Source organism: Amblyomma mixtum, chromosome 4, assembly GCF_055824585.1.
Source record: "Amblyomma mixtum isolate Tamu chromosome 4, ASM5582458v1, whole genome shotgun sequence".
Taxonomy (NCBI): domain Eukaryota; kingdom Metazoa; phylum Arthropoda; class Arachnida; order Ixodida; family Ixodidae; genus Amblyomma; species Amblyomma mixtum.
Window position 1 is genome coordinate 26,512,652 of NC_143015.1, and position 576,716 is coordinate 27,089,367.

The 576,716-nt window shown below is 48.0% G+C and overlaps 5 protein-coding genes, 2 non-coding genes and 1 pseudogene across 14 annotated transcripts; 4 read left to right on the forward strand and 4 right to left on the reverse strand.

The window, feature by feature from the left end:
* Positions 1 to 15,408: 15,408 nt before the first annotated feature.
* LOC149345957 (leucine-rich melanocyte differentiation-associated protein-like) lies at positions 15,409 to 42,665 on the reverse strand. The gene is made up of 3 exons (XM_089586292.1): positions 42,277 to 42,665; positions 32,010 to 32,242; positions 15,409 to 17,443 (listed from the first exon to the last, which is right to left on the reverse strand). The coding sequence occupies exons 1-3, from the start codon at positions 42,511 to 42,513 to the stop codon at positions 17,131 to 17,133; spliced, it is 783 nt and encodes a 260-aa protein (XP_089442418.1). The 5' UTR covers positions 42,514 to 42,665; the 3' UTR covers positions 15,409 to 17,130.
* Positions 42,666 to 42,981: 316 nt separating this feature from the next.
* ECSIT (evolutionarily conserved signaling intermediate in Toll pathway, mitochondrial) lies at positions 42,982 to 54,446 on the forward strand. Its single transcript, XM_089586293.1, has 4 exons — positions 42,982 to 43,698; positions 49,726 to 49,949; positions 50,660 to 50,870; positions 54,013 to 54,446. Exons 1-4 carry the CDS (start codon positions 43,194 to 43,196, stop codon positions 54,387 to 54,389), a joined length of 1,317 nt encoding a protein of 438 aa, XP_089442419.1. The 5' UTR covers positions 42,982 to 43,193; the 3' UTR covers positions 54,390 to 54,446.
* Positions 54,447 to 63,691: 9,245 nt separating this feature from the next.
* On the reverse strand, positions 63,692 to 455,930 carry dachs (unconventional myosin-IXb-like dachs). Of its 7 annotated transcripts, none has more exons than XM_089586296.1 (26): positions 455,155 to 455,930; positions 306,338 to 306,487; positions 207,781 to 207,816; positions 138,571 to 138,869; positions 136,802 to 136,949; positions 123,459 to 123,673; positions 122,305 to 122,474; positions 121,056 to 121,230; positions 96,877 to 96,951; positions 95,876 to 95,960; positions 95,287 to 95,393; positions 93,777 to 94,019; positions 92,713 to 92,860; positions 90,636 to 90,778; positions 87,447 to 87,620; positions 86,335 to 86,435; positions 85,854 to 86,056; positions 84,645 to 84,699; positions 83,975 to 84,086; positions 80,356 to 80,455; positions 78,372 to 78,478; positions 76,438 to 76,532; positions 74,059 to 74,223; positions 72,207 to 72,351; positions 68,728 to 68,827; positions 63,692 to 67,841 (listed from the first exon to the last, which is right to left on the reverse strand). In XM_089586296.1, exons 1-26 carry the CDS (start codon positions 455,462 to 455,464, stop codon positions 67,645 to 67,647), a joined length of 3,858 nt encoding a protein of 1,285 aa, XP_089442422.1. In that variant the 5' UTR covers positions 455,465 to 455,930; the 3' UTR covers positions 63,692 to 67,644. The 7 variants fall into 7 exon arrangements, with proteins under 7 accessions (XP_089442422.1, XP_089442420.1, XP_089442423.1 ...); XM_089586294.1 differs by having other exon boundaries at positions 63,692 to 67,844; positions 455,155 to 455,928; XM_089586297.1 differs by lacking the exon at positions 207,781 to 207,816 and having other exon boundaries at positions 63,692 to 67,844; positions 455,155 to 455,928.
* Positions 240,119 to 242,859, forward strand: LOC149345960 (uncharacterized; annotated as a pseudogene). The gene is made up of 4 exons (XR_016292043.1): positions 240,119 to 240,546; positions 241,192 to 241,321; positions 241,396 to 241,530; positions 241,685 to 242,859. The product of XR_016292043.1 is annotated as an uncharacterized LOC149345960 (transcript).
* Positions 242,035 to 244,490, reverse strand: LOC149345961 (uncharacterized). The gene is made up of 2 exons (XM_089585323.1): positions 243,262 to 244,490; positions 242,035 to 243,141 (listed from the first exon to the last, which is right to left on the reverse strand). The coding sequence occupies exon 1, from the start codon at positions 244,439 to 244,441 to the stop codon at positions 243,368 to 243,370; it is 1,074 nt and encodes a 357-aa protein (XP_089441449.1). The 5' UTR covers positions 244,442 to 244,490; the 3' UTR covers positions 242,035 to 243,141; positions 243,262 to 243,367.
* LOC149345962 (U2 spliceosomal RNA) lies at positions 281,875 to 282,064 on the forward strand. The gene has a single exon (XR_016282606.1). It is a non-coding gene; the product is annotated as a U2 spliceosomal RNA (small nuclear RNA).
* Positions 354,583 to 354,771, reverse strand: LOC149345963 (U2 spliceosomal RNA). Its single transcript, XR_016282604.1, has one exon. It is a non-coding gene; the product is annotated as a U2 spliceosomal RNA (small nuclear RNA).
* Positions 455,931 to 553,127: 97,197 nt separating the features above from the next.
* LOC149345964 (uncharacterized) lies at positions 553,128 to 554,644 on the forward strand. Its single transcript, XM_089585324.1, has one exon. The coding sequence runs from the start codon at positions 553,241 to 553,243 to the stop codon at positions 554,597 to 554,599; it is 1,359 nt and encodes a 452-aa protein (XP_089441450.1). The 5' UTR covers positions 553,128 to 553,240; the 3' UTR covers positions 554,600 to 554,644.
* Positions 554,645 to 576,716: the final 22,072 nt, after the last annotated feature.

Consider the following 576,716-nt stretch of genomic DNA (forward strand, 5'->3'; position numbering starts at 1 on the left):
GTTGGGGCAGACGTCCGATCTATGTCCTTGTTGGCAGCAGATATAGCAAATCTGCCGCGTTGGGCGGTATGGGTAGCACCACATCTCCCCTCCGTAGTATAGTACTTGTCTTGGGGTGGTGGGTCCGTCGAACGTGATGACGGCTGAGCTTGACTTTCCAAGCATTCGGGCGCTGTGGATCTTGACTCCCTGGGTCCGCACCCTTAAATTGGCTTTGAGCTCGGCGGATGATGTCCCCGGTTCTATGCCGTGGATCACGCCTCGCTGAGTGCCTTCGGGGGCTGCCACGTAGGCGTTGACTTCGTACACTTTGTCACCGAACGCTAGATGGTTAATGCGTCTCACGTTCTGGGCTGCATCTTCATTGTCCGTGCTGACTATGATGATGCTCGAACCGTTTCGTAGTCTTATGATTAAGTCTTCACTTTTGCACTTTGCACTGGTCGCCGCGACTACGGCTCGGGCGACTTGATGAGTTTGCAGCGATCGTACCACGAGGCCCCTCGGCCTCAGGATTATCTTGAAATCGTCTTTCGGGAGCGGCGGCAATCTCGGGCCCGGCCGACGCGCCGCTTCCTTCTTGTCTTGCTTCAGCGCAGCTGGCGCGCCAGCTGCCGTCGAGGCGCTCCCCGGGGTTTTCGCGCCAAAATCCACCTGGGCGGAAGGCGGGAAGTCTCCGGGGTTTTTCCGTTCCTTGCGGGGTTTCTTCTTGCGTTTCGACGTGGCTAATTCCCAGTTTTGGTCGTCGTCCTGCTCGATTGCGCCCTGCGTTCCCTGCGGGCCCAGCATGGCGGCCTCTTGAGGCGCGAAAACCGCCTCGCTTCCCGGCTCGACCGTTGGCCGAGTGCTGACGTGGCAGTCTTCTTCCATCTCCTGGGTTTCCATGAAATCTTTTGACGAATTTTCTACTGCCTTCTCGATGTTGGGTCGGTTGTCGGGGTAGGGGACCGTTGCCATCGTCGTCGTCGCTCGTGACGAGGCCGGAGAGTCCTCGAACGCCCGTAGTCGTGCCGTAGGCCAACGAGGCTTAGCTCGCACCCCGCCGCTCGGCAAATTCAAAGTCCGGTAGAAAACCCAAAAATGGGCCCACCTCTTCGAATTTGCTGTCCAAGTGGTCCGCTTCTGTTCCTCTTCAAGCTCCAACAAAAATTTTGGAGGTCCGTTGAGATGATCGGGCCTGGCTGGTCAAAATTTGCGGAGCCCATGCGGAGCACGTCGCTCGCGGTGGACACCCGAAGCGTCTCTCACCTGCGAAGTTGCGTGCAGTACAGCAGATGTCGGAGGGGGAGACAACTGTTTCCTATCGCTTTCCTGTCTGTCTCGCTTGTTTTCTCTAGTACTGCCAATTCCGCTCTTTTCCCTGCTTTCAACTTCGACTATCAAAAATTTCAGAATTTGTTCCAGCTCACCGTCTGTAGGGCCCGTTGCAGATGTAGCCTCACCGTTCTGAGCGTCGCTAGGCGATTGTGACAAGTCCGGAGTATTGGCCAGTCGTTTAAAATATTCAACGACGATGCTGGCAGGTAGGGCATTCAGGAGAATATCTGTCATCATGGCAGAGTAGGTGGTCGAGCTCACCTTAAGTCCATTCAGTCCGCGCACATGGCATTGAACGTGATCCAGGAGCTTCCGCATCATCGCACGTCGTCCGATGATGTTACGGACGGTAGGGATCTCAGCTGGTTGAGGTGCTCCTGAATAATCTGTCGGGTGTCGCCAAAGCGCTTGGACAGAATGGTCACTGCATCGTCGTAGCATTGTCCTGTCGCCTGTAATGCGGCTATCGATGATGCCGCCGCTCCGCTCAGAAGGCTCCTCAAGTAGTGAAACTTTTCTTATTTGGTGAGGTCTCCATTCTTGTCAACGGCTTCTCTGAACTGCTCCCAAAAGCCACGCCACTGTCGAAGCTCACCGTTGAATGTGTGCAGCTGAAAGCTGGGCAGCTTGACTGCACTGCGATGAGTAGCTTCGCCGCCGCCATGTTGGCTTCCCCGTTGTGGCTCTGCCGTCGCTGTTGTCAATAGGCGCGGAGCTCTCAGCAGTTCAGCTTCTTTGGCTTTGAGCTGTCCAAGCATGCCCCTGGCTGCATCCTCGTACCGCATGACAGTCTCGAACTCGGAAGCGAAGTCTTCATCCGCAACGGCTGCCTCCAATTCGGCGTTCAACTTCAGAAGTTCGTCGTTGTTAGCCGAAAGTCGTTCAATCAGGGAGCACAGCGTTCCGGTGTCTGTCGTTGCCAGAGCTGCCTTGGCCTCGTTGATGAGCTTGCTGTTTTGCTGTCGACGCGCAGTTCTCTTTTCTTTCGCCCTCTGCATGCTTGCGTCGAATGGGGACCGTGGCGTCACTCACTTTTGTCGTTCCCGTCGCAGCCTGGTTCCAGCTTTCCGAGATTCTCCGAGTCCTGGAGATCGCAGTTCCCGGGTTTCGGCACCATGTGATGCGAAATGTGAGAGGACTCGAATGTTGCGACGGTGAATATTGATGACAGTGAAGACACGGAGACGAATTCTTTGCAAACAAACAAGGAAAACTGTAATTAACTTTACGGACATATACACAAAGGAGTGGTCGACGGAACACACAACACAAACGTCTTTCTTTCTTGCCGTTGAAGAGGACACTGTCTTGCCGAGGGGGCCCGGCCGTTCTTTCCTGGCCAGGCAGTTTCGCTCCCAAACCCGCCTCGCAGGCGCCGCCGATGAAACCCGATCCTGGGCCAGCCACAAGCGCCCAAAACAGGGAGCGTCCCCGCACTGTCCGGTTCCCTTTGGCCCCCCGTCGCGCACACGGGCGTAGGGAAAAACACACACACAAACGTAAACGGAAAGGAGGGCACACGGGCGACGAGAAACACAGGCGCGTATAAATGGCGCCGTTCGGGGAAAACGCACACTCCCCGTTCCCCAAGAAGAAAAAAAAAAGGAAGACACAACAAACTATAATTGAAGGCTGAAAGTTTATTGCGCAGGCATTAGCGTAAGTACCCTATTCGCTAAAAGTAACCTAGCATCAGGTTTTTGCTTTTAAAACATTTACGGCATCCCTGAAGACCGAATGGCGTCAGATCGTGAGGATAAGCGTTCTCCTTACTTTATAAAAATGCAGAAATTAAGGGCTGCCAAAACTTCTTCGCTACGCGTCTAAAAAACAAACCGACGTTGCCTGGTTACTTTTAGAAAAAACGGTACATATTAATAAATACAGAAGGAGGTCCCAAAGTAAGACAGTGAGACCTCCTATATATATAATAACACAGTGCAATAAGAATCAAAATCAAATCAAGCAGCAGCAGTCCCACAATGTTTACTGAGTTCTTCAACAAAGGAAAACAAACAACTGATCAAGAGCATTAGCGAGCGTTGTTGAACTTAATTTTTACTAACTCGTATAGCTGTACAAGGAAGCAAATAGGAAACAAAACAAAAACAAAAAGGTACTTCTTAGTAGAGCACTGCACAGGCCTCAATCTGAGGCCCGAGCCCGGCCCGGGCCCGAGACCCGGAGCCCGAGCCCGGCCCAAGCCCGCGGCTTCAAGCCCGGGCCCGGCCCGGGCCCGCTAAATTGTCGCTCTAGCGAGCCCGGCCCGGCCCGTGAATCCCGGAGTGAAGCCCAGCCCGGGCCCGGCCCGGCCCGTTTCACAGTAAGCTTGAGGTATATTGCTCACTCTCAGCAAGTAGACTGCTACTAGACCGATAAAGAACTGGCCGACAAAGGTTCTGAAACGGCAGTTTTGCTTCCTGAAAGTTGCTTCTTTTTAACCGAGAAGGAAGCGGTGAAGAGTAGTGCTCGCCAAGCCCGTCTTTTGGAGAGTGATCTCGTGTAGGTGGGCAAATATTAATTCGGAAGTTCCGAGAGTTAAATAAAAATGGCTGCATACACGCGTAGTAGTCTACTTTGGGTTGCCCGTGATTTTAATCAGTTGTATTCTGCCGCCGGCGAAGTATAAATATTAAAGCTGCCTTGCAAGCAGTAGGATGACATTTTTTTAGTGAACGCGATCTTACACGTTCAGCTCATAGCCGAACTGATCGCCTTTCAGCAGAAAAGAAAAGCTAGAAGGCTTGAGTTATTTCACGGTATGTGCTTGAAGACTACAAGCATCCTAAACTAATATGTTTATAGCGAATGCATTTCTAATAGTGTATAGGTATGTTTTCGGATGACTAACAATCAATGGCCAATTAAGGCCGGTTGCATTTTACTCTTACACACCGCGGCGTGGAAATAAGGAAATAAATAAGCCAGTGAATAAAGCTTAGTTTTCTCTCAGCGCGCACTATAACTTAAAGAGTCCCTCTTTTGCACTAAGCGTCGTACAGCCTCTACGCGAGCCATACTGGCCCTGGATATCCATAAGGCTTTCGACACAATAAGCCATGACCATATCCTCACGACATTAGCCACCACGGGGTGTGGCACCCGCATATGGCAATATATTCGGGCCTTCCTTCAGGGGCGCACGGCAGACCTCCACCTTGGGGATATTGCCTCCCAGCCTTTCCCCCTGCCTAACCGGGGAACCCCACAAGGGGCGGTTCTATCACCTTTACTCTTTAACATTGCCCTAGCGCCACTGGCAAAGGCCCTTGCTGCTGTCCCAGGGCTCCACACAGCCATATACGCAGATGATATAACCCTCTGGACAACGGGAGGATCCCTTGGAACAGCCCAGGATATCCTGCAATCTGCCATAGACATCACCACCACTCATTTAGCAAACACAGGCCTCCGTTGCTCTCCAAATAAATCGGAACTCCTGCAGCTGAAACCCCTCCCCAGTGACCCCCCGATTGAACTGCACATGTACGGGAATCCAGTGCCCATTGTGCCTCAGGTGAAGATTCTCGGCCTTCTAATTAACAACACACTCGATGCAACCGCCACCCTTCAGCTCTTGCAGAGACAGACCAAACAGGTCGCTGCACTTATCAGGCGGGTGGCAGCACGCAATCATGGGCTGTCTGAACGCGAGACCCTCAATATGACAAATGCACTAATCATTAGCCGCATTACATACCACCTTCCATACCACATACTCACTCAGCGGCAAAGACAACAGGCAGACATCCTAATACGCACGGCTGTCACCTCTGCCTTACGTCTTCCACGGACGGTTAGCACGAAACGTCTCCTGGCCACTGGTACCCACAATACAGTGATCGAATTAATAGAGGCTCAACGCACCAACCAATTAGTCCGCCTGAGTCGCACGGAAACAGGACAATGCCTACTGCGACAGCTACGTCTCAATCCACCAATTCCCACCCCAACAAGTCCTACACCTTACATGATTTCTCTGCGCACGCAGGATCACATATATCAGAAGCCCCTACCGCGCAATATGATTGCTACTCTCCATCACGGTAGGCGTCAGGCACGAGCGAGCTATTACACCAAAACATACAGCAACCGCTCCGATATCCTTTATGTCGACGCGGCACAAAATTCTAAACCAGGATATTTCACGGCAGTCGCAGCCTAAGAAGACGGCACGGTGGGGTGAACCAAAAGTCGGACACCAGCCGTTTCTGTACGGACCCAAGCCCGGCTCGGGCCCGCAGCTTTAAGCCCGAGCCCGGCCCGGGCCCGCAACTTCAGGCCCGGGCCCGGCCCAGGCCCGGCAAAATAAATCATGTTCCGGCCCGGCCCGGCCCGCGGGCCGGGCCGGGCCCGGGCTTTCGGGCTGGCCCGAGCCCGTGCAGTGCACTACTTCTTAGTGCTCCTTTTCCGCGGCATCAGACACTGTAAAAAAAATCACACCATCTCTGAATTGAAAGCCTGCGAGAAAAAAACAAACGACGATACAGTGGTGAGCAATATTAGAGGAAACAAAGACTGTGATTTCATTTAAATGTGCGACAACTGACAAGCGCACTTTTTTTTCAGTTCTCTAACTAGTTTTCTACTTGACGGACAATGTTCAGAGGTTTTTCTCATACTTAGCGGAGAAATAACCAGAAAATGTGCAATTTTGTGCAAAAAGGTTGTTCCCTTGCAAATTGTTCACGACTATATGCTAACAGTAGAAATGCCTGTTACCCTGCGTGCCTTTCACTTTCCAGACACCGCCCTGTTTTCAGGAGGAACAACGTCGATGGAACATGAAATGTGTGTACCTGAAGCGCTTGCCCCCTGAAGGAACAACCAGAAGAGGAGACACAGCGTCATAGTGAACAAGTGCGTCGTCAGCCGTCCAGTAAACTCTTGTGTTCGTTGTATAATGCAGTGCTCATCATCCTCCGCGCCTACGTGTCTGGTGCACTCTTTCTTTAGATTTATGTGAGTTTCAGTTCGTTGTTTACCGCCTCATCTCACATTGATAATCTGAGCACACGGCCAGTGTGGCCCATTTTATGTTAAAAGATATTTATGCGAAACGCTCAGTGGAGACGAAGACGTCTACTGTTCATTAGGAAGTATGAAGTACACTCCGAAGTACACTCCGAATGAAGTATGAAGTGCACTCATTATGAAGTACACTCCGGATCATAACGAAACAACCTTCTATGCACCGGCATCAACTCCATGCATAACCCTTTGATCAATGGGACACAAGGAAACGTGTTGTCAAATCTGCGAAAACTAGAATGCTGCTGAGCTCGAATGCTTTATATGAAATACGAACACTTTAACTGCGTTCTCTAAACAGTTTTGCGGTCTATGACAACCTTTTACCAGTGCATTTTTTTCTCGCCCTTCGTGGAAGCTGGCACAAACATTTGCGGTGTATTTTTCAGGTGCATAGCGTAATTTGAATTCATTTCTGTTTACCTAAGCTTTCCTTCCAGCACGGCTAGTACATGGTGACATATATCAGAGGTGAACAATGCTAAAACTGGCAGCATTCTCTGCTTTATTTTATCTATCTCAGGTATAGCGAACAGAACAACCAGATATTCGAGCATAGAGGAAGCACTTCTGAATAATCACACGATGATGGCTCGTTTTAAGAAAGTTACGCTGCTCGTTGTGGTCGTGTCGGTCGGCACGCGAGCTTTTGCCGAAAGTTTCGGTGGTGGACAGCAGATGTGTGCTCAGTTATCGACCGTGTCTCCAGAGTTCGTTAGACACACCTCCACTTTTCTTCAGGAACGAATTCGCCCAAACGACACAGTGGCCTTCTTGTCATGTGGGAGCCGCGCAGATCCATTCGAAGATTCTCTCATGCGGGCATATCCGAGAACGTCAACGCGATGGTCGAGCTCCGAGGCGGGATTTAGAGATGCTATTCAGTCGAATAGAGCTTTGAACGTGCGAACCGTGGTTTTAGTTGTTGGCGCGCCCGCAAAAAAGGCTTCTTGCGTCCAGAACTTTTTATCCATTCATAGCATTTCTTATTTCACCGAATGGATTGTATTTCACGATGAGGAGGAAGCACTGAATAGCACTTTCTCGGTGTGCGGTGGCCGTCCCCCCTTCTTGGGCTCGGTGATCTCAGAGGAAAGCCGTCCGGTCTTGTGCCGAATGTCCGTGTTTTCCCGAATGTGCTCCTTGGTAAATGTCAGTAAGAGAACGCGTTTTACTTTGCCGCCCGAAGGCAGAGAAATCACGTTCGCCTGTCCACCTTACAGAAGAGGAACTTGGCAGGTGGAGACTACGTGCGATTCTCCGAGCTACGAAATAATATTCAAGGCGCTTCAAGCCCAGAACGCAACGTTGAACTTTAAGATGTATTCGGATTTAAGTCGGGCCAGCTTGGGCGTTGATCGCGGGGAAGCAGACGTACTGGTACGGCTAACAACGCCGGATTTGCAGACGTTCGCCCGTTTTCAAATTCCACCGGTTTTGGAGTACCGGGTGGAGACGTTCTACACGTGGAGAGATGCGTATAATTGCCAAATTGAGTTCTTCGGCGAGCTGACACATCCACGTAGTGCTCTCCTGCTTATTTCTATCTCACTGTTCGCCTCCTGGCTCGTCCTTATGTTTGGACACTGCTTTGAATTTGGGCGAACATCTCGTGATATGCATTCGGCGCTATTCCTAGTAGCATCGTTCTTTTCGATCTCAGCGCCGATGGACGTCCGTCGTCTGGGACAGACTCCTCTCCGCAGATGGTCGTTTCGAAAACTGTTCCTGCTCATTTGGTTGATGGCCATTACGCCCGTCTCGGTCTACTTTCGGGGGGAACTGACATCCCATCTCAGCATCACTGCGCCGCCAGATTTTATAGACACTTCGAGAGAGCTCGAGATTGCGCTGGACCGCGATCAGATTTCGCCTTGTATGACTTCTCAGTTCGCCAAGTATGAGATATTTCGTAACGACGCCATGGCCTCTCACGAAGCCGTATACGCTAAGGTGGCGCGCGCTTTAAAAAGTAGAATGCAAGACACCCAGCTTGTTTTCGAGGCTGGCGCAGACTGTCTTCGCTGCGCGCGGCGGCCAGGTTTTGTCTGCTTTGTGCTGGGACTGCACGAGTGCGACAGGGTGTCTCACCGACAAGAATACGTGGAATCCCGCGAACGGCTAAAAGGCCTAATGGGCGTATTACCAGCCCGCAAAGATTACGCCTACGTACAAATCTACAGCAATCTGCTTCGACGGTTGCTGGAAACTGCGCTGTACCAAGCTTCCGCAGATTGGAGAATTTGCGGCCGTAGCAAAATTTTCACTACACGCCCAGAGGAAAGAAGGTTTATAGAAGCAAAACCTACGCAGCTTTACGAATTCTCGGCAACCTTCGCTTATTTTGGCGGCTTGTTACTGATCTCATCTATTGTGTTTACTTTGGAGTTGGTACTGGGCAGATTTTATGCTCCGCGACGACTCATAACTCAAAGCTCGAAACTGGCTTCATAACTGGAGTGAGAATTTCAAGTTTTGATAAACCATTGCCGACAGGTGCTGCCCTGTTTAGGGAGTTTTGAGCCGTCGACTTGAATTTTAGTTCGCGCAGTGCGATTCCTCAATAACATGCGCCTGGACGCACACGCACAGAGGGTGGGAAGTATTGAGAGGTATTGGGAATAGACGTGTTAAAGCATGTGTTATGCCTGGTTGTCTCATGGTTTTGCTTTGCTGAGTCGTCGGCACCACGCCTGGCAACTATGTTAGTTCGATAGCAGTATTAGTTGATAAAGACGACGACGTGCAATGAACAGCACGAGGGAAAATTGAAGGCGAAAAAATCTCAGCCTCCCCCGTCACCGAGAGTAGAGTAAACATGAAATGCAGGACGATGCAGAAGCGTACGCGCACACGACGAGACGCAGGCCTGACAAGAATGTATATGCAGCGCGTTCGAAACTGTCGAAAATGCGTAGAGGCGAAAGCGTTTTCCGCACCACTTTGCCTATGTGACACTGGTGACGTCACCACTGGATTACGTCACACATAATTGATGACGAAGTAATGATGGATTACTAACTAGTGACTAATTACTGATTAATGACTAAATATTAATTAACTGCTAATTAATGACTCTTAAGCTTCGCCTTTAGGAGTGGAACGTGACAGCGTGTTGTAGCGCTGCCAGGCAGTTTGCGGAACGCCACCACCCGTTCGGCGCGATGCCTTGCCCTTTGAACGCGACGCTTTTTGAGGAAAGGAAATTACGCAGTAATTCTCTGTCATCTCGGCAGACACCCGAACCGCACCGTACAGGAAGGGAGGAAAGCCACCACCCGTTCGGCGCGATGCCTTGCCCTTTGAACGCAAGGCTTTTTGAGGAAAGGAAATGGCGCAGTAATTCTCTGTCATCTCGGTGGACACCCGAACCGCACCGCACAGGAAGGGAGGAACGCCACCACCCGTTCGGCGCGAAGCTACCGGCGCTTGTATGCTGGTTCTGTAGGAGGGCTTAGAGAGTCTCGTTAATCTCGTTAAATCTCGTACGGTGCCCGGATGTTCTCGTTTCAGTACCCGGATGAGTGGAATTCAGTGCCCGGATGTTGGCTCTCGGTCTCGGCGTGACGTCACCACACTGCCCACAACGGGAGCTAAAAGCATTTCATGCTTAAAATTAGCTGTGGCTCAACCCTGCTGGACCCAGTACGATGAAGCGAAAGCTCTGTTAAGCTGGTTAGATATGGTTTAGCTTTGATTAAGCATTATTGCATATCAATGGTCTGGTTCGGGATTTTCTATATTAAAGTGAAGACTGTCTTGTGATCCGTGACGCCACGCGATTACCGGCAGTTGCGAGAGTGCCGTCAGCTGTGGCTAGGCGCAGCCAGTCACGTGATTCGATAGTTGCGAGGCGAGCGAGGCGCGCGCAGCTGTGGCGCGGCGTCACGTGCCATGACGTCAGAGCCAAGCCTTCGCTCTTCTTAGTTTGAAGGTCAAATTTCATAGCCACATGACCTTCAGCTTTGTACGAGGGGAATAGAGCTCTCGCTCCGAATTGGAGGACGCACGAACTTGCTTCGTGTTAGTGGACACCTCAATCGCGCTGTCAGGTACATGGCGGTGATTTCCACCTGCCAAAAAAAAAACTGCTTTCGCGCAATATTTTGTGTTTAGCAGTGCTAAACCACCAGCCATTTTATTCCAAAACCTCATGCTTGTCTGGACGGCGCGATGTGGCTGGTTTCCACAGCGCCGGCGAAAGTGTCCAAACTGTGATCACGCATTTTCTAAATTCAGCTTAGACTTCGTGTCATAGTGACGTAAGCAGATGGCGGTCACGTTCCTTTACATCCCCCTTTTGAATCTTCCACCATTATCGGGAAAGGAAAGCGGATACTATGAGTACAAATTACATTAATCCCGTCGGCAAAGCGAATTTTGTGTGTGTATACCCTCACTTTTGCAGTCTGACAATGAGTTTTCTTATTTCATCCAAACTTCATAATCCTGTCGGTTGTTCCACCGCGAGCCGCGCCACAGCTGGTTTTGTTATTTCTGACTTCTGCGCATGAGTTGTTTGCTTGCCGGGGTGAATGTTCCTTCAATAAACATCAGTCGATGTCCAACAGTCGACTGCGGTGTTCTTTTTCCAGACGACACGCGTAAAAAATAAATTGTCTGAGAACAGATTGTTTGGTTTGGTTTGGTTTATGGGGCTTACCGTGCCAAAGCGACTCGGGCTATGAGGGACGCCGTAGTGAAGGGCTCCGGTAATTTCTACCACCCGGATTTCTTTAGCGAGCAATGACATCGCACAGTACACGGGCCTCTAGAATTTTGCTTCCATCGAAATGCTACCGCCGCGGCCGGGATCGAACCCGCGTCTTTCGTGTTAGCAACCGAGCGCCATAACAACAGAGCCACCGCGGCGGCTTCAGAAAAGATGGATTCCAAGCAAAGCAAAATGTATAATAGGGTGCTTAAAGCTATGTAAAATAAGTATTTAAGAGCTTGCTAGGCTAGGGCGACCACTGATGCTTAGCAGCTGGGTCAATTGGGCTTAATTTGGATAAGTCCATTTTCCGCAGAGGACATTGACTGCTTTACATCCGTAAACACAAATCTTGGAATTACGGCGTGAGAAAAAAAAGAACAGTATTGCCTATATATCATTCAGCGCAGACTCAAGTTGAAACACGGAGAGTTCGCTCGTGGCGCATTTACCGAAGTCAGCTTTCAAGTACTTCTAAATATTCACCGGGAACCATTACGTTAGTTCATAAAAATTACCATTCAACTACTGTTAGGATTTCGAAAAACCGTTCAAGACGGCTATACCGCCCCGAAGTGTGGGTTGAAGCCATTTAGGTTCGTGAAAAAAAAAAGTACAACAATTATATCCTTGTTTTTCTTCTGTGTGCACAAAACATGTCTGCAGCTGTGCGCAGTGTGACAGCATATTCTTATTTATTTCTGTTGTGGAAACGGCGCATTTGCGAACTACGAAAAGGACAAAGACATTATTTGTTAAGGAGTCAAGGGAATCATACGAACTGCCACGAAAGCTATTTCACGATGCTACACCAGCTATCCCGCAATGAAGCCTGGCTAATCGTAATTTCTTTCTAGGGGCACGAAAACTAATACTGTCTCCTAAGCCATCTTTGTAATGCTGAAAACAAGTCACGTCGCTACTTCAACGGATGAGCAGTCTGGCTTCTAAATTTCGCTATTAACCAACTTGACATGCAGACTGCTGTAAAAGAGTTTAAAGCTACCCAGCAGACTACTGTGACGATAAGCAATACCTTCAAACGTCTAGATTCTTGCGAAGAATAGGTTCGTGTGCTCAGAAATCTTGAAGACCTTGCTGTAGTTCAGCAAGGTCCTGTCTGGAGGGTTTCGAACACAGAGCCAAATGTAATGCAACTAATTTTACACGGGGAAAGAAACCAGAAGAACAGGACGCGTACACAAGAGAATTTTTTTTTTGTGTACTAAACACAATATCACCCGCGTAGAAAAGGTACAGAGAAAGCTGTAAGGTTTATTTACTCTAAATTTTCCCCGTATGACTCACCCTCTGAAATAATGCAGGTTAATGGTATTCAATGTCTTGCAGAACGAAGAAAAAATTTACGTTTGGAATTTCTCTACTTGCTTTGGAAACAAGAATTAGCTATTAACCCTGCCCCATATCTGTCGCTTTCGACGTCGAGGTATACACGCCACCATCATGCTAATGCTCTGACGCCGTATTTTGCACGAGCAGATTTATTCAAGTTCTCATTTTTTCCTCGCACAGTAACGGACTGGAATGATTCTTTATTGCCTTTCGCCACACTTTGATGTTTACTAACTTCGTTATTATTGTTTTGTTTGTCATTTTACCCACCCTGCTTGGACCTGTATAAGGTTTGCAGTATTGAATAAAGAAAGAAAGAATTCACACCGACGACGCTGGAAGAATGTTTTGTACGGTTTCTCTCATTAATGTGAAAGCCTTTTATGGCTAATCGGCAACGAAACCCGACGTTGCTGACCGCAGAGGCAGTTACGAAAAAGCTGAGATGACGTTGCTGTGGTATCAAAAGAAAATTAAATTTCTTATGAAGGTGCGCGGAATTGAACCCAGGATTTCCAAATTCAGAGGTAAGCACGAAACCAATAGGCCAGAAAACAGTGCTGCTTCTCGGCGAGCAAAGGGGAACCTTCCGACTTCATGCCAATGGGTAGGCTAGTCGTTAGCACGGAAGAGAAAAATAGAAAACGAATACATGCGCGTGTTCGGTTACTTAGGCAACCCTCTCGCATTGCGCAAGCGGAGGCTTACGTGCTGCTGGTTTTGTGTATCTCTTAATTTTTCCCGGCTCAAGGTCGCCCCCGATACTGCCAAAGTCTTGAGCTGCTTTTGTTGGTTTGTTTATGGGGTTTAACGTCCCAAAGCGACTCAGGCCATGAGAGACGCCGTAGGGAAGGGCTCCGGAAATTTCGACCATCCGGGGTTCTTTTAACGTCCACTGACATCGCACAGTACACGGGCCTCTGGAATTTTGCCTCTAAAGAAATTCCGCCGCCGCGGCCGGGATCGAACCCGCGTCTTTTGGGTCAGCAGCTGAGCACCATAACCACTGAGCCACCGCGGTGGCTAAGCTGCTTTTGTGTATTCGTAAATTTTTCTCGTCTGCAGGGTGACCATTAGCAGGAAAGAAGTTGTGGGTGTATGTGACTGCCTTTTTGTTTGTGTTTTACATTTTACGGTTCCAAGGTCACCGAATCTAGGTGCCTACGTGCTGCCGCTTTTGTGTGTGAACTACTTGGTGCGCTTTTTGATGTTTGCTTTTTGGACACAGACTCCGTGCGCGCCGCGAGTGCCTCGTCCGATAGCGCCCGAGGACTTTAAAAAGGGGCCGTATGGGCATGAACTTCAGTCCGCTCGTCTGTGGAGACGCTGCCGCCGTGTACTCCCGGGACTCCGAGCCACCGCACCGCATCCTCGAAACCTCAAGCTGCTCTGGACGGACGTCGCCTTCGGGGGCCGCACTGACTGCGTGTTTGTGGATGGACTGCAGCCGCGCTCCCCGGTTGACTGTATGTTTATTCCCCTTCTCAACTTTCATCGACTGTAGCTAATTGGACTCTCGCTTTTGCTCTGACCTGTGTAGACTAGCGTTTATTTCATTTGTATAACTTGATTCAGTGTAGATTTAATTCGATGTGTTTTCCCACATTTGTTTTGTAGGATGTACATAACGCCTCTGTGGAAGGCCGTATTCTTCTCATTGAACTTATAAACGTTGTTTTATTGTTGTTACCTCTTAACACCCGTCTGGCTCTCTCATTCACTACGTTTGCTTATCGGCTACGCCGGGCATCGAACGGCCACCCCCTCAATGTCATGACTCGGTGATGGCCTCGCGTAATCACCGAACCCATGACACAATACTGTCCATCCTTTTAAATTATGTAATATATTCTTTTTGCTGTTCCCCCCCCCCCTTATGCAATATCCCGCAAGGGATCTTTGCGGAATAATAAATAAATAAATGAAATGTGTGCGGTAAACAGTAGCGCTGGCATACAACCCCTTTTCTCAGGCATGGAGGCCCAACCAGGTAAGGCTAGAGCATCAGATTCTAAAGGTGTACTTGCAGGAGAACGTGCTGGTTATAATGTGCTGCGCAGTTTTAGCGCAACGCTCAAAATTTTCATGTAAGGCATTGAAAGCGGCGCTGAAGTGGCATTCTTTTTGCTTGCCGCTTCTCCCCACCATGCCAGTGACTACCGAAGGGCCTATAGTACTTTGTGAATAAAATGATGGAAAATCTCGCCCTATACGTGAATTCAACTGCAGTTAAAATTGAAGGGTTGTAAATGGACTGGACGCAACCAAGCGTGCTTGCGGTGAAATCACCGTTGGCGGCCGTGACTGCCCTTTACCGCAACGCTATATGCACACCGCGGGAGATTTTTAAGCATGAAATGCTTTTAGCTCCCGTTGTCGGCAGTGTGGTGACGTCACGCAGAGACCGAGAGCTAACACCCGGGCACTGAATTCCACTCATCCGGGCACTGAAACGAGAGCATCCGGGCACCGTGCGAGATTTAACGAGACTCTCTAAGAGAGAGGGCCGCTTAGAGCAAGAGGGGAGCTCCAGGGCGAGAAGGGCTTCGGGCGGAAAAACTGCTTCCGCGCCGTCCCCAAGGATGGCGCTGCGGTCCCACACTCGCGCATGTAAAAGACCGGCCGCTGGGCCTTCAGCTCATGACGTTTTCCCCTTTGGCAGGCAGATGTATACACGCTCGCGGAGTATTCGAACGCGCTGCATATACATTCTGGTCAGGCGTGCGTCTCGTCGTGTCCGCGGCGTACGCTTCTGCATCGCCCTGCATTTCAATGCCGCCACCGTCACAGCTGCTTAAGCCGAGCAATGGAGCCTGATGAAAGGAGAGGTAGGAAGCGTCTTGCGGAAAGCGATCGCTTTGCGCCACAGCAGAAGACTGCTCGCCGTAAACATTCTATGCTTACTCTACTCTCGGTTAGGGGAGAGGCAGAGATTTTTTCCGTTGCGGTGAAGACAGGTTCCACCAAAGAGGGGAATAGAGGACAACACTCCGTTCACTCGGGCGTGAAATACACCGCCGTTTAATGGATAGGTGCGCTAGGATGCACATGTACAAGAAGTGAGCAATAAAAAGACACTCTGGCCAGCGACAGTGTCCTGCCCGCTGGCTATAATAAAAACTATATCACGAACCTTCGTATAAACACTCTCCGCAAGAACACAGCTTTCACAACACATCTCAGAAACTGGTACCTCTGACGCATGGAATGAACTCTGCGCATAAAAGCTCGCTGGTTTCCGCGTTTTTTAAACAATTTTTTGCCTTTTTTTACCGGGTCGTGCATCTTTACCGTAGCAACTTTTAAAAACTTTTCCACCTCAACCACTGGCTCGTTTACGGTGAAGTTGCGCATGGAACTTGCGTATTGCGGTAAATTTTAGCTCGTAGTAAGTTTGACAACGGTACTTATCTGGTTCGCCTGCTCATAATGAAAGCCCGGAATTGTCTGCGCCGAGATCGAGGGACCGAAATCCGGCAACGTCGGGTTTCCGCTGGAGTGCGATTGGGGAGTGGCGTTGCAATGTCTGCAGCGGTGCAGACGTTTCCGGACTTGCATCAGGCGCAGCCGAACGCGATAAGTACCATTGTCAAACTTACTACGAGATAAAAGTTACCGCAGTATGTAAGCTCCGTGTGCAGCTTCACGGTAAACTAATAAGCAGTTGAGGCGGGCAAGTTTTTAACAGTCGGTGCAATAAAAATGCACGACATGGTATCCACAGCACAAGTTCGGCCCCTGAAATCTTGGCTCACTACGATTTACTGCGTATATAATTAAGCTCTGCTAGCACTTTGTTCACAATCAGGAACTGCGCCGATGCGTGATCGTTCGGGCATTATAAGCGTTCAAATAGGCATTCAAAAATTGGCACGAGAGCTAAGAACGCGTGGAGATTTTTGTTGCTTGTTTTGGGGGAAAAAGGGTAAGCTAGCTATCGACATCAATTCTTTAGCAACATGCGCAAGATCAGTGCCTTGCATACGACACTGATTACAGTGATGAGCACTGTTTGGAAACATCTGCACACACGAGAATACTGATACGATCTCAACACTTACGAAAAACATCAATCTACTCAGTGATCACAAGTATTGCCTCCATCATCATTGCAAGCCAAGCCCATGAGAGCCGTTACTTAGCGGCAAGTGGCCTAATGACCACCTCAGTGTCAAACGCTACAATTAAAACCCAAATTTAAATTGAAAGTTAGTAGCCGTTACAGTGCCATGGAGCCTCGGTGACGCCGTCGTGGTGGTCATAAAAATAAAAAAAAGAACTGCCGAGGCTTCTTCACTAATGCAAGCAATAGTCGGTGTTCATCACCGCATCACTACAGTTCCGTTATTCACCGAGTCTTATAAGCAGACACCGCTGGCTGACGTCGCAAGCCATTAAAATTGTTTGCAGGTTAGCAAAGCCATTTAGTCATAGCCGATGCTGAAGGTGTCGCTATCCGCGCATGTTCACATGAAACATGTTTCATCGTGAAGCATGTGGGCACGTGTGCCTTGTCCAATGAACCACTTGTTGCGGTCCAGACGCTGGAGACGACGGGCCACGGAGTGGGAGATACGCAAATCCACGCGCACTCGAAACAATCGCATGACCCGGAGTTCCTCGTGAAAGTAAGTCACGTGCTGCGTACGAGCACTGGTGCCACGCCGTTCACACTCACGATGCGGCCGATCGCCCCGAGGGCTTCTGGTGCGGCCTCACAGCTCGTCGTTGCGGATGAAGCGGTTGCCCTCGGAGTGCTTTCCGGTGTACTTGTACTTGAGCATCCCGTAGACGGTCTTCCGGTGCTGCCCGATGCCGTGCGTGGGTAGCGCGGGCAGCGGCGTGTACCGGTAGCCCTCGGCCTCAGAGTCCGACCCTTCGGCCCACAGAGGCGCCATGTGCAGCGGGGGCCTCGCCACCCGCATGAAGGCCCCCACCCGGCGGGCCTCGGCGCGCTCGGCGCTGCTCACGGCGCGGGAGTCGAGGAACTTGAGCTTGCGCAACTTGTGGATCACGTAGTAGCGGTACCTGCGAGGGGGGAAAGAAGGAATTGCGTCATGGGCAGCCAGAGGTGATTGCTTGCTCGAAATCCTAAATCGCGAGCCTAAAAGACCGCTGTGTCAGCACCCCATCCGTGGCCCTTCTGGATAAGGAATTTCGTTTCCTTGCGACAGCTCAGCATTCATGATTCTCTGGTCATTTCCTGCTGCGATTGTCTGTTTCTTGTCTCACACTTCTTGTCTTTGAGGCCTTGTGTATATTTACCGATGTGTCAGAGCAATAAAATTTCCGTTGTTAGTCAGCGCCTGTGTCTCGTCTCCCCGTTCTGCGTCCTTCGTGAAGTTTGCACTGTTTTAAATTCATGTGTGCTTGTCCGAATCTTTCCTATTAATGCCGCCGTTACAAAAATTACTTCAGACAGCCTGTAGACTATCCATAGCCTTTGTCTATAAAGTCTATAGACTCTCTATAGACCAATTTTATAGACTAGTCAATAGGCAATATAGATGCTATAGACAGTCTATAGACAATCGAAAGATTTATGGCCATATATGTTTAGTAGACTTTCGTCTATAGAGTCTACTGACTATGAATGTACAAAAGGAAATATCTATAGTAAAGCAACAGAGTCTATGCAAAGTCTATAGACTATTTTTATAAGGGCCGCGACACCTGCTTACGAATGTTTGGTCCGGTTTCCAGCGGGTTTAACGTCCCAAAGCGAATCAGGCTATGAGGGACGCCGTAGTGAAGGGCTCCGGATAATTTCGACCACCTGGGGTTCTGTAACGTGCACTTATACCACGCAGAACACGGGCCTTTCTTTTTTACCCTCCATCGAAATGCTACCTCTGTGGCCTATCGAACCCGCATCTTTCGGGTCAGCAGCCCAGCGTCGTAACCACTGAGCCACCACGGCGGCTTCTTAATGAAGGTGTCCGTAAAGGCCTCATTTCTCGGAAACATGCGGACATATTTATACTGGAAAATTGCAGCGCAGCAGGAATAAGGACGAGACGAGAAGGACGCAAACACAAGCGCTGACTAAAAACTGTGTTTTATTGCTCTGAGCCAGCCTATATAAGAACTAGGTACAAAACAAAACAGAAACGAACACATCACCTCACGCATTCGTGGCACGATTATCGGAATTGTCTCCCGTTCCTCCAATCTTTCGTCCTATTATTGGCGTTCAGAAATGACATTTCTTTTTCACTAAGTCGCACAGAGGGGTTGCTGACACACTTATCTGCGAATTTTGATATCGCCAGAGCCTCTGCTATCAACCTTGGGGTGGTGTCCCGACACTTGCGAAGAATTAAGCGATATCAAAATGCGCAGATAATTGGGTCAGCAACCCCTCTGTGCGCCTTAGTGAAAAAGAAATGTCATTTCTGAACGCCAATGATAGGACGAAATATTGGAGGAACGGGAGACAATTCCGATAATAGTGCCACGAATGCGTGAGGTGATGTGTTGGTTCCGGTTTTGTTGTTTTGTGCCTAGTTCTTATATAGGCTGGCTCAGAGCAATAAAACACAGTTGTTAGTCAGCGCTTGTGTTTGCGTCCTTCTCGTCTCGTCCTTGTCACTGCTGCGCTGCAATTTTCCGGTATGCAGAACCAACTAGCCAGTCACTATGTTTTGAGCATATTTATACATTGTAACATGAGCGATCAAGACGTGCTTAAGCCAATGTTTAGAGGGACGCCGAAGATAAATTTAAGTTGGATTGTATGGTTAGATCGCAGCATTCTAACTACAAAGACGCCACTTTCACTGAAAATGGGGCTTTAATAAGCTAGTAAAGAGCCACGAAAATGAAATACAACCGCCGCCATCACCGGCCGGTTTGGCATATGTAAACTGCGGTGCGCCAAGACAGTTCAATGGGTGCGGACCTTTGAGGATAAGCAACGCCACTACTCGGTTCCAAACGTGGGTCACATGACTGCTTTTTATTTTAATTTTTAATTTCATCCTCGATACTGCCAGTCCCTTCAAAGATTCATTTTTACGGGAGTGCATTGGTTTGAATTTTGCCTCAGTTTCCCTTTAAGTACGAATAGCCAATAATACGGGCCAAACTCTCGCATTCGGCTTCATGCAAGGTAATCGAAGGTTAGCCTGCATTCGGACTGCCGTTGATGCTCATGAAGGCGCCTGGACATTCTCTACCCGTCCGGCACAGACGCTATGGGACTAGCGGTTACAAATGCCACTGGCTCAGTTCATGCTACGGGCTCCCTTCGAGGCATGAACTAGAGCACGACGGCTGAGGAGACCGCCATAGCGATAGCACTCGCTTCCATACACCACATGGCCTCGCATGATGAACACCACGCCAGTCCGACATTCACAATCATTAGGGCACTTTATCTTTGCAGGCTACGGGCGCGCTATCACCAATCAATCGCGATATATTCCCCACCGTGCGCATCGTTTTTACTCCTGATCACGCCTCCCTTCCTGACAACGAGAGGGCCCACGCACTCGAGCGAGCAGCAACCTTCCGGGCGCTGTCGACGGAAGCGGAGGAGGAAGTAGACACAGAGGGCGCCTTACACTCACATCACAAACATCACAGAATACTGCCGCACACAAAGATGAACACTGCCGCCTCCGCACCCAGCTCTGACCAAGGCAGAAGCTGTAGCATGGCGTCAACTTCAGACTGACAAGTATCCTAACCCATACCACAAACACTTGTTCTTACCCACCGTCAACCCGGACAAATTCCTGGGCTGCCAAGAACATCGACCAACACTGTATCATTCCGTTTGGGCCTGCACAACACCACCCAGAGGCATCCCACCCGTAACCCTCCCCACTCCTTCATCTTGGGATCCGATCGACCAGCGCCGGCTCATCGAGCGTGCCGAGAAGATAGCGGTGGCAAACGGGGTCTTGGACTGAGAGCCCTTCTTCTTGAGACCGCTATGACGTTCACGAACACGCAAGACCAGCGACAGCTGCTCTGGCGGGCCTGCAGGATCGCCGCGGCACGTGGAGCCCTGGAATGAGGGCTCCACTCAAGAAGACAAGCGCAGTATAGTTTTAATAAAAGTTTTTCATCATCCTCCTCTTCCTCCTTACAGTGACTGGCATGTTCAAAGGTGCATGGGCAGCAGTTCTAAATTCCCCTAACTTACGGAAAGGCGAACATCGGTGAGACTGTCCGTTGTACCAACAACCATCCAAGCGAGCACCAGCTTTCGATAAGCAAGTCTTATCTATAGATCCATACTGCTTCGCGTTCCAGCGTGGGTATCAGTTTGTCACAGGACAAATATACAGGCGCGCTTGCCCCATGAAATCAGTTGCAAGTCTGTGCTAGACTTGTACAGGTAGCGGCAATATGGAAGGGAACACGGTAGCGAGTGGCCTCTGCGCTTCACGAAGCGCTGACGCGATAAGAAAGAGAGAGAGAACTTTTAATTATAGTAGATTAATTCGCGCGAGCAGGGTGGTCGGGGCCCCTAGTCCAGGACACCGCTGGCGACAGCTTGCCGACCCCGGTTGTCGCTGGTCAGGACCTCCTCCCACTGCTCGTGTGTCGGGTGTGGCACTGTCAACTTTCTGTCCGATTTGTCCTGGCATTCACAAGATGTGAAGACTTGGATATGTGTCGGTTTGTATTTTCCTCCAGTCAATGGCAGCGAGGAAGATGGGTGTTTGTTTGGCGGTGAGACATGTCTTCTTTTGCCTTAGGTGCTCTAGCCTGTCACCATACGGTCTTAGGAGGGGGTGGGGTAGCGATGGGTATCCGCCCGGTTTGTGAGAGCTCGGGCTAGATCATTTGCTACTTCGTTTCCCGCTAGGCCTTCCTCACCAGGTGTCTAAGTTATTTTGTGTGGGTGTGAGTGTACTTAATAGTGGACTCGCCTTTCCCTGAGGTTATCCTTAAAGGTAGTCCGTGCAGGCTTGTTGGGAGTCCGTCACTATGTGCGATGGCTTGCCCTGTTGGCCTTGAGTCTTGATGGTGATGGCTATGGCCAGTTACTCCGCTTCCACAGGATCTTTGCCATAGATTGATGCCCTGACGATTGGCCTCTTCCGGTTGTCGAGGGCAGCAATCGCGAACCTGCCAAGCTCGGCATAGGCCCCGATGTCCACGTATACCGCTTCCGGTTCTTTTGATAGTTTCTTTGCCAGTACTTTGACTTCTCTCTTGCAGGTGCCGGAATTTGGGACTTGCTCTCACAGTTCGTAGTCCCCAGTCTCGTCAGGATAACCCTACCCGCTTGTGTTGTGCATGGCTGTTATTAAATCTGCGACCGTTCCCGGAAATTTATGGGCTATGGAATGGAGTGTTCTGCTTGAGCCAGATTTGACGTTAGATGGGTCTATTAGGCATCGTAAGATCAATCATGTTTTAGACGTACTTAAGGTACCTTTCAGCGACTCACAAAACTGTACAAAATTTTGCTTGATGAGCTTTATAGCATACTCCCGGGCCTCGTAACCTTCGTTATTTTTCATTGTAGTTTCCTATTTAATTTTAGTTTTTTTCCGCCGTTCTACTAGACCTTTTCGGGCTTCCCATAAATGGGAGAGACGTCTGTCTACATCGGTTGTTTGTTGTCGTTTAGGATGATTTGAGTCATTTTTGCGCGAGCATATTTTATGTTTTTAACCCAATCTTGAATAGTTATGATGCCGCCTTCTGGCGGTTTAATATTCCTGTATTGCTCCCAGTTCGTTATTTTTGCAGAGCATATACTCCGCCTCATCAGGGCTGTCGTTAAGGATAAGCTAAGAATTACGTGATCGCTGCCCAGAGTTTCTTCCAAATTGGTTCGTGTGAAGTGTCTTATGTTTTTTGTGAAATCTATAGGTATGGGCATTTGTCTCTGCTAGTCCTGTTCCCTATTCTAATGGGGGACATGATCCGTCATTAGGCAGAGGTCCAGGTGCTCAGCTGCTTCCAACAGGCTGGTTCCCTTCGGTGTGTCCTTGTGGTAGTTCCGTGCCGTGTGTACAGCGTTTAAGTCCCCCAAAATGATTGGTGTGCTTCCCTGTGTGCATTCTTCTTGTGTGTTGCTTGGAGGACTGTAGAGGTTTAGGATGAACACAGTCTGCTTCCTTTTTTGAGAGAGAATCGGCGGCCAAGGCGCATGCGCAGCAAGCACGGGTGGTGCTCTTTCCGCGCATGCGCCTGGTGCGTCCATTCTCGCCGGCTCTGGGCGGCAGCCCTTCGCGAAGCGCGGAGGCGACGCGCTCCCGCGTTCCCTTTTGTGTTGCCGCTACCTGTACCTTTTGTTGCCAGTTGCGTTTCTGTGATCTATAACCTGTGCTATCTTGTTATGAGATAAGCTGCGACGGAGCGTACAGTCAACTAAGGTCTTTCAAAGTGGCTACTGGTTGTACAGCGCATGCGTAACGCTGCATGGTTAGAAAGCACTGGTGCTGCACAGCGCAGGCTGAAAAAGATCAGCGCAATTTCAGGAACAGAGGAGAAGAACGGAGTCGCTATCCACGCGACGATAATCGACACAACGTTGTGCGTGCTCACTGCCGAACTAAAACTTCTTATTGTTGAAGATGGCTGTTTTGGGACGTGCTGGTAAAACATGTAGCACTTGGACGACACGGACAGATACGAAGATACGAAGCGCTCGTGCTGTCTACTTCGTATCTGTCCGCGTCCTACAACCGCTAGAAGGTCCATGGCGAATCTATTAGTATTCAATTCTTATCCAGAACATCCAAAGGTCTGAACCGCCTTCCCGCAGATATTGCGTCTATATATCAGGTTACATGCTTTTTCGATAAGTATTGTTCGCGGTCTTTTGTGCAGTCAGCTGAATGTTCTTTCATTACTGCTTCCTTTTTTTTCTTATCGCTGTTGCGTCTTGTCGGTACGCTGTCTTTATTGCCATGTTTTGTTCTTTTTTCTTTAAGTTTGACATATCACACTGCTTATTCTTTGATGTAGCTTTTGTACGATATATTTGGCTGCTTTTATGTTTTTTTTCTTGTAACCTACTCTCCTTTGTAATGCTTGGGTGAATGGGGGCATAGGGGTTAAATAAATAACGAGAGTGCGGGGCTGTTTCTACTAGAGCACTGCACGGGCCTGAATCTGAGGCCCAAGCCCGGCCCGGGCCCGAGACCTAAAGCCCGAGCCCGGCCCAGGCCCGCGGCTTCAAGCCCGGGCCCGGCCCAGGCCCGCTAAATTATCGCTATAGCTAGCCCGGCCCGGCCCGTGAATCCCGGAGTGAAGCCCAGCCCGGGCCCGGCCCGGCCCGGCCCGTTTGCTCACTCTGAGCGAGTACTAGACCGATAAGAAACTGTTCAGCAAAGGTTCTGAAACCACAGTTTGGCTTGCAGAAGGTTGGTTCTTTTTAACCCTGAAGGAAGTGATTAAGAGTGGTGCTCGCCAGGCCCATCTTTTGGACAGTGCTCTCGTGTAGGTGCGCAAAGATAAACTTGGAAGTGGCGAGAGCAAAATAAAAAGGGCTGCATAGGGGTGTAATAGACTACTTTGCATTCCCCCATGATTTTAATTGGTTATATTTTGCCGCCCGGAAGTACAAACATTAAAGCTGCCTAGCAAGCAGTGGGATGGCATTTTTTTAGTGAACGCGACCTCACAGGTTGAACTCATAGCCGAACTGGTCGCCGTTCAGCAGAAACGAAAAGATAAAAGGCATGAGTATTTCACTGTGTGTATTTTGAAGACTATAAGAGTCCTAAACGAATATCTTCTTCCCGAATGCATTTCTAATAGTGTACAGGTATGTGTTGGGATGATGAACGATCAATGGCCAATTAAGACCGGTTGAATTTCACTCTTACTAGTGGAGCAGAAGATAACGCGCGAGTACGTGATAACTTACAGGGCAAAACACTTGTCATGACAACCAGGCTGAAGAAGCGAGGAGGGAAATATGTGGTTATGAGATGAGATTTACAAACTCTCGCGAGCTTTCGTGGCTATTTCATTTAGAGACGTTGCGGTCAGCTGATGAAAAAGAAAACCAAACGCGCTTTAGTTTGTGCATTTTCTCACATGAGAAAAATATAGCTATAAAATAAAGGTTATGTTTTTGGGGCTCAAGGGCCCAAGGCGAGTCAGGCTGTGAGAGACACCGAAGCAGAGGGCTCCGGATCATTTCAACCACCTGGGTTTCTTCAACGAGCAATGATACTACAAAGTACATGGCTGTCATGCTTGCCGCCAAAATAGAAATGCAGCCGCCGAGGCTAGGAGCGAACCCTAGTTCCCCGGCTCAGTAATCAAGCGCCTTGACCACTAAGCCACCGCGGCGTGGAAATAAGGAAGTAAATATGTCAATGAATAAAGCTTAGTTTTTTTCTCAGTGCGTACTATAACCCATTGCTCATCCGTGTCGCTGCTCCAATGCAGCAGTTGTGTACTTCACTCTGCAATAGCGAATGAATAGTAGGACACCAGCCGTTTCTGTACGGACCCAAGCCCGACTCGGGTCCGCAGCTTTAAGCCCGAGCCCGACCCGGGCCCGCAACTTCAGGCCCGGGCCCGGCCCAGGCCCGGCAAAAAAATCATGTCCCGGCCCGGCCCGGCCCGCGGGCCGGGCCGGGTCCGGGCTTTCGGGCCGGCCCGAGCCCGTGCAGTGCACTAGTTTCTACATCTCAGTCTTATGAGCGGCTCAGCAAACGGGCATCGCCTTCAAAGAATTCTCTTTATACATTGCTCCGGTCATCGGTCCTTAGTAATTTTTTTTTACTTCCCCCTGAACACACACACTGCACAAGACAAGGTTGCACTCGACCGTACGTGCGTCGCGCAGATGCCAGCCCCGGGCTAACTTGACAGATGAAATTGGCCTTTAAGCAGCGTACTTATTTCGGCTCGGTCCAGACAAGGCGTGGTCACATGCGCCGAGTTTTACGCTGTTTTTTATTAGGCAACTTTCATCTCAGTTTACGACGCTCCACATTTTACACAGAGGTTGCAGTGTTTTAGTGAGCCATATACCGGTAACTATGGTTCGCAGCACAAGTGTCAATAAAGTTAAGTACGCATAACATGTTGGGCTAGTGAGTGCGTGTAGATTTGGGCGAACGAAGTAAAGTACAAGCTCACAGACAGGGACTCAGGGTGGAGGTACACCAAAGACAAACTCGACATGGCACGTGCAAATTGCGATGAGTGGGGCTAGTATAGCGGTACTATAGCTAACGTGTATTGTCATACGAGTGTATATCATGCACGGGGTGTGTGTGCTTCTCGTCCTGTGCTTCTCCTTTTGGCTCCCTGTTTTTATTGTTTTTTTTTCGGAGATTTCGGAGATGAGCGTCAATTAACGGGGCTCTATGATAGTGTAGCGTAGTGGGAGGTGTTCCATTAGCTCGAAGATCCCCGACTATCTTTTCTATCCTTGTTTTTAGCGCGAAAGCCCTTGTGTAGCGCGAAAGAATCTTGTGTAAAGGCTAAGAGTGAATTGGGTAAGCTCGGGTAACTTCAGAGAAGCGCCGCGCTAGCTGTAACCAATAGGAGGGTGACCTTGGGGGTGACCTTGGCTAAGTCTAGCATAGCAACAGCCCATGCAGAAGTAAAATAGATATTGTAGCAACTGGGTTCCGAACCCGCGGCGGCGTGAACAGATCAGCTGCTCGAGAGCACTTTGCTACCGCCGCAGCCGATCACGTTTCGTGTTGAAGTGCAACACAATTTCGCGCTGTGCATTGCATATCGTCCTCTTCATCAGCTTCCATCTGCGGTGCAAACAGGTCAGATCAGCTTAGCCTCGATCAGATGTTCTGTGGTTTATGGAGGTTTATGGAGGTTTAACTTTCCAAAGCGACTAAGGCTATTAGGGACGCCGTAGTGAAGGGCTCCGGAAATTTCGACCACCTGGGGTTCTTTAGCGTGCACTGACATCGCACAGTACACGGGCCTAGTTGTGTTCCCTACCATAACCATAATTTCCCTCTCTCTGCCGGCACATAGAACGAACTTCCCAGACAAGGTAACAGGTAAAATACAAAGGTTTAATTACATGAAGAAAGTAAGACAAGAAGGTAAAGTAGGGAGACAAGGTTACAAGATTGAAGAAAAAGCCTCCTTCCATGCCGAACAGCGGCTTAAATAGGGTGTCCTGTCCCCAGGTCCCTAGTTGGGGAATTTGGTTAATCAAAAATGTGTCCAATCACTGTGAACTGGGTCACGTGTCCATTCGTAGTGTTCCGCCCACAAGGACGTCCCCCAGTTCACCCTCGCCACTTCTTCGAAGATGCTGTCCGGCCGATCCCTCGCAGCAACGATGACAAGCCGTTAAGTTCGAGCCATTCGTCAGCCGAAACACGAGTCTGACACCTGCACTTCACAGCGAACCGCGGGGACGGAGGGCCGGCGTCGCACTTGCGCCGAAAGGTTCCAGGAAGACCTGAAGCTGTTACCGAAGCGCGGGCACGCCAGCACCCGCGCTGGCCACAAACAACACAGACAGCCGCCGACACACCAAGCCGTTGCGTTTCGTTTTGATTTGGCACCGCTAATGGGAGCTGTGCCGAAGACCGTTCCTGTGCAGCGGATGTCCCCCCATAAACCACCAGGGGGTCCCCTTGTTGACGCCGCTCCCTGCTTTCGGGGTGCCGGGGCCGCCACGTCGACGCCTCTCCGAAGCCTGTCGATTGACAGTTTCCAGATGTCTGTAGATTCCTTGTAGGCTGGCGCTTCCCGTCTTTAACACATTAGCCACCGCCCCAAGGAGCCGTCCCGATGCTTCGGCGTTTTAGCGGAAGGAGTCGAGCGTAACAGGCCTCTAGAATTTCGCCTCCATCGAAATTCGTGTCTCGAACCCGCGTCTTTCGGGTCAGCAGCCGAACACCATAACCCCTGAGCCACCGCGGCGGCTCTGAGCCTAATACCGTCTCCAGACGTGCCAACGACCCAGCAAAGCAAAAAACATGAGCCAACCAGGCTAAGCACAGGCTTTCGCACGTCTACTCCGTTTAGTTGCGTTGAAAGCCGACCAAACTTTTTTTTTCCGGTTATTTGCACATGGCCACAAAAGGACAAATCTGCAGAGGTATGGATCGGGTCGTGAGCTATGAAGAACGATGGAAAAGCCCGCACCTGCAGCGCAGTCTCGTAGACTTCCTCAAACCTGTCCAATACACTCGAAACATGAATACCCCTTCATGGGAGTAGAAAGGGTGTAAAGCTGTCCTCTAGCGCACTTCCTTTTATAAACGGCAGTGCGCCGGAGGACAGCTTTACACCCTTTCTACTCCTTCCTGTTTAGAGTGTACCAAAGAGTATATGTATATATGCATGTGGCACAGCTTCTGCGAAACTCCGCATGCTTCGGAAGCAAGATAAAGGCAGGGCAATAAGATATCAACAGGCCCTGTACCAAATTTTTTTGCAGCATCATCAGCCTGACTACGCCCACTGCAGGGCAAAGGCCTCTCCCATGTCTCTCCCATTAACCCTGTCCTTCGCCAGTTGTGGCCACCGTATCCCCGAAAACTTCTTAGTCTCATCCGTCCACCTAACTTTCTGCTGTCCCCTGCTACGCTTGCCTTCTCTTGGAATCCACTCCGTCACCCTTAAAGGTGCACTGAAGAGGAATCTGAACTCGTCTTTTTGCAACGGGAACTCGATCTACACGTTCCTAGCATTGTTAGAAACTGCGACTTATTGCCCTGTGTGGCCGATTTCCCTAATTAAATCGAATTAACAACCGGCTCCCGCCTTTTTTTTTTAATTCTCCCTCGTACGGTGGGCGGAGTCGACCAACGCGGGGAGTGCCTTTCAGCCAGCTCCGTGGAGGCTTTGCTTTCGCTTCATTTTGTTTTTTAGGTTTCCGCGAATAAATAGTTTCATTTGCATATAATATAACCACGAAATAAGCCCGCAGAAATAAAAATACGCGCGGACTATTTTCTTCTACGGACTACTACGTATTACTCCGCCGATGGCAGAGCGGCAAGCCGCCACGGGACTGGGTGAAAGGCACTCGCCGCGTTGGTCGACTCCGCCCACCGTACGAGGGAGAATTCAAAAAAAAAATTCGGGAGCCGGGCGTTAATTCGATTTAATTAGGGAAATCGGCCACACAGGGCAATAAATCGTAGTTTCTAAGAATGCTCGGAACGTGTATATTGAGTTCCTGCGGCAAAAAAACGAGTTCAGATTCCTCTTCAGTGCACCTTTAAGGACCACCGGTTGTCGTGCCTTCGCATTACATGCCCTGGGATAACACAGTAGGAAAAACTACTAAATACATTAGTTTTTCAGCGCACGTGTCATTTTGCAGGCATTATGACCACAGCACTATGAAGGCAACAGAAAATGTGATGAATGTGAAATGTGAAGAGAGTGAGAGAATAAACATTTATTATGCAAAAGGAGACTGGAGCGCGCTGTGTTCGAAGTAGCGGTCGAGCTTTTCTCGTCAGAGTGAAATGTGTGCCATCGTTCGTCATGAATAAGTATCATCCAAGAAGTGATTGCACAGAATGCCATATCAATTCAGGGACACACGAAATTAGCGTAGCCAGCACGAGGACTACAGATGATCTGAATGTCCTCACAAAGCTGCAACGTGTGCGCAGCGGTGCCTGAATTGCAAGCTCCAAATAACCGGTGCCAGACACGTCATCGTGCACAACTGGCTTCAGACGTAAACGTACCTATCGTGCGTTGCCCAAAAACCAAATCCAAAACCAATGAGTAAAATGTGATTTTTAAATCGAAAGTGTGTCCGTTATTTTCACTGTGTGATCAGTGTTTTAGGAAATATATTCCTGGACACCTCCCCCAGCGGCATAGTTCTTTGCACTTATACCTTCATATCGGTTTGATTAGTGTAATTTATTACCTTAATTTATTAGCTTGCCTATCCTGTGCAGTTGATGGCATATATGATGTGGCTTCACCTGCTTGTTTAACGTGTATTCGCTAGTGATATCCTTCCTAACCTGCTCATGTCGTTCACATATGAACAGCAACATCCATGCGTGCAACTGCTTTTACGCTAACATTTTAAGTAAAGCGCTAGAATTCGTGTTTCTTTTTCCAGAACAAGTCGCGCACGGATTCTAGTAGCAGCTGCCTCGTGAAAGCATTTTGACCCTCCTACGGCCTGTTCGTTGTACTGTTATCCTTCGACCTGCTAGTAATAGGCTGCTCCTCATAAAACAAGAACTCGTCCAATGACTGCTCTTCATCCGGCATATGAAAAATGCACCAGGCACAAAGCAGTAGCGGGGAGTCGCACACCAGACACGGTATGATTACGGCTTCTTCGCTGTCGAGAGGCGAAAACATCTTTGTTCGCACTTGTACTGGTCACGTCTTTCGTCGCATCTTTGTCGTTGCGAAGCCGAGACCAAAGCGTTAGGGATTAGCGGCGTTTCATCTCTATGTGAGCTAAAAAAGAAAGAAATGAATTAAACCCTGTTTTCAAGTGTCGAAACGTGCACTTGACGTACCATGTCTCTCATCCCAACCCACAGGGAGGCATTTTCAAGGGTCATTGATCATGTTCCCCGCTGAGAGCAAGCTACCAACCCTCAATTGACACTTCGCTACTGCGACATGACGATGTCCATCGTTTGTCGAAGATCGCATGCAACGAGCTCACTGAGACAAAACTAACCTTCGCAGATACTCCTCGACCCCGTCCCCTTTCAGTCTGTGGCCCGCCCTAAGGCCGACCTTATGCCCCGTGTTCTGAAGAGGTTTGCACTGGTGACGCCCAAACCTACTCGCGTAACGCGCTTACACGGAAACACCTCTCGACTGTGAGTGCCTTCGCTTTGGAGATAACGCATGCCGCGAAGGATGCGTAGCCCGTTTTGGCGCGTACCGCGACGACAGGCCTTCTGTGGTTGCGCTGAGGCTTTCCGAAGCACTTTCGTTTTCATAGTTAATTGAAGTCCTGGTGCGTGCGTAGTCCTCGTTTCAGAACAGCCAAGGTCCCTAATAAAAAGGTACGGAGCTTTGAGTTTTACCGTATTTTTTTTTTTCAGATAACCAGCAGGCTCAGGAACTCGTATTTCCAGACTGTCAACCTTTCTGATAACCGCTTCTGGAGAAGGAAGCAGTGGATCACTGACCCCCGGCCAACCTCAATTCTTTACACCGTTCAACAAAAACCTTGCACTTCTGCAGCGCATTCCGGCATGCGCTCCGTTTCACTAACCTGAAAACGATGCTTATACATCGTCGTCGGGCTCTGCTTTATAGAACCCGTTCAAAAGCTGCCAAGGATAACTGCTTGTGTTCGAAGGAGGGATTTGAATCATCCCTTCTTCAGGGTATTCTTCAACGAGGCAAGCTGAGCTCGCAGCTATGGGTAACGGCTGAAATCACCCCATGTCAGGAAACTGTGTCAGCGCAACGGTCGTATGGTCGAGCTTTCTGTTCCAAAAGAACTACGCAGCGTTTACAGAAGGAGTAAAGCCTCGCTTTTTTTTCAATCCTCGAAGCTCATCATCCCAACTTCACGCTCTATGTCTTGACACCTCAATAATAACGTTCCATCAGAAGTAGGCACCCGTAAATCCTTTCTTGGATAAAGGATCCCCAGTTCACAAGTAATGAGGGACTCGGAGAGGGCTGCGAGGAGACACCGCACTTGTCGATCTTTTTTGTTTTCGCAAAACCTGCGCGACAAGCTTGGAGGAGCCAAACAAGCATGACAGAGAATTTTTGCGGTGCTTCCCTCCTTGTCAACTGATTAAGCTGACTGGATAACCTTGACCGTGCATCCGAGACAAGAACAATTTTGCACAGGTTCTTAACAGGCCATCGAGAGAGGAACGAAAGGGAACTACAGCCACTTTCATTTATGCCTGTTGTGTATAGGACATGGAGTGAAAGATCTATTCGCTCGAGTGCAACATAGATGTCACCTCCGTGCAACGCGAAAATGAAGGCGGCCACTTTTATGCGAGTATATATATTGTTAAGATCGGCGAACCCGGGCCTGAGAACAATTCCTAGCAGACGTAAGCCATCGTGAAGCAAAGATGCGACGAGGACTGGCGACGGCGGCAGCAGCGGCGCAGAAGCAGCGGCGGCGGCGTCAAGTGGCCGAGTCTGCCCTCGGGTCGCCGGACGGAGTGATGCCACGAAAGGTCAAGCTGTTGCTGTTGATTCAAAGACGACTGTGTCCTCGACAGATGTCTCGTGTTTCGGACATCCGGCGGGGAAGTACTAGGACGTTCATTCACCTGCTGGGAGACTGCGGGCAGTTCCTTTCCCCGGAGACAACGAACAGAAGAATTGCCGTAGTAGTCAAATAGACACATCAATATTTGATGACTGCCTCTACCTGTTTCTATCAACCTAGCTGCGTGAGAGCATCAGCAGCGCCCCCTGCCGTGGGTGGTACCACCAGTGTCCACAACTGCCCACCTGATTGGACGTCGTTCTCCGAAGTTTATTCCCCAGTCAGGGATCTGGGGAACACGAAGCCTATTTAACGGGATGCTGTTTTGTGACCGAGACCCTCCTATCTCGACTGTAAATATGTACAAATAAACATACTGTACAGTTTCCTCCATAACGGAGTTGGACACCGTCCTTCGGAGCCGGGACCTGCGGGGCTGAACGGGTCAGCCAACTCCCCTCCGTGTCCAACAACACACACCTCTGGTAGTCGTCGTCGTCGTCCTTCTCCGGGTTGCTGATCTGGTCCGGGCAGGCGGGGTTGCCCAGCAGGCTGAGGAAGGTGAGCGAGGGGTAGCACTGCTCGATGCACGACACCAGGTAGTCGAGGTTGTCGAAGCGGTTCTTGTTCAGCGACAGCGTCGTCAGCTGCGCGTTGAAGCGGAACTCGGACGCGTCCCGCAGCTCGTTGTTGTCCAGGACCAGCTCCCGAAGCTGCGTGCACGCGCGCACAGACCGTTCATGCGTCTGACCGCGGAATGCACGCACGAAAACATAACTGAACGCGGCCCAAAAGCATGCGCGTACGCTTTGCAAGGTGATGACATTGTGGTTCTTCTGAAAATACTGGAAAGCGCCGTAATGCTGGAGTCGAAGGGCCATGCGAATGTTTTAATCGCAGATCACTTGATTTATCTCAAATTATTTCATTCTTCTCTCAATCGGTCACCGTATATCACAGCTGCAGCACGCATATCTCACCGCACCAGTCATCCCCTACAAGTTGCCCGGCCGCCATCGTATACTGCCACCTTTTCTGCTTCAAGTTCCTTTCGAGCAGCAACGGACTGGAACGGCCTACACCGTGACATCGTCAACATCGCTTCATCCTCTACTTATCAAAAACATGTAGCCGATCACCTTCAGGGCTAAATAATATTGGCTGTTTTGTTCGCTCATTTCATTAAAATCCCACCCCTTAAGTAATACCCCCGATACAAGGGAGTCTTTAAGGAAAAGAAGCTGAACTGAACTGAAATTGGTATTCGAAATTCCAGCCCCGTTAATCGCTCGCGCTTCTTGTTATTACAACCCACTCCGCAGATGTACCAGTTCAAAACGTAGGGGTGTGGGGGGGGGGGGGGGGGGGGGGGGGGGGGCGATAGAGGGAAATATTCGGTGTATGACTTCCAACCACTTTACGAATACTCAGAGCAAACACATGTGCAAAACGAATTACAGTTGAGCTTCGAATATATCATACTCAGAAGGGATCTCGAAGTAGTTCGACATATAAAAAATAGCACATTAGTGAAGCACTTCTCGCAGCGACGCGGCGGGCAGTGTGCACCGCTCGCTAGGCATCGCTAGTCCTACGAAGCCGCAGCGGACGATGCTTTGGACCTAGTCACTGCTTATTGTACGGTGTCTTATCCGATTACCAGTACACCATAAATATACTAATCGCTTGATAAAACTAAGGAACAGTTGGTTTAAGAAAAGCCTTCGGCATCGACGCACGCTAGACCACGGCCGCCGCTAGGGTTTAGTTAGGTTGGCTTCACTGCATGACAGCGATGCGTCGTGGAAAACGAGTACTGCACCGAAGGCTGCCCTTAAGCACACCCTACGTTCATCTCGTCACGCAGTTTTACAGCGCTAGCACTGCCAGCAGACCCCACTCAACGCGCGAAGGGATCGAAAAGGGCCGTTAGGAGAAGCGCCACTTGCAGGAGCGCGCCATGCCGTTTCATATACCGGCCAAATAGTAGTTCGATATACTTCGCGTCGTTCCTATACTTTTGGACGGGACTTTCAAGGGGATAGACTGTGTGTTCGTATAGCCAATAATTTGAAATATCCGGGTCAGGTATATTCGGGCTCGAGTGCATTCTCGAGTACCTAGTTCCTCGAATATTCACTGTACTTAAGAACTTTTAATATCGTCATTGTAAGCGGCAGGAGCTAGGTGAAAATTTGAAGTAAGCCATTTAGCAAAACCGCCGCCACTGCTGTTGCCTTAATGGGACCTCGAAATTATTTATATGGGTATATTCCAGTGCAACAGGTCTGTAAAGGAGGTCCTTGCGGGTATACGAGTCAAATTTGGAAGCTCTGCGGGAACCCTTTAATTTAGAAATAATTTTTAAAAATTGCTGCTCGCCGCTCGCGACAGATAGGGCGATACCTCACCGCCGCGCGTCCCCTACCCCGATGACGTCAGTGGGCAGACGGGGCGAGCTTGAAGGCTGGACCACCAGATTTAGTAAGGCTGAGATCTGGGCGAGTTGGTATGCATTCATACTGGTGAACAGCGCAAAAAAGGCGGGACAACAACAAGACAAGCGCTGACTATCAACTGGGTTTATTGAAGGACGGAAGGGTATATATACAAAAACATAACACAAAGAAGTAAGAAGATAGTGTGAAAAGGGCCGTGAAAATCAAAACTTATGTCACATGTGAAGTGATGTAAGCCAATTCCTTGTTGCTAAACCCAGTTGATAGTCAGCGCTTGTCTTGTTGTTGTCCCGCCTTTTTTGCGCTGTTCACCAGTATGGACCACCAGAAATTTTCGCCTGTGACACACTGGCAAGACAGTCGGTTCAAGATCCAAATAAATGGAAACGATGTCTAACTGCACGGACGAAACTTTAAGTCCCTCGCGAATATCACTCAGACACACAACAGGGCATGCTCGAAAACTACAGCAGTGGCACAAGCAGGCAGCTGTCATCTGTCAGCTCCTCGGGTAACGCGAGCACCTGTGTAGAGCAGGGGATCTACGCCGATATGTCTTTTTCAGGTTACCGGCTACCAAGTTGGGGGAGCGGCCCATACACGACTGCGACCCTTAGCCGCATATATACTGCATATATGCACGATTGGGCTAGTTCGCGCACGCTTGGTTTTTGAGAGCGTAAGTTGCAAGAACGAAGAAGAACGAAAGAGAAAGCGACAAGGAGGAGAAGAATGCGTTTCAGGTAACGGCCGAGGTTTAGGGCTCGCGGCATATTCTCCGGGAATATATCCTCTGGAGCTAGTATATCCTCCAGAATAAAAAACAGCGAAAACTCCGAACTTCCTCGACATACAAAAAAAAAAGGGGGGGGGGGGGGGGTGACGAAAGGAAATGGCGCAGTAACTGTCTCACATCTCGGTGAGCACCCGAACCGCACCGTAAGAGAAGAGAGGAAGGTGGGAGTGAAAGAAGAGGTGCCGTAGTGATCAAGTAAAACCTTTGCTTGCGGCAGTTGGCTCATGCTTGAAGATGTAATGAAAATGGCCCCACGAACGAGGACAAGAGTAGAACACACAGGACGCCACTTGTAACTGGTTTTATTTTCGCACCCAGCCTGCCTTTTGTACGACAACCAAGCCGATTCACAGAAGCATCGGGCTTAAAATAGAACAATCTGTCGCCAACTTAAGGAATAATTGCTGGCGTAGTAAATCAAATCAGCAATCAAGATACCGCACACGAAGCAAAGGGAGCACGAATTCTTTACCGGGCCAACAGGATCAACAAATTCAGAACCAAACGCTACGCAGGGAAATCAACGAACACGTTAGACTAATGAAACGCTCAAGGGTCAATCAGCCATACAAAGTTGGTTGGTTTATTGTGTTTAACGTCCCAAAGCGACTAAGGCTATGAGAGACGCCGTAGTGAAGGGCTCCGGAAATTTCGACCACCTGGGGTTCTTTAACGTGCACTGACATCGCACAGTACACGGGCCTCTAGAATTTCTCCTCCAAAGAAATTCTAGCCGCCGCGGCCGGGATCGAACCCGCGTCTTTCGGGCCAGCAGCCGAGCACCATAACCACTCAGCCACCGCGGCGGCGCCATACAAAGTACCGTGAGATCTGGATGAGATCAATGACTGGCAAATAGCACGGAAAAACACGTGGAAAGGAAGACTGAAGGCATGCGCCTGAGTCAAAGCGAAAACTTCTAGAGCCAAGCAAAGATGGAAAAGGTGACAGCGTGAAAAAATGTTACCATGTGATTGATGCTTGTTGGGCTAGTTGGTTAAGCATGACTTCAGTGGCAGCGCAGGTAGAAAGCAAGAAGGGACGGGATAGGAAGAGTAAAGCAGCAAAGACGAAAAAAGTTAGCGCATGAAAAAATGGCACCATGTGACCACCAGCCACGCGGAAAACCAGGCGGATGAAAATGAGTCCTGAAGAACATCGACGTCAGATCGAGACAAAGATGGGAAGAATTCTGTAAGAACCACTAACGTCGTCAATAATAATAGAAAGTGCGTCACAAAACAAGCGATTGGACGGGCCAAAGAACCCCAAGGGAAGCCACAACCAAAGTAAGGCCTAAAGGAAACCTTCAAAGGTGGTCTCCGCGTCACTAAGCGCAATGGGTGGTCTGCTGACGCACTTGTTTCCCTCTTTTTTGATGAAGTAGGCTTCAACAATCTCTCGCTCAAATCTGTCTTTTCCGACTGTTTCCACGAACCACAACCAGGGTCTCAGGTTAGCAGGGAAATTCCTATTAGTGGTGAACTCCAGTTCTTGGATATCAGGTCAGTGTTTCCAGGGGAAAGGCATATGTTGGATGTTCCCGAAACATTAAGAAAATTTCACCAATTACTCACCTGTCATCCCAAATTGCTGCCCAATAATGTGCCAGCGGTTTGCGCGCAGATCCTTGTCTTTGAAATCGACGTGCGATTTATCGTACAGGCAGGGATAATCGCGTACAGTTTCCAAAAACGCTTCCATCGTCGTCGAACGTCTCGGTGGCAGTGTGGGAAGGCTTAACAAAAACAGCCCCCTTGACTGGAAATGGCCTCTGAGATTTACGGTAGCGGGTCACGGAGCCCATACATTATGATTCTTAGCATATGCCACAGGTGGCGCCACAACAGCGCGGCTCGCTCGCTTCTGATTGGTGGTCGTTTTGCGGCTGCCGCGAAAAATGGGTCTCGCACCCATTCGCGCGTTTGCCGCGCGTTGCTGCCGCGTTTCGTGAATCTTGCCGCGCGCGACAGCACCGCTCGCCGCGCGCGGCGTGTCGCGCGCGTTTTTGTCGCTAGTGTGGACGTACCATTATCATTTGATGGCGCCCATTCCAAGATTGTGAAGCGGGCGATTGCTTCAAACTCCCTGCAAGCTGCTCTAAACAAGTTATGCCCCCATTTGGTGTCAAGTAGTTTTCACGCTCGAGCGCAACGGCTACAACAGGCAGGCTACCCGCCACGTCTGGTCTCAGCTGTTTGCGAAACGCTGCTTCAGAAACTCAAGCCACCTACTCCTCTTATCAGGGAGCCGGTATCAAGCAACTCTGTTGCGATAATAACGTATATTCACAAGGTATCGCGCAGCATTCAGAAAGTGGCGAGCAGGCATAACGTTCAGGTTGTTTTCTCGGCGCCTTGAAAGCTTAATACATAGTGGCTGGCTTGTTGGTTAAACATCTTGACAACATCAGCGCGGTCGGAACACGGACAAGAAAGACTGACCTGTGTTTGTGTCAGTCTTTCTTGTCCGTGTTCCGACCGCGCTGATGTTGTCAAGACCTTAAAAGCTGTCAAAGTTTTGTGCTATGGACCGCGAGAAACGGCTGGCTTGTGCAATAAAACAACAGACAAAACTCACCGAATGCAGGACTCATGTTGTGTATCAGATCACTCTAAGCTGTGGACTCACTTACATCGGGCAAACAGGCCGTTGTTTCAATAGCGTACAAGCGAGCACTGCGGCAATCAGAGCAATTATGAAGGGAGCTTCCATGTCGACCATTGTAGAAATTGCCCTAACTGCTGTCCCCAGTTAGAAAAAACTAAATTTTTGCAGTCCAGAAAAAAGACATTTGAGCGAGAGATTGTTGAAGCCCACTTCGTCAAGAAAGAGGGAAACAAATGCGTGAGCAGGTCCTCTATTGGGCTCAGTGACGCGAGACCACCGTTTCAGAAGGTTTCCTTTAGGCCTTACTTTGGTTTTGGCTTTCCTTGGGGTTCTTTTGCCCGTACAACCGTTTGTTTTGCGATGCACTTTCTATTAATTATTGACGATGTTATAGCGGTTCTTACAGACATCTTTTTCACATTCGTCTCCATCTGACGCAGGCGTTGTTCTTCAGGACTCATTTTCGTTCACCTTTTTTTTCCGCGTCACGTACTGTTGGTAACGTGTTAACTATTTTTCACGCGATCACCTTTTTATGAGAAGCATACTACTTTAGCTACCACTTCAGCCCTTCACCGTGGTTATGCGCCTCCAAATCACGTGATACATGACGTCACACCACGTGACACGATGACGTCACGACAGTGGAGAAACGGGGGCCCACCTCGCGCCGTCGCTGTGGTTGTGCGCCTCCAAATTACGCGACACGATGATGCTTCGCATTCTCCAGGCTTAACCAAGTTAAGCCTCAGCCATTTTTATTTATTTATTTATTCAAATACCCTAAAGGGTATTAGATCTCTAATATCTAATACCCTTTATATCTAATACCCTAAAGGGTATTAGATATTAATACTTCAAAAATGGTGTCTGTATTTTAATTTTCTCTTTTCTATCTAATCTAATACCCTAAAGGTTATTGATATGGGGGACACACGAATCACTTTCATGACAATTTGTTCTTAATTGAAGGTGCACAAAAGAGAAAATTAACATACATACACCATTTTTGAAGTACAGAAAAAACAAATAAAAAACAAACAACAACAGTAATAGTGCGCAACAAAAGCTAAAAAAATGCAAACAGCTGAGATTAAGAATACAAAAACAACGCAGAAAAAAAACAGTTACAGCTCAGATTAAGAACACAAAAAAAAATCTGAGAGAAGGTAGTGGTATTCGAGGGAGCAAAAAAGAAGGATTATTAACTTTGTAAAGATACAGTGGTGCACAGGGACGTCACATTCTGATGTGATTTTGTGAAATTTGTCTGGGTGAACCTCGGTAGCAATATCTGATGGTAGGTTATTCCACTCACTTATGGTTCTAGGTATGAATGACTGCGCGTAAAGAGATGACGCACACACTGGGCGATTGACTTTGTAGGGATGATCACGGCGAAGGAAAATGAAGCAAGGTGGCTGAAAGAAGTCGTCATGTAAAACGTCGTGGTGATAAAGCTTGTGAAACAGATTGAGTGTAGAGGATTTCGCTTTGACTCAGACGCTGGTCTTCAATCTTCCTTTTCATGTGTTTTCCCATGTTATTTCTTGGTGATTGATCTCATCCAGATCTCACGGTCCCTTGTATGGTTGACTGACCCTTGAGCGTTTGATTATTCTAATGTGTTCGTTGATTTGCCTGCGTAGCGTAGATACACTTTGTTTGGCTCAGAATTTGTTGCTGCTGTTGGCCTGGTGATTCGCTCGATGTATTGCTCCCTTTGCTTCGTGCGCGGTATCTTGATTGCTGATTTGATTTTCTACGCCAGCACTTATTCCTTGAGTTGGCGATAGATTATTGCATTTTGAGTCTGATGCTTCTTTGGCTTGGTTTTCCTACAAAAGGCAAGCTTGGTACGGAAATAAAATCAGCTGCAAGTGGCGTCCTGTGTGTTCTATCCTTCTCTTTGTTCGTCGGGCCGCTTTCATTACACCTTCAAGCAGTGCCGTAGTAGAGGGCTCCGGAATAACTTCGGCCACCTGGGTATCTTCAATGTACGTGCACTGACGTCGCACTGCATACGGGCGCCTCTTGCCTTCCGCCTCCATCGAAACGTGGCCGCCGCGGTCGGGTTCGAACCAACGCACTGTCCAAAATGCGCACAGTTCCGGCCATTTTGTTACACGCACACGTTGTCTTTCCTTAAGTTGCTATTGTCGCGAAGACGGCAAGTTACGCTTTGTGAGCCAAGACGCAGCAAATAACTGTTGGAAAGCATCGAATCCTTGTTGCAAGCAAATATTTAAAAACTGCAATGGTGAACCATGGTGACCCAAAACGGTGGGGTAGCTGTGGCCAGCTTCTGCTGAAGCCAAGAGGTCCTAAAGCATCATCTGCTGATTTGGCCGAATGGCCAACATGGGATATTCTATGCGCTTCGAGTCCTGAAGTGAAGATACTGTGAAGAGGAAGGTGACCAGAACCTGCAGCGGCAGCGCCGACACACGGCGCGAGACGATACCGCCAAGTGTTCGAGCCCGTTCTATCCGTGTCGTTTCCTGGCACCTGCGCACACTCATCAGTGTTGATGCCTTCTCGTTTGCATTATTGAATCTTTAAAACACGGGAGCGTTCGTGTTGGCTTTTCGTTTTCTACTCCTGAAATTTGTTTCGTTTTTTTTTTTTTTTCTGCACCCTAAAGCGCAGGCGCCACGGGCGCTTTGTTCGCTAGAGATATATTTCGCCTTCGGTAAGCTTTCTTTTGTTGTGCTTTTATTGTGCTCAGTGAGCGTGTATACAACTGTCGCATCTCTCTTTGTTTCGTCATTTCTGCACTGTGTAGCCCCCTCCTTCCCCCTGGCAACTGCAGCTCTGTGCGTATACATAGCCCACCGTTGGTGCTAGCGCTCATGACTTACGGTGCGTAGACAGAGGTACTGCCGACGCAAAACAGTCCAAGGGCACCGATTAGTCAACTTCGGTTCGGTTGATGTCATGTCGGCCTGCAGTGTGCACTGATGGAAGCGAAACTTTTATTGTGGTGATGTTAATTAATTGGGCACAACCTTTAGGCGACCCATTCTTCAATTTACAAATAAATTAAGAATCACTGCATTCTCTAGCCTCATAGGTGCACCAAAAATGGATGGCAGAATTCATTTATTTGCGGCACTTTTTTTTTTCATGAACAAGATTTCTGCAAAGCGATTGAACAGTTCCGCCTTCAAAGTAACTTTTATGCGCTTGTAAGAAAGTTTGAAATTCGTCTCGCCTACGGAGTTCAACATAACACGTTCTTAAATCTCAATTCTAAGTCACTGCACCTAGACAAGCACTGCAAATTTCATCCTAAATGGCTGCTGACATTGCGTAGCGAGATCACTTTTTTATTTAGCGATTGAGACACATGCGTAATTTCAGTAACAAACATGATCTTCTCAGTGTAACTGGCGTCCTTCGGTTGCTTTAATGTCTATACAAAAAAAGGAACATGGTTTGGTTTCTGGGTGTCTAACGTCCAAAAGGTACCTAGGTTATGAAGGACGCCGTAGTGAAGGGCTCCGGAAATATCGACCACCTGGGTTTCTTTCACGTGCAGCTGACACCGCGGAGTACACGGGCATATAGAATATATTTTAGCAAATATTAGTTTTAAACTATTGTAGTATAGCATAACTGATTCACGTCAGCGTACGTTTCTGACGCATTATGGCCTGAGTTGCCGCTGCGCCAGATACCTCCGACTATTGCTACCGTACTGCAGCTATGGCTACTGAACAAGAGGACCGCAGTTGTACACGAACAGGTTAGAGTTGCTTGCCGCACCTACCCGAGTGCGAACAGCGTTCAGTTCGCGCCGACATGCTGACAGCGCATACCTCACTTGCGCATCGCGCACTGACTCGCGAGCCATTTGTAACGCTTTTTTTGCTATCACTGTACTCATTTTATCGCTGCATACACATGTATGGACGGTCCCTTGCTTTCCTTTCTGCCCATGATGCATCATTTCCTCGTGTCTCTCGGTGGATGTAAATTTCCTCGGCGCGCTGTTTGCTTTTCGCACGCTAGAACTTGAAAACGAAGGGCGTAGGCTCGGTCCCCGGAAGGGGCTGCGTAACTTTTTTTTTTGTAATTTAACAGAAATAAATTCACTTCCATTCAGCATACTTCCGATTCCTTCTAAATTATTAATTAGTTAAAATGCCTCCTTATCCATTTTAATCACTCAGTGGCAAAACTTACCTGCTCGGTTTCCATCCGTCAGCGGAAAGATTTCAAACGCATAGGCAAGACTAAGCTGAGAAAAGTCCAGTTTAGTGCCGCAGAAAACCTTGAGCATCGTAATTACTTCCGTCCAGACTGTCGATATGTCGCGCCATTTTCGTTCATTTTGGTGATATCAGAACCCACGAACTGAAGCCCGGTATATTGCGATAATCGGCAGTAGTCCATATTTGTTTACGCGCTCGCAGTCGGAAACGAAAGCAAGCCCCAAGAGGAGTAGTGCGCGATATTTTCGGTTAGTTCCCAATTCTTCAGGCGATTAGTATTAAAATTTCAAATCCCCTTTCATCACCCGGAAATTACTTTCAGTTCTTTAAGTTCGATTTGATAGCCCCATAACCCGCAAGGGACCGACATACAGCCGAGAATATCAATTATGCATGTGCTATATAGCAATTTCTCCTTATCCTATCTTCTGATGCTATTACAGTACCTTCGCACAGTATTGATACAATCACTTTCAAGCAGCGACGGAAATGAATTCTAGTTTCGGCGTTATTTATGACGCAGAAACTCGCTACTTATCAATGTAGCGATCTTTGCGCGAACGATAGCGCTGATTACGAACACTGCCTGTTACGTTCCAACGTCGCCTTCACCACGTAGGCGTATAAAATTAGAACACGAAGCAAAACGCAGTGGTATGGCTTGCCTGGATGAAGTGCTCGATGCCTTCGATGGTGGTCAGCCGGTTGAAGCTCAGGTCGAGGCGGTACGCGGCGAAGGCATACGCATGCACAAGCCGGTCCGGTATGGAACTGCAGTCGTGACCCACGTACGATATGTCACCGTTGCGGAACGGTTCGTAAATGTCCCCGCCGGCTCCGTTCTGCTGCGTCGCGAACGCAGCTCCAGCCAACGCGGTCACTGGAGCGGACGAGACCGCCATGGCTAAAGGTAGCAGCACTCTGCGCTCGCGCGTTCTTGAGTGTATCAGCGGCGACTTTAGTCCCGGCGGCTCTTTCCTTGCTGATTACCGCTTCGGCGATGCCGGGCGTTGGGGCCGTATCGGGATCCTGCGAGCCCACTCGTGACGAGACCATGTGGTGTTGATAGGTTGATAGCGCGATAGCGTGCGCGGCCCTTCAGGCACTCCGCTCGTTCGTTTGGTGAATAAAAGATAAACAGGCAATCGGCATCGAATAGCCCAAATTTATTGTGGCGCATTCCCCAAATGGCTTCCGAAAGCGTTCCAAAAGAAGCCGGTTTTGTCTCTACTGCTTCGGCTTTAAATGAGGCTCACAAACGCAATCCATCACTTGCGCCGCGGAGCAGACGACGCGGAAGTGGAGAGCAGACGACACTTGGCGCGTCCATCGTAACGCCAGATATGGCGGACGCCGTGCGTTTCGTCCGCAAACACTGGCCGTCCGTGCAATGGCGGCATCCCTGGGACATGTGTACGCAGAGGTCAGCAACGCGATCGCGGTTTATTTCTCCGCGTAGACCTTCGCTACTTCTCTACGCAGTTGAATTTGTTACTCGTTTCAAACAAGAAACGAACAGTCTACCATGAGAGGGCAGTGTTAGGTGTGTAACGTACTGGGACACCCTAGTTTCCTATTCGCGATGACCCTTCGTCAGTGCGCCGCTTCGATTGCCGGCCCGCTGCTTTCGGCTGGCGGCAGTCTCTCGATATGCTGGAGGATGCCGTCGCGAATCCCGGCGGCGTCGTCGACGGCGAGGCAGTGCGTGCGTTGCCTCTCCACGTCCCGGGCGCTGCTGTTCTTCGGGAGGCGCAAGAGCCCGCCGCCGTCGTCGGAGACGGCCGTGGCGTTGCGCGAGAGCCTGTTCAAGAGCGAGGAGCAGCGGAACCGCGAGGGATTCATCGAGGTGATCGAGCGCTTCAAGATGGGCAACGAGAACCGCAAGGGCCACGTCGAGTTCATCAACGTGGCGACGCGCTTCGTCACCGAGTTCGGCGTCGAGAAGGACCTGGAGGTGTACAAGATGCTGTTCGACCTGTTCCCCAAGGGGAAGTACACGCCGCGGTCGCTGGTGCAGGCGGAGTTCTTCCACTTCCCCTACCACCAGGACTGCGGGGTGCGCCTGCTCGACACCATGGAGTCGCACGGTGGGTGGCGGTGGTGCTGTGCGTGTGTGGTCCCGTATGGGATATGGCCGAGTCCCGCGGGACTGCGCGAATTGTGTGTGCGTGTTAACCTCAGAGCAGTGCATCTTTAAGCTCAGTGGTTACGATTATGAAGAAAAGAACGAAAAACAGTAAGGCTGGCGTCGCTTTTCATGATTTTCCGTTCGTCGCATGAAGCACCGTGAGTTAATTGGTTGGTTGGTTGGCCTCAAGTAGAATGGCACATACCCACTACGGGGGAGTGGCCAAGACACAGGCGGTGAACTGTTGGAATGAATAGCAGTTTTAGAGGAAAAGGAGTATTAATAGGGTATAGGCTGATAGATCGGACGACGCAACGAAAGGGGTCCTGTTAATAGATGCATAGCAGCTAACCGACCAGCGAACCCAAAACGATAGCTTCCTCCTCAAGGACGGTACAGGCCGTGCAGTTCACAATATTTATTTATTTATTTATTAAATATTGCCAACTGCCTCTTGACAATCAAAGCAGGAGTAAATACATAGTTCTTGAAGATTTGCCAAGTTGCGTTTACCAGCGGCAAGGAAACACAAAGCATGTGATTTACCACCAGCAGTGGGGAATGCGCACAGTCAACGAAGAGGAAGAAGGATATAATATAGAAGGCAGGTGCTTGCACATTAGGAATGAATAGTACTGCAGTTACTCGGTTTTATCCGGTGGTCCGCACTTTACTGGGCTGATGGTTTATGGCTTGTTGTGGACTGTTTCAGAGTATTTGTGTGCTGCAGTTAGTGCTTGCTGTGTATAAAGATTGATGGGTTTGATGGCTAGACCTCATACGTATGTGGGCTGCTGTGACGCTACTTCTTAGTGTCCCTATTGGCTCGTTGCGCCTTCAGGTGGTGCGGGCAGGGCACTTTTGTTTTTCTCTCTGACCCTCCTAACGTGCATCCTTATTGCTTGTAACAGAGCTAAGTTTTGTGATCATGCACAGTTGGCCTTTGGGCCACGCAAAGTACGGGAGTATTTGAACAAAACCATGACTGTTCAACAGCTCTATCCCACGGTTACCCATTGTTTTAGAAGCTGCATAGCGATGTTTTCTGTGCGTCACTGCCTGGCAGGCTTTGCATGCCCTGAGACCTGCAGATGGGTGCGGCAAAGCACATTAGCGTCTTTAGTGGTTGCTTAGCCGACAAGATGGGTTGAACGCAAGGTCCGAGAGACAAATTTTACAGTGCAGCTGTTAGTTTCCCTTTCCTGCATTGCGTGTCGTAGTTGGCGTTGATGGATAACAGACCACCTAACAGGTGTAGTTTGCGTGACAGGTGGCATGCTGGCAGGTAAAAGCAGAGCTAAACGCCACCTGCCACAGAGAGAGTGGAGGAATGGGCAATCGGAAGGTGCCTGTCATGGGAAGATCCTGGAGAATGGCTACAGTAAGATACAGCTTAAAAAAAAAAAACAGCACTTGCTAACACTGGGCGTTCTGTATTACTCCGCTGACCAATTGCAACAGTAAATGAAATCAGCCTTTTAATGTTTTACTATATCAAACAATCCACGTATCAAAATTCTAGAGTTCATAGTCTTTTTCTTGTGATAACCTTCTTGTTTACGTAACAAGAAGCGTTTAAGCAGCTGACTACTTTTTCGTCGTGGAGGAATTCTCTGCGTGGAGGTTGAATGTGGGCGGAGCTTCACTGCAGACTTGACTTGTATCCGACTGTAGTAGTGTAACACGCCACCTGCCAGTGGTGGCAAGTGGTATGTGAAGATCTGCATTCAAAATTTGCATTACCTACTATCATAATAGTTTGTCAATTTTTTTTGCAGCTTAACCCATGATGCCTATTGTCCTGCCCACACAGAGATTTGTTGTTGTCGCTGAAGGCACGTGTTTTGGAGAGAACATTTCTTCGTCACTTTGCATGTTTTCAGCATGAAAATTTGTCCACCTGGTTGTATGCTGTAACGTAGAGCTTGAAAAGTGTGTCAGCTGCTCGTGGGGAGTTGACTGGTCGTGGCTACGTAATGCACACACTTGTTTGGCTGGTTCTTGCTTCTCGCTACGTTATCCCACACTAGGACTGGCGTCATAACTTTTGTCTGCCCAGCATATGAATGGGGTTATTCACAGTCTCATGATTCACACCAAGTAAACCCAGGAGCTGTAATTAATTAGATGAGACCGCCGCAGTGATTGTACATCATAACTTTAATTTCATTCTTACCCTGTCTGGTTAATAGCAGATATGGTGCAGTCAATGAAAACACGGTGCAAAAAGAAAAACTAGGTTAGTCGTTTGTTTGCTTTTTATTTTTTTGATGCCACTCTCCTTGTTTGCATATTTGCTTTTCATTTTGGATCAGCGCTATACTAATTGAAAAGCTTTAAACATGGTACCGTCTTGCTTCAGTACCATGGACACTTTGGTTCCTGAGGAAAACTTCATATGGCAAGTCATCCTTTCTAACAAATTATTAATAAAAGGGCAAAAACATTTATTCAAAAAAAGAAAGCTGTTTTTAAGGTTTGCTTCTGCACATAGCATGCAGTGAACTAGAAATTAGGCAAAATTTTAGCAGCTTCAATAATATTAACCTGGTCGCTGTAATCTAAAAAAAATGCAGTTCAGTTTGTAGCATGTCGTGGGCTGTGAGATGTAGAGTGATGTCTTTCCTTCTGTAGCTGTTCAGTTCTTGTGAACCACTAGTGCGTATCTGCATCCAGATAGCTGCGAGGAGCTGAACACAGCTGTCAAGGTAGCAGAAGCTGCTGGGCGTTTTTTTGCAGCCATTCATTCTGTATGGTAAACAGAAATGGACATTGAGCAGGCACATTGGCGGTTATAAGCATGGGACCACAAAAGAAAGATCGCCACTGTGGAATCTGAGCTTTTGCATTGCTTTCGTAGGTGTGCTGAACTCGGAATGTGTGAAATTAAATATCTCATTATTGTGGAAACTTTGGTTCCCGAGCAAAGCTGTCAATAAAGCGAGTCACTTGTTATAACATCCCAGAAAACTGGGATTAAATTCAGCCGCTATATATATTGGTATGCACTGAAGTCGCAATAAGACATTATCTTACCAATTTCATTTACATTACCTGGTCACCTGCATCTTGAAGAAATGTGATAAAGGAGTAATTACTCGTTGACATCCACCCGAGTGCAGCCATACGGCTACAAAGGAAAGCTATACAGCTTTTTTTAGAAACTTCGTAGTGAAAGAAAAATTCGTCCTCGTCCGGGGTTCGAACCCGGGACCACCGCTTCACCGGAGCAGTCACTCTACCAATTGAGCTAACCGGGACGACAAGCTTATGGTTGGGCGAGAGCGAATTGATCAATAACTCGTAGTGGGGACTGTGTTGGTCAAGCTTTCCTTTGTAGCCGTATGGCTGCGCTTGGGTGGATGTCAATGAGTAATTACTCCCTTATTGCAAATGGAGTCCACCTTGTGGGATTCCCTTAAAACTTTTGACCAATCTGGAATAAATTTAGCATAGTTTGAAGAACCCCTGTAGGCCTTGAGATGAATGGTAGCAGGTTTCTTGCTGGCCGCAGTTGTCATTCTGACTGTTATCACTATGTGCTGAATTAACCTCTGATTTCAAATTTGCTGTTGCATCCACAGTAACCTCATAGCGTATTCTCCACCTCGGCTTTTTTATTGACATTGATCAGTTTTGTTGTTGCTTTCATTTTAAGACCCTCCCACCATGCCTCAAGTTCAAGTCGCTTCAAGCTCTTGAGGAAGGTTCCTTTTAATGCCTAAATTTAAAAAATTATTTCTGAGCTTTGTCATGTCTCATTCTGTCAGTGATCATTTTCTTGCGTGAGTGCTTGCTTTATATCTGATACCTTTCTTTTGTCCTAACATTCGGACAGGCAGAGATTCTTTCTTCCCATGCATTTCGTAAAAATGATAGGAGGTCCTGTAGCAATCCTTACTACAATGTGCTTAAGAAGTGAAAATTTTAGACCTTTAACTATGTTTGAAAGGCATAACATCAGTAAGTCAACCTTCTTTTCACTGATTTGCTTCATATGTACTGCAAGACATGCTTTCAGCTTCAGGTACAAATGTGCCGTCAACCCCCATCATGTCTTGCGTTGTAAACAGGGCCAATGCCATGTCGCAAGCCTCTCCACAGGCTTTCTGCTTGTTCAAGTCACGAGCATCAGTGTACATCAGTGTGGTGAAGCAGGGAAAATGCCTCTTGTTGTGATCTCCACTTACCCTCGCCCTTGTGCAGCTGCGGGCGTTCTACTCCAACAAAATTACAAAACTCGTCTCTTGATTGAATCCTCTGCTGCCCCACAAGTGAGCTTACCCTACCCTTGGTATCTACTGTGACACTCTTATAATAGAGTCCCCTTTGCAAAACTTCGTAAGCCAGCTTCCCTGCACAGCAGCAAAAAACCCTTTACCATGGCAACACGGACTGTTCTACGGGGAGAAGTTGTGTGCAGTACTAAACACTTCTATTCCACGCCTTATGCTGTGCACACACTGACGAGCACTGCTTTGACACAGATGCCTTCCGCCCTTCCTTCGTAGCTGCAGCGGGAGGGTGAACTGAACCTGCAAAGCAGTGGCTTGGGATCTTAATCCCTTTATCCCGACAGCAACAAAGGGCTCAGGCATGCAGGAAAGGAGTGTGGCATTAATCTGACTCAGTGCACGCTAAAGAACCCCAGGTGGTCGAAATTTCTGGTGGTCCTTCGCTACGGCGTCCCTCATCGCCAGAGTCGCTTCGGGACGTTAAACCCCCATAAACCAAACCAAACCAATAATCTGACTGTAGATGGCTGCAGGGCTGCACCCTCTTTCTGGCCCAAAAACCGGTTTAGCTGCCATGCTAAAGGTCTTGCACTGTGCAGAGAAACCGACTTCCAGAGTTTGTGCAAAAGGTCCATAAATCACCGCTAACCCGCTGTCATGAGCTTCTGTTTATTCTCCAGATCACACCAGTCTCGTTCCGTTTTCCTATGTTGCACCCATCAGTTTCCCAAGCTAAACTAAGGGCAGTGATGGAGAGAGGAAAAGATTAGAAAGGAAAATTGTAGTGGCAAGCGTGAGCAAAAGGAGCCATGTTGTTTGGAAGTTTGTTTTGTTTACAGAGCATAAAGCATGAAATACAAACACATAACTTGAGGGGCACAACAAAAATTGTTCAAGGGTCCCAACCACTGTAAGCTAATACATATCACGTAGATGACAGCAAAAAATGAAGCAACTATTTAGCAGTAAATGTATTACACCAGTAGGCACTGAGCACTAGTGAAAACATCAAGTAAGCATGTTATTTTTAGACAGAAAACACAAAGCAGAGTACTGAAAAATATACAGGAATATATGGGAGGAAACAATTAGGTGGAAAAAGTGACCTTATGTAATGGGCAGGACAGATAACTGCAGTCTTTTTGCTTGGCGTACTGTATCCCTGGGAAGGGGGCTGAATGCAAGGTTTGAGGGAGTTCGCTGGGATAGGCTGGCCATGGTAGGCGCAACATAGGGCTATTGGAAAATCATTGGGACAGTCCCCATGTCTTTCAGTGGATGCAATCACGTAGTGGATGATGATGACAATCAGTTTCCCCTCTGTTGCTTGCTGCGTTGATGTTGGAGTGGTGTTTAGCTTTTCCAAAGTGAGCCGTTCGAATCCTTTTGAATTAGGCATATAATTGAATTAGCCTCTCTTGCTTCTTACTTTGCTGCGCTGCGAACAAGCGCAGAAATTCTGCATATTAGAGGCGGTGGTGCAGTGCATGACTGTGTTGGCTCCTCTGTGCAGCCCGCTCTTGGCATGTCATGTATTCACCATATTTGTTTATTTATTATCTATTTATACATACTGCAGGCCATGAGGCCCAAGCAGGAGTGGATACAGAAACAGATCACAAATTCAGCAATAATACCAAAGTGCAAACAGAACACGAGCAGCGGGAAATGGCATGGATATTTATTTATATATTGCCTATATTTGCCTATACATTGCATATATTTATTTATACATATTTATTTATATGCAGGGGTGATTCCGGACCGTGAGCTGCGTCAGATGGTGCTGGACACGTTCGGTTTCTACAGCGAGGTGTTCAAGAAGTTTGCGCGCATGATGTACTGGATGCCCAAGTTCAAGCACATGAGCCCCTTCCCCTTGCCCAAGCCCGTGCCCCGGGACGCCTACGAGCTGGCACAGCTGGCCGTCAAGCGCATGTGCGTCGACATCCAGACCACGGTGTCCGTGCACCAGGTGAGTGTCTGCGCCCCCCCCGTGTGCCGAGGAGCTGCTTGAAACACCAACACTATGGACAAAACGATTGCTGGGGGCCTACCATTGCCAGAGAGGGGACAGAGAGGACGAACAGTACACAAGCGTTGATTTGTAAACTCCTCATTTATATGAAGAAGGTGATGCATGATATACCAATATCCCTCAAGAGAAAAGTCTACAACAGGTGTATCTTACCAGTACTCACCTATGGGGCAGAAATGTGGAGGCTAACAAAGAGGGTTCAGCTTAAGTTAAGGACAACGCAGCGAGCCATGGAAAGGAAAATGATAGGTGTAACGTTAAGAGATCGGAAGAGGGTGGAGTGGGTGAGGGAGCAAACGCGGGTTAATGACGTCCTAGTTGAAATCAAGAGGAAGAAGTGGGCTTGGGCAGGGCATGTAATGCCAAGGCAGGATAACCGCTGGTCCTTAGGGGTAACGGAGTGGATTCCAGGAGAAGGCAAGCGTAGCAGGGGGCGGCAGAGAGTTAGGTGGGTGGAATAGATTGAGAAATTTGCAGGGATATAGGGTGGCTGCAACTGGCGAAGGACAGGGTTAACTGGAGAGACATGGGAGAGGCCTTTGCCCTGCAGTGGGTTTAATCAGACTGATGATGATGATGATGATGAAGGCTTCAGATATTTTGAAGGTATTAAAAGACTAACGAAACAGTCTGTTTGGTGACTGCAGACAAAGGAAGAAGTGCCAGACTCGGTGGACGACACGTGGATCGTCAGCGGCCAGTCACCACAACAGCAGGAGCTCATCAGGGAGCATCCGACGAACAAGCCGATCCGGATCGAGGGTCCGTTCTCGATATACCTCCGTAGCAGCTCCATCTCCTACTTTGTGCTGCGAGCGGAGCCTGTGCCCATTCGAGTCATCGAGGTTGACTCAGATGGTGAGTTGCTCACTGAGAAGGCTTCCCTTTTTTTTCAATCTTTTTTTTAAATAATGCTGTGTATCTTTGACCTGTATAAACACCTGCTCTGTTATCATATTCTCATTTAGCAACACTGGTCATGCATGTTAAAACCTGTTATTTTTACTCTTTACTGGCAGAGCTATCAAAGTTAATCAGTAAGCACAAGGTAGCTGACATAAGAAAGTTCAATGTGGAGAGAAACGAGCATGCTCTGAAGAATAGAAGGGGCTTAAAAGCGATGAAGAGGAAACTAAGCATAGGTGAGAACCAGATGTATGCGTTAGGAGATAAAGAGAGCAATATCCTTAGAAATATAGATAAGATATTTAAGGTAGACAAAGAGTTCTACACAAATCTATACAGTAGCCAATGCATTCAGAACGTTATTGAGAGAGACGATAGTGCACAGCACTGTGACTTCCTGCCGGTAATGAAAGAGGGAGTAAAGAAAGCCTTAGGAACAGTGCAAAGGGGGAAAACAGCTGGTGAGGACCAGGTAGCAGCAGATTTGTTGAAGGACATAGAGGAGATTGTGATATAGAAACTTGCCATCCTATATACGCAATGCCTTGTGGCCTCTAATGTACCAGAAGCTTTGAAGAACGCTAACGTAATCTTAATCCATAAGAAAGGAGACGTCAAGGACTTGAAGAATTACAGACCAATCAGCTTACTGTCAGTTGATTGCAAGGTATTTACTAACTTAATTGCTAATATGGTCAGGACAATTCTAGACTTCAATCAACAAATTGATCAGGCAGGCGTTCGTAAAAGATACTCGACAATGGACCATATTCACGCTATCAATCAGGTGATAGAGAAATTTGCAGAGTATAACCAGCTCCTATATATAGCCTTCATTGATTATGAGAAAGCATTCGACTCAGTGGAAACCTCAGCAGTCATGGAGACATTGCGGAATCAGGGTGTAGAAGAGTGTTATGTGAATATATTGGAAGATATTTATAATGATTGCACTGCTACCGTAGTGCTTCATAAACTCAACAATAAAATTCCATTAAGGAAAGGTGTCAAGCAGGGAGACACGATCTCGCCAATGCTGTTCACTGTCTGTTCACAGGAGGTATTGCGGGGCCTGAAATGGGAACAGTTGGGGATAAGAGTCAATGGAGAATACCTGAGTAGTTTGCGATTCGCTGATGACATTGCCTTGCTAAGCCACTCAGGACAAGAACTGCAAAGTATGATCATTGAGTTAGACAGGCAGAGCAGAACGGTGGGGCTAAAAATTAACATGCAGAAAACCAAAGTAATATTGAACAGTGTAGCAAGAGAACAGCAGTTTGCAATTGGTGGCGAGGTGCTGGAAGTATAAAGAGAATATGTCTACTTAGGACAAGTACTGACAGCTGATCCGAATCATGAGAGGGAAATAATTAGAATGATAAGAATGGGGTGAAGCGCTTATGGCAGGTTCTCTCAGATCATGAATGGCAGTTTACGAATATCCCTCAAGAGAAAAGTATACAACAGCTGTATCCTACCGGTACTCACCTATGGGGCAGAAACGTGGAGGCTAACAAAGAGGGTTCAGCTTAAGTTAAGGACAACGCAGCGAGCTATGGAAAGAAAAATGATAGGTGTAACGTTAAGAGAACGGAAGCGGGCGGAGTGGTTGAGGGAACAAATACCGGTTAATGACATCCTAGTTGAAATCAAGGGGAAGTGGGCCTGGGTAGGGCATGTAATACGAAGGCAATATAACCTTTGGTCCTTAAGGGCAGCAGAGTGGATTCCAAGAGAAGGCAAGCATAGCAGGGGGCGGCAGAAAGTTAGGTGGCCGGATATGAGATCAAGAAGTTTGTGGGGATACGGTGGCCGCAACTGGCGAAGGACAGGGTTAATTGGAGAGACATGGGAGAGGCCCTTGCCCTGCAGCGCATGTAGTCAGGCTGATGATGATGATGATGTTACAAATTTTTACTGGTTCTCTTTTAATGATGTCTCACTGTAGCACTCATACCACACAGAGACATAATGGACCAGGGAGGAAAGTAATATCTGTTTATTTTTTGTACCAAAATAAATGGCGCAACAAAAAAGAGCTAGAGCAACTAAGATGCAACGAGCGGTTGTCTGTCATTCGCTTGTGGATCATAATGATGGACCAATGAAATGCAGTTCACTGAGCTGTGACAGCAAAGCTTTGTGTACCACTGGAGTCAATGAGGCGATTGGCTTTGCCAAAAGAGAGTGCAAACGAACTTTGATTTGAATTTTCACAGCCTTTCAGGGTGCTCATGGCTATTATTTTGCAGAGATCGTCAGAGCAGCCCGATCTACACACTGGAATTGTTTATTTGAAATGTCCAAACATGGTCAGTGATTGTGTAATACATTCTTTTGGGAGATAGCAAACTGGAAAGCCGAAACTTTTTCTTTGATGCTTGCCGGTTGCATTCCTGTTTTTTGTCTTGAACTTGATAAAATTACCATAGTGGTAGATAGCTTTCAGTCATTGTTTTGTCATCCTAATTCAGCACAGAGGTGTGCAGATCAGCTAATCAAAACTTTGGTCGTCTGTGCCTGTTCTGTTGTGACCAATTTGAGTGAAACAGTCCTGACATGAATAGGCATTGCAGTAGTTCGGCTTTCATTGAACTCTGAGGAGGTGGTGTTTCAGAACTTGTTTGATGTGGCTTTCATGCATCTACTTGGCCACTTATTGAAACTTTGTTACACAAGCACTTTGTTACACAAGCACTGTACTCAATGAAAAATTCAGTTGTTAGTATCCAGCCATTGTCCTGTGTCGTTCTCTTCTTGTGTTTTCGTCTTTTTTGGCTAGTTTTCTCCCTTGACAAGCACTTTGTCCGTTGTGCTTTAGGGGAATCTCCCGAGGTGGAGCAGATTTGTTATAAAGGAGTAATTACTCATTAATTGCTCATCGCCGGTTTGTGCTGGTCGTGACTTTTTTTTTTGTGAATGCGAAGTTTCAGGGAAGCTGTATAGCTGTCTTTTGTAGCCATATGTATGGTTATGCTTGGAAGGTTGGGGTTGCTGGTGAGTAATTGCTAGTTTATTTCATGAGTACTTTGTGTGTGAACACTGCAGTACATACTGAAGCAATTGGTGCCTATCTTCTTTCCCTCGACAGACGTTTCCAACATCCCAATAACGGTCTTTGGCGAAAAACCGTACTCGGACATCGCAAAGCCATCCACGATACATGAGCAAACGGACGGAATCATCCTGGCCATCGGAGCCACCGGCACGTCAACCAGGGACTCTCTGCTCTCGTGGCTGAGGATACTGCAGGTGCAGAACCCTAAGCTCAAGGAGATCCCGGTCGTGTTCATGCTGAGGGCTCCGAGCAAGTCGCTAGTCACCGCAAACCAGCCGCAGGAAGAGTTTGAAGGCGACCCTGAGGACGAGGACAAAGGCGAAGCTGAAGCAGATTCGAAGGAGCCATCAGCTGAATACGGACGGGTTTTCGCTGAAAATCGTGAACCTCCCGACACTGGAAAGACGTGATGACGGCTTTTGCTGGTGTAGTGTACATAAGAAGCGGCAATGAATTAGGTTGTTGAAGTGTCTGGTCTGTTTTCTGGGCTGTGCTGGCCGTTTGGTTTCACAAACTCAGGTACCAAACATGCACGAAAAGTGCTCATGTGGTGGAGTGTGTCCAAAATGTGCACAGCACAATGTTAATTATTCTCAGAGATAACAGTATGGAACAGTAGCGTGCAAACCTTGTTTGGCTTTATTGTTAATCCTTCACCTCCCCCAGCCTGTCTGTTTCATCATGCTAAAAAGTGACAGCATTTACAAGCATTTAGGAATGCCCTACTTGAGGATGCATTTGCAAAATAAAACGAGATGTGGAGGTTTGAAAGGTTTGAAAGCATGTAGGAAAGAATGGTCCCATGTGTGAGATCGATACTTTTATTTTCTAGTACCTTGTCTATGTACGGAGGGTTTCTGTGGCTTTGGGAACTGTTTATTAACCATAGCAACGTTACTGGCCGTGCACACAGAAATATTCACTGATATACGTATAATACACTGGTTACAACGGTTGCAGAAATGCATGTAGTGCATGTAGAAGCTGCCATGTTCTGTTGAAAGAAGGATAGTTTGGCTTGATTTATTGGGGTTTAACGTCCCAAAGCAACTTGGGCTGTGAGGGACGCCGTAGTGGAGGGCTCTGGAAATTTCGACCACCTGGGGTTCTTTGACGTGCACTGACATCACACAGTACATGGGCCTCAGGCAATTCGCCTCCATCGAAATTCATCCGCCATGGCCGGGGAACCCACGTCTTTCGGGTCAGCAGCCGAGCGCCGTAACCACTGAGCCTGCGGTGGATGCGTCGACAGAAGGAAATGTGACGAGATGTGACAAGTCTTGTTCTTCATCTCCGACTACTTCCGCCACTTCCAAGCTCACCTGGGCAATATTGATTAGTGAAGATGCGAAGGTGCTGCCGCGAAGTGCAGACACAAAAACAGGCAGAGCCATGTCATTCATGACGATGGTAATGTGGCTATTCGTTTTTATTTTATTTTATTTATTATGTGAAGCATATTACTAGAGCTACACTACCGCCCGTCGAGCGCGGCGGTGGAGCTACCATTGACCTTTAGCGTGACCACGTGACAACATGACGTCACAGCAGAGGAGAGATGGGCTGCCGGTTCGCGCGGTCGGCCGCGGTGGTGGAGGCTCCACATCAGAGGCGCTGCAGCTGACCACGTGACGTTACAGCAGCGGTATAAAGCTGAGCTTGCCTCAGCTTTCCAATGTACTTTCCATGGGTGCCAAGAATGCTGTTGTAGCCGGTGCTGGGGCAGCGGTTGTACACTCTGCATTGAATTCACCGATGATCCCGTATATAGCTGCCACGGCAATCCTTGCTACACTTCTAGTGGTTGTATTGAAATGACCAAGTATTCAACCAAGGAAAGCCATGCATTACCAAGCCTAGCCATCAATATGCTTCGCATCTGACTAGGCTTAACCTTAGCTAAGCCTCAGCCATTTTTTAATTTGTCCTCACAAGTCCACGAGGGACATTACATGGGGGGGTGGGCAAACAGAATATGTAGCATTAGAATGATTTATTACGGTGTTCACTATGCTTGGCGGCAGTTTTTCTTCGCAATGAAAGGAAGGTGGAGCGTCCATAACTGTGTCATTCCACCAAATACTTTGGCTGCACAATGATGCGTCTGGCCGCCTGGCAAGTTTCTCTCCTCGCCATAACTTCATTCCATCACTGGAGCAGCTGACGCCATCTATCGAAGCTTCTTGTAACCAAATGTGAAATTTGTTGTGACAGTTTTGAAGACTCCAGGGTTGATGATGGCGGTCATTTCAGGTGGACGGCCATTCCAATCCCGACCTCGGCCTCTTTTGAGAAACAAAAGTCTGGTGATATGTTTTCGTGCAATCTTGATGATGACAGTGTATTTTTGTGGGGCAAGGGCATTTGTGGCCAAAGCACGTCATGGCACAGGGTATTATTCTTTTACTCATGGTGGGGTCCAAGACCCATTTCCCAGGCATTTTGTCCTAAAAAAAGCCGGGCACCAGACCAGGGGACAGCTTGTACCCACTGTATCACCGGTGGGTACCCGACAGCACTGGGGATCGAACCCCGCACCTCCTGTATGAGAAGCAGATGCTCAAACCTCTAGGCCATCGCTGCTGTGCAAATGGTTCGATCTTGCTCAGGATAGACGGCATTAGCATGGCTAGTACGGGAAATCTGATGAGCCCATGTGATCGGAGTAGCATTGTGAGAAAATGATAAAAGCTTAACACCACTTGCTGCGTGTGTTGGTAAATCATGCTTACAAATAGGGGTGTGCGAATATTCGATAATTTCGAATATTCGATCGAATAGCACGGTATTCGATATTCGTTTCGAACCGAATTCTCGGTATTCGAAATTTCGAAGTATTTGACTCGCGCGAATAGTGTTACTGGGACGCTTGCCCGCTTGCTTTATGTGGTTTCGGTTACGAGTATTGCCGCATAGATGGCTTTTTTTTTATCGCGCTTTCAACGCTCGGGGGTCAGTCAATACGCAAATCACGATCAGGCCGGGGTCCAAACCCAGTGACAAACGAAAAAAAAGTGAGGGCGACGCGCTCTTGCGAAAGATCCTGCTTTCTGGCCGTCTTCGAACCTCCGCACTAAGGCTGCCATAAGCCGCGTTGCTGCCACCGTGTCGAGGCAGACGCAATGAAGGAAGAACACAGCCGACAGTCGTCTAAGCTTCAAAACAAGAAACCTCAGTTCATTGTCTGCGAACCCTTTATATACTCTAGCTGGCGGTGACGCTATCGGTGAGCTCGGACGTCGCAAGTATTCGAACGCGGGCATTGCTTGGCCGCATTCACCCCCCCCCCCCTCCCTCTTCTTTTTTTCCAATAGAGCTGCGGAAAAGATTATCTGATAGGACAGATGCGAAGATAAACACACAGCCAAGATAAACACGATGTTCCGATCCTTCAGCTTGATAAGCGAAGCAACGCTGCGGCAAACAGCAACCGCGAGCTGCTAGTTAAATGCAAAAAAAAAAAAAATGCATCGTGCGACACGCCTTGTCAGAGTGACGGCATAGGCCGGGAAGAGCGCCAGTTTGCCGCACTAAACCCGAGGGAGACAGAGCAGAGCCGACGTTTCCATACGAGCACCCCTCGGATAGCGAAATAGACGCGCCAATCACCGGCGGCAAGGTGATGGCGATGCATTTGATCCATGGGAGGCGCGTCCTGAACGCTCTGTCCCCGACAGTTCGGCCAACCTATCGGTGCTGTGGGAGCTGTGGATAAAGGATGGTGCAATGCTGCCAGTGCTGCTAGGAGGTCCGGTCAGCCTATGTTCCATTTTAACATCTTTGGACGCAGCAGTCCCATCGGCGTAACCGAAAAGAAGGCGCAATCCAAGCCAAGAAGTGAGGATCCTAAACTATAGAAACGCAAGTGGCAAGTCGGTGCACCGAACGTGATTGCCTAGCTCAGTGTTGGACATTCGACCCGTTCGACCACTGGTCACCGGGAGTGCAGAATGTCCTTTTTTTTTTCCTTATTCTTCTCAGTGCTCTTGCTGCAGTGTAGTGCAGTTACTCCTATGGTTTCAGTTATTGGTTGTACTACTGGCACCGTTCTGTTATACTGTCATTTTTTGCATTGTATCTCTAATTTCTTATTAGAAAGCAGGCGGTATTTTTATGTGTTATAACTTTTTATTACCAAACCGGTAAAAATCGTTCTTAACTCACTTTAGGTGCTCTCTTAAAATTTTGAAGCATGGTTTTAAATAAAGCCTTAGTGCAGTATGTAATGGCACCGTGTGGTAGGAAAATAAATGGTTTTGGAAATGCCTACTGTCACTCAGCCTCTTTTTAGTGCCAGAAGTACTATTCGAACTATTCGCTTCGAAATTATTCGAAGAAAATTGCTATTCGCTTCGAATCAAAAAACCGCTATTCGCACACCCCTACTTACAAAGCATCATAAGCATCTTTGTATGTCGTACAAAGCGCAGTGCTTTGTGATGTTTCTTTACTTCTCTTTTGTTTTGTGATGTTTCTTTACTTGTCCGTGTTTGTCTTTCCACTGTGTAATTGTAGGCAATAATGGATGGCCATCGAAACACATGACCTGGCCTATGATGAAAGCAGGAAGAAGAGCAAAAGATGCAGAGAAGCATCTTGTGAGCTCAGGTGACACTACATCCTTCTGCAACCAGTGTTTTGTTCGCTGTGCCATCCCCATAATTCACTCAGGGCAAGGTGAAACACAGTGCCTGCAGAAACGCAGCTATCACAGATACTTGTCAGCCCAGGAACGGGCAGGAAATCTGGGGATTGATATCTTTCTATTTGTAGCTTGACCCATATATGCTGAAACTTCAGAAATTTGAAAAGCTTAAAATATTTTTTGATATAAGAGATTTCCTTCTCTTCAAAGTAATGTTTTATTGGTGGAAATATTCTCAACGCCAACTTTCAAGCTGTCCTACAATGTAGGATACGAGGCAGATTTGCTACGTGCAGTAAAGTTTCAGACAGTTGACTTTCAAATCACATTTCTCATCGTGCATGGTGGTTTTCCCGTGACAGTGCACAAAAGTTATTTGTTTTTCTTTCAGAATTGCAGTGTAGTCGGTGGGGCTGAGCCTGAAAATGGTGACCAGATAAGACTGGCCCACCTTTCTGAGCACGCACAATGAACGCATACTCCACACCCTTTGCACAGGAAAAGTTTAGAGCCATTTGAACCAACGCCAGTGGGCGCAAGGTTTCACGCGCTGAACTTTTGGAGTTACTGCGCAAAAAAGCAGTGTCCTACATGTAGGACGCTAGGCATGTATGGCTTATAGGGACACAGAAATTAACTCCATGTTATTGTTGTCAGTAAAATTAAGTTTTTCTGGCCTGTTCTGGATATGTTCACGTTTTCTCGGCAGCAAAGCACGCATTTATAGTTCAGAAAATTCAGTTTAAAAATGATCTCTTCACACGATTCAAACACTGAATAGAACTCGTTGCTGCAGTTCTGAAGTGAACGGCGATGTGGCATGGCCGTTGGGATCCGCGCAGTAAATTCAGTGGCAACCCACGCAGTATAGTCGTCAAATCAGCCAGTGATGACGGCACCTGTATTCCCTTTCTTGGTCTCTTCTAGCTTATAATAGCTGTGTTTTTGGTAAGGGTGGTCCTTGTTGTTAGTGTGCTGTAGTCTGTCAGCCCAGGCCAGCTTAATTTTTCGTCAGTGTCCCTTTAAAGGTGCACTAAAGAGGAATCTGAACTCATATTTTTGCTGCGGGAACTCGATCGACACGTTCCGAGCGTTCTTGGAAACTTCAAACTATTGCCGTGTGGCTGATTTCCCTAATTTAAATCGGATTAACGTCGGGCTCCCGCTTTTTTTTTTTTAATTCCCTGTAAACGGTGGGAGGAGTCGACGAAATTTTCACCCAGTCCCGTGGCAGCTTGCCGCTCTGCCATCGGCGGAGTGATACGTAGTGATCGGCGAAAGCAAACAGTCCACGCGCATTTTTATTTCCATGGGCCTAGTTTGCAGCTGTGTAGTAGTCTCTGACTAGACCTATTTATTCACGGAAACCTAAAAGAAGCAAAATAAAAGCGAAAGCAAAGTCGCCACGCGACTGCCTGAAAGGCACTCCATGCGTTGGTCGACTCCTCCCGTCATACGTATGTGGGGAATTCAGAAAAAAAAAAAGGCGGGAGCCGGACATTAATCCAATTTAATTAGGGAAATCCGCCGCACAGGGCAATAAATCGGAAGTTTCCAAGAATGCTGGGAACGTGTAGGTCGAGTTCTTGCGGCAAAAAGACGAGTTCAGATTCCTCTTCAGTGCACCTTTAAGCAGTGCAATGACACAGCTAGGATTCAACAAAGAGCATACCGTATAGTCGCTGCTCTGTGTCATCTTAAGCTACAATTCACTACCGGCTTGCTCAAATCACAGCCTTAACAAAATCCTTTTGTACAGTGGGTTCAAGTATGGTGCTGTCCAACATCTGGTGCAGTTGTGTGAGGGAGACAAGTATTTTTGTATTACTGTATCTACTTGTACAATGTACACACTTAATGAATGCACCCACTAGTTTTGCTATCAGAATATGAATTAGTCACATAATGGATGTATTAACTTTTCAAGAAAGAAAGTGTGTTTATTATCCGAGAAAGTGTGCTTTTACCTCAGCTTTATTTTTGAGGCTCAGGGTGTTTGAAAGGAACTTGCCGTAGAATTTTTTTTGCAATTAGCAGTATATATCCACTGCTTTTATCACTTTGGAATTGCATTGTTGAATTTGCTGCGATAAGTGCCATTGTAAGAATCCATCTTGATACAGGGGTGTATGTTGTGGCATATGTGGTTTAGAGAGAGAGAGAGAGAAAAGGACGGAAAGGCAGGGAGGTTGACCAGGCGATGCCCAGTTTGCCAGTTGGCTACCCTACACTTGGGGAGGGGAACAAAGGGGAAAAAAGGAAAAAGAGAAAAGATGTAGTCTCAGAATGCCTGGCCTGAGCAGGCCTTGGTTGCACATGGACATTGTGCACATGGTTGCACTTGGTTGCACGTGGAAGAGCATGTGAGAAGCGCAAGAGTAAAAAACAGCTTGGCTTGGAGCACTGCAGCAACTTTTGTGTTACCTTGTCTGCCTTGGCTGATCCGGATCATGAGAGGGAAATAACTAGAAGAATAAGAATGGGGTGGAGCCCATATGGCATGAATGGCAGTTTACCAATATCCCTCAAGAGAAAAGTATACAACAGCTGTATCCTACCGGTACTCACCTATATATGGGGCAGAAACGTGGAGGCTAACAAAGAGGGTTCAGCTTAGGTTAAGGACAACGCAGCAAGCCATGGAAAGGAAAATGATAGGTGTAACGTTAAGAGATCGGAAGAGGGCGGAGTGGGTGAGGGAACAAACGCGGGTTAATTGCATCCCAGTCGAAATCAAGAGGAAGTAGTGGGCTTGGGCAGGGCAGGTAATGAGAAGGCAAGATAACTGCTGGTCCTTCACGGAGTGGATTCCAAGCGAAGGCAGGTGTAGCAGGGGGCGGCAGAAAGTTAGGTGGGTGGATGAGATTACTACTCACCGAGATGAGTGTATAAATAATGGCATATTCTGGTAGTTGGCACCCTATAACATCAATAACGAGGGGTCTGCGCCCGGTTTAGGCAGGAATTTATATTTTATTTCGGCGTTAAAAGTCGCGTAAAAAAGCATGGTGGCGACCCCAAACGTTCATTTTGTTCAAGAAAGTGGTAGTCTTTTTTTGTAGAAGCATAAAAGAATATACTACGTACCATTTGTATGCCGCAATGTCAGAGAAACACACGTTTTGTTCTAGTAAACTGCAGAAGGCGTACCGCTCGCTTTTTCTGTAAATCACATGAATATTTATAGTTACACGTACGCAAAACGCAGGCACATTCCCACTTTTAGTTCAGCGTATGCTAGCCGAGACGCAAAAATAAACTCAGCCTATAGTGGCGCCATCTGGTCATCAGGACGGGAACCATTGCTGTAAACAAACCGACTCTCCACTTAAGCCTAGGAGCGGCAGAATCGTCACACTAATTATTAAAATAAAGCAAATTTATCCCTTATATGTTCACTTAGAGGCGAGATGAGACGAAGCGAAAGACAGGCGCCCCATTTATGGCCAGTGAACGCACTGAAAAAGGCAGCAACAACGAGAATTCAGTCCGAAGCGAGAGGTCCGGCTTCGACGGGCGCCGCCATGTTTGTCGCCGCGCGGCGGAAATCCAGATGGTTGCCAGATGAGACTACCATCTCATACAGATGTGTTCCCACATTAATAAATTCTATTTTAAAATGTTCTACCGCACTCCTTGGCACCACAGCTGACTAAACGGTCATTTGAGTAAAGAGCTATCGGTTGCCGCAAAGAAAATATGGTCGATAAAATTCAGTAGACTGACCCTTTAAGGATTTTCCGGGTATACGATGGCTGCAGCTGGCTAGGGGCAGGGTTAATTGGAGAGACATGGGAGAGGCCTTTGCTCTGCAGTGGGCGTAGTCAGGCGAATGAAGATGATGTCTCTCGCCTGCTTTTCTCTGAGGTAGCATTCATTGTTTAGTGGCTGCAGATGACTGGAAGTGAAAATGTGTTGTAACATTTCGCTTCAGTAGCTCTCCCCGAACAAATGCACCACTCGTAAGAAATATTGCTTGCAAATTTTTCTCTCTCAAGCAGCAAGGCAAAAGAATTCTCAAGAGTTGTCACTCAGGTGAGAATTGCTTGTGAAATGTAGTACAGCACTCTAAACAGGAATCAGCTCATATGGGAGTAAGCTGTCCTAAGATTGAAGAAGCGTAGCTTGTTGGACCAGTTGGTGCATGGTAAGTAGAAAACCAGCGGAAAGGACGTGTTCACAAGGAGGAGAAGTACGCAGTTGTCCTGTGTTCTTCTCCTCCTTGTGAACACGTCCTTTCCGCTGGTTTTCTGCTGTCCTAAGAACGCCCCCTTTTATGAGCAGGATATTCTTCCCATGTCCTGGGGTAGATTTTGATCACTGAATATACCAAATGTCAACTCTTGGCAACAGTCTTCTTATAATATATGCCTAATTTGCACTCCCATCATTATTGAATAACTTTCATATTTTAAGGTGAAAGCCTTTAATGCCTCATCGTTGTCGACAGAAGGTTTTTGACAGAAGGTTGTCAGCAGAGGTGTCACGCTTTTTGGTTGATCGAAATGGTTATGATGTCTGTCAGAGTGCGCGGATTTGAAGTAATGGGGTCACCCACGGATGCTTGACACCCCCTTTTGGAGCACACAACAACTAATAAAATAGTTGTCGTCCGCTCCGACAGGGAGCGTAAGGCGTCCGTGGGTGACCTCATTACATACCTCATTACTGCGAACAGAGCCATGGAACACGGGCCTCTAGAATTTCGCCTCCATCGAAATTAGACCACCGCGGCAGTCATGGAGCCCGCGTCTTTCAAGTCAACAGCCGAGCGCCACGATCACTGAGCCACCACGGCGGCAACAAAGTTGGCACTCAGAGTGTGTAGTCAAATAAAGCTCTGGTACAGCACAAACAGTCTGGCAGTCAATGCCAAACCGTGCGCCAGGAAAGGCTTTCGCCTTGCAGCACTTTAGAGAGTCAAAGTGCCCCCTGAATTTTTTTCTTTATTTATCGAAAAAGAGTGGCCCTAGGCCATATTGCCCTGGTTAGCCATGGATTTGTTATATGTAGCAGCCTGCTGTCTCTTCATGATGAGGCAGCGAAGAAACTTTTTCCACAGAATATTTATCCGCAGTTTATTGAGGCACACGCACACACAATGTTAGCAGGGGTCACCCTCTTGCGGATCAACACAGGGGACACACAATCCACATATTATGGTAACTGTACCCGTTCATTCAGTCAGGCAGGACAAACACACAATGTATGTACAAATGGCGGAAGGAAATATGCATCACACAGGGACTTCAATGCAGTGGACATGCTTTTTTTATCTTGAGGCAGACTTTTGTTGGCATTGATTGGTTGAGGAACTTGGTTTGGCATGACTGGCTGCATCAGTTATGCAAAGCATGCTGTGGAGTTTTGGCAAAGCCAGTATTTCTAGAGTCGATAGAAGAGAGAAAATCGGAACTCATTATAGGCAACTGCTGTTTCAGCTAAAACATTGTTTAACTTATACTCGTCCCAGTCAACGCCTCAATCTGCAATCTTTGGAGAAGGAATTTTCCGAAGTGAAACTGTGTCAGTGCTCTTAAGATGGCTCAATTTAGGACCAAGCTAAATGAAATCGACAGCAATATAAACGGCTTCTGTTTGGTTAGGCACAAACTAAGTGCTCTCATTGCCTCTAACTCATCCATGTTGAACATGGCAGAAAAAAAAAAGGTGTGCAAAGGCCATTTCATTGGTTTGCATATTTAAGAAATTGACACGTAATCAGTCAGAATCTTTCTGGCATAGATCTCACGATTTTTGCTTTTAGTAACATATTTTTGGAGAGGAGAGAGATGGATTTGTAAAACTCCCGTGCACCCCAAAGGCAACAACAAAAAACGGGGTACCATCTAGTGAAAACAGGTGCAGCATCTTCAAAAAAATCTTGGGCAAAAAAATGGGTAAAAATAACCATCTAAACATTTTTTTTTTTAGAAAAAACGAGGGGGGGGGGGGGGGGGTTGTATGATGGCACCTGTGTGGAATGTACTGTAAATTAAGTACAGTCTTGTTGGATTGCCTTATTATCGCATCACTTAGTTTCTTCACTGACTTCAGCAGTATATGTTTCCTGATTAGTTAAGTCTTTTTAAAAGCTTAAAGGTCTGCTCAGATTTGATACAAAAGAAATCCAAGTAGTGTTTCTGGACACGTGGAAAGGAAGAGGATTTAAGCTGAACACTGCAGCAGTGCAGTGAAACACAGAATGTCATGTTAATGCATTAGTCACAGCTGCATGGACGGAACAGTTAGTTTCATGAAGGACTACAGTGAAAAGATGACAAGGAATACAATTACAACACTGACAGTGCATGAAAGACAGGACGCGACATCACAGACGGTGGACTGTTAAATAAGTAGTGTGCCAACAATGTGTAGCGAACTGCATTAGTGAACAGGAACATGGTTTCGCTTCTTGTAAAACTCAACACATATTTTGGCACTCCCATCACATATTTTGCACATGAACATTCTGATACGTATAGACTGCAGAAAGGAACAGAGTATGCAACCACAGAAAAACAACATGGGTACCATGGCAACCACTGTCAAACTGCACCTGAAGAATGGAACACACGCAACACGCGGATTCTACGAGATGGCGCTGCTAGGCACCATTCAACAAAATGCGGCAGCTGGATTCTGTTTCAACTGCCGACATAGGGCACAGCTTGTTTCTTCACAGCTGATCAGAACAACTGGTTATCTTAAGGCTTTGGATTAGGCTAAGGCAAGTAAAGCTGCCATTACACAACTTGCGGCCAAAGCACCACTGTTCAGCAGCATCTGCTACCAAGAATGCTGCAAAATCAGCTGAATGCTGACTCATCTTTGAGTGCTTGCAACAGCCTTTTTTGTGTCACTTCATCAGCAAAGGTAACATTGTTGCTTCATGCAACAACTGGGTCACTGTTCAGAAAGCCGAAGCATATATTTTTCTATCGGACCAAAAAAAAAATTGGCATCGTGCGAAGACTCCTGTGGGAGCAGGAAAAACCTGAGTATTTTGTTTCTCATTGTTACCAAACAACAGAAAAAACTTCATGCACACACTGCATGACATGATATGAGCATGTTAATAAGACTCATGCACCAGGATACCACCAGAACAGCATTTAAATAGGCAGCACTCGCTGCGTAAGTAGTTGCCTGCAACTGCTTGTTAGTGTCACTTTCATCACCTGACTCGTAAGAAACTCATTGTGGTTCAATTTTATCGTTTACTTCTCTGCTAATCTTCCACTTGAAAATACCTGTCCTCGTCCCAACACCTTTCGTACCTACATCGTGCCAAGTGCAATTTCCAACTTGTTAGGCTTAGCAGTTAGGCCTTGCGGTCAGGCTTAGTTCATAGCTGCAAAAGGCAGCTATCCACTCATCGTTCGGAGCCAACTACATCTGGTTTTTTCATCATGCTGCAGTGTATTTAGGTGTAAAAGCACCAACTGTGCACAAAATAAGAGTTTTGTTAGTGCAGTTAACAGGCAGAATCCTATGTACAGCTCTGCAGAAGCAAAAACAATGTTCACAGCGCGCCCATCGCTGGGCATGAGAAATGCACCACTCCTGCTTCTCAGACACACAACTATGTACATGATATTTTTATAGATGGCTGTGCTTGCACTGGAGCTTTGAATCCTCTGCGGACGCTATGTCAGTTCACCAGAAGTTAGTGCCTGAAGCATCCAGTGTGTTATTTGTTACAGAATTGCACACTGATCCTTATGCTGCACTCTTCATGTGCATACGAGCCCTGTGAATCCGGGTCACAGGCTACTTGAGCTTGGCACAACAAAACACAGGTGGCTATCTATTTGCTCTTCACAGACCTCATTCAACAGCCCAATGTTAGTAAATGCCACTTGGATACAATATCCACATCAAGGTGGTAGCAGCTTGATCTCGCTTTGCGTGCAAGCAGAAAAATGGCAGTTATGACCTGGAGCCAACATTATGATGTCTCTGCACAGCGCACCACAGCACGATTGACTCCACATGATCGGTCAGAAGATACACTGTCGACGAGATAGGAGATGCTTCCAAGGTGCAACGGTTGAAAAGATGACTGCGCTGGTTGCCACCGAGTAATGTGCACTTGTAGGCCATGTCTTGCTCCGTCAACACCAGTTTGTGAGCCAGAAGGATGTTCTCATATCTTCCAAACTTGGCCATTGACTGCTGTGCCATTGATTACAGCATTCCTTCAGTTTCTGCTCAATGCTGAAATATCTGCACTTATTGTCACCGGTGCTGACGTGCCTGATGCACCGCTCCAATTTGACCTCTAGTGCATTCTGGTCAGTTCCAGCCCTGACAAAAGTGCAAGCCAGCAGCAGAGACATCAGGTTGCTAGAACATGAGGTCTAGAGCTTTGGGTCATCTCTGAAGCATCTTCCATACTGGCAATCTGGAATCAGTGACCATGCCCTGAGCAGCACTTTCAGAGTCAATATAATGGAAAGGACCTCAAAGGCAACAAGGAAACTGAGTAACTAAGCCTTAAAAGCCTTAAAATATCAAACTTTTCAATGCGCTGGGGGTACAGAGTGTTGTGAACCTCTCCAAAACAGTGGTCTTGGTGTCAGCAGGACTTTGAAGCCAGTCAAGGTTCCTTGCTCAAGAGCACCACGACCCCCTTAAAAGGCACAAGATAACTCCAGCTTCTGGTTTGACAGCAAAAACAGTTGAGAAAATTGCACTCTACAATCGGCATCGGTGCATGTGTGCATTTATGCACCGGTCAGGAATTAGCAACGACCAGGTCAAGGTTATGGAGACATTTATACAGCTCTCTTGACCACTAGGAGACTCCCAAGCAATGAGACCGTCAGTCTGCGCTTCAGCTCAGGGGCTTCCGTGAGCAAAGTGAGAGCAAGTGATCAGTGGCTCCTTTTGGCTCTGCAGTCTTGAGACCAAAACATCCCAGCGTCAGAGCAGTCAGCAAGCACCAAGTTGATGAACCTCTTCTGGCAGGGTGGCACAATGGTGGGCACTTGAAAAAGAACACGCACACATCATCATATGTTGACTCCAGATGCGGGAGGCCCAGTGGTCGTGGTTGGACTGCTAGGATGTGATGACTTCAGCTCGAGGAACTGGTATGGCACGTGGTATGTCTGTCCCTTGTATTCGACCAGTAGGTGACCACGCCTTGGTGATGCTCCCACAACCACCACAGTTTCACTCTTGGGAAGCTTCACCTCCCCTGCTGACTCTTCTGGAAAGACAGGAGTCCCAGGATTAATACGAGCCCCAAAGCAAAGCCTCTCCACATAGCAGATTGCTAGTGCAGCCTTTGCGAAAAGTGGGCAAGCCATTTTTCAAGTGACAGGAGCTTTTTCTGGGATGTACCTTCCTAATAGTAATACTAAACCCTAAACTTAAGAAGTTTGCTGGGATACGGTGGCCGCAGCTGACAAAGGACAGGGTTAATTGGAGAGACATGGGAGAGGCTTTTGCCCTGTAGTGGGCGTAGGTGGGCTGATGATGATGATGCTACTGCTGCTCCTTCTAGGTGCTTTAGGGCACTTAGAGTGCCATGAAAACTCTGTCACATGACTGGCGGCAATTTCACCCATGTCAAGTGGCACAGGTACTTTTGGCAGAGACTGTACATCATAAACGTACACAAGTGGTCCAGTGAGTACAAGCTTCATGCCAGAAATGCTCATACTGTGCTTCTGGGTTTACCAGAAGCGAAAATAACTGCTTTCAAGGAAGATGTATAAAACCTACCAATCTAGTGCACATTCATTGAAAGTCATTGCTCCTCTGTCTGCTATTTTACAGATTTACGAATATCTGCATTGATCAAGTCCATGACAGCAATGCCATAAGCTACCTAGCATCACTAGGGTCTTTAAAAATGTCAGTACATATAGGTGCACTGTAGTCTGCAGCTGAAAGAATAATCTGAGAGCAATTGAGTGCATGATCATGCTGTTAAAGGACGCTTAAAGTTGCCAATGTGTTTGTCCCATGGGCTCTTGTGGAGATTCGGCAACACACTATACGCGAGCAGTGCAGTCTTCCTGGTCCTGACTTCAGCACAGTCAAGGCATGGCATTGATCCAGTGGCCCCAGTGGAATGCAGCACTCACCAGGGTAGCTCATCTTCATCACTCGGGTCTGTGGGTAGCCCAGCTTGGTGTTACCACTGACGGTGTAGGGGCGACTCGGTGGCACGGGTGGCGGCCGCTCCTAAATGAAGGAAGTTCACAGTCAAGCCGGGAAGAAAGTTCAGTGTTTGCCGATTGTCAGCTTCGTTAAATAAAGTGCACGACTTCAGGGTTTACTGAGTAAAGAGGGACTTGTAGCTACAATAGCAAAGTGTCCACCACCTTGCCCATTTCTTTAGCTTAGCGGTGATCTCACTTTCAGTGAAAGATGGTCCATGTCTATGCAAAGTCATGGACATATGGTCAAACATGATGATGGACCACACCACATTCGGATTTATTTTTGGGTGACTCAACACAGGAATTTTTTTGGGAGGGGCCCGAGACAATTTTTTGTACTAGCTGTGCATGATCAAAGAGAACGTTCTAATACAGCTGGTTGGGGGGGGGGCGGAGGGATGAGTTTGGTTTCAAGGGCCCCCCCTTGGATGTGTGCCTAGAGCACAACAATATCAAAAAACTGTTGTGTGTTGGTGCCAGGTCACACTAGTCAAAGCCCATGCACTATGAAAATTCATCCCTATGATAAGCCTGAATGTGGGTAGATGCTCAACTTTAGCAAGCAGAGGTAAAACTTTTGCACCCATCTCCACTTCAGATCCACGAGCTGGTACAGTTGCACTTAGCATGACTTGCAGCTAGACAGCAATAGCCAGAGTGGGTGCTGATAGTTCATGCCAGTATAATTCAGAGCAACAGGCATCATGAAACACTTGTAAACATGAAAAAAAAAACCTGCGTGCTTAGCTTACACCATAATTAATCATTTTGAGGCACTATCAGCTGCACACTGCCGCATAAAAAAAAGGCAGATTTGCGTAGTTAGGGTGCACTAATTAGGTGCACTTGCACTTTGGTTTTCACTTTGGTTCCGGTGTTGGGATCCATCGTTCACATTTGGTTCCAACTCGAACCAACTGGGAGTTACAGTCGAACCTCGTTATAACGAACACGGATACAACGAATTATCGGATATAACGAAGTGAAAGAAAAGTTTGGTTGGACATGCTTTATTTCTAAGGGAGTTCTATCTGTATAACGAAACGAAAAATTCAAAATTTGACACTGTATCGGTTATAACGAAACAGTTTTTGTATTCACGGGGCTCAAAATGCGCAAACAAGAAAGAAAAAATCTCAAAACACGCTAAATTTTGATCTTTTGAAGCGCGCGCACCTAAAATGTGTTTGAATCACCCGCGCTTCCGCACGCGGCGCCATCTAGGGAGAGCGAATGAATCTAGCATCAACGGCTGCCTAGCACGTGACTGGCACGTGATCGAACCGACGCCCGCTCCGCTCCCCCGCTCCCCGGCCACCCCCGCCGTCGCAATTTCCGACCCGCGCCCCGCGCGCGCTATCTCTGCAGTTCAATCTGTAGACGCCGTAGCGGAACGCATCTTAACAAACAGCAGTTTCGCTTGAAACGAAGATAAAGATATTCAGGGCAGTTGACAGCGGGCGCAAGGAAAAGTCATTGCCGCGGACTTCGGTGTTGCGCCTAGCACTCTATCTGTCTAGATAAGATGGTTGTCCTGAGCGCAAGGCAGATTTCAAACGCCCACTCTGCAGGCGCTGTGAAGAATGACAGCAAGACAGGATGTTGAAGATGCCTTGTTTGCATGGTTCAAGGACGTTATAGCACGTAACCTGCCTGTGTCTGGTGCCGTCCTTCAAATGAAGGTGAGAAGTCTCACTTCCCTCTGAGGCCACAATGACTTTCATGCAAGCAGTGGCTGGCTGCAGCGATTTAATGACCGCCATCGGATTGTTTGCCACGTCTTGTCTGGCGAAGAAGCAGCCGTTGGCGCAGAGAACTGCGAGAAGTAGGCAGAAAGCTTCCGCGTGCAACTGGGAGGCAAGCGGACAATTTCGGCGAGACGACATGGCGTCAGCTGGCGGTTCCGAACGTTACGTTCGAGGAATTCATCTGTGCAGATGACAACTTGGCTGTGGCGCCCGAACTGACCGACCAAGAAATTACTGATCAGGTGGTTTCCGCAAATGATGCTAGAAACAGCGATGCATGTGAAGATGGCGAAGTGCGAGCTCTCAGCAGCACCGAGGCCGCTGACATGGCCAGGAAGTTCAGGGGGTACTTCGGGAACCTACCTGTGGCCAAATAAGCTGACATCGGGAAAGCGCTGCTCTGTGTTGATTTCGTCGAGAAATATAACCTGTCAAACAGTGTGAAGTGCCGCCAAACGAAGATTACGTCGTTTTTTAAATAAATTAGTTTTTGCACCTGGCCAGCAGCCCGATTTGTGAGTTTTCCTCTTGCTTTCCAGTACGAAATGCAAGGCGAGGTTTCATATGCTTATACCACGCGTTAAATTCAAAAATAGTGCATTTTTTCAACCCTGTGCTGTCCATCTTAAAGTACTCTTTACCTGGGTTTATTAGCGACCTTTTCTGTGGGAATTTGAGTGCATACTTTTATAACGAATATTGGATATAACGAACGAATTTCCGCGCAAAATACGACTTCGTTATAACGAGGTTGGACTGTATTCCATAGGCCAGTTGAACTGGCTAAGATTTTCATCTGAGCTTCATTGTAAGCATGACCACAGGCAGATGTAACTTAACTACCAAAAAAATGGCAGATGATTTTAGCACAGTTAGGCCAAATGCGAATTAGGTGCGCTAGCATTAGGTTTTGGTTCTAGGCTCAGTTTTCAAGGTCAAAGAGGCTTCAAACAAAGATTCTTTATTCTTTATTCAAGAGTTAGCCGGCATTGCCCGAAGGAGTTATAGCAGGCGGGGTTACAGATTGGTGAAAACGGACCTAACCTCTGCCTTGAGGGTATGATGGTGATAAATTAAATGTGTTAATGCCTGTATACGTAGAACTGGTCATTCTCTACTTTACATTCATATGTCCCTGTTCGTCCTCATACCACTCCTGGAGCAGTGTGCAGTGGTTAAGCGATCAGCCACTGCCCTGCGATGGCAGTTGCTGCCACCTGGTGGGGCTTCTGTGGCCCAGGTTGTTCTTCCCAAGCAAGCTATCACAATGAATATTTAATTGAATTGCCACCTGCCATGGTGGGCAGTTTGCTCACAATCCGGTGGGCAGGTTGCTAGGTGTGTACGTGTGTGCACATGTGTGCACACACGTACACACGCACACCTGGGCAAGTGGAAGGTTCCCACCTGCCAGAAGCAGGCTTCAAACAAACAAACACAGAACAGCTAAATCCCAGCAAACAACAAACCTCTGGCTAGACGTCTCTGAGAGGTTTGTTGTTTGCTGGGATGCAGGGAATAGCCACAATAAGTGCTAGTGTACTAAAGGTACTGATCACAGCTAGTGATGGACACATGTTGCAGACAGAGCTGTGCAGATAGGTGCTGCCCATGCACCCACATGGTCTGCAAGGTGACCACTACACCACGTACCAAGTCCAGGCCGAATAAGGAGCAGGTCTGCTGGATGGTCTTGTTGTCACACCGTTCCATCTCCGGTGGAGGTGTCCCTGAGATTGGCTGAGGCCGCGGTCGGCCCTGGACTCCGACCCCTGCCGGTGAGACTGCCGGCTGTGTCCTGCATTTAAGGGGAACGCTTGTTGCAGAAAATCTCTTGCCAAATGCGCACTGCATACAGCATTTAATTATAGGAAGAAGGTCGTTTGACTGACTTTGTCACATCTTTGACTGCGTTCACTGTCCAATTTTGGTTTTGCTTCCTCAGGGAGCAACTATATGTGCAGTGTGCGTGCTTTGGCATCTCTATTTGCCACGAGCACCAGTCGCATCCACCCTTTCCTTGAGGATTTTCTAATCTCATCCATTCTATTACCGTGACCGACCTTCCATTAAAGAACCGAAGTCGATTTCAAGGGAAGGCAAATGCAGCATTCTTATTAAAAAGGATTATGTTGCTGACCATTGCACCACCTGGCAATTTGCACCTGTGCACACAATTTTCACCATTGCAGGTAATAACACTGATAACATAATGGCAACAAAAGAATACACAGCAATGCAGTGCTGTTTTGTTGCACTTCTTCAGGTCTATATTATCTTACTAGCTGCCCTACAGCCATACCATCCTAAGTTATGAAACACATTTCTGCACATATATTTTGCTTCTGGCCGGATATAAGTTTGTGATTAAAACTTCTTAGCATCTTAAGGGGCAGAAAAATAACAAACTTACCTTGAAACAAAAACTAATACTTCTGCTTGCCGTTGGCAGATACCAACAGCAATGCCTCAGTTCTGCACTCGCCACATGCACCGGTTTTCTTTTTCACGCATTTATCTTGCACGTTTCTGGTATGCTAGCTGTGTGTGATGGGTCCTTTAAACCCGAATATGCAAAACATGAAACCACAAAGTGCAAAGTTGTGTAGTTAGTAAACATACATTTGGTGCCACAAGTTGCACCAATCTAGTATGTAAAACTGAAATGCCGGTCACCTTCCATACCACACATGCAGAACTGCTGTGGTGTACCAGGCTTTATTTGCACTCTACCCTAGCAGAACACCTAACTGGCCCAATATTGGAAATGTATTCACCAAGGCTGGGCCTACTAAGTACCAGAGCAAAACCATTAATTTCCAGTATCAGGCCAATATCGTGCACCACTTGGGTAGTTTTGCGATGACCATTATTTCCAATATTGGGCCAATATCGTGTGTCACTTGGGTAGTTTTGTGATGACCACTGCGAAATTCATAATGGTCGTCATAAAACTACCCAAGCAGCACATAATATTGGCCCAATATTGGAAATTAATGGTTTCGCTCTGGTCCTTGGTAGGCCCAGCCTTGGTGAATACATTTCCAATACAGGGCCAATTAGCCGTGCTGCTTGGGACCAGGCTTTATTTGCACTCTAGTTTTGTTATGACCATTTGTAAAACCACTTGCTTCGAAGTGGGCCCACATGAAAACAAGACAGAGCATTTAGAATCCCACTTCATACTGTCATCTGGGGAAGAAGGCATGGCGACCTAGAGCGATGGCAAGGTCACAAACTGCACGATGAATGTCACGAATTCTTACAATCCAAAAGGGTTGAGAAATTGGGCGAGTTCGTATGAATTCATACTGCTGTGGCACGAGGACAGGGACGGAGACGGAGTGACGACAACACAAGCGCTAGCGCTTGTGTTGTCGTCACTCCGTCTCCGTCCCTGTCCTCGTGGTGCCACACCAGTATGAATTACAATCCGAGATGCCTTGGCATTCCTCGAGAAATCGGCTGGAGGGAGAAAAAGGTGCAAAGTTTTTCGTGTACGTGCCTCATGTTGGCCGCTCGCGGTGTCCTGCCGTGCAGCTGCAGGCTCCGTCGGAGGCTGGGCCACCGCAGCCGCTGGTGCCAGCCACGCCACACCGCCTGGATCAGCACCGCGGCCGCGTGGCGCCGCGCCTCGCGGAGGAGCTCCAGCTGCTGCCTCGCATTCTCACTGGGGAGTGGACAAGGTGCACTGGATTGAGTAACTTGGCCGGCACAGTTTAGTTGGCCCAAGCAGTAGATAAGTCACTAAACTGATGAACTTGTTCGCTGATGAGATTAGTCACAGAGCAATGAATTTCCCAAATAATATACTGAGTGATTACGGGTGGACTGTGAACACAGCTAAGAAAGAAAATTCCTGCAAAAGAACTTCTAGACTTCTTGCCTTTGCCTGGGAGCAGACAGCTGTTACTGATACCTGTATCACGTATGTAACACAAATATGCCATCAACATCTAGCAAGCATGTGAATAGCAGGGCTCATAAATTTCAATTCAATTCAATGTTTATTTTCCAGACAGAGCCTGGAGGGTCTCCTTGGTTAAAAGCTGCTCATGCAGCTTGACATTATATACACATATATATAGCACAAAAAGATAAACGTACTTAGTTGCTAGAGGTAAAATGCGAAATTGAGAAACACTTCATTTAAGTAAACACTTATTGGGAGTCGATGTTTCAGACAGAGCCTGTCCTTTTTCAAGACTCAAAGGACAGGCTGTGTCCGAAACATCGACTCCCAATAAATGTTTACCTAAATGAAGCGTTTCTAAATTTTTCTAATCAATTAGCTTTAAGCGATAACATATTCAGTAATATTATAAATTGATCAACACCACAAAATAAATTAATTAATTAAAAAAAATCCCCTGTGTCTTTTGGTCTCTGTGGCTGTAGGCTTCTCTCATATATATATATATATATATATATATATATATATATATATATATATATATATATGACAGAAGCCAACAGCCACAGAAACCAAGGGGCACAGGGGATTTTTTTTTTTTAAACTAATTTATTTATTTGGTGGTGTTGATCAATTTAGAATATTACTGAATATGTTATCGCTTAAAACTAATTGATTAGACAAGCAGAAGAAAAAACAACCACGTGCCGCCGGTGGGATCCGAACCCACGACCTCCGAATTACGCGTCCGGTGCTCTACCTCTGAGCTACGGCGACGGCTGTCAAACCTTCTGCTTTCGGGGGTATTTATGTTTACAAGTAACCTAACCTTGAGAGTGTTCATCAGCGCCACCCATGTTCATAAGCGGCGGACGTGGAACGTCCTGAGTAACCGCAGGTGTGACGTAGAACGTCATCGAACGGTGAGGGTGGAACCTGCGTGAAAACCCTCTTATGCTTCCTATGGCATCAAGGCTGCCAGAACCGAGACCCTCGCTAAGCAATTAAGCAAACAAGGGAAGGGGGATGAGGGGCTCGTTATAAATATAAGAGAAGCCAACAGCCACAGAAACCAAGGGGCACAGGGGATTTTTTTTTTTTTTAAACTAATTTATTTATTTGGTGGTGTTGATCAATTTAGAATATTACTGAATATGTTATCGCTTAAAACTAATTGATTAGAAAAGCAGAAGAAAAAACAACCACGTGCCGCCGGTGGGATCCGAACCCACGACCTCCGAATTACGCGTCCGGTGCTCTACCTCTGAGCTACGGCGACGGCTGTCAAACCATCTGCTTTCGGGGGTATTTATGTTTACAAGTAACTTAACCTTGAGAGTGTTCATCAGCGCCACCCATGTTCATAAGCGGCGGACGTGGAACGTCCTGAGTAACCGCAGGTGTGACGTAGAACGTCATCGAACGGAGAGGGTGGAAGCTGCGTGAAAACCCTCTTATGCTTCCTATGGCATCAAGGCTGCCAGAACCGAGGCCCTCGCTAAGCAATTAAGCAAACAAGGAAAGGGGGATGAGGGGCTCGTTATAAATATGACAGAAGCCAACAGCCACAGAAACCAAGGGGCACAGGGGATTTTTTTTTAAATTTATTTATTTTGTGGGGTTGATAAATGTAGAATATTACTGAATATGTTATCGCTTAAAGGTAATTGATATATATATGTCAAAAATTATTTCTTGGCAGCTGATTGATTAATATAACATAAAGTCACCAGAAATTGAAAAAAATAACAAGATTTAATTCACGACGTTTCGGCTGGCGTCTGCTTTTTGCTTGATAAAGTAGCAAACAATCTTGAACTACGAGTTGAAATTTTTGGTCTCAATGGGAGTGCAGATGTGTCACAACCATAACGCCATGACCCCCCCCAGAGATTGATGGATATCATGTACTACAGCACATTGCACTGAATTTCACTGCGATGAGATCTGCCCCATGGGTGGAGACTCTACCTGAGGAAGATGTGCCTCTTGCCCAGGGCCCAGTTGACGGCCGCATTGGAGAGCTTGATGTTCTCAATGGCTTGGCTGAAGTACTCCAGGATGAGCTGCAGCCAAGAAAGAATGTCGTTTGTTTGCACATTCCGGCCTGTTGCTGCAGCCGTCACAAATTAACAGGGGGTCAGATTTCTTAAATGCACAGATTAAAACTACACCATGACCACCAAGAATACAGGGGTTCTTTGATAAGTGCGTTAAGAAGGAAGTTACAAGGACATATATGCTTTATAAAGTTGTAGTCACTTGTTCAAATAGTTTTCAACAAAGAGACCACCTGCTTAAGTGAAGCTAATAGAAGCTTGTTCGCTATCAAGAAATTAAAAGATCATCAAAAGACTGCACCAAATTTACTGTCTTATGGCTAGAATTCATTGGCACTGAGCCAGATTTTCATGCTTGGAAAAAGGATTATTAAATATGGCTCCCAATTTAGATTGCAACTGACCGAAAGCCAATCCATTGCCTAATACCTGCAATTTCATGCTGATGCAATGAGTCACAGCTTGTTATAGTAATGAAATTGAGAGCCATGGAACCACTACATGAATAGTCGTGGATTGTTCAGAAAATTGCAGAACTTCAAGAATAACCAGGGTGTACGACAAATTTTTAACTAGTAGTATACTACATCTATCGCTCCACAGTTCTGAAAATAAATTTCTGAAACCTGATCACTATTGAACACTCAGCTCACTATACGCATGATGTACAGCTTACGAGCTGACACTCTCAGATGATGCCAAAGCAAGTTCCCTCAGGTTAGACTGTTGTCTTTACCAGTCTTGCTGGTAATTCGACTCTAATTCGACCTAAAATTGAATATGCCTCGGCTATTTGGGACCCTTACCAATCTTACCTAATAAATAACATTGAATCATTGCAGAACCGCGCCGTTCGTTTTATTTACTCCGATTATTCACGTAACACCAGCGTCACAGCCTTAAAGAAACGCGCAGGTCTCCAGGATTTATGTCTCCGCCGTAAAATTGCACGACTGTCACTTTTTCATAAACTTTATCATCATCCATCACTTCATAACGACTTTTTTTCTTTGCCTCCTTCGATTTTTGACCGCCGCGATCATCCCTTTAAAGTTAGACGTTTCACGTGCAGAACATTTATCTATGTGCATTCATTCTTACCACGCACAATATCTGACTGGAACACTCTGCCTTCACATATCGCAACCACCACTGATCCTGATAAATATTTTAAACTTATAACTTCAATAACTACTGCTTAACTCTTCGCATACATTGTTATTTTATTTGTTCATGGCTTCCTTTTTTGCAGGGTTTGTTACTAAAAAGATTCATTGCATTAGTGTTATGTTTGTATAATTTTAATACTGCAGTAATCTTTGTTCTTTGCCGCGCTGCCATTCTTTTGATTCTTTTGCTTACTTATATGTCATGCAAAGTGTCTTATTTGTGCTTTTGATTGATTCTTTTGCTTACTTATTTCATCCAGTGTGTCTTATTTGTGCTTTTGTTGTTTGTTTTATATTTGTGGTTTTTCTTTTATTCTGTTCAATTACCTGTGCCCCCCCCCCCCCCTATGTAATACCCTCTCGAGGGCCTTTAGGGGTATTCTGTATAAATAAATAAATAAAAAATAAAAGTGTTCTGAAAGCCAGAAAGAAATATGCTGTATCTGCACAACACCCTGGTAGCCTAACACGCATACACCACGTTTGTACAACAGCCTGTATGGCACTCCAAAAGCAGCACACTAAAGACATTAAACACGTTACTCATGCTGACTGTGATTCTAGGATGCACTGCAGAAAACGGTACTAGCATTGAAATAAGCTTCTTGGTGAATTAAAAATGTTGTTCTCATTTTTGCCTCGGGCAAATTAGAAGTGGGCAGTGGGTGAGACCCACCTTGCAGTCGCCCACAGCCTTGTCCTCCGTTTTCTTGAGGACCTTGAAAGGAGCCAGCAGGCGGTAGCGCACGTTGAAGGCCTTGAAGCGCATCCGGTGCGGCAGCCCTGCGTTGCACAGAGCGAGGCGGTAAATGGGGCACTCTTCGCGAGAAAATCAAGGTCTATAGAGCTACCAAAAGCCTCCCTGTCGTGTATGGAGCATTGTTTCTCTGTCTTTGTTTTCACTGTGGCAGCCCTTGTACACATTTACTGTTTCCTTGAGCGAAACCTTAATGGTTGGTAGCTACATCAGCTTCTTAGGTTTTAAATGTTCCCACACACACACACAGTGCCTCGTACGCAATGGTTTTGCACCTCACATGGAAAACCTCTGTGGTCATCCTACACGGCACAATTCTAGATTACTGCAAAAACAAAACTAATCTGACATCAAATGTAGTACCAGGTACTTTTCTTTATTAGATCATATGTGATGGAATTATCTGTAGAGAGAGAGACAGAAAACATTTGTTTATTTATTTATTGCTTTCTCAAGTCTGAGCCCATATCGCCCAACCCGTGGGTGATATGGGCAACGAGCAGAGGCCACAGTGCAAAAAGAGGAGCAGCCCAGCTCTCCCAGCACGTGGGTAGTTTCAGGTCTCGGTTCTCTCATTGTTCTTGCTCTTTCTTCTACTGTACTTAGCATTTCCATCATTATCATTTACATCAGACAGAGATGTGATGACTGTCCTTTCGTTGCATGGTCATCAGTGCTATAACCAAAAAAGGCAGCCACCTGAGACTGTTTCCACAGCACAAAGTCTCTCTCTGCAGTGAAGCATGCTTCACAGAGCTGCCATTACCAAAAACCAATTTTAAATGTACGCCAAAAATCCACTTTTTCACAGCAATTTTTGTTTCATAATATTTCTGCTAGGGCGAGACAGGTTAGTGCATCATGTCTACCTATTTACGTATTTATTTGCAGAATGCTGACATAACCTCTAAGCTATTGTTGCAGGGGAAGATCAACGTATACTATTGCCATCAAAATATTGCGGGATACGTGCTCTCGAAAAAAAGCTTACTGGTGCTCTACCTCACCACACAGTCCCAAGGTATTGTTAGCAGGAAACAGAGGCTGCATTTCCCGTTATACCTTGACACATTTCAGGCGACTGAATTATGTCACTGCGCCGAAATAAAATTCCTTCCACATACTGGCGTCCCGCATGGGCGTCCGGAAGGGGGGGCAAGGGGGGGCGGTTGCCCCCCCTTGGAATTACGGATATTATTTATGCCCTAGTAGAAAACAACTACAAACCTACCGCCTCCCCCATCCCCAGACATCGGCTGCACCCCCCTGGAAGAAGTTCTGTGGACGCCCTTGGCGTCCCGTAAACTTTTGAATGCGACATTACATGTAAATAATTTTTCACCTGCTTATGCCATACAAGTTTGGTTTGGTTTTGTCTGGTTTATGGGGTTTAACATCCCAAAGCGAGTCAGGCTATGAGGGACGCTGTAGTGAAGGTCCCCGGAAATTTAGACCACCTGGGGTTCTTTAACGTGCACTGGCATGTCACGGGCCTCTAGAATTTCGCCTCCATCGAAATTCGACCACCGTGGCCGGGATCGAACCCACGTCTTTCGGGTCAGCAGCCGAGCACCACAACCACTGAGCCACCACGGCGGCTTATGCCATACAAGTAAAGACATTCTAGCTCTGAGGTCATAACTGGCATACTTCAAGTTATTTTTAGCAGGGAAGTATTTTTAGGTTTCAGTTGTTACGCTTGCATTACACATGTTACTCCCAGTGTTATACAGCTACTACATCATTTATTTGTTCAAACTCCTAATTTTGCCATTTATAGTCCAACCTCTTTTTGCTCCAAGCTGATATGCTACCTGTTCTGCGATATGCTCCTGTAGAGAGGTAAACTGCATTTTGCACAGCAATTTACTCTAGACAGAAGAACACTCGATGCCCAGCTCACCTCCGGCCATCAGGTTGACTGTCTCGAGCACTTGGAGTGCCCTCAGCTGCTTCATCACCACTGTGCGCTCAAACTGGCCCGGCTGCTCATGCTTGTTGGCCTGCCACAGAGGAAAAACACGAACAACAATGTGCAGGTGATCACAGGTCGACCACTCAGGGAGCTCTGCTAGCAAACTACTACATTTCGGAGGCTGTTTCAAGTTCACTGTTCGTGCATACCCAGGTGAAAATCGTAACTGCTCAAACTGGTTCGAGGAGCAATTCCCCAGTTGATTCCAGTTGGTTCCCAGTTGGCTCCCAGCTGACTGCAATGAGAGCTCAACAGACCTTTTCACAAATTCCGCCGCGCCACCAAGCGGCTGCGCAAAGCACTCTGGGAAAACGGAGCGCCGCAGCGCCCGCGGCGCCGTGCTCGCGTCCTTTCGTCCGTCTCTCCGACTGCGCCTGATCACCGGAAAGCCTTCCTCTGCCATCTCGTCGCCATCGCTGTTTCTTATACCTGTGCTACACGGGAACGTTCGAATGACATCTGAATCGAATGACATTCGAGAACTGGAATGACATTCGGACTCGACGGACGCGCGCGGTGCTACACGAAACCTTCCAAGCGCATTCGAAAGCCTCAGCTCGTTTTCAGTGTACAACGACGACGATGGCGGTGGTCACACTGCTCCGACAACGACACGATCACGGTCAACAGCAGCATGTGATTATAGTGAAATATCTAGTTTACTATAATATGATTGCAGTGGGACACGTTTTTCAGGCCAACGACACCGACGAATCCGATCGGCGGACGGTCAGCCTTGTCGGCGGCTGAGCGAGAGCACGGTGATGAGGCGGCGGTACAAATATGTTCACGCTTCTAAATGAGTGAAACAAACGGCCATATTTCACATGTGCACACCTGAACAGTCACCAGCGATAAGCGCTTGCCAAATTAATTTCCGTCGACGACGACGACTCCCTTCCCTTCCGCGACGACTAGGCCTAGCGAGTCCGTAGGATATGATTTGTGATTGCGGCGGTTGTGATGAGCGAATCACTAGCTTTAGCGAATGAAAATGGTCACCGAGTGTAGTGTTGGCAATAGTGACCTGAAATTAATTATTGCTTACATCGCAGGGCACGCATATGATGAACGTGAAACGCCGGTGTGACCCAGACTGCCGAGCCGTGCTTTACAGCCAGCAGCAGTCGTCGCTATAGCGTGTGGATAACAAGTTAGGCCGTTTCAATTAGGGCGAACGGTCGCCAAACATACTTCTGGATAAAGTAGTTTAAAAAAAAGTACTGGTCACGTCGGAGGAAGCCGGGAAAACAACGAGAAGCGCCGGTCCTGCGCGATGTCAACAGCCCGCGGTTGTTAAGTGTTTCTCAGGCGTGCGATCGCATCATCGCTTCCCACACATTATCGCACTGCGTAAACAAGCACGGCTACAGCCGGTAAAAAAGAAAACAGGTGGATTAATAAAACTAAAGCGCCGATTGCGTTTTACGTCATGAAAACGAGTACTATAACTGTTCGTACGCAGCGATGTAAACAACAGTATGAGTGCAGTTCTCTTCATCGGCACACTCCTGGGGAAATTTCATGCTGACGCGGTAAATGTTCACTGCTGTAATATATAATCTTCAAGCACTTCCTTAGACAGAACACGAGCTATTTGCTAAACATGACACAGTTGGTTGACACAGTAAGCGTGACACAGTCGGATGTTGCGTTCCGCGGCCACGGATCACCAGCCGAGCACCAGCAGACGCAGACTGGCGTTCTCCCAGTGCATGTTATACACAGAGCCCTCGCCGCTTATGTGCCCATGGTGGTGGTGAATAACTTTATTCATAAAAGCCTTAAAAAACGAAAATTATGCAGCAGCATTGCGGGCGGCCTTCAGGCTGCCGGTTGTGGCGTCCTGGCCGTACCTAGTCGTGACGCCCTCTGCCCCGGTCACCAGCCGAAGTTGGAGATTCGCATGTGCCCATTGCTCTGCGTAATCACAGCAGGCGTCCGTTGCGCATACGCTCGGTGTGGAAAGATCGTGGAGAGACGATCCATGTATCCCTTGTGCCCGCTAGTGTTGAAATGCGCACCACATATTTTGTGATGTTTCGAAGGCTTCCACAGGGTAAATGACCCTTGCGAACCTTGCCGATTTATCCTGCGCACCCATTCTAGCTTCAGCTTCTTGTCCTTGGGGAATACGTGGTATGAAATGTTGATGTCCTTTTTCTCGTGTTGTTACTACAGCCGGGCACGCAGCGCCTTTGACCGCCACCGCGATTCTAATCAGCAGACGTGTCGAATGTCTAAAAAAATCCCCACATAATTGCAGAAAGACTAAGAGATAACCACCACAGCAACACGCTTGACAGCAGACGACGCGGGCGGCAACCGCTCCTTTCTCCCATCATGCTTTGCGCGGATCCGCTAGGGGATGGCCCGGCGCTGCAATTTGTGGAAAGGTCTACTGGGAGCCAAGTGAAAAACCAACTGGCATCAACTGGGAAATTGTTCCTTGAGCCAGTTTGACCAGTTACGATTTTCACCTGGGTATGCTGGTCTGATGCACTGCAGGTAAACAAAGACGAGTGAAAAGAGTTGCATACTCTAGAAAAATCACGAAAGACATGTAGTGTACCCAGTGTGATTATTACTAAGCAAGTTCCACGCTGAACATGCACAACAGAGGAAATGATAAAATACTGGGCACAATGATGAAAATTTTCTGTCATGCGCAGACACACTTTTCGGTACATTTGATCCGAGCAGTCATCAAGAGGAACGTTTCCTTGTGCTTCGAGTGTGATACCCTTTAAGTCGATACTAATTTTCAGATTTTTTACAACACGAGAATTTGTGAGCATTTTCCTTCATGTGATTTGTTTCAAAATCTCTTTGCTTCATTGTTGAAGTGTGTGTGACTTGTGCACTGCTCGCACCAAATGCATGCAACATGCCATGACACATACTACATACGAAAGGGCTTCCTATTGACATGAGCCACTGCTAAGCGGCTAGGAGACGTCAAGGACTTGAAAAATTACAGACCGGTCAGCGTATTGTCTGTTGCCTACAAGGTATTTACTAAGGTAATCGCTAATAGGGTCAGGACAACCCTAGACTACAATCAACCAAATGATCAGGCAGGCGTTCGTAAAGGATACTCGACAATAGACCACATTCACACTATCAATCAGGTGACAGAGAAATGCACAGAATATAACCAACCCCTATATATAGCCTTCATTGATTACGAGAAAGCATTCGACTCAGTAGAAACCTCAGCAGTCATGCCGGCATTGCGGAGTCCGGGTGTAAAAGAGTGTGCTGTGAAAATATTGGAAGATATTTATAACGATTGCACAGCTACCATGGTTCTCCATAAAGTCAGCAATAAAATTCCAATAAGGAAAGGTGTCAGGCAGGGAGACACGATCTCGCCTATGCTATTCACTGCCTGTTTACAGGAGGTATTCCGGGGCCTGAAATGGGAACATTTGGGGATAAAAGTTAATGGAGAATGCCTAAGTAATCTGCTATTCGCTGATAACATTGCCTTGCTAAGATGTTAACATCTTAATGATTGCTAAGGGGTGTTGATGAACGCACATACCCGTATGCAACGTACGAAGTGAGGCTTGGCGTGAACCAGGGTCCGCAAAAGGTTGTCCAGTCGCGTGTGGAAATCCTGAGTGAGTGTGGAGACGGGCTCATCGCCATTTTGTCTGTTTCCACAGGGGGATGAAGAGTGAGGAAAAAAATATGGCAACGTCATCAGATTGAGGAAACATTCTTTGCTCACTGTTTTTCTGAACAGCCTCGCAAAAGATCACTCTGTTTAGGGAGCCCCCCTCCCCCCCAAATATGACTCATTTCCAGATTTAGGAGATGTCTATTCACTGCAAGTGTCGAGTTTTTTGAGTGCTTGATAAGTGCACATAGCTGCATAATAACATATACCAATGTGTATGCACTGATTCATCTTATTTTTGTATTTGTGACGAATTCTGTAAACAGTCGATAATTCACCTAACAGGAAAAAGGTTAGGTGCCAAATTTTGATTTGATCTGGCTGTTGTTCTGGACAATAGACTGCCATCTAATCAATGTACTTAATTAGCACTCACGCAGCTTACAGCACTTTAAATGAGTTGGTTTACTGACTCTGCTCAGAAAATGATCACCTGCGGTCACTTTTGAATGCTTTTTTGTGCTTTAGACGTAAATGCTATAGCATTCAATTCACTGCAACAGTCGACTGCATAATCTCCACTGACACTTACAGTTCAGTGTGTGCTGTTGGTGAAACCCTAAATGACACTCCACGGGGTGCAATACCTGCAAAGAAAGAAGAAAAGGGCACGCTATGAGGTAGTTGCAAAGGTGATGTAATAACTACAGTACAGTAATGCCTCAGTAATTTGATACCGGTTGATGCAAAATACCAGGTAATTCGTAACCTCGCTCAGGCTCGGTTAATTCGAAGATCTGGGGTGCTACGGGGAGAAGCCAAATTTCGCACCAAGTTCAGGAATGCGAACAACCACACACGACCAACTATTAATTTAACTGCCACCTACCACGATGGGAAGTTTGCTCAAAATCCGGTGAGCAGGTTGTGATGTCACATGGTGACATGGCACACCTGCCACCCAGGGGAGGCCATCTAGGGCAGGTTACTCACAACCCAATGCACACACAGGGGGACCCCACAGGCAATGGCCAAGCGGCTTGGTGGAAGCTCTACTACTAACGCACTAAATAACGACTTTCCCTATATCTAGTTCCACATCTGAACCTGGACGCAAGAAAATATAGCATATATGCAGGACGTTGCAGCTTCCACTGCAGCTTTTTTCACAGTGGTAGCTGTTTGTGGGAACACAGTGCATGTGAGTAACGCCACTGTGCTATGGTTGTGAACCATGCAAGGAACTCAGTTAGCTGATTGCGTAGTTGCTTTGTCCCGTCATCGCATCGGCCACAATCTGCTGTGTGTTCGCTCAGTCTGCCACTTTAGGGCGTACCTCGAAAAGTGCTGTTCCGAAAACACGAACTTCAAGTATGGCACACATGAGAAGGCATTTTCCAGAAAACACACTATGGAAATTCAATCGCATGTAATGCAATTCCCCATGGCTGAACGCTTAAATGCATGCGCTCGTAGTTTTCACACCGCATTCTGTCCATCCATGAAGCAGCCCCTGTGTGAGCATAGAGTGTGAGCATAGAGAGAGCCCTGCTAATCTATTTCTTTCTCATTATATAAATATTACTTATTTAAATTACCATTGTTATTACTGCTAATTGTACCTGTCTGTGATGCTGCTTGTTTTTTATTCAAGTTAGTATTAATCTACCGGGGGTACCGTGACAGACGCTTGACTTTGGGACCCTCACCTGTATACTGAATCTATGTAACCAATATGTACCCAATAAATTCTTATCTTATCTTATCTTAGTAGGATTACGAAAGAGCAGCGCTTGCATACCATCGGCGAAGAGCGCCTTCAGCTCGCTGCCGAAGAGGTGCGTGGCAAAGCCGAAGGCACACGAGCTGCGGTGGAACACTGCGACCACGTCGTCGGGCACCACGTCCCGGTTGGTCTCGAGGAAGCCCGAGGCCTCGTATGTCACATTGCCCGCGTAATGCCGAATGCCGAAGGCTGCGCCACCACACTTGGCATCGAAGTACCTGCACGATGTGGTCAGACGGAGCAAAAACATGGCCCTTTGTAAAGCATTGGTCACACTCTGCTGGACATAAGGCTCCAAGAGGAGCCTCTGTTTATTTAATCGACCAGGTGACCAAATAACAGCCATGCCAAATATATGTATAAAATACCACAGTGGCGATGCAGTTTCAATACGCTCACATGCCGAGGCAATAATGTGTCACATCCTTTTCCATACTGGCGCAATAAGTAGGGTGCTGCGTGACTGCAAGTCAAGGTAACAGTTAAGTCCACTCACCGGGGGCTGGTCTTGTGCTGCATGCGAACTTTCTGGACGTACGTGTCGGGCGTTCCGCGCAGAGAGCACTCCACGTCCACCATGCTCAGAAGGCCCGTTCGCTGCGGGAAAAGAAGATATGCCCGTAAGTGCTCACGTAGTTTCACCGACTGCACCTCCTGTTACAAGGTGTTTTGAAAGTTCATTGACATTTCCAAGTTTTCCCCGGCTATTTCAGTCACAATCTGACCACTAAAGAGACAGAAAAATGGAACAGCCATGACAATGGACAGCATACATGGTCCAGTCACAGCAGGTGTGCATGCGTGCGTGTGTGTGCATGTGCCTCCTCTAGAGCATCCTCCGGTGAGTGAACTGCTACCGCTCACCCAACTCCATCCAGGAGAAGCCCACGCAAAGCAGAAAGAAAGGCGGAACCAACTTCAAAGATGCAATGGAAAGGCACCCAGTGTAAAACTGAAATGTACAATGAATACTGCTAACGTAGATTTGTCGCATCACATCGTATGATTGCCTGTTAATTCCTTTTACTACGATGACAACGACAAACCCGCTTTGTTCAGAAACCTTCGCATCAACAACTGGCACCGTAAAAATATTTTAGGCACTACCTCACTAACCCTCTGTGCATTTCGTTGGAGGGGGTTCATCGTTATCAACTGAGTGATGTGTCAATGCTTGTACTGTGCCATCCGCTACCAAGTTATTCCTACAAAGTTCTTAATCTAACCTGCCCGCCTGACTCTCTGGCACCCCCTGTTAACCTTGCCTTCTCTTGATACTCACTCCCCCAGAAACCGTCGGTTGTCTCGCGTTTGCATATTACATTCTTTAACCATGCCCATTTCTTCTTAATTTCAGCTAGGATATGTGTTAATTCCCTACTCACTCTGCTTGCTCCCTGTCTCTTGATGTGACGCCTATCACTTTCCTTTCCATAGCTCACTGTACAGTTCGCAATTCAATTTAACGCACTTTAAGAACGAACAAAAACTGCCCATAAATGTAAACAGACCGGTTACCAGTAATAGTTATCAGTTACATTTTATACCTATGTATAGAGTCAGCAGCTTTGCCCGAAATGGTGATGCAAGAAAGAAGGAGGGACGCACCAGCGAGGAGATGAGGTCGATGCAGGGCACATTGTCTGCATACTCGATCTCGAGGTCCGCCAGGACGCCCTCTTCACGGCATGCCTCCATGCTGCTCTTGAAGACGTGCGTGTTGTAGAAGTGCTGCATCGTCTCGGCGCACAGGTTGATGCAGAGGTGCTCCAGCTGGCTCAGCTGCAACATTCAAGGCAGAGACCGAAGCGTTAACTAACTACGCAGAATCACCATGCATCGTGTAGCCTACATGTAAGTGCATATGTGCTTCCCCTCTTCTACAGCACCATCAACAGCAACAGGAACAGTGGTCTTAGCCTTGCCCAATCATGAGCACCTTAATTTTTAAAAAAATGAAAACATTGTGGCCAGTGGACAACAAAAAATGGAGTTATTTCTACTTGGATGCTTAACAGCTTAAAGGGCCTGTGCCCACCCCAGCGCAGCAGACACTCTCTACCTCTCTTTGAGCGAGCCTCCTCTCCTTCCATTCCCTCCTCGAAATTCTTCTCTCCCGCTCCTCGTCGAGTAGGCTCGGCAAGGCAAAATCACCCCTTCTTTCTCCGGTGTAAGCCGGAGGCGTGGTGTCTGTGGAGTGCGTCACAGGGCGACGTCATGGCCCCGCCTTCAATAGAATTCTTTTCTTGGTTTTTGCATTTTCTCCGCACACTGAACGATCGAGAGGTGCGATCGGCTCGACCACCTAGACTTGTTAGCGAGCGCATCCTTTCATACATCTGTTTGTCATTCCCAGTTAACGAGCCACCTTTTCATTTTCTTTTAGGCCTCCCCACCGTTTCACGAGCGGAGGGGCGGAAGTCGGTTGTGTTCGAAACACACGGCGAAGCGCGGACCCGGCAACCGCCCGTTTGCTTTTCTCCATGCGTGTTTGTGTTCTGTGTGTTTGTGTCTTTTCTCCGCTCCAATCATATGTCATTCATTGGAGTCAAGGCGTACGCAAGATGCACGAAAGATAAGCGGTGTGTGTGCGGAGCAGTCAAGTGGGCGAGCGAGGGAAAGGCTCTGCTGCACTACTAATTAAAACCTTGTTTTGGGGGGCTCGCATAGAAGAAAAGAAACTGAGAAGGAAGCGCGCACGCAGAGCGTCTCGTGACGTGATCACGGCGGGGGGGGGGGGGACGGGGGGGGGGGGGGGGGGCGAACCAACTCCCTCAGTTTTACTATTTTTTTACTTTTTATGGCTAGGGTTCAAGGCTGTCGCCGCACGCTCCCTCCGCAGTTTTTTTTTTTTGTTCCTTCATGCGGGTTTGTAGGCATGAGCCAGAACAGAAGGCGCTGCGGAAAGCCTTGTGCAGACGACGCGACGCCAAGGCTACGCCCAACCTTCTCCCGTCAGTCAGAACGATGCACCAATGGAGTGCCTTTAGCGAAAGTAGCCCCCCTTGACGTCAGCGGGGAGCAGAGTAGTGGGCCGGGCCCGTTTTTGAAGGAAGGAAAGAACGAACGGGCTTTGATTTGAATTTTCGCAGCTTTTCGGGGCGCGCATGACTCTAGTATTTTGCAGAGGTTATCTTCGATGCCTCATCTATGCAGTGGGCTTGTTTTTCAAAAATGTCCGGACCCTGGTCAGTGGCCCTTTAATAGAAAAAAAAAAAATAACCCCCGATTTACTTCATCAAAGGCGTACTCTGGGGATTTTTTTTAACATTTTGAGTTGATGATTTTGAGTCGTTTTGAGTCAACATTTTGAGTCGCTTCAGTACAAAAAAATGTTTTTGAAAATACTGAGTAGAAGTATTTAAAAAAAAAGCAAAAACCAGGAAATCAAAACAGAAACTGGGTTTGGACAAAATGATGACACCATGACAGACCGATCTACAAAGTCATGGACACCATCTCAAAACCAATCGAGTTATGTTGATTGGCCAAACTGGTGACTAGAAGTGAGGGCATGGGTCACTATTTGTCTTAAATGACCAAAAGCCAGCTAGAAATGATGTCTTTCAGCAAATGCAGAGCAAATATCGACGGTTGTATGTCCACTGACGTCACACATGCAAGGCTCCCAGTAGAAACCTCCCCGAATGAGGCAACAAAATTGTAAATTTTAAAATCGTTTGTGCACCAACAAAACACCACCCCACTGCAAAATTTGGCACAAAGGACCAAGAAACTGTGGAGAACGTACCATGAAAGTTTCATTAAAATCAGCGGAGGTAGAAAAAATGCCGAGGTTGGAACTTTGATGTAGGTGCGATAGCACAGTGTGTATGGACCCTTCACATAGGTTAATTAAGAAAATTTTTACAGGCAATGTTAGTGACAGCTCATGCAACGTGGCTTCATGCTTTTCGACTTGGATTCAGCAGCCACGAAACTGATTTTCCTCCTTTATATTAGGCTGCAACAGGCGTGCACTGGTTTCGTCCTTTCCACGTGGCTGCAGCTAGCGCGAAACTGCAAAGGGGGATTTCCCTCTGCACTTTTGCATCAGTCACCTGTCACTCTCTCTTCATCTTCCCTCTTCCACTTTCATTTCCCTCTCCTCTGAAAGTGGAGAGGAAGACATCCTTCTCTCCTGCCACCTTCTAACCTTGGCAAGTGGCTTTACCAGGCCACAAGGCCACAAAACAGCTTTTTCGCTAGTCATTGACCTAGTGCTAGCACACACCACCTAGCAACCGCGGCTATTAGCAGACGGCAAGTGAAGGCATCACCCCGAGAAAAGACAGCTTTTTCGCTAGTCAGGCATATTGCACTAAAATGTCGCATAATCAGGCATTGTCAAAGCACAAAAACTGCGAAAGCAGGGAAACCAAGAAAATGATGACCGCATGCGCACAATGGCCTAACTGTTGTCTTTTTCGTAGTTAAGTTATACCAGCCCATGGTCGCACTTACAATGAAGGATGGCGCACAACAGCAAGATCCAGCATACGGTTAAGGCTCTTCATAAGACTCTTCAAACTGCGAACTATTTCATAACTCCTGCATGTCGCTGTAAATGTGATTTCAAAATTTTGCTTAATCGATAATTCCCTTTGGTCAGAACACAGCTTTCGTTAATGCAGACTCCGCAAAGATCGTATAACGTGTTCATTCAATGCAGAAGATCGGCAGGATCCAAGTCACATTAACGAAGCTTGCATCATGACGTCGATCACAATATAACTCGTCAAAAAGATGGCCCGGGAGCCACCACTGCTCACGAAAGACAAGGAAATAGGGGCTCACCTTGACGTCCTCAAAGCCAAACATGTCGAGGATGCCAATGAAGCCATCCGTGGCATGGCGCACTGCAGAGTTGAGCACGCTCATGGACTTTGATGACTTGGCGCCACTGGAGCCAATGGTCGACGCGTGCTGGCTGCCGGTGTCTGAGAGGGTGATGAGAGAAAAGGGCGCTGAGTTAGTCGCACAACACAAGCTGTGCTCGCAGTGAAACCTGTTTCACATGAAAGCGAAAACGCTAGTGAATCCTGTCATCGCAGCACAAAAGCCTAATGTTTTAGGCCGTTGCGGCGATAAGTGGCGAGGTTCCAACAAATTGGAAATTTTCGCTGCGATGCACCGCTCAATCGCTCAGCTGCCTGCATGTGAACCAGCCTTGAGAGAGGCAAGGTTTATTTTCAAATAAAGGTCAAGAGGTCGAGGTGAGTGATTACCTGGCCTGCTACTCTGCACTGGAGGAGAAAACTGCGTTACAATAGGTGATGACTAGAAGAACGGCGCTAATTCATAAAAACACCTCACCTATGCATTAGATCGCAGTTGCATTCAAAACTGGTGCTACGTAAGCAGAGGAGGAATACTCAAACTGTCTGTCTGCAATTATGGAGGCTATACTGCGGCACTTTTTAATGCGAAAACATTACTGGCCCCACTAGATGAAATTCTGTCGGTGACCGTCATTGAGGCTGAGAGATGGTCCCAAAAAGGTGACGCCATCACACTGTTTCCAAGCAAGACGCATGCATTGTGTCAAGGCAAAGTGCACTACAGAAGGAGCAGATGGCGTCAGGTCTGAGGAGAGCCACAGCAACGATGCTTCACAAGGCCAAGCACGCTACAGTGCACTGCATAGATGAGAGGCCGCAGTGAGAGTGTCACTGCCAAGGCAATGCAGCTCAAAATTTTGAATATTGCAGGTCTTCGTGCACAACAAACCACGTGGACTAACCATCTCGCAGAGAGAACTTTAATGAAAGAAACTTTGCTGCGCCAAAAAAACTAATGCTTTCATGCTTTCACATTCCCGCACGCAAGCAGTCTTAAGTGTCTCTACCGATTTTTTTTGTTCCAAAGTCCTATCTGGATGCAAAAAAAGACTGAAAGAAACAGAACCCAGCCCTCTGGCATTTGGTGCTTATTTCGTTTTGATTGCCTGCAAAATGTAACTATACATTTCGATCGGAAATGTCAGTAGGCGTTGTCGTCTGTACTGAAGCCGGAGAATGCCCCTCTTGCGACAATTACCCTACCACACCTTCCACAAGACTGTAACACTCCCCCTCCTCAGCTTAATGTCCCTATAGTATATCCTCATCTAGCGCACCCTACTGAGGAGAGCAGGCCAGACGTGTTGAGCGACAGTTGCTGAGCCTCCCCTTTGCTGCTCTTGTTATTGCAGGATCTCCCATAGAGGCCAGTGCATTCAAACACGCTAGCCCAGCTGTCACTTATGCATTCATTCACAAGTAGGGTGAGGAAGGGGTCATGGGCCTAGTCAAGCTGTCGAAACAGCTTTAGCTCTTGACCCTTTCCAGGATCCATTATTTCTGGAAATAAAGAACTGAACTGAATCCCTGCAGTTTGTTGTGCTCATGCAGGCCACGAATACCACAAAACCATGTGCCTATGAAAGAAAGAAGAGGAATGAAGTGCAACTTCTGCATCACAAAAATATGGTTTTGTTTATGGGGTTTAACATACCAAAGCGAATCACGCTATGAGGGACACCATAACAGAGGGCTCCTGATAATTTTGACCTCCTGGGGTTCTTTAACGTGCACTGACATTGCACAGTAAACAGGCCTCTAGCATTTCGCTGCCGTGGAAATGTGATTGTCGCAGCCGAGTTCGAACCCGCGTCTTTCGGGCCAGCATCTGAGTGCCACAACGACTTAGCCACTGTGCTGGCTTGCATCAGAAAAATAAAGCATATACAGAGCTAAATAGCTAAACCAGCCTATATATGCTTAGGTTGTGCAACTCACTCTAGACAGTCAAATGCTCTAGGAGCCGAGCAGATGAGCAGGTGCAGCGAAGTGCTTTTGCAGAGAGCATGAGAGAGCATCGAAGGGTGCCTCACCAGTGTGGTTGTGCACGGACTCGTTGGAGTCGGAGCTGAGCGTTCCCGAGGTGGAGCCCATGCGCTTGAGGCTGTTGGCCCGCCGCACGATGGTGGCCACAGTGCGACAGTAGAGTGCCTTGGCCAACGCATCACGCACCTGGCTCGCCTGCGACACCAGAGAGGGAGAAGGCCTCAGCGACGACGCTCCTTCAGAGAGGCAGCGAAGGAACTGACTGCTGCACTATGACAAAAATGTTGCTTTATTGTGCTTGCCATTGTCATTATCAGCAGCAGCGTGGAAGAGAAAATGTCTTTAATGAAGCATAAAGTCCGACTTTAAAGGCCAGCATATACGTGAGACATGCTTTCACGAAACCTTCCTTATGTGTGTAGATCCTGCTACTACTACCATGGAGTGGGGCAGCTAACCCAAGAAATGGGCGGTTTAGAGCTGAGACTTGAGACAGGGATTGGGTGAGGGTGAACTAATGTACTGGCAGTCAATGCAGGGCAATATTAAAAGACCGGAAGCGGGCAGAGTGGGTGAGAAAACAAACGCCGATTAATGATATCTTAATTGAAATCAAGAGGAAGAAATGAGCTTGGGCAGGGCACTAATGCACAGGCAAGATAACCACTGGTAACAGAGTGGATTCCAAGGGAAGGGAAACGTGGCAGGAGCCGGCAGAAAGTTAGGTGGGCGGATGAGATTAAGATGTTTGCGGGGATACAGTGGCCGCAAATGGCAAAGAACAGGGTTAATTGGAGAGACATGGGAGATGCCTCTGCCCTGGAATGGGCGTAGTCAGGTTGATGATGATGATTATGATGCAGGGAAAGCAGCCAGAAACTTAATTACCAATATCCGTAGAAAATTCCCTTTGTCCAATGCATGCAGGGTGCTAAACATGTTACTCTTCAGCCCGCATGAGAATGAAAACACACAGGTTCTTTTTTGGCGACTTCCTCAGTGCATAGCCAAAGAAGACCACAAGCTGTTTAGCATAAGTTTGAAGAGCGTTCTGCCTCCCGGAATGCTACGACGTGCAAGTTGCACGTCGTGGCGTTACTCGTTTGCTCACCGTTCCGGCATCCGTGGCGGTCTTGACGAGCTGTCCGCGTACAGAGCGCGTACGTGAGGTGAGCCCCTGGAAGAGTGCCCCGCTGGCGACGCCCAGCAGCGCGGCGACGGCCTTCACCTCGCCACCCTTGGGCTCAAGCTGGTGGTGATCGGCCTCGGAGAACTGCACGTTGCCCAACAGCAGCACGGCCGCCAGCACACGCACCACGTCCAGGAACGGGATGCCCAGCACCGACAGGCACGTCTGCGCATGGCATGACCTCTTTATAGCCTCCTCGTCTAGCGCACGAGTAATGCTGCACAGCTCAGAGGGTTGTCAGCCGCCTCACTGCCCAGGAAAGAGACACACAGTAAATGCCCTCCTCCGTATCGGCCATGAAGTCTTTGAGGGAATGGTCAACATTAATTTCACATCAACCCTTTCTGACTGAGAAACTCTAGAGAAGCTCAGCGCCCCCTTATTATAGTGCACTTGAGCGTGAAGCACGTGTTTTGCTCTAACTTCAGTTTCGATCTAGAAGATGGGACTTTGTGTCGCCCTGCTGTGTTTACAGCATGTCGAGAATTTGGAGTGCCAGGTCGTCCTTGTGTCTTCGAAGAAAACAGAGATGCCACACGACTGCACTGAATGCATCAGGGGAATGAGGAGAGAATCCAAACCTTCTTGAAGCACAGCTGTTTCACGAATGGTGGCGAACTTCATTAAGCGTTTCCCATTCACCCAGAAAGACCACCTTATTGTTTCTAGCTGCAAGCATGATGGGTGTGAGAAGACCTTCAAGACACACAACTGTACCATGAATGGTGGCGGCTATTCGGTGATATTTATTAGCATGGAATATACTGGCATAACGCATCACTTTCGAGAATGTCGTCACTTCACAGCCTCGTCTCTCTCAACTCCTGAGTGATTAAGCCCATTTATTGCCAGCTTTGTTTTTAAACTAGCCTGAAAATATTCGAGAAACTTTTGCAATCGTGTCGCACCAATGCCATGACTTAAGCTGCCATATTCATTTACCAACGAACTTTCAATGAGCTCCCCTACATCTCCGATAATTCAGCTCTACATCGGCGCACTGAACAACGCCCTACGCCCTTACCTTCCAACCTTCAGTGTGCTGAGTGCAGTGTTAATTTTCCTTTCTCAGCGATTCGTGCCAAGCTAGCAAGGGAATCGGGGGGGACTGAATGTTTCCAAGGGGCACAGAATCGGAAGTGGATGGTTTCACTCTGGTCCTTTGTACGACTGGCCTTTGCCAATGTGTTTCCAATGTTGGGCTTCAGTGAAACGGCGAGTTGAGTGAGTTGGTGCATTCCTGAAGAAAACAGCGCCACAACAGGGACAAGAGAGAGGAAAACGACGGGACAAGGTGATTGACCCAATACTGGGTCAATCACCTGTGCTGCTTGGGTTCGTGCTAGTCAATGCCAAAAGCAGACGAGGGCCATTAGAGGGGGTGCACAGGGTATATAGGGCCGCTGAGCAAGCCAGACATAGAGTGGCTCACCTTCCAGGCTTCGAAGCGCGTGGCATCCTGCGCCTCGTTCTGGCTGACGTCTCCGCGGTTCAGGTAACGAAGGTTCTGCACCGAGTAACCGTCCAGGTGCAGCTTGCCTGCGAATGTTGCAAAGTCAACGGGTTATACGTCCACGGGCAGGAACTGCAAGCCGGTGCAGCGAACGGGAACAGTCGTGGCCCGCTGGGATGCCGGCACCACATCTTCGACGTGCTAAAAAATTCAGGACAGAAAATTTGGGGGACAGCTGGGCTACACATTAAGAGTGTGATGCAGAAGCTTTAATGGGTCCGATCAGCAGCTTGAGGTCCCCTTTTTATATCAGTTCACAGACATGGACACTGTTGTTTTTTACTTTATTTTTCATTTCATTTTCTTTTTATGCCACGCCACACAAGGCCTGCCTTTAACGCTGTTGCGTTAAAACTTTTTCTGTTCTGCTACATGAAGCTGTCAAGTTTGCCACATTCACCGAGGACATGTGTTAATAACATGGCTAAATGGCAACTCGGAGAGTGCCAAGGAATATTGGTAGCATTCAGCAAATAAACATTTTAGAGGACGCATGTTCTGTACGTACTTCTCTCCTCCTGGTTGAGGCCGGCCAGCATTTGGTAGAAAATGTGGTAGTTCTTCTCATTGGGCAGAGGCCGCACCACCCGCGTCTGCAGCCCAGGGGTAAGGAAAACGAAAGGCGAAGAACAAGCATGAGAGGAAGGACAACTTCAGAAGCGCCACCGTAAAACTGACCATGCAGCACAGTAGTTCCGGAAAACAGCTCTAACATTCTCCAAACCACTGTTAACTATTTTCATAAAGGTCAGTTCATACAACCAGGCAAGTATCCACTCTATAAGTCTGTTTTCAATTTTTTTTTGTCATAACCGACCAGAGCGATTTGCAGGTTGCTATGGAGAAGCGAATTTTTAATTTCATTTAATGTATTGATCCCACATATACTGCACGCTCTCCTACTTTGCAGTGCAACTTTGTGGATGCTTAAGAGGAGTTCTTGCATTGTTATTTAAAAAAGTGGTTTGAGTTTCTCATCATCTGAGCAAGCTTAAGACAGGTATTGTAAATGAGGAAGAAGAGTTGATTCAAAATAAGCTTTTTTTTTTTCTAATTTCTTTCTGGATGGGAAGGCCATGTTGAGCACTGGCAACGTTGCTTGCGACACCGAGGCTGCGTTCGATTTCTAAGAATGACACACTAATCATCACCTTTATATACACTCGTATATATAATACCATTATAATACCATTATATATGCTGGTACATAGCAATCGTTTTACTTTGACCACAGCGATACTGCCAACGTGCCAAACGCTACATAGCGATATATATAAAATTAATGTAAAACAGAACCTGTGTGATTTAGTATTCAACATAAGCTTAAGTTGTGAGCGTTGTCAAATCTGTGCAGAGACACCCGGAAAACTGGATGCTGCGACGAAGCTGTCTGTGTTATGGACCACTTAACTTAACTAAGGATGGAGAAAAAGTAGTTTTCAGAGCAGCCCTTCACTTAGACAGCGCTGAGAAACAGCGGCGTTCTTCGGGACTGTGCCGTGCACCCACCTGATCGAGGAAGTAGCAGTGAATCTTTGTTCTGTAAAGGGCACCATCGGTCACCTGCACCTCGATGAAGTGACCCTGCGAGAGAGAGAGAGAGAAACCACTTCGCTGATTTATCACATCATTCACAAAACATAACAACAGTACGCCTTCGCCACTCACTACGCACAAACAGGTCTACTACACCACATCGGCTCTTGCTTTCTATAATGCACACTAATTATGGTCGACAAACACTAGGATTTATCGGTACTTATTTGTGGAATAATCTTGATCATAACGTTCAGATTTCACCTACTCTTCATACCTTTCAAAAACAAAACCTTTTCTACTCAACCATGGGCGTCCGGAGGGGGGGGCAAGGGGGGGCGGCTGCACCCCCCTGGAAAATCACTCACTCGAACCGTGAGTGATGGCCGCACGCCAGGGGCGGTGGTGCGCTCAGCCAAAAGGGTGAAAGCAGCCCCGCTTCCACGCTTTGGGTCACATCTGCGAAATGCCGCGTCCGGGCGCGCGTCGTTCCGCCGTTTTCAAACCACGCCATCGTTAGCTCTACTAAAGGGCGACCTGTTGCACACATACAGCGGCACCGGCGAGCATGTGTTTCGAGCCGTCTTGAGATGGGTGTCGTTTCTTTGATCTCTAGAGAGAAAGCGACACGGAGGCAGACAGTGCACAGGGCATCTTGTTTTCGCCTTCGTACGCCGGCCACCGATGAATTCTTCAGGAGGGAAGGACAAATCAGCCGTGTCCACCCCCACTTTGTCGGGGTGCTCAGTGGCAAGCGGGCAATCAGACGGCGCCGCCGCCGCTCGCTGTCTCCTCCGATCCTCGGGAGAGCGCAGTTCGGTAGAAGCGCCACTTTCAGAATCTTCGGCGAAGGGGATTAGCTGCTTTTGTTCACGGCGACGCAGTCTCCAGAGGCGCCCCACACCAGCGTTCCTTACGTCTTCTCCGAAAACCAGCGCCTGTGGTCAACGCAGCCCGATGGCGCCTGCCTGGCTCGCCTGTCCCCTCTGGCTGGGCCTCAAATCACAACAGCGCCCATGTACTGTGCGATGTCAGTGCATGGTAAACAGACCCAGGTGGTCGACATTATCCGGAACTCTGTACTACACCGTCCCTCATATAGCCTGAGTCGTTTTGGGGCTCTGAACCCCATAAAAACACAAAAACAAATTTTCCGACCGGAGTGGCGAGTCACGAGTGTCCCTTCCCCTCGGAAGTCACGCGGCGTTCCTTTCACCCCCAGAGTGCGCATTCGGGGATATTGCGGCAAGTAAGCCCTTGCACGTGTGCGCGCCTCTGTGTTTGTGCTTCCGTGTTTTTAGTGGCCGGTTGTCAACGAAGCTGAGAACAACCAAGACAGCGGACGAGAAAACGACGAGCGGCGAGCAGTGTGTGGGCCGTTGCTCGACTGTGCGGATGCGCGAGCAAGATGGAGCGAGGTGTATGAAGCTGCAAGCGTGCATTTATCTTGTAAATAAGTTTTCGTTGTATATATAGTCATCTTTTGTTTTCGACGTACGCGTTCAACCGTTTTTCCAATCGATATGTATGACGAGTGTGCACCGAGAGCGTGTAATGAAGCACTGAAATGAATTTATCACCCGTGTAATTATGCAATTCGCCCAGAAAAATCCGAGGCGCCTACAGTTGCTGTTCAAGGCAGACTGAGTGAGTGAGTGACTGTAGTTGCGTGTTTGTGAACATATTGTGCTGTGTGCTGGTCATCAATCCGGGTGAGTCGAGAACCCGTATGCAGCAAGACTGAGCACACTTCTCCATGAAGTGATAGTATCTTTTTGCATTTTTTATTAGTTTTAATGGTTTCTTCGTTGATAAGCTCCAATGTATCTCTCCTAGCCGCGCTTTAATTTGCTGTTTGTAATTTTTCTTTCATGTGTGTATTTTACTTATTTTTTATTTATATATAAATAAATAAATTCACTCCGCAAATAGTGCCTTTTTGCTACGAATATACCCCCCCCCCCCCCCCCTCCGGCGCCAATAACCAATGGGCCCCCCCCTGCAAAAAATTCTGCGGACGCCCGTGTACTCAACTGATTTTAGGTTTGGTTTGGTTTATGGGGTTTAACGTCCCAAAGTGACTAAGGCTATGAGAGACGCCGTAGTGGAGGGCTCCGGAAATTTCGACTCAACTGATTTTACTCTATATGCTTTAGTGCTTTGGCTAGTGCTCTTGATCTGAAAATAACATGTGTTTACTTGATGTTTTCACTAGCGTGAAGTGGCTACTGCTCTAATATGTTTACTGCTAAATAGTTACATTATTATTTTTCTGTTGTCAACATGGTATGTGTTAGCTTACAATGGTTGGGACCCTTAAATAGTTTTTGTTGGGTCCCTGAAGTTGCGTGTTCGTATTTCATGCTTTATGCTAAATAAACAAACCTTCAAACAACACGCTAGTCCAACATCTTCCAGTTCGCTATCACTGGGATTTCCTATGAAACATTATGTGCACAGACACAATCAAACATTCTGGCTTGCCATGTCAACCAACATGCAATGATGTTTCTCACCATTTCCAGTTGAATTTAAAAATGTTTAGTACAACTTCCCAAAAGCATCTGTGGCGATAAAGAAATCTGCAAGAACACAGTCTGGTGCTAGCATTGGCGATGCGCTTTTTTGTGTTGGGAATACAATTGTTTGTACGCTTTCTATGCGTATCGTTGTCAAGATTTAAGAAAGGTAGCTCATTTATGCAAAATAAATAAATGAAAAGAAAAACAAAAGAGTGCGTGCTCTGAAAACTTCAGCAAAGCTACTTCAAAAACTCTGAAAAAAGTAACAATGTTACACATGTCAACAAAAATAGCGCAGGAACAGAACAAGGACAAGCAAGGACACACACGAGCGCTCGTGTGTGTCCTTGCTTGTCCTTGTTCTGTTCCTGCGCTATTCTTGTTGACATGTGTTACCAACAAGCCCAAGCTGCCACCTTAACAGTGTTACCCACACTATTCAACCCGCAAGCGAAAAAAAAATAATAAAGGTGGACGCGGTGTTGGGAGGAAATTTTTGAAGCTTCCTCCCAAACTCACGCATGCACGAAGGTGCAAAATCTTAATATTATGCGAGGTGACCGATACGCTGGAGCCTTTCATGCCAGATTTTGGCATGTTATCCAGACGCAGCTGTAATACACATCTCTTATGGCTTTGTAGCTCACGCTTTCATTCACAGGCACAGATCCAGTTTTCACGTTATACTCTAGAGCAACAGGCGGACGCTAACACTTGAAGACGCGTGGAATGTGTGTTTCACCGCAAGGCACCTGTTTGTAACAAATTTAAACCAGCAAATTCCTCCCCGGTGGTATGCAGAGCAATCTAAATCTCTCGAGATGAAGAATTTTCAAGTTTGTTCAGTTTTCCCATAATTTATGACCGATGTGTGTTCAGAGCACTGCTCCGGAAGTTGTCAGGGCCACTCACAAAATGATTCACATTTGTGGTGCCACATGTCGGTAACAGTTCCGATGCTATGATATTTTTTTAGATACAAGGAGGGGAAATCACTTTGTAAGGAGACGCGAAGCGCACAACATATAACCGCCGCGGTCTCTTTGGCTATCAGGGGAGGTTATAGAGAAAGGCAAATGTATATAGAGAAAGGCTATGCGGCTAAACCAATGTTATGCCACAGCTTTAGCTGTAAAAAAAAATTCTTTTGTAGACAACAATATTCGCTGAAAAAAAACTGAGCATTGCTCTCTGAAACAAGCACTGAAAAAAGTTCACTGAATTTTTTAAAAATCCAAAACGCCAAGTGCCATACAATAGCCACGCCCACTGAGTCTCGTGACCGCGCAGGGCACATCCTCACCACGCCTGTGTCAACCCACAGGCGAAGAGGGGACTCATACATTGCGACATAGGACGATGATGGTTGACCTGTGAGAAGGCACCCGTCGCTGGAAACATGTCCACACTAAGCTGTCGTCGGAAAGACAATGTTGGCGACCAAGAAGCCACGAGGACAGCCACGCGTCGGGACAGTCTCTTTGTCGTTTGCTCACTATATTGAAACATGGAAGTATGGCAAGCAACAGAAGAACTGAAGTTCGTAGATGTTGGACTGAACGCGGCTTAGTTAAGCCACGCCCTTGACTGCACACATCATCGAATGGGTTCCGGCTTATTAATGCGACAGAACTAACAAGTTCCAGTCACGAAAAAAGCCGGCATCCGTCCGTGTAACGATAAAGCGGGTGGCCCACCTGCCACGGTGGGCAGGTAGCACTCTTCCTCTTTTTTTAAATCTGGAGAGACAACAGGATCGGTTGAGATGCTTTTGAAATCCCCACGTATGCAGACTAACATACAGGCAATGACTTGCTCCGAATTACAGAACTGTAGACTGCTACAGCACTATAAAGATTGAGAGATGAAACAGCAATACAGATACTTTATGCCTGTGCGAAGAAAGGCCCTCTATAGTCGGCCATTGCTGGCTGCAGTAACCGGCGGGCGGTCAGTGCCAGTCAAATAAGGTAGAGATGAGCGATGAGCCCGTGACCGAACGGAGGGATTGGTTTGCACTAGCGGACCCCACGCAAGGGGGCTCTCACGACGCTGTGCGCCGCTATTTAACGAGGCACTCGGCGGCGTCCTCTCCAGGTATGCGACTCCGTCCAGTTTGCGCACGCGCGCGTCCGTCCGTCCGTTCGGCCCTTTTGATGGTCCCCCTGAGGGGCCTCATCTCTCCTCGGCAAACGGGACATGGGATCACGTTTGCGCGTCAATCACGGCCATCACTGTCTCCGCGGGAGGCAAACCAACGAAAAAAAAATTGATCGATGCAGAAACAACACCAAAAACAGACGAGCATGCAAAGCGGGAGAACAGACAGCCGACAGGTTGGAGCGTGGAGTGAAGTGGATCCGAAGAATCTCCGTCAGGTGAGTGTGGACGCGAGGCGGCGCTCGCGAGCTTCCGGACCATCTCTACGCCGAGCATGGAGGAAAAAAAACTGTTTTTTTTCCTCCATGACGCCGAGGCGCGGTAGAGGAGTCTTCGGGTCTTTTAGCGCGAACTTTGGGCAGGGTACGCCCGCGAGGCGGCGGGCCATTGCCGGGAGGCCGGACGGCATTAATGAGCACATGCAAGTGACATGACGTGGCATGTAGTATGACCCAAGCAGAGCTCCAGCGGAAGGCTTGGGGCCAATGCAGACGGGAGATTAACGTTGTTTACAAAGAACGAGCTGCTTTAGCTGACGAGCTCCTGAGGCCACTGCATGAATACATTCACGGAGATGCGCACTTTGTTCCTGGGTCGGCGCGACTTGTACGTGATACGGCGACGATGCGATGGTAAATCGCGAAAGGCGGCCCGCAGCACATAGCTCATCTGGTGCGGCATAGAAGTGTACAATATAGCTTCTTTCATTTCTTTATCAATGTGACAGCATTACGGTCCCCCTTCCGCCAAAGTCACCATGGTGCGTCGTCTGTAATTTTAGCGGGCAACGCTAGCCCAAAACCGGCGAAATAACTTGGCCCCCGGACATTGGATAGGGTCGGGCAACAAGGCGGCGTCCGTCGAAGCAAGGTGTAGGTGGTGCAGAAAGCTTTTCAGTTGTCTCAAGACGCCCACACCTCAAATAGTAGCGATGAAACTCCCGAAATTTTAAGATTCGTTCTGGATTTGGACGGCCGCCAGGGAGATACGGCCGGAAAGCGCGGGATGTTCGAAAAAAAAAGTCACGTGGTCAATTTAATGTAATGCGTTATTTTTATTATTTATTACGGCTTTTATGCTTCTGCTGACGTTATTAAAAGTATGAATAAAATTAATTTTCCGAGATTACCATTCCGCACTTCACTTTACAGGCGAAATGGCGCTGCATTTCCAAGCCCAAGCTCGGGTCCGCTATTTAATACCCTCTATTCTGTTTCCGTCGCGTTGCAGAGCCGAGCTGGCGAACCCTATCGCCATCCCATGAGCGCGTATGACCGCCACGTTCCTCGGCAGCAGAGCTGCGGAAACCTCGTTGTGGCTCCCCTCTTCGCGCCGGATGGCCGGGGGCAACGCTCCTGGTTTATGAGCAGCGGCGGCAGCCACCGGCTGGAAGGGGGGCGCCGTAACAAATTACACACCCCTGCTGCCGCTCGACAGGGGGAGACCCTGCCCCTCCTCCTCCAAGGCTGCAGGTGGGGGGACCACCAGCACCCCGGGCGGCAACGAGGGGAAGCCGCAGCGGCGAATAAAGAAGCGCACAACACGGGCCACGTATGTCGAGCGAACAACGGAGCAGGAAGGGTACCTGCGAGGCAGGAGAATAAAAGGGGGCCCCGAAGAATGCGACCGGCGTATTCGGCAGATCGCCGGCGCCTTCCGTTCTCGGCGGCGAGCATGCGCGAACGAACGACGAGGAGGCGAAGGAATGCACCCTCCCTCGCTTTCTCTGCACAGCTTCTCTTGAGACGATGGCAGGCTTTCGGCACCGCGGGCAGAAAAGTGCTGCTCGCTCCAGGCGTCATTAATCCGGCGCTCTTTTGTGGACGCCGCGAACTTTTCTTCTCTTTTCTTCGTTTTGGGCTCCGCGGGGAAAGATTCGGAACGAACGTTGAACAGAAAAGATGCTGCTCACGTATGTGCGGTTGCAGAATCAACACTTTTTCTCCCTTCATTTCAAATCGTATACGGTAAACAATTAAGCGCGCATCGAAGGATCCTTTGGGACTTCCAGTATTAATTGTAGTGATGCCGAAGTAAGCAGCTTTTGCACCCTGACACTGCCCAGCATTCCCAGCATCCGAGCCCGGCGGATCCCGACCTTTTCTGTTTGCCTCTTTTCAATCCTTTCTTCATCCCTTCCTCGCCGCCGTTGTCCAGCGCTTAGAACCGGAGGTCCCTCGTTCAGCCCAGACCCGTTTAACATGCATGCGATTTAAGCCTGCGACGCTGGGAATTCCTTTGTCTGCAACTGGGGTTGGCCGTCGGTCTAGCCTGTTTCCGTCTGGTAGGAATTCTATGTTCGCTCTGCGACTGACCAATGGGGGGCGCCAAGACGGCGCGTGACGTGGGGTCACATGGGAGCTGTTGCCGCGGCGTAAGCAAAATTGTTTATTCTAATCAAAACACACGGAATATTGCCCCGCATCTAAAAGTACGCAGGTCATAACATCACCAACACATTCCGAGTAGTGCTTCTGTCGCGTTTAATCATGGGTTGTCTACGCGGACATCCAGCGTCTCTCCGACAGAATTCGCCATGGGTACGTGTTGCGTGTGAAAGCAGTGACCGAAAAATGCACCACGGCGTCACCGACTGCACCGAATGTTTTCGCTCTAGTCGCAGCATGTGAGACGGGTAATTGTTGATATTGATCCGGAGCTCTCCACTCCCTCACAGCCTGTGCGTCACGTCGGAGGTTCATCTGTCTACCGAGAGTGCTGCTCGCTTCCAATTTCCTCATAAAAACATTTGAATAGTGTTTTCGTTCCGAGCGCCGTGTGAAAAATAGTTCGTGGCACCGCTGTCGCCACCACAGCACGCATGACAGTATGTTCTCTGGAAAGGGCCCTAGGATACGTTTGGTTGTGTACCGCCCGCCTTGAGTTGACACCACCTTGCCTATAGTGCTGACGCCAGCCCTTCCGCAGCAGCGTACCGCTCATGCTGCACATGAAGTGACCGCTGCAGCCTTCATGTGCACCTTTCTGCGTGCATTCTTCTCCTTTCTTTTAATGTGAAAGTTATATGTAAGCTATATGCCACCGTCTGTCGCTGTCCACGGCACGAAACTCGGATGATGACTAACATACGTAAGCGAACATGTACAGTCATGAATTATGAAACGTAAAGTACTGTGCCCTATGAAAGTCATGACTAGTCATTCTGCAACGTATCATAACTCAGCACTTTACAAGTAACGTAATGTAAGGTGTCCAATTTCGTGTGGGAGTTTAACGTCCCAAAGCGATCCAGGCTATGAGAGACGTCAGCTGTGGGCTCCGGATAATTTCGATCTCATGGGGTTCTTTAACGTGCACTAACGTCGCACAGAGGTGGTGACGAAGCGCGGCTACGGCCGCTTATCTGTTTTTTCAGCCATCGCCTGGTTAACCTCCCTGCATTTCAGTCCTTTTCTCTCTCTCTCTCAGCCAGCGTCCGCTTCGGCGGACGCGGGTTGCTGCGACGCGCGTCTTTTCTTTTCTTTTTCTCTTTCCTCTGATCTTTTGACGTCTCTGAGAGGTTTTTGGTTTGCTGGGTCTATCTGCACGTGGCAGCGGTGGTGGCTCAGCTCGAGCCAGTTGGCAGGCCCGTGCAATTTCCTTTTCATGCTTCTCCCAGTCGCAACAGCAACAACAACAGCACACAGGTCTCAAGCATTTCTCCTCCATCGAAATATGACCGCCGCGGCCGGGATCGAACCCGCGTCTTTCGGGTGAGCAGCCGAGCACCGTGACCACTGAGACATCGCGGCGACTGTATCGAGTTTGCACGAAGAGTGATGGTCATGTCTCGTAGTCATAGCCATGACTCAGTACTTTAATGCTTTCGCACACGTAAGCATTCTTGAAGTGTTTCGGCCGGAGTTTTCCAGGACTACTGTGAGGCGCTGTGGTTTCGCGTTTCAGTACAGGAAACCGTACTGAAAGAAAATAGAGAATTTTAATGACAGTTTACAACACAGTTCAACAAAAAAATAAAAAAAAACGAACATGATGGAACTTGCCACCCCGTTTCAAACGGGGCGCTCCTATCTTCCACCCATACCATCCAGACGGCCGACGCGTGTAACCTGCAGAAGCGAAGGTCGTACAGAGGCCAAAACGCTCGTCTAGAACATGTTCTGGGCGTGTTTCGGGCTGAACACGCGAGATATCTAGCGATAACACTTGATTAAAAATGGTATGGATGTAAGCATGAGAAGTTAGCGGCATAAGATTTCATCGTGATTTTTTTACCTTCCTGCTCGCTGCGGCTTTGGGAGCAGCGGAACACACAGTTCGGTCGTTCTAGACATGCGTTTCCCCTCTCTACAACTTCCGCTGTGAAAGAAGTCCACGAGAGCTAAAAGGAACAACCTCGAGAACGAGGGCAACCGCATCTCGTTTTCGTTTTCTCGCAAACCACTTTCACGAGAAGTGTGTCTCTGTAGGCACCTGTCAAAACACGTCCGTACAAACAGCGTTTTCCGTTACACCCGTAGCGGCACTCTTCTCGTGTTTCGGTGGCGGTACTCGGCACATCTGGTCTAGTGAGCATCGCCTTCGCCGAGTTCAAGATTTTGTTCCTTCGCACCAACAAACCGTTGTTTTGCGCAAACTCCGTCCAGTGGTGAGGAAAGGGGGTGGAAGGCAAGGTCAAAGGCAGTCTCGTCACGGTGCTCTAGCGTTTGCGACGACAACCAAAATTGGGGGGGGGGGGGGGGGGGGGGGGGGGGGGCTTTTGAGGGGACGGATGCCCAGCCAGGGAACAAGCTGTCTGCGGCGCACAGGGCAAGGAAAGAGACCGGGAGGGAAGGTGGACTCAAGAAGCCCTTCGTGAATCGACTCGGACTGGGGATGGAAGTGGGAGGGGTGGTAGGAGAACAGCACAAGAAACCGCGCGAACGCTGGACGAAAACGGGTAAGAAAAATGCAATACGGCGAAAACATTCTAGACAGACGAGGGAGATGCCAAAGAAGGGGGAAAAAGATCGAATAGAAAGCAAGGCTTTGAAAAAGAGCTACGAAAGTATACGCGAGCAAAAACGAGAAAAGCAAAAACCGCCGCACACGCAAATTGCTCAAACATGTCAAAATGAAAGAACCCGGCCAGGAAGATGTACAAAAAAACAAACAAAAGAAGTGAGAAGCATTGGAAAGGCGGACGGAGACCGAAAGGGCAGGGTCAGCGGCGGCAGAAATGCCGTAAACCCCGCCGGCGAGAGCCGCGTTCTTTGGAGAGAGAGAGAAGCCGCGGCGGGAATCCGGTTTTCGAGGCCCGCGGTGGCTGTCGCCACTCGTCAGGCGGAGCGCGCCGCCCGACGGCCTCAAAGCTGCTGTGGCAGGGCCGGTCGCGCGCGCTTGGGACCGGCCGTGGTTGTGGCCGCAGGGGAGAAGAAGAAGCCACGAACGCGCAGGTTGTGGGGCGAGGCAGCGAGGTAAGGGAAGAAAAAGCCTCAACGAGAAAACGTAAACAGACGCCGAGCGAAAGAAGATGAACCGGTGCCATCAAAGGAGCCGTGCTAGGGGTGCCCGCCGGCGATCGTTTAATCATCGCTATTTCGCCGGCGGGAACCCGCTAGCTTCTTTCCCCCTTTTTTTTGTTTTTCGGACGTGGACTCCTCATCTCGCGCCGGCCGTAAACGCTAACGGTCCGCTGCCACTTGATGACGGCGGCTCACAACGCTCAGACTCGCGCAGGGGTCGGCTGACGAAACGTTCCACTTTGCGGCGCCCGCGTTTCTGCGCACGCGTTGCGTAACTGGGAGCTTCCTTATTTCGCGTCTGGCGTTGACTTCTTTTTTTTTTCTCGTTTACTTTGTGCGAATTCTGTTCCTAAGTAATGGCGACGAACGAACGGACCAGCCTAACGAGCCATTACCCTCGATGGTTCCGTGGAAGCGTTGCTCTCGATACCATCTTCGTTCCTGATGCGACAGTCGAATGCGAGAAGCACATGCAACCACCTGACGGGACGGCACCGTGGAACGCGTGGCCTAAGTGCGCTCCCATCTAGGAGGCGGTGAAATATTTTTATTTTTAGAAAGGGTAACTGGGAGACCGGTCCTCGTGGGCGGGTTCTCAGTCTAGGAGGTGTCTGCCCCGTATTCTGGTTTGGTTTGTGGGGTTTAGCGTCCCAAAGCGACTCAGGCTATGCGGGACGCCGTAGTGGAGGGCTCCGGAAATTTCGGCCACCTGGGGTTCTTTAACGCGCACTGACATCGCACAGTACACGGGTCTCTAGAATTTCGCCTTCATCGAAATTTGGCCACCGCGGCCGGGATCGAACCCGCGTCTTTCGGGTCAGCAGCCGAGCACCTTAACCACTGAGCTACCGCGGTGGCCTTACCCCGAATTCTACTGAAGCGCTCTTGAACACTGCTGCCTCTATTGGAATGAGGAACGCTGCACTAACCACAAAAATTCAAGGGGGCACTTTGTTGACCTAAAATGCGGTCAGGCGAAGGCCTTAAGAGCAGTGTTGCTAACCACAACAACAACAAAAAAATGTCATCATTCATTGCATTCCAGCTACAGGTATGCATGTTGTTCATGGTGAAGTTGCAACACGCGTAGAATCCCCAGGATGCTGATGACATATCGCAGCGGTGGCATATTGGTTTGAGCATCCGCCTCGCGTGCGGGAGGTTCAGGGTTCGATACTGAGTGCCGCCGGGAGTTACAATGGGTAGAAGCTTTCTCCTGGCCGGGTGACCAGCTTCTTTGGGGTGAAATGCTTGGGTAATAGGTCACTAATCACACCTGGAGTAGATGAAAAGCACTACTGCATATCAGGCGAGTTGGTTGGCATACATGTTGCAAAATTCTAGCGCGAAAAAACACGGACAGAAAGAGTAGACGACACGAGCGCTGTCCTCTACGCTGTCGTCAGCGCTCGTGTCGTCTACTCTTTCTGTCCTTGTTTTTTCGCGCTAAAATTTTGCAAGATGAAAAGCACCTTGTGTCCTGGCACTCTTTGGCCGCAGATGCCTTTGCGCCACAAAAATTCATTATCATTACCATCATCAGGATGCCCAAGAGTATACCGGCTCAGGAAACGCTGCTGTTTTAGATTTCAAAAAATTCACATTTAAGACAGACTTTCAAAGATTCCCGACACGCAATTTACAGAAAATGTTTTCAGGAACAAACTGCCAGGCGCGGTGGACGTAATTTTGAAAAAATCACACTAATAATCTAAATGTAATATTCTAATCAACAAATTAAAAGCGTGCGGCCAAAGGCGAGCTCGCAGCTACAGTATAAACAAGAAGTCGTTTTCTAAAACCCTCCAGCGCGAGAAGTCCGGTGTTTTTTTCCTGCACAAAACCGAAATTGAGCGCATAAGGTGCTCATGAAGCTTGGATGTCAGGAAGTCAGTGCAAGCGCAACTTTCCGCTGGGGACGCGTACGCTGCAATGCCTACGGCGGCTAATTCGAACTGCCTCCGCTATTGCTTGGCATAGTGTAGTTGAGTCTAATTGAAGTAGACTGCCCGCACCACTAATGTATCGCGCCAGCAATTGTGATTCGTCGCTCTAAAGAACGTCGGCCACGCAGGTGACAATCGCAATCCTTTTTCTAGCACCAAGGGACGAAGCCAAAGAAAGCGCCTCCATTACAACGAACAAGCGTTCTGCTCGCAGGTGGTCCGGCGCAGTTGCGCAAAGAGTATTTTTTCCTCTTTTAAAGCAGAGACAGGTGCTCGTTGCACCTGGCCGCACCACGTGCTCGAGCGGTGCCTCTGCGCAAGCGCTGTAAACAACGCGGCGCCGGGTTATGAAAAGGGCAGAGCACAGCCGGCGCTCATAGATCACGGGACTGCAGGCCACCTTTTCACTGCGCTCGACAGATGGCGCCACATGCTGTGAGAGAGTGTTGGGATCCCTGGGCACGGCCTCTGGGCTAGTGCACTGCACGGGCTCGGGCCGGCCCGAAAGCCCGGGCCCGGCCAGGCCCGCGGGCCGGGACACGATCTGTTTTGCCGGGCCTGGGCCGGGCCCGGGCCTGAAGTTGCGGGCCTGGGCCGGGCTCGGGCTTAAAGCTGCGGACGCGAGTGGGGCTTAGGTCCGTACAGAAACAGCTGGTGTCCGACTATTCATTCACTATTGCAGAGTGAAGTACACAACTGCGACATTGGAACAGCGACACGGATGGGTTATACGCTATGGGTTATGGGTTATACGCGCTGAGAAAAAAACTAAACTCTATTCATTGACTTATTTATTTCCTTATTTCCACGCCGTGGTGGCTTAATGGTCAAAGCGCTTGATTACTGAGCCGGAGAACCAGGGTTTGCTCCTATCCTCGGCGGCCGCATTTCTGTTTAGGCGGCAAGCATGACAGCCATGTACTTTGTAGTAGTTGAGGAAACCCAGGTGGTCGAAATGATCCGGAGCCCTTTGCTTCGGTATCACTCACAGCCTGACTCCCCTTGGGCCTTTAAGCCCCAAAAACATAGCCTTAATTTTATAGCTATATTTTTCTCATGTGAGAAAATTCCCAAACTTAAGCGCGTTTGGTTTTCTTTTTGATCAGCTGACCGGAACGTCTCGTAAATCAAATAGCCTCGAAAGCTCGCGAGAGTTTGTAAATCTCATCGAATAAGCACATCTATCTCTCCTCGCTTCTTCAGCCTGGTTGTCATGACAAGGGTTTTGCCCTGTAAGTTATCACGTCGTTCGCACGTTATCTTCTGCTCCACCAGTAAGAGTAAAATTCAAGCGGTCTTAATTATGGCCATTGATCATTCGTCATCCCAAAGTTTAGGACGCTTATAGTCTTCAAAACACACACCATGAAATACTCAGGTCATTTAACTTTTCGTTTCTGCTGAAAGGCGACCAGTTCGGCTATGATTTCAACCTGTGAGATCGCGTTCACTAAAAAAATGTCATCCCACTGCTTGCTAGGCCGCTTTAATGTTTATTCTTCCAGGTGGCAAAATATAACTGATTAAAATCATGGGGGAATGCAAAGTAGTCTATTACGCGCGTATGCAGCCCTTTTTATTTCGCTTTCGGAACTTCCGAGTTTATCTTTGCGCACCTACACGAGATCACTGTCCAAAAGAGGGCCTGGCGAGCACTACTCTTAATCACTTCCTTCTGGGTTAAAAAGAACCAACTTTCTGCAAGCCAAACTGTGGTTTCAGAACCTTTGTCGGCCAGTTCCTTATCGGTCTAGTAGCAGTCTACTTGCTCAGAGTGAGCAGTGTACCTCAAGCGTTACTGTGAAACGGGCCGGGCCCGGGCTGGGCTTCACTCCGGGATTCACGGGCCGGGTCGGGCTCGCTAGAGCGATAATTTAGCGGGCCTGGGCCGGGCTCGGGCTTCAGGTCTCGGGCCCGGGCCGGGCCCCAGATTGAGGCCCGTGCAGTGCTCTACTCTGGGCCACCTCTGGGCTGACAGGGGACCGCCAGCAAAAGTGCCAAAAAAGTTCTACAAAAACCGATAAATAGACTCGTCACTGAGGGCAGCATTAGAGCAAGAAATACTTTGCACTCGTGAGAGAGGCAGTGTCGAAAAGAAAGGCGTCGGCTAGTCAGCACGGTGTGCCCTGAAGAAATGCATTGCGAGAGCTTGGCCGCCGAGCTGAAGTTGACGCTGACCTGAAACTCCGAGTGACTCTGCTCACGAGTGTCTTTCCAGCGACCCCGCTGCAGTCTGTACAACGTGTTGACGGGAGTGAACACGTGCGTGCAGCCTCATTCAGCCTCTCCCCCGCACGCACGCACACACGCGTCCGCCTGTTTCTGTCGCCACTCCCCTCTTCCTCAGAGGCACATCTGAGAACCGCGCATGCAGTCATCGGTTTCCTCCAACGGCCGCACAGCGGGCCTGCGGGTCGCAGCGGTGGGTCCGAAACGTCGCCCGCTGTGGGTGCGGCCTCTTCCCAGAAAAGCCGCTGTACACCCTACGCCTCAACACCGTCCTTTCGAAAGAGGACCGCATTTCCCCAAAAGGGCTTTTGCTCCACTTCCGCCGCTGCGTGTCGCCGCGAACAAGAGTGGCGGCGAAGTAGCGGCTGCAGACGGCACGAAGCCTTCCCTGCGTTCCTCGCTGGATGCCTGCTGCTGAAAGGACGGCAGGTCCACGACGAAGCCGCCAACAAGGGCCGCTGGCCATTCATTCTTTTCCGCTCTTGAGTCCCTACAAGCTCCCTTGGATAAGTCTGCGCGGCTGTTGCGTGAAAATGTTCGGTAGGAAAAAAAAAGACGCGCAAATAGGGGCGAGGAGGAAAGGAAAGGCGCGGTAACTGCCTTGTTCTGGTTGGGCATCTCACCCAAACCGTGTCGGAAAGATTTAAAGAAGGCTGAGGGTGGGGGGGGGGGGGGGGGGGGGGCGAACAAAAGAAGTCGGTTCTGAATGACTCTCACAGAAACACGAATCGAAGCAAAGAAGCGAGATTCAATGTCGGGGCCAATGATCAGTTTCCTTGGTTTCTAAAGGCGAACTCCAGTCTGCGATCCGGAGCATCGCTCAAAATCTTCAATAGAGCAAAATATACGCCCCGGTCTCTGGGAATCCACATCAGCGATTGGGCAAAAAAAAAAAAAAAAAGCGCACTGTGGGGTGCGTTGGGTAAGGCAAGCCAACACGGCCGCGGAGAGAGTTAGTTGCTCCGGATCCACGACTGGAACCCTAGAGAGGAATCCGAAATCGCCCATTGAAACGCGAATTTCGGTTCGCGGAGAAAGAAAATATGCTCCGGATCGTCGACTGGAATTCGCGACAAGTATGAAAAAGCTTTTAGCTCCGATTCTGGCCAGAATTATCCTTTATGCTTGCAAGCAAACAAACAAAAAAAATCCAGGATAGGGCCTTTTTATCTCCGCACGACGTCCCTGATCAACCGACACCGTGCTATAATATCGGAAGGACTTAATACCATTAATACCAGTAAGCCTTCAATCGGGTATTCATCCGTGTTTCGGATCCGTGTTTCGTGAACAATACTTTTCTTTCAGCAAGGATGCTTTATTTCTCAAGAAGCAGCACCTATGCATTGCTTTCCTTCAGACCATTATATTCTAATAAGGGAGTAATTACTCATTGGCATCCACCAAAGCGCAGCCATACGGCTACAAAGGAAAGCTATACAGCTTTCTCAGAAACTTCGTAGTTAAAGAAAAATTCGTCCTGGTCGGGGGTTCGAACCCGGGACCACCGCTACACCGGAGCAGTCGCTCTACCAACTGAGCTAACCGGGACGGCAAGCTTATGGTAGGGCGAGAGCGAATTGATCAATAACTCGAAGTGGGAACAGTGTTGGTCAAATGTTTAGGGGAATCCCCCAAGGTGGAGTAAATTTGTAATAAGGGAGTAATTACTCATTGGCATCCACCCAAGCGCAGCCATACGGCTACAAAGGAAAGCTATACAGCTTTCTCAGAAACTTCGTAGTTAAAGAAAAATTCGTCCTGGTCATTTGACCACCATTATATTCTAGAGACAACAAACTAAAAGACCAACACGAGCGTTTCCGTCAAATTTACTGTTGAGAATGCCCGAGTGCTGCGACTACGAGCGGTTACAACATGTTCTGCCTCGAAGATAAACTGCGCACCCAAGGGCGCAACAGCGGAACCTCCTTTCCCAGCCGCGAACACGCAGCGGGTCAGGCGGTTTAACTCTCTCAGATGAGGAGAGATTGCGCACTTAGGCTGCAACGTGCGCGCTCTTCTGGGGCCAGACACGTGTGCGGCACCCATCGCGAATGCTGCCCACCTCGGGTGGCGCCTCCCGCGTCTGTCGGATTCAGTGACGCCGCGCTGCCTCATGACAACGATCCAGGAGAGAACGAAAAAAACATACGCAAGAACAAAGAATGAAAGAAAGATGCACAAGAGAGCAGAGAAGATAAAGGAGGGGCCATGAAAAAAACACGGGAAAGGAAGACAGAAAAGGAGGCGGGCGTTGAAATGACGCGCGCAGGGAACGACCGGACGTGCCGGAGTTTGGTGGACGCCGTCACGGAGTCAGGGGAAGGGGAGCCTCTTCGCTCGGCCCTCTCCCCCTTCCTTTCGCGTAATAAGGCTGCGCGCAGTGACCAGCAGCGGACCTCTGTAATGAGGGGCGCCCATACCGGGTCTGACTACCACACTGGCAGGAGGAGGCAGAAGAGCTCCCGGATGTGAGCGGACCATAGTACGGTTAGGCAGGGACGGTATGCGATTGAGGGGCGGCGTTGGGGGGCAGGTTGTTCCATCACCTCGAACTCACAAACACACATCCTCTCACCCCCCCTCCCCCTCACACCGTCGAGCACCACGGCACGGTGGCGTTTTCTTCGGGTCGAGAAAACAGGCGCATTTCGCTGCTTAGGTCCGTCGCGCGCGCGCACACACACGCGCACACCGCTTGGTAGTGCGTGAGCTGCTTGCATTGGGCGGATGAGGAGGAGGCTACAGGCGAGGAGAGAACAGGGCAGGGAGGGGGGGGGGGGGTTCTGCGGACGGAGACTGACCAAGGTGTGGCGCAGGGCCAATTTTCAAGGGAGAGGCAATAATCAGCGAATGAGCCGCGCGCACCCGAGCATCGTTCGGGTGCCCCTTGCAAAGAGACAGGAGCAGAGGTGTGCTTATATAGATTAGTAGCGGAGGAAGCTGGGGAGGAGGGCTGATCCGGTGAGCGAGCAGTAGCCTCCCTCGAATCGCGACGGCAGCGCGTAATCCGGGCGTATGGGGATAACGAGAGAAGCGGCACAAAGGGCGAGGGGGATTAATGACTGCATGTCCGAAGCGGGCTCTCTCTCTTTTCTTTAGCCTTATCTGCTCTTCTCCACGGTGCGCGCACAGTGGTGCGTAATCGCCCCCACCAACAGCGCGCGTGGTCGCCAGTGGCCCCGGGAGAGGATACGGATGGTCAAGAGCGCGTTAGGAGCGCGCCGCTGATTGCGGGTGTTGCAGCGCGTGTAAAGGAACGGTAACTCGTCGCCGGCAGTCCCGGCTCATCGCTCCTGGGTCGCCTCACGATGTGAGTCCCTAATTCGTGCTTTACACAGACGGAAGCACCAGCAGCGGGCGTTGCTTAGATGGATAGTGTTTAGCGAGCAGCCGAGGCAAATGGTTAAAATTTTGCTGCGAGGTCGTTTCAGAAAGTATCTCTCACGTATTATGTAATAAAGGAGAGACCAATGCACGCTCCTTTTATGGATGTTCAAAAGATGTAACAAATTTACTTACAGAAATCTCTTTGGTCGCCACTGGCGTCTTACGAATAACTTGAAGGCCTACAGGTTCTGGAGCGCCACAGGTTTGCGGCTTCAGGATATATTAGTGGCATAAGTTTATGCTGAGCTGGCATCAGATATAAATTCCCACTAAGGTATACGGGAGTCAATAGTACCAGCCCTTACCTTTCAATGCTTTATTTTTTGCATAAGATAAGTTTTCTCCTACAGTCTGCAGTGAAGCTCCGCCCACATTCAGGACCGCCGCACAGAATTCCTCCGCAATGAAAATGTAGTCCGCTGCTTAAACGTGTCTTGCTACGTAAACAAGATGCTTATCATAAGAAAAAAAATTGTGAGCTCTAGAATTTTGATACGTGGATTGTTTGATATAGTAAAACATTAAAAGCCTGATTTCGTTTACATTGCGATTGGCCAGCGGAGTAATACAGGACGCCGCGGACCGCGGCCCGTCTATAACCCCGTCCCGCCTTTCCTTCACATGTCTCTTTTGTGCTAAGTTATGGAGGAGACAACACTGACCGTGTGTTGGTGGTGGCACGGCCGCTAGATACATTGCATCGAGCGGCCGTGGTGGTGGTGAGATGTCCACGTATCTCAGAAGAGATGGTAGACGACAGCACGCTACTCAGTCAATTTTACGAAGAACTTGGGCAAAAAGAAAGAAAAAGAAACCCTAACGGATTCATTGGAACAAATCGCACACTCTAAATACGCAAGGAGTAAAAAATATTGTCCGCCAACGCTGCCTCAGTGATGACTTGAAGGAGTATAGACATTAGAAGGGTTGTTTTGCAGGCCAGTTGGTGATCCATACTTGAAGAAATAAAATCATTTGTTAGTTGGCGCTCTGTGGTGTGTTTTCTACGTCTTGTCCTTGTCTGCCGCGCCGAAGCATTTCCTGAAGAGTGAATAGACACCTAACTTTTGGGTGCGCGTTTTCTTCTTTGTAATGAGGCGCAAGGCGTTAAAATATACACGGATTACCACGTGATATCCTCCTACGACCGCTAAATTATTTATAATCGAATTTCTTTCTCGTGCTGTTTCGCTTTCAATCACAACAGTCGACCGATGAGTATGACGTCAAAGAGAGGTTTAGGTCACGGGAGGTACGAAAAAACTGCGATATAATCGGTGCTTCTACTCTCGTTGTCACTCGGACTCTTGAGGAAGGCTGGCTTTAACACTGTAATTATTTAAAAAGATGAAGCAGCAGTTTTTTCATGCCTCACGTAACCTACAACATCTCTGACGTCACACTCATTGTTCGACTGTTAAAACCGAAACAGCACGATAAAGAAATTCGATTATAAATTATTTAGCGGTCGCAGGCGAATACCACATCGTGATTCATGCATAGTAAAGTTCTACGCATGATTATGCCGCCAAAATTAGGTGTCTATACTCCTTTAAGACCGTTAGCTACGGGAGCTACAAGTGTTTGCATCGGTGTGCTCAGCAAACGTGTAGAAGACCAAATTCAAACATCCGCGGATATTTCCTTCTAAGACACAAGTCCCGCCATCTGCCCCATGGATATAGCCCAACTATTGCAATTTACAGCCACCTTCGCTATATCCGGTATATCTCCGCGTTATATCAGTTAATAAATTTTATAAACGTGTGCATCACGACACGACAAATCGTTTGACACCATCCGGAACCCCCTGCGACAAACGGTTCGGCCGTAATGGCCGTCTGAAGGTCCGCGGAATGAACGGTTTGGGGGCGGAAAGGTCGTAGTTGCAAATCCCACACATAATTTGGGCTCCAACTCAATTAGTAATTTTATCCTCAGGGACATGCAAAGTCCTTTGACGCCACTTCAGACATTCTGCGTCAAACTGGTGGCCCCCAAATTTTATACAAATGGTTGTCCGGGGGGGTTCCACTTCATGCCGCTATACTGCCACATATATAATTGATCGAAAGTATAGGTATCAATTCAGGCATTACGCGCCTACTGTTACCCTGTGATATAGTGTGGTCACGTGGTTACTGTTTTGGTCAATTTGACCTTCATTACAGACAGACGCGTCCTTGACAAACGTAATTAGTACGAGCTAACGCTCTTAAAAGGAAGCAAGCTGTCCTCTAGCGCACTGCCTTTAAGGAGGGGGGGGGGGGGGTATGTTGCCCAAGCCCTGGGGTAGATCTTCACTACTAAATATGCGGGCACTTCCGGTTGGCAGCGGAAACAAATTATTTTTCAAAGCATGCGAAATTTGAGCCGTTACGAAGATTTTAATCGTAGTTTAAATCTCCTCTATTTGCTAACCTCAGAACCTCCGGTGTATCGTTTAAAATCCACCTCCTAACGATAACTGCATCCAATTACTACATTGGAATATACCTCCGTTGCCAAGGGTAAGCATTCTGTATGTTTAGTCATCGAAATCTACACCAAAACACGGGCAGCATATACCCTGCCCCTAAAAGGGAGTGTACTAGAAGACAGTTAATTCCCTTTTCACTCTCATACAGGCTTATTCACGTTTAGATAAGTACAGTCGGGGACAAAGGTCTCTGGACCACGTGATCCGCAAACGAAGTGGACAGCTCTAATAATAACCGGCGGCCGAAGTTTACACTTGTGGAGGTAAACGTTAAAATCCTGCTCTTTCACCTCCACATCTGTGGTCTCTAGCCGGCTACTAATAATAGAGCTATGTGCTTCGTTTGAGGAGCCCATGGTCCAGAGACTTTTGTCCCCGACTGTGCATGTCCGGGCTTTTATTACGGCACCGGGAGCATGCAGCGTTTCTTCGTTGTTTATTTACTCTACCTTCCGAGAAAGTGGGTCAATGTATCCGGGACGCTGCGGGGTGTTTTACTTCTGGCTGTTAATTACGCGTTACTCAGTTGAAAAAAAAAGAAAAAAGACGCCACCGCAGCGCTCTGTGCCGCCGCTGTTCCTAATGGGGCAGGCAGACGCCTGCTGTCGCGCCCGGCAGCACTCGTTGCCCTAAATCGGTGCTCCTTTGTGTGCGCTTGCGAGCCTCCACCACGCCGTGAAAGTGGCTTGGACCGGCTTGCTGTTATAATTACCAACGCGCAGGCCCCGACGGCCAGACTCAGTACGCAGTTCCAATTTTGCAGAAATATTACTGACGTCCGGAATGGAAGAAAAGGAAACTGCGCTGGGTGTTGCTATGGGGTCTCTACAGTTACGAGGAGTAAGTCTGTCGGGGGGGGGGGGGGGGGGGGGGAGGCAGCAGTGTAAACCCTTGCCCTAGACAGCAAACACTTTTTTACACAAATGGTCTATAGACTGCCTATAGACTTCTCATAGACTCTATTGCCTTCTTATAGATATTTCGTTTTGTTTATTCACAGTGTATAGAGTGTCTATAGACAAAATTCTACTAAGAGTGTATGGCCATAAATCTATAGATTGTCTATAGGCTGTCGACAGGATTTGTCTATAGAAAGTCCATAGACATTGAGCAATAGTCTATGGACAGTGTACAGAGTGTAAACAATTTTTTTTTTTTGTAAGAGCCCAGACACAACATCAGCGGGACAAGTTAAGAAATAAATCACCTAGATCCCGTGCGAATGGACACGACTCGCTTTACGACGCGACAGGCTGAACGTGAAATCAAGGAGCAAGTGTATGAATTGTAACTCGCTCCTCGGTTTTCTTGCTTGTTGGCTGCGGGGACACCTTTTTGTGGTTGTGTCTGTCGCATACGTTCAAATTGGAGCTTTAATCAGTCGTTAATGGTGTGAAGTCCATGCGCTGGACAGGTTACGTTTCATCACGCACCGGGGCATAGGCCTATCCCTGTTTTACAGCGGCTGATTGCTTATTCGGCGCAGACACTACGGCGTTATCTTCGCACCAAAAAACCAAGATAACCAAGAACCAAGGCAAGATAATTGCTGGTCCTTAAGGGTAACGGAGTGGATACCAAGAGAAGGCAAGCGTAGCAGGGGGCGGCAGGAAGTTAGGTGGGCGGATGAGATTAGGAAATTTGCGGGTATACGGCGGCCGCAACTGGCTAGGGGCAGGGTTAATTGGAGAGACATGGAAGAGGCCTTTGCCCTGCAGTGGGCGTAGTCAGGCTGATGATGATGATTGCTTATTCGGCACAGACACTACCGGCGTTATCTCCGCAGCAAAAAACCAACTACCCCACCACAGTCGTTGTCGTCACCAACGCAGTTCAACCACACTCGCTGTCCGACTGCGTCCTCGCGGGCGTGAGACCACCACAGTGTCAAATTGGTTAGCGTTACCCGGTGTTAGCGTACTAGCATCGTCGCAAGACTCGTCTGCCTTGCACCGTTATTGGCGGTCAATAGCAGTGCCGCGCAATCATGAGTAGGGCGAAAGAGGCACCAGGCGCTTTCACACGGAGTCCAAACGGCCGCGAGCGCGTCACAGCTGTGCCGGGTTGTCCCAGAGGGCGGTCGGTGATCAGGGACGACGAAGACAAGCGCTCCACCGGAGGGATTATTTTCGCCGGCGCTCGTCCCGAGTGAGCACAGGCACACGCGGTGTTATGGCGATGATGCGGCCGCCTTTCCGGGTAACGGGGCCACTGGGTCCCCGGCGGCCGCTGGCAACCCCCTCAGGGGCGGGGCGGCTCCTCGACGGGAGGGCTCGGTCTCCGCCAAAGCTGTACTGCGGCCGGAGACTCTGCTCTGACGTGAGTCTCGAGCGCCGTACTCACGGTACTCAAGCCCTTGAAAGGTACTCAAGCTGTTATTCAGGGTGGAGTGCATATTTGCAACCGCGCGAAACGACGAGGGACGAAGAGAGGAAAGCACGGGACGAAACGCGGAACTTCAACTGAGGTTTACTACAAGGAAAACCACATTTATATAGGAACCGTAATCACACCTGATAAACAGCAGACACCATCACATTATACAGGCACGTGGGCGCGCGGGCACAAGTTAGCATCTAGGTAGCATCTAGATTACGAATCTTGTATAAATGTGGTTTTCCTTGTAGTAAACCTTAGTTGAACAACATGAACTGGTGGGCGAGTTGGTCTGACATATCTAGTGAAGCAGCGCAACGGCACAAGGCCAAGGGAAGAAGAGGACAAACACAGCGCTGTGTTCGCCCCTTTCTTCCCTTTGGCCCTGTGCCGTTGCGCTGCTTCACTAGATACCTTAGTTGAAGTTCCGCGTTCTGTCCTGTGCTTTCCTTTCTTCGGACGTCGTCGTTTTGCACGGTTGCAATATGCACCCCATCGTCAACCAGCGACCGGCCGGCATTCGCCTGTTACATGTGCTATCTCTTGCAAGGTTTCGGGCTCTGAAGAACCTGAGTACGCGGAGGGGGATGTTCCGCTCGATGTCTAGATAACTGCATCAGTATACAGCGCAGGAGTCCCGCCGCATAGCGAGCATGTTGCTCTGAACACGTCAGGTACGGTCAGTTTATCAACGGCGATGCGATTCAACGGCGCAGACACAACCGGGACGAGAGCAGCGGCAGTGTTTCGGCTGGCTGGGTGAGAATCAAAGGATCGCGTAAGAGCGTTCGAAAGACCAAGACACAGAAGGCGGACACACAGAGCACATTGTGTCCGCATTTCCGTGTCCTCGTCTTTGGAGCGCCTTTACGGTCCTGTAATACAGAGGTCAAGAGAAAGAACCGGAGGTGTTCGTTCCCTGTCTTCGCCCTATAGTGAGCCTTTTTCGAATCACGTAAGACATGTAGTCACGTACTTTTTAACGAGGTGTCCCGGGCACCGTCAACTGAGGTCACAGCGTGGTGGAAAGGGTAAGCGACTGACAAAACGTACACATGCACGTCGAATACGTGTGCTCCTTGACATAGCGGTGAACACAGAAGTCGCGCGACATCTGAGCAGCATTTGCTGCAATAGACACCACCACCAGCGTCGCACTTTCGCGCTGAAAAACTCCCAGCTCACACTAGCGGGTAGCTTTCCCGCAGCGGCGCAGCGTTGCCGTCACCGCGCAGCTCCGCGGAATGAAGTCCACAATACGCGCGTTTTGCCGCTGCGCAGACGAAAAAGCGCGCGCTTCTGCCCTCATCTGTCCCAGCAGCCCCTGCCGCCGTTGAGCCAGTGCCCTGACGTCACGGTCCGTGGTCGTCCCCCATTGGCTGTCCTCGTCAGTGGCGCGGGAAAAATAGCTCGCCGACCTCAGCGGCATAGCAGCCTGTATGCAGGAGAAAAAGTACCTTGTGCGGGAAGCGGCTCCCGGAGAACGTTTCGCGCTTTCCCGCCAGTGTGAGCAGGGGCAAAATCGGCGCCGTAGAACGCGGTATATACGCGGGCATAGCAAAAAAGGGAGGATAGCACTCACGATGCGACTAGATTGCGCGTTGTGCTGCGTCTTGGCGCAGCCCAGGGAGCGGAGGACGGTGAAGGCGGCGGCCAGGTGCTTGAAGGCGTCCGTCTCGCAGCCGCCGCCCGCCACGTCGAACAGCTGCCGCAGGAGCACCATGGAGGCGTACGTCTTGCCGCTGCCGTTCTCCCCGCTGCGAGAGCGATATCGATATCCATCTGCGACTGTGCGACGTCTTTCCGAAATAGCTTTAAACTTAAGGTACAGAGTGACATCAGAACTGAACAACATGTACAGTGTGTGTCCAGGCAATGCGCCTGTACAGGAACACTTAATGACAGGCACTCTGATATATAGCTCTATGTCTGCATTCGCGATTATAGGTCAGCTAAAGCTGGATCATTCGCGTACGAACTCTTTACTGTCCTCTCATTTTTTCCCTGCCCTTTTGCCCTGCAGTTTTCGTTTGAACGAAAGCGCAAGTACGGTGCCCTAAAAAATTCAGGGGGCACTTCGACGATCTAAAGCAGGGGTTCTCAAACTGGGTTCCGCGGAACACAGGGGTTCCGCGGGCTGTCTTCTTGTGTTCCGCGAGAACCCTCACTGGCCCTGACACGGCAGCTGATATGAGACTGGCTCTGAGTGCTGCTGAGCCACGCTTTGACTTGCTCTCAAAAGGGAAGCAATACCACCCATCACATTAGTATTTGTATTAATCGGTGCAATAAACATTTAACTTTGGCAACTCTCTCTTTGCAAAAATGCACTCGACAACATTGCTGGTAAGTGAAAGCGGGGTGGGGGGGGGGGGGGGGGTTCCCTGGAACTTATTGAAGGCTTTTGGGGTTCCTCCAAGCAAAAAAGTTTGAGAACCCCTGATCTAAAGAGCTCGAGGCTAAAGCCTTTGCATGCAACTTTGACTGCTACTGTGACTTGGACTGGCTAGTCGTGACTAATTAGCCATAACCATGACTAACTAGTCATCACAACTACTCATTACTAGCCACAAGTAATGACTAACTAGTCATTAACCAGTCATCAACTAGTTACTCACTACTAGTCATTCACCAGCCATCAAATAATTAGTCATGACTAGTTAGTCATTACCCAACCATGACTAGTTAGTCATGTCATAGTTGGCGAATGACTAACTAGTCATGACTAATTAGTTGATGACTGGTTAATTACTAGTTAGACATGACTCGTGACTAGAAATGACGGCTTTCGCTTCCGGTGTAACGGACGGACGAGTATGAGCCATTCTCACCTGAGGATGATGGCCTGCGGGTAGCCGGTCTCCGCCTGCTGCCTGGCCGCCTCGTGCACCACCTGGAGCAGCTGCGGGCAGCGAGAGGCCGCGTGGGCGCTTCGAAGAGTCAGCGGGTTGCCCGTGTCCTGGTACGCGTTCACCGACACCAGGATGGGACCCACGTTGGTCTGCGGGGTCGGGGAGAAAGAGGACTCACTCTGAACCACGGTTTCAGTGACTCTGAGAGGAGCCCCGTTGGAGGGCTCCGGATTAATTTTAACGAATCGCGGTTCTTCAACTCAGCGCAATTGGAGGTTCACATTTTGGGCCTTTCGTTTGTCCACCGTGCACTTGTTTCGATTTGTACGCAATAGCCTGAGAGCTCCATTGGCACGAACAGCCCGCGGTGTAATACACCTGCCACTGCTGGCAGGTAACAAAGTGAGAAGATATCCTCTTCTAGGGGAGAGGAGGGTGAGGTCGGAAGGTGGCACACTCAGAAAGAGGTTTTTATCCCTCATAGAAATGTATATAAACATCCTATAGACATCTTATAGATATTGCCTTTTGTCTATTCATAGTCTATAGACTGTTTATAGACAAAAGTCTACTAAACGTGTATGGCCATAAATCTATAGATTGTCTATAGACTGTCTATGGCATTTGTATTGCCTGTAGACTGTTCTCTAGGATTTGTTTGTAGAAGGTCAATACACTTTATAGACAGAAGTCTATAGACACTCTATAGACTGTCTAAAACTTTTTTTTTTGTACGGAATGCTATCGCGCTGTCACGTTTAATGGCTACTACTCTGCGTCCGTCAAGTTTTTCTCTCATACTTGCCTACACTCAACACAAAAACGCCTCTATGGAGGTGAAAAGGGAGTAGGCTGTCCTCTAGCGCACTGCACTAGAATACGGCTCACTCCGTTTTCACTTCTTTCTATTTAGAGTGATACTTCTTCGCCTGTCCAAAAATAGTCACGTGGTTATGAAATGAATGAAATTAAGAGTCGAATGCACTCTGTCACAGTGAACAGCGGCTTGCGCATGCCTCACGTGAAATAGAACACTGAAAGTACTAGGGGATCTCGTTATCGATTGTGACCTATTCTGCCGCTGGTTGAACCTTCAAAATTGACAAAATCGGGGCCGGGATATATATACTCACGAAGTACTCTCGGCTGAAGAAGCGCGCGTGCAGCGTCCTCAGCACGGCGTCCTCCGTGAGCGGGCCGGGCAGGTGGATGAGGTCTCGCACCTCGGCGCAGGACTTGGCGCCCTGGTGGTGCACGCCCGGTGCTGCACCGGGAGGGGGGGCCACGGGGACGCCGCCGCCCCCCGGGGACGCCTTGCACGACGCGAGCTTGGCGGCGCTCACGTCGCCTGCGGGCCGGGATGATACGTCAGCACACTTCACGCACCGTACACTCTTAGAAAAAAAAGGTAGTAGTACTTACCAACTTTTGGGATAGTAACTGGTTGTCACATATGTTACTACCATGTTAGCAACTGCAGTTAGTAACGTTAGTTAGTAACTGTTCCATACATAGCAGGCAACGCTGCCAAAACCAATGTTCTAGTAACATTGGCCAAAGCTAGCCCGCCTGATCACACAGGCTAAGCCCGCGCCGAAAAAAGTAGTTCGCCATACAACCACATTGAGCACAGACATATTTTGTTGCAGCGAATCTCAAGTGCCGTGAATGACAACCTCCTGACTTCGTTTTACCACTTGCCACATTTTTGTCCTGTGACTCATCGAGACTTCAAGAAACAAGAAAGAGACGTGGCGGTATGATACTTGGCTGGTAGGACGAATCACTCTTCCTCCATCCGCGCCTAAAAAGTAGTCCACATTCGGTACGAACTCTGAGCACTTCACAGCTCTGACCGTGAACTTCAGCGCTACCATTTCGTTTCACACTGTTTTTCATTTTTGTTCAAATACTCAGCAAGGCGACGAGAAAAATAAATTATGTGTGGCGGAGTAATATGGCTTCGCGGACGAACTACTTCCGCAGCCTCCGCAGCGTTGCCTGCTATGTATGAAATAGAGTATAGTAACGGCTGCTACCTGCGGTTAGTAATGGGAAGCTAGTAGTATTTACTAAGAAAATAAATGGAAACTTGCATATGTTGCTATGTTCATCGTACGGCGTGCTGACGTGGCTTGTGAAATTAATGCGTGCTCGAAAAATAAAAAAAAGCTTCATAGTCAATTGGACTAATTCCCGAATCCCGACAGAGCTATCAGAGCGTGCTGGCCGTAAATCACACACTCATTTATTTTTAAGCTTATCTCGCATTACATGTGCAAATTATGCGAGGTGTGCGCACACAAAGGTTCACAATACAGGAAAAGCACAAATCAGAAAGAGTCACACTCGCGCACTGTGCGTGCACATGTAGGCAAATCTTACTCAGTTTTACATACTCCGTAGATCAGACTCTCATTTACGGGCTAGTGGCTCTCACCGGTTGAGCTAAGATACCAGCGTTAATTATGAAGTTGAGATTGTACAAACAGCTTAGACTACCTAACCATATGCCCCTGCAGAAATGTTTAATTACAAAACCAATTTATTAGCACGACAAGCTGTGTCAGTTTATATTCTTTGACTTTCTTTTAGCGTTAAAGGAACGATTACTCGCTAGGTATTAACTACCAACCATAGTTAGTAAAAAGGTAGCAAGGGCTACATTTACCAACTATACCTTGAAGAGGGTAGTAAATAGCTGGTAAAAGGTAGTAATACGAAGTCAGAGTTAGTAACTGCTGCACTTACTACCTTTTTACTAACTTTTTACGAACTTTTTTTCAAGAGTGTACAATGTAGACCGCAGTCATGAAAACCCTTACAATGCGAATGAATGAGATTAAAAGCTATAGATAAAAGATAAAGTGTCGGTGCACCTTATTAAACCGAAAGCTTGCACAGTAAATGACCAGCGAAGAAAACAAAACACGGTCGAACGGACTAATAGGGGCACAACGCTGCTGCCGCCTTTCGTCCGTATCTTTTTTCCAGCGCTGTGCATATACAATCGATCACAAAATTTCAGAGTGCAACACCTCTCCAAAGGTTTAAGTGAATCGACCTTTCGAACCGGGCAGACTTCCTGTGAGAGGCGTTATTCCTCAATATGCGATGAATCTTGCTGGCTTCTTCCGGGCTTTATACGGACACGCACTTTACGCGGCACGGACTTTGAGCGCGCAAGTGTGCGCATCAAATAGCATATAGCCTTCCTCACTGCTACGCTTCTTGTAGTACGCAACAGAGAGTTTTAGCAGTATCGTACGGTAATTGCGACCATGCGGCAAATGTGGTTAGGCAAGCCTGACAATAGTGGCAACGGTAAAGCGTTACCACACTTCCCGTATGGTCGTCCATCTATGCTAAAACTGTGCAAAACCTCCAGAAAAAGGGGCAAGTTCGGCGCACTTTCACAACAGTTATCTCGTAATAAGTAAAATAGAACTGATTCCCCATCTTCGTTAATGGCAGCAAATGATATTAAACCTCTCCACGTCAGACGCAAGATAGCCCACCTATCCTTCCTTCACCAACTAATCCATGGAAAACTAGGCATCTCTCCAGCCCCCTATGTGCAGTTTTCGGAAATGCGTAGAACTCTTCGTCATCATAATCCCACTTTAGCACCATACTTCGCCCGTAATAACGCTTTTAAATTTTCTTTTTTCCCGAGAACTATTGACGAATGGAACGCCCTGCCTCTGCGGGTGATATCGGCTGTTGATTTTGACAACGCACTTTGTGAGCTATTTTAGATTGTATATGCGCTACAATAGACAATTTTATTATTCTGTGTTTTACGATGCAGCTGTGTTCCGTTAATGTATTTTTCTGTCCCCCCCCCCCCCCCCCCCCATGCCTGGACCCAAATGAGGGTCTGCAGTATTGTGAAAATAAATAAATAAAATTAAGCATTTGCTGCGCTCATCAGGCATGCCAAACTTGTGCCCATACGCAGCTTTGAAAGGCGACATTGAGAAGGCAACAACTATTTAACTTATGCTTCCACTAGATTCCACGTGTTTAGTTAATTCTGAGCATTATTGATAATTCGCATGCACTCATGACATGGCACGCGTGTGTGTTTGATCACGTGCAAGCAACGTATACTCTCATATACAGCTTTTGTACACGTTTCGTACAAGTACAGGTTTTGTACACGGCCTTGCTGCGGTTAATGTCTTCGGAATGTCTTGAAGGTTATAGAGGAACTTTTCCCCTCACCGCTCCGAAAATGGACGCTAGGGAAAAAGCCCCACTTAGAAGCAAAATCCGGGGCTCCTTATACTGCCACTGCACGGGCAGTTTCAACTGCTGTTCAGTTGAACAGCAGTTTAGCATTCCAGCTGACGTTGAATTGAATGGAACGGTTCAAGAAACTGAGTTCAACTTCTGTATCACGTGGTCCCGCCACGTGTGGGCAATTTTGAATGAAAATCGACTGAATTTTGGTATTTCCAATATTAAACATTAATTCCCACTTAATCTAATCGAACTGCAATTGCTGCGCAAATATTGTGCTTTGCGTACCCCACAGCCGAATATCACACCGAGCCGAGACAATCCAGTAGGGGAATGTCTAGCTTAATCGCCTATAGTAGGATACAACTTAAAAAAAAAACAGCAGCTGCTAACACTGGGGTGCGGTGTTTACTCCTGTTACGTTGCAAGACACTACTGGCGTGTGGGCCCGCGAACTCCGGAAACTGTCTGTGCCACGAGCGTTCCGGCCTATCCTCCGCGCTGCAGGGTGCCGGCCTCGTCGCGGACGCGGGGCTCATGTTCAGCCGAAGACGCACCCCTCTCGAACTTGACATGTTTATGAGGGTCACGGCTGTCCCCTCTCCTCTCGTCGGCCCCCAAGGACGCTTCCTTCCGAGGACCGCAGCTTGGTCACGTGACCACGGCGTTAGAAAACTCGACCGTCAACGGAAAAAGGGAGTCTTCCTCCAGCAGCGGAAGAGAGGAGCTGCTCGGGGAGCCAGCCTGTACTTACCAAGGGCCCGGGGCCCTCTTTTCTTTTGGGTCAAATTCTTTTAATAAAGACCCAATTCCTACGTTTCACCGAGTCCGCAGCCCGTACCTCGCAACACTCCGCTGGCTAATCGCAACTGTAAACGAAATCAGCTTTTTAATGTTTGACTATATCAAACAATCCATGTATCAAAATTCTAGAGCTCGATAATTTTTTTCTTGTGATAGGCTTCTTGTTTGTGTAACAAGAAACGTTTCAGCAGCGGACTACTTTTTCGTCGTGGAGGAATTCTGTGCGCGGAGGCTGAATGTGGGCGGAGCTTCACAGCAGACTTAAGTTGTATCCGACTATAGCCGTTGCTTTCCTGATGCCGCTTCGCAGGTTTGCGTGTTTACACTCATTTGATTAGTGAAAGTTGTGGATTCGTACTTATGCCAGCCAGGACAACAACGCATGATGTCGCGTGATTTGAGACTTTATGGCGGATATACGGGCAGGGACGCGGTGGCCGCAACTGGCGAAGGGCAGGGTTAATTGGAGAGACATGGAGAGGCCTTTACCCTGCAGTGGGCGTAGCCAGGCTGATGTTGATGATGATGATGGCAGTGAAAAATGCCACCGACTCGGCCGATGTGGCAGGTTCGTTAACCGGCACTCCCGCGTAACACCGCTAACTGCCGTTCAGTTCTACCTATGATCGACTGAACTGGAGTTGAGAACTGCGGTGTAACAGTGGTATTATGACTTTTGGCAAAGACTGCACAAAGCGCGTGGCGAAGAGTGTGCGCTAGTATGGCGGTCCCGCTCGATTCCGTGCAACTGAACCGGAAACTCAGTCGTGCCACTGAGCTGATATCCGAACAGGATTTAGCAATTACGTCTCCAATTGATTCATTTGGTCTCCGTAGGAAAAAGGTAGCCAGATTTAATTACAGGCGAGATCGATCGCTTCTCGCCAAGAATAGCTTGAAGGACGGCCGTCGCCTCAACAAGCGGCAGCGACTGGCGCCAAGGAGACAAGGCGGGATCAAAGCCGCGGCGGTGTGCGCGATCGAGTTGATAAGCTGGGCGTGACTCCGTCGCAGAGGTCACCTACGCAGGGTCAAGGGCCGAGAGAGAGAGGGGCGAAAATAAAACTGTAAGCCTAGCCTCTCTCACAGCACGCCGTCGTGCTGACTGTCCCATTTCAATTCATTTATTCGACATTCTTACTGTGGTCAGAAGCACAGACAGACACTGAATGAAAGAGTTAACTGCGCTAAAGGATTAGGACAACAGGGAGACACATTCACGACACTTAGACTGCGCTTCTAAGTGTCGTGATTGTGTCTCCCTGGTGTCCTAACTCTTTCGCGCAGTTAACTCTTTAATTCAGAAATGAACCAACTAGACGGCAAATCCTATTACAGACAGAAATCCGAGGAAAAGGCAGCTTGACGCGGTTTGTGCCCGATTACTAGCAGTTCATGCCACTCCGCTGACTTCAGATTACAGGGACTAAAAGATGCTGTGAACTGACAGACACCATACCCTTGTATGCCAAAGCGACGTGCTTAAACTATAGTTACTTCAAAGCACTAATCCAGAGGTTCGAGGCTAGCAAAATCATCTCTGGTATGTCCAAGATGATTGTATGTCCGAGAAGTGTGAGAGCTCTGTTCCGCGGCACTGTCCGCTCATCGTCTTTTACGTAGCACAAGCCCGATAGAGCCCAAAGTTACAAACCAGTTATTTAAGCAGTGGGATGAGCCTCTGTCCAGCTCCGACCCGCAAGATCAGCTTGCGCTGGTTGAGCGGGCCGAGGAGGCAGCAAGAACCAATGGGATCCTGTACCTAGGAACACCACCTGCTGCTCAAGACCCCAACCCGTCCCATTTTGCGGAATAAAGTTTTATACTACTACTACTACAAAACCGTCTCTCGCATTGATTCGAATGCAGTAAACAATCTCTGTTCATTTTTCTTCTCCACCATACAGATCTGAAAATCACTTCCTTCACACTGTTGGGCTTCCGTTGTAACACTATCCTATAGCACACGTGACATCCTTGGCAGTGTGTTTTTTCTCGCGTCCTAAGTGGCTTGTGGCCATTACAACACGATGCATTTTTCCCGATCACCTGCGGATTTCCTAACGTGTAGCACATTTTTTTTTCCCACACTCTACTCGTTTAATAGACTGCTAGGGCTCCGCTATGTAAAAAAAAATGAAGAAGGGGGCGTCAGAACTGCACCTCAATAAAACAAGGAGGACATGGACCGGCCAGGTCAGCCCAGAACCCGCTCTCATCACATCTAGGCGGCTAGGCACGGGCCGGGGCTACGATATGATAAAGTAATGTTAACGGCCTCCAGCGACGCGTCATGCTCTTTTGGCTTTCCATTCTTTCTGTTTGCATTTTTTATACTGCGTATGACCATCACTGGCAGGTCGGCTACTCTCTATCCTGCGTCGCCAGGCCGTAACCGAACGAATTCAGCAGAAGCGGAATGATGCAGAAAGTCTCACGGAGATCCAAACCGGATTCAGCAATTTCAAACAAAGATGAGCGAAAGGCACCGAGCGAGACCGGAAAAATTGGCTGCGGCTTAACTAAGCCTGGATATCTTGAAGCGAAAATCTCTCGCTGCTTTTCAGCCAACTCCCGAGCTACCACTTCTGGATCGGTATTTCTGCGCCGTCCGACCGTTGCTTCTCCTTCCATGGCGAGTGCCTGCGCCTGTTCTATGGGCAAGCGCGCCTTATACACCCCTCCTTTCAAATGTGCGCTGCGCACGGCTGCGGCGAAAGGTCAAACGGTGGCGAGGATGGCCGCCTCTTCTATGGCCGCCGCCGCCGCTCACGCGTTCTCGCAACGCCTTGCGAAAGAACATTTCTCCTCTTGGGACGGCGGCGGCGACCGCGCGGCAGTGGCAAAGGGTAAAAGGGCGGCGAGGAGGAGAAGCGGCGACGCTCAGACGACGGAGTCAGCGCGCGGCGGCGGCGACGGCTGCGGCAGCAGCGGCCACCTGCGCTCCGCGCGACGTCACTCGGTTTCGCGCATGCGCAGCTGTGGCAAATCTGTAGTGTGGCTCACGCGAAGTGCTGTGTTGAAGAGCCTAGTGAAGCTTTTCGCTTCAAAATCAGTTCTGTATGGAGCCCGCAGCACAATGGAGCTGCACAAGTTTAAAGACCCGAGGCGTGTGCGACTAGGGTACGCACTTTGATGTCAATGGGACAACACCAGCACAGCAGCTGAGGTGCACTACTGGCGCTGCTAATACCGTGCGATTCGGTTTGATCGCTGCGTTTAAATATAAGCAGATTTAAACATTAGGACTGGGTAGGAATATTACTAGGCAGCGATGTCTGCGTTGATGTACGAGAATGTGCATGCGTCATTCGCAAACTGCTTTATTGCCGCATGCGGGGGGAAAAATGGCGGACGAATTGCGAGGGGGCGGGGGGGGGGTGGAAAGGCGGACAAATGCGCTTTAGGCGCGCTAGCTCTTCGCTTTTCACTCCAGTTTCGGTTCGAGGCAAAGCGGAAAGTTGGGCAAGTTGGATAACGTTCATGATGTAAAAAAATAGCGCACAGGGAACACACTTAGCGCTTGTCTGCGTTGTTTACTTTCCGTCCCGTGTGTTCCCTGTGCGCTATTTTTTACATCGTGATCGGTTCGAGGCTCGGTTTTCAAGGTCAAGCAGGTTTCAGACAAAGAGAGACGAAATCAGTGGGTGGAGCAGACATTCAAGCTCAGCCTTGAAGGCAAGACGCGATGGCGTTAATGCCCGTATGTGCAGAATCACCGACTTCAGATTCACAGATCGCTGGCAGTTAGCATACCACCCCTTTCCCAATGGTGCGCCACTGCCTGCGATGGCAGATGCTGCCACCGGTGGGGCTTCTGAGAAGTAGGCTGTTCTTCCCGAGCAATCTCAAGGTCACAAGGAGAGGCTTCGGACACACAAGCATCGGCGAAATCTGATTGGGGAATTTAGCGCTAATTGCAGGCATACGCACAGGAAGCGTTGGGAGCAACTGCTGCAAATACTCTATCGGCCTCAAAAACGGCTGTATTTCACCGAGGCCACCTTTCTTCGGCTTCGTCTCGTCATTCCGCAATCTTTAAAGCCTGGATAATGTGGATTCAGTGGAAGAAGCGCAGCTAAGTCGAGACGGGCCGACAGAAATGCCTGGTCGTCACGAAGCGGTCAGCGCCTCCGCATATCGGGCGCCAACCAATCGGCGCGGATAAAAGCGGCATTTCCAGAATACGTGCTATTCTCGCTAGGCTCTGGTGCTCGGCTGCTGAACCGAAAGACGCGGGTTCGAACCCAGCCGGCTGCGGCGGTGCCATTTCGATGGAGGCGAAATGCTAGAGGCCCGTGTGACGTGCGTTGTCAGTGCACGTTAAAGAACCCCAGGTGATCGAAATACACCCGGAGTCATCCACTACGGCGTCCCTGATAGCCTGAGTCTCTATGGGACGTTAAATCCTATAAAACCAAAACCAAACCGGAAGAAAATTAAAATCGAAAAGGAATTGAAGGCCGCGACGTACTGCTTCTACCGCAGCCATGCGCGCAAAAGCGGTGGCGCGATGCGCAGTCTTCTCACTTTTTGCGCAGCGTTGTATGCACCTTCTCACTTTCGGCGCGAAAGGGGAAAGGGGGAAGGAGAGGCAAGGTGCGAGCGAAGGCGCGAATTGCACATAATAACGGCTGAGGCGTCTGCCGCCACGTTCAAGCTCGCTCTTCAACAACATCTTCTGCCTATTTTTTTTCTTTTCTGCGGCACGCAAACTTGGGACTCGGCGTGATGCTGCGGTCTTGAAACGAGAACTGTGCGGGAAGAAGAGAGTACGGCGCCCCGACCGACGAGCACGATTCGCAGAGCGTGATGCTCGCCGTGCGCGCACAATACGGCACGACCTCTGCGCGCCGCGTGAGAGCATGTGTGCGCACTGGCAGGGCCAGGCAGCTCCTCCTTTCTCTCGACCGCTTTGAATCTCTCTCTCGGGCGGCCATGATTATGGGCGCGCATAGCGTCTCGCACCGGAAAAGAGCGTTCTCCCATCCCGCGTTCCGTCCGGCGTACACCCGGTTTGCGGCCGTTTTATTCTTTCGCGATTGACGGGGGTTTCGCCGCGAAAAATTGCCCGATGTCACGACCGGGCCAGCCAGCGAGCAAGAAGGGGCCTGGCGCTGTGGGGTCGTATACGGGCACAGAAGGGGGGGAAAAGGCGTATAAAAAGTGAAAATAAACAGTAAAAACTGCCTTTTCCGTGGCTTTTGACATTCGGTCTACGCCCGAGGCATTCGCGCCCTTGAATGTGCACAGTATGCTGGGAAGCTTGCAGAGTGTCAGTGGGCAAGTCCGCACGTGACAGAGCAGTCGCGTATACCAGCACTTCGCCTGTCGTGGAGGCGATGCTGAGTGCAGTGTTGACCGAGTACGCATGTGCTTCAACGCTGGCGAGTTCAAGGAGGAATAAAATGACGTGGTGAGGATATGCAAGGCGCAGAACACATAACGTGTGTCCTTTTGTGGTAAAAAAAAAATGGACGCCAAGCTAGGGGAAACGGTCACGCATTAGCAGGCAGGGGAACAGATGGTTCGGGTGCCACAAGAGAGCAGCGGCTGGCTCGAAACGAGTGCTGATTGTAAATTACTGAGCATGCTTTTGTCTGCAGTGTACGTCTCCCGTGAAAAGTTTATGGAAGGCGACTCTGTCGAAGAAGTTCTTAGCATCTAAGGCGTCTTTCCCGAGATTTAACGGTACCCTGTGTAATTCACACAACCACAACTACACTGGATGTCTCCGTTCCACAATGCATGGAAAGACTGCGATTAAATTAATTTTTACCCCTAATATTCCCTTCCACAAGTTCTCCAAGTATTCCATGTATTCAAGGAAGCGAGAACATGGAAGAGTGGACCAGTAAGGGGGGTCAAATTCGGCGCTCCATTTATGGCCCCAGGTCTCATTCAAGAAAGGCAGCAGAGATGTATATACGTTGACTCGGTCTGTTCTGTATTCAATGAAGTTTCTGTTGCAAGTACAGCAGCTCTACCACCACAGGGCTTAAAACGACGACGTTCGTTTTCGGACAATCGCTTGAACCTCTCTGGGACAAGATCTCGCCGACTATCCATGACAACTTCCAAAGGCACGTGTAGCGGCCAAAGCGGCGCAGATCGAAAGTATACCTTTCAGCCCAAGTCACCAGAGGTTTCAGCACTCAAGGTCTGTTCGACGCCAATGCGCATCGGCGTTGCGGTCATTGGCTAAAAATAAACATCAACAACCAATCAAAGGGCGGTTGCGAGTGTGTAAAGCGAATGTTTGAACATTAGCTGTGGTGTTACAGCAAAGAAGCCGGGCGCCCAGCCGGGGGACGCTTGTGTCCATACTTGTACGGCGATGGGGTTCGAACCAACCACCTCCCGCAGCCAAGGCGGGCCACTGTGCCGCTCGTCGCCTCCCACCCTCACCCATAACCGAGGAAGGTGGCAGATGGCGCTGCGGACGCCGACGACGGCGCGAAATTCAGGAACGAGCTAACGCTCTAAAAAAAAAAAACAAAGGCTTTTCCATTCGGCGGCCATTCTATACATCACCATCATCGTCATCAGCCTGACTACGCCCACTGCAGGACAAAGGCCTCTCCCATGTCTCTCCAATTAACCCTGTCCTTTGCCAGTTGCGGCCACCGTATACCCGCAAACTTCTTAATCTCCTCCACTCACCTAACTTTCTGCCGCCCCCTGCTACGCTTGCCTTCTCTTGGAATCCCCTCCGTTACCCTAAAGGACCAGCGGTTATCTCGCCTCCGCATTACATGCCTAGCCCAAGCCCATTACTTCCTCTTGATTTCAACTAAGATGTCATGGGGGTGCAATACCGTCAGTGCTGGAAATGAAAAATCATTCACTTTTGGATTATGGTTTATGGGACTTTAACGTCACAAAGCGGCTCAGGCTATGAGGGATACCGTAGTGAAGGGCTCCGGCAATTTCGACCTCCTGGGGTTCTTTAACGTGCACTGACCAACGCGGATGCAATATCGTCAGTGCTGAGGATGAAAAATCATTCACTTTTGGATTATGGTTTATGAGGGTTTAACGTCACAAAGCTACTCAGGCTATGTGGGACGCCGTAGTGGAGGGCTCCGGAAATTTCGACCACCTGGGGTTCTTTAACGAGCACTGACATCGCACAGTACACGGGCCTCTAGAATTCCGCCTCCATCGAAATGCGACCGCCGCGGCTGGGATCGAACCCGCGTCTTTCGGGCCAGCAGCCAGCACTTTTACTACTTGTCAAGATAGGGAGAGACAAAGAAAAGCAGTGAGGTTGGCCGGAATGAGAGAAAGAAAATACTTTAAGCTCAAACAAACACTACAGCGATGGCTCTCTGGCCTGGGAATCCTCACTGGCAAAGGTGGAAACAGGTAGAAGGAGGCATTAATCCGCGTTTGTTCTCTCACCCACTCCGCCCTCTTCCGATCTCTTAACGTTACATCCATCATTTTCTTTTCCATAGGTCGCTGCGTTGTCCTTTAACTTAAGCTGAACCCTCTTCAATAGCCTCCTCGTTTCTCCCCGTAGGTGAGTTGCACCAACTGACTAACTGCTCCAGGACGCATCTTTTGAAGATGCACCCCTCTGGAGGTCATGGCAATGACGATTGGTGATAAGCTCATTGGCGTTGACCAATAAGTTCATGCTCAGAACAGAGCTGGTCCCGAGTTGGCGCCATGCATACGCGACAGGAGAAGCAGGCCGCGGGCAGGAGGTGGCGCTGGCTGCCAGAGTCCAGCGACAGAGCAGCAGAGCAGCCATGCACTTCGACTCGCCTAAAGAGAAACATTTCAAAGGAAGGGGCGTACACACGAGAAGAGCCCTGCAACGTCGGCCGACTCGCAGCGGCCCGAGCGCACGACAAAGCGTTTAGCGGATAAAGGGGCTCCGCTCCGCCCTGGCATTAACGCCCGCCGCCGACGAGGGTTCAGCTTCGCCGCCGTCGGACGGGAGTAGAACGCTCGGGCCAAACGCTTCTTCTGCCCGCGCGGTTATCGTCTGCGCGCTTATGGGGCGATATGCCTGCTCGCCCTTGCCCACGATCTCTGCCGGCGCATGGCTCGGTCTCAATACGCCTTAGCTTAAAGTGGCCGGCGGATCGGATGGGGCCCTTCCAGAGTCTCTAATTCGCTGTAATGGATAGCGGTGCATTGGAACGCAAGGAGAATTATCCGGTGAGACTCGTTCATCAAACGCCGCAATTTAGCTTCACCCGAAGAAGCAGCTTCCGGGCAACTCGTTGAACCGCGCTGGAATTTAATCATTTCCCTGGATACGGAAGCTAATCTGAGCAGCCCTGAGAAACGTCTTTTCCCTGCGTGCGACTGATATCACGACTGTCGGGAGGAAGTGTAGGCTTTACAGCAGCTCTGTTCTCTTTACTTGTCGCTGTTTTCAGGGAAGTGAAAAGGCTATCTTTATTGAAAAGAATGGAAACCGTCTCCCCTTGCAAACGAGGGTGCCGACTGACATCAGCAGGGGTGACTTCAAGAGGCTGTTCGAAAACATCGGGATTGCGCGACAGACTGCTCCAGTCATTGCATGGACGCTTTGTATTTTCTTTTTTTCTTTTTTTGTCGCGTTTAAGTGGCGCTATCCTGTCTTCCCTGCACAGCTAAGTAGACAACCCGAAGCAGGAGCGACGGTTAAACTCTCTCTTTCCTTATTTTCATCGTCGTTCAATCGATCGTAAAGTGGCCCGGTGGGGTCGGGCATATTATCAGCGGAGGCAAGGTGCGCACAAGGGGCGGTGGCATGAAGTGTGATGGAGTGATGGCTTCGGGAAATCCGCTCGTGTTACGTGGGCGCGGATGGCGCGAGACAATTGGAAATCACTGGAGAGGCCACTGTGCTCCAGTGGACTAAACACGGCTGATGATCACGTTGAAGATGCGTCAGCATACGCCCACTGCAGGACGAAGACCCCTCCAACTAACCCTGGGCCTTGTCAGCTACTGCTAGCATATCCTCGCAGACTTTGAATGCAGCGGCGAAAGTCGATCAAAGGTTGCCTTGCAAACAATAGCGTCGACCGATTCTCATGACGCCGCGGTTAATCCCCTAGAAGTATGACGGAAACCCGTCTAGTCGGGATGGTACTACATGCCCATAATGGAAGGCGCCGACCAAAATGGGGTGATGTTCACAAGGCTCCCGTGGGGGACCCGAAACGTCATGGCATCCTTTCTTTTGGTCGGTGCCTTCTATTTTCGTCAGGCTAATCACCTAGCGTGAAATCGCAGGTGACTCGCAAGTGCCTTCGTGAAATGGTATTAACCACGATCGTTCCACGTCATTGGCTGCAGGCCCTCCTTGGTTGCTGCATTCACGACTTGTATCCTGATATATCCTCACCCGTGCTCCGCCCCCCCCCCCCCCCCCTGCAACGCTTGCCTTCTCTAGGAAGATGCGCAACCAATGGCCACTCACCCTGGACGTAGGCGTGCGCCGCGGCCACGGGTCCCGGCGGCAGCGCGTGCTTGCCCTCCTTCAGGGCGGGGTGCGGCACTGGAGGGGCGCCCTGCTGGTGGGGGAGACCACCGCCAGGCACGTCCACCACAGGCACCAGGCCGGAGTCCTGCACCGGGGGTGACCGGAGGGACGCCACTCGAATTCAGCGCCAACGAGACCTCGTGAGCGCAGCTGACACATCATGCTTGGGAGCAGCTCGCATTATGCGGGAAACAGGCAGTCGCCGAAATTAGGTCAGCTTCCTTAAAGGTGCACTGAAGAGGAATCTGAACGCGTCTTTTTGCCGCGGGAACTCGATCTACACGTTCCCAGCATTCTTAGAAACTGCGATTTATTGCCCTGTGCGGCTGATTTCTCTAATTAAATCGAATTAACGTCCGGCTCCCGCCTTTTTTTTTTTTTTGAATTCTCCCCGTACGGTGGGCGGAGTCGACCAACGAGTGGAGTGCCTTGCAGCCAGCTCCGTGGAGGCTTTGCTTTCGCTTTATTTTGTTTTTTAGGTTTCCGTGAATAAACAGTTTCATTCGAAGATAATATAGCCGCAAAATAAGCCCGCAGAAATAAAAATACGCGCGGACTATTTGCTTCTACGGACTACTACGTATTACTCCGCCGATGGCAGAGCGGCAAGCCGCCGCGGGACTGGCTGGTCGACTCCGCCCACCGTACGAGGGAGAATTCAAAAAAAAAAAAGGCGGGAGCCGGACGTTAATTCGATTTAATTAGGAAAATCACCCACACAGGGCAATAAATCGAAGTTTCTAAGAATGCTCGGAACGTGAAGATGGAGTTCCCGGGGCAAAAAGACGAGTTCAGATTCCTCTTCAGTGCACCTTTAAGGCACAGGCATGCAGGGAGGAACCCAACAGCGCACCCTCTACCTAAGACCAAAATTGAGGAGCACCCTCCGATTTCCAGCCTGTACTACCAGGAAGCAAGGAAAGCCAACTTGTTAATACTCCATGCGATTTCTTGGCTTGCGTCTGTCGCCAAAGTCGCTGACTGGCCAAAAGAAGCAACGTGAACTTGTGACGTCGTCACAAACTGCCCGCCGGATTGTGAGCAGCCATCCACCGTTGCAGGTGGCAGTTAAATTAATTCAATTAAACTGATTCGCGACCTGACCACTGTGGCACTTCACATCACGCGATTTTGCGTCCTGCCTTAGTCAAAAGATTGATCGAGAGGGCGATGACGTCACAAGGTCACGTGACGACAGTGCGAAAAATCACTACTGAAAAACGAATGACCTCCAGAGCTAAATGGTCGCACACACTACGATTTGTAAAACAGTACGAAAAAAGATGGCAGTGGCTTAGCTCTGTTATGCCAGGATGTACGTAGCGTGAGCAGTGACGTCACGTGGCTCTGCGCAGGCGGCGAGCGCGCGCGGCGCGCCAGCTGTGCGCAGTGACGTCACTCGCGCATGCGCAGTATGGTCGACGGAGGGCGCACGAGAAACGGCGAGATTGTGGCTAATGTAGCCCACGCTACAAAACGAAAACCACGTACGGCAGGAAAACCAGACGGTACTTGTGAAGTCACAGTAGGAGCCAGGACCCGTTCCACTTTTCTGCCGTCCATGGTTTGTCCCCCTCGCGCTGTTTTAGTCGCACGCCCTATAATTACTGCCAGTACCTTCGCGCTCACGGAGTGGCCTAAAGCCATTAAAGAGGAAAGGGGAACACTGTCCAAGGAAGTGACCGCGGAGAGGGAAACAAACTGACCGCGATGGCGGCTGCCGGCGAGATGGGCACCACGGCGGCGGGCGGCGCTCCGACGGCGGGGCCCACCCCGGTGGGTGCCCCTGGCGGCGGCTGGGCGGGTGCCCTGGCGGCCTGTGGGGAGGCATCCTGCAGGATGGGCCCCGTGCTGCCCGCCGCGGGAGGCGCCGAGGAGCCGGCTCCCGGCTGCTGCTGCTGTCCGGCCTCGGTGACGTGCAGCCGGTTGCGCAGGGTCACGAGCTCGCAGCTGAGGCTCTTGAGCCTCTGCTGCAGGTGCACCGCCTCGTTGGACGAGGACGCATCTGCGGAGGAGGAAGAGACGGAGCATATGAGACAGGTGGAGGGAAATTGGCCGCACAGGACAATGAATCCAAGTTTCTAGGAATGGTCGGAGCGTGCACGTCGAGTGCACGTCAGCGCTCCTGTCCTTCGTGTTCCGCCTTTTTCTTGTCCGTTGTGTTTTTTGCGCTGGTTCGTTCAGAAGCAGACTGCATGTTCACGTGCAGACTAATGACGTTGCATTGGTCAGTGCAAGGAACATTATCACCGCGATATCAGCAAGCGCTCCTGCACCAGAATAAAGAACTGATTTAGAATTGACGGAATTCAATTCGTGATTCTGAAACAGAAGCAGCACGCCTCAAACCAAGGGTAATGGCAAATAGATACAAGACACGCTTTGGGTGGAACGTAGAGAGCGCCAAACGGCGCTCTTTCTGCCCGAGCGTTCTGCTATACGTTGAAACGAAATGAAACGTGGCGCCGAAAACCAGGCACGGATGCCTGTGTGAACGCCCGGATGAGGAACTGCAAAGCTGTGTGTTCGGAGTTCTTGTTGCAGCACAAGAGGAACGGCGCCTTAAAATGCAACATTCGAATAGAGAACAGCGCGAAAAGGACAGAAAAGAGGCCACACAACACACCTGTGTTCCCTGTCTAGACTGTCCTGCCCTCGGTCTCTGCATTTTTAGCGCTGTTAACCTTTATAATCTTGTCAAATCAACGTTTACAGCTTGCAATCTTCCCTAAAATGCAACTGAGAAGAGTGTGCTGCTTGTACACCTCTCCTAGAGACTATCCACGGTGGGGAGAGGGCAGGAAGGTGGGACCCTTGACAACACAAAACAAAGTGAACAAGGCTTTAGGGGGAGCCTCCCCCTCAATTCTTGTCCGCTTTGTTTTGTGTCGTCTTTGGTGCATTGTAGAAATGCCACAGACAGTTTGAAGCGATGAGCAGGAACGGTGGCAGTTGCGCATCTGTCTTACCTCTTAATTTTGCTGATATTTCCCTCATCTTGCTTATCTTTATTTTACTTATCTTACCTAGCTTTACTTATTTTTACCTTGTATTCTCTCTTATCTCCTGGTAGGGTTCTGCCTACCAGGAGAGGACAAAGCGGCATATAAGGTGGCATATAACAATGTGGCATATAACCACACAAAATATTCTTTGGGGCAAAACTTTCGTTATACCTCAGTACTGCCAGCAATGAGCGGCGAACAATGAATGACCCCAGAGAATGGGCAGAAAAGAAAGTTTTTTTTTTTTTAGCGCGCGGAAGCTGCGCGCCCCCTACAGCTTCTAATGCGGCCCATTCATCGCTTATAATGACTACAGCTTGCAAAACGCCCCTACTGCAAAAAATAGAGCGCACCCAAATTCCTATTTATTGGCCCATCGGCACGTCGTTCTGAGGAAGGCCTCGAAACGTTTAGTTTCAAAATTTTCATTCCAAATGGCCACTTACATAAGAGGAGCTGTTTGTAGCCCTCAAAATGGACACAGAGCCCTTATTTAGTTTTAATTGGGTTCTGAAAGATCCAGCAGGATGCAGAAGCTCGGTTCCGTGAACCTATAAAGGTCACATCCTAGGACCTCTATTTTAAATTCCCGCAAACTTTGAATATGACTTCACGACAGGAATTCGTTTTCTGCAGACTGTTTAAACACATTTTTTTAATGAGCTCTCTCCATAGAAAGCCCATCATTTCAATATGACAAAGTGAGATTATTGGCAAGTGCTCTGACGAAGAAAAAGCCTCCGAACGGGTATAGCAATAACGGATATTGCATGAGACTGAATTCATCAAAGCAGAGCCGATATCCCACAGAAACAAACGCATGCAGCAGCAAACAAACACTTCTCCAGTTTCGCTCTCTCCGAAAGAAAGCAAATGCAGCACACTGAACGCATATGAAGGTGTGAGAAACGTTACACGAGCCTCAGGAAATCTTTCCGCACATCGCCACAGCGAATAACTCACAGAAAACAAATTATTTCCACAACAACCCTTCAGGCGAGAAGACAGCAGCACTGGAAGAAGAGCTTCGGGAATCCTCTGGCGATTCAGGGCCGGACTGCGGCCGCCTCACGAGTGCATCCCCGACGGGCGTCCCTGCCAAAGCACCGCTTGCCATTCCACATTGTTCTCCCACGGCCGGTGAATCACGTGAGCGGGCATTTTTCCCGGGGGAAGCTATAATTGACCCCTTTTGGAACGACGCCCGGCAACACTGGCGTCCGCCATTAGCGTGGACGCCGCATCTCCTTAATCTCTCAACAGATGGGAAAACTCGCTGGGCAACAAGAGACGGAAAAGCTGCACCGTTCTGCTCGCGTCCGCATAAACGGCGATGGCAAACATCACGGCTGCACCTTGGACATCACCACGCCAAGCGGTACCAGGCTTGGAGGCATTGCTGGAGAGCGCACATTACTGGCGGTCACAGCACTCTGCCTTTTTGAAAACGCAGGACAGTTACGCGTCGAGGTTCCTGCCTTTATTTTGCATGGCTGCGTTAAGTTAATGCCCGCGTGCACGTCGTTACGGGTCTGCAAGACAGTTCTGCGCTGCTTGGACAATAGCCGCCTTGCACGGTACGGCGCGAAGACAAGATTTCTGCTTAATGCCTCCCTTATGCTTTCATGCCGGAATGACTGGGAAGCCGAACAGCGACAAGGGTCACGAGAGGAACACGGCACAAGCGCTCACCTCCAAGAGAAAAGGCGTGTGTTCTAGGCGGTCCTGTTGTACTCTTTTTCGTTGTCCTTTCGTTTAGCGCTGTTTTTTCCAAGAAACATGTACCAACTAGCTCAACTCTCCGTTTTATTGAAGTTCTAGGCATGGCGAGGGCATCCCACGATTAGAGGACGCGCATATACTGGAGAGTTTTACCACAACGCAGATCTACGGGACGCGGGCCGCGCATGCGCAGTGACGTATATTAGCATGTACGTACTGCCTCGACCCGCAGCTGCTACTGTGCTTGCGTAAAGGTGATCCGGTATATGTAAAGGTGCTTGGTGTAAAGGTAAAGGTAAAGGTGCGTAAAGGTGCTTGCTTGGTGATCCGGTATATGTATCCGCTGTGCTTAAACTGTTCCTCATCTGCCATAACACGGCAAGAAAGATCGCAGAAGATCCGGAGAAGAGGCGAAAGTTGCTAAGACATACGCTTCTCTCACTTCGCAAAGACGACATTGAATTGCCTAACTGAGGGGCGCACTTTTTTTCTAAGTGTTGGTCGAGCTTTAAATCATGTCTCTGTCTAAAATTTTGCAGTTATAAGTGAACTGTGTGCCTCTCCCCTCCTCGCCCCTGTTCGCGCTTTCTTCCAAACATTGTAGTACCAATTGGCCCATATGCCGGTCCTCTTCTGCAAAAATTAGTGCAAAAAAATGGCCGACAAAACAGGAGAGACATCGCGAGTTACTGTGTTGTCTCTCCTAATTTGGTAGCCACTAGAGCACTTCACGGGCCTCAATCTGAGGCCCGAGCCCAGCCCGGGCCCGAGACCTGGAGCCCGAGCCCGGCCCAGGCCCGCGGCTTCAAGCCCGGGCCCGGCCCAGGCCCGCTGAATTATCGCTCTAGCGAGCCCGGCCCGGCCCGTGAATCCCGCAGTGAAGCCGAGCCCGGGCCCGGCCCGGCCCGTTTCATAGTAACGCTTGAGGCATACTGCTCACTCTGAGCAAGTAGACCGCTACTAGACCGGTAATAAACTGGCCGACAAAGGTTCTGCAACCGCAGTTTGGCTTGCAGAAAGTTGGTTCTTTTTAACCCAGAAGGAATTGATTAAGAGTAGTGTTCGCAGGCCCTCTTTTGGACAGTGATCTCGTGTAGGTGCGCAAAGATGAACTCGGAAGTTCCGAGAGCCAAACAAAAAGGGCTGCATATGCGCGTAATAGATTACTTTGCATTCCCCCATGATTTTAATCACTTATATTTTGCCGCCCGCGAAGTATAAGCATTAAAGGTGCCTAGCAAGCAGTAGTATGACATTTTTTTAGTGAACGCGATCTCACAGGTTGGACTCATAGCCGAACTGGTCGCCTTTCAGCAGAACCGAAAACCTACGAAAGGCTTGAGTATTTCACGATGTGTGTTTTGAAGGCTGTAAGCGTCCTAAACTAATATGTTTTTCCCGACTGCATTTCTAATAGCGTATAGGTATGTTTTGGGATGACGAACGATCAAAGGCCAATTAAGAGCGGTTGAATTTTACTCTTACTGGTGGAGCAGGAGATAACGCCCAAACCATACGTGATAACTTACAGGGCAAAACACTTGTCATGTCAACCAGGCTGAAGAAGCGAGGAGGGATAGATGTGGTTATGAAATGAGATTTACAAACTCTCGAGAGCTTTTTTGGCTATTTCATTAACAAAACGTTCCGGTCAGCTGATCAAAAAGAAAACTAAATGCGGTTTAGTTTACGAATTTTCTCACATGAGAAAAATATAGCTATGAAATAAAAGCTATGTTTTTGGGGCTTAAGGGCCCAAGGGGAGTCAAGCTGTGATAGACACCGAAGCAGAGGGCTCCGGATCATTTCGACCACCTGGGTTTCTTCAACGAGCATTGATACTACAAAGTACATGGCTGTCATGCTTGGCGCCTAAATTGAAATGCGGCCGCCGAGGCTAGGAGAAAACCCTGGTACCCTGGCTCAGTATTCAAGCGCCTTGACCACTAAGCCACCACGGCGTGTAAATAAGGAAATAAATAAGTCAATGAATAAAGCTTGGTTTTTTTCTCACCGCGTACTAAAACCCATAGCTCATCCGTATCACTGCTCCAATGCCACAGTTGTGTACTTCACTCTGCAATAGCGACTGAATAGTCGGACACCAGCCGTTTCTATACGGACCCAAGCCTGGCTAGGGTCCGCAGCGTCCGCAGCTTTAAGCCCGAGCCCGGCCCGGGCCCGCAACTTCAGGCCCGGGCCCGGCCCAGGCCCGGCAAAACAGATCATGTCCCGGCCCGGCCCGGCCCGGCCCGGCCCGCGGGCCGGGCCGGGACCGGGCTTTCGGGCCAGCCCGAGCCCGTGCAGTGCACTAGTAGCCACGGAAAACCAACCAGCCCAATTTCATGCGCTCAGTCAGTCCTCTCGCACAGCGCATCCCGGGTAAGAGTATATATCGTCGCTGGTGGGCCGACGCAGCGAAAATGTCACGTGCTCTTCGGAAAGAACTCATTACACATAGGAAAGAAGTTACAGCCCAGGAAGCAGGTTAGGTTAGGTTAGGTTTATGGGGTTTAACGTCCCAAAGCGACTAAGGCTATGAGAGACGCCGTAGTGGAGGGCTCCGGAAATTTCGACCACCTGAGCCCAGGAAGCAGAATTTGTTGAACGTACCATGGCGTGTTGCGATTGGTTACTGCGACGGCCCGCGGCAGTTGCTGCATATGGGTGTGATTTAATAAAATAATATTAAAGGATTTAATAAAATGCAGCAAAGCTATCTTTGAAAACACATATCTGCATACGCCTATAGCATACAACTTTCGAGCAACTAATTTCCATGTCTCACTGTCCCGAACAGACTATGGCAACCAAAAGTTGACGTTTGCGATACCGCGACTTTTAAATGTCTACCCAAAGCTACTTTCTATGGCAGTGAAAAAGCGATGTGACCAAATCTATAAAACAGCTGTGCGTGATATGCTACTGTCTTAGCACTGCTGTGTCCGCAAACATTGCTGTTTTTTTTTTTTTTAAGCCGTTCTGTTTTGTGTATAGTATTGTCACCTTAGCTTGCGTTCCATGATATCACTTCGCTGTTGTCAAATGCTTCGAATGTTTGCTTTTTTTTTTTTCCTGTACGAGGGCAGGCCTAAGTCAGGTGCTTCTAGCGCCTTTTGCCTGCTCATCCTTGGTTTGCATATGTTTTGTGAGCCAAACATAAAAAAGTCACGCGCGCATGCGGGATTGGTGAACCGAGTTGTACCACGTGACGATTCAACAACATGGCAATGCGATATCATTTCGTTTTTGTTTTTGTTTCTTTGCACGCAGACGTCGTCAAGACCACAGCAGAAGCAGGGTTGTCCGTAGACGGAGTAGCGTAGTTGTTTGTTTTCCTTCGTGTACCCGGCACTCGCCCGGCACGGTATGCTAACTGCGTCGGCCATTGCCTCGAGAGCCGCTTAACGGGGCAAACGGCGATCAATTAGGTCCGGTGAATGCGAGGTGAAACGCGAGATTCTGCGAGGCGAGGAAACCGAACGAGGATGATAAGGGCGGCTATATACGAAGAAATAAAAGAATCGAGGCGCGGAGGAGAGAAAATTGAGCTGGTCCCCCCCCCCCCCCCCTTGTGAAAGTAGGCCACGGCGGTGGACGAGGAGCAACAACGGAGCAGGCGGGAAGGCCATTACCTAAACGGTCTGACGCAACCGGGCACGAGGGGGGAAACACGTCTCGAGGCTTAGCTCTTTCTTGTCCGTCAGTCTCGCGTGGGAAACGATGGCCGCGGCGATGCTGAGCGCTCTCGCTTGACACCTGACGCGCTAATCGGCGTTCCATTACGAGCGCTGGTCACTGCACAACGTACAGTCTTTGTCAAAAGTAACCAGGCTGCATGGTTTGATTCTAGCTTGCATAGTGGAGCCCCTGGGGCTTTCCTGAAGATTAAAAGGTGTTTGAAGGTAAGAAGACCCCCAGTCCTTACCTTCAACGACCATTTCAGCTTCAGGGAAGCTGTAAGGGCTCCACTGTACGAGCTAGAAGCAAAGCATGCAGCCTGGTTACTTTTGACAAAGACTGTACACTGTGGACTGCAGTCCGGCTGACAGTGAGCAGTTCAGTGAAATTCAGAAGCGATGGCGCGGAAAGAAAACGAAGAGAAAACTATGTGCTAAGTTGAGCACTTTTAATTGTGAGGCAACTGTGAAATCGTGTAACATAGTATTACGAACAATTGGGGCACGGCACCGTGAACGCCATGGAAATCTTACCGCTGCGGATTTTGCAGGCCGCGTTCCTATGTGGTTCCTGCTGTTTCCCGGATCCCGCTGCTTCATCGCCATCCGCTGCCGCTGAGCGACCTTCACTCTCGCCTGCTTTTTGGCCATACCTAGTTGGCGACCGATTTTTCATCTGGCAACATGGATCTTCAGCTACTATCTCCGACATCGGCGACGCATATAAAAGCAAGCCCGGAAACACCCACCTCGGGCAAGGCACCGTGAACGCCATGGAAATCTTACCGCTGCGGATTTTGCAGGCCGCGTTCCTATGTGGTTCCTGCTGTTTCCCGGATCCCGCTGCTTCATCGCCATCCGCTGCCGCTGAGCGACCTTCACTCTCGCCTGCTTTTTGGCCATACGTAGTTGGCGACCGATTTTTCATCTGGCAACATGGATCTTCAGCTACTATCTCCGACATCGGCGACGCATATAAAAGCAAGCCCGGAAACACCCACCTCGGGCACGGCACCGTGAACGCCATGGAAATCTTACCGCTGCGGATTTTGCAGGCCGCGTTCCTATGTGGTTCCTGCTGTTTCCCGGATCCCGCTGCTTCATCGCCATCCGCTGCCGCTGAGCGACCTTCACTCTCGCCTGCTTTTTGGCCATACGTAGTTGGCGACCGATTTTTCATCTGGCAACATGGATCTTCAGCTACTATCTCCGACATCGGCGACGCATATAAAAGCAAGCCCGGAAACACCCACCTCGGGCACGGCACCGTGAACGCCATGGAAATCTTACCGCTGCGGATTTTGCAGGCCGCGTTCCTATGTGGTTCCTGCTGTTTCCCGGATCCCGCTGCTTCATCGCCATCCGCTGCCGCTGAGCGACCTTCACTCTCGCCTGCTTTTTGGCCATACGTAGTTGGCGACCGATTTTTCATCTGGCAACATGGATCTTCAGCTACTATCTCCGACATCGGCGACGCATATAAAAGCAAGCCCGGAAACACCCACCTCGGGCACGGCACCGTGAACGCCATGGAAATCTTACCGCTGCGGATTTTGCAGGCCGCGTTCCTATGTGGTTCCTGCTGTTTCCCGGATCCCGCTGCTTCATCGCCATCCGCTGCCGCTGAGCGACCTTCACTCTCGCCTGCTTTTTGGCCATACGTAGTTGGCGACCGATTTTTCATCTGGCAACATGGATCTTCAGCTGCTATCTCCGACATCGGCGACGCATATAAAAGCAAGCCCGGAAACACCCACCTCGGGCACGGCACCGTGAACGCCATGGAAATCTTACCGCTGCGGATTTTGCAGGCCGCGTTCCTATGTGGTTCCTGCTGTTTCCCGGATCCCGCTGCTTCATCGCCATCCGCTGCCGCTGAGCGACCTTCACTCTCGCCTGCTTTTTGGCCATACGTAGTTGGCGACCGATTTTTCATCTGGCAACATGGATCTTCAGCTACTATCTCCGACATCGGCGACGCATATAAAAGCAAGCCCGGAAACACCCACCTCGGGCACGGCACCGTGAACGCCATGGAAATCTTACCGCTGCGGATTTTGCAGGCCGCGTTCCTATGTGGTTCCTGCTGTTTCCCGGATCCCGCTGCTTCATCGCCATCCGCTGCCGCTGAGCGACCTTCACTCTCGCCTGCTTTTTGGCCATACGTAGTTGGCGACCGATTTTTCATCTGGCAACATGGATCTTCAGCTACTATCTCCGACATCGGCGACGCATATAAAAGCAAGCCCGGAAACACCCACCTCGGGCACGGCACCGTGAACGCCATGGAAATCTTACCGCTGCGGATTTTGCAGGTTAGTTATTTGGAAGGCGCTGCCTGTGTGAAGAGCAGTGATTACTGTCTATTTACGGTGTCGTGCCCTGGAGAGTGTATTGATGTACTGAAGCGTGTATTGTCTTTGCCTTCTCGCCTTTACCTATTTTTTTATGGTATGCTGCTCTCACTGTCGGGTGACATCGAAAGCAATCCTGGGCCTATGAATGCAACTGAAAGAGAAACATTGGAAGCCCTCTTGCTGACTGTCCAAAGAATTGAAGCTGGCCAAGCTGTAATACTTAATGAAATCAAAGGTGTTAAAGAAAGGCAGGATGCTACCGATAAAGAAGTCAAGCAGCTGACGTTGAGAGTGGCAGCCCTCGAAACAACGGCAACCTCACTTGATAGGCCTGATTCTCTTGTAGCTGACAATGCCATACAAGCCATTTCTTCCCAGCTTTCTGATATTAGTAGTAGTACTCAAGATGTGATGATGCTGAAAATAGATTGCGCCGAAATAACTTGCTCTTCTTTGGCATCGACGATGTGGAAGACGAAAGCTGGGCAGATTCTGAAGGGAAAGTCATTGCATTTTGTTCGGAGCACCTAGATTTATCTACGACTGCTTCACAGTTTGAAAGGGTTCATAGATTAGGCAAATTCAAAACTGATAGGCACAGACCAATCATTGCCAAGATGACCTTCTTTAAAGACAAGCAGAACATCCTTTCAAATGGCCACAAATTGAAGGACACCAGTTTTGCAATCCGTGAGGATTTTTCCGCTACAACTCGTGAGGCTAGAAGCAAGTTGACCAAATTTGCAAAATCACAATCCAAGTCTTATAAACTGGCATTTGATAAACTTCGAATGGACAAACAAACATATGCGTATGACCGAGCCACTGATTCAGTCATATTAGTATCACCATAGCTAGGCAATGCATCTAGATTGCGTGATTGTCCCCAGTCCACGTCATGCCCCCTGGCTCCGACGCTGTCCCTTTCATTTTCTAATATCCGAAGCTTGATGCCTAAACGTGATCATCTCTGCTCTTTCCTGCAAGACAGTGAATCTGATATAGTTGCTTTAACTGAAACTTGGTTGCACGCCGGTATCAAAGACAATGAAATCTTTCCAGACGCCCATGCTTACAATATCTACAGACATGACCGTGCAGATAAAAGAGGGGGTGGGGTGCTTCTTGGTATTAAAAAAACGTTACCATCCACTGCTATCAATTCTAACTCAGACCTCGAAATAGTATGGGCTGCCTGCAAAACTATATCTTCGACTTTACTTTTTGGGGTGTGTTACCGTCCGCCCGATTGTGCGACTTCTTTCATTCATGATCTTCGGTCTAGCATTGCTGCCGCTGTCGAACATAGTTCACCTAGCAACATCTACTTGTTGGGTGATTTTAATTTTCCTGAAATAGATTGGCCTTCTTTGTCTTCAACTAGTCATGCTGCAACAGAATTCATCAACCTAACACTAGATTTCAACTTATTTCAAGTGATTAGCCAGAATACGCGTGGTTCTAACATTCTTGATTTAGCTCTATCCACTGCTCCCGATACCATAGGGCCGGTTATGTATCTTGACGGATTTAGCGATCATAAGATGTTGCAGTTTGATATTCTAGTTCCGAGCTTGTTTGCAGGTATTACAACTAAAAAAATTAGAGATTATAGTAAAGCCCGATATGATGAAATTAACACGGAACTTGCCACATTTTTCAATGAGGTGTTTTTCCCGCTAAGGAACGAACGATCTACCGAAGAAAACTGGTTGCTCTTCAAACATAAACTATCTACACTGATAGAGAAACATGTTCCTCTCATTACAATAGCTAATGACATAAAAAATCCATGGTTCAACAAGACCCTCCGTCGATTACGAAATAAAAAGAAGCGCCTATACAGAAAAGCTAGATCTGCTCCTTCTTCGACCTCGTTGGAAAGATATAAACTGTGTTTGAAAGCGTACTGTTCTGCTGTTACCGCTGCCAAAAACAAATACTTCACTCATGATCTGCCGTCACTTTTGCAGACTAATCCTAAGAAGTTTTGGCAGACTATATCTCCCGAAAGTAAACATGACCTCATACAACTACACAATACTGATGGCTTGCCGCTAGCTGACACTGAATGTCCAACCGCGTTCAACAGATTTTTTACATCAGTGTTTACTAAGGAAGATTATTCCAGTATGCCAATTGTTCTCGAGTCTGACTACCCATTCATGGAACCCATCACCATTAGTGCTGAGGGTATCGCATCACTAATTAAAAATCTAAAGTTATCATCATCTGCCGGAGTGGACAACATTAACTCGAAGATACTTAAAAACACCATTTCAATTTCCAGCCATATTTTGTGTCATATATTTCAGCAATCACTATCCTCCGGAGAACTGCCCACTGACTGGAAAAAAGCCAAAGTCATCCCTGTCTTCAAAACCGGTAACAAAAACTCTCCTGATAACTATCGGCCTATTTCGTTAACATGCATATGCTGTAAATTACTTGAGCATATTATCGCCTCTCACATTTACAACCATCTGGAACGAAATGACTTCTTCTTTTCAAATCAGCATGGTTTTAGGAAAGGCTACTCATGTGATACCCAGATATTTGAATTTACTACTGACCTGCATTTCAACATGGATGATAACCAGCAAACAGATTGCATTTTTTTAGATTTCTCAAAAGCATTTGATAGAGTTGCACATGGCCGGCTGTTTACAAAATTATCTACCCTTTCCCTTGATTCCCTCACATTATCTTGGCTTCGAAACTTTCTCTCATTACGTCAGCAATTCACAGTTGTCAACGGCTCCTCCTCATCCCTATGTGACGTAACCTCAGGCGTACCACAGGGAAGCGTACTTGGACCCTTACTTTTTCTAATCTACATTAACGACCTTCCCACTAACATTTCATCCCGCTTACGCCTTTTCGCAGACGACTGTGTTGTTTACCGTAAGATCGCTTCTGAGACTGATCACCTGACCCTTCAAAATGATCTTGACACTATTGTTGATTGGTGTAAAGACTGGCAAATGATTCTTAACCCTAATAAATGTAAATCGATGACTTTTAGCCGCAAGCATGTTATTTCTAATTTCATATACTCTATAAATAATACCTCTCTATCACGGGTTACGTCGTACAAATACCTTGGAATTCAGTTCACACCAAATCTTTCATGGTCTCCTCATATTTCTGCAGTCTGCAACAAAGCATCGAGGACATTAGGCTTCATACGCCGGAACCTTCGGAACTCACCTAGCTCCGTTCGAAAACTTGCATATCTTACATTTGTTCGCCCACAGCTGGAATTTATCTCACCTATATGGTCTCCCCATCAAAAATATCTCATAGATATGCTCGAGTCCATTCAAAGCAGAGCTGCCCGGTACATTTTTAGCAATTATAGTCCCCTCGCAAGTGTATCCCAGCTTAAAAACCTTAATGACATACAGATACTTGAAATTCGTCGCTCCATTTCACTTCTGTGTTTGTTCCATAAATATGTTCACACCCGTCCTTCGTTGTTACCTCTGGCATCACCTTTCCGCTCTTCACAACGCTTACACAATCAACTCAGCTTCAACCGGATATATGGGAAGACCCTGTCGTTTAATTCCTCTGCATTACCTAGAGCAATAAAACTCTGGAATGATCTTCCTGATAACATAATCTCTTTCATTGATCCTGGTGAGTTTAAAAAACATCTATGTATACATTTATTGCCATAGTGATGTTCTAAATGTACAACAGTTTCATTTATTCTTAACGTTGTTTTCCCATTTACCACTTCTGTTACCCCTGGTTGTTTTTTTTTTTTCTCATGTTCGTGTTTCGCTTTTTTTTCCCCTCTATTTTCGTGTCTGATGTTATTTTCTTCGTTTTGTATAAATTTCGTGTTCCTTTCTTGTATTTGACTTGTACCGCGTTCTTGTACCGATATTACGGTTTTTTCCATCTGTATATCCCTTTTTTTCGATTTGCCCCCCTCACCCAATGCTCTTCGGGGCCTGTGAGGTACTAATAAATAAATAAATAAATAAATACTGATGGGATGGATAGCGATGCGTAGCCAAATCTCATCACAGTTTGGACCCCGCCGCGGTGGCTCAGTGGTTACGGCGCTCGGCTGCTGCACTGAAAGACACGGGTTCGATCCCGGCCGCGGCGGCTGAATTTCGATGGAGGCGAAATTCTAGAGGCCCGTGTACTGTGCGATGTCAGCGCACGTTAAAGAACCCCAGGTGGTGGAAATTTTCGGAGCCCTTCACTACGGCGTCCCTCATAGCCTGAGTCGCTTTGGGACGTTAAACCCCAATAAACCAATCATCACAGTTTGTCCTGCGTTCGCACTGGATAGTTAGGACTGTTAAAGAAAACCAACGGAGTGCGTTTTTAACAATAGCAGAAAACTACGAGCGTCCCGAGGGGGCATCAGTGGATATATTGATTGTTATGGCATTGTCTTATGATATACGAAACAATGGCGTTCATAAGCAACTGCCCGTTGAAAAAATGCGCCTGTCTAAAATTTCTGTACATGGACAGGGTGCTACCGGAACTTTAGTTCAGTTCAAGTTTATTACACAGAAAAAATATACAAAGTTCACGGTGAATGAGGCATCTGGATCCTTAGCCAGTGGCTAGTTTCGGATCCATTACAAACATGTCAAGGGAGAAAACCAGCCAAAAAAGACGGAAACACGAGAAGATAATGACACAGGACAAGGGCTGGTCGTTCTCTTCTCGTGTTTCCGTCTTTTTTGGCTGGTTTTCTCCCTTGACATGCCTTACCAACAGGCCCACCATTCTGCCCTGCTCATTACAAACATGTTACAAATCTAGGCAGTTGAACAAGGCTGAACATACAAAACATATAACTAATATAATGCAATAAAAATAATCAATTCAACAATAAGGGGAGGTGTATTGTTCTGATAGCATGTACTTTTTTAGAGCAGGTGCAATGTTCGACATGGACTTAATGCTGAATGGGATGATATTCCAAACTTTAGCGCTGACAAATGCTATGCTTCTACGTCCGTATACATTGTGTGTTGTGGGTAAATTGAGGTTATTGTTGTCAGCGTGTCTAGTGTGACTTGAAGGAAGTTTCAGAATGGATTAATTGTACGGTGCTCACCAAGAGCGCTGTTTTGTAATCGCGAATTATACGAAAACGCATGATGTTGAGGTCTCTGAAGAGTGAATCTGATGATGAGTGCCAAGGTGCTGACGCAAAACTATTTTTACTATTTTTAACAATATTATAGCAATCTTGCCCAGCTCCTTCATCCCCCGTCCAGTGCCGATAGGGCTAACTGAGCCCCGGTATTCCGTCTCTTGCTCAAATTTGCACCAAACCCTGGCCAGTACCCCCTCCGCGGGTATGCACCATCAAAAGCAGAGGCTAACAACATCAACAGCCATGCATCATCTGCATGCAGAGGCTGCCAGGGCAATGCGCCGCGGCTGAGCACAATCGCGCACGTGTGTCGGTTAAACTATTCCATTCATTGTTCGCACGAACGGGGGCCGATAGACATCTTTAAAAGTGAAACTAACGAGGGACAGCGACCACGTGCTGGATATATGGCCACGAGTCCCTTGGCTTGGGAACTTTGGATCAGGTGGCACCAACTGCAAGCGTATATCTGCTCCCTGCCACTTGGTTCCTGACATGTTGTTAAATGTGTTACCAACAAGCCCAAACTGCCACCTTATTAGGTTCCTGAGAACTACCTCATGCGCGTTGAGTTAGCCAGCGCTTTTTGGCTGTTTCACCCAAAGATATGTTTTTCATCGATGAAGAGGGCTCCAAGGCTTCGCGCTCAGTTGCAAACTAGTCGAATCCTTCTTCTTTCACACCCACCTTCCTCCCTTCCCTTACGGCGTGGTTCAGGTGTCCGCAGAGATGCGTGAGACAGACACTGCGTCATTTCCTTTCCTAAGAAACCGCCTTACCACAAGGCTGCAAGTGCAAATATTAAGATCTAAATAAAACGAAAAAAATTCCCGCACTCTAATGCGGCCGGTCGAGGCAACTCGTAGAGTAGCCTTTAGTCAATATAGTTTTCATAGTGTTTACCCGCGGATGGTGAACAACACAGACCGTCTTTGGTTCTGCACCGCAAACCAACCTTGATCGCTTGGTTAGTTGGTCGGTTTTTCGGGGAAAGGAAATGGCGCAGTAACTGTTTCTCATATCTCTGTGGACACCCGAACCGCGCCGTAAGGGAAGGGAGGAAGGTGGGTGTGAAGGAAGGAAGGAATGAAGGAAGGAAGAAAGAAGGAAAGAGAGAAAGAAATAAAGGAAGAAAGAACGAACGAAAGAAAGAAAGAAAGAAAGAAAGGAAGAAAGAGAAAGAAGGAAAGAAAGAAAGAAAGAAAGGAAGGAAGAAAGAAAGAAAGAAAGAAAGGAAGAAAGAAAGAAAGGAAGAAAGAAAGAAAGAAAGAAAGAGAGAAAGAAAGAAAGAAGGAAAGAAAGAAAGAAAGAAAGAAAGAAAGAAAGAAAGAAAGAAAGAAAGAGAGAGAGAAAGAAAGAAAGGAAGAAAGAGAGAGGTGCCGTAGTGTTGAGCTCCAAAATAATTTCGACCACCTGTTTGCAGCAAGTGGTTTCTAACACGAGCGAGGGAAACCCTCAAATCAGAAGCCTCTGTCACTCTTCTAAAAGAAAGCATTAGCGGCCCGCTTCGGAGCGCGTTGGCAACGTGGGATGGAGGCTGTCATCTCGCGAAGGCTTCCTAATGGCTAGTTGTCGCAGCGTAATTGCACTTCGCATTCAATGAAGGGATATAAGGACCAGACAGGCACTAATTCCTGCCAGCAAACTACTCCGTAGGCTGAGCTCATTATCCCCTAATTATGCTGATAGAACCTATCTACATAATTATGTACAACCTATCACGGAGAGTGAAAACTCTTACGCTATTCACCCTGCTTTCCAATATCGAGCTGCGCCGAAAAACGTCTCAGCCTTCGGGCAATCAACCAAACCGATATGGCCAGCTCAGTAAATGAACACAAAAGAAATAAAATGTATGCTTCGCCAGGAGAAGTGCAGGAGTGTAAGATTTCCAGAAAAAATATCCTCGAGTGCTCTTAGATTATTATCAAGCGAAAGTTCGTGTTTTTCTACTCCTCCCAGCCAAACTTCTGCGGAGAGAAATTCTGTTTCAAAACGAGATAGAGATGAAATTGGCAGCTGGGAAAAGCTTGTGCATATTTTTTGTTCCTCGAGGGCCAAAATCGAGTTGTTTTTTTATCTTCGCTGATTTCAAGCGTCACAATCTGACCACGCTGCCTGTGACTGTTTGGCGAACAGCTTTGCATGATGCATCTGACTCGGTACTGCGCAGTTCGTAAGCACTTCCCTCTACAGCCAGCATCAATCACGGATTACGTGATGCCTGCATGGCGTACTTGACCCGGACGCCTTCACCCGACCCTGGCCTCACGTACAACTCCGGCGCTAACGAAGACGTCGGCCAGGGTCGACGCCGCTGTCTCCGCGAGCGGTTTCGTTACAGCTCCGCTGAGGCAAGTGATCGCGAGGGACACTTCGGTCGAGTCAATGAAGACGCCATTCGGCTACTCACGAGTGCCACGGCAGCTGTTTCGGCGATGAAAGGTCGCGCAGCGCTTCGAGGAATAGTACTTCTGCGGCTGCGAGGCAGCGATGGAGTGCCTCCACTGAAGCATGGACATGGTTGCGCGCAGCAAGGTCAATGACGTCACTTGTAGACCTTCTTCTCCCGTCTGACTTTGACGCGACTTGACAAACCCAGCGGTCGAGCGTTTATCCGGGTGTTGGCAGTCCACAAATCACAAACATGCACATCTGCCGGAGAAATGTACGCGGAATATCACCAACAATTTCTCCGCCCGGATCACACGCACGACGCCGTTGGCGCAGAGACTCCGCAGTGAATGGCCGCGACGAGGAGTCGCAAGCATCCGAACCAGAGAGCCAAGGCCGCGACCAAGTGAACTCGGATCACGGAGTCGCGGAGCGTTTCACGGAGGCTTCCCGCTGGGATGGAGCATCTCTGATACGCCACTCTTCGCGCAACCTTGGGTGGGCAATAAAACCAAGTCCCAACTAGGTCGCTTCCAGTACGGTCGCCTCTTCGAGGTGCGATGCCAGAAATTTGCGGCGTGCGTCACGGGTAGCGCAAAGAAAAAAAACACGCACTTTTTTTTATGTGCGGCACTGCTGCAACTGAGGAGAAACACGTACCCTAGCGGGCGTAGTGTTTAGCATCTGCTTTCCAGTGTTTCACTTTCTGTCCATCCATTACAAGGTGAACCACGTAAGCGTAAGTGCTTTGTAAGTTGGCAGAGAGAAGCAAGTGGATGCAAAGGATAATCAGCCGTGCGCTTTCTCCATGGCAGCAAATATCAAGTAATCCCGGGCTTATCTCGTGCAGTGTTAAAAGGAATTATCCGAAGGATAAGTCCAACATTCTCCAGAGAGATCTAGTAACGCGTGCAACGATCTCGTGCTCATCTCAACAACTATCGGCTCTAAGAGACGTCACGGCAGAGACGGGAGTTACGTTATATGTTGGTCCCTGAAGCTGTATAACCAACATGCTGGTGGAGTCAGGTAAAGATAATGTATGACCTCAATCCTTTCTACACTGTGGCGCTGCTTCTGGACTAGTCGCTACCAGTTCGACGCACAAAATCCAGAGTACACAGGCTCAAAAAATAGGCTAGCGCGGTATGGCTTCACGTGATGACACCAAACACTGTAACGCGATCCACAAGGACCCGCATACTTTGCCGCAAGGCCGTCGCACAGCACATGCACTGACGCTAGTGTTCACACATCAGCCACACTGATAATGCGCACGGAGGACCAGCGCACTGGAGGCTGCATCGCAAAGAGAGATCCTCGTTGGCCCGCAGCATCACTGGGCTTGCCGAGTGTCACACGATCCAGATACAAGTCGGTCAGCAGGTGCAGGGATCACGAGAGCTGTAATCAGAGGACCAACGCTGGCAGCGGTGGACGCCCGAAGTCGACGTACACAGCGGAGGATGCTGCTGCGATCAACGGCGGGAAAGTCACGGAGGCCCAAGCACAGCCTGCTTCAGAAGGGCCCGCGCACGTCGCGTGTCTCCAGGTGCTCGTGTGGCGGCCGGGGTAGGCAGACAAGGCGGCCGGAAACCGGCGATTTCGCAAAATCTTCCAAGCGGCGGCGAGCAACAGGCGGTTGCATGCAATGGCACGTTCCCGCCACGCGTCTGTCGGCCTCGACAGCTGGCGCGCAGGCGCTAACCGGCTGGTCGCCGATGTCCCGAGGCGCTGCGCAGAGGTGAGCGGGTCGGCGGCTGCGGTAGTCAGCGATACACGCGCCAGACAGCGGCTTTTCTTGTTGGGCCATCGCAACGTAGCAATCAGCGGGCGGCGAGATTGAGAGCTGCGCGACGAGGGAAGCTACGAGGTCTTTGCCTATGCCGATGGAAGTGCTTTGTGGACAGCGCCCGCCGTTGTCCAGTTCAACGCGTGACTATAATGCGCACGACGTACGGCAGGGGGTTCAGTCTGCGGCTTTCTGAGAAGCATTCTACGGTGTACGCTTTTCGTTTGTCTCCTTAACAACGCTATCAGTACTCTCATTTACGACTCTTAAGCAAGCGGACGGAATTAGTCAGCGATACGTTTGGCTTAATTAGACTGGAAGCCACCCAGATGGGCGAAGCCACATCACCGGCGTGTGATTACAAATCTCCTATGGACTATTTTTATTTATTCGCGGTTATTAAGCACAATCAGCACTACATACTCCTTGAATCAAGCCGTAAACATGAGCAGCTTGTGAATCGGAGCACCTTTCTTTACGAAAGAGCCGCTGCGGCCGAAGACAGCTATGGCTTCGTCCCCCGATCGGGATCTAGTATGAGCGTAGTGTTTCATGCATGTGGAGCTCGCTCGTAATTTCAGTCTGGATCGAAGTCGATCCGGATCAGAGGTGACCATGTGGCAGTAGAGTATAAGACACTAAAAGGTAAGGCAGGTGTAAACGCTGACTTCACAACGGTTTTTTCTTCGCCGCGTTGCGCCGAATGATTGATTCCCGGAGGCCGGCAGTCAACATCTGCGATAAAGGAGGAGTGGCACTGTCGGCTGCAACAAGTACCAGAAACCGTGTTTGTGCTCTGAAGAACACCAACTGTTAATTCTGCCGTTCTCGCTTGACACTAGCCCACTTCGTTGTACCTCGTGCACGCAGTCTCACTAAGAAGTGTCCGGGGCAATTATACAGTATACACCATGTCCCTGACAGTATACACCACGCCCCTAACAGCATAACTCATGTCTGTGTTACGGACACGCTTCAAGTGTCTTCTGGTTATCCAGAAGCCGCTCTGTAGACGTTAGTCAGCTTCTTTATAATGTTCGCTCGCCAGTAGCTGCAGCCCATACCTGCCTCAGGAATCTACAACAAATGCGTTATTGCGTGTTGCCGTACAGTGTCCGCGAACAACCCGCCCTGGCGACAGGTGCTAAGTGGAAGAACAGAGAGCGGACAGCGCTGGGGGCAAAAACCTCGAACAATGGCTTGCGAGCCGTGGTTTCTGCGTGCGCGTACGCGTATTCGTAGGACTCTTGCTGCTGTAAGCAGACAGGAGCGGAAGATGGGAACATGGACGCGGAGCAATTAACGAAGTGCCCCTCCTCCCACCACGACGGCCGCAACCGGCGTTCCTGGACTGCCCGTCCCCTTAATCGCCCGTGCCACACAGGGGCCCCTACCTCGGCGCTCTAATCTGGCGACATGCAACGCTCGCGTGCTCCCACTGATTGGCGCACTCCCGGGGGAAAAGCGCGAATGCTACAAGCGCCGGGACATGTGTTGGCACCATAGAGGCAACGCCAGGCCTCCCGTGAACGAGGCCGAGAGCGCGTTCACATCTCTAGGAGCAGAAGGCATTCGCTCGATAAGTGCGAACTCCTTTGGCAGGGCGCCGAAAGTACCGGGACGTGCAATGGCAGCTGGATCCTGCGACGAAGTGGATGCATTGCTTGTTACATAGCCGCGTGTGTCCGTTCGGAGTTCCTGCGTCTATACAGGTAACTGTTCGTGAGTGCTCACGTGACAAAGAAACACACATCGTGGACTATAAGGGACGCCGTATAGAACGAATGACTCCGCTTTAAGTTCGACCTCCTGGAGGAATGTCACTGCAGAGCGGAACGCTTATGGACTCAGCCACAAATGGAGGTAGAGAGAGTGCGCGTGCGTGCGTGCATGTATGCGAATCGTTCAGTTCATTCTTCTTTCGCTGTCTTGTAGTTATCCGAAACGTTTCTTGTGGCATCTTGTAATTGTTCTGTTCATGTTATCGTTTCCAAGAGGCGTTGCTAAGCGACCATGGCGATGGTAAAATTGCATTACAAATCACCAAACCGCACGGCCCCTTCTGAAAGCCAGGCCAGCTGCGCTTCGAAGCTCTGCCTATACAGCATCTGCGGCAAAGAGCAATTGATCTTCTGTAGATGGATTGCGGTGCTTGGGGCAAAGGCCTACAGGGGCACCTGATAGAGAGGCAAGCGCTAGCCGAGTAAAGAAGTCGTCTCTGTGTGCTAACTTAAAATAAACTTACCGAATGTTATGAGTCGGCGGAACGGCCGTACTCATAAAATGAAGTGAACAACGGCAAGGTCATTACCGCTGCCCTCTGGTACGGAGTGCTTTCGCCGCGCGACATCTGCGACGAGGTTTTGCGGAGAGATGTGCAGCTGCGCGTCCTCACCTGCTGCTTTCAAGCGGCGCAACGGGGTGGTTGCCCTTCCTGCGCCAAAGCGGTGCGGTATCTCAGTGGCAGCGACCGCCGTAGCCCGCATGCATCGACACGACTGCACCATTGAACTGCGTGAGGCGAAGAGATGGTCATAAGCTTTCGCCCCCGTCTTGGAAATACCATCAGGGTTCGCAAAGGGTGCGGGAACAACACGGACCAGCTTCAGAGTCGTGCAGCTGTCAAGAGAGAAGAAAGCAAACGGCTGTTTTTTTTTTTATAAATAGGAAACGGGCCATTGCAAAAGAAGGGAAACAAAAAAAAAACAAAACCCCTGTTCTTGCTGATAGATGAAGCACTGCCGCTATTTCCGTTCACGTCGTAAAATTGACACCAAGATAAATTGACAAGACGTCGTCTACGAAGCCAAAGCTCAGTACGCGAAAACTGCGAAAACCGAGCGTACGTGCATGAGCCGTGAAACGACCCTTATCCACAAAGAACAACGCTTTCATGACTTTGTTTCGTACATTACGAAAACTCGGTGAAAACACGATGAGGCCTAATATTTTAGCTTAGGAATTTTAAATATAAAATTAATGACACCAACGCAGTAATTCCAAGTAATCGACGAACGAGTTGCCTCAACTGCGCATTACTTGCTGGTCAGTGCCTTTACCGAAGGAGAACCTGTCCCTCCCGCGCTGTATCTCTTCGCTCTGTCACACCAACTGCAGTGCCTCGAGAGGGTATTTGATTTATCAATAAATAAATAGATAAATAAATAAATAAATGAATGGCCTGAGGTGCCACCTTAGAGAAATTATGCATGACCTAGCTGGAGCGGCGCGGACGAAACACCCTACGCTGCCTAGCACCTCACCACGTTGATCGCAGCAAAAGCCGAGTATGTTTCGTTTAGACCAACTACGCTGGACAATCACCCCCCGTGCGATGTCCGGCTCGGTACCGCGCTTACAGGGAACCCAACGATAATTCCAGCGCAACGACAAAACTCGTTCCTCTACACCGCTTCATTCAGAGCTACGTGCAAAACTTGTACGCCTTGTACGCTCCCGCTATGCTTTGCAAATCTCCGCACGCGCCGGTGTTTACAAATTGCGCCGCAGATCTCCGCGGACATCTTCCCCGCGGCGCCAGCCACGAGGGCGTAATGACAAACACACGCAGCAGCGCGATCTCGACACGAATGCCCGCCGAGCGGCCTTTTCATTGCTCGTAAATCGAAGCCGCGAAGACGGCCGTCTCTGGCCGAGATCCTCTCCGCGGCATCAGATTGCGAGGCGCAGACGACGACTGGGGCGCGTGCGACGGGCACAGAAGCCCTCCGCCGCGCATTCGCCCAGAAAACAGGTTTCCCGCGTTATCGAAGTCTTCTCCGTGCATTCGAAACGCGTCGTTGGCCGTTGGAGCGCAGAGGCAACGGTCGCAACAGCGAGAGAAGACGGCGCTTGATAACGCTCGGGTGAAGCGCCGCATAGTTTTTTTTCGCTCCCCATTTGCTCTTCATATACTCGAACGTGCCTGATTGCTCTTGTTTAAACATCCGCGACGTTCGCCCTTCGCCGATAAGAGGTGTGCCCTGCCTGAGTTTTGACATCGTACGATTACATCGCGCACTTAGCGGCACTCTGGTAGTACAGTGTAAAGTTTCGTACAGGCATAGACGAACTCAATTATTAATGATAACTGATAGTAAATGCGCTACACCTCATAGATTTTTACCATCGCTTTCATAGAGATGGCCTTCACTAACGTCATAGCAGCCGACATGCTGGTGTAAAAGAACCACTGTAAAAGCCTGCGCACTTATCTAACCCACTTACCGCCAGCTGCTCTGATGTGCACTATGAAAACAGTTCGTGGCAGTAAAAGAGGGGCACCCCTGTACGAGCAAAGATTAAGTGCAACCAGTTGCACGTGGAGCTGAGAAAACAAAAATAAATCCTAGCGTAAATAAGGCATCGCTGTAGTAGATTTCACATAGGAAGTATACTTTTCAGGGTTGACTCTGGGCTTTCGCGTTAAAAACTGTCCGGAACCCGCCATCAAGGAGAATAGATGTCATGAAGTTGCAATTGACAGAGGAACGCACTTCCGACCAGCAAGCAACGGTGCTGTCTGAAACGACGGGGGCCCACGGTAAGCTGTATACGGAAATCTCGGTGGCGGGTGCAGTATTCACCTGCAGTAGATTCTGAGACTGTTCGCTCTATTTTACGAAGCACTGACCAAAAGGCCTCATGAACCGTGATAAATGAAAAACAAAAAGTGAAGACTTATGATCGTATAGCTTGTAGGGTCTGCTCGCGGGCAGGTCAAATCTCGCGCCGCTCACTGCGGGTAGCCTCGGACCCCTTCTTCCCGAGTGGTGGGGCGGGGGGAGCGAGGCTAGGAGAAAGCCTTCATAAGGCACGACCGGGAAGGCCCGCGCCTCTCTCTCTGCTCTTGGACCAGCTCTCCCGACACCTGACCCCGCTGCCCCAACGACGACCGACCTGCCATGTGAGAATAAACCGTTTTGTACAAAGTCCTGCCTCGAGTGACTGCCTGTGCGTCCCCGCGCAGAGGAATTGCCCACAAGCTACGTGATGAATCTAAAGCGAGAAACGAGGATGTCGAATAAGAGATTTGATGAAATTAATCTGTTGCACGCCATCGAACATTTAAGAACCATACCACCCATGCACTTACTGAATAATAAAGAATTGAATTCAATTCAATTCAGTTGAACGTCACCGTGCTGGAACCCGCAGTGAGGTGAGGCCTTGTCGTCGCTTGAAGATAGCTTTTCATTGGAGGCGAGTTCTTATAACGGTGGATGCAAGACAGTGAGCTTCAAATTACAGCTAGGCTCATATCCGTACAAATGAAAAGGAAACTGGTTTATGGTTTATGGGGTTTACCGTACAAAAGCCACTCAGGCTATGAGGGACGCCGTAGTGAAGGGCTCCGGAAATTTCGACCACCTGGGGTTCTCTAACGTGCAATTGACATCGCTCAGTACACGGGCCTCTAGAATTTCGCCTCCATCGATTCGACCGCCGCGGCCGGGATCGAACCCGCGTCTTTCGGATCAGCAGCCGAGCGCCATAACCATTGAGACACCGCGGTGGCTGAAAAGAAAGTGCCGATTGACACGTTTTCACGTAGTGATCACCTGTGTTAAAACACACCTTGCGAAGCGGTTGAGAAATGTGGAAAGAATTGGGCCATCATTGCGAGAACCTCACGTGAAGTAGACTTAAACAGCCGATAATCCGTCATTTGAAACCTCCTGTGGGTCACTACTCTTCTGCGTAAATAACGTGGTATCCAGTAGTGCTGTCCTCAGTAGCAGTTGGGTTTGGCCTTCATGGCTTACATGATTTTGAAGGACGTTAGTGCAAACAAAACACGAATCACATAGGAGTCGCCAACCACAAACGCTAGCGTTCGTCGACTCCTATGTGGTTTGCCTTTTTGTTGCTCCCATCTGCTCTAAATGTATTGTACACAACCCAATAAAGGCATGCGCTAATCGTATCCGACTTGCATGTTTTACTCCATTCGAAAACTCGCACCCATATGTCCCGACACATCGCGGGACATTGGGCGGCTCTATCTTGAATGTAACTTTCGAACGCGCTATTAAGCACCCTGAGAATAGGGTCCCCCAGGCGTTTTGTTGTACGTACACTCTTTGTCAAAAGTAACCAGGCTGCACGTTTTTCTTCTCAGTCGTATATAAAAGCTATTATGCCAGCCCTCAAGCTCTAAATCACTGTATGGTAAGGAGAGCCCCTGTCCTCACCTTAAAAGAACTTTTTGATCTTTAGGGAAGCCGTGAGGGCTCTGTTATAGGAACGAGAAGCAAACCATGGAGCCTGGCTACTCTTGACAAAGACTGTACGTATTAGGCCACTTTCGAGCGACTTGAATGTTACAGATAACATGCATCTTCTCACAAGGCACGCAGCCAGCGTGCGGAAGAATAACACGGAGCCGTCTACATCCCACAAGACGCACTGAGCACACAGAGCCCCCAATGCCACCTCCACGATTCTTACCGTGGTCAACCTCGAATGTGCCGTGGGAGGAGCGGGAGTGGAACCAGGCGAGGACGCATCCGGCCAGGGCTCGAGTCACTTCCGACATGCGACAACCACGCCAGCGGTGTCCACCACACTCAACTTCCTCGGCATACGGCACCGAGGTCCCAACTAGCAGAGGCCTACCTATTCCAGGAGCCCATCGGAAGACAGACCTGCTATCTCCCGTACGCCCAAGAACGGCGTGCAGTGTCCTGGTCAGATCTTGCGGAGTGCTAGCAGACCACACTGATCATCTCGAAGATTGCTTCAGGTCGACCTCATCTGCCGACAAGTCGTGAGGGTTGCACGCCGTCGAAACGCCTGCGGTATGCCAGAACTGAGCCACGTTCAGGGATCCCTGAGTGCTGAAGACCGAACAGCGTGGACGTCTTCTCAGCAGGCGTTGCTGGACGTCTTGGTCGTCGTCGTGGGACGGCCTCTTGAAGAGCGCCGTGGGCCTCATTCAAACCCGTTTCGATCGAGGGGAGCGCACTGCATGCCTGCAATGCTCACTGGCGCGCCTCTCGGCTGTCTCTGCGGGCAGCAGGGCGGTTTTATAAAAATGGAATCACGTGGCCATAAGAGAACGGAGCACGCGACCGCTCTTTAGAGCGCTTTTCTTTCGGGCGCTGGGGCGACGCGTGATCCGTCTCGAAGCTATACCGTGCAGTGCTGAGCGAGGCTTCGGCGACCGCCGTACGATTGGGGCGACGTGCGGGCGTGTATCACTCCGCCCGACAGGAGGTGTTGACTTTCGGTTTTTCTTGATTCTGCTGTCTGGATTTAGAGTCGCCGAGTGGCTACAAGGAGCGGCGCGAGTTAGGAGAGCAGCCGCAAAGCAGTCTTAACGCCTGGGCAGTTTGGGCGCCGACAACTTTTTTTCTCGGGCTGGAGTAGGGGCGCACCCTGTAGCCACCGCGCGCGTCGGGGCCGTTTGCTGAACGCTGCACGCAACTATACTCGTGCGCAGTGTGGTTCCCCGTCTCGCTTCCTGGTTCGGCTGATGCGAGTGCTCCGTTGTGCGAGAGAGCGACGGTGTAGCGGGAAAAAAAAAACAAAAAAAAAGGCCCAGGTGCGCCGCGGTTCTGATGTATGAACAGAAAAACCGTCTCGCGCTGCGGCGGATAGGCGGCAAAGTTTTCGCCGCTTTCCTTTCCATATAACGGTCCGTGCATTGAAGACTTTTTTTTTATTATGAACTCCTTTGTGCTCGGGGGCCGTGTGTGTGGATAAGAGATACAAAAGCCTCCAGTTGAGCTTAAAGCGATTTATGAAAGCAGTACGTGAAGGAGGGTGGTCCGTAACCTCTCACTTTGCTGCCCCCCCCCCCCCCCCCCCCACACACACACACACACACATTTTTTTTCCTTCTCAATCGGCACCGAAATGGCTCTTTTGAGCGAGAAGTTTCGCTTATAATCCGCGGTTTGGAAAATTTTGCGCTTCATTGGAGCCGCCTATACATTGGACAACTTATTTCCGCGTTTTATGCGCGGTCATTTGGACGACGATTATCTCAGTACCATAAAAACGATCGGTAAGCCGCATTTCCTGAGTAGACGCAGCAACGCCAGATTCCGACGCTTGCAACGAAATGAACGAAAAGAAACAAACAATATGAAACTTGTGGCAGTATATATAGCTCAAAGTTCAAGACAAGTTCTAGCTACCACAGGTGAGGAAGAAAAGCGACAAAAAGTAACACACAAGTGTTTCCGACACCTGGCAAAGAGTGCAGGAATCAATAAGCACCACTTTGAAATTACACAGCGCCTTTTGGTGTATGTCCGGCTACTCAACACACATTTATCGTGGCGTTTTACAAAGACTGCTTCGAAATGACGTAGCATACTTCTTCACACTCTTCTTCAGAGTACTCGCCAACTGTTAACAAATATCTGCCTCCATAAAAGCGCTGCAAAACGAGAAAAATATTTCTGAAACTTTTGATTTCATGTGTTTCTATGGGCCCCGTTGCCGTTCCGTACCCCCAGCCTGGAGTCATTCCCATGCGTAGGTGTTTTAAATATACATCGCCTTCGAAACGACGCTTCGTACTTTCAGATCCTGTTCTAGGATGAATTTTGTTATTCCTCACGGAGGGAAGACATCACAGTGCACTGTGGGAATCAGAAAACTGCTTCTGCTTTGAAAACTTTTGCATGTATTCCTGTGGGCGCAAATCCTACCCCCCCCCCCCCCCCAAGTCAAAACTGCTTGCCGCGAACCCGACGCTTTGTTTGTAGACATGGTGTTAGTGTCTATAGATTAAGCCGCATGATTCAAGCAGTGCATCGTAATCTATGCCAAGCCATGGCTGGCGCGCAGCAGCGCGGAAAAGCTCATCGCACGTTCAAATGTGCGCTTCGTAATCACCTATACTGAACAGCCCTCTGGACAGTTACGTTGCACACTTCACGGCTTTATTATAAACAAGCCTTCCTATAACATCTAAAAGCAAATAAACAACTTTCATTATCTCTTAGACACGTTACCATGACAAATCCTCGTGTCCCTCATGTAATGTGACCCTCATGTAATGCCCCATACCAGGGGCAATTCAGGTATAAATAAATAAATAAATAAATAAATAAATAAATAAATAAATAAATAAATAAATAAATAAATAAATGTAAGAAATGAATGCATTTTTTTTTTGGTGTGCTTGATGTTGCTGGGGGAAGCTATCTTCCCTCTTTTGAAGCGTGCACTGCTGCCACAAGAACAAAAATTTTATAGAGGTTATCTTACCACTTCCCGGGAAGATTAGGCTATTGTAAAACGTAACGCTTTGACTATTGCTGCTTATCGACTATACTCCACGACCCTCTTAGGGTTAACGGTTCGGTTATCTTTGCAGTCGTATCCTCAGTGCACGATTTCGAAACTTAGCGTGTAAGCCACAAATAAAGTCAGGCGCGAGGAGACGTATGGCTGTGTCGCGCTGTTTGTCACTTTTTCTCTAGTTTAAGCGCCGTTTATTTACATCTGTCCATAAATCAGATGCATTCGTAGCAAACTTCGTCAAGTTTTCAAACTTTCGTTCACAGCATTTCTTCTCCGCGCACATGAGTTAAGGTAGGAAATAAAGAGTAAAGTGGTTCCCTTAAAATTAACCTTGTCCTCTCCCCCTGAGCATTCTCGAAGATGCTCATGGCGCTCGGCTGCTGGCCCGAAAGACGCGGGTTCGATCCTCGCCGCGGCGGCCAAGTTTCGATGGAGGCGAAATTCTAGAGGCCCGTATACTGTGCGATGGCAGTGGGAGTTAAAGAACCCCAGGTGGTCGTAATTTCCGGAGCCCTTCACTACGGCGTCTCTCACAGCCTGAGTCGCTTTGGGACGTGAAACCGTAATAAACTAAACTAAACTAAATATTCTCAAAGAAAATTATTATTAGTGACTGCTTATTACTAGAATACCAATGGAAAGAAACGATGTTGCAGAAAATCACCTATTCGTACACTCTACCAGCCAAACGGTTCTGGAGTGAAGAGAACGCAGCCCTATCTGCACCATTCCACACGCGCTTTCCCCAGTGCGCGTCCCCTGAATGAACGCATGTTCCGGAAAGCCCGGCGCCCGTGCTGTCATGGCCCTGTTTTCCATACGAGTCCTTTCCGCGTCGCGGGGGAGCGACTAAAGTGCGGGCCGATTTGCACGCGATCCGTCATTCCCTTGACCCCCTCACCCCCCGCCGGGGCGCGTCAGTTTTCCTTGCTGTCCGCGCGGTGGTGGTACGCCTCCGCCACGGCTGCACGTGCAGCCCGCTAGGCGGCGGCACTCTCTCTCACAGCGGAGGAGGCTCGTGCAGCGCCTTGTTCCATCATCGCCGGACAAAAGCTCCGCGGATCACCTTGGCTATCGCTGGGCTGAGCCGCACGGCTGCGCAGAGTGCGGCTTGAAGGAAGGCTTGGCCGCTGCCGATGAGGAGGGGGACGGAAGGCGATATGTAGGGCGTGTTAACGGAAGCTGGGGTGCAAACGACTCAGGCGTCGTTACGCGCAAGCGCCGACTGTTTAGAAACGTAGTGACAAGCTGAGCTAACCATAGTCGGATACAACTTAAGTCTGCAGCGAAGCTCCGCCCACATTCAGCCTCTGCACGCAGAATTCCTCCACGACAAAAAAGTAGTCCATTGTTGAAACTTTTCTTCTATACCTAAACAAGAAGCTTATCACAAGAAAAAGATTATGAGCTCTATAGGATTTTGATACCAGGATTGTTTGATATAGTCAAACATTAAAAAGCTGATATCGTTTACTGTGACATGCCAGCGAAGTAATACAAGACGCCTCGGACCGCGGCCCAGTGTTAGCAACTGCTGTTTTTTTTTTAGTTGTATCGTGTTATAAACTATACGCATAACGTGTGCGGACTGAAATGGTGAGGTATCGCAGTCCGTGTAGTAATCAAACAAACAAGCAAAGAGAAAAGCTTTGGTTGGTTAATTGGTTTATTGCGGTTTAACATCCCAAAGTGACTCAGGTTGTGAGAGACGCCGTAGTGGAGGGCTCCGGAAATTTCGACCACCCGGGGTTCTTTAACGTGCTCTGACATCGCACAGTACACGGGCCTCTAGTACAAGTACACGGGCCAGCAGCAGATCGCCATAACCACTGAGCCACCGCGGCGGGGCGAACAGAAAAGGAAACAGCCACCACAGTCGTCTCAAATTCGTCACGGACAACTGACTCGACAAACAACGAGGTTTTCCGAGCACGATTTTCATCTGTGGTAGGTGAAGAATTGAATGAATTCCCGGATTCAGTTGCCATTGAACATGATCCCTCTGTGATGTCGAAGAGGTGTTACTATGGCACTGTGGACATCAGAATCGTACATTCACGTTTGGCTGCAACAACTCAACAATGGTCGGATACAACTCAAGAATGCTGGGTCGAACGCCCCTAAGGACAGGACCTCGAGCTAATGGTGTGCGACAGTTGCTCCTCATCATGACGTCATGAAAATCGGTAGACGCCATTGGCTGGAGTGCTTCTTTTCACGGGAACTTGCCGCTGAGTTCTTGAGGTGTGTCCGACTGTAGTGTTGTAGTTTAGCCCGTTGTACGTATGTGGTGCAGGCAGGTGCTTATTATTATTGAATCTTTTTAGGTTGCCCAAGCCTAATATATGTAGTGCTGTAGTGTTCGACGAATTCTTTTGAGATCCTCTTGCTCTCCCTGTAATTTCGGAAACTTGTTTAAAAGTCTACTTCGTGTTGTAACCGCTTTGGCTACGTGATGTATGCCTTTTGCGATGACCCTTCCTAATTTACCCTTACACAAAAAGATTTAGAGAGTCTATGGAGTGGCTTTAGACTTCTCTCTATAAAGTCTATAGGCTGTCTATACACAAATTCTAGAGAACAGTCTATAAGCAATACAGATGTCATAGACAGTCTATAGACAACCTATCGATTTATGGCCATACACTTTTAGTAGACTTTTGTATATAGACAGTATATAGACTATGAATAGACAGAAAGCAATATCTATAGGAAGTCAATAGAGTCAATAATAAGTCTATAGACTGTCTGTAGAGAATTTTTCGTAACGGACATGAAAGGTTGATGGTTACCCTTTCATGGTAACGGACCATGAAAGGTTCAATAAATGATGACAGTGATGAGAATGAAATAGTTTTCAAAGCTTTAAAATTCCCGAATTTCATTGCGAGAAGCTCCGAATTTTCCTAAGCTTCCATCTTTTTCTCGCAAGTTCACGTAATGACATCTTACTTTATGCGGCTTAAATCCACTGGCACGCACTTTAAAAATTTCCAAACACTCATTCCACTCCATGTTGGTATTCCATTGCACACGCGATGCTTTACTGCCAGCCACATGGGAGAGCGGCGGCAGCTCCCGTGTTTGCCAGTTGGACGGCCGAGCCGATTCGATGCGCTCGATGGGGGGTCGTTCTTCTTGGGCGAACAACTTCGAGCGCCTCCCGCCCTGCGTAATGGATGGCGGAGCGAGGGAGGCGGCAGGCTGGCAGCAGTCGTGCCCGAATTTGAAAGCCGCCTGCACATCGGACTGTGTGCACGAACTCTTATTGCGGGAAATCCCGGAACAACGCGGTTTGTTTGAGCAGTTATTGATTTGTTTTCTTTATGTTCGTCTGTCGGGGGGGGGGGGGGGGGGGGGGGGGGGGAGGCATTAGCGAGAATAGGGACCCAAGTTGAAAAAGCACGGAGCAGTACTGGCTGCCTGGGCCGAGTAGCAATTCTCTATTGTTGCATTCCACGGACCCAACGGAGGTTTAACACACTTGCCTCAATAAAGCTTTTCTCTCTGTCTCTCCCCGGAATTTGGAAAATATGCACGGGTGAGAAGGATAGTCCTCCTGACGCTCCACTCATATGGCACTGTACACGAGAGGGACTGCATGGCCCCCAGAAAGCAAAGCCGACGGCTCTGTAACTGCTGGCAAGGGCGGTGCATGTTAGCACTGACACCAGCTGTGTCCGATCTCGGTCACGTGGGTCATCACATTCTGCGTTCTACCGTCTTGCTTTCCACTGGTCACTACAAGTCACCGAAGATTAGAAGAGCGTGTGACGAAGTTTATGCAAGGAAAAAAATGCACACCGACGACATTTCGGGGCAGAAACTCAATGGCGCGCCGCCGCGGCATTAGCGAGTTTTAGCATTGCACGATCCGCTTCCGCGGGGAGCTAGAAGAGCGCAGCCTGGCTCCCCGCACACGCGGATCACGCTAAGTGAAAACTCTGATACTATTCAAGCAAAGAGTAGTTTTCGTATGCGGGTGGAGTCACCCTGACACTCTTTGTAGAGAGAGCTTCGTAGAGTCCATAAGTCAGCTCTTGAGAGTGAGTGCCCTGCGAAGTAGTGTCTGCCCGTGAGAACAAAAGGAGTCTGGGCCACGAGTGAACGGCTTCATCGAGGCACGCACTGAAAGAAGGACCGCAGATTGGGTTAGTTAGTGTAGATTCACAGTGATGGTACAACAGCGCAAACACACACAGAACTGTCGTGTGGCCTCACCTACATAGGCCAGACTGGTCGCTGTATTAACGTGCGGCTCATGGAGCACGCTAATTCTTTAAAGAAGAAACTAACCTAGCGAAGCATTGTTCCACATGCAAATGCACGCCGTTTTTTGGTGACACTCATGTGTCCTTTGTTCATTCTGACCAGCGCACAAAAGAAGTATAGCTGAGGCCTTTCATATTAACCAGAAAGATAAAGGGTTCGTGAGTACGCCATCTGTAACATTATCTCTTCGAGAAATGAATATGCTACATCGTGGGTAGCGGTTCTGTGGATGCGCAAGCGGTTTTTCCCTTTTACCAGCACTAGGAGATTGTTGACTTTGCGCATGTGCGCTGTTCTTTCGTGTGTGTATATTGTGACGTGCTCCTTCCCAATAAAAAATCAGTTGTAAGTTTCAGCGCTGGTGTGTGTGTCTTGTCTCCTTCTTGGTCTGTGTGTGTTTTCGCTGTTGAAGCACAATTATGAAAGAAAGTACGGCAGCGGCGCGACACTGGCCGTGGCGTCACAAAAGCTGACCTTACTTGACCATTAAATCACTACCCCGAATGCGACGACCGGCGATAGACAAAAGTCGAGACATGTCCTTTCATAACTGCTGCGCCTATAGGATGAAATTGAAACGACCGGAAAATATTTGCCTGCTGCAGCTTTCTTTTTTTTTTATGTAAACGCTCCTCGGCATTACTGCTTCAAGCTATAGTGAGCAGGCTGTGGATTCGCCAGCATTCGGACGCAGTATACTCCGTTTCGTACACAGCAGGCAACGCCTGTTCGCGCGAGCTAAGTCCGCGCCGGAAAAGCAATTCGCCGTACTGCCAAACTGAATACAGACATATTTCGTTCCGACAAATATCAAGGCAACCTCCTGTACTACATTAATCTCATACAACATTTTCGCCTTACTTCGAGATGTAAGAATGAGATCTGGCGGTATGATACGCGGCTGGTAGTGCGAATAGCGCTGACTACATCCGCGCCAAAAAAAGCAGTGCACACCCAGAGAAGATTATAGACAGATGCTCCGAACACTGAGCGCCCCAAAGCTTCGACCGTGATCATTAATGCTAGCTCATCATTTTATGCCACTCTTTGTTTTCGTCCAAACACTCACCGAGGCTTCGAGAGAAACGACTTATGCGTGGCGGAGCAATATGTTACTCACCCTCCGCTGCGTTGCCCACTATGTATGAAACAAGTGCGCCAATATGAGGACATATATTGTAAAATATACTGTAACAAGCAATATATCGGCAGATCTCTCGTTGGCATGGAATATATCCGCAGATCTCTCGTTGGATTTTTTTGTTGCTATTAACCTTTCTGCTATCGTCAAAAGCGTTCCCCGATGGTTTTCTACGGCAGTCTTAACTGCTCGGAAACACTTTAAAAGAGGTTTTGCTCCACATCGGAATAATGAACTATTTACCTGCATGCTATTTCCAGAACAGTACTTTACAGTTTTACAATATTCAAAACTTTTTTTCCAAGAATGGGGGACATGATGACCCCGAGGATAAGTGCAGTGAAAAGCAGAAGACAGAGAGAGAGAGAGAAGGAACGGCGTCTAAGCGTGCGAGTGAAGCACGTGAAAGTCTGGACCTCCAGTTGCACCCCGACATGTCCTTGAGCACTGTTCGTTCAACTCTCGGCCGCTCTATACTGGCTGGCCCAGAACTGCGCCTGCGGCAACGTGAGCGCCCAGTTATAAAGTGAACGCCCGGCTCAGCGCTCAGCCGAACGGGTTCGAGCGCGGTCGTCGGTAGGTCGGTCCTCCATCGTTCGCTACAAATAGTGCCGGGGGGAGAATATCGAGAACCATCGAAGCGCATCGCGGGTCATCGGGGAGTGGCGCGCTGCTCGCCCATCTCGTCCTTCTGCCTCCTCCCTTTGCTGTTCGCCTCCTCCGCTAGGGCTGAAATAAGGCGGCTGTCCCAAGACCGTGTTCGATATCTCATCGGGAAGAGACAGGCGAGGGCCGATAGATGCGCTACGCTCCAAACATGAATACATCTATATGGGAGTAATAAGGGAGTACTCCCTTTTAGAGACAGGGTATGCTGTCCAATTGCCGGAGTACATTTCGACCACTAAATGCCGATCTCAGCAATTCCCACTGCAAGCTATAGTGAATCAATCCAGTTAAGCAATGGGAGGAGGCTTTTAAACGCGGCAGCGGAGGTCTTGAGGTTATCGAACACAGGAGATTTAAACCTCAGTTGAAATCTTCGCAGCTGCTAGAATTTCGCATGTTTTCAAAAGGAAATTAGTTTCCGTTGTCAACCAGGGGGCTTGGGCAGCATAACCTGCTATATTAAAAGGGGGTGCGAAGAGTACTCCCTCTTCACCCCTATACAGGTTAATTCGACTTTAGAGTATGCCGTCAGCCTCGACCGGCCGTGTGGCATGCCCCTATAGGGCTCCGCTTTATTGAAAAGCTGTCGAGGGACTCGTGTGTTCGTAAGGTTGGCGAAAAGTCTCCGTTTCAGTCTCTAAGGCACTGGAGCTGTCAGGACGCGAATCCTGTCTCAGCCCAGCACGATGCCGGCGCTATAGCTCATCTGTCAACTATGAAAATTCCTTGAGCTAGACTGGGCCGACCGACACGAAAGCCCTGAAAAAATATGGTGAAAAACGGGGAGTCCTAAATGTGAATCCTTTCGAGCGGACAGTGCTGAGAGTCGATGACCTATAGCATTTCAGCATCAAAGTTTCTTTCTTTGTGTGCGCGCTACAGCCCTAGGTGGGTCACATGCGATAAAGCTGTTAAGTCCGGCGAAGCTTTCACCTGCCAACCGTCTCTCTCCATCTGCCACCTGCCCAAATAAGGAGACTGAAATCCCCCTCTCCACTTGTCCCCTTCGCCACGGGGAGGCCGGGCTAAAAATGACTCAGGAAAAATGAAAGTAACTCGGAATGGCTCAGGGAAATTAAATGCCTCTAAACTGAGATTTCTGAAGAGAAGCAGTGACGAGCAGAAGTCAGCGCTAAATGGTATCGCATTTCGTCCCTATCTCTCCGACTTATCGCCCCTAGAGAAGGTCAAACGTGATAGCGCACCTAAGCCACATTTAGCCCAAGCAGGTAAATTGTTTTCTTTAGTTGTAACCAGACGCAAAAAGACTAGGCAAAGCAGGACTCCAAAGTTCAGCTACCGGGAACTCCGTTGAAAAACACATAGAGAAAACAACACATACAAATGGTTTGGCGGAAGACGCAATGGAACATATTTACGGGCTGGACTTTTCATTTTTTTATTTTTGGAATATTCGGCGGACTTTTGTCGGTTTTTATTTCAGACCGCAAGTTTCAGTCTTTCTCGCTCAATATTATTTTCGACGAATGAAATACTGCCTTTTCTCGCTAATTTAATTCAGCAGCCCTGTGCAGTCAAACGCCATTTGAAGTTTATATCGGTGTTTTAGTCATCGTGAAGAATTTGTTTACCAGTAATTAGTATGCAAAAGTTATTACTTGCAGCTGTACTTGTATAAGAAATTGACTGAAGTTAAACGAGATAGCCGTGGGACAAAAATGCAAGTAAAAATTTATTTCTAAAATCTACAGGTTGGTATGCAATTGTTGGGTTGCCGTGCCGGGCTGAGCTCAAGGGTGGGACATGATGTGTTCTGCGTGCTAATTGATGGCAGCGACGGAACTGCCGCCCAATTGTCGCCGTAGCCAGAACGACGGCCGCTTGATGCGGCCGTGCCAGAACATACCTTTTCATGACGCCCATGCACTGTGGGTGTGCTGCATGCAGCTGATTAACCCACCTAACCGAATAACTTCTGTAAGCAGGTGATGACAGTGAACAAACAGTATGCAGGCATCGAAGAGTTGCTGCTTCCCGGTCATCGGAACTTAACAGAGCAATACCTCAAATCACACAACTGCGCTGCTTATCCAACAACGTCATCGTCGCATCATGCCCCTGGCTTGCCGCTTGCCTAATTTCAGCTTTTACTGAGTGTAGCTCGCATTGAGCAGACGGCTATCTGTGCCTTGCATGCCAAGAATACTGACCTTTTCGGTTGAAACCCGATTTCGGAAATTGATATCTGCTTACTTTTACCGGTTTATTTCGGTTTAAACCTAAATGCCCAACCCTTAAGTTTACTACAGGGGCTCCGAGGACACCTCCATGCAGTACTGTTCTCAGTAAAAGTTAATTCTTTGGTTCTTTTTGGGTATGTTTACATTTGTTCATCAGCAAAAGACGCATTCATCCCGAGAAAATCACACTGACGAACTTTTCTGCCAGTCGATTCAAGCTCGCGATTGCCTTACTTGAAAAGGACGGAATGCCATGGTTGTGAAGGGAATGGCGCTATAACGAAGCCTCAGGGATTCGCGTTCACTTTCGACGCATGCATTTTAATTCCTAAATCATCCGGTGATGGCGGCAGCTGCATTTTGTTTTCCGGTCATTTCTAGCTTACAACAGCTTCGTTTTCAGTGACAGTGGTCTCTCCGTGTTTGGAACGCAACCGCGCTCAGGTCACCTTCAATTTGTCCCGAGGGTCTCTGTAAAGGCAGCGAGTACAACTGCACTCACTTTTCGTTCTTTGCTTAATTCGCGTGGCTTTTTGTGGCTGCTGTGAAAGCAGCGTGGCCCTAAATTTGACGAATGTACTCGGTGCAGCGTGCAAGGTAGCCAGAAGAGCAGTGCATTCGTCCTCACGTCTGAAAAGTGCTGCGATAGTGGTGACTTTCCCGACCAAGAGAGGGCGCCTCAATTGATCCATTCTGGCGGCGCCACTGAGGACTCCTTTTGGCTATAGGTAGCGTCGCGTTTGCATTAAAATTGCGCAATAGAATCGCACTTGTTCGAGGATAGCGGTAAGCATTATGTGAGTGACAGTCCAAACAGCAGGTGCTCTGACACCTGTCTATACCAGGCAAAAAGGTCCATAAAGATATCTTCCGTTCAACTGCCATGATGTGTGACTGTATGATGCCGTAAGCACACTTTTACAGTGGAAGTGAGGCGTGCTTCCCGGTTGTTCAGTCGGGGACAAAAGTCTCCGGACCACTTGTTCCTCTAACGAAGCCGATAGCTCTGCTGTTAGTCGGCGGCTGGAGACCACACTTGTGGAGGTAAAAGTTAAATTTTTGTTCTTTCATCTCCACAAGTGCGGTCTCCAGCCGCTGTCTGATAGTAGAGCTATAAGCTTCGTTTGAGGAACACGTGGTCCGGAGACTTCTGTCCCTGACTGTACGTGTAAAACGAATTTCGGAGAGACGCATTTCAACCTTGCATGTATGCAGTCGGAGACAAAAGCCTGTGGAGCCGCAAAAGAAGCCGGTAGCTCAATTATTAACCGCCTGCAGAAGACCACACTTGTGAAGGTTCAAGTAAAAAATCCTGTTATTTCACCTTCATAAGTGCAGTCTCCAGCCAGCAGCTAATAACAGAGCTAGCGGCTTCGTTTGCGGCGCCCATGGTCCAGAGACTTTTGTTTCCGACTTACATGACCACGGTCCTGCACAAATGCTCCTACTTCCGGCCCTTTGACAGTGGGGTCGGATGATACGATGCCTGCCACCGTGATCCCGAGTACGAGGATACGCCATGTCGTGCGCGGCAGGTATATATGCCCATGCCTGCTTTGAAATGCGTGTCTGAATGTTTTGGTAGCCGACTATGGTATCGTAACGCATATCCCAGGGCCAAAGCCATATGTTCCGGCCGGCGCGGATCTCTTACAAAAAACGTTTTAGACAGTCTATAGAGTGTCTATAGACTTCTGTCTATATTGTCTATAGACTGTCTATGGACAAGTCTTAGAGAACAGTCTACAGGCAATACAAATGTCGTAGACAGGCTATAGACAATCTACAGATTTATGGCCATACACTTTTAGTAGACTTTTGCCTATAGACAGTCTATAGACTATGAATATACAAGAACCAATATATATAGGAAGTCAATAGATTCAATAAGAAGTCTATAGACTGTCTATAGACGATTTTTATAAGGGATTGCACGTTGCAGGGAACATCTCGTTGTTCTCTCAAAATCGGCCGAGACATGCCCAACAACATTTCCCATTCACGATGGCCTCATCTGCGATCATCTAGAGGCCTTCGTATACTTCCCCTCCCATTTGCCTCATGTAGTACCTGCGGAAAGCAACGTCCATTCGGGCCGCCTGCTGAGGCGACTCCGAGACCCCAGGCATGAACTGTATGCCACGGGTATATGTTTGCGTAAACACGAGCGCCAGCTTGAAAGGCGCTCTCCGGTGGGTGGCCTGGGGAGAAGCACGAAGCCATGTGGCCGATGACAGCCGCCGATATGACCCCCTGCTAAGGTTAATGCGCCCAGAAGAGGCAAAGCGAACGAGATGTAAGGGGAGGAAGGGCCATCGTCGGTGTTCGTGCTGGGCCGGCCCACGCACTGGACGCCGTTTCCCTAAGCGCTTTTGCACGCCGGATCATGTACGTACGCGAGCGGCCATGACGAAAGGGTCTGACCCTGAACACGGCTCGGGAGGGAGCCGTATTCCTGGGATATATAGCTTCTTTTTTTTTTTCCGCCGAGAGAACCTGGAACGCGCCCACCGGACACGGAAAGAGAAAATCAATAGAGGCGTTTATCTCTTTGTAGTTCTCGGTATGTTAAAGCAAAAAAAATAAAGAAACGGATGGAGCTTCAGAAAGACCGATGAGATCGGCGCTGACCAGGTGTCTTGCATTTTGCTCCGCAGTTTCTTCAAGAAAACCAGCGGAAAGGACGCGTTCGCAAGGAGAAGTACACAGGACAACGCTCCAGCGTGCACAAAAAAGAGAAGTACACAGGACAACGCTGGAGCGTTGTCCTGTGTACTTCTCTTTGTGAACGCGTCCTTTCCGCTGGTTTTCTACTTACCATGCACCAACTGGCCCAACAAGCTAAGCTTCTTCAATTTCTTGCAGACAACCATTATTGTCAGACCTAACAAGCATGCTCAGTGACTATGGGGTTCGAAGCATGAGTCCAAGGCCGCGGGATCGAATCCCAGCCGCAGCAGCTGCAAAACGCTTCTCTGGTGTGCAACGTGAGTGTACGTTGAAGAATCTGAAGTGGTTGAAACAGTCCTGACCCCTCCACTGCGGCGCGCATTATAGCTAGTGTTCTGTGTCATCGGGATAAATCCGCAATATTTTCTGGGGAGGCTGACCCGAAAATACCAGCGGTTGACTCCTGACCTTCGGCGAATTTTGCCGCGAGCACCTGAATACGTGACGTCCTGCGACGAGCTATGCGACAGAGGGCTATGGGCTAAACATGTAACATGTGGCATTTGAGTGTATGAGCTCGTGCTTGAGGCCGGTCATCTTTGTGCGCATTTACTGCAGTCGTTTAGCAAAGTATTCCAGTATGCATTTCTCTGCCGGCTCTAATACCCCGCTTGATCGCCTTCAAGATGAGATCTACGGACGCGCTAGGATTTGATACGAGTGAGACGAGGCACCAGAGTTCAAAATTGCTCATTTTCGGCAGTGCTACGATATTTTGGAAGGAAAGCAACAGAAACGTTTATTAACTTCATGTCCCAACTCCGGGGCAGAGCTGCTGTAATCCATGGCAGGGGCATGCTGCCCGAGATGCCCAAGTCAAAAGTCAGGCGCTCATGGGCGTCCATGTTCGGCGCCGTAGCGGACCATTCAGTCAGCTATGCCTCTAAGAAAGTATAGTCTTAAGTGCCTTCCGTATTTATTTTTCGTTGTTTTTCACGTACTAGATCGTACCAAGGGGCTATGGCAAGTGAGGACTAAAGAAACAGAAATTACAAGCACCCCAGCAACATAACGATAAAATCAGTGGCATCGTGGTCCGAGCGCCTTACTTTTGCTTAGGCTTGCTCTTTCCTCGCATTTGGATTGCTACACCTTGAATTGTGATCTCACTTGTAGCGGAACTGCACCGAAAATTTGCGACAAAAATTACGCGCACCGTTCAAGGGGCCTTCTTTCCCAGCCTGAACATAGAATTTCCTGCAAAGAAAATGTGACCCCATACCTGAAGTTCACTTTGCCGGGCCTATACGTCTCTCAAGCACTGCGAAGCTTCAGGATCCTGCCTACCAGCATTGCGTTCAGCGGTGTAGAAGTAATTTATAATGATCTCTGTGAACTGTGAAGACCACGAAGAAAGTCTCTCTCTCTCTTCGCGAGCTATTGTGTCTATTTTCGTGCCGCCGATCCGAGACAGCAGACCAAATTAATATGTGGCAATAGAAAAGTAATTAACTCCCCTCATCTGAACCCATCGGCAGTGCGCGAACGCTTACTACAAGCAAACAAACGCGCGCAGAGAGTTTTTTTTTTATTAATCATTTTATGTAGACAGGAAAAGACTCAACTGTTTTCGCCTGCGCTGACCCGCTGGCGAAAACCCGCGGGCAAGCGACCCAAGAAACCGCACACACGGGCTGGTTTCCGGAAACCCGCGGCAAGGTTGAGGACGACAGCTTTCCTCGTGCACTGACTCAAGAGTCTGTGACTTTAAGCGGCCTGTTCCACAAAACGAAGGGAGCATCCTTCGCTGGCGGCCGCCTATTGTGAAAATCGAAAAGCGATGGGTAGTTCCGATTGGTTTTTATTTCCGAACAGGGACGCCCGCTAACTTTGGTGGACAAATTACGGGGCTATGCCGCGGGCTCCTTGCGAAAACTGCTCGTACGTCGCTTTGTGCGTGCGCCTTGCTTTCAGGACTTCGCTGTCTTTGAGTTCCGCATTCGAGGCCATTGTTCGCAAAAAGGGGCCGAACTTGGGACGAGGAGAATAATCGGAAAGCTAATGGCTTTGTGATAGCCCAGGCGTACGACATTACTGATTATATTAATGCGCGAAGCCTCGCTGTATCTCTTCGGCAGACGCATGTGTGGCACATTTCGACAATTGTCCAGAAGCATATTAGGCCTACCACAAACGAAAAAACACGCCAGCCCATGCAGAAGGAGGCATTGAACTTCAACCCTTTGCGTCCTGATATCGCGACACAGCTCTCATCGTTCGGCACTAGCGACCCCCTCTACGTGCTGGCGACGAGGACTAAAAGGTCATCGATAAATTGACGCCAATTACGGTAGGATCTATACACGACAGGTCCATTGTCTTATCGTTCCCACCAAGTCCAGGAAAGTGGTAATGCATATTTTCCGTTAGTCCGCTCGTTGACAACGGCCGTGTCTCTCAGGCTCCGTGCTGAATGATATACCCGTAAGCGTTCGAGGCCATTGCGTGCAGTTTAGCAGTAGGCCAAGGGCGCACAACTCACGTTAGAAACTGGAAAAGCAGAAAACAGACGCAGTTCCCCTCCCATTTTCAAGGAGGTTTCCCTGACTTGCACTTGGCACTCTACTGCCGTCGTGAAGAACAGCGAGTTGCTTGTAAAGAGATGTATAGGCAGAAACTCGAATAAAAGCAATGGGGGCACTTTGGCAGCCTAAAGTGCGCTAGGCGAAAGCCTTTGCCGCCCTACTTCGACCGCCAATGACTCCCTGCGTTTGTTACGTCTGCACCGCTTGGGAGCCATCCTCCTCCACTAGCTGCCGCACACCGACTGACGACGGAGCAGCGCTCGACGCCGCCGCGCCGACAGCTCCACCTGTCGACGAAGATTGGCAGCTGCGCTCGTCGATGAGTAAGTCACCCTAGGCGCTGGATGTAACGTCGGACGGACGAAGGAGAAAATGAGCCATTAAAGGCTTTCGCCTTAAAATTTATTGGAATTGGAATCTGGTTGCACGGACAAAAGCAAAATACTTCTGCCGTTCCTCGTTTACCATTCAGCTGGTGTTTGTCCGAGCGCACGGTAAGTGCATGCACGACCGCTCATGGTGCGAGGCATTTCGGTGACCGGGTTAGCACTGTGACGTTCCCGCCTGTCGGGGGTCAGTCACAATGCAACACAGTTGTTTGTTGCTATCTACGGGTTCTGCTGAAGCGAGGAGAATTGAGCCAACACACAACGCCTCCAAGTCAACCTAATTTATTTACACTCTGCCTGAAGGTGAAACTGGGAGTTCCGCTCACCGCTGTCTTCCGCTCATCGCTGTCACCGCTGCCTCGCTCTCGGCTGCTCTGGCGGGGGTGGCGCTCAGCCTGGTGGCGGTCCCACGTTTCGGTGACTGTGACGGGTTGTGGCGACCGGCTTCTTGGGCGTCTCGGCTGGCGGTACTCTGACGGGTTGTGGCGTCCGGCTTCCTGGGCGTCTCGGCTGGCGGTCAGTTTGCAACGGATGCCCTCGGGTCCGGCCTCACCGACTACAGACCAGCGCGATCTGCTTCCGTCCACCTCGCTGTCTCTGCCCGTCCTCTCCTTTTTCTCATCTGCCTCCAACGCCTCTCTCTGAGGACTCCCTTTCTTTCCTTCGGTGTCCTCCTCGCCTCCTCTGCTGGGAGCCCTCTTGGTGCTAACTTGCCGGCCTCCCCCGCCACCTCGAGCCATTAGTAAGGCCGTTGCGTTGCAAGACACTGCAGGCCTGTGGGCCCGCGAACTCCGGGAAGCTGTTTGTGCCGCGAGCGTTCCGGCCTACCCTCCGCGCCGCAGGGTGCCGGCCTCTTCGCGAACGCGGAGCTCGTGTTCAGCCGAAGACGCACTCCTCTCGAAGTTGACATATTTATGAGAGTCACGGCTGTCCTCTCTCTTCTCGCATCGGAACCCGGGGTGGTCTCTTCCAAGAACCGCGGCTTGGACACGCGACCACGGCATTCGAAAACTTGGCCGTCAACGGACAAAGGGAGTCCTCCCTTAGCAGCGGAAGAGAGCAGCTGCCCGGGGAGAGTCTGTTTTCCAAGGGCATGGGGCCCTATTTTCTTTTGGGTTAACTTCCCTTAATAAAGACCCAACTCCTAGCCTTCTCCGAGTCCACAGCCCGTACCTCGCAACAAGGCCGTCTGCAGGCGTGCATGCGCGCACACACAAAAGCACAAACGTGCCTGTCTCTGCGCCAAAGGGGGGGGGGGGGGGGGGGGGGAGTTGGGGACGTGCTGCAAAACGGGCCGCAGGGATGCGTGTGGTCGCGCAGGGCTCCCCGCGCGGCCTCTCCTCCTTAGCCCTCTGGCTATTTCGCACGTCTCTGTGTTGCGCCCGCTGCATTCCACACAACCGCCTTCGCTGACGGGACGGGGCGATAATTTTGAGCCAGACACAGTGTCTCTGGTGTTAGTCGATGGAGAGAGTTCTTTTGGGTCACGCCTAGGCCTCCCGTACACAGTCCTTCACAGCACGACCGCCTGCAAGATAGATTTTCTTCCGCGAACCCGCGTCCCGTAAACTTTTGTCCATGACTACGCTGCGCAGCCTCGCTCTCGTGAACAACGGCGCCCATGAAAATAGAGAGAGAGAGAGAGACAGAGAACACGCAGCACTGCTGTCTTTTTCGAATGTGGCGAACACTTTCAAAGTGCTGTTGAAATGATGATCTGATGTATTTCTTCCAGGTCTCGTGCGTTTAGTAGCGCTGTGCCGGTGCATGTTACGTTATCACTCATACTACTTGTGAATTCATTTAGTCTTCTTTTAGAATGTTGTGTTACCTTGCTGACATATTTCCCATTATCTTCTTTGCCTGTGCTATTTGTATGTAGTTATATTCCCCCTACAATAATCACTCATGGGCGCTGTAGGTGTTGGAATAAATAAATATAATAAATAACATTCGCATTAGGTATTTAGGGCGGGAGTCGTCGCTTTAAAGGTATTGAGCAGTCTTCGATAGTCGCGTTCTACGGTGATATGCGATGCTGTGAGATCTGTTTCAGTATAGCAGCCGAATAATTGAATTTGAGCGCGCGCAATGATTGCGCTCGCGCAGCGCTTCTGCAGTTTTTAGAACAAAACCACGAGCTGAGATTGTGTGTGTGGAAGCTGTTCGCATTCAAGGATTTTACACGGTTCTCCGCAGTATGAGTGTCAGTTTTCTTAACTATTGCGTGCGAACGCCAAAACCAACATCGCTATCACCACCACTACCATCAGTAGCAGGGCTGTATGCTTTAGGATGAGAGCGACTGCTCGGAACCAAAACAAAACAAAACAATAGTAAGTGGACTTTCTTCTCAGTTAAATTGCAGGTCAAATTTAGATTAGAGCGAGATTCTAGGTGACATTACAGGGCAACTGAACGGCTTTTAGAAATCGACGAACATAAAGGAATCGAAAGCGCGAAACTTGCAGGAAAAGCATGCAAAGAAGTTTTTTTTTTTTGTGTGTGCGCTTACATTTGAAATGGTGATGTAATCTATGACTCAAAGCGCGCCGGTGTTCAGGCTTCCCCGAAGCGCATAGCACCTTGTAGGAGGCCGCATGATGACGTCATCTATGGTGCCAGTGCATTTCCAACGAAGAAATGCTTGCTAGAAACAAAAGAAAGCGCCACCGAAAGTAATGTCCACAGAGCGTTGCTTGGTAGCATTCGACAAAGCACGGATGGGCTTGGGAGAAGGCAACGGAAATCTGAAACACCACTGTGGACCACGTAATTGACAAACTTCGTATTTTACCGGCGCTTTGACGCGAAGGCTAGTGATCGTGACGGCTTTGATCTGCGACTTTTTTGCCATTCTATTGCTAGCGCGGAAAAAGAAAATATGGCTTCGTTTGGTTTATGGGGGTTGGTACATTCCAATGCTTGAACATAATCGAATTTCGAAATAAATGCTTCAGCTTCCTTTCAAGCGGAGGGAATGGGCTTGGACAAGTAAGCAACTCGTAGGACAAAGAACTTACAGCATTCCAAGTCAAGGAAACAATTTCACGGAGTGGCGCAGAGTCAGACGGGTGGATGAGAGGACATTTTGCGGAGATACGCGTCATTCCCAGGGCGGGTATAATCGGAGGTTAATGGTTTGGTCACACGAAAACAGCGCAAACTTCACAAAGGACGCAGAAAGGGGAGACGAAACACAGGCGCTGATTAACGACTGAAATTTTATTGCTTTGACACATCGGTCAATATACTCAAGGCATCAAAAACAACAAGAAGGATAAGACATGAAACATAGGCAATCGCGGCAGGAAACGAGCAGGGAATCATGAATGCCGAGCTGTCGAAAGGAAACGAAATTCCTTATCCAGAAGGGCTACGGATGGGGTGCTGACACAGCGGTCTTTTAGGCTTGCGATTTCTTTGGCTTCACCCCATCCATAGCCCTTCTGGATAAGGAATTTCGTTTCCTTGCGACAGCTCGGCATTCATCATTCTCTGCTCGTTTCTTGTCGCGATTGTCTGTTTCATGTCTTATCCTTTTTGTTGTTTTTGATGACGTGTGTATATTTACCGATGTGTCAGAGCAATAAAATTTCAGCTGTTAGTCAGCGCCTGTGTCTCGTCTCCCCTCTCTGCGTCCTTTGTGAAGTTCGCGCTGTTTTCGTGTGATGGAAAACCAACTAACTCGTGATGTGTTCTTCTAATGGTTTGGTTTATTGGTTTACTGGAGTTGAACGTCCCTGAGCGACTCAGGCTATGAGGGACGCCGTAGTGGACGGCTCCCGAATAATTTCGACCGCCTGGGGTTCTTTAACGTGCACTGACACCGCACAGTACACGTCAATGGGAGGTGGCCTTTGTCTTCAAGTAGGCCTAACAAAGCGAATGATAACGGTCCTCTGCTCAGTTCCGCGGGCGGCCCGATCGCATTCCGGCGGTATGGGAATCCCAGGCGGTCGCACTTTCTCGCCACCAGGGGAAGCCACGGGGGAACCGGTCCCAATTAGCAGCGGCCGCGATCACTCACGCATCGGCGACCTCCCGGCGAAGCAGCAGCAGACACCCATACCGGTCGCCGGCCCTCCCGGCAGCAGAAGGACGGGGCCATGAACGCAAAGCGAGAACCGCGGCGGCAGGTTTTCAAGGGTCCCCCAACAGACGGTAGCCGGAGGAGACACGCCCTGTTGTCTATCGGGAGCACGGGCTGTCTAGGAGACCGTTGCGGTTGTGCACGCACTATATACAAGAGCAGGCAGGCGAGTGCTCGCACGCAGAACAGCGCCGTCTGTTTTTCCCTCATAAAAATGGTCTATATACTGTCTATTGAGTTCTTATAGATTCCATTGCCTTCCTATAGATATTTCTCTTTGTCTATTCATAGTATATAGACTATCTATAGACAAAAAGTCTGGTTTCTCCGTAAGGGTATTTCCAGATCTGTAGAGACGGTCGTGACTTCATCAGCACCTCCACATTTGAAAATCTGAGAACTAGACCGTTCGAGTACATTGGTTTGATTATCATACGGTACTATGCAATCATGATGTAAAAAATAGCGCACAGGGAACACAAGGGACGGAAAGTAAACGACGCAGACAAGCGCTAACTCGCAACTGAGGTTTATTGCTGATGCGCGCAATATAAGGTAGTCACTTTAAAAACATAAAACAAAAAAAAAACAAAAACAACAACAAACAGTCCCTCCTCGAAAGACCAAGTCAGAGGAAAAATTGAAATTGAAGCATCAGGCGCCACTCATCGCTGTGGAAGATCAGTTAAAAAACCGTTATCAAAAAGGAATTCAATGCAACGCTGAGGCTTTGCTGGGTACTATGCAAACCCAACCCACTCTTCGACCTTAATTCAGCCACTAATGAATCTTAGTACTCCACTAATCCACCTTAATTCACCCATTAATCCACCAAATCCATTTTCTGGGGTGGGCCTACTTCGAAAACTTGGGAGGTCCTTTGGAATAATTGGGGGTAAGCCAACTTCCAAACGCTATCGCATTTTCCTTAAGAATGTGTTCAGAAAATTTTACCTGTCGCAACATGTCCAGCGATTACTGCGATAAAACGCTGCAGATTTGTACTACTTCTGGATTTGGACAACTGCTTGGCGTGCTGAGTACGCGTTCTTCGGTCGCCATAGAGATAAGGCGTCAAAAAGCACGAGTTGTTCAAACAGGTTAGTGGTGCTCAAGAGACAGATGTTACGGCTTATGGCTTATGGGGGATTAACGTCCCGAAGCGACTCAAGCTATGAGGGACACCGTAGCGAAGAGCCCCGGAAGTTTCGACCACCTGGGGTTCCTTAACGTGCACTGACATCGCACAGCACACGGGCCTCTAGAATTTCGCCTTCATCGGAACTCGACCGCCGCGGCCGGGATCGAACCCGCGTCTCTCGGGTAAGCAGCCAAGCACCATAACCACTGAGCCACCGCGGCGGTCAGACAGATGTTACAAACTATTGAATATGACTTACACATAATATGTTGTTTTTATTATTCGTTCCTGTATTTAATGGCTGGCCTAAGTAAAAAGGTGGATAAAAGTAAATTTGCATGATTGAATATTTAGCATTTCACTTTTCATCATGGGGGGTACAGCGCGAAGAAGACGAATGACGAAGCAAGAATACTACACAGACAGCGCTCGTCTGTGTAGTCTTCTTGCTTCGTCCTTCGTCTTTTTGGAGCTGTACCCCCCACGATGAATTATTACAAACTCACCCAGCTGTCCGTCACTCTTCAACGTATTTCGTTTTTGAGACAAGATAGCGCTGTGAGCAGCTAACGCAATTCAGACGCGGCTCTTTAATCTACCTAGTAAAGGCCACCGTATACAGCGCGAATAGGAGGACCCTTAGTGTGGCTCGCCTATTCTGCACATATCTATTGCAATCTGGCACCCCATGGCCGGAAACGGAGCGAGGTTGCATGCCTCCACGTGTCCGTCGCGTGCAGTGCTGTTAAACAGCGCTAACCCACCGTAAGACCCGTTGGTCTCGTGTCTGTCCTCAAGGAGTAATTGCACACACCGAGGTGTAAACACGCAGAAGGGAGCCCTTAAGCGCCGCTCCTCGCAACTCTTTCGCCTGCTTTCTTTCCAGGGAAGCCCATTAACTCCCTGCAGCTTCCTATCTCTCCTCAGGTAGCGGCCGGATTAGGCGGACATCCCGCGGCGCAGCGAAAACACACACCGCGACGGAGCGCAGATAACAACGAAAGCGGAATCTAATGGAGACACGCGCGCCGGGGAGATAAGGGGGAAGCATATAAAAGCGACGCGCCACGGGGGGGCACCGCGATCGGAGCGTGCCGGGGAAGCCCCCGGTGACCCCGTGAAACTGGACAGCAGCAGCAGCATCACTGGGCTAGCAGGGCGCGCCAGTGCTCGCAGCAGCGGGGAGCCGTCTCCTCTATCTTATCTGGACGGAGAGAGCCCGAAAAAGAGTGTACTTGGCCCAAGGGGCGACGTGCTCTGAATCTGCAAAGAGCTCCGCTTGCTATGGCGGGAGGCGAAACCGGCCGGAGGTGTGCGTGGAAGCCGACAGCGCCGATCTCTGAACGCAGAGGCAGCGATCAACTTCACGGATCCGCCATTGAATTGTCTCGGTCCATCTCCTGACGCGCATTGAGGAGGGACGTCTTTCTCTCAGGTTGCCTCCAGAACTGCTGTCTCTCCAGTGCTTGTCGACAGGACTGCGGCGTGCTAGAGTCGGGGTATATACGCGGCCGTGCATAAGAACGAAATGCGAAGCAGTGTATTGGAATAACAGCTGGTCCTTAAGGGTAACAGAGTGGATTCCAAGAGAAGGCAAGCGTAGCAGGAGGCGGCGGAAGGTTAGGTGGGCGGATGAGATTGAGAAGTTTGCGGGGATGCGGTGGCCGCAGCTGGCAAAGGACAGGGTTAATTGGAGAGACATGGGAGAGGCCTCTGCCCTGCAGTGGGTGCAGTGAGGCTCATAGTTAACTTGAAACACTGGTCCTAATCACGGCACCAGTTAAGTTTCTCCTCCGTAAAACGTCGTAATGGCCGGTTCGTCTGATCTTCTGACTTGAAGTGCCCAAGTCTTCGTCCACTCGTCCGGCGACACGCTGCCGGTTGGGGCAGCACTCCAAACTTCTTGTGAAGCAAAACTAGTTTATTCAAGATGGGAAGGAAAATAAAGGCAACACGAGAAAAGGGCGGTTAAAAGAAAGGCTGTCTAAAAGAAGGGCTGTAGAAAAGCGGCCGAGAAAGACTCGGCGCGCTCCCCTGCTCTTTGTTTGCAGCGGGTTTTAATACGTTCGATAATTGGGCGGAGCTTTATTAAATCTGCTCTCGCCCAATATCAACCAATACTGCTGCGATGGCACCGTGCATACAAGTGGGCGGAGCCCAGTGCTCGCCAGAGCCCGACTCGGCGCACCGCGCACTTTTCCTGGAACTTTCGCACTTTTCGAGGCGCCAGCAAGGCCGAACTCCTCCGCTTAGCGCGACAGTCGGGTGGTTTCAGAAGGCGCCGACCTTACTGACCCCCACCCCTTGAGAGCTAATCTCCCTTCAATGGGAAACAGTCGTCGGCCCCTTGGTCCCCGTTTCCCGCGGCTTTGGACAGCGTCCGAAGCACGCGACGCGCTGTCACCATTGTCAACCCCTCCCGACTTCAGACAGACACGGTAGGGGGGGGGGGGGGGAGGGAATTAGCTATACTGGCGCCTACGGCGCCAGTATAGCTAATTAACACTTAACACTCATTATCATGTACTCGAATGATTACACAATGATAGATCAGCGAGAGACTTCCTTGCAGGTGGAACAGCGTTGGTTACGATGTCGTATGTCTTATAAGAAAAGTCCCTGTTTAAAGTACTGCAAATTGACACTCCTTTGATATGAGGATGGGTGCTCATGTGTCCTGCAGGGTGACGTCACTTACGTAGGCCTTGACCTAGCTGGGTATAATTATCCGCACCAGGCACCTAGCTATGGCGAACCTTCTCTCCAATATTACTGTGTAGTCTATGGCTCGGCTTTGCCTTCACAAATAAGTATCCTTTCCGGATCGCCATGGCCGACAGCCCTCCTTGTGCAAACTGTGCCTGTGAAGAGACAATCAATCATCTCTTGTGCGAGTGCCCTGTCTTTGTGACCGAAAGACGTAAGCTGCGTTGTGCTCTGGACCGCCTTGATCCTCACCCTTTCAAAGAGGCCAGGACCCTCGGTCCGTGGCCACAACAGTCTACTGACATGAAGGCTTACAAGTCCCTGTTTTGTTTTTTGAGAGAGACTGCCTTGATTGACAGATTGTGACTTTTTCCCGCTCCTTCTCTCTTCCCTCTTTAATCCCCTCATTCCCTTCCCCTGTGCAGGGTAGCCAACCGGAAACCTTTCTGGTTAACATCCCCGCCTTTCCCTCTGTCTGTATCTACCTATCTTTCCCAAAATATGTGACCGCCTCCTCATTCTTGAAGGCACCCTCTCCTTTGGGGCGACGATCCCAATGAGTTCAGGCAGAAAGAATCTGTGCATCAGAATTACGCGACCTTGCGCAATCTCGAGGTTGAGTCGCAGTCTGAGGATAGCGCGTCACTCGGTCCTGCCGGCGTTCAGAGTTGTGGAATGCCCTCCTCCTCTGCACACGAAGCCACCACCAAACCGCGGCGCTTCCGGGCAGGGGCCTCGTGATATGCGTCGGGGGCCCCCGCGCAACCACCGCGCGGAGGGAGCCACGGGGGCAACCCATTGGGCCGTTCCCCTCGAGCGAGCCAGCCGAACCGGTTTTCGGCCGCCGGCGCTGATCCTGGCGCCCCTTCTCCTGACGCGCGCCTCGCCCCCAGCAGCCGTACTCCTGGACGTACTGAGCCTCCTCGCGGGCCTCCTCACAGCCACGCACTGCCTCCCTCCTGCAGATGCGGTGCTGCTAAAGGGGCGACCATTGTTTGCTCGCCGATGCAGCGAGCCACGCGGAAAGGCGAGGGCCGGTGAGCGCGCCCGTCCAGTGCCTTCTGCTGGCTCCGTAAGAAGACCCACTGCCGGAAAGGCATACTGACACGACGGCCTTTGCCGGTCGGGGGTCGGTCGATGGTGTCATGGTGCGAGAACAGCCGGCGCACCTGTTCACGTCTGCGGAGCTCTTGGACGCGGTGGACACCCGTTTCAAAATGGGAATAGCGGGAGTCGCCTTCCAGAGCTTGCGGCATCTGAAGACGGTAGAGGATGGACAACAGGACCGTCCAGCGCGTGGCAGGAAAGAGAAGCAGTGGCGGAAGAATCAACGCTGCGAAGACGCACTCGCAACGTTTGGTCAGTTCTTTTTTTCTTGGACAGAAGACACCGGCGCCAGTTACCGCGCTTCGCATACGCCGAAGATTGCACTAAGGGAGCTACAGCTTTGGTCAACGGTCCCCTCGACATACTGTTTGCCGCTGAGACTTCTAGCGGAGCTCAAAGGACAGCGCTGAACCTCCATACATTTGAAAAGCGAACCCTTCAAACACTGGAGCTCCGGGGCTGCCATTTATAAATGGCCCACTGGGCTGTTCATGATGGAACCCTGTGGCCTGGAGACTTTTGAACAAAGGTTTACGAGAAAAACAAGAGAACAAGGCGCACAGTTCAGTGGATACCGAAGGCTCAACTTGCCTGGCTTGTACGACAATGACCGCAACTTCTTTCTTTTTCATGCCTGAGGTCCATGTACCATAGTCTGAAGTGTGTCTTCTTCCAGCATGTCTCCAGAGCTATAGTTCGGCGGGTTACACAGAAGACCTATAGAGTTATATCGCGTGCAGTTTACGCGAGATATTAAACTAAGTTCATTAAGTAGCTAATTACAGTAATGTCCATCAACAGGTCAAGGTGTTTGAAGTGTACTTAGAATGGACACTTCGTAAATTTCCAAGGATGTCGCCGGAGGGCGCTCCAGCCCGTGAATTAGCGGCATAGGTGCGTTGAGCAGCCAACGTGACTGCAGTCTACCTGCGGCCTGGGATACCCGCGAGCAGAAAGCGCATGAGTCTGATCGCGCAGCGTGAGGCATTAAGGGGGAAATAGACAAGCAGTGCTGAAACCTGGACAGAGAGCATTGACGGAAGTTTTGCTTGCTAAGAACAGTTGCCTGTATCGGAAGTCCGAAGATGGCAGATAAGGGGAAAAAAATATTGCTGGCGGTTTAGCTTGCTAACCACGAATATTGAGCGAAAGGATGTTTTTTGCAGGTGGACGCCAACGCCACGTACTTGAAAGCGCGATTATTTTCTTTTCGTGACTTCCGCACAGATGTGGCGACAGATGTGGCGACAGTGTGTTGCAGTGTAACACGAGGCGTGATCGGCTGCGGCGATAGCATAGTGCTCTGGTGCCAGCTAAGCTCATCTGTTCGCGCCGCTGCGGGTTCGAAACCCAGTCGCGGCAGTGTTTGCTTGAAGGGTGGCTACGGTTTACCTCAAAGTCTCGTTTATTTCTCTCCATTTCGCGCATCACGCGACTAACTCCTGGGGCTTCACTACACACCGGCATTTTCCAGGTTGAGGAGAAAAGTGCTTTCGTACTAAAAAGCTAACAAAGCTTAGGCTATGTGCCACGTGACGAGCCTGACTCCACAAGAGCTGGGCTGCATGTGCTGTGCACGCTCTGTAGTTGTTTTTTTTTTTTGCCGACTGAATTCGCGTGGCAATTCAAGTACACGCGGCGGGCATGCACCGCGAATTCTCCATCCCTTCGAGTTTCCCCGTTCGAGAACCTTGCTAGGACAGCCGAGCACAGGGGGTGGTCACGTGACCGCAATGAGCAGGCGTATCCCTTAAAAAGTTTTAGTCTATAGAGTGTCTATACACTTCTGTCTGTGAAGCCTATAGACAAATCCTGGAGAACAGTCTATAGGCAATACAAATGCCATAGACAGTCTATAGACAATCTATAGACTTATGGCCATACACTTTTAAGGCGGAAGCCTTTTATGCGAAGCATACTAAAATAGCCCAACCCAGCTCCTCGAGCGCGGCGGTGTCGTTACCATTGACCTTTCGTGACCTCCATGTCATACCACGTGATGCGTGACGTCACAGCAGATGAAAAACGGGGGCCCAACTCGCGCCGTCGCGCGAGGCGTCGTGACCAAGGATGACCACGTGGTGCGTGACGTCACAGCAGATGAGAAACGGGGGCCCAGCTCGCGCCGTCGCGCGAGGCGTCGCGACCAAGGAGGACCACGTGATGCGTGACGTAACGACATAGGAGAAACGGGGCCCCAGCTCGCGCCGTCGCGCGAGGCGTCGCGACCAACGTGTTTCCTGTTAAACCTGGAAAGCGCATAAAAACAAAGGACAACAGAAAGAGACAGACACACGAGCGCTTACTTCCAACTGAATTTTATTTTCATGCGAGAGCAGAATATATGTACACTTCAGATCACATGCGCATGCGATGAAAACTCAAACCAGATAAAATATTATCTGGCTGCACATGCGAAAGAAGAAAGATATGCAATCTCTTTCTCAGACAGCAAAATCGACGCACCACTTACACATTCATCGCCAGATCGTGCTATCTCACTTGCCTCAACAATTTCACGCGTTGTTTTACACTTGCTTTTATACAGAACTTTACATTGATGAAAGAGAGGACGACAATTCTTGCTTTTGCACTTGAGGCAATGAATGCTCAAATGCCCACCTTTTCTGTTTTCGACAACATAATTGTGTTCACCTAATCTCTCATTTAGGCATCTCCCAGTTTGGCCTATGTAATATTTACCGCAAGTCAATGGTATCTTGTACACAACCCCTTCTGTGCATTTTACAAATGGCCAAACTGGGAGATGCCTAAATGAGAGATTAGGTGAACACAATTATGCTGTCGAAAACAGAAAAGGTGGGCATTTGAGCATTCATTGCCTCAAGTGCAAAAGCAAGAATTGTCGTCCTCTCTTTCATCAATGTAAAGTTCTGTATAAAAGCAAGTGTAAAACAACGCGTGAAATTGTTGAGGCAAGTGAGATAGCACGATCTGGCGATGAATGTGTAAGTGGTGCGTCGATTTTGCTGTCTGAGAAAGAGATTGCATATCTTTCTTCTTTCGCATGTGCAGCCAGATAATATTTTATCTGGTTTGAGTTTTCATCGCATGCGCATGTGATCTGAAGTGTACATATATTCTGCTCTCGCATGAAAATAAAATTCAGTTGGAAGTAAGCGCTCGTGTGTCTGTCTCTTTCTGTTGTCCTTTGTTTTTATGCGCTTTCCAGGTTTAACATGTCTAACCAACTCGCCCAAACGCAGCCATTAGTGTTTCCTGCTTCTGCCGCTAGGTGCGCTGTAGTGAACACGTGATTAGAGTCACTGGAAAAAATTTCAGAGTACCGCATTCCTTTTCCCCGCGCCGCCGACGCGGTCATTGGCCCAACCGTACCACGTGATCTTGGGGTGCCATATACCTTCCAAGCGCCGGTCGGGCCGGCTGAGAAGAGCGCAGGTTCCCGACGTTTCTCGTGTTGCAACTGTCGCTCTCGTGTTTGATACTGAAGAAATCATGCCTGGCTGCTGCGCCTTAGGATGCAGCAACCGAACCGAGTCCGGAAAGACTTTTTTCTCGATTCCGACGGGGAAAAATGACCGAGAGCGTCGTTCTGCGTGGTTTCACAGCACCGGCCGGGAGAACTTCAAGCCTTCAAAAAACACACGCTTGTGCGAGGTAAGTGCACCTTGCTTGTGCTTTTTGGTGCTGTTTTAGAAGGTATGTAAGCACAGTGCACGCGGTGTTAGCGATAGGATGCTAAGAAAATAGGAGTTCACAGCAAGACCGTCGCGCATGTCGCGCAGGGATCGTTCGCGGCTTGCCCGCTTGACGTGGGTACACGTGTACGCGCTTGTTACTCAACACACGCGGCTCTTCCGACTATTCCGTGCTTGTGGCGCGCAAAGGCACATTTATCGCGCGAGAATTCCACGTCCTAACGTGCACCAAGCACTCGAACGATCTTTCCGCGCCTCGAGTCATTCGACCCATGGCACTTGTTTTTCACGGACCGTGACGATCGCAGTCAATAAAAGCATGGTCGGGCATGTCTTACGTTCACATAACGGCCGCTTTCTGTTCAGTTGTGTTGGGACTGGTAGAAAAATAGAAATGGGTCAAATGATAGCAATCCTTGAAGCTGCGTGTTTGCGGCGACATGCGTGTTTACGTCCAAAATGAGCTATTTTAAGTGTCACTGCGTAAACTTAGAAACCTTTATAACGTATTCTTTTTCTTCGCCTCTTTATTTGGGTGTTTCAGCTTATTGTTACAGCTATCTTCCATGTTTTCCTTGTTCCACATATTTGAAACAGGGCTTCACTCGAAAAAGTCCTGGGAGCCTACTTCGGCAGCCCAGCATTCGGGTGACCAGCATCACACTTTAACTGAACAACAAACATTTGCAGGACCACTTTTGTGCTGAAGACTTCGAGAGGCCTAGAGTGGATGGGAAGAAGAAGCTAATGTCAAGTAGTTTCGTCCTGCTTGAACGAGACGGCAGTCGCATGGCGGTCCACGATGCTCACTGCCCAAAAGCACGAGCTTGTCTATTTGCTGCTCGGAGTGGCGAAATGTTTCCTTCGTGGCTTGCTCCGCAGAAGGGGAAAAAGGCGTGCACAAGCTCCCGATAGCAGCGCTAAGATGCTGCTCACAATCATAGCACAGTTCCTGCAGCAAACGCAACCGCGGAGCAAAACAACCGCCGGCTGCATTACTTTGCACAAAATAACATTATTTTTTCTCTTCTGAGCAACCATTGTCTCCGAGCACGAAGTATTTGCGCTTCAGTGAACACTCAACCCGATACGTCACCGAAAATCAAGCTCTTCCAACACGGCGACCTCCCTGCGACGCAGTCGGCTTGGAAGGTAAATGGCAGCGGCCGCTCAGTGTTGCCAGTCAAATTCCGACCTTTGCGGTACTCTGAAATTTTTTCCAGTGACTCTACACGTGATGCTGGAGCGGCGGTATACAAGGGGGTGTGCCTGCCTCTGCTAGGCGTACACGGGATAGAGATGCCTCCTGGAGACAGGGCTGCTCGTTGGAATGAGAAGCAAAAGTTGCGGCGTGCTACAGAGACTGATGAAGAGCGTGAAGAACGTCTAGCCAAGCGGCGTGCTCGATATGCAACTCGGCGACAATATGCTTCGCATCTGACTAGGCTTAACCTAAGCTAAGCCTCAGCCATTTTTAATGCCTCATCGTTGTAAGCAGGAGTTGTCGACAGAAACGTCACGCTTTTCAATTGGTCAAAATGCTCGTGACGTCACAGTGCGCGAATTTCAAATGGGGCCAATTGTACTTTGGCTAGCAACCATGTAACCCATTAAAGGGATTTGATAGTGATGCTACAACTAAGTGGGACTGAGTTTAGTTATTTGCTTAATTAATCAATTAGCCTAATTAAGACAGAGGAAAATCAAGAAGTCAGAAGAAAGAGGAAAAGAAAAGAAAGACGCGCGTCGCAGCAACAACCGCGTCCGCGGAAACAGACGCTACTGAAAAAACAGATAAGCGGCCTAAGCTCCACCACCACCCACTTCCCCACCCAGTTCGACGTTGCTCGTTTCACCGTTTCTGGTTTCATATACATTGTGTCGAACATCCTAGATAGTTCCAACATTTGACAGGTGAATGACAGAACACGATGGATAAAATTACAATAATGTAAATATCAAATATCCTAAGTAACCTTTCTAGTCAGACCGCATAAATCAATAAAACCGAGTACGAAATTGGTGGAGTTGGCGAATCGAACCAGGGCCTCCGGGGTGCGAGACGAGCACGCTAGCCACTCCGCCATGCCAGCTGAATGGTTTGGAATGAACAAAGGCGCGTCTAGCTAATACGGCGTCTTCGTTCACTCCCATCTTCCCCCTTCCCTTACGGCGAGGTGCAGGTGTCCACCGAGATATGCGAGAGAGATACATTTCATTTCCTCGAAAATAAATTTACCGTCCAGCAAGGCGTAGAGCCGAATGGGCGATGGCGTTCTGTGGACTCCCTGGCAGCGTTGCAAGACGCTGTCGCGTTCCACTCTTGGTTGGTTGGTTTATGGGGTTTAACGTCCCAAAGCGACTCAGGCTATGAGAGACGCCGTAGTGGAGGGCTCCGGAAATTTCGACCACCTGGGGTTCTTTAACGTGCACTGACATCGCACAGTACACGGGCCTCTAGAATTTCTCCTCCAAAGAAATTCAACCGCCGCGGCCGGGATCGCGGCGGTTGAATTTCTTTGGAGGAGAAATTCTAGAGGCCCGTGTACTGTGCGATGTCAGTATAGTTCCACTCTTACAGGCGAAGCTTAACATCTTAACCACACATCAGTGACCCAAGCTGACAACCAATGGACGCGTCATTCGCTGGCAGCACTTCATCATTCACAACCACATTCGTGGCAGAATGCTGTACTCAGGCTTTCGCCTTGCACCACTTTAGTCGCCAAAGTGTCTCCTGATTTTTGTTTTGTCTATAGACAGTGTATAGACTGTGAATAGACAGAAAGCAATATCTATAGGAAGTCAATAGAGTCAATAAGAAGTCAATAAGAAGTCTATAAACTGTCTATAGACCATTTTTTATAAGGGATGCGCCCAGTCAGCCATTCTGGTGCATTTTGAAAAGCAAGCAGCATTCTTGGCTGCGATAGCGAATGAGCCGCGGCCATCGGGTTGTACGCGCCAAAAAGAATTTCGGTGTTGGAACCACCCTGCGATCCGGCAGATCATTTCGTTTTGTACCGACAGAAGGCACTGCATCACGAAGAAATTGGCGCAGTGTCCTTCTCAAAGATACGAGGGAGGATAGGCGAAACTTCCACACCCTGTAGATCCCGACTAGCCGTCTAGATGAACGCTTGTGTATAAAACGGCGCCAACGCCAATTTTACTCACCTGCAAAATGCTCTGCAACGTACATGGCCTCTAAAAACGCGACCCAGATGCCACGTCTGTGAGGCACAGCCATAGGAAAATACGCACCTATAGGGTGAATGCAAGAGAGCGAAAAACGACCCACACTCGACCAGCCACGATCTCAAACCGTTCCACACGGGACCCCCCCCCCCCCCCCCCCCTTCTTTCCGGTGGCTTAGTGAATGTGACGTTCGGCTACAGGGTGAAGCGAATGGGGGAAGCGAATCTAGGCCGCTGCGGCTGCATTTCGATGGAGGCGAAAAGCAAACATGCCCGTGTGCGGGGTAGTTTCAGTGCACGTTAAAGAAGCCCGAATGATCTGAATTAATCCGAAGCCCTCAATTCCTCATAGTCCGTGTGCAGCTTTGAGAGGTGTCCTATACCGTACTGCACACATGTCGAACCACGCCTTGCACGTGGGAAAGCTCGTCAACAGCAACGGCGGGCTAGCGGACACATTGTGGCCGCAAATGAAAGACCATATGTGGCACGTCGTCTGCTTGACAGCGAAGCAGTATCTGGGACGGTAAACACTGTAACTTCCAGGAGCTTGGAGCCGTTTTTTCTTCTTTTGGCTCAAGTTCTCCACTGCAGTAAGTGGCTACTTTATTGACGAAAAACGAAAGTAAAAAGATGTCGCTAACCGCGGCACCTGCCATCGATTCCTGAAGCACATGAGCTGCGACAAGCAGAAATAAAAGGGATAGAGAGAGGACAGCAAGGCGGAAAGAAAGCGGGGCGCAGAAAATAAGCAGCAAATTCATTTCCTTTCATTTATTTGTTTCCATTTACAAGGAAATAGAAGAGGCCAAGGTAAAAGCTGCTTGTTGGCAGCTTGAGTGGTCCTTGGCCCCCTTTACATATTTACAAATGAAGAGCAAAAAAAAAAACATGGTTACATGTATCGCGGTTATTTAAATGATCGCTTTCACAAGAGAGATGAGCTCCGATGGTGCTAAGGTTGAGATGCCAATTCCGACTACTACTATACTACTTCCACCTTCACCGAGTCCGCAGCCAACACCACGCAACACATTGTATACCGGCGTACGATTCGAACAGATGGACGAGTTTGCGTTAGGGTGACGCAGTGGAATCGAAGCAGACGTAAGAGAAGAAGGGAGAAAATAAGGTGGGGAAGAGAGAATGGGAGATCTGCTCAGAACGCGTGGCTGCAGCTGATACAAGATAGGCTTACAAGAGAAGACCGACCTTCTTCCTGCAGAGGACGCCATGGTATTTCGTCACCGCTCTTTTCGAAGAAGCTAGCCGAGTTGGCGCCGCTGCAGGAGTAGAAACAAGACTCTGAAAAAGTTAGCGCAACACAAAAGCAATCACGAGAAAGAAATAAAGAAAGAAAGAGAGGAAGAAAGAAAGAAAGAGAGAAAGGAAGACAGAGAAAGGAAGACAGAACGAAAAGAAAGACAGAAAGAAAGAAAGAAGGAAAGGAAGAAAGAAAGAAAGGAAGGAAGAAAGAAACAGAAAGGAAGAAGGAAAGAAACAAATAAAGTGGTAGAAAGAAAGAAAGAAAGAAAGAAAGAAAGAAAGTAAGAAATAAAGAAAGAAAGAAGGAAAGAGAGAAGGAAAGAAAGAAAGAAAGAAAGAAAGGAAGAAAGAAAGAAAGGAAGGAAGCACGTCGTCCTGTCTCCCTTTTTCGTGATTGATTTTGTGTTGCGCTAACTTTTTAAGAGACTATGCACCAACTCGCCCAGCAACAAGTTTTACTAGAAACAAGACTGGTGGCGCCAGCACGGCGGGGTAGAGGGGTGCAGAGTACGATTCCGCACTGCACCACTCGTCGTGGGAAGCTGGCTGAGCGAAAGAGTGCCCCCCCCCCCTCCTCCCCCCCCCCCCCCCCCAACCACACGTGACGTCTGTTGATGCGGCCTCGGGTAATACGGCGCCGTGAGAGAACCGCGGAGCCGCCGTGGCCCGAAGGCGGCAACAGGACACCGATCATGACGAACGTGTACTAAACGACGCCCGCGAATCTCACGTGCTCGCAGGCTCAGTGAGACGGAGAGCGAGGCCGTGCCGCGAAGACGATTCCACTGGCGCCTCGATGAATTTCCTTTCGTCGTGCACCCTTGCTCTCAGCGCCTCAGGTGCCACCGTCACAGAATGATTCGCATTTCCACGCAACCTGAATGGAATAAGCTGCCTCATAGCATTGTTCAATGCCAGTCCGAAGCAAAGTTCCCAGCACTGTTGTCGGAACTGTGATGTACACGCATGTTCACCTGCTGTTTTCCTGCTTTTTTTTCTTCTTGTCCTTTCCCGACCAACTGACTGATGTGAATGCTCTGTTGACGCTCTTTTTCATCCTCTGCCATCCATTCTTTCCTATCCTGTACAAATAGTTGGCATATGCTGTACGATTGATTGTTTATGTATGCATTCCCCCCTGCAATTATGCCTTCATGGCGTTGAAGAAATGTAAAAAAATAAATAAATAAAAACCTGCAGTAGTTGCATTAATGCTTCCAGTGCACGCTGCTTTTGAAAATTTATTTCACTTTTCCCGCGCTTTCTGGCCTGAGCCCGAATAAATTTCAAGTCATTCGACATGCTTGGACACAAGGTTAGACAGAAAAAAAAATGATACTCGTTGAGGGTACGTCCGAGCCCTTACACTTTTTTTCCTGCTTGTGTATGCCGAAGCTGGAAAAGAAAAAGTCTGCTTGGAGTTGCGTAATTCGCCCGACAATAAGGTCTGAGAAGAGAGCAATGCAAAACACAGTACAATAGACTGCGCGAAAAGACAAGCCGAGCAGCGGGCGTTGATGGCGAGTGGCTGACCAGCGAAATCGAGAGAAGGCATTGTACTTGGCCAGGTGATGTAATGTGTTGCACACGTAACCGTTCGCTGGTTGCAGAGACAGAGCGAATACCAAATGGTGGGAAGCAGGGTCGCGGGATGCCGAGACCTGGACCCGGAATGGGCGCGAACACCTGGTCAGAGTTTAGGGACGTCGTTACCCTCATGTGTACTGGTCATATACGCGTACAGCTGCATCTGCTTGTGATGATAACTACGGCTCGCGGCTCAATTTGTGGTTCGATGTTTCTGCGATACTGGGGTAGAGATTAAAGAGTTTAGATGGTACGAAAAGCGATGCCGGTAAATAGCATGCTCAAGTGCTACCTGACGAGTATGGTTCTTCTGCGAACAACAATGAAAGACGCGCAGGGAGGCTAAAAATGGTCCCGAACTCGTGTGGGCGAGGCCAGGTTTAGGAGGAAGGGAACGGCGGGGAACAATCATCCACAAATACGCAACCGTGTCCCTTTCGTAGAGGACTTGAATAAAGAAACTGCGCGTTTCGACACGGAAACGCGCCGCAATATTTTCCTGTCGCGCAGTCAGGCAGCAGAAAAAAAGATGCTATAACTTGTCACACTAAGGCATTACGCGCCTGCCTCCAGTGACATGACGAGAATGTGCATTCATCTGTGTTCCCTCGCCTGACGCTTTGATACATCAGGATGGTCAAGGGACGGAGCGACAGAATCAAGTATTAAAACCCATTCGTGCTATGTGTTGTTTTCAAGCTCTTGGCAGCACCTCAACGTTGGCGCTTAGCAGAAACGTGCCAGACCCCCTCCCCTTACCGAGCCTCGCTTGGCCAGTCAGCCTATACGCCATCATCATCACCATCATCAGCCTGATTACGCCCACGGCAGGGCAAAGGCCCCTCCCATGTCTCTCGAATTAACCCTGTGCTTTGCCAGTTGCGGCCACCGTATCCCCGCAAACTTCTTAATCTCATCCGCCCACCTAACTTTCTGCCGCCCCCTGCTACGCTTGCCTTCTCCTGGAATCCTGGACCCTTAAGGACCCTTAAGGACCAGCGGTTATCTTGCTTTCGCATTACGTGCCCCGCCAAAGCCCACTTCTTCCCCTTGGTTTCAGCTAGGATGTCATGCCATTGAATCACCAACGATGCTCTGAAACTAGCTATTTCTCTCTCTCTCTCTGTCTTGAAGAACCAGTAGTGCATGGTGTCGTGACTGTACATCCCGCCTTGGTTAACGACGCCGCCTCTGCAAGCCGAGAGAAATCCGGATACGTGAGATACGCTGTTTGCTTCGTGGGTATCCGGATGTCCACACAAACGCGGACGGCCTTGGGAGCAAACTCGGCGGCAACGTGACAACGAGGCGGACGTCTTTCCCCGACGTCGAGTGCGCTTCGGAAGAGAACATCCTCGTTCCTGTATTTTACACGATCAGATGCTTTTCAACGGCGGCGAAAAAACTGTCGCACATTCTGCGGAAGGGCTGAGGGTCGAAGCTCTTATAGAAGTTGCGTCCTTATAATGGCAGCAAATGCCAGCTCGGACTGCGCTTTCGAAGGGGGTTCATTTTTTCCGACGCGGGAAGTGGGCCAACTGTACTTCTCAGTCTAATCCTTTTTTTGCACTCGCACAGAACGACACGGACGCCATTCTGTTCTACAGCACGCAGCCTCCTAGATACCCAGGGATCTGCCTGCGCAGACGGCGATAAGCTGGTTCGATACGCGCGCGGCTTTTTTACGTGCTTCACGGGCGCAAAAATGGCAGCAAAAATGACGTCAGTGCATCGTCCTTATAAACCGTTCAGAACTAAATTCTAAGTACAGAAGGTTTTACTGTTAAGCCTTGGTACATGCTCTAATTTTTCTGGATTGATGCCTGCTACCTTAGGCCTGTAACGCCCTCCGAAATCTCAGTACACGACCTTGGAAGGAATCGAAAGGAACAAGGCGGGGGGGAGGGGGGGGGGGGGGGTGCATTCTGTCTTCACCGAAATACGGTTGCCGAGGTGAGTTTCCAACCAGCTACCCGCACATTCTGAGCCGAAAAGGCTGTTATTAGCTACACACAGGCAATGAGTCACTATGCCACATAAGACATGTTCAAACTGATGCGTCCTGCGAGCGCATGCGCGAGACACAGAAACCTCGTCGCATCGACCCGGGGTGATCCAAGGGCCAGTCCGCTGCAATCCGAATCAGAGCGTCACCTTTGTCGCATCATGTCAGGTGAACAGTGCCCTGCATGGTACGGCTACCCAACACTGGAGCCGCTGGCGCTGCTGCAGCGTCCGCAGTTGCCGTTCAAAGAAGGTGCTGTAGAGACAGTGATCAAAGGATCACTGGCAGCAGGACATGAACACTGATCACGAGCACTGGCAGCAGGACATGAACGCTTTGCGTGCCACAGTAGAGCGCCTCGAGAATGACAATATCGCACTTCGATCCCGTCTTGATGACGGAGAAGACCGATCTCGGCGGAACAATCTGGTTTTCTATGGTATATCTGACAGCGCAGAAGAAACGTGGTCTGAGTCGGAGGAACAACTTCTAGATTTAATAAACAATACCATGAACACTGATATCAGTCAGTCAGACATTTCCCGCGCGCATAGAATTGGGCGTTTCGTAACAGGGAAAACCCGTCCGCTTGTAGCAAGTTTTCAAAACTACAAAACAAAAGAACTAGTCTTTTCAAAACGTTATCTGTTGAAGAATACAGGAAAAGGAATGAGTGGAGACTTCTGCCAAGCCACGCGCAATATCAGAAAAAAATTAATAGAGTATGGTAAATCCAAGGGCAGCACATCTTTCAAACTTGGGTATAAAAAACTTTTTCTGGGTGGAAAGTGCTACACATATGACGAGAATCGGGGTTCTATCCGCGAAATCGGTAATTCCTCTGAAGGCACAACTGAAGACACAGTTGAAAACACTACTGAAAACTCAAGCGAGGCTCATGATCGACCTCTCCGCTCTGGTCGCGCGCGATCGAAAAGATAGGACCACGAGAAGGGAGGCGCTTCGAAAAGCTTCGACTACTCTCTCCTGTACTCGAACATTCGCTATGATCGATGACTGCAACGCTGATATCATTGTATTAACAGAAACTTGGCTAAAGAGCAAAATAACGTATAATGAATTGTTTAAATGTGAAAAGCGGTATGTTGTCTTCCGGAGTGACCCAACAGGCAGAGTTGGTGGCGGTGTCCTAATTGCTATTAATGAGTGTATTGACTGCTTTCTAGTACCTATTGCTACGAATTTAGAGCTAATCTGGTGCTGCATAAATCTTAATTTTAAAAAAGTAATCCTAGGTGCATGTCACCGATCCCCCTCGACGGACACATCATTTTGCTATAACCTACACGATTCCTTAAATCAGATTATCACCCGTTTCCCTGCAGCTGAAATCTTGCTCTTAGGCGACTTCAATTTTCCGAATATTGTCTGGTCACATAAAAATCCCTATTCTACACCTTCGTCAGCTGAATCCAACTTGTTTCTTTCCATTTGTTCAGACTTCAGCCTATCACAGATTGTTAGTCTTCCCACACGTGTAACGCAAAACACATCATCACTGCTTGACCTTATTCTTACGTCATCAGCGGATAACTTATCCGCGGTTTCACACCTGCCTGGGCTGAGCGATCATGATATATTACACTCCACGCTAACTGTGACTCAAACAAAAATTAGCCGACAGAAAAGAAAATTTCGTGATTATAACAAAGCTGATTACACCACCATCAACAGTGAACTCTGCTCATTTTTAGATGTTTTTTTTTCCGCTCTGTCAGGATCGGCCCATAGAAACTAACTGGCGCATGTTCAAAGAAAAAATTTCAGAATTAATCAGCCGACACGTCCCCCTTCGAACCGCCTACACCAACAGTAAAGCCCCTTGGTATAACACATACTTAAACAGGTTATCCAACAAAAAAAGCGTTCATTCCGTTCAGCTAAACAGTCTTCAAAACCGACAGCTTGGCTAGCGTACAAAATAGCGGCAAAGTCTTATAATACTTCCTTAAGGTCAGCTAAATTTTCATTTTTGAACACTACTCTTCCACAATTATTAAAGACTAATCCAAAACGTTTTTGGAATGTTATACGAGGAAGTACTAATAAGGACGGCTTATCACTACTCACAAGTTCCGGGGAATCAGTACCGCCTCACCTTTGTTCCAAAGTACTTAACGACACATTCGTTCAGTCATTTTCATCCCCTGTGCTTACCAATCAGATGCCAGCTATAAATACTACCAATTATCACCTCATGGAACCCATAATATTTTAAGCAACTGGCATCAAAGCCATAATAAACAAATTAAAACCCAAATTATCTTGTGGAGTCGACGAGATCAATGTTAAATTTTTGCAACATACCGTGGAATACTGTTCAATCATACTACAGTGCATTTTTTCTCAGTCGTATAACTCTGGCAGTATACCTCATGATTGGAAAACTGGAAAAGTAATCCCCATCCACAAGTCAGGTCCAACACATAATTCGCTCAACTACAGGCCCATTTCCCTTACATCCGTACCATGTAAAATTATGGAACACATTATATACACGCATCTCGTTAACTTTCTTGAAGATAACAACTTTTTTTCCAGTGTGCAGCATGGATTCCGTAAACATTTCTCCTGTGAAACTCAGGTAGTCTCTTTCACTAATGATGTGCATGCCTATCTAGACTGTGTGACAGAAGCCAACAGCCACAGAAGCCAAGGGGCACAGGGGATTTTTTTTTCTTCAATTAATGTATTTATTTTGTGGTGTTGATCAATTTAGAATATTACTGAATATGTTATCGCTTAAAGCTAATTGATTAGAAAAGCAGAAGAAAAAACAACCACATGCCGCCGGTGGGATCCGAACCCACGACCTCCGAATTACGCGTCCGGTGCTCTACCTCTGAGCTACGGCGACGGCTGTCAAATCTTCTGCTTTGGGGGGCATGTGGTTGTTTTTTCTTCTGCTTTTCTAATCAATTAGCTTTAAGCGATAACATATTCAGTAATATTCTAAATTGATCAACACCACAAAATAAATAAACTAATTGAAGAAAAAAAAATCCCCTGTGCCCCTTGGCTTCTGTGGCTGTTGGCTTCTGTCATATTTATTACGAGCCCCTCATTCCCCTTTCCTTGTTTGCTTAATTATCTAGACTGTGGTTTTTCAATTGATTGCATATTCCTCGATTTCTCCAAAGCTTTTGACAAAGTTAACCATACACTACTTCTTCATAAACTAAGCTTCCTAAACATAGACCCTGCAATAATTGACTGGATTAATGCTTTCCTCGCATCCCGCGTTCAGTTTGTAACCACTAATGAAGTGAACTCACCCTCGGCCCCAGTTCAATCCGGCGTTCCGCAAGGGTCGGTTCTAGGTCCTCTCTTATTCCTGATTTATATAAATGACTTACCTTCTCACGTTTCTTCCAAAATTTGTCTTTTTGCAGACGACTGTGTGTTATACCGTAAACTAACTGATGCTTCAGATGCTTTATTAATTCAGAATGACCTCAATAATATTGTGGGATGGTGTAATACATGGTGCATGGAATTAAATATTAACAAATGCAAATCAATGAGGGTATCTCGCACTAACCACATAAGTCCCACTTATATGCTTAATAACGTCTCATTAGAATCGGTGACATCATACCGGTATCTGGGAGTTCTCATTACCAATAATCTATCTTGAAAATCGCATGTCAATTATATCACTTCTAAAGCCAGTAGCACCCTTGGATATATACGCCGTAATTTCCGCTTTGCACCATCATCATTAAAATTACTATTGTACACAACTTACATTCGTCCACAACTTGAATACGCGTCATCTGTCTGGGATCCCGGTCACGTAACACTCATACATTCTCTTGAGGCAATACAAAATCGCTCAGCCCGGTTTATCTTAAACAACTACCAAAGGACCGCTAGTGTTACTAATATGAAAACCCACTTACGACTACCACTTTTATCGACACGAAGAAAGCTATCTCGCCTGTCTCTCTTTCATAAGATATACCATCATAACACAACCTTGCGCTATTTTTGGGTTCAACCACCGTCATACATTTCAACTCGCCGTGACCACAGCAAAAAGGTACATATTCCACACTCAAATACGCTTGCATATTCATACTCGTTTATTCCTCGGACAAGCAATGACTGGAATAACCTACCAGCATCACTAACAAGTATATCTGAAATTGAGAACTTTAAATCAGCATTACACAGTTTCTTTTCATAGCTAGTGCTCATATCATCATCATGGCGTTCATAGATGGTGTTCATATTCCCAATACGACTGTTTGTTTATTAGGAACTGCATTTCTTGTTTATTATTTGTTTTCCTTGGCATATTTTTCTGTAGTTATTAACACCGTTACTGATGTCGTAGTTTACTCTTTGTACCTTTGTTCTTTTTCATTCTTTTTGTATGCTTACTTTCGTTTTTGTACTGGTTTTACAGAGATTGTGTATATTTTTTACTAATTGTGTAAATTGTGAATGCCTCTGCATCCGCCCCTCCCCTCTGTAATGTACATTTGTACCCTGAGGGTATAATAAATAAATAAATAAATAAAGGCGCCGTCCGTTCAGACATGTGCCGGCAACCAATCACCAGAGAGAAGACGTCACAGAGCGACGGTGGGGGAGAGCCAGTGTTGTGGAAGGGGTGCAAACATAACTGTGGGTTACTCGTGACTGTGGGAACACGGGCAAACCGCATGGGGTGCATTGCATCATTACGACAGCTGACGGGCCCGCACAAGACCAGGTAGCGGCCCTAGTCGCAAAGCGTCAGGCATTGTCTGTTCATCATAGTGAAGGGAGATTATAGTACCGCCTCTGCATCACACCACGCACACACACAAAAAAACGTTAGACATCACTGCGGCACACGCATCTGAGAAATGCCTAAGCATGACGTCACACCAAGACGTCGACGTAACTCTCACACTTCTCACGTCAACTGAGACTCGTGACCGGAAGTCGAGACCCTCATACCGAAAGCCGATCACTTATCGATACCTTATCGATACCACAATTAATTGTCTTACTTAATCAAGTTCCACCAATTGCCCATCTGAGTTTCCTAACTTTAAACAAAGCATATCACCCCGCCGCGGGGGCTCAGTTGTTATGGTGCTCGGCTGCTGACTCGGAAAGACGCGGGTTCGATCCCAGCCGTGGTGGTCGAATTTCGATGGAGGCGAAACTGTGATGTCAGTGCAGCACGTTGAAGAACCCCAGGAGGTCGAAATTTCCGGAGCCCTCCACTACGGCGTCCCACAGCCTGAGTCGCTTGGGGACGTTAAAGGTGCAGTGAAGAGGAATCCGAACTCGTATTTTTGCCGCGGGAACTCAATGTACACAATCCGGGCATTCTTAGAAACTTCGCATTATTGCCCTGAGTGGCCGATTCCCCTAACTAAATCGAATTAACGTCCGGCTCCCGCCTTTTTTTGAATTCTCCCCGTACGGTGGGCGGAGTCGACCAACGCGTGGAGTGCCTTTCAACCAGTCCCGTGGCGGCTTGCCGCTCTGCCATCGGCGGAGTAATCCGTAATCCGTAATCCGTAGAAGCAAATAGACCGCGCGTATTTTCATTTCTGCGGGCTTATTTTGCGGCTATATTATCTGCGAATGAAACTCTTTATTCATGGAAACCTAAAAAACAAAATAAAGCGAAAGCAAAGCCTCCACGGAGCTGAAAGGCACTCCACGCGTTGGACGACTCCGTCCACTGTACGGGGAGAATTAAAAAAATAAAGGCGGGAGCCGGACGTTAATTCGATTTAATTAGGGGATCGGCCACTAAGGGCAATAAGTCGCAGTTTCTAAGCATGCTCAGAACGTGTAGATTGAGTTCCCGTGGCAGAAAGACGAGTTCAGATTCCTCTTCACTGCGCCTTTAAAACCCCCCAAAGCCAAGCTGAAACAAAGCATGGCGCCCTTGCGACAAAATACTTCTAAATACGCTTTCTTCGTATTGTTGCAACGGCACAGTGCATGGCAACATTTATACCGAAATTCCTTCATTAATTCTCGACGCCGCTTGGGGCTTTCATCGTGAATGTCGCCCCGGGCGCCGCTGTTTCATCGCGTGATTCGCCCAAGTATGTCACCGCATCAGCGCTGTTATCACGGTCGTAAAAGGAGCCACTTATACGACCGTTATATAGCGCACTTCTTCCCCGCCTTACAGGTAAGCCCGTGCAGATTACGTAAGAGTAACTTCGCCGTTGGGCTGGCGCAATCAGAAAAATAGAGGCGAGCCAGAATGAGCGAATAAAACGACGGAAACAGTGTTCGTGCGTACGAGTCATAAAGATAGACGTACTAGTGTCTATGCCGCACAGGAACCTAAAAAGCTGTAAATAAAGCAGACGCAAAAAAAAAACACGCTAAAAGACGCGGAAAAAAGCGAACTTAGGAAGTCATTGTCATTGCGTTCAAATTCACCGAAAAAGGACAAAAAAAACAAACAAGGAAGCTTTTTTAGACCAACTCTGAATCGTGGGTGCCCGGTTGGGGCCGTTTTCGAGGCATCGTGCACACACACGAGTTATTAATGTTTGGTGCGCTCGAACGAGGTTGTTTTGTTTTTTGTGTGCGTGTCCCATTTTCGCCCTAATCACGGGCGCGACGCGAATCGCTTTCGAGTTCCTCTATTACCGAAACAGATAATGAGACCAGCCATTCATAGCTGAATTTGAGCTAAAGAAATAAAGAGAACAACCGCTGTAGATTGCCTTTTTCGAGCGCATTTTCGCCATTTCTTGCTTAACAATTTTTGCGCTTTTGGACATTCGGGACAATGCGAACAGCACTAAGGAATCTCTGTGCAATCGTAAGATAAGATAAAGATGAAAAGAAACTGCGTTAGCTTACTTGATGCCGTGGCTGTTCTACGGGAGGGGGCGGCCTCTATAACGAGAATGCGGCAGATACATTAATGAGCGCTGCGATCGGCAAAAAAGGGTTTCAGAATCAACTCTGAATTTCGTTCACTCCGAGTCCCACGTTTACCTGAGCTAAAACGAGACAAGGCAGCTCGCAACCTTCAGCGTTCGCCGTTAAACGTTTAGACTCCCGCAAGCGAATCATCTAACGCTCTCTCCCTCTTGTTTATTCTTATTTTCTTATTTTTATATACTTATAATTTAGTTCATTTGCGTGACTCTGCTTGAAGCATCGTACCTTTTCGATGCAGCAAAGTCCAGCTTTCTCAGGCATCACTTCTAATTGTGAAGCAACTGTTATTAACTTTTTGATTGGAATGGTACAATCTCCCGATGCGTAGCAAGATCTTGCTTTTAAAGTTGGCCCCACGATCGCACCGAGTAGTAAGGACTGCCATAGAAAACCAATGGGTGCGTTTTTTGACAATAAATAACAGAAAGCTACTAGTGTACCCAGTAGGATCCGCAGGTAATTATTTTTTCACGGCACAGCCCTAAAACGTGCGAAAGAATTGCGTTCGAAACAACTTCCCGTTGAAAAAAAAATGGCTGTCGTTTAGCTCTGGTTAAACCTGGAGGATTGCGAAAGCAACATCTGCCCGTAGCCATATATTGTTGCGTGAGCTACATTGCCCAGTCTCGCCGTTTCGCGTGCTCTTGCACGACCATACTGCGCATGCGCGAGGAGCAAGTGACGTCACTACGCACAGCTGGCGTGCCGGCGGCCTCAGCACGCTAGCTATGCCCCGCTACTGCGCATGCGCAACTGGCGAGCGCGGCGGCGGCACCTCTGAGTCACCCGCGCAGCGACGGCGGCGGCGCGCCAGCTGTGCGCCGTATGACGTCACTGCTCCTCGCGCATGCGCAGTACGGCCCTTCCTCGGCTCCGCGGAATGGCTCGGCGACTAGCGTAGTGTTGCTTTCTAACAAAAGAGCACCTGCCCGGAATTTCTGGGTGTGGTGACAACTTGGCGGTTGAGCATGTGTTGTATTTTATTCTTTCACACGTTATTAATTTACCTCGTTAAACAAGATCTTTTCCCCATGAGTTTTCCATCCCTAAACAGTGCCAAAACTTCACCTCCTGAGTATTCAGGCAAGGATATTTCCGAGCTATTTAGAAAATGATTAGGAAAGGTAGCCTACATCTGTAAACTTTACTTGACAGCTCAACACAGCTTTGAGGGGGCAACGTGCTGCGAGGGCGATCATAGGGGTGGTCGGGCATTTTGTACACAGTTGAAAGAATAACCCTCCCGTTCGAACAAGCGAGAGAGCAAGCTCCAACCACTGATCACTGCGTGATCTGGCACCCTCGTTTGTCGAGGGCTTTAATCAGAGCGCTGCATGTATCGAAGGCTGCACTTACGTATAAAATAAACGAGAAAAATTGGTGGGGGTTTCACATAGTTAAACCGAGGAGATGTGCGAAAGCAGGTGTTCATTCTTCAACTGGATGTGGCAATTACGCTCCGCTTTAAGAGCACGACGCGATAGCGTAATGGGTTAATTCCTGTATATGCAGAACTGGTCACTCTCTACTTCACATTCATGGATCCCTGGGAGTCCTCATACCCGTTGTGGCGCAGTGGCGCGGCGGTTAAGAGATGCGCCACTGCATTGGCAGGTGGCTGTTTCGATCACAACCACCGGTAGGGAGTATGCGAATCGTGTTGCTCTCCCCGAGCAACCTCTCGCGCAACTGGCGCGACGCTGCTCCGAACTTGACCGAACTTAACCGAGCTTACCCTGGTAAGCTCGGGTAGTAACTCGGGTTGGAGCGCAGCTGAAGCGGTTGCTAGGTAACGGTGACTCAAGGTCGTTTGGTAGCCGCACCGCCACGAGCATACGCGACGAGCCGAGCTGGGCTCCAGTAGCGTTGCTTTCGCAACAAAAACAATAACGTGGAAGACGTGTCAAAAAGCTGAACGTAAGAAAGCGATGTCTAAGAATTTCACTGAGGTTAAGGGTGCTAAAAAAGAAAGTAAAATACACTTCCATGCAGTTGTATACCGTTTTGAAACCGCACAGCACCGGCTACACCCGGATTCGAAAATTATATTGATCTTGACGCATACCAAAAAGGGTCAACGATTTGTTGCACCGTGTGAACGCGTGTACTGTCCCGTGCCAAGAAATCACCGGAAAAAGGATCGTCTCATAGCCATGAATTGCGCTACAAGGAAGAAACCTAGTCACGCCGCGTCTACGGCTGGAGGTCACAAACACAATTTAGGAGACCACTTTAGTAACACCACACGGTTTGCCTCCGTTGTCGTCAATTCCAGCACCTCCTAGCGCGCCACCACGTGCATGTTCCCCGCGAAGAAGACACCATATTATCGCAAACGATTATCACAGACGTACGGTCTGAGATACCCGCGTACAGGCCTGGTTCGACGAACACTTTGGTCGCCAGAGGTTCGCGCCTCTCCAAACAGGGACCGCAGTAACCAAGCGTTGCGGACATATCTATTCTACCTGAACAGAATACCCTAGTTGCTTCATCAAGTTGTGCGCTGAAAAAGGAACTCACAATTTGACGTACTTAAAACCGGTTCATTGACCTATTCACACACGAGGTCTACGCTATCTGTACAGAAATGGGTGTGGGCAGGGCATGTAATACGAAGGCAAGATAACCGCTGGTCCTTAAGGGTAACGGAGTGGATTCCAAGAGAATGCAAACGTAGCAGGGGGCGGCAGAAAGTCAGGCGGGCGGATGAGATTAAGAAGTATGCGGGGATGCGGTGGCCGCAACTGGCGTAGGACAGGGTTGATTTGAGAGACATGGGAGAGGCCTTTGCCCTGCAGTTGACGTATAGTTAGTCTGATGATGGTGATGGTATCATAAAAAAGTGAAATATTTAACGAATCACATCAATCAGCATTGTTCCCTCCTTCGTATCGATGTGCTCCCCAAGCAGAGTGTGAGGAACGATTAACTGCCATCTAGAGCTGGAACTTGGAAGTGCGACCGCGTCGCAGTCGATGAAGGCTGGCTGAGGACAGCGACGAAACGACGTAAACTCGGACCTTACTGACGTCCTTTATCGCTAGCACAGCACTGCCGCTTTCAAGAACGCCACTGAGGATTAGCCTGCCTTGCCTGCGTTTATGGACTGGATGGTGTTTCTGCCAACCGTTCCCTTCTGCAGTGTCTCCGGGCATTCGAGATACCGAAATATATGTTCCCTCCACTCAGGCAGCCATGCCCGGCCACTAGCAGGCCGCGGGAGTCACGGCCCAACTTCCTGAAACCACCACGGCGACGGCCGTGACGGATGCCGCCCCGACTGCCCAACCCCAATAAAATAAAATAAAGAAGAAGCGCGCTTCTCGCCATTCACGCATCGCCTTGGGCAGCGCACGGCTTGACTGCCCACCTTTGTTCTCGCAGCCTCATTGGTTTCAGGTTGGACAGCGTCTAGTGCCGTCCAAACGCCAGTTAACCAGCGTCTCGAGGCCCTCATTCGCCCAGTCCCAGTCCAGTCCACAATGCCGGCTGAGCCGAAGTGGGATAACCCGCCGCCATCGGCACCACCACCGACGCCGCCGGGCCGGTCAAGCGCGGTGATTAGAGTGCGCGCGCTGAGATCATCGGCCGCAACGATTCTGCTGGCCGCCGAAGGAGGGTCCTCTCGGCCACGGACACGGCCTTTTGCCTCCGGAGAGCGCTATTTATACACGCTGTTACGCAACGGGCACCCGCTGCAAACACACACACTTGTCTTCCCTCCTCCCCTGCCGCCGTCCTCGTCACCTCTCGCCTGGTCTCGGAGTGTACGCACACGCCGCGTGTGTACATTTCACGGTCGACCGACGTAGCGCGAACTGGCAGTGCGCAGCGACGATCGTGAGTAAGCTCCTTAGCAGAGCCGCGTCACGGGCTGTTGGCTGTTGGAAAATTGAAAGGCGGGATTCGAACTGGCTCCAACGAACTTCATTAAGGCGAAACACTCGGCGAGCAGCGCCACTTAGTGGCCATGGTTTGGTTTGGTTTGGTTTATTAGGGTTTAACGTCCCAAAGAGACTCAGGCTATGAGAGGAGCCGCAGTGAAGGGCTCCGGAAATTTCGACCACCTGGACGTCTTTAACGTGCACTGACATCGCACAGCACACGGGCCTCTAGAATTTCGCCTCCATCTAAATTCGACCGCCGCGGCCGGGATCGAACCCGCGTCTTCCGGGTCAGCACTATGACCACTGAACCCCCGCGGCGGACCGTCTGTGTACTGTGAAATGCCAGTGCGTGTCAGAAAACCTCAGGCGGTGGAAATTAATCCGGCGCCCTCCACTACGGCTTCTCTGATAGCCCACGTGCTGCACTGGGACATAGAACTACACGTCACGTCATTCTAAAAGAAGCATTGAGCGTTTGACTACGCACATCACAATGATGAATGGTTAGAGGGAACCCCGTTCATCATTGAGGGAGGGCGGTAACCTGACGTTATGGCGTCACAGAACAAACGCTGCTCACTTGAAAAGAGGCCCACTGCCATTGGTCACAAGGTGCTACGATGTCGTGAAGGCTGAACGGTAACTTTCCTTTAAAATAAGGACAGGATACAGGCGATAATACAGGTATGTAGCGCCCGAGATTAATTCTGCTCTTTTATCCACTTTGAAAGCGGTGTATCCAGTGGATGCGCTTTCATACTTCCAGTGCATTGTGAGCACTGCTTGTCTATATGACAGATCATTACGTTGAAAACAAGTTAACTGTGATACAGCACGCTAGCAAAATTATAGCAGTGGAACTACTTTCTGTGGCTAGTAGCAATACAATTCGTAACGATAATTATTTCTGGACGCTGGCTGAATATCAGTGAGATGAATAACCGCAACGCAATAATTTCACGAAAATATTTCCTACTGGCAAAACAAGAAATAACACCCGCGATACGCTGCAACTGGAATTGGTTCATTTCGATCAATTTCCCGAGGAATTCTCGTATTCTCTGGAGGCTACAATACTCTCCTAATCCTTTTCAATGCGATGAAATTTAGTCTGTCGTCTTACAAAAAATTGCCAGATCCTTAGTCGTCTAAGGGTAGCGCGCCCTTCTCACGATCCAAGGGGCACCGGTTCGAGTCCCGGTTCAACCATTCTTCTTTTCAGCGCAATTCCTTTTGCTTCTTCAGAGGCACTAAGAAAAGATGATGGAATGACGTCACAACTCTGCAAACCAAAGAGGAATGCTGTCGTGACGTCATCACTGTCGCACTTTGAATTAACTGTTTGAATTATCCGCGCGGGGTTGTGACGTCATGGGGTCGTGAACGTAACGTCCCCCAGGACCACTCGCTAGTTTTTAGACACGCACCACAACGACCAAGGCTTTTCCTCTGAAAGGGGGCCCTTATCGCTATAGCGGTAAATGTAGGCATGCAGAATACAGCTCTCCGATTATTAAGAGCGCCAGCTCTTACTCATCACTTTTCGAGATTTCGTGGGGTCTGCTACCACCCTGAGATCACAGCGCCATCTGTGGAAGCAAATAGAAAACAGCACATCTCGCACTGAGATTTGTAGCGCCATCTACAATAGCATTCTAGGAACAACCACCTGCAAATGATTAATCTCATTCATATAAATTCTAGTAAACCAAACAGCCAACCTCATTACTCCAACGTCTTCCAGACGGTGGCGGCCTTTTTAGCAATACCAAAGAAGCGTCAACCAGAAGGCCGTTCAGCGTCCCAAGAAGGACGGCAGTGGCGAAACGTGCGAGAGTACGCGCATGCGCACAGACAAACATGGGACAGGGATCATGCCGCGCCAATTCCTCGCCCCACCAGCGCATAGTTCCTTCCACGAGACGAGAAGCGGAACCCTATCGCTCGTCATTCGTTGGCGTCAGCTCCGGACCGCCAGTGCGACAGTGTGGGCGTGGGGCACGCCTAAGCAAGTGGCATCAATCATGGATGTGTTTCATGCTACACCGGGAGTGACGGCATCCCTCACGACAAACGTCACCGGAGGTAGCGACTATTGGCAGAGGACCAAACGAAACGCAAACGAAGCTAAGCGTTACGAAATACGGCGCCCGGTTAAATTATCATCGGCCGGCATAGCGAAGGTGGGAGTCATCGACCACGATATATTACGGCAAAGCTTACCGCGGAGTAATTCCCCTGTTCCACACCTGACACAGTGAACGCTGAAGAGAACTTTCCTAGCCGTTCCCTACTGCTTTCTAGCCTGCCCTTGCTGATCACTGAAAGGGAGCATGAGATGAACCAGGCGAAGTCCCGTACCAAGCGTCAGAAGTCGCGGTTAGATCATATGGAAGCGGTGAGGGATAAGAACAGTAGCCGACATCCTTTTTATTGCGGAAGCAATACTACGCCAGGTCTAACCGCTCGTCGCGTGGTCCGTGGACCCCCCTGCCCCTCGAGGAGCCGCCGCCGCGCCTAACAGGTGGTGTGACGTAAGTCTCTCCGTTGCTATGGCGACGCGTGACGTCAGCTTGCTCTCTCCACCGCAGCCAGGAGGAGTCGGTCGTGCCGCGCTCCTCGAGAAGTCTCGCCATGGAAGTCACCGACGAAGAGTCTATATCTGAATCTAGTTGCTCTACTACTTCTGAACAGTTTAACTCGACAGCCAAGCAAGCTAGGAAGAATGCGAGGAAGAGATTACAACGTACCCAAGAAACGGAAGAACAACGAGAAGAACGACTGCGGAAACAACGATAAGCCGAAGCAGCTAAAGGAGCTGCATCGAGTTCAGAAGCTGGGATTAGGCAAGCTAAATGGAATGAAGCCAAGCGGAAACAACGTGCCCAGGAAACAGAAGAACAATGAGAACGACGTTTGCGAAAACGACGAGAATCAGAAGCAGCTAAGCAAGCCACTTCAAGTTCAGAATGTGAGCACAGCCGTGCTGTACGGAATGAAGCTAGGAAACGAAGACGTGCCGAGGAAACAAAGGAACAACGAGCCGAACGTCTTGAAAAGCGGAGGAGGAGAGGCTTTCGCAACCAACCAGGTTTAACCAGAGCTAAACCACACCAATTTTTTTCTTGTTCATAGCGATAGCACAGCTTGTAGCGACAGATTTTGCAACGGCAGAATATCACGTGACTCAGTGCTGCCTGTAGGTGCATCTAGGTGTAGAGCTGTAACACGGAGAATGGAGAGAACGGTGGGCCCATACTGCTCTCGTTAGCCATTCGCTCGTTCCGTGAATAAATTCTTGTGTTAAAAAATGAGCTGAAAGACGCTGCTGATTCAGGCGTGCGCCCAACGGAGAACCCACCCCTTATCCAAGAAGTGGCCTTGAACCACTCCTGAAAAAAAAGTTCTGGGCAGTGGCGCTTCGCTTAAAGGGCAACTGCATCACTTTTTCAGAATTTCGCAATATTGAAGGATTCAAAACTATATAGGTTGTAGGTAAAGCATGCGAAGTGTTATCGTACTAGCATTGAAAATAGTGAGGTAATCGGCGATTGAATTTTACGCTTCTCCTCAAAGCACCTCCTCAAGTGCGGGGAAGTGCAGTGTGACATTTCAAATTGCCAGTTGTCGTCAGCAACACCCTGCCGTGCACTGTTGGATGCTGCCAATTAACGCTGGGCGGGCTTTGCCGTCTGTGGCGTTGGTTTTTTTCTTTCAAAGCAGGTGTTTATGCGTAGGAAATGGACCGATACCTTCGATGACATCATCAGGCGCCCCCAACTTGCCGTTGTGCACTGCGGAGAAGCTTGAAGGCCATAGCGATTTTGATCGGCGATTACGTCACCATTTCAAAAGCTAGCCCAAAAGGACTTCGCATGCCGTACCTGCAAGTTTTACACATTCGACCATTTTATGCTCGTCGATTTCTAAAACCTATGCAGTTGCCCTTTAAACATTGCGCCAGAAGTGGCATGAAGCTCGACCAGCGGTATCTACGAATGCAAAGTAGAGAATAACCGATGCCTCGGCCTTAAAAGATGATGACGGGAACAAAAACAGACGCCGAGAACTAAAAACAAAATAAATTAAAAATAAATCAGTCTGTGGTCAGTGCGCGTAGTTCCCAACGGCAACCACTTAAGTCGTGTCGCCCAAGCGAGCGGCACAGAGACTTTTCTTAAAACTTTTTTTGGTCGAAAAAATAGGGCTCACCGTGGTATTCCTATACGTAAAATGTCTTGCTTGAAGGGGGGGGGGGGGGGGGGGGAGTCAGAGCTCTCATCGTGCAGGCTCTTAAGGGGAATATCACCCATCAAGGCTTACTAACATACAGCATTGCTATTGTTCAAGCAACTGAAAAGCGAAGATTTCTTTTTATTCTGCTGTAGGTTTTAAGATATCGTAGGTTAGTTTATGAGGGCTTGTCGTCCCAAAGCGACTCAGGCTATGAAGGACGCTGTAGTGAAGGGCACCGTATGATTTCTACCAACTGGGGTTCTTTAACCCAGCACCTACACCCACAGTACCAGGGCCTCTAGCAATTCGCCTCCATCGAAACGGGACCGCCGCGGCTGGAATCGAACCCGCGTTTTTAGGTTCGGTTCCGCAGAAGAGTTTTTAACATACGTCCGTCTTTTCACACATAGAAGTAAAACGATTGCACATGAAATTGTCGCGCCGTCAGCATCCGCAGTTTACTTCGACGTCATCGGCGCCAGTGCTTGCCGACTCCAGCTCCAAAACACTGGTGTTTTAAGGTCATCGTCAACAGAAGTTTTCCGACAAGACTTACGAGATGCGATGCTAAAAACGAAACGGGAACGAATTTCAACCGGCTAGGCCAGCTTTCGCGCTACGTACACTTTAAACAGAAGGGAGTTAAAAAAGAATAAGCTGTCGTCTAGCGCACTATTTCATATAAAAGTGAGTGCGCTATAGACCACAGCTCACTCCCTTTTTACACCCATACAGGCGTTTTTGTGTTCAGAGTGTAAGCTTTAGTCGACTGCCGTCACGGCGGCGTGTTTCCTTATGGTTAGACTGAAGGGCGAAGCAGGCTGTCCGTTTTACCGCCCCTCGCATCCTCTGACATGAAATACGCATTGGAAATCTGGTTTTCGCGCAGTCAGATCAAGTTGTGCGCCAGTCCAGTCCAATTCAGGAATCATTTCGTGCTCGCGCGAACTCTGCGCCTCGCTTTGTGGGCGAACAACGCAAACAAACAAAAAGCAAAGAAGAGAGAAAAGCAGCCGCGCAGAAATCTCAGCAGCCGATAAAGTGCTAGAAAACAGACCGCCCCAGGAGGGATCGCCTCGTAGCATTCAATCAGACATTGTTAACGCGCGCCGCGATTCAACGCTGCCGAGTCCGAAGACGCGGTCGCCTCTTATGCGCAGCCATGCGCGGAAAGAGGCACTGCGAGGCGTCAAGCTTCGCTGGTCGCCTCCTCCGGGGTTATTATGTAGCCATGCGCAGCAAGGAATGCGGATCCACTGCACAATGCGAATGGTGTCCATGATTCTGCCTGCCTGCAAGGGGTCGGTGCTGGATCATCCGTTGGTTCGCTCACGATTTGGAGACCGGGTACTGACGCAAAGTGCTCCCAATATCTGTTCGACTTTGATGTAGCACGTAATAACCTGGTTCGGTGCTCCCTCATCTCTTTTCCTCTCTTTTCTTATCATTGCACTAAACCGCCTCACCCTTGCATTGTAGTAAGGGTAGACCTGGCAATGTCCCTAAATAAGTGATCCAGTCTTTTTTTAGCATTGCACTAAATTGCCTCATCCTCGCAGTGTAGGAAGGATATAGGCTGACAATGTGCGTAAAGAAGCGATCCAGTCGCATTATCCGTAATTACCAATTATGCTGGGTTGTGCACGTCAAGAGCCCTTGCCAGCGGTTCATGGCTGTCGGTGAAATGGAAACGTATCACAGTTGAGTAGCGAAGACACTTGTTATAAAAAGACGCAAAATATATATACCACGATTCTCAGCAAGAGCGGGAAGTGATAAGGCTAGGCTCCTTCTAGAGGTTTATTACATAAAAAATGTCCGAGCGTTGTGTGAGTGACACATCTGTTCACGTGTATTCTGCTGAATGTGCTTTTTTAGACTCATTTTTTAAATAACTTGGTGCTAGACTGCAGTGCCTTTTCTGCCCTCTCTACGCACATGCTCGCCGCTTCCTTTTTATACGCCTTGTACTACCGCATGAGTAAACAGTTGGTAGTAGCGCTCGTGAATCTCTTATGAGTCCTTTCTTCTGTCCCTCGTCCGTTTTTTTGCGCTAACTTCTTCACAAAATATGCAAAATAAGCCATTGCTATATATGCCGACTGCAGAGGAGTATTGATATTTCACAGCACAAATAAAGTGGCTGAAAGCAACCTTTGTTTAGCCATGAATGTTGAGTTTATTGGGAACATTGAAGCTTTTACTATCTGGCGCAGATGGCTGTATCACATGGAACTACTGCAATAGACGGCCAGAAATTTCGTCTACACAGGTTCCAGATTAGATATGAAGTGAATACCAAATTGGTACCAAAATATGAGAAATTTTCAAGAGCCAGAAGTTTTATGGAAGCAATTAATCGTTTTGAAGTTCTAGGCACAGACCTATTGAACGGACTGTGACTTGTTGAACCTTTAGTTACATTTGACGTGCAACAATCTAATTACAGCAGGCATCACGTACTAACTAAATGTTCACTGCGGGAGCGGCAACCAATATGCACTCTTTCAGAACACTAGGTTAAGTGTAGATGAAGTTCTATGCCGATGGCTGGCAGCGCTCACAAGCATATGTTCCATTAAGCCTGAGCACATCATCATCATATATCAACAAGAAGTTCATACAACTACACTAGCAAAACTCTCCAACGAGCTTGACTGCTTATCCCAGGAATCCTTTGCGCCCGCGTTATTAAACCATGAGTATATGAAAAATATGCGCGGTGCCCACAGTACAAATCATTCCAAGATTATATTGCGTTTAGGTTTTGTGAAAGCCAGAAAATATATTTCGGTGCTCTTGAAGTTTCTAAAATCAAACCCATCTATCATGCTTTTGTTTGGCACGCATTGTTGACTTCCCTCAAGTGGTTAGGATAACGGGAAATAGTTCCCGAGCGCAAGAAGAGCTGAGGCGTTCAAGCATCTTGCGGCATAAATTCAACGTAGGCGATGAAAAAAAAAAACAACAGAAAGGGTTCTATAAGCACGTAACGGTGTATGAAGCCAAGCATTGTTGCGATTCAGTTCTTGACTAACAAGCGCCGCTGCTTAATATCAAAGGTGTCATTTTCGGAACATGCGCGCCCCCCGGTAGACAAAAGATGCGAAAACGATAGAGTATGATCCTGGGGCGTGAATTCGTATGCGTGTGCACGGCAAAAACTGAAACTGAACGAACGGGCATCGTTGCGTCAGCTGAGGAGCCAAGCGAATCGATGCAGTGATTATCCGGCTTGACTGAGTGTGCGGGCCCAAAAAAGGAATTGAGCAGGCTTTCGCTGAATCATGATTTTGAACGCTGACACGCGTAAACCGAACCACGAACAGGGTTGCCAGATTGGGCTATTAATAGCCAAATTGGGCTACTTGTTGTCCGAGTTGGCGTCAGATATTTCGTTTTGGCTATGTGGCTACTTTTGGGCTACATCTTTTTCATGCGTGAAAAAAAAAGTTAAAGTAGTTATAATGTGCTCTGTTACAATTATACAGTGACAGAAATAAAAGGCATGCTGGAATCAAAATGCACGCTATAGAAGATTAAAGAAATTCAGCGCGTCTGCTACAAAATGACAATTTGTAAACGCTGTGTTCGAGAAAACTTGTATTTCAGGCAGTCAAGGATCATGGCCTTTCGATTTCTTTTATAAAGAGTTGACACTACGTGAAAGTGGCCCCGCGGAAACACTTCATGGCCTATAGATTCCACTTAATCCGCGAACTTCCGCCACCCGCGCGCGCGCCATTGAATATAGACTGTTGCCGTCTGCACATGTGAGCGTTCTCCCATTGACGGTGCACCTCGGGTGGCCATGACAACCATGGTCCCAGAATAGAGAGAAAACATTAAGAGAACTTAAGTCTCCCTACGTGGTGCGAATGCGTAAGCATTAAATGCTACTATTTCGCTTCTGTTGCCTGGTTTCGTGATCCTCACGTGTTAACCGTTAACCATAGACGTGGCCTAGTGGTTTGGGCGTTCGCTTCGGCTGGGGTAGGTGGCTGTTTGGAAACCCATCGCCAGGCATGTTCTTTTCTTGTATTGTTCATTCTGGTTCTGCGGACACATTCTGCTCAAGATTCGCGCATGAGGCAAGTATTGCTTACGCATTAATAAGGTCTTTTTCAGTTTCTTCCTATTGTCGTGCTGGACACAGCAAGCGTGCGACTCGCAAAAGCCTACGCTTTTTCTGCAGCCTCAAGTGGCACACGTGCTGCCCCCGAGATTCATTGCAAGCGACGCGAGAGCGCCGTGTCCGTTGCGTAATCTGCGTGCACTCATGCGGAGCCGTGGAGCCATATTTCGGCGCGGCGCGGAACGCACTGTAACTAACGAAGGCGCCGGAAGTTAGTGGCATGACATGGCATTAGATCCGTCGCTACGAGAACTTTCAGAATGGGCAAGTGGGCGATGTACATCCGGAACTACAAAAAGAAATGGAAAAAGGAGCCGGAATTCAAGGGTAATTGTTTTTCTCGTTATTGTGAAGGTGCTGTTAGACTGAAGATAAAATCGACATAGATTATCATCTAATGGCATATATCCGTGATTTATTCTCAGCTCATGCATACCGTAGAATGTAGCTTCAAGAAGGCGCATGCTCGATGCTTTGAGGTGACGCTCTCAGTGAGAACCTTCCTCTTAAAGGGACCATGAAAAGAATTAAAAGCCGCTTGCAAATGTTAGAAGTGATGCTCAGAAGCATTGACACCAAGTATGAGTCTTCGGAACTCAGCCGGCAATTTATTATGAATTTTTAAAAACCGTGTTTTTCAAAATTCGCGGGCCGCTTGGTGTCTTCGTAGGGAGCAATTCTGAAACCAAAACCGGGAAGATAGACGTCACTAGTCCCATGACGTCGGCAGGCCACCACACGCTGTCATTCGCTAGAGCCGCCGCAGCTTCGACGTCACAGGCACACTTCCGGTAGCGGTGAAAATCGTCTGCTCGAGCTGCCGCGCGACCCCCTGGGGCAAGCGCGAGCGAGGAGGGCATTGCCTTCGCGCATATGGTTTTAATTTACCTCTGCCGCCTCTTTCTGTCGCGAGTTCGGGAGCCACTAGCAGTGCCTTTTTCGACCGCCCAAGATGAATACGCCTTGCTGTGTCGTCGGCTGCAAACCCAGTGACTGGCGAGGTGTTGAACTCCGTCATGTTACTCCTAGAGACGTGCGTGAGCGAGCAGCCTGGATGGAGCGCATAGGACTGCCAGCGTCGCACGCACGCCGAAGACTCCGCGTTTGCGGTCGACACTTCGCACCTGACGCTTACTACTATAACCCAGCGCTCGGTCGATAGTCAGGCATGAATGTCAAGCAGCAGAAGCTTCGACCGAAGTCGCTGCCGACACTGTTTCTTCCCGCCGGGAAGGTGAGTTTCCAGCTTACAGCGATCGGTATGGACGTTTACACGATATGATCTGCGATGGAAGACAATTTTATCTACGAGAACTTAAAAAAAGGTGCCGCATTTACTTAGGGCACAGGACGAATTCGAAGCGTTAGCTGTCGCGGAGGGCCTTGGCCTGACGGCTACGTACTGCTGCTGTTCACATTCGGCTGCTGCTTCGACATGCAGACTCGGTCCCGACCTTCTTTGACTCTCCCGTCCGTTTTACGACCGTAATACCGTATGTTCCTTGTGTTCTAAGTCGGGCGGCGCGATTTTGCGATCCCGCAGCCGGGTGTCCAACACCATTCGACAGCTAGGCTCAGTATATGCACGGTGTTTCACACCAAGACTTGGCAGCATCGGTGTGACGGCCGAACCAGCGCACAAAAAAATAAAACATTGTGTGAGCCGGGAACAGGTCCGGGTCCATTCTGCCAACTAGCAAAGAAACCCGACGCGCGCCGCAATCCAAGAAAGCGCCGAGACCGGAGAGACGCTGCCGACGCACGCTGCTCCTCGCGAGTGCGACAACCGGAAGTTGTAAACCGAACGTCAGCGAATGACGTTTTCATGGGCGGAGCCCAGTCCCGGAGCTGTTTTCTTTATTTTTTTATGGTGCCCCGCGCGTACGAGTTGAGGGGGGAGAGGAGGAGGGTGATTTTTAATCGCCTATAACTTCGTTGTTATTGATGCTAGCTCAAAAATTCTTGCGCTGGAGTGACGAGTGATGGATTGCCTATCTTTACATAATCTCAATAAATTTGTTTCATAGTCCCTTTAAAGCATGCAATTGAAAGTGAGGCTGCGTAAGTGTACAGTAAGGTGTTTTCACTGTCGACGTGTCTAATCTGCGTGCGAACATTTAAAAGGTGAAATATTCCTAAACTAGAGCTGCGATTGCGTTTTTTAGCGCCGCCGATCTTTTCCGCGTGCAGACTGGCTGGCGTCACCCGCCTCAGGTGATATGGACTTCTGCCGCACCTGCAAAGTGGAACTGCGGCCCCATCTTTAGGACCTGGTTAGCGCACCTGTTAGCCGCACTGGTTAGCGCGCATGACGGATGCGAAACGTAACAACGGAAAGAACACGCCGTGCGCACCCCCTCAGACATCATCTGCGGGAAAGAAATCTGATATGTAAATATTCTTGCCAAAAATTAATTCAATATGCTTAAGAAATGTCGTCAAAAAAGCAAATTTTTTTTGCTACTTTTGGGCTACGCAAAAATTTCGCTGTTGGCTACGTTTGGGCTACTACGGAGGCCAATTTGGCTACCTGAGGTCGGAGCCATCTGGCAACCCTGACCACGAAAATGGAAGCCGTTCGCAGCGTTGAAACGAACTCGTTTTTTACAGTGCACAAGTTCAGTGCACTCGGAGGAAATTCAGCGTTTGCGGCGGTTGTTTTCGGCGCAGGTTCAACCGGTACGCTCCACAGCTCCGACTGACAAGCGGCTCGGAGACGCATACGCACTGCAAATGCACTGCAGGCTCCTAAGACGTGCAGATACCCGACGCTTTCTCTCAAAATGTCTGACCTGATATTCTCTGCCATTGAGAAAAGTATGGACACTTGGACGCAGATGCGCCACATACAGTGGAGAAGAAAAGTTTTGCGGTACGCCGGCAACCGGGGAAAAAAAAAATAAAAATTTCGGCGCTGTCACGCAAGTCATTCATCCGAAATACTTGCAAGTACAATGGGACAATCATGCTCCATCCTTCGGTATCTATACCGGGCGACATTGTCACGAAGCACAGCTACAATAACTTTGTTGCTAAGCATAAGAATTTCGCAAACCTTGCAATACCGACTGTAAACATGGGAAGGGCCGAAACGTTCGGTTTTAATTCGGTCCATCTGTTCTTGGTTCTCTTGCAGGAATAAAAGCCCAGTACATCATCGTTGCGCCCACATATTTTGTGTTCTTTGCCGTTACTTTAATACTCTTCACTTTTAAACCGACCCACAAGGAAATGAAACATGTGAGCAGACGTAATACAGGTGCATCAGAAATAAAACGGAGCACGCGAGCGGTGGCGAAACTGGGAAAAACTAGGAAAAACTAGTGTTCCTGTATATTCTCTAGGAAAAACTGCATACCAGCGCGCTCTGTCAGCAGAGAGCAAAAGAAAGTCGGCACATCCGGCTGACCCATCGCGATGATCTGATGCGCGCCTTATCGCTGGCACCAGCAAAGCCTTGCTGCTACCATCGCTGCTCGCCAGACGGCGCTTGCAGAGCTTCAAGCAAGGGCACCAGCCAGGGCACCTTTGGTAGGCGCCCACCCGTTACAAAGGGAAGGCTACATCATCATCATCATCATCATCATCATCATCATCATCAGCAAGGGTTTACTTTTTGCCCGCATCGTGCAGAAGAGCTGGCCTTAGGCGGCGTGTTTTACTGTTTCGTCAGGAATGGCACTATTTTCAGTCGCGTGATTGGCGTGGTTTACGCTTCACTTGGCTTCGAGTTTGTTGCGCTATGGAGTATAAACGCTAGTTCATCGGTTTGGCAAGTGCGGTCAAAATTTTGCTCGGCTGAAGGGAACGGATGAAAAAAAAATAGCAAGGCATGATTCGCTGCGTTGTCTTTACGATATAAATAGATGCTAAAAATATAACCAGTCGTGATGACTTAAGAAGAAAACCATATTTCCTGTGAAAATTTATTTAACTTTGTTTTCTCCAGGGTAAGAAAGCTCATTTGTGTTGAAGCAAGAGGTCTTCAATTACCTAGTTTGCTATGCCGTTGATCATGTATTTGTATCATAAAGACAACGTTTCGATGGAGGCGAAATTCTAGTGGTCCGTGCACTGCGCGATGACGTCAGTGCACGTTAATGAATCGCAGGTGGTCGAAATTTCCGGAGACCTCCACTACGGCGTCCCTCACAGCCTGAGTCGCTTTGTGACGTTAAACCCCAATAAACCAAACCAAACCATAAAGACAACGGAGCCAATATTTGCATACCATTTTTTTATGTGTTCCCTTAGGCAAGCAAAATTTTGAGCGCACACGTTGCAGAAGCGTTTATGCTCTCCAAGTACAACAAACTCGCCGCCAAGTGACGTGCCAACCATGGCAGTCCCGCTGATTGAAATGGCGCCTGAAAATGGTGCCATTCATGACGAAGCACTGAAAACGCCCTTGGCGAGCAGCGATAGTAGCGGCGCGGCTTCCCTCGGCGCGACGTTAAGGCGAGCATCGAGATGGGGCAGCCGGGCGTGCGTCTAGTTTTTCTTATTTCCAGACGAAAAGATAGTACGGCGCGCTATCTTTGTGCATGCATATAATTACAGCAGAGGTAACAACACTACGCTTACTTTCCTGTGGGTACTGAAAACTTTCTACAGCCTCACATCGTACGACTATGCTTGTAACTTTCACTGCCACAATGACGCCGATGCTGGGTTTTCCGCCGAAAAGGAGCTTTGATGCTACCGGTGTGATATTATTATGAGATAATCATTCATGCATGTGAGAGCATCACGAGAGCTACTGGTAAGCTCTACAAGCAGCAATGGATACTTCCCCTTATGACCACGTTACATAGAAGACCTAAAAGGGTGTGAAGGTTTAGCTTGCATATTTGTATCATACATGAAAAGGCTAAAAAAACTTCACTCAAGAACTTCACTCAGTTTACTGGGTTACACCAGCCAATGCAAAGCCTTTCCGGCATTTCGCTGCTGCCTCGACGAGCGGGCAGTGGCGCTGCCGTGACAGGTCTCTCGCGAACACTCTTGCCGGTCTGCAAGACGGGGCCAAAGCAGGGGCGGAGGGTAGCGAGTGGGACTCACCCTGCAGTTTGCGCTCCGTCTCCCAAAACTTCTGCAACTCGGCGAAGTACTTGTCCAGTATGAACACCTTGGACAAGCCTAGCGTTGCCATGACGACCGGCGGCCGGAGCACCGCCGAGCTGGTGGCGACGCCGCCTCAAGGCGCCGCGGCGGGCGCGACGAGACACCGACGCGCGACCACCACCCTCGCCGAGAGGAAGGAGCGCGCGAACCGACACAGACACCGGCGGCGACCGTTGGGGCCACACCGAGCACCACGGACGACACAGCACAGACAACGCAGCAGCAGAGTCGTCGTCGCGATAGGCACCTCGCGAATCCACTAGGGCTGGCACCCCGGCTCGCAGACAAAGACGCACGAGACACCTCCGAGCACCGGCTGCAGTAAGCCCGACGGCGTACAACTAGGCTGCGCTGTAGATCAGAAGCCAGCGAACACTCGCGGAGCCCACATCTGCTCGGGAGCGCCGAGTCCGGACCTGAGGCGGGTTCGGACGACGGCATGCTCCCCGTCCGACTGGGGAGAACTCATTCACGCGCACACAGGTTGCCGCTGCTCTGTCTTCGTACCGTCGCGGCGGCGAGCGAACCAGCGTCGGAAACGGCGAACAATCCGGGGGCCGCGGCAGACAGAAACGCCGGCGTGCGCTCGCAAGAAGCGACCGACAGGGTGGAAGACTTCTCCGTTTCTTTACTGCTTTCTTTTTTTCGGGGCCGGACGGGGCGCTGCTGCGGCCACCGCAGCAGTCGTGCTCTCAAGTTGCCGCGAGCAGCGCAGCTTGCTCGGCGGCTCCCCTCCTCTCCTGAATAGAGGGGAAGAAAGGCCCGGCTCCGCTGGCGGCGACGGCCCCTGTCTAGCCGGGAGGCCGGTCGCGCGCGCAGAGCAGAGCAGAAACTTGCAGGACGGCTCCTTCGCCCTCACCCGATGCTTGCAACCCCCCCTCCACCCCCTTGGGCAGGAAACAAACGGCCGCAAAAGCACCACCGCCGCCGCCAAGCGACCGAACGCACACTGGCCCGAGGGGGGAGGGAAGAAGAAGATGCCCGCGCTTTGGAAGGAGGTGATGATGATGACTGCGAGGGTTTTCGCTGGGAGGATGGTGCGCAGCAGGTACGGCCGAGAGGGAGAGCTGTAGCTACCGCTGCTGCTGCTTCTGCTGCCGGCGGCCCCCGCACCGCTCCTCTCTTTCGGAGAACCGAGAGATGAAGCTCTCCTGCCGCTGGCTGCTGCTGCCGGAAGAAAAAGAAGCGCTCCCCCCTCCCCCCATCTCTGAGCAGCGGAGGGGGCGGGGGAGCCCTTGGGGCCACCAGTGGCTAGGCCGTGGCACAGCGGCCTGGCCCAAGAAGCGCGGAAGATTCAGGATGGTGGTGGTGGCAGGGCCTCTCCTCCAGCCCCCTCACCTACTCATTCCCCCCGCGGGGCTCCCAACAACCGCCCGTTTCGGCGGAGATGACAGTCCTGCCGCCGCTTCGAGGCAAAAAACGGCGGCGGGCAGCGCCCCTGTTGCACGGACCTACTCCCCCTCCTCCATCCGCCGCCCCTTCACAACCCTCAGAAGGAGCCAGAAGTCGCTGTGGCCTCGGGGGCTGGGGGGGACGGGGGTCCCTCGGAAGAATGCGCTTTCGCGTGGAGGGCGACCGTCGTGTGCAGGTGTCTCTGCACCAGAAGGGAAGAGGGGGGGGGGGGGGGGTCTCTCTTTTCACCAAAGGCTTCTCTGCCCTGCTGCTGGTGGTAACAGTTTCGCCCCGCTCTGTCGTAGGGGGAAGGCGGCTGGAGAGGAGGACCTTCGGACATGCCACGGATTCAAAAGCAGATCCGTTGAAGGCGGCGTGTCATTGCTGGGGTCTCTCGCCTCGTTCATATGTCGTCCACTGGCCGCGAACCTTCTGTACTTCCCCGAATGTCTTGCGGACACGTTTGTTGTGAACAGCAGAAAGAATGAGCTGACTGTTGCTGGTATTTGCCTCTACATTTTTACGCTGTCTTAAAAAGAAAAGCATACAAACAGTGTGCAAGCTCCATTTACAGTATTTTCTTTGCAGTTCAAGTAATAGCTGGGTACCTGTATGGTATTATTTATTTGTTCTTTTTTTTCGGCCTTGGACATCTCAGTGGGGTAGGAGCAGACTGGCCTCTTCGAATGCGACGGCTGCTGGTCACCAAGTTCGCAACGCCCAGCGTAGCTTGCTCTCATGTCCGAGGTTTGTACTGCGAGTTTGTGAACTCAAAATGACGGATTCACTCAAATTATTGCCTAGCCAGGTACTAGGGAAGGCTTGGCAACGAATGGAACAGTCGGAATAGCCGCAAGAAGTGTATTCACAGGTAAAAAACAAATTCAGGGGGAAATTTGGCTCTCTAAAGTGCTGCAAGGCGAAAGCCTTTCCTGGCGCACTGTTTGGCATTGACTGCGATACTGTTTTGTGCTGTACTAGTGCTTTATTTGACTACACATAACAACTGCACACTTTGACTGCCGACTTTGACCGCTTCTTTAGCACGACTCTCTCTCTCTGCTTCGATGAATTCGGTTGTACCGATGGCTCTGTTCGCAGTAATGAGGTATGTATTAGTAAGGCTTTTTGACGTGCTGGTTGGTACATATTCATATTTGAAAGGCTGTGCGCTAAAAAGACGTTCACAGGAAAAAGGATAGAGACGACAGGAAAGAAGCGCAACTTTCAACTTTAATGACTACGAAAGAAGCCAGGCGCACTTATATATCCGCAGATAATCCGCAGATAATCTCTAGCCTTTTTCCCGTGGACGTCTTTTTAGCGCACAGCCTTTGAAATATGAGGTATGTAATGAGGTCACCCACGGACGCCTTACGCCCCCTGTCGGAGCGGACGACAAGTATTAAAAGGGGGCGTCAGGCATCCGTGGGTGACCTCATTACGAACCCGCGCACTCTGACGTCATAACTAGGGCCCGGAACTATAGGCATTTGCCTAAACATGCCTAAAATGCCTAAACGGGGGCATTTTGCACTTGGCTGACTTTTTGTCATTTATTAGGAAATACTGCCTATTTAACCGCACTTGTTGCCTATAAATGCTTAAATCCGGAATTTCGGTCCTTGGTGCCGTTTTTCAACTTTGAGACATCTAAGTATGGTGAAAGGCGCGCGCCGATTCACGCACAAAAGGCGCGGGTCTCGCCGAACGTTCTTCTCGAAGTGAAACTGGCGCGCCGGAGCTACCACAGAGGTTATATACACTGACATGCGGAAAGAAAATGCGTAGACAGGCGCTAATTGCAGGCGATGGGTTTCGCTGTTTCGAGGTGTTTTTTGAACTGACGGAACTGTGGTTTTCGGTAAAGGTGCGAAACTTCAGTATCAAGTGTGAAGCGATGCCATGTAGCGCAACACGTCGCTACCAACAAGCATATTGCAAACCTGAAGCGAACGAAAGAGGGGACATCGCCGCTCCTACTGGCAGAGGCTATCAGCGGTAGGTCGACAGCAAAGGAATCGTCATTTGCAAAAGAGTTGTGCCAAGAATTTTTGGCGGTAGATAACCCGTTGTGGAAGCTAACCAACGTAGATCTTCGGAGCTTTCTGGGATAAGTACATCAAGCATCATGTTCCAGATGAATTAACTTTAAGATGAATTAAGAGATACGTGAAAGAGTGGTACGAGGATACTCTCGCCGAAATCAGAGATGACATTCGGGACAACTACATTTGGGAATCAGTCGACGAAACCACGGACGCTAGCGGACGGTATGTGGCCAACTTCATCGTCGGAACATTGAGCCCAGAGAAAGCCGGACGAGCAATCCTGCTCAACGCAAATGTTCTTGAAAAGGTGAGCCATTAGACGATAGCGCGTTTTTTCACTTCATCTTTGGAGCTTCTATGGCCGAGAAAGTCACGGAAGGGACATCCTACACGTGCAAGGCAGGAAAGGAACCGACGCTTTCGTACGACAAGATAGTTCACCTGACCTGCGTTGTTCATGCAATGTATCGTGCCGCCGAATGTGTCCGGCTTTCTTTTCCCCAAGTGTACGCGTTAGTATCTAGCACAAAAAAGGTGTTTCTTAAATCTCCGTCAAGAATTGCTGTTTCCGCGCCACAGCACCCGACATTCATCTGCCGCCAAAGCATGGAACATGGATAAACGCAGCAGTATAGTAGCCACTGCACTACGAAGTGGTCAAATCTGTCTTGGAGGAAATCAAGGATGGCGATGAGTGTGTGATCAAACCAAGAGCTACGTTCGAAGAGACTAGTTTGGAAAGAGACCTGACAAACATCAGTGCAAACTTCTCAACATTGACGGAAAGGATGACAAAGTTGGAAAAGGCTGGACTCTCAATAGATCTCTCAATAGATAGAATAGTCGAAGATGCACAAGCAGCACTTAGAGAACTGGAAGGAAAGAGCACTACTGCTCCTACGAAGGAGAAACAATTGGGAAAAATAAATAAAGGCCTAGAAACAATTTGAAAAATCAGAGACCTTCTCAACGGAGACGAGATGGCCACATCACCTGAAGGCTTGGGCCCCTATGAACTCTCATGTTTTAGGTTCGCGCCACTAACTTCATGTGATGTCGAAAGAAGCTTTTTCAAAGTACTAAGCTTTGCTTAGCGAAACGGAAGAAGCTTGAAGTTCGAAAACCTGAGAATGTGCTCTATTGTGGCTTCCTTCAATTGAAAACTGTGTGCGCTCCTTGCTTGACTGACAAGTCTTTCATTAATAAATAAAGAGTATTATTCAAAGCGCTTATTTTGGCTTTATAGCGCCTATTTCAATATTTTTTTAGAGCTTAGATGCCTGCCTATTTCTGGGTTCTTTAGTGCCTATATTTCCGGGCCCTAGTCATAACCATTTCGACCAACCGAAAAGCGAATTTTAGACGCGCGTATCTCACGGCACAGGCGTGTTACTAAAATTGTACAAAATGGAATAGCCCTGAAAAGCAAATGCCTCCAAGTTCTCAATATAAACATGCATGCTTACATCAGGGAATTAAAAGTTAATTAATGATTTTTAGCTAATGACTGAATTTATGTGCACAATTATTGCCACAATTTGCATCCGCCTGGCCGCATTACCAATGAGCAAAAGCGGCATTAGCCTACGGCGATTCGCAAGATTTAAAAAATCAATGAAATCAGTTAAAAAATCATTGAACACCCTATTTCACTTGACGTTGCGATCGGAAGACCGATCTTTTTCAAGAGTTCAAAGATCGGTCTTCGGATCGAAACGTCGAGTCAAATAAATATGTTTTCTTTAACGAAGCGTATACTTCGCTATATATATATATATATATATATATATATATATATATATATATATATATATATATATATATATATATGACAGAAGCCAACAGCCACAGAAACCAAGGGGCACAGGGGATTTTTCAATTTATTTATTTATTTTGTGCTGTTGTTCGATTTAGAATATTACTGAATATGTTATCGCTTAAAACTAATTGAATAGAAAAGCAGAAGAAAAAACAACCACATGCCGCCGGTGGGATCCGAACCCACGACCTCCGAATTACGCGTCCGGTGCTCTACCTCTGAGCTACGGCGACGGCTGTCAAATCTTCTGCTTTCGGGGGTATTTATGTTTACAAGTAACCTAACCTTGAGAGTGTTCATCAGCGCCACCCACGTTCATAAGCGGCGGACGTAGCACGTCCTGAGTTACCGCAGGTGTGACGTAGAACGTCATCGAACCGAGAGGGTGGAAGCTGCGTGAGAACCCTCCTATGCTTCCTATGGCGTCAAGGCTGCCAGAACCGAGGCCCTCGGTAAGCAATTAAGCAGACAAGGGACGGGGAATGAGGGGCTCGTTATAAATATGACAGAAGCCAACAGCCACAGAAACGAAGGGGCACAGGGGATTTTTCAATTTATTCATTTATTTTGTGCTGTTGTTCGATTTAGAATATTACTGAATATGTTATCGCTTAAAACTAATTGAATAGAAAAGCAGAAGAAAAAACAACCACATGCCGCCGGTGGGATCCGAACCCACGACCTCCGAATTACGCGTCCGGTGCTCTACCTCTGAGCTACGGCGACGGCTGTCAAATCTTCTGCTTTCGGGGGTATTTATGTTTACAAGTAACCTAACCTTGAGAGTGTTCATCAGCGCCACCCACGTTCATAAGCGGCGGACGTAGAACGTCCTGAGTTACCGCAGGTGTGACGTAGAACGTCATCGAACGGAGAGGGTGGAAGCTGCGTGAGAACCCTCCTATGCTTCCTATGGCGTCAAGGCTGCCAGAACCGAGGCCCTCGGTAAGCAATTAAGCAGACAAGGGAAGGGGAATGAGGGGCTCGTTATAAATATGACAGAAGCCAACAGCCACAGAAACCAAGGGGCACAGGGGATTTTTCAATTTATTTATTTATTTTGTGCTGTTGTTCGATTTAGAATATTACTGAATATGTTATCGCTTAAAACTAATTGAATAGAAAAGCAGAAGAAAAAACAACCACATGCCGCCGGTGGGATCCGAACCCACGACCTCCGAATTACGCGTCCGGTGCTCTACCTCTGAGCTACGGCGACGGCTGTCAAATCTTCTGCTTTCGGGGGTATTTATGTTTACAAGTAACCTAACCTTGAGAGGAGCGCCACCCACGTTCATAAGCGGCGGACGTAGAACGTCCTGAGTTACCGCAGGTGTGACGTAGAACGCCATCGAACGGAGATCGATATATATATATTGAAAAAAACAACAACAGGATTTAATTCACGGCGTTTCGGCTGGATGACCAGCTTTTTTTAGTGTACTACAGCATTCGAAAATCGCAGCTTCTAAAGCAATGAATGCTTAAAGCACCAGTACAAACAATACGGGGGGGGGGGGGGGGGGGGAGAATGAAAAGGACAAAGAAAAAAGAGAATCGGTGACAACTTGAAAAGGCGATCCCGTAACCTAAAGGTGCGAAGTACCGAGAATAAAAAGGGGACGAGGGAGAATTTATTTCCCCACCACCTCATGGCTTTCTTGGAAGAATGGGGCAATGACCCTCGAGGTGTCGCTCACAACCGCGTTTTGGCGACAAGCGTGAAGCGCATGAGCCCTGCGCCGCCACGAGGAGGCAACATTTCAAGAGAAACTAGTAGGGATGCCGGGTGAGCAGGAATGCCTACGAGACACAACAAAAAAAGAAAAATACACTATGATACAAGACTTTGCAAAATGTCACTCAGAGAAGGGTGGTGGCCGCAGAAGAGAATACAAAATAGAACGTCAGCAAAGATCATAAGTCCTTACACGAGCACTCCGTACACACACACAAAAAAGAAAAAATAGACAAGGCTAACAACAAATCCATTTTGCCATTTTATTTGAGGCCAACCAACCAAGCGAACTGCAGTGAGTCACAAGTACATTTTACCGTAAGACAAATGGAAGTGCAGGAATATTCAGGGTTAAACAAATGTAATGGTCCACTGCGCGTATGCACGCGCACAACGGCATGGCAGTTCATCAATGTATGAAGAGAAGAGGGACGTAACAACGAGATTGACAATTAAAAGAGGGCAAAAAAGGGGACAAGAAATGCGTGACAATACAATACAATGCATGATAATACAATATAAAAAAAAGGGCGGCAAAACACTAACTGTAAATTTTTGGCAATACGAGTGACATGAGAAAAAACTACAGAGAATGTTTACTGCAATAGAATCGGAATGAAAGCATGGATTTTTGCTACGTAGAAGACGACGGTGAGCAGGCAGTGCCGCGGGGCGGAGCAGATGGAAGTTGATGACGACGACGCTCTCCAATGCACAGCGCGAGAGCTTGGTGTGCTGCGGCGATAGCCTAGCTAGCAATTTGACTTCATTACCCAAAACAGGGAACCCATGGACTTTACTGTTACGCAAAACACTCAAACGAAGCGGTTCCAGGTAAAGAGCAAAAAGCAGAGGAGACATCGGACAGCCTTGCTTCACGGAAGAGCGGAAAAGCATATGCTGACGACCTTGCATTTTTCTGCATTGACAAGCCCAGCATTGATGATGTGTTGTCCACAATAGGTCGATTCGGCATCGTTTCTGGTGCTCAAATGAATCGCTCCAAAAGTTCTGGCCTATGGTTTGGTTCATGGCGCACAACTCCACCTCTGTACGCTGGCATAGAATGGTCTTGTGTACCTCCAAAATATCTTGGTGTTCCACTTCATGCCCACAAATCCAATGCCCATTACTGGAGAGAGCGAGTTCCGGCTGTTGAGCGTTATGCTCAGACGTTTGTACCGCATCGCCTCTCAATTTTTGGCCGAGCCCAGGCTTGCAACACCTTTCTGGCAACAAGGATTTATTACGTACTCCAGGTCCTTCACTGCGCCAGACATTACATACAGCGTTTCCATCGCATATTTGCGACGTTCATTTGGTCCTCCAAATTTGAGCCCATGCGGCGTGATAACCTTTTCAGGCCTGTTTGTGCAGGAGACCTGGGCCTAGAGCACCTGTATGTGAGACAGTTGGTTGTCCGTTTCTTCTTTTTTCGTGCTTGTTCCCTGCTGATTATTAGAGCATTCTTGCAGGTTAACTTCACGACTCTACTTCCGAACTAGTTTCTTCCAATTTTACTGAACGACCCCGTTTACTAGGCTTTATGCGGGAAGTTTATGCCTCCGTACGTTTTTGGACAGTTCGGTTTTCAGATGAGTACTTATATTCTGTTTCGCGCAAAAATCTGTACAGGGATTTGATATCGACGCTCTTCCCGCCCCCACTGTATCGTTCCGTTTACTCTGGGCTCATGGGTCAGATGTTTTAAAGCGAGTGCGTGAAATGCCAATTTCTCCTTGCACCAAAACATTTTTCTACAAATTACACACTGAAACTCTGCCTGTCAAGACGTGGCTCGATAGGAAAAACATTTTTGTGTCTTCTGTAAACTGTCGCTAGTGCAATGCGCCTGAAAGAATCGAACATTGTTTTATAGACTGCAAATACGCGATTTTGTTTTGGGATGTGTTGCAGAGGACGCTACAGAAAGATTTTCTCCTAAATTCCTACAGTGTGCGCTACCTTGTTTTTTCCCAACATCACTCGAACCCCTATGATATGATTCTTCTGATTGGACTTCATAGCCTTTGGAAAACGCGCATGCAAGACCGCAACGTTGAACCTCTTGTTTAGCCCATAATTCACTTTAGCCGAATGTTGCTGCAGATAACGGACATTTACGAAAAATTGGACTTTGTACCGGATTGGTTTCCTCTCCTGATGCGCTGTATATCCTTACCGGCCTTTTAGTTCTAATATGTTTACTCTCATGTTTCTGCCACGTAGCGCCTACCAAGGTGCTCTGTAAATAGTTGTTTTTGTGTGTGTGTACACACACACATATGTATATATGTACTTTCTATACAAAACCATGTAAATAAATACCATGAAAGAAAAAAAAAGCGGTGATAGCTTAGCGGTCTCACTGAGCGACTCTTAAAGGAGATCTGTTCGCGCCACCGCGGGTTCGACTCCCTACTCAGTGATATTGATTCAATTTCCTTTTTTTTAGAGCGCAGCTCTTTGGCGTCCGTTCCTGCGTTTCTCGGCGTCGCCGTTGTCCCTCGTAACCAGCTCCGCAGCCGGGGCAACATCTCCTGGCGCCATCTCCCGCGACCTCCCGACAACTTAACTGCTCTCTTCGCTCCTCCTCCAATGCCACCCCTGTGCGGCGGCGATAATCGGTGGCAGCGGATCTCGATGTGTGCACCGCCCGAGCCGAAACGCATAGCCGCCGCCGTTCGCCACTGCGAACCGCCTACCTGTATAAATCGTTTATCTGCCAGTTTTTTTTTTATTCACATACCCTAAAGGCCCTTTACAGCCATTACATAGGGGGTTAAAGAAAAACAATAAAGCAATCGTATTACATAACACAGTGAAAAATATCACAAAGCATAAACAAACATGTGCTCAGATAAATAGGGAAGACAACAGGATAAATAAAGTATTTGAAAACACGCACACACGTGAACCACATTGTTCAAGACAATCTAAAAAAGAATACACTTCTGATAATATTCCATTAAGGGCCAGCAAAGAGTAAGCTCTTCAGTTTGTTAAGAAATGCGTCGTAAATGTTTTCGGAAACGATTTCTGCAGGTAGTTTATTCCAGTGATAGATGGCAAGGAACAATGGCGAATGACGCATAAGTTCAGTGTGAGCTATCTTGGGTTGCACTTTGAAGCAGTAGTCTAATCGGGGGAAAATGCGATGTGCTGGTTTGATATGAGAATCTATGAATGGCGAGTGATTGTGATAGATCTTGTGAAAGTGACATAGCAGGGTGGCAAGTCTTCGCTTCCAAGAGAGCTTAAATTTAGAGATGATTTAATATCTGTGATGCTGGAGTAGCGCGCGTATTTCCTTGTGATAAACCTAGCAGCCTTATTTTGAAGTGATTCCAGTTTATCCGCAAGATAAGCTTGATGTGGGTTCCAGATGAAAGCGGCATATTCTAGTTGTGATCTGACTAAAGTTGTGTATGCTAAATGTGTGTATGCTAAAAGTCTGAGCCGTGAGCGAGGCAACCGGTGGAAGTCCTTCGTCTTCCGCTGCTTCTAAACGAGCTGCCAGAGCAGAGGCACACCGACGTCGCCGCCGTCGAATTCTTTGCCTCGATCTATAGAAAATCTGAGAGAGTTGATGAGCTGCGCTCAAAGGAAGTTACGTAATCGTCGGCAGTTTTTTGCTCTTTTTCATGGTTTGACCTCTAACGCTGCTAAAGGCCAAATTTACACGGTCCGCGATTGAAGCCCGAGGTCCCATAGTGAAGCTTTCGCTCCAAAAGAAGAAACGATGGCGGAAGCAATGCTTGCTATTATTTCTGCCGCCCCTTCTGCCAGTCTCTTCTCCCAACATACCTGGGATCATTATTTGTTACTGATCAAATGTTTAGGGGAATCTCCCAAGGTGGAGTAGATTTGTAATAAGGGAGTAGTTACTCATTGACGTCCACGCGAGCGCAGCCATACAAAGGAAAGCTATACAGCTTTCACAGAAACTTCGTAGTTAAAGAAAAATTCGTCCTGGTCCGGGGTTCGAACCCGGGACCACCGCTACACCGGAGCAGTCGCTCTATCAATTGAGCTAACCGGGACGGCAAGCTTATGGTAGGGCGACTCCTCGCGCTGAAGCGAACGCCACTTTCAGAGTTCCGCACACAGCGACCGAACGCGTTCTCTTTCACTTGATTGACATGTCTCGTGACGTAAACAAAATCCGTGTTCCCGCCTCCCTGAAGTGACGTCACCGCCAGCGGTGACGACACGCGACCAATGGTGCGAGGTGGCAAGAGAGAAAGCGAACGCGTTCCAAAGCGAACTCTTTCGTGGATTCGGCCCCTGGTCGAGATGACTTGTCAATACCCAATCATTCATTTGCTGTGTTTTCCTTTCCCCATTCTTTGATTGGTTGTTTTCCTTTCCCAAATGATTTATTGGGTGTATGTTTGTGAACTTACCTAATTGGTTATTGTCTCTACCAAGGGCGGGGACATATATAAGGTTTAAAACCAGCTGTTTCGGCGGGACCGAGGGATGGTTTAGTCAGATAAAACTAAGAGGCAGTCAGATGTAAATACCTTCTCCTTTTGCTTTTATCTTTCTGTGTTTTATTAATTGTTAATATAAAGTTAAACTCGCCAGAAGTGTCCTCAAGAAACGTGATTTAGCCATATCGCACCTACAAAACAAGACAAGCATCCTTTATTCTTCATCAACCATATTTCCCTCTATAATATCGAGAGGGTAAAACAACTGCAACCTTTAACAACCAAAAATGGCACGGTGCCATGACCAAAACACACTCATGGTTCTAACAAAGGAATGGCTTCCCAGACATCATGCGATGAAATAGTCGATAATGCAATGTAATCGTCTCCAAGCTCTTCAGGGATGTTCCGCATTATGCTGGGCGCTAGAGAGCACATCTGTGAAAAATGATCTGCGAACGCATGCGCAATGGATCCCGGATCACAGAGTATCTGGCCCGAAGAAATGATTAGTTCAGCGGTCGCGAATCGAGATGTACTGTTATTATGCACATATTGCCAAAAGAACGAAGGGGCATCGTTCACGTGCACTTGAACGTAACTATCATGCCTGTGCTTATTGCGCTGATAGACAGCTCTTGCCTGCGCTATTAGGGTGCTGAAATTCATTCATTCATTCATTCATTCATTCATTCATTCATTCATTCATTCATTCATTCATTCATTCATTCATTCATTCCTTTATTCCAGTTTTTCGCGCCATATAAGACTGCCATAAGCCCGCCATATAAGCCTCCGACAGTATGTTTCTTCAACTGCAGACTGTGTTTAAGTTTCTTACAAAGAAGCTTTTTAAGCTCCGCCGAGGACCAAAGGGGATGCCTACCTTTTGTATTTTTTAACAACTTTAAGAATGCGTGTATTCTTAACCTCAGTAACAATGTTTACATGATATGAACGGGCCGTTTCTGCATCATGCAAGTAAAAAAACTGCATACCAATCAATAGACTCAATTTGCTCGTAAATTCCATAACAGTCGCCGTGTGAAAAAGCACACGTATCACTTTGTTCAGCCAGTATTTACTGCGTTAAACAAACGGAAATGTCATCATCATCATCATCAGCCTGACTACGCCCACTGCAGGGCTAGAGCCTCTCCCATGTCTCTCCAATTAACCCTGTTCCTTGCCAGTTGCGGCCACCGTGTTCCCGCAAACTTCTTGATCCCATCCGCCCACCTAACTTTCTGCCGTCCCCTGCTACGCTTGCCTTCTCTTGGAGTCCACTCCGTTACCCTTAAGGAAATGTAGAGAAATCGAAATATGCCATACACCTTAGTGCACTGGCTTGATGCAGGGCTTGTTGGTTGATGTTACAACATTTTAACAGCGCAAAAAGGGCACACACACAGGAAAGGACATAAAGACACGGACAGCAAGAGCGCCAACTACCAACAGAGTTTATTGCGGAATACAGCTTCTTTTATACGCCAGTACATTATCATATATGCTGAACAAGACAACGGGAAAAAAACATAGTCACGATTTATCTACAGGCCAGTTCATTATGTTCTCAAATTTTGTGACTTGCGCTGTGTGTGATAATGAACTGGCCTGTAGATTGATTGATTGGAAAACGTTTATTGTTAGCACTGAGCCCTAGTGGGCATTATACTAGGTGGCTTCGAGCCCATGGCTCTTGGCGACCTTGTGAGCCCACTCAGTGGCCCGGACTTGCGTCAACGGGTCTGAGCTGGCCAGTATAGCCTCCCACCGCTCTAGAGAAGGGACTGGTAGTAGGTCCGCCGGTGGCGGCGCCTTTTTGCAGCTCCATAAAATGTGGTCATATCCGGCTATCTCGCCGCATTGTTTGCAAGTAGCATTGTATTGTGTTGGATACATGTGTGCTAGTCTCGACGGGCTAAAGAAGGCTCGCGTCTGGAGCCGACGCCACGTTACCTCCTGGCTTTTGTCGAGCTTTTTGTCTGGTGGCGGATAGATCCTCCTTTCCAGTTTAAACTGATTGGTGTATTCGTGAAATGATATGAATGCATCTCTCGTGAAATTTGGGGACTCGACCCGGCTCACTGCTCGGCTGACATAACCTCGAGCTATACTGTGAGCCAACTCGTTTCCCCTGTTCCCCGAGTGTGCCGGCACCCATATTAGTTCCACCTCTCTTTGGTCCCAGTCTTTATGTCTTAATATTCGTTCTGCCTCCTGGGAGATCATACCCCGCGCAAAATTGTTGATAGCCACCTTGGAGTCGTTAATTATGGTGACTGCTTTGGTGCTGGCCATTGCCATGGCGATAGCCGCCTCCTCCGCTGTCCCTGAGTTTTTTGTTTTGACCGAACCGGCCGTTAATGCTTCACCCGAGTCGTTCACGGCCACGACCACAAAGGAGTCGCCTCCTTCGTATTCCGCCGCGTCTACATAGGTTGTGTGTTCCGAGCCTTCGAGCTTGGCTTCAAGGGCCTTTGCTCTGGCTATCCTCCTGCCTTCGTGAAAAGCAGGGTGCATGTTTTTTGGAAGCGGTTTAATAGTGAGTAATTTTCTAACTTTGGTCTGTAATTTTGCCTGCGCGTTTCTTTCCGGAATTTTGTCACGTAATCCTAGGTTGCTCAGGATCTTTCTCCCCGGGGGTGAGGTCGCAAGCCTCCTTAGTTGCGCAAATATAGTAGTAGTAGTAGTAAGTAGTAAAAGACTTTTAATCGACCATAATTTACAGGCCGAGCATTTCGACCGCCTGGGCGACCAGAAGCCGCTGTTCTTCTTCCCCTTCAGCGCCAAGCCAGTCGAGCCAGGTGGTGATGGATAGAGAGGGTGGGGGGAAGGAACCCGACTGCTGAGCAGCCAGGCAATAGAATAGGCAATGGGCCAGGTCCGCATAGATACAGGGGCAGTTGGGACAGGAAGGGTCCGATAGATAGCGATAGAGGAAAGGCGGGACGGGGTGATAACTGCATTCATCTGAATGTGCCGAAGAAGGCGAGACTCCGGCACCGTGAGTGATGGATGAGGGGGAGGGTAAAGGCGTTTGTCGAGGCGGAGCTCAAGGTAGACCTCTTTTATGGTGCGGCGAAGGGTGAGTCTCCCACCGTCCTCCGAGGGCTTGGGCCAGGGGATCTACGGTGCCCGGAAAAGTGTGTCGCGGGCGAGCTGATGGGCCAGCTCATTGCCGTCAATCCCTGAATGCCCAGGGACCCAGCGGAGGAAAACGATGGAAGGCTGCAGTGCGGAGACCGCTCGTTCGACCTCCTGTTGGAGAGAAGGGGTCAGGGTAAACAAGCGCGCCTGGCGCTCATTGGCTGCTCCCGCGCAACTTCCGGCGAAGAACTTCCGGCTATGCTTCCCGCAGCGTTTCACTGTTCCACGCAGTGCGATACCGGCGTGTTTGCGTTTGTTAAGCTCGCATTAACAAAACAAAAAAATGTCCAGCAGCTATTTTAAGACGGTAGATGCCGAGGCGCAAGGCCGATACCGGGCGAAGCTCTCGCTTCGAGGCGAGGAGCTGCCCGATCCGCTTGACGACGACGTTCTGCGGTTCGTCTTCACGTCAGGCCCAAGGAATCTGCCCCCTGTGACAGCAGGGGATGTTTACTTGTACCTGGTCGAGGGAGTATGCTTTTATACAAGGGAACAGTTTAAATCTTACAAGATTGGAGACGCGTACAACATGTTCATCAGCGGCAAGGTGAAGCAGCTGAAGTCCTTCAAAGCAGGAAAGCGCGGCGACGGGATCGTTCTGATTGCGGCGACTGTGCAAGCCAGCCAAGCACTATCCAAGCAGTACCAAACATGGTGCGTCGTGAAGGACGACGGATCTGTCGAAAGTGCTCATTGCACTTGCATGGCGGGGTAAGTAGGCGATTCAAAATGCGAAGCGCAATGCGCTAGGTCCCTTCTGTTAATTCTGTGTGTGTAATCCGATCAGAAACAGAACCGAGGCTGAATTTCACATTTCCAAAGATTCTGCACAAATCATGATAGAATCCAGAAAAGTACGAATGCGTGCACAACCACCCGTGTGTAATAACTTTTTCGAAGCAGTATGCGAGTTATGAGGTTTTTTAATGTCCTGAAGCGACTCGGGCTACGAGGGACGTCTAGGGCTTGACACCTGGGGTTTCTCAACGAGCGTAGACATGACACAGCACACGAACAGTTTTGTATTCCGCATTCTTCAAAACACGGCCGCCGTGGCCTCGGTCAAACTCGCGACCTTGGGATTAGCAACCGAGCGGCAAAATCAGCACGGCGGGTGGAAGCAGTCTGGGGAATTCGTGTTACGATGGGTCCCTTCTTTTCCGGTCCTTAACTGCGTGAAAACAGCATTTATTCTAAATGAAGCGCGTTGTGGATGCGAAAAACCGTGAGATTCTATGCCTGCAACATTCTGCTGTACAAAATTCTTCCACCTGTTGATTGCCACATTTCTTATAATCGAATGCCTTTGTTTATGAACTACTTAATTCTTAGAGTTATTTCCAAGGCAACTTTCAGCCTTGGGGAATGCTGCACACACGTGGCTGCTTTATTGTTCAGTGTCGAGGCAACTGTGCAGTACGGCCTGAACGACCCGTCTCCAACAGATGTGGCATGCAAATGGATTGAGGCATCAAAGGGAGGCTGAGTAAGCATTTATTTTTATTCTGTCACATACAGTGTTTTCAGCGAAGTACTTACAAAGCACTAAATTTTTCGCAGGCAGCACCAGTCTTCGAGATTCAATTTTTCAAGCCAAAAATAGGCCACGGACCACCTCAAGTCAGTGAAACGCAAGATCACACAATACCTACTTTCACAGAAGAGCAAGTGTCCAGCTTTCTGCACCAAGTGAAGGTAAGCAACTCAGACTGATTGGTTTTAGGTGCACAAGTGAACAAATTGTATTCTGATCTTCTAACGCTTGAAAGGTCACCAGTGTTTACTCTGCTGCGAAGAATCATATGTGACTGCATCACAGCTAGGGCACTAATTTGAATATTATTTTCAGGAAATTGCACCAAACACCTTGCTCCTCACTTCATTAACAGACAGCGAGGACACAGACTCTGCCCCCGAGTCAACTGCCCAGGATCCTGCACGGTCAGCCAGGTGTCAACATATCCCTGAAAAACTGCCTCTTGGTCAAATCTACCAGAACACTGACATCGACATGGCCAAAAAAGTGCAGCTGACAGCTGAATGCTGCAATGAAATCGAGGAGGCAACTCGTGGCCAGGCAAAATCACCAAGATGGACGAAAGAACGTCGAGGCAGGATTACTGCCTCTGTGCTGCACCGTGTATAGCATGCGACACTGGTGCAGCCAGCCTCGTTGCAGAGATAATGGGGTACACAAAAACACCTCAAGTGTCCAACTTAAGGTGGGGCTCCGAAACAGAGCAAAAAGCTCTACAGGCATTCACAGAGCTGGAGTCGCCAAAACACACGGGCTTTAATCTTAGAGAATGTGGTCTATTTGTTGCAGGAAGCATGCCTTTTATTGGGGCATCTCCCGATGCTATAATGTCTTGTGCATGCTGTGGGCAGTCAGTGGTAGAAGTTAAGTGTCCTGCCACAATGAAAGGTGCTTCATTGACAAAGGGTTGCAGTAAACTGGCTTACCTTAATGAAAGCTTGCAGCTCAGGCACAATCATGCATACTACACCCAGGCGCAGGCCCAAATGGCCCTCACTGGGCTCCGTCAAACATACTTTGTGGTCTTTACGGGCTCTTCGCTAACGGCAGAGATCATTGTCTTTGACGAGGCCTTTTGGCAACGTGCTATTCTCAAGGCAGAGCTTTTTTTTTAACCATATATACCCAGAGCTGCAGTCAATGCGCATCTTAAAGCAAATGGAACATGCAAAGAAAACATGCGGCTGTCAAGGTGCCAAGTCAGGGAGCATTGTTGAATGCTCAGTGTGTCAAGCAACCTTTCACCTAAAGTGCGTGAAGCTGAGACGCACACCGCGGCAATGGGCTTGCGTCAAATGTCAAGGCAATAATCACACTGGTGATAATTGAGCACAGCATTTTTTCTTGCACTGTCTATCTCAAGCGTCAGCGTTTTTCTGCATGGCATTGAACAAGTGCATCTCTCATTCGACATCAATTTTTTTGTCCGAAGGACTAAACAGGTCCTTTGTTCTTTGAACCAAAGTGATGAGTGGAATTCTGAATGCACTGATATGTCTGCATGCTGATGTGTGCTATATGAATTCAGTATGAAAAAAGCCAACAGGCTTGGATTGGTCAAGAGCAGAAATTTCAAAAAAGCAATCCCCTATGCTTTCTTTTGCCTCCTGGACTGTTGGCTTGTTTCATATTTGTATCATATGAGCCCGTCATTTCCTGTACATTTGTCCGCTAGCTACTATGAAACCAGGCGTCACAGCACTGTGTCTGTACTTATAAAATGAAACTTATCCATCTGTTCAAAGTGAACATTATCTGCTGCACTGTACCTGGAGTGCATCTGCACCACATACATAAAGGCTAAATCTCTTGCACCCGTCTGCAATCCTGAGAAGTTGCAGTATGAAACAATCACAGACTCCAGGTACAGTGCAGCAGATAATGTGTACAATAAAAACAATTTGCAATCACTTTGTGCACACAAGCTGGTTTGGAAATGTGTCGTTTCTGTCTTTCGTGTTTTTCAACAGCGCCACACACATTCATACCGTCTGGTTATGAACCACCTACATGCTTACGGTTGTTGATGATCGGGGTTTGCAGATTAACTAGTGCACTGCATACCACCACCACTTTGTCAATGGTTGCGAAGTTCTTGTCGCCAACTCTTCTCACAAAGTTCAGAGGCAGCACAGTCTGGAAAATTCTGAACACTTTCAACCTTTGGATTGCCATTTCAACATGGATTCTTACTCTAGACAGTTTCCTAGATGTTGTAACCTCAGCACCTGGTAGCTGGGTGCGATTCTTGGTCAGTGATGGCATCAGCAGTGTTGCGCCTCGTGCGGCAAACATTTCATTGCATCGAAATCCTCGGTCAACCAGGAAAACGTCCCCTTCATTGACCTTGTCCAGAAAGTCACTACGTAGAGTGACTTCTTTGTCAGACGTCCTTCCTCCCCATGCTTTTGACACAAACGTTACGGCGCCTGAAGGCGATATTACGACAAGTAGCTTCACCGTGTTATGGTGCTTGTAGCTGGAGTATGTTTGGCTCCTTGCAGTCATTGCCGTAGGCCTCTGTATGAACATCTCTGTGCAATCAATGATTCCTCTAAGACCATCAAAGAGAGGGTCCTGAAATGCTGCTGGCCGATTGGCTTGAAGTGTTTGTCGTGATGGCCACACAATAAACCGCTTCATGTTTGCGGCCAGAACATCCAGCCATGAGTGAAAAATGTCACTCACAGTGCTGTTTGAAACACCAAACCGGCATGCCAGGTCTTGGGTAAGGAGGCCCAAACCTAGCCGCATGAGGACGAGGATTAGCTGTGTCTCTGGATCGAGGCACACTATAGACGGTTGCCACGTCGACAGCACTAACTGTAAGAATGCAGAGAACATAGCTGCAGACACAAACCCTGTATAAAACTTCACGGTTTTCGTTGTCTGCATGACCATATCTTTCGTTGTCTCGGCAAGGTTTGCTGACTTGTTCTCAAGTTCAAGAACTTTTTCATTAGCTCTTGACAAATCCTGCTCTAGGTGAGCCAAACGCTGTCTTAACATCGTGTTTTCTCTGATCAAGTATGACACATCTTGCATGTTGAGCGTGGTTTGTGTCTCCATATTGCACTTCTCCACAGTGCAGACATTTGCAGTTGCAGATGGGGCAGAGTAGCGTTCATCCGGTTCTGTGTCACTTGTATCTGGCCCAGGAGTGCACGCCACTGATCCAGAATCAAATCCACTTGGTCCAGGAGCACATGAAGCAGGTGTGCACGCTTGCTTCAGTGTTTCTTTTCGTTCAGCACGCTGAAATCTGGCGATTTTCTGGACAACGTTTCCTGACGCACGATAGGGAAAGATGGATGGCACATAGTCTGGATGCGTGGGTTCAGATGACGGTCGACCTATAAAAAAAACAGACATGTTAGAAGTCACAGAATGCTTTGAAATGAAAACAATAATAGCTGCAGTTGGACAGTACAAGACAATGGCAGTGAAGGGAGGAGGGAGGAAACAACATTAAGGGTGATTTGATACAATTAGATTGCTGTACGAGGCAACATATATGTAACAAAATAAAAATTTCTCAAGGCGCTGGAAATCACTAGAACAGAATAAGAAATTGCATGCGCGCATAGTTATTGGCTCTAGCCGCAGCAGTTTCTTTTCCTTCACTTTTTTTTGTTAAGAAGCATGCACAGCATGAGAACAGTTAGGCACTGCACTCACGCCTTCATTCTGGCCCATCTTTTTTTTTTTACCGATCAGAGGCAGGCCAAAACTAATTAAGCTAAAACGATCTGGGTGACCGATTGCTTGATGTCAGTTGTGTGGTCCTCAAATTGGGACAGCACAGTGCGATAAGTGTACGCAAAGCAAGGTTTTCTTATGTCTGGTCAACAATTCGCCTAGCTTTGCGCTCCGTGGAATGGTTGTTTTCAGGACTTAACGTGTGCTATCAGGCACGCCATACCGGAGGGCTATTTTGGGCCACCGTGGGTTGTCAGTCCGCCGACATCGGACGATAGGCGGTGTCCTGCGGTCGCCGCAAACGAGATTGAACACGCGACCCTGAAAGCAGCAGAACGCCTGAACTATGGCGCCAAATATGCGTGCAAACGTTAAAGAAACGCTAAACCAGTTTCGAATAAAAGTCCGGGCCCGCATCGCAGCATGGTGAGCAGTGCAATACAGTGCAAGCGCGTCTGGCTCGTCCCGAAAATAACGAAATAGGGCGCTTCAGTTTCGGTTCAACACCACGCGAGCGTAACAACGGGCGTCGCTCTACGACGCCCTGCACGCGCCACACAACCGCAGAAGACAGCGTAACCTTGTGACAAGGCTCGAAGTGGCAGTCCCACTGCTAGATACAATCATTAACGGGGCAAATGCGGACGTTACGATATGTCACCCATACCGTTCAGTCGCGCCAAAGCAGCGCAGGAGCACAGTGCGGCACAAGCGGGCATCACGAGAGTTCTCACCTTGAACGAAGTGAGCAGAACAAACATGTGAACTTTTTGTGGGCAGCCATTTGTCCCGCCGTACAGCTGCAATCCAGGCATTTCTTCGCTCCGTGTCTGTAGGGAACCTAAAAGCGCGCACTTCTGACAGGAGGTTTGTTCCAGGCCGCAAGCTACAGCCTGGTACACAACAGCACGGTCCACGTCGTGATGGTGTCACAGGAGAGATTTTGGACGCTGAAAACATGTTGCAATGAGCAAAAGACTGACACCCGCACGACGCAAGCAGCACACGAGCCGAGAAAAACAACCTCCGCGCGCACGCCTTGCGGGGAGGCCGCAAGTTTCTTGGGTTCACATCCGGTTTCGAGGCGCGTCGGCGCACCCTGGCAACCTTGTCGGCAAGGGGGCCGCGAAAAGGTCTTTGTGAGTCCGAATAGACTGTGTACTCTTGGAGAGAGGGAAGGAGGGAAAATGACTGGAGGGCATGCGCAATGGCGAGGACCTCGAGGGACAATGCATCCGGAGGGCGTAGAAACGGCCCGCTGGTGTGGGTTTCAGGAGCAGGGAGGTGTGGATGGTACAGGGCGTAGCCGCAGGAACCTCGAGGAGCCATGAAGGAGGCATCCGTGTAAGCTACACCCTGGGTATCAAAGAGAGGGGAATGGTGCTGTGCGGCCGCATGACGACGTCCGGCGTGCAGGACGGGGGACATGTTGGTCGGGAGGGGAAGGATACGAAGATTGGGGGGCGGGGGTGGGAATAGGAGAGGTAAACGGGGAGATTGGAATGGGCGAGATACCCGCTTGAGTCAATAACCACTGACCCTGACGGGTAAGGGAAAGCCGGGCAAGCTGCGAGTCACGATGGAGACCGAGAAGAGAACGAGAGGATGGAAGAGGCCTGTGGCAAAGAACTTAGTGGTAGAGGTAGTGATAGGGAGGTTGAGAGCTGCCTTGTAGAGGCCCACAAGGGCAGTCTCGAGAGCGTTAAGTTGAGTCTGAGTGAAGGAAGCGTAGGGTGCAAAGTACAAGACCTTGTTGAGGGCCAGCGCGTGGGCAACTCGGCACGCGTGAGCCTCGTGGAGACCTGAGCGTCGAGTGACCACGCGCCGCAGGAGGTGAGTTACAGAGTGGCAGGTGGTGACAGCGCGGTGAAGGGATTGCACATTCTTAGCCGCATGCAAAGGGAAGCCAAGAACTTTGCACTGTGTGACGACAGGAATGGGAGAGCCAGAAAGGTGGAGAGAGACGAAGTGGTTGTGTGAGCGCTGGTAGGAGGAATGGTTGAGAAGGAGAAGCTCGGATTTCTCAGGAGCAGGAGAGAGGCCAGCGGTGGTGAGAAAGGAGTCGATGAGATCTAGGCCACGTTGCAGGGTGTCCTGTACGTGACCGGGAGAGCCAGATGAACACCAGAGAGTGATGTCATCGGCGTAAAATATATGATGCAGGTCGGGAATTTCAGCTAGCTGGGAGGCGAGAGGGGCCATAGCAAGATTGAAAAGGGTAGGAGAGAGAACAGCACCTTGAGGAGTGCCTCGGGTGAGGTTGTGGGGGTCGGACAGATAGGTGTCGACTCGAAAGCGAGCGACACGTTTAGAGAGGAATGAGCGGATATAACAGTACATGCGGGAGCCACAGTCTAGGGAGGCGAGTTGGGAAAGGATGTGGTCGTGGCAAACACCGTCGAAGGCCTTGCGAACATCGACGGTCACAAGTGCGTGAATTTGAGTGGGGGTAGGTGACAGAAACGTGTGCTGGAGAACCAGAAACATGTCCTGTGCACAGACGTGACGTCGGAAGCCGATGAGAGAATGAGGGAAGAACTCCCTCGTCTCGAGAAAATTAGAGAGGCGAGTCAGGGCCATTCGCTCAAGGGTCTTATCAACACATGATGTCAGGGAGATTGGGCGGAGGTTAGAGAGAGAGGGAGGCTTGTCCGGCTTTGGAATCATAGAAATGAGGGAGGAGGTCCAGGAGCTGGGCAGGCAGCCGCTGTCCCATGCATCATTGTAGGTTTTAAGGAGGAATTCTTTGGCGCAGTCAGGAAGGTTGCGAAGTGTGGTGTATGTAATGGCATCCTCACCGGGAGCCGAGCGTGTAGCATTAGCAGCCAGAGCCGATTCGAGCTCCCGGAGAGTGAAGGATTGGTCCAGATCGGGGTTAGGTCCACCGCAGTACACCGGGTAGGAGGGTGCCAGAGGGGGCGGGAGATAGAGAGAGGCGAGCTGATCAAAAACATCGGAGGGAGTTCCTTGAGTGAGGGCTTTAGCTAGAGTGGGAGCAAGGGCAGGCTTAGTGCCAAGGAGGGATTTGAAGAGAGACCATGTGGATCGCGAGTGCAATGCAGAGTCAAGACGGTCACAAAGAGCACTCCAACGAGAGTGCTCGAGGGAGGCGCAGTGGGCGACAATCTCGGCCCGCAAAGCAGTGATCCGGGAGGAAAGTTGGGCATTGTGTGGTTGGGAGCGAACGGAGAGTTGAAGACGTTTACGGCGACGCCATAAACGGAGAAGGTGAGGATCTGGGTCTTGGATTGGGAAACGAGAGCGAACGCGACGTCTACTGGACGTGAGCGCTGCAGTGATGCGCGACGTCCAGTCGTCGTAGGATTGAAAGGAGTCGGAGGCGATATTAGTGCGAAAAGCATGCCAGTCAGTGTGAATAATCGGATGACAGCGAGGGATGTGGGAGAGAGAGGTGGTGATATGGATGAGAAAGTGGTCACTTAGAAGAGTTTCGGCTGTCACCTGCCAGTGAAAGGAAAGTGAACCCCGAGAGAAAGTGAGGTCGGGTGTCGTAGGGCGTTGTGAGGCAGTGCCCGCTCGAGTAGGAGAGCCAGGAGTTTTAAGAAGGGTGAGGTGGCGTTCCTGGGCCAGACAATGGAGGAGGCGGCCGGGTTTGAGGGTTTGTGGGTAGCTCCAGAGTGTGTGAGGGGCATTAAAGTCACCACCAAAGAGGAGATGGGAGGTAGAAGAAAGAGAGTGAAGGAATTTGCCCAGAGCAGAGAATAAAGAGGAAGTGACAGGGGGGTTGTAAAAAGACAAAAGGACGAGTGAGATGCGAGAAGAAGGGTTGTAATAAACCACACCAACTTTAAGGAGGGTGGAGGGGATGTCAATTTGCTCTACGAGCACGTCACTGCGTACATAAATAGACGCAAGTGGTGTGGCCGTAGTGGCATGGTAGGCGCGGTAGCCTGGGACATTGCGGGCCGTCCGGGTCTCCTGGAGAAGGAGAAAATGAGGTAGGGAGGGGCGGGTGAGTAGATACTAGTGGAGGGGGGTCTTATTGTGGCAAAGATTTCGGCAGTTCCACTGCACAATCTCGAGGTCCTCGCCAAACGCCATTATGATAGTGGAGAGGAACGCGATGGTACGCGTTCCTTCTTTTTTGCCGGGGGCAGTGACTCATGGACGGATTGGAGCATAGATGCGAAGGATTCCAATTGCTTTGATTGTGCTTGGAGGGTGGTAAGGATCTGGAGAACCGAAGTTTCCAGCTGAACTAAGCGAGTGTGATGTGCCTGTGTGGTGGTTTCTACAAGGTCAGCCAAAGGGGCGACCTGGGCGCTGGAGGAAGGAGTGGTGAACGTGGCAAGGTGCTCATTTAGCTTGCTAAGCTGGGAGGTAAGAGAGGAGGTGGTTGTCTGGAGGGTTTGAGTCAAGGCATGTATCTGCTGTTGTAGATCGTGGGAAATGCGCTGCTGCTCTCGCTGCTGGCGTTCCAGCATTGCGAGCCGGAGGTCGAAGGAGCGGCTCTCGTCAGTCAAGGATGGAGAGGGTGGTGTAGTGGAAGAGAGGGACGCTGGCACCGAGGATCCTTTAACTATGGCGGCGTAGGAGCCTGGTGGTGACGTGATCGGAGATGATGGAGATTCATGATTAGAGGAGGAGGAGGAGGCGGGGAGGGGGGAGGGTTGGTGGGTTGAGTGGCCCGGCGCAAAGCTAGGCGTCGGAGGTATGCAGCTTTAGCACACTCGCGTTGCTTAGCAAGGATGAAGGGGCAAGTGGGGTCGAGGGAGGGGAGGGTGTTCACCTGGCAATGAACGCACCAGGGCTGGGCACACACATGAGCGGAAGGGTCAGCGGGTAGAGGAGCAGCACAGCGACGGCACTTGGCCGGAACGCTGTGCTGGGGGCATTGGTGGGCGCGATGGCCTAGAGTGAGACAACGGGTGCAGGTGGGAGGCTTAGGTTTATGAGGACGGCACCGGAAGGCAACGCGTTTGAAATAAACAAAGTGGGGGATGACGGTGCCAGCGAACGTTATGAGCACTGATTGAGTGGATCCCATCATGCGAGCAGCGAGAATATCTGTTTTGAAAGATTCCAGGTCATGCATGAGGTCATCAGGAGTGAAGTGGCCCCCGACGTTATGGATGACGCCGAGGCATGAGATGGGAGGATGGGGGGTGTAAGTTTTGATGGTGACAGGCTTACCACGAAGCTGAAGATGCGTGACAGAGAGTAGGAGGTGGGCGGTGAGAGGAGAATGAGTCTTTAGAAACACAAGGCTTTGGGCTGGCCTGGCCTGAAGGGTGATGTCGGCACTGGTCTTCGAGGAAAGTTGTGCAGCGGAGGCGACTGCTGCGAGTACGTCGTAGAGAGGTAGCTTGGGGGTGAGGGTTCCAGGGGGAAGCTGGATGGCAACTGTGATGAGCTCGGCGCGGGGTCGGGCTGCGGTGGCAGGCTTACGGTTGGCACCGATGGTGGTCCAGCCGATTTCCTGGGAAGGAGTGTCGTCTGCCGGGGACGTCGTAAGGTCCATGTCTGAGTCCTCAGCCGGAGTCTCAGTGTGCGACGCGGGTGCCGGGCTGGAGGTCTTGGTGTCAGTGGGACCTTTGGCTGTAGTAGGTGCAGCGGCTCCAGCGGTGGCGACGAACGCAGCCGGCTGCGACGCGTCTATGGCCCCGAAGCTCTTGGCGTCCCTTAGAGCGTGGAGTTGGCTAGGTGTGGACGCTGCGCCGACGACGAACGCTGCCGGCTGCGCCGCGGCCGTCGATCCGGTGCTCCCAGCGTCGCTCAAGGCGTGCAGTGCGGCAGGAATGTGCTCGGTTGCGTGGGCGGCGTTGAACGTACCCGTTTGAGAGACGGTTGTCGACGTGGTTGGAACAGGCCCCGCGGTGGCGGCATCGGTGGGTCTGGGCTGCAGGGGCTTGGTCAGACGCTGCATTGCGGCGGTGGAGGCGCGGCGCGTTAGGTTTAGCGAGGCGCCGCGCCGCTTCACAGTTTTGGAGACGCTTGGAGGGCCAGTTCGGCAGCGGGCCGTGATGCCGATGGTTTCCACGTGCTTCGGGAGCCTTCCTGAAGCGATGGAGTGTAAATCCAGGGGCGGGCGAGGCCCTGGACCAGGCCAGGGGCAGGTTAAAGCAGAGCGCGGTAGGCAGCCAGCTAACCAGGGCGGCGCCACCTAGCGGAATCGCGCAAATATATGTGCCTCGCATAGTTCCGTGGTGGTGTTGTAGATCCCCAGTTTAAGAAGTCTTTCCGTAGGAGTGCAGTGGGGCAGCCCCAATGCTGCTTTATATGCCTGCCTTATGATCCCATCTATTTTGTTCTGTTCCGCCAGCCCTAGCTTGAGGTAGGGAACGGCGTAAACTATTCTGCTTATCACGAAAGCCTGAACCATTCGTCAGAGATCTTTCTCTTTGACTCCCCGTCTTTTGTTAGCTATTCGCCTTATGAGCCTGGTTGTCATGTTAATTGTGGACTTAAGCCTGTTTATTGTCTCTGTGTTCTTTCTATTGTCCTGTATTACAAGTCCTAGGACCCTGATTTTGTCAACTCTGGCTACCGGAGTCTCATTTACCAGTACGTGAATGTCTCCTGCGTTGGTATCGCGTTTGCTAGCCCCCCGGATCACCAGAAGTTCGGATTTGCTTGGCGAGCATTTTAGTCCTGCCCATTCCGCGTATTCCTGGACAATATCGATCGCGTGTTGGAGATTTTGTTCTATTTCCCCATCATTTCCTGTATGCGTCCATATTGTTATGTCATCCGCATATAGCGTATGGTTTATACCTTCGACAGTCTTCAATAGCGGCGGTAGGCTCTTCAACGTCAGGTTGAATAAGAAAGGAGAGAGCACTGAGCCCTGCGGAGTTCCCTTATCTCCCAGCTTAATAGTTTCTGACTGGATGTCTCCTAGATTTATTTCTGCGGTTCTGCCGGTTAGAAAGTCCCTTACATAATCGTAGGCCCGCTTTCCAGGGGCAATCTCCGCCAGATTAGTTAGTATGACCTCGTGTTTGACGTTATCGAAGGCTTTATGTAGGTCTAGGCCCAGTATAGTTTTGGCGCCCCCTTTGTTGGGCGGGTCTATGATGTCTGCTTTGAGCTGGAGCATGACGTCCTGCGTGGACAACTTGCTCCTGAAGCCTAGCATCGTTTCAGGAAATACCTCCCTTTCCTCTGCGTATTCCTGGAGTCTGTTTAATATGACATGTTCCATCAGCTTCCCCAGGCAGGACGTTAGCGATATCGGCCTGAGGTTGCCCACTTCAAGTTTCTTCCCGGGTTTTGGAATAAAGATTACTTTGGCATGTTTCCATTGTGAAGGTAGACTACCTCGTTTCCATATCTCATTTAGGTAATCTGTGACTGCCGTGACCGAGACTAGATCTAGGTTCCTTAGCATTTTGTTGGTTACCCCATCTGCCCCCGCTGCCGACGTGGTTCTTAGTTGACTCATTGCTCTCCATACCTCCGCTATCGAGATGTCCTCATCTAGCTGTGTGTTCTCTGCTCCTTGGTAAGCTGGAGATGAACCCCCTTTGTCTGTGTTAAGGTACCTGCTCTTCAGTTCCTCTATTAGGTCCGCGGCTGTTCCCTGGTATTTGTGAATCAATCGTTTAAGCTGGCCTTGTGCCGCCGACTTTGTTTGTCCTGGTCTGGGTCTAGTAAGTGGCGAAGAAGATGCCACGTGTTCTTGCACCCTAGCTTTCCATTCATTTCATCGCAAATTTGTCCCCAGTGTTGACGCTGAAGATCGTTTGTGTAGTCTTCTATCTGTTTTTCGAGTGTCGATATTCTCTTCTTTAGCCTTCTATTGTGTTTCTGTTTTTTCCACCTCTTCAAGAGGCTCTCGTGGGCTTCCCACATGTGGGCCAGCCTCGAGTCTGTGATGTCATGTTCGGTGGTTGGGGTCTGTCTAGTGTGACTGTTTACGTCTTTTTTGAGTGTCTCAACCCATTGATTTAGATCCGATATCTCCCTCGGAGCTGTTCTGTCCCGGACTTTTCGGAGGGTGTCCCAGTCTGTCAGCTTCGTTTCGCGCAGCTTCCCCTTCATCGGCCTGGTTTGTGTTTCAATCTCTATGATGTAGTGATCGCTGCCCAAGGTGTGTCCTGTGTTTGACCATCGTTCACCCTCGAGGTCTTTGCCTAGCGTCAAGTCTGGGGACGTGTCTACGCTGACGCTATTGTCTATCCTCGTGGGGTCTTGCGGGTTGTTTAGTAGCGTGAGCCTTAAGTTTTGGATTTCTGTCCATAGTTTGTTTCCCTTAGGAGAGGCCGTTCGATATCCCCATGCCGGATGCGGGGCGTTGAAGTCCCCCGTGATTACTAATCCCTTCTTATAAGATAGTCTAATGGCTTTACGTAATAGGTCCGCCAGCCCTGTGCCCCGGTTTTTCGGTGAGTTGTATATATTCAGAATAAAGAGACTGTTGTCCCCCTTTCTGTTTGGGATTATTTCTAACATCACGTAGTCCTCGCTTGTGTTTTCGAGTGCGTGTTGTGTTGCCGTTAGATTTCTATGCACTAGCGTGGCCGTGAACGACTTGGGTTTGTGCTCTTTTTGCACTTCTAGCGGGGTGTACGCGGCGTAGCCATTTAATTTGACCATGCCGCTTGCCTCCTGCAGCGTGATTACGTCCGGTGTGGTTATGTTTTTTTGAATGTATGCCTGCAGGTTCCATCTTTTGGACTGGAAGCCTCTGCAGTTCCACTGCCAGATTCTAATTTGTTGGCGAGGGGCCATGATGTCCTATAGAGGCTGCTGCTGCGGTTGCAGCGAGGGGAGGGTGTTGCCGGCAACAGGGGGAAGCCTGGCTTCTATGTTTGCTAGTTGTTCCAGAATTTGCTGGAAGCAACCCATCGTTCGTTCCCTGAACGTGACGAATTCCGCCGTCAGATTGTCAGCACATTCGGCTATTTTGTCTACCCTAGCGGTAAGGGCATCAATTCTAGCGTCTTGAGCGTCAACCCGCTTCAATAGTGTGTTCATGTCCGGCCTAACCTTGATGTGGGTTTTAGCCGATGCGTCCTCGTTAGGACTTTCTGCCGCTTTTTGGGAGTACTGTCGTCTGTGTTTTCCTCTCTGGGTAGAGGTCTTTTCAAGGGGACTCTGGTGTCTGTATCCATTGCGTTTTGAATGTCTCCCCCTTCATATGTGTCACGCGGGGGCGCCTGACTCGCGTTTTGTGATTGTTGCAAAGGAGGTTTTTCGACCACCTTCGGCTGTTTTGTGTTAGCGTGAATGAGTTTCCTCAGCTCCGCCATTTCCTTCTTTAAGGTGTCTAGCTCTCTGTCCCTCTTATCGAGCTGCTCTACCAGTTCCTTCTCCCGAGCGGTTTCCCAAGAAGAGGCCTTATCTGGCCAGCTCACCTTTTTGCCCGCGTCTCTGTCCTTGCTTGAGCCTCTTCCTCTGCTCGAGCTGCTCTCTCTGTCAGGGCCCGAGCTGGCGCCTCCGGTCCCCGGTAATGGTGGGAAGGAGCTCGATCTGCATCTCCCCCGGTGGCCTTGGCGGGTGCCGCTGTTGTCCCTGGTCTTCGGTCTTGGTTGGTGTCCGGAGTCAAGTTGCCCCAGGTCGTTATTGGCTTTATAAGGTGCTTTCTTTGCCAGCCGATACTTGCAATTCCGGCTGCCGGTGTTGTGTGGCCCCCCGCATACGATGCATTCGGGCTTGCATGTCGGCAGTTCTCCCTCCGGTGGGTCTGGATGGTCTTCGCCGCATCTGCGGCAACGCTTTACCCATGGCTTATAGCACACATCCGTCCTGTGTCCCGTCTTCCTGCAGTTGTAGCAGGTCTCTACCCGCTCTCGGTACGGGTAGACGATGAACACTGATCCCCAGTAGAAGACTTGTCTGGGAAGCTTTTTCTCTCCAAAGGTGATCAGAATAGATCTCGACTTGCCAATTCTTCTGGCGTTGAGTACTTCGATGTCCGGGTTGCGTTTGATGAATCCTTGACGGACTTCTTCCGGTGTTTCGATATCATAGGCGTTCTATACCACGCCCTTAATTGCGTCGTCGGGAGCCGCGACGTAGGGTGCCATGCTGTTTTTCGGCGCTGTTTTTCCATGCTGTTTTTCCAGCTGTTTTTCGGCGTTCAACTTGGGCCTGCGGGCCGGAAACTACCGCGAACAGATCCGGATTCTCCCTCCGTGCAAGGGGACACTGGATTTCGGGCAAACGGTGGACTATTTCACATTTCATGGGACTTTTCACCTCTCGGACGCGTGAGAGCTAGCTAGGCCTAACGCCCAGACCTAGCGTAGCTACCCGTGCATCGACGGGAGCCGGCCCCTGGGGCGGCCCCGAGACCACCACGATGATCAACGCCGTCGACGGAGATGAACTGGCACCCTCGGAATTTGAGAACGGTGAGTGGGAGACCGTTCTCAGCATGCACGACCGCATGATGAAAAAAGGCGGGAAGCCTGGAAACGCCCGCGGAAACGCTGGCACGAACGCCGCCGCGAATTTCGGCGGGAACGCTGGCGATCACGGCGCCGGGGAGAAGAAATCGACTGCCACTCAGAAAAAGAGGCAAGACCCGAACATCCGAAAAAGGGCACCAATGCCGAAGCTCCCGGAGAGCGACTAGAAAATAATCTTCAGGCCCAGAGGCTGGAACTTGAACGATTACGTGCCACGTCACCTACTGCAGGCCACCTGCGCGGCCGCGCAACTACCATACGGAGATGTCCTGTACGAAGACACTTCAAGAATCAACTCCGTGAACAACACGTACACGATCAGCACACCGAATCGTCAACGCGCGAGCACCTACGCGAGGATAAAGACGATAGTTATCGGGGAGAAGACCCTCGCCTGTAGATAAATCGTGACTATGTTTTTTTTCTGTTGTCTTGTTCAGCATATGATAATGTACTGGCGTATAAAAGAAGCTGTATTCCGCAATAAACTCTGTTGGTAGTTGGCGCTCTTACTGTCCGTGTCTTTCTGTCCTTTGCTGTGTGTGAGCCCTTTTTTGCGCTGTTCAAATATTGCTTCAATACTATTAACGCGAAAATTTGTTAGTATAGAGTGTGAAGTATTTACAGCTAGATTAGTAAAGTCGTTTACCTAAGTGAGAGGAAAGACACAGGAAACACATCGTCTCGCTGGCATCGCCGAACACCTGCGTCTCCATGCGTGGCCCAGTGGCGGATTTATGGGGCAGCAGTCCATCCCCCCCTCAAAGCGAGAAATTTTACATGCTAAAACCATGCCGAAACCCATTTTTCGACCAAATAAGCTAAAAAAGCAAATGGCTCAGATGGGACTGTCCCCTCCAGCAGTGGCCCATAAATGCGCTCCGCCGCTTGGCCTATGACGACGCCGAAGAATAGTTGCGTTGTGTTTGAGTTTGAGTTTCTTTATTTCTACCACAGCCAAAAAGTTACATCATAAAAATATACGAGAAAAAAAAACGCTGTACAGCAAACTGTGATATGGAAGGCGAGAAAAAAGCCACGGTTTTGTGGCTTGATAGGCCCCACCCCCCATAGAAACAAAACATCTACGTCAACAGTGGCAGCAGACAAAATAGTATCATCAACAGCAAAACATCACCAAGCAGAAAACACCAACAGAACATTATGTAGTGGCAGAAAATAAATGAAAAAGAAACAAACAGGACATATGATTACAAAAATGATACACTCAAAGAAAAACATCATTCGCAGTTGCCTGAAGCGATGACAGCGAACAACTCTTTCTTTTGTAATGTACGTAGTTTTTCTGCAGTGATGTGCAGTTTATTTTGTGCTTGTGGAAGACTGAAACAAATCATCTGCATGCCGTAATTTGCGCGAGGGGTTGGTACGAACCAAATTTCTGGATATCGAGTAGGGCTAGACGAAGTGTTTTCTCTTAATTTTTGCTATTTTATCCAGGGTTTTGCGCCTTTTATGCATCTCTGATTTGATAGTTACCAGTAGCTTGTACACACAGAGCATACTAACTTGAATTACCTGATATTTTGTGAAAAGTGAATGAGTGTGGGCATGATTAGGCTGATTCGCAACTGCGCGTAGGTCATTCTTCTGCATAATGACTAGCTTTTGAAGAGCTATTTTTGTGCTGTTTCCCCAAACTAAATGGCAGTAACGCAGCTGCGAGTCAAAAAGTGCGTTATATAGTCAGCGCATGAGATGCGGTGGACGCAATTAAATGTCGACATTTTCTAAGCATACCTAAAACCCGAGAAAGTTTAGTGCGCAGGAAATCAGTATGATGATCCCACAGCATGAAATCATAGAAAAAAATCCCAAGTGATTTAACAGTGCAAGAAAATTCGATTACAGAGTCATTTATACGCAAGGCAGTGGAGGTATTGCATGACGTTGATTTCGCACGGAAAAGGACCGCTTTGGTTTTGGCATTATTGATTAGTAATGAATTTTCAAGTGACCATAAATATAATTTGCTAAGTGTTTGATTTGCTCCTTTCACAAGGTCGTCTGCATCGGTTCCAGTAAAAGAAAGGGTAGTGTCATCTGCGTACATTACGTATTTGGCTGAGTCATCAATGTTTGAAATGTCGTTAATGTAAATAATAAATAGCAGAGGCCCTAAAATACTCCCTTGAGGCACACCACATTTAAGCATCTCCGAGCTCGATAGTTCTTGATTTACACAGACAGACTGCAATCGATTCCTCAAATAGCTACTTATTAATTCGGCCGCAACGCCGCGAACACCGTAAAAGAAAAGCTTTTCTCGGAGTGTATTATGGTTTAGCCTGTCAAAGGCCTTCGACAAATCAACGAAAAGCCCCAGTGTTAATTTTTTGGCAGAGTAAGGCGGTTTCTGTGGACAGACCTTGCCTAAAACCATGTTGTGAAACTGTGATCAGCGAGTGATAATCAAAAAATGTGGACATCCTCAGTAAAATTATTTTTTCGAGTGCCTTTGAAAACACTAGTAGTATTGGAATTGGTCTGTAGTTGCCAAGGTTGTTTTTTTCTCCATTTTTATGCAACACAATTACCTTAGCATGCTTCATATTTTGCGGGAACACGCCCATGCTTAGAACAAGGTTATAAATGTAGGTTATACATGGTGTGATCAGGTCAAGAACCAATCTTGCTGGTTGCATTTTTAAGCCACAGATGTCCTCGCACTTTGTGTTTTTAATCTGCATGAACACATTTTGTACCTCATTCTCGTCGGTTGGATTGAGAAATATGGATGACTGTAACGGTGGCCTTAAGTGACGCAGTGCTCTATCATTATAACTGCTATCAATAAGAGACGCGAAGTGTTTGTTAAATTTGTCAGCCAGCATTTTGCCACTTAGCTCCTCATTATTTATTATTAGCTCTAGTGTATCAGACGTGGATCTGTGGGGCGATATAATTGAAGAGAGTTTAATACAAATGTGCTTCACATCGGCTATTCCATCAAATATACTTCGAAAGTAGTCTCGTTTTGCTTGTCTCAAGGCACTATTTAGACTGTTTCTGTATCGCCTGAATTCTTTAATTGAATCCTGCTTTCTGTATTTCAAGAACCTTTGAAACAGTTCTTGCTTTTTTCTTATCATTCCGAGTAGTTTGGGAGTTAGCCATGCCTTTCTAGCTCGTTTGGGTTTTCTTAACTTTTTATAGGGGAAATGCTTTTTATAGACCGAACAAAATGTCTCTAGAAAATAGTCATAAGCCTTATCGGCTGAAGGACAGGAGAAAACGTTTTTCCATTCAATTCCACTGAGTTCTTCACGAAAGAGTTTCAATGTGTGTGGATTAATCTCCTGGACAGTCTTAACCGGAGTAACTTTATATTGGACATTATTATATCTATCTGCGGCCAGAAAAATTGGCATGTGATCAAAGGTAAGCTCAAAGGGACGCTCAGCCGTCTTATGGGGATTTGACTAGACTCGAAATGCTGAATGCATGAAACATAGCTGCAGCGAAAGGAACACATTCACGTTAGGAAGAAACGCATATGACAGCGTGCATCCGTGTGTTGTGTGAATCTTTCTTCGAAATGAGAATCTTTTTATTCCGCTCCAGCTATGTCTCTTGAATGCACCCAACTCGGCCAAAAGCTCGTTTTACTGTATAGCTGAAGCTTGAAGGTAAAGGATGCTAATATGTAGATACATTTTCGCTAGCGTTTGAAATGCTGCGGTAGTCGCAGATTAAAGCAGCGATGATGTTCATGCTTCTCCTGACAGCGGCTGAGATGTTGGGAGAAGCTGTATTGATGACGCCACGGACGGTGAGATTTCCACTGCCTTTGCCCAAACCCTGCCGTGCGTCGTCGGATGCCTCCATACAACGCTCCGCGGATTTTGCCTTCGGCGGTGGTAGGTTTCTTCGTTCAAGCAAGCGGCTCGGCGTTCGGAACGTACCGCCGCAGTAGATTACGTCACAAAGCTTCCCCTACTCGTCGCTATGCGCTGCGGTGAAGCCTGAAAGCCATCTCTCTCTCTCTCTCTCTCTTTATTCGGAGATCACGCTACCGCCTGAAATGCTGCCAGCGCTTGTTTACGCGTGATGGCATCGTGCTGTTAGCAGAGCACATGAATGAGCTGTAATCTCTTTCGGAGATCTGTTCCAATGAGTGCTTCACCTCTGGAGACAGCTTTTTGCTTCTGTCCGGGGGTTGCCGCATACAGGACCGCATCCAGCCACCTCCTACATCTTTTTCTCTTTTCTGATCGGTGATCGGCATATACGACGAATGGTTATGTGGATGAAACCAGATGGATTTGTATTCTTGTACACACAAGTTGTGCCCGTTGCTTGGTCGAGGAGGACCTACAGTGTCTCGGAGTCCAAAACGCGACTGACTCGCGCTACTGCCGATGATTTCTGAGAAAGTAAAGATCCAAAGCAATGACACCCCGGGCTCCTCTGGGGTCACGAGCTTTACGGTCCTTCAACCGCTTCGGTGTGGTCACCCGGAGTCTCAGGTAGTCGGTGAGGGTACCAGGCGTGGCATTCGGTCACTGTGTGATATGCCTATTTCCAGAACCGAGAGATTCGCCATAGGGATACTTGCGAGTGTAGCGATGCGAGTGTAGCGTGCACGCTACATTCGCATGGCAGTAAGGAGAGCTGGTGTGGCTAACCCTTCGAAATGCAGCGAGGGAGTGGCGAAACTCGTGCGGAAAGGTGAATTCGTGAATTCGGCGTACTGTTATCTTTTTTTTTTAGGTTTAAACCAAAGAATCAAACCCCTAAACATAAATTTCACTGATTGGTCAACGGGGTGTGTGAGGTCATGAGACACGTGACATGGCCGAGTTTGAAATCGCGTTGGTCAGGTGATATGGCCGAACACGGTGGCGGGCTCGGTTTCAATTGGGATCTGTGCATGGTTGTGAGCAGACGTGTCCAGAAAGCTCCGCGTATCAGGTTGGAATGGAGCCGGAATCAACGCCGTACCGTAGTGAAAAAGTTGCGAGGACACTTTGGAAACTAAAGCGTTGAGAGTAGAAAGCCGAGGACACTATGCCTTGACTTCTTCCGGTGGATGTGATGTCACACCATTCCCGTGTCTATACCGATACCCAAATATACATCTTTCGGGGATCTCAAGTGTTAATTACGCTTAATTGCACATTTTCCCATCTAATTTGACACAAATCCGACGTTTTTCCGACCATTCTGTGACAATTTTCACTATGCCGTGACGACTTCCGGTGGAATGACGTCACGCCGTTCCCGTGGCTGTATCGACGTTCCCGTTATTTCGACGGGATTTCGAAATTTTTGGTATAATTAATTAATTAACCTAAAGTCATCAAACTTGGCCTCTAGGTTCATTTTTTCCACCTCTGCCTGAAGCAACCATTGGTTTCCTCTTATCTTTTTAAATTCCCGAGATAAACGCGTGTGACACGCTCTGCTAACGGACGACGGTGCGAGCCATTAAAGGCTTTCGCCTTAAAATCCCCGCTAGCAGAGAGGGCGGCCGAGGAAGTAGGTCGTTGAAGATGGAGTATCGGCGGTTGCACAGGATCAGCGTATACGGCAAACAATGATAACGGAGAAGCAGGTGAAGCTGACTTCAGACTTTAATGCCTGTCGCATTCTCAACAAACCCACAATTGGGCCTAGTTGATATAGCATCTTTGCAATGACTAGCGCTCACCTTGACAGAACAAGCGGGGACGGAGAGACGGCGAACAGAACGAGCGCTTACTTTCAACCGTTTTATTTTTCAGGCGGGAACAGCTTTTATTTATTTATTTATTTCGGAATACTGTCAAAACTTTCTTGAGATTGACAGTGTTCGGAAATAAATAAACATACATTCATGTCTTCTTTCTTGGTGAGTTTGACGGAAGGGCTATGACACGACATTGCGCATCCCAGTAACCTTGCAACGCACATCAAAAAGTGCCCCCGGAAAACAAACGCAGAAACAAACATGCACACCGATGTCCAGCAAGACTACCATAATCGAGAAACTTAAAGACACGAAAGTAAGAGAAATGATCAAAGCGATCACGATGATGACAGTGAAGGAAGATGAATATGTGAGCAGCCCTTCCGTCAAACTCGCCTAGAAAGAACACGCCCATCTGACATTAAAATAGCCATAACTTTGTGTGCCCACTGTCGCTCATTCCTACAAAAGCTTTTCCAGCTTGAAGAACAAAGCAGTTCAGAGTGAGCCCTCCCGTCGGCTCTCTGTCCCAGGTCGTTCTGATAAAGTCAGCGCTATCAATTGCAAAAGTGCATTCTCAACACGTATTGTAATCAAGTGTCCTCTAAATTTTTTTTCCATTAAATATTGGTCATGAATTACCGAATAACTCAATCAGTCATGCATGCAAGCCATGCACTGCGCCGGCCTGATGAATATTTGCGAGCCCCTCTGCGATTACACCAGGGGAAACAGGTTGATTTTCAATTGTTTCGCTTTAATGTCAGACTTTATTGCTGGCGAACATTGGCATTGAGAAGCTATATGGATGGGGGGTAGGGTAAACGGGCAATGCTGGTTTCAACTCTATATCTCAAAATGTACAGTCGGGGACAAAAGTCTCTGAACCGCAACTTACGTAAAAGAAGCCCATAGCTACATTATTAAACCTCCGGCTGGAGGTCACACTTGTGGAGGTCAAAGAACGAAATTCTGATTTTCACCAAAAGAAGTGTCGTCTCCAGCTGCTGGCTAATACTAGAGCTATCGTCTTCTTTTGCGGAACACGTGGTCCAGAGAGTTCTGTCCCTGAGTGCACCTGTGCTGTCCGGTATCCGTACGGAGGGAACGGACAGGAGAAGACGGCAGTTCAGGGACGACTGTTTATTTCGAGCAGAGTATATGGCTGAGAGGGAAGAGAGATAAATGCCGCTGATGATAGTATAGAGCGTAGGGAAGACGAAACTGAAACTGAGGAAGGATACAGCAGTAGGGCATAATTTAATGCGAAATTTTAATGTTTATTATAAGTACAGACAAAACTTCAAAAAAAAAAACAGCTGTTGCTAACACTGTGTTGCGGTCCACAGCGTCCTGTATTACGATGGCTAATCGCATCAGTAAACGGAACCAGCTTTTTGGTGTTGGACTTAATTAAAGAAGCTAGCTATCAAAATTCTAGAGATTTATTGTTTTATATAGTGAGTCTTGTTTAGGTAACAAGAAAAGTTCCAATAAATGTTTTTCGTTGCGGAGGAATTCGGTGCGGCGGTCCTGAATGTGGGCGGAGCTTCACTGCAGTCTTAAAGGGGCCCAGAAACACAATCTTAGTTGACTGTTCTGCCTGTTGATCGCATACAGTGAGTTATAATGGTGCTATTAGCGTCGGTAATACCGCGTATATTCCGTTTTTTAATATTTTAATGACCTCCCAAAAACAAATTCATGGCTCTGATGGTGTCCCCACACAGTGGCGGGTTTCAGCAGCGGATATGACATCACCTGGCGCGAGCTTGATGATCAGACAAACAGTAAATATACTGCAAATTGTGTGAATAAATAGAGACACATTTTGTCACCGGTCTGCGTTTTATATTATATCAACAAAAACGACTTGTTTGTCTGAGATAAAAGCCCTGCAAAGCAAGTAAAATAAACATACACCACCAGGGGCGCTCTGGCGTGGAAACGATGCTGCCAGTCTCAGCAAGAACGAGTTACAGAGAGCAGGCAACCATGGAGTACAAACTTCCGCGACGTGCTCTGGCAGGCTGTTTTGATTGGTTGCGCCAAGTGCCGTCATTGGGAGAGCGAAATAGGAGTGGGAAGCCCCGCCAAAATCGAGTTGAGGGCAGCGTTTTGTTTGCTTGTATTTTGAAATTTCTTCATTGGATAACTCCCGTTACTGTGCATCGATTCCTGTAATTCTTTTTGAGTCAGCATCTGTGTGACATAAAGCACCCACCTGAAATATAGCCGGTATCCCCCCAAGCAGTGTTTCGCAGCCCCTTTAAGTTGTAAATGCTTGGGGCCTCAAAAGCCGCTGTGGTTTTTTTCCCTTTTGGCGTCTGCGTGCCAAAATTTCGGCTAAATTGTACAATTAAATGTGCCTTTTCTTAGTGACAAAATTTAGTATACGAATTAAAATTTTGACGGGAAATTCCATATGTTAGCCACCAAAGATTTTAACTACAAAATTGGTACACTTATATTGTGCAGGGAAAAACATTCCTACTTCTCGTGAACTCTAAGAGAGAACTCTAAGAGAGAGCAAATACCACAACTCTTCAACAAATACCCTGACATATTAAACTTAATAAGTTCTGTTGTGCCTCCTGTTCAATTGAAAAAGCAAGTTAAAGCAATATTTTTATCTGAGCAGGAGGTGCATGGGTTAAACTCCTGAGCCAACTCTTGGTGCTATTAATCTGTATTATGTTGTATTATCATCGTGCACTATAGGTCATATTCCATTACTTATGCACACTGGATTGCATTTCACATTATCAATTTTTGTTTGGTGAAACATTTTTGTTTACTGATAAACTTGATGCAGTACATAAGAAAATGTTTTTGTATTATTACAGTTCAAATAAGTTATTTTCCTTTTCTAAGACGGTGTGTATCTTTCTTTATTCTGTATTGATGTGTTTTACTTTGGTCTGCTTATGATGTGTAATCATATGTACACTTGTGCTGCTTGTGCTGTCAGGGGGGCATAGCCTAGTCAGGCCCCATCCGGGCCTTTTGCTATTGCCTCCTGAGCCAATTTGTACCAAATTGTCTCAAATAAAAAAGAAAGAAAGAAAACTTTTAGGTTATTAAATTTTACTCATTTATAACACAAATAGTGTTATAAAACTTTAGGTTCAGAGTATTGACAGGATATTGCAATATAATCTGAGAAACTATGAGCCAGTCGGATGAGCAGATACTAAGAAAACGTGCACAAAAGTTGAAAAAGAACACATTAAAAATACCATTTTGAGGAAATTGCGGTTTTATGTTTCTTAACGCACTGCTATGGATCAATAGGCACCAGAAGAATAAACATATTTCTAGCTTTCTTGCTGTTTCCCTAAACTATCGTAAGATTCCCTTTTTTTTCTGCATCGTCCCTTGCTTTCTGAGAAGCTGCGGAGCTCCAATTCCTCAACTCTCTCCTTGTCAGCGGCTTGACAGCAATTTCTGGGAATGCTCTCGGTGTGTTGAGAGAAGCTTTCGAAACAACGTGTCATGCTTCTGTCCGATCGCTGTATAGTAAGTCGCAGAGCCCCAAGTGACATTTTTTCCGGTGCCGGCCCCAACAAATGCTTTAGGGCGGCGGCATCAGATCAGCTGGTTCAGTTAATCATTTATGTTCTAACATGGAGGCACTTGCTCAAAAGGCTTGGTAACCCTGAAACACTAGCTTTACTGAGCACTTTTCGAACAGCAACTGGGAGGCCGTTCTTGAGATTCAGGATTGCCCTCACTGAGGTTGCGGTTGAACCCACACCACGATGACGCACTCCGAGACACAGTTCACGATTATAGTCTCCTCGCTAGTATTGTGACTCTCGAATTGCGCAAAAGCTCTTCGGAACTGCTCAAGACCGGACAACGTCGTAGTTCTCCGGGACCACGCATACACCTCCTAATGTACGACGGCCACATACCCCTGGTTGATAGCCTCAAGGTCATCAACCTTTATATACTGGACAGTTTGGATGTAACCTTCACTGTGCAACCCCTAGAGAAGCAAACCAAACAAATTGCTGGCCTTATCTGCAGTGACCACATGACGCCACGGCCTATCCGAGAGGGAAACCCTTAATATGACGGTCGTCCTCATCATCAGCCGCTTATCACCTTCCCTATCACCTGCTCACCAAAACACAAGACAAAGCTGATGACCAAATCACAAATCAAGCACAAATCACTTACTTGCAATGGGCGCCTGCAATGGTATCTCTGACCAACTCGAGGCCCAACGAAGCAACCAGAATATTTCGACTACGCTGCACAGAAACCGGCCAGCACATCCTACAGCATCTACACCTGGCCCCCGCCACCTGCTCCCAACTATCTAATCATCCCACCTGAGACCCTGGGCCAACTGCGCATCCCACCTCTACGAAGAAGTATGGACCCCGAGCTACACAAGGACAGACGCCAGGCCCGAGCTCAATGTTACACCTAATAATAAAGAGGCAGGCACGATATCCTGTACGTAGACGCGGCTCAACACACCTATCAGGCTCATACCCAGCAATTGTGGATAAAAGCAAATTGCAACAGGAAAGAGTTTACAAACGCAATTTTTTCATATATTTTAGGATTTCACTATAGCAATCAATATATCCGGCGATCTCCCCTCGACAGCCTTGCATTTTTTGCTATTAAGACATTTGCTATGATCAAAAATTTTCACCATTGGTTTTCTATGGCAGACTCAATTATTCGATTCAAGCGATGGAAAAAATTGGAAGATTTTGCTACATATTGCAAGAAAAGACCATCACCTTAAATTTTTCCATAATAAGTACCTTACAATATTCCAACACTCCAAATTTTTGTCTAAGAATGTTGCGGTTTATGGTTTGGTTTATGGTTTATGGGGTTTAACGTCCCAAAGCGACTGAGGCTATGAGAGACGTCGCAGTGAAGGGCTCCGAGAATTTCGACCACCTGGGGTTCTTTAACGTGCACTGACATCGCACAGTACACGGGTCTCTAGAATTTCTCCTCCAAAGAAATTCCAGCCGCCGCGGCCGGGATCGAACCCGCGTCTTTCGGGTCAACAGCCGAGCACCATAACCGCTGAGCCACCGCGGCGGCTAAGAATGTTGCACTTGATTATACCGATGTCGTCGCCTACGATGGTGGCACCATCGAGGCCGCAGGCAACCTCCGCGCCGACAACCCTACAGAGGCTGAGGGCGCGGCCATCGCCTTGGTGCGCTTATACGCTGCACAAGATCTGAACGCCCCGGAAACCTGCACCGACTCCCAAGCACGCGTACCGGCAATATCTGCAGACCATCATCACAGCAACCGCCTAACGCATTCTCGCATCAGGACACATGCTTACCCATGGGATGTTCCTCACGTGATTTCCTGGGCATGCCTCGATCCCTGGTAATCAGCGCGTTCATGCTCTGGCTTCAGTGTTGTCATTGGGACCCCGGAAGATCGGAAACCCAAACCTACGCAGGAAACTTTGCGGGCTCTACTCACATATCACCAAATCACCGCTCAATACAAAAACAGCCGCTTCACCTTCAAGCCACGTCACAATACACACAGGATGGATGGACGGATGGATGGATGGATGGACGGATGGATGGATGGATGGATGGATGGATGGATGGATGGATGGATGGATGGATGGATGGATGGATGGATGGATGGGCGGATGGAGGGATGAGTGGCTGGGTGGGTGAATGGATGGATGGATGGATGGATGAGTGGGTGGGTGGATGGGTGGATGGATGGATGGATGAGTGGGTGGGTGGATAGATGGATGAATGAGTGGGCGGATGGATGGATGAGCGGGTGGATGGATGGATGGGTGAATGAGTGGGTGGATGGATGGATGGATGGATGGATGAGCGGGTGGATGGATGGATGGATGGATGGATGAGTGGGTGGATGGATGGATGGATGGATGAATGAATGAGTGGGTGGGTGGATGGATGGATGGATGGATGAATGGGTGGATGGATGGATGAGTGGGTGGGTGGATGGATGGATGAATGGATGAGTGGGTGGATGGATGGGTGGGTGGGTGGATGGATGAATGAGTGGGTGGATGGATGGATGAATGAGTGGGCGGATGGATGAATGGATGAGTGGGTGGATGGATGGATGGGTGGGTGGGTGGGTGGGTGGGTGGGTGGATGGATGGATGAGTGAGTGGGTGGGTGGATGGATGGATGAATGGATGAGTGGGTGGATGGATGGATGAATGAGTGGGCGGATGGATGGATGGATGGATGAGTGGGCGGATGGATGGATGGATGAGTGGGTGGGTGGGTGGGTAGATGGGTGGATGAGTGGGTGGGTTGGGGGATGGATGGATAAATGAGTGGGTGTATGGATGGATGGATGAATGAGTGGGTGGATGGATGGATGAATGAGTGGGCGGATGGATGAGTGGGCGGATGGATGGATGGATGGATGAGTGGGTGGATGGATGGATGGATGAATGGGTGGGTGGGTGGATGGATGGATGAGTGGGTGGGTTGGGTGGATGGATGGATGAATGGATGAGTGGGTGGATGGATGGGTGGGTGGATGGATGGATGAATGAGTGGGCGGATGGATGGATGAGTGGGTGGATGGATGGACGGATGGATGAATGGGTGGGTGGATGGATGGATGAATGGATGAGTGGGTGGATGGATGGATGGGTGGATGGATGGATGAATGAGTGGGCGGATGGATGGATTGATGAGTGGGCGGATGGACGGATGAGTGGGTGGATGGATGGATGGATGAATGGGTGGGCGGGTGGATGGATGGATGAGTGGGTGGGTGGGCGGCGTAAATTGAAATTTAACTACAGATAACTCAGCTTCCACAAAACTGATTAAAAAAATTCTTGCTGGAGGATATTTGTGAAGCGGCGCCCATGAACGTCCTAGCCACACCGCAACCTTATTGAGAGCCCCTTTCAGAGCACCTTTAAAGGAGCCATGAAAGCCTATTTTCACGCATAACCTGCTTATTGCATTTAATTCCCAACATGTTAAATTACAAGTCCCCGAAGTTTCAGTTGATTCTGTTCGGTAGATATTTTTAAAACGAGTTTTTCTCGCTTGTTTTGAGAACTGCTTGTTGGTCTGGCAACCTCTGATCGCTGACATCACAAGGGTACACCCGCCTCACGTCGTCTGCTGCGCTCTGTTGGCTGCTTTGAGGTGCGTGCATGCACACCGTAGACGGAGGTCGCTCGAAAAGTTATTTTCCTTTAGATTACCGAAAATGCATTTTTCGCGTTTTCTTTTCGGAAGCCTTCAGCGTAGTACGCGAGATTAGTGATCCTTGAGAAAGCGGACTAGTTCGTGGCGCCTGTTTCCTGATTGTTGAGCACAGACATCGATGGACCGCTGCTTTGTGACAGACCGGTGCGTCAGCGACGGTATCGGCATACCTAGCACACCGACCGTCGATCGGCGTTGTGTGACCGGACCCTACTTATAACCTATACCAGAGAAAAACTGATACTGTTATCGCTTTTGCGGCACAAGTCACTCATATATGAGGGACGGCTGCTACCTAGATCGCCAGCGAAAGTACAGGGGACAAGAGACCTCGCTGCTCACATTGCATCAACGATAACAGACGACGTTGCTCCGTGTATGCCCTAGTGATGTAACGAGAGCATTCAATATGGCGATCGCTGCCGGGGGAAGGAGTTTCCCGGTCTCAATTTTGATCGCATTTTTTTTTCGAATATACAGCGTGTCCAGGGCACACAAATCTTGCAGATTGAATCATAGGCTCTTGTATTACCTACTGAACCGTGAATGTAAGCGCGGCGGTGGTGTTTGTCTATATCTTAAATGTGGAAATGGCTATGAAATTATGAGTGACATATCACTGTCTACTGATCATTATGAAGCTATTTGTGTAAAGAGTGGTAATTTTGTGTTCTCTGTCATGTATAGGCCACCCGAAGGTGACCTAAACAAGTTCTTTAGTTATTTAGATTTGGTGTTTTCCTCTGTAAATCAGTGTAACTACACAATGGTTCTTGGTGGTGACCTTAACATCGACATTCTCTCTTGCACCGCGAAACAAAAAGACTTTTTAATGATCCTTGAGTCGCATTCATTTTACAACGTTGTAGAAGCCCCTACACGCGTTACTGCAAATAGTGCAACGGCAATTGACTTATTTATTACTAATATTCTTGATAATAATATACTTAGTGGTATTGTAACAGCAGCAATTAGTGATCATTTACCTATATTTCTGGTTGCCGATCAGAAACTTATACCCGCAAAAAACTGCATGCAAAGTTTTATCATTCAGGATGTTACAGAACATACACTTCAGCTGTTTCGAAGCGAAATAGCTATGACACACTGGCATGACTTGCTATGTTACTCTTCGCCCAATGAAGCTTATGACCATTTTATTTCACTGTTTTCTTCAATATACAAGAAGCATTTTCCATATAAAGTAGTAAAGAAACCCAAACGTGCACGAAAGCCCTGGATGACTAATAAATTACTAAAAATGATAAAGGTTAAAATAAGGATGTATCACAATTTTCTTGAGAGTCGTGACCCTGAAGTTCTAGAAGATTTTAGAAAATACCGGAACTTGTTAAATAAGTGTTTGAAGCGTGCAAAACGCAACTATTATGCACATCTATTTGACGGAATTACGGATTCTAGACAAGCATGGAAGAAACTGAGTTCAATTCTACCTTCCAGGCATCAGACAAGAACTTTGGAATTAAAAATAGATGGCCAACAGTACGAGGGAAAAGCTCTAGCAGAAAAATTCAATGATTATTTTCTCTCATTAGTCGAGAGCCCTTACAACACCGACGCCCAGCGATATCTATCTGCCCCAATAGAACATTCCGTTTTTTTTTTTGAATCCTACTGACGAGTGTGAAGTCCTGAATATATATTCCATGCTTTGAAGAGAAGCAAATGCGAGGATATAGATGGAATAAAAATGCAGCCGGTTAGCTTTGTCATTGACCTTATTGCCCCATACCTAACCCATATTTACAACCTAGTTTTGTATACCGGTGTATTTCCAGAGCAACTGCTAAAGTGACCGTAGTGTACAAAAGTGGAGAAAAAGATAACTTAGGAAATTATAGGCCAATATCAATATTACCAATATTTTCAAAACCACTCGAGAAAATCATCTTTATAAGACTCACTGGTTTCTTTGATGCTAACTTTGTAATTGCATCATCGCAATATGGCTTCCGGACAGGTAGATCTACTGAGACAGCTCTGCTTCACCAAAAAGAATTAATTTTAGATAATATTGAAAGGAAGCAACTAACACTAGGACTATTTGTGGATTTCTCCAAGGCGTTTGACAGAATCAATCAGAATATCCTACTAGAGAAACTGTCTTGCTATGGTGTTCGTGGTATTTCTTTTAATTTGGTTCAAAGTTACTTGAAAAATCGACATCAAGCAATATGTATAGGAAATGAAATGTCCTCATTACGAAAAAATAAGCATGGCGTACCTCAGGGGAGTATTGTCGGCCCACTGTTTTTCAATGCTTACATCAATGGCCTTGTATCTCGAGATAGCACCATAAATTATATTATATACGCCGACGACACCAGTACATTTTTTACAGGAAGCAATGCAAGTGACCTTGTCAAATCCGCCAACCTATTCTTGGACAAACTATGTAAATGGTCAAGCGCTAATAACCTAAAAATAAACTTTTCCTAAACAAAAGCAGTTCTCTTTCAAGCTAAACAAACAAATGTTCGCATTAATGCACTGAAGTTCGATAATACTGAAATAGAATTTTCTTCATCAGCAAAATCCCTGGGTGTCGTTTTTGATGAAAACATGCTATGGGATTTTCACGCCGAAAACATACAAACTAAACTGTGCAAAGCATTAGGTATATTGAGAAAAGTACATTTTTATCTGTCCCCCCAAAACTAATGCTCTATAACACGCTTTTTGCACCTCATCTATTATATTGTCATCTGGTTTGGGGTAATGGCACCAAGAAATCACTAAATAGATTGGTTACATTACAAAAAAATGCAGTTAGAGCCATTTCAAACTCTCCATATAATGCTCACACTTCCGACCTATTCCTTAAATAGAAGATTACTAAAATTTCCACGCTTTATGAGCGCCAGTTGCTGGCATCTTTGAAATCTGAAATCCATAAAAATATAACAACATTACGAGCCGTTGCAAACATGCAGATTAACATGTCTCGCTCCACCCGCCACCATGAACATTGGCACGTTCCGCGATCACGTACTAACTACGGTCTCCAGATGCTTCGAAACAGGCTGCCTAGTACACTAAACAAACATAGGCTAACGGAAGAGCAGCTGCGGGTTCTAACCAAGAAAAATGATTCGACATTATTAACTAAACTGTACTGTAAGATTCGATTGTATTTTTTAACTAATGCACTCATTCACTGTTTTTGCACTTATCTTGTTCGTATATTTCTTTCCATTTGTTCCTTGTTATTCTTCCCATCATATACAGGGTGTCCCAGCTAAAAGTAACCAAGCTTTTAAAAAAGACGAAGTGTCCTAGCCCCGTGAGACCAACTGAGGGTTGTTGCCAGTCGCGTGTCCTAGTCTGCGGTATTTTTTTTATTGTACAAACGTAATTAATTAGCAGAGACTGATTAGCTAACTTTTTAATTATTGCCTTTAGGAAGAAAGTGTCAATGCAAGAATTGTAGATTCCATAGAAAAATAACCGGTTGCGGTGTTTCCAACCAAGTACCACTGATACAGCTTCTTTTATTTGCCTTAAAACAAAGCCCGCGAAATACAAAAAGAACCACGTGATAGCGAAGCAATTTCAGCGCTCCCAGACGACCGATCAAACAACGACATTCGCTTATCTTTGCAACGCTGTCCCGAACGGGGTTCGGCGTTTTGCGATGGTTGCGAGATATACGCCAGCAACTCTCGCATGGGCGCTAGGGCGACCGCTCCTTCAACGCGTGGCGGTGCAAGTTCGGCGGCACGGCCTCATGCCTATCACTCGAGGCGAGGTTTCGCGTGAAAAAGCGCTCCATGCGAGCCGCGCTTCACTTCCTTGAAAAGCAGCGCCCGCTTACTTTTCATGACGCATATCTCGCCACCACCTCAAAACGCCGAACCCTGTTCGGGGCAGCGTTGCAAACATAAGCAGATGTCGTTGCTTGACCGGTCGTTTGGGAGCGCTGAAACTGCTTCCTTATCACGTGGTTCTTTTTGTATTTCGCGGGCTCTCTTTTAAGGCAAATAAAAGAAGCTGTATAAGTGGTACTTGGTTGGAAACACCGCAGCCGGTTATTTTTCTATGGGATCTACAATTCCTGCATTGACACTTTCTTCCTAAAGGCAATAATTAAAAAAAGTTAGCTAATCAGTCTCTGCTAATTAATTACGTTTGCACAATAAAAAATAGCGCAGACTAGGACACGCGACTGGCAACAACCCTCAGTTGGTCTCACGGGGCTAGGACACTTCGTCTTTTTTTAAAGCTTGGTTACTTTCAGCTGGGACACCCTGTATATTTTATGTCCTTCTGAACTGTCGTGCGTGCTGCCATGTTGTTCGGGGAGATGGGGCCAGTTAAGCTGCCCTTGACGCAGCTTTTGTCCCGTCACCCTCGCCACACCTCGTACATGCCCTGTTCTTGTTGTGGGAAATAAACTGAAACTGAAACTGAAGTACAAACCTGTAATATGAAAGCGACCATGTCATGCCCTCTTTAAGTCTGCCCTAAGTTTTTGTGTGCTACCTGGGATACGTTTCTGAGAGATGAGAACTTCTTGTTGGGCTAGTTGGTAATTCATGATCGGTAATTTAAAGGTGCCGAAAACCACCCGTTATTTTGTCTTGTGCGCGCGCGTCTGGTTTTTGGCGCCTTTAAATTTACATTCTGAGAGATGAGGAGCTCCGTATAGGCTGTGGATTCGTGCTGCGCGGCCGAGTGCTCTCCGAGGAGTGTGGTGGCTGAAGGTGGCTGAAAGCCGGTGTTCGCTTTCAGCCACCCCAGCGATGAAGCAGGCGTCTGCGTGACTTGACTGCCATACGCGTCGGCCCGCATATATCTAGTATACGCGGGGCCGCGGCATCGGTAAACGGCCCGAATGAATGTGCTCTTCTTCCGCCATGCCGCTGGGGCACCGCGGTCGGCGCGTGTCGTCTGCGTGCACTGCGCCCGAGTAAAGCTGGGGGGGGAGGGGGGGAGGGGGGGAGGGGGGGGGGGGGGTAGTTGCGCATATTCGCTCAGTGCCACACTGTACGGAAGGCGTGGGCGACAAGAAGAGCTCGAGGCAATTGCCATGGCTTGTACGGAGTTTGCCATCTGCCACGACCGCATCTTTGATGTGTAAATAAGCTTCGTGCTTTGTATGTAAACGAAAATCGCGACTGAATGGTTGCCACGATGCACGCTTGTATTTTTATGAAAAGCGCACCGATGAACGGCTCCCCTACAACATTCCGCTATAGGCCTGTTCCTGCTTCGCGTAATGCGATGCAAACCACCTGAGGCACTTCTAATTATTCTGTATGTGTTCTGTAAGCATGATGAAAGCGCCTCTAGCTCTGTAATCAGATGTCGACATAGTAACAAACGACAGCGCACAAATTATACTTCTGGGGGACTTCAACTAACCCAACATTATGTGGTCCCACGCGTTCCCTTTTTCTAACCCACCGAGCGCAGAAACTAACCAATTTATCTGCGCAGACTTTGGCTTTACACACACAAATCGTCACTTCACCCACACGTGTTACTCAAAATTCATCTTCTCTTCTAGATCTTGTATTAACGACTGCAGAAGATTGCACGTCACCTGTAATACCACGATGCCTGGCCTGAGCGACCACGATGTATCACATTTCACGTTAACTCTGGAACACGCACCGTCATCAAACCGCTCCAAAAATATTAGAGACTACAACAAGGCTAATTTTCTTGCTATTAATGACGAACTGAGCTCTTTTCTAGACATATTCTTACCTAATTACCTCACCAAGCTCCACGGTATAATCGATATTTAAACCGCCTTTCTAACAAAAAGCCTTTCTAACAAAAAGAAATAACTTTTTCGAACTGCTAAGTATTCATTAAAACCTGAGCGATGGACCGCATATAAATCAGCTGCCTTAGCCTATTCCCGAAGATTTCCTACTCTAATTTTCAACTTCGCTCTTGATGGATTCAACCGGCACCGTTCATTTCTCACCGTCGTGATCATCAACAAAAGGTCACAGTGCCTCATTGTAACACAGTGACATGTGCGCAATCCTATTTTCCGCTAACCTCTAAAGAATGGAATTCCCTACCCGCATCATTAACTAGCATCACTGATACAATTCAATTTAGAAGAATGCTTAGCTTTTGTATTTTATTGTAGTGTTGTGTTCTCCACCTACTAGTATTGTTCTTAAACTACTTTATTAATCTGTTCCGAGTTAATTTTGCTCACTTCTTTTTATCTTGCCTGAGTTGTTCTGTAGTTTTGTATGAATGTGCTTTGTTTACTTTTTTCTTGTTATCAACTGCCCTTCCCCTCTGAAATGTACTTTGTAGCCTGAGGGTATCACAAATAAATAAATAAATAAATAAATAAATAAATAAATAAATAAATAAATTTGTCCGCGGACAAAAGGCTTGCTAACTACAGTCCTGCGCTAGTTTTGATTTAAAACATTTGGAGGCGCTTAAGTTCTACCCTAAGGGTATGAAGCGGTGGCGTTAAAGGGTGGGTCCCTTCAGTGCTCCGTGGTCCTCTTTGCTTCGCATACAGGGGCACTGTTCTTTCATTTTCGGTGGAAAAAACAGCGCGAAAGGGACGGAAGACAAAGATCTTTGTCTTTCGTCCCTTTCGCGCTGTTTTTTCCACCCAAAATGAACGTATACCAACTCGCCCAACTTTCCATTCTACTGCACTGTTGTTTATTTTATTTTATTGCGTAAGCAATACTGCGCCAGGTTTCGAGCCATCGCGTAGCTCCCGGCGGTGGCCGAGGTCAAACAGATGGAGCGCCGTTGCCATAGCAACAGTTTCAGCCGCGCTCCACCAGGCGGCAGGACCGTCGCTGCGCCGCCGCCGCTGCCGCGCGTCTAGTCGCGCACTGTGGCTGTGGACGCATGTGTCGGAATGTGGAGAGAGGAGAGAGGAAGCGGGAGAGAAACGGGGGATAAATACGCACGTTCGCCTGGGGCAAAACAGTTGCTGCTTGCTTACGAAACTTTCCCGGTTTAACCAGAGCTAAACCTCAGCTAACTTTTTTATTTTATCTTTAATTATTTTTATTTCCACACCATAAGACACACAAGCGATCCCTTTAAGTAGTCGAACAAACGTTCCTCAGTGGTCGAGGGGCAGCGGGTCGATTCTCGGCTCGACGATTTGTCTTTCGAGTGCCGTTGCTTTTCTTTCTTCAGATGAACTGCGCAATGGTGGTTGAATGACATCACGACCGAGTAGACCAGTGAGGAATTGTGTGAGAGCAGGAGAGTGGAAATCTGGGTTAGTTGGTACATACTTATGCAAAAACCAGCCGAAAAGAGAGGGCAAAGGAGAGACGAGGCTCACACAACGACTGGACTAATAACTGTGCTTTATTGAAAAACAGCCAGTCTCCCAGGAAACCTAGCAGAGCAGGCGCAGCTCAACGGCAACGCAAAACCAGCACAAAAGACCGCGTTGCTGCCGAGACAGTCAGGCTGCAGTGTCAACGGGACAGGTAACTTATTTCCTTTGGCATCAGCGTGATAGACGTTGTGCTAATACAGTTATCTCCTTGATTACTTATGTGATATGCTTCGAGGATTTCGCGCTCAACCTTACCCTTGCCTCTACCAAGAAAAGTGACATTCGAAAACAACGGATAACACCCGCAATCGCGGCAATGGCGAGGCAAGTTTGCTCCGTCAGGAATAGTGTAGTTATGTGATCACGGTTGCAATGCCTGATAGGTGTGGGATGCTTGTATTACCTGTGTGAGGTCATCTGGTTGCGACTTCAAGACCCTCTCGAGCAATCCCGATTTTCCCGATCCGCCAACGCCAACTGCGCCGGTTTCTCCGCAGAACAAGACACTCAACGCCATCGAGTTAAAACGCGGAAACAATTACATGCAGAATGTGAAACCGAAACAAGGTTTGCGGACAATTAAGATATCTGTTTCCCCAGCTGCAGACATATCTCTGTATACCATGCTAACAAGCGAAGTGCAGGGTTATCCATGTGTGCGAGAAACAGAACTTCATTATGACGTCCTCTTAAACTGCACGTATGTCTGCAATGAGATTGATGTGCAGCAATCATGTTCTCTGACGTTATTGTTGTTGCTATTTACCGAAACTCCTTAGGCGCCCTTCAAGCATTGTTTAATTTTATAGACACTGTTTTACTTTGTGAACAATATAAAAAGCAGGAAAGGGGACACGGGAGAGGCCTTTGCCCTGCAGTGGGCGTAGTCAGGCTGATGATGATTATGATAAAAATGCACACGGTAATCGCTCGCGACTTCAATGTTGATCTCCTTTGAACCCAGTCCGCAAAGATTCAGTTATTGGAGTGTATGCTTACAAATGGTTGCGAAAATATGCCTGATGTAGCCACAAGGGTCACTTAAATTCGAACCCATTAACTGACCAATGTCTTACTACCTTTCGATTGAGCTCAACACGCTTTGGAGTGCTCGGTACTGGGATTAGAGATCAACCAATATTTTCCGCTTTTCCGATTCGGCCACGCATTGTATCCGAAATTACACAGCTCGTTAACAACCAGAACATTCAAACATTTCACTGCCTGTAGGAGAAAAAAGAGTGCGCAGGCATCTACTACCTGCTGGATATCCGTCAAAAGCATGCGAAGTGCTCATTGCTATAGTGCGAAAATGGTGTATTCCTAGCAATGCTGTATTTCCTGGCAAAAGTGTGGTTGAGCCCAAGAGGGCTCGAAAACAATGGGTGACTAACGAACATCAGAAGCGTGTTAAATACAAGGATATGTTATTAAAATGCATTGCCATTGGAAGGGTCTGTGTAACCGGAAATTTTGACCGCCGTCACATGTGGCTACCTCGGATACAACACTCTTTAGTGTAATACCTCGGATATAACCAACTTTCGTGTGTTGACCTTGGCTATAACGAACTTTAGTGTGCTAACATCGGATATCATCATCATCGTCAGCCTGACTACATCCACTGCAGGGCAAAGGCCTCTCCCATGTCTCTCCAATTAACACCGTCCCTTGCCAGTTGCGGCCACCGTATCCCCGCAAACTTCTCAATCTCATCCGCCCACCTAACTTTCTGCCGATCCCTGCTACGTTTGCCTTCTCTTGGAATCCACTCCGTTATCCTTAGGAACCAGCGGTTACCTTACCTTCGCATTGCATGCCCTTCCCAAGCCCTAAGCACAGACCAACCCTCCTACAGCGGCCGCAGATATAATCAACGCTCGCTTATTACGAACGAGTGCGATGCTACCGTCAAAATATGCATTACCACAATGGTAGTACGTCTCAGATACAACGAACAACTGTGGCCGCATCGTTTGGTTATGGCGAATGAGGAGGCGCTGTAAACTCGCCCCCGGAGTTGAAAAGTTCGCTACAGAAAGTTCGCTACGGGAACTTCGCGCTAAAGTGCGGAGACCGAAGAGCGTCTCTCAGCACCCGCAAAGCGGGCAGAGTGGGTGAAGGAACAAACGCGGGTTAATTAAATCCTAGTCGAAATCAAGAGGAAGAAGTGGGCTTGGGCAGGGCATGTCATGCGAAGGCAAGATAACCGCTGGTCCTCAAGGGTAACAAAGTGGACTCCAAGAGAAGGCAAGCGTAGCAGGGGGCGACAGAAAGTTAGGTGGGCGAATGAGATAAAGAACTTTGCGGGAATACGGCGGCCGCAACTGGAAAAGGAGAGGGTTGACTGGAGAGACATGGGTGAGGCCTTTGCCCTGCAGTGGGCGTAGTCAGGCTGAGGATGACGAGTATGATGATGCTCGCATTCAATCGCATACTAGCTGTAGCTTTTGGTTTAGGGAACTTTCACAAAAACCAGTACTGAAAAGGTGTCTGTACTCCTTCGATGAGCTGCATATTGTTTCAGCCCGCAAGCAAGCAAGTAGGCGCTCTTATCGCTCAATGCAGCCTACCATATTTTATGAACTCTTTCCCACTCTAAATTGAGTTTGTATATTTATAAAGAAAGCACTGAATTATGCCACGTTTTCTAATGGACGCCTTGACAGGGATACTGGTTATTTACTCCGTCAGACGTTCCAACTTGCATGCAACGAACAAATTACGGAATTAAGGCGGATTGTCGATCACCAAATCATGCTGCTGTGCAATACCTATCAGGAGATAATTGGCATTTGAAGGAATATGACGACAGTGCACAGCTTTAGGCGAACAGTGCTTGCTATACTGCAACATAAAGAGGTGCGCCGTGATGAAATGAGATGCATTATTATCATCCTTTTGTCCTTGTATAGTGCATTTTCCTTTTCTTGTGATTTTCTAGATCTTCATTACATGTACTGGCAATTGGGTTTCACGGAGAGCGCATCTATTGAATTTTCATTTGTTTTCCCAATCAGGTTTAAAAATTCCACATTTTATGTATCCTAGTGCGCTACGTTGTTTTTTGCACCAAGCAAAGTTTGCATAAAGTCTCCCCTTCATATGTGATTACATCCTGTGACTATTGCTGATTCTTCCCATTTATAGGTAATAAGCCTACCTGTCTCTTATTCGCGCTCAACTTTGTTATGTAATGTTTGCAACAGCTGACACTATGTTGTTAAATGTTGTCGCTCCTGCTCCGCCCAGCGATACGAAGACCTACTCAGACTATTGGGCTTCTTTTGTCCTGCCTCGTTGACAATACTTGTATTGCCCTAAAAAAAATGAATTAATAAAAACGCAAGGTCAAAACGGCGCTGGAGATACTTTATCACGCGTGTACACCTCGACGTCAGGACTGGCCCGCGACACCCAGACGGTGGTAACCACAATTACAACCTCCTTCCCCATTTAATGCCCACTGTAGCCTTTAGGGTATCAAAAAATAAAAAAATAGGAACGCTTATCATATCACGAATCGCCAGCTGATCTGCTCGAAGTATACGCAAAGAGATGTCAGCACTCTTGTACCCGATTTCGCATTTTACCTTCAGCAAATAGTAGTTGGTTTGGTTGGTTTATGGGATTTAACGTCCCAAAGCGACTGAGGCTATGAGAGACGCCGTAGTGGAGGGCTCCGGAAATTTCGACCACCTGGGGTTTTTTAACGTGTTCGTCCGTATTTTTTGCGTGTTCCTTCTACGTGTGTTTGTGCTTCTTCGCTGCAATATGAATCAATAATGCTACCAACTTGCCCAAAAACGTGTTTTACTCTTTAACGTGCACTGACATCGTGCAGTACACGGGCCTCTAGAATTTCTCCTCCAAAGAAATTCCAGCCGCCGCGGCCGGGATCGAACCCGCGTTTTTCGGGTCAGCAGCCGAGCACCATAACCACTGAGCCACCGCGGCGGCTAGCAAATAGTAGCTCTTCTAGAAAACCTTGACTAAATGTCAGCGGTCAACATTTTCCCTTTAATTTCAAACCATAAAGTTAAAGTTTTTTCCGAATAAATTGTACAGAAAAAGTGTTGTTTGGTCAATGTAAGAACATAGTGCTTGTTAGTAGACGAGGCAGCGCGTGGGACAGCTAAAGAGGCAGCTAAAGAGGCAGCTAAAGAGAGAGAGAGAGAGAGAGAGACAACGAGGAAGAGGGAAAGCAGGGTTGTTACCGTTCTAACCAGAAAGGTGTTCTGGTTCGCTTCCTTGCAGTGGAAATAAGGATGATGGGATTGAGAGGGGATAGAGAGAAGAGGCGAGAGCCACAGTTCCAATCGGTTCCTTAAGCCAGTCGCTCTCAGGACGCAAAACAGTGCCTTGTAGGCCTTGAGGGCAGCCGATTGCTGTGGCCACGGCCCCAGGAGCTTATCTTCTGTTAAAGGGCGAGGATCAAGGTGGTCCAGGGCACAACGCAGCGTGTCTACAGTTTCAAAGAAAATAAATCTAGCACATAAGGAACAAAGACGGAGTTTCCCACTCAGGGAATCAAGGCAAATGAGAACTCACGGATATTGCAAAACAAGGTGAAACGCCATTTGCTTGCTTCTTTCAACATTTTACATTGTGATTTTATATCGCAGAGTTTCACTAAGTTCGTTAAAAACATCAGGTACATAATAATTTCTGGTTTACTCTCCATGTGCACACTCGCGATTGAGCATATTTTTATATTTTTCGTAATGCTGTATCTTTGTTTACCGATACTTTAAAAGCATTTGAGTAATAATAGCGTGCCAGCCCACTATCGTTGAAGAGCTATTTAAACGGAAGTACTCGTATTCCCAGAATACTATACTTGTCTTGACTGTGTGCTTGTTCCGCGTCTGTTATACAGTGCTATGCTGTTGAGAGTTCTTTTAACCATGCGAATAATAGCTTGTTTTTTATGGTCGAAACATGTACCGTAGAACGCGATCCCATATACTGACTCCAGTAGTGCCTTATATGTGGTTGCTCTTAGGCTGATAGTTTTCCCTCGTGGACTATAGTATACACTATGGCCCTCATTAGCCGTCAGCTTCCCGTAAATACAGGCGATAATTATTCCAGCCAAGGTGATCGTGAAGCAAGATTCCTAATTACTAAAGCCACTAGCTCAAGCTGTAACGGTTGGCAGAGACATGCTGACAATCCGACGTCTACAAATATATGTTGTTATGAATCAAAGCGCCTTATGAGGATTACTGAAGCAGACTAATACCGTTTTCTAGACAATTATGAAGACTGAACTGTATGCGAACCAATCTACAATCTCCGATGTGTCCTGTTGGAAGATTAGACACCCTGTTTATAGTCAGGAATTTCAAGCGCTGTCGCAGTGTCATCTGCGTTATGAAAAATTCTTGATTTCAGCGTTACAGGCCGAGATCTGAAACATACATATAAAAAAGTATTGGTCGTAATGTGCTTCATTGGGGAATAATACATTTTAATAATTTGAGATCACTCCAGCTTCGTCAAGTTTAACGCATTGTAGTCGTTAAAAGTTTAACTTACAAAATGTTGATGAGAGTGAGCTCTGAAATATAGCAAGAAAACATCGTGCTGACATTCACTTTCATCATGCAACTAGCACAGCAACGTTATTCTTTAAGTTCTTAAGTAATAAATTATGTTCTACCGCGTCGAAATCATTTCATAGATTTAAAAGTATGCCTGAGGCTCCACTGCTATTTACTACTGATGTACTAAAGAAATCCGAGAATTACTGTAGCAAAGAAATATTCGTTGGCAGACGTGGGACCTATGGACTTAGATCGCTTTTCCGCGTCCTGGAGACTTTTGTACCATATAGTACGTAAGTATATTTAAGTGGACTCCGTCATTTTGGGGTCGGCGCATTTGCACAAGCGCTCGAAGTAGGCGAGAGAAGCAGGTTACGCCTCTGCGCCGACAGAGGGGACCACTATTTCATAGCGGTTATGTTTGCAGAAACACGCACTTTTTATTGTGCTACGTGGATAAGAGCTGAGAAAAATGCAACTTTGAAATAAAACGTTGCTGCGCACATATGAGTAGTGTTTCTGATCCGTTTCAGATTGCTAGTTGACGAGTTAATGCTTCGTAAATATTGACTTTTCACCAGCTGTAACTTGCACTTGTTGTCGGTACGCTCTGGATGGGGTCAGATGTCGCGAACGAAGGTCGTCATCGCTTCTCGGCCTCATGGCTATGATCGTTGCGTAGTTTCTGTTCTTATCAGCTTGATATCTGATAAGGCCCTTACAGGGTCTTGGGTATTGAACTTATTTTTGTGACTGGGCGCTGTTGTGAAGCTCGCTTCCACGGCGCCATGGGTCGTCCTGGCATTGCACTGCCGCCAGGAATGGCCTACCCCTGATGGGGGATTATATTCAATCGAAAGAAAGACGTAGACGCTGCTCCTTTCCTTTCTTAGCAAAACACCAAAATGTTAACGGAATTCTCATCTGTTCTTGATCCGTCATATAAAATATGTGGATTTCACTTTCACCACCGCCGAGCCGCCTACTTATACAGCTGCGGCACCTGTCCCCCAGCTTGATGGTTCAATTTCTCCCTTGTCCGATTACAAGATTGAGTCTTATAGCTTCAACGAATCCCACTTGTTGCTCTTACTTGCGCCTATAATGCTACGCGATCTGCTGCTGCTCTTCATGTCCTTGCAAACGCTGAAATTGCAAACGCTTGCAAACGCTGTCCGATCTGAAATTTAACCTTTACTTAATCCCTGATACGACCATCCGTCATTTTTTTGTTCAGCGTAGTTCGCAGGAACCCTTGCCTTTTTGTTGTCAAACGCGCACTGCATATTTACACTGATGGGCCTTTCATCCTAACTCTGCTGGTGCTGTATATGTTGTTCTTAGTTCAACATAAAATTTTTATACGTTCATCGTCACTCTTCAGAACCAGCCTCTTGTAGCCTTTGATTCTGCGGTTGTTTATGCTATTAATAACTCTGCCTCTCCGCCCATTCATTTCTGCCCTGATTCACTATGTCTTCTGTCTGCCCTCTCTTTAGTTACGTCGTTTAACTCCACAATTACTTCGGTTAAGAAAGATCTCTGTCGTTTGGCTTCTCTCGCCTCATTTTGTTTATCTCATATCCGGAGTCACTCCGGAATTTATGGTAACGAGTTAGCTGGCCAGGCTTCTGGTAGCGCCGGGAAATATGGCAGTTTACACACTTCTACCCTTTCACGTAGCTGCGTGCGTTCGTGTTTACATCCTTCTTCACTTCTTTTGTGGATAACTTTTTGGCGCGAGAATAATGGCGGCACAGAATAATTCAGTTGGATCACTGATGCACTAAATATTCCTACAATTCGTCTGCTCAGGAATCCTCTTATTACTTTACTCACTGGGCATTGTAGATTCCTTTTCCATTAAAAAAAATGGACTCTTTCCATCTTACACTTGTTCATGTGAAATGTTGTGTGAAGACGCCTGCCATTACTTCCGGGTTTGTTCCCTTACTGCTTCTTTAGTTTCTCGTTTAAAATCTCTTTGCTCAGCGGACATCCATTTACCCCTCCGTTCTCCGAGACCCTGTTGCTTGTGCTCTACTCCTTCAAATGGTTCACGTAATAAGCAGTACAATTATTAATTATTTATACACGAGGATTTCCTTCTTTACTCTCTTTTATCTTGCACACGCTCTGCATATATGGAGGAGGGCTCCGTGCTCCTTTGTTGGGCATGGTTATGTCGTAGCCCGCACACTGTACTTTGAATTTCTGACTGCGACTTTGACTGTGCTATGATTTTAGTTTTCTTTCGTTTTTGTTTTTTATTTCCCTGCTTTTCCGTTTAAGTTGCTTTTTTATTTTGAATGTTAAGCTCCATTTTCATTTATCTTGAATAGGCTTTAAGCCCAATTAGGATACGGTGGCCGCAACTGGCAAATGACAGGGTTAATTGGAGAGACGTGGAAGAGGCCCTTGCCCTGCAGTGGGCATAGTCAGGCTGATCATGATGATCATGATGACGATGGCGTTAAGCCCGGCAAAGCAATGCTGGTCCGGGCTCCTTCCGTCTTTCCTTTATATATATATATATACAGGGTGTTTCACCTAAGACTTTCTGCAATTTTTAAAAATAAGCTATTTGAAGAGAGATAGACAGAAAACTTTATTTACAAAGGAATTCGGGGCACGCCCCAGGGTCCCCGCACGACCCCACTGCACTCAAGTGTTTATGTTCCTGAGGTCCATAACACTGGCAGCACGGCCGGTGGCGAAGGTCTGCACGGCCGGGTCCTCCGAGCGCAGCAGGGTCTCCCAGTCCTCCCAGGTCTTGAGGTTCTCTAGGTCCCGCGGGGGAGGGTCCGCCGGGCAGAGGGAAAGGATGTGGAGGGAAGAAGCGAAGGTTTCTAAGCATAGGGCGCAAGCAGGAGTGGGGAAGGAGGGATGATAGTGGGTTAGGGTAAGGGGCGAGGGGAGAGTATGTGTTTGTAATCTGCGCCAGAGTGTTGCGTGTCTGTTATCTAGGGAGGGTGGGGCGGGGGGTAGAGCTGGCGAGAGGCTCTGTATGCCTGGGTCAGCTCACTGAATGAGCGCATGCGATCCTTCGTGAATCCCCGATCCGAGGCCACCTGAGCCCGGTTTAAAGAACCTCGGGCTAAAAGGTTGGCGGCCTCGTTTCCGGGATTCCCGGAGTGCGCAGGCACCCATATCAGCTCCACTTGGCGGGGCGGGGGTGCATCGGGCGAGTCCAGTATGCCAAAAGCAGGGACATGAACTCGGCCTCGAGCAAAATTTAGAATCGCAGTTTTAGAGTCAGTTAAAATATACCGGGCTTCCGTGCGGGTTATAGCAAGTGCAATGGCGGCTTCTTCTGGTGTAGTACATCATAATGCAGCTAAGACGTGCTAACTAGCAGGCTTGTTAACCAAAATTTAATAATTAACTTTTAAACTATTACCGTTGGGCTCCTTAATTACTGAGAGGCATGTAGCCCCCCGTAAGTAATGTCCATATTCGTTTTTAGAATTTCGAGAACGCGATTATCCTCGGCGCTGTGACCCAACAAATTTTGGCTATTTCGACGAGTTAGGTTCACTGGAGAGGTTGCTTTGTCTGCAAGCTTCTCAAACCGCATGTATTTTGGCGCGATGTAGGCGAAATTTGTTGGGCCACAGCGCCGAGGATAATCGCGTTCTCTAAATTCTAAAAACGGATATGGACATTACCTACGGGGGGCTGCATGCCTCTCAATAATTAAGGAGCCCAACGGTAATAGTTTAAAAGTTAACTATTAAATATTGGTTAACAAGCCTGTTAGTTAGCACGTCTTAGCTGCATTATGATGTACTACACCACTGACAATGCAATGCCAGAAAAAGCGGGCATCTAATTCAAACAGCTTATTTTTAAAAATTGCAGAAAATCTTAGGTGAAACACCCTGTATATATATATATATATATATATATATATATATATATATATATATATATATATATATTACTTGGGCGCAACTTCCTACATTAATACACGTACGCCAGTCAACCCTCGGCGATCAGTCCCCTTGATATCTTTTGATTTGTCCTCGCAGAAATATATATATATATATATATATATATATACATATATATATATATATATATATATATAGCAAACAAGGAAGGGGAATGAGGGGCTCGTTGTGAAATATGACAGAAGCCAACAGCCACAGAAACCAAGAGCACAGGGGATTTTTTTTTAATTCATTTATTTATTTCGTGGTGTTGATCAATTTAGAATATGTCATCGCTTAAAGCTAATTGATCAGAAAAGCAGAAGAAAAAACAACCACATGCCGCCGGTGGGATCCGAACCCACGACCTCCGAATTACGCGTCCGGTGCTCTACCTCTGAGCTACGGCGACGGCTGTCAAACCTTCTGCTTTCGGGGGTATTTATGCTTACAAGTAACCTAAACTTGAGAGTGTTCATCAGCGCCACCCTCGTTCATAAGCGGCGGACGTAGAACGTCCTGAGTTACCACAGGTGTGACGTAGAACGTCATCGAACGGAGAGGGTGGAAGCTGTGTGAGAACCCTCTTATGCTTTCCTACGGCATCAAGGCTGCCAGAATCGAGGCCCTCGCTAAGCAATTAAGCAAACAAGGAAGGGGAATGAGGGGCTCGTTGTGAAATATGACAGAAGCCAACAGCCACAGAAACCAAGAGCACAGGGGATTTTTTTTTTAATTCATTTATTTATTTTGTGGTGTTGATCAATTTAGAATATGTCATCGCTTAAAGCTAATTGATCAGAAAAGCAGAAGAAAAAACAACCACATGCCGCCGGTGGGATCCGAACCCACGACCTCCGAATTACGCGTCCGGTGCTCTACCTCTGAGCTACGGCGACGGCTGTCAAACCTTCTGCTTTCGGGGGTATTTATGCTTACAAGTAACCTAAACTTGAGAGTGTTCATCAGCGCCACCCTCGTTCATAAGCGGCGGACGTAGAACGTCCTGAGTTACCACAGGTGTGACGTAGAACGTCATCGAACGGAGAGGGTGGAAGCTGTGTGAGAACCCTCTTATGCTTTCCTACGGCATCAAGGCTGCCAGAATCGAGGCCCTCGCTAAGCAATTAAGCAAACAAGGAAGGGGAATGAGGGGCTCGTTGTGAAATATGACAGAAGCCAACAGCCACAGAAACCAAGAGCACAGGGGATTTTTTTTTTAATTCATTTATTTATTTTGTGGTGTTGATCAATTTAGAATATGTCATCGCTTAAAGCTAATTGATCAGAAAAGCAGAAGAAAAAACAACCACATGCCGCCGGTGGGATCCGAACCCACGACCTCCGAATTACGCGTCCGGTGCTCTACCTCTGAGCTACGGCGACGGCTGTCAAACCTTCTGCTTTCGGGGGTATTTATGTTTACAAGTAACCTAACCTTGAGTGTGTTCATCAGCGCCACCCACGTTCATAAGCGGCGGACGTAGAACGTCCTGAGTTACCACAGGTGTGACGTAGAACGTCATCGAACGGAGAGGGTGGAAGCTGTGTGGGAACCCTCTTATGCTTTCCTATGGCATCAAGGCTGCCAGAATCGAGGCCCTCGCTAAGCAATTAAGCAAACAAGGAAGGGGAATGAGGGGCTCGTTGTGGGTTCGGATCCCACCGGCGGCATGTGGTTGTTTTTTCTTCTGCTTTTCTGATCAATTAGCTTTGAGCGATGACATATTCTAAATTGATCAACACCACAAAATAAATAAATGAATTAAAAAAAAATCCCCTGTGCTCTTGGTTTCTGTGGCTGTTGGCTTCTGTCATATTTCACAACGAGCCCCTCATTCCCCTTCCTTGTTTGCTTAATTGCTTAGCGAGGGCCTCGATTCTGGCAGCCTTGATGCCATAGGAAAGCATAAGAGGGTTCTCACACAGCTTCCACCCTCTCCGTTCGATGACGTTCTACGTCACACCTGTGGTAACTGAGGACGTTCTACGTCCGCCGCTTATGAACGTGGGTGGCGCTGATGAACACTCTCAAGGTTAGGTTACTTGGAAACATAAATACCCCCGAAAGCAGAAGGTTTGACAGCCGTCGCCGTAGCTCAGAGGTAGAGCACCGGACGCGTAATTCGGAGGTCGTGGGTTCGGATCCCACCGGCGGCATGTGGTTGTTTTTTCTTCTGCTTTTCTGTCAATTAGCTTTAAGCGATGACATATTCTAAATTGATCAACACCACAAAATAAATAAATGAATTTTAAAAAAAATCCCCTGTGCTCTTGGTTTCTGTGGCTGTTGGCTTCTGTCATATTTCACAACGAGCCCCTCATTCCCCTTCCTTGTTTGCTTAATTGCTTAGCGAGGGCCTCGATTCTGGCAGCCTTGATGCCATAGGAAAGCATAAGAGGGTTCTCACACAGCTTCCACCCTCTCCGTTCGATGACGTTCTACGTCACACCTGTGGTAACTCAGGACGTTCTACGTCCGCCGCTTATGAACGTGGGTGGCGCTGATGAACACTCTCAAGGTTAGGTTACTTGGAAACATAAATACCCCCGAAAGCAGAAGGTTTGACAGCCGTCGCCATAGCTCAGAGGTAGAGCACCGGACGCGTAATTCGGAGGTCGTGGGTTCGGATCCCACCGGCGGCATGTGGTTGTTTTTTCTTCTGCTTTTCTGATCAATTAGCTTTAAGCGATGACATATTCTAAATTGATCAACAAAAATAAATAAATGAATTAAAAAAAAATCCCCTGTGCTCTTGGTTTCTGTGGCTGTTGGCTTCTGTCATATTTCACAACGAGCCCCTCATTCCCCTTCCTTGTTTGCTTAATTGCTTAGCGAAGGCCTCGATTCTGGCAGCTTTGATGCCATAGGAAAGCATAAGAGGGTTCTCACACAGCTTCCACCCTCTCCGTTCGATGACGTTCTACGTCACACCTGTGGTAACTCAGGACGTTCTACGTCCGCCGCTTATGAACGTGGGTGGCGCTGATGAACACTCTCAAGGTTAGGTTACTTGTAAACATAAATACCCCCGAAACCAGAAGGTTTGACAGCCGTCGCCGTAGCTCAGAGGTAGAGCACCGGACGCGTAATTCGGAGGTCGTGGGTTCGGATCCCACCGGCGGCATGTGGTTGTTTTTTCTTCTGCTTTTCTGATCAATTAGCTTTAAGCGGTGACATATTCTAAATTGATCAACACCACAAAATAAATAAATGAATTAAAAAAAATCCCCTGTGCTCTTGGTTTCTGTGGCTGTTGGCTTCTGTCATATATATATACATATATATATATATATATATATATATATATATATATATATATATATTTCTGCGAGGACAAATCAAAAGATATCAAGGGGACTGATCGCCGAGGGTTGACTGGCGTACGTGTATTAATGTAGGAAGTTGCGCCCAAGTACTACACCACGGTGGCCAGATGTTGTTCTTGAGAGAGAGAGAGAGAGTGCGGTTTCAGTACTGGTCAACGATACCAGGCTGCAACCCAGGCCTGGTTATGCGATTCCATAAACGCACGGATTTGTGCTGAACATAAATGGGAAAGCACTGCACCACCACTGAGCGTAGTGTGATATAGCCGTGATTGTTAAGTTTTCCGAAAGTGTACGGGGAAGTACATGATTCTGTATTCAGTTCTTCCAACTTCGTGGCGCAGAGAATTGCTTAAAGTGCGATACAGTATATAACTGTACCTTGGGCCACGAGTGGTTGCTGTGGCTGAAAAAAGGAATGACAAAAAAGCACGGCGATCAGACAAGCAGGAAGATACAAGGGGACAGCAGGATCCCAGGAGAGAAGCTGTCATCCCTTACATTAACTTTACCGACCCCAACATAAAGAAAATTGAAAAACGAGCAGGCGGTGAAGTGCGTGTTTTGGGAGCCCATCAAATTGTCTACGCTTTGCAAATAGACAAATCCGTTCGCTAGCGAAGAGTAAAAAAGCATTAAAATTAACTATGACAAACGTTTTCTCATTTATGATGAAGGTTACCGCGTACCGCTGTCTTGTGGTCATGAGTGTATTGGCAGACAGGCAGATGCGTAAACAGAAGTGAAAGGAACATGACTACAATGCCGGTGAGAGCAAACAGGGCCCGCTAAGCCTGCGCTGTCCTCAATGCATCACCCAGTCTAGGCAACGGAGCCGTCCAAAGCCGTTCATGCCCTTGTTTGAATGGAGTCAAATTATCAACCGCCACAAAGACAAGCAGGTTAGGGAGTTTATCGGAGCTATGCATATTGCGCATGCAGGCAACAGGTGTGCGAGCGCGGCATATCGCAGGTACTATAAGGAAAAACTCGCGTTTCTAGATTGATAGCCACAAGCGAAGGGCTGAGTTGTATCAGTGCGCGTCAGTAAATCTGATTACTCTTTTCCATTTGGTGCCGGCGGTTCGTCTATGTATTTATACGTAAATAAACAGTTGATAATCAGCGCTCGTGTCGTCGTGTGTTCCTTCTTCGTCCCGTCTTGTCCCAAGGGGCATTGAACTTCCCCTGGACGTCCTGGGGACGTTCAGGATGTCTTCAGGACGTCGAAGGGACATTCATGGGTGTTAACTGCCGTTATACGCGTTAGAGTATATAACCGTCGGAAAGAAGCTTCTGTACATGCGAAAACGACGGGGGATGAACGTGACACCGGCACTGCCGGCCGGCGCGCTCTCACGAACAGCACACATTCCGAAGCGGCCGCGCAATAGAAGGCTGCCCCGCGGACCAGAACAAATCATCCGAGAAATTTCGCGCTGCTCTTCAATTGACGTCCTTTTCCATTGGCGTTCTTCGGCGAGTACGTTTCAACCTCGGACCGTCTGTAAGTGTGCGGAGGAATACAGTGTAGCAATGACCGGCCGTTTCGCTGGGCCTCGCCCGAGGGTGGTCCGGTAGGCCACCCCCCAGACCCGGGCCACATACGCATGCACAAGAGCACACCGAGGTGGTTGGCCGCTTGCAACCGGCAGCAGAGGTCATTCCTATCCGAAGACCGACAATCGCCGACGAACCAGGGCGGCACCGAAGAAAGGGGGGGGGGGGGGGGGGGGGTGCAGCCACCGCGCCATGGCGTGTGACAGATGACGTAATTGCAGCGTCGGCGCGCGTAAACGCTGCCGACTGCAGCGATGTCCTCTGTCGTAATGTCGGCGCTCGCCAGCAAGCGGCTACTGCTGGCCACGGAGGGCGACAGTTGTGTGCAGCGCTGGTCATTGCGGTTGATCATACTGTTTGTATCGATCGTTATCGCAAGAACAGTCTGTATGCTCTAGTGGCAAGAACATGCAGCGATGAAATACCAGGTGACGAGGTGTCAGCGTAGTATAAGTTACTGCCGACAGCAAAGGTTAAGGGGAAGTGACTGTGCGAAAAAAAAATTTTTCGACACAGTTCCGTAAGCCACTCGCCAGAATGCCTGTAGGTATGAGAGGACTTGTATTCTCTACCCACTGGCAACAGTACCAGGCCGTTGCAACAAGAGGCAACGAAGCGATGAACTACTTCCCGAAAGCATACGTTCCGTAAATTTATGATGCCGACAGTACCTACCGCGCAGTTTGCTGCCAATGCAACGACTGCTCTCGGCTTTGCTATTGGAGGCCAATGTCAAGAGGTTCCTTTCTCTGTACACCCCAAACAGAAATACGCCTATATAGGAGTAAAAAGGGAGTACGTTAGACGAGAGCTTACTTCTTTTTTATCTGTTCTGTTAACAGTGTACTAGCATGTAGAGGCACAACAACGAATAGCGTTTTTTTAATGCGCACTAAAAGAAAACAATATCTCTAATCAGCTGGAAAGCTGAGAGCGTTTGTATGCGTGATCTTAGGCAATACAACTTACAAACAGTGCGTAGGAGGCATACAACATCAACTTTAGTTCATTTCCAGCCACAGCAGTACCGGTTCAGCAGTAACACCGTATCATGCAAAACAGCACCAATGCGAGACAATAAACGCGAAAAAAACATAACAGAGACACCCAAGCATCTAACCGGAGGGCTTACGAGTCCTTGAGGAGCTTCTCTGAGCCCAATTTAGAGGCACCGTCAGCTCTAAGATGTGGAAGAGCTGGCGAAAAAGCCAAGTGGTTACTGTCGTGCCGCATGCAACCGCGTCGTCTTCCGAGATTGTGAGCAAACGCTCGCCTAGCCCAGCACTGCACGCAATTTTCGCAGGTGCCAGTGCGCACAGCCACCGCGGGCCTCTTAAGCGGGAGGAGCGTGGCGCCGCCACAAGCAGCAGCCAGCGATCAGGAAGCCAGCTACCGAAGTGAGCGGGTGACCAAAGCACGAAATGCGGAGGTATTGCAAAAGGGGGGTGGTGGTGGCGATGGCGGAAGTCGCCTTCAGCCTCCAGAATGCACGGTTCAGTCCTTTTTTGTTAATATTAACCTCCTTGGTTCACGGTCGAGGACGTTGATGGATGACGAGTGGCTGGTGATTTGTGTCATCACCACACATCCCGTGACCAATGTACCAGCGCTTTCTGCATATAAGTTTGGATTTTGGTTTATTGGGGTTTAACGTCCCAAAGCTACTCCGTCTATGAGGGACGCCGTAGTGAAGGGCTCCGGAAATTTCGACCACCTGTGGTTCTTTAACGTGCTCTGACACCGCACAGTAGACGGGCGTCTAGAATTTCGCCTTAATCGAAATTCGGCCGCCGCGGCCGGCATCGAACTCGCGTCTTTCGGGTCAGCAGCCGAGCGCCGTAACCACTGAACCACCGTGGTGGGGCCTTTCTGCATATAGTTCTGCAGCGGATAAATACAGCCTTTACCAAAAGTAACCAGGCTGCGCAGTTTGCTTCTCAGTCGCATATTAAAACTACTATGCCAGCCCTCAAGCTCTAAATCTCTGTATGGAAAGGAGAACCGCTGTCCTCGCCTTCAAATAACTTTTTGATCTTTAGGGAAGCCGTGAGGGTTCTACTATTCGAATGAGAAGCGAACCATGCAGCCTGGGTACTTTTGGAAATGACTGTACGTTAGGTTGGGGGGTGGTGGCGTATTTCAGAGTTAGCGATACTTAATGCGACAAAATCAGATATAATAATGTTTGGCGTAGAGGAACCTTAGAGCGGGAAAGGAAAGCCCTGGGATTTTCTAGAACTTAAATAACTGGAACATCCGCCGTTGTCCGTAGGTCGCAATTGAAATCAGCTCCAGATTTTGGCAGTAGCGGTGCCAAGTGACGTAAGCCGGAATGGCAGCCAGACTGCAAGGGAACGCCGAATCGACGAGCAATTCAAAGCGGTACGGATTCATTGCAGACTAATTTATTTTAGCAGATGCACCCATTGGTATAGCATATTTCAAGCTTGTCGGATTGCTACAGTGACCTCAGCGCAGCCGCATACAGCATAGCTGCACTGTCAAGTTACACAGTTTTCTCAAGTCTTCTTAGTCACATAAGAATTTTCGCTCTTTCTCAAACCTAAGCAAAGACTGCTTGAATGGCGGTGCATGACTGCCTTATTCCAGAACCCCATTGATCATGGCTGCTTGACGAACCTGTTTGACGAGTGCTTCTTGTCCCGCCAGGGTGACGCCGTATCTCTCATCGCTGAAATGATGCGCTAGGCGTCACCACGAGATTTGGAATAGTGTAGAACGTGTATCGGCGCACCAGGGGCAGACGCCACGATACTTTGGTGGATACATCTTGCTGTACCTGTGTGGCCTTGGAAATGTGTTTGATTAAGTCTGAGAGCTACGACGTCTTCAGTGCTGAGCTTTTTATTGAGGGGAGGATAAATCCTGTGTTTAAGCCGCTGAATCTGGAGGCGTTCGCCGTGATTGAAGGGCAGGGGCACGAAAGCAAAGGGTGGGGATTGATCGTACGGTTGGTTCTGCCCCGCTGGGTTGCATGACGTTCCCGTTCGCCCGTCCGGTTCTGTGGAAGTCACACGGAAACATGAAATTGTAATATAATTCACCATGAGAAGAAGAGAAAACAAACAAAATAAAGAAATAATTACACGCAACGTCGCATCAGGGTCTGTTTGCGAGAGAGATAAAAATCCGAAGCAAAGTGGCACCTTGGCACAAGTGGAATCAAAACCAAACGCGTTCATCTCGGTGACATTCGGGCTTGTAGCTCATCTTGTTTGAGGTTGTAAGGTGTAAATGCATTGCAAAACACTTAATAAAAAAATACTCTTTTACAGAGCTCCGCAATTTCTCAAACTCAATAGCTCACTTATATCTGCTTGCTTCCAAGAAGAGCGAAACAGAACTGTGAACACACTCCTTAACTCACCTAGGCGGAATGAAGATGCTTTCTATAGTGTGTCACGATAAAATGTGTACTTCCAGCAAAGGACTAACGCCTCTGTAGCTTTGTGGTGTCTCTATAATCACCTTAATGAAAGGAATATAACGACTTTCAGTATGTTCATCGTGTTGGCCCTTCGCTAGAAGAAACATGATTTTCCACGCTTTGCTCTAAATCCCCACCAGCTTATGCAATACTGTAATTTAAGGTTTCTGTTTACAAGCGTTTTGCCGGTCGTTATTTTAAAATATTGGTGTTAATGTATATGCGAATAGAAAGCATTCCTTCACAGATCATGCTTGGTCGACAGTTGCACTATATGAAAAGAACACGAGAGAAGAAAGCGACTGAAGAAAAAAAAAGACATAGTGCGTATCGGCCAAACGGCAAGCATGCGGCGTGCGTACTGTTCAGGTGCCTTTCGTTGTCCGGGCAGTGCCACCGTCAGGCGCTACGGCATAGAACACAATTCGCCAAAACCACTGCTATGATACCAAAGGAAGAAAAGAACAGCGAAGACACAGCTCAGCTGTGTCGCTCACCTTCATCGTGTTGTGTCTGCGCTGTTCCTTTCTACATGCCGAAGCAACTAGCCCGCACCAGTACCCTCTATGATACCACCTCGTCATTCCCAATTAGCAAGAAGTATAACAGTTTGCACTTCATTGCAATTTCACTTGTTCAAGTCATTGCGATTGGCGACTTTTTATATTTTACAGTACAGGCAGTCATGTCGAAGAGAAAGGCTTTTGTTCTGACTCGCATATATCCTGAGTGTGCTTTGAGGCGATGTGAAGGGCTTGCGGCGCTGGAGCAGCCGGATGCAGTAAGCATTCACGAGGCGTGACGATGGGGGCGTAGGGCTTTGGGAGCGCGTACTCCGACAACGCCGACGACAGCTCTAGAGGCGTGTTTTTCTTCAATGGTCGAATCACTTGAACAGCCGAGGTCACGGTGCTGCCATGCGATCGGACCAGTCACAGTGACCTTGACCTGCACGTTCCAAGCATTGTTAGAAGCTTCGAATTATTGCCCTGTGCGACCGATTTCCCTAATTTAAATCTGATTAAATGTCCCGGCTCCCGCCTTTTTTTGAACTCGCCGCCGACGGTAGGAAGAGCCAACCAACCTTTCCAGCCAGTCCCGTGGCGGCTTGCAGCTCTGCCATCGGCGGAGTGATACGAAGCGATCGGTGAAAGCAAAGAGTCTATGGGTATTTTTATTTCTGTGCGCCTAATTTTCGGCTACGTAGCCTCTGACTGGATCTGTTTTTTCATGGAAACCTAAAAAAAACAAAATAAAAGTGAAAGCGAGCCGCCTCGCGACTGCCTGAATGGCACTCCACGCGTTAGTTGACTCCTCTTACCGTCTGCGGTGAGTTAAAAAAAAAAAAAAGGCGGGAACCGGGACGTGTAATCTGATTTAAATGAGGAAAATCGGCCGCAGAGGACGATAATTCGAAGTTTCTAAGAATGTTCGGAGCGTGTAGATCCGAGTTCCCGAGGTAAGAAGACGAGTTCAGATTCCTATTTGCTGCACCTTTAACAGCTATCGCTAAAAGTATACTGCTAGAGGTTTATTTTGCGATATACTGCAGCTACGCCGTAGACAGTGTTTAGGCTTGATGAAGCCTCTCATGTTGGCATCGTTGTAAATGGCGCCAAACAATTTTCGGCCTCTTCTGGAACCGCAGGTGCAGCGGCGCATTTCACTCCAGTCATGAAATGGCCCATGCGTGCAAGTAGGTTTCTGCGACTGGTGTAAATTAGCCAGCCAGGTCGGAACTTACTAAACGCTTGACTGTGCGGTTGAGCAGACCACCAAACTATCGTTAGGCCCGTCATCTAGTGATGTTCGCTTATCATGGCCGTGGAGAAAAAAGAGCGCCGAGGTTACGCATACAGTTCGATAAAGGAGAAGCTATGGGTAGTACCATCTTCTGTGTGTGTCAATATATCCTGTATAGCACGTCTATTATTAAGAACGAAAAACACTGTTCACCTTTCTCTGCGGGGAAGCAGTCCTCTATCTTGACAAAATGAGACACACGGAGGTGTGTGTGCTGAGTGCCTAGACCTCCGTGGGCAGCACTTGCGTGACGACGGGTAATTTAGCGCAGTTGAAGCTAAAAAACTACTATGCGCAGCTCAAACAAATTTTGTCTGCTTACCGATACATGCAGCACCCACAAATGTGCCAAATATGCTTGTCAATTAGGCCAGAGCCTCTCATGGGAGTCATTCTTGGTCTTTGTCGGAGAGCCACTTCCAAAATGACTATCCACTGGAGAAGAAAGACAGTCTCCGTTCACCGAGATTAACATTTAGTTTTAATGATGCAGACGCAGCCCTCTTTTTTTGTGAAGTAGTTTTTTTCCAGAACACTCCGCGCAAGCACACAAGTCGAATACTTTGCCTACTGCACTCGTGCCAACAACTGCTTCTATTAAGGGGGCACGCGGCTTTCAGGATACATCTTGCTATTTCTTGACGTATTTGCATGAAATTTTTTGAGAAAGGTGGAAGCAGTTTTGATGACCGCTTTCATCGAGTTTCACAGTTACGTCTCCAGGAAATTGTTTTCGAATGCATATTTTACCTCTTAATCTTGTGAAAAGGCTGCAGAGTTAAGAAAACGCGGCAGAAGGTTGGTTCAACATGCACTACGTTGCTAGTGGCGCAGCTACAGGCCAGCATTTTCTTTTTTTTTATTGAAGCGCAAATTTTAGCTTCGAATATTTGCGATGCAGTGTCCGTTGGAGCATCTAGAACCAGAAAAACTTAAGACAAAAAATATTGAATTCACAAATTAGAAAGACAAGGAATGTCTTGACCTGCAGTGTCGTCCTGGAGTGAAAGAAAATAAACGGGGAGAAAAATAGATAAAACAGTCGTGAAAAAAATCTGCTTCGCAGGGTGAGTACCTATAGGCAGAGAACCGCGGCAGACAAGAGCGAACATTGTTCGAGCGTTTCGTCGCAATCAACAGCCGCCGTGGTTCACGAAACATTTTTTTTCTAGCACTTCACGGTAAATGTCAGCAATGAAATGTCTGGACAGCATAAAAAGCGAGGCATACAAGTGGATACAATTATCAAAGAAATCTATTTTTCGACCATTTTGAGGAATATCAAAGCTTCGTCACCCTTACCACATATAGTTGAAAAGTAGATGCATTTGTCCTTCATAAAAGGAGCTAGAACTTGTTTTTCTATCATAAGCGGGAGGGTAACAGTGCTCGTTAACATTGTGAGAAATGGCCAGTGGCCGCGCAAGCCTGGGACCTTCACCTTAAAAGGCGACTGGACTAATTTCTTTTAATTCCGCGATATTCTAGGATTCAAATCTATAGGGGCTGTAGGTAAAGCATGTCAAGTGTTTTTGCGCTAGCTTTTATAACAGCGATGTAATCGACGATTGAATTTTAGGCTTCTTCTCAAAGCACTAGAGGAATGCGGGGAAGCTCGGTGTGACGTCACGGAAGGTAAGATTTCAAATTACCGCTGCCGTCAACCACGCTCTACCATGCCTCGCTGGATGCTACCAAACAACGCTAGCGGGCTTTGTCTTCGGTGGAGTTAATTTTTTTCCTTCAAAATAAGCGTTTATGAGTTGGAAATGTACTGGCATCTACGATGACGTCATCATGCGCCCCTCGCTTGGCGCTATGCGCTGCGGAGAAGCTTGAAGACCGTGGAGATTTTAATCAGCGATTACAACAGCACTTCAAAGATTGCACACAAGGATTTTGCATGCTTTACCTGCAAGTTTCACACATTCGACCCCTTTAAGCTCGATGACTTCTAAACCAAAGCAGTTGCCCTTTAAAAGTGAGCGGAGTACAGAGGAAAGTGTTGGCATTGGCGAAATGACAGGGGAAGCCGGCCTGTCATTGGGTGATAGTTATGTTTGCTGGCTTATCAATTGTGCAACCTCTAGAAGACTCGAATGGCTTCCTGGGTGTGCCAACTCGGTGCCCCAGTTCGTCCGGAGGCGTGCAGACCGTCGCCATGTCTGGTATTTACACAAGAGGGCAGTCTTCAGCTAACATTTTTCATGAAAAGGTGCAAAAAAAGAAAGGCGAACAACAGACTTAAACGACAACACTGCACTTGCAGGAGCTGAAAGGCTCGCCATATGAGCGCAGGGCTGCGGCGCTCAATTGGTGTGCTCCCTCAAACTCAGTGGAACGTGCCGACTCGGACTACAACCGATCACCGATGGAAGATCAGCGCCATATTGATTAAGCTAGAAGAAAAGCTGGGTCACAGAGATTGAGGGCTGCCAATGATGAAGACTCACGCAGCTGTATGTGTACAACGTTTCTGGGATTCTGGGAAAAAATATGACTCATCATTCCAACGGCACGTAGCAGACTTCGAGTGCCCAGCTCACTTCCAGGGTAAAGCGGAATCTTTCGGGAACGAAAGAAAGGTTTTCGTTCTGTTAATGATGATGTTTCAAAAGAATGAAGACGCTTGAACCCTGTCTCATAAATGTGCTTGGTAACACTACGGCAGTGCATGATTTTTGGCGTGGGAGCGAGAAACTCGTCCCGTAGGCGGCGGGCTTCACCGCATTAGGGTTTAGGGTGAAGCCCGCTTTAGGAACACTTCAATAGTAGGCTCGCATTCGCAATCTTTCAAGTAGCGAAATTTTGACAGTCAGTGACGTTGTAAATAAAGCGCGAATAGAAAGTGATAAAAAGCCAGATGTGCAGCTATGACGCGTCGCATTGAGACCTGCTTTAAAAAAGGGTACGCGAAAATAAAACGTTTACTCGCGTAGATGCTGAGCTAACGATAACAATGCGACGCTGCGGGGCCATTTCTTACCCTTTTTCGTAAAGCATACTAAAGACTCACTCACAAGTGTACACAGATCGAAAACATACTTCGGCTCTGCGCGGCGGGGAAGCCAACTAGTGACGGCATGCCAACTAGTGACGGCATGCAGACCAAAGCGCACACCCGCCTGGCGTTTACGCTCTGATCGGACGTGACCAATAATGCATTTAAATTCAATCCTGCGTAGTTTCTTTAGCTGGAAGGTTATGCTGGTTGCTACCTTAGCCAGAAGAAACAAAAATGAGTGAACGTTGCTTTATGTCCCTCGAAAAAAGGTGCGAACTGACGGGACGCGGTCACATGAAGATTACGGATCAAGTGGCTCCATCTAGTAGAGGCTCGGCTAAACTTTACTTTGTCCCGGGAATTACAAGCTTGCAGCAGACACGTACAAAAATCGCGTAAGTAGATGCGGGCACCCTTTCACAGCGGAGCTCTCGTGATAGCATCCCCCCCCCCCCCCCCCCCCCCCTCATGAGGGATTCATGTGGAGATTGAGGGTGAAGGAGGACAAGGCCAGAAAAATCAGTGAATGCGAGGTGAGGGAGGGAAAAGAAGGCTAGCGTGGGTGCACTGGGTGAGGTTGAAAGAGGAAGCCTTAACCAGGCCTCTCTAGCCCTCTGCATTATTTACTTGCATAGAACGTTTGTAATTCCAGCGCTTCAAGTGCAGTGACCTTAACAGACTACGAAGCACATCGGTTGCAGGTATGTGTGTTGCACAAAAAAGGCGTACACAACAGGGAACAAGACGAGAAACTTCAGTTGTAACTTCGCACCCGTCCTATCTTGTTCTCTCTTGTTTATATCTAATGTGCGCAGCCCATATACATGTAAACCACAAGAACCAACTCTTCTAGCGATTCATCCTGCTCAAGAATTTATTTATGACACAGGATCAATTACTCATTAGCATTCACCCAAGGTCAGCCATGCAGCTACAAAGGACAGATACGCAGCTTTCCCAGAAACTTCGCAGTTCAAGAATAGTGCGTCTTGGTGCGGGGAGTTAGAATAGGGTCAAATAATTTCTCTCGTAAATTTAAGGACAACCACCACGCGCGCACAACTCGGTCACGAATGATGTAAGCAAGAATTCTTATCGTAAACGAACGCATCAAACATAACGTGCTCACGCAACACGTGCATTTATCTGGTGTTCAGAACCTAAGTCTGTGTAGAAGACTGCACCTTGGAGGGCGGGGAGGGGGGGATGCGGTCTCGTTTGATCCCTGTATTTATTGGGGCATTTTCCCTGAAAAAAATGTGGGTCAGCACGGTCTTCCTAACCAAAATTTTTCGCTTGGGGAGAACAGTCCTCCAACCACCTTCTATAAGTTCGCACCTGGCACCAAAAGGAGCAATCACCACCTTCGTGTAGTCATTAATAAGATTCGCATGCGTCTTGTTGAAGCTTTGATTTATTGCATACAACGTGATTTGTAAAGCTATAGTAACATATCAACTAACTGAGCTTACGCGTAAACACAGCGTTTAAACTCAAAGAATCTTTGATGGTCGTGTGGTAATTTTTGGTCTTCCTTGTATTCGGAGTTTTTTGCTGGAAGGGAACTCCGGTTGCAGCCGTACTCTCTGTTTCCTGTGAAGTTCTTATGGCGGCAAAATGAGACTTATTTTGGCACAAAACACAAGGCCGGCACGCTGGTGAGTTTGCAAGGTCTAGAATAACCCTATTGAATATGCATCCGAAGTGCACACGGAGTCTTGAGTATAGGCGACACGTCGAAGGCAAGACATATGATCGCGTTCACTGCTAATCCGGCGGGGGTAAGCTTTCACAAAAAATACAGCAGATTTATACGATGTGTTGAAAATTTTAATCGTCAAAATATCGAATTTTGGACCTGTATTAGGGGATTATTAATGAATAATTCTTATAACTTGTTAATTGTGGTGTTAAAAGCCCAGGAAAGACACGCGAGCAATGAGGGAAACCTTAGTGGGAGCTCCGGATTAAATTAGATTAGCTGGGGTTTTTTAACGTCACTGACATTGCGCAGCAGACGACCGTCTTTTGTGTTTCGTCTCAATAGAAACACGGCCATGGCGGCATTTGTAGGCAATATGAAAAAGTCAACTCAAACTTCTCAAAATGAAGACGAAGACGTGGGAAGGGGACATTGTTTATAAGGTGAGGGAGGGTTGCAGTAAAGGGCGGATGAGGGCCAGGAGTCATTAAGAAATTAGGTTTGGTTTGGTTTATGGGGTTTAACGTCCCAAAGCGACTGAGGCTATGAGAGACGCCGTAGTGAAGGGTTCCGGAAATTTCGACCACCTGGGGTTCTTTAACGTGCACTGACATCGCACAGTACACGGGCCTCTAGAATTTCTCCTCCAAAGAAATTCCAGCCGCCGCGGCCGGGATCGAACCCGCGTCTTTCGGGTCAGCAGCCGAGCACCATAACCGCTGAGCCACCGCGGCGGCTCATTAAGAAATTATGACGAAGGCCTCCGTGAATACCATAACAAATCGATAAATAATTAAAAATTACGGAGGACACTAAACAGTACTTATGTGCTGTGAATGTGAAAGCATTGTTTTATTTTATTTCCTTTTTATTTTTAAATTTATTTTTCTCTGCATTTCTAATGACTCACCTACTCATTAGCATACAGTAGTAAGGCAACGCACATACCGGGTTCACCTTTATTCGCCAAAATGCAGCGCGCTTTGCAGCTTAGGGATTCTACTTCCGGACGCCGACGCGAACGGACGTGTTATCATGAGCTCAGTCGGAGCAGTGTTAGCGGCTCAGCCGAGCCGCAGAAACAGGATTGCTGCTGAAGATAGCGAAGCAGGTTACGAAGTTATGCTGCCCCACCTTCCTACAGGTCGTATAGTTTTGAATAGCGAATTTTTGCACGGCGACGTTCGAGCGCGGTCGTATAGGGTCGAGGACTACAGGGACGCCCTAACCCGTTTGGAACTGCTTCCCGAGGCTTTGGCCTTGGAAGCGCTTCAGACGAATCATGTGTGGGCGGTTACGTTTAAGAACTCTGAAGCTGTAAAGAAAATGCTCGCTGCCGGGAGCATTAGCGTCAAGGAGCACCGGTGTCTCGTGATCGATCCCAACAAGCAAGAGGGGCGCGTTAAAGTGCACTGGGTTCTTCACAGCGTGACTGACGAAGAAGTACGTACGTGTGGCCTTCCTGCCGTATTGCGAAGTGACCGAGCTCTCGAAGGAGCGCTGGCGTGTGCTCGGCTTAACGGAAAAAGGTTCAACGACCCGAGTGATAAGCCTGAAGTTCAAGTTAAGCGTCACAGTTGAGGACATACCTCACCAGCTTCATATTGCCGGTGAACCTGCACCTTTGGTCGTCGCTGGGAGGCCCCCACTCTGCCTCCGATACAAAGGGAAGGGCCACATTCGTCGCGACTGTCGAGTGCCTCGGTGCTCGCGATGTCGCTTGGTTGGTCACAACATGATTTGAAAAATTACAGATCGGTCAGTTTATTGTCTGTTGCCTACAAGGTATTTACTAATGTAATCGCTAATAGGGTCAGGAAAACCTTAGACTTCAATCAGCCAAACGATCAGGCAAGCTTTCGTAAAGGATACTTGACAATAGGCCATATGCACGCTATCAGTCAGGTGATGGAGAAATGCGCAGAATATGACCAACCCCCCTATATAGCGTTCATTGATTACGAGCAAGCATTCGACTCAGTGGAAACCTCAGCTGTCATGCAGGCATTTCCGAATCATGGTGTCACCATGATCAACATCATCAGCTTGACTACGCCCACTGGAGGACAAAGGCCTCTCCCAACCTATCCCCTCAAACTTCTCAATCTCATCCGCCCACCTAACTTTCTGCCGTCCCCTGATACGCTTGCCTTCTCTTGGAATCCACTCCGTTACCCTTAAGGACCAACGGTTATCTTGCCTTCGCATTACATGCCCTGTCCAAGCCCACCTCTTCCTCTTGATTTCGACCAGGATGCCATTAACCCGTGACAAGGGTGTAGAAGAACCTTACGTAATAATACTGGATATATACAGGTATATAACGGCTCCTCAGCCACGTACCATAGTCCGCCATAAAGTAAGCAAGGAAATTCCAATAAGGATGGTTTATTAGTTTTTTGGGGTTTAACGTCCCAAAGCAAATGAGGCTATGAGAGACGCAGTAGTGAAGGGCTCCGGAAATTCCGGCCACCTGGGGCTCTTTAACGTGTACTGACATCGCACAGTACACGGGCCTCTGGAATTTCGCCTCCATCGAAACTGGACCACCACGACCGGGATCGAACCCGTGTCTTTCGGGTCCGCAGCCGAGTGCCATAACCACTGAGCCACCAAAGCGGGCCGATAAGGAAGGGTGTCAGGCGGTAGACACGATCTCGCCAATGCTATTCACCACCTGTTTAGAGGAAATATTCAAGGTCCTGTATTGGGAACAGTAGGCGATAAGAGTTAATGGAGAACACCTAAGTAATCTGCGATTCGATGATGACATTGCTAACTCACTCGGGGAGTGAAATTCAAATCGTGATGAATGACTTAGGCAGGCTAAGCAGAACGGTAGGGCTAAAAATTAACATGCAGAAAACTTAACTAATGTCAACAGTCTCGCATGTCAACAACTATATCGGCGCAGGTAGTGGTAAGAAAAAACGTCTACTTAGGGCATGAGCGCAGATCCCGATCATGAGAGTGAAATAACTGGGAAAATGAGAATGAGGTCGAGCGCGTTTGGCAGGTGCTCTCAGATTATGAATTGCAGTTTACTAAGGATGTGCGAATATTCGCAAATTTCGAATACTGAATCAAATACGTTCTAAGAGGATTCTGGTGTGGGCTAGTTGGTTCATGCTTAATCTCAGCGCCCGTCCTGTGTTTTTCGTGTTCCTTCTGTCCTCGTTCCGTAGCGCTGTTGTGAATCTGTTTATGAATCAAATAACTTGGATTCGATTATTCGAACGAATCAAGTAGGGTATGTTCAAAATTATTGGAAACGAATCGAATATGTCCTCAAGTTTTAGAATACGTTTCGAATAAACGGCGCGAAGTTCGAATAAGCCCTACGTATTTCTCTTCCGCAGCTATTGAAAAAAAGGAACCATACACTCCGCGTACCATGCATGCTGCCGCTATCGGTACGCACGGGATGGAGGGTTCAGCTGTGGGGTGCGGCCCATTGGCGTGGCGGTGTTCATAGTCCTCATACATGGCCTCAGAGATTGGGCGACGTGGCAGGGCTCAGGCAGGTTCAGCAAACCCGGCCTTTATGCCTGACTTCGGAGGCCATGCATCAAATGCAGCTCTCGCCCGTCTCATGCGCTGAGATGTGGCGCTGGTTTATTATCCACCGTTATCATCAGCGAAATTCACTCTCCCTATGCGCACAACATAATAACGATAAAGTTAATGCACTGACTTTGTGTTGCGACCTCCCAAATGAAGATCAGTGTTGCGTGCAGATAGAGCTATAACTGCGAAAACAGCGCTCTGCTACTTCTCACGATTGCTCCTTTAATACTAGCAAAAGCAGCAAAAAATCGTAAAAATATCCGATTCGTATTCGATTCAGTTCTCTCACTACGCGCGCCTTGCACCAGCTCTCAACGGTCGCTACCTCCGCGCTCCAGTAAAGTGTGCCGGTGGTGTTGGTCCAGTGGTTTCTAGAAACTGGATGCAACGCTTGCAGGGCTTGAGGCGATACCTTCACTTCGAGGGCATCAAGACGCAATGGTGCTCCCGTGTTAAGCTGCTTCGCCGCAAGTACGGGTTCTTCGCACACCCTGTTGAAGAGGATGCCAAGCAGAAAAACCCACGAGCAGTAGAGGCCCGAGTGCGAGAAGCGGAGACCACCCACTGATGTCAAGTGATGAAGACCAAAACATCACTCGAAATGTACCGCGCAACAAGCAGGCGGTCGCAAGATAAATGCTCGACAACAGCTGTGGCTGTGCACTCCTTTTCGAAGCGCGCGCCTTAGTGCTTCGCACCATTGCGTATCGCCAACGCTTTGACCCAGCGCCCGTAGTACCAGCAGCTCTGTGCTGTCCAGCTCGCAGCTTGTCTCCGCACACGGAGTCCCCACAAACTTCTTAATCTCATCCGCCCACCTAACTTTCTGCCCCCCCCCCCCCCCCCCCCCGCCCCTGCTACGCTTGCCTTCACTTGGAATCACTCCGTTACCCTTAAGGACCAGCGGTTATCTTGCCTTCGCATTACAACGGATGCACCAACTTTGGAAGAACTTGGTAAACGGACGCACTCACTCGGGCTGTGTATGGAGCAAAAAAAGAAAAGGAGATCAAATTTTCCTTTTCTGACTGTGAGGGCCGCGAAGCTGCTGGTTGTTTCTTCAAAGTCGATGTGTTCTGGCCACTTCACGTTCAACGGATAACAATGCAAGCTCTCATAAACTTCCCTCTGCTCCGTTCTAGATGGCTTGCAGTTTTTATTGCGTAAGCAATACTGCGCCAGGTTTCGAGCCGTCGCGTAGCTCCCGGCGGTGGCCACGGAAGCTCTAGCCACTGTAGCCACGGTCAAACAGATGGAGCGCCGTTGCCATAGCAGCCGTTTCAGCCGCGCTCCACCAGGCGGCAGGACCGTCGCTGCGCCGCTGCCGCTGCCGCTCGCTCTCGACGCATGTGTCGGAATGTGGAGAGAGGAAGCGGGAGGGAAACGGGGAATAAATACGGGCGTTCGCCTCGGGCAAAACAGTTGCTGCTTGCTAGCGCAACTTGCCCGGTTTAACCAGAGCTAAACCTCAGCTAATTTTTTCTTTTTGATTTCGACTAGCCTGGCAAGCCTGGATTAACACTCAGCAGTCGGTCAGCGTTAGAAAGAAAAAAAGAAACATAGGGCCGCAATTGTCGCTTACCGCAGGGGTGTGACTTCAATTATTCAATGGTAGAAACTAATCACCTAGCAGTGGAACCAACGGTTCCGTAAAGGACCCTTGTCCAAGAATTTTATTCAAGAAAAAAAAGAAGAAAATTAGCAGCCGGTTTAGCATGCCTAAGCGCGGAATATCGTGCAGTTGCAGTGGTTATGGTGGCAACTTAAGGTCCTTACGTGTTACCATGAATCCCTTCAACCGAAAGGCCTTTACCACAAGGGATATGACCTAAAGCCGTTTGCTTTAGCCCTTTGACCTTGGAGTCCTTTACCCTGAAGGCATTTTCTTTGAAGGCCTTCACCCAGGTGTACCCTTCACCTTGACCTCCATCCAGATGAAGGCCTGCCTGGTTTCAGTGGCGTATACAGTGACGCATACGGCAGGCTTCCGTGACGTAATATACGCGTGCCCGAAATCGGAAAATACGCCTAGCAGTTATACTTTACTAAAAGTCGATAACCAGCAGCTGGACAATCTTCTGCTCGTCGGAAAAGCGGTGCGCAGCCGGCAGTACCGGAGACATCATCATCATCATCATCAGCCTGACTACGCCCACTGCAGGGCAAAGGCCTCTCCCATGTCTCTCCTATTAACCCTGTCCTTCTTTGCCAGTTGCGGACACCGTATTGCCGCCAATTTCTTAATCTCATCCCTCTATCTAATTTCGCATTACATGCCCTGCCCAAGCCCACTTCTTCCTCTTGATTTCAACTAGGATATCATTAACCGGCGTTTGTTCCCTCACCCACTCCGTCCGCTTCCGATCTCTTAACGTTACACCTATCATTACACACATAGAAAGTGGTATCTCCCGCATACGAGGGGGATCCTCACACCACTAGGTCACCGCTGCTCTCTAAGGATGGAGGCCCGTAACACTGGAGCATTTGTCCAGTGTTAGCTACATCTGCGACTTTCACGTTGCTCTGCCAACTCCACCAGCAAATGACTGATGGGCTGCAGTTGATGACGCCGGTCGATAAAAAGATCGCCACTAAACGTGGCCGAACGTCGTGCTCGTCTAGCGGAAAGTCAGAAAGCGATTTTTATCGATAAACCAGCGCATGAGTGCATGCAGTTGTGAACTGTAGTATCATGCATAGTAGATGCGCGCCCAGTTGCTTCGCTGCAGTTCGCATCACTCTAATTTCTCATAACTTACCGCTGCCGCTGCTGGGGCTTCGCCTCCGGTGCTGAGCGTAGCGACGCTGTGACGTCACGGCCCTGCTGGGCGTGGACAGCACCCGGATGCGCTGGTAGGATGCGCTGCTTGGGGGTCGGGGGCCCGGCTCATGCAGGGATCCCAGGGAGGCTGCGCACCAAGAGGGATTAGCCGTGAGTCAGCTGCGGTTTGTAATAGATGAGTGACCACAAAAACTAAAACAACTGTAGGTCGGAACATGGTTGAAAAACAGCGCAGAAAAGACTAGAGACGACAGGAAAGGCAACGACAGGACAAGCGCTGAACTCACAACTAAGGCTTTATTGCGAAAACCTGGGTATATAAGGAAGGCATAATACATGAACACAAAATTAAACAAACAAAACCAGGGCAATGATAACACTAGTGTGCGCCCGAAGCCCAAAATCTGCCAAGAAACGTGATCTCGTTATCACTTAAAGCAACCGAAGGTTTGCTAACGCAGCCACGTTGCTCCGTTGCGATGAAGTATGCTTCTGCTACTTCCCGCGTGGTTTGGTCTCTGTGAGTATACAACACCTTTGCTTGCACCGCCCTGAATGCACCACTCAACAGTCCGGAAAAAGAAAAGGAAAGCCCCTCAGTTGTGCCATATTTGCGCCAGGTCTCCCACGGACTGAAAAATGTAGGAAAAAGGTTCAACGTTGATGTATTGCTGTCTGCTCCTGTCAAGCTTAAACAAGTGTGTGCTGCGATAGAAAGGAAGAAAGTGTCGAAAAAGAAAAAAAGGTTGCGGTGTCCCGCACACGGATCCGTTCGTTAACTGCCGCACGTGTGTTGTCTACAGCTTTCCCCTTTCCTGCGGAGCCCGCTACATCGGACAGACCGGCCGTTGCTTGAACAAGCGTTTGCAAGAACACAATTACAATTTAGATAAAGGCAATGACCAATCTTATCTTGTTACTCATTGTAAGGGGTGCGCAGTGATGAAAACCAAGAAGAAAAAGTGCACTGCTTTGTTAAGTCAATCCAACATGCCGCTTCTTGACGGCCGCGCTTCGTTCAGCTGGCCGCTGCGATAGACGATTATACTAGAACAACATTGGCACAGAATATGCCTTCAAGCGCCAGTTGAACGAAGCCTTAGCGAGACCAAAGCTCTCTTTGAAGTACACGCTGTCTTCATAGCAATTTGGCGCGAAATGTTCCGAGCACAAGCGGGAATGCTTCCTCGGAGACCAGTTTACACGGTGGACAGCTCTCACCAACTTATCGCGAAGGTTCTTATCGCTAGGAAACCTACGCTGGATCACGCCCGTTGTCACAGATCAAGAATTTGTGCACCCCACAGCACAACAGAAGTTGCCGTGACCCATTACTCTGGCGTACACATCACATCAGGCACGTTTAGATGGCGCGAAATTGCACAGGTGGTCGAAATAATTCCGGAGAGTTCCACTACGGAACTCTCTTCTTTCACTCGATCCTCCCTTACGTCGCGGTTCGAGTGTCCATTACTGCGTCATTTACTTTCCTCAAAACCAATTTTCAGTTTTCCCCTGCACTGCCAGCGCCAGCGCGCGCCCAACCAGCTTGACACGCCGCCCCGCCAGTGACGTCACAGAACAGGGTGGCCTGTAGGAGTTGCTCGATCAGTGGGTACCGCTCGCGTCAGCTCGCGCCGAGGAGCGCTTGTCTTCAAAATTCGCTTGCGGAAAAACTACGCCGGTTTCAGGTGCGAAATTTTACATGAGGCATCAGACTATCATAAAGAATACAGACTTAAAATTTCATTTCAATCGATGCACATCGAAACACCGCCGGAGTTGCCCTTTAATCCTTGGTGTACCTCCATAGTTGGCGTACTTTTTATACCTTCCCATGTAATTTGAACTTTATTATCTCGGTAGATTTCCTGTAGAAAATCATCTACCTCATAACCGATACCTACATCTTATAATATGTTCCACAGGAGTTCCCTGTTCACGTTGTCGTATATGCAACACTTATGTCCAGAAAGGCTAAATACAGGGGTCTGTTTTCCGCCTTAGCTATTTCTACGCATTGGGTAAGCACGAACAGGCTATTATCTAAGCGCCTACAACTTCTGGACGCGTTCTGGAGTTCTCCGAGTACTCTATTACATTCTACCTATGACTGCATTTTTAATTTCACCGCCTGCATTGCCAGCCTGTATATAACAGATGCTATCGTAATCGGTTGGAAGTATTTTATGTTCATCTTATGTCATTTCCCTTTATAAAGCACCGACGGGAGCGCCCCCTCAAAGGCTGCGCGGAACTCCGCGGCGCCGGTGAGAGCCTCTTCGGGATCCGGCCAGAGTCTCGAGTGGTTGCGGCCGCACGCTCTCGGCACGAAGACCCGTCGTGCCTTGCCGCTGGACCTCTGGTTCCCGGCAGCGAAACGAGCGCAGAAAACGCGTGCTCTGGTCACCTCCCCCAGCAAATGCTCGGGGATGGCTTTGCCCCAAAGAATGCGGCGCACACGGGAAGACCCGGCCACCAAAGTCGGTGCGTACAAACGTTCGCCGCGATAACTTCGAAGTCGCGCCTCTGCCGCAGCCGGCAAGTCGTAAACCCTTCTTACGTAGCCTTCTACTTCCGAGGAATTCCTCGTTGATGTTGTGTAGCTAGCCGACCCGCTCTGTATGTTCATTGCAAATGTAATAAATAGCCTATGAGTGTTCACGCATTGTTCCCCCCCCCCCCCCCCCCCTTTGCTCCCTCGAACCCGAGCCCCTCGGGGGTTGGCGAGCGGAAACGCTGCCTCCGCCGAGAGCGGGGCGGAAGGCTGTCCCGCCAATAATTCCACAGTAGATACTGATTACAACCTGTTATTAATGCTTTGGGAAACATACTTGAAACGTGCGCTTGGTTCCAGAGAAGCAGACATTACAAAATGACATGCCACAACGACTTTAGCGCCGGTTAACTAATTTCTGATGATTAACTTATTAGAGTAAACTATTAGAGTAAAACGCCTGGTTGCCATTAGAGATTTGCAGCGGGTCGTTAGTAATAGCCATATCAGTTCACAGAATTTCGAAAACGCGACTATCTCCGCCGCCATATATGGCTCAACTAATTTAGGCTACATCGTGCCAAATACATGCACTTTCCAAAAGCATGCAGGCAAAGCAACCCCTCCAGTGTACTTAAAGGGACCCTGAAAAGCTCTTTGCCAAGGTTAGCAAAAGCCCACGAGAGATCGGTATTCCATCACTTGTCGCCGCACCGCAAAAATTGTTAAGCGAACTCCATCAACACCGAAGATATCGCCGATTAAAAATGATGTTCCTCCTCTCCTCCACATACCACCTTCAACTCATACACGCGGGGCTCGCTCCGAAAAAAAAAAAGAAAAGACGGGCCGATGCTCCGCCCATGCATACGTCAAGCAATGGCGCTCTGCTTATTTACTTCCGGTGGCCGTAGACACATGTGCGAAAGTGACTAGTGAGTGCGATTCACTGCGGTGCGCTGTTGCGAACGGCGTCGCAACGTCCGATCGCAGCTCGTCGCCTGCGTGCAACTTGCTAGATGTCAACGACGAGCCGCGCGCGGCAGACGCAACGACGGGAAGCGGGAGCCAAAGCGAGCGCGGAGAGCGGCAGCGTCGTGATGACGTACAGCGCGCTCGGGGCCGAGCCACGCCGGGCCGGCCTGCCAGCCTTGATGCCGGCCGCCGGCGAGTGAAAAACGCGCTAGTATTGTTTGTTCACGTTTATAGCAAGCCCTGGGATAGATGCATGTCAAAAATGCATCACTTCTGACGGTCGTTGGCCAATACCGAGCTGATCGTAAAAGTGATGAATGCGATACTAGCAAATTTCATCCCATAGCCGCTTTGGTGCTGCTGCGGCGCTTCGCCTGCTAGCTCCGTTGCTGAAGGCGTCGTGGAAATCGAATATATTCGAATATATTCTATTATGGGACGAGTAGGCCTTTTGATATAGCGCAAGCGACTCCCGAAGCGCTTGCTTCGATGCGAAACCATTAGGCCTAGCGACGACTAGGGCAGCCTGGGACCAGCGCGCAGTTCGTCGCCCGGCGTTGCCGCAGTCGGTGTCGTTGCCGAAAGATCCACTTTTGAACAGACATGTTGTCGTTGCTCGAATCTAGGAAGCATCATCTCTTGTAGAATGGCTGTTTTGTGTTTCCTTGTGCGAACGTCAAGTACGGCGAGCATGGCGGCCGGCCGACCGGCCCGGATCAGGTCGGCCGGCGTCATAAAAAATGAGGTAAAGAGTGTTCTTGACGTAAATGATAAACCCTAGGCCAAGAAATGTGAAAAATGTGTCATTTTTAAGGATCGCTGACCAATACTGAGCTGCTGGTAAAGGTAACAACTGTGATACGAGGAAATTTCTGGCCACAACCGCCTTGCAGCTGCCGCTGGCCTGACGTTAGGGTCCGGCTCGCCTGGCGCCCGCTCGCTTCGCGGCTGAAGGCGTCGCGGAAAGTGACCATACTATTACTTTATTGTGAGATGATGCTGTTGACTGTAAAGCGATGTGTAGAGTAAGCCTTTTATTATAGCTCAGGCGACTTCCGAAGCCCCGGCCGCTGCGGCTTCGTCGCGAAACGAGCTATAGGCCTAGCGACGACCACGGCAGCCAGGCAGCAGCAGAGCTCGTCGCTCGGAGAGCCCGCGAGCGGTGCCGTTGCCGATAGCTCCCAACATAAGCAGGCATGCTTTGTCGCTGCTCGAGTATAGCTGGCAGTCTTTCTGATGACGATCGGTGCGGCGCGCCGTCCAAGTTTTCGCACATGTGTCTCCTGATTGCTGCTCGAACGGCATGGATCCGGAGCTCGAAGCGCGGCTGCGTGCAGCCACCGCTGAGATGGGCTTCGAGCCTTTCAGTACACGCCATACCGAGACCCACAGGGCGACGACAGCAGCGATATATATAATTCTAGTACACTATAGCAGCGACTCGTCGGCGCAAAATGAAACTCGCAAAGGCGGGCGCCAAGATTTGACGAGAACACATGCTTTTGTGAGCAGACGGATTTCCTTCTTCACCGGAAGTACCACATTAATTTCAAGAAATGCGCTGGATTCTTACCTCTGTATACGTGTGTTTAAAAAAATAATAAGCAATCAATAAAATAGTATTTCAAGGAGCATCAGTGCTCAGTTTCAAACGAAATATTGCAAAAATTGCGCGTGACGTCATATGGCAGAGCCAATGAGAAGGGTCGCCCAGTCCATGGCCAAGGCTGCCCAGTTTACGTCATGTGGTAGGGGCGGGTAAAAACGCGCGGTGAGGTGTCGCCCTAATCGGCTGTGAGCGGCAAGTTTGAAAAATTGTTTGTAAATTATTGGTTACACGCGCAGCTTTCTGAATCAGACTAGAATACTCGCAGAGACCACCTCTACAGAGTTGTTGCAATCAAATATGATTGAAGAAACCATTTCAGGGTCCCTTTAACTATTCGGACAAGCCAATTTTTGTCGAGCTACAGCGGCCAGGGCAATCGCGTTTTCTAAACTCTGCAAAACCGATGTGTATTACAAACAACGTGCTGCAAATCTCTAATTTCAACCAGGTGCGTTAGTGTAATTTTTCAAAGTCAATTGATTAACCGTCTAACTAGTTAACTTTATTCGCCTGTTTTCTGATGCCCGCCGGCGCTGGTGTATTTACGCAGCCGTCTTCATAACTCAGAAAGTCTATCTTTAAAAATCAGCGATCAAATTTCCTGAAACACCTGGTATATGTTTTGTGTAATAGCTTGGGCGTGCTGTGCTTTCAAAAATACCCCATCGTTTAAGAGGCAACAACAGCTGACACGTTAGAACGTCGGTTTATATGAAGCATTTTTTCTGGGTACCAACATCCTGAGAAAACAGGACTGTCTAATCAGATCGTTAGCGCCATGCGCGTCCGGCCGCCATGTGCGTTCGGGAAAAGAGTTGCATAGGCGCTGAGGAATCGCGTTTCCTGTTGCAGATTTTCTAGCTTCAGTGCTGAGTATGTGGATGACCGCAGTGACCTCATATGCGAGGGCTCGTGGCTACTCGAAAGCCTTTCCAGGGACTACTATCGCTGACAGGAACTCATTGTAGTACAGCCTCTCAGCACAGCCGTAGGGCCAGTGCGGTAAAGCGTTCAGGCCGGGATGCATGCAGCGTTTTTTGAAGCGAAAAGCTTCACTACGAGGGTCGGAGCCGAGCTTCGCGTGAGCCGGTGCACAGATTTGCCAGTTCTGCGCATGCGCGAAACCGAGTGACGTCACACGCGGCGCAGGTGACCGCAGCCATCGCCGCCGACTCGTCACTTGCCGTCGACTTTGGCATTTGAAGCGGAGACGCTACCACTCCGCCACATGAATAAAGGCGCATCTAGTGAATGCATGGATTTCATAAATAAAATAAAAGGACTGAAAAAGTAAAAGTAAGAAAAAATAAAAAATAATTAAGATAAGTAAAGAAAGATTAAACAAAAGAATAAGAGTAAGGAAAGAAACAAAAAAAATGATGAAATATATTAAGATAAAAATAAGGAAAGAAACAAAAATAAAAATTAAATGAAAATGAAATTATGACAGGTAAAAAACTAAAAACAACAAAAATAAGAAAAGAAACAAAATTAAAACCTAAAATGGAAAAAAAAATATGCAAAGTAAAAATAACAGCGCGCCAGGAAACGCTTTCGTCTTGCAGCGCTTTAGAGAGCGAAATTGCCCCCTGAATTTTGACCGCGCCGATTACCGCCTCCTCCTCCAGCACCGTTATCGTGGTGCTCCCAGTGCATTGTGCGCGAACTGCGACAGCCATGACGTCAAACCAAGCGAAACTGAACCTTTTTTCCCGTATATCCAGGCTTAACCACAGCTAAGCCACCGCCTAATTTTTTGTTTCGACGAAGTTGGCGTGGCAGAAAGCGTCGCGATGGCGCCAAGCGCGACTGAGGATACATGCACTGAAAGCAGATGTGGTCAACAAGTGGCAAAAACCACTGAGCGAGGAGGTCTATGAGTGCAGCGAGGTTGACCCTGCTGTTAAAGTCACGAAAGTGCTCACTGCGACACCGCTGTAATAATTTCCGCGCGCGTGCACAGGTATCTGTAAGGACTTGCGTTCTTGAATGCATGAAGTCGCGTATTTTGGGGCGCCCGCTCAGCCCCGGATAGCAGCGACGTGGTTTTCTTCGACAGCCTTCCTTTCGGGGAAGAACAGACAATTCGATCCAATATTAGGTCGTGTTTTCTAAAAAAAAGCGACATATCGGGTTTGATTTAGCGATTATTTTCACCATAATCATACTTCCTTGTCGAAATCCCTGCATAAACCCTCGGCAATGAGGGCGTGTTCGCGGCGGCAGGCGCATGAAGTTAAACCGGAACAGCGGGCATTCTGCGCCTTTATTGGCTGGCGTCAGCCACCACCTCCAGTCTCACAGGATGCCGCGCGTCAGTACCTGATTGGTCCAGAACGGCGGCGGCGGCGTTTTTTTCGACGCCGGGCGTCGAGTGCGCGCCGTCGGGCGAAAATCGGCCACCCACCGCCGTAAAATCGCTCCATGTATCCCTGGCGCTTACTGTTTCTGCTGTTGTGCTTGTCACGCTGCCATTTAACGTACAGTGGCAGTAACAGTAATTAGTAGAGTGTTATACAATGCGGTCCGCTACCGTGATCCACTTTTGCGATTTGGTATATTAGCATGGGCGTCCGGAAGGGGGGGCAAGGGGGGGCGGTTGCCCCCCCTTGGAATTACGGATATTATTTATGCCCTACCAGAAAACAACTACAAACCTACCGCCTCCCCCATCCCCAGACATCGGGTGCACCCCCCTGGAAAAAGTTCTGCGGACGCCCTTGTATATTAGCTCTATGCTTCTGCGGGACGTCATAGCGGGCGCGTAGATCGCTCTCCGCCCGCTAGATGGTGCCAGGTGCCGGCAGCGGCGAAAGTCACCGCGCCGCTGGGACGACGCGTGCGCGACGTGCTGCGCACTCGCCGTATCGCGGCAAGTTCAAGGTCTTGTGAGATCTTTCGAATCGTTTCCGACATGCGCAGCGAACACGATGTCCGCTCCTCGTGCTCGGGCACCGCACCATCAAACGAGTAGCGCCCAGGTGACGTCACCGAGAGCCATTTCCGCTCGCAAATGGTCCCGCCAGAGAAAGGGTCTTCACCGTGTCATCCATCAGGCGTGATTCGGCGCCGTCCTGATAGCATGCCGCGAGCACAGTCCCAAATGATGGAGTGAAAGCGTGAGGGCGGAGCCGGGGGCTTCGCGTTGACGCACGCCGACTCGTGTAGCGGCAGTTTCGTGATGATGCGCTGACTGGCGGGAAATGACCGAGTCACGAGGAAATCGTCGGAAAGTGCGCTCTAGATCACGGTCGCTGAGAGAGCACTTGGACAGCGCTGGCTGGTACACGCAGTTGTGTACGCTGCGCTCCGCGTGACAGTATCAACAATTTTTATGACTTTATTGACGCTGTCATTTTCAGCGCATGTCGTGGGCAGAGAAAACCCGAAACTTCAAGAAGTACAGGCAACAAGAACGGTAATGCGGGGGAAAGGATCTTTGCGGATACTCCTCAAGTGTTGCACGTAGGGCTTCCGCGGTCTCTCTCTAGTGGTCAGCGCTGGTGTCTATTTCGACGTGGTTTTGGATGAAATGCTGAGGAAGTATAGTAAAAAAAAAACACGGAAAGCTGGAGTTTGTATCGAGTGCTCTTTTTGATGCTTATCAATGACATCGTCAATGTTAGTGCCACTGTGAAATCTATAGTCGGATACAACTTAAGTCTGCAGTGAAGCTCCGCCCCATTCAGCCTCTGCACGCAGAATTCCTCCACGACAAAAAAGTAGTGCGCTGCTTAAAAGTATCTTGTTACCTAAACAAGAAGCTTATCACAAGAAAAAAATTCTGAGCTCTAGGCTTTTGATACGGGGATTGTTTGATATAGTCAAACATTAAAAAGATGATTTCGTTTACTGGTGCGATTGGCCAGCGGAGTAATACAGGACGCCACGGACCGCGGCCCAGTGTTAGCAACTACTGTTTTCTTAAGTTGTAACCTACTATAGACTACTTGCTGGGGAATATATTTCGTTAAGACACGCAACTTGTCCTAATGATCAAATTGCTCTCAATACTGACTTCAACAACATATCGAAGTTGCGGCGTAAACGGGGGATGCGTATGAAAATTGGTAAGTCAGTATTCCTGAGTATTACTGTTAAATATTCTACGCTTGTCTTGATATATGCACGGTTTTACCTCAGATTTTCCACAATTTTAAAAATAGGCTTCGTGAGTTAGAACAGCGCTTTTTTGGCATAGCGTTGTCAACGGTGTAGTACATCAGAATAGACCTAAGACGTGCTAACTAGCAAGTTGGTTAACTAATATTGAACATTTGACTTTTTAATTATTACTTGTAGGCACCTTAATTATCCAGTGGCGTCTAGCCTGCCATAAGTAATATCCATATAAATTTTTAAAACTAAGAATACGCGGTTACCTTCGGCGCTGTGGCCCGACAAATTCTGACATTTTTCAAGCGCTAAGACAACAAGGACGAAGAAGGAACAGACAAGGACGAGCGCTACTTCCAACTGTTTATTTCGTAAAACCGCAAGTGCTTAAAACAGTTCTCGAACGCTTTTATGACACGGCAGTAAAGACTGAGCTCCATGTACGCGAAAAAGTAAGCGACGCGACGAGGCGGCGCGGCGACGACGGCTGGCTGTCGCTCCTTCGCCCACCGGCCAAGCTCCATACATAGCGACAACGCGAACGCGAAACGGAGACGACGATCAGTGTTGCTGGCATAATACACCGCAAAGCTGTTTGCGTTTATAACAAGAGTCACATTATTTGCAAGGATTACAATTTTGGGCAGAAAAATGTCAAATAAAACGTGTTTACAGCTTTGTCATTGTATGTCATTGCATGTCATTTTATGTTATTGTCACGGGCGCCGCCATGTTGCCTGAACGTGGGCCGCACACCTGTTTGAACCTCGCGCGCTTTCCGACCTCAAACGACGCATACTCGCTAAGCCTAGCAGCACAGTAAACACAAGCAATCTGAAAATCTGGGGTGTTTTATCGCTAAAATTTTGTGGTTGACGCAAGTTCAGAGAAAGCGAAAGCTTCGTGAGCATTTAGTTTGCCCTTAACGTGGGGCACAGCGTAGCGACAACGACGAATCGGTGGTGAAGCAAGATTCCCGGCCAGAGCCAGCGCCATCTTTGCCAGAGCCGGCAAGAGGCTCGGTAGTGACGTACGCTGCCAGGTTAGCTGCTATTGGCTAATCGCGTTGGCAACTTCCGGGCGACGAGCGAAATTTTCTGTGAGTGCAGATCCGAGCGACAGGACAAGCGACACGGGTATTTCGCTTCGCGCGACGGTGCCGCTCGTCGCTTGCCGCTGTCGCGTTCGCGTTCGCGTGAGTTTTCGCGTACATGGAGTTCAGCCTTAAATTGCACGTGCGCGATTACACAGTATAGCTACCGAGACTAACAGAATTATGAAGATATACTTAGAACTGTACATAGAACAGAACTGTTCCTTCTTCGTCCTTGTTGTCTTAGCGCTTGAAAAATGTCAGATCTGCACCAACTAGCCGGATCCGCTACCCTTCTGACAAATTCTGGCTACATCACGCCAAAATCGTTGCAGTAAAAGCTTGCAGGAAAAGCAACGTTTCCAGTTCACGTAACTCATCGAAATAGCCAACCGCCAAAGTAGGGAGGGGTTTTGGAAGAGAAAGGCGCAAAGGGAATGGAGCAGAAAAAAATATATAAACCTAAGTAAATAAACAGGACTAAAATATGCAGTCAGTGAACTCTAAGTAGACCAAAAAGAGAATGTGGTAAAGTTGTGAGCTAGTCCTGCAGAGAAAAACTCCCTATCTCTGCTTAGCAGACAAAATAAACCATGCAGTGAGGGGGGGGGGGGGGGGCTCTTGATTAGTTTTGGCCGCTTGTAATTCTCCACAAGCACAACATATCTAAATCTCTGCGAAGTTCTTCGTAGCGATTGACGTCCATGGAAACGCGGGGCATATAATGGAATAAGTCGGGGCATATAATGTTCCATAGAAGACCACATTATTCACCGGGTTGCCACAGGGAATAAAATTTGAGCATACACCTACGCGCGGGGAGGGGCGGGGGGGGGGTACAAATTTCGCGCTCAGCAAATGCTACCGCCATGTGTACCTTGCCCTTTACAGCACCAAAGCAAGGGCGACTATCATTGGATCATGTGAAGGATGGATGGAAGACAGCAGCGTCCCCTTTGAAGCGGGATGTTGGACCTTGCCACCATGCTCGGCTCTTTCTCCTTTATATTTATTTAAGGGTGTAATAAATTGGTCTATAAATTACGTATTTTCTTTAAATACGGTTTTTAGCCCTGGATTTCTAACCTTATGTCCCCTCTCTGCTTTTGAGCCACCAATCTTCTAATTACATTTTGCTAACTTCTACTGCTGATCCATTATCATGACCTTTGTTATCGCTAGACCCTAGGGCCTCACGGAGAGTGACTGTGCCCACATCAAGATCTGGATGTTTATCACCACTTTGGGGTGTAACCGGTTCAGTTGTTTCTACAGGCTTAGCATATTTACACCGCTATTTCCCGCCCCCTGGCCTTCTACTGAAGCACTCCTAAAGGCTCTGTCTCACCCCCCGCAGTGGATGACTCTCTGTTAGTCTGCACAACATCGTTGGGGGAACGCGCGCAGGATGTATAATTTGTGCTGCGAAAGTGCTGTACAATCCAGTTTGCTAGTGTCCAGACCTTCCACTCGGTTAGAATAAGCCGGGAAGGCAATGAGACTCTTTGACTTTTTTTTCTTTTTCTCATTTCAGTATTCAGCGCTCGGGATCGAGCGTGAAATTCGTTATCAAGGTGTGGTAATTAAGCCCGCTAAATTGTTTCCCAAAAATCGGTGTTTTGGCTGGAAGAAAAAATGAGCGGACAAGAATGTGTCCACCGTTTTGCAGTGCATGCAATTTGTAGCTGCACGTGCGCACGGCACGAGCTTGCTTATTCCATAGAAATAATTTTTATTGCGTAAGCAATACTGCGCCAGGTTTCGAGCCGTCGCGTAGCTTCCGGCGTTGGCCGAGGTCAAACAGATGGAGCGCAGTTGCCATAGCAACAGTTTCAGCCGTGCTCCACCAGGCGGCAGGACCGTCGCTGCGCCGCCGCCGCCGCTGCCGCGCGCCTAGTCGAGCGCTCTCGACGCATGTGTCGGAATGTGGAGAGAGGAAGCGGGAGGGAAACGGGGAATAAATACGCGCGTTCGCCCCGGGCAAAACAGTTGCTGCTTGCTTAAGCAACTTGCCCGGTTTAACCAGAGCTAAACCTCAGCTAATTTTTTAGTGTTTGTGCACACACATTGATGTTTCTACATCAAATTCAGGTATTTGAATTAATATAGACGGTGACAAGTCGTTTTTAGAATAGAAAGTAACTTCTTACGAGTAATCGGTCAGTGCAAAAAAAGAAAAAGCTGGATTACCGAGAACGTTACTCCTGCGAAAAGTAATCAATGGGTTACAAAATCCAAACAAAATGCAATATATTACAAGTGATCAATTACTTATTACTCGTTACGTACAACTCTCGGCCACAGACACGTTCAAGTTTCGTGTCTGCAACTTTACGTCTGTGCTCTAGCCAGTTGCGTCTGTAAACTATCAATTAATTTCCTCCCTCATAGCGTCCGTCATAGCCCGTGTCGCTTTGGGATGGTAAACACGATAAACCTTAAACGAATGAATTAGCTCATTCATTTTATTTCTTATTACTCGCACCACTGAACATACATAATATAGGTGTGGATTACAGTGCATTTTTCTTGTGGTTCTATATCCTCATATCATAGCGGAATTGTGCTTTCAGCTTTGTGCGAAGGATTTCATAGCTAGACTCTCGCACAAATTGTGAACCTTCAACGTCAATTTAGAATGGGCGACAAGATGGAGTTGTTTATTCTCGTAGGCGCAAACCATGTTTTTCTGTGACACGTATGATACGACGATTTGGAGACAAGCCGGAAAGCGATATTTCCGAAATGTTTTGCATGCAATTTGAGCAGGTTAACTGCTTGAGTGTAGTGTCTGCTGTGTTGTCCGTAAAAGAGCTTAACTGTATGCAGCAGTGAATGGCTTCTGCGCATGTGTGAATCGTATGAAAAGAAAAGAAAGATACGTTACTATGCGCTTCAATCGAATGCATTTGGCGCAGTAAGCCCAGGTTTAGGCTTGCGCTAATTCTCCCGGGCACGTTTGCCCTAACACCATGCTGCTCCTCAGCATCACTTGCGGCACCTGGTGTTGGAAGAACGAACTAGTGGCTTCTCCCGAATAACTACGCGCGAAGAGAATGGTGTCTCGACATGTAATGTAAGGCACTAAAGGGACACTAAATGGGAATACTAACTCAGGCTGGAGTGGTAGTCTGGTAAGTTAGGGGCACGGGATAGCAAATATGTCCTTTTTAGAGAAAGCATAGTTCAGATAAGCCAGAAAATTGCGTAAAAGTGCGGATTCCGGCAAATGTGCCTGGTGATGAGAATATTTTGCAGGTGAAGATTGTTGTTCATTGCTTTCTCGTGCAACGCTATTTCGACGTCAAAGTGTACGTTCCGTCGAAATACGAGGACAGCAGCGTGCCGATCCAAGGACGCGGAAAGTCTCATAAATAAAACGGCGCACAGCAGACGAGCGACCAAAAAACGAGCCACAAGCATGAGAACTGAGTCGTTCGCCTCGCATTCAGTGTGCTCAGCCTCAGACTGCGTGCAGAAGACATCGTACTCAGAAAGTCCAGAACCCGAAGCGCTCAGCGGCTTCGGGTTGCGGCGGCTCTGAATGGCCGAAGAGCACAGGCGAACGCGCGTTACATACAATCTCGAGGAGACTTAATCCATTATGCTCCGAGAACGCGAAAGCATTACAAGCTTTTGGTTGTGGTGGTTGTTTTCTGAGGACTGCAAATTTGGGGAACGATCAGTGTAATCAATGTGGCAGAAATGCGCTAGTTAGCGGCTGTCGCAGTTAGTAACTATTACTAATTAGGAATAAAGCGTTAAATTTTAAACTGCCGACGTGGCTTAAGCTGCAGACATCGTTCACCGTACACCACTACACCCACTTCGGGAACTGGAGGCTAGAGCTCAGCACATGTCCACCGCCTCCAAGAGCCAAAGCGAATTTTTCGACAGCCCCCCCCCCCCCCCCCCTAAAATAACAAAAACAAAACAAAAAGAGCACACACAGGAGAACTGGAGAGGAACTGCGCGTGTGGTGCGAAACGGCTACGCTTTCCCTTTCTCCTCCTCCCATCTTGCACTTTCCTTGGCCGACGCGCTCCGCTCCTCCCTCCCCATATACCCTAAACTCCTTCCTATCTTCTCGCCCTCTAAAATCCTGCGAACCTTCTCTGCTCAATAGATCTTTTCATATCTGTTACAGACGCACGCTGCTTTTTTTTAACCCGGTAGCCTTAAGGCTCCCGTCCCGCAAAATAACCGGCAGTCGGTGTCGGCGTCGTATTTATGATAAAAAAAAAGTAGGCGGCGAACTTGCCATGCACCTAGGTCATGTGACCTTGCAACGTCGTCGCAGCCTGCTCACCGGATTGTGGGAATTAGACTTTAAGTTAATGACTGGTAGCGAGAGGTTGCTCGCGCCCCCCAAGCACGGGCCTCTGGCGGCTGGGTTTGGCACAGCCACCTGCAGGGGCAATGGTGCTTTGCTTTAATGCTGCACCACTGCGCCATGAGCAGTATGGTGAATACCTGCGATCTATGGATGCAAAGTACATAAAGGCCAATCCCGCATGTATGGGCATGTAGGCAGAACCTAGGCGACAAAGAAGGGATTCTCGTGCGGGAGGGATCTCTAACGGTATCGCATTGTACTCTTTAGGGCAGGTTAAGCGGGTTGTGATGGTGAAAGAAAGAACAGTATCAGTGTCTGCGAAGTGTTGCGCAACGAAGACCCCAGGCCGCTGAAGGGACCCATTAACGCTATTATGTCATATCCTTAAGGCACAGAATAAGTGTCCTCTAAAGTTTTTCTACGGATGGATCACATTAAAAGGGAGTAGCCTTTGCTGGGTTCGGTGGCCGGTGAATGTCATTAGAATATCGGGAATTTCATTTGGGATTTGCTCAGCGACGCAGCCGCTTTTCCACACGGATATGTCTTTGGTAGTGTTCCAAGGGAATAATCTATCCATTCAAGGCAACGTCTTGTTTAGTGGGCTATTTCCCATTGTGTCCCTTCCCTTAAACTTTTCTAGTATAATCTCATCTACGTTTATTTGCCTGCGCTTGAAAGTAAGCACAGCGCAGTGGTTGAAAGATTCAAAAACTATAGGCACAGTGAACAGACACGACAAATACTTAGAAGATACATTTACCGGCGAAAGTCAGTTAGAGGAACGTATATAGGCCGAGCAAAGGGGAGTCGCTCGTTGTCGTCTGACGAATCGACGGATTTACGTGAGCTTCATTGGCAGCTTCCGTGAGGGTGACGGAGGAACTGCGCGCAACTGTCCTGCGAAGCCTTCCACCTCTCCTGCGTGTCAGTAATCTGCAGCTCCGCTTGTTTATCATAAAAAGGGGCCTCATGCGTTTCTGATTCTGGCAAAGCCCGAGTCGCAGCGTGTGATTCTCAGAGTTGTTCCAAAGATTGCGCGCTGTGTCCTACAGAAATCGTTGCCCTGTCCTTTCAAGCTTATCCGACATCATTACTATCCGCTGACGATAAAATATCTTGTCAAGATTCGCTGTGAGTGATATTTCAGTTATGTGTTGAACCGTCTATGTGCGATAGCTGCAATTCACAGGTCTTGGAGTGTTGCGTTCTTTCTCATCCTGCGCTTCAGCAAGGGCTGTTTAGGGCTCGGGGTAATTCGGAAGATGGTCAATTTCAACTTTCATGGTTGATGGACAGCTGCCCGGCTGTCCGCTGCTGTCCGAAGCACGTCAGGACTGATTATGCATACTTTCAGTTCAGTGCACCTTTGTTTTCATCATTTCACAATGTTGACGGACTCCCCGACAAAAAACTGCTAGGACGGCTTGACTAGGTCAGGGAGCCGGCGACAGGCGACAGGCAACAGTGACACCAATACCAAAGTTTCTAAGAAGCATCTGTTGCTAATCAGGGAGTTTAGTAACTTTTATCATATGCTGAAAAAAAAAATACGACGGAAACCAAAAGTAACAATGATACAAAGCCTGCCGCTTCCAAATACTAAAAAATGCAGCAAAATGCATGACTGAACGCAGCAGTGACAAAAAACACACATTTTTGGGCTCATTACACGTGGTATCATTGCAGGATAAAACAGCAACAGAGATCGCTCTGGAAACATTGAGTGGAAAACTTTTAAGTGTTGCTGTAACATGATTAATACTGAAAGATTCATATTGTTTTAGAAAAAAGACTCACGACCAAAATAAGCGTACAGACACGAATGGACACCCAAAGTTAACAACGAGTGCTGTTTATTGCCTCTATGATTCTCCACGCTTACGGTAATTTACTTAAAAGATGCTCTCGTGGAAGTGAGAAAAAAACAACTTAAAATTTACCTCGTTTACCTGGAAGAAATTGTGTTCATTTGAAAAACAAATTTTAGCTGAACATTTTCTCTCGAAGCAAAAATTTTATGTGAATTCTAAAGCCTCTGAAGGCATTAGTAATTGAAGATGTGCTTCGAAGGCCTCCAAGTCTGACATGTTACTAAAAAAATTTGCTCTTGCGCTTGTTTCAGTGCATTCACTGAGTGTGGCACTTCCGTCGAGGATGTCCAGTTTACTGCCCACACTGTAAGCGAGCATCTAATGTTACGCTCGCGGGTAGTTCTTGGGGGGCCGGTGGGGGGGGGGGGCGTGACACACCAGCCACTCATTATCACCATCATCAACAACAACATCACCATCATCATCAGCCTGACTATGCCCACTGCAGGGCGAAGGTCTCTCCAATTAACCCTGTCCTAGTGCACCAGTAAATTCGTACTTCCCGCTTTTCGCTCCCCTGATCCAACTGAATCTTTGCGAACAGGTTTTTGAATACTTGGGAAATGGATGTGAATAACAAAAATACCATGAAAAATTATCTCTTGGTCAAAAGTTCTGACTTCTGCTCTTAACGAAGTAATTCTGCGCGTGCATGTATTCTGCCCAACCCGGAATCATATGCTGAACGAGGGGCGCTAAGTTGTGTGCTTCCGTTCCACTTACAGGGTGTTACAAAGAATAATTTAGAATGCACGAGAACTCAAGAGGTGATAATTCAACCGAACTTCTCGATACCAAAGTGAATGCAGCATAAGTGTTGCCAAAGCATACAATACCTCTGCACGTTCAAGCGAATCCGGTGGTTCGGCTTCGCTGCAGACACGGAGTGCCATGCAATATAGCTACCTGGAAGAACGACTCAGGAAGACATTGAAGCATATGGGTCCCATAAATAATATAATCTACCCAAGCATAATCGTGCCAAATTTCGCATTGCGCAAGAAATTTTGACATCGGCAGCGTAAATTTTCCGTAGGTGTCATTTCTGAAATCCTCACTAAATTTAAAATTGTTTTTTGGCCACCTTAATTCTGACGACAGGTTTTGGACTTTAAATAAATCCGTTACATATTTCTGTACCGCTGAGTATTTGTAAAGATAATATTCCGGAATCGGTGTTTTCTGCAATCTTCGCGGATTCAATGAAAATATTTCGGCTAATTTTGTAAATTCATTTTCTTCATTACGCCAGACAACAGATTGAATTTGTGATTTACAAGTCCGAAGCTACACCGGATTTTCAGCGACACGGACTCCTTAAAGGGAAGCTGAAAATGTTTTTTGAGAAGTCGAAGTTATTCAAGAATTCGTATCTATCAAGCTTCTAAATAAAGCATACAAATTATTTTTGCACTAGCGTTTAAAATGGGGACATACTCGTCGATTAAAACAAGGACGATGTTTAGGCTTCTCCTCACTACGTTGCAGGAGTGCGGGAAACTTGGCAGTGACATCATTGTTGCCGAAATTTCAGATGTCCGCTGCTTACGCCTGCACGCTGCTGTGCGTCGTCAGATGTCGCCAAACAGTGCATTGTGAGCTTCACCTTCGATGGCGTCGGTTTTCTTCCAGGGAATAACCCTTTCTTCGCTGGAAACGTAGCACCGTCATACGTGACGTCATTATCGGGGCCTCTGCCCATCGCTGTGCACTTCAGAGAAGCCTGAACGCCGACGAAGATTTCATTCAGCGATTACGTCACCATTTCAAATGCCATTGAGCAAAACGAATTCGCAGGCTTTACCTGCACATTTTGCACATTCGGCCACCTTGAACTCATCGAATTCTAAAAGCGCTTCAGTTGCCCTTTAATGCTGTCGCGTTAAAGCACAAGATGTGCACAACAGTTCAATAGAGCGGGCAGTTTTCACAGACAGCCGGAGCAGCTCTTTAGCAGCTGCCGCCATCTATTTTCGCCCATCAGAACGACCACCGCCGTTGTATTTTAAGACGAAAGCCTTTAATGGCTCATACTGTCGACCAAAATTCTGCCACACTATAGCTGTCAAACTGATGACGTCATCGGTGGTGTAGTATGTCGTAGCCCCGAATACTAATGTATTGGTCATTAAGTACACTGCGCAGTCATTAGTTATTAATTTGTAATTAGTAATTGATTAGTAACAATCATTAATTGGACATTAATTAGTGATGAGTCCGGCACAAGTAATTACTAATTAATTAGCAATGAGTAATTAGCCACTAATTAGGTTTGACGTCATCCAGTGGTCACGACACCAGTACCACTGATGACGTCATCCAGTGGTCACGTCACCAGTGTCACTGATGACGTCACTGAGTTAGAGTCGCTTCTTCCTACTGCGCGTGCGCTTGCCGCTAGGTAGCGCCACCATAACAGTGGCAGTAAAAGTGGTGCAGAAAAGGCTTTCGCCTCTACGCACTTTAGACAAAGTGCCCCATGGAATTTTTGCATTCAACCTTTAAGTTGTTAAATATTTGCTGGTTTCTTGATTTTTTCTTCATGAACGAGTAATTGTATAGCACTAACGCTCGCGCTTACCTAACTCGCATTGAGCGCAGTGTTTCATATATCGAACGAGTGCTGCTCGTCTTAACCGCGCTCTTCGAATACTCTTCGCGCGATGATCGTGTCGGCTGCGCGGCCTTGAGCAGCCGCTGGAAGCGCTAGTGCTGTGAAACTGCCAGACGGTGTGAACCTGGGGTTGCTTGAGGGTGGTCTTCCGTCTGTTGCACTCGCTTTCCACGCCACTTCGCTATCATGTTGTGAAGCCAAGTTGACTAACTAAAGCCTAACGGCGGCCCTCGCCGGCGTGCTTCGTTGCTGAAGGCGCCGCGGACATCAACTGCACTTTAATTTTAGGGCATTATTATATCCATAGCGTTCTGGTAACATGAATAGACATTTAGATAGGTAGTGTCTAATTCCTGAACACCAGACGCTGCGTCTCCGATGCAAAGCAGGTTAGGCTTATCAACGCCTAGCGTGCGGTGCACCGCCTAGAGTGCGGTTAGAGACTTTACAAAATTAGCCCATCTATTTTCATTAAATCCGCGAAAACTGCAGAAAACCTGGGTTCCGAAACAATGTCATTACAAATACTCAGCGGTACAGAAAGAAGTAACAGATTTATGTAATGTCCACAACTTTGAAAAATTCACGTTGCCGATGTTGCGCTTTCAACTGGAATGCGAAATTGGTCGTGGAATTGGTCGTGGATATGCTTGCATACCTTATATCATTGCTCGGGCTCATGGGGTTTTGTCTTCCCGAGCAAGATGTTCCCGACACAATACCGCGCCACATGCCCTTGGTGCGAAGCGAGGCAAACACTATACCACATAACATGGGAATGCGACAGAAACATATCGTTCCACAAACACGACACACCAAGTGCGGAGCAATGGGAGCGCCGGCTCACCAGCTGCGAGCTAGAGGCCCAAAGGGCACTCATAGCACACGCAAGCGAGGTGGCCAGACTCAGTGGAGCCCTGGACTAGGGGACCACCCAAGGCTAAGGAGGGAACCTCAAGACATTGAAGAGAAGACTTGAAGAAGACCTCCACCGCAGGCTAAATCTTAGAAATCAATAAAGTTTCTACTCACTCACTCCCGAGTCGTTCTTCCAGGACAGCTGTGTTGCATGCCACCACGTATCTGCAGCGAAGCCGAACCAATGGGATCGCTTGACGCGTTATTAAGAGGTAATGCATGCTTTGGCAACGCTTATGCGGCATTCACTTTGGTATCGTGCAGCGACGTTGCATGGCCACCTTTCATGCATCCTAATTTATTCTTTGTAACACCCTGTGAGAGGAACAGAATCACACAAACCGTCGCCTTTCATTCAGCATATATGACTGCGGCTTTACGGCTCTGGCCATGCGCGTGAAGAGAAACTGCTCGAATGCTGGTATCGAAGACCCCCTCTAGCTCCCCCGTACAGTGTGAAGAGACCGTTTGATCGGTTCTGCTCCGCTGTTTTTCCTCCACGGCGTCGTGTTGGATCACGGGAGCTGAACGGTAGAACGTGCTGCGTAGTGTGGATGCATTGTAGCAGGGCTGCGCATTCGCAACGACTGCAGTGCTGATGCGTTGTGCAGAGCTGCGCGTGTGCAGTTTGTTTGGAGTGTGGATGCGTTATAGGAGACCTGTGCGTTTGCAGTGCAGGTGGGTGGCGCTGTGCCCTTGCTGTGTGCAGTGCTCTTGTATTGGGCACTCGGCATGACGACTTGAAGCGAACAGCATGATCGGCTGTTGCGTTGCAGTGTGCAGCGGATTGACATAAAAAAAAAAAACAGTGGTGTTTTCGCTTCCTATGAGCCCCAGTTTGTAAGAACTAGGAGGCGTAGTTAAACCGTTTGTGATGGAACGCTAGAGACAGCTCCAAATTTTTCCGAATGCATTGGAAATTAGAATACAATCTCTTCGCAACAGTTTCCTGAAGGCATGCACTTGGAATGCAAGACGGTATTCAGGTTCTCGATTTCTTCTTTTTTTTGGACGTTACGAACTTGTTATTGCGCCGTAAAAAAGAAACATTAATACGGTCGAGTAAGACAAAAATACGGAGTGCCCTTAAGGCTACTTACGTGCCCTGAATGCGAAAGCATGCACGCTGGGTGTTAAACTGCGGCGATGGCGTACTACTCTATTGCAGTGGCCAACAAATCTGATGTGTTCGTGCTGTCTGAATGGAAGCTGATGTAGGCACTGCCGGTGACCTCATGAGGTCACGTGGGCTTCGGACCGTCTGACGTGGGCAACGCCGGATTTTGCATCTCATGAGCCATATAATGATTTCGCATTAGTAAGTAAAACTCGGCTGGTGTATTATGCCAAGGTAATTAGTATATACAGCTTACATATGTACCGACTGAGTGTGAAGATCAAAACAGAATTAACACAAAATATGAATAGTTTACAAAGCCTTGAAAATTTGCAAACCAATCTGCCACGATACACCGCTAGATGTGCAGAAAGTGGCATAGTTCCTACTCCTCGTGTGAACACCTGGCAACAGCGCCTATCGTTCGCGCTAACCTCTATTTTGAACGCCACAAATTAAACGGCTTTGATTTATTTTCCTGTTATTACCGCAATCTACGACTTAGGTCTGTATAGTGCATAATTTTGGCTACATCATTGTGTGATTCCATGTTCTTCTGTGCTTTGAATTGTAACTGGAATTTATTTTTGATTAAGACCTGATTGTTATACCGAATGTTAATTTCATGTACTGTGCCAACTTGCGTACATTTTTGATGTACTTTTGTGCTTATTCTGTCTAAATAAAAATAAAAACAGGGGCTGTGGGCAGGTCAAGATGCCTGCGAGCAGCTTTCCTCACGCCGCACTCCCATCTAAGTGCATAATGGCAAATAAAGATTATTATTATTACTAAAAATGATCAACTTTTCAATTTCGGCTCAGGGCACAATATTATATTGAGAAATATAAGGCCTTTAGTATTGAAGACGAACCCAGTTTATAAAATTTCTGAATCAGCATCATGCTTTGAGATATGGAGCGCAGAAAATATGTGCTTGGCAGCTCGTTAAGTTGGCTTTCCCGCAATAAGAGCTGATAAAATGGCGTCGCTGCACGTGTTTTCGTCACAGGAATCACATCAACATCATCTGCATCCTATGTGACGTAAACTACTTCTGCATTTGATTCAGAGGACGCTAATTCTATCATTGTGCCACATGAGAAACCCAATGAAACTCTGAACAGAGTTTCATTGATGTTCGATGTCGCGAAACATGATGCCGATACTGAAGCTTCAAAACTGTGATCGCCTTTGATTTTGACGGCCTTCAATTTCGCAGTATAGCCTCGTGCCTTGAAGCTAAAAATAAAAAGGTCATTCAGTTAATTGCAGTTAATTATTAGTCTTTTCTTTGCACTCTATACACTGTAATATCCGCCTGCCATTGAAATAATGTCAGCTAGGGAATCGCGGCCGTTCGGCTCACCGGCAAGGTTACGAGGAAGTGTTTTCCCACTCTGGGGCAGGGTACAAACTTCGAGGCCGGTAGGGACGAGATCGTGGGTAACGTTCCCGCGAAGCCTCGCCTCGTTGGCGGAGAGATGGAGAGTAGTGTGCCTGGATATCCGCTTGGAGAGCGGAGCGCCGCGCCAATAAGTCCCCTGGCGGCGAGTTTCCGAAGCTCATGAGAGAGAGAGCTGTCTCCTTTAAAATTTAATACGTTGGTCTCCCCAGAGGCCGCAACAATCACGCCATGTCTGGCGTTAGTGTCGCTGCGACACAGGCGCCCTCCATTGTTAGTTTGGGTAACTAGGGAGGAGGCATCGCGGGGGAAATACCCAACGGGACAGAGCAGGGCGAACCCTCACAAATTGGTTGAGATGAATGAAGTTAGGTCATGACTAGAGCGCGACGAACAGGACATAAAGAAGAAAGAAACACGCAGTGACACAACACAGCGCTGATTCACAACTGAAATAAATTGTGTCCCTACATGTTTCCTTCTTCCTGTTTTCGGTTCTTCACACTCCAGTCACAGAATATTGCTCTCCAACTCACCCAAAACTTACCTTGTCGAAGTTAGGTTGGAGCAGTCTATTTCGTAAAACACTCAGGTTGGAGTCAAAATGGAAATCTAAAAATATTACCAAATAGTTACACCGCAATGAGACAAAGGGAGGTGAAGCCTGAGATTTGCGGTACTTTGCACTTCATTGCATTTCATCATTTGTTATGCACCACAATCGATTCAATAGCTACAGTGCTCGACAGTTCTGCCGAAAGGATCGGAAACGAACCCTGGCCGCAGCGGCCGCATTTTGATAAAAACTTTTTCTTTCTTCCTTTCTTTCTTTCTTTCTTTCTTTCTTTCTTTCTTTCTTTCTTTCTTTCTTTCTTTCTTCCTTTCTTCCTTTCTTTCTTTCTTTCTTTCTTTCTTTCTTTCTTGCTTGCTTGCTTTCTTTCTTTCTTTCTTTCTTTCTTTCTTTCCTTCTTTCGTTCTTCCTTTCTTTCTTTCTTTCTTTCTTTCTTTCTTTCTTTCTTTTCTTCTTTCCTTCTCTCTTTCTTCCTTTCTTCCTTCCTTTCTTTCGTTCTTTCTTCCTTTCTTCCTTTCGTTCTTTCTTTCTTTCTTTCTTTCTTTCTTTCTTTCTTTTCTCCTTTCCTTCTTTCTTCCTCTCTCTCTTTCTTTCTTTCTTTCCTTCTTTCTCTTTCTTTCTCTCTTTCTTTTTCTCTTTCTTCCTTCCTTCCCTCCTTTCTGTCTTTCTTTCTTCCTTTCTTTCTTTGTCTTTCTTTCCTTGCTTCTTCCTTTCTCTCTTTCTTTCTTTCTTTCTTTCTTCCTTCCTTTTCTTTCTCTTCCTTTCCTTCTTTCTTTCTTTCTTTCTTTCTCTCTTTCTCTCTTTCTTTCTCCCTCTCTTTCTTTCTTTCCTTCTTTCTCTTTCTTTCTCTCTTTATTCCTCTCTTTCTTCCTTCCTTCCCTCCTTTCTATCTTTCTTTCTTCCTTTCTTTCTTCCTTTCTTTCTTTCTCTTTTTTTCCTTCTTTCTTTCTTTCTTTCTTTCTTTCTCTCTTTCTTCGTTTCTTTCTTTCTTTCTTTCTTCCTTTCTTTCTTTCTTTCTTCCTTTCTTTCTTTCTTCCTTTCTTTCTTTCATTCTTTCTTCCTCTCTTTCTTTCTCTCTTTCTTTCTTTCTTTCTTTCTTTCTTTCTTTCTTTCTTTCTTTCTTTCCTTCTTTCTCTTCCTTTCCTTCTCTATTTCTCTCTTCCTTCCTTCCCTCCTTTCTTCCTTTCTTGCTTTCTCTTTCTTTCCTTCTTTCTTTCTTTCTCTCTTTCTTTCAATCCTTCTTTCTTTCTTTCTTTCTTTCTTTCTTTCTTTCTTTCCCTCTTTCTCTTTCTTTCTTTCTTTCTTTCTCTCTTTCTTCCTTCCTTCCTTCCCTCCTTTCTCTCTTTCTTTCTTTCTTTCTTTCCTTCTTCCTTTCTCTCTTTCTTTCTTTCTCTCTTTCTTTCTTTCTTTCTTTCTTTCTTCCTTTCTTTCTTTCTTTCTCTCTTTCTTCCTTCCTTCCCTCCTTTCTCTCTTTCTTTCTTTTTTCTTTATTTCTTTCTTTCCTTCCTTCTTCCTTTCTCTCTTTCTTTCTTTCTTTCTCTCTTTCTTTCTTTCTTTCTTTCTCTCTTCCTTCCTTCCCTCCTTTCCCTCTTTCTTTCTTTCTTTCTTTCTTTCTTTCCTTCCTTCTTCCTTTCTCTCTTTCTTTCTTTCTGTCTTCCTTTCTTTATTTCTCTCTTTCTTTCTTCCTTCCTTCCTTCCCTCCTTTCTTTCTTTCTTTCTTTCATTCATTCTTTCTTCCTTCCTTTCTCTCTCTTTCTTTCTTTATTTCTTTCCTTCTTTCTCTTCCTTTCCTTCTCTCTTTCTTTCTCTCTTTCTTCCTTCCTTCCCTCCTTTCTTCCTTTCTTTCTTTCTTCCCTTCTTTCTTTCTCTTTCTTTCCTTCTTTCTTTCTCTCTTTCTTTCTCCCTCTCTTTCTTTCCTTCTTTCTCTTTCTTTCTCTCTTTCTTTCTCTCTCTCTTCCTTCCTTCCCTCCTTTCTATCTTTCTATCTTCCTTTCTTTCTTCCTTTCTTTCTTTCCTTCTTTCTCTCTTTCTTTCTTTCTCTCTTTCTTTCTTTCTTTCTTTCTTTCTCTCTTTCTTCCTTCCTTCCCTCCTTTCTCCCTTTCTTTCTTTCTTTCTTTCTTTCCTTCATTCTTCCTTTCTCTCTTTCTTTCTTTCTCTCTTTCTTTCTTTCTTTCTTCCTTTCTTTCTTTATTTCTCTCTTTCTTTCTTCCTTCCTTCCTTCCCTCCTTTCTTTCTTTCTTTCTTTCTTTCTTTCTTTCTTTCTTTCTTTCTTTCTTTCTTTCTTTCTTTCTTTCTTTCTTCCTTTCTTTCTTTCTCTTTCTTTCCTTCTTTCTTTCTTTCTTTCTCTCTTTCTTCGTTACTTTCTTTCTTTCTTCCTTTCTTTCTTTCTTTCTTCCTTTCTTTCTTTCTTCCTTTCTTTCTTTCATTCTTTCTTCCTCTCTTTCTTTCTCTCTTTCTTTCTTTCTTTCTTTCTTTCCTTCTTTCTCTTCCTTTCCTTCTCTATTTCTCTCTTCCTTCCTTCCCTCCTTTCTTCCTTTCTTGCTTTCTCTTTCTTTCCTTCTTTCTTTCTTTCTCTCTTTCTTTCTCTCCTTCTTTCTTTCTTTCTTTCTTTCTTTCTTTCTTTCTTTCCCTCTTTCTCTTTCTTTCTTTCTTCCTTTCTTTCTTTCTTTCTTCCTTTCTTTCTTTCTTCCTTTCTTTCTTTCATTCTTTCTTCCTCTCTTTCTTTCTCTCTTTCTTTCTTTCTTTCTTTCTTTCTTTCTTTCCTTCTTTCTCTTCCTTTCCTTCTCTATTTCTCTCTTCCTTCCTTCCCTCCTTTCTTCCTTTCTTGCTTTCTCTTTCTTTCCTTCTTTCTTTCTTTCTCTCTTTCTTTCTCTCCTTCTTTCTTTCTTTCTTTCTTTCTTTCCCTCTTTCTCTTTCTTTCTTTCTTTCTTTCTCTCTTTCTTCCTTCCTTCCTTCCCTCCTTTCTCTCTTTCTTTCTTTCTTTCTTTCCTTCTTCCTTTCTCTCTTTCTTTCTTTCTCTCTTTCTTTCTTTCTTTCTTTCTTTCTTCCTTTCTTTCTTTCTTTCTCTCTTTCTTCCTTCCTTCCCTCCTTTCTCTCTTTCTTTCTTTTTTCTTTATTTCTTTCTTTCCTTCCTTCTTCCTTTCTCTCTTTCTTTCTTTCTTTCTCTCTTTCTTTCTTTCTTTCTTTCTCTCTTCCTTCCTTCCCTCCTTTCCCTCTTTCTTTCTTTCTTTCTTTCTTTCTTTCCTTCCTTCTTCCTTTCTCTCTTTCTTTCTTTCTTTCTTTCTTTCTTCCTTTCTTTATTTCTCTCTTTCTTTCTTCCTTCCTTCCTTCCCTCCTTTCTTTCTTTCTTTCTTTCATTCATTCTTTCTTCCTTCCTTTCTCTCTCTTTCTTTCTTTATTTCTTTCCTTCTTTCTCTTCCTTTCCTTCTCTCTTTCTTTCTCTCTTTCTTCCTTCCTTCCCTCCTTTCTTCCTTTCTTTCTTTCTTCCCTTCTTTCTTTCTCTTTCTTTCCTTCTTTCTTTCTCTCTTTCTTTCTCCCTCTCTTTCTTTCCTTCTTTCTCTTTCTTTCTCTCTTTCTTTCTCTCTCTCTTCCTTCCTTCCCTCCTTTCTATCTTTCTATCTTCCTTTCTTTCTTCCTTTCTTTCTTTCCTTCTTTCTCTCTTTCTTTCTTTCTTTCTCTCTTTCTTTCTTTCTTTCTTTCTTTCTCTCTTTCTTCCTTCCTTCCCTCCTTTCTCCCTTTCTTTCTTTCTTTCTTTCTTTCTTTCCTTCATTCTTCCTTTCTCTCTTTCTTTCTTTCTCTCTTTCTTTCTTTCTTTCTTTCTTCCTTTCTTTCTTTATTTCTCTCTTTCTTTCTTTCTTCCTTCCTTCCCTCCTTTCTATCTTTCTTTCTTCCTTTCTTTCTTCCTTTCTTTCTTTCTCTTTCTTTCCTTCTTTCTTTCTTTCTTTCTTTCTTTCTCTCTTTCTTCGTTTCTTTCTTTCTTTCTTTCTTCCTTTCTTTCTTTCTTCCTTTCTTTCTTTCTTCCTTTCATTCTTTCTTCCTCTCTTTCTTTCTCTCTTTCTTTCTTTCTTTCTTTCTTTCTTTCTTTCTTTCTTTCTTTCCTTCTTTCTCTTCCTTTCCTTCTCTATTTCTCTCTTCCTTCCTTCCCTCCTTTCTTCCTTTCTTGCTTTCTCTTTCTTTCCTTCTTTCTTTCTTTCTCTCTTTCTTTCTCTCCTTCTTTCTTTCTTTCTTTCTTTCTTTCTTTCTTTCTTTCCCTCTTTCTCTTTCTTTCTTTCTTTCTTTCTCTCTTTCTTCCTTCCTTCCTTCCCTCCTTTCTCTCTTTCTTTCTTTCTTTCTTTCTTTCTTTCCTTCTTCCTTTCTCTCTTTCTTTCTTTCTCTCTTTCTTTCTTTCTTTCTTTCTTCCTTTCTTTCTTTCTTTCTCTCTTTCTTCCTTCCTTCCCTCCTTTCTCTCTTTCTTTCTTTTTTCTTTATTTCTTTCTTTCCTTCCTTCTTCCTTTCTCTCTTTCTTTCTTTCTTTCTCTCTTTCTTTCTTTCTTTCTTTCTCTCTTCCTTCCTTCCCTCCTTTCCCTCTTTCTTTCTTTCTTTCTTTCCTTCCTTCTTCCTTTCTCTCTTTCTTTCTTTCTTTCTTTCTTCCTTTCTTTATTTCTCTCTTTCTTTCTTCCTTCCTTCCTTCCCTCCTTTCTTTCTTTCTTTCTTTCATTCATTCTTTCTTCCTTCCTTTCTCTCTCTTTCTTTCTTTATTTCTTTCCTTCTTTCTCTTCCTTTCCTTCTCTCTTTCTTTCTCTCTTTCTTCCTTCCTTCCCTCCTTTCTTCCTTTCTTTCTTTCTTCCCTTCTTTCTTTCTCTTTCTTTCCTTCTTTCTTTCTCTCTTTCTTTCTCCCTCTCTTTCTTTCCTTCTTTCTCTTTCTTTCTCTCTTTCTTTCTCTCTCTCTTCCTTCCTTCCCTCCTTTCTATCTTTCTATCTTCCTTTCTTTCTTTCTTCCTTTCTTTCTTTCCTTCTTTCTCTCTTTCTTCCTTTCTCTCTTTCTTTCTTTCTTTCTTTCTCTCTTTCTTCCTTCCTTCCCTCCTTTCTCCCTTTCTTTCTTTCTTTCTTTCTTTCTTTCCTTCATTCTTCCTTTCTCTCTTTCTTTCTTTCTCTCTTTCTTTCTTTCTTTCTTCCTTTCTTTCTTTATTTCTCTCTTTCTTTCTTCCTTCCTTCCTTCCCTCCTTTCTTTCTTTCTTTCTTTCTTTCATTCTTTCTTCCTTCCTTTCTCTCTCTTTCTTTCTTTATTTCTTTCCTTCTTTCTCATCCTTTCCTTCTCTCTTTCTTTCTCTCTTTCTTCCTTCCTTCCCTCCTTTCTTCCTTTCTTTCTTTCTTCCTTTCTTTCTCTTTCTTTCCTTCTTTCTTTCTCCCTCTCTCTCTTTCCTTCTTTCTCTTTCTCTCTTTCTTTCTCTCTCTCTTCCTTCCTTCCCTCCTTTCTATCTTTCTATCTTCCTTTCTTTCTTCCTTTCTTTCTTTCATTCTTTCTTCCTCTCTTTCTTTCTCTCTTTCTTTCTTTCTTTCTTTCTTTCTTTCTTTCTTTCTTTCTTTCTTTCCTTCTTTCTCTTCCTTTCCTTCTCTATTTCTCTCTTCCTTCCTTCCCTCCTTTCTTCCTTTCTTGCTTTCTCTTTCTTTCCTTCTTTCTTTCTTTCTCTCTTTCTTTCTCTCCTTCTTTCTTTCTTTCTTTCTTTCTTTCTTTCTTTCTTTCTTTCCCTCTTTCTCTTTCTTTCTTTCTTTCTTTCTCTCTTTCTTCCTTCCTTCCTTCCCTCCTTTCTCTCTTTCTTTCTTTCTTTCTTTCCTTCTTCCTTTCTCTCTTTCTTTCTTTCTCTCTTTCTTTCTTTCTTTCTTTCTTCCTTTCTTTCTTTCTTTCTCTCTTTCTTCCTTCCTTCCCTCCTTTCTCTCTTTCTTTCTTTTTTCTTTATTTCTTTCTTTCCTTCCTTCTTCCTTTCTCTCTTTCTTTCTTTCTTTCTCTCTTTCTTTCTTTCTTTCTTTCTCTCTTCCTTCCTTCCCTCCTTTCCCTCTTTCTTTCTTTCTTTCTTTCTTTCCTTCCTTCTTCCTTTCTCTCTTTCTTTCTTTCTGTCTTCCTTTCTTTATTTCTCTCTTTCTTTCTTCCTTCCTTCCTTCCCTCCTTTCTTTCTTTCTTTCTTTCATTCATTCTTTCTTCCTTCCTTTCTCTCTCTTTCTTTCTTTATTTCTTTCCTTCTTTCTCTTCCTTTCCTTCTCTCTTTCTTTCTCTCTTTCTTCCTTCCTTCCCTCCTTTCTTCCTTTCTTTCTTTCTTCCCTTCTTTCTTTCTCTTTCTTTCCTTCTTTCTTTCTCTCTTTCTTTCTCCCTCTCTTTCTTTCCTTCTTTCTCTTTCTTTCTCTCTTTCTTTCTCTCTCTCTTCCTTCCTTCCCTCCTTTCTATCTTTCTATCTTCCTTTCTTTCTTCCTTTCTTTCTTTCCTTCTTTCTCTCTTTCTTTCTTTCTCTCTTTCTTTCTTTCTTTCTTTCTTTCTCTCTTTCTTCCTTCCTTCCCTCCTTTCTCCCTTTCTTTCTTTCTTTCTTTCTTTCCTTCATTCTTCCTTTCTCTCTTTCTTTCTTTCTCTCTTTCTTTCTTTCTTTCTTCCTTTCTTTCTTTATTTCTCTCTTTCTTTCTTCCTTCCTTCCTTCCCTCCTTTCTTTCTTTCTTTCTTTCTTTCTTTCTTTCTTTCTTTCTTTCTTTCTTTCTTTCTTTCTTTCTTTCTTTCTTTCTTTCTTCCTTTCTTTCTTTCTCTTTCTTTCCTTCTTTCTTTCTTTCTTTCTCTCTTTCTTCGTTTCTTTCTTTCTTTCTTCCTTTCTTTCTTTCTTTCTTCCTTTCTTTCTTTCTTCCTTTCTTTCTTTCATTCTTTCTTCCTCTCTTTCTTTCTCTCTTTCTTTCTTTCTTTCTTTCTTTCCTTCTTTCTCTTCCTTTCCTTCTCTATTTCTCTCTTCCTTCCTTCCCTCCTTTCTTCCTTTCTTGCTTTCTCTTTCTTTCCTTCTTTCTTTCTTTCTCTCTTTCTTTCTCTCCTTCTTTCTTTCTTTCTTTCTTTCTTTCTTTCTTTCTTTCCCTCTTTCTCTTTCTTTCTTTCTTCCTTTCTTTCTTTCTTTCTTCCTTTCTTTCTTTCTTCCTTTCTTTCTTTCATTCTTTCTTCCTCTCTTTCTTTCTCTCTTTCTTTCTTTCTTTCTTTCTTTCTTTCTTTCTTTCCTTCTTTCTCTTCCTTTCCTTCTCTATTTCTCTCTTCCTTCCTTCCCTCCTTTCTTCCTTTCTTGCTTTCTCTTTCTTTCCTTCTTTCTTTCTTTCTCTCTTTCTTTCTCTCCTTCTTTCTTTCTTTCTTTCTTTCTTTCTTTCCCTCTTTCTCTTTCTTTCTTTCTTTCTTTCTCTCTTTCTTCCTTCCTTCCTTCCCTCCTTTCTCTCTTTCTTTCTTTCTTTCTTTCCTTCTTCCTTTCTCTCTTTCTTTCTTTCTCTCTTTCTTTCTTTCTTTCTTTCTTTCTTCCTTTCTTTCTTTCTTTCTCTCTTTCTTCCTTCCTTCCCTCCTTTCTCTCTTTCTTTCTTTTTTCTTTATTTCTTTCTTTCCTTCCTTCTTCCTTTCTCTCTTTCTTTCTTTCTTTCTCTCTTTCTTTCTTTCTTTCTTTCTCTCTTCCTTCCTTCCCTCCTTTCCCTCTTTCTTTCTTTCTTTCTTTCTTTCCTTCCTTCTTCCTTTCTCTCTTTCTTTCTTTCTTTCTTTCTTCCTTTCTTTATTTCTCTCTTTCTTTCTTCCTTCCTTCCTTCCCTCCTTTCTTTCTTTCTTTCTTTCATTCATTCTTTCTTCCTTCCTTTCTCTCTCTTTCTTTCTTTATTTCTTTCCTTCTTTCTCTTCCTTTCCTTCTCTCTTTCTTTCTCTCTTTCTTCCTTCCTTCCCTCCTTTCTTCCTTTCTTTCTTTCTTCCCTTCTTTCTTTCTCTTTCTTTCCTTCTTTCTTTCTCTCTTTCTTTCTCCCTCTCTTTCTTTCCTTCTTTCTCTTTCTTTCTCTCTTTCTTTCTCTCTCTCTTCCTTCCTTCCCTCCTTTCTATCTTTCTATCTTCCTTTCTTTCTTCCTTTCTTTCTTTCCTTCTTTCTCTCTTTCTTTCTTTCTTTCTCTCTTTCTTTCTTTCTTTCTTTCTTTCTCTCTTTCTTCCTTCCTTCCCTCCTTTCTCCCTTTCTTTCTTTCTTTCTTTCTTTCTTTCTTTCTTTCCTTCATTCTTCCTTTCTCTCTTTCTTTCTTTCTCTCTTTCTTTCTTTCTTTCTTTCTTTCTTCCTTTCTTTCTTTATTTCTCTCTTTCTTTCTTTCTTCCTTCCTTCCCTCCTTTCTATCTTTCTTTCTTCCTTTCTTTCTTCCTTTCTTTCTTTCTCTTTCTTTCCTTCTTTCTTTCTTTCTTTCTTTCTTTCTCTCTTTCTTCGTTTCTTTCTTTCTTTCTTTCTTCCTTTCTTTCTTTCTTCCTTTCTTTCTTTCTTCCTTTCATTCTTTCTTCCTCTCTTTCTTTCTCTCTTTCTTTCTTTCTTTCTTTCTTTCTTTCTTTCTTTCTTTCTTTCCTTCTTTCTCTTCCTTTCCTTCTCTATTTCTCTCTTCCTTCCTTCCCTCCTTTCTTCCTTTCTTGCTTTCTCTTTCTTTCCTTCTTTCTTTCTTTCTCTCTTTCTTTCTCTCCTTCTTTCTTTCTTTCTTTCTTTCTTTCTTTCTTTCTTTCCCTCTTTCTCTTTCTTTCTTTCTTTCTTTCTCTCTTTCTTCCTTCCTTCCTTCCCTCCTTTCTTTCTTTCTTTCTTTCTTTCTTTCTTTCTTTCCTTCTTCCTTTCTCTCTTTCTTTCTTTCTCTCTTTCTTTCTTTCTTTCTTTCTTCCTTTCTTTCTTTCTTTCTCTCTTTCTTCCTTCCTTCCCTCCTTTCTCTCTTTCTTTCTTTTTTCTTTATTTCTTTCTTTCCTTCCTTCTTCCTTTCTCTCTTTCTTTCTTTCTTTCTCTCTTTCTTTCTTTCTTTCTTTCTCTCTTCCTTCCTTCCCTCCTTTCCCTCTTTCTTTCTTTCTTTCTTTCCTTCCTTCTTCCTTTCTCTCTTTCTTTCTTTCTTTCTTTCTTCCTTTCTTTATTTCTCTCTTTCTTTCTTCCTTCCTTCCTTCCCTCCTTTCTTTCTTTCTTTCTTTCATTCATTCTTTCTTCCTTCCTTTCTCTCTCTTTCTTTCTTTATTTCTTTCCTTCTTTCTCTTCCTTTCCTTCTCTCTTTCTTTCTCTCTTTCTTCCTTCCTTCCCTCCTTTCTTCCTTTCTTTCTTTCTTCCCTTCTTTCTTTCTCTTTCTTTCCTTCTTTCTTTCTCTCTTTCTTTCTCCCTCTCTTTCTTTCCTTCTTTCTCTTTCTTTCTCTCTTTCTTTCTCTCTCTCTTCCTTCCTTCCCTCCTTTCTATCTTTCTATCTTCCTTTCTTTCTTTCTTCCTTTCTTTCTTTCCTTCTTTCTCTCTTTCTTCCTTTCTCTCTTTCTTTCTTTCTTTCTTTCTCTCTTTCTTCCTTCCTTCCCTCCTTTCTCCCTTTCTTTCTTTCTTTCTTTCTTTCTTTCTTTCCTTCATTCTTCCTTTCTCTCTTTCTTTCTTTCTCTCTTTCTTTCTTTCTTTCTTCCTTTCTTTCTTTATTTCTCTCTTTCTTTCTTCCTTCCTTCCTTCCCTCCTTTCTTTCTTTCTTTCTTTCTTTCATTCTTTCTTCCTTCCTTTCTCTCTCTTTCTTTCTTTATTTCTTTCCTTCTTTCTCATCCTTTCCTTCTCTCTTTCTTTCTCTCTTTCTTCCTTCCTTCCCTCCTTTCTTCCTTTCTTTCTTTCTTCCTTTCTTTCTCTTTCTTTCCTTCTTTCTTTCTCCCTCTCTCTCTTTCCTTCTTTCTCTTTCTCTCTTTCTTTCTCTCTCTCTTCCTTCCTTCCCTCCTTTCTATCTTTCTATCTTCCTTTCTTTCTTCCTTTCTTTCTTTCTCTTTCTTTCCTTCTTTCTCTCTTTCTTTATTCCTTTCTTTCTTTCTCTCTTCCTTCCTTCCTTCCTTCCTTCCCTCCTTTCTTTCTTTCTTGCTCTCTTTCTTTCTCTGTCTTTCTTTCTTTCCTTCTTTCTTTTCTTCTTTCTCTTCCTTCCTTCCTTCCTTCCCTCCTTTCTTCCTTTCTTTCTTTCTTCCTTCCTTTCTTTCTTTCTCTTTCCTTCTTTCTTTCTCTCTCTCTTTCTTTCTTTCTTTCTTTATTTCTCTCTTTCTTTCTTCCTTCCCTCCTTTCTTTCTTTCATTCTTTCTTTCTTCCTTTCTTTCTTCCTTTCTTTCTTTCTTTCTTTGTTTCTTTCTTCGCTTTCTTCTTCATTCCTTACTTCCTTTCCTTCTTTCTTTCCTTCTTCCTTCCCTCTTTCTTCCCTTTCTTTGTTTCTTCGTCTCTATCTTGCTTTGTTTCTTTCTTTGTTTCTTTCTCTCGTTCTTCCATTCCGTTCTTTCTTTTTTCTTCCTTTCTTTGTTTCCTTCCTTCTTTCTTTCCTTCCTTCTTCCTCTCTTCCCTTCTTTCTTTCATCCTTCCCTTCTTACTTTCTTTCATTCTTTCTTTCTTGCCTCCTTCCATCCTTTTGTATTTATTTATTGATTGTTTCCTTTTACATATAATGCTGGAGGCCGACATAAAAGCTGCAAAAATGCAGCTTGGGAAGCACTTGACCCTTTTTACACCCCCCCCCTCCCGCCCTTTGTTTGGAAAACGGCTGCGTGCTGTGCGGTTTCAGTGAATGTTAAAGAGCCCCAGGTGGTAGAAATTAATGTGGAGCTCTCCACTATAGACGTCCCTCATCGCCTTCGTGCAACTTCAGGACCTCAAAGTACACTTACCCTACAGTTTCACGGTAATTGCAATTTGTGCTTGTACATTGCAAGCTGTATCTGGAACGTTCGGAGAGAGAAGGTACGGCGGCGCCGTCCACACTCCACATAATTGATCAGGATCCCTTTACTGGTTACTGCATCTGGCTGCTCCGACACAGTCCGCAAAAAATAAATTATCCGGAGCTTACAAGTGGGCTTATTCGGCTGCCTTCGTCATGCCTCATCGAAACAGCTGTCGCTTATGCTTTTACATCAACACGATGGTAAATATCAGGCGAATTGAAAAAATCCTTCGCTACATTTTATATATTGCAATCTATAATACTTACTAATTTAAGGGCGTTCTGGCGCCGTTCTCTGGTTACGATTAGGAACAAATTTTGACAGCGCAAGAGTTGTGCATCACCAAGCAGAGCCAAAAAGCGATTTGGGCATTTCTCCCAACTTTTGCCCCCAACACAACATGGTTTCAGAGTCGGGTTTTCGAGCAACACACAGGCAATAGAATTTACATTTGGCATTTCCTCTTTAGTTAGCTCTGGTAAGAAAGTAAATTGTATATTTTTGATTGAGGTGCATAATGAGAAGTGCAAAGGGGCGCGGTGTTACATTATGTGAAGAAAATAGCAGTACAGCAGAAATTTAGGCATTAAGGAATCCTTATCTCTTGTTTAAAGAAACTAAGAAGTCCTAAAGGATCAGACGAATCTTTTCTCAAGCTTTTTTTTAAATGTTTCTGTATGTTCTTCTTTTGTATTTTACCCCGCTCTATAGCAGCAGCCTAGCTGAGACTAGAGCAGGAGTGAATAAATGGCTATATAAAAGAGATCATGTTTAGTCATGCTGCCTAACGATGTCCTAAAGAAAAACACTTACTAAGCTGTTGATTATATTGGCTTGATTATAGTCTTGTTGATAATAGGCTTGATTATTGATTATAGTGGCTTGATGCCCCAGCGGCCAGCGCCGACTAAGGAGAAAAAGAAGGAATACGAAGCTGACGAAGCTCAGTTTTGAGCTCACGAAAGCTGGACTACTGAGCTACACCATGCTAACCAAGATTGTGGCCGCTCACAATTATCGTTTGATTCGCCTCTTTATGCTATAACTAAATTTGTTTTTGAGCAAAGGAAATGACGCAGTATCTGTCTCGCATATTTCGGTGGACACCTGAACCGCGCCGTAACGGGAAGGGAGTCAATGAAGGAAGAGGTGCTTTACTCGATCGCGGCGGCCGCGTTTCGATGGAGACGAAACGCAAGAGGCGCCCGTGTGCTGTGCGATGTCAGTGCACGTTAAAGATCCCCAGGTGGTCGAAATTATTTCCGGAGACCTCCACTACGGCACCCCTTTCTCTCTTTCTTCTCTCACTCCCACCTTCCTCCCTTCCCTTACGGCGCGGCTCAGGTGTCCGCCAAGATATGCGGGACAGATACTGCGCCATTTTCTTTCCTCAAAAGTCAATTTACCAATTTATTTGCCATAGTGGAGGTCTCCGGAACAATTTCGATCACCTGGGGCTTTTTAACATGCTCTACCTCGCTTTCCGCTAACGTAATGAAAGAACTTTGGCGAACTAGAGAGAGATCGCGCTGAGGCACCCCGTCCATTTTTGGGGCACCACCTTCTAACCGAACAGAAATCGGAACCATTCGCGCACACATCTCTCTAGGCGCACTCAAGAGATTACCACCGTTCTTTTGTTCTTCAGAACGTGCGTAAGCACATTTTTTTTTCTTTATTGCCTGGCTTTGGCTCATGACATTACACAACAAAAATACACATAACGCTATATACATACGACACTGTCGTGGTCAGCCAGCACGAGACTGGCTTCGTCAGCTTAAAATTCCCGCAACATACACAACAGCTCTAGTCTTGAGAGCCACTCGGGAGGCTCCGCAGCTGCTTTTTGGATTGCAAGAAACCAGCCCATGCTTTCCCGAAAATAAATTCGGGCCGGTCGTGCGTCTTTGTCACAATGGTAGCCTGCCATTCTGGAGCGCCATATACAGTGGAGGCCCAAGAGCATTATGACATCAAAAGGTGCCCCATCCTCATTATCAGTGCTTAAATAGCGAATACCGCGCGCGTCAAGTGGTAGCTCTTTCTTTATGGTCCTTTGTAACACGTCCCAAAAATAAACCCCTTCCCAGCAATGCAAAAAAACATGGTCTATTGTTTCAGGCTGTTTACAAATTAAGCAGTTCGATCCCCACGGTAAAAAGAAATCCTTTCCCTCTAGAAAGTTTTTAACTGGTAACGTCCCGGTGTGTAACTTAAAAATGAAAGTCTTTAGTCCTGGTGGCACCTGCATTTTCTTCAGCCTTTTTAAAACATCCCCTCCCGGGCCTCCACTGTACAAGGCCCTGTACATGGGCTCTGGGAAAACAATATCACAAAGATCATTGTACAACTTTTTCACACACGAAAGCGTAGAAAGGTCCCGCCAGGGCACAGGGAATTTGCATACGATTCCATGTCCAGGAACCAGGACGGCGACGCAGTTTCGCTTGAGCTATAAACCTCGGTAAGCACTGCGGGTTTTATGGCGCGGCCAGGCGTAGAAAACGGGTAGGTTTATAGACTGGGGAACGCATGACGATAGCCGTACGCACTATCGTCGTGGGTGGTCCACCATTCACGCACGCCGACAGTTCACGAGAACACGCGCAGAGCAGGATAGCTGGTCTCCAATAGTTTATTTGTGGGAAGTGCTTTTCGCCGCTGTTTCGTCACAGATCACCGCCCTACCTCGTTTAAGGCACCCAGTAATGAGAGAAAAATAAAAAAAATGATCTTGAGTTGCGGCAGTGCTCACTGTCGCAGCCAGCCCGTGAAAGTGGTCTTGTGGCTACCACAGTTAAATGTTTCGTTCCTAGCACTGGCGAAGGCTGTGTTCCGGAGGATCTACTACATATATGATTTATGCGCTGCAATAAGGTTATTTGCATTCTGTTTTTCGAAGATGGCGAGATATAACGCAAAGGTGCATACTGAGATTTCAGTGGACGATACAGAGTCCAAGGTGGTCAAATCTAATTCGGCCTTCTTCATTGCGCCACGCCTCATAGCGACAAGCGTTGTTTTGGTGCGAGAATTTAATTAATATTCGCTAAACAAAGGACACGATCCCCAAAGTAAGATTTAAAGAGAGTAAGGCATCCGCACATCACCTTTGAAAACAAAATTCATTTAGATATATTGCATGAATACCTTATATTGCGTTATTTCTCATCCAGTCTTGTTTTTTGAGGCGACTTCTTTTCTCCTAAAGTGTAAACATTTAGACATGAAGAGAATTGATTTAAAAAGCACTGTTCACCCCCTGCATTAATTGTCATTTAATATGAATCCAGCAATTCAGTCGAAGCTCAATAAGATAATATTAATGCAGACAATGAACATGTACGGTAGTGATAATTCATCGTACACAGAACACGCCACGAAATTTTTCCAGCAACACGAAATGCGAACCGTTAAATAGGCGTACAGATAACAGGCTGTGACAATTTTACTTTGACAATGGAAGGACTAAGACGACACTGGCATGAATTTCAAACCTACAGCAAACAGTACATTTCCATTGTACACGATACAAAAAATTCTGGCAACTTGAACTGGGCCATCCGCCTTAATTTAGGCTTTACACGCTTCGCCACAGCATATCTGCACTCCTGATTTACTTTTAAGCTGTAGGCACATGTATTCTTAAAACGTGCAGAATCCAAATTCTTCCTACGCTTTTGTTTCTAATGTTTTTGTGTAGAAACATGATTCTCGCATGCTCTGTGTTAGTTTTACTGCTGTGTGCGCTGATGTTGCGGAAAGTTGTTATGCGGAAATGCTACTATAATTCCTAATGTGTTTCGCGAGAAATGACGCAGTCCCGCAATTTATTATTGCTCAATTATTTCACTGATATGCGCGCATGTATTACAAAAGTTGTAAAAAATTGGCAGGTTTTCGGTGCACTGATCCGAAGGAAATGCCTTGCATTGGACTTTCATTGCCCTTTGCATGGTACGGCACATCGCGCCTATTTCCTTACATCCGACTTTTAAGGCGAAAGCCTTTAATGGCTCATTCTCCCGTCCGTCCGTCCGCCGTTACATCCAGCGCCTGGTGTGACTCATCGACGAGCGCCAAAAGGTGACGTCATCGTCGACGACAGGTGGAGCTGTCGCGCGGCGGCCTCGAACGCTGCTCCGTCGTGTGCGGCAGCTAGCGGTGGAGGATGGCTCCCAAGCGGTGCAGACGTAACAAACAAGGCAGTCATTGGTAGTTATTGGCAGTCTAAGTAGCGTGACAAAGGCTTTCGCCTAGCGCACTTAAAGCTGCCAAAGTGTCCCCATAGTCTTTATTCCACACTTAGCTTTCTTTGGACTTCTTTTGCCCTTGCACACTTGGTCTTGGTCTCATGTTCGATGCCTGATTCCCAGTATCCATCGACACTCGATTCTGGAAGCGGCTGTCACACAGCCACTTAACGGAAGAGCGGCATTCGTTGCGCGCGCTCCGACCTGCTATCTCCGCTCCTCTTCTCAGCTCTATTTCCTTCTCGCTGCTTTATTTCACCCCACCGCCTCTCATGCTTTCATCCCACCTTTCCTCCTGATTGTAACACCTGTGGCGTGCCCAAATCCACACTTTTCCATTACCTTTGGGAATGTCCTTCCCCAAAGGCAGTATCCCCTATCTCCAATCCCACCCATTCTTCCTGGGAGGCTGCTTTACGGACCGCTCAGCCCGCCGGCCAGAAATGGCTAGTGGATCGGGCTTTACGCGAAGCACTAGCCCGTGGACTCCTGGACCAGTAGGGGACCACCCTGGAAGATTTTTTTTTTTGTGTAGTAAAGTTGTTTCCATCCATCCATCCATCCATCCATCCTTCTCGCCCTCCACCTTCCACGGGTTGTTCCTATGGCAGCCACCCTCATGTTGCGCATTCTTCCTCCCAAGTCAAAAACTCTTCTGTCCACGATAGCCACTCTCTATATTGATTTCGAGGCAGCCATCTCCGGCCTCTCCCTCCTGTCCCCTGCACTGGTTTACCCTATCCCCCCTTTGCCAGCTGCGGCAGGAGGATTAAGAGAATACCGGACGCCGAACAGTTTTTTCAGACATGAGGATTCTAATGACATCGCATTAGAACCACGTTTTCATCATTGTTGCAGAGATCGACCCTGCAATAGGGGATATTCAGAATTCCGCAACTTCGCTTTCCCGAATAACAATGTTGCCAAAGACAAGATGGCCGACATCTGTACGAAAAAAAACTTCGAGGGCTACAGGACAGATGAGTTTCTAAGTTTACCGCTTGTGTCAAGTGTATGAACAGGCCCATGACAAGTATTTTTTTCTGTATTTTCTCTATTTTCTCGACCATGCTAAGGAATGCCAGGGTTCTTTAACATGCACTGACATTGCACAGTACACGGGCCTCTAAAATTACGCCTCCATAGAAATTCACCTGCCACGGCCGGGATCGAACACGCGTCTTTCGGGCCGGCAGCCGAGCGCCGTAACCACTGAGCCACCGCGGCGGGCAATATCAGAATATTGTTCCTGCTGAAAATTCGGTAGAAATTTTCGTGAAAATATAAGAATAATACTTTATTCTTCATTTGACATGCGTTTTGTTGTTAAAGCAAGGTGAAATGCTTTTTTTTTTAGAATTTCAGGTTATTCAAGAATTCTAATCTACGAAGCTTTTAGGTAGAGCATGTAAAGTAGTTTTGGGCTAGCGTTTAAAATGGTGACGTAATCGCCGATTAAAACCACGACGACGTTCAGGCTTCTCCTCACAGCGTTGAAGGAGTGCGGGGAAACTCGTGGTGACGTCATAGTTGCCGAAATGTCCGCTGCATTCGTCTACATGCTGCCGAGCGTCTTCCGATGCCGCCACGCAATGCTTCGTGAGCTTCACCTTCGATGGCGTTGGTTTACTTCCTTGAAACAACCGTTTCTTTTCTGGGAACTTGACGCCGCCGTACGTGACGCCGTCATTGCGGCTTCTGCCCATCGCTCTGCACTGCAGTGAAGCCTGAACGACGACGCCGCTTTAGTCGGCGATTACGTCACCATTTTAAATGCCAGCGCAAAAATATTTCGCATGCTTTACCTGCAAGTTTCACACATTCGGCTCCTATAAACTCATTGAATTCTCTTCGGTTGCCATTTAGTATTAATTGTTCTAGAGCTTGGCTGTTGTAATAAGTCCACATAAGTGCAATTTGCTGCACAGCCTTGCGCAGCGTCTGTGTTATAAGCTTCCATAAAAACAACTTGTTAGAATCGTAGAAGATAGAAAATACTCTTTCTAGTTCATTAACAAACTATTCCCTTTTATTCTGTAGCATCTTGTAGACGACGCCTGCGATCGTGTACTTGTATCCATTATACGAAATGAGATGTCTGGTCATGTCACCTGGCGGGATTTCAGTGAAAAGCGAGGGATTCCCACCACTCGAAAAAAATGATGAAATCATTTATAACGACATATGGTAACGACCGAATAATGTAATCCGCCGCATTGCCACGGGAAGATACGGTATGTGGGCGCGTTAGTTTCCACTATCCTTCAGGCCAGATAAACAGTATGAATGGCAATTCTGTTGTGCTAGCCATGCTTCGGATAGTGCAATAAAATTAAACGGGTACGAAAGCAGGTACCTCAGTACGAAAAAAAAATTTCGGAGCAAACTGAACTTCCTACGTATCAGTATTATTTCTCTTCACATCAACACACTAATTCCATTACGCTTTCGATGGCTTCTTTTCCAACAGAAGGGGATTTTTGTTGCTGCAGGAAGCCTGTTGCTGACTTTCACTGAATTATCAACGGAATATCTTTGCCCATGCAGAAATTTGTTCTGATTACTAAAGACGACATAATCCTGCAGGGACCCTTGAAGTAGAAATGTTATAGCGCAAACAAAGACACGGACAAGAGAGACGAAACACACAAACAAGCGCTAACTGTCAACTGGATTTATTCGTCGAAAGCCACACCTTTATAGGCCGAAGGATCGTGACGGAAAAGAAAAAAAAAGAGAACAAAACAAGGGTTCTTTCAGAGCCATCAAATCGCGAGCGCATGCGCGGGTAGGCAAGGGCATCACACTTCCATTTATCTTTCCATCGAATCAACAGGTAGCTGCATTAAAAAAGTCAATCTCAGCCTGGAACAGAGATAAAGAAGGTTCGCTGATGCACTCGCTGCCAAGTTTCTGTATGTGGTAGGCTTCTAGGCTTATCCGTGCTGTCCTGTCTTTACTTTTGCCAAGAACCTTTGTCTCCTCAAACCGGGCCACACATGCTCCACATTTACTTACATGTGCAACAAGATGCTTATATTTATCGTCTTTCTTTTCTAAATTTAAGGCGTGTTCCCTTGACGGTCATTGACACAACGTCCAGTTTGGCCTACATAAAACTTTCCACAAGACATGAGAATGGAAAAAAAACCACTCCAGTGGAAGAACACCTTACGAACGGCTTCTGATGCTTTTTCAGGCACTCGCGCTTTTTTACACTGCAAATGCGCGGACAAAGCTTTCCCAACTTGTTGGGAGCCGAGAACAAAATACGTACACCATGCCTGCTATCAACTTTTTTGAGGTTGTGTGAGATTTTGTGGAGGTAGGGCACAACCTCTGGCCTAGGGGCCTTTTGAAGAGCATCAGCCGTTTTTTTGTCATCTTTTCCGTCACGATCCTTCGGCCTATAAAAGGTGTGGCTTTCAACGATTAAGTCCATTTGACAGTTAGCGCTTCTGTGTGTGTTTCGTCTCTCTTGTCCGTGTCTTTGTTTGCACTATAACATTTCTACTTCAAGATGAACTATCAACTCGCCCAACAGGAAGTTTTAATGAAGCTGCAGGGACCCAGGTGCGAACTGGAAGGTGACTGTTTGAGCTTCACGAAGCCGCCATCCAAGATAGCAGCTTGCGATCTGTGAGACTTATGAGTTTGTTTGGGGATAGTCCTTAAGCAATAACGTACTTGTCCGTAATTTCCAACGGCGTTTCGCTCTGACCGCTGACGTAATGCCTTCATTAATGAAAAATATGTTTCTCCTGCCATCACCTTGTGTGATATTAATTGTAGTTATGAAAAGCCTCCGGTAGACAAAAAAAAGTTAACATTTCCAGTTTCTTTGGAATTGGTGACTGTTGTGACTTATTGCTTTGGCGCCGGACTTTATATTATGGTGGCGGACCCATTCTCGGAGCCAAGGCGCCGCATTTCATATGCGTGCTCCGGCCGCAATGCCTGCGAAGCTTAAAGCGGTCGCCAACGCCGACGCCCACGCTGGACAACTTTTTCCGGTATAGGGGTAATAACGCTCTCGCGTTATTCAACGAATCTAAAGCGCTAGAACACATAGTCGCGCACTTGTATTCAGCAAGGTAGGTACTCACTGTCGCTCGCACCTCACCTGAGTTGTTAACTCCTGCGGACATAACAAAGCATGCCTTTTCCGCGATAGCAGGAAGCATTCCTTTTGCGCCGCAACTGGGCCTGTGCGCCGTGGCCTTCAAGCCTGCGGTGTGAAAAAGGTGCTCAGCCATTCCAGGGAGGCGTGAGTAGGAAGTCGTGACCGCAAATGCTTTGCGTATGACCTCAGAAGCAGCCTTGGCAGCTCGAGGCAACACCAGCAAGGCGCTGGCAGGAGCGTGGAATGAAAACGGCGTCATCTTTTCTTTCTTTTTCTAACGGTAGCAGTAAATGACCTTACCAGGAAAGAAATACAACGTCACTTAATTCTCAAGTGGCAGGTGACGTCACCTGGCACCTGCCAACCATGGCAGGTGGTGTACGAGAAGAGCCCAGGTACAGCAACCTGGTTCTCATAAGTTCCACCTGCAAAATAATCAACAACTTCGAGCTCTCTCGCATTGCCAACACATGAAATTTGGTATCCTTGTGAATATTTTTTGAAGTTGAAGATCTTTATTCTGAACCGTATACATGCTCCGAATAGACTACAGACTAAAAGCTAAAACGAATAGCCTGAAATTCTTGTGGGCTGTGCAAAATCACAAGGAAAAAAGTGGAACGAGGCAGGCATGCACATAAGCGCAGAATTGCTTTTAGCACCAACCGCAGAATAGTCAAGGGAAATCGTTTTCCATTTCGGCGACCTGTCCACAGTATTCGCAGACAGGACAGGGGCTTGGGAGTCAAACATATTTGCTAGGATAACACCGGGCGACCAAGCATCAACAACACAGAACAAAAATTCAGGGGGCACTTTGTTGGCCAAAAGTGCGGTGAGGCGAAAGGCTTGAGCACGGTGTTGCTGCTTCTGCCACTGATACGTTGTTAAGATGTTAATTAAGTGCTGAATTGTTTGTGAATCTTAAATGCTGGAGACAGTGGAGGGCGTTTGGGAGGCATCCGTCTGATTGGACGCCTTTCGCAAACACTCTCCAGCGTCCTAGACAAGGAGAACTACATTTGCGTTGGCAGGAAGTAGCGTAGCCATTAGCACGCTCGGCTGCAGAACGGAATGATGGTGGTTCGAATCCCACATAGATTTTTTTTCTGGTCTGACTACAAAAAGCGTACCACCTCTGCTGACAACCTTCAGTCGACAACCCTCTGTGGACAACGATTAGGCATTAAAGGCTTTCGCCTTAAAAGGTCTTACGTCGCTCTTGCTCTGGTAATCGAGGCAGTATACCGCAGCGGAGGCTTAGAGCGGGAGGTGCGGGGTTCGATCCCTGCGCCGCCGGGTACCCACTGGTATTTTAATGGGTACAAGCTTTCCCCCAGCCGGGTGCTCGGCTTATAATGGATGAAAAGCTTCGGAAAAGAGTTCTGGGCCTACTCTCCCTGTAAGGGATCATTTTGCGTCGAAGCTATAAAAAGCCCACGTCAGTTAAAGACCATTCGTGTGGCCAAGATAACACAATCACGACTCTAAGCACTTTTGGGGAACAGTTTCCGCGGCGCTTCAGTCTTCGTAGTGGTAGTGTGCGAGGGTCTGCATCAGAAAAAAAAAGTGAATGCTTTGCTTTTGTAAGGTCTGAAAGGTTGCGATTCAATTTATTTCATCTAGTAAACTTTAAAGCACTGCTCAGTGTAGCAAAAAAGCATCAACACGATGGCACTTTATCGCGTTCTCCTTATTCGACACCACTTCGTAAATTGCACATGTCCTTCTCTCTTTCTCTCCCGTTCTAAACGCCTTCCGGCTTACAATAGCATTTCCCACAGGCTGGCGCTCCCATACACGTAGGAGTGCCGAACGTTCAGAGAAACAAGCAGCAAGCACTGATATCAGCTGAGCCGTCGATCCGAGCGCGTGGCAGCGGCAGCGGTGGCGGGTCCATTCACTCTATCTGCATTATAATTCCTTGCTTATGGTCCTTCCTATCAAAGCACTCGCTTCGAAATCACCGGAGTCCGCACACACCCATCTTCTTTGAGCACAAAGCTACTTTGGTTGATATAAGCGTATGAAACCCCTCTTTCAGTCTGCGGAGGCGTGGGGGCCGTCGTCTTTATTCGGGTGTGTTCATTGCATTTTTGTGACTTCCACTTTGGTACGGTTGGGTACTAACGCAGACACATAAAGACAGGGCAAAGAAACGTTACATCGAGCTGAGTATTGCATCCTACTTTACGACGCTGCTCGGATTAAAAAAGAAAAGAAAAAAGTTGGCGCACTAGTAGGAGCATCCCAGTACTGTCGCTGAGAGGATTAGCACGGAGAAGACGCGGAGCGCGTGTTTAAGAGGAAGTGCTGCGTACTGCAGAGACGACTAGGACCCCATTCAGCCGGATTCTCGGGAAAGAAGGGCGCCTGGCACGATATATCCATGTGGCGTTCATGAACAAGAATTCTCTCTGATCACTGATAAGTCCTAATGATTTCTTTTTTATTTTGCGTTTAGCTGCTCATGGCGTAAAGGCAGGAAATGACAGAAATCTCAATGCCCAGTCACGTTTTGCAGACTTGGTGTACAGGCAAACTTTTCTTGGAACCTGTGGTGTTCGCGGGACACCACGATGAAGGCTCGTACGTTGGCCACCCCGGCCTACGCCAAAGGGCCAAAAGCCCCGTCAGTGCAACATGCACTGAGTACATCACGCATGCGCCGAGAATCACAAGAGTATAGACGTGCACTTGCTCAGATAGATACTATCACACGAGGATCGATAATGCCACACAACCCACGGCAATGGCTGGCTGGATTTGGATTTCGCACAGAGATCAAAGCTATGAGATTGCATCTCGGCCGGCGCGCCAGCATTTCGATGGGGATTAACCGTAAAAGATGCCCATGGGCTTTGCGATTTCAGTGCACGTTAAAAAAAAAACAGTGTGGTCGAAATTAATACGAGGAGAACATTTACGGCGCCTCTCAAAGCCAGCGCGTAGCTTAGGGCGGATAAATCCCACATGCCACTACGTCAAATTTTTGCGGGAACCTCTGCAGTGCATAGATGAGAGGGCGTCACTGTTGCGCATCACACGTTTTCTCACCTGCTTTATACCTCATAAAATTGCTATATCTTGAGCGCTGGTATTAGGCGCGGAAATATTTTTCATTATTGCATCGGGGCTAACACTACATCGATCATTAAATTCACCTTTTCCATCTGCGGTGACCCAGATGTCTCAAAGCACGAAACATTTTTAGGACGTTCTTAAGTGCACAACATTATTTTTCACCTCCAGTCTGTTTATTCCAAGTTGTCCGTTATGCATCTCGGATGAAATGGGCAAAATAGGAGCTTATTTGTTGCAGCGAGCAATTTTTAATCGAACTTTTTAAATTTCTCCTCAACGATATTGCCACGTGGTGCTGAGCAATCCGGGAACAATAGACGGGCAGACAGGTATCACTAAAATTAGCTCTTTTGGAATGATTCGCAGCCACTAAAAACTGGACTACTCGGTGGCGACGGTAGTCGCTGTCGGGCAGCAGTCCATCGCTCGCGATCCGTGACGACACAAATCGACCGAGTGAGTCACGTGTATGCTCGGACAGTGAACTGGGAGCAGCCGTCGAGTTCGCATAAGATTAAAAAAAAATCTGCCAATCTCCACCTCGCACAACGCAATCTCAGCGATCTGTTGCGCTGTTGGATGCCACAGCGAGCAGAGCAATGCGAGTCCGCCATCGTTTTCTCTAGTTTCTGAAGGAGCCGGCGAAACGGACAGAGTGGGAGAGAACTGCGAATCATCAGAAGTGGGTAGTTATGAATTCGTCCTAGTCTGGGTGTCGAAGCGGAGCTCGAAACGAACCCGAGACCTCAACCGAACTCATATGTCTTGCCCGAAACGGAATTGAACCGAAACAATATTTTTACGGCACCTTGGAACAGAGCCCGAACCGGTCAGGGACACGGTTCAGCCACCGCTTTTTGTGCGAAACGGAATTCCTCTCTTTTCTCGCTTTTGTTTTTCAGACAAAATGGGAGGTATGCATCAGTCAGCAATAAAATTCCAATAAGGAAGGCTGTTAGGCAGGGACACGCGATCTTGCCAATGCTATTCACCGCCTGTTTACAGGAGGTATTCCGAGGCCTGTATTGGGAAGAGTTGGCGATAACAGTTAATGCAGAATATCGAGGTAATCTGCTATTTGCTGATTACATTGTCTTGCTGAGTCACTCAAGAGATGAGCTGCAAAGCATGATCAATGAGTTATACAGATAGAGCAGAACGGTGGGGCTAAAAATTAACATGCAGAAAAACCAAATTGACCTTCAACAGCCTCGCAAGGGAACAGCAGTTCGCATTTGGTAGCGAGGTGCTGGAAGTGGTAAGGGTATACTTGTACTTTGGGCTGGTAGCGGCCGCTAATGTGGATCAGGAGAGGGAAATAACTAGAATAAGATTGTGGTGGAGCGCATTTGGTAGGCCCTCTCAGACAATGAATGAGAGTTTAGCAATATCCCTGAAGAGAAAAGTATACTTACCGGTACTCATCTATGGGGCAGAAACGTGGAGGCTAACGAAAAGAGTTCAGCTTAAGGGAGGACGCAGTGAGATATGGAAAGAAAAATTACTGGTGTTACGTTAAGAGATCTGAAGCGGGCAGAATGGGCGAGGGAACAAATGCGGGTTAAAAACATCCTAGTCGAAATCAAGAGGAAGAAATGGGCTTGGGCAGGGCATGTAATGCGAAGGCAAGATAACCGCTGGTCCTTAAGGGTAACGGAGCGGATTCCAAGAGAAGGCAAGCGTAGTAGGGGGCGGCAGAAAGTTGGGTGGGCGAAGGAGATTAAGAAGTTTGCGGGGATGTGGTGGCCGCAGCTGGCGAAGGACACGGTTATACGGAGAATATGGGAGAGGACTTTCTCTTGCTGTGGATGTTGTCAGAATGATGCTGTTGATGATGATGACTATGGTGATGATGATTTTCACATACTGGAAACATGTTGTAAAATACTGACCATCAGCACCTTTGTTCCAAGGATCACTAGAAATGAACTGCCACCGCCATGCACTCATTATATGTATTCACTGAAGCGTACAGTACCGTGCGATTCAACACAACTGCACTATACATTCAGGCTGAGATGCAATACGAACCCGCTTATGCCCAAATCATAAGGAACAGGTCTGCCTTCTCCCCGCAAAATCTGCATTTAGATTTGATTGAATCCGGGTTTGTGGCGTGTAATACATACGGAAGGTGGGAATGAAAGAGACAAAGAGGTGCACAAGCGGAAGGCTCCTGAGTAATTTCCACCACCCGAGGATCCTTAACGTGTACTTTCATATCTTCGTACTGGGCCTCGAGAGATTTGCTTTGAGAAAAGGAAAGGCGCAGTGTGCAACTGTTCCACTTCTCGGTGGGCACCGCAACCAAGCCATGAGGAAAGCGAAGAGCCGAAGACGAAGGTACCAGCGTTCTGTGCTGTGCGTCCTGGCGCTAGACGCCTAAACGGGCAAAAGAACCCGAGCGTGCTGTTCAACTAAGACAATCGACGTCCCGCCTTGTTTCGTATTAACATTGTTTATTTGCATCAACTACAGCGTACAGGATGCTGGAGGCCTGCACAAAAAGCTCTAATGCAGACTGCTTGACGAGGCCTCATTTTACACAGTCACAAAAAGAGAAGTGAAGACGAAACAGTTTATCAGTGAAATCATACGAAAAGAAACTAGTTAACAGAAGCAGAAAACTGCGAAGCACAGAATTGATTAAATGAGGACTAAGGATACAGAATAAGCTGTGCACAGTACCGTATAGTATAACGCATACTGACTCTTTCTTTTGATTTCGCACAAGCCCCCAGGGGGGTGGGCTGACCCTGGCGATAGTGCAATGCCAGGGCAACCCGTGGCGCTGCGGAAGCAAGCCCCGCAACAGCGCCCAGTCACAAAAATAAGTTTAACATCTAAGACCCCGTAAGGCCATATCAGATATTAAGCTGATAAGAACAGAAACTACGCAACGATCATAGCCATGAGGCCGAGAAGCGATGGCGACCTTCGGTCGCTACACCTGACCCCATCCAGACCGTACCGACAACAAACGCAGGTTACAGCTGGCGAAAAGTCAACATTTATAAAACCATTGAGTTTATCAAATTGATATTTGAAAGCTGTGATAAATACTACGCTCAGGTACGCCGCAACTTTTATTTAAACGTTGCATTCTGTTAATTTATAGACAGCACAATCCAATATGAACTTGCTTTTTTACAATGACGGTCGCTTATGAAAAAGTGCTGATGCTGCTACCTGTCGGCGCACAGGCGCGTCCTGCTTGTCTTATTTCTTGTTGCCCTCATAGGAAGGAAGGAAGGAAGGAAGGAAGGAAGGAAGGAAGGAAGGAAGGAAGGAAGGAAGGAAGGAAGGAAGGAAGGAAGGAGGGAAGGAAGGAAGGAAGGAAGGAAGGAAGGAAGGAAGGAAGGAAGGAAGGAAGGAAGGAAGGAAGGAAGGAAGGAAGGAAGGAAGGAAGGAAGGAAGGAAGGAAGGAAGGAAGGAAGGAAGGAAGGAAGGAAGGAAGGAAGGAAGGAAGGAAGGAAGGAAGGAAGGAAGGAAGGAAGGAAGGAAGGAAGGAAGGAAGGAAGGAAGGAAGGAAGGAAGGAAGGAAGGAAGGAAGGAAGGAAGGAAGGAAGGAAGGAAGGAAGGAAGGAAGGAAGGAAGGAAGGAAGGAAGGAAGGAAGGAAGGAAGGAAGGAAGGAAGGAAGGAAGGAAGGAAGGAAGGAAGGAAGGAAGGAAGGAAGGAAGGAAGGAAGGAAGGAAGGAAGGAAGGAAGGAAGGAAGGAAGGAAGGAAGGAAGGAAGGAAGGAAGGAAGGAAGGAAGGAAGGAAGGAAGGAAGGAAGGAAGGAAGGAAGGAAGGAAGGAAGGAAGGAAGGAAGGAAGGAAGGAAGGAAGGAAGGAAGGAAGGAAGGAGGGAGGGAAGGAAGGAAGGAAGGAAGGAAGGAAGGAAGGAAGGAAGGAAGGAAGGAAGGAAGGAAGGAAGGAAGGAAGGAAGGAAAAAGTATTTTTCGTGCAGTTTGGGGCATCTTCAGAGACGTATCCCCAGGAGTCTCCTCTATCGACGTTGTCCACTTCTAAACCATGGTCGGTTGCCCTCAGTCCGGGGCTCCGCTGGCCACTGCCGCCCGTCGAGCTCGCTGTACCAGACCTCGTCGGTCTTCAGAGCGGTCGCTGGACAGCAGAGTTTTTTATTGCTAGCACTCGGATTTTGTATTTTGGGCACCACTTCTATGTTTGGGCAGGCCCATGTGATGTCATTTGGCAGCGGAGGCAGTGGCCTGAGCGGAACCTAACGGCTACCTATTTCACAGGCGTTCAACGTACACCAGTGCTGCGTGCCGTCTTCTGTCCCGGGAAGTGCCCCTGCTTTCCTATCAACCACATCGAGATACCACGCCCTGGCTATCTCGACCCCGGACCACGTGACCTTTCACTGCAGCCTGAACTGGGTTTAAGACCGCGCCGACCGTCATCACCTTCATTTGGCAGCGGAGGCAGTGGCCTGAGCGGAACCTAACGGCTACCTATTTCACAGGTTGGACCTGATTTGTATCATTTTTTCTATTTTGTTTTTACTTCTGCCACCACTGCCTACTGCTGCCTACTGATCTTTATGTTGTATGGTGCTGCTTTCATTTGCTTTTTTTAATACCTTTTTGCAATCAGTTTCCGATTTTGGGTATGGGGACCGAGATAGAAAGTTTCAAGCGCGAACTTCGGAAAGAAATTAGGGAGCTGAAAAGTAGCCTGGAATTTATAAACGACGAGTTTGAAACCCTCAAGACCGAGTGTAGTGATGTGAAGAGGGAAAACTCTGAGCTACAAGCGTCTAACAAGTTACTGATGCAAGAAATTGAAGCTCTGAAAAAACAAGTGCAAGAAAATGCTTTGAAGATCACTGCCCAAGACCAGTATTCAAGGAACAGAAATATAGAAATCAAGGGAATACCACTAAACAAAAATGAAAACTTGATTGATATAATTGGCAAAGTTGGCGACACTCTTGGTGAGCCAATAACGCAGGAGGATGTTGAGGCATGCCATCGCGTACGTGCATGGAATCCATCTGAGGGCCAAAACATTGTTGTGGCTTTCAACCGCAGAGCAAAACGGGATGCGGTTGTCGAGAAGGCAAAAAAGACGAGGTTCACGACTGAAGACTTGGGATTTTCCCCCACCCAATCAGTGTTTGTAAATGAGCACCTGTGCCCGCAACTGAAAAAACTGCTCGGAGAAACTATCAGAAAGAAAAAAGGAAATGGGCTGGAAATTTGCCTGGTCGAAGGGCGGAAAGATTTTTGCGCGGAAAACAGAAACTTCCACTGTCGTCCCAATCGCATGCGAAGCTGACTTAGCAAAGATATCTTGAAGTGCCACCCTCAAATGTGCTAGCTTATCTTACCGATTTTCGCGATGACCGCAACACGCGATGTCACACTCCCAAACAAAAATGGCTATCTTAGTTTTTTGCACTGCAATGCGCAGTCTGCAAAAAATAAGAATGACGAACTGACAGCTTTCTTTGACAGCTTTAGTTTCAAATTTGACGTCATCATGGTAACAGAAACCTGGTACACTTCACAAGAAGACGTACTTAGCATGGATGGCTTCAACAGCTTCTACTTAAACAGATGCCGACGCCGAGGTGGCGGCGTACTGCAACTTGTCTCCAACCGCCTTACTTGCAATATGCTCTCCGAATTCTCTGCTATGACAGCTGATTATGAAGTGTTAACACTACAAAGCCAAAACACAGTTTTTTCCGTTATATACCGCCCACCGGACGGTAAACCTGACCTCTTTTTCACGTTTCTAGATAAGTTATTAAGCTTTACATGTTCCAATCAATTGAATCTCATTATTGGTGGCGACTGTAACATAAATTTTCTTGAAGATAATTCCAGCTCCCATGAGTTTCAAACACTTCTAGATTCCTCTCACTGCAGTAACGTCATAACAGAACCCACACGCATCACCTCCTGTTCTGAAAGTCTTCTTGACTTGCTTATCACAAACAAAACAACGGAGTGCGCCAAATCAGGTGTCGTTGCTGCACAGCTAAGTGATCATTTGCCAATTTATCTGATCTGCAAATAAAATGGTGTTTTGAAAAACTGTGCCAATCCCCCAATGTCTTTTCTTACACGAAATATTAACCTGAACACTCTCAATCTTTTTCGAAGTCGGGTGGAATGCACAAACTGGACCTCTGTATATGAATGCACAGATGGAAATCTAGCATATGACACGTTTATGACTGTCCTTAAGAATGTTTACGATAGTTGTTTTCATGTGAAAAGAGTAAAGAGTTCAAAAAAAATTCGCAAGCCATGGCTCACAGATGAGTGCCTCGAAATGATACGCGAAAAAGATGAAATGTACTTTCATTTCCTGAAAACTCGAAATCCTGCAGACTTTTCTGCTTTTAAAAAATACAGAAATAAAGTGACGAAGTTCTTGCGGAAATCTAAGAAAGATTACTACGAACATGTTTTTAATGAGGCATCTGGCCGCAGTGACCTCATATGGCGTGAAATAAATCATTTATTGAAACCAGGTACAAAACAGAATGATAGTCTGAAAATCACAATCAACGATCAGCAATTAACTGGTACGCAATTAGCATCTCATTTTAACGAATACTTCACAACTCTTGCAAATAGCAACTATAATGAAAATGCAAAACTCTTTTTAGGTGCACCTAATGCAAACTCTGCTTTTTTTGAACCTATTACACCACAGGAAATTCACTCAGTTTTTACGTCCTGCAAAAACAGCAAAGCACGAGATATAGACGGGCTGGAAATCAGGCCTATTAAGTTTGTTGTCTACCTCCTGGTAGACGTTATTGCCCATATTTTCAATGTGTGTCTAGCCACTGGTGTCTTTCCATTGAACATGCAGAGGGCTAAAGTGACTGTCCTGTACAAATCTGGAAACAAAAATGAGCTTTCGAACTACCGCCCAGTTTCGGTGCTGCCAGTTATCTCAAAGGGATTTGAAAAAGTGATCTGTAAAAGGATTATGTCATTTTGTAATAAGCATAATGTTTTGTCGGAGCGCCAGTTTGGTTTCCGCCAAAATATGTCTACGGAACTGGCACTTCTAACCCAAAAAGATTTCATTATCAAAGGATTCGAAGAAAGAAAAATAACATTAGGTGTTTACGTTGACTTTTCAAAGGCTTTCGACAGAATTAATCATCAAACTCTTTTCGCTAAATTAGAGCACTACGGTTTTCGTGGCATTGTCCTTGCTCTCCTAAGATCTTATTTAGAAAACAGAAAACAATGCGTTTCTATCGGAGAAGAGCAGTCCACATTACGAAGCATAGCATGCGGAGTACCACAGGGCAGTGTCCTCGGACCGGTACTCTTCAATATATACATTAATGATATAACACTGGTATCCCCAGAAGCCTCTTTGGTAATTTATGCAGATGACACGAGCTTTTTCATTCAATGTGACGATACGACGGAACTCGAGAAATTTGGAAATATTACCCTCAATAAATTGTCAGAATGGAGCAAAATTAATTCTTTAGCAATAAACAATAAAAAAACAAAGTATGTCATTTTCTCGCCATCACAAAAATTTGTTGACCGTAATCTTAATCTCTATTTAGGATCTGAGAAGATAGAAATAACAAAGGAAGTGAAAACGCTCGGTGTCACCTTTCACGAGAACTTGATCTGGGATATCCATGTAGGCTGTGTGATTAAATGTCTGGCCAGGGCTTGCGGGATACTTTGCCGATTTAGACAAGTTCTTCCACTCAAAATAAAGCTGCTACTTTATAATGCTATTTTCAATCCTCACCTAAACTATTGTAATCTTGTATGGGGAACTACATCACTAACGAACATCAACAAACTCCTTCTTTTACAAAAAAGAGCTCTCCGTCACATAGCAGATGTTCCATACGACGCTCACACAAGTGACCTGTTCCCCTTACTTGGTGTTGTTCCTGTGACACATATGTACGAGCTGAATGCCCTATTAAAATACAAATATTCCCTGAAATTTAATCGGATGCCTTTTCTACGATTATGCAATTTAACAAAACCACCCGAGGTGCCGTACAATATAAGAACAAGAGAAGTATGGTTGGTGCCGTTTTCCCGCACGAATCATGGTCACAACAGACTACAATACATTATGCCTACTTTACTTAACAACTATCATAATTCAAACACGGACATCCACACACTATCGAAACAACACCTTAAGTGTTTGTTCACTCACAATTTAGGGAGGTAACGTCAATGTTTTGAAATCTTGTTTTATTATTGCAGCCTTTTGTGCACGTATTTTTAATGGTGGCTGCATTACACTGTCTGTGGTAAAACTGTGGTCTGTGCTTCTATGCCTGCAAATGTAGCAGGAAATGTTTTTAGTCCTGTATAGCCATATATCAATTTCGCCGTTAGATGTTCTTCAGTGTGCAAAATATTGGTGATTAAGTATTAGTATTCGTCTTATTGAATCCATGTCTATCAGTTACATTGAACCGGTATTATTACTTTTTACTAATATGCAGCATTTTTGTTTGGAATTACTATGTATATTATGTATTTTGTGTTTACTATATATTTTGTGTTTACAGTTTCTATGTATACTACATGCTCTTATCTTCGTACAATTTTAATCGCAGCTTTGTATTATTTCTGCTGTTATCCGTTGCCAAGAGAAAACAAGGGGTAAGAACCGTTGTCAAGCTGCTCGAGAAGCAGCTTTTTGTTCTTATCCTTGCATTTATTTCTGTATTGAAAGAAATGCTAAATAAATTGATTTGATTTGATTTGATTTGATTTGATGTGACACATAGTGGGTTTCTCGTCACACCAGGGACTTCGGCCCGCGTATATCGTAGGGTGCATTTTGTTTAGTATGTGTAGGTTTGCGTAAGAGACTGCCTGTAATTGTCTCCAAGTGACAGCTTCCTCTATGTTGAGAGATTTGTGCAGCGGGGGATATTGCGCTCTTCTGCTTCTATACTTTTCTAGTATGGTCGAGTATTCCATGGGTGCTGGCGCGAGTTCCGCGGTCTCGTCGATGCTCGAGAAGCAGTGCATCCTCGAGCTATCCTGTCGGCCTCTTGGTTCCCTGCCACCCCCGTGTGCCCCGGTACCCACAAAAGTTTGTGTGTGGTCTTGTCGTTTTCTTTTTCGTGGTTTTTAATTGGTTGGTTCATGGGGTTTAACGTCCCAAAGCGACTGAGGCTATGAGAGACGCCGTAGCGGAGGGCTTCGGAAATTTCGACCACCTGGGGTTCTTTCACGTGCACTGACATCGCAGAGTACACGGGCCTCTAGAATTTCTCCTCCAATGAAATCCAACTCTGTCGCTCGCTGCGAGAAGTGTACGGAGCACGTGATGACCTATCCTGCCATTCATGTAATTTCGGCAGACTGTTTGAGAGTCCGTGTGTATTGTTAGCGATAGCCCGGTTCTATAGCCCTGCGCCACCGCTAGAACAACGGCTACTTCCTCGGCCTCTGCAGCTGTGCAGCCTCGCAGAGACGCGCTGGTCATTTCGCGTAGAGGCGAATCGACCACCACTGCGATTTTGGTGTCTCCAAGACGTGTCTGCATACACGGTCGTGTCTTGAGGCGCGTATGTCTTCTCGATGAATTCGGCCCTCGCTTGTCTTCTGCCTCGGTGGAGGTTGGGGTCCATGTTTTGGGGGCATGTTGGGGCCCAGTCTCTCTGGGACATTAAAACCCATAAACAAAACTATAGTGCCTAGAATATACTGTATATTCTAGGCACTATAACAAAACTAAACCTGATGATGTCACTTCCTGTTCTGGCGATGACGTCATGAGATGGCGTGGTTTTCCGGTACGTTTCTCGTGGACGGTCGGCAAACGGCGGATTTTGACTGATAAGCCTTATAGGCTTTCGCCATAATAATTTAGACAACCTGGAGATCTTTAACGTGCAGTGCCATCGAAATGCACACGGGTGCATTTTCTGCTTCTCCTCCCTGAGCCGGAGTACTCGAGTTTGCACCCGACCACGGCGGCCGAGTTTCGATGGAGGCAAAATACAAGAGGCGCCCGTGCGCTGTACCGTGTCAGAGCACGTTAAAGATCCCCAGCTGTTTGAAACTATTCCGGACACCTCCACTATGGCACCTATTTTTTATTGCGAAAACAATACTGCTAGCACTTTTCTGCCGTCGGTGGAGGTCGTTCCTTCGCTCCGGCGCAGCTGCGGCGCACGACCAACTGACAGCGTGACGTCACGACCAGAGGAGAGCAGGGGGCCCAACTCGTCTGTTCGGCCGTAGTCGTTCCTTCGCTCGGCGCGGCGGCTACCACGTGATGGCGGGCTCGCTAGGAGAGGATAAACGGGGCGCCGCAGGCGCGCTCCGCTTAGTCATGTCTGAGGAGTTGTACAAGGCGTCGCTGGAGCGACGTGCTGCGCGCAAACGCCGGCGCCGTGCCGAGGAGACAGATGAAGAAAGGCAAGAGCGGTTGGGTAAGCAACGCGCCTATGCCGCAGAATGGCGAGCCCACCACCAGCAGAGCCAAGCGCAGCCAGGGAGCTATTGCTTTCGCAATCACTCAGGCTTAACCAGAGCTAAGCCACAGCTAATTTTTTTCGTCTTTCCCTCCTACCTTCTTCCCTTCCCTCACGGTGCGGTTCAGGTGTCCGCCGAGAAGTGAGACGGTTATCGCGCCTTCATTTCGTTAGTAATACATTTTCATTTTTCAGCGCGGCCTCTGTGCAAGGGCGATTATGTTGACTCACAGGAACGTATGAGCGGCAGCTTTCGCTGTAAAGCCGGCATCGGTGACGTGGAATATGAGTAGCGCTGAGTGAAGTTTGCTCTGAGAAAAGAAAATATTGCAGAAAATTTCAGTACTTGACGGACACATCAGTAACACCATGAAGGAATGGATGAAGGAGGAGTGAATGAAGAAAGGCAGAGAAAGAGGTGGCGTAGTGGACTTCCGATAAATTTTGATCATCGTGGGATTTTTAACGTGCACTGACTTCACAGTGTACATGGCACCTTCTGCGTTTCGCCTCCATCGAAACGGCGCCGCTGCGGCCGGGTTCGAACTCGGATCCTCCGGCTCACGTATGCTGCTCGGAACGCTGCGCGTATGCGAGAGGCAAGATCCATAGATATGCTGCGGGTCGTGCAGAAAACAGACGCCCTCGGGAGACTGTACGGAAACGCGCTGTGCGAAAAAATTCCATAAATCAATGCCCTGACATTACGCACACCGAAAAGTGCTCGTTATAATCTCCCCATAAACCTTCAAAACACAATTGTCTCGCCGTCATTCATGGCGCCACGATTGTGTTAATGATGTCTGCAACTAGCTAGCGCTGGTCCCTCGCCGTACCCGGTAAGCGGCAGCAATTTTACAGCGCAGATAGTAGTCAATTGTTACCGCAATATCCAGGAGCATTGGGGCCGTAGCAATACTGCCCATGTGAATACCAGCCTGACGGCACTGGTGATAACGTGACCAGAACCGCGACGCCACCTAAGCGAACGCTGCATGTGATCTCGCCGCCCACGATTCCCTCATCGATCATGTGGCCCTACGCAGAGACATCAAGGCAAGATGGGGCCGTCAGGCGCAGAGACATCAAAGCATGCGTCAAAGCCACTCACGTGACCCCGCGAGTTCACCCCACGAAACAAAGAACGTCTTAGAAACGTCCTGAAACAGCTCGAAATGGCTTCACATGTCTTGCGCTAGAATGAAACGTCTCATATACGTCGACGGCAAGATGTCCTTTGGAAACTTCTTCAAGACGTCTGTTTAAGACGTCCGCGGTTTCTGAAACGTCTAACTAAAGACTATGTTACGAAGACGGGCCAATACGTTCAGGAGATCGGCAGAAAGCTGCCACCATTGATTAAACATGATCTAGATCATGGCAAGCATTTTTAACCTTCACGTTTTATTCCAAACAATGAATGAAACATGAAACATGCAAGTGTTTTACGTAAACTGTTAGATTTCAGTGCCCTACACCGATATTTGCACATTTTTAAGAACAGGCGCACCGGTGCAAAGTCCGCGCTTTGTGCTCAAACTCTGACAGCGAATTTTGTCATATGTAGTCCGAAATCACGTTTGTCACGGTCCACATCGAGTACAACTAGCCCACCACTTGTAAAGCTGCACTAAGGTTACGCGAATCATGAAATTTGTTTCCTGTTGCGAACGCCTCTTCGTTCGGCCTCGGCTGGCCACGAGCAAGGAATGAAAGAAACGTCATCTCATCCTTTCTTTTGGTCGGCGCCTTCTAATTTCGTCATGTACCATCCCGACCAGACGGGTTTCCGTCAAACACTAGACTTCAAGCATATTCGCCAGGCGTATGGTCAACCCATCATCACTGAGACACGACGCTATGTTTCGTTGACAACCCGGATCGCAGCATTCAAGGGGCACCTCAAGTTTAACCTCGACTGCAAAGCCCAAGGTTTGATTCCCCGTTCCTTACTTCTGCATCGGCCGGTTTGCACAAGATTTGGGTTGAGCGTAGTTTCAAAGGCGGAACGACAGCTTCTACAGGCCAGGATCCTGGAATGCAAGGACAAAATCAGAAAACTGGAAAATGATGTATTTTTCGCAAGACGACGGTTAGAATTCAACTGCCCGGAAGAATTCACTAGCATACAACTGCATGCAAACTTCCAAGCTGGCCTTCGTTCGCGACAAGCTGAGCTTGCTCACGAGAACAAGTTGGAGAGGCTTAGGCTGTGCCGGGGGAATAGTTCGTCGGATGCCCCCAAAGCGTTTGTGCGGAACCTTTCCTCCTACCAGCCGAACAAGGCGGAATTGTCTGTCTTGAGCCTGGGCCTGAATTTAAACACTGGTCCCGCCCCCGACGCCAGGAAGGTTATATGGGCTGCAGAGAATGCTTTAAACCAGGTTGAACCGTCGCGTCGAGAAGAAGCCCGCACACGCGTGGTGAGTGTCCTTTCCAAGCTACGCTTGCATTCATCGATCTCTCCCCTTACGCGCCAAGAAAAAGAAGCTATTACAAGCCTCCGTACTAACCCAGATATTGTGATACTTCCCGCGGACAAGGGGAATGCCACTGTTCTTCTAGATAAGGGCGACTACAAAAAGAAAATGCTGGCCCTCTTGGAGGACGGTAGCACTTACGCTCGTCTCGCTCGAGATCCGACGGCCAAGGTGCAGAGAGAACTACAGCAATTGCTGGCCGGTGTCTTTCGAATGGTGCCCCAGCAGCGTAGGTCGCTGTACTACTACCTGTTGTGCCACAATGGCTCAGCCCCGGCGATCTACGGCCTACCAAAGATTCACAAGCCTGGCGTCCCTTTGCGTCCCATAGTGGATTTCACGCGTTCGCCGCTTCAGAATCTGTCCAAGTTTCTGCACAAAGTTATCTCCCCTCTCGTCGGAAGGAGCCCTACACACCTACGCAACACCCATGACTTCATCGAAAAGGTTCAAAATCTTGAAATCAACGCCGAAGAAATCATGGTTTCATTCGACGTAAAGTCACTCTTCACGAGTGTGCCGATTGACCTTGCCGTGGAAGTATGCACAGCCGCCCTTGAATCAGACCCATCACTGCCAGAAAGAACACCGATAGATGTGCGTGACTTGACCCGCCTTCTCAGATTCTGCCTGTCAAACACGTACTTCACTTCCGAGGGTGTCCCGTTCAGGCAGATTCATGGAGCCGCCATGGGTGCATCAATTTCCGTGACGGTCGCCAACTTGACCATGGAAGAAATCGAAGGCCGCGCCCTTGCGTCCTTCACGCCTGCCCCGAAGGTGTTCCTGAGGTACGTGGATGACTGTTTTTGCATCCTGAAGAAAGAAGCATTACATGACTTTGCTATTCACCTTAACAGCTTGGAACCTAGCATACCGTTCACCGTTGAAGAGGAAATCGACGGCCATCTCCCGTTTTTAGATATTCTCGTCTCGAGACAGTCCTCACGTCTAAATTTCACTGTTTACAGGAAACCCACGCACACCGGCCGTTATCTCCATTTTAAGTCCGTTCACCCTGATTGCCAGAAACGTTCCGTGGTGTCTTCGCTCCTTCGACGAAAAGAGGTGTGTTCCAGAGGAGAAGACCGGATTGCTGAAGATGTACGTGTACGGCGAGACTTGTCCACCTGTGGCTATCCTGTACACGTCATGGACTCTGTACAGCGTCAATTGGAACGTCCCAGGCTGCAGGCAAATCACGCAACCCAGAAACGAGCCGCGATTCCCTATGTCCCTGGCATCAGCGAACCTTTGGCGCGCATATTACGGTCATACGATGTAAAGACCGCACATGTACCCGCTCGAAAGCTGAGGAGTCAGCTTGTGCACGTCAAAGATAAACTGAAGAAGGAAAAGTTCCCAGGTGTTATTTATTCGATCCCATGTGCGGACTGCCCGTCTGTGTACATTGGCGAGTCGGGTGACTTTGAGCGGAGACTGCGTGATCACAAGAATGACGTCAAAAACCGTCGCGCAGATCAAAATGTGCTTGCCGAGCACTCAGTATCCGCCAAACACAACATAGACTGGGCAGAGGCACGTGTGATCGAAAAAGAAAAGGACAAGATATCACGCCTCTATCTGGAATCGCTGACTATCAGACGACAGCGCATACGCTTGATCGGAATGACGGGAACTTGCCCCCAATCTACGCCAGGTGCCTGGGTTCGCTCTTGCGCCGTGTATAAAATGGACAACGCAGCTACGTTCTGCCTCATTGTGAACAAGGCTCCCGTGGGGGAGCCGAAACGTCATCTCATCCTTTCTTTTGGTCGGCGCCGTCTAATTTCGTCATGTACCATCCCGACCAGACGGGTTTCCGTCAAACACTAGACTTCAAGGAATGTTGCCGTCGCGCCATCGCCGCTTTCTTCAATGCTGTCCTCGCCATGTTGGTGCAGTCCGCTCGCGGCTCGCGCGCATTCTTCCCTCCGCCACGGCCGGTCTCGAGAGGGGCGCCTGAACACCTCAGCTTGCTGCTTGGTGTCGCTCCGCTCTGTGGCGATACAGTGTACAGTCTGCCTACGTGAATTTAACTGTTTCAAGCAAAAATAAACCTTTTTGCAAGTTGTAAATGCTTAGCGTCACATAAAAGTATGAGATGCAATTTGTGATTATTTTTATGTTGCTGCTTTGTTTCTTTTGCATTTTTGGAATGTAGTACTTCGTCTGGCCATTTGGCGTTGCGGTCGCTAGCGGTCGCTTGCTACGCGCGCGAAGTGGACGCTCGCAACGTTTTCTGCCTTCTTTGTCTCGCGCTTGTAGGCGCTTCACTTCACGCTGCTGTTTGCAGTTTTCCCGCGATGTCTTTTGCTACCAGGACTGCGCTGAAAGGTGCACCTCGTTTTCAGCAAAAGTAAGTCGCCTTCCAATTTTCTCGTGTGTTAAAAGCGTCAACCTTTCTGCGGATAAGTTGCCAATGCGCCTCATTCAACCGTCGGCTGTGCGTCCCTCCTTTGGTTTGCATATCACAAAGATGTCTCAGCCAGTGTTTTTATACCAAAGTGTAACGTTCGATGTACGAAAACAGGGCGTTTCCAAGCGTTTTAGTTCTCGTTCAGTGGGTACCGCTAAGTTGCTCTTGCATCATCCTCTATGAGCTGCTTTCTTACGAAAGTCGTCCATAAATTGTAACCATAGACTAATCAAGTATCATCATTTGTGACATAGCTTCAAAGCGACCACGCTTTGTTGAAACACGGGTTGAAAAGGCGCGAATTTTTTCTACTCATTGAAGTGCATCCCGGTAGGAATTTTATTCTTGCAAACAACTCTGTTCTGTCATTGCGAATGTTCGTATTCAACTTAATTTGATGACTACCAGTGGTTGGTTTGGTGTATGGGGTTTAACGTCCCAAAGCGACTAAGGCTATGAGAGACGCCGTAGTGGAGGGCTCCGGAAATTTCGACCACCTGGGGTTCTTTAACGTGCACTGACATCGCACAGTACACGGGCCTCTAGAAGATGACTAGCAGTGACACTCGTGTTAAGAAGGCGTTGGTTATGATTAAATGGCGGAATAGAATGTGCAATGCCCATTATCATGAAGTGATCATGAATCCCGTCGTGGTGGCTGTGTGGCTGTGCGTTCGTTTGCGTTCGCAAGCTATCTGACGCCGTCCGCGGCGGTGCACGTCGTTAAAGTCGAAATACAAAAACGCCTCTGTGCTGTCTTACGTAAGCGCACGTTGGACAACCCCTAGTCGTCCAATTTAATCCGGAGCCCTCCACTATGGCGACCCTCGTTGCCCGTATATCGCTTCTGGACGTTAAACTCCGCAATGTACAAGTAATCATGTGGCGTAAATTGTATTAGTTTCATGAAATTCAGTTACTGCATGCACAATATATTGTCGATGGCTTGTTTTGTTCTAGGTCTTGATGAAAATATGGAGTAATACTTTGTCAGTTAACTATGATTACCTGATTTCTGCTTATTTAAGCAGGGATACCCTGAGCTATTTCATTTGCTGTTTGCACTCGTATATGCCTTGTTGCTAAATATTATGGAAGTGTTGTGTTTTGCCTTAGGTCTGCAGTTGGTTGTGAACTTAGAGGAAAAATAATGGAGTTGAGGGAACTGTGAAAATCCGGATGCATTACTGCATAGACTTGTTGGACCTGTCAAGCGTTTGTTTCACTATGATTGATAGCTACAACATTGAGGAAACCTACTCGGTGGTACAGCTCTGTATGTGTGCTGGCTGTTTGACAATGTAAGGAAGTAGCCCCTTGGCGTGCAGGCCTCCTTGAATTTTTTCGTAAGCCATTGCAGTGTGCACAGCTGGTGTTGCCGATGAATTCTGTTGTTTGCTTGACCTGACCTTTTGAATTTGTTAGACCTGCTGCAGTTTGCCAAACGAGCAAGGGCTTTAGTTATCCAAAAATTGCTCACAACCACACTCCTTACAGTGCAAAACAAGATTACTGCCATTAAAAGTTTTCAAGTTCACTTTGTGTTCACGAAGCCTCTCATTCAAGCAACGACCAGATTGACCAACATACTACTTGCCACAAGAAAGTGGGGCGTCATAAACAATGCCTCAGTCCATTTCACGAATTTTTTCCTGTGATTAATGGTGCACTGCAGCTTTTGGGGACGTTTATCGGCGGGCAAAGTTTTTTTTTGGATAGCGCACCTAATTTTTTAGGGGCTGAAAAACATTCGCTTTGTCCCAATTTTCTTGATATTTTGGGTCTGGCAAAGAATGTAGGGAATGGCGGCAATTCTGCCTTTCTTTCTTTCTGAAGGCACAGACGGTAGTTGATCTTCCTGGCACTTCAGTATGCCTTCAGCGACAGAAACACAGATATCAGCTGGGTAGCCTGCTTCACTGAACCTTGAGAGTTGTTCGTGACAGCTCTGGCTGATGAGGTGGGGGCATAACTTTTCGAAGGCATCTTTCAAACAAATTAATAACGACATGTTTTACGAGTTTAGAATGTTCAGAAGTGTAGGGGAGCGCAGGCTGAAGGTAGGTTATTTCAGTCGTTACTGAAATAACCTATCTCTTGATATGCAATATCTATTCTTGATCTATTCTTGATATGATATCTATTCTTCATATGCAAAATTTTGTTGCAAAAGAAACTGCTGCATTATCTCATGAATTAATTACCTGGTACCTAGACTTGTGCTGAAGCAAATATACTTTTCGTCTGCAGACAACAAGCCAAATGTCAGACAATAGGGGCAAGAGACAGCAAAGCAAGTTTTCGCACACCCTCAATGCACCTTTTGTCTCCCAAGCATGGAAGACGTTTGTACTTTCTTCAGCTCTTATTGCTTGTAAGGCGTCAAGGACGGGCTCTTCGTAAAGTGCCTTTCATTGAACATCATTGCATTAGCCCCGATACAAAATACCTAAAATACATCTATATACAGCTGGTAAGACCTTTATTAGCCAACTACTAGCATCGGATACCACAGCTACAGAAGAGCTAAAACACTTCTTTACAGCTAAACAAGGTATCAGCTAGAAGTCTACAAGATGTCAACAAAAACCTCTTGTAGCCGACATATAGCGTTGCATTAGCCTAGGCCACAGGAGGTCTTCAAGACTTTGGACGGCTATATAAAATCTTGGCTATGCTTCTACAAGACGTCAAAACATCTTGGTGTAGATGACTTATAGATTTCTACAAGCACTTTTTGTGTTTCGTAGGACGTCCCTGCGAGCACATCTCCGATAGAAAAGACCAGGATCAACCGCAAATTCACCAATCATCGCAACATAAACCACAAATACCCACAACTGCTGCGCTAGCTGGTTAAATGGACAAACTGGCTAAAAGTGCTGAAATAGCGGTTTTAGAAGAGAGTTTTGTCAATAGCGTTGAATTCCAAGGCGTCATGAACATGGCACAATGTAATTCATCAAGTTTACTGAATGTTTAAAAGCTGTTCACACCACTTCCAAAGTGGTGTGAAAATTTGAATAATCTAATGACGTGTTTTGATTGGTGACGTGACCGAAGTACGCTTTCTTGCTCAACGAATCGAGAACCGTGTTTAAATACGCTATTTGAACTGAAACGCTGGATTCCTGTTCGAGACCAGAACCGAACTTGCTTCGCTGCGGATCGCGCTTCCTTTCACAGCGCAGTCTGAAGTGCATCCGGTGTTCCAGTCGCTACTGCGGCGGATCTTGTGCGCCTCTGCGGATTCAGGGCGATGCTCTGGATCGCCAATTGGAACACACTGGTAAAATATCTTTTTAAAAGCTCGAAGACTTTATCCATGGAGCTTAATAAAAGCAAAGGCTTCTTTAGGAACGATCCTGGTTTCAGAAGCTGTGGAATGATTTGATATGGTATGCTATGAGAAAAGTATATAACAGCTGTTTCTTACCGGTAATCACCTATGGGGCAGAAACGTGGAGGATAACGAAAAGAACTTAAATTAAGGACCGCGCAGCGAGCTATTGAAACGAAAATGATAGGAAAGTGACACGAAGAGAGCGAAGTGGGTGAGAGAACAAACTCGGGTTAATGGCATCCCAGTCGAAATCAAGGGGAAGAATTTGGATCGGCCAGGGCACGTAATGCGAAGGCAAGAAAACCGCTGGTCCTTAAAGGGAGACTGAAGCACTTTTTTTGAAAATCGGGCTGGCAGCGGCATCCTATAGTTTTTCATGCTCTATACTGGAATATCGCATCAAAATAAGGCAAAAACAAGCGCGAATTGCCTTTTTTAGCCGAAATATGCGGCCTGTGCCGCGGGGCACGCCGCGCGGCGCGCCGCCGCCCGTGATTGGTCAAGAGAGGTCGTGACGTCACTTTGAGGACCGGAGAAGCTGTCGATGCGGATCCGGCGCTGCGTTGAGTGCAGATCGCAGCTTTCCGTGTCGTTGTACAAGCGAATACGGCGACTATTTTTTTTTACTGACCTCCGAAGAAAAGGATACTACAGTTTGCTCATTCCACGTATCGCCTGAAACCAAATAGACACAGCAAAAAATTCTACGCCTAGCACAAGCATACGCCAGCGTCAAAGGCGCGATGCAGACCATGCGTAAACGGTGCCAGCTCAAGCTCGGCTCGTATTCTCGGAAAGGAAGGGGTGCGAACAATACTCAAGTCAATTACCACCACCGGACGCCTCCTGGCTCGCCCTTAAGAGCGTCATCCTAAAGAAAAGGCCCAAAGCACTGTGTACAAAAAATCCTGTTCTCAGTACCCGGCGTTGCAGGTTGGGGCAAGAAAGTATTTCAAGGAAACGATGAAGGAGCACAAAGTTGATGTCAAAATTAGCGAAGCGCACTGGCCAAGCACTGCGAGGCATGTGACCACGAGATAGTGACGCAATCATAGTGCGCTGGAAACCAAGCCAAATACGCGCGCAAGGCTGCTGCTTCACTCATGGCGCGTTCAGCAGATGCCAGAAAATATTAATCGCTGCCTCGGAAACATTCGCCCTTCCTAGATTTGCAGTTTAGGTTCAGTGAAGTAGTTGCCAACTATATGTGTATTTAAAAGCCAAGCTAGCTGCAACTCGCCCGCTGCCACAACTTCACGAAGAAACCGAGTAAGGTTGCGGTGTTTTCTTGCAAAAACTCGGTTGGCATTCATTTCTCTCATAAATTTGCATCCGAAATCAACGTCGAACGCTTTCATTTTAATTGCTTAGCTACGATTAAACGAGATGCCGCATATGAAGAGCTTCGATGCTTGCTTTGCTTTATTGTGCTTTGCTCTGCTTGCTTTGCTTGCTTGCTTGGTTGGACACGTCGAACCGAGTATAAAATCACTAACCGAGCCTTGCTGAGCACGTCTCAGGTGGTCTCGCCGCACCTAAGCTGAGGAGAGCGACACATGCTTGAGTCTCTATAGGGTTTCTTCATGGGCTAAGTGAGCATGTTTCTACTGTTAAAAGAGGCGTTTCTTCGGAATGGTGACACGCCTCTCATGCGCGAGTAAATCGAAGGAACTGTGTCATGGTTCAGCCGCGCCTTTTCGACAGAAATCTCCAGAGGTCACATTAGGGACAAGCTCTGCATGTAGCCGCTCTTACGAAAGTTCTTCGAGCAGAGTAGGCTTGCTTTGGTCAGCTTGAATTCTTTGTCACAGCAGCGAGCGCTTGCGCTGCGAGCTTTTGATCTTGCTAAAAACAGTGGAAGACGACACAGTCTCGGCCGTATTTGTTCATGGACACGAACGCAGAGTAGTACCTCGTGTTGAATCTGATTCTCAAGGTCGGCTGACACGCTTTGTACGTCACAACGCACGCAGCACGAGAAACAACGCGCGCTGAAAGCTCGCTCGGGTGCGCCGAAGTATCCCCGGCTCCTCAACGTGACGTCACGTTGGCCCGCATGGGCGAGGTTTCCCTCTCCGCTGTTCTCCTCTCCTACGTTCGCGCGGGGCGCGGGAGATTTGAACATCGAGTTTTTAATTGGTCATTGCGCCACTGTTTTAGCCAAAATCGAAAAAATAATTTCACAGACGTGATCAGCAATGAAACTACTTCAAAACCCTAAAAAATTAGCTGATTCGAAAACCGCCTCAGTATCCCTTTAAGGGTAACGGAGTGGATTCCAAGAGACGGGGTAACGAAGGTGATTCCAAGAGAAGGGAAGCCTAGCAGCAGGGGGCGGCAGAAAGTTAGGTGAGCGGATATGATTGAGACGCCTTCGAGACCAACCGTTCTGCTCTGCCTAACTCGTTGGTCATGCTTTGCAGTTCATGTCCTGAGCGACATAGGGAGGCAAGACTGTAGACAGCTAATTTTAGTTGAGCGTTTTCTTCTTTGAAATGATGTGCCAGGCATTAGGATGATGAATCACAGCGTGGTATTTGCCTACGATGGCTAAATAACTGATAATTCAATATCTTCCCTCATGTAATTTCGTTTTGAGTTTCATTCACCGAATGATGGGTGAACGGAAAGACGTAGCTTTAATTCACTGCAAAACTAAAATCAGCCTGCTCGGAGAGCTGCAATGACAACAAACGATTCGCCAGAAAATGTAGTCCCGTTTTTTTTTTCGTGCGTCACGTGTCCTGACCAGCCATCCTTCAGATGATGCGCCGAAACCGAAATACCATGAGAGAAAGAAATGTAATTGCAAACTAGCGATTGTAGGGGAGTTTCACTACGTGGCCATGCGTGTTAATGTCTAACGGGTTATTTCAAAACAAGAAAACTCGTAAGAAAAACATTTGATGTTACTCAAGAGAGGATGTTACTCATGTTACTCAAGAGAAGCCAGTGTCACCGCCCTCAAGCAGTCCCTCGGTCTCTCAACACTGGAATCACGCCGCGTCGTTTCCCGCCTATGCTTACTTCATACATTTTATCATAACACAAGATCACGGCACGCTCTATTAACCGCCCCAGTACGAACGTCCTCCCGGCTTAGTCACGGTAACCCGATAGCACGCATCAGTGGCCACACGTCAGCTTACAACAACTCATTTTTCCCCAACGCAATAGCACTATGGAATTCACTGCCTAACGACATCGCTGCATGCACTGATCACAAAACATTCCGCGAGAAAATAAAAATTCACCTCACATAAATCTTGATCACTTCTGCGCTCTTTGTAGCGAGTATTGCTTGACATATCTTTATTAAATGATGTGTCACCTGCTGGGAAACCCTGATATGACTGCAAACCCTTTTGTTTGTTTGTATGTTTGTTCTTTTTATTGTTATGCATGTTCCCATCATCACCGTTGGAAACCAATATACCCCCCCTTATGTAATGCCTTCGGGCCTTTAAGGGATCAATAAATGAAATGAAATGAAATGAAATGAAATGATGTCCATAGTCGTTTAAGTTATTGACGAGGCAGCGTAGCCTCTGAGATCCGGGACAATTGGTGTTCATGCACGCCTCTGGAGTCCCGCAAGGTTCTATATTAAGTCCTTTATTATTCAATCTATACGTTAACGACCTTGCTAACAGTGTGCCATCTTTGCTGTTTCAGTATGCTGATGACACTGTTATTGTTGCATGTGCAAAGAAATACACTGATGCTGTTACAGCATTACAGATAGCTGCTATTAAAGCCATGGACTGGTTTAAGTTTAATCTTATTAATGTTAATACTTCTAAAACAAAACTGATCTGTTTTCATAACCCATTAAAACAAGTTGAATTAACTGACCTTGTTTATTTGCATACTTCCTCTTGTCTTAATTGCAACTGTGTACCAGTTGAATATGCGCATTCGGTCAAATATCTTGGCCTGACCTTCGACAGTGATCTCTCTTGGAAATCGCACCTTTCTTTTGTTTGCCAAAGGCTTCGTGCTGTATCGTGTGTCCTGTATAACATTAGATATTTTATGCCTTTTTCTGTCCGTAAATGTGTTGTACATGCTCTAGCCTATAGTGTACTTAGGTACGGAATTACTGTTTATGGTCACTGCACGGTTCGCTGGCAACATAGGGTGAATTCGCTTTTGCGTTTGCTTCTAAAGAATATTGCTTACGACCTGTCCATTGGTAATGACATTGATATTTTTAGAAGACTAAAGCTTCCAAGTTTTAACTCTTTATTAACAGAAACTATTGTGCTAAAACACTTCTGGTACAGTCAGTTCACCGTTCCATATGTCCCTGCTCGGGATTTAAGACCAAAATACCGCTACTGCATTCCTCGCTCCTCAACCCGGTACGGTAAGCGCACACGTCATTACTATGTACCTGCCTGTTTCAATAGCTTGCCTCCTACTGTACTCCGCATGAAAACTAAATACACCCTGAAAAAAACTTTGCGGTATGTCTCCGTGTTGCTTCCTGCCCCGTAGTTATTTCAGCTATTTACTGTATTAATTTCAAATCACTGTAATCTTTCTTGATGTTGTAATAGTTATATATTTGTTTCATTCTGTTTGGTGACCATTTTCTTTTTTTGCAAAGTTCATTGCAACGTCTCTATTTTCCTTTGTTTTGCCAATGTTAGCTGTCTGCCAGGCGCTGCCACTCAAGCCCTTTGAGGCTTTGGTAGGCCTGATTCATGTTGTCTGGCAATTGACGTGAATAAAAGTTTATCTATCTATCTATCTATCTATCTATCTATCTATCTATCTATCTATCTATCTATCTATTTAGTTTGCGAAATCGGCCGCAGACGGCGGTACCTGTATTTTGTTTTTTTTTTTTTGGTTTCTTTTACATTTCAGCTGAGAGTGCCCGGCGTCGTACGCTATAGGTAGTATATATGCAGTATATAGGCAGTTATCTATTGCTAAAGCTACACTATCGGTACGGGCCGTACAAGCTAACCTCTATTTTTACTCAGGGTCCCCTCAACGTCCTAATATGCTCATGGGTTGTGCTGAGCACCACGTGACGTTCTTTAACGTACACTGGGATTGCACACCACAAGGCGGAATTTTCCGAATAAAACCTGAATTCGCTGTTCAAAGGAAGTCGGGTCATTTGTGGTTCGTTTTCGTCGGCACAAAGAAAGTGTGGGAATTTAAGAACAACAAAAGAGAAAAAGCTCTCGTGACTACGCACTTGCGCGCCTTTATGGCAGCGCTGCGCAGCCAAAGCGAGCGGCGCTGCGCCTTTCCCGCGCCGGCGAGGAGCTCATCCGTCGTACATGAGCATATAATTGCCTTCGGCGTAGAGTCTGTGGGCTGTGTCTGGAGCGAAGGCGGCCCATCTTGGCGCAGCGCGCGTGCTCGCGAGCGATGATGAGGGCTCGCCTTCGCCGAGAGAGGGAGGGGGGGGGGGGGGAAGAGCAAAGCCGCCGGCAGATATGGTGGGAGCGTAGTCACGAATTAGAGGTCGACCGCGCATGCCGCCGGGGTCAGGGTTCACGAAGGAAGGCGACCTGGAGGTGACGTCATCAGAGCGCTACCCTGCAATTATAACGCGGGAACGCAGAGCACGAAGGGCCGGCCGCGCACTCCTCCGCTGGGTTCTGTGGTCAGCCGTGCACCCCGAAAAAAACTTGAACGGTTGGAGTTGCTCTGTGTTGTTACGTTCATTAGGCTAAAATGAAGCAAAGAAAAAACAAGAGGAGAACGGAACCTTAAACAGAACGAAGAGAATTAACTGACACTAGAAAATCGAAAACTGCACTCTCGGCTTGTTTCGCTCTGAAATCTTGCTTGGTTCGCACACCGTTGTACAGAGTTCGAGATTATTATCGGCTGGGAGAGGGTTTTCATTCAGCAGCAAAATGTTAGCGGACGGACGGTTTTTGGAAATGTTCTTCCCGGTAAAAATTTGTCCGCGCTTGAATAAGCAAAACCGGCTGTCTATGACAAGATGGCTGTTGCAGGCAGGCCTAATAAAGCGATAGGACAGGAACGAGTGATTACGTATTGAAGCAGGAGGTAGTCATGAAGCCTAGAAGCTAGTGTATGCAGGAATATTATTCTAATACCGGAGATATTTGACGGCGGACTGCAGGAGTATAGGTATTGCACTCAGGAAGAAATTGCAACATGAGCAAGGGCAGCCAACCATACCGCAAATTTCCGATCTCTTCCTGCTGCACCACCCAAGTTATGGATTCAGAGACGACACATACCAGCTATAGCGTCGTATAGCCTCAAAAGCCCATTTGTTGCCGGCAGAGAGCTGCTTCTACAAATGAAATCCACAAGAAAAGCGTCACAAAAGTTGTGTGGAAAGCAGATACAGCAGATGGGTGTGCAGGCATTCCTCCGCATGTACCCAGGGGAGGTATATTTGGCTAATTGGTGCTGAAACGTCAATGCCGGAAGGTTAAAATCACACGCGTACGAATCCTTGCCCATGTCTGCACTGTCAAATTTTAGACCGTGTGGAATTTTAGCTTTTCCGTAGTGACGCATGTACCCGGTGTGAAGAAACCCCGGACGACACAGTATACATTGAACAGAAACATTCGGAGAAATAAGAGGATAAATGCATCTCTCCATCCCCACCCCTTCTTCCAACAGGAGCGACTGGAAGCGCTCTTTCAAACAAACTGGACCCAGCATTACAAGGATATAAGCCAGGCCAGGAGTCTCAGTCCCGTCGCTAATAGGTGAGGTAGAAGGAAAGATCTTTGTTTTTGTATCTTTTACGATGGTTGGTTAGCAGTCAGTGGGTATTTGCGTATCAAAGCATGACATCGAGCTACGAAAGGCGCCATAGTGGTTGATTTATTGAATGAAACGTGTTCTATATCAAACGCCCTTTACGTGCACATTGGTGGAGACATCTGTGCGGGCATATGGCCTCACCGTTGTCACGGTGGCGGTTGCCACCGACTCCCGTAAAGCTTGGTGCTCGGGCCTTCTGCCTCAAATTTCCCGAGCTTAGTCGAGAACAGAGCGACGACCGAGCTGTCTTTGGTTACTGGAAGAACGCAGTCGCTGTACGTGGCCGGTGTGGGTATCAGTAGGAAGTTCTGGGAGCTTCCTTTTACGAAGCTCCGAGAAATCATGCCTTCGCTAGACGATGTGGGTAGCGGCCGCCGGAGCTTCGGCAGCGATGGACGTCCCTTCGTAGGGGTTCTTGTTGAAAATCTTGTTGCTTGCAAGGCGGCGGACTACAGAGTGTGCGCGTCTTTCGGTAGCTCCTCCAGTATAGGCGAAACACCGTGTCTTTGCTTCTCGGCGCGTTCCTTTCGTTCACAGTGGAGGAACTCAAAGACCTTGCGACGTCGCTAGTCCGCGTTTTCTTTGAAGGCCGAGTGATCCAACGAGCAGGTATGCGTACCCGCTAGGGTGGTCAGTGCGTTCGGCGCGGTTGCTATTTGGTATGCTGCTGCATGCGCCTCGTTGTCGACCCACTCTGCCTTCGATGTCTGCGCAAGCAAGCACCCGGGAAATCGCTGCTGTAATAAGCTGTAATAATTAGTTTGCGCTTCAGTTTCTGAACTGTCAGTAATAAATCACCGACGATGGCGGGGTATGTTGACGGGCTTGCGCTCACACGTCTGCGCATTTCATATGCCCGAGACGAATCTGTGAAGAGATAGAGTATGCCCCTGGAGACATACAACGAGGAAATGTTTCTAGTGAGTGTAGAAGCCGCACTCGCTCACTGTGGTGAATTGTGGGGGTGAAAGACGACGACGATCCTTAGGCGCGGAGCTCGCTCGCAGCCCGAACGCTTGGCCTGAACCTTTGCTGGACGTTGCAAAGCGACCTAGGTTCTGCTGAGCCACAACTTCCTCGTACACTAGGACCAAATGTGCTGCTTTTAGGATAGCTTTAAGCTCCGCTTGCGGAGTATCAACGTCGTTGACGATGGCGATGTAGCCGTATTCACCTTGCGATGGGTGATGTCGACTCACGGCACTGTCCGGACATAGTTAGGAACTCCATTCTCGCTGGTATTATTGTCACCGGCTGTGGGGAGCACAATCTCTCTCATATCGGTGTATATTTGGTAGTGGTAGTATCCGGTGAATGCCATGGCTGCGCGCCTTAGCGAAGCGCGTGCGTCGCTGCGAGTTGCCACATCGTGGAGCCGTGGCAGTGGTCTGTGAGTGCAACTGCAGGGGCCCGTGGAGGATGTAATCATTTGATGAGCGAACTCCTCTATTCAGTGCAATATGAAGTTCCTTCAACATATAAAGTGCAGCAGGGGTGTAGCTCAGCAGGTCCTCCAGGGCGAACTCGCCTCTTCAGCAATGTCCGAAAGCTGGTTCATACCGGCGTGCGCGTAAAACTATCTGAGATGTGTGTGCTCCGGCAGACCCGTAACAGTAAGGATGACCTCTCGGTTAAGCTTCTCCAGCTTGCTCGACTGCTTTCGCATCATGACGAGAAAACTCCATCCATACAAAACGCGGAAGCCAAGAAGGGCTGTAACCAAGCGGCGGGTCTCCTTTCCTCTTGTACCCCACTGACCGATGAGTTTTTTGCCATTCACCGAAATCTCATTAGTACAACGGACTCTGTTGATTTCGCCGACATTGAAATGCAGCCGCCGCTGCCGCGTATGAACCTCGGAAGCCTTGAGAACTGAGGCACCGCTGCTGATTTATTCCACTAGCGCTCAGATAACAAGGCGGTATAAGGTCAAGCTTAGATACATACCCTTATAAAAAGAAACTACATCGACTAAGGTATTACGTCACACGAAAAATTCGCCGAAAAGCTGCCCCCGTGGTGGCGTTCGCGCTGCTGTTTCACTTCACGAGGATTCTGCACATCCGTTGGCACTCGTTTTGCAGGCTGCGATTCATCATCATCATCATCAGAATGCTTTTTTACCCTTAAAGGCCACTATTTAGGCATTACATATGGGGAGGGGACAAAGCAAATACAACACGTTAATGCAACAAAACATATTGAAATACAATAAAATGAAAAACCATACATCATAATACGACGTTGGTCAAAGCTGAATGGCGAAAGGCTAAATTAGGCGGTAACAAGAACAACAAGAAAAAGAATAAGTGTAACTGGATGAAGAAGTCTGAGACAAATCGGCAACATATTTTATTCAGTGCCTTGATTAATTAACGCCTATCGAAATTTAGTATAGTAATGTAGTCGGGTAGCAGGTTCCAGTTTTGTATTGCAGTTGGAGGAAAATATTTATTATATGCTAATGTCGATCTGTGCATACGTTGAATGCTGAGGAGGTTAAACAGGCAGCGCGATGTTCTGATGGGAGGTAGTAATAATGTGTCACGATGACCAGGCAATAATATAATTTATGAAAGAGGCAGAGACGTGCGATTTTTCGTTGGTGCTCTAGCGGCTGAATGTTAAGTGCAGATTTAATCCTGGTGATACTTTTGTGCCTGTGCCTGCCACGGCTCGATGGTCCTGCCACGGCTGAGGGCAGCTACAGGCCGGATGCCTGCCTCTTATGCCTGCGATGCTGCCGAACATATGCTGCGTTTATTTGGCAACGATGCTCGGCTTGACCACGTAGCCAAGCAGCTTCACCCTTCGCCTCACGAACGGCTGGATGCCGTGGCCAACGCTTCCTCTCACGTTCACGAGCACGCCCAACCTCGGCTACTGACTGCAGTTGATCCGACAGTCCCGCGTCTGCCATGGCGAATGAGCTGCACCCCCGTGCTTGCTGACTCAGCTCTAAGCCGCAAAGACGAAGCGGCCAAGGGCGCATGAGATCTTCTAGGCCTGGTCACGTGATATTAGTGCAACACGACCGCTAATATCGGCGCCGGACCGGCAACCGAAGCATCGAACAATGAACACCGATAACACCTAATCTATAAGAAAACAAATCATAGACAACTAATTTTAGTCGCGTGTTTTGTTATTTCAAGTGACACGTTAGAAATTAGAATACACGACTCACCGCGTGGTATTCGTCTACGGCAGCTGAGCAATTTTATAATTTAATTTCTTCTCTGATGCTGTTTAAGTTTCGGTCTCATCAAGGGAACAATGGCTGCGGCGTATAGTTGGCCTTTAGGTCACGTGAAAGACGAAAAAAAAACCCTGCATTATAAACGTTGGTAGGCAGTTTTTTTTTTTCACTACAATACTTAGAACAGCCTGCTTCGAGGGATGGAATGGCAGAAAACAACATATGACGATTTATACTGCAACACTTTTTGGTGCCTCACGTGACCTAAATACCGACTGCACATCACAGCCATCAATCGGTTGATGGCTTTGATGTGTAGTCAGTAGTTAACTTTTAATTCAATATTTAACTTTCTAACTATTGATGAAAGGCTATTTTATTATTGAGAGGCGCGTATCCCATCTTAAGTAATATCCGTATCAGTTTTTAGAATTTTGAAAACGCGGTTTCTGTCATCGCTGCGATCCAACAGGTTTTGGCTACTTCGACGAGTTACGCGCACTGGCCTACAAGCATCTCGAAAGCGCATGTATTTTGCCGCGATGCAGCCAAATTTGTTGGGCCACAGCACCGGCAGTAAACGCGTTTTCGAAATTCTAAAAACTGATATGGATATTACATAAGATACGCGCCTCTCAGTAACTAACGAACCTAACATTAATGGTTAAAAAGTTGACTAAGTTATCCAACCTGCTAGTTGGCACATATTAGCTGTATTCTGATGCACTATACCGCTGACAATGCTATGGCGAAAAAAGCGCTATTCCAAATCAAGAACGTTATTTTTAAAAATTATGTAAAATCTTAGGTGAAACACCCTTATGACCGTCAAGATTACGTGACGAGACAGGGATCGGCCAAGTATAGCAAACCCTGCCAGTATAGCCTACCTCGAAGGCAGTGGCATAGCCAGAAATTTTGACCGGGAAGAAGGGGGGGGGGCTCATGTTGCAGCGTGGCCTCCTCACAGAATTTTTGGAGGGATAAAATGCAAAAATAATAACTGTATTACCATATTGACAATCCATTGTGTATTAGATAACGCTACGCATTGTCTAGACAAGTGAAATATGTGTTTTTTTTTAAAATAAAGAATGCATTAGTATGTCTTAAAAATCGTGGCATACATAACTGATACCAATGCTTCCATGGTATTGCGTATTTAATAAATAAAGAAATTATCACACGAAGTCTCGAAATCTATCAGTCCGAAACCAGCAAAGGAGGGCATGCCGCTGATATGAAAAACGCAAAGGCCATGAAATTAGCAAGTAGAGGACAGATATTTTAGTGAATCTTTGTCGTTCAAGAACCTTTACATTTTTGTAGATATGCAACGGCCAGGAAAAAATCTCAACGACGCTGCCCTCAGTTCTAGTGTACTGCGCAGCAGCAGCTGTCACCGGTCATGTATTGCGAGTAATTGCAGCGAAATTTCGGTCGGAACAGCGGCCACATGTATAAACGAGGAGTTCTGCAGAATACCATTAGAAGTGCAAAGGTAAAATGGAGCATTAAAAATGCGAAGATACAACTTGATAACGGACAAAAAAGTGTCACTGGAAACAAAGTCACTATGTATACAAAGAACATCGCAACAAGATATTTAAATACTCGTATGTCTCCATTAAATCTACGTATCTAAGCAAAAGTCACTCTATATAACGCGTCAAACAAGGCAAATAAACATCTTGCGCAATGACAGATAGTTTTCTTTCTTTCTTTATTTCATTTTTTTCTCACAACAGAGAGTAAACTTTACACACTGAAATACAGACGATCCAGGCAAGAAGAAAACTATGATAGCAGTAGTCGCGTTATATACTTGTGCCTTGCTGCTGTCGGTGACAGTTCGAAGAAATTTAGGGAGGGGGGGGGGGAGGGGGCTGTAACCCCATAAGCCCCCCCCCCCCCCCCCCCCCCCCCGGCTACGCCCCTGCTCGGAGGCCACGTTCAAACTTTCACCGTGTTCATCAATGTGGATTTGGGGTTAGTTTGCACGTTGTCGTCATCAGTAGCAAAATGTAATTTCCCTGTACGCATTAACATGAAGGTCCCGCGCGTAATATACAGCCATCGTGTTGCGTGTCCCCTATCGGACATAAGCGTTGTGTCTTTCGACAGCTGCAGGTGTTATTCCATGATTTATAGCACCGCTGCTAGCACTTCCTTACTTCACATAAATTTAGTTTTGTACGAATACTCACACAAGCAGCGAATAATCACATAAATATTTGATTCGTACTCGATTAAGTTCTTTCACTATTCGATTCGTTGTCTATTCGGTCTCGAAAAAGCAATATTCGCACACCCCTAGCAGACGCCAGTGAAGGACAACCTGTAAGTACGAAAGGTACAGAATGCGCGAAGAACACATTCATTCGTCTTAAAGTAGAATACGCACCAGCCATCGGGGATCCGAGCCATGCCTACCTCATTAACAAAGTTGAATCATTACAGAGCCGCGCCGGTCGTTTTGTTTTGTCGAATTATTCACGATTCGCCTGTGTCATAGCATTAAAAAAACGTGCCTAACTCGAACCGTTATCACAACTCCGCAGTCTTACACTTCTCACACTTTTCCGTAAACTGTATCATTACCTGTCCCTTCATGATGACTTCTTCCAATCCGTCGCGGTCATCTTTCACGTCGCGATCACCGTTTGAAAGTCAAGCGCATCGCATACCACACATCGCTTTAATCTCAGTCATTCATCCCATGCACAACAGTCCATTGGAATATCCCGCCATCTTCCTCTGCCACCGAATTAAACATATCTAAATTTCAAGGACTCATCCGCTCAGTTACTGGTATTTAACCTGCCTTCCATATTTTTTGCTGTTTGTGTTGTACGTTTTTGTATTGCAATACATACAGTACCTTGAAGCATATATTGTCTGGTGTTCCCAATCGCATTATTATCGCCTTCTTTTTATGTGCTAAGTATATGTACGGATTACGTGCATTACTTATTGCCTCCTCCCATGCGTAATACGCTACTTCGAGGGTCTTCGGGGGCATTTTGAATAAATAAAGAAAGCATGCATTGATCAAAATAAACAGCAAGTAAGCGGCCGCCGACATGGGGTCGGCAGGCAGCCTGTGCTTGACATCCGTCAAACGCGTGCTGTCTGAGAGATTTTCTTTCTGCACGGCCACGACAGTACGTACGAGAACAACAGATGTCCATTGATGCACACCGGTATGCGCTGGTGACATCTGCGTCGACACACGCAGGATTTTCCCCCCAAAGCGACACCGAATAGGCTGAAAGGCAATGTTTAGTATAACAACGCACAGAAGTTTGGACTGGTCGTTGCAAATAATGGTGCACTAACTAGGACAGCAGGCGAATAATTTAAATTAGAAAAAAACGCCATTATCAAGCTGCCCGCTTCCCTTAGCGGGTACTCCTTTATTTAGCCGCATTAATTTCGCAGCTTACAGGGTAAACAATGCAAACTGTTAGTGGCAGAAATATACGGCGCATTAATGCTACACCACATTCGTCAGCCTTGCAAGCGTTCCTGCTTCTCCGCCGTGTGAAAGCACCGTTTCGGCGGCTGAGAAGCGCAGTTTAGGGCGCGCGAGAAGAACGCATTAGGCGCGCGCACACAGCCACCAGAAGAAGGTCATCAGACGCTCTCCGTGTCAGCCCGAACGAGCCGCTCATCGCCTTTGCGCGGGTCTGCACCGAGCCGCAAATTGGTCACGGCTTCGGCCGGCGTTCGCGAGAAAGCGCAGGCTACGGGATAAGGCCGCCGTCGCCTCTTGGCCGCTTAGTCCGCTCATTCCCAACACCGCTGGCCGCGGTGAGCGGTTCCTGGCCTGCGAGGCTGCGTCGAGTGGCGCGAACAGCGCGCGGAACGTGACGATTGGATGCGTGTGTTCGGTCTGCCTCGTACGCGTCCGAGCGCCGTTTACGTGGTCGTCGAGTCTGCGGTGCGGCCGCGAGCTTTAATCTCGCCGCGGCCTCATTTTTGCGGGGTCCTTGCTTTAAGAGAAAATAAATAAAACATAAAAAGTGTGCACTGAGTTCAATTAAGCGGCTAAATGCGGTGCAGACGAAGAGAAGACGGAACATAGATGAGAGGACGAGCGTTGAAATTTCAGTGTCGTGGCTGTTTCGTACTGCCTTGTTTCGCGCTGCGTTTAAGCGCTTCTCATGACCCAACTGTCCACCAGTGAACGTACGGGTATGCAGTGGCGTCACTTACACTCCATTTCGCTAATACTTACAGTAGAATGGAAGCTAGGAGCATGGGCGCCGACATCCACAAGCGTGCGTTTCTCACGTGATCTTAAGTCAAGATCAGACGTCTGGAAGCTGGAATTCGCAGCCTTGCGGTTCTACTTTGCCCTACATTGCAAGGGGCAGTGAGGCGGGGTCCCTGGACACGAATGGGTATCGCTAGGTATATGGTCGCCACATCTGCTCATGTGTTCAGCTGCCTTCCTGGAACTTCATTTAAGCTTATACAGCCAAGCAAGAAATTGTGCCACAGCGACGAATCTATCACTATTGCGGCTGCTGCTGCTGCTCCTACTGCTAGAACATTTTGTTGCGATGGCAGTAATCCTATAACAGTTAGTAGCTACAACTCCGGCGCAAAAACAGCTAGGAAATACAATTAGCGGTATATTATTACGTTCTGGTAAGTAGAAGCGCTCGTAGAAGCCGTTGTGGTAGAGACGTAGTAATCTATAGTCTATAGGAGACTAATACAGCTAACAGGAGATATTATACACGGTGTAACAACAGCGACATTAGAAGAACAAGAAATGAGATTATGCTGGGTCCCTAATCCCGCCGGTATCAGCGGTAGTGAAAGAGCTAGCGTATGTGCTGCGAGCTCACCAGGGCACACTCCCAAAGGTGAAACATGCCGCACAAACATTGCGCAAAAAACGCAAGCAAAGGAAATGGCATATTGAACATAACAACGAAGTGCACCTTCTAAGGCGAATCCTAGGCGACCGGAAATCACGTACTCAAGAGTAAATTCTTATAGAATGCTGTTGTGCCATAATTTTATTGACTTAATGGACACACACACCTCCCACAAAACTGAATTGTCATGAAACGTATAAAAACAATTTGTGAACTATATGAGGAGGCGTAGTAACATTTAACCAGATCACTTTTTTTTTGTGCACGAAGACTTGAGAAACTAAGCAAACGGCACTTCACAGTATTTTAAGGGCGTTGGCTCTTACTCGTCACGTTTCGAGATTTCGTGGGGTCTGCTACCACCCCGAGATCACAGCGCCATCTGTGCCAGCAGGCTAGAAAACAGCACATCTCGCATTGAGACTTGTAGCGCCATCTATTTGTGTGATAGTCGGTTGCAATATGTACAAGTGAAATGTCTGAGAGCGTGTTTATCATATCGGCAAATAAACGCACAAATTCGTATTTCCACTGGTGTACTTCCCTTTAATCTCATTCACATCAATTCTAGGAAACCAAAGAGCTAACGCTCGTTACTTCAACGTCTTCCAGACGGTGGCGGCCTCTTTTTTAAGTCATTCCCGCCTAAGCTTTAGTACTTGGGACAAAGTGCATTTGCAGATTCCTCTCAATCTTGGAGTTCCTAAAAGAAGGAAGTGTATTAAGGAAACAGTAGATTGGAAATCTGGGCGAGTTGGTACATTTTGAAACAAGTAAAACCAGTAGAAAGACGCAGATACAGAGAAGTAAAAAGGACTAGGCTGTGGGCTTGTAGAAAGGAAACTGTAGCTCATTCAATATTTTGAACCATTTATTACAAAAAAGGCATCTCTATACCCGACTCTAGGGCATGACAACCTTAGCAACTTCAGCGCCATAACACACCACACAACACCTAACACACTCACATTAAAAAATTGCGAGGACACTTTGGCAACTAAAGCGCTGAGAGGCGAAAGCCGAGGACACTAAGCCGTGACGATTTCCGGTGGATATAACGTCACACCACTCCCGTGGCTATATACCCAAATTATACAACTTTTGGGAATCTTAGGTGTTAATTGCGCTTAATTGCACATTTTTCCATCTAATTTGACACATATCCGGCGTTTTTCCAACCATTCTGTGACAATTTTCACTATGCCGTGACGACCTCTGGTGGATGTGACGTCACACCATTCCCATGGACGTCCGCGCAATTTGAAAAAGAATTTTGACATTTTTGACAGTTATTAATGAACTAAATACTCTACAGTCATGAAGCGTGGCTTCTATGTTCATTTTTTCCTCCTCATTTTTTCTCCTGTCTTTTTTAGTTCCCGAATTAACACGAGTTAACACGCTACCAAAGGTGTGGCACCCTCTACTAACGGACGACAGTATGGGCCATTAAAGGCTTTCGTCTTAAATTATCAGGATCATGAGCCCCAACAGCCATGGCAGCCGGTGACGTTCCCGTCAGCGCCAACTTGAACAGAACGTTTCCTTCGCCGGCCGCACTTCCCTGCAATCGCGACGGGGTTCCATGCATGAATGGATTTCATGCTCGCGAGACGTGTACGTAATCACGCGGCCCCCTTGAAAAGCCGTTTCCCGCGGCCAAAGCGTCGGCGCGTTCAGCACGTCCAGACGGAGGCCGCGACGTGGAAAGCGTGCAGAAACGGCGGTAATTGAACACTCACGCCGCTCCAACACCCGCGGCAAGCGATCGCAGCGCGCCGAGCGGTTTCGCCGGTCCGTTCTCACGGGCACTGCGGCGCTTCTTCAGACTCCGGCGCAAAAAGGTTTAGTTGGCGCTCCGAGTGCAGTATTTAGAAACTGAGTGCACGAATCGCCGAGTTCTCGAACGGAGCGCTTCGCACGACTGACTCTACGCTCGGCGCACTTAACAGGCACGGAGTGTGCAAACGGCGGTCGTGCGCTCTGGTTTGCGCATAACGTTTAACACGGCGGAATGAAGAAGAGCAAAATAAAAAAAAGGAATACACGGACTACTTAGCCCTGCGTTGAAGTTTTGTTGCCGTAACACGACGTTGCATTAAGATGAAAATCGTGCCAGGCTAGGCCCGCTTTTAATGGGCTCCGCTTTGAAAAAGTGCGTGCAATCTGACCCGCATCCCTCTCGTTAGAGCCGAGGCGAGAAACGTGGGCCGAATTTAGGCGTTACAGGCATCGGTTATGTGGAACAAAGTGAGCGTCAGTGACAATGGTTCGGGCTTACGGGAGTAACAAGACGGGCGTGACCAGATGTGAAACTCCAAAATAAAACTAAAAGTACTTCTGGCAATAACCAGTCGGTGGAACGGCCTTAAGCCGAACATGACTGCTCTTAGTAGAGCAGAATGTTGGGCCAGTTGGTGTAGCGACATATTCAAGAAAACTTTGCGCAGAATAACACAAGTTTGCGCTCGTGTGTGTGTACGTGTTTCTCCCTTCCGTCTTGTGTTATTCTGCGCAAAGTTTTCTTGAATATGAGTGCTCTCTTTGGCACGGTGTTGTTTGCACGTTATGACCGCAAAGTTGTTGGACATATCAGTAGGGTAATGGTGCAGTGTACCAAAGGAGGAAGGAACGAGATGCTCCTCTCCCGAGTAGCCTTCTAAGCGGACTGGCTCCTTCTCTGGTTCACATGAAGCATGAGCTTCATAAACCACTCTCGAGGCACCCAATCCCACAGCAGATTACTTGTGCAATCAGAGCCCTCTAAATGCGCAACGTGCTCATCCTTGTCGCGGGGCTCCAAAGAAGGCTTTTAGGTTGTTTGAAATAGTTTGTGTTGAGATCATTTATGAAATCCGCTTATTAAAAACAGTCCACTTTTCCGGCCCTGCAGTTATCGACAAAATAAAGCACATCTACAGCACTGATGTACAGAAATTAAATCTGGATGTGTGGGCAATCGAGTTTTCCGTACATTTTACATGCATCAGCATTTGACATGCGTTTCCCGATAAACAGGCACTGCAAGTTTCAATAGAAGGGGTTGAAGCCTCTTTTTTCTAAAAAAATGTGTGCATAGCATTGTCTTGTTTGTATTCTTGGCATACTGCTGGTCTGCGATTTGATTGTCCAACTTTTGAAGCAGTATTTCTTTAAAAGTTGTGATGATGGTGATACGATGGTGATGATGGTCGGCTGCGTCGAGAGGGAGGGAAAAACAGGTTTTCTGCTAAGTGCAATGCAGTGCAGTGCTTGAGTCCTGTTGTTAACGGAGCATTGATTGCATGTTTTGTACCCTGTGTCGACTTATTTAAAGTTGCCTCTATTGGTGCCATGCACTGTGAATGTGTTCTGCTGTATACTTACGTTCATGTAATGGTCTCCTGGGCGATATTCAAGCTGCTTTAAGAAGCTTTTTGCTCAAGAGGCCACCAAGTTTCTCTTTGAAGAGATAAACGGAATTCAACTGATTTCGATGGTCTTAACCGGACACGCAGAATGAGTGAGCTGGGGACCTCCTCCGTAGACGGAGCAAGCAATCGTTTTCTTCTCACAACTGCCTACTTAAAACTAGTGCTCAATGAAGGGTACTGTTTTCTGCTACGAGGTGAAACCTTTGTGAAGAAAAGTTTTCTGTGATTACTCCTTCTCCTTCTTTTGTGAAGTATCCCAATGTTTTTCTAGCTTGTTCTGCAACCTGCCTATATATGAGTTCTTGGGAACATTTCGTCAGTTGTAAGTCCGTACTTGCGTGTGCGTCTCTTCTCTGCGTGCTCGTCTTGGTCGCGCTGCTTTTACAATGATATTCCAGCAACTCAGCCAAGCTTCTACACTGGATAAAGAGCAATCGCCAAGGCGAACCCCGGCTGGTGTTATCAGCATTTGCATCGCTCATGGCAGCGGACTCTTCTTGTCAAACTTGTTGTTGACGCAGTGCTACCCAATGCACTTTTAGCAAACAAAAAACTTCCTCGTTTATTTCATAGTCCGTAAAACAGTGGTTTTGGCTTACGGCAGCATAATTTGGCATTTGAGTACAAAATTTACTGAAGGCATATTAAGAATGGCGGTAAAAGTTAGGGACCATTCACTGAGAAGTTGTTCAACGAAGCTGGAACGAAGTGTAAGCTATAGTAAAAAGAATAGAACAAACTGCAGCAAACAAACGTCTGCTGAAGTAGGCGGTGTTTTTTTCCTACCATGCCATGAAATTGAAATAGCAATGGGCTTTTGCGGTCAATGTACGGACGCAAGAAAATACAAAAAGGCCCGTGTGTGTGGGGGGGAGGAGAGGGGGGGGGGGCAATGTCCTTATTTCCGCCATATTTCGCAGTCACTCCGCCCAAGATGCACTGAACTGACACAATGGCTGCGGTCGAAAGGATAATAGAGCCCTTATAAAAATGGTCTATAGAACGTCTATAGACTTGTTATTGACTCCATTGACTTCCTATAGATATTGCTTTTCGTCTATTCACAGTCTATACACTGTCTATAGACATCAGTCTACTAAAAGTGTATGGCCATAAATCTAGATTATCGATAGACTGTCTATGGCACTTGTATTGCCTATAGACTGTTGCCTAGGATTTGTCTATAGATAACCTATGGACTTTACAGACAGAAGTCTATAGACAGTCTATAGACTGTCTAAAACGTTTTTTGTAAGGGAGATCGGACAGCTCTTAATTTACTGTGTTGCTCGCAGGCATACAAATATTCGAGTCGCTTGTCAGGTCGCCCTCCCCTGGTGCCACAGCGACAGCGATCTCACACCCCCAAGATGTCCCGGCAGTCTTCGCAGAAGCCAGCAGTGCAAAAAAAAAGGGGTTCTTCGAAGAAATCCGAAGCAGCACCTAGAGGCGCGTAGTGAACGGAGCGGAACGGTAGGTAGAAGCGTGCCGGACAAACTCACGGATAGACGAACGGGGCCTGATGAGGCCGTTCCCATGCCGATCACGTCCGGACACCGGATTCTCTTGCGGCGGAGAGGCCCGGAATGGGAGCCCCGCGATACGACGGGCGAAACATATCGTCACGAAGGGGCACATCGTCGGGCTGCTAATGCTTCTGGCCGATAAGAGGGGGACGCGAGGATTGCACGCAACATGCACTCCGCCTCAATGGATGGCCCTTGTTTCAGACACGCGTGAGCTTCTCGGTTTGAAGGCAATTTCGTTTTCCTGCCTGTCTCTGGCTTACGCGGTGCGTGCGTCGTTGAGGTCAAAGGTGGGAAGTAGATTTCTTCGCTGACGGGTTCGGGAATCGAAGCTGCTCTTACGAGCCACGATATGGCTCTGCCCACGCCTCGAGGTGCACTATCCAGGTAGCATCGCGTTCGGTAAAAGGGCTGCCTCGATTTAATTTAAAGTCGGAACAGAACGGGCAAAATGCAGAAAAAAAAAGTTTCGAGAAATCTCCAGGTATATGCATAGCGATGCCTTTGGAATGCCGCTATTTACATCTGTATCGGGGCGTTTTCAGCCCAGCGCTGGTAGGCCTGGCAAAAACTGCAGTTCACGACGAGGCAACGCAGCTTTCAGGTGGCATCCAAAGCACGTAAAAGTCGCGCATGCGCTAAATGGAAAAAAAAGTAAGTTCGTGGCTTGCTGGCTCAGTGGTCTAGCTTACTGCTTGTCCGAGTGGCCACGCATTCTCCTGCTCGACTTTAGAAGGCAGAAATCAGTATCGCTGCAGTTTTTCCTTTTAGTTATTGAATAACGCCGGAGCAAACATCCATCGCGGACGTGAAGAAATGTCGGCAACATCCGATATATTCAATCATCCAGTGTACATAATGAGAAGAATATTGGAATTTCTCCGACCTAATCTGTTCAAGTTTAGGTGTCCTGAAAAGATACGAAGAAAAGAACAACCACGAAGAAATCAAACATATGACCAACTTCGTCTCAATTATGATTTCGTGCACTCCTAATTAGCGGGTGCCTCGGGCCGTCTGGTTTCTGCTATAACCAGGTCTTCATATGTCAAGCATTCAGGATGGCAGGCTGGCTGTTCTCTTTGCCGGATCTTCCTCGAACTAGAGATTACTTGAGCCTCAAACAAGAGATGACTTCATGTCAGGACGGAACTGCCGAAAAAGTACTCGCTCTTTCTCCAAAACGCTAATGGAGCCAGAAGAAGAAGAAAAGAAGAAGCAGAAGGAAAGAAGAAGGAGAAACAGGATGAAGACGCTGGTTGATTTGTTGTCTCCTCAGCTCCGTTATTTGACTAGAAGACATGGATGAATCCTTTAAAGACCACCAAAAGTTACTGCAAACTCGAAGGGTCGCAAACCGCAGGTGGTTCAAACGGTAAACGCCGCTTCGCCATAACTTGCGAAGGTTCTTGATTTCCTACAGGCCTTGTGCCCGCGCCGTCACTAAAACTCTCCAAGGCATAAACCGCGATGAACGAAATCGGACTCTTTGGAGTGACGCTCGTCTTCGTAATGAACTTGAAGAACACATCACGAGCTAGTTGGTTTTCCATCACACGAAAACAGCGCAAACTACACAAAGGACGCAGAAAGGGGAGACGAGACACAGGCGCCTGTGTCTCCTCTCCCCTTTCTGCGTCCTTGTGAAGTTTGCGCTGTTTTCGTGTGACGTATTCGTAACACGTGGCAGTTTGCTCAGCACACCTTTGTGCCACTTCGTAGTCGTTGATGCATTCATACAAGTAAACACTGTAAAGGGAATCTATGTTAACAAGAGAACAAAAACTGACCCGAATCGGCACATGACATTTTGTAAGCCCTCATATATTCTGGCAATACCTTACAACACCAATCCCACGATGTCAGCATGGTGCAGAAATCATCATCATCATCATCATCATTTATTTTACCCTTAAAAGCTTCTACTGAGGCATCACATAAATAGCATAATCAGTCCCACCCATGTGGTAAAGGCAGAACGGAAACATTATCAGAGTGACGTAGACGTAACACACCCCGTGCTTCTGATGGCACAATGATCTGGTATATGCAAGGAGCCCTCAAAGTTTGCAGTCGACGGTAGCCTCCCCACCACTATTTTCGGCGGCACACAAATGTGCCATCACCTGTGGCTCTGGCGACCATGCCGAATTGATTAGCATGAAATCATATTTTTCTTTTTAATATCTAAAAATCAAAGCACTGCTAAAGGCGTGGCAAAGAGTAGCTTTGAGGATCACTGCCCCTGCGTGAATGCAATGGAAAGCACTCCAAAGAAACTGACATCTACGATTATTGTTATAGAATGAACGAACGGATAAAAACGAAACGAACGATTTAACTGCTCAAGTTGGTAAATCAACTACGTAGTTATTTCTTAATAATCTTTATAATTGAACTGAACACAAAAAATTTCCCTATGCCCATGTCTGTCGACCTAACGAAGAATTTTACCGATAAAATTCAATAATAAAGAGACCACCTCAACAACTGTCATACCGCGTTTCTCTTTTGGAATTATAGCTTGTATTTATTCACGCAAGTCGTGCAACCCGAGAATAATAAACATTAACCCATTCACCCCTTAACATTAACAGAGAGAATAGAACTGGCAGAACTATTTAAGTCAACAAGCACAAGGTAGCCGACATAAGTTTAATATGGAGAGAATCCAGCATGCTCGAAAGAACGGAGGTAGCCTAAAAGCGATGAAGAGAAAACTGGACACAGGCAAAAACCAGATGCGCGCTTTAAGATACAAAAAGGGCAGTGCAATTAGCAATATGGATAACATAGTTAAATTAGCCGAAGAGTTGTACACAAATCTATACAGTAGCCAATTTTTATGACTTTGGTGGCTTCAACGTCCCAAGGCGACTGAAGCAATGAGGGACGCCGTAGTGAAGGGCTCAGGAAATTTTGACTTCCTGGGGTTCTTTAATGTGCACTGACAGTAGTCAATGTAATCAGTAGGTTAATGAGAGAGGCAGTAGCGCACAGCACTGAGACATCACGCCAGTAATAAAATAAGTAAAGCAAAGCGTTAGGAGTAATGCAAAGGGGGAAAGCAGCTGGTGAGGAACGGGTAACACCAAATCTCTTGAAGGATAGAGTGGAGATTGTGCTATAAAAACTAGCCACTCTCTATACGCCATGCCTTGTGATCTCGAGCGTACCAGAAGTTTGGAAGAATGCTAACATTGTGTTCATTCATAAGAAAGGAGACGTCAGGCAGACTTTCGTAAAGGATAATCGACAACAGACCATATTCTCACTATCAATCAGGTGATAGAGAAATGCACAAAATGTAATCAACCCCTATATATAGCCTTTGTAAATTACAAAAGAAAGCATTTGACTCGGTCGAAACTTCGGCAGTGATGGAGGCATTGCGGAATCAGGGTGTAGAAGAGTCTTATGCAAAAATACTGGAAGATATCTAGTATAACGACTGCACAGCTACCATAGTTCTCCATGAAGTCAGCAATAAAATTCCAATAAGGAAAGGTGTCAGGCAGGGAGACACGATATCGCCAATGCTATCTACCCCCTGTTTGCACGAGGTGTTCCGAGGCTTGAATTGGGAACAGTTGGGGATAAGAGTTAATGGAGAATACCTTAGTAATGTGCGATTTGATGATGACATTGCCTTGCTACGTCACTCAGGAGATGAGTTGCAAAACATGATAAACGGGTAAGACAACCAGAGCAGAACGGTGGGTCTGAAAATTAGTATGCAGAAAAAAAAGTAATGTTGAACAGTCTCGGAAGGGAACAGCAGTTTACAATTGGTAGCGAGGTGCTGCAAGTGGTAAGGGAACACGGCTACTTAGGGCAGATAGTTACCGCAGAACCGGATCACGGCAGTGAAATAACTAGCAGAATAAGAAAAGAGGAGGGGGCGGGGGGGGGGGGGGGAGAGCATTTTGCAGGTTCCCTCAGATCATGAATGGAAGTTACCAAAATTGGTACTGACCTTCTGCCAAACTTTCGCGTATCTCCTAAACGCATGTAATATGCTGATTAATTGGAATTCCGAACTGCGCTAACTGCGCACAAGGTCACTGGTTAGCCAACTCCGCGAAGGCCGGTTTCCGTTTTGAACCTCTGTCCAGGAAACAGGATACTGGCCATTGCTACCGCAGGTAAACTTGCTACCTTAACCTCGCACTGCGTATTGAGTGAGTCAGTTTCTCTTACTCAATAAACCATTGCCTAATCCCAACACAGAACACCATAAACTTTCAAACTGATTTGGTTTGTACTTGTCCACAGTGCACACTTTTCATGTGTAGACATGTTCGACACGTAAGCATGTGTGGTGAATAAAAGAAGTAGGACAACTACGCGATACGCATTTTATTTATTTATTTTATTTATACAGAATACCCCTAAAGGCCCTCGAGAGGGTATTACATAGGGGGGGGGCACAGGCAATTGAACAGAATAAAACAAAACCACAAATATAAAACAAACAACAAAAGCACAAATAAGACACTTTGGATGACATAAGTAAGCAAAAGAATCAATCAAAAGCACAAATAAGACACTTTGCATGACATAAGTAAGCAAAAGAATCAAAAGAATGGCAGCGCGGCAAAGAACGAAGATTACTGCAGTATTAAAATTATACAAACAGAACACTAGTACAATGAATCTTTTTAGTAACAAACCCTGCAAAAAAGGAAGCCATGAACAAATAAAATAACAATGTATGCGAAGAGTTAAGCAGTAGTTATTGAAGATATAAGTTTAAAATATTTATCAGGATCAGTGGTGGTTGCGATATGTGAAGGCAGAGTGTTCCAGTCAGATATTGTGCGTGGTAAGAATGAATGCGCATAGATAAAAGTTCTGCACGTGAAACGTCTAACTTTAAAGGGATGATCGCGGCGGTCAAAAATCGAAGGAGGCAAAGAAAAAAAGTCGTTATGAAGTGATGGATGATGATAAAGTTTATGAAAAAGTGATAGACGTGCAATTTTACGGCGGAGACATAAATCCTGGAGACCTGCGCGTTTCTTTAAGGCTGTGATACTGGTGTTACGTGAATAATCGGAGTAAATAAAACGAACGACGCGGTTCTGCAATGATTCAATGTTATTTATTAGGTAAGATTGGTAAGGGTCCCAAATAGCCGAGGCATATTCAATTTTAGGTCGAATTAGAGTGGTATAGGCATGAGCACGGAGGTGAGGAGGAGCATGCTTTAGGTTATGTTTTAGGAGACCTAATGACCGATTAGCAGATGCAAGCATAAGGTTAATATGGTGGTTCTATGCTAAGTCTGAATGAAGGTGAAGTCCTAAGTACTTATACGTGGTGACTAGCTCGAGTGAGCTATTATTTAAGGAGTATGCTGTTTGAATTCGAGACATTCGGTTTGTAAAAGACATCAATTTAGTTTTTGAATGATTAAGTTGCATAAGCCAGGTTGAGCACCATGCTGTTACTGAATCCAGGTCAGATTGAAGGGGTTGGCAATCGGTGTTAGAATAAATTTTGCGATAAATTACACAATCATCAGCAAAAAGTCTGATATGGGAAGAAATGGAATCCGGTAAATCGTTGATAAATATTAGGAAAAGTAAGGGGCCAAGCACACTTCCTTGTGGGACGCCAGAGCGTACTTGGCTGAAAGACGAATTATGGTTATTGACAGTTGTAAATTGAGACCTGGAAACGAGAAAATCTTTAACCCATGCAATGACAAGAGGGTGAATATTAAGCAGTGCTAGTTTCATTAATAACCGGTTGTGAGGTACTCTGTCAAAAGCTTTAGAAAAATCAAGAAATATGGAGTCTGCTTGAATGCCAGCATCAATCGATGAATGTATGTCTTGAATGAATCCGGCAAGTTGCGTTTCGCATGAGTAGCCTTTACGGAACCCATGTTGATATTTAAAGATAATGTTATGTTCTTCAAGATAGTGAATTACGTGTGAATTACGTGTTCAAGAAGTTTTCAAACAGTGCTAGTTAATGAAATGGGTCGGTAATTTAGTGGTGAGGAACGATCGCCAGAGTTGAAAATTGGCACAACTTTAGCTAGGCGCCAGTCCAGCGGAATCACGCCTGATGATAGAGATTGTGAAAAAATAGCGGACAAGATGCGATGAATACCATCAGATGAATTTTTGAGTTATTAAAGCCAAGGTGATCTGATGCTGATGTTGTTTTAAGCTTCCCTAGTAAGGATAAGATACCGGTCTCACTGATAAATATTTCGGACATTGATGTATTAGAAGTGCTGACAGAAATAGGAGGTAGAGGGAAATCTTCACGGGTAAAAACGGATGTGAATGCGTTATTGAAAAGTTCGGCGCATTCGGCCACTGGAACACTGCTGCCTTCCGCGTTGGTAAGAGTAATGCCAGGATGATTAGCGGGGTTTATTATCTGCCAGAACTTCCGTGGATTGTTTGTTAGCATTGCCGGTAGATCGTGTGTGAAGAAGTGCCTACGTGCAGATATCAACTCAGACTGGTATTCCTTATCACATAGTTTGTACCGTTGCCAAGATTCGGAGTGTCTGTTCTTGTCGGCTTGTCTGTAAAGGCGCTTTTTCTTGTTATTAAGGCGACGTAGATGCCTATTAAACCAAGGCGCTGTGTTAGTGCAAGGGATACTGATGACGGGTACGAATCTGTCAATGAGAGTAGCAAGTTTCACGCTGAATAAGTTCCAGTTCGTTTCCACGGAGCGTGACGAAAAATCGTGAAGAAAATGATCAGCAAAGACTGACAACTGAGCGTTTATTTCACCGAAGTTTGCGCGGTTGTAGCACCTTATTTGTTTAGTACGAGTTACCTTTTTATGGGGCACAAAATTCAGGTTACCCGTGATTATGGAATGGTCGGAAAGGCCTTCTAAGAGCGCAATGTTGGAGCAAAGGTAAGGATCACTTGTGAAGATAAGATCGAGAATATTGGCTGTAGTGGCGGAACGACGCGTAGGTTCAGAAATAAGTTGTTGCAAAGAGAAATCGAGACAGGACTGGAGGAAAGCCTGAGCTTCAGGATCATTGACAGGAGCTGTTAATGACGACCAGTTAATAGCCGGAAAGTTAGTCACCAAGTAAAAGTAACCTTGAATTCGGGAAACGACAAGTAAGATCGCTTAGTAATTTAGAAAACTGACTTGCGAATGAAGAATTCATGTGTGCAGATGCAGTCACAGCGCCTGAAAAGGGCTGGTTTCCCACAATAAATCATCGCCTCTGTGGTTGAAAGCCTAGTGAAGGAGCTAAACTCTGGGAAGCGAAAAGAAAAAGCACCCCAGACTAGGCGTCCGGCGGTGATCCCCTACATACACAACGTGTCGCACCGGCTTAAAAAAGTGGCCGAGAAGTGCGGGGTATCCGTCGTGTTTTCAGCGCCCAATAAGCTCTCACAAATGAAATTCAGCAAGTACTGAAAGAGAACTGTGAACTGAAAGCAGAAAATGACAAACTCGTACGCAGGCTTGATGAGCTCGAGCAATATCAGCGCTCCAACAACCTTGAGATCAAGGGCGTTCCACTGGATGGTGAACCACTATCTATTGTGAAAAAAATAGGTGTCATTTTTGGAGAGGAAATTACTGAACATGACATTGACATATGCCATCGTGTACCCACTGCACGCCATGATGAATCAAACATTGTTGTTCGGCTTGTCCGCAGAACTAAGAGGAATGCAATACTTAGTAAGGCCAAGAAAGTCAAGATGGATGCAAAAGAACTCGGTTTTGAAACCTCCTCTCCTGTCTACGTAAACGAGCACCTAACAAGGCTTGGTAAACAGTTGCTTGGTGCGGCGATTAAGAGGAAGAAGGAGGTGCGATGGAAGTTTGTCTGGACCGCAGGATGCAAGGTTTTCGCGCGAAAGGATGAGGGCTCTTCGGTCGTTAGGATCAGTTGCATGAATGATCTCGAGAAGATGACAGCAGACGAAGAGTAGACAGACTGTCCTACATTTCTGCCTGGCACGCATCCAAGATGGACACAGACATAAACTGTGAATACCATACTCTTGACTCTTTTAATACATTCCTAGACAGCCCGCAAAATCGCCTGACAGTATTACATATAAATGCTCGCAGTATTCGCAATAAGCAAGATAAACTGCATGACCTGTTATCATCCTTCTCATTTCCACTAGATGTTCTACTTTTCTCTGAAACCTGGCTTTCATTGGGCGAGTCTCCACCGCAATTTGAACAATACAGATATAACGGCTTAGTTCGTTCAAAAAATAAGGGAGGTGGTGTGGCCGTGTACGTGCTGCAGTCACAAAAACATGAGGTCATATCGCAGTTTTCAACGGTTACAAATGATGTTGAATGCCTCACGGTGCGCTTAGATGGAGCTGTGATTGTAGTAGTCTATAGGCTGTGGGAATCTGGCTTTCCGCCGTCGCCTTTGCGCGGCTAGCCGGCCTCCCGCGTTGTTTCTCCTCTTTCCCTTGCTCCCGCCTCAGGCGGTGGAGAGGCGGCTAGGTGACTAATCACTGTCATTTGGCCACAGCTCCGCCCCGGCTCCCCAACGGCCTTTGCCATTGGCGCCTTTTGGCGGGAAATCGGGACTCGCTACGGGCGGCCGCGCACGGCGCGACCGTCCGAGCGGGGCCCCGAGAGAGAGATCCCTCCGAGACAGCGTAAGGTGCGTAGGTTACTGTTTGTCCGTGCCGGCCTTTGCCGTTCGGACCAGTGCTTACTCGAGCTCGCCCGCACGTGTCCCCTGACCTGCAGCGGCTCGAGCCTGTCCAGCGGGGTCCAGCGACCTCTGACAGGCGTACCTTGCGTTGAATGCCCACTCTCTCTCGCAACCGGCCCAACGGTCGACACGAGAGAGAGATCACAGCACTGCCGCGGGGACATTCTCCTGCAGCGGCGTGCTAGCGGTGCGCATTACTCGAGTCGCTTCGTGCGCGCAGCGGAGCCTTGCTCCTCGCGCGCCCCCGGGACGGGGTGACTATTGAGTGTGTGTGTATCAGCTGGAGGACGATGTGAATAAACGTCTCCTTTGTGAACTTGGAGGCCTATTTCTTTGCGGCGAATCGCTCTCCTCCCAGCGGAGGCTGAGTGCACTGCATCGGTGTCCCAGTGTGTGTGTGGTGACGGCTGATCGGGGCCCTTGGCTCGCGCGAAGCTCGAACCCGCGGTGGGTGGTGGCCTGTGTCCACTTAGAAACCCACAACTGGCGCCCAACGTGCTAAGTCACTGGCGCTTACGCCTTTGACGGCACATTAGCCGAGCAGGTCGCCTTGACGATCACGCTTGCGCACCGTGTCTAACACCCCCAGCGGGGCACTCGGCAGCTACATGTCGGCTCCCTACGGAGTTGTAGCGTCGTTTGATCCGCTGGCTGCTGTTCCTTCGAATAGCTAGACACCGTGGTTGGCCGCGGCCCCCAGCGGGGTTCACGGCGAGACAACCCAAAATGTCGACCACGCGGCTCCCATTGGAGCTGTATCGGAAGCACCCTGCGGTGCATCCGCGGGTCGCATGCCTCAGCTGTGCAAGCTTTCCGCCCAGTGCGAAAGCAGTTCGTGTCACGCTGCCGCAACCGGCAGTTTCGAACAGCAGCAGCCGTGCCCCGCGAGCAGTCAATTCTGCTCTGGGAACGGCGAGGCGCTGGCCCGGTTCCCTGTGGAAACCACGCCGCTCATCGAACTAGGAGCCTTGCCTCCCTCGTTCGTGTAGCCCGCCCAAGCCTCCACTGAGGCAGGGGTGCAGTGCGCTCAGTTGGCTGATGCGGCTCCGCGAGCCTGCGGGTCGGCTGGCGCGCTGGGCTCTCCTGATACAGCATTACGACTTTTCCGTGCAGTGTCGAAAGGGGAGCACAAACGTGGTAGCTGACGCGCTATCCCGTGCCCCACTCGCCAGCGGCGCCTTGACGCCTGTAGGCGGAGGGGGCGAAACAGCGGACGAGCCGCCGGGCGGCAAGGAGGGGGAACCCGCAAACGGGTTAACCCATTCCGCTAACCAGGCGAGCAGCGCTTCGCAAAGCGGACGAGAGGCAAAGCTCTTCGTGAGCGCCTCGGAGGTGCCGACGCGAACGGAAATTTTGGCTGCAAACCTGAGTGGGGACGAGACCATGCTCCCCTCTGGGATGACTGGAATCGTTTTCAGCCGTAAGAGCTACTGAAAGCCCAGCAAAATGACCCCTTTTGTCGCGAGGTGAGCGACGGTCTCAGGGAGACGGAGCGCCGTGACGCTACTTGTATTGTAGCGGGCGCAGGGGGGCAGAAGCCAGCGTGTGTCGCGGCGAACCCCGGGGAGTCATATTTGCTGGACCATGACGGGCTCGTGCTGAAATACATAGCCACCGATGACGAGTCCATCGACCCGTTCAAGGTGGTTATCCCCAAAAGTCTAAGAGGCGCACTTTTGCGATTCTCTAATGACGAGCGACTGGCCGGTCATCTGAGTGGCTCCAAAGTTTTTGCAAAACTGAGTCATTCGGTGACGTGGCCCGGCATGAAGCGTGACATTTTCCGCTATTGCCGTTCCTGCCATGTCTGTCAAGCGGTGAAGTCACGGGGCGGCAAGCCGCCTGGAATGATGCAACCGATTGACAGTGTGCGTCCGTGGCAGATGGCCACCTGCGATTTGATGGGGCCTTTCCCCAGGAGCAAGCAGGGGTTCATAGACCTGAAGGCCTACGCGTCACGGTCTGACGAGCTTGCGCCGGTACCCATTGGTATCAAAGGCAAGCGCAAAGGCACAACTGGTGCTGCGGAACGCAAGCGTACGGAGCGCCGGTACAATCTGAGGCGACGGTCACCGGTGTGATTGATGCCGGACGGCGGACTTTTCCGCAACCGAAGGCACGCAGCCTCAGCTAGCTGGCGAGCTTTCTCGTCAGGCCCTACCTAGGCGAAGCACGGTGTGTTATTTTTTTCTGTTGTTGTTTTGGCAGCATGCTCAGTTCCAGCCTTGTGTGTTTATCAGTTTATTTATTTGTTTGCTTGAGTCAGTTTCTAGCCACTTTCGTTTCCCCGCTTGTACGTCTGTTTTCGTTCTAACGTACCGAGATGTACATAGGTAACATGCGTCTGCGTTGGCGTTCAGTTTTTTTTAACCAGACTTGTACATAGGCAAACTTCAGCCAGCTCGTGCTTGCTCTTATCTTCAAGAAGAAAACGATGGGTGTCGTTTGTACAGCGCGCTTTTTCTCATTTCCGGCCCGACTGTGGGTGGTTGGCTCGTTAAGGAGCCGTGTGTCGCGGTGTGAGTTTTGTGCGGCCCGTATGGAGGGGAAGTTGGCGGGGCGTTTGGGGCGATGGGGGGCGGAAAGTGCACCCTTTGACCCTCGCCGCGGCGCCTCTGGACGCTTCTGATGAGCGGAACGTTGTCGCCGACCAGCGTCCGCACACGTGCCGGTGTACGTGCACATGTGTTTTTGTTTGTGGCTGTGTGCGCGCGTAACCATGAGCCAAGGCGACGCCTGTGAGTTGTGCCGTTGTGTCCTTCTGCGTGAGCGCGAGGATGAGAAGGACCCCTCGCTGTGGACAAGGTTACACATCTGGACGCCGCCGAACGTCCTCGCCCGTTTCAGCCGGCGTGAAAGGGGTGCACTAACTTTCTTGTGCCCGAACGTGATGTCGTGTCCAAGGGCGCGAGGTCAGCGCTCTGCCGCGGCCCCGTCCTCACCAACGCACCCTACATCAACGGAAAGAAGACCGCCATCAGTCGTAGGCCCTCCCAGCCCGTTCAACTTGAAGTCTGCGAGCGGTGAGTCGCCGACAGGCCCATTGGGCCGCGCCACCGAACTTTGGGACTGTCACCCACCTGTCACATAGTTGTACAGTTGAATTCACATCGTCTTGGTTACCGTGTATATTATCTGCAAGCTGTTTTGATTTACTGAAGCGTATACCAGTGTTTGTTTGTTTTTACGTTGTTCTGGCTGGAACTGAAGTGTATCTAGTTTTTTTTGTGTATTCATTTCTTTATTTTGGAACTGAAGTGTAGCTTATTTTTTTTGTGTATTGATTTCTTTATTTTGGCCGCGTGCTTTGCCGATGGGTAGGAGGGCATTTAAGGAGAGGGGGATGTGGGAATCTGGCTTTCCGCCGTCGCCTTTGCGCGGCTAGCCGGCCTCCCGCGTTGTTTCTCCTCTTTCCCTTGCTCCCGCCTCAGGCGGTGGAGAGGCGGCTAGGTGACTAATCACTGTCATTTGGCCACAGCTCCGCCCCGGCTCCCCAACGGCCTTTGCCATTGGCGCCTTTCGGCGGGAAATCGGGACTCGCTACGGGCGGCCGCGCACGGCGCGACCGTCCGAGCGGGGCCCCGAGAGAGAGATCCCTCCGAGACAGCGTAAGGTGCGTACGTTACTGTTTGTCCGTGCCGGCCTTTGCCGTTCGGACCAGTGCTTACTCGAGCTCGCCCGCACGTGTCCCCTGACCTGCAGCGGCTCGAGCCTGTCCAGCGGGGTCCAGCGACCTCTGACAGGCGTACCTTGCGTTGAATGCCCACTCTCTCTCGCAACCGGCCCAACGGTCGACACGAGAGAGAGATCACAGCACTGCCGCGGGGACATTCTCCTGCAGCGGCGTGCTAGCGGTGCGCATTACTCGAGTCGCTTCGTGCGCGCAGCGGAGCCTTGCTCCTCGCGCGCCCCCGGGACGGGGTGACTATTGAGTGTGTGTGTATCAGCTGGAGGACGATGTGAATAAACGTCTCCTTTGTGAACTTGGAGGCCTATTTCTTTGCGGCGAATCGCTCTCCTCCCAGCGGAGGCTGAGTGCACTGCATCGGTGTCCCAGTGTGTGTGTGGTGACGGCTGATCGGGGCCCTTGGCTCGCGCGAAGCTCGAACCCGCGGTGGGTGGTGGCCTGTGTCCACTTAGAAACCCACAAGGCCACCAGCAGGAAACAAATTACACTTTTTTGAGCACATTGAAGCTGTTCTTCATTATCTCAGTAGTGCAGGGCTTCCCTTTGCAATCATGGGTGATGTGAATATTGACATGCTTTCTGACAACCCACCGTCAAGGCAACTGAATGAACTGATAAATTCTTCTGCATGTGTGAACCTTATTACAAAAGCGACCCGACTCACGGCAGACTCGGCCACGCTACTAGATATCTGTATAAGTAATATGCATCCCCCCGGCAGTCTTTCTGGGTTATTATCAGTAGATATAAGTGACCACCTACCAACGTTTTGTTCCATTCCACTTGCGCACTTTAAAAATAAAGAAAGAGAAATTAAAGAGTTGCGCATTATAAATGAACGTGCTCTGGAAATCTTTCGCTGTCTTATCAGTACCACCGACTGGAAACCTGTTCTAAGTGAAAAAGACCCGAACAAGGCCTATGACGTGTTTTTCGATAAACTTATATGGTGCTACGATCAGTCTTTTCCAGTAAAAACACAGAAGCGGCACAGTAAAAAAATAAGGAAACCATGGATCAGCAAAGCTATATTGAAAATGATAAATAGAAAGAATAAGATGTACCACGCCTTCGTTAAAAGTCGTGACCCGACAGAATTCACTGACTACAAGAAATATAGAAATATGGTTAACTCGCTGGTAAAACAAGCAAGAACTCAGTATTATGAACAGCTATTTTCTGAAATAAGAAGCAATCCCCGAAAAATATGGAATGAAGTTAGAAATCTAACCAATCAACAGAAACCGTGTGTAGACTTTCATATTACAACACCTAATGGCATTTTGTCTGGCTGTGCAGCAGCAATCGCCATGAATAACTACTTTGTTTCTTGCTCTGAAAGTACCGATCATAACACAAAACAGAAAAATAACCCCGCTACTTGTTGCGCTGACCTTGCAAATTCGATCATGTTCACTCCTGTGACACCGGCTGAAGTGAAAGGAATAATTAATACTCTAAAAAACAATACAGCTGCTGGCTATGACGGCATTTCATGTGGACCAATAAAATATGTAGCTGATTTAATATCTATTCCTCTCGCTCATATCATTAATTGTATGTTCGAGATCGGTGTGTTTCCAGATCGATTAAAGATAGCACGCGTAACTCCGATTTTTAAGGGTGGGAACAGCTATGCTTTGAATAACTACCGACCAATTTCAGTCCTGCCGATCCTGTCTAAACTGTTTGAAAATACAATAAACGTCAGGATACAAAACTTTTTCGATAAATATCATGTAATCAGTCATATGCAGTATGGATTTCAAAAAAAACAAATCTACAGAATCAGCCCTGCTTAACATAAAGAATGAGATAATAACAAATTTTGAACAAAGACAATATACGCTTGGATTATTTCTAGATCTACGCAAAGCATTTGATTCTGTGTGTCACGATGTCCTCCTAGTTAAACTGAACAGGTATGGGATCCGCGGAATACCACTAGAATTAATAAAAAGCTATCTGTCAAACCGGTATCAATATGTCAGTTTTCATAAATATACATCTCCAGTTCTGCGAGTTAAAAGAGGCGTTCCACAGGGATCTATTCTCGGGCCCTTGCTGTTCATAACATACATGAATGATTTATGCTCTATCCCTTATACCCCAAAACTGATCATGTATGCAGATGATACCAACGTCTTTTTCTCTAGCCATTCGCTCCCGGAAATTGAACTTGCTGTCAATAACTATTTGCTCCACTTGTCTACTTGGTTAAGCACAAATAAATTATGTTTGAACATTGAGAAAACCAAGTACATATTGTTTGCACCACTAAACAAGCCTAGGAATTCTGCCATAGATATTCTGTTTGATGGTAAAGGAATAGTTCAAGTCAAAGCCCAGAAATTTTTAGGTGTGTGGTTTGAGGAAAGCTTATCATGGAATTCTCATGTCAACAGCCTCATAGCTGACCTTAGTAAAACAATTGGCTGCTTCTTTAAGATTTTCCCACTCATCCCTCAATGGTTACGGACTGTTCTTTATTACTCTTTTATTCCAAGCTTTCCTACTGTGCTTTAGTTTGGGGTACTACTACAAGTCACAACTACACAAGATTAATTAGCCTGCAAAAAAAGTGTTAAGAATGATTGAGCAATATCACGGCCCACCGGAATTACTGCGTACAAGACCGCTTTTTCTGAAATATAAAATGTTAAAGGCCAATCAAGTTTATTATTTCAAATTATTTCAGTACATAAAAAAAGCGAAGCTTTACAGTGTACGAAACTCTAGTGCAGCTCCTGCATACTCACTTCGTAGGGAAACATTACGGCCACCCAAAGTAAGGACGAATTATGGGCGACAACTTATTGAATATCAAACAGCTAACCTTCTGAACAAAATACAAGAATTAACAGATCTGAGTGCTAATGTCTCTAAGAACACGCTTAAAGCTCTGCTGCTCGAAAATAACTTAGAATTCAATTAATCTGCGATGGTTCTGTCCATAGTTTCATTTTCTGGGAGTGCATTATCGTTTTGAACCTTGCTGGCTGTTGTGTGTTGCTATTATGATTTTGCTATCATGTTGCTAAACTTGCAACAACCATGTTTCAGAATTGTGTACTTGCTTGTGCTTCTTTGTACTAAGTATTCTGTGTTGGCATGCACGGTCTATTGTTTGTTACATACGCGTTTTTTTTTTCTTTTTTTTTCTCGCATAATTTATTTACCCTTTTTTTCCCTCAGTGCTGTGACTTTTTTCTTATTTCCCCCCGAAGACCTTGGTGTGGAACTTTTTGTGCAAAACTATGTTAAATGACTGTTTGTGCCAAACTGTATGCGGGGCAAGAGCCACCGTCAGGCGTTCCGCCTTTTGCTCTTGCTCCTCTTTCTGTATCAGAAAGGAAACAAATAAATCAAATCAAATCAAATCAAATCAAATGTGTCGAGCTGTCAACGAGGTGAATGACCATCCTGGGTGCACAACGAAGCATGCCACCCGTTTCACAACCTGCGTCACAGGGGTGGTCTACGAGATTCCGCTCTCGTGCAAGAAATCGTACATTGGCCAGACAGGCAGGTGCCTGAACGATAGGTTGAGGGAACACCGTCGTGCTGTGCAAGCTGTAGCAGGCTTAGAAAGGAAGCTTGTCGACCTGGAAGACCGGGGCAGGCGAAATAATGTAATCGTGTTTGGAATTCCTGAAAAACTGAATGAAACTTACGAAGAACTGTCACAGAGTGTGTTGAAAGGCGTGTTCTGTGACAAAATGGACACGAAAGTTGTTTCAGCCGAGAGAATTCATAGAATCGGTCGCAAGCAACCTAACAAGCATCGACCTGTTATTATCAAGCTGATGGATCATCGTGAGAAAGTTAACATAATGAAAAACTGCTCGAAACTAAAAGACACCGACTACTCTATTTCAGAAGACTTTTCGTATACCACGCGGCAGATACGGAAGAATCTCTGGGAAAGCACCGCAGAGATTCGAAAAGCCGGTCAGAAGGTTAAGCTAATCTACAACAAGATAAAAATTGGTGACGATCTGTTTGTTTGGGATGACACTAGCAAAGAAAGAGTCCTAAAACATGGCAGCCGGAATCGAAAACAAAGTGACCAATGAATCGAGAACAGTCAAACTAAATCGCTAAAATGTATTCAGTTTAACGCCCGGAGCATTGTGAACAAGTCTGAGGATTTGGAAAGTATAGCAGTGGCGCATAAACCGCATATCATTATAATCACCGAAACCTGGCTGCACTCCGATATCTCGGACGAAGAAATTACACCACCAGGATACAGAATTATGCGCAAAGACAGGACTTCTCGCGGTGGTGGTGTTGCAATTCTTTTTCAAGAATCTTTCCAAGTAATCAGGCAACCTGACGTACAAGGAATTGAATGCGTCATTTGTAAACTAATTCTAAATGAACTTAGTCTTGTTATCGGCGCGTTTTACCGCCCGCCACGAAGTGACGGTGTTTTCTTTGAGAAACTCAATGAATTCTTATGTACTACGAAATCACAATCAAGTAATGTACTGCTGGCTGGAGACTTTAACGTGCCGCTCGTCAATTGGGACAAGCAGTTTCCAGAGCCGCTCTGCACATCAGCCGAACTTCTGGTAGACATCGTACTTGATCACGATTTAACTCAATTAGTAAAGCAAGCAACGCGTATACAAAACGATACGAAATCCATTCTTGATCTTTTTTTCGTTAGTAACGGTGTCTTTCGTCGCGGTCCTGTGCTTCAGTATTTCGAAGGCATATCAGACCATGTTATGGTATCTTTAAACATTCCATTACTTCATCCCAAAAATAAAAAGAAAGAGGTACGTGTTGTGCCAAACTTCTCGCGTGCTGATGATGTTGCAGTCTTAGACTTACTTGATATTTCATTCTCAGATTTTGTGGTTCTTTACGAATCCTGCGACTGCTCAGTAGAAAATCTCTGGGTTTTCTTTAAGAACCTTGCTCTGAATTGTATTTCACGTTTTGTGCCTACCCGGGTAATTACCCTACGCGCCAGCAGCCCTTGGATGACGAGGGAACTTGTACGCATGGGACGAAAGATTAAGAGAGTTCGCAAAAAACTTCGGCGAAGCCAGTCGGCAGTTGATGCAGCTAAACTATCTGATATGAGCTTGAACTTAAAACAAAGTATCAAAAAAGCAAAAGAGTATCACTTTAGCGTATCCATGAAAAACTTTCTTGTTTCGTCCCCTGCAAAGTTCTGGCGGCAGTTATCAAAGAAAAAGAAACCTGTGTACAGCGTCGTCGTTGACGGCGAACTGATTACTGATGCGACACAGATTGCTTCATCTTTCAACCGTTTCTTTTGTACTGTGTTTACGCACGATGATGGCAGAAAGCCCCACTTTAACTCAGATTGTCCGCTTATTACTGATGTTTCTATAACTGAAGAAGGTGTTTTCTCTCTGCTTCTCAGTTGTGACGCAAAAAAGACGCCGGGAATTGATGACATACCAAATGCGTTTCTTGTGAGATATGCCGAATGGTGTTCCAAGTACTTAACGCTCATATTTAAGAGGTCTCTGTTAAGTGCAGAGCTCCCGGAGGACTGGAAGCACGGCAAAATTATTCCCATTCCCAAAACTGAAAATTCATCTCTACTTAGCTCATATAGGCCAATATCTTTATTGTGTACTTCTTCAAAAATACTTGAACATATACTTTTTGGGCATATATCTGCCTTCCTGGAAACCAATCACGTAACTGACGATCGGCAACACGGTTTTCGCAAAGGCTTCTCTACAGTGACCCAACTTCTGGAGACGATTCAGGATTTTGCCGCAGCCATTGATAACCGGTGTCAAATTGATGTCATTTTTTTAGATTTTGAAAAAGCATTTGACCGCGTCTCACACAGAAAGTTCTTGCTAAAGCTAAAGACTATCTTGAAAAACGATCTACTGTTGGCGTGGGTACAGGCATATCTATCGTCTCGATCTCAGTCCATATCAATCGGCAATGCATGTTCGAGCCCAGCTTTAGTAAGCTCCGGTATCCCACAAGGCTCAGTACTTGGGCCATTGTTCTTTTTAATTTTTATAAATGACATTGTTAAAGAAATTCCTGTCAAAATCAAGCTGTTTGCCGACGATTGAGTATTATATCATGAAATACGAACTCCTGCTGACCAGCTTTTTCTTAATGACGCCTTGGCTAAAATTCATGATTGGTGCTCAACGTGGCAGATGAGTATTAATACTAAAAAAACAGTTTCAATGTCTATCACGCGGAAGAAGCAGCCATTAAGTTTTGCCTATACTATTAATAACCATCCCCTGTCTACCGTGGACAGCTACAAGTACTTGGGATTAACGATTAGCTCTGACCTACGGTGGAACAAACACATTTCTAATATTAAAAATAAAGCTATGAAAAAACTTGGCTTTTTAAGAAGATCTCTCCGGTACTCCACGCTGGAAATTAGGTTACTAGCTTACAAAACTTTTATCCGACCTGTTTTAGAATACGCCTCTGTTGTGTGGGACCCTTATACAAAAGAAAACATTAAAACACTCGAAAGTATTCAAAGAAAGTCAGTGCGATTTATTTGTAAGTCATACAGCTGGCAGACGTCCCCTACCATGCTACTTGAGAAAGCAAATTTGGAGTCTTTGCAGCTCAGGAGATACCGCGAGAGGCTTAAATATATGTTCATGATTGTTCACAACAAATTAGGAATTAACAGCAGCAAGTACATTGAGCTCGTCCCGGGTCGTTCGACACGATCCTACCATTCTTTAAAAGTGAAGGAATACTCATGCCACACTGAAACATACAAGAATTCTTTCTTCCCCCGTACTGTGCGGGAATGGAATGTCCTCAAAGCGAATATTGTAGAGGCTTCTACTGTGGAGTCGTTTACGGCGTCGCTTAGGAATTTGTAACAATTTTGCAGCATTCAACATTTCCTTTTTTTTCTTTCCCCCAGTGCTCATTTTGACGCGAGATTCGTCTAATATTGTGTAATGTTGTTTCTTTTCGTCGTTCATTTTTTTTCGGTATTGTGTGCTGAGTTGCGTGTGCCTCAAGGAGGTTTTTCTTTTTGTCAAAGTGTATTTTACACCCACTCCTGCTTAAGGCTTTGCAATAAAGCCAGCAGTCTTCTGTAAATAAATAAATAAAATAAACGGATGGGCACCTAGCAGAACACTGTAAGTCCTGTAAAAAATGCAAAGCAAATGAGCCGCAGTTCAATGCCACACGCACGTGCGGTAAAGGAAAAGAGAGGCTTCACAGAGAAATTATAGAGGCCTATCGTATTGTAAAGAAAGCTGAAAATTGTATCAGCACTCCTTCCCTGACCTTATCACGCAAGGAAATTGCTTACCTTGATACCTGTTCACGCTAAACACACTTGTGATAAAGCCGATTCATTGTTTGGTTAATAATTTGTTTCCGCCCTCTATGTATCTGTATATATGTGTTTTTTACCGAGTAAAGAACTAGTTGATGTCAAGCGTTTGTCCTGCGTGCTTCTTCTTCTTCTTGTCCCTGTCTTTTTATTGCGCTTTTCTAAGTTCAACATGTATTACCATCTCGCCCAACTTTCTGCATTGCTTGAATTCATGTCCGGAGGGTGGTAAATGACGCCAATGATGGCGACCGTGGGACCACAACTCAACCGAACCCATACCGATTCTATGTACGACGTGACCTCGATAGGCACAGCAGTGAGCACTTTATTGACAGCCAGAAGGACACCGCCACCTCTACGACCCGTGCGGTCACAACGAAATATGTTGAATTCGGAGTCACAGGCGAAAACGACATCATCAGGAACCATGTCATTTAACCAAGTCTCGGTAAGCGCGATGACCGAGGAGCCACGTGAATCAATTAAAGAAGAAAGAGCTACGTTTTTAGAAAGAGCACTCCTTATGTTAGTGTACAGAAAACTGACATCGTAATTGGAGCAACGCTGCGCGTTTGGCCGCACGGGTGGTTTGCCAGCCACTTTACGAGAACTGGAAGGGATGTGTCAGGCAAGGGACACGCGCACTGCGCTACTGGTTTGATCATCCCAGAAATACGAGACACCATTGATAAGCAGTTTATCAAAAGACAAACGGACCTTGTCACCTTCTTTTTTTACTGATTTGGCATACTTCCACAGTTGGCTGCGTTTCTCACGAACCGTTTTGAGTAATCTCGCGAAATGCTGAAATCGGTATTTTTGAGTTCATAGCCCTTACTCATAAGCGTTTCGACTTCTTTTTCGTTGAACAGCTTTGCAATAATGGGTCTCTTTTTTCCTGAGAAAAAGAGCCTATGCGGTGAGCACGGGCTAAGGAAGACAACGTGATACCAAGTTTGCTAGAACAGAATTCGTTAACAACACGCTCAGAGTCTTCCCAAGTTTCAGACTCATCAGTGTCCTGAACACCATAAAAAAGAATGTTAGACCGGCGGGAACGATTTTCCAGGTCGTCAAGTTTTACTTTATTGTTGGATACATCGTGTGTACAACTCGTGGCAGATACTGTGGTAGGCTCTGACCGTTTTTTAAGTTCCAGTTCCTGCACACGGGTAGCTAAAGACTGTAAGTCACTTTGAAGAACTGGAATAGACTCGATTTTAAGTTCAAGTTCATGCACACGATCGTTTAAAGTCTTAATTTCATTTAGCAAGCTAATATGAATTGTAAGAATCTTGTTAACACTTTCGAGGATATTCGTGTGGTTCATCTCAAGCCTTTGAACAGTTTCATATACCAGTTCGAGCTTTTCCTCTTGGCCCTTCGTCATAGGGCCTGGGTTTGTTTCAACGTCCCCACCCAGGACCAAAATGCGCCAAATGTACACTGCCGCCGAGCGGAAACGTTTCAGAATATGGGGTGGCCACGACACTGCTACAAGACAGACATCATCATCACGGTAACAAGAACACTCGTAATAACCAACCTGGAACAGCAGGAACGGTGAGTGGCGAGGCATTTCGTGAGCAGTGCCGTGGCCCAATGGGGCGGTGAAATCCGAGTGCTTTATGTAGGTGTCCTCGTCAGCTGATAATGTAGCATGTTGCCAGGCCCGACCGTCGAAAGTATCCAAAATCGGCAGGGGTGCGCACAGATGATCGGATGAGCAGCCGCAGCCGTCCAGAAACCAGCTAGCGCCGCAAGATTGCGGAACCGGTCGGCAAGTCGGTGAAGCAGGCAGGTGATAGCCGGTGAGCAGCAGCACCTGGAACAGCAGGAACGGTGAGTGGCGAGGCATTTCGTAAGCAGTGCCGTGGCCCAAGGGGGCGGTGAAATCTGAGTGCTTTATGTAGGTGTCCTCGTCAGCTGATAATGTAGCATGTTGCCAGGCCCGACCGTCGAAAGTATCCAAAATCTGCAGGGGTGCGCACAGATGATCGGACGAGCAGCCGCAGCCGTCCAGAAACCAGCTAGCGCCGCAAGATTGCGGAACCGGTCGGCAAGTCGGTGAAGCAGGCAGGTGATAGCCGGTGAGCAGCAGCACCTGGAAGAGCAGGAACGGTGAGTGGCGAGGCATTTCGTGAGCAGTGCTGTGGCCCCTACGTCTTTACCTACGTCTTTAGTTACTAAATTAACGCATTATCACTGTAGAATGCAGCAATTATTGCTTGGCAGACGCATATTTTTTATGCGAAGCATACTAAAATAGCCCAACCCAGCTCCTCGAGCGCGGCGGTGTCGTTACCATTGACCTTTCGTGACCTCCATGTCATACCACGTGATGCGTGACGTCACAGAAGATGAAAAACGGGGGCCCAACTCGCGCCGTCGCGCGAGGCGTCGTGACCAAGGATGACCACGTGATGCGTGACGTAACGACATAGGAGAAACGGGGCCCCAGCTCGCGCCGTCGCGCGAGGTGTCGCGACCAATGTGTTTCCTGCTTCTGCCGCTAGGTGCGCTGTAGTGAACACGTGATGCTGGAGCGGCGGTATACAAGGGGGTGGGCCTGCCTTTGCTAGGCGTACAAGGGATAGAGATGCCTCCTGGAGACAGGGCTGCTCGTTGGAATGAGAAGCAAAAGTTGCGGCGTGCTACAGAGACTGATGAAGAGCGTGAAGAACGTCTAGCCAAGCGGCGTGCTCGATATGCAACTCGGCGACAATATGCTTCGCATCTGACTAGGGCCGCCGCGGTGGCTCAGCGGTTACGGTGCTCGGCTGCTGTCCCGAAAGACGCGGGTTCGATCCCGGCCGTGGTGGCTAGAATTTCTTTGGAGGAGAGATTCTAGAGGCCCGTGTACTGTGCGATGTCAGTGCACGTTAAAGAACCCCAGGTGGTCGAAATTTCCGGAGCCCTCCACTACGGCGTCTCTCATAGCCTTAGTCGCTTTGGGACGTTAAACCCCATAAACCATAACCACCATCTGACTAGGCTTAACCTAAGCTAAGCCTCAGCCATTTTTATACTTCGTGACCAGGTGCGGATCTATGGGTCAGTCTTGGAGGGGGCGGTTGAGGATAGCTGTCTCATTTGAATCATGTATCCTTTGCACTTTTTTGGCCTAAAAGATGGGATTCAGGATGGTTTTCCCTCTGTGACATTTCTCGCTCGGGGATTCAGCTAATCAAGTTCTAGGGTATTTGCGCCGTAACCTATCATTAGCTCCCCCTCCCATTAAGCTTTTTGCTTACATAACTTTCATACGTCCTAAACTTGATTACGCGTGTGCTGCATATGATCCACACTATACTAACCTAATCACCACGCTCGAAGCAGTCCAAAACCGCGCCGCCAGATTCATTTGCTCAGACTACTCTCATTATACTAGCGTTACAGCACTAAAATCTCAGCTTAATCTCCCAACACTGGCCTGTCGGCGTAAAATCGCCCGTCTTTCGCTGTATCATAAATTTTATCACACTTCCGATCATGAAACTGCCCCGATAACACGCGCTCATCGCTTTTCTCGTCATAGTCACCCTAACGCCGTCTACCCTGAACGGGCCCGCACCGAAACATATAAAATGTCATTTTTTCTTCGAACAGCCAATGACTGGAATGACCTTCCATCCGAAGTGGCGACCATCATCAATCGTGTTCCATTAAAAACCGCCATTGAAGACCATCTGTGTTCGTATTAACTTTTTTGTTTGCCCACCCCTCATGTAATGTCCCCTGTGGACCCTTGAGGAAACAATAAATAAAGACGACCTCACCTGCCCCTCTGTAAACCTGCCCTTGTGTGTGGCTTTGTTAGGTTCAACTTATTGCGTATTCTTATACCGGCATCTGAATCGCCAACTTTGAGTATTACTATTTTGACATCTCACTTCGCCATGACAAACGCGGGATTCACCGTGGCCACTGAAATAATACGGAAATTGCGAACTACCCCTGGGACATTAGCCTCTTCTCTTTCGGCATTTTAGTTCCAGAGCAAAGCACCGCATGATGAAAAAACACATATTGCACTTCAGTGGTACATACGAATTCCATAAATTACATGACAGTCGCCCATAATTTTTTTAAGTACAGCGTGCTGGACCTATTAATCGTGCACATTTATGGTCTTTAGTTCTTTCATTTGTACACCTTGACAGTATGCTTACCTGAGCTCGATGGTGCATTTTGGCATTACGTTTTCTTTGGAATAATTTTAATTCTACTCTCTTGTAACCGTGTTCGTTCTACGTTGTAGTCAGTTATAACTGGCACGTTTAGTTTTATATAGCAGTGTATTTCATTCTCTGTTCTACTTTTGCCTGTTATTAAAGTAAATATTTGTTTAGCTTTACATATATGCTTTCGATGTTGACTAACTTCGTAAATGCTGTGAAACGTGTGCATTACTTTTAATATTTACAACAGACAGAATCAGATATAGATTACGAGAATCCGTATTAACTTATCAACACCCGGATTTAGTCCAACTCAAAGAAATACTTCTATAATAGTTTCCTAATATCCATGTCCCGCATCTGTTCTATTCGAATCAGTCTACCTGGCTTGCTGACTCTGTTTAATATCTACAGGCGCTTCAATCGAAAAAAATAAGACTTTGGTCACGAAACATGGAAAGCGGTCACCGTAAGCAACAAGCAGCAGGAACGAAGGGATTAACTGAAGGGAGTAATGGAGGACAGTTACCTTCGTCTAACTTAGGTTTGGCGTGCGGCGAAATTTCACAACGTAGACGATCGTTTCCTTACTCAGGCTTCATCGTGCGGCTGCTGCCATTTTTTATCAGTAACGCTGATAAGGAAGAACTACAAGAATAAAATGCGCTTTCACAACGTAAAATCTCAGGACGTATGTCTGAAATGAATTTTGACGCAGCATGGCACAAAAAAGAGCACAAGGAAAAACTTATCGGCTGCTGCCCCAGCCGGCGCCCATTACTGCTGTTCAGAGAAGGGCTGAGATGCAATTATTTATTGTTTATTTATTGGTACATACTGTCAAACCCATATGGGATTATAACAGGAAGGGCATAAGTTGAACACTCTAAAGCACAATAAGGCAAGCAAGCATATTACAAAGGTAAACACTCAGCGTTGTGGGGGTAAGATGTTTAACAAGAACTCAAGAATAGAAGTAAAGGGGTATAAACTTTCAAATGGACAGAACAGAAAACAGTAATCATGGAACAGAGAACAGACACTGGAAGCCAATGAATAAATATTTTAAAAATAATAGGCAAAAATGGAAGGTAATGCAACGGAAGAACATATAGAAGAACATATATATAGAACATATACAATTAAGCATCAACACGAGAGGAGCAATCAGAATACACGTAGCGCAGTTGAAGGGTCAGTCAGTTCCGACTAAGAAATCTCCCAGGCTGCAACTTCTTCGCTCTGCCATTGAAGGCCTCCAGCTGGAATTACGTAAGCGGCCAGGCCGCGGAAACGGCGACGCAAATCGCCGAGGCCAGAGGCTACGGCACGAGTACTTAATCGATCCCATTGATGTTTTCGTCCTGGTTCGAGAAACCTGTGTGAACCTTGAAGAGAGACCAAGGGTCGCAGATGCCTTCGCGCTGCATCCTTGGCTTCTTTCGGTCGTTCTGTCTGGCTTAGCTTGTGCAATGATTGCCAAGCGCGCTGAAGCGGCTGTGTACGCTCACGACAGGAATGCAGTCTCGCTTTATGCGCACCTGGGTTTTTTCCTATTCTGAAACCGGCTAGTATCGTCATTAGGTGATATCGAAGTGTCGATAATAGGTGAAAAACTCCAGCATGGGATTCGTGAACAAGGGTGTAAGGCGAGCCTCAATGAGGCTGATTGTGAAAAAAACAGAGGCTGTAGTAGAAGGAAAAGCAAAGGTACTTTCTCTTAACGCGTAATGTGTACCTCTTCGTGGACTCGCGAATTTGCAGTTCTCCTTCAACGAATTATTTTTTTCTTTTATTTAACGTCCCGAAGTGACTCAGGCTATGAGGGACTCCGGAGGGCTTCCAGATAGTTTCGACCCCCTGCGGTTCTTCAACGCTCGCTGGCATCGCACAGTACACGGGTCTCTAGCATTTGGTTAGTTTTTGGTTTTTGAGGAAAGGAAATGGCGCACTCACATCTCGTTGGACACCCGAACCGCGCCGTAAGGGAAGGGAGGAAGATGGGAGTGAACGAAGAAAGAGGTGCCGTAGTGAAGGCGTCCGGAATAATTTGGACCACCTGCATGGGGACCTCTAACGTGCACTGACATCCCGCAGGACACGGGCGCCTCTGGCGTTAAAATAAAATGGTAAATTGTTTTTTTGAGGAAAGTAAATGGAGCAGTCTCTATCTAACTTATTTCGGCGGACACCTGAACCGCACCGTAAGGGAGGAAGGTGGGAGAAGAAAGAGGTGCCGTAGTGGAGGTCTCGGGAATAATTGGGACCACCTGCAAGGGGATCTCTAACCTGCACTTGACATCGCACAGCACACGGGCGTCTTTTGCGTTCAGCCTCCATCGAAACGGCTCAATAGACGAGCGTCCTAACAACTGAGCCACCGCGGCGGCTAATCCCATTCATTGAAATGGCGCTGCCGTCGCCGGAATCGAATGGGCGAGTTGGCATCAGCAAATGTTTCATTAAAACCGGTCATTTAAAAGAAACGGAACAACACGACCGTATAAAAATTCCGAGAGTAATAGATGTGGGCATAGCCGCGCAATCGCGAGCGCCAAACTATTATGAATTGAGTTTGGCACAAGGGCGCGCCGCGAACGCTCTATCCCCTGGCGCATTGGTGAGCTGCCTAGAAAGACGGCGCTCAGTCCAAAGTATCTGATATTTGTGTGGCACAAGCATCATCGAAGCAAGCAAACGGCGATGACGAGAGTGGAACACAAGAAGGAACTCAACACCTTAAATAGAAAAGATATGAAAAATAAGTAAAAGCCAAAGTAACAAGGCCGTCACTAGGTTGTAGCGGCTCACGTAACGTTGAAGTGTGGTATTGTATTTCATTCTGCCATTTTCGGCCAAGAAAACAGCTGTTTTTTTGCTCCTTATGCCTTCCTTTTTTGTACTGTGGCTAAGTGTTCACCTAGCCCCTGTGATCAATAAATCTTGCATGCCTGAATAAACGAGGAAATCACCCAATAATTATAACCATGAAACTGAATAAATACGCAATTGAATAATTACCAGGCGCACTCAAGAAACTTACCAGCGAGTAATCCAAAGCATTGCAATTTTATTCCAACTGTATTCTACTTGTATTCCATTTCTATTTCAATTATATTCTAAATATATTCAATCCCCTTTGTAGTTGGTGCCGTTGTATGTATTAGTACTGAGTATTAGTGGTTAACATTTCGGGTTAATTAACATTTCGTATTTCCCGCCTTTGATGACGTCAGACCGTTTCGACCAATCACGAGTTTTGTAACGCCGCTACTTTTTAGGCGGCGCCGGGGTTCCATGTAATGCGATGCCATCTAATGCTCTCGCACTGATAAACATGCAACTCGCACAAGGCACAGCTCAGAAACCTTATAGCTTGAATAAGACGAGAGCCGCACGCCTACGGGAGCGTCTCTCGGTGAAGCGGCGCATCGTTTTCCACGGCCCTTCACTTGAAACCTGATTTCGCGGATGCAATACAGTGAACGTGGGCTCTACGACTCTTCGTCTATTCATTGTGAGCGGTGCGCAGCCGTCGTCTATGAAAAGTAGCTCAGAGTGATGGGCAATGTGGTGCGGTTGAACGCAAAGAAGAAAAAAAGAAGGAAAGAGAAGAAAAAAGGTTCACGTGGTCGTCACAATGGTTCCTCCCGACGAGATGCACTGGTGTTGCGTATACCTCAACTATGCTGTTCTTGGCAGCGTGGCTCTGAAACGAATTTCCTCCCCGCCTCTGATTGCAGCCTTTTCAGTGCTCAGCGCGCTTTATTCCTCTTCAACTGTGTCAGGAAAGAAGAATTACTTCTATCCGCGAGTAGACGCAGCCGCACACTAAGTGTGATCTGCTTTTCCTGTTCCAACACGGAGTGGCTGAAATTGGCTTTTGGTTGAAACGCTGCTGTGCAGGATTAAACATATTTTAAAGCCCGTAAGTGAATGCTTACTATGAAAAAGCAATATCCAACAGGCATTCCACAAATTTACCACGAATGCCATAGAAATTTACGAGAGAGTGCGATTGCAGCTAAGCTGAAAGATTTGAAATGAGCAGCATGTTCTGTCTTTTCGCCTCTAGTTCGCAAGAATAGGGCAGGGCATATTCTTTGGTCAGAGTCAAGAAACGCCATTAACGCTTCCCTTGATAACTTTATAACTTCCCTTTTTAACTTTATAACCCTTTATAGCTATCCATTCATCCATAAATTTTGCTCTTCCTCAGTAAAATATTCTTCGAAAAGTGTTCCTGTTGTATTAAAGAACATTTTATACATTCCAGAAGTTTCTTTCGCAACAGAAAAGTGCAGCAGCAAGAACGAAAAGAGGGAAAGTATAAAGAAAGCAATGCACGGCGACTCTCTCACACTGAGGAGGCACCTCAACTGTACCCCCAGGGAGGGCAAGAGTGGGGTCAAAAAATGACTTAAGAGAGAAAGTGGATGTAGTGGCTGTCCACGCCTTGTACTCCTGAGAGCGGTCTCCTCCGTCGCACTGCATATGCCAGTCACTGAAGCGACCCTATAATATCCGCGTGAATGCGGTAAGCGGATCTCGACGCCGGGAAGAAGTAGCGTACACCGGAGCACCCCGCGGCGTCGCCGCTCCCGTCGCAGCGGGAGACTCTGGGGGCGCATCGTCGAGTGGACGGAAACCGAGGACGAGCTGGGGCGGAGGACGCCACCGCAGTTTAGATGGATCGACCCCTGATTTTTTTTCTTCCCCCGCTACATCGGCCAAACTCCGGCATGCCAGTAAAGCGCTCGGAGGTGGTGGCGGCCCGCCGTGGCAGCGGTCTCAGTATGGCGCCCAGTTTTCAAAGAATAACGAACAAAAGGCGCGCGTTGTCAGCGATGTGCGTGGAGTCAATCACTCCCGCGTACACGCTCCGCTTGGAGCCGGGCAGGTTACATTTGAGGCTCGAGGTGCAACGTACGAGATAGATTACGCCTGGGTGCGGGCAACTGAGCCCCTAACTGAGGCAACGAACACACGAATGATTGTGCGCAGGGTTGTTTATTGTGCCTCGTCCTTTGCTCTCGTCGACCTCCGGGTTTCAGCAGCACCTCCAAGCTGATTGGAGAGTGCGTGCTATAGGATGCGTCGAGAAGGGAATGACGTATACGGCGCTGCTGCTGCACTGTGACCTATAGGCGTCACGTGATACTAAATATTTCGCCACGTGACTTGTGACGTCGCGTTTTTAGAGCGCGGCTCTTAAGCGCCTGTTTGTGGGCTGAGCTGCATCGCCGCTGTTACCATAAATAAATAAGTAAATACAAGTAAACATTGTTGCGGCTGGGATTCGAACCCGCGGCGCCGCGAAAAGGTGAGCTTCGCTGGCCACAGCACAAGAGCATTCGACCATCGCTGCAGCCGATCACACCTCGTGTTAAACTGGAAAAAAACTCACGCACTTTGCATTGCACATCATCGTCATCTTCGACTAATACTGCTATCGGACCAATATAAGCATTCTCGCTCGTTGTGCGTTGTCTTCATCAGCTGATATTATTATCAAACTAATACCGTCGCCAGAGGTGCCGAAGACCCAGCGATGCAAAACAATGAGCCTAAAGAGAGTGAGAGCATTATCGGCTATCGCCGCAGTAGATCACGCAGCGCATCACAGCAACAGACCCTCGCGCCGTGGATTGCACATCGTCATTTTCTTCATGTAGCTAATACTACAATCGAGCTACCATCGTCGCCAGAAGAGTGTATAGTTGGGCTGTTGGTTTACGATCACATTGAGAACAGTGCTAGCAAAGGACGGAGCTTTTACCATCAATAAGAAAGATCACAGTTGCGTGAGCGCGCCGTCTATAACATTACTTTCAAAATAAATCGTTTTTCTGGGGCATCAGTCCTGATACTCGCCAGCCGCCTCCCCGATGTGCATTATACCCCTTGTTATTGTTTTTCTTGTTTATTTTCACCCGGTCACCCTGTTGTTACCTCCGTTCACCATTTTGCCGGTTCATCTCTAGTTAAGTTTCTTTTTTCATGAGCTGAGCTCGTGCCTTTTTCTTCACCATCTTTTCGCACAGCAAGATGAATCTGTTTATCTTGATTGCGGGGTCGCGGTATGTATACATATCTGTATTTCTGAAATAAACGCCGGTTGCTAGTCAGCGCCTGTGTTGTGTTCTCGCTCCGTCCTGTGTTAGCGCTTTTCCCAATATCGCCGTCGCCAGACGCACCCAGCAAAGCAAAACAATCAACCTACACAGCCTGAAACATCGTCAGAGCTGCGCTCGAATTTCGCATTAGGGAGAATTGTAATCGTCCTTAGAATTTTTTCCACTGCATTAGGACAGTCTTGCACTGGGAACCAAGTGAAATAAAGTCTGTACGGCAGCAACTCTGCTCCTGGTTCACAGGTCTTTGGCAGCTGTCAGGGGCGGGCATCGAATTGAGAAGGGAAAGAAGCTTTTTGTCTCGGACAAGCGTTTCTAAAAGTGGAATTATTATAGCGGTACATGAAATTTTGAGCCACAAAATGAAACATTAAAGATTCTGGACAAGTGGGACAGAAAATTTTGATCTCAGGTGTCAAAATCTTCTCTGACTGCTCGGTGAACCCTAAGCGCATATTAAAGGGGCTCTTGCAGAAGCTGAGCTATCTGTAGTCAGATTTTGAATTTCAGCGTCGTCGTGCTTTTCTTTCTCCTCTCGTCACGCTGGAAGGCGGGTGCTCCTCCGCCTCCGGGGGCGGAGCTTCTTGACCCGCCGGAGCTACGCGGCTTATTGGCTGCGACTATGGTAGCTGCCTGACGTCAGAAAGAATCCAACCAATAGCCGTCTCTGAACTCGTACACGCAGGTGCGAGCGACGGAGGAGGGTGCGAGCATGAAAAATTCGCCGGGAAGGGCTCGCCAATTTTTGCGCGTGATTGTGGGTTCTCTGCTGCGTGTAGAAGTGCATTTGGCTCAGGTTTTCATAGCAACACAGTGGAGTGATTGAGCGAGTTGATGTGCTCTCCGCGGAAGGTTTTTCAGAGCCCCTATAAGCATCATGCCAAGTGGCTGCTAACGGTGCGCATTTCACTTATCCAAGTAAGACAATGCCCTCAAGCTAGCTACGCTGTGACAGATTTGGTTGCATGTATAGTCACCAACAAAATGCATAAAAACTCATGAAACGCCCAATGTTCTTAAGTCTGTTCTCAATGGCGCCGTCAAAACTGCGTGGGAAAGAAACAAACCTGAATTGTGGAGCTGTACAAGAACGCTGTTCGGAATTTTGCCGACTCCAGTGCCCAATTTATAGACAGTAAATTCAGCGTCAACAGCGAGTTTCTTGAAGCTACGTAACATGAAAGTCACGGTGAACCTGCCCTTATTCACGCAAGTGCTGATTTTAACGGGTAGGTTTTCTTGACATTATTTCTGTTTCCCTAATTATATTGAATTTATTTCCATTCGACATGGAAGGGACGAGGTAAAGATTTGCATTTTGCTATCTTCTTGTTGGTAGGACCAAAAAGGCGCGCACCAAAAGCAACTGCTTTTTCACATTTTCTTGTGCACTGGAAAGGAGGAGCGATAGCAAGTTTCTGTGGCATTATTTTTTTTTTGCTTCCCCAGTTACAGTGAGCAAAACTTTAGGAGTCATGGAACTGAGGGACGTGTGGCTGAGTGTTGTTACAATAATTTATAACAGCACTCTTTTAATTTGGTTTCATCGGCTTGCGACGCACAAAGATAGCACACTCATTCACCACAGGCCCCGTGCCTGAAGACACAGCGAGCGTAGAAAATTCGTCGTCATCGTGGTGGTGGTAAGAGAAGATTTAGTATTGACAGCAGGGGCAGCAGCAATATCATATCTGTCGTTACAATGCACTCGCTGACATCAGCTCTACAGTGTCACGTGACCGCCTTCGCGCCATCAATGAGGGTGGAACATTGCAGTATCAACTACCTTACCGTCATTAACAATGCGGCATACGTTGTTATAATATAGTTATAATGTCCGGAGTCTGCGAACTGTAGAGCGACCTTCTCTCCACGGGAGGTAAGGGGAATGGCACGGTAGTAAACGCCAGTACCTTGCTCAAAGAGGCAGCAAAAAACTGCTGTCCGCTGCCGTTCAGCCAAAATGACACAGACATGTATGTGAACTGCAGTTTTCCCTTCTTTCTTTTTCTGCTGCCATCCTGTTGGTAATTTAACCGTTGATCGTGGCATGTTTCGCGGCAACACGGATACGCGAAGTCAGCGTCCGTCGCGACACCGTCTACCCTAACCACAGGTTCGCTTGTTTCCGCGCGCAGAGCGCCTCGAGAAGCTATTCTGAGCGAGGTCCGGAGAGAGATGACGCATACGCGGAAGGCCGAGAAATACGGCTTTCCCAGCGCGTCCTTTAGGCGCCGCGTCCGAGCGAAGCGTGTTCGCCGGTCGCGACACGGCGCCCAGCAGCAACAGCGAGAAACAAAACCAGCGCCTGTGTACTACAACGGCCGACGCGAGTGCTAAGCCTCGACAGGACAGCAGAGGCGGCAGAGAAACCGGACAGCGCCGCAGAAAGCACGCGAAACCGCGAAGCGGTGGGGGGGGGAGGCACGATGCAAAGCGCTGGTGCGGAGCTCGATAGCGAGGCTGGTCCCTCGCGGTCTGCATGTCCGAGACCACTTCTCCCCAGCGTCCAGAGGTTCTTCTTCCTTTTGGAAGTCCTTCTTCTTTTCTCACGTTCGCCGCGGGACCGCGTTCTCTTTGTCTTCGTCTCCCGGCGTCGGCGCGCGCTTTGCATACGGGGTGTGCGCGCTAGGAGCCGCCCCGTTCTTATGCAAATGAGCACGCCTCCGCGCCGCCGCCTCAGCAAAGCGTCGTCATGTCCGCGTGTGGGGGACGAAGGTGGAGATGTACAACGGGCTGCCTTTGTTTGAACGCGCCAACCGAGTCTCGGCCAGCTGTGGGAGAGGAGGGCGCGACATTAAAAGCTGTAATTGCGACTCTGTAGCTTGCTTTCATTCGGCGGAGATGATGTCTGGAGAAGGAAGAACGAGAAGAAGCGAAAAAGTAAAAAGCAACCAGTCTAAACGTATTTTGGAATGGGAATGAACGTTCGTAATTAGTGGCCAGCTGAGCGCCAACCAACAGCGTCAGACAAAGCTGCGTGGCTTTCACGGATGTTTCTATATCGAGGCAGACCATGTGCCCGAAGTGCAGCCATACTTGCCATTCTGTCGGCTGACCTCCCAACCATTATCTCGATAAAAAGATTGTGGATGCCGGCTTGTAATCAGCTAAGGTGTTTGCATAAAGGATATCATGCACCTTGAAATATGCAAATAATTATGAACGGGTTACATTGGAACAAACCTAAAATAAAAGGGAAGTAACTTCTTTTAAAGCCGAATACTGAAGAGTGCCATATATCCCATTCCATGCACAGCGTCCATGCACCCTAACATTTAGAGAATGCTAATCGAACTCAGCCTTTCGTATTTTGCTTGTTATTTGGTATTTATTACAGTCAGCGAAAGGCATTCAAGAAGAAGTGAAAAAAAAAAACGGCAGCTGTGCAGAAAGTAGCTCAGCGAATCCTGCAGCATTCGTGCCCACTTCGGCAGGGATACATTGCGTAAATGAAATTCGCCATTTGCTGGAGACATCTGCAATGTTTGTGTGTTTGTAAACAATTGTTTGCGGCGAGAGCCGATACTATAGGACTCCACCCCGAGTGTTGTGTAACTGAAGCCTGTAGCCGCACTTGTTGTAGCCGCAAACCAAGAGAGAGAGGAAAAGAAAGAAGAATGAAAAAGAGGAGCAAGAAGCGAAGGCTGAGACAGAAGCCAAGCCAAGCAAGAAAGAGTTGGAAATGAAGAGAACAAAGAAGAGCAAGGAGAATGAGAGAAAGAAGGGAAGAAACGTGAGAAAATGAAGCGACGTCAGGGCTCTTGCCAAATGTTTTAACAGAGCCGTAGCCTACTTTGTTTTTTTTTTCGTGCTCTTTTCCTGCAACTTGAGCTGAGATTTTTATAATGAACATTCTCCTGTATGAACTAATCATCCTTTTTTCTTTGGTAATTTACGTTGACCGTGTCTTAACGTGCAACAGCTTCATGCGACCTGTCAAGCTGTCTTGAGCAGTTCTTCGCCCGGATGCTCCTACCGGCACGCGTACAGAGTAAATGAGAAGAATTAAGCACGGAAGGGACAGGGAAAGATACGCATTTAAATATTCCGTACACAATATAAGCGCGACTAACAAGTGAAAGGGAAAGGCGAACACACGGGCACGAACGAGAGCATACACAGAGATGGGTGCGCGGTAGGCAGCAGCGAGTAAAGCTGAGTTGTGAGGACACTGTTTCCAGAGCTTCCAGTGCCTGTACTGCGGCTGCCACCACGAGAACAATGGCGCGAAGAATGGCCATCGGAACACTCGCCAGGGGCCGTTGAGATGGCTCCCGAGCTAGGGTGTCTGGATGCCAGCTCGCCTTCCTGGACGCGCCGGCGGCCAAAGATTGACGGCGTCTAACAAAGACGATTGTTTTGCTCGTCGCCGATTCACCCGCTAAAACGTCGAGCCTCAGCTGCAGGACTTGGACGGTGATTTGTACTGCGCGTGCTCCCAGGAAAGTTTTATTATAATTTTTTATTTATTGCGGCGTATCCACGCACGATCCCATGAAAAAGTCTTGTGTAGATGTCAGTTAGAGCCAATATGACGTAAGCCTGGTAAAACCGTCGAAAACCATTGAAAGTAGGAAAATAAAATAGCTTTAGTGGTGTATGTAAAGAGGTCACCATAATCCCGATGTGCCCATTTCTTGCAAATAAATCACCCGTCTGCGTGCACTCGCCTGTTTCAGTGTCTTTTAGAAATTAGGCTTCGCTGTTATCTTACACGGTAACATGCGTACCTTCAAGGCATCTTCAAAGTATTTTCACGGTATCTTCAACCCTAATCAGGCTTCGCTCTTATCTCACAAGGTAGCATGCGTACCTTCAAAGTATCTTCAAAGTATTTTTAAAGTATCTTCAACCCTAATCAGGCTTCGCTCTTATCTCACAAGGTAGCATGCGTACCTTCAAATTAATCTTCAAAGTATTTTTAAAGTATCTTCAACCCTTACCACGCACCGAAGCCAAAATCAGGCTTTGCTGTTATCTCACAAGGTAACAGGCGTACCATCAAAGTATCTTCAAAGTATTTTCAAAGTATCTTATCTCACAAGGTAACATGCGTACCATTAAAGTATCTTCAAAGTATTTTCAAAGTATCTTCAACCCTTACCACGCACCGAAGCTTTGGTTTTATTGGCGTTTAACGTCCCAAAGCGACTCAGGCTATGAGAGACGCCGTAGTGAAGGGCTCCGGAAATTTTTACCACCTGAGGTTCTTTGACGTGCACTGAAATCGCACAGTACACGGGCCTCTGGAATTTGGCCTTCATCGAAATTCGGCCGCCGCAGCCGGGATCGAACCCGCGTCTTTCGGGTCAGCAGCCGAGCGCCGTAACCACTGAGTCACCGTGGCGTACCTTCAAAGCATCTTCAAAATATTTTCAAAGTATCTTCAATTGACCCTTACCACGTTGCTGCTATCTCACAACGTAACATGCGTACCTTCAAAGCATTAGTCGCTTTGGGACGTTAAACCCCATAAACCAAACCAAACCAAGCATATTCAAAGTATTCTCAAAGTATCTTCAACCCTTATCAGGCACCGAAGCCAAAGAGAGAACGCAGCAACCACCCGCGGCTTAGATCTGCAATGCTCTGTGCTTCGCATCATTGCGCGTTGAGCGGTACAGCCTCAGCGCTGGGCATCTTCAGGAAGCATCCGAGGCTTGCATGAGCGCACTCCTACCGTTCGAACGTAGGCGGCAAAGGTGCCGGTGCATGCACAGGCTCTTGTTCTGTGGCTTCGCAGGGACTCGTGCACACTCGGATCCGGCTTGTCACACTCGGCGGGGCCGCGTGGGAAAAGCGCGCGGGATCCCGCTCGTGCCCCCGCGGGCGGCCGTCCGAAGCTGCGCGCCGCGGAAGCCCCGTGTCTCCTCCGCGTTGCGTGTGGTCGGGAAAGTGCGCGACGTCCTTTTGCCGGACGGTGTATCACAACGCTGGTTAGCGAGGAAAGGGAGAGGAACGGCAGAGAGACGACCAGAACGAACAAGTGAGAGCGGAAAAGGAAGAGTGACTGATGGTACGTGTCTGCGTAATTTGCTTCCGTGAGAAGAAAGATTTATCCCCGACAGATCTATTTGTGTTATTTATCGTGTCAAGCATCTCCTCCCGCTACAAGTGAAAAAATAATTATATTTTGCCCTTGTTCATGCCCACCTGGTGTATCGCAACCTAGTGTGGGGTACCTGCAACGAAAGTGATTCATACAAATTGCTTTCACTCCAGAAAAGAGCTCTACGTTGAATAAGCTCAAGTCCATCTGTTCAAGAAAATCGTTTTGAAACTTTTCATGCTCGCAGTCTCTTTCATTCATACAATTTGAGTTTGGCTGTTCAAATGTTTTATTAAGTCAAGCATGACTTCAGATATTTTCGGAATACTTATAATTCAAGAAATGTTGCGTATGGTCTACGTTCAGTTGCCCTACCTATTGCGAGACCCAGAAGAAATGATGGTAAAAGAACAACAGATTTTCAAATTATAACATTGTGTAAAGCCTATCAGTCTCTTATTCAGATTGCTTCAGGAAGTTATAGTGTGTCTGTATTTAGAAAAAAATGAATATTCTTCCCCCCCCCCTTAACTTTCAGCTATGTATACTTAAGTTCTTTGAGCGTGTGCTTGTCTTCTTCTTTTTTTACCTGAATGTGCATACTAGGAAATGTTTTGTTTGCTGTTAATTGATATTTATTATCGTCTATAATTAACTATTTTCTGTTGTGATAATTTTGATCATTGTTTTTTCTCTTTTGCCCATTCGGCCACCGTTTCCATGATGTGTAAATGGAGGTGTAGGCCTTGTCAGGAGGCATGCTTGGTCTTCCTCCTTTAGCCTCACCTCGAAGCATAGCCCTATTTCACATAATATGGCCAAATAAATGTACTACTACTACTACTACTACTACTACTACGTGAACACTGCGTGCATTTTGGCAGGGAGAGCGCGAGAAAGGGTTCTTCAGCCACAGTAAATTTGAAGGTGAATGTTGTTGTGCCGGCTGATAAAGGGCAATAATTTTTTTTTGGTAGAACGATCCATAAGTCCACCCCCCCCCCCCCCCCCACACACACACACACAAAGTCAAGGATACAAGGACAACGAAGCCAACTGTTCTCTTGCTTTTTTTTTCGGTTTTCTTGCAAATATGAACAGTGCCGGTGCGCTTTATTCGAGCAGGATTGTCATAAAGTGGTCAGCTTCATACTGATTTCGACTATGCGAGGGGGTACCCAAAAGAAACCGGACTAAATTTTTTGGTCGCCAAAGCTTCTGTGGTACCGCGTTTTGCCACTAGGAGCGCATAGAACGAACATTCCAGAGTCAGTAAGCAGAATGCCGTCGTTGAAGGAGGTCAGACTAGTTTAGGCAGAGTTTTAGAGTGACGACTGTTTTGTGTGAATGTCGTTTTTGCAATGGCTGATTTTCGTGAACAGCGTGCGCCGGTGAAATTCTGATTTTTGCTCGGAAAAAGTTGAATGGACACTCTAGAAATATTAAGAAAGACGTACAAGGACGATGCTATGGGGACAACTCAAGTGTTGCTGAATCGAATCCTGAATCAAAGCAACAATCATGCCAACGGAAAACTTCAAATTCACCTCGCCTCAAGAAAGCTCGTCAGGTGAAACCAAACCTCAAAATAGTGCTTATTTGTTTTTTCGACGTGAGAGGAGTCGTCCATTGAGAATTTGTTCCGCAGGGTCAGACAGTTAGCCAGGCTTTCTACTTGGATGTTTTGAAAAGATTGGGCAACAGTGTGCGGTGGAAGCGGCCAGATTTGTGGCGGTCGGGTGACTGGTTTTTCCATCATGACAATGCCCCTGCTCACACAGCCCTGTCTGTACGACAATTTCGGACCAAAAATGGCATGACCCCTATTCCTCAACCCTCATACTCTCCCGACCTTGCCCCGTGCTACTTTCTTTGTTTCCTAGAATGAAAAAAATAGGTGAATGGAAAGCGTTTCTCTGATGTTGCTGAGGTGAAGAAAAAAACGACGGAGGCACTGTCAAGCATCACAAAAGATGAATTTAAACAATGTTTTGAAAAATGGAATGAAAGATTCGACAAGCGTATCATTGCCAGTGGGGAATACTTTGAAGGAGATTGAAGGTCTGTGCTTAAAATGTGAACAAATAAGTTCAAACAAAAATAAGTCCGGTTTCTTTTGGGTACCCCCTATACTTCGCACTTCAAGGGATAGCGCAACATAAGCAAAATACACAGCACAACGAAAGTCATCGCTGGATAGGCAGAACGCAAGCCGAAGAAAGAACTTTGTAACTGGTAAGCCTTTTTACAGATAAGAACAAAGCGCCAACACACCCCTTTGTATCAAGGGAGGAGGAGAAGGCAGTTCAAGGAACGACAGATCGCAGACAGGGAGAATGTCGAAACGGAAAAATGCGGGTGAAAGGAAATGCCCCTCATTTTTTTTTTCTGTGCAAGCGAACGACATGACAAAAACGTGGTGGTAAGAAATGGGCCACAACTATAGCATTTCCTCTGAGGCATAATACACAATTTTCAGAGAATATTTATAACCATCTACGGCCGCCTTTTCACCTTCCTTACTTCCCGTGCTTTTGAGATTGTGTATAAGATTAGCAAATTGGACCACGATAGACGGTGGGCACAGGACCCGGTCAGTTCCCAGGCCACGACGTTTCATTTGCCCTTGAGACGCAGTAGAGCTTTTGGGAGACTCCTGATTATCGAAGGATCCGGAGTGATCGGGAAAATAATTATTTTTTTATCCTTCGAAACGCGTAGGATTATGAGGATATCAGGAGTTCCTCACGGTACGTCTGAACAGCAAGTCCGGCTACTTAGGGTTTCACCAAAGCGGTGCGATCGGAATATCTCGTAACCCGCAAGGCCGGAGCCGTAGGTCTCAAGCCTTCTGCTGCACACAAGCGAAAGGAGAAAGCAAATATAGGAAGAGTGAAGATGAGAGCTGGCGATGAGAAAAAGGAGGGAGCTGTACTTGCGATGCAGAAACCCAGACACCCATCCACAAACACATTATTTAAAGGCTTCCCATATGTTCGTCCCTTCAAAGACGGTCGTCCAGGCATGTTAATTAGAAGAATCTCGGCAGAAAACATCGACTGGGACTCCTGTCTTTCTGCGTTTTTGGAAGTTGTATGTCGTTTACAACGCAACAGCTGCGCCAAGCGAAAAAATAAAATCGATCAGTTAATAGTTCTTAAGGTTTTACGAGTGCAATAGGAAATTAGTTTTGCCAGTTTGGTCATGGTTCCGCAGCGTTTATGTAACAAAAACACTCTCTTCGGCCAAAATCACTTGTTCTTTGGTTTTACTACCTTTGCTATCATTACATCTGTTACTGCCATTTTTTTAATCACCTTGCACCGCTACTTTTACCTCCTCACGCAATTTCGCGTACATTGCCCTCTGCGCGAATTGAAAGCGAGTGAGAGAATGACGCCAACCGTGTCGCCCTTTGCGGCCCCTGCGCGGAAGAAAGAATGCACACACTCTCTTTCACTTTACTTTTCCTCGCAAATTTCCTCCGCGCTGCCCATTACCCGCCGCACCCCAGCGTCCGGGTGATGTTATCTTCGTCGAAAGATAAATGCGCATGTTGTTCGAAGCACTCATTTATTCTATCGTGCCTCTCTTTTTTCTTGTTTCCGGCTCACCTCCACTGTCTGCATCTGTCACAGCAATCAGGCCCCAAGAACGGGCGCTGCCTCGAATTTGCATGGGATTTCCATGCTGCCGAGACGTGTGTATAGGTAGGCTAGTCGTTCAACGTGCACCACTGAAAGCCGACTGCACAACTGTTCGGTTGGACTACTGACCCTTGGCTTTGTTATCGGTGGAATCACTGTTCCCACATCTCCGTTGGCGCCGCATCTATCTGAGTGAACTTGAAGGCGTTCGTCAGGTACGCGCGGGAATGCTCGTCGAATAATAAACAGCGCAACCTACATCGCATGCTCAAGTGGTTTTTGCATTTTCATCTGATATCGGCGACGCATTATGTTGGACGGAAAACCTGGAAGCTTGCTTTCGTTCCATGTAACACTGGAGTTTGAAAGGACAATTTTTCATGTCCACTCAGCATTCTAAAACATTCCTCTCATCCGGCTTCCTTTCATGCCACGATTATGCATGCCATACTTCGATACGAGAAAGAGAGAAAAAAAGAGAAGAGAAACCCAGAGACAATTACTTCATGCTTCGGCAGTGCGATATCATTAGAAGCTCTGGATGCATTTACCGGAAGTGGCGTTCCTTGCCGTCAGGTTACGGCACTTTTGGTCTGGTGACGTAGCTGTGACGCCATACCGTTGCGACCATTCAGTGATCTTAAGAAGACATGGCTTTTTTCCCCAATGGGCCTTCTAATGCTATGATATTAGAAAAGAAGGCAGGCAGTTAAAACAGTAAATTTTCGGTTGGAAACGTTATAACTACACGTGGGGAGGGGGATGAAGGGTTGGAAAGCCAATGCGAAGAAGTATGAAAGGCCAGTTCAGATCGCGCTGTGGAACGTATCCATGTTGTACTATAGTCTCTATGAACACCGAACGCCCATAAGTAGAAGCGTCTGGACGTTTTCGAGCGAAAGCTCTACTCCTCCCGTAGAAAGCTGAAGGTCACGCGGCTATGAAATTCGACCTTCAAACCAGGAGAAGCGGAGGCTTGGCTCTGACGTCATGCCACCTGACGCGCCACGCTTGGCCACAGCTGCGTATGCAGAGACGAAGGCACGCGCGCAAATGCCGTAAATCGCATGACACGCCGTTCGCGATATAAAAGCGTGTGGCGTGTGCTTGCCTTCACATGAATCCATGGATGGGCAACGTGCTCGAACTAGCGCTTCGGCGAAGTATCGCCGCCGTCCAAGCCAGTAAAGTTTAATAAAAGCTAAATCATGTCTAATCATGCTTAACAGGGCTTTCGCTTGTCTCACTAGGTTCAGCGGGGCTGAACAACAGCTAATTCTTTTTTCCTTGTAGGCATCTGAGCAGAAAATTACCGAGAAAAATAGCCATCGCGATTGTAAGTATAGAAGATGATCAGTAAAAAACAGAAAAGTTTATAAATGCCGCAGGAAACTTTTGTTTTGGAGCAACTACCACTGTTGGAATGGTTGAAAAGTCGAAGGAAAATGGAGTGTGCCTCTCTCTTATGTAGTGTGATTTATGCAACACTTTAAATTCTTGTCCTTTCTGTCTGACGGAAAACGCGTCTAGAAGTCCCCGTGCTTTCTTATTTTTGCTCTGCTCAAACAAGTTAACATTCTGCGCAAGAGCAAAAATGAGAAAGTACGGGAACTCCTAGAATTGTATCACCGGTGGGTACCCGGCGGCACTGGGGATCGAAACCCGCACCTCCCTCACGCGAGGCGGATGCTCAGACCACTAGGCGTTTTGTTGTGCTTTATATTGTCAGTAGAAGCGGTTTCTTCCCATTTGTGAAAAAAAAAAGTAGCCGGCGCCACTATCAGGCACCCACCTCTCCTTTCAATGTCTATGAAAATAAAAAAAAAAAGGCAGCTGCTAGAGGAAACTTGATTCAGGGACATCAGGTGTAGTTAGGAAGTGTGGTTTGGTCCAATGAGCAGTACAGACAAGAAATAGCTGTGTTTGGTCCAATGAGCAGCACAGACAAGAAGTAACTGTGACAACACCGGACTAGAGAAACAAGAGGTGCTTATTTCAAGACATCGAAGACGTCACCAGTCTAAGGCTGGACAACGCGACTGAGCGTCCGAGCCTCGCGCTCTCCGTTTTGTATCGATGGCGCCACTGTCGGTCGCGGCATACCGCGTCGCCACATCTCATCACTCAAGCGTCAGACTGCAGCGCCTACGTCACATTACCGCGTCACTCACACGTCACAATAACCGCGCTTAAGTTGAACTTAACCGACTTAAGTTGAACTTAAGTTAAGCTTAACCGCGCTTAAGTTGAAGCGCGTTTACTGGAGGAAGCAGAACATGGTCATGGGTGAAAGGGAATCATCCGCTGGACAACATACGGTTATAGGCCAGAGGAAAATAGCAGTGATACAACTTGCATAGGCCTTTCTCCCTCGGTAAACTCAAACCGGCGGGCGTAAGTAGACGGTGATTTATGCGAGGAGGCCTTACGCATCGTCTTGAGGAGGTGTCTGACACGCAACCGTAGAGAAACAGCGCTTCAGCTCTGTCGTTTGAGTTAAGGCTAGCCGAATCAGGATCCAGTACGCGTGTGTTCCGAAGGATTGAAAACTGGGTTAGCGGGGTTGGTTCATTATGAAGCAACAGCGTGTAGGACCGGATGAGGCAAAAAATGGAGAAACACAACGGTGACAGCAGGGACTCAAAGTTTATTCAAAATAACCATGCGTATGTTACCGTAACCACGCTCACGTTCTCATAACGTAGAAAGAAACCAGAACGTACTAACCCACTCTCCAAGGGAACGCAGAAAAGTTACAAGGAAAAAATGAACAAAGCTGCACGAGCTCATTATAAACGAGAATGCTTTATTGATGGCAGAGCCAGCGTAGACTGGCTAACTCATTCTTGTTGAAGTTCCTTGACCAATCCGAAAGTTGCGTGGTGCTCTGGTCCTGACACTTATAAAATACTACGGTACGCATGCAGTATGGGGTGAAACAGCATGACGTAAATGCACAGCCAGAATATTTTGCGTATATAACGAGCACTAATGCTCCCCAGTCGGGTGTTAACGGAACGACCGATGTGTCCCTCATAGCGCTTTGCACGGGGATGCGGTAAACCGCCCCAAACGGCTATTCAACATACTTCGTCTCGCATTTGAGGGCCATTTATAAAACACAAACGCTGATGACTGACAAGCTTTACGCGGAACCCGAGGGCATAGTTTTCCCAGCTTTTGAGGCAAAGAAAGAACTGCCTGGACATCGATACTTGCACCCACCATCTTCAGCCCTTTCGGGATCTTGTGCACGGAGTGGATGGCTGCGTACTCGTTTCTTTTCCCTTCTTTTTATGATAGCCCCAGCTAGTTGAGGACAAAGCAGATAGAAATATTCAGGCTGTGGCACCTCTACTTCGAACGCAGGAAAGGAGAGCACGCCGCTTGTTTCATTCGCTGAGACGTGTCATGTCACGGAGCGCTTGAAGAGGCGGCGAGTGTACCATTGGGTTCGCGGGTCCCCACTTCGTTTCTTTTTTTTTTTTCTGCCTGACACCGTTTCCTCCCGGTTTTCCTTGCGCTTGTACGAGGCCTCAGCTCACTGGCTGTCAAGTGGGAAACAAAACTGCTGCGTTCCGTGCAATAAGTGTGAGCTGGCGACTTTGGAGGCCTCGGAATGAAACTTAAAACTAAGGAAGCTGAAATGAACAGAAAGTTAAGCAGAACATTGAAAACAACAACTGTTGGTCTCCCGTTTTCCTATGCATCTGAAACGCGTCAAGAAATGTTTGCGTTAGCCGCGTCCTCGTTCTCCCTAACGCGAGCTGGTAATACGCAACATGAGAGATGAAGAAAAGAGACGGCAAAGAACAAACTCAACTGAAGCGAAGTGTACTTTCTGGGAAAAAAAGAAAAAAAAACTCAACCGAAACGAACTGTACATTTTGGGAAACAAGAAATAAAATAGTTTCGTTTGCAAAGAGCAAATAGACGCGCTCGCAAACGCTGCATCAACGAAAAACACGGCACACTTAAACCAAGCAAAACAAAACCAAACTCCGCAGTGGAAGACCGGTGTATACACGCGTCCACCGTCCCCAGCGAGCGGAGACGCACGTCCCCTTCGTGCAAGCTTGTCTGAAAGCGTCGTTCCGCGCATCAGTCGACCGACCCCTCGACTGCCGCTACGCGGGAAACGAATAATAATAAAAAAACACCACGGGAAAAGTAAATAAGTACTGAGGCAACAGCCGTCTCGGAAGAGGGCAGGAAGAACCCAACAGAAGGGACGACTGTCCCAGCGTCTGACCGCACAGCAATTTGGCACTACGCTCCCCCTCACACAGGTACACACATCGCACGGGACACGCTCAACGCAGGCACAATCAAGAGCGAGTCTGATGGCCTCCCCTTCTCCAGTCGTGCCGCGGTCCGGTTCCGCCTCTCCTTGTCGTTGTCGTCGCGTGTGGTCAAGCGTGAGCCGCGTCGTAAGCGCTGTTTATTCCGGCTTAGTGGTTTTGTTAGCGGTGCCCCGCTTCTTTTGTAGCTCATTTAACAACAGCCCAGCCTAGCAAGAGACGCTCTTCTCAGTCTCCACAGCTGCGGGGAATGCAGGAAGGACGTCACTGGCAAACACCATTCTTCTTCCGCGAGTGCAATTGAAAGTTTCTTGTCCGACAAGGATGAAAAGGACTAAATCCTCTGCAAGAAATGCCATTACGCAAACCAAGCCAACTTAATGCAGGCAATCAAAGGTGTAATGAATGTGCTTGCGCTGTTACGGGCCTTAATGGCGCCATAAAACTGTACGAAAATAGGCAATGAGAGCCTCGTTAGACGGTTCAGCCGTAGGTTCTACTGCTTTCGAAACAAATTCTTGCCCACACGGAGAGTTTCTTGGAGTGCGTTTCCGGGTACAGCAGCAAAAACACGCCAGAGGTGCCTTCGACAAGCTGAACGCGTCGAACATCGGCGTAACGCTTCGCCGCCACGTGTTGCCTGTTTTGTTGTTTCGTTATCTGGAGAGTAAAGAACTGTACCGAGGAGTTTAATAGCTTCACTAGAAATTTCGAGATCCCAGCCATCTTCTGTACTCTAACATCTTGACCTTTCCGGGTGATAGTAACTATAACTATTACACGCATCGTTGTGCAAGCCCTTTCGTAGTTAAACTGGAACAATTGTAACTTGTAAAATATAACCTGATGACTGTCGGGGCTAAGTTGACGATGTACCGCCAGTCAAGGCATTCCGTCGCTTGAGCGGCATGCTGCCCATGCTTTGTACACGAAAGAGAGCAGTGGCCCCCTACAGCCAGAAAATGTCCATGAAGGGAAGGAAGGCATGGGAGGCTGAAAGTCGGATTGAGGTAGTAATGCGCTAGCCGGAAACACAAGGATACGAAACGGCACATGCGGCATCGGTTCGTCTCCTTGTGCGTCCAAGTAGCGCACACGCTTCCAATATGCTCAACTAAGTGGCCCCTGTGTTGACATTGTTAGATTAAGGTACCACAGTTAGGTAGACTATTAGCCGGTATTCAGTCACCTCAAAACAGGGCAGTCAAAAAGGACTAATTGGAAACCCAATATCTAAACTTTTTTAGCGGCACTAAGGCTTGAGAGACCGGAATGTCTACAATTAGCAGCAATTAGCATTTTGTTAATTTTGTGCAACTAGAAGTAGAGTGAAATATGAAATTGCAGGCCTCGAAAAAAACTCGAAGGCCCATGGATAGTAGCAAAGTTATCATTCAAAAAGCGCCATTGTATTTCTCCCGCTAAAGTTATGACATCAGAGACGAGCAATTGTTGGACGCTGGCTAGAAGTCGCCCACTCTCCCCCCTTTTTTCTTCGCATAGCTTGCTCACAAAAATGCGAACATATTCACAGAGAAGCGCTGCCTACTGAGAACATGCTGGCATGAGACAGTGCACCTAAGCTCCGTGTAGTATAAGTACAAGGCGTCAAAATGGCGCGTCCTTGCATTCCATGCAAGTAAATTTCGGTCTATTATTCAAATTTGATGAGCACCACTGCCTTGCGAGTGGAGAGGGGATTGCCCTCTTCACAAAGCATTAATAAGAAAAAGGCGGAACAAGGCAACGAAGTGAGATGTGCAATGAACAGGATTCTTCTTTCTGTGGGATGCCACCCTGATGTCGTACGAATGTGAAGAGTGAACTAATTTTGTCTCTTTGTGTTGAAGTGATTCGGGTGCATTCATAAAGCAGGCATGAAGCGGGTTCCAAATAGGGGACGCATACCAAAACTCCAATCTTACACGAGATCTGTGAGCTGATAATTCTAGGTGGTTGGGGGGCACGACGGAGGTGGCATCGTAAGCGTCCAAGCGTTTTATTACCAGACGGACTGATAGTGGCAATGTGCGTAGCCCATGCGAAGTTGTTACCGCAGGGTGATAACCAAGTACTCATTTATAGAACAAAAAGCGCGGGACGTTAGCTATTACGCGCAGGGAATCGAGTGGGTGACGTCCAGGGTTACCGTTGGTGGCTACGCTGCACCAAACAGGCTACTTTACGACCTTGTTTGTTGAATAAAATTTCGAGTTGGCTCACTTTCTGGCTACTTTGAGCTTTTATCTCGGCGCATTTATTAGATGCATTTTTGAACATTTACTCCCACGCGCGGCAAGGGTAGCTAGGGAGCTTACATGCGCATGCGGGGCGATTCTAAACAAGGTGAGATATTCAGAAATATTTTATTAGACCAAGGAGGCGTGAAAGAGAGTTGCTTCCAGTTGCTGAGACAATTGGCGACACTGCTCCAACAGCTACAGCGGCATCGAAATACCTCGTCTGCACTACGGAGGCTGCTAACGACATAGAAGGGCGAAGAGCCGTGGAGGCACTGCAGCAGCTGCTACATTTTTTTGGGTTCCTCCACTGAGTTGGAGTTGGAAATATGGCTACAGGAAACAATTAGCCTCCACTTGATCACTAATCATGTTCAAGTTTATGGCACGCAGTGGGATCATACAAAGACGTTTGCATCGAGCGCCCTGTTCCAAACCTGGAGCAAGGCAAGTTAAAATCTTGCCAGTTCGTGTGAAATGCTGATGATGAGTGCGTGTTCACCTGTGTACACTAGACAAAAAAGAGATACGCAACTAAACAAAGATGAACGCCTAATGGCAATTCGACGAATCAAGTTCGGTCTACTTCTTCAAGGAAAAACAGCTTCAACGTCTGAGTTGGCTAGTTGGCTGAGTTGTTGGCTGGAATGTGCTAAAATTACTCTTGCGGATCACTACATACGCGCATTGTGTATTTAATACTTAATTTATTTATTCGCAGTGTACATGTGTCTTGGAGATAAAGCAAAAGGGCAAAACTGTGCGCTCTTTTTTCTGTTTCTTGAGCAGCTCCGAAATGGTATTATTCATTTTTGTTTCATAACAACGGCGTTCACAACATCACTTCCTTTCTCTTTTGGTACAAATTTAGAGTAAGATTAAATGGCATGCCTACTTTTGGCTACTTTTAGCTGGTGTTCCGGCTCCTTTTAAAATGTGCAAAACAGCAACCCTTGTTACGGCGGTGGTGGAAGGAGAAGCGTTTCCATATATGAGAGTTAGGTTCCATTAACCACTGCGTCACAGCATTAATAAATGTGGTTAACGTCACCTTGAAGGACGTGTTAGCAACTGTGCGATAAAGAACACAGGCGTTGGCGACCATGCGAGTATTGGAACATACATTGGTCGGCAAGTAATTATGGTAAATCAAGAAAAGAAGAGAACCCAGCATGAACCGCTGAGGGATACCCCACGTGAATGGCAGGATATTGTAACTGTGAATGTCAACAGCGCCAAATTGCGATCGATTAGTCAGTCTATCTATTTTCAGATGTTGTAGGGCCAATCCAAAAGGGAAAGTTTTAGTGGTTAACGGTTATGAAGCTCCAAGTCGAAGAATTTTGCAAAATCTAATAAAATGGCGTCGGTCTGTTGCTAAGAGTCGAGCTTACCAGGGAAATTATGAACCTGCGTTTGACATGCGAAACTCTTTCGACAAATATGGTGTGAAGAATGGAAACAAAAATGGATCGAGTCGAGGAATCTCATAATATGTGTAGGTTTAGGCGGTTTAACGTCCCAAAGCGACTCAGGCTATGAGGGACGCCGCAGTGAAGGGCTCCGGAAATTTTGACCACCTGGGGTTCTTTGACGTGCACTGACATCGCACAGTACACGGGCCTCTAGAATTTCGCCTCCATCGAAATTCGACCGCAGCGGCCGGTATCGAACCCGAGTCTTTCGGGTCAGCAGCCGATTGCCATAACCACTGAGCCACCGCGGCGGCTTCTTTTTTCTTTCATGGTACTTATTCCACATGGTTATGTATTGAAAGAATATGTATACATATATCTGCGTGTGTACAAATAAAAAAAATCTATTTATAGAGCACCTAGGTAAGCGCTACGTGGCATAAACATGATAGAAAACATAACAGAACTAAGACGCCGGCAAGGATACACATCGCATCAGGAGAGGAAACAAATCCGGTAAAAAAATTCCAATTCTTTGTAAATGTCCGTTACCTGCAGCAACGTTCGGCTAAAATGAATTCTGGGCGAAACAACAGATTCAACGTTGCGGTTTTGCATGCGCGTCTGCCAAAGGTTGTGGAGTCCGATCCGAAGAATCATATCATAGGGTTTCGAGTGAGGTAGGGAAACAACAAGATAGCGCACACTGTAGGAATTGGGGGATTCCCCTAAACATCTGACCAACACAGTTCCCACTTCGAGTTATTGATCAATTCGCTCTCGTCCTACCATAAGCTTGCCGTCCTGGTTAGCTCAATTGGTAGAGCGACTGCTCCGGTGTAGCGGTGGTTCCGGGTTCGAACCCCGGACCAGGACGAATTTTTCTTTAACTACGAAGTTTCTGAGAAAGCTGTATAGCTTTCCTTTGTAGCCGTATGGCTGCGCTCGGGTGGATGCCAATGAGTAATTACTCCCTTATTACAAATCTACTCCACCTTGGGGGATTCCCCTAAACATCTGACCAACACTGTAGGAATTTAGGAGGAAATCTTTCTGTAGCGTCCACTGCAACACATGCGAAAATAAAATCGCGTCTTTGCAGTCTATAAAACAAAGTTCAATTGTTTCAGGAACATTGCACAAGCGGCAGTTTACAGAAGAGACTGCAAAGTTTATTTCGGGGATGATGTCCAATGGCAAACTAGTGACCAGTACAAATGAGGTGATGTCCATATTTGTGGATTATTACACAGACCTGTTTAGTGCTTCTCCTGATGCGCATAATTCGGAAATTTTGGCTCACTTCAGCACCTTATCGAGCCCTTTATCAGAAGACGATAGTTCTGTTATTAGCGGCTCTTTTACGCAGGAAGAGGTAGAACATGCAACCGATAAGTTACCAGTCTCAAAAACGCCTGGTCCAGACGGAATTTATGGCGAATTTTACAAGGCTTTTATATCTATTTGCACTCCTGTCCTGCTGCGGGTCTTCGCGGTGGGGTTCGATGTAGGAGCCCTTCCTCAGTCTTTTACAAAACGCCGCACAGTGCTAATTCCGAAAACCACTGATGAAGGAAAACTGCGCTCCGTAGAAGGTTATAGGCCCCTTACATTGGCAAACGTGGATTACAATTTTTTTCTAAAGTCGTATCAAATCGCCTGCAGTTCGCAATTTCGGTATTAATTGGATCTGACCAGACGTACGGTTTGAGAGGCCGCTTCATTCAAAGTAATGTTAGCCACCGCGGTGGCCCTCATGAAACTGGATGGTAATTTAATAATGAATCTTTTTTACTCGATTTATAGAGTGCACCGACTTTTCCGTTCTTTCAATCGTCTCGTAGTTATCCTGAAAGTGATTGCTCAAAAAGTAGGCGCCTAAATTGAGTGAATATCTCGTATCTTTAGGAATTTCTAGGTAATACTGCCAAAATCATATGAAGCTGCAAGTTTTAGGATAAGCCCGATGACGAGAATGCAAGTGGCATGCATCACTGCATGCTGCGTCCTTGAAGACGGCATAAGAAATTATGTTTCGGTTTCGCTCGTAAATACGAATGAGAAGGAGGTGTTAAACGCGGTGGCGAATACAGCGCCATCGTTGACTGCGCCTCATTCATCTGTAAGGGTTGTCTCAGGTGTATGATGCTGGTTTATGATTCGCCAGAATTTCCTGGGGTTACTGGTAACCTTATTAGGTAGTACAGAATGAAAAAAAAAGGCCGCTTGGCATCATGAATTGTAGCCAGATAAAATTTTTGGATCTTGCAATATTTTGCCCTTGCGCCATTCGCATTAAGCTTGGCTGAACAATAAGAACATTTCTTCTTGTTGCGCAAACGTTTTAGTAGTTTTTAAACCACGGCTTATGTTAAATAACGCGAAAACTGAACTGAATTCGGGAATGAATGTATCGATTACACTGTCGAGCTTATTTTTGAACAATAACGATTTTTTTCGAATGCTTCGGGAATAAAACCAGGGCACGAAAAGTTTAAAAAATACAGTAAGTTCCTCATTTATCATCAAATAATTGGGCTTATCGTAAAGACGGGTAGTTTTGTTGCATTTTCGGCACCGAATGGGCGTCAGCTCTATGTTAGCATAAATGACTTTGTGGTCACTAATCTGAGGGAGTTACGTAAAAGGGTGAGCGTCATCTGGTTGATTTATTCGTAAGAGGTTTAAGACGCTTGCAAAGTTGTGTGGTACGCGAGTAAGTGAAATTGTGGCGAAAATCTAGAAATTCCCTTCATTCTTCGTTCTTAGCTATAGGGAGTGTCTAGTTATCCCAATCAATAATCGGAAAGTTAAAATGAACAAAAAGGAAGACATGTGAATTAGGGTGCCTCAGAATAAGTTTCCTTGGTATAACTTATCGAGCTGATAGAAGAAAATCACAATTATTATGTGGTGGCTTATAACAAACACCGAGTAAAACCGTATGTGGCACAGCGTAAATATTAATGCATACCATTTTGATGTCAGATGAATTGTTAGGGCGAGAACGTGATAAAACTGGCTGACTGCAACAAGTACACCACTTCCTCCAGCATCGTTGTGAAAATTAGCGCATGGTTTCGCATGACTAAGCGCGGATTATTGTGCAGTAGTACTATTTACGATGGGTACTTAAGGTCCTTATGTGCTAAAGCCATTTTGCTCAAAGATCTTTAGGCCATTGGCCTAAAGGGTTTCTACCTAAAAGCCTTTAATTGTAAGGCATGTGCCATGAAAGCCTTCATCCTAACTGACTTTAACATAAGGCGTTTACCCTAAAGGCCTTTCGGTAACGACTAACGTAAAAGCCAAAAGGTCTTAACCCAGATTAAGGGCTTCCAGGTAAAGGCCTGCTCACAACTCGGTGGGAAAGTAGGCCGCTTGCCGCAAAGCAGGCTTCAGACACGTACTACGTATGCCCGAAATCAGAAAATGCGTCTAGTATTGCCACCGCACTAAAACTGGTTGTGGGGCAAGCCGGCCGGTATTTCACAATACCTGAGATGTCGCTGTTTAGCTAAGTTTCGCTTAATATCATCAGATTGCTGCTGGATGGCGAAACAATATTAGAAATAAGTGCGCGTTCAGGAAGAAGGCTGCGGATTTTAGTGTATACAATGCAGAGAGAAATGCTAGACAGAGGAGCACCTTTGGCATTGGTTTGGAATGGTTCACGACGAGATTATAGCTACTCTTATTGCAAAGGGGCGGTTGTTATTTCGTTTATTGTTTGCGAAGCTCCATCGAAAACCTAGCGGCTGGGAACGATTTTCAACGTGAAGAAAATACCGCAGCTTTTGCTTTTGCTAAGGCGGCTAATTGCTTACAGGTGTTCTTGACTGAGGGAAGTCTTCGCGAACACTCAACTTAGTTTCTTTATGCTTACATTCGCTTGAAAGAATGATCTCTTTGGTCTCATGTGAACTAAACTTGACAGTTATTGGACGAGTGTGGTTGATACATTACGCAGGAGGCGGTGGGTACGTTCTATATTATCGGGTCACTTGCTAAGCTCACATTTTCAAAGCAATGGCGCATGACCGCTTCCTGAAAGCCGTTCAAAAAAATTGGGAACGACAAAAAAATATAACGTTGTTTTGAAACGAGCGACTTTCAGCATAACCGATTCGACCTGCAGAAAGCGGTTCTGGCGAACCATTCGAGAATTCCAGGATTTTATAGATTCAAACACGAGATAAAAATGCTTGGAAATGGGCCTGTAGATTAGTAAGACGCTTTGTTAATCCAGATATGGCGCTGTCACTTGAATTAAGTTGCCTTAAGGTCTTGTATTTCGGAAATCGGTCTACTTTGGCTGCTAACGTACCGTTCACATCTCATCGAAGCGAAAAATACAGTGTGGATGATTTTTGGCCATATCTCAAGTTTACAGGTTCAATCAAGCATTACTCGAGCACAAAACACTCAATCATGTTCAAAAAATTTCTGGATACCCAGCGAAACACTTTAAGTGTGCTTGTCGTGCCATTCGAAAATGAGAGTGGCTGTGTGTGTAATTTTACGTGCCTCAGCATGAGCATGGCCTTCAAAGAAGACCATGATTTCTGAATAGACTGCCGCAGTCAAATACCTCCTAGTTGCTTCATCACATGAGGGAGTCTGAGCTTTGGTCTGGCATGCCTCGTATTTTTATACCATAGGAATTCAAAGATTTAAGCTAGCCATTGATCCATTTCTTTGCTTTTTAAAGGAGCAAAACACAACGATGCTCAAGCTCGCTCATAAACCACCAGCTGAGCGGAATTACAACGCATACAAATTCTGGCTAACAGTAAATGTTTTCTTTCCCTCCTTGCCTTCGTATAAAAAGGGTCGACTGCATTAATTATCGCTTAACGCTTAAATAAAAAGCCAGTTATCATCTGCCCGTGCGAACGGACGGTCCGCAGAAGGCAGCTCCCACTGTCTGCGAGCGTCAGCCGAACCAGGAAGGCGACACGAGTCCGGCGGCAGACCCCTGGGACACTTAATGAGGCTCTTAAGATACCGTAGCTCTTGTTGAACCGAAGGCCCCTCCTGGAGGACCCGCTCCGGGCAGTCTTTAGCCGCTGATCACTCGAGCGTCCCGAATGGATTCCCTCACGCACCGGCGACGATCAGTAACGAAAAATAAATCCTGCACCGCAACCACGGAGGAGCAGCCGGATTCGTCGTGTTCATATTGTAGGGCATAAGTGCACAGGAGCGAGCGCGCTCTGATCGGCAGCTCAGCGGGCTAATAAATTATACGCGACGTTGTTATTTGCTGTGTGGAGATTAGCTGTCAATCTGCCAGCCGATGCCAGCTTTGCAAGCCTGTCGACAACAACCGGTACAACGGGCGCTTAGGACGGCGGGTGATCGAATGTGAAGCTAGGGGAGCGCCTACGACTTTGGGAAGAAAAGCAAAGACTGCAGAAGCATCGCTAAGTTTGACCCAAAGGTTTAATAACTAGTGCCATGCCTTTAACCACTTGCCTTGCGTCGTCTGCTCGTTGCGGCTGTTCCGACACGGGAGCTAACCGTTCCCAGGATATTGCGTTAAAGAAATGCGGTTTCAGTAGTGTAACCTATTCGCCATTTCTTGGTTATGTTCTCATCATATCACATTCGTCTTGTATTACCCCAACGCATGTCATGTTGGATTCATTTATTTTTCTTTTTGGCGCATGATGGCCTTAGCTGCCTATGTGCCATTAAACCCAACACAACATAACAACACATTTATTTATTTATTTATTTATTTATTTATTTATTTATTTATTTATTTATTTATTTATTTATTTATTTATTTATACAATACTGCAGGCCTTGGCGTGGCCCAAGCAGGAGGGGCATACAAATAATAGTAATACAGCAGAACAATAGCACCATAGATATAGAAAACATTATTGATCAGTGCACAGAATACCAAACCAACCAGCCAGCTGTAAGAACAAATGCAACAGAACGGAAAGCGGGGCTAGTTGCAGGTTGTTCATGATGGAATTTGTGGGCGCGAACAAACAAAACACAGAGAAGGAGCCCACAAATTCCATCATGAACAACCTACAACTAGCCCCGCTTTCCATTCTGTTGAACTATATATTCAGTACAAAGGGCTCTTTTACGTGTGGTAACTCCGAAGAAGGCGCCTGTCCTGTGGTATCTTCTCTGTGTTTTGTTTGTCCTCGCCCACAAATTTTATCATGAGTAAGAACAAATCACGGAAAAAGGTGGTTTCCATTACCTTCTATTACGGCGGCAGTGCACGAGGAAAAGAAGCACGGGTTTCTGTCATTAGACTAGAATGTTGCTCCGTGAACAGCGCTCGGAACTTCGCACCCACAAGTTAAAAATACGCTGCTTTTAAGAAGTTCTTAGGCCATATTGCGCATAAACAACGCGGGCCCAGAGTGGTACGGTAGAGGTTGCGCCGAACTCCTGCGTTTCCGCACTCTTGACGCGACAAGAAGAACAGAGGGCGGCCGCCCGTATAACGCGTCATCAGTGTATAAGTGCATCTGTTCCGGTTCCAGAGTTATAGAACCGTGCGTTGAGCGACGGCCCATGGAGGCTCAGTCGGTGGCGTTTGGCGTTCGTTGATTGCAATTACTCATTGAAGCTGCAAGCAACTAGGTCGGTAAATAGAAAAACAAATTATCTCAACAGTTGCTACGTTTTTACAGCATTGAATGATGCTTGGTACGCAGTGTGGCAGTGAGATTGAATTGCAGCCCGATATTAAACAATGCAGACGAATCGGACCAACAGGAATGACGTCACCTGACAACTGCTGCATGTGTGACCAAAACCGATTAAAAGCGCACCACGCCAAACGAAGGTGCTGCTGGTACAAGCAGGCACATTAGGACATTTGTTGCGTTGTGAATGACGATATTGCTGGACAGAATTTAATACCGCAAGTGCAGTATGGCCGAGGAGAGCTGGTCACTAAAGTGTTATTGGTCTGTTGTTGTTGTTGTTGTGACTGAGAGAAGGATGAAAAGGAAATTGCACGGGCCTGCTACTGGCTCGAGCCAAGCCACCACCGCTGCCACGTGCAGATAGAGGAGAGGTTAAAAGAGCAGAGGAAAGAGAAAAAGGAAAGAAAAGACGCGCGTCGCAGCAACAACTGCGTCCGCCGGAGCGGACGCTGCTCAAAAAACAGATAAGCGGCCGAAGCCGCGCTCGCCGAAGCGAGAACAGATACTCTACTTTAACGAGTTGAGGACAAAGATTTATACCTATTCAAAGCATTTCACCACAGCGAAGCAAAGCCGGGATCAAAGATCCATTCCTTTTAAAAGCATTTCACACAGCGAAGCAGAGCCAATGCTTGTAATAACGGGCACAAAATTGGAAATTGGTTTTTGCGGAAAGGAAATGACGCAGTAACTGTCTCACATATCTCGGTGGACACCTGCAACGCGCCATAAGGGAGGGGAGGAAGGTAAGAGTGAAAGAAGAAAGAGAGGAAGAGGTGCCGTAGTGGAGGCCTCCGGAAAGGTTTCGCCCAACTGATGATCTGACATCGCACTGACATCGCACAGCACACGGGAGCCTTCCAGGTTTTACCTTCACCGGAGGTATAGCTTGTACGCATTGTAAAGCCCAATGGGTACAGAGCGGAGCTGCGAATCGGACTCCGCACCTTCAGCACACGGGCTCAAACCACTCTGCCAAGGCAGCGGTTAAGTTCAATATGATACGGAAAGCGTGACACACATTTGCAGTTTTACGACCGGACCGAGGGTCTCTATCCTGTACAGCGATGACAAAGACACCGCAGTATCGCGTTTTGGCATGCTCGCAAACAAAACTGAATCGTGCCTTGAAAAAAGTTAAGAAAGCGAAGTTGAAAGCTCTAACCAGGAAGGCGACTCGAAGCATCTCAAGCGAACAAAATTAGGATGAATTACAGAAAATGAAGACATCCTCAACCTGTCTATCTTTTCACGTTAGCGTTGGCTGTACAAGACAACCAGTTGTTTAGGGTTCTGCTAGTCTACTCGGTCTTTTCTTTGTTTTTCTTCTGAAGTGGTCAAATGCCCCAAGTTCCGTTTTCGGTGCCACCGAAACAAACTGGTTTCGAGCAGCGGTCGCCGCCAGGTCCCCACGGCCTGTGCTGGAGCCCGCAATTACCGCACCAACTCCATCTTACCGCAAATGAGTCCCGAAAGTAGACAGCCGCTTTTTCTGTTATTCTATTCTGAATCGTCGCCCTTATTGTGGGCCATTCAAGCTCGCGCACGCCTGACGGAGCAAGGCCGCCAACTTCTGCCGCACGGTTTCGTCGGCCTCCGGCTTCGGTGCAACGTGCGCGATGCGATGACCGAGTAGAGACCTCATTCTCATCAAGCCGACGCGGAGAAGGCTCATATCGTGCACGACTGTATTAGTTGTTTGTCGCCGGTTCTTTCTATGCCGACGACGTCGCAGGTGCGTGGGCTTCCCTTTCACAATGGTACCTGACCAGAAAAAGAAACTACAGGACTAATTGGTGAGAAAGATCTCACCAATTAGTTTCGGAGGTCAGGTCGCGTGTGACGGCGGATAAGCGATGCCGCTAATTCGTCTTGGAAACCAGGGCCGACTGCTTCACAAAGCGGGATAGATTGGGGTCATATTGACGATAAGGTTTTGTTCGGGGCTTGAAGTTGTTTTTTATTTTTGATTGTTTCTGTATTTAAGACTGCTGGAAACCTCGCGGATGATAGTGACAATGAGCTAAGCCAAGGACGCAACAAAGACAAGAACTAACACGGGAAAGGCAGGGAGTTAACCAGGCCTACATCCGGTTGGGTATAATTTAAGCGGGAAAGGTAACGAACGGGACGAAAACAGGAGAGACAGTAGATACTGACGGAGCGATGTTCACGTTTGAAGAGCGCAGTCGTCTGTGCACAGATGTCGATACGCGGCTGCCCGACGGGAATATGAGCAGAGAGAGGCCTAGAAAACCTTAATCGCCTTGGAGGCGGCTAGGACAAACACGTACCCTAATTTATGCACCCTCTACAAAATTAACCCAATCGCCTACAGCAGTGCTGCCAACCTCCAGAGCCACTTCTCCCCCAATTCGCAACCAAAAATTCCCTAGAGTTCCCTGGATACGAAAACTAGAGTCAAATTGTGAAAAAAAAAAATAAATTTATGCGTAGTTCAGTAGAAAGTTTTATCATGCAGCTACCCTATTGCCAGACGTTGGCAAGGAAATTAGCTGTAAATTTGAAATGAACGATCTAAAATGAACTTCTAAATCAAACCAGAAGATATTAACCGTAGCGCTCTTTGGCAATTACAAATTAAAGGCACTATATCATGTATGCATTTTTTTTTCACTCTACGCAAGATGTCAGTAAACATGCATCGGCAAGTGGAATTAAATGAATTTTTTCCCCTTATATACGTTGTGTCGGTTTCGACTTCAGCCGAAGGATCCCACGTACAAACTAACTGGTTTGGTTTGGTTTATGGGGTTTAACGTCCCAAAGCGACTAAGGCTATGAGAGACGCCGTAATGGAGGGCTCCGGAAATTTCAACCACCAGGGGTTCTTTAACGTGCACTGACATCGCACAGTACACGGGCCTCTAGAATTTCTCCTCCAAAGAAATTCAACCGCCGCGGCCGGGATCGAACCCGCGTCTTTCGGGTCAGCAGCCGAGCACCATAACCACTGAGCTACCGCGGCGGCTACAAACTAACTGGAGGTCGCTTGAGGAGTGTAGGGAAACTGCGATATAAAAGCTGCTTGTTTATTTGCTGCGACTGCTCTAGAGCGTAGCTGACGTAATAGTTTGAGTCAGTTAAAACAATGAAGCAGTGATTGTTCCAACTTTTGTATGCCTCATGTGACCTCAACTCACTTTCTTCGTCGTGCTGGAACTGGGAATTATGGTTTTATGGTCTAACGTCTCAAAGCGACCGAGGCTATGAGGGATGAAATAGTGAAGGGCTCCGGCAATTTCGACCACTTGGTGTTCTTTAATGTGCTCTCACATCGCACAGTACACGGGCCTCTAGAAATTCGACCGCCGAGGCCGAGATCGAAGCCTCGTCTTTCAGGCCAGCAGCCGAGCACTATAACCACTGAGCCACCGCGGCGGCGGAACTGGGAATTGTTTCCGTAATTAGGCTAGCTAAGATTTCCAACACGGCAGTCCTTCTAAAAAAATGGCGCCCTTGTTCTTTCCTAGTTATCAAAATAAACATGCAGATATGCTTACTTACTGCCCCGCCGCGGTGGCTCAGTGGCTACGGTGCTCGGCTGCTGACCCGAAATACGCCGGTTCGATCCCAGCCGCGGCGGCTGAATTTCTTGAAGGCGAAATTATAGAGGCCCGTGTACTGTGCGATGTCAGTGCACGTTAAAGAACCCCAGGTGGTCGAAATTTCCGGAGCCCTTCACTACGGCGTCTCTCATAGCCTCAGTCGCTTTGGGACGTTAAACCCCAATAAACCAACCATATGCTTACTAAATAGGAATTTCACGTCGTGCAGCGAGCTCCAAATACAGCGCGAGGAATTAAGGGGCGCGCGTGTTGAGGGAAGGTGGTGGCACGCCAGATCACAGCAGCGGGTGCCACTGGCCACGTCAGGGACCATACACGTCTGATTACATCCGTGTAAAGGCTGGTTCGCATGCATGCAAGCGACTGAAAATTGAGCAGTGCAGCGTGGCGAAAAATATGCAACTTGTTGGAACATCGCCGCTCTGACTGCTGGAGCCGCCGCGATGGCTCTAAACAGCTTTTGCACCGCAGCAACAAAGCATTTTCACTTTGTGCATCAAACAGGCTTTACTTGAGCGCGCGGTGGTGTAGTGCGGGCCTCCGTCAGTTGTAGAGAAAAAACAACGAAAAGCTTGTACTGTCTTCCCAATTTCAGAGAGAAAAAAAGAACTCTTCGAGTAAATGAAACTTCCCTAGATTGCACAAAAATCTCTTTTTCCCTAAACAACGTCCAAATTCCCTAGATATAAGGAAAAATCCCAAGGGTTGGCAGCACTGGCCTACAGGGACGCTTCTCCGGTCTACGGGGCGGTGGCTACACTATATCACACCTAGCTGGGGTGTCCCCAATATCATGCCCCATCGCAGGGGCAGTTGGAGAAGGCTTTGTCCACCTCGAACCTCGCGACGCCTGGCGGACTATCGAAACCTGCTGCAGTTTCTGTAGAGGCCCTGGAGTATGAGCTCTCATTCATTCATTCATTCATTCATTCATTCATTCATTCATTCATTCATTCATTCATTCATTCATTCTGTAGGATGGGGGTTTGTTAGAGGCACTGGAACCTCAGGAGCAGGGCGGCAACAGTCGGTGGTCAGCGAAGGCGAGAACACAGCACGCGCAGCGATGGCAATGCCGCCGCTAAGCAGAACGGTCGTCTTCGTCTTCACAATTCATTCATTCATTCATTCATTCATTCATTCATTCATTCATTCATTCATTCATTCATTCATTCATTCATTCATTCATTCATTCATTCATTCAGACGGACTGTGTGACAACGTTGTGATAAGGGGTCTTGCAGCTTCTTGCACCAATGAAATACGAAGTGACGAGAACTTTGACTCGGCTCGAAGCAGCGCCGCGCTGCTTGGAGAGACAGTCGTTCTAAATGAATGCTTGGACAAACTTTGAAAAGCTTCTTCGTGGTTGCCTCATACCACAGGTTGCGCAAGCGAATCACAAATAGTCCGTGTATTTGAAATGGCTTCTTTACATCACGTTAGTAACGCATCACAGCAGTGATTTCTCGCTGCAGACGCAGGGGAGGCTTAAAGCTACAAAAGTGACGGCAGGAGATTCATTTGGTGCTTCAAGGTGCCGGCGTTCCGCTCTTGGCAGCTGAGTGCTGGAAGACTATGGTCGTTTAGTGGAGGATTGGGTGGCTGCGTGGTCGAGATCCATAGATAAGTTTCCGCAGTTACCTTCGGGCAATTGAAAACTGATTGAAAACCAGACCTTGAGAAACTATGAAAAAATTATTTCCCTGCATTTTACGATGAATTTATGTTCCGAAAAAAAAAGGAGATGCTTTAAACAAGCGTCTGATTTCACAAATATTCATTTCTTTCAACACAACACGAAATGTTTAACCTCTTGTTTTGCGAATTACAGTCTGCACAGCTTATGCACCATAAAAGCCAACACAATCACAACAGTGATATGACTTTTTCTCCCATATGCGCGATGATTACATCACAATTTCTGATAACGAACTGCTCGTGATTTCCAGAACTTAGGACTGCTTGCAAGCGTTGCATGGCCTGCCTTAAAAGCACAGAGCATTACTTTAGCGCGGTTGTGGCCTGATCAGCAGCCGCACAAGGAACGCTAAGAAAACAAACGAAAGTGTCTTGTCACGGAGATAAAACACTCGGAACAATCTTTCTTCAAAAGTATTGTTATCGCTGTGTTTCTGAAAAGGTGCTCTGAAAGTGGCTCTAATAAAGTTGCCACATGCCTGGGATGTTAGAGCACGCCGCTTCACGAATGTTATCCAGCAAGAGTTTTTTTTAAATGCGCTTTGTAAAAGCTCAGTTATCTCCCGTCAAACATTGAATTTCAGCGTCTTCGTGCCTTTCCCTCTGTTCTCCTGACTTTTTGCACCTTCCTGACCTGCTGGAGCTACGTGGCTTATTGGCTGGGGCCGTGGTAGCTGCCTGACGTCTGGAATAATCCAACCAATAGCTACCTCTCAACGTCGAGAAAAAGGGCACATTGGTCAGGGGGCAAACGCGCCGGGTGCTGCTCGGCGAAGGGGCGGGGTAGCGAAACTACAGCATAGAACAGGGGCGAGTGCAATGCCTTTTTAAACTGTGAATGAGCTCAATGTCTCCATTCCAAAACTCACCGCCTTCTTTGAATATTTTACTGAGAGCGCACTTTAAGCTGAAGTATCTTGGCTAAGCAAGCAACGCGAGGCGGTATGCATTTACCTGGGTGAGGCCTAGCATTGGTCAGCCTTGCACTTCTTCACATTCATCCTTCAGTTGGATTTTTTCATCTTGAATGAACTTTGCCTCAGACACTGAAATATTCCTCAGAATATCCCTGCCAGGGGTGTAATGAGAGGGACGGGGGCTCTAATTTACAGCCTGTCGAAGAAAACTACTTGACATCTACAATGTAAACGTCTAGGTTCTCAGGCTTTGCAGCATTATGTGTTGAAAGCAAATTGGCGAAAAGCATCGAAGTTGGAGAAACGATCAGCAGCTTAGCAGCCCTCGCGCCGAGAAAGAAAAAAATTACCGGCCCTTTTTTTTCGCCATACAAACTCCGAGTGAGTGAATTGATTCACGAAGAGCCAATAAGCTGTCACTACAGGCATTTGAAAACAAAATTCTAGGAAAAAATTGAATGACTACTTATCAGTGTAATACCACTTGACATCAACACACTAATTCCATTTCATCTGATATGGTAGCCATCACGAAAGAGAAGACTTCTGTATGCTGCAGGAATCTTCTTACGCTTCTTGCATTATCAGCCCGAAATTGTTGCCCACACAAAAATTTCGTTGGGTTATGAAAGAAAAAGTAATCACCGGCACAAGGTCTGAACAGAAGGGTCATTGCCTAAGATCCCTGAAGCTGCGTTTCCATATAGCTTGCATTTGCGAGACTTGCATATTGGCGTATCTGTCAGAACGACTTGTCGTAACACATTTGCCACCAACTTCGCACAGCATTTCGCTTTGATTTCTCCCGCAATGCCTTTGTTATTAAAGCATATGTTCCCCAGTCACCGTCTTCTGTGGCATCAATTTTAGTTATAAAACGCCTCCGCTGTTCTAAAAGGCTGTTGCCGTAATCTTTCCAGCTGAAATCTGCACACTATAATTTCTTTCGACATTGTTGGGAACCCCAATGCTTTCACTGCACGAAGTTCGAAATCCCTTCATTTCTGTCTAGCTGACACTGAACTACCCTTGCCATCCCGTCACTCCCAGTGCTTTAATCGGACTGTGTGTACATAAATAGAAGTGTTTCAACAAACTGGAGTAAACGATTTACTAGACGCTCTGAAGGTGTTTGTTTTGCAGTAATAAATATTGTTGCCTTGTCATTGCTGCACTTTATTTTAACTGTCTTACGGTATCTTTCTAAACTCGCTTAAATGGTTGTTCTTTTCAGTATAAAAGCACAACTTCACCAGCAAAGCTGAAAAACTTGACGTTATTGTGAAGCCTCAAGCTTTGACCTTCTGCTCCACCAATGCGCGGAACTGCCCCCCCCCCCCTCTCCCCTCCCTCCCCCCTACTCCTCATGCGCGGCTGACGATAAGACCTTGGATGCAGTTGCATTTGAGGCGATGTTGCCTCAAGTGCTTTCACAGGTCCGACTAGGGTTAACTGCGTTAAAACCCCGCTAATTTTTGTTCTTGCGGCCTTGCTAATGTGAACATGGTAATATATTCACCAAGTGGGTTTTTTATGGATTTGTTTGCAGAATTACCTATTATATGGTATCGAGCGAGCTCAACACTGAATCGGAATCGGAGGAAGGCAATAGTGCCGTGCACTTGAAGAAAAGGGGGATTGGGGGGGAGGAGGGTGACGCGCTGGCCACCGCAAAGGATGCAGCTGACCATATTGACAACACTGACTCAAGTTAATGACGTCCCAGTCGAAATCGAGAGTAAGAAATGGACTTGACCAGAGGATGTAATGTGGAGGCAGATAACCAGTGGTACCCAAAGGTAACGGACTGGATTCCAAGAGAAAGCAAGCGTAGCAGGAAGCGTCAGGATAAGTTTGGTGGGCGCGATTCACAAGCATGCGGGAAAGGTAGACCGCTGTTATGCTCGCAATGCCCTCTACCCTAAGTGGATTAAAAACGCGGACTACCGTCCGGCGTAGCCACAGCAGCAGCGACAGCAAGCCCTCAAGGCCAGCCCCAATGGACCTTCCAGCGAGGATCAGGGTGTCAGTTGGTCCAGTCAACGTGTTTGGCCGCGCCATCCGTCGTCAGAGGAGCAGTTTCTAGACAACAGCTTCCCAACCTCGCGTGGCCATGCGGGTGGCATTAGCCTTCGCCTTGCGGCCTTACACTCATGAAGAACAAGTGTGGGTCACACATGCGACCACCTGCACACCCTAGGAGCGCCACTCGCGAACCTTCCGTTGTCTACGCGACAGATGGCATCCGCCTCACCCTAAAGATCAACACGTGACGGGGGTGTGTTTCCTAAGGAGGGAGTGAGTGATCAGTGCCGCAGTGAACTCTTTAAGACACGCCCTCCTCGGCACGCTCGGCTTGCATCCAAGGAATTTAGGGAAAGAAAATGTATAAAACTCAGCAGCGAGTTTGCTAAGACGCTCCCTTTCATTCAGAGGCACTTTAAGCCGCTCCTTACATGTACATGAAGTAAATATTTCTTTAATGTTTTCAGTGTCTTCCTGGTAACAACGTCTCCGACTTCCTCTCCCCTTCTCCGGCCCGACCATGCTACCGGAGTCCAAAAAACGCAGCTGACACAGGAACGGATTAATCGTAGAGATGCGGGATAGGCCTCCGTCCTGCAGTGGGCGTAGTGCGGTTGAAGATGATTACGATGATGATCCGTGTGGATAATATTTATGAACATCGCTTGTTACAATTAATTTATTTTGGTCCGGCAGGTATGGGTAATTTCTTGGTAAAACTTGCATCTCTTGAACACCGCACTGCAATAGTAAACACTAGATGCACTGACCCATGGTCCCTACCACATTTTAGAACGGACTACAAATTAGAATCCTCGGCTCATAATCTTCCCGTTTTTCTCAACAAATATAAAGGCACTGTTGGTTTCAGTCCTATGCAATTGAGAACCTACTTCGTGCAAATATGATCTATCCATACATGTGTTCTTACTTTAAATATTATACTCGCATTTGCAAACTTTCTGCCTTGTTAAGCTTTTTCCATTGATTTTATTATTCTAAGAGGATTCTGGTGTGGGCTAGTTGGTTAATGCTTAATAACCAACTTAATAATTTTATTATTGATCAACTTTTTTGTTTTATTTTCAGCTCGTTCTACAGTGACGTATTCATTGTATAACACTTTTTAATGAACTTCTGGAATTTGCCGTTTGCTCCTGCTATGTTGTGTACTGGTTTCCTGGGCCTTTGTCAAGCTGTTTGTACAACTTTCAGCACAGGCGACCATCCACTTGTTAGAAAATAAATTTTATTTGATTTGATTTGATGAATGTCGCCTCATAGAACACAGAACAATGGTTTGCCTTTTGACGCAGCTTCTTTGCTTTACGTGACCACCGTATACTATAGCGTGCACATGAGAGACGTTTCGGCCCTATACTGGGAGATATCATTGAGAGGCTATGCTGGAGGCGACAGCTATTAACGCGGACTTTCACAGATCTGCCTTATAGACTGCTTCGAAATCGACACGAATAGTCAACTCGTGGAAGTCGCTGTCTTGTGGTCCTTGCTCCTGCTGCAGAGCCATAGTAGAATGGAAAGTTGGGCGAGTTGGTATACGTTCATTTTGGGCGGAAAAACAGCGCGAAAGGGACGGAAGACAAAGGTGAAGGAAACCACACGGACAAGCGCTGACTCACAGCTATTTTTAGTCAGGAAAAACAGACATTTATAGTTTAAAAAAGTCACATGACCTGACGTCGCAAGAGCGCATGTCCAGAGTACAACAGTCTAAGAACAGTCGAAGTTTCCTTCATCTTTGTCTTCCGTCCCTTTCGCGCTGTTTTTCCACCCAAAATGAGCCATAGGTAATCGTTTTCAGATCGAGAGACGTGAAGTGGACAAGCTAAGCAATAAAAGTACGAAAGAAAGATTGAATTCAATAAGAAACACGGGGGGTCACTGAACAAGAGTTCTCGGCAAAAACTAACGCATTCTAGCATTTAAGGAACTTCGAAACCACCAGGGTTTCTGCCGGGTGTCGAAGTTCGGCTGATACTGCACTCTGAGGAGCTCGAATCCCAGCAGGATAAGTGCTATCACTGATGGTACTGGGTAACTCGGGAGCAGCCGGTACGTCACAGAGGCCCATTGCCTGTCCCGAAGCAAAGCGAGTGACCTGGAAGCTTTCGATGAAGGCGATGCGTGAGCAGGAATGAGGAAAGACTTTGACAGCTCACCCGAGTGGCGCGAGAGTATCCTTCGGTTGGAGCCGGACGTCGAACATCGCTTTGGTGCCCTGCTAACACTGATCACTTGAGGAACACACGCCATCGCACTGCACGCTCCGCACGCGCACGCCGAACCGCAGCAGCGCGGCGGGAGCACGGCACACGTCGCCTGCGGCAGGCGCTGTTTGAGGTCCTGGATGACCCTCAGGTTGCGGCGTATTCTGCGCAGCTCCCGGCGGTAATCCTCCATCCACTCGGTGCCCGGTACGTCCTCGTCGTCCTGGTACAGCTGGTCCGGTAGCAACGCACCCGTCGTCATGTTTCGCGGAGGATGAGGGCCCACCGGTCATAGCATCGCCACGGAGATGTCACTCACGCAAGACGAACACTAGTTCAATAACACTAGGCACAGAGGGGCTTTCAAGTTAACAAACAGATGTCGCACGACTGCTGCCCAGGGGCAAATGTCAACCGCAGCACCGTCATCGTTTTCACTGCCTTGCGCAAGCTGCAGTGCAGTAATTCCCCGCAAGTATGCCACGGTCGAGCAGAAACACTGATCGACGTTTTTGACGTGTTTGGGGTTGGCTATGGCAAGAGAAACACTATCTTTCTGGCAATCGTCAGTGTGTGTTGCGCAAATGTACCGGCCGTATTTTTCATTATCGGTGTCAGGAGGACTTGAGATGATGCGGGCCTTCTGCTATTGATTTCAGCTTGACATAGCAATGCGGCATGATTTCCTTTTAATGAAAATTACATCGGCATGGAATGTCATGACGCTGTAAGCAGTGACTATACGCCGGCAGAGTTACTGGTCATATGCAAGCCGAAACCAATACTCAGCACCTCCTTCAACGGGTTCCACGCGTTAGCATCACCACATCATTGACGAGCGAGCGTATTCACAACAAAGACACATGTTTAGCACATGAACCACGATACAGTGGTCAATGGAGCATCTCAGACGCGAACGATCTCTGGAGCACATGCGTTGGCAATCGGTGATGACTTCGGCCGGATTCGAGAAGCAGCGCACGGAACACCAAACACATAATCGAAACACCATAGTAGAAGCAGCACACGAGCACGTCACCGCAGAACACTGAGTTGTTTTGGCGAAGGCTTCGGGCCGAAAGTGAAAATAAAGCACCGGTGAATGGCAGCATAGTAGTATGAAGCTTTAGCGCAAAGCAACAAAGGAGATTGGCACCGCCCAAGGCTCTATCCATCATCACAGCAAGCCACCACACTGATGACTGCCATCAACACCGGAGTGCAAATCTGGAGAGAAGGTCGGTCGCAGTAGGCAGACGCGAAGTTCTCACCACGGCGAGCATCCTATGGTGGCAGTCCGGTGGCAGTGACCGCGTAGGGCAGGCGCCGGTCATGCGAAGCGTCGTACACGTATTGCACACACTCGCCAGCGGCAGCACGCACGTCGCGTTCTCGTGACGAGCCGGCCTCGGAGCTGCGAGGATGCTCCGAAGTGGACCCCATCACGCGAAAACCGCAACGCACGCGGTGCAGGGGGGGCCCGATTGCGGACCGCCGTCCTCCTCTCCCATCCCAGATCTGCGTCTTCCTCCTCCTCCTCGGGGGTCTCCGGGGCGCTCGGGGAGCGTGGCCGATGGCGGCGCCGCGGTCTGGGCAGCGGCTGTTGTCGTAAGTTGTTGGCGCGCGCGCTGAATTCGAATTTCGATGCCTCGGCCGTTACGCTCGCCGCCGTAATGCACCGTTCTTGTCAAAAGTCCCCGTGAGGATAGATTTGCTTTTGGACCTTGCAACGCTGTTGCTATAGAATCCCTAGCACTGCAAGTCTGTAGAGGGTGAGGGGAACTTTTATTCTCCCCGCTTCAGACGTACGGGGTGCGGGGAGAGCTTCCTAATGTCCGCTGCCCGCTGTGACAGCAAACCCAGCGAGTCACGAAAGGCACGAAACATCGAACAAGAGCACAAATGCCCACGGCTGCACGAAGCCCACTTCTCTCTCGTTAGAAAACACCCCCCCCCCCCTCCGCCTACCCATTGCACCAATCTGTTCTCCGCCTACCCATTGCACCAATCTATTTTTTGCTTTCTTGGCTTTGACCATTTTAAGCACATCTACAAGAAGCCCGACGGTTGTTATGCTCGAATATTCATTGCCGCGCAAACCAAGACTCATCAGCATTAGAAACCCAACCTCAGCGCATCAGGCTTGACAGCTTGACACTCACTTTCTCTTCAACTCACTCATTGCTCGGCGCCTCACCCAGGCTCACTAACCCTCAAGCTACGCCATTGGCGCTCTTTTATTGAATTCATGAATCAGAATTTTGTGCATCACCGACTACATGCGCCAGCAGATAAGGGTAAAATTTTAACCGTACCTTGGTCATTATCAAACATTGCATTTTGACTTTTGCCTCGATCACGCAGTGTTATATGCACTAGCTAGCTCACAGTATTACTTTTGCGCAGGTATATGATTATGTAGTAACGCAGAAGTTTTCTTGGCGAAAGGCTTCTGAAACAATTAGGGGAAAGTTTTCGGGATTAGAAAAAAAAGAAATCGGCTTTCTGCTTCCCGATGCACGCAGTTAATCCGAAGGGCTTCTTTTTTTCTTTATTAAACTGCCCGTAATTGAACTGCTTAGAAATAAAATATTATGTTTCAACATTTACACCTTGTGAAGAAACAGGTATCAGTGTCACGATGCTGCATGTGTTTGGACCTTTCAGGTGCGCAGTGGTGACATTTTAAATTATTTCGTGAATTTTGTCGTGAATTGACAACGTATTTTGCAAAGCTCTCGCGTACGACGTGGCCATTTCAAATTCTTTTACATCAATGATGCGGTTTTGTCCCCTCTAGATGCTTACCGTCCTTATCGCATTCCACGGTACAGTCATGCGCCATTAATACAATATCCATTAATATGGACGACTCGAATTGACGAGAGTTGGTGTGGGGACCCCAGTTTTTCAATGAATTTACGCCTCGTTAATATAAGAACCGGCTGTCCGGACTATGCACGTGGTTAAAATGCACTGAGCTAAATGGGGATCATATATTTTTATCGCCTTAATACGGACAGCGATAACAAACCTCGGCTGCCACGGCCAAATATCTTTTTTCATGTGCGCTGAGTGCAGGACACCAGCGAAATAGGTCGAATGTTTAGGGGAATCCCCTAAGGTGGAGTAGATTTTGTAATAAGGGAGTAATTACTCATTGACATCCACTCGAGCGCAGCCATACGGCTACAATTAGCGAAATAGATGGCGAAAAGGCAAAGGTCCAGGTTATGGTCTTTTTTTTTGTGGCGGCCTATCAGAAAGCGTTATAATTGTCCCTGTAGCATGAATGGCTGGAAACAAAACCCACTGCGCAGCTTGTGCTGTGTTGAGAGTCAGTAGAGTACAGATATATACAAGCTGTTCGCGGGGTGTAAACAATTGTAGTGGGAGAAATATGTAATCATGCCATTAGATGCTATCGCAGATCTCATGCAGTTCTTGGCGCTCTGGTGGCGGCTAAGATAATGCGCTTGGTTCATAATATTTCTGCAATTCCCCTTCACTACTCACTACAACGAACAGAATAGACCTAAATCATAGTGTTTTTTTTTTCTCATGCATTTCTTTTCATTTACAATACGTACGGATGGCTCGCTTTATAGAGTTTCCCTCTGGAACTCACGATTGCACACCATTTACAAAAAATTAGACAGAGTTTAAAGGAATCCCACTTTGAGCACACTTCTATACAGTGAGTAACTCGGGAGACCTTTCTAAGAGCATTAATTTCTTTCGTGCTTTGAAATGATTGAAATGGTGAAATGATTAAAAAAATGAGTCGTTGACCCCACCTACCTTGATTAGTGCGAAATACCTATAATGACAAAGGAATAGAAAAAACCAGCAAAACAGGACGCGTTCACACGGCGAAGAAATACACATGGACAGTGCTGGAACACAACTGATTATTTTGTTTCCTGAAAGTCTCGAGCAGAGCAAGGCGCACACATGCGCCTAAGCAGACTCATGCAGACTCGTCCTGTTTTGCTCGTTTTTCTATTCCTTTGTAACATGCACCAACTGGCTCAACAAGCTACGCTTCTTCAATACCTATTCTTTGTTTTGTTCAATACCTATTTCTTTTGTTTGTCTGTATGAATTGATTGCTGTTGACCAAACGCTGCTCCTCAAGTGGGGCGACGGACTCGTCAAGCCGCGCATTGACGGCTTTTTTCCGTCGTTCTCCATCTGTGTACAGTACTGTCATCAAATAGTTTTTCCTCCTCCTCATCTTCTGAGAGAGAGAGAATAAATTTTTTTCCACTTTCAGCCATTTTTGGAGGCTTCTGGATACTGCAGCTGTCTAGCAAGTGTTGCTCACGACGATACGGACACGTAGGACAAGAGCCTATAGTAATGTTACATTCGGTTTTGGGGTTGAAAATTCGTATAGCTAGCTAATTCAGATCTGGAGCGGGATAAAGAAACAGCTAGAAGAAAAATTCAGGGGGCACTTTGTTGACCTAAAGTGCGGTGAGGCGGAAGCCTTAGGCGCGGGGTTGCTGCTTGTGTCACTGATGTGTGGTTAACATGTTATGTTTCGCCTCTAGGAGTGAAACGCGACAGCGTCTTGCAACGCTGTCAGGGAGTCCATAGAACGCCATCGCACGTTCGGTTCTACGCCGCCTCCACACCCCGACTTGAATCGAGCGCAAGCCACCTTGCTACGCAGGTGGGTGGTGGTGAAAACATTTATTAAGAAAGGACAGGAGGTATGCTTGGATCAGCCCGTAAGGGACCGATCCTTACAAACACTAGGTGGAGGTCCCTAGTATGGGACCCCAGTGGCGGTGGCCGCCGCCCGGGCGCGCCCGACTAAGGCTTGTTGGGCCTGTAAGTCGTGGCAGCCGAGCAGGGTCGCCTCCCAGTCCTCCCGGGTTGGGTTGGGGATGGGGGGAATAGCGGGGTTGGAGGGGCAGGCCCACACCATGTGATAGGTGTCAGAAGACACCGCACTACAGTGCGGGCAGCTGCCGTTACAGGAGGGGTCAAAATGCTTTAGTGCTGCCGGGCACAGTAATGTATTGGTGAGAAGGCGGAGAAGGAGCCGCTCATCCGCCTTCTTGAGGCCTTTACATGGGCTTGGGTAAAGGCGATGACTGTTTTGATAGTAGGCTGTAATTTCTTTGAATGTATACACCGGATTAAAATCGGGTTCCTGATCGGGTGGGGAGGAGAAAACAGCCCGGTGAGAGAGCGCGCGGGCGGCTGCGTCTGCTGCCTCGTTTCCTGCCAACCCCTGATGAGCAGGGGCCCATATAATGTAACGGTGTGCGGGGTCCGTATCCCGTATGCAATTTTGGTATATTCGATAGGCTAGGAAGGGAGTGCAGCCTTGTTCGACGTTCCGACAGGCCCCTCGCGAGTCGGTGATTATGTATTTTGAATCGGAATGTGAGGCCGCGAGAGCAATCGCGACCTCTTCTGCTAGTGTTGCACTTCTGGCTCTGAAGGTGAGGCCGTTAACTGTGTTGCTGTTGTGATAAGATTATCAACATTACAACCATTGAAGACTTGGAGCTGATACGATAACCCATGACCAAAATGCACTTTAACAGGTGGCCATTTAGAAATGATGGCTTGCTTTTCAGATCTGGATCATCCTCCAACTTTAGGCTATCACAGCACAGATTCTTTCAGGCGTTGCAAAGCTCAGAATAGCTCTAGTTTTTCCTTGTTTCATTTAAACGCTCGAAGTCTAAGAAATAAGAAAGAACCTGTTGATTTACTTTTAGAAACTTTTCGTCATGAATTTGATCTCTTGGCATTTACCGAAACCTGGTTCTCAAATGAACACGACGTCTTTAATTTTGAAGGTTACAAATCTACATCAGTATTTCGAACAAAGAAACGTGGCGGAGGCGTTACGATATACATAAAAAACAATCTTAACTTTAATGTCATCACAGAATATACTGCTATAAATTCTAGTTATGAAACGATCATGATAGGATGTGTCAACACAATATTTGTTATCATGTACCGGCCTCCCAATGGAACCGTAGGTGTGTTTTTGGATTTTCTTGAAAATGTACTAGAATACTGTGCAGACATTGGCAAGCATGTTGTTTTATGTGGAGACTTAAATATTGATTTTGCCTCTCCTCAGCCTAACAAACAAAAGCTTGAAGATATCCTCCTTTGCTTCGGATGTGAAAACCTGATTCCTGTACCGACTAGAGTAACAGAAATATCTGCGTCCTTACTGGACCTGTGTTTTACAAATTATGATATGAATGACCTAGAAGCTGGAGTGTTATCATATGAAATAAGTGATCACCTGCCAATATTTTTATTTCTGAAGCACATTAAAACTAGGGAACCTCAAAATAACACCTCTAAAACCATAAAATATAGGAATTTTCGTGCAGAAAAGGTAACACTTTTTCAGAACTTACTAGCAGAAACAAGCTGGGAACAAGTATATTCTTCAGCCGATCCTGTTCTAGCGTATGATATCTTTGTCAGCGAAGTTAAAAAGCAATACGAACTTGCATTTCCTATCGATGAATTTCGAAAAACAAAAAAGGCAAGGAAACCCTGGATAAACGCTGCCCTTGCTAGAAGAATAAAGAAACGTGACAAGATGTTCGCACTATTTATCAAAACCAGGGATCCAAATATCTTACTCAGTTCAAAAAATTCAGAAATAAACTCAATTCTGATATCAAACGTTCGCGAGCCATGTATTACGAAAGCAAGTTCACTGAGATTTATAACAATCCCAAAAAAGTTTGGACCACCGTAAATAATTTGATGTCTAAGGGTGAGAGAAGGGACCTTACCGAATTGACAATTGAAGGTGTGCCTTGCACAGGAACCCCGCTGGCAAACAAATTTAATGATCACTTTTTAGCTGCTGGGGCTCCAAATCCCAACATAGACAATAATATTCAGCATAAAACACACATGAAATCAATATTCAGGGACTCGATTTTCCTGGTTCCTACAACTTCAGAAGAAATTTGTGCCATTATACGACAGCTAAGTAATAGTAAATCTTCTGGAATAGATGATCTCAGGGTCCAACCCATAAAATCAGTAGCACAGCATGTCAGCAGTCCGCTTTCTCACATATGTAATTTAATCCTTTCTATTGGGGTGTTCCCTCATGAGCTAAAGATTGCGAAAGTGTCAGTAATTTTTAAAGGGGGAAACGAAAACGACTTAAACAATTACCGACCAATATCGGTTTTGCCAGTCTTTTCAAAAATTATGGAGCAGGTTATTTACATTCGCTTAATAAATTTTTGTAAACAAGAAGGTATAATTGCAGAACAACAATATGGCTTTCAGAAAGACAAGTCCACTGAAAAAGCATTACTTAACACTAAAGATAAAATAATAAGCAACTTTGAGCAAAAATATCATACAATAGGACTTTTCCTTGACTTCAAGAAAGCGTTTGATTCCATCAAACACAATATATTGTTGCAAAAGTTATACAACTATGGAATCAGAGGAATCGCATTTGACTTAATAAAAAGTTACTTAGATAGTCGACAACAATACGTGCAGATAAACCAAGCAAAATCAGGTCTAGGAACAATAAAATACGGGGTCCCACAAGGCTCCATCTTAGGGCCCTTACTGTTTTTGTTTTATATTAATGACATTATCGATATTCCACTTACGCCAGATATAATCCTGTATGCAGACGATACTAATGTATTTTTTTCTGGAACAGACTTAGAAATGCTTGAAAGGCAAACAAACAGCTGGCTAAGCAACCTATCACAATGGCTTAACATTAATCAATTAGCCTTGAACACTAATAAAACAAAGTACATTATTTTCCGTCCCAGAAATAAAGCCATCAGTAGAGAACCTATTATACAATTTTGTGGGGAACACCTAGAACGAGTAAACTCTCACAAATTTCTGGGGGTTATTTTTCAAGAAAATCTGAGCTGGTCTTTGCACATAGAAAAAATACGAAAAGATATTTCCAGATCAATCGGAATTATCTTTAAAGTAAAGAACTTACTACCAATGTGGTTAAAGAAACAGTTGTATTATAGTCTAGTTTTTTCTCGTTTGCAATATTGTATCCTTGTCTGGGGAACTACGACAAAAACAAACATGGAAAACCTGCTTATACTACAAAAACGAGCCATACGATTAATAGAAAACTCTCCATATAGAGCCCCCTCAGCCCCACTTTTCGAAAAACATCAGATATTAACTATCACGAATATCATGAACAAAAGAGTAGCTTTGAAAATATATGATCAAATAAAAATGGACCCGGCTGGGTTCTCGCAAACTTTCTTCTTTAGAGACCACGACCATAACCTTCGGCATATTACCTGTAGAAAAGAACTAGTGCGTACGAACTACGGTACACAAACGCTAAAGTATCGAATCGCTGATCTTCTAAATAAGTACCCGGGTATTATAGAAATCATTCACGACAGTCGTTCCATGAAAGCATTTAGCAAAAAGCTAACCCATTTCTTTTTGTGACATAGCAATGGCTTACTTTTTCTGCACATATCTGCCCTATAAAAAAAATAAAAAATCCATGTTCTATTAGAAAAGAAAACCTTACTTTGTCCGGCTTAGTTAAGCTCTTCATGCCTTTTGTTATGTTCAGGGACACCGATATTTGTATTTTATGTGCAATTCTGTGTAACAATGTTGACTGACGAATATACTTCTTGCAGCATTTCTTAATTGTGTGCCTTAAGTGAATATGTGCTGTTTTTCTTGTTTTTTCTTTTTTTGTTTTCGTGTATAATGTTATATGCAATGTATCTTTGGTGTTACGGTCTGTTTTCTTTGGTTAAACCTGCCCACTGCTCAGTTGTAGAGTGTAAAGGGGGCGGACGCTTCGTCAGGCAACTTTTGATTGCCTTTTTGTTCGCCTCCTCGGCAACCAAGTGTTGTTGAAATAAATCTGAATCTGAAATCTGAATCTGAAACTACCGCGGCCGTGTACCATCCCCCGTGGTGAGGACCGGAGGCGTCCACGTAGTATACACCTGTTTTGTTGCCATAATGTCGGGCTAGCGGTTCCGCTCGTGCCAGGCGCCGACCATTATGGTCTTCGTGTGACATGTGTGCTGGAAGAGGCCGCACGTGGAGGGCACGTCTCCACAGTTCTGGGATGCGAAACCTGTCTTCCATTGGAGGGGTGTGTTGGATATGGAGTCGAGCAAGAAGGCGGCGACCCGACTCCGTTAGCGACAAGCGCGTGTACTGGTTTGTAAGGTGCGCCTCCCGGAGCTCCCGGAAAGTGTTCACCACCCCAAGAGCCATAAGCCGGCTGTTTGAAGTAGTGATGGGGAGGTGAAGGGCACGCTTAATAATTTTGCGAAGGATGACCTCAAGCGCATCCTCCTCTTGTTTCCGTAGGTGGAGATAAGGAGTCGAATAGAGAATTCGACTGGTTACAAAGGCGTTTGCCAGCCGCAAGGCATCCTTACTTCGTAACCCCCCGCGTTTGTTGGAAACCCGGCGGACCATACGGCCCACCTGGTCCCCCACCTTTCGGAGTTTGGCCAATGTAGTGTCTGGCCGTCTGTGTTTGTGGATGTATAGTCCTAGTACCCGTATCTCGTCACTTTCGCGTATGGGACCGCTCTCAAGAGAAAGAGAGATTTTAGTTGCGCACTTCTGTGAGGGGCGGCGGAGGTGCACAAATTCCGATTTTTGAGGGAAACATTGAAGACCGCAGCGGCGGGCGTAGCGGTCTACTATCGTCGCCGCTGTTTGCAGGCTAGTTTCAATGTCTCCTGTGCTGCCCTGCGTGGCCCATATGGTTATGTCATCGGCGTACAGGACGTGCTGCACGCCGGCGACACCATCCAGTTGTGCCGGCAGGTGCATCATAGCCAGATTGAAGAGCAGCGGGGAAAGTACCGCCCCTTGGGGGGTTCCCCGCGTGCCGAGTAGGTAAGGACCATGCTCTCTATCTTGGATGCGGATGTAGGATTGACGATCCATTAAAAATTGGCATATGTATCTGAATGTGTTGAGGCCACAGTCGGTCTGACTTAGGTTAGTGAGTATGATCTCGTGTGTTACATTGTCAAATGCCCCTTTGAGATCCAAGGCGAGTACTACCCGGTCATTATGGGGGCATTCGAGGGGGTCAAGGACTTCCCGATTAAGTTGCAGGAGGACATCCTGTGCGGATCTGTGTGGGCGGAATCCGAACATGGTGCTCGCAAATACATGTTTGTGTTCAAGATATGCAGATAACCGATCCCGCACCATCGTCTCCATGAGTTTGCCCACACAAGAGGTGAGAGAGATGGGGCGGAGGTTATCTGTGTCAACTGGTTTGCCTGTTTTAGGGATGAAAGTGACCAGAGCCGTTTTCCAGTCAATTGGAAGGGGTGTGAACCCGCGCCAAATTGCATTCATGTAGGCGCAGACACATTCCATCCTTAGCGATTCTAGACTTTCACTCATCACGGACGGGGAATACGACCCCGTCCAGGGAGAAAATTGCTACCAGGGAGAAATCGCCACCCAGGCTCACATCCTCTGGGGTTGCGCGGGAAATCCGCCCCCTCGAATCTTACTGCCAGCTCCCTCCGAAGACGGATGGAACCAACTCCTCAGAAGGCCAGACAAGAGCATCCAACTGGCACTCATTTCGTGGGCCCAGGAAGTCGCCCCCACCTGGGGGCCACAACAAGCCCACCTGCCCTAAATCCCGCCAATCTATGGCAATAAAGTTGTTTCTCTCTCTCTCTCTCTCTCTCCCCTGCTAGTCGGTAAATTGGTTTTTGAGGAAAGGAAATGTGTCTGTCTTGCATATCTCGGTGGACACCTGGACCTCGCCGTTAGGGAAGGGAGGAAGATGGGGGTGAACGAAGACACCGTATTCACTAGACGCGCCTTTGTTCATTCCAAACCATCGAGCTGGTATGGCGGAGTGGGTAGCATGCTCGTCTCGCATTCCGGAGACCGGGGTTCGATTCCCCAACTCGATCAATTACCTACTTGGTTTTATTTATTTATCTGGCCTGACTAGAAAGGCGGCCTCCTCTGGGGCTTGCTCTCCGGTGCCGTCCAGGTCAGCCCCCATTAAAGCCTTTCGGTTACGGGCCCCAACGGCTACGTTATAATACACTGTCTTCAGAACCTGAGTGCCACACTTGTTCCGGCGAGCAAGGACGACTAATTACAGAGTAAATTGACAATAGCAACCTTTAGAATATCGCGTGCCGTGCTTCAGTTGCCGTTACCGAAGTACGAGCAGTAGACACATACTGGCTCCGGTAAAGGTAACCGTGACAGGGTACATGGTATACGTAAAGGTGTCTAATAAAACAAGCTTGGTTCCGTTTGACCTGTTCGACGAATCGAAACAAATCTCATGTCCGCTCGACACCGAGGAGGCGAAAGGGTAACAACCACGAGACTCTAAGCACAAATGGTTGCGAAGAAGGCAGGACATTGAAAGGAATCGCGCAACTAAGACACACGGGAAGACATCCTGCAGAAGTGCCCAGTCTGAATCGGGTTTTAGAAAAAAGAAGTGCCGGGTTCTGTCCGAATCCAGTGCTTGTCATGAGCGATAGACTCAAAAGGATTGTGCTGGGGAGGCGCAGCATTACTGCAGCTAGATCTACGACAGACTGTGAAACGCGTGGGGCCCACGGAGACAACTTCATGTGCATTCACTGCGAGACTGCGTGAATCTTGATATTGGAATGGGGTATCATTTTGCCCCGGCCAATGTAGAATTTTTTTTTTCAGGGATTGGACAAAATGCAGTCTTCAGAACTGTTTAATTTAGAATTTTACTGCGTTCGTCTTCAACTTTGTGCTTGATACCTATCGAGCGGAATGCCAGGAGGGTATGAAATAGACCTGTTTGTTTGTTCGTTGCTGCCAATTATTAATAAAAAGGAAGGCCATGACTCGCAAATTTATCTGGCCTGTTTCCCCACTCTCGCCTATCCCTTGAGAGTCAGTAGGCTGAAAGAATGTTGACTGCATAACGCGCCCTGTCACAGGACAGATAATGCTTTTACTGCTGTGATAAATGGCAGAGGCAGCTTTAAACAGCCCCGTCTCTGTTGCAGGCTTCTAATTAATACAACTGTCCAACGCCGATGTTATTGCGAAGAAAAGCTTCGTCACAGACAGCACCCTGGAAGAAGCCTTGTGATGGGCGCGCCCGGTGCCAGATGCGCAGGTGCACGCAGCAGGTGCTCGAACCGAACAATGGCTTCACGCACGCTGGCCTGTGTGTGGTCGCGTCGGCCCGCATCATCCCTGACCCTGTGAGAGAAAGGTCCCGAGTACAGCGTGCAACCACTGCCTCTGCAGGCAGGTATCCCAGATAGAGCGAATATATCTACGAGCATGTTCTTCCGCCGGGATCGAACTCGCGGTCTCAGGCTCAGCAGTCGAATACTATAGACAATAAGCCACTGCGTCGGTTTGTCCGTCATTCTGCGGGTGTACAAGTGCGGACATGAGTAAACGGCGCCCGCTATTGCGTTCAAAGTGCAACCACGCCTTCCCTACTGGAAGTAAAAAAAGTATTGATTGGTTTCTGGGGTATAACATCCCAAAGCCGCTCAGGCGATTAGGGACTCCGTAGTGGAGGGCTCCGGATAATTTCGACCACCTGGGGTTGTTTGACGTGCACTGACATCTCACAACACACGGGCATTTCGAATCCGCCGAAATGCGATCGCCGGGGCCGGGATCGAACCAGCGTCTTTTGCGTCAGCAGCCGAGCGCCTTAACCACGGAGCCACCGCCGCGGCTAAGAAATATTGCTTGCCCACGAGAAAGCGTACTAGTATCTGCTAACAGCGTGTGCATACCACGGCGGCGAGTTTCAATCAGGCAACGCGTGAAAAATGTTCAAAGGCAATCACGTACATCGTTTACTTTTGCCCGCACCCGCACGAAGCGAAGTAACTAATGCGATGATAATATTTAATTGCGTCACGTACTAATACGTAATATATGATTACAGTGTGAATGTATTAAATTGGGGGCTGTACATAGTTTTTTTTGTATTGAAGTGAATCAAGTGTGCACTACCGTGTTTCGCGCGTGGTGGCTTCTGTCGCTTCTGTGCCATAACGCAGTGTAAGCGCTTAGGAAGAAGTGTCCCAGTTTGAAACGTCTAAAGACGCTGAAAACCTTTCGCAGGTCAAAGGTCACTAAAACTAGATAAACGCTGGTGTCGGCGCGTGGCATCCAGGGTTGCTTCTTTCAGCCAAGAGTAACCTCAATTCGAAGGATCCTTCTTTCCTTACGGTGTACAAACGTTGCACTCGTTTTCAAAACTGACGCGCCGCCGCCTGCCTCGAAGCCGAGATCGTGGGCGCTCGCCTCGTAAGCGGCGGGTGATCTCAGCGGAAGGGCCGATGGCTGGCGCGCGAGAGTCGTGACTCGTGGGAGGGCGTCACGGACCGGCAGAAACAAGGGGCCACGAGAAACGGCGCAGCCCTGACGCGGGCCGCGTGAGCTCGGCGTAAATGGTCCGCAAAACAGCGCCGATCGGTCACGTTTATCGCGTGTTGCCGGGCGCACACCGTTGTGCGGAGGCGGCGCGCGAAACTGCGCGCGAAGGGGTGAAACGGAGAAAGAGAGACAAACGGACGAAGCGGGCGTCCGAGGCTCTTCTGCGTAGGATCGCTCCTTAGGACGACAGTGAACTTGCCGCTGGTTTTGACGCGGACACCTGCTGCTCGCTTTTCGCTTGGCTACATTCGTTCCTCGATTCCGTCTTGTTCTGCATACATTTCTGCAGCATTTAGCCAAGTCCAGCAGGCCACCACGCTCAGACGACTACAAACAGACACCTACCCAAGCAGAGCCATGCATCACAAAATGTGGCCGAACAGATACGCGAAAGAGTGAGTGCGGTGTGGGGGCTACGCCACAACGTACCACGCCACCTGGGGCTGTAAAAAAAGCCCTTTATTACCAAAGACAAATCGCCCTAGTCTAGAGCAGTGGGAGGTAGAGATGTGAAGGCCTGAAAAAAACACTGCAATTTTGGAAAAAAAAAAGCCGGTTTTTTTCGTTTTTTTCAGACGAGAAAAAATGGAAAAAAACATCGAAAATTTCACTATGCAATTTCAAGGTTTTATGATTGCTTGCTTTTAGTTTAGGTTGCATCGTTGCACGTGCATCGTTGAAAGATTCGAGAGCAGTCGTCATCGCCGGTGCCAGGTAGTGCTTTTAAAACTTTCGTGCTGCGGGTACGCGGGTTGAAGGCCAGGTCACATATAAGATCTAGGCTTGACTTAAAAACGCACTAATACTTGAACTCACGGCTGAAGTACATCAAAATGGCTGCAAATTCTACAGCGCTACACACACGGCATAAATAACATAGGCTGCTTTGTACGTAAGCAGTTTTAGCCAAATGCAGGCCTAGCTTCTTGATTTCTAACGTAGCAGAGTACAGGACATGCGCAGAAATTTGGCCCAGGACAGGGGTCTTCAGCGAAGCATGTGACCCCATCTACCTGGTGACAAGGCCTTTCCACAGCCGCTAACTCGTCTGGCTTGCCGACTGCTGCAGATACCACCATCATCCCGCCAGCTGCGAACGAAACTGGTGACGTTTCGGAAACGTCCATACAAGGATTCGCAACAGGCTTTCAGGGGAACGCGTTCGAAAGCTTGTGTATGTGCAGTCGAACTTAGCTGTGTACGCCGCTTCAATCCATGCTGCTGCGCGTAGTGCAGCATCCAGCGACAGTGACTCCGATATGGAGTGACTTATAGATCAATTTTCATGTTCCCTTTCTCGGTGCAGTAGAACAAGAAGTTCGTTCCACAAATATGATATCTATATCTCCATATTCGCCTCAAGTGCAAATCATTATTTATCTTCTCGGTACAATAGAACAAGAAGTTCGTTTCACAATATGACATCTATAACTGCATATTCGACTGAACTTCAGAGCATTATTATTGATCGTTGTGCTGTTGCAAATTAAATCTGTTTCTGTCACGTTTTGCAAAATTTCCAATGTTTCATGAAAAAAAACCCGGAAAAAAAACGGTTTTTTTCGTGCCATTCAAAATTTCTTGAAATTTTACATCTCTAGTGGGAGGCCCTCCTGGCTGACTCCGACCCGAGCACACAGCTTATGCTGGTGACGAGGGCCAAGGCAGCGGCGGGGGCCGACGGGATCCTGGACTAGGGAAGACCGACCGACTGAAGCTCCACGTCTATCTATCCCCCACCCCGTACTCCCTAACTATTCCTTGAAACCTTGTACGGGGGCGCAGGCGCGCAATTAAGCTCCAGTGAGAGCTTTTTGTCTGCGCCCCTAACATCTGGATGATGTAAATAAGGATTTGATTTGATACTAGCCAAGTCTACTAGAGTAAAAGTCTTAGAAATATGGTGGTTTAATGTGAATAGCGATATGCTATAACTCCCTGTTGGGAAATCATGTTTGTTAGGCTATATAAGAGCCTCACTAAAGGAGGTGACGATAACTGAATTTGAGCGTTTATTTTCCCGCCTTTTACGCCGGAAATCAGGGTCAATCGATACGCCGGTCTCTCCAGCACCAAAACATCGAAATCAAAACTACGTTACTACATGCGAATGGCAGCATACAGAGAAGGCGCTTGTTATTTTTGTGCCTTCAAGAGCGCTCCTGTCTCTGTGAACTTTACAAAAAAAAAATAAAGTAGTAAAAGCATACTGCTGGTCTAAAAAAAAATTAGCTGGGGTTTAGCTTTGGTTAAACTTGGTAGGTTGCGTAAGCATCCTTAGCGTTATATTCGGGATCATCACCGGTTGTAGACGACAAGGTTTCGATAGACCCGCGCGCTGTGCGATGTCAGTGCACGTTAATGAACCCCAAGTGGTCGAAATTTCCGGAGCTCTTCACTACGGCGTTCCTCATAGCCTGAGTCACTTTGGGACGTTAAAACCCCAATAAACCAATAAACCGGTTTCGATAGAGGCGCGGTGCGCCCGTCTAGCAGCGTCTTGAGTGCGCCGCTTAGCAAGACGCTGTTCGCGTTCATCTCTCTCCGAAGTCCGTTGTCGTTTCGCTGCTTTCGTTGAACGCTAAGATCTCTGCCTCTCCCGTAACCGAGAGTAGAGTAAGCACGAAATGTTTATGCTCCATTGCTCGGCTTAAGCAGCCGGCATTAAACGGAGGACGATGCAGAAGCGTACACTAAGACGACGAGACGAAGGACTGACAAGACTGTATATGCAGCCCGTTCGAAACTGTCTAAAGTGCGTAGAAGCGAAAGCGTTTTCCGCACCACTTTGCTTATGTGACACTGGTGACGTCACAACTGGATTACGTTACACATAATTAATTACGAATTAGTGACTGATCACTAATTAATGACTAAATGCTAACTGCTAATTATTGACGCTTAAGCTTCGCATTTAGGAGTGGAACGAGACAGCGTGTTGTAGCGCAGCCAGGTAGTCCACAGAACGCCACCACCCGTTCGGCGCGATGCCTTGCGCTTTGAACGCAACGCGTTTTGAGGAAAGGAAATGGCGCAGTAATTCTCTGTCATCTCGGTGGACACCCGAACCGCACCGTACAGGAAGGGAGGAACGCCACCACCCGTTCGGCGCGATGCCTTGCCCTTTGAACGCGACGCTTTTTGAGGAAACGAAATTTCACAGTAATTCCCTGTCATCTCGGTGGACACCCGAATCGCACCGTACAGGAAGGGAGGAACGCCACCACCCGTTCGGAGCGATGCCTTGCCCTTTGAACGCGACGCTTTTTGAGGAAACGAAATTGCACAGTAATCCCTGTCATCTCGGTGGACACCCGAACCGCACCGTACAGGAAGGGAGGAACGCCACCACCCGTTCGGCGCGACGCCTTGCCCTTTGAACGCGATGCTTTTTGAGGAAAGGAAATTGCGCAGTAATTCTCTGTCATCTCGGTGGACCCCCGAACAACATTACGTTGCCCCGAACCGCACCCTACAGGAAGGGAGGAACGCCAGCACCCATTCGGCGCGATGCCTTGCCCTTTGAACCGCATTTTAAAATTTAGACGCCGGCTTCCTTGAAGCTAATGGTGTAGCCTTGAGCCCGGGTTTACAAATTAGGATTTATTGTCGGTTTGCGTAAAGCTTTAAACTCACTGAGCCACGACATGTTATTGGTTAAGTTGAAAAAAATGGTAGGGACACTTAAGGCGTTAATGGGTGAATTCGCATATATGCAGACGGTCGTTGTCTAGTTTACATTCATAGATCCCCTGGAGTCCTCATGCCCATTCCGCCGCAGTGGTGTCAACGGTTAAGCCATGCGCCTGTGCACTTATATGGCATGTGCTCCCAGCGGTAGGCCATGACCTCCGGCATCACAACAACAACAAAAAAAAAGAATGCGTAGACCTCGCCCTCTCAGACTGGCTGTTACAGCTGCCAACTTCAACCCCACTTCTACTGAAGACGGGGCCGCCTCTCATTCCCGCCCTGGTTGGTCCGTAAGAGGTCCACCTCAAACCGCTAAAGGCTTCACTTCGCACGGCATGCGCCGTTGATCTTGACAAAGGTAATCAAACTCGTTGTCAGGCTAAGTCACGGCCATGATGAAGTTAATGGATGTAACCATTACAAGTGGGTCCAGCCGCTGATTCCCTCTTGGTCGAACCTATGCTTCAGGTCTGTTCAGTAGAAAGGCAGGGAGAAAGCTCCTGCTAACCGCCACTGCACAGACGTTGCACAAGCCTGCAGCCATTCAGGAACCGGATAGCCAGGCCGGGTCCGGCCCTTGCCGTCAGGCAAACCTGGGCCACTACGCAATTCCATCGGCCCATGCTCGAACAGGGTGGGTGCTTATGACTTCTCGACTGAACACTGTCGTGCTATCGAATTCCATTTGAATACTACACCAAGGTTGGAACACACCACCTCACATCCCAGAAACAAGCGTGTCTCAACGCATTCCGTCATGGGATGGTGTCTACTGTATGTTTTAGGGGCCTTAAATGTTTGCAAGATTCATTGGATTAGGCGTCATTGGACGCCGTTTTAAGAACTCAAGCATTAGCGCTGCCGCCGTGGTCGTACCATGGTGGCGCACGAGAGAAAGGTATGGATGTTCGAATATGTGAAATTCTAACGCGTGGCCGTTAGTACCCTCCCTGTCGGAGAAAAAAAAATTGTCCGGCGTCGGCGTTGGCTACCGTTTGAAGCCTCCCAGCCGGAGCGGCTGGAGCAGACGGGAGCTCCGGCTACCCTGGTGGGCCGACTGGGTCATGTGACCTTGTGACGTCATCACAACCTGCCCACCGGACTCTCAATAAACAGAATACCAGGGCAGGTGGTAGTTAAGTTAATGATCTGTCCGGAGAGGTTGCTCAGGAAGAACAACTTGGGTCGCAAAAAGGCCCGCTGCTGGGAGGACCTGCCATCGCAGGGCAGTGGCGCATCGCTTAACCGCTGCACCACTGCGCCAGGAGTGGTACGAGGTCCCACAGCGACCTCTGAAGGCAATGTCGAAAGCTGGGAATTCCCCATATATGGCTATTAACGCATTAACGCTATCGCCTCAAACCTTCACACGGAACTGAAGCGACACCTCCATTTGTTTTTGTTTTTTTAATGTAGACTAAATAGCCGCCTATCCGTTTCGATTAAGGAATCGAATGGAGAAGGCATAAAAGTGCTGTAAACAAATCGATTAAGTCTCTACATTTTTTTAGTCTTCACCATCGTCAACCTGTGTGGGCCTAGTGCATATCAAAGGCCTCTCTCACTTGTTTCTACAATTCAGGCGCCCGTGTGTACGTCTCTTCCTGTTGTCATTGTCTTTTTAGCGCTGCTTTAAAATGATCGCCGATCAACCCTGTCTTTTGCCAGCTGAGGCGATCGTATCCCCACAAACTTCTTACCAGCTAGCTTTTGCGACTTCCAGCTACGCTTCCCTTCTCCTGGGATCCAGTATATATATTTACCCTTAAGTACCAGCGGCATTTAATTCGTACACGATTTAACACGCGCTCTGAATTCGATTGATTGCATAATTCCGGACACGAAAAAAGCTTCCGCGTGGTGTGACAACCCTGATTACAGCAACGGTATCCCCGTACAACATAAAGGAGGAAGTTATTAGACGGACCAAAAAAGTACTTTATCTTAAGACGTTTGAAGCTCACTATCAACGGTCAACACACTGGCATGACGTTGACGTAGCATCAGGAGTGCCTCATGGCTACGGTACTGCTTATACGAAGTTATTCTTTGTAATTTTCTTGTACGACATGCTGACGGGATTTATCATACTGGGGAGTTTTAGTGGATGATATTCATTATTAAATTGAGATGACTACAGTGCGTAAAAGCAGAACTTAAGAAAAGTAACTGAGTTTGGGCAATGCTTGTTGATGTACAGAAATCTGGTTGCATACACCAGCGCGCCTGCAGGGCGGCTCAAAACGGCGTCAGTCAAATGTGTCACTCCGTGACGCACGCGCTGCGGCATCCGGGCGAGGAAGAGGCTGTCACGTGGCTCTTTCATCACGGGGTGTCGTGACACTATCTTCAGGACTAATATAGGTTCTTCGAACCGCTGGCTACAAGTCCTAATTGCAGTCAGGCGCCTATCAATAATAGTTAACAATTAGCTGTTGAATCTATTTAGTCAAATTACTAGCTAATTTCTACCTCTTTTTTTATGTGCGTGGTCCGCCAACTTCGGTAGTACTATGCCGCATAAATATTGTCTTTACCCGAAAACGCTACTTTTAAAAATCAGCTGCCGGCTTCCCTGAAACACTTGGTTCAACTTTCACCAGCGGTTTTAAAAGTTTGTATTGTTTGCCGACTCACGTAAAGCTTTAAACTCACGCTGCCACGATGCGCGACTAGTTAAACTTAAGATGTGGAATTCGATTTTCTATCCTCAAATAATAGATAGTTATTTAATAAATAGGATGCAATGAAGAAACAACACCATAAACTATAATTAAACAAACAATTTCTTTACAGTCTTTTCTGTTTCCTAAAATTTTTAACTGAAGTGAATTTCTACAGTAACATCCAATATTGTCCTAAGATCTAACGTACACAGATGATAAAAATATTTTAATCAGCATACGCACACTATATGAGCTGCAGAAGTCTGTTAATAACTATATAGAGTTAGATTCCACCTTGCTTCGTAAATGAAGAACATTATATTTGCTGAAAATAATTAACCAATGAACTTACATATTCATATTCGTTTCCAAGGCATCAGTCCAAATGCGATGAAATCTTTCAAAAATTCGTTTCACGAACGAGGCCACTTCCTTGCATTTGTTGAAACGCCGTGATCTTCCCCAACAGCACACATAATTGGCCCCATATAGTAATTATTTTGAACATACCGGTCGTACAAAGGACCAGAGTACAACCATCCACCTCCAGTACTGGGCCAATTATCTGTGCTGCTTCGGATGCGTTGAGAAACGCTTAACCCCTGCACCAGTAGCCTGCGAAGGCAGGTGTTGCCACCGGTGGTACTTGCACCACCCAGGCTGCTCTTCCCGCGTAACCTCCCGCGAACAATAATTAATTAAACTGCCACCTGCATCAGTGTTCAGTTTACTCAAATCTGCTGGGGAGGTTATAATGACGTCACAAGGTCACATGACCCAGTTGTCCCACCAGGGTAGCCGGAGCTCGCGTTTGCTCCAGCCGCTCTGGCTGCGAGGCATCAAACGGTAGCCAACGCCGACGCCGGACAATTTTTTTCCGACAGGGAGGGTTCTAACCCTCACGCGTTCAAATTTCACACATTCAAACATCCATACCCTTGGTTTGTGCGCCTCCAGGGTACGACTACGGCGGCAGCCCTAATGGTTGGGTTGTTAAAACGGCGTCGCATGACGCTGAATCCCACGAACCTTAAAAGCACTGAAGGCTCATGAAACCTACAGTAGACACCATCCCACGATTGAGTGCGTTGAGAGACCCTTCTGTCTCGGGATGGCAGGTGGTGTGTTCACACCTGGGCGTGGTGCTCACATGCCTTTCGCTAGCACGACAGTGTTCAGTCGAGAAGTCATAAGCACCCACCCTGTTCGAGCATGGGCCGATGGAATTGCGTAGTGGCCCAGGTTTGCCTGGCGGCAAGGGGCGGACCCTGCCTGGCTATGCGGTTCCTGAATGGCTGCAGGCTTGTGCAACGTCTGTGCAGTGGCGGTTAGCAGGAGCTTTCTCCGTGCCTGTCTACTGAACAGACCTGAAGCATAGGTTCGACCAAGAGGGAATCGGCGGCTGGGCCCGCTAGTGATGGTTACATCCATTGACTTCATCATGGCCGTGACTTTGCCTGACATCGAGTCTGATTACCTTTGTCAAGATCAACGGCGCATGCCGTGCGAAGTGAAGCCTTTAGCTGTTTGAGGTGGACCTCTTACAGACCAACCAGGGCGGGAATGAGAGGGGGCCCCGTCTTCAGTAGAAGAGGGGTCGAAGTTGGCAACTGCAACAGCCGGAGTCTGAGAGGGCGAGGTCAGCGAATTTCTTTTAGCGCATAAGGGACCCAGAGCGCACCCCTAGGAAATTCCGTGTTTAATACTATTTCTGGTGATGTTTCCTCATTGTATGCAATTTATTAACTGTGTATTAATTTGAGGATTACGATTAAATTTAACACCTTTTAAAGGACTAGAGGCACCTAATTTTAGTTGCATATGTGCTTTTCTGTAATGACGCATAAGACATTATAGTTTAGATCATGCCAGTTTTATATAAAGCATTTCAGGGAGCCATAAATGTCAGATCAGAAAAACTCTTCGCAAACTATAGAGTCCCAAGAGATACACAGTTTGGGTGCAAAAAAGCTGAATCGAGTGAAGAACCACATCTTAGTATCAAGCATGACACCATTAAGGAGGTGTTTGAGGGAACTGCGCAGAAAAAATGAGGACAAAGCAAAGACAAGACAAGGACGAGCGCTAACTCACAACTGAAGATTTATTCCGAAACACATGCACATACAAACATGCTTTGTCCTCGTTTTTTCTGCGCAATTTTTTCGGTATGCATATCAACCAACTTGCCCAACTTTCTCTCCTAAATGTTTGAGGGAAGGCGGGTGATAATTTTTAAACATAGCGTTTTTCAGGTAAATTGAAGCTTTCTGCGGCATAGTATCAGCAGTGTTGGCGGATGTCAAAACACAGGTGCATGATGTTAACTAGTAAACTGGCTTACTGAATTCCATTAGTTAATACTTGTAGCCGGCCGTCAGTAATTTCTAGATCAGGTTTTCGAATTTCTTAAACACAACTATCCTCACCGGTGGGGCTCAACTAATTTGTGCCATTTCTCGTGACATTCGAAAGTCGTGCGCCTGCAGCAGGCAGCGCAAAGGAACGTCAGTAAAAAACGTCACTCCGTGACGCACTTACCACATGACAATCTCTCCCCACCCTTTGCTGCGGTACTCCCGGCTCCTCGGAACTTCGCTCCTCGGGCGTGGGCGGGGCAGAGAATGTCACGTGGCACTTGCGTCACCGAGTGCCGTGACTAGATGGACGTTGATACACGCTCCCCGCAGGCGCACGGTTTTCAAATGGCGCAAGAAACGGCCCGAAATTGTTGAGCCTCAGGGGCGAGGGTAACCGCGTTTTAGAAAGTTGAGAAACCGATATGTCTATTAGTAACGGCCGGCTAGAAGTCGCCAGTTGCAATCAGGTGACTATCGTTAAAAGTTACAAAGTTAACGGTTAGAATTTAATTAATCACTTTTACTAGCTAACATCATTCGCGTCTTGTTCACGTCCGCCAACACTAGTATTACTATGCCGCAGAAAGATTGTTTTCACCTGAGAAAGCGCATTTTTAAAATTTAGAGGCCGGGTTCCTAGAAGCTAATGGTGTAGCCTTGAGCCCGGTTTGACAAATTAGGATTTATTGTCGGTTTGCGTAAAGCTTTAAACTCACTGTGCCACGACATGTTATAGGTTAAGTTGAAACAAATGGCCTGGCTTAGCTTATGGTTAAGCCTAGGATGCGAAGCATAGTAGCCTAAACACCTGGCCGCCTCGTAAGTAACCGGAGAGCGAGGCAAGCTCAGCTTTATACCGCTGCTGTAGCGTCACGTGGTCAGCTGCAGCGCCTCTGATGTGGAGGCTCCACCGCCGCGGCCGACCGCGCGAGCCGGCAGCCCATCTCTCTTCTGCTGTGACGTCATGTTGTCACGTGGTCAGCCGCCGCGCCTCTGATGTGGAGCCTCGATCCACCGCCGCGGCCGACCGCGCGAGGCGGCAGCCCGTCTCTCCTCTGCTGTGACGTCATGTTGTCACGTGGTGTCACGTGGTCACGCTAAAGGTCAATGGTAGCTCCACCGCCGCGCTCGACGGGCTGTAGTGTAGCTCTAGTAATATGCTTCGCATAAAAATGGTAGGGACACTTAAGGCGTTAATGGATAAATTCGCATATATGCAGACGGTCGTTGTCTAGTTTACATTCATAGATCCCCTGGAGTGCTCATGCCCATTCCGCCGCAGTGGTGTCAACGGTTAAGATGGCATGTGCTCCCAGCGGTAGGCCTTGTGCGACCCAGGTTGCTATTTCCTAGCGGACAGTCATTTATTTAACTGCCACCTGCCAAGGTACGCAGTTTACTCACTACCCGGTACGCAGATTCTGATGACACCGCAAGGTCAGGTGACCTAGGTGGCCAACCTACCTCCTAGGTTGCTCTCTGGGGACCACCTGCCGGAGAAATTCCCGCAATTTCTCGCTCGCAACGCTGACACCAGACTTTGTAGCGAATGAGGCCTTTAACGCTATGGTTTTAAAAGATGTGGAATTTAGTCGCTTTCCTCAAATAATACACAAACTGGATACGATGAAGAAACATGAGGAAAAATAGTGGTTTGGTTTGGTTTATGGGGTTTAATGTCCCAAAGCGACTAAGGCTATCAGAGACGCCGTAGTGAAGGGCTCCGGAAATTTCGACCACCTGGGGTTCTGTAACGTGCACTGACATCGCACAGTACACGGGCCTCTAGAATTTCTCCTCCAAAGAAATTCCAGCCGCCGCGGCCGGGATCGAACCCTCGTCTTTTGGGTCAGCAGCCGAGCACCATAACCTCTGAGCCACCGCGGCGGCAAAAATAGTATTAAAGAAGGGATTTCGTAAGGGTGCATTCTGAGCCCCTTATTTTACTTAATTTTCGTTACTTTCCGCCTCGATCCTTACTCCGTAATGCTACACCGGGGTCCTCAGTAAACGAAATACAATATATTTCCCAGAACTAATTAGCGAATGAGCCTATATATTCACATTCCTTTCCAAGGCACTGAGTTCAACTGCGGCGAAATCTTTCAAAATTCTCTTTCAACAACAAGCCGTCTTCCCTGCACATGCTGAAAAGCCATGACCTCCGGCACCACCACAAAAAAAAAAAAAGGAATGCGCAGACCTCGCCCTCTCAGACTCTGGCTGTTGCAGCTGCCAACTTCGACCCCACTTCTACTGAAGACGGGGCCCCCTCTCATTCCCGCCCTGGTTGGTCTGCAAGAGGTCCACCTCAAACCGCTAAAGGCTTCACTTCGCACGGCATGCGCCGTTGATCTTGACAAAGGTAATCAAACTCGTTGTCAGGCAAAGTCACGGCCATGATGAAGTTAATGGGTGTAACCATTACAAGTGGGCCCAGCCGCTGGTTCCCTCTTGGTCGAAACTATGCTTCAGGTCTGTTCAGTAGACAGCCAGGGAGAAAGCTCTTGCTAACCGCCACTGCGCAGACGCTGCACAAGCCTGCAGCCATTCAGGAACCGCATAGCCAGGCCGGGTCCGGCCCTTGCCGTCAGGCAAACCTGGGCCACTACGCAATTCCATCGGCCCATGCTCCAACAGGGTGGGTGCTTATGACTTCTCGACTGAACACTGTCGTGCTAGCGAATGCCATATGAACACCACACCCAGGTTGGAACACACCACCTGCCATCCCGAGACAGAAGCGTCTCTCAACGCACTCAATCGTGGGATGGTGTCTACTATATGTTTTAGGGGCCTTAAATGTTTGTAACATTGATTGGATTAAGCGTCATTCGATGCCGCTTTAAGAACTCAAGCATTAGCGCTGTCGCCGTGGTCGTACCATGGAGGTGCACCAGAGAAGGGTATGGATGTGCGAATATGTGAAATTTTAACGCGTGACCGTTAGTACCCTCCCTGTCGGAAAAAAAAAATTGTCCGGCGTCGGCGTTGGCTACCGTTCGAAGCCTCGCAGCCGGGAGCTCCGGCTACCTTGATGGGCCAACTGGGTCATAAGACCTTGTGACGTCATCACAACCTGCCCACCGGACTCTCAATCGACTGAATACCGGGGCAGGTGGTAGTTAAATTAATGATCGGTCCCGAGAGGTTGCTCAGGAAGAGCAACTTGGGTCGCAAAAAGGACCGCCGCTGGGCGCACCTGCCATCGCAGGGCAGTGGCGCATCGCTTAACCGCTGCACCACTGCGCCAGGAGTGGTACGAGGTCCCACAGCGACCTCTGAAGGCAATGTCGAAAGCTGCGTATTCCCCATATATGGCTATTAACGCATTAACGATATCGCGTCAAACACTTCACACGGAACTGAAGCGACACCTCCATTTGTTTATTTTTTTTTAATGTGGACTAAATAGCCGCCTATCCGTTTCGATTAAGGAATCGAATGGGGAAGGCATAAAAGTGCTGTAAACAAATCGATTAAGTTCCTACTTTTTTTAATCTTCACCATCATCAAGCTGAGTAGGCCTAGTGCAGATCAAAGGCCCCTCTCACTTGTCTCTACAACTAAGGCGCCCGTGTGTACGTCTCTTCCTGTTGTCATTGTCTTTTTAGCGCTGCTTTAAAATGGTCGCCAATCAACCCTGTATTTTGCCAGCTGAGGCCATCGTATCCCCACCAACTTCTTACCAGCTAACTTTCTGCGACTTCCAGCTACGCTTCCCTTCTCCTGGGATGCAGTCTGCTACCCTTAAGGACCAGCGGAACTTAATTCGTACATGATTTAACACGCGCTCTGAATTCGATTGATTGCATAATTCCGGACACGAAAGAAGCTTCCGCTTGGTGTGACAACCCTGATTACAGCAACAATATCCCCGTACAACATAAAGGAGGAAGTTATTGGACGGACCAAAAAAGTACTTTATCTTAAGACGTTTGAAGCTCGGTATCAACGGCCAACACACTCGCATGACGTTGACGTAGCATCAGGAGTGCCTCATGGCTACGGTACTGCTTATACGAAGATATTCTTTGTAATTTTCTTGTACGACATGCTGACGGGATTTATCATACTGGGGAGTTTTAGTGGATGATATTCATTATTAAATTGAGATGACTACAGTGCGTAACAGCAGAACTTAAGAAAAGAACCCGAGTTTGGGCAATGCATGTTAATGTACAAAAATCTGTTTGTATATACCAGCGCGCCTGAAGGACGGCTCAAAACGTCGGTAGTCAAATGTGTCACTCCGTGACGCACGCGCTGCAGCATACGGGCGAGGCAGAGGCTGTCACGTGGCTCTTTCATCACGGGGTGTCGTGACACAATCTTCAGGACTAATATAGGTTCTTCTAACGACAGGCTACAAGTCCTAATTGCAGTCAGGCGCCTATCGATAATAGTTAACAGTTAGCTGTTGAATCTATTTAGCCAAATTACTAGCTAATTTCATTATCTTGTTTTTTTTTTTTATGTGTGTGGTCCGCCAGCTTCGGTATTACTATTCCGCCGAAATATTCGCTTTACCCGAAAACGCCCCTTTTAAAAATCAGCTGCCGGCTTCCCTGAAACACCTGGTTCAACTTTCACCACCGGTTTTAAAAGTTTGTATTGTTTGCCGACTCACGCCGCCAAGATGCGCTAGTAGTTAAACTTAAGATGTGGAATTCGATTTTCTATCATCAAATAATAGACAGTTATTTAATAAATAGGATGCAATGACGAAACAATAGGAAAAAGAGTAATTAAACAAACAATTTCTTTACAGTCTTTTCTGTTTCCTCAAAATTTTTAACTGAAGTGAATTTCTACAGTAACATCCAAAATTGTCCTAAGATCTAACGTACACAGATGATCAAAATATTTTAATCACAATACGCACCCTATATGAGCGGCAGAAGAATGTTAATAACTATAAGGAGTTACATTCCTCCTCGCTTCGTAAACGATAAACATTATATTTGCTGAAAATAATTAACCAATGAACTTACATATTCATATTCGTTTCCAAGGCACTCAGTCCAAATGCGATGAAATCTTTCAAAAATTGGTTTTACGAACGAGGCCACTTCCCTGCATTTGTTGAAACGCCGTGATCTTCCCCAACGGCACACATAATTGGCCCCATATAGTAATTATTTTGCACATAACGGTCGTACAAAGGACCAGAGTACAACCATCCATCTCCAGTACTGGGCCAATTATCTGTGCTGCTTCGGATGCGTTGAGAAGCGCTTAACCCCTGCACCAGTAGCCTGCGAAGGCAGGTGTTGCCACCGGTGGTACTTGCACTACCCAGGCTGCTCTTCCCGCGCAACCTCCAGCGAACAATAATTAATTAAACTGCCACCTGCATCAGTGTTCAGTTTACTCAAATCTGCTGGGCAGGTTATAATGACGTCACAAGGTCACATGACCCAGTTGTCCCACCAGGGTAGCCGGAGCTCGCGTCTGCTCCAGCCGCTCCGGATGCGAGGCTTCAGACGGCAGCCAACGCCGGCGCCGGACAATTTTTTTTCCGACAGGGAGGGTTCTAACGCTCACGCATAAAATTTCACGTATTCGAACATCCATACCCTTCTCTCGTGCGCCTCCATGGTACTATCACGGCGGCAGCGGTAATGCTTGAGTTGTTAAAACGGCGTCGCATGGCGCTGAATCACGCGAACCTTATAAGCATTTAAGGCTCCTGAAACCTACAGTAGACACCATCCCACAATGGAGTGCGTTGAGAGACCCTTCTGTCTTGGGATGGCAGGTGGTGTGTTCACACCTGGGTGTGGTGTTCACATGGCATTCGCTAGCACGACAGTGTTCAGTCGAGAAGTCATAAGCACCCACCCTGTTCGAGCATGGGCCGATGGAATTGCGTAGTGGCCCAGGATTGCCTGGCGGCAAGGGCCGGACCCGGTCTGGCTATGCGGTTCGTGAATGGCTGAAGGCTTGTGCAACGTCTGTGCAGTGGCGGTTAGCCGGAGCTTTCTCCCTGCCTGTCTGCTGAACAGACCTGAAGCATAGGTCCGACCAAGAGGGAATCAGCGGCTGGGGCCAGTTGTAATGGTTGCATCCATTGACTTCATCATGGCCGTGACTTTGCCTGTCATCGAGTCTGATTACCTTTGTCAAGATCAACGGCGCATGCCGGGCGAAATGATGCCTTTAGGAGTTTGATGTGGACCTCTTACAGACCAACAATGGCGGGAATGAGAGGGGGCCCCGTCTTCAGTAGAAGTGGGGTCGAAGTTGGCAACTGCAACAGCCAGAGTCTGAGAGGGCGAGGTCAGCGCATTTCTTTTAGCGCATAAGGGACCCAGAACGCGCGCCTAGGAAATTCCGTGTTTAATACTATTTCTGCTGATGCTTCCTCGTTGTATCCAATTTATTAACTGTCTATTAATTTCAGGATAACGATTAAATTCCACACCTTTTAAAGGGCTAGATGCACTTAACTTTAGTTGCATATTGTCACGTAGCAGTTGGTACAGGTAGCGCCGCGTCCAGACGGCAGAGGAACGCCAACACGGAGATGATGCCAGCGCACACCGAGACGGCCAGGATGGAACGTCGAGCTTCGTCTTCTTCATCAGCGAACCGCGTGGCGCACGAGCTGCGTGCCGAACAGCCGCCGAGCGGCTATTGTTGTAGACGCGGCATTACCCTCCCTCTCGGAAAGAGCATCGGCCCGATGCTTTAACAAGAAAATAGGGAGAAAGAAGCAAAAAACAACAGAGTAACGCACAGCACTTAGTCACTGAATGTCTCGCGAAAAATAGGGCTTCATCCGCACTACATGAACAATCTCTGGTCTCTGCTGACGGCGAGTAGTCCGGGAAGCCCCATCAGGGAGGACTTCATAGGTTACGTCGCTTAGCTGACGGAGGACTCGGTAGGGGCCGAAATACTGCTTGAGCAGTTTTTCGGAAAGGCCACGGCGTCGAATGGGGGTCCATACCCACACTTTGTCGTCCGGGGCGAACGTCATCAGTCTGTGGCGGCGGTTGTAACGTCGGGCGTCACGGTCTTGTTGGTTCAGGATGCGCACTCTTGCAAGTTGTCGAGCTTCTTCTGCGCGAAGCGTGAACTCCTCGGCGCCAACGTCGGGGTCGCGGCCATCATGGGGCAGCATTGCTTCCAACATTGTCGACACTTCGCGGCCGTACAACAGACAGAAGGGCGTCCTCCGCGTGGTTTCCTGTTGAGCCGTGTTATACGCGAAAGTAATATATGGCAGGATATTGTCCCAAGATCGATGCTCAACGTCAACATACATGGACAGCATGTCGACGAGAGTTTTGTTGAGGCGCTCGGTCAGGCCATTCGTCTGGGGATGGTAGGCGGTTGTTTTCCTGTGAGTAGTGCCACTCAGCCGCATGAGGGATTCCAAGAGTTTGGCAGTGAAAGCGGTGCCTCTATCCGTGATAATTAGTGCTGGAGCCACGCGGCAATATGTTCTTTTGTGTAATGACGCATAAGACATTATAGTTTAGATCATGCCAGTTTTATTTAAAGCATTTCAGGGAGCCATAAATGTCAGATCAGAAAAACTCTTCGCGAACTATAGAGTCCCAAGAGATACGCAGTTCGGGTGTAAAAAAGCTGAATCGAGTGAAGAACCACATCTTAGTATCAAGCATGACACAATTAAGGAGCTGTTTGAGGGAATTGCGCAGAAAAAACGAGGACAAAGCAAAGACAAGACAAGGACGAGCGCTAACTCACAACTGAAGATTTATTCCGAAACACATGCACATATAAACATGCTTTGTCCTCGTTTCTTCTGCGCAATTTTTTCGGTATGCATATCAACCAACTTGCCCAACTTTGTCTCCTAAATTTTTGAGGGAAGCCGGGTAAAAATGTTTAAAAATAGTGTTTTTCAGGTAAATTGAAGCTTTCTGCGGCATAGTATCAGCAGTGATGGCGGATGTCAAAACACAGGTGCATGATGTTAACTAGTTAACTGGCTTACTGAATTCTATTAGTTCATACTTGTAGCCGGCCGTTAGTAATATCCGTATCAGGTTTTAGAATATCTTAAACACAACTAACCTCACCGATGGGGCTCAACTAATTTCTGCCATTTCTCGCGACATTCGAAAGTCGTGCGCCTGCAGCAGGCAGCGCAAAGGAACGTCAGTCAACAACTTCACTCTGTGACGCACGTACCACATGACAACCTCTCCCCACCCTTTGCTGCGGTACTCCCGGCTCCTCGGAACTTCGCTCCTCGGGCGTGGGCGGGGCAGAGAATGTCACGTGGCACTTGCGTCACCGAGTGCCGTGACTAGATGGACGTCGATATGCGCTCCCCGCAGGCGCACGAATTTCAAATGGCGCAAGAAACGGGCCAAAATTGTTGTGCCTCAGCGGCGAGGGTAACCGCGTTTTAGAAAGTTGAGAAACCGATATGTCTATTAGTAACGGCCGGCTACAGGTCGCTAGTTGCAATCAGGTGACTATCGTTAAAGGTTACAAAGTTAACGGTTAGAATTTAATTAATGACTTTTACTAGCTAACATCATTCGCGTGTTTTTCAAGTCCGCCAACACTAGTATTACTATGCCGCAGAACGATTGTTTTCACCTGAGAAACCGCATTTTTAAAATTTAGAGGCCGGCTTCCTTGAAGCTAATGGTGTAGCCTTGAGCCCGGTTTTACAAATTAGGATTTATTGTCGGTTTGCGTAAAGCTTTAAACTCACTGCGCCACGACATGTTATTGGTTAAGTTGAAAAAAAATGGTAGGGACACTGAAGGCGTTAATGGGTGCATTCGCATATATGCAGACGGTCGTTGTCTACTTTACATCCATAGATCCCCTGGAGTGCTCATGCCCATTCCGCCGCAGTGGTGTCAACAGTTAAGCCATGCGCCTCTGCACTTATATGGCATGTGCTCCCAGCGGTAGGCCTTGTGCGATGCAGGTTGCTATTCCCTAGCGGCCAGTCATTTATTTAACTGCCACCTGCCAAGGTACGCAGTTTACTCACTAGCCGGTGCGCAGATTGTGATGACACCGCAAATTCACGTGACCTAGTTGGCCCACCTACCTCCTAGATTGCTCTCTGTGAACCACCTGCTAGAACCACCCCCGAAATTTCTCGCTCGCAACGCTGACACCAGACATTGTAGCGAACGAGGCCTTTAACGCTATGTTTTTAAAAGATGTGGAATTTAATCGCTATCCTCAAATAATACACAAACTGGATACGATGAAGAAACATGAGCAAAAATAGTATTAAAGAAGGGATTTCGTATGCATGCATTCAGAGCCCCTTATTTTTCTTAATTTTCGTTACTTTCCGCCTTGATCCTTACCCTGTAATGTTACACCGGGGTCCTCAGTAAACCAAATACAATATATTTCCCACAACTAATTAGCCAATGAGCCTCTATATTCACATTCATTTCCAAGGCACTGAGCTCAACTGCGGCGAAATCTTTGAAAAATTCTCTTTCACCAACGAGCCGTCTTCCCTACACATGTTGAAAAGCCATGACCTCCGGCACCACCACAAAAAAAGAAAAAAGAAATGCGCAGACCTCGCCCTCTCAGACTCTGCCTGTTACAGCTGCCAACTTCGACCCCTCTTCTACTGAAGACGGGGCCCCCTCTCATTCCCGCCCTGGTTGGTCTGTAAGAGGTCCACCTCAAACCGCTCAAGGCTTCCGTTCGCACGGCATGCGCCGTTGATCTTCACAAAGGTAATCAGACTCGTTGTCAGGCAAAGTCACGGCCATGATAAAGTTAATGGATGTAACCATCACTGGCGGGCCCAGCCGCTGATTAGCTCTTGGTCGAAACTATGCTTCAGGTCTGTTCAGTAGACAGGCAGGGAGAAAGCTCCTGCTAACCGCTACTGCGCAAACGTTGCACAAGTCTGCAGCCATTCAGGAACCGCATAGCCAGGCCGGGTCCGGCCCTTGCCGTCAGGCAAACCTGGGCCACTACGCAATTCCATCGGCCCATGCTCGAACAGGGTGGGTGCTTATGACTTCTCGACTGAAAACTGTCGTGCTATCGAATGCCATGTGAACACTACACCCAGGTTGGAACACACCACCTCCCATCCCAGAAACAAGCGTCTCTCAGCGCACTGCAACGTGGGATGGTGTCTACTGCATGATTTAGGGGCCTTAAATGTTTGCAAGATTCATTGGATAAAGCGTCATTCGACGCGGTTTTAAGATAGATAGATAGATAGATAGATAGATAGATAAGAACTCAAGCATTAGCGCTGCCACCGTGGTCGTACCATGGAGGCGCACTATGTTCGAATACGTGAAATTTTAACGCGTGACCGTTAGTAGCCCTCTCTCTGAAAAAAAAAAAAATTGTCCGGCGTCGGCATTGGCTACCGTTTCAAGCCTCGCAGCCGGTGCGGCTGGAGCAGACGGGAGCTCCGGCTACCCTGGTGGGCCGACTGGGTCATGTGACCTTGTGACGTCATCACAACCTGCCCACCAGACTCTCAATCAACTGAATACCGGGGCAAGTGGTAGTTAAATTAATGATCTGCCCGGAGAGGTTGCTCAGGAAGAGCAACTTGGGTCGCAAAAAGGACCGCCGCTGGGCGCACCTGCCATCGCAGGGCAGTGGCGCATCCCTTAACCGCTGCACCACTGCGCCAGGAGTGGTACGAGGTCCCACAGCGACCTCTGAAGGCAATGTCGAAAGCTACGTATTCCCCATATATGGCTATTAACGCATTAACGATATCGCGTCAAACCCTTCATACGGATCTGAAGCGACAGCTCCATTTGTTTATTTTTTTAATGTGGACTAAACAGCCCCCTATCCGTTTCCTTTAAGGAATCGAATGGGGAAGGCATAAAAGTGGTGTAAACAAATCGATTAAGTTCCTACTTTTTTAAATCTTCACCATCATCAAGCTGAGTGGGCCTAGTGCAGATCAAAGGCCTCTCTCACTTGTCTCTACAATTCAGGCGCCCGTGTGTACGTCTCTTCCTGTTGTCATTGTCTCTTTAGCGCTGCTTTAAAATGGTCGCCAATCAACCCTGTCTTTTGCCAACTGAGGCCATCGTATCCCCACCAACTTCTTACCAGCTAACTTTCTGCGACTTCCAGCTACGCTTCCCTTCTCCTGGGTCAGTCTGCTACCCTTAAGGACCAGCGGAACTTAATTCGTACATGATTTAACACGCGCTCTGAATTCGATTGATTGCATAATTCCGGACACGGAAAAAATTTCCGCGTGGTATGACAACCCTGATTACAGCAACAATATCCCCGTACAACATAAAGGAGGAAGTTATTGGACGGACCAAAAAAGTACTTTATCTTAAGACGTTTGAAGCTGGCTATCAACGGCCAACACACTCGCATGACGTTGACGTAGCATCAGGAGTGCCTCATGGCTACGGTACTGCTTATACGAAGTTATTCTTTATAATTTTCTTGTACGACATGCTGACGGGATTTATCATACAGGGGAGTTTTAGTGGATGATATTCATTATTAAATTGAAATGACTGCAGTGCGTAACAGCAGAACTTAAGAAAAGAATCCGAGTTTGGGCAATGCATGTTAATGTACAGAAATCTGTTTGTATATACCAGCGCGCCTGAAGGACGGCTCAAAACGGCGTCAGTCAAATGTGTCACTCCGTGACGCACGCGCTGCAGCATCCGGGCGAGGCAGAGACTGTCACGTGGCTCCTTCATCACGGGGTGTCGTGACACAATCGTCAGGACTAATATAGGTTCTTCTAACGGCAGGGTACAAATCCTAATTGCAGTCAGGCGCCTATCGAAAAGAGTTAGCAGTTAGCTGTTGAATTTATTTAGCCAAATTACTGGCTAATTTCATCCTCTTGTTTTTTTATGTGTGTGGTCCGCCAACTTCGGTATTACCATGCCGCATAAATATTCTCTTTACCCGAAAACGCCCGTTTTAAAGATGAGCTGCCGGCTTCCCTGAAACACCTGGTTCAACTTTCACCACCGGTTTTAAAAGTTTGTATTGTTTGCCGACTCAGGCCGCCAAGATGCGCTATTAGTTAAACTTAAGATGTGGAATTAGATTTTCTAAACTCAAATAATAGATAGTTATTTAATAAATAGGATGCAATGAAGAAACAACAGCAAAACTGTAATTAAAGAAACAATTTCTTTACAGTCTTTTCTGCTTCCTAAAATTTTTTAACTGAAGTGAATTTCTACAGTAACATCCAAAATTGTCCTAAGATCTAACACTCCTTCTTGCTTCGTAAATGAAAAACATTATATTTGCTGAAAATAATTAACCACTGAACTTACATATTCATATTCGTTTTCAAGGCACTCAGTCCAAATGCGATGAAATCTTTCAAAAATTGGTTTCACGAACGAGGCCACTTCCCTGCATTTGTTGAAACGCCGTGATCTTCCCCAACAGCACACATAATTGGCCCCATATAGTAATTATTTTGCACATACCGGTCGTACAAAGGACCAGAGTACAACCATCCATCTCCAGTACTGGGCCAATTATCTGTGCTGCTTGGGATGCGTTGAGAGGCGCTTAACCCCTGCACCAGTAGCCTGCGAAGGCAGGTGTTGCCACCGGTGGTACTTGCACTACCCAGGCTGCTCTTCCCGCGCAACCTCCAGCGAACAATAATTAATTAAACTGCCACCTGCATCAGTGTTCAGTTTACTCAAATCTGCTGGGCAGGTTATAATGACGTCACAAAATCACATGACCCAGTTGGCCCACCAGGGTAGCCGGAGCTCCCGTCTGCTCCAGCAGCTCCGGCTGCGAGGCTTCAGACGGTAGCCAACGCCCACGCCGGACAATTTTTTTCCGACAGTTTTAGTTTAGTTTATGGGGTTTAACGTCCCAAAGCGACTAAGGCTACGAGAGACGCTGTAGTGGAGGGCTCCGGAAATTTCGACCACCTGGGGTTCTTTAACGTGCACTGACATCGCACAGTACACGGGCCTCTGGAATTTCTCCTCCAAAGAAATTCTAGCCGCCGCGGCCGGGATCGAACCTGCGTCTTTTGGGTCAGCAGCCGAGCACCATAACCGCTGAGCCACCGCGGCGGCGGTGGACAGGGAGGGTTCTAACGCTCACGCGTTAAAATTTCACGTATTCGAACATCTGTACCCTTGGCTCGTGCGCCTCCAGGGTATGACCACGGCGGCAGCGCTAATGGTTGGGTTGTTAAAACGGCGTCGCATGGAGCTGAATCCCACGAACCTTGTAAGCATTTAAGGCCCATGAAACCTACAGTAGACACCATCCCACAATGGAGTGCGTTGAGAGACGCTTCTTTCTCGATATGGCAGGAGGTGTGTTCCAACCTGGGTGTGGTGTTCACATGGCATTCGCCAGCACGACAGTGTTCAGTCGAGAAGTCATAAGCACCCACCCTGTTCGAGCATGGGCCGATGGAATTGCGTAGTGGCCCAGGTTTGCCTGGCGGCAAGGGCCGGACCCGGTATGGCTATGTGGTTCCTGAATGGCTGCAGGCTTGTGCAACGTCTGTGCAGTGGCGGTTAGCAGGAGCTTTCTCCGTGCCTTTGTGTTGAACAGACCTTTACATAGGTTGGACCAAGAGGGAATCAGCGGCTGGGCCCGCCAGTGATGGTTGCATCCATTGACTTCATCATGGCCTTGACTTTGCCTGTCATCGGGTCTGATTACCTTTGTCAAGATCAACGGCGCATGCCGTGCGAAGTGAAGCCTTTAGCGGTTTGAGGTGGACCTCTTACAGACCAACCAGGGCGGGAATGAGGGGGCCCCGTCTTCAGTAGAAGTGGGGACGAAGTTGGCAACTGCAACAGCCAGAGTCTGAGAGGGCGAGGTCCGCGCATTTCTTTTAGCGCATCAGGGACCCAGAACGCACCCCTAGGAAATTCCGTGTTTAATACTATTTCTGCTGTTCTTTCCTCATTGTATACAATTTATTAACTGCCCATTAATTTGAGGTTAACAATTAAATTCCACATCTTTTAAAGGACTAGAGGCACCTAATTTTAGTTGCATATGTTCTTTTGTGTAATGACGCATAAGGCATTATAGTTTAGATCCTGCCAGGTTTATATAAAGCATTCCAGGGAGCCATAAATGTCAGATCAGAAAAACTCTTCGCAAACTATAGAGTCCCAAGAGATACGCAGTTCGGGAGCAAAGAATCTGAATCGAGTGAAGAACCACATCTTAGTATCAAGCAAGACACAATTAAGGAGGTGTTTGAGGGAATTGCGCAGCAAAAATGAGGACAAAACAAAGAAAATACAAGGACGAGCGCTAACTCACAACTGAAGATATATTCCAAAACACATGCACATATAAACATGCTTTGTCCTCGTTTTTTCTTCGCAATTTTTTCGGTATGCATATCAACCAACTTGCCCAACTTTCTGTCCTAAATGTTTGAGGGAAGCCGGGTAATAATTTTTAAAAATAACGTTTTTCAGGTAAATTGAAGCTTTCTGCGGCATAGTATCAGCAGTGTTGGCGGACGTCAAAACACCGGTGCATGATGTTAACTAGTAAACTGGCTTACTGAATTCCATTAGTTAATACTTGTAGCCGGCCGTTAGTAATATCCACATCAGGTTTTAGAATTTCTTAAACACAACTATCCTCACCGATGGGGCTCAACTAATTTGTGCCATTTCTCGTGACATTCCCATGTCGTGCGCCTGCAGCAGGCAGCGCAAAGGAACGTCAGTCAACAACGTCACTGTGTGACGCACGTACCACATGACAATCTCTCCCCACCATTTGCTGCGGTACTCGCGGCTCCTCGGAACTTCGCTCTTCAAGCGTGGGCGGGGCAGAGAATGTCACGTGGCACTTGCGTCACCGAGCGCCGTGACTAGATGGACGTTGATATACGCTCCCTGCAGGGTTTTCAAATGGCGCAAGAAACGGCCCAAAATTGTTGAGCCTCAGCGGCGAGGGTAACCGCGTTTTAGAAAGCTGAGAAACCGATATTTCTATTAGTAACGGCCAGCTACAAGTCGCTAGTTGCAATCAGGTGACTATCGTTAAATGATACAAAGTTAGCGGTTAGAATTTAGTTAATCACTTTTACTAGCTAACATCATTCGTGTGTTTTTCACGTCCGCCAACACTAGTATTACTAGGCCGCAGAACGATTGTTTTCACCTGAGAAACCGCATTTTTAAAATTTAGAGGCCGGCTTCCTTGAAGCTAATGGTGTAGCCTTGAGCCCGGTTTGAGAAGTTAGGATTTATTGTCGGTTTGCGTAAAGCTTTAAACTCACTGTGCCACTACGGGTTATTGGTTAAGTTGAAAAAAATGGTAGGTACACTTAAGGCATTAATGGGTGCATTCGCATATATGCAGACGATCGTTGTCTACTTTACATCCATAGATCCCCTGGAGTCCTCATGCCCATTCCGCCGCAGTGGTGTCAACGGTTAAGCCATGCGCCTCTGCACTTATATGGCATGTGCTCCCAGCGGTAGGCCTTGTGCGATGCAGGTTGCTATTCCCTAGCGGCCAGTCATTTATTTAACTGTCACCTGCCAAGGTACGCAGCTTGCTCACTATCCAGTGCGCAGGTTGTGATGACACCGCAAGGTCAGGTGACCTAGGTGGCCAACCTACCTCCTAGGTTGCTCTCTGGGGACCACCTGCCGGAGAAATTCCCGCAATTTCTCGCTCGCAACGCTGACACCAGACTTTGTAGCGAACGAGGCCTTTAACGCTATGATTTTAAAAGATGTAGAATTTAATCGCTATCCACAGATAATACACAAACTGGATACGATGAAGAAACATGAACAAAGGTAGTATTAAAGACGGGATTTCTTAAGAGTGCATTCTGAGCCCCTTATTTTTCGTAATTTTCGTTACTTTCCGCCTTGATCCTTACTCCGTAATGTTACATAGGGGTCCTCAGTAAACCAAATACAATATATTTCCCACAACTAATTAGCCAATGAGCCTATATATTCACATTCCTTTCCAAGGCACTGAGTTCAACTGCGGCGAAATCTTTCAAAAATTCTCTTTCAACAACGAGTCGTCTTCCCTGCACATGTTCAAAAGAAGTGACCTCCGGCAAAACCGCAAAAAAAAAGGAATGCGCAGACCCCGCCCTCTCAGACTCTGGCTGTTACAGCTGCCAACTTCGACCCCTCTTCTACTGAAGACGGGGCCCCCTCTCATTCCCGCCCTGGTTGGTCTGCAAGAGGTCCACCTCAAACCGCTAAAGGCTTCACTTCGCACGGCATGCGCCGTTGATCTTGACAAAGGTAATCAAACTCGTTGTCAGGCAAAGTCACGGCCATGATGAAGTTAATGGATGTAACCATTACAAGTGGGTCCAGCCGCTGATTCCCTCTTGGTCGAACCTTTGCTTCCGGTCTGTTCAGTAGACAGCCAGGGAGAAAGCTCCTGCTAACCGCCACTGCACAGACGTTGCACCAGCCTGCAGCCATTCAGGAACCGCATAGCCAGGCCGGGTCCGGCCCTTGCCGTCAGGCAAACCTGGGCCACTACGCAATTCCATCGGCCCATGCTCGAACAGGGTGGGTGCTTATGACTTCTCGACTGAACACTGTCGTGCTGGCGAATGCCATGTGAACACCACACCCAGATTGGAACACACCACCTCCCATCCCAGAAACAAGCGTCTCTGAACGGATTCCATTGTAGCGCCCGGCGCCGCTATAAAGCGCCGGCGCTGAGATCCGGATCACGTCCGGGTCACCACTGTTGAGAATTTTGCGGGGTCGCAGCGGAGCACCAGACAGAGACGACCAGCGTGGCAGGCTTCTAGTTCCGGACTGCCCGTGCCGGGCGTGCGCCACGAGCACGCGCTGTCCGTCTTTATTTTCCTCTAGCGCGCGCTGTAACACCGATCTCAGCGCCGGCGCTTTATAGCGGCGCCGGGCGCTACACCATCATGGGATGGTGTCTACTATATGTTTTAGGGGCCTTAAATGTTTGCAAGATTCATTGGATTACGCGTCATTCGACGCCGTTTTAAGAACCCAACCATTAGCGCTGCCGCCGTAGTCGTACCCTGGAGGCGCACCAGAGAAGGGTATGGATGTTTGAATACGTGAAATTTTAACGCGTGACCGTTAGTACCCCCGTGTCGAAAAAAAAAATTGTCCGGCGTCGGCGTTGGCTACCGTTTGAAGCCTCGCAGCCGGAGCGGCTGGAGTAGACGGGAGCTCCGGCTACCGTGGTGGGCCAATTGGGTCATGTGACCTTGTGACGTCATCACAACCTGCCCACCGGACTCTCAATCAACTGAATACCGGGGCAGGTGGTAGTTAAAGTAATGATCGGTCCCGAGAGGTTGCTGAGGAAGAGCAACCTGGGTCGCACTAGCCACACCGGCGGCAGCACCTGCCATCGCAGGGCAGTGGCGCATCGCTTAACCGCTGCACCACTGCGCCAGGAGTGGTACGAGGTCCCACAGCGACCTCTGAAGGCAATGTCGAAAGCTGCGAATTCCCCATATATGGCTATTAACGCATTAACGATATCGGGTCAAACCCTTCACACGGAAGTGAAGTGACACCTGCATTTGTTTATTTTTTTTAATGTGGACTAAATAGCCGCCTGTCCGTTTCGATTAAGGAATCGAATGGGGAAGGCATAAAAGTGCTGTAAACAAATCGGTTAAGTCCCTACTTTTTTTAATCTTCACCATTATCAACCTGAGTGGGCCTAGTGCAGATCAAAGGCCTCTCTCACTGGTCGCTACAATTCTGGTGCCTGTGTGTACGTCTCTTCCGGTTATCATTGTCTTTTTAGCGCTGCTTTAAAATGATCGCCAATCAACCCTGTCTTTTGCCAGCTGAGGCGACCGTATCCGCACAAACTTCTTACCAGCTAACTTTTTGCTCTTCTTGATGGAACAGCGCAAAACATCGGGACAAGAGACAAGCGCTGTGGTTTTTATTTCGAAGAAACATTGCTTCTTATACCTTCTTCACCCTCTCAAAAAGCACATGCGTCGCAACCATATCGTTCAAGCGTCCACAAAAAAGCATAAGACAAATAATCACAGATATTTATAATCACATTTTTAACATGTCAAATTCTTTCTTAGTCAAAGCAACAGACGGCGTGCTGACACAATCGTCGCGCAGACTCGCTATCGAAGCTGCCTCGATTATTTCCCGGACTAACTGGTCTTTGTGATTAGCCAAAGCTTTGCATTTTTGGAAACCGGTGCACAACTAGTTGAAGGGCAATCTCTGCAATGGATTCCCAGGTTCCTGCAAGCTTGCTCGAAATTATTTTTGTGTTCTAGCAGCCTTTCATTCATGCACCTGCCAGTCTGCCCAATGTACTGTTTACCACAAGTCACTGGCAACGAATAAACAAGGCCTTCGGTGCACTCCACAAAGGGGGTTCGATGTTTTATCGTGCATCCCTGCTTCTTTTTGGTCGGATCGGAGTTGACTCGTTTGCACAGACTTTTGAGTTTATTAGGAGCAGTCATCACTACATTCACGCCAGATTTTCGACCTATGCCTTTCAGGCGATGGGAAATATTGTGAAGATACGGAATTGCTACTACCGGCCTCCTTTCTTTCTGTTTCTGTGCATCATCTTGCTGCTCGGGCCTAGCCTGCATCAGGTGCTTTTTCATCTGCTTGGCAACAGATACCAACAGGTGTGAGGGGTAACCCGAGTTGCCAAGCCGTTCCGCCTGGCGAAGAAAGCTCACATTCATTTTGTGAACACAGGATTTCCTCAAGGCATTCGTGAAGCACAAGTTCACAATGGCCCTCTTGGTCAGCTTAGAGTGAGCTGATTGGAAGGGCATTGGCGCTTTCTCCGCTCAACCGAGAATGATTAACCAACAACCGAGAATGATTAACCAACATGCCCAAGCTGCTGTCCTGGCTAACTTTTTGCGACTTCCAGCTACGCTTCCCTTCTCCTGGGATCCAATCTGCTACCCTTAAGGACCAGCGGCGCTTAATTCGTACATGGTTTAACACGCTCTCTGAATTCGATTGTTTGCATAATTCCGGACACGAACAAAGCTTCCGCGTGGTGTGACAATCCTGATTACAGCAACAATACCCCCGGACAACATAAAGGAGGAAGTTATTAGACGGAACAAAAAATTATTTTATCTTAAGACATGTGAAGCTCACTATCAACGGCCAACGCACTCGCATGGGGTTGACGTAGCATCAGGAGTGCCTCATGGCTACGTTACTGTTTGTACGAAGTTTTTTTTATAATTTTCTTGCACGACATGCTGATGGGATTTATCATCTTTCTTCACTAAGACAGGTAGCTTGTCTTGCCTTAGTAGCACGGGCCAATCTAGTATAAAAAGCTTGAGAACAGTTAACATTAACGCACGCAGCGTTGCAAACAAGAAAGACTCGCTTGAACTTAAACTGCTGGAGTTCGACCCACACATATCAGTCCAGACGGAAACTTGGTTACATGACGACTTAGCAGATGACCTGGTATTTTCTCCTCATTATAAAGTCGTTCGCAGGGACAGGACCTCAAGGGGTGGCGGCGTAGCCATTCTCTTAAAAGAATCTGTAGAATGCAACCTCGTATATGATGTTCCTGACCTTGAATGCCTTTGCATAAAAATTTCTTGCTGGGGTCATTCTTTCATCCTGTATGTTTGCTACAGGCCACCAGATGCCACACCCGACTATCTGATTAAGCTACAGCATCACCTGTCTCATTTCCAAAATAAGAAAATACTGTTAATAGGTGACTTCGATCTGCCAGATGTGTGCTGGGACCGCTTACAAGGCGGTGCTAAATCTGTGTGCAGTGCAGACGTTCTGTTTGATGTCATGCTTACTCATGATTAAGCTCAAAATGTAAATCAGCCTACTCGTGTACAAGGTACATCTTCCTCTATACTAGACCTAGTTTTTGCTAGCCGTCAATATTCTATGCTTACTGTATCGGTCGAAACAGGCATTTCAGACCATCACCTGGTAAGCGTATCGATAGATTTAGTTAAGTCCCCTTACCACAACAAAAAAGCCAGTCGCGTACGTTCTTTCAAGGATTATTCTAGGGCTGATGATGCCGCAGTGATTGAACATATGGAAACTTATTTATCGAGTTTCGATGAAAATGATGATGTCTGCAAGCTGTGGGAGCGATTCGTCGAAATGTGTCAATATTGTCTAAATGCCTTCGTTCCAAATAAACGCAAAAAAGTTCACAAACGCACACCTTGGATGACGCGGAAGATTATTCAACTGAAGCGAAGACTAAAAAGATCTAAGAAAAATAACCGCCAGTTAAGTCAGATTGAAACACTTAAAAATAATCTTGAACGTGAGGGTTCGTGAGTCAAAAGACTTGTACTTTAACACAACGTTACCCAGTTTTGTTAAAAATGACCCATGTAAATTTTGAAACTTCCTGACTGACAGCAAGAAACATATCTCAAAAATAACAGCGGAGGGTACATTGACTGATCCGATTGACATTGCACGCCATTTTAATTCTTTTTTTCACAGCGTATTCTCTGAAGCAGGTATACAAACTGTACAAAGCGCGTCATATTTTCCTGTATCGGAGGTTGACTTTGTTAGCCTGCCTGGTGTATTTGCTTTGCTTTTAGAATTGAAACCTAAAACTTCTTCTGGTCCCGATAATTTACCAAATGTATTTTTGCGTCGCTATGCCGAAATAATTGCGAAGTTTCTTTTTGTGTTGTTTAAAAAATCTCTGCTGTCATCAAAACTTCCGGTTGAATGGAAGACTGCTCGAGTTATTCCCATATTTAAAAAAGGTGACTGCACATTACTACAAAATTACCGTCCTATTTCTTTAACTTCCGCATGCTGTAAAATGCTAGAACATATTATTGCTAAACATATTGTCAGTGGACAACGAAGAAGACAGTGCTGTGCTCGTGCAATGAGCGCGAAGAGGACGAAGTGTGATCTGTGCGCCGTTGGCCGGCAGTGGTTCGATTGAGCTGCTGTGAGCTGCTGTCAGCATCCCTCAGTGACTACTCCTTGTGTGCCTACATTTACGTAACATCTCTTGGTGGAGGTGCTGGGTACGATCCGCCATGCCGCTGACCCGACGAGCCGACGAGCCGACGAGCCGATCCGTCGAGATAGCTACCGACGCGCCTGCCACGCCAACTGTCGTCCTAGCCCACCCTCGAGACCCGGGCGCATTCTGCGGTACCGATGGCGTGGACGTCGAAGACTGGCTCTCGCTGTACGAGCGTGTGAGCACACACAACCGGTGGGACCCCACGATGAAGTTGGCCAACGTCATTTTCTACTTGACGGGCACTGCAAGGGTCTGGTTCGAGACACACGAGGAAGAACTGACCTGTTGGGACCTGTGCAAGCAGAAGCTTACCGAATTGTTCGGTAAGCCCTTCGGATGTCAGCTGGCTGCGAAGAAGGAGCTTGCATGCTGCGCACAATCCTCAACAGAGTCATATGTGTCTTATATTCAGGACATTTTAGCCCTCTGCATGAAAGTTGATTCCGCCATTTCAGAGAGTGACAAAGTAGGTCACGTTCTCAAAGGAATTGCAGACGACGCCTTCAACTTGCTGGTGTACAAGGACTGTGGAACGGTTGACGCCATCTTAAAAGAATGCCGCCGGTTTGAACAAGCGAAAAGCCGCCGTATTTCCCCTCAGTTCCCGCGGTTGCCGAACACGGCGGCAACGTCGTTCTGCGTAGACTCATCCCAACCGTGCTCCCTGCCAACATCCGACAGCCTGACACGACTTGTACGCCGAGAACTAGAGGCAGTGTCTCCCACAATTTCCCAATTATCGGTACCGGACAGTTCCCCTGCAGTATCCCTTATAAAGGCTGTTGTCCGACAAGAATTCGCCAATCTCGGGATCTGACCTGTATGCTCCATTAGTTGCCAAGATGCTCGTAATGTGTCTCCCGTGCTCGGTGCCCGACATCTGTACCACACTCGCCGCAGCCGCAACCCGGATGAGTGTAGAACACCTGACGACAGGCCCATCTGTTTTAACTGCTCCCGAGTTGGTCACATCTCCCGACACTGCCGAAGCCGTCCGTCATCGACCTACCGCCGCTATCCTGATTCTTTCTATCCCCGCCGCTCGTCGTCGCCCCATGAACCACAGCTCGCAAGCTCCGACGCTCAGGCCCCTCCAACTAACCGCTCGTCGTCTCCTTACCGTCGTCGATCTCCGTCGCCCCAAACTCGACGCCCATCATCTCCTGCCCCGTATGCTCGATCCCGTTCGGAAAACTGATGGCTGCAGCGTCTGGAGGTGATGCTGCTCCGACGACCGACCTTGGAAATCCTCCTTTGACTCTACATGCCCGACGGAATATACTTAGCGTAGACGTGGACAGGATCCCTGTTACCGCTCTCATCGACACGGGAGCGCACGTCTCCGTTATGAATGCCTGTCTACGCCGTCGCCTAAGGAAAGTGCTCACTCCTGCCCACTCCGCTGTTGTTCGTCTCGCCGACGGCGGTACTTCCGCTGTCGTTGGAATGTGCACAGCCCGTGTGTCAATCGCCGGCCGCCATACTTCGGTTCTCTTCACTGTCCTCGAACACTGCCCTCATGACCTCATCCTTGGCCTTGACTTTCTTTCCGAACATTCTGCCCTCATTGATTGCGCCACAAGTGTCGTTCAGCTCGCCCTATCTTTTAACGAGGAGCCACCGGCTCCAGTTGTCCATCGCCTATGTACCGTGGATTTTGTCCGCTTGAACCCCGAAGCCGTCACTACGTATCATTCTCTTCCGTCCCACCAGTTCCCGATGGCCAATACATCGTTACTTCAGCCCTTGATGTGCCTCTCACACGGAGTGTTGCCCTCGCACATACAGTGGTCACTATGTTTGCCAATCGAGCGTCCCTTCCGATTCTCAACTTTTCATCGCACGTTCATGCGCTTCCCCAAGGCATGTCGCTCGCCATGCTGTGCCCTGCTTACGACTGCGTTGTATGAGCTGTCACCGGCTGTGTACCTCCCTCGCCGAAATGCCCCGAGTCCGATGTCCTACCATCTGACCAATACGCAAAAATGATAGCCCCTGACCTCTTACCAGCACAAACTGACGACCTCAGGTGTCTTCTTTCCTCATTTCACGACATCTTTGACTTCGACAACCGCCCTTTGGCTCGGACCTCTGTGGTTACGCATCGCATTAACACCGGTGACGCCGCTCCTATCCACAGACGTCCGTATAGGGTCTCCAGTATAGAACGGAACATCATTCAGCAGGAGGTGGACAAAATGCTTACCAAAGACATTATAGAGCCCTCGTCGAGTCCTTGGGCCTCACCAGTTGTCCTAGTTAAAAAGAAAGACAGGAGCTGGCGCTTTTGCGTTGATTCCCGGCACCTTAACCGCATCACGAAAAAGCACGTGTATCCTCTCCCCAGAATTGACGACGCTTTGGATTGCCTTCACGGAGCCAAATTTTTCTCTTCCATCGACCTTCGATCCGGCTATTGGCAAATTGCTGTGGATGACCAAGACCGTGAAAAGACTGCATTCGTCACACCAGACGGCTTATATCAGTTCAAAGTTATGCCGTTCGGTCTCTGCAATGCGCCCGCTACCTTCGAGAGAATGATGGACTCCTTGCTTCGAGGATTTAAATGGGTTACATGCCTGTGTTACCTAGACGACGTCGTGGTTTTTTCGCCCTCATTTCCCACGCACCTCGAACGACTGACGAGTATTCTTTCTGTCTACCGTAAAGCCGGGCTGCAGCTCAACTCGTCGAAATGCCAATTCGCTCATCGCCAACTGACCATCCTTGGACATCTGGTCGATGCCTCGGGTGTCCGCCCGGACCCTGCTAAAGTTCAAGCTGTCAAAGACTTCCCTCTTCCGCAATCGTCCAGGGACGTGCGCAGCTTTTAAGCCTGTGCTCTTATTTCCGACGTTTCATCAAAAAGTTTGCTGGCATCGCACGTCCCCTCACCGACCTCCTTAAGAAAGACAGCCCTTTTACCTGGGGCCCTGCCCAAGGAGAGGCCTTTTCTTCCTTAATCCAATTGCTCACTTCCCCTCCTATATTGGCCCATTTCGACCCGTCGGCACCAACTGAAGTTCGCACATACGCCAGCTGATATGGTATCGGCGCTGTGCTCGCCCAACGTCACCAAGGTCAAGACCGTGTCATTGCGTACGCCAGCCGTCTTCTTTCCACCGCCGAGCGCAATTACTCCATAACGGAGCGCGAGTGCCTCGCCCTTGTTTGGGCGGTCGCTAAATTTCGACCCTACCTGTTTGGCCGCCTTTTCTCAGTTGTGACGGACCACCACGCTCTTTGCTGGCTTTCTTCGCTGAAGGACCCCACAGTCCGACTTGGTCGTTGGGCATTGCGCCTGCAAGAGTACTCTTACACCGTTGCTTACAAGTCCGGGCGCCTACATCAAGACGCTGACTGCATGTCTCGTCACCCTGTGGAGCCGACAGATCCTGGAGACAATGACCTCGGCCCGTGCTTATTCGCTATCTCTGCTCTGCTTAACATCGCGGCCGAGCAACGGCAAGATTCCTCCTTGCGTCCCCTTATTGACCGCCTCACCTGTGCCAACCCCGATCCTTCGCTCCAACTCTTTGTTCTTCAGGATGACATCCTCTACCGCCGCAACGTTCGCCCTGACGGCCCTCCGCTCCTGCTCGTCGTTCCTCAGCGTCTCCGCTCGTCTCTCCTCGCGGAACTGCACGACCTGCCCACCGCGGGACACCTCGGTGTCTCCCGCACGTACGATCGGGTCCGACGCCGCTTCTTTTGGCCCGGCCGTTACCGTAGTGTTCGCAGTTACGTTGCCAGCTGTGACCTCTGTCAACGAAGGAAGCGGCCCTCCACTTTGCCTGCCGGCCTTCTGCAGCCTATCGACGTACCTCTGGAACCCTTTCATCGTGTCGGACTAGACCTCCTCGGACCTTTTCCTACGTCCAGTTCCGGCAACCGTTGGATCGCCGTCGCGACTGACTAAGCCACTCGGTACGCTATCACACGTGCCTTACCAACCAGTTGCGCCACCGATGTCGTCGATTTCCTGTTGCAAAATGTCATCCTTCATCACGGTGCCCCACGCCAATTGCTGACTGACCGCGGCCGCTACTTTTTGTCCCGGGTAGTTGACGACATACTCCGGTCCTCTTCCACGCAGCATAAACTCACTACAGCGTACCATCCTCAAACGAACGGGCTTACCGAGCGCCTGAATAGGACCCCCACTGACATGCTATCTATGTACGTCGCACCCGACCATCGTGATTGGGACATTGCCTTGCCCTATGTAACATTTGCTTACAATTCATCGCGGCATGACACCACGGGCTATTCGCCTTTCTATCTTTTGTATGGCCGGCATCCTGCGTTGCCACCGAATACACTCCTGCCGCCTTCTTCGGCCTCGACCACGGAGTACGCACGTGACGCCATCGCTCAAGCAACCTCGGCCCGCGAAATCGCCCGCGACCGTCTCACCGCCTCCCAGGCCTACCAGAAGTCAGTTTACAACCGCCGACATCGCTCAGTACACTACACGCCAGGATCACTCGTCCTCGTTTGGTATCCCTCCCGCCGTGTTGGCCTTTCAGAAAAACTCCTACATCAGTATAAGGGCCCTTATCGCGTGCTCCGTCAGGTGACCGACGTGACTTATGAGATTGCCCCCCTCGACCCTCCATCGTCATCCCCCCCCCCCCCCCCTACCACTGACGTTGTTCACGTGGTTCGCCTCAAGCCATACCGTGCACCTGCTCCGTCTTCCACTTAGCATCGGGACGATGTTTTCGCCGCCGGGAGTTGTGTCAGTGGACAACGAAGAAGACAGTGCTGTGCTCGTGCAATGAGTGCGAAGAGGACGAAGTGTGATCTGTGCGCCGTTGGCCGGCAGTGGTTCGATTGAGCTGCTGTGAGCTGCTGTCAGCATCCCTCAGTGACTACTCCTTGTGTGCCTACATTTACGTAACAATATTAACAAATTTCTTGAAGAACACTCCGTATTAAGCGACTTTCAGCATGGGTTTAGAAAGAGCTATTCTACAATAACACAATTAGTTACAATAGTACATACTTTTGCTAAAACACTGGATATGAATGGTCAAATAGACACCATATTTATGGATTTCAGCAAAGAATTTGATAAAGTTCACCACGGAAAACTCATTGAAAAACTAAAAAACATTAATCTTCCAGACATTTTAATATCGTGGATTCAAGATTACCTGACGAATAGAGTGCAATTTGTTTCAGTCGATGGGTGCAGCTCCAGTTGCCTCCCAGTCACCTCTGGGGTGCCCCAAGGAAGCGTCTTGGGGCCTTTGCTTTTTCAGATCTACATCAATTATATTGTTAATGTGGTTACTCCAGGAACTCATATTTGCTTGTTTGCTGATGATTGTGTCGTTTTCCGTCAAATTACGTGTACTAACGATCAAAATGAACTTGACCAGTGTCTTCGAAATGTTCTTAATTGGTGCAGTGAGTTTTCCATGGTTCTTAACACTTTAAAAACAGTTTCGATGCAAATAACACATAAAAAGATCCCAATTAACCACGTGTATACACTCGGATCATCAACACTAAAGCAGGTTAATAGCTACAAATATCTAGGTGTAACAATCACAAGCAGTCTTTCCTGGAACTCACATATAGATAACATATGCTCCTCTGCATTTAAAAAGCTATGTTTTCTGAGGCATAAACTAAGAAATTCACCTTCTCACGTAAAACTGCGGACGTATAACGCTTACACCAGGCCAAAGCTTGAGTATGCTTCGGTTGTTTGGGACCCATTTACTAAACTTAACATATATAAATTAGAAAGGGTTCAAAGAAAAGCTGTTAGGTTTATCTATTCCAAATTTAAAATCACCGACTCCCCCACTTACCTCATGGCGGCTAACAATATTGAAACACTTGAAACGCGAAGAGGAAAATATCGCCTTGAGTTGCTTTATTCTTTACTTAACCATAAGTTTGCTTTGGATCCTTCACAGTACATATCCCCCCTAACCACACGTTATACCCGACATCATCACATTCACTCATTGACACCGTATTTTGCGAAAACTGACTGTTTTAAATATTCGTTTTTTCCGCTCACGATATCCGATTGGAACCATGTTATGGCATCGTAATAGTCTCGCAAAATTTGTCTGCTCATTTTTATGTATATTTATTTTCATTGTGTTCTGTATCTTTTGAGTTTTAACAACATATGCTTGTCCTGCTTGGACCCTGAAAAGGGTCTGCAGTATGTATTAAATAAATAAAAATAAATAAATAAATAAATAAATAAATAAATAGAATACAGGGGAGTTTTAGTGGATGATATTCATTATTAAATTGAAATGACTACAGTGCGTAACAGCAGAACATAAGAAAAGTACCCGAGTTTGGGCAATGCGTGTTGATGTACAGAAATCTGGTTGTATACACCAGCGCGCCTGCAGGGCGGCTCAAAACGGCGTCAGTCAAGTGTGTCACTCCGTGACGCACGCGCTGCAGCATCCGGGCGAGGCAGAGGCTGTCACGTGGCTCTTTCATCACGGGGTGTCGTGCCACTATCTTCAGGACTAATATAGGTTCTTCTAACGGCAGGCTACAAGTCCTAATTGCAGTCAGGCGCCTATCGATAATAGTTAATAGTTAGCTGTAGAATTTATTTAGCCAAATTCTTAGCTAATTTCATTCTCTTGTTTTTTTATGTGTATGGTCCGCCAACTTCGGTATTACTATGCTGCATAAATATTCTCTTTACCCGAAAACGCCCGTTTTAAAAATGAGCTGCCGGCTTCCCTGAAACACCTGGTTCAAATTTCACCACCGGTTTTAAAAGTTTGTATTGTTTGCCGACTTACGTAAAGCTTTAAACTCACGCTGCCAAGATGCGCTACTAGTTAAACTTAAGATGTGGAATTCAATTTTCTATCCTCAAATAATAGACTGTTATTTAATAAATAGGATGCAAGGAAGAAACAACAGCAAAAACAGTAATTAAACAAACAATTGTTTTACAGTCTTTTCTGTTTCCTTAAAATTTTTAACTGAAGTGAATTCCTACAGTAACATCCAAAATTGTCCTAAGATCTAACGTACACAGATGATAAAAATATTTTAATCACCATACGCACCCTATATGAGCTGCAGAAGACTGTTAATAACTATATGGAGTTACATTCCTCCTTACTTCGTAAACGAAAAGAATTATATTTGCTGAAAATAATTAGGGTTGGTTGATTAGTCTATGGGGTTTAACGTCCCAAAGCGATGAGAGACACCGTAGTGAAAGGCTCCGGAAATTTCGACCGGCACTGACATCGCACAGAACACGGGCCTCTAGAATTTCTCCTCCAAAGAAATTCAACCGCCGCGGCCGGGATTGAACCGACGTCTTTCGGGTCAGCAAAGACGTGGGTTCGATCCCGGCCGCGGCGGTTGAATTGCTTTGGAGGAGATAAATAACCAATGAACCTACATATTCATATTCGTTTCCAAGGCACTTAGTCCAAATGCGATGAAATCTTTCAAAAATTCGTTTCACGAACGAGCCTACTTCCCTGCATTTGTTGAAACGCCGTGATCTCTGATATCATCCCCCCCTCCCCATCCAAAAAAAAAAAAAGGAATCCGCCGACCTCGGTATCTTCCCGACTCTGGCTGATGCGGCTGACAAATTTGACCCCCTATCATTCCGGGGAAGGGGCGCCCTTCATTCCCGCCCTGGTCGGTCTATAAGAGGTTCGCCGGAAACCGCGGAAGGCTTCGCACGGCATGCGCCGTTGATCTTGACAAAGGTAATCAAACTCGTTGTCAGGCAAAGTCACGGCCATGATGAAGTTAATGGGTGTAACCATTACAAGTGGGCCCAGCCGCTGGTTCCCTCTTGGTCGAAACTATGCTTCAGGTCTGTTCAGTAGACAGCCAGGGAGAAAGCTCCTGCTAACCGCCACTGCGCAGACGCTGCACAAGCCTGCAGCCATTCAGGAACCGCATAGCCAGGCCTGGTCCGGCCCTTGCCGCCAGGCAAACCTGGGCCACTACGCAATTCCATCGGCCCATGCTCCAACAGGGTGGGTGCTTATGACTTCTCGACTGAACACTGTCGTGCTAGCGAATGCCATGTGAGCACCACACCCAGGTTGGAACACACCACCTGCCATCCCGAGAGAGAAGCGTCTCTCAACGCACTCAATCGTGGGATGGTGTCTACTGTAGGTTTTATGGGCCTTAACTCTTTACAAGGTTCATTTGATTAAGCTTGATTTGAAGCCATTTTAATAACTGTACCAGTAGCGCTGCCGCCGTTGTCGTACTCTCTAGCCAGATGAGATAATGGTAGCGATGTGCGAGTATTTGAAATTTCAACGCGAAAACGTTAGTAGCCACATGTGGGAAGAAATTGTCCGGCAGTGGCGTTTTCGACCGTTTGATGCCTGGGAGCCGGAGCGGCAGGAGCAGACGGAAGCTCCGGCGATGCAGGTTGGCCCACTGGGTCACGTGACCATGTGATGTCATCACAGCCTGCACAGCGGATTCTGAATAAACTGAACACCATGGCCGGTGACAGTTAGTCACTTGTCGCGACAGGTTGCCCGGGAAGAGCGATCTGGGTCTCACGAGCCGCATAGGTGGCAGCAGTTGCCATCGTAGGGCACTGGGGTATATCTTATCCGCTGCACCACTGCGCCAGAAGTGCACCCGCAGCTATCTTTGAAGGTGAAGTGAAGAATTACCAATTCATAAATATCAATTAAGAACTAGTTATTAAACTAATTAATTATGCAAAGTTTTGGTATTCCGTTTAGGCTGAAGCGCGTTTCTCTAAGTAGAAGCGGGTGTGAAGAAAGAACCAAACCAGTTTTTTTTCTTTTTGTAGTAGCATATTCCATCGCGATAGCTGGATCTCGGTATTTGAATTTAATTAAAAAATTAAAATGAAATTAAAACAAGATTGAGAAGAATACCGAATTTTAAATTCGGTGTTCTTAGAGTTAAGAATAATAACAGACCCAATTATGGACCCTTGTTTAATTTCCATTTTTGCTGATATTTACGTAAATGTCCATTAATTTCAGGATATAGCTACAAAGTCTGTAATAAGGGATGGATGGAAAACTTTATTAAGCAAGCGAGTTTGGACCGTGCAAGGTCTCAGGGCCACCGCACAGCCCTCACATTACGCGCACGTGTCCAGGCCACGTATGGCCATGGCACTGGCACCCCGGTTCACACAGCGAGTAATTACTCACTGACGTCCACCCAAGGGGTGTGAGTAGAAGGAAAGAAAAGCGCAAGTAGCGTTGGGGAAGGAAAGGTGCGAACCTGGAGTTGTCGCCAGGTCGTCTGTTATTGTTTTGTCAGCGACGTGTATGGCGGGGGGTAAAGTAGACGCTCTTCGCGGTAGTGTAGCGTTATGTCGTGATATGTGATCAGCCGGTCTCTCGCGCTACCTGGGTATTCGGTACGCGCCGCTCGGTTGACGTGCACTGAGCAGCGCAATGGGCCGCTTCGTTACCAAGATTACCTCTCATTAACTACCACAAGGCTCCGCAATAGATCATCTCACTATTCATCCCCTTCCTAAAAACATGCATCCACTCCACTACCAGGCTCGACGGGTGCCCGCGCCAAGCATAAAGCACATGAAAATGAACGGGATATAGTCTACGTAGACGCCGCAGAGTACTCCAAAGCCTCTGCTTATGCCCTCTGCGTACTCTCCAATAACCTAAAAGACAAGACATCAGGCTCAATCAGGGATTAATTGACTGAAAACTTTATTTAAACAATGGCAATTACGGGAGCCTTAGGTAGCCCGCCTATTCCGGCAACCCACTGTCCTGCGCCGCAGTGTTGGCCCTGCGAACCAGTCCTCGTTGCTGGTCGGGGTCCTCGCAGTGCAGAATGGCCTCCCACTGCTCCATATCGGGATTCGGAAGTCTGTCTATGGCAGGACTGAACTGGCAGCACACACCATGTGAAAACCAGTCGCTATTTCTCCACAGTGTGGGAACTCTGGTTAGAAGAGTTAGGGGTACCATTTGTGGAGTTTAAGTGGAGTTACGACAGTGTCTGTTTGTAGTCGGCGAAGGGTGTGCTCTTCAGCCTTGTCTACAGTTTTGTGAAATGGGGGGTATGTACGTCTGGCCTGTCTGTAGGCCTGTAGGCTTCGGAGAAGCTGATTATGGGCTGTATAACGTGTACCTCTGCTTCTTCGGCTAAGGGGGAATCCCGGTATAAGAGAGCTCGGGCGTGCCGATGGGCGGCATCAGTCCCTCCCCTGTGTTCCGTGTGCCCTGGAGACCATATGACTGAGATCTGATTAGGAGGATGTTTGGTTAAGAGTTTGAGACCTGACTGATGGATCAGACCTTTGTTTATATTTCCGCAGGAATTTTGCGAATCTGTGAGAACATTAGCGTTTGGGTTGGTAGCTAGCGCTGGCGCAATGGCTGCCTTTACTGCGTGAGTGAGGTTGGACATGCGCACTGATGCGCAGTTGATCAGTTTGCCCTCGGTATTCGTTATGGCGACGGTCATCCGCCCTTGGATTGGACTGGCTGCATCCACGTAGAGCGTGTCCGGGCGACTATCCCATTTCTTGCGCAGACTTTCGGCTCTGGAGTTTTCTTCTCTCCGTGTTAAATGTGGCATGTATATTCCTGGGTATCTGATTTACATGGATCTTCTTGCGGATCGGTATAGGAAGTTCCGTCCGTTGGTCGACCGTGTAGACGACTGTGAGGTGCACCTTGCTTAGAAGAGTCTGGCCTCTTCGAGTTGTGGCCAGGCGGTTAAGCTGTGACAACCTTTGTGCCTCCCAGATTTCTTGGAGCGTGTTGTGGATGCCGAGAGACACGAGGCGCGATGTAGATGCTGTCTTTGGGAGACCCAGTGCCGTTTTGTAGGCCGCCCGTATTAGTGATTCTAGTTTTGCTGTTCCTGACTGGGTGAGGTGGAGGTAGGAAGTCCCATACATAATTCGTGAGACGACAAAAGCTTGCACCAGGCGAGTTGCGTCCCTCTCTTTTATGCCGTGAAGCTTGTTGCAGATGCAGCCGAGCATCCTGGTTATCTGCTGCGTTGTAGTTCCGAGGTTTTTGACGGTCGTGGTGTTTTGCCGACCTTGTGGTACATACTGGCCCAGGATTTTAACTTCGGATGGCTTGGGGATTTCGTGTCGATCGATTCGGATTGAGATGTTTTGAGCTGGAGCTAGTCCCCTCAATCAGGGATAACACCTCGATAGAAGCAGAAGAAGCAGCCATCACGATATCGGCGTACCGGCGCCTTCACGTTTCTAGACTCCCAGCGATTTGGGCAAGGCGCCGCTCCGAGCGGGCGATGGCTTTCCGTGGACACCCTGGCAGCGCTGCAGCACGCTGACGCGTCCTCTAACTTCATGTTGTCTTGGAACACCGATATAAAGGCGAAAGCCTTTAATGCCTCATGCTGTCGTTAGCAATCCGAGTAGGCAGCCGTGTCTGCGTCCGTGTCGGCAGCCGTATCGACAGATGTGTCCGCGCTTTGACGGGTGTCCACCGAGATATGTGCGACAGTTCATGCGTAATTTCATCTCCTCAAATACAATTCTCAGTTTCTTCATTACGGCCCCTCTTTCTTCGTTCACTGCCACTTTAATAAAGCAATAAAAACAAAAATAAAAAGAAACAAAAATAAACTAAAAAATAAAATATGAAAAATAAATATAAAAACAAACCTAAGAAAAGAAACGAAAATAAACAAGAAAAAGAACTAAAATGGCATATGAAAAATAAAAATAAATAACTAAACATCTGCGCCAGGAAACGCTTTCGCTTTGCAGCACTTTAGAGAGCCAAAGTGCCCCTGAATTTTTAGTGTTAGTGTGGTGTTTGCAATGATGGCTTGTTTATACACTCGCAAAAGCCAGTACTTATACAAAGATATCGTTTTAACAATTTTTAGCGCCTTAAATACTTCTCTTGTGTGCGCGAAGTAAGAACTAGGGGTGTGCGACTATCAAATTTTTCGAATACGAATCGAATACGAATACTTGGTTCCGAATATCGAATCGAACATCGAATAATCAAGGAAAGACGCATTTAACCACTACAAAACATTTATTTAAGCACCCAAGAACATCACAGTTCAACTATCAGTGATGAAATGAGAACAAAGGGTGTGTGTGGCTGCACAAAAAGTATCAAAATCTCGAACATTGTTCTTAGAAGAGTGGAAATAGTCGAAATATCAGAGAAGATGGCTAGTACACAGCATTGATCAAGGCTAGCTTGCCATAAGCACAAAAGCGTGTTGCTGGGATGAACATAAAAGGTTGTCGTGAAGGAAAAACCGGCTGCTCCACATGGTCAGGCAGAAGTAGTTCCCTTCTACCTGGAACGACTTCTCCAGCCAAAGAAAATGCCCTCTCAATTGGCACTGAACTGACACGTATTGCGAGGTATTTCGTGCACAGCTCTGACTATACCAGCTTCGCAGGTATAGCCACAAAGAAGTTCACCAGCGCGGGCTCTCTGTGCCTACGTGGGAGCTGCCCTCTACACCCGGTGCCTAGCCGAGTGTCCTTCAGGACCCCTACTATGGGAAATAAAGTTTTACCACCACCACCACCAGTCAGCTCTACTGCATGGCCCAACGTTACGCATTGCTCTGGGCGCCGCCATGTTGTTATGTCTCTGTCGATAGGACTTGCGGACCGAAATGAACGCTGGTGCTCGCAATAGAATATTCGGCTAGATACGAATATTCGCGTCGTGTCGAGTATTCGAAACAACACGAATACCTGGATTTCGAATCGAATACGAATACTAAAAATAAAATATTCGAATTATATTCGAAAATTTCGAATATTCGCACACCCCTAGTAAGAACCCTTAGAAAATTAATCTGATTGCCCTTTTTTGGAGCAGTAGTAACTGCGCGACTTGTTCTGTTGTTGTTGCCCATACTAACGAGCAGTAGTACAGAACAGATGAAAAAACTGAATTATAAAGCGGTATGTTCATGAAATGCTGCAACAAACGTTACCAAGCCTACTAAACGAATACAATTGGATAGGCATTGATATTCTGAAATTAACCCTCTTTGAGTTCAAACATCTATTCAAAACTTCATTGTACATTCCTGGATTGTACATTCCTGGATTCTTCCTGGTGTGCATATGTATGTGTTAAGAACCTTCTATGTTTTAACAGCGATGCTGTTTAATCCGGAGGTGGTAGCTGTGGTGGACTCCTCTTTATCCGCCCTCCTCACACTACCTCTCCCTCCAGACTCCTCCCCAGAAGCTGCAGAGGGAGCCGCCATTACACTTGCTATCACCCGCGCGGAAGCCCGGTACATTTTAAGAGATTCTAAAACTGCGATTCTAAGTTTTGCTCGAGGCCGAGTCCATGTCCCTGCTTTTGGCATACTGGACTCGCCCGATGCACCCCCGCCCCGCCAAGTGGTGCTGATATGGGTGCCCGCGCACTCCGGGAATCCCGGAAACGAGGCCGCCAACCTTTTAGCCCCAGGTTCTTTAAACCGGGCTCAGGTGCCCTCGGATCCGTGATTCACGAAGGAGCGCCTGCACTCATTCAGCGAGCTGACGCAGGCCTACAGAGCCTCACGCCAGCTATACCCTCCGCCCCACCCCTCCCTAGATAACAAACAAGCAACGCTCTGGCGCAGACTAAAGACAGACTCTCTTCCCTCACCCCTTACCCTAGCCCACTATCATCCCTCCTTCCCCACTTCGGCATGCGCCCTATAACCAGAACCCTTCGCCTCTTCCCTCCACATCCTTTCCCTCTGCCTGGAGGACCCTCCCCCGCGGGACCTAGATAACCTCAAGACCTGGGAGGACTGGGAGACCCTGCTGCGCTCGGAGGACCCCGCCGTGCAGACCATCGCCACCGGTCGGGCTGCCTGTGTTACGGACCTTAGGAACATACACACTTGAGTGCAGTGGGGTCGTGCGGGGACCCTGGGGCGTGCGCCGAATTCCTTGCACAATAAAGTTTTTTCTCTCTCTCCGTAAGTCGTGCGCAGTAATGAGGTCACCGATAAAGCAGGGAGTGAAATAAGAAATGAAGAAATAGGAAATTGAAAATTGGTTTTTGAGTAAAGGAAGTCTCATACCTCGGTGGACATCTCAACCGTGGACATCTCAACTGTGCCGTAACAGAAGGGATAAAGTGGGGAGTGAAAGAAGAAATGAAGAAAGAGTGAATTGAAAAATTGGTTTTTGAGGAAAGGAAATGACGCAGTATCCCTGTCACATCTCGGTGGACACTTGAACCATCCCGCAAGAGAATGGAAGGAAGGTGGGAGTAAAAGAAAAAAGAGTTGAAAAAGAATTGCCGACCATTACGTTCCTTCCTAATGCGCAATTTGAGCGCGTGTCATCAGCTGTTTCCGCTTTTCGATAGATTGAGGCAAAGAATTCGATCAAGACATGTATGTACAATTACGGACAACTAGTTGTTTTTCACACATATTCCTTCTTCAATGAATACTCCACTAACAGTTCTTGATTGTCATGAAGGAAGCTTTGTGGTCGGAGAAATAGATGGATATATGCTGGACTTGCTCCACCAATGCCTGGTTCTCAAAGACGAGGTCTGCACAAGTATTTCGCGATGTTGTCACAGCCGTGGGAGGCGTTACGAGATAGATGAAAAAATTAGGAGTCACTTTGGCGACTAAAGTGGTGCAAGGCGAAAGCCTGAGTACAGCATTCTGCCACGAATGTGGTTGTGAATGATGATTCAAGTGCTACCAGCGAATGACGCGTCCATTGGCTGTCTGCGTGTGTTACTGATGTGTGGTTAACATGTTAAGCTTCGCCTGTAAGAGTGGAACGCGACAGCGTCTTGCAACGCTGCCAGGGAGTCCACAGAACGCCACCGCCAATTCGGCTGTACGCCTTGCTGGACGGTAAATTTATTTTTTGAGGAAAGGAAATGTATCTCTCTCGCATATCTGGGTGGACACCTGCACCTCGCCGTAAGGGAAAGGGGGAAGATGGGAGTGAACGAAGACGCCGTATTAGCTAGACGCGCCTTTGTTCATTCCAAACCATTCAGCTGGCATTACGGAGTGGCTAGCGTGCTCGTATCGCACTCCGGAGACCCTGGTTCGATTCCCCAACTCGACCAATTTCGTTCTCGGTTTTATTGATTTATGCGGTCTAACTAGAAAGGTTAATTAGGCTATTTCATATTTATATCATTGTGTTTCTATCTATCGTGTTCTGTCATTCACCTGTCAAATGTTGGAACTATCTAGGATGTTCGACACAACGTATATGAAACGAGCAACGTCGAACTGAGTGGGGAAGTGCGTGGTGGTGGAGCGAACGCGGCTTCGTACTTATCTGTTTTTTCAGCAGCGTCTCCTTCCGCGGACGCTGTTGTCGCTGCGACGCGCGTCTCTTTTCCTCTGTCTTCTGACCTCTTCATTCTCCTCTATCTTAATTAGGCTAATTGATTAATTAAACAATTAACTAAACTCAGTCACACTTAGTTGGAGCATCACTATACGATCCCTTTGCATGGTTACTAGCCAAAGTACAATTGGCCCCATTTGAAATTCGCGCACTGTGACGTCACGAGCATTTCGACCAATTGAAAAGCGTGACATTTTCTGTCGACAACTCCTGCTTACAACGATGAGGCATTAAAGGCTTCCGCCTTAATATGGCGTTTTCCCCCCATTAGTGAATTCCTGTTCGTCTGTATATCTACATTGTAATCCCCACCCACCCTGCCACCCTGGCCGGTGGCAGTTAATTGTTGATCGCGAGAGAGCGCTCACTGTTGTCAGCGCTAACGCATGCAGCGTCCGCTGACCAAGTCAGCCAGTTATGCGCACTTTCTTTCCTTAAAATGCTCGGAGTGTAAAACGTTGTCAGCGCCAACGCCAATGAACAAAATGAACGCCGACGACCTGTGGCTTCAGCGTCGCGTTTCTGGCACAACGTTGTCAATGCCTGCAGCCCACATCTCTCGCTCATCACCCCACATGGTTATGAGCGCGATTCAGGCGTCCACTGACCCAGGGAGCCAGTTATTTTCCTTAAACGTTGTCAATGCCAACGCATGCAGCGCACATCTGTCACTACCGCCACGTAGCTTAAAACAAGATTGAGGTGTCCACCGTTCCAATAGGGAAGTTATGCGCCTTTCCTTTGCTTTCCAAGCTCTCGCTTCATTAGTTTCGCAGCTTAAAGCGCGACTAAGTGGTCCATTGCTGGTGACAACGGACAACAGCGACGGCGACGCCGCGAAACTCAGAAACGGGCGCCTAAGAGTTGCACTCTAAAAGGTGCCGTAGTGGTCGTCTCTGGAATAATTCCGACCACCTGGTGATCTTCAACATGCATTGACATCGCAGAGCACACGGGCGTCTTTTTAACAGCGATGCTGTGGCATTCGCTCCGACAGTTTGCGTCAGGCATCCATGGGTGGTACTGAATTAAACGCTTGTACGTACTGATGACGGAGTGTTCGTTGATCTTGGGGGGGGGGGGGGGGGGGGGGAGATAGCAATCGCGAGTATAATGACAGTTAACTTAGTCGAACCAAACTCAAACAGCATAGCTGTGTCAACAGTGTTACACGAGAGTGTAATCTGCCCTACAATTTTTTTGTTATACTTGTGCATGCTTACGCGCTAATAACTGGATCTTATTTGTTATCACTACCCTGAAATAATTTTTTTCACTATCTCTTTGTGTCTTTTGCTGCCACTGTATTGTTGGGGGACAGGAGCTCCTCATGCGTCGTAGAACAGCTTTTTCCTTGGCCTGCTGTGCACCCTGGTGTAGGGATAAAAAGCGTGAATGAATGAATGAATGAAAGCGGAAATACTGAGCTGTGTTCACGCAGGGAACCAATTTTTCGTGATAGTGTGTTGACTGACTATTTCATGCGATTATCCCACGTCATGTGCTTTGAAATAAAATTCAGGGGGGCGCTTTGTTAACCTAAAGTGCGGTGAGGCGGAAGCCTTAAGCGCGATCTTTCTGCTTGTGTCACTGATGTGTGGTTAAGATGTTAAGATCGGCCTCTAAGAGTGGAACGCGACAGCGTCTTGCAACGCTGCCAGGGAGTCCACAAAACGCCAACGCCCGTTCGGCTGTACGCCTTGCTCGTCGGTAAATTAGTTTTAGAGCGCAGCTCTTTGGCGTCCGTTCCTGGGTTTCGCGTCGTCGTCGGCGTTGTCGTCGGCCTCGTAACCAGCTCCGCCCCCCTTTCATCCCCCCAGCGCTCGCAGCGACCGACTGATACCGCTGGATGCCGCTGACGCCGCTAGAGAGTCAAGATAACGTGACTGCATAGAACACCGTCGCCGCCATGCAGAAAGAGGAGGAAAGGGTCCCCCCCCCCTGTTCTTGTGTGGCGGATAGGGTGCTCTTCAGTTGCCGACGCGCCGGTTATTTCACGTAGGCCCCGGCACGTCGACGAATACGTGACCACCTTCCCACGGCTAGACCTGGTTCTTAGCGCTGCGGAAGCGAGGGTATCATATTGTTTGTGTCGGCATCGGCGGCGTTGTCCCTGAAACCAACTCCGCAGCTGGGGTTGACTCACTATCGAAAAGGTGAAACAGCTTATTTGCTGCGCTCAAATTTCGCATTAGGAAGTAACGTAATCGTCGGTAATTTTTTTGAGGAAAGGAAATCTATCTGTCTCGCACATCTCGGGGGACACCTGAACCTCGCCGTAAGAGAAGGAAAATGGGAGTGAACGAAGAAGACGTATTCACTAGAACCGCCTTTTTTCATTCCAAACCATCGAGCTGCCATGGCGGAATGGCTAGCGTGCTCGTCTCGCACACCGGTGACCCTGGTTCGATTCCCCAACTCGACCAATTTCGTAACCGGTTTTATTTATTTATCCGGTCGGACTAGAAAGCTAATTGACTAATTTAGCAATGAACTAAACTCAGTCCCATTTACTTGGGTCATCACAATACTGTCCAGGGTTACTAGCCAAAGTACAATTGGCCCCGTTTGAAATTCGCGCACAGTGACGTCACGACCGTTTCGACCAATTGAAAATGTGACATTTCTGTCGACAACTCCTGCTTACAACGCTGAGCCATTAAAGGCTTCTGCCTTAAAATACCCGCGTAATGTTTTGACGGCAGGAGAAATTTCTACCTGAGTTCTAGGGGAAGCACCTTGAATGCGTCGTTTCTATCGTGGGAGAGAACGGCTTTTTTTTTTTACATTAAAGGTGCACTGAAGAGGAATCTGAACTTGTCTTTTTGCCGCGGGAACTCGATCTACACGTTCCTAGCATTCTTAGAAACTGCGACTTATTGCCCTGTATGGCCGATTTCCCAAATTAAATCGAATTAACGGCCGGCTCCCGCCTTCTTTTTTTAATTCTGCCTCGTACGGTGGGCGGAGTCGACCAACGCGTGGTGTGCCTTTCACCCTGTCCCGTGGCGGCTTGCCGCTCTGCCATCGGCGGAGTAATACGTAGTAGTCCGTAGTAGCAAATAGTCCGCGCGTATTTTTATTTCTGCAGGCTTATTTTGCGGCTATATTATCTGCGAATGAAACTATTTATTCATTGAAACCTAAAAAACAAAATAAAGCGATAGCAAAGCCTCCACGGAGCTGGCTGAAAGGAACTTCACGCGTTGGTCGACTCCGCCCATCGCACGAGGCAGAATTCAAAAAGAAGGGCGGGAGCCGGACGTTAATTCGATTTAATTAGGGAAATCAGCCATACAGGGCAATAAGTTGCAGTTTCTAAGAATGCTAGGAACGCGTAGATCGAGTTCCCGCGGCAAAAAGACAAGTTCAGAATCCCCTTCAGTGCACCTTTAAACTTAGACTGTTTTTACACGCCCAATGTTCAATTTTGGCCAGGGTTGTGCCAGCACGGCTGGATAGCTCTGAGCTTCAATGTCCAGAGGAAAACCGACTGCTCTCTTCAGCGTAATTAAGGTATATTGCAGATGGGTCTACGGTAACAATATCATTGATATAGAGAACGAAAACAAGCGGTCCCAAACGACTGCCTTGTGGAGCTCACCAATAACGGGCTTGACTGCGGAGGAGAGATGATTTATTTACACGTACTGTGTTCTATTGGTTATGTAGGAAGATATTAAAGAGTAGTCTGTGCCACGTATGTCATACCTGTCTAGCTTATTCAGTTACGTTTTGTGATTGATGCTGTCGAAAGCTTTCGAGAAATCTAAGGACATGGCTAGGACAAGTTTTTTTTTTTTGCGTGGAAAGCCCCGTTCTGCACCGAACTTGATATGAGGAAACAGACCATTGTCCTCTATGTAGTTGCTCAGTCGAATCTTGATCACTTTCTTATATAGTTTACCCAGGCATGATGCTAGAGAGACGGGTATAAGATTTTCTAAACTGAGTGTCTTCGCTGGTTTAGTTATGATAATCTCGGCGTGTTTCCACCCCGCCGAGACAGTGCCCCTTTCCCAATGCTCATTTATTTGTCTAGTCACGCTTCCCATTTGGTCGTCACTGAGATTTCTGATCATGGTATTTGTCACTTGATCATTTCCCGGTGCTGTGTTGCTCGTCAATGGCCTCGAACAAATTATGATGTTTTATCCGCTCATCCTGCTCCGCGTTCCCTGACCCTGAATATATCATAGGGCAGTGCGGCCCTACGTGCTTCCCACGTACTTCGACCAGATAAAATCTGTGCGTCCATTCCCTGAAAGTTTTGCGTGATACGCTCTAGTGTCTTGCTTTGTTCTCTCTTGGATTTCGTCTGGTCTACGAGGTGCTTGAACAAAGCCCATGTTTAGCGGTTCCCATGTTGCCCTTTATAACATTTAACATTTGGTGCCAGTTATCCCAAATTAATCTTGTGGTGTGATCATTAGCGCTTGCGTTGTCGTGTCACGTCCTTGTCTTTGCTGGTGTTTCATTGAATATACTTCATGGACCAACTGGCACCCTCCAAAAAACCCTATTGGTCTGAGCTATCCTAAGCCTCAACTTCCTCTTATGCTTTTGCTTCTTCCCTCTTTTGGCCTGCCCTCTACGAGCCTCCGAAAGAAGCAGCTGTCGTTTTCGAAACATGCAGCAACTGAAAACTCGTCGTTAACATCTCGCTCCTTGTGCTGTCCCTGTGCATCTCAGCAGTCTTTTGTTCCACTTTTCTATGTTCGTTATCACAGTTCCTCCGACTTCATTCTCCACCTATGCACGGAGTTTTTCCAATCTGTGATTTTCGTCTTTCTGTGGATTATGCTGAACCTTGTGAGTGTAATTTGCGCTTGACTTACCTGGTGGCCACTACCGAATTGTTCGCCGGTGTTAGAGCGTTCGTCATCTAGGATACTTCCTGCGATGGGCAAATCATGGCTAGTGTCTCTAGACACGCCGTTTCCCACCTGAGTGGGGTGTCTGCTTTCGATTTTGATTTCCAGCCCGTGTGTGTCCACTCCGTCTGAGATGGATTTTAATTCCTTTCTCCGCGCTGAGCTTGTAGCTCCAGTTTTTGTACGGAGCATTGAAATCGCCTACAATCATGAGGTGGTTGTGCTTTACCAGGACGACGACTGCTTCAATGTTTTCCTTGAAGTCGTATCTCTTCTTGCGTGGGGTGAGTGTAGGTTAAGTACGATATGCTCTTATACCCGCGTTTCTTAGGCATGACCTCCGTTAAAATGTGTTCTTTATCTTCTCCAGGTATCTGATGCCTCTGCGCAGTCACCCCCTTCTGACTAACGATGGCCATTTTTTAAAATCTCATCTGCTATGGTGCCGTAGCCGGCTATCTTCGATGAAGTGTTACTTTCTTGCAGTGCCATTATCGTGGGTGGGTGTTTATGCTGGATTATGTGTACAGGGTGGTTCACCTTGGATTTCACACAACTTTTAAATTTAGGCTTTTTGAGTTAGAAGAGCGCTTTTTCGGCATAGCATTGCCAGCGGTGTAGTACACCAGAAGCCAGCTGACACGTGCTTGTTAGGAGGCGTGTAGCCCGTGGTTAGTACTATACATGTCAGTTTTATAATTTCGAAAAAGTTGTTACCCTCGATGCTGTGGCCCACCATATTTTGGCTATTTTGTCGAGTTAAGTGCACTGGAGAGGTTGCTTTGCCTGCAAGCATCTCGAAAACGCATGTATTTTGACGCGAAGTATAGCCAGAATTTGTTTGGCCACAGCGCCGGGAAAAGCCGCTTTTTCGAAATTCTAAAAAGTCATATGCATAGTAATTATGGTGGGATACAAGCTTCTTAATAATTAAAGAACTTAACAATAAACAACCCACACACAAACACTTAATATGGCTACTAGGTCACCAGGGCATCCCAGGGAACGAGAGCTCAGATGCCTCAGCCCGAGCATTTCTCCCCCGGGCACCCATTGCGGATGCCGTGGAACCTCCTACCCCGCTACTAACTTTCACCGAGAGAGAGAGAAAAAAACTTTATTTGAAGAGGAATTCGGGGCACGCCCCAGGGTCCCCGCACGACCCCACTGCACTCAAGTGTTTATGTTCCTAAGGTCCATAACACTGGCAGCCCGGCCAGTGGCGATGGTCTGCACGGCCGGATCCTCCGAGCGCAGCAGGGTCTCCCAGTCCTCCCAGGTCTTGAGGTTATCTAGGTCCCGCGGGGGAGGGTCCTCCGGGCAGAGGGAAAGGATGTGGAGGGAAGAGGCGAAGGGTTCTGGGCATAGAGCGCATGCTGGAGTGGGGAAGGAGGGATGATAGTGGGATAGGGTAAGAGGTGAGGGGAGAGAATGTGTCTATAGTCTGCGCCAGAGTGTTGCTTGTTTGTTATCTAGGGAGGAGTGGGGCGTGTGGTAGAGCTGGCGTGAGGCTCTGTAGTACTGCGTCAGCTCGCTGAATGTGTGCATGCGCTCCTTCGTGAATCCCCGATCCGAGGCCACCTGAGCCCGGTTTAAAGAACCTCGGGCTAAACGGTTGGCGGCCTCGTTTTCGGGATTCCCGGAGTGCGCAGGCAGCCATATCAGCTCCACTTGGCGGGGTGGGGGTGCATCGCGCGAGTCCAGTAGGCCAAAAGCAGGGACATGTACTCGGCCTCGAGCAAAATTTAGAATCGCAGTGTTCGAGTCGCTTAAAATGTACCCGGCTTTCGTGCGGGTGATAGCAAGTGCAATGGCGGCTTCCTCTGCAGCCTCTGGGGAGGTGTCTGGAGGGAGAGTTAGTGTGAGGAGGGCGGATAAAGAGGAGTCCGCCACAGCTGCTATCGCTTCATCACCCGTGCAGGCAGCGTCCACCCATACGGCGTCCGGCTCGGAGCCGTACATTCGATGGAGTGCCTTCGCACGGGCTCTACGGCGCTCCTCATGGTGGGACGGGTGCACATTCCTCGGGAGCGGCCTGATGAGGAGCTCTCGGTGAAGGGGTCGTGGGATGGCGATGAGGGTTGGGCCGGTGGCCGGTATTCTGATTCCGAGGGAGTCCAGTATATATCGACCTGTGGAAGTTTGTGTGAGCCTGATGTATTGGGCCTGTCGGTGGGCCTCCACTAGTTCCCCGATCGTGTTGGAGGCCCAGGCCTAGTAATCTGTCTGGGGGTGTGTTGAGAGGAAGATGAAGTGCTACCTTGAATGCCTTTCGAATCAAAGCATCCAAAGCGTTTATGTCATGTTTGGATAGCTTTAAGTATGGGGTAGTGTACAGTACACGGCTGAGGACAAAGGCATGAATGAGGCGACATAGGTCGCGCTCCTTCATGCCTCTATGATGTCCCGAAACCCTGCGGATGAGGTGCGATATCGCGCCTGCAAGCTGCTTGAGTTTCTTGAGGGTAGTGGTGTTTTTGCCACCGTTCTGGATGTGCAAGCCCAATACACGGAGGGTGCCAACCTCAGGTACCGGGTAACCATTCAATTCAATGGCAATGGGGGAGCGGGGACAGCGGTGGTTCTTAGGCCGCATGAGGAAGAGTTCGGACTTCTCTGGGGAGCAAGATAGTCCGATGGTCCGTGCGTAATTTTGGGTGAGTGTGGCTGCTTCCTGTAAGGTGTTCTCTATGCCGCCGTCACTGCTGTGGGTGGTCCACAGGGTGACATCGTCGGCACAAAGAATGTGCTTCAGGCGGGGATTAGTTGCCAATTTTCGGGCGAGCGGGATGAGGGTAACGTTAAACAGAAAGGGGGAAGGACGGACCCTTGAGGGGTGCCGATACTCTGAAGCGTGTAGGAGGGGGAAGACAGAGGGCCGAAGTGTATCTCAGCCATGCGGTCAGTGAGGAATACTTGAATGTAGGCGTACGTGCGTGTAAGGTATCGGTAGTGGATGCGAGGTCATTGGGGCCGGTCATTCTTTTTCAACACCCCGCCGCTGCCGTCTTCAATGGACGCTCCAGCCCCGCCGCGACGGGACGGGACGGTGGGGTGCGCTCGAAGCGAAGAATGACATTTCTTGGAACGATGCACGCGCACGAGGCCGCCGGGCCGCTCTGGTGTCCATCACCCCGCTGTGCCAATTCGCGCTGGCTGGGCAAAAGAGCGTCGACAACTGTGGGACTGAAGAGCCGCCACACGACGACACCCCCCTTGTCTTAATTCCCTCGTCTTAACGGACACCAGCCGAGGCGCAAACTCGCGACGAACGTCTCGTTCGAAAATTCTGCAGAATTCCTGAGGATTAAGCACTGCCGGACGGAAAGGCGTCAGGGCGCCGTTGACGAGGGGGGCAATAGAGATGAGGAATAGCCGGCGACAGCGCGGCTAGCCGGGAGCAGCGAAGGCCCGAGTTGGGTGACGCTACTGACCGGGTGTCGGTGAGGCGCCGACTAAACAGCCTTGGGAAGGCTAAGTCGCCTTGGAACGCAGGTCCAAGCTCGCAGTGGCAGTTACAGCGGTAACTGCCCGCTTATGCCCGATAATCCCCAATTTCGAGACGACGCCAAGGTCGAGGGGGGGGGGGGGGTCATTGGGGAAACCGACGGCACCTGGTCGCACGAGTGTGTTTTGTGTTTGTCTTTACTTTTATTTTGTGAGGGAGAGAATGTTCTACCCCGCACGTGCTGGCATGACTGAGCGTTTGTGTTTGTTTTTACTTTTATTTTGATATGGAGAGGGTGGTTTACCTTTTAGAAGCCGGAGGGCTGGCCATGCCCTTGAAGAGCCAATCATCTTCCGTTTTTCTAATCAATTAGCTTTAAGCAATAACATATTCAGTAATATAAATTGATCAACACCACAAAATAAATAAATTAATTAAAATTCCCTCTGCCCCTTGGTTTCTGTGGCTGTTGGCTTCTGTCATATTTATAACGAGCCCCTCATTCCCCTTTCCTCGTCTGCTTAATCATTTTAAGAGCGCAACATGATTGGAAGCTGCCAAATGTGGGCCGGGCCTTTAGGGCTTTAAAACCGGGCCCCGGAGCCGTAAAAAGGGTTCTGAGCTAAGGTCAGGTGCTATGCATCTTCGGCTATGCCGAGTAGGGGCCTCCCCAAGTGTTAGCCAGTTCCGCCTTTTTGTTTTTATCTTTTGCCGCTTAATTTGTCTCCAATGCCTAAACTTGTACCCAATGTAAATTTCTGTACATAAAACTTCAAGTATTCCCTTTATCCCTGCATCGTAACTCATCGCAAGACCGTCCATGACGGGGCACCTCTGGTGCAAGGAAGGAAGAGAACCTGAAATTTATTGTGCGCACACCCACATTCAATGGGGACAGGGCAGTCATGATCGCCTGTTGTTCAATGCGATCAAAAGCTTTGGAAAAATCCAAAGCTAAGACTGCCTTGGTGTGACCTGAAGAAGCCGGTCGAAAAGGTAGTGTGTGAGTTGCAGCATGGCGTCCTGTGCGGATAGATGGGGGCGAAATTCCACCTTGCCATGCGGGTAAAGATTGTTCTCCGCCATGTGACTTGTGAGTCTCGCTAACAAAACATGCTCGGGGAGCTTCCCGAGGCATGAGGTTAGCGAAATCGGGCGAAGGTTTTGGATTGTAAGTGGTTTGTTCGGTTCGGGTATGAATATTACTTTCGCGCGGAGCCAGGACTGCGGGAGGTTACCATCCCTCCAGCACTGCTTTAAGTATTACATAATCTGGGTGATCGATTTGTCGTCCAGATTACGGAGCATGGAGTTTGTGATTTGGTCTGCACCAGGTGAGGAGTTGGCGCGGAGAATCAGGAGGGGCGCTCTGACTTCCGTCTCCGTGATGCCGGTGTCGAGTGTGGGATTTGCTTGTCCTGTGTAGTGGGGTAGAGGTGTGGGGGCGCCTGTAGAGGTGTACATGTTTTGAAGTGTGTCTAGGAGGGTGCCGGGATCGTCAATGTGTTCGTGTGTGAGGCGCGTCACGTGGTGCTGTGTTGCTGATTTGGTGTGTGTGGGGTCAATGAGGTGTCGGAGGAGTTGCCATGCACGTTTGCTGGACAGGTTTCCGGCGATGCCGTCACATATCTGTCCCCAGTTGGACCCCACAACACGAAACTGCCCCACAGCCCCCATCACCGTGACACTGGAAAACCCGCCATCCCGGAGGTAAACACTCGCCGGGTACTTGGCCTCCACATCCATAACAACGGGAAAAACACACTCACCATACGGAAACTCAAGCAGACAACTGTGTCGATATCACACCTAATCCGCCGCGTTTCTGCACACCACCGGGGCATGAAGGAGCATGACCTATGTCGTCTCATTCATGCCTTCGTCCTCAGCCGCTTTATCTTCACGCTCCCCTACCTGAAACTCCAGGCCGGGGAAATCTCCACCCTGAATGCCATGATTCGAACATCATTTCAGACAGCACTACACCTACCCCTAAATACCTCAACCGAAAAACCCCTTCAACTTGGCCTACACAATACGATAGGGGAGTTTATTGAGGCCCACCGACAGACACAATACATACGTCTCGCGAGAGCCACCATCGGGAGACACATCATACACACCCTCGGTATACGCCTACCAGTCACGGATCCCACACAGCTCCAGGTCCGCCCCATATTCACCGCGAACTACTTATCAAACCTCTCCCCAAAAACATGCACCCCACCTACCACGAACCCCGACGCAGAGCTCGCGCTCGGGCGCTCCACAAACACTACGGCGCGGAACCGTTTGCCCTTTGGGTGGATGCTGCATGTACAGGCGAAGACGCGGTTGTAGCCATCATAAACCCCTCCCTCCAACCGATTGCCACCCTTCACATATACCCCGCTGCCACTTCCGAGGAGGCTGAAGAGGCCGCCATTGCCCTGGTCATCACACGCACGGAGGCTCGGTATATATTCTCAGATTTTAAAACTGCCATACTAAATTTTGCTCGCGGGAGAGTTCACGTCCCTGCATTTCGCATACTGGACTCCCTCGCCGCGCACCCGCCCCGCCATGTGGAGCTGATATGGGTGCCTGTCCACTCCGGGAATCACGGAAACGAGGCCACCAACGCTTTAGCCCGAGCTTCTCTCAACCGGGCACCGGCGGCTTCCGACCTGGGGTTCTCGCGGGAGCGCATGCACTTATTCAGTGAAATGACGCAGGCCCGCAAAGCCAAGCGTCGGCTCTACCCCGCACCTCATCCCTCCCTCGACAATTGCCATCAGACACTTTAAGGCGGCTCCAAACACGCACTTTCCCCTCCCATTATATACGCTCGCGATATCACCCAGTCCACACGAACCTTTCCTGTACTCTCTGCCACCACCCCAAAGCCACTCTCGACCATATTCTTTTCCTCTGCCAGGCGGCTCCTTCCCCGCGGGACCTGGAGCACCTTACCACTTGGGAGGCTTGGAAGACCCTACTGCGCTCCGAGGTATGTATAAGTTCAGTGATCATGCAGGACGTCTCAAACGTGATGTGATGAGTTTTGTAGGTGAAGCTGCGGTGGATTAGTGTGGAAGCCCTGGGTGTGTTTGGGGTATCTGAGTGTGTAGATGTGTAGCTCGGGAGGGTTGCCCGGTGTGCAGTCTCCTGGAGAAGAAGTATGTGGGGCGTAGGTGTTATGGTAGGAAGGAGAAGTTGCATCAGTCCGGAACCCCATTGGCGTAGGCTGCTGCCCGGGCTCTTTCGATGAGTTGCTTTTAACTCGTTTCTTCTGAGCTGGTCAGAGCTGCCTTCCACCCCTCCTGCGTTGGCTGGTTATTGAGAGTGACCGCCTGATTTCGTTGGCAGGCCCATACCACATGGTACAGGTCCGCCTTCTCCCTGCAGAATTTGCGTTGTGAGTCCAATGACTCCGATTCTATTGCGTGTAGTCTTCGTGGGTTGTAAGTTTCGTCTGTAACTTTCGAAGCTGTAGTTTTTCCCCTTTCTCTAGTGTCTTAGCCGGCGGAGGGTAGACCCGACGGGAAGTGTTGAATCTTACCCATCGCTTCACCCAACTTCAAACCCCCTCAACTGCCCCCATCCTACCTACGCAAGCACAAACCACCTTTCCTGAGCAACACATACCAATTGACACCCGTCTTATATACTACCCTCCTCAATTCCCCCACTATCCAATATGGCTGGGAGGAGCACTAATTATCTCCCTATTTTAACTTGGAACTGCCGCGGCTTCCGGGCCAAGAGCGCACCTCCGACTGCCGCTACAACCTGAACCCCAGGTGGTCGAAATTTCCGGAGCCCTCCACTACGGCGTCTCTCATAGCCTTAGTCGCTTTGGGACGTTAAACCCCATAAAACCAAACCAAACCAATTTCATAAAATATTGTCACCACCACCACCTAGAATAAAATTGTAATTTTTTTTGAAGAAAGGACATAGCCCACTAATTGTCTCACCTTTGGTGGAGCCGAACCACACCCTAAGGTAAGGGAGGGAGGTGGGTGTGAAAGAAAAAAGGAAGGAAGGAAGGAAGGAAGGAAGGAAGGAAGGAAGGAAGGAAGGAAGGAAGGAAGGAAGGAAGGAAGGAAGGAAGGAAGGAAGGAAGGAAGAGGTGCCGCACTGGAGGTCTCCGGAATAATTTCGACCACCTGGGGATCTTTAACGTGCATTGACATCGCACGGGAAACCGGTGCCTTTACGTTTCTACACTCTGAGGGATTTGGGCAAGGCGTACAGCCAAACGGGCCATGGCGTTCCGTGGACTTCCTGGCAGCGCTGCAAGTCGTTGTCGCGTTCCACTCTTAGAGGGTATGCTTAAGCGTCCTCTTTTTATTGCGAAAGCAACACTGCTCACAGTTTGAGCCCTTCAGCGTAGCGCGGCGGTGGACACGTTTGACCTTTAGCGTGACCTTAGACGTGACGTCATACTAGCTGCGAAAAACCAGGGCCCAAGCTCGGCTCGTCAGTGTAGACCGGCGGTAGACACGGCGGGCGGTGAGCCTCTCTCTTCTCCCACTAGAGGCGCTGCGGTAGGAGTGACGTCACCATCTGTGGAAGAGAAGGGCCCCAACTCGTGCCGTCGGCGCAGAGCGGCGGTAGACACGGCGGATGCGGGCTTAAGAAACGGATGAAGTTGGTTTCGCAATTTCCAGGCTTAATCAAGCTGGGCCTCCGCTAATTTTTTTTAAGCATGAAATGCTTTTAGCTCCCGTTGTCGGCAGTGTGGTGACGTCACGCCGAGACCGAGAGCCATCATCCGGGCACTGAAATCCACTCATCCGGGCACTGAATTCCAGTCATCCGGGCTCTAAAACGAGAACATCCGGGCACCGTACGAGACTTAACGAGATTTAACTACTTCTCTCTAAGCCCTCCTACGCGACCGGCATGCAAGCGCCGGTTGGTCTCCAAACGAGACAAAAAATAACTGCTGCCAGTGCCTTCTCAATGTTTATCAAGATATCAGTGGAGCTGTGGGTTTGATAATGCACGGAATTATAATTTCCGATTTCTAATAACGCGTGCAAAAAGCACATAAATGCCATGTTACACTTCGTTGTCATACGTGATCCGGGGGAGAAGCGCTGCATTCAAAGGGCAAGGCATCGCGCCGAACGGGTGGTGGCGTTCCTCCCTTCCTTTACGGTGCGGTTCGGGTGTCCACCGAGATGGCAGAGAATTACTGGGCCATTTCCTTTCCTCAAAAAACCTTGCGTTCAAATGGCAAGGCATCGCGCTGAACGGGTGGTGGCGTTCCTCCCTTCCTGTACGGTGCGGTTCGGGTGTCCACCGAGATGACATTAGGCCCGTAAACATTTCATGCTTACTCTACTCTCGTTTACGGGAGAGGCAGAGATTTTTTATGTTGTCTAACGCCAATGTGAGTGTTGGCGTGTTCTCCTTTTTGTGATGCCTTGTATATACATTCGCAACAGATTGTGGTTACACAAAAATATCATTTTAACAATTTTTAGCGCCTTAAACACTGGTCCTGTATGCGCGAGGAAAGAAGCCTTAGAAATGAATCTGAGTGTCCTTTTTTGGAGCAGTAGTAACTGTTTGACATGTTCTGCTGTTGGCGCTGATACTAACGAGCTTTGGTTCAGAACAGTGAGGAGTGGACTATAAAGCGGTATTTGAATGCCCTACTCCAATATTTTTGTAGCGGGGCGGATGTCCCGTTTTGCTCGAAAGTCCAAATAAACTTCTCTTATGTAGTAGAACTTTTTGACGGGTTAGTTGGTACATTGTCTTGAAAGAATGTCGTACGCCAAAAAAGGACGAAACAGGAAGGAAAAACACAGAACAGGAAAGAGGCGCAGGAAAGAGTGTGTTGACTGAATATTATGAGCGCTTACCCGAAAAAATACCCGCGTAACGTTTTCACGGGAGGAGAAATTTCCGAGTCCCGTCTGCAAACACATTATTAAGGGGAAAGCCTTTAATGGCTCATTTCCCGTCCGTCCGTCCGACGGGCGTCCACCGAGATACGGGAGACAATTACTGCGAAATTTCCTTTCTTTAAATACAAATAAATACAATTTTTGTACTATGCGATGTCAGTGCACGGTAAAGAACCCCACGTGGTCGAAATTTCCGGAGCCCTTCACTACGGCGTCCCTCATAGCCTGAGTTGTTTTGGGACGTTACACCCCAATAACCAAACCAAACACAATTTTCATTTTCTTCATTACGGCTACTCTTTCTCCCTCTTTCAGCCCCACTTCCTCCCGTTCCATACAAACGGATGGCGGGTGTCCACCGAGATATGTCGGACAGTTACTGCGCAATTTCCTTTCCTCAAATACAATTTTCACTTTCTTCATTAAGTATTCTCTTTCCCTCTCTTCTTTCACTCCCACTTCCTCCCTTCCTCTACAATCGGATGACTGGCGTGCATCGAGATATGTGAGACAGTTACTGCGTAATTTTCTTGCCTCAAATACGATTTTCATTTCCTTTATTAGGGCCCCTCTTTCTCTTTCTTTTTTCACTCCCACTTCCTCCCTTCCTTTACGGTGCGGTTCGGGTGTCCACCGATATGGCAGGGAATTACTGCTCTATTTCCTTTCCTCAAAAAGCGTTGCGTTGAAAGGTTTTTCCAACCGGCAAGGCATCGCGCGCCGAACGGATGGCAGGATGATGATGATGAAAAGCCTTTATTTAACTAGAGAGGTGAGACTCTCTTAAAGAGCCCCGCAATGGGTGGAGTCCCTATTCCGGGACCCCATTGGTCGAAGCCGCCAGCTTAGCCCTCTTGACCAAAGCCTTTTGGGCCTGAAGGTCCGAGCAGCCAAGCAGGGCCGCCTCCCATTCCTCTCTGGTAGGGTTGGGGTGGGGGGAGAGAGCTGAGTTGCGCTGGCAAGCCCAAACCATGTGGTAGGTGTCAGCCACCTCGCCACAGTGTTTGTACCTGCCAATGAACGCGGGATCGAAGTGTTTTAATACTGCCGGGCACAGCATTGTATTAGTGAATAGTCTAAGTAGAACGCGTTCATTTGCTTTCCCCAGTCCCTTTACAGGGGCTGGGTACACGCGGTGCCTATCCTTATAATAAGGCGTTATGTTCCGTGGACTCCCTGGCAGCGCTACAACACGCTTTCGCGCTCCACACCTAAAGGCGAAGCTTAACCGTCATTAATTAGCAGTTAATCAGTATTTGGTTATTAATGAGTAATTAGCCATTAAATAGTCATTTGTCATTACTTAGAAATTAGTCATCAATTATATGTGACGTTATCGAGAAGTGACATCACCAGTGCCACAGAGGCAGTCAATGTGGCGCTGAAAACGCTAACGCGGAGGTTACGAAGTAAGGATGCCTTGCGGCTGGCAAACGCTTTCGTAACTACTCGAATTCTCTATTTGACTCCTTATCTCCACCTACGGAAACAAGAGGATGCGCTCGAGGTCATCCTTCGCAAAATCATTTAGCGTGCCCTTGAACTCCCCATCACTACTTCAAACAGCCGGCTTATGGCCCTTGGGATGGTGCATACTTTCCGGGAGCTCCGGGAGGCGCACCTTACAAACCAGTGCACGCGCTCGTCGCTAACGGAGTCGGGTCGCCGCCTTCTTGCTCGACTCCATATCCAACACAGAGAGAGAGAGAGAAAAACTTTATTTCAACAGGAATTCGGGGCACCCCCTGCATGACCCCACTGCACTCAAGTGTTTGTTCCTAAGGTCCATAACACTGGCAGCACGGCCGGTGGCGATGGTCTGTACGGCCGGGTCCTCCGAGCGCAGCAGGGTCTCCCAGTCCTCCCAGGTCTTGAGGTTCTCTAGGTCCCGCGGGGGAGGGTCCGCCGGGAAGAGGGAAAGGATGTGGAGGGAAGAAGCGAAGGGTTCTGGGCATAGGGCGCAATGAGGAGTGGGGAAGGAGGGATGATAGTGGGTTAGGGTAAGGGGTGAGGGGAGAGTATGTGTCTGTAATCTGCGCCAGAGTGTTTCGTGTCTGTTATCTAGGGAGGGGTGGGCGGGGTGTAGAGCTGGCGTGTGGCTCTGTATGCCTGGGTCAGCTCACTGAATGAGTGCATGCGATCCTTCGTGAATCCCCGATCCGAGGCCACCTGAGCCCGGTTTAAAGAACCTCAAGCTAAAAGGTTGGCGGGCTCTTTTCCGGGATTCCCGGAGTGCGCAGGCACCCATATCAGCTCCACTTGGCGGGGCGGGGGTCCATCGGGCGAGTCCAGTATGTCAAAAGCAGGGACATGAACTTGGCCTCGAGCAAAATTTAGAATCGCAGTTTTAGAGTCACTTAAAATATACCGGGCTTCTGTGCGGGTGATAGCAAGTGCAATGGCGGCTTCCTCTGCAGCCTCTAGGGACGTGTCTGGAGGGAGAGGTAGTGTGAGGAGGGTGGATGAAGAGGAGTCCAGCGCAGCTGCTGTCGCTTCATCACCCGTGCAGGCAGCGTCCACCCATACGGCGTCCGGCTCGGGGCCGTACGCTCGATGGAGTGCCTTCGCACGGGCTCTGCGGCGGTGCTCATGGTGGGACGGGTGCATATTCCTCGGGAGCGGCCTGATGAGAAGCTCTCGGTGAAGGGATCGTGGGATGGCTAGGAGGGTTGAGTCGTTGACCGGTATTCTGATTCCCAGGAAGTCCAGGATGTACCGACCTGTGGAAGTTTTTGTGAGCCTCATGTATTGGACTCCCATGGAAGACAGGTTTCGCATCCCAGAACTGTGGAGACGTGCCCTCCACGTGCGGCCTCTTCCAGCCAACATGTTACACGAAGACCATTATGGCCGGCGCCTGGCACAAGCGCAAGCTCTAGCCCGACATTATGGCAAGAAAACAGGTGTATACTACGTGGACGCCTGCGGCCCTCACCACGGGAGATGGTACACGGCCGCGGTAGTTCACAAATCTGGTCTATACGTTTGAAGATATTAAGGCGAAAGCCTTTAATGTCTCATACTGTCATTAGCAGCTGTGTCGGCAGCCGTGTCGGCGGATGTGTCGGCAGATGTGTCCGCGTTTTGACGGGTGTCCACCGATATATGCGAGACAGTTACTGCGTAATTTCCTTTCCTCAAATACGATTTTCATTCTCTTCATTACGGCCCCCCTTTCTCTTTCTTCCTTAACTCCCACTTCCTCCCTTCCTGTGCGGTGCGGTTCGGGCGTCCACCGAGATAACAAGGAAGCGAAGGGAAAACTTTATTTACACTAATGGTTTTCCTGCGGTTTGGGGGCATCTTCAGAGACGTCTTGGTTCTACCCCCAGGAGCCTTCTCTGTCGAAGCCGTCCGCCTCTAATCAGTGGTCGGTTGCCCTCAGTCCAGGGCTTCGCTGGCCACTGCCGCCCGTTGAGCTCGCTGTACCAGACCTTGTTAGTCTTCACAGCGGTCGCTGGACAGGAGAGTCTCCCACTGCCCCGCACTCGGGTTTTGTATTTTGGGGACCACGTGTATGTTCTGTCAGGCCCATGTGATGTGGTATAGAGTGGGTTTTTCGTCGCACCAGGGACATTGTCCGTGTATATCGTAGGGTGCATTTTGTTTAGTATATGTAGGTTTGGGAGAGAGCCTGTTTGTAATTGTCTCCAAGTGACAGCTTCCTCTCTGCGGGGAAAGTACCGCGCCTTGAGGTGTTCCCCGCGTGCCGAGTAGGTAAGGACCATGGTCTCTATCTTGAATTCGAATGTAGGATTGACGATCCATTAAAAATTGGCTTATGTATTGGAATGTGTTGAGGCCACAGTCGGTGTGACTTAGGTTAGTGAGTATGATCTCATGTGTTACATTGTCAAATGCCCCTTTAAGATTCAAGGCGAGTATTACCCCGTCATTATGGGGGCATTCGAGGGGGTCAAGGACTTCCCGATTGAGTTGCAGGAGGACATCCTGTGCGGATCTGTGTGGGCGGAATCCGAACATGGTGCTCGCAAAGACTAGTTTGTGTTCAAGATATGTAGATAACCCATCCCGCACCATCGTCTCCATTAGTTTACCCACACATGAGGTGAGAGAGATGGGGCGGAGGTTATCTGTGTCAATTCGTTTGCCAGCTTTAGGAATAAAAGTGACCAAAGCCGTTTTCCATTCGATTGGCAGGGGGGTGTCCCCGCGCCAAATCGCATTGACGTATTCCAGGAGGGACTGGTATGCCAAGTCGGGCAATCTGGTCATGATGCACCTGCCGGCCCATCTGAGTGGTGTCGCCGGCGTGCAGCACGCCCTGTACGCCGATGACATCACTCTGTGGGCCACGCAGGGCAGCACAGGAGACATTGAAACCAGCCTGCTAACAGCGGCGACGATAGTAGACCACTACGCCCGCCGCTGCGGTCTTCAATGTTCCCCTCAAAAATCGGAATTTGTGCACCTCCGCCCCTCACAGAAGTTCACAACTAAAGAGCGAAACAAAACTGCGCGAAGACGACGGGACAAAAGAAAGGCACGAATACACACACACAAAGCGCAGACTTCCAACTGACTTTATTTTGTAAAAACTGGGTGCCTATAAAGGCAATCACAGCAAACTAGGAGACAAGCAGAAGCAACGTGCGAACGGCAATGACAGAGTAAACAAGACCACGTGTTTATTACGACGCATGAAAAGTTCGAATGTGACCATCTAAGAAATTATTTCCTTACATGAAAGAGATAAAGAAGGGGCGCTAACACACTTATCACCCCTTTTAGAAATGAAATAGGCCTCGATAACTTGCCTTTCGGTTTTTGTTTTGGCCTTTGAAAGGAACTTTGTTTTTTCCAGGTAAGGAGAACAGTTTTTCGTGTCGCAGCTCTTACAGTGCAAGGGTAGATTGCTGCCAGTGCCACTGCTAAGGGATCGCCTGTGCTCTAAAGCGCATTCATTAAAACAACGGCCAGTCTGGCCTATGTGGGAACGACCGCATGACAAAGGTATTTCATAAACAACTTCGGAAACACATTTTGTAAACTTGTTCCGGTGGTTCTTCTTGCAAGTGGTAGGTTCTTTTCTTGTTCCAGCCAGTAGAGGGCACACTTTTTTCAGCTTGCAGGGAGCCGAAAAAACAACGCGTATCCCATACCTTTCTGCTACCTTCTTGATGTTATGGGAAAGGCAATGAAAATACGGCATGACAAATGGTGGCTTGGGATCCGAACATCCTTTATCTTTTTCATGTGCAGATTTTAGCCTTTGAAGCAGGCTTTCGCAGGTGCCAAGAAGTAGATGACGGGGATAGCCAGCGGAAAGAAGGCGCTCAACTTGACAGTGAAAACTTGATGACATGGTGTGGGTACAGGATTTCTGCAGGGCAGAGAGGCATGCAGACATGATGATGCCACGTTTGACTAGCTTAGAATGAGCGCTTTTATAGGGTAGCAGACTCTTGTTCGACCTTGGGCTATACGACCAGCAAACGTGGGCATCAGTGAAGTGCAGATTTAAGTCTAAAAACTGTATGCGGTTGTCCCTTGTCAGTTCATGAGTAAAAGGTAAGCCTTGCCCCTCAGAGGAGAAGGCGTTAAGAATGTTAGTGACAGCACTGTCAAGGTCATAGTTAGAAGAATTGTCTAGAATCACTAGAAAGTCATCGACATAACGAAACACACGTGATACAGGGTGGTTTAAAAGCTCTTTTTCTAAGCGTCTGTCTAAAAAAGCCATAAAAATGTCACACAGCACTGGAGCAACCGAAGACCCAATGCAAATTCCGGACTTTTGAACATAAAATCGTCCGTAAAAGAAAAGAACCCACCACTTGCAAGAAGAACCACCGGAACCAGTTTACAAAATGTGTTTCCGAAGTTGTTTATGAAATACCTTTGTCATGCGGTCGTTCCTACATAGGCCAAAACAAAAACCGAAAGGGAAGTTATCGAGGCCTATTTCATTCCTAAAAGGGGTGATAAGTGTGTTAGCGCCCCTTCTTTATCTCTTTCATGTCAGGAAATAAATTTCTTAGATGGTCACATTCGAACTTTTCATGCGTCGTAATTCACACGTGGTCTTGTTTACTCTGTCATTGCCGTTCGCACGTTGCTTCTGCTTGTCTTCTAGTTTGCTGTGATTGCCTTTATAGGCACCCTGCTTTTACAAAATAAAGTCAGTTGGAAGTCTGCGCTTTGTGTGTGTGTATTCGTGCCTTTTTCTTGTCCCGTCGTCTTCGCGCAGTTTTGTTTCGCTCTAATCATGAACCGACTAGCCCAACATCATGTCTTACTTCACAACTAAAATATCTCTCTCTCTTGAGAGTGGTCTCATACGCGAAAGTGATGAGATACGGGTACTCGGACTCTACATCCACAAACACAGGCGGCCAGACACTACATTGGCCAAATTCCGTAAGGTGGGGGACCAGGTGGGCCGCATGGTCCGCCGGGTTTCCAACAAACGCGGAGGGTTACGAAGTAAGGATGCCTTGCGGCTGGCAAACGCCTTCGTAACTAGTCGAATTCTCTATTCGACTCCTTATCTCCACCTACGGGAACAAGAGGAGGACGCCCTTGAGGGCATCCTTCGCAAAATTGTTAAACGTGCCCTTGACCTCCCATCACTACTTCAAACAGCCGGCTTATGGCTCTTGGGGTGGTGAATACTTTCGGGGAGCTCCGGGTGGTGGTGGTGGTGAAAAATTTATTACGAATGAACAGGAGGTATGTTTGGATCAGCCCGTAAGGGACCGATCCTTACAAACTCTAGGTGGAGATCCCTAGTATGGGACCCCAGTGGCGGTTGCCGCCGCCCGGGCGCGCCCGACTAAGGCTTGTTGGGCCTGTAAGTCGTGGCAGCCGAGCAGGGTCGCCTCCCAGTCCTCCCGGGTTGGGTTGGGAATGGGGGGAATAGCGGGGTTGGAGGGGCAGGCCCACACCATGTGATAGGTGTCAGAAGACACTGCACTACAGTGTGGGGACCTGCCGCTAAAGGAGGGGTCAAAATGTTTCAGCGCTGCCGGGAACAGCAATGTATTGGTGAGAAGGCGGAGAAGGAGCCGCTCATCCGCCTTCTTCAGGCCTTTACATGGGCTAGGGTAAAGGCGATGACAATTTTGATACTATGTTGTAATATCTTTGAATGTATAGACCGGATTAAAATCGGGTTCCTGATCGGATGGGGAACAGAAAACAGCCCGGTGAGAGAGCGCGCGGGCGGCTGCGTCTCCTGCCTCGTTTCCTGCCAACCCCTGATGAGCAGGGGCCCATATGAGGTAACGGTGTGCGGGGTCCGTATCCCGTGAGGCGCACCTTACAAACCAGTACACGCGCTTGTCGCTAACGGAGTCGGGTCGCCGCCTTCTTGCTCGACTCCATATCCAACACACCCCTCCAATGGAAGACAGGTTTCGCATCCCGGAACTGTGGAGACGTGCCCTCCACGTGCGGCCTCTTCCAGCAAACATGTCATATAAAGACGATAATGGTCGGCGCCTGGCACGAGCGGAAGCGCTAGCCCGATATTATGGCAACAAAACAGGTGTATACTACGTGGACGCCTCCGCTCCTCACCACGGGGGGTGGTACACGGCCGCGGTAGTTCACAACAGCAACACAGTTAACGGACTCACTTTCAGAGCCCGCAGCGCAACACAAGCAGAAGAGGTCGCGATTGCTCTCGCGGCCTCACATTCCAATTCAAAATACATAATCACCGACTCGCGAGGGGCCTGTCGGAACGTCGAACAAGGCTGCACTCCCTTTCTAGCCTATCGAATATACCAAAATTGCACACAGGATACGGACCCCGGACACCGTTACCTCATATGGGCCCCTGCTCATCAGGGGTTGGCAGGAAACGAGGCAGCAGACGCAGCCGCCCGCGCGCTCTCTCAACGGGCTGCTTTCTCCTCCCCATCCAATCAGGAACCCGATTTTAATCCGGTCTATACATTCAAAGATATTAGAACATATTATCAAAATTGTCATCGCCTCTACCCTAGCCCATGTAAAGGCCTGAGGAAGACGGATGAGCGGCTCCTTCTCCGCCATCTCACCAATACATTGCTGTGCCCGGCAGCGCTAAAACATTTTGACCCCTCCTTTAGCGGCAGGTGCCCACACTGTAGTGCAGTGTCTTCTGACACCTATCATATGGTGTGGGCCTGCCCCTCCAACCCCGCTATTCCCCCCATCCCCAACCCAACCCGGGAGGACTGAGAGGCGACCCTGCTCGGCTGCCACGACTTACAGGCCCAACAAGCCTTAGTCGGGCGCGCCCGGAAGGCGGCAAACGCCACTGGGATCCCATACTAGGGACCTCCACCTAGTGTTTGTAAGGATCGGTCCCTTACGGGCTGATCCAAACATACCTCCTGTTCATTCGTAATGTTTTCACCACCACCACCTCTCTGCTGAGAGATTTGTCCGGTGGGGGATATCGCAATGTTCTCCCTCTATAGTTTTGTAGTATGGCCGAGTATTCCATGGGTGCTGGCGCGAGTTCCGCGGTCTCGTCGGATGCTCGGAAAGTAATGCGTCCTCAAGCTATCCTGTCGGCCTCTTGGTTCCCTGCCACCCCCGTGAGCTCCGGTACCCAAACAATTTTGTGTGGGATCTTGTCGTTTTGTTCTTCCGGGTTTTTAATTCTGTCGCTCGCTGCGAGGAGTATACGGAGTGCGAGACGACCTATCCTGCCATTCATGTAATTTCGGCAGGCTGTTTGAGAGTCCGTGAGTATTGTTAGTGACCGCCAGGTTCTATAGCCGTCCGCCACCGCTAGAGCAATGGCTACTTCCTCGGACTCTGCAGCTGTGCAGCCTCGGAGAGACGCGCTGGTCATTTCGCGTAAAGACGAATCGACCACCGCCGCTACAGCGGTTTTGGTATCTCCTCCTCTCCAAGACGCGTCTGTATACACGGTCGTGGTTTGAGGAGCGTATGTTTTCTCAATGAATTCGGCCGTCGCTTCTCTTCTGCCTCGATGGAGGTTGGGATCCATGTTTTTTGGTATTGGAGCTACCTTGAGTCTTGCGAAGCTCGTCGGGGATCGTTGCCGTCCTCGACATTTCTCGCATCTGCTCGCGGTATCCGAGCCTCTGCAGGAGCGCTCTTCCAGTCGTTGTTTGCAACAGCCTGAGTTTTTGCGACTAAAGCTGCGCCTCTCGTAGCTCCTCAAAGGAGTTGTGTAATCCCAGGGCCATGAGTTTTTCTGTAGACGTGTTGCGTGGTAGTCGGAGCGCTGTCTTATACGCTTTGCGTAGCAGGGCATCCGCTTGTTGTATTTCGTTTTTGTTGAGGCACTGGTAGGGTAGGCTGTACGTGATTCGACTAACTACTAGGCTTCTGACTAGTTTTAGTGTGTCCTCTTCACGCATGCCATGTCGCCTGTTGGTGATGCGGGTGATCATGCGTGCGACTTGTAGCATTGCTGCTTTCAGTAGGGTAAAAGTGTGAGTACTGCGCTGGTTGGATTGAACCCACATGCCCAAAATTCTTATTGTTGTCTTTTCGGGTATGGACATCCCTTGTAGGTAGACGTTGAGTTTTAGGTCCTCGTTGGTTGGGACGGTCCGGTTTTGCTTGGCTCTCCAGACTCTCAGCAGTTCCGATTTCTCGGTCGAGCATGCGAGTCCTCTTTCTGCGAGGTATTGCTCTACACAAGAGGCCGCTTGCTGTAGTCTTTCTTCGTTCTCTCCGAGACAGCCTGTGTTTGTCCAGACTGTTATATCGTCAGCATACATGCCTACATACATTACAGGCATGCATACATTACATGCCTGATGCTTTCGATATTCTCTAGTTTTCGAGCTAAGCCTATCATAGCTATGTTGAAGAGTAGGGGTGAGATAACTGACTCTTGGGGTGTTCCCTTGTTTGGAGTGCGAATTTTGTCCGATCGAAGGTCTCCTATGTCGATGGTGGCAGTTCTATCGGACAGGTGGTGGTGGTGAAAACTTTTATTTTGTGAAAAAGAGTTTGGGAGCCACAGAGTGGCCCCGCTACATGGTCGGCGTCCCAAGTCCGGGACACCGCATGACGAGGCCCCGTCTCTCGCCCGTTTCACCAGAGCCCTTTGGGACTCAAGCGAGGAGCAGTTGAGGAGGGCAGTCTCCCATGCCTCTCTGGAAGGGGTAGGGGAAGGGGGGAGATGGAGATTTTGAGTACATGCCCACACCATGTGGAAGATATCACAGGTCTCCCCACAGTGTGGGCATCGCCCATCCGTGTTAGGATCGTAATCTTTTATTATTGCAGGACAGAGTAGAGTACCTGTCTGCAGGCGCCTTAAAGTTCGCTCCTCCGTCTTACTCAGCCCTTTTGCAGGGGCCGGGAAAAGGCGGTGGTTGTCGCTATAATGTGTTAATATTTCCCTGAATCGCAGCAGCGGCTGGTTAGTCTCCGAGCCAGAAGAGCTGGGATGAGGAGCCCGGTGAGGAAGCGCTCGGGCAGCCGCGTCAGCGGCCTCATTACCTCGTAAGCCCTGGTGGCCAGGAGCCCAAATGATTCGTTTGGGTGTTGGATCAGTGGCAGTCCGTCGTAGAATACAAGCAGCTAAGGGGGAGATCTCCCCTGCCAAGTAATGTTCACATGCTTTTCGGGAGTCCGTGAGGATTATTCTCGAATTGGCGTGGGCGGCAGCGGCTTTGATGAAGCCGTGGATTCTGCGTCCGCAATCCAGGTTGTCTAGGCCCGTAAGGATCGCTTCGTGGCTGACGTTATCGAATGCCCCCTTGATGTCCAGGGCCATCATGACATTTTAGAGCGCAGCTCTTTGGCGTCCGTTCCTGGGTTTCGCGTCGTTGTCGGCGTCGGCCTCGTAACCAGCTCCGCCCCCCTTTCATCCCCCCAGCGCTAGCAGCGACCGACTGATAACGACCGACTGATACCGCTGGATGCCGCTGACGCCGCTAGAGAGTCAAGATAACGTGACTGCATAGAACACCGTCGCCGCCATGTAGAAAGAGGAGGAAAGGCCCCCCCGCCCCCCTGTTCTTGTGTGGCGGATAGGGTGCTCTTTAGTTGCCGACGCGCCGGTTATTTCACGTAGGCCCCGGCACGTCGACGAATACGTGACCACCTTCCCACGGCTAGACCTGGTTCTTAGCGCTGCGGAAGCGAGGGTATCATATTGTTTGTGTCGGCATCGGCGGCGTTGTCCCTCAAACCAACTCCGCAGCTGGGGTTGACTCACTATCGAAAAGGTGAAACAGCTTATTTGCTGCGCTCAAATTTCGCATTAGGAAGTAACGTAATCGTCGGTAATTTTTTTATTTAGTCCGAGGTACGTTTCGCAGGACATCTTCTTGTATTTGGAGGAGAACGTCCTGCGTCGAGAGCTTCGCTCTGAAGCCGAACATACCGAGATAACAAAGAATTACTACGCCATTGCCTTTCCTCAAAAACCGTTGCGTTCAAAGGGCAAGGCATCGCGCTGAACGGGTGGTGGCGTTCCTCCCTTCCTGTACGGTGCGGTTCGGGTGTCCATAGAGATGACAGAGAATTACTGCGCCATTTCCTTTCCTCAAAAGGCGTTGCGTTGAAAGCGCAACGCATCGCGCAGAACGGGTGGTGGCGTTCCGTGGACTGCCTGGCAGCGCTACAACACGCTGTCGTGTTCCGTGGACTGCCTGGCAGCGCTACAACACGCTGTCATGTTCCACTCCTAAAGTCGAAGCTTAAGCGTCAATAATTAGCATTTAATTAGTATTTAGGCATTGATCAGTAATTAGCTACTAATTGGTAATTTGTCATTACTTCGTCATCAAATATGTGTGACGTCATCCGGTTGTGACGTCACCAGTGTCAGATAGACAAAGTGGCGCGGAAAACGCTTTCGCCTCTACGCACTTTAGACAGTCAAAATGCTCCCTGAATTTTTTACAACCTACTATCAAGATAGCCATCGCCTTTACCCTAGCCTATGTAAAGGCCTTAAGAAGCGGATGAGCGGCTCCTTCTCCGCCTTCTCACCAATACATTGCAGTGCCCGGGAGCACTAACAGATTTTGACCCCTCCTTTAGCGGCAGCTGCCCGCACTGTAGTGCGGTGTCTTCGGACACCTATCACATGGTGTGGGCCTGCCCCTCCAACCCGGCGATTCCCTCCATCCCCAACCCAACCCGGGAGGACTGGGAGGCGACCCTGCTCGGCTGCCACGACTTACAGGCCCAACAAGCCTGACTCGGGCGCGCCCGGGCGGCGGCCACCGCCACTGAGGTCCCATACTAGGGACCTCCACCTAGTGTTTGTAAGGATCGGTCCCTTACGAGCTGATCCAAACATACATCCTGTCCCTTCAAAATAAAAGTCTTCACCACAACCACAAAAACGCTTTCGCCTCTACACACTTTACACTGGCAGAGTGCCCCTGAATTTTAAGTCGAAAGCCTTTAATGGCTCATGCTCGCGGTTTCCGTCCATGCTAGCGGCGTTCTTCTATGCACGCGGTGTCCGTCCTTGCGCTGGAATCGTGCCAACTGTGGCCTCTCCTCCGCGCAGTGGCGCAACCTCCTCCGCAATTTCCTTTCCTCAAATTCATTTTCCTCATCACGGGCCCTCTTCCTGTTTCTTCTTTCACTCGCACTTCCTCCCTTCCTCTGCAAACGCATGACGGGTGTCCACCAAAATATGCGAGACAGTTACTGCGTAATTTCCTTTCCTCAAATTCATTTTCCTCATCACGGGCCCTCTTCCTGTTTCTTCTTTCATTCCCACTTCCTCCCTTCCTGTACGGTGCGGTTCGGGTGTCCACCGTGACGGTTGCCGAAAAGCACACAACAGCGCGATTCAGGCGTCCATTGACCCAGGGAGCAAGTTATGCGGCTTCCTTTCCTTAAAATGATCGGTCTGTAAAACGTCAACGCCAACGCCAATAACACAATGAACGCCGAACGGACAACGGTGACTGCGACGCCGCGAAACGGGCGCCAGAGAGCTGCGCTCTAAAACATTCATTGTAAAACATTCATTTAGTCATTGTACCGAATGACTAAATGAATAATTGGTAATTAGTAGTACTTAAGAAGTTGCATGTGGGACTGAGCACTGCGCCGGTACCTTAACTAACACTAATTAATCAGTGTACTAGTTAAGCTCACACTAACTATCCCAAATCATACATTAACTAGTACCACAAAATGTGCAAGTCATCCTTAACTATCATTAACCCTCATTAATAGACGTTCTTAGACGTTTCACAGACATTGTGTCCAACATTCTAGAGAGTTCCATCACTTGACAGGTGAGTGACAGGACATGATGGATGGGATTAGAACAATGGTAAAGACCAATTAACCTAATTAACCTTTCCATTCAGACCATGTGAATAAATAAAACCGAGTAGGAAATTGGTCGAGTAGGGGAATCGAACTAGGGTCTCCAGAGTGCGAGACGAGACGCGCACGCTAACCACTCCGCCATGCCAGCTCGATGTTTTGGAATGAACAAAGGCGCGTCTAGCTAATACAGCCTCTTCGTTCACTCCCATCTTCCTCCCTTCCCTTACGGTGAGTTTCAGGTGTCCACCGAGATATTCGACAGAGATATATTTCCTTTCCTCAAAAACAAATGACGTTCAAAAATAAAAAAGATGGTGTTCTGTGGACTCCCTGGCAGCGTTGCAAGACACTTTCGCGTTCCACTCTTAGAGGTGAAGCTTAACATCTTAACCACACATCAGTGACACAAGCAGCAGCACTGCGCTTAAGGCTTTCGCCTCACCGCACTTTAGGTCAACAATGTGCCCCCCACCCCTGAATTTTTTACGCTGACGGCAGCAGTCTGTTTTTCGCTGAACATTCAAGCACACAGCTATCCAGCCGTGCTACCAGGTGCTCTGTCTCGTCTTTTTTTCTTCTCCTGTGTGTGTGTGCGTATGGTTTGGCGCCTTTGAATTTAATTATGAATAACTACCAACTAGCCCAACAACAAGTTCTTCTACCACACAACCCTGGCCGAAATTGAACATTGTGCATGTAAAAACAGTCTAAAGCTTAATGTCAATAAAAAAAGGCCGTTCTCTTCCACCCGAGAAGCAAATAATTCGAGCTGCTTCCTCTGGTACTCAGTGGCTACGGTAACAATACTATTGATGTAGAGAGTGAGAAGAAGGGGTTCCAAAAGACTCCCTTGTGGAACACCCGAGATGACGGGCTTGACTGCAGAGGAGAGACCATTTATTTCAGCATACTGTCTTCTATTGGCTATGCAGAGAGATAATAAAGAGTAGGCCGTGCCACGTATGCCATACCTATCTAGCTTATTGAGTAACGTTTTGCAATTATGCTGTCAAAGGTTTCGAACAATCCAAGAATATGGCTACGACGAGTCTTTTTTTTTCCTTGCGTGGGGAGCCCTGTTATGAATCCGAACATGATATCCGGAAACAGACCATTGTCTTCCATGCAGTTTCTCAGTCGCGTCTTGATCACTTTCGCGTATAGTACACCCAGGCATGAGGTTAGTGGGATGGGTATCAAATTTTCTAAACTTAGTGTCTTCTCTGGTTTAGTTATCGCGATAATCTCAGCGTGTCTGCACTCTGCCGGGACCGTGCCCCTTTCCCAGAGATCGTTTATTTGTCTAGTCGCGCTTTCCATCTGGTCGTCACTGAGATTTCTGATCATGCCATATGTCACTTGATCCTTTCCCGGTGCTGTTTTCCTCGTCAATTGCCTCGTACAAATGGTGCGGTCTTATCAGTTAATCCAGCTTCGCTTTCCATGACCCTGATATGCTTGGGGATGGGGTCCGGGGTCTTCACTGCATGAAGACGAAGTGTGCAGGCTACGAAGGGAAGCCTTCAGGTGAATTAGCAGACTTGAAGATCTATTTTACATACTTACAAATTTAGAGAGAGACCTAAAATCGGAAATGAAGTGCTCTGAAACACGCCAGATTGCGGCTTAAATATAGTTGGTATTCCCCAGTCACCTAGCTAGGGAATCCGGCAGCTGGTCGAGCGTTCAATGGGCCTTTAGACTCTTCATAGGCTTCGCCCTCACCACGTGACCGCGCACACCCCACAGAAACACACACAGGCAAGGAGCAACCTTGGCGCCTTGCTGTCGCGAACTGTTTCGTATGCCGCGGGCCGACCAGGCCCAAAGGGTCGTGGGTTTCTGTGTGGCGATCCTGGCCAGTGTGAAGCATGAGGCCTGACGGCTCGCGCCGGTGAACTCTTGAGGAGGGAAGGCCGAATTAGCCGTGTCCACACCCGCTTTGTCGGGCTTCTCGGGAGCAAGCGGGCGGTTGGTTGGCGCCGCCGCGCTCGGTGTCTCCTCCACAGGAGAGCGTAGTGCGGGAGAAGCGCCGCATTCCGCTTCATCGGCGAAGATGATTAGATGTCTTGGTTCCCGGCGACGCCGTAGCCAGAAGCCGCCCCCACGCCGACGTTTCTTGTGCCTTCTCCGAATTACAGCGCTTTTGATCACGGTAGCTCGATGGCGCCTGCCCGGCTCACCTCTTACCCTGTCTGGGCCCCCGCTCACAACAACCCTGAATATACCACGGGGCAGTGCGGCACCTGCGTGCTTGCCACGTACTTGGACCAAAGAAAATATGTGCGTCCATTCCCTGACAGTTGTGCGTGATACGCTCTAGCGTCTTGCTTTGTTCTCTATTGGATTTTGTCGGGTCTATGAGGTGCTTGAGCAGCGCCCATGTTTTACCGCTTGCAAAGTTGGCGTGTATTTCATTGAAAATTTGGTGCCAGTTATCCCTAAGTAACCTTGCGGTGTAATCTTCAGTGCATGTGTTGTGTCATGTCCTTGTCTTTTGCGCTGTTTCCTTGACTTGACTTCATGGGCCAACTAGCTCGCCAAAAAACCCTACTGCTCTGAGGTATCCTGGGCCTTAACTTCCTCTTATGCTTTTGCTTCTTCCATCTTTTTGTCTGCCTTCTACGAGCTTTCCAAATATGCCGCAATCATTTATCCGCGATTGAAAACTCGTCGTTAACCCCTAGCTCCTTGAGCTGTCTCTGTGCATCCCAGCATTCTTTTGGAACACATTTCGATGTTGGTTATCACAGTTCCTTCGGCTTCATTCTCTGGCTGTGAGTGGAATTTGTTGTTGTTGTAGCCTTTGACAGAATGGCACATACCCACACTGGGGGATCGGCCAAGAATCGGTAAGTAAAGGTTGCTATTAACCATTGGATAGTAAAGGTAAAAGAAAAGCACACGGGAGAGCAACACCGTGGGAGTCTACCACAAGGAGGGCAGGGAGTGGAAAAAAAAATTAGGAGTTTGGATTGGAGAAAGAAAGAGAGAGAGAGAGAGAAAAAGAGAGAGATAAATTCGAAATGTAATAAAGCATAAAAAAGAAAATACTGTAAGCTTTAGCAAGGTGGTCGATGAGATTCCATCATGCAATTTTGAACAGCGTCACAAACAGACCTGTGGCTGAACCCAAGCGTGGTGGCGCCAAATGATAGCAAGAGTGGGCTGCTCAAACTAAGGCCAAGATGCTGTTAGGGCAACTCCAGCAGTCTTCTTCTCAAAGAGGTGAAACGTCGACAATGGAGCCAAAAATGATCGATAGATTCAGGCTCAAGGCAAAATACACAGAGGGGAGATAACGCCAAACCAGACCTGTGCAGATAGGAATTTAACAAAACTTCTGTTTGGGCTAGATGGTGCATAGCTATAAATGAAATGAAATTTAAGCGCACACGAAAAACGCACACAAGAGGAGATACACACAGGACAGCGCCTGTCCTGTGTGTATCTCCTCTTGTGTGCGTTTTTCGTGTGCGCTTAAATTTCATTTCATTTATAGATAGGAATTTAGAGGGGGAATGCGGCAGCGCAACCTAGTCAGAGATACTTCTAGCTGCCGAGATTGACAAATATTCCTGCTCCAGGAATATTTCAGATGCTGATATTCCGCCGATGTTAGAAGTGCTGTGTCTTGCGCGCTTAATAATGCTCGTCGCCGGAACCTAGATGCTGTGATATACGCTGTAGCCGGGATGATGGGCAACACGGGGCCGCCTAGGGAAGCCTTTGCGAGGTTATCCGCGATCTCATTTACAGTCACGCTGCTTTGGCCGGGTACCCATATCAAGTGAACAAGGCTAAAATTCGAAGGAAGGAGCGATAAAAAAGTGATTATTGTGGGACAGTCAATATGCCATGCGAGGGACGAACACAAAGATAAAGAATCGGTAATAACTGTCACTGCAGAAATAGAAGGATCAAGTTTGCGCAGAGCAAGCACTACTCCCAGAAACTCTGCTTGGAAAATAGCGGTGAAATCCGGAAGGCGCAGCGAAAAGGACCAGTCTAAACTCGGACAGAAAATTCCCACCCCTTCCTTTTCGTTGCACTGAGAGGCGTCGGTTGCTATTGCAATTTTTGGTAGGCAGGGACCTTAAATGATCTTCTAATAGTCCGTTTAAAATACGGGGTGGTAAAAGTTTCGCGTTTTGAGGGAAAATGTTGTCGAAAACAATGTGGAAAGAGGACCCTCTGCTTAGTGCTGAAAGGATGTTCTAAATCTGCACGTTTAAAGGCTTAAGTAGTCTTTGCACGAACACAACCTGGGGGGTATGAAAACTAGGCCAGTGGACACCAAAAAAGGAGGTCGGCTGGCAACAGAAAATGCTTTGCGAACGGTGAAAATGGGATTCAAAGATTTTGGGGAAAGTCTGCACAGTCAGAAAGTGAAATCGGGATAAGAGAGGGGAATGTGGGCCTCAAGGTAAACCACATTGGTAGCCACAAATTTGGGGACGCCAAGGCACATCCGAAGCACCGCCCTCTCCAAAAGAATGAGAGGACAAAGTTTGTATGAAGGCGAGCCTGAAAACAACACAGAGCCAAATTCTAAAATTGGCCTGACGTACAATTTGTAAATCATTAGGAGCGTATCCCTGCGCATACCGTACCTGTGACTGCATAACCTGCGTAACATGCCTGCGGCACGAGCCCCTTTCACAGCAATATTGTCAATGTGAGGCCGCCAGGTGAGTTTGTCGTCATAAATGATGTCTAGGTATTTTAGGGATTGAACCTGAGCTATTGGTTGAAATTTACATGTAAGAGGGACCACAACAGGATCCTGTAGAGGAAAAACAAGGATGGCACACTTGTTAACATTTAATGTGAGGTGTAAACTGCTCAACCAGTGCTCAAGAGAACTCAAATATGATTGAGATTGATCACAGAGGGAATGCATATCAGACGCAGCAGCAAAAAAATTAAATGTCGTCCGCATAGACGTAAGTGCGAACATGGTGGCGTAGAGGAATGGAGCTCAGCAGAATACTAAACAGCACAGGCGAAAGGACAGCTCCTTCCGGAACACCTCTCGTCTGTACCTCTCGGACTGTACACCATTATGGACGCAGAAGAAATCCCTGTTATAGAGAAATGCAGATATCTAAGCAACTAAATATTCGGCAAACTGGAGGTACCGTAACCTATATATTAGGATTGAATGCTTTACACTGTCGTAAGCTTTATAGACGTCGAGCGGAACCAAAGCAGCATACAGGCGTCGACGACAAGCAAGGAGAATACGATTCTCAAGATCCACATGTGCTTCCATATCGAACATCGTGGCCGGAAGCCGAGTTGGATTGTTCTGAGCCTTGTGAGCGTCATTTCAGTTTTGGTTACCTAGTGGCCACTTTCGAATGGTTGCCAGGTGTTGGACGGTTCGTAAACTGGGATATTTCCTATGAGGGCCAAATTAGGGCTAGCGTCTCTTGACACGCTGTTTCTCACCCTAGTGCGGCATCTGCTGTCGGTTATGATTTCCAGCCCGTGTGTGTCCAACCCCTCTAAGACAGCTTTTTCTTTCTTCGTACTTAGCTTGTAGCCCCACTTTTCGTGCGGTGCATTGAAGTCTCCTACAATGAAGAGGTGGTTGTGTTTTACCAGGCCGACAACTGCTCTAATGATTTTCTTGAAGTCGTATCTCTTCTTGCGCGGTGGTGAGTTTAAATTAAGTGCCAATAGGCTCCTATCCTCGCGTTTCTTAGGTATGACCTCAATTAAAACGTGTTCTTTATCTTGTTCACGTTTCTTATGCCTGTGCGCAGTGACCCCCTTCTGGCATACGATGGCCACTTTTTTAAATCTCTCATCTGCTATGGTGTCATAGCTGACTATCTTCAGTGAAGTGTTAGTTTCTTGCAGCGCCATTATCGTGTGTAAGTGTTTATGCTGGATTATGTGTACAGTGTGTGTCACCTAAGACTTAACACAATTTTTAAAAATAGGCTTTTCGAGTTAGAAGACCGCTTTTTTGCGGCATGGCATTGTAAGCGATGCAGTACGCCAGAATACAGCTAAGACGTGTTATTTAGGAGGATGGTTAACAAACACTGAATAGTTAACTTTTACTATAATTGTTAGGCTGCTTAATTACTTCAGAGGTGTGTAGCCCACGGTAAGTACTCCCTATATCAAGTTTAGAATTTCGAAAAAGTTGTTGCCCTCGATGCTGTGGCGTACCATATTTTGGCTGTTACGTCGAGTTACGTGCACTGGAGAGGTTGCTTTGCCTGCAGCATCTTGAAAGCGCATGTATTTTGGCGCGATGTAGCCAGAATTTGTTGGGCCACAGCACCCGGGGTTAACACTTATTCGAAATTGTAAAAACCGATATGGATATTAATTATGGTGGGATCCACGCCGCTCAGTAATGAATGAAGTTTAACATTAATATTCAAAGAGTTAACTATTCAATATTTGTTAACCAGCCTGCTACTTAGCGCGTCTAAGCTGTATACTGATGCAGTACACCGTTGACAATTCTATGCCGGTAAAAGCGCTCTTAAAACTGAAAAAGCCTATTTTAAAAATTGCTTGGTTTAGTTTGGTTGATTGGGGTTTAACGTGCCAAAGTGACTCAGGCTATGAGGAACGCCGTAGTGAAGGGCTCCGGAAATTTCGACCTCCTGGGGTTCTTTAACGTGCACTCACATCGCACAATAAAAGGGCCTATTGTCTAAAGACTTGCATCAAACGCCCTGTATATTTAAATGTTTTTTTTTAAACCTTCTAGAGTTCGACTGCCATATTGTGCATTTTTTTTTCGGTTTTAGCCATGATGGAGCACTACTGCTGCGCCACGAAGCTCTTCGCACTTTCATTTAGGGCGATCGGTTCCGGTCCTCAATTGTTTGGTCTCCGGAACAGTTCTTCCATTCACAGATCTGTCGTGTTCAGCCTGCTCATGATTTGTTCCAGACACATCATCACAGCCTTCTGCTGCTCCTTTATCTGTGCATCTCTAGCTTCAGTTACTTGGTGTTGGATGGCTGCTTTCCTCTGCGTGTTTGGTCTCATCGTTGGCGATTTTACTCCGTGCATTTCTGTGTTTGCGGCAAGTTATTGTTGTCTGCTTCTCTTTGTTGTCGCTTTTCTATAAACGAGAGCCTCCTTGTAAGTCGTTTGTTTTCCTGTCCGAGTTCCCTGTTCATCGTTTCTAGGGCTTCGAATCTTGCCTCTATCGAATCGTCTAGAGCAGTGTGATAGACGGGAGACTCGCTTCTAAACTAACTCACCTCTTTGGACTTCCCGTTCTGTTTGGCCGCAAAAGCATCATGAGCGTTCCCTCGGTTCCAGGCGTTGCCCCACAGTGACCGGCAGATCTCGCGTCTGGTATACCCGGAAAATCTTCCTTATTGAAGAACGGCGTTCGACTCCTACTGCTGATGCCCCTGTTCCGAGACTTGGATCTCGAAAATCAGTTTTTTTCCCTCTCGCTGCGGCTTCCTCCCTGTCAGACCACCGGAACCTGTGGTCCCCGTAGCCGCCGCGGTGGCTCAGTGGTTATGGTGCTCGGCTGCTGACCCAAAAGACGCGGGTTCGATCCCGGCCGCGGCGGTTGAATTTCTTTGGAGGAGAAATTCTAGAGGCCCGTGTACTGCGCGATGTCAGTGCACGCTAAAGAACCCCAGGTGGTCGAAATTTCCGGAGAACTGCACTACGGCGTCTCTCATAGCCTTAGTTGCTTTGGGACGTTAAACCCCATAAACCAAACCAAACCTGCGGTCCCCGTGATAATAGCTCTCATGTTTCCTATTTTTGGTGTTATTGTTGCCCTGGTCCGCTTTTTTTCTTGCTTTGTTGATTCTACTGCCTTCTCGTCCTGAGACGTCTCTTGCATCCTGTAACGCCGGCGGTTCGAGCTTCGTCGCACCACTCACACCTGGGCTCTCCGCACTCGTGACCCACGACGTTTGCACGTTTGCACGCAAGGCACTGCGGAATGTGCTCTAGTTCCGGGCAGGCGTATGACCGGTGTCCCTGCAGATGGCATCGGAAGCACACCTGCTTTGTTAGTTGGTAAGGGCAAACTCTTCAGAATCCTCCCAACACTGGGACTGTCTTGGGCAACCTCAGTCCGTCGAATGTAATGAATTATTTTTTTGGAAAGGAAATGGCGCAGTAACTGTCTCACGTATCTCGGTGTATACCCGGACCGCGCCATAAGAGAAGGGACAAATGAGTAAGTGAAAGAAGAAAGGTACAAAGAGGTGCCGTAGTGGAGGTCTCCGGTATAACGTTGACGACCTGGAGACCTTTAACCTGCACTGACATCTGACTGATTTCCCGAGCATTCTTGCATACACTGCAGGAATTCCCGGCGTTGCCACTTGGATGCGGTTCCTTAGGATTTCTTTCATGGTGCCGGTCATGACATTGTGCACCACTCACCGGGCAGCTCCTTCGGCCGTCGAGCTTTAGGCATTGAACTCAAATTCTTTGCCTCCGAGGCGTAAGTTCCTCGCCTTTTGTAGTGCTTCCGCCTTCGCGCCATCTGACATCTTGACAATTATTATGTTTGAGATGGCTTTCAAGGCGATGAGCACGTCGCCAAAGTACACCAGGTTACATTCCTTCACCAGGGCTTGTACGTAGTCATTGGGCCTGAAATCTTCCACTCTGATGTTGTGGCTCTTCGGCCGTAATGCGATCTTGTATCCTCCTTTCGTGAACTGCACGAAATCACGCCCGTTACCAGCGAGGGTATTATGTTTTTGTTTGTTTAGAGCGGAAGCCGGTGTCGTCTCTGGGAGCGTGGCATTCGGCCCCGGCGTCCCAGGTTTCTGCTGCTGCTGTTCGCTTTTTCTGGATGTAGTCTTGTTTGCAGCGGAAGGTGCACTTGCCTGACCGGTAGCTGCCCTGTCCTTCTGGGCTCCGCGCTCCATGAATCATTTCATCACTTGCTACGGGGTATCGTTGATTGGGTAGACCATCGTTTCTTCTTTCTGCCCCCTCGTAGCTCCAGCGTTGTTCGTCTTTGCACGCTCCGCGGCTTGGGCCTACTTCGTACTCATGTTAGTTTCAATAAAGGGGCCGTGAAGGGTACCGCCACCGATGATGACTCCATGCCGCCGTCGAGGCTGCTCAGGCCCAATAGACCTAACCAAGCCCATGCGCCTCCCTCCCCGACTCCGGCTGACGCTACGTCATCGTTAGGATTAGCACGACTCTCGCCGCTGCAAGACTTCAGAGTCCCGTAAGTTGAAAATAGTCCACTTACATGCATGAAATTGGTGTCCAGATGGTCCGCGGACCCTTAGCAAAAATGCGTTTTGGAATAGAGGCAGGATATTTATATTGCATTTTAAACGTATTTTGTATTCTTCAAGGCACTAGAAATAGGCAGGAAAAATGTTCCTGAAGTTTTATACTTAATATTGAAATTATATTTTAAACTTTTTCAGTAATAATTTGCCCAAAGCATGCTTCAGTGCGTTTCAAACACGCGAAAAATTATGTATGCGGTTTTAGCATCGTGACAGTGTATTAAAAGTGTACTTTTTAAAAACAAAATTAATTCATCGAAAATACACTTCAATTCTTTCAAATGGGCAGTCCGCCTAAACATATCTGCACCATAATCATCATAATCATCAGCTTGACTACGCCCACTGCAGGGCAAAGACCTCTCCAATGTCTCTACAATTAACCCTGTTTTTTGCCAGATGCGGCACCGTATTTCCTAAAACTTCTTGATCTCAACCGCCCACCTAGCTTTCTGCCGCCCCCTGTTACGCTTACCTTCCCTTGGAATGCACTCCGTTACCCTTAAGGACCACCGGTTATCTTGCCTTCGCATTACATGCCCTTCCCAAGGCCATTTCTTCTTCTTGATTTCCACTAGGAGGTCATTAACCAGCGTTTGTTCCGTCACCCACTCCGCGCGCTTCCCGCCTCTTAACTTTACACCTATCATTTTTCTTTCCATAGCTCGCTGCGCTGTCCTTAACTTAAGCTGAGCCTTCTGTGTTAGCCTCCAAGTTTCTGCCCCTTAGGTGAGTACCGCTAGGATACAGCTGTTCTATACATTTTTTATTGAGGGATATTGCATTGGTGAGATAGTGTCTCCCTGCCTGACACTCTTCCTTATTGGAATTTTATTGCTGACTTAATGAAATACCATGGATGCTGTGCAATCGTTATAGATATCTTGCAGTATTTTAACATAATGCGCTTCTACACCCTGATTCCGCAATGCCTGCATGACTGTTGAGGTTGCCACTGAGTCAAACGCTTTCTTGTAACCAATGAACGCTATTTACAGGGGTTGGTCATATTATGCGCATTTCTCTCTAACCTGATTGATAGTGTGAGTACGGTCTATCGTCGAGTATCCTCCAAGTTACACCACACTTCACTCTCCCGTGGAACAAGCTAGTGCTCGAAATCACGTTTCGGGGAGCAGTGAAAACTCTCTTTTCTGCAGTCCTTCATTTTATCGTAGCTTCTAGCAGGAAGACAATCGTCAACAAAATTTTTGCTTGTCACTTTTTCAAGAAGAGCAACTCCGCATCTGACAAAGTTATTAAAGGCGCGATAACACAATTATCATGCAGCCCGGCATTTTCAGTAGCCTCCCTGATCTCCCGCACTATCTGGTCCGAGTGCCTGCTCATTACCGAACAGCTGGATAAGTCCGCAGTGCACTGCTCGCCTTTCACTGTAGTTCGGTCTTTGATGATGCGCTTCCGCCGGTGTAGCGCCAGATTGCCTGTACCTGCCTCGAATGTCCTGTGCCTATGTACCTATCATGCATGGGCGTCCGGAGGGGGGGGGGGGGGCAAGGGGGGGGCGGTTGCACCCCCCTGGAAAATCACTCACTCGAACCGTGAGTGATGGCCGCACACCAGGGGCGGTGGTGCGCTCAGTCAAAAGGGTAAAAGCAGCCCCGCATGGTCACATCTGCGAAATGCCGCGTCCGGGCGTGCGTCGTTCCGCCGTTTTCAAACCACGCCATCGTTAGCTCTACTGAAGGGCGACCTGTTCCAGACATACAGCGGCACCGGCGAGCATGTGTTTCGAGCCGCCTTGAGATGGGTGTCTGTTTCTTTGATCTCTAGAGAGATAGCGACACGGAGGCAGACAGTGCACGGGGCATCTTGTTTTCGCCTATGTCGTTACGCCGGTCACCGATGAATTCTTAAGGAGGGAAGGACAAATCAGCCGTGTCCACCCCCGCTTTGTCGGGCTGCTCAGGGGCAAGCGGGCGATGAGTTGGCGCCGTCGCCGCTCGCTGTCTCCTCCGATCCACGTGTAGCGCAGTTCGGTAGAAGCGCCGCTTTCAGAATCTCCGGCAAAGGGGATTAGCTGCTTTTGTTCACGGCGACGCAGTCTCCCGAGGCGCCCCCACACCAGCGTTCTTTGCGTCTTCTGTGAAAACCAGCGCCTTTGGTCAACGCAGCCCGATGGCGCCTGCCTGGCTCGCCTGTCACCTCTGGCTGGGCCTCAAATCACAACAGCGCCCATGTACTGTGCGTGTCAGTGCATGGTAAAGAGACCCAGGTGGTCGACATTACCCGGAACTCTGTACTACTCCATCCCTCATAGCCTGAGTCGTTTTGGGGCTCTGAACCCCATAAAAACACAAAACAAATTTTCCGACCGGAGTGGCGAGTGTCCCTTCCCCTCGGAAGTTGCGCGGCGTTCCTTTCCCCCCAAAGTGCGCATTCGGGGATACTGCGGCAAGTAAGCCCTCGCACGTGTGCGCGCCTCTGTGTTTGTGCTTGGGTGTTTGTAGTGGCCGGTTGTCAGCGAAGCTGAGAACAACCAAGACAGCGGTGACTGCACCCTGGTGGGCTCGGTGACTGCACCTCAGCGCAGCCATCTAATCCGCTAATCTTTGCGATGCAGACGATCAACCAGCTGTTCGTCAGCCTACTGTTGCCGACCTTGGCAAGCATTCTTTCGGGTGCGTCGTTTGACTGGGCACCACCATGCTCCAGTGACGAGCCGGGACGCTACCGCTTGCCGCTCGTCAGCTGCCCGCCCCGGATGACTGCTGCGACAACAGAGGAACAGTGGCTGCCGGCGCCGAAGGAATCTTGGACGGCCGCATCATCACGGACATCAACAGCTTCGCCCCATATAAAAGCGCCCCCGCCACCGGCACCGTTCTGTGGGCTCGGTGACTGCACCTCAGCGCAGCCATCTAATCCGCTAATCTTTGCGATGCAGACGATCAACCAGCTGTTCGTCAGCCTACTGTTGCCGACCTTGGCAAGCATTCTTTCGGGTGCGTCGTTTGACTGGGCACCACCATGCTCCAGTGACGAGCCGGGACGCTACCGCTTGCCGCTCGTCAGCTGCCCGCCCCGGATGACTGCTGCGACAACAGAGGAACAGTGGCTGCCGGCGCCGAAGGAATCTTGGACGGCCGCATCATCACGGACATCAACAGCTTCGCCCCATATAAAAGCGCCCCCGCCACCGGCACCGTTCTGTGGGCTCGGTGACTGCACCTCAGCGCAGCCATCTAATCCGCTAATCTTTGCGATGCAGGTTAGTAAATCATATTCCTTATTTGCCAAAAGATCAAGCAATTATGTTCTGGTGCAGTTCCCGAGCCCACAGTGTTGTGTTGCCATTGCCGCCGAGTGTGCCACTGTTGTTCATTCCTTGCTATTGTTATCAGGAGATATCGAAACTAACCCTGGTCCTAACGACAACAGTGCAGTACTCGCGGAACTCCAGAAACTAACCGCAGGCCAAACCCAACTAATAGCCGAAGTACAAGGACTGAAATCCCAGCTCACTACTACGGATAAAACCATAACCGATTTAAGCAACCGTATGACCGACCTGGAAACACACTACCAAGCACTACTTCCCCTTCGAAACGACATTGAAAAGATGCAGGCTGACACAAGCAACATGGCGCGTATAATCCAGGAACTAGAAACCCGCATAGATGACGCTGAAAACAGGTCACGTCGTAACAATCTCATCTTCTATGGTATCCCTGACACTACTGATAACGAAACGTGGGCAGAATCTGAAAAACTAATCATTGATGTTTGCCGGAATAACCTTCAAATAACTGTGGAACCTCACGAAATAGAAAGAGCTCATCGCCTCGGTCGTCACTCACAAGATAAAAATCGTCCCATAATCGTGAAATTCACAAGTAGCAAAACTAAAGAATCCCTCCTATCAAATGGGCGGAATCTGAAAGACACGGTTTATAGTGTTGGAGAGGACTTCTCGCATGCCGTTCGTCACGCGCGAAAACAACTAGTTGCATTTGCTAAAGCCCGGTCTGCCAAATTTTCCTTGCGATTTAAAACACTTCACATCGGCTCGAACCGTTATATTTTTGACACTTCATCTAACACCGTAAAGCAACTCGCGTAGCAATCGTCCCTTCACCCTACACCAATAAAACGCCAGCGCGCGACACCCTCAAATATTTCCTCAAATGTTCTCTTGTTTTCCGTGATATACACTAACATCCGCAGCTTCCTCCCAAAGCGTGAACTCATATCCAACGTAATTTCGTCATCCAGGAGCAATATACTTATACTAACTGAAACTTGGTTAAACAGTAACGTGTCCGACGCTGAAGTTTTAACTGACTTACCGGAATTCAACGTCTACCGAAACGATCGGAAAGACTCACGGGGGGGCGGTGTTCTTGTTGCAATTCACCGAGGTTTATCATGCTCTATTGCACACGTCACATCTGATATGGAATCATTATGGCTAATTATTCGCACTCCCCCTGTAACAGTACTTCTTGGCGTTTGTTATAGGCCCCCGCAGTCAAATCCAAACTTCTGTCGACATCTGAATGATACCATAAATCATCTTGTTGTTAAATACCCAAATGCGCGCATTCTCCTTTTCGGGGACTTCAATTATCCGGACATTGATTGGCAGAGTTTAGGCACTTCCTCATTAACATGCAATACAGAAGCCAAGAACTTCATTGATGTCTGTTTAAATTTTAACCTCACACAGTTAGTCTCGGAACCTACTCGTGTCACGCATGCAACCGCAAACACCCTTGACCTAATACTAACTAATAGCCCTGAGTACCTATCATCCATTAGTTATCTTCCAGAAATCAGCGACCATAAAATCTTACATGCTCTATTTTCATTTACCCCAGTTCAGAAGCACCCATCCAGAAAAACAATAAATCTGTACGATAAAGGGAATTACGATGCAATAACTGAAGACCTTAACATGTTCTTTTCAGAGTACCAATCCACATTCGACAATCACTCTGTTCACGAAAACTGGTTGATATTCAAAAATAAGTTAAATATGCTCTCTAATATGTTTATCCCCAGGGTATCTTTCCAAAATAACCGCAATAAGCCATGGTTTACTAAGCATCTAAAACGTCTAGAAAACAAGAAGAAACGCCTGTTTCGTTCAGCCAAACACACTGATAATCAAGCCGCTTGGGAAAAATACCTTTCATCTGAGAAATCATACTTACTTGCAGTTCGTAGCGCCAGGCGCTCATTTTATCACACTGACTTACCGAAGCTACTAATCAGCAATCCTAGACAATTCTGGCAGGTTTTAAATCCTAAGCACACTCATGATATTACACTCACTAACGACTTGCACGAAGCGGTTACTAACGATGAATGCGCAGAAATATTTAATAACGCATTTGCATCTGTTTTCACGAGTGAATTTGACATGCCTTCACAGTTACCATCGCTCAACACAGAAGCCATCATGCCAGCCATCACATTCCTCGCTGATGGTATCGCTTCCATAATTGATAACATGAAACTCTCATCATCAGCTGGTATGGACATGATTAATACAAAACTGCTTAAAAATGTGAAATCAACATGTGCAGCCTACTTATCTTTGATTTTTTCGCAATCGCTCTCTTCAGGGATCATTCCAGATGACTGGAAAACGGGGAAGGTCGTTCCAGTCCACAAATCAGGTAACAGAGACTCCCCCATGAATTATCGCCCCATTTCATTAACTAGCGTACCCTGCAAAATCATGGAACATGTCATCTACTCTCAGATCATAAGTTTCTTAGACTCAAACGATTTCTTCCATTCTTCACAACATGGGTTTCGTAAGGGCCTCTCTTGTGAAACCCAATTAGCGTTGTTCCTTCACGACTTGCACACTAATCTTGACCGTAACATACAGACTGATGCCATATTTCTAGATTTTGCAAAAGCTTTTGACAAAATTCCCCACCGTCGTTTATTAGTAAAACTTGCACAGCTGAACTTACATCCTAACATACTACAGTGGATTGAGCGGTTTCTCACTAATCGTTCTCAATCAGTCTTTGCTAATGGCCACCTGTCTAACAGCCTCCCGGTTACATCAGGCGTTCCGCAAGGATCTGTACTCGGTCCATTACTCTTTTTAATATATATTAATGATTTACCTGACCACGTTTCCTGCAGTATTCGAATGTTCGCTGACGACTGTGTTATTTACCGCACTATTAATAACTCTCGTGATCAACTTAGTCTTCAAACCGATCTTAACAGCGTACTTAATTGGTGTAACAACTGGCTCATGTCCCTAAATCCTAATAAATGCAAACTCTTATCCTTCTCTCGTCGTCATAGCCCGCATCGCTTCCAATATTCCATTTCTAACACCTCGATTGATTCAGTACCATCTTATAAGTATCTAGGAGTCACCTTGTCTTGTGATTTATCTTGGCGCACCCATATTGGCAACATCACTTCAGCATCGAATAAAACGCTTGGTTTTCTCAAGCGCCATCTCCGCCTTGCCCCTCAACACGTAAAATTACTCGCATATAAATCGCTCATCAGACCAAAATTAGAATATGCATCTGCCATATGGAGCCCGCACCAAACTTATTTAATTAATGCATTAGAAGCTGTCCAAAATCGTGCCACTCGATTCATCCACTCTTCATACTCATATGACGTCAGCATTTCTTCATTGAAAGCGTTATCTGGACTACCGCCCCTTTCGTTCCGTCGTCGCATTTCAAGTCTCACCCTTTATCACAAATTATTCCATTCTTCCCTCAATCGGTCACCGTATATCACAGCTGCCGCACGCATATCTCACCGCACCAGTCATCCCCTACAGGTTGCCCGGCCACCATCGCATACTGCCACCTTTTCTGCTTCATTTTTCTTTCGAGCAGCAACGGACTGGAACGGCCTACCCCGTGACATCGTCAACATCGCTTCATCCTCTACTTTTCAAGAACATGTAACCGATCACCTTCAGTGCTAAATAATATTCGCTGTTTTGTTTGCTCATTTTATTAAGATCCCACCCCTTATGTAATACCCCCGAAAGGGGGCCTTTAAGGTAAATAAACTGAACTGAACTGAACTGACAGCGGACGAGAAAACGACGAGCGGCGAGCAGTGTGTGTGGGGTTGCTCGACTGTGCGGATGCGCAAGCAAGATGGAGCGAGGTGTATGAAGCTGCGAGCGTGCATTTATCTTGTAAATAAGTTTTCGTTGTATATATAGTCATCTTTTGTTTTCAACGTACGCGTTCAACAGTTTTTCCAATCAATGTGTATGATGAGTGTGCACCGAGAGCGTGTAATGAAGCACAGAAGTGAATTTATCACACGTGTAATTACGCAATTCGCCCAGAAAAATCCGAGGCGCCTACAGTTGCTATTCAAGGAAGACTGACTGAGTGACTGTAGTTGCGTGTTTGCGAACATATTGTGCTGTGTGCTGGTCATCAATCCGGGTGAGTCGAGAACCCGTATGCAGGAAAACTGAGCACTCTTCTCCACGAAGTGATATAGCATCTTTTTGCATTTTTTATTAATTTTAGTTGTTTCTTCGTTGATAAACTCCAATGTACCTCTCCTAGCCGCGCTTTAATTTGCTGTTTGTAATTTTTCTTTCATGTGTGCATTTTGTTTAATGTTTATTTATATATAAATAAATAAATTTACTCCGCAAATAGCGCCTTTTTGCTACGAACATACCCCCCCCCCCCCCCCCCCGGGGCACCAACGGGGCCCCCCCCCTGCAAAAAATTCTGCGGACGCCCTTGTACCTATGGGCATAACGGCTTCAGGGAGACTTCAGGAGGTAATGGTGGCCTGCAGTGAACCTCGGCGCACAGCAGTATGAAAGTGGTCGTAGCCGCAGAGGAGACCCTGTCGTCCGCGCTGACGAGCTGAAAGCCGATCGGTGCAGCGAAGTGAGCATCGATATCAGCTGAACACGGCGTCAGGCGAATGGAGCAGGGTACAACGAGAAGAAGCGACGCCTCGGCTTTCCGCGCCCTCTTATGACTTTCCGCCCGCAGCCAAGTGTCTCCAGCAGTAAGTGAACGACCCGCTAGTGTTTGTGGGCAGCTTGAACATAGAAATGATAATAAGGGAGTAATTACTCATTGACATCCACCCAAGCGCAGCCATACGGCTACAAAGGAAAGCTATACAGATTTATCAGAAACTTCGCAGTTAAAGAAAAATTCGTCCTGGTCCGGGGTACGAACCCGGGACCACCGCTTCACCAGAGCAGTCGCTCTACCAACTGGGCTAACCGGGACGGCAAGCTTGTGGTAGGGCGAGAGCGAATTTATCAATAACTCGGAGTGGGAACAGTGTTGTTCAAATGTTTAGGGGAATCCTCCAAGGTGGAGTATATCATCAATTCGCTCTCGCCCTACCCTTAGTTTGCCGTCTCGGTTAGCCCAGTTGGTAGAACGACTGCTCCGGTGAAGCGGTCGTCCCGGGTTCCAACCTCGGACCAGGACGAATTTTTCATTAACTGCGAAGTTTCTGAGAAAGCGGTATAGCTTTGCTTTGTAGCCGTATGGCTGCGCTTGGATGGATGTCAGTGAGTTCATAGAAGTGATGCATGAGCGATTCGTAGAAGAGCTGGGCGATTTCTGCCTGCAGCTCGTTCCGGACGCCGAAAAGCCAACGAGATACGGAAAGACGTGTATTGATTTAGTCTTTCACTCTCACATCCTTGTCTCAGACGGAGCTGATTAGCGCGCACTTTAGCGAACACAAAGGCATACTTGTGCGTTGTGAAAAGCAGTGAAGAAAATAAAGCTGCAAAATATCGCCATTCTTTTTGTACGTGTTTAGCACCGTATAGCGCGAAGAGTCTTACAGTAGCTGTCCTGCGCTGTTAAAGCAAAGAAAAAAAAAACAAAGCAGTACAACACAGCTGGCATTCTCCCTGGAACTTTATTTGCTGAACAACGAAGCATAGCAGCTCCTTACTAGTTTTAACCCGAAATCATTACTAGCCCCATTAGGCGAAATTCCGTTGGCGACCGGCGTTGTTGTCGAGGCCGAAATGTTGAAGAAAAATTACGAAATCATGCCTTCCGTGAGCGAGGGGCATGCGTTGCGCCGACAGTGGTGCATGCATAAAGGATTACGTATTTAAAGCACATGGCGAGTTTTTAGACCAATTTAAAGAAATATATAAAAAAATTTGGCGGGGGCTTAGCTTTGGTTAAGCCTGGTAGGTTGCGAAAGCAGGTGTTTTATACTGCATATGCAGCGCCTCTAGCGGTAGGAGCGCGGCGCGCCGTGGCAAGCGGCCGCCGTTACCCGACGAGCCGAGTTGGTAGCCCGTCTTCGCTCCTGGTATGACGTGACGCCATAACGTCACTAGCGCCTATAGCGGGAGGAGCGCGGCGCGCCGTGGCAAGCGGCCGCCGTTACCCGATGAGCCGAGTCGGTAGCTCGTCTTCGCTCCTGGTATGACGTGACGCCATAACGTCACTAGCGCCTATAGCGGGAGGAGCGCGGCGCGCCGTGGCAAGCGGCCGCCGTTACCCGATGAGCCGAGTTGGTAGCCCGTCTTCGCTCCTGGTATGACGTGACGCCATAACGTCACTAGCGCCTATAGCGGGAGGAGCGCGGCGCGCCGTGGCAAGCGGCCGCCGTTACCCGACGAGCCGAGTTGGTAGCCCGTCTTCGCTCCTGGTATGACGTGACGCCATAACGTCACTAGCGCCTATAGCGGGAGGAGCGCGGCGCGCCGTGGCAAGCGGCCGCCGTTACCCGATGAGCCGAGTTGGTAGCTCGTCTTCGCTCCTGGTATGACGTGACGCCATAACGTCACTAGCGCCTATAGCGGGAGGAGCGCGGCGCGCCGTGGCAAGCGGCCGCCGTTACCCGATGAGCCGAGTCGGTAGCTCGTCTTCGCTCCTGGTATGACGTGACGCCATAACGTCACTAGCGCCTATAGCGGGAGGAGCGCGGCGCGCCGTGGCAAGCGGCCGCCGTTACCCGATGAGCCGAGTTGGTAGCTCGTCTTCGCTCCTGGTATGACGTGACGCCATAACGTCACTAGCGCCTATAGCGGGAGGAGCGCGGCGCGCCGTGGCAAGCGGCCGCCGTTACCCGATGAGCCGAGTCGGTAGCTCGTCTTCGCTCCTGGTATGACGTGACGCCATAACGTCACTAGCGCCTATAGCGGGAGGAGCGCGGCGCGCCGTGGCAAGCGGCCGCCGTTACCCGATGAGCCGAGTCGGTAGCTCGTCTTCGCTCCTGGTATGACGTGACGCCATAACGTCACTAGCGCCTATAGCGGGAGGAGCGCGGCGCGCCGTGGCAAGCGGCCGCCGTTACCCGACGAGCCGAGTTGGTAGCCCGTCTTCGCTCCTGGTATGACGTGACGCCATAACGTCACTAGCGCCTATAGCGGGAGGAGCGCGGCGCGCCGTGGCAAGCGGCCGCCGTTACCCGATGAGCCGAGTCGGTAGCTCGTCTTCGCTCCTGGTATGACGTGACGCCATAACGTCACTAGCGCCTATAGCGGGAGGAGCGCGGCGCGCCGTGGCAAGCGGCCGCCGTTACCCGATGAGCCGAGTCGGTAGCTCGTCTTCGCTCCTGGTATGACGTGACGCCATAACGTCACTAGCGCCTATAGCGGGAGGAGCGCGGCGCGCCGTGGCAAGCGGCCGCCGTTACCCGATGAGCCGAGTCGGTAGCTCGTCTTCGCTCCTGGTATGACGTGACGCCATAACGTCACTAGCGCCTATAGCGGGAGGAGCGCGGCGCGCCGTGGCAAGCGGCCGCCGTTACCCGACGAGCCGAGTTGGTAGCCCGTCTTCGCTCCTGGTATGACGTGACGCCATAACGTCACTAGCGCCTATAGCGGGAGGAGCGCGGCGCGCCGTGGCAAGCGGCCGCCGTTACCCGATGAGCCGAGTTGGTAGCTCGTCTTCGCTCCTGGTATGACGTGACGCCATAACGTCACTAGCGCCTATAGCGGGAGGAGCGCGGCGCGCCGTGGCAAGCGGCCGCCGTTACCCGATGAGCCGAGTCGGTAGCTCGTCTTCGCTCCTGGTATGACGTGACGCCATAACGTCACTAGCGCCTATAGCGGGAGGAGCGCGGCGCGCCGTGGCAAGCGGCCGCCGTTACCCGACGAGCCGAGTTGGTAGCCCGTCTTCGCTCCTGGTATGACGTGACGCCATAACGTCACTAGCGCCTATAGCGGGAGGAGCGCGGCGCGCCGTGGCAAGCGGCCGCCGTTACCCGATGAGCCGAGTCGGTAGCTCGTCTTCGCTCCTGGTATGACGTGACGCCATAACGTCACTAGCGCCTATAGCGGGAGGAGCGCGGCGCGCCGTGGCAAGCGGCCGCCGTTACCCGATGAGCCGAGTCGGTAGCTCGTCTTCGCTCCTGGTATGACGTGACGCCATAACGTCACTAGCGCCTATAGCGGGAGGAGCGCGGCGCGCCGTGGCAAGCGGCCGCCGTTACCCGACGAGCCGAGTTGGTAGCCCGTCTTCGCTCCTGGTATGACGTGACGCCATAACGTCACTAGCGCCTATAGCGGGAGGAGCGCGGCGCGCCGTGGCAAGCGGCCGCCGTTACCCGATGAGCCGAGTCGGTAGCTCGTCTTCGCTCCTGGTATGACGTGACGCCATAACGTCACTAGCGCCTATAGCGGGAGGAGCGCGGCGCGCCGTGGCAAGCGGCCGCCGTTACCCGACGAGCCGAGTTGGTAGCCCGTCTTCGCTCCTGGTATGACGTGACGCCATAACGTCACTAGCGCCTATAGCGGGAGGAGCGCGGCGCGCCGTGGCAAGCGGCCGCCGTTACCCGACGAGCCGAGTCGGTAGCTCGTCTTCGCTCCTGGTATGACGTGACGCCATAACGTCACTAGCGCCTATAGCGGGAGGAGCGCGGCGCGCCGTGGCAAGCGGCCGCCGTTACCCGACGAGCCGAGTTGGTAGCCCGTCTTCGCTCCTGGTATGACGTGACGCCATAACGTCACTAGCGCCTATAGCGGGAGGAGCGCGGCGCGCCGTGGCAAGCGGCCGCCGTTACCCGATGAGCCGAGTCGGTAGCTCGTCTTCGCTCCTGGTATGACGTGACGCCATAACGTCACTAGCGCCTATAGCGGGAGGAGCGCGGCGCGCCGTGGCAAGCGGCCGCCGTTACCCGATGAGCCGAGTTGGTAGCTCGTCTTCGCTCCTGGTATGACGTGACGCCATAACGTCACTAGCGCCTATAGCGGGAGGAGCGCGGCGCGCCGTGGCAAGCGGCCGCCGTTACCCGATGAGCCGAGTCGGTAGCTCGTCTTCGCTCCTGGTATGACGTGACGCCATAACGTCACTAGCGCCTATAGCGGGAGGAGCGCGGCGCGCCGTGGCAAGCGGCCGCCGTTACCCGATGAGCCGAGTCGGTAGCTCGTCTTCGCTCCTGGTATGACGTGACGCCATAACGTCACTAGCGCCTATAGCGGGAGGAGCGCGGCGCGCCGTGGCAAGCGGCCGCCGTTACCCGACGAGCCGAGTTGGTAGCCCGTCTTCGCTCCTGGTATGACGTCACGCCATAGCGTCACTAGCGCCTCTAGCGGTAGGAGCGCGGCGCGCCGTGGCAAGCGGCCGCCGTTACCCGACGAGCCGAGTTGGTAGCCCGTCTTCGCTCCTGGTATGACGTCAGGGGTCATTCTAAAGGTCAAACGTGCCTAGTGGCCGCCGCTACGCGAAAGGCCGTTCTTGGGGGTAGTATTTCTTTCGTAATAAAAAGCCGAGCATAGTGGTAACTACAAACACCCTATTTAAAAGGAGACGCTTCTCTCTTCCATCCATCCATGTCACGGCTCCGACTCGTGGTGGAGGCCTGCAGGTGAGGGAAAGCAGTGACGTCATCTGACGGATCTCCTTGAGTGGCAGCCAAGATGGCATATCCCACGCGCAAGGCACTCTCTCGCCACGGCCGCCGCTCATCTATGCATTGCGCTTGGCCTCTGCTACCTAGCTCGAAGTATCGAACGCACGTCGGTATTAGTGCGTAACAAACCATGCAGACAAACCAACTCGCAGATAGAACTTTAATGGAACTCGGCCGTGCAATAACTAATGCATTCGCATTCCTACGTAAGCAGTCTTAAGCGTCTGTACAGAATTTTTTTTCGAGTGTTATTGCAATTTCAGCGCCTTTGCCGGCCATTTATTTACTTACGTAGCACTAATCCAGAGGAATAGAATAAGCAGTTAACCTTTAAGATCATCGCGACGTTTGTTTAATTGCTGTAGTGCTCAACGCATTCATGGTTCAAGCAATGCGTTCAATTCCTCGTTTTTGCCAGCTGCCATAGCAGAGTGGAATGTCCTTCTAGACAGTGTTGCGAATGAAGTTAATTCCCTAAAATTTAAACAGATGTTGATTGATTATTCCGCTAAAAATTCCTGTTGAAGGCCCTTTTTTCTTTTCTTTTGCTTTTGGTTTCCTACTTACTCGCTTGTTTTTCTTCTGAAGTGTTGACAGCCGTATCTACATGTGTCTAAATTTATGCTCCTAATTTTAATTTTTGTGACTTGTGATTATTGTTCGCCCCCCCCCCCCCTTTTGTAATGGTCCCCGGGGCCCTTAAGGGTAAATAAATGATGATGAGTTAACCTCCTCAGCTGCTATGGGAACGTGCCAAGGCCGGGCCTCGACCGGGCCTTACGCTCAGCTTGGCGAGCCGAACTGTAGTGGCAATGTAGTGGGCCCGAGACAGGCCTACGACTGAAGCCGCGAGCCTGAACCAGGAGCGGGATTCCAGCATCGAGTTCGGGTCTCATAATAATTCCCGTACAGTGCTGTAAGCGATATGTAGAGCTCGTGGGTTCGGATCCGACTGCCAGCATGTGGTTGAGTTGTGGTTTCGACTTGTTGGTACTGTTACATTGACAGCGGAAGCCGCGCGAAAAGTCGAGGACGAAGCTAACAGGACAGGCACCTGTCCTGTTAGATTTGTCGCGAAATCGCGGGGTTGCCACAGAGCGCCAAAACAAGGGGTGCCACATAGCAGGCTTCTAGGACCGAACTGCCCGTGCCCGGCTTGCGCCCCGGGCACGCGCCACTCCCCTTTATTTTCTTCTGCTGCCGAATTGCGTATCTGGAGCGCCGCAACGTTGTGGCATCGGTGAGCGCTACAGCTTCTGTGTTCGTCCTTGTCTTTTCGCGCTGCTTCCTTTAGCCAAGCATATATGAGTTGTTTATTCTACTATTAAGGCGAAAGCCTCAAATGGCTCATACTGTAGGCCGTTAGCAGAAAGTGTTACACGCGTTCAACTCGGGAACTAAAAAATATAGAGGAAAACCAATGATTACTTCAGATAGAGGAGGAAAAAATGAACCTAGAAGCCAAGTTTGATGATTGCAGATTAATTAGTTAATTAATTATAGTCAAAAATGTCGAAATTGCGTCGAAATAGCACGGACGTCGATATAGCCACGGGAACGGTGTGACGTCACATCCAACGGAAATCGTCGCGGCATAGTGAAAATCATCACGGAACGGTCGGAAAAATTTCGGATTTGTGTCAAATTAGATGGAGAAATGTGTAATTAAGCGTAATTAACACTTAAGATCACCGAAAGAAGTGCAATGTGGGTATCGATATAACCACGGGAACGGTGTGACGTCACATCCACCGGAAGTCGTCACAGCCTTTGCCTCTCAACACTTTAGTTGCCAAGATGTCCCGCAATTTTCATTATCTTTGATGTAAAAAATAATTACACAAGTCATTTTCATTCATTAATTCATTTCCAATTAACTAGGAAGCAGGAGGTCGAGGTAGAAGCCGCTTGAGCCCTCGACCCCCGCACAAGCAACTACCATGAGTGGCATACCCTCATTGCTTGCTGAAAAATGTCACTACGTAACGAATAACGATGGCTACAATACACAGAAAGAAGAATTGTTTGTAACGCAAAAATCAAAATGTTAAGATAGATTCAAAATCAAACAATGCCGGAATAGGTATATTATGGTCTCAGATTATTGCAGCTTTAAAATGTCTTTGCGTTTGGTGAAAAATATCTATTAAGGGTGACTTATCATGAGCAATTTGAATTCTTATAGAGTTAGGTTGCAAATTTCTATGCCTCTGTAGTAAAAACTGTTTCGCAGTTTGGGTACGTGACACTGAAGCAGTTGATCGTCATAATTAGTACAGGGTGTGGGAACTTTCCACATTTCTATATAACGATTAAGTCTAGTAGGTGCAGATTGTTTCATGTTTGCTACTTCAGCAATTGTCTTGAAACGTCTTCGATATCTGATTAAAAAGTGTTTTATGTATTTACTTGTGAACATTTATTTTATTTATTTGAATGTCTTTGGCCGTATATTTGCTGAATTTCAGAAAATATTTTTCAATGATAGTTTCAATGTGCTCCGCATAAGCTATGTTTTCTAATAATACGCAAGATTTTTTTTCCAATACTAGCAGTTCGTTACTGTTGGATTAAGTTGTTGAGCCCCAAACTAAAGGGGGATACTGTATATGCATGGGAGGCGAATAATGCATTATAAATTAAGAGCTTCAGAAATCCAGAAAAGTATATTTATTTTGACTTTATAGTATCTTTCCTATACCGCGTCTAATTCTCTGACGAATTGACTTGATTGTGCTACAATAAATGGGAAGAAAACTACCCACCAAGTATATTGATATAGTTAAAATTCGATTTTATGACTTTAAAAGCCGCCACGAATTCTTCGGTTAAATTGGGAAATTCTTGAAATTGAGGAAGCCATCTTTCGGCCCTTAAGAGTCTAAAATTGCAGTGTAGCAGCACCAGCAAGTTACCACGGCCTTCTGTTTGAAGCAGTCCAGCCAGGGCACGCATGAAAAGAGCCCCAGGTGGTCTAAATTTCCGGAGCCCTTCACTACGGCGCGCCTCATAGTCTGAGTCACTTTGGGGCGTTAAACCCCATAAACGGTGTGAAAAGTCCGCGTTGACGACGTGAATCGTTTTGCGTGAAAGCGCCATCTGATGCAACTAATTCGAAGCCAAGGTACTTCTGAGATTTTGCACAAGGGCAGGTAATCTCGGAGGCAATGGCAAAGCGCCGCCGACTGCCGAATCCACTTGTTCCGCGCGGCGGCACAGCGGCCCAACGTGCAGCCTGTGAAAAAAGAACAAGGTCTGTGACTACGCAGCCTATACAATAAATCATAAATTTATTTATTTATTTGAGCATACTGCTAGCCTCACATTTGAGGCCGTTGCAGGAAAGGGACACATTACACATTGAAGCAAAAAACTTCAAGTAGACATGGTCATAAGCAATCTGAACTGATGAGGCAGTAGATATGCATTCTATCTTCGTTTATACAAACGCTAAAAATGTCCATAAAGAGGAGTAAATGATGGGTTAATATTTAGCACACGAAAATAGAGACAAAAAGCGAAAAAGTGAGTACATATTCAAGGAGCAAATAATAAGACGCCCCATCTTTTGAAAAATATCAAACAGACAACCAAATCAAGAAGCAACATAGCGCGCATACGTCCCGGTATAAACTATACAGCATTGCTTGATATGTAAACGATGAAAGCTTCGAGTGATGCGCAATTGACAGTATCGCTAGCGAAGCTGTTCCACTCACGGATCGCTTGTGGGAAAAATGAGTATCGGAATATGTCGTTGTGAAATCTGTATTCAGTTAAATGTTTAGCATGTTTTGTTCTGGTACTACGTGTATTTGATTCCAGTAAGTACTTACTTGTATCGATTTTCATGCAGCCATTCAAAAAAAGGAAAAGAAACTTGAGGCGCAGTAGTCTGGCTCGACTTTGTATGGTAGGAAGGTTGGCGTGCCTTAATAGTTGTGTAGGTGAGTCATGACGGCGATACTTGTTAAAAATGAATCTAACCGCTTTCCTTTGAACACGCTCTAGTTTTACGTTCTCTTTGCGAAAGGGGAACCAACATATTATTCCATACTCCAGTATAGAGCGGTCGAGTGACGTGTGTGCTAGGCGCTTAGTATCGACTGATGCAGATCTAAGCGAACGCTTGAGCGAGTAGAGAGCTGCCATTGCTTTATTAGCGATATATATTACCTGTTTGTTCCATTTTAAGTGTGATGAAATTATGATGCCTAGGTATTCATACTCTTGCACGTTCCTTAGCCCCTGTCCTTGTAGATAATATCGGAAGTTCATGGGTACTTTCTTATTCGTCACTGTCATACAAACCGTCTTTTCTACGTTAATTTCCATCTGCCATGTTGGACACCATTGTGTTATATTGTCAGGCGCACTGTTTAAAGTTGACTGGCCGTCACGGCAGGTTCTTTGTAGATGATACAGGCGTCTGCAAACATTCTTGCTGTTACGTCAGGGCTATCGTGCAGATCATTGATAAAAAGAATAAATAGGTTGGTTTATGGGGTTTAACGTCCCAAAGCGACTGAGGCTATGAGAGACGCCGTAGTGAAGGGCTCCGGAAATTTCGACCACCTGGGGTTCTTTAACGCGCACTGACATCGCACACTACACGGGCCTCTAGAATTTCTCCTCCAAAGAAATTCCAGCCGCCGTGGCCGGGATCGAACCCGCTTCTTTCGGGTCAGCAGCCGAGCACCATAACCGCTGAGCCACCGCGGCGGCGAATAAATAGGACTAGTGCTAGAACGGCACCCTGTGGGACCCCAGAAACACATCGCCGCAATTCGAAGAATGCTCTTTGTAATGTACATATTGCCGGCTACCTGTAAGATAACTTTTCAACCATTTGGTGATCATGTTGTCCCCGAGGTAATGGATAAGTTTCTGGAGGAGCTTAGGATGGGAAACTCGATCGAACGCTTTGGACAGGTCTAAAAATATTGTCACGGACGCCGCTAGGACGTTCTATTCCTGGCAGAACAGTACCTGGCGAGCACACTGGGCAGAGCGCAGCCGGCAGGCCCTAGCACCGAGCAGAAGAGGACGAAGTCCGGCGCGCGACAAAGGTCGAAGAAAGACCGCACGGGGGCGCCGGTAGAGTGATGTCTAAACTAAGTGCGGCATTGCCCCTCCCCTCTGGAAAGGCATCGACTCGATGCCTGAAAGTGAGGGGGAGCCGCGTGTGGGTGTTAATAGAATCCCAGGCACTGAACGTGGTGAGAGTTGTCCTAGCGGGCATGGTATGGCTTGAGTCTTGCGACGTGCACAATTTCGGATGTCGGCGGGCGTCTGGAAGAACGAACACTCCCTTGCGGGCGCACTTCATACGTAACGTCGCTGAGTTTGCGGAGTACCTCGTAGGGGCCGAAGTAACGGCGCAAAAGCTTCTCGGAGCGACCGCGCAGACGGATGGGGCTCCAAACCCACACTTGATCGCCAGGCTGGAAAATGACTTCGCGGTGACGGAGGTTATAGCGGTGTGCATCGAGTTCTTGCCGCACGCAGGTTCGTTGCCGAGCCAGCCGGCGGGCAGCCTCTGCATGGCGAACGAATGCATCAGCGTCGGCAACGGATGGGCGTGCAATATCGGGCAACAACATCGTGTCCAACATAGTCACGACTTCACGACCGTGCACCAAACGAAATGGCGTGAACCCCGTCGTCTCTTGAAGGGCAGTATTGTAGGCAAACGTGACGTACGGAAGGATTTCGTCCCAGTTCTTATGGTCATCGTCGACGTACATAGAAATCATATCAGCGATAGTCTTATTGAGGCGCTCGGTTAGGCCGTTGGTTTGAGGATGGTAAGCTGTGGTCTTACGATGACTTGTGCCACTGAGCCGCATAACTTCCTGAGTAAGCGTGGACGTGAACGCTGTGCCTCGGTCAGTTAAAACAACATAAGGGGCGCCATGGCGGAGGACTATGCTGATGATGAAAAAGTCCGCAAGTTCAGCAGCAGTGCCGCGGGGAAGGGCTTTCGTCTCACAATACCGGGTTAGGTAGTCGGTGGCAACCACAATATACCGGTTACCCAATGATGACGTGGGAAATGGGCCAAGTAAGTCCATGCCGACTTGGTGGAAAGGAATTCTCGGCGGAGCAATGGGTTGGAGCAAGCCAGCCGGCTTGAAAGGTGGTTTCTTCCGACGTTGACACTCGCGGCAAGTGCGTACATAACGCTTGACAGCCACAGAAAGCCTGGGCCAGTAATAACGGTGACGAACTCGTGCCATCGTTCGAGAAAATCTGAGGTGGCCGGAAGGAAGCTCGTCGTGGCATGCCTGCAAAACGTCAGTGCGGAGCGCCGTTGGAACCACGAGCAGGTAACCAGAGTCCGTCGGGCCGTAATTTCGTTTGTAGAGGACGCCATCTCGTAAGCAAAACGACGACAAGCCACGCGCGAATAGACGAGGCGGTAACGAGGCGGTACCCTCAAGATAATCGATGAGTGGCCGTAATTCCGGGTCGTCCCTCTGTTGCTGAGCGAGGGCGGACGTGGTCAGAGCACCAATAAATAGAGGGTCATCTTCGCGGTCATCAGAGCTGGACGGGATAGGAGCACGGGACAAGCAGTCTGCATCGCTGTGTTTGTTGCCCGACTTGTAGACAACTGTTACATCAAATTCTTGCAAGCGAAGGCTCCAACGAGCTAGCCGGCCCGAGGGGTCTTTAAGATTCGCGAGCCAACACAGTGAGTGGTGGTCACTCACGACCCGAAACGGGCGACCATATAAGTAGGGCCGGAACTTCGTTATCGCCCACACAACAGCTAGGCACTCCTTTTCAGTGGTTGAGTAATTGACCTCGGACCGAGATAGCGTGCGGCTGGCGTAAGCAATCACGCGCTCAACACCATCTTGCCACAGGACGAGGACTGCACCAAGGCCAATGTTGCTGGCATCGGTGTGAAGTTCTGTATCCGCCTCCTCGTCAAAATGGGCAAGAATGGGCGTTGTTTGTAGGCGTTTGCGGAGCTTTTCGAAGGCGTCCTGCTGTTCCTGTGCCCAGACGAAAGGCTGATCGTCTTTTGTCAGCCGTGTGAGAGGCTCAGCCAGCCTGGAGAAGTCTTGCACGAAGCGTCTGTAATATGCGCAGAGGCCAAGAAACCGGCGCACAGCTCGCTTATCAGTGGGAGTCGGGAACGCAGCTACAGCGGCCGTCTTGTCGGGGTCGGGGCTGACACCCTCAGGTGTCACAACATGGCCAAAAAACTTCAGCCGTTGGTACGCGAAGTGGCATTTTTCCGGTTTTAGAGATAGACCGGCTGATCGGATGGCCGTCAATACTGCACTCAAGCGTTTTAGATGTTCTTCGTAGGTCGCAGCGAAAATAACCACATCATCAAGATAGACGAGACACGACTGCCATTTGAGGCCAACCAGGACAGTGTCCATCATTCTTTGAAAGGTGGCCGGAGCGGTACACAGGCCAAAGGGGAGCACCTTGAACTCGTAAAAACCGTCGGGGGTTATGAACGCGGTCTTTTCACGGTCACGTTCATCGACTTCGATCTGCCAGTACCCACTGCGTAGATCAAGAGAGGAAAAGTATCGGGCATGACGCAGGCGATCGAACGAGTCATCAATTCGGGGCAACGGATAAACGTCCTTTTTAGTAATCTTGTTGAGGCGACGATAGTCGACGCAGAATCGGAGAGTGCCATCCTTCTTGGCGACCAGCACAACGGGCGAAGCCCACGGGCTTGTTGACGGCTGAATAACCTCGTCGCGGAGCATTTCCTCAACCTGCCGCCGAATCACCTCCCGTTCTTTCGCAGACACTCGATAGGGGTGGTGTTGTATAGGCCTCTCGCCTTCATCCACTACAATGCGGTGTTTAGCGACCGATGTTTGCCGAACTTTAGAAGTGGTCGCAAAGCAGTCACGAAAAGAGTCGAGGATCATGTGGAGGCGGTGTTTCTGATCGGCGGTTAGGTCGGGGTTCACATCAGTCATAACGGGGGCGTCAGACGTCGATGCATGGGTATCGTTGAGGGACAAGGCGCAGTGGGAGACTGAGTCACTAATTTCATCGAAATAGGCTATGGCGGTTGTTTGCGTCAAGTGGCGGTATTCGGCGCTAAAGTTCGTAACAAAAAGCTGCGTTCGCAGTCCGCGGAGGGAAGTAACACCCCGCGCAACGCAGACTTGTTGACTCAGCAGTAACGACAGGTTACCTTCCGCAACCCCGTGAGGCGTGCGTGGGTTGGAGCATTCCACCGTAATAAACAAACTGGAGCGTGGTGGTAGCGTGACATTGTCATCACACACGCTAAAAACAGGCCTGTCGGGCTCGCTGCGGTCGGCTATGGCACACTGAGGTGAGAACGTCACGACAAGTTCGCGGAGGTTGATTATGGCACCGTGTTCCCGAAGAAAATCTAACCCGAGGATGAGGTCCTTCGAGCAATGAGCCAACACAGCGAAGCAGGCAGTGAAGGTGACACCACGAATCTCCATTCTAGCGGTGCAGACGCCAAGCGGTGTCACCAGATGGCCTCCAGCTGTCCGGATGTGCGTTCCAGGCCAAGGTGTCAGTACTTTCCTCAGGACAAGCGTCAGACCACGACTCATGACGGAGAAATCGGCGCCGGTATCTACGAGAGCAGTCACGCGGCGGCCATCAACGATGACCATTTCAGCCGAAGCTTGGTCACCTTCAGAAAAACGCTGTGTGAGGGAGGTCGGACTAGGGGATCGTTCTCGCGGTCGGGTTGGGGCGTCAAGCGGAGGCGTCTCCGTTCGTCGAAAAGTCGTCGGACTTAAGGGTCGTTCAGATTGTCCGATTGAGGCGTCAAGCGAAGGCGCCTCTGGGCGTCGAAAGGTCGTCGCGGCGTGGGGTCGGAGGTCGGGTCGCATGCTAACGTCGGTGAGCGGAGGATGTTCGTAATTATGTCCGGTGACGGCGGCCCTACCTCCGGGGGTCGCCGTCCTCAGTTTTCCCGGCGCGGGCTGGAGGACTGCCGGACGTAGGACTGGCGGGCTGGTGAAGAAAACCGTCGAGGCGACGGTGACCTGGACTGACGTTGGGCAGTGGGTGCAGGTGGGACGTTGGCTGCTAGGTACTGATCGATCTCGCGGGGTCGTTCACCATAGCGTGGCAGGGGTGCGTCTGGCGAAAAGCCGCGCAGGCCAATCCGGCGGTACGGGCAGTGACGACGGATGTGGCCTGCTTCGCCGCAGTGGAAGCACAGGGGCCTGTTGTTCGGCGTTCGCCAGATGTTTGCCTTCGTGACGGGTGGGCGGTCGTCTGGCAGCGCTGTCGTATGCGGGAATCGGTGGGACGGCGCGGTAGGGGCAGGAGAGTAGAACGCCGGCGGTGGTGGCGCAGGACTTCGCAATGCCTCGCTGTATGTCATCACATAGGGCGCTGGCGGTTGCGGAGGTGGAGTGGGCTGCACCGTGCGGCGTATCTCGTCACGGGCAGCCTCCCAGATGGCGGTGACACTAGGAGGTTGCTCCACAGAGCGAAGCTTCTGCAGCTCTTCGCGAACGATGCTCCTGATGAGCTCTCGGAGGGTGGTGTTCTCATCCCCGGACCTCGGCATGTGGCACTCCACAGCAGTGATGTTTGACGGACGGCCGTAGTGCGCAAACCGCTGCTGCAGGGCGCGCTCCATGCCTGCCGCTTCCTTTGCAAAATCGGCGACTGTAGCCGGAGGATCGCGCACGAGCCCAGCGAACAACTGCTCCTTCACGCCCCGCATCAAGTGACGCACCTTCTTGGCTTCCGACATCGAAGGATCAGCGCGGTTGAAAAGCCGGGTCATATCCTCCACGAACATCGCCACGCTCTCGTTTGGCTGCTGTGCTCTCGATTGCAGGGCCAATTCAGCACGCTCCCTCCGTTCGTTGCTGCTGAACGTATCCAGCAACTGGCGCCGGAAGTCTTGCCAGGTGTGAATGGCGGACTCGTGGTTTTCGAACCACGTCTTGGCGGCGTCCTGGAGGGCAAAGTAGAAGCTCCGAAGCTTGCGGTCCTCGTCCCACAGATTAAATTCAGAGACCCTGTCATACCCGTCCAACCAGTCCTCAACATCTTCAAACTTGTCACCATGAAATGACGCGGGCGTACGAGGCGAATGAAGAAGCAGCGGTGGCGAACTCACAGATTGCTGGAAGGTCTGGCTGGCCACCGTAGAGGTCATCTTGCGGGATGGCGCGGTGAGGGGATTGTACTCGGGGGCTAAGCCTTTCAAGCGGCGGCTTGACTTGTGGACAGGTGTCGTGTCCAGGGGGTGTGGCTGAGCGCTGGAGGTTCCTGGGACCTCTTCGTACATAGATCGTACCCAGCACCTCCACCAAAAATGTCACGGACGCCGGTAGGACGTTCTATTCCTGGCAGAACAGTACCTGGCGAGCACACTGGGCAGAGCGCAGCCGGCAGGCCCTAGCACCGAGCAGAAGAGGACGAAGTCCGGCGCGCGACAAAGGTCGAAGAAAGACCGCACGGGGGCGCCGGTAGAGTGATGTCTAAACTAAGTGCGGCAATATGATATCGGTCTGGCCATTTTTATCCATTGTTAGCGCTAGGTCGTGAACTGTCTCAATCAGTTGAGTGGTCGTAGACAAACCTTCTCTAAATCCATGCTGGTTAGGAACAATTAAGTTATTTTCTTCAACAAATGATACAATGTGCTTGAGAATACGAAGTTCGGGGATTTTGCAGGCAGTACAAGTAAGGGAGATTGGCCGGTAATTTGATGCATTGTTGGGGTCACCTGATTTATGTATGGGAATAACTTTAGCAATTTTCCATTTCTCCGGAACTTCGCCTGTTAGCAGTGATTTTGCAAAAATTAGGAGCAAGAACTTTGACATCCATTCGCGTAACGCCTGAAAAAGACATTTGGTATGTTTTCAGGGCCACTAGATTTTTTAGAATCTATTTCAAGTATGAGGGAAAAAATGCCCGATTCCGTTAAGATTAATTCGTCTAGTTTAGGTGAGTTGCTCTGAAAAGATTTCAGCTTCGGTTGTTTTCCGTTGTCGTGTGTAAATACCGAGATAAAGTAATCATTGAATGCTGTAGCCTTAGCGATAGCTTCAGTCGGTGGTGGATTACTGGTTTGACTGGGGCTTAGAATTAAGGTATCGCCAGAACTTAGAAGGAGATTCTTTGATAAGTTTGCTTAAGGTAACATTCATGTATTCATCTTCGGCCTTTTTTACAGCTGACTTTAGCGCATGGGAGAGTTCGCGCATTTTAACAATGTAGCCAGGTAGCGACATTTTATTTCTCAGTTTCCTAAGTCTTGTAGTCTTCCGTTTTAGATGTATTATTTTTCTTGTTATCCACGGATTTTTCTTGTGTACTGGCTTGATCTTTGTGGGGATATATTTTGATAAGCAGTGCTTGATGATTCTTTCAAAGGTTGACCATAATCTATCTACTGAAACTGTAGAATCATTGGCGTTAGAACTAAAAGTGGAATAAGATTCGTCCAGATAATCTAGAACGCTTACATCGTTGGCGTTTTCCCAGTCTAAAATTCGTGCACTCTGTTTTTCGGTGCGCGGTGGCGCGCCCAACAGTAATGAACATTTAGTTGCTCTGTGGTCCGATATGCCATCGACAACTTCCCATGAAACACGGCCCTCTGGATATTATCACTCACAAACACCTAGTCCAGTACATTCCTGCTTTTTGCAGTAACACGTGTTGGCTCCCGAATGAGCTGTCTAAGGCCGAAATGAAAACTTAGGTCAAGCAGCGCATCTGCATGAGCGGTACCAGCAATTTCATTATCAGGGGAGTCGCAAGCTATGCTAGCAAGGTTAAAATCTCCCGTAAGGATTATTTTTGTTGTATGCGTGAAGTGGTTTTCTATATATTTTGCTATCGCGTTTAAGGTGTCATGGGTAGCATTAGGGGGTCGATACTAGAGCCCTGCACGGGCCTCAATCTGAGGCCCAAGCCCAGCCCGGGCCCGATACCTAATGCCCGAGCCCGGCCCAGGCCCGCGGCTTCAAGCCCGGGCCCGGCCCAGGCCCGCTAAATTATCGCTCTAGCGAGCCCGGCCCGGCCCATGAATCCCGGAGTGAAGCCCAGCCCGGGCACGGCCCGGCCCGACAAAGGTTCTGAAACCAGTTTGGCTTGCAGAAAGCTGGTTCTTTTTAACCCACAAGGAAGTGATTAAGAGTAGCGCTCGCCAAGCCCTCTTTTGGACAGTGATCTCGTGTAGGTGCGCAAAGGTAAACTCAGAAGTTCCGAGAGCCAAATAAAAAGGGCTGCATACGCGCGTAATAGACTACTTTCAATTCCCCCATGATTTTAATCTGTTATATTTTGCCGCCCGCGAAGTATAAACATTAAAGCTGCCTAGCAAGCAGTAGGATGACATTTTTTTAGTGAACGCGATCTCACAGGTTGAACACATAGCCGAACTGGTCGCCTTTCAGCAGAAACGAAAAGCTAAAAGGCTTGAGTATTTCATGGTGTGTGCTTTGAAGGCTATAAGCGTCCTAAATTGATATGTCCTTCCCGAATGCATTTCAATAGTGTATAGGTACTTTTTGGGATGACGAACGATTAATTAAGACTGGTTAATTAAGATTAATTAAGACTAATTAAGATTAACTAAGCCAATTAAGACTGGTTAAATTTTACTCGTGCTGGTGGAGCAGAAGATAACGCGAGAACCACTTGATAACTTACAGTGCAAACCACTTGTCATGCCAACCAGGCTGAAGAAGCGAGTAGGGATAAATGTGGTTATGAGATGATATTTACAAACTCTCGTGAGCTTTTGTGGCTATTTAATTTACGAGACGTTCCGATCAGCTGATCAAAAAGAAAACCAAACGCGCTTTAGTTTGTGAATTTTCTCACATAAGAAAAATATAGCTATAAAACAAAAGCTATGTTTTTGGGGCTTAAGGGCCCAAGGGAAGTCAGGCTGTGAGAGACACCGAAGCAGAGGGCTCCGGATCATTTCGACCACCTGGGTTTCTTCAACGAGCAATGATACTACAAAGTACATGGCTGCCATGCTTGCCGCCTAAATAGGAATGCGGCCGCCGAAGCTAGGAGCAAACCCTGGTTCCCTGGCTCAGTAACCAGGCGCCTTGACCACTAAGCCACCGCGGCGTGGAAATAAGGAAACAAATAAGTGAATGAATAAAACTTAGTTTATAAACCATAGCTCATCCGTGTCGCTGCTCCAATGCCGCAGTTGTGTACTTCACTCTGCAATAGTGAATGAATAGTCGGACACTAGCCGTTTCTATACGGACCCAAGCCCGGCTCGGGTCCCCAGCTTTAAGCCCCAGCCCGGCCCGGGCCCGCAACTTCAGGCCCGGGCCCGGCCCAGGCCCGGCAAAACAGATCATGTCCCGGCCCGGTCCGGC

Bases quoted from the DNA above. Each gene is read 5' to 3' on its own strand.
- LOC149345957 (XM_089586292.1), bottom strand. From the start codon at position 42,513: ATGGCGGTCTCGTCCGCTCCAGTGACCGCGTTGGCTGGAGCTGCGTTC. The intron at 32,243-42,276 runs GCAAGCCATACC...GCGTGCACGCAG, and splicing joins GCATCGAGCACTTCATCCAG to CTTCGGGAGCTGGTCCTGGA. The intron at 17,444-32,009 runs GTGTGTGTTGTT...CCCCCCTCGCAG, and splicing joins GACGACGACGACTACCAGAG to GTACCGCTACTACGTGATCC.
- ECSIT (XM_089586293.1), top strand. From the start codon at position 43,194: ATGACCCTTCGTCAGTGCGCCGCTTCGATTGCCGGCCCGCTGCTTTCG. The intron at 49,950-50,659 runs GTGAGTGTCTGC...TGGTGACTGCAG, and splicing joins CCACGGTGTCCGTGCACCAG to ACAAAGGAAGAAGTGCCAGA. The intron at 50,871-54,012 runs GTGAGTTGCTCA...TTCCCTCGACAG, and splicing joins CATCGAGGTTGACTCAGATG to ACGTTTCCAACATCCCAATA.
- LOC149345961 (XM_089585323.1), bottom strand. From the start codon at position 244,441: ATGGAGACACAAACCACGCTCAACATGCAAGATGTGTCATACTTGATC.
- dachs (XM_089586294.1), bottom strand. From the start codon at position 455,464: ATGACGACGGGTGCGTTGCTACCGGACCAGCTGTACCAGGACGACGAG. The intron at 94,020-95,286 runs GTGAGCCACTCT...TGCCATGCGCAG, and splicing joins CGCGCTTCGAAGCCTGGAAG to ACGTGCCTGTCGGTGCTGGG. The intron at 92,861-93,776 runs GTGAGCAAACGA...CTGGTGTCGCAG, and splicing joins CCGCCACGGATGCCGGAACG to GCGAGCCAGGTGCGTGATGC.
- LOC149345964 (XM_089585324.1), top strand. From the start codon at position 553,241: ATGACTGCTGCGACAACAGAGGAACAGTGGCTGCCGGCGCCGAAGGAA.